The sequence below is a fragment of the Pleurodeles waltl genome, chromosome 6, assembly GCF_031143425.1.
Source record: "Pleurodeles waltl isolate 20211129_DDA chromosome 6, aPleWal1.hap1.20221129, whole genome shotgun sequence".
NCBI lineage: Eukaryota > Metazoa > Chordata > Amphibia > Caudata > Salamandridae > Pleurodeles > Pleurodeles waltl.
In genome coordinates, this window is record NC_090445.1 from 999,260,339 (window position 1) to 999,837,054 (window position 576,716).

Below are 576,716 nucleotides of genomic sequence, written 5' to 3' on the forward strand. Positions count from 1 at the left end.
TTGCACAAGAAATTTGGGAAATGCAAGAGCAAAGTACCATTACTGTGTATCATGTAGATGCCCACTGTCCTACCGACTCACTAGAACAATGGTTTAATTACCTTGCAGACAATAAAGCCAAAATCTCAGGCAGCAGAGGCAACACAGGATTCTGACTTGGTGGGGATGGCTAAATGGGCACACCAAAAATGTGGGCATCTGTGAGAAAAGGACACTAACAGGTAGACAGTAATTAGAGGGATGCATATTCCCCTAGATTTGATAAAAACCATGATCACGCAGTGTCCTGTTTGTCAACACACACAACAGAGATCTGTCCCACAAACGTTCAGTTGAGGAGAAGGAAGTTGCCAGGACAGATATGGCTAATTGATTACATTGGGGCACTACCGACTAGTCGCAGGTGTCAATACGCTTGTACAGTAGTAGACACTTAGGGGCATATTTATACTCTGTTTGCGCCGGAATTGCGTAGTTTTTTTTTTTACGTAAATCCGACGCAAAACTAACTCCATATTTATACTTTGGCGTTAGACCCGTCTAGCGCCAAAGATCTTGGAGTTGGCGTCATTTTTTAGCGTGGACACCTACCTTGCGTTAATGATATGCAAGGTAGGCGTTCCCGTCTAAAAAATGACTCCGAGGCATGTGCGCCGTATTTACACTCCCGGGCAAAAATGACGCCTGGGAGTGGGCGGGTAAAAAAAAATGATGTCCAGCCGTTTTAGCGTCATTTTTTAACACCTGGTCAGGGCAGGTGTTAAGGGACCTGTGGGCTCGCAAGGAGCCCAGAGGTGCCCTCCCATGCCCCCAGGGACACCCCCTGCCACCCTTGCCCACCCCAGGAGGACACCCAAGGATGGAGGGACCCATCCCAGGGAACTTAAGGTAAGTTCAGGTAAGTATATTTTTTTTTTGGGTGGCATAGGGGGGCCTGATTTGTGCCCCCCTACATGCCACTATGCCCAATGACCATGCCCAGGGGACAGAAGTCCCCTGGGCATGGCCATTGGGCAAGGGGGCATGACTCCTGTCTTTGCTAAGACAGGAGTCATTTAAATGGGGGTTGGGAGTAAAAAAAAAAATGGCGCAAATCGGGTTGAGGCGAAAATTTTGCCTCAGCCTGACTTGCCCCATTTTTTGACGCCCAAGCTCCATTTTCCCCTACGCCGGCGCTGCCTGGTGTAAGTCATTTTTTTTTACGCACACCAGGCAGCTCCGCTGGCTAACGTCATTCCATAAATAAGGCGCCCGCATGGCGCTTTGGAATGGCGTTAGCCGGCGTTAAATTTTTTGACGCACAACTGCGTTGGCGCAGTTGTGCGCCAAAAAGTATAAATACGGCCCTTATTCTGGTTACCTGATTGCCGTCCCTTGCAAAAGTGCCACTCAGTATGATAACATTAAAATAGTGGAGACACTGACTCCAACTGACTGACTACAACCTGGAGATAGAATTGCAAAACTAGTGATTATCCCAGTGTATGGAGGACTAGTGAAAAAGGGGACTACCCCTGCCCTTTTTACAGTGAGCGGGGAGAGAGGTTCTGGCTCAGCTGGCAAAAACCCTGGTGCTGAAGTGTGGGTAGAATCCCCAAATCACCCTCCTGAACCAGTAGAAATCATAGCAAAGGGCAAAGACAATGTCCTGCTAGAAATGAAACCAGGTAAAGAAAAGTGGGAATACATACCAGCGGATAAATGTTATTTGCGAGGATGATCACATTTGTCTCTTTTAGAGATCATACTACAAGGTGCCTTTGTGCTAGCTGTTCTGCGTGGTCTCCCTTCGGGCATGTGCATGTGGGGTCGGGAGGGACCAAAAGCCCCCAGCTCCTAAATGAGTGACCGACCACACTGATCGACAGCTTTACTGCACTTGAACGAAAACTATTGGACTCATCTGGCACGAATCATGCTCAACAGATCAGACTTCTGCATGAACAACCTGCAAAGTACTGTTGATGTTATCTCCACCTGTTTGGTTGCTATACCAACTCCTGCCAGTGTTTTGCTGCAAATCTTTAATGCCACCAACAAAGAAGGAGCCGTTCAAAGGAGTGACGTGTTGTCACACTTTTCCCCATGCAAATACTGCAGGTTTTGCCAAGAGATAACGGATGAGAAATGGGATTACCTAACCCATGTGATTACTTACAATTTTACTGCTGGTGATGTCTGCTATAACTTCACTTATGATTCCTATAAAATTAGAAAATGTGCTCAAATGCGCCTAGAGAAAACAACAAGGTCTCCTCAAGAGATCCTGTGGAAAAACAAGTACTGTGTCAGCACAGAAATGATAAACTTTGTAAGAATATGGACAATAGCTTCTCGCCAATATATTGTGACTGCTGCTAGCCACATCAAGCAAGTCAAACTGCCAGTCGGGTGATTGTTCTCTTGTGAAAGTACCACTTATACCTACATTCCTGCTGATATAACAGATGGACTGTGTGCTTTTACACGATTAGGACTTGTGGTGTTTCCATTTCACTCTGTACATACTCGCTATTGAAGGGAAACTGTTCAATTAAGCAAAGACTGTAACTGAAATAGAGTTATTATCTAACTCAGAATATGTGAGTTTAAGCATCTCTATAGCAGGAGTTCCAGGATTAGCTGTTTATAATACACGAGTTATTAACAAGTTATCATGTTTAACAGTTAAGAACATCAATCACACATCCATCACGTTAAACAAACTTCTCATGGGTGTACGAGGCACTAGAAAAGCTGCATTGCAAAACAAGGCAGCCATTGACTATTTACTGTTAAAGGACGATCATGGCTGCTCAAGATTTGACAGCATGTGCTGCTTTAAACTATCCGATCACTCTAAATCTATCCAGTCTCATACTGACGCTTTACATGAATTGGTGAAAGGAGTAAAACAAGATGTTGACAAAAGGTGGTGGGACTGGTTATTTAACTGGTTCCCCGATTTTGGGCAATTACACAATATTTTAGGTGGAATACTCGTATTGATTTGTACTATAATAATGCTATGTTGCTGTGTACAATGCATACCTATTCTACTTACAATGTTTAAACCAAAAAGGGTTACTTTTAGACTAGTACGTTATGGGAGCTACTGGTCAAAGGGTGGAGTGCAATGCTATCTGTATTTAAACCCTGATTCCATCTTGACCACTGACTCCATTTAGAGCTTATCTTAGCTGCAAATGCCACCACGTCGGTGGTGCAGCTTTGTTCCACCCACAGCTTGTTAACGTGTCTTTGCTTTTCTCACCAGGTAAGGAAACATGACATGGGGGATGCAGCACTGATAAGAGTGTACAAGGATGAGAATGCTTATAGCAGAGAAGGGTATGACTTTGTCTTAGAAATACACCCAGGGATCTGGACAGTCCTTTGCGTGTTTTTCATCACTGACCAGTACAGCCAGCGCTTGAATTTCACAACTTACTTGAAGGGAGAGGGGGGTTACCAGAATCTTCCTCTTAAGTTTGTTTAAAGTATATAAGATGGGGAAGGTTGGTGCTGAGGCAGAAGGAACTCATTTCTGAAGGTGGACGCATTGCTCAGGAAAAGCAGAGTCCCACTGCGAAATTCCTCCTGTGTCAGCTGTCCAGGGTCCCACAGTTTGACATTGGTGAAGACAAGGATGATGTTGGATTGGATCTCCATGGTGATGCATTTTTAATTCTTATAATTCTTATAATATATATATTCACTGCATACATATTAATTGTTGATATTTTGCATTTTCTCAGATTAGTATTATTCAACTGCAGTGATTATTTTAGTAGCTGCACGTGTTTTGCTGCATTCAAATTAAATGCTCACGTTAATATTTTTATATACTTATGTTTGAACCCTGGGAAGTGCCTTAATAAATTCATTACACAGACTAAGGCCCATATTTGTACTTTTTTTGCACTGCATTTGCGTCATTTTTTGAGGCAAAAGTGGTGCAAACTTACAAAATATAATTGTAAGAAAGTGATGCAACTGCAGTGCAAAAAGAAAATATAAATATGAGAGTGCTGCAATCTTTAGCCTTGTTCCCTCAGTTTGAAGCAAAGCAGAACAAGGAGCGAACGGCCGAAGTAGCCGTCTCTGTTGACCTGACTAACCAGAAAGTAGTGTTTAGTGAATGCGTGCAGGGATGCCCACGTTGCTGCCTGGCAGATATCCAGGACTGGGACTCCGTGTGCTAACACTGTGGTAGCAGCAGTTGCTCTGGTGGAATAAGCATGCAAACCCTCAGGGGGTTGATTTTTCACCAAAGCGTAGCACATCTTGATGCAGAGGACAACCCATTGTGAGATGGTCCTCTTCCGCACCCCCTTCCTGTCTTCACACCCACGTAACCCACAAAGAGTTGATCGTCCAACCGGACATCTTTGGTACGATTAAGGCAGAAAGCCAATGCTCTTTTTGGATCCAGGCAGTGGAGTCTCTCCACCTCATGAGAAGGATATGGGGGCATAAAAAGTAGGCAAAGTGATTGATTGGCCTATATGAAAAGGTGTCACCATTTTGAGAAGGATATGGTATGAAGCACCACTTTGTCAGGATGGACAGATAGAAATAGTGGCTTCGAAGAGAGAGCCTGGAGCTCACTCACTTTGTGAGCAAAGGTGATGGCAATCAAGAAGGCAGTTTTAAGAGTCAAAAGCAGCAGGGGACAGTTGTGGAGTGTCCCTAAAGGAGCAAACATGAGATATGTGAGGTGCAAGATCGAATCCCACTGGGGTAATATGAACTGGATAGGAGGGAACATGCGGATGAGTCTTTTGAGAAACCTCCCAACAAAGGAAGACTTGAACAGAGAAGGTTGGTTTGGCAGTCTTAAAAAGGCAGAGATGGCAGACAAATAACACTTCAGGATGCCCAGAGCAGAGCCTTGCTGGGAAAGAGAGAGAATAAAGAGGAGAACCTCTGAGACAGGTGCAGAAAGGGAATCAACAGATTTGCTGATACACCATGCCACACATTTGTTCAAAAGACAGGCATATTCCATTTTGGCTGAGGGGTGCCTGGCTGCCAAGACAACATCACAGACTTCATGCAGAAGGTCAACAGCTGTCAACTGCTGCTGCTCAATCTCCACGCAAGGAGACAGAGACTGGACAGATTCAGGTGAAGGACCGTCCCGTGTAACTATGACATATCCTCCCAGGCAGTCTGATCAGAGGATTGATGGCCATGCCCAATAGCTCGGGATATCCAGTGGAGCCACCAAGATTACTTGGGCCAGATCGTTTCTGATCTTCTTCAGAACTCTAGGCAGAAGTGGTATTGGCAGAAAGGCAGAAAGGAGGCTTGAGCTCCACTCAAGATGAAAAGCATTGCAGAGCAAGTGCTACCTTGGAAACTCCAATGCGCAAAACAGCTGACACTGCGTGTTCTCTGTGGAGGAGAACAGATCTAACCAAGGCTCTCCACACTGCTGAAAAAGACCTTGAGCACCTCCGGATGGAGATGTCATTTGTGATCAACTATGCATTGACAGCTGAGTTTGTCTGCTCTGGCGTTCAGAGAGCTCACCACAAGGGAAATGTCCTGGCATTCCACCCATGACCAGAGCCTCTTGACATGGAGCCCACAACACTACTTTGCCCTGGTTGTTGCAGTACCACATGACGGTGGTATTGTGGGTGAACACCTGAACCACTTTCACTTTGAGAGGAAAGGAATTCTTTCAATGCAAGTTGGATCGTCCGGAGTTTCAAAAGGTTGATGTGGAGGCCAGACTCTGTCAGAGAGCCTCTCCCATGTGACCTCCCCTTCTCAGAATTTATGCATTTGTCACTACTGTGAGATCTGGTTGGGAAAGGGAGAGAGATCTGCCACTGACCCAACCTGGATTCGATAGCCACCACCGCTGATCTAGTGCAGTCCCCTCCGAGATCTGGACCATGTCGGAGAGGTTCCCATGATGCTGCACCCACTGGAACTTCAGATCCCACTTCAGAGCCTGCCTATGCCATCTGGCATGTTCAACCAGCAGGAAACAGGAGGCTATGAGGCTCAGGGGCCTCAGAGTCATTCTCACTGAAATCCAGGATAGAGGCTGAAACATCAGAATCATAGTCTGAATATCCTGGACTCACTTTTTGGGAAGATAAGCCCCAAACTGCACTGTGTCCAGAATAGCTCAGATAAAAGGGAGCATCTGAGAGGGAGTCAGGTCTGACTTCAGCACGTTTACAGTGAACACCAGCAAATACAGGAGGTTTGCCGTAGTCTGGAGGTGGGAGATGACAGCCTGGGGTGGGTTTCCCTTCAACAGTCAGTCGTCGAGGTAGGGGGGAGACTGAAACCCCTAACCTGTGCAGATGAGCTGCAACCAGTATCATCACCTTCATGAACACCCAAGGGGCACTGGTAAGGCCGGAGGTGAGCCTGGTGAACTGAAAGTGCTCGTGACCTACCACAAATCGCAAGTAATGTCTGTGGGCTGGCAGGACGGCAATGTGGAAATAGGTGTCCTGCACGTCCAACACTAACATCCAAGCTCCAGGGCAGACAGGACCTGAGCTACAGTGAGCATTTTGAACCTCTCCTTCTTGAGGAAGAGACTGAGGTACCGGAGATCTAAGATAGGGCAAAGGCCCTCGTCCTTCTGGGGCACCAGAAAGTAGCAGGAATAACAACCACAACCTATTTGTGGCGCAGGGACCCTCACTATGGCTTCCCTTGCCAAGAGAGCTGTCATTTCCTTACGGAGAAGTGCCAAATGATCCTCCGACAGGTGTTCGCATAATGGTGGCATGGCCAGAGGGGTTGTCTCGAAAGGGAAGGGGGTAGCCCCTTCAAACAATTTGTAACATCCACCTGTCCAAGGTGATGGATTCCCAGTGTCGCAGGTGATGGAGGATCCTGCCGCCAACTGGTCCAGGAATGTTCCAACGGACTAAGAAGGCTTGGAGGCGGTGGTGGGGTGGGCTGGGTGGACTTCTGGTTCCCTGATCCACGAGCACGTGGGATCCGCATGTGCAGAGACTGTGAAGCATGCGCGGGTAGGTAGCTGGGTGGAAATGGACGCAGCTGGGTTCCCCTTCTATAGCCACAGAAGGGTGACAAAGAGGCCTGTGGGGGGCGAGGAGCAGCTGCAAGGCAAAGGGACCGAGCCGTAGCCCAGAACTCCATAAAGTCCTTGTGTGCTGAGTCTGCTTTGTATCCAAAGAGACGGGTGCCATTAAAGGGGCATGTCCATTAGAGATTGCTGAAGAGCAAGCCTGGATAACAAGGCTCTCAGGTGTAGGATGTTGGGTCAGGAATTTTCAGTCAGTCAGAGCAGGCCGATTGTAGCGGGCGACAGTCGTATTCACAGGAGCCTCTGTGCTGGGTCTGCTCCAGGAACCCAGTAGGATGTCCTTAAGGGCTTCATTAAAGGGCACGAGGGGTTCTAAAATGGAAGCCCCAGGCTGAAGCACCTCGGTCAGGAGGTTAGTCCTGACTGCCAAGAAGGAAGCTCGAGGTCCAGGGCCTCAGCTGCCCTTCTCACCAACTTGGAGTATGAAGCTCCCTCCTCTGTAGCCACGGTAAGGGGAAAAAGCATGCCAGCGTCATGAGAGATATCAAGTCCGCTAGTGTCGCCTAAGTTCTGACCCCAGTCCATGTCGGGGTCAAGCTGGTATTCTAAATGGTCCAGCGACCCCTCTACACTCTCCCAAAATCCATACCCATAGGAATAAGGGTCAGGATCTGCCCTGGGCCTAGTAGAGCCCACGGAAAATGGAATCGGAGTCAAGGTACGCCGTTCCGGCTCCAGGCTGTCAGGATGAGTATAGGATCGACGTCAATTGTGGGCCCAACTGATGTCAAGAGCGTCGACGTCTGTGTCAATGCCGGGGAAGGTTGCGCTGGCATGACCCGCGTTGGTACGGATCCAAGAGCAAATCTGGAGGTGACCTCCAGGGCCGAGGCCAAAGCCTCTGGTGCGGAACCTGAGGGGGCCCTCTCCGAGACTCCTGGCCCCGAAGTCGCAGAGGGCAGGTCGGCCAAAGATGATGCACATTGCCTCATAGAACTCTTTCATCTGACCAAGGGAAGCTCTGGCTCCCGGAAAGTTGAGGAGGCGCAAAGCTGATTCAGGCACAGGCTTCGATGATGGAGGCCTAGAGAGTTGATGCTCTTCCCGCGTCGTATTGCCCGAGCGACGGATCGAAGTCGAAGAACATTTGGCCTTCTTCGACGACTTCTTTTTCTGATCTGAGCATCATAAGGACTTGGAATGGGATGGGGAGGAATGGTGATGATTGTGCAGCGGTCTTGTGACCTTCCTCTCGAATGATCCGTGGAGCAATGTGGAGTTTAGCTTCGGACCGCCATGAGCTTTAGGTACCACTCCCTCAAAGCCTTCAGGTTCATGGCCCAACACTCAGTGCAAGACTTTGAGTTGTGGTGGGGCTACAGACACCAAAGACAGACGAGATGCGGATCCGTTACCAACATCATTCAGTGACAGGAGTCGCAGAGTTTAAAACTGGTTTTCCTGGACATCCCTCAACGCATCCAAAACTCGTCAAAAAATAGTCTACAAAAGTGTCGTAGTTAGTCAAACAATGATGAGGGGTAGCTCTTTCTCAGGATTGGAAAGAAAAGAACTGACGTCAGCACACCGGGGTGGCGCCTATATATTACCACAACATTATCACGCCGACCACGATGCCAAGGATGCATGTGGAGTTGACCGACGCCACCTACTGGCGCGTAGGGGTACTCCTAGAAGAAAAGTCTTTAGATCCAGTCTGACATCTGGGGGAAATTCTAAGGTAAGGATTCTACTACTAGAAGTAGATACATCAAATTTAAGCAAGCACAGAACATACCAGACACACACACACACTTCTATCATTAAAGTCTTACCTTTATAAATCAATCAATCAATCAGAGTATTTGTAAAGCACACTACTCACCCATGAGCGTCTCATGGTGCTTAGGGGAGGGGGGGGCTGCTACTGCTCAGACAGCTAGAGGAGTGCCTGACATATATAATTAGTTCACCAGGAACTACGGTTGCTGGTACACAGGATCTTTTTTGGGGGGGTATTCATCCTGTTCAGTGCACCTTCTGGGCTAATAACTAGTGAATCTAGAGCAGGAAGCGCCATCATACTCTGTGAAAACTTCCCTAAATACAGTAATATCACATGAGAGTAGGCAGCTCCGTCCTGATTCATTGAAACAAATATACAACAAATACAGATATAATGGATAGGCAGAAAATGGCCGAAGATTTATTCAGCAATTTACTAAGAGGTCGAATTGTAGAAGAAGCAATGAGGAGTAGGAATCAAACACACAGGCAAAGCTTATCAGAGAAATTCAGGAGATTAGAGAAACTTAAAAAGATAAAAATGTCACGATGGTGGGATGGGTCGACATTAAACAGTATGAGAAACTGAATAGAATCCCCAGGGGTCTAAGGTCACAGATTTTCCCAACATACGATGACCTAGATTTGGATCTATTAGTGCGATAGGACAAAGAATTAACATCAAGTTCCATAAGACTAATGGATATTCTTATTGAAAGTGCTGATAGAAAGGTCTCTAAATTACAGGCAGAGATAGAACTATTAGAGCAAGAGGTTAAAGACACTGGTTTAGAGGAAGCAATAGGCAAGAATTGTAAAATATTGGATGATATTCTAACCCAGCATCAAGAGGAAATCAAACTAAGGAAAGCTAGGAAGCTCAAAAGGGATGGATGGGACTATTTGAATGGCAAAGTCTTTACCTTTGCTAGAAAATATGACCATTTAGCTAAGGAAACCATCACTAAAACGTCTTCAATTTCTTCCTTAAATTCTGATTCCTCATCAATGGATAACGAATCAATACATGTGAGTGAGTACATTTGGAGGGAAGCAAGTAAGAGCGCAGGTTCTACCAATGGGAGGCCTTTTTTACAGGAGATGTTGAGAATAAAGCAAGGGAATCGACAACAAAGAAAAGAAGTAACAGGAAAACCAGGAGGGGGCACAGAGGGAGGAAACAACACACAGAGCGGAGGGATGAAAACGAGATCCTGGGACAGGAAGACACAGGGACAAGGACAATGACAGGGCAGCAAATCAATGTAATTAACTTATCAGATAAACACTTAACAACATATATGGTCTCAGTGCTTAGAAAAGCATTAGGTTTCTGTCCCACGAATAAGGGAGATCCTTGTAAACAGCAAATAGATTTTTTCAACTATGTGAGACGTATGAAACTCAAGGGATTTTTTAAAATTAAGAAGCTATTGGGACAGAACTCTGATCCGTCAAGAGAAGGGATTAAGTACAGTGAATTGACAATACAAGACATGCATGATACAGCAACTATAATGTCCATTACAGACTATGAGGAAATACCTACCATTACTCAAAATATATTGAATGACCTAAATATTTTTTCAGATTTACATGAAGCTAGTGGTTTGAAACAGAAGTCTAGTTGGACACCTAGGATGGGCAATGAGAGTAACATTGAAGTATTTTATCGACTAGTGATTAGGGATTTCAATGCACAGATGTGTAAAATAAAGAATAGAAGAATGAGACACAATCTTACTAATAAGGAATGGCAGGCCTTAAATTCGTTACAGCAGGATGAGGAAATAAGAATTAGACAAGCCGATAAAGGTGGTAATATTGTCATTATGAATAAGAAAGACTATGATGAAGAAAGTTAGTCAGTTAAATGATAAAGATTGCTATGAAATTCTTCCCTCTAACCCGATACATAACCTCACGAGCGGAATTAACAGTATATTAGGAATATGGTATCAGCAAGGCTTATTAGATGAAGAAGAATATATCTATTTAAAAGTAGATCGACCTAGACATCCATGTTTTTATACTTTACCGAAAGTACATAAGAATCTCCTGTTTCCCCCAGGGAGACCAATCATTTTAGGGATTGGGGGACCCACAGAGAAAATCTCAGAGTTTGTGGATATTTTTCTACAACCACTGGTGGTTAATTATCATCCTATATCAAAGATACCAAACACATATTAAGTCTACTGGGAGATATACAGAGGGAAAAGGATATGATGTTAGTTACTTTAGATGTAGTGGCACTAAGTACGAACATCAAACATGGAGCAGGCCTTGAGGCACCAAGATACATGTTAAATTGCAGATCAGTGAGCCTACTTCTACATACAGAAATTATTCTGACAATGGTGGAGTTTAGTTTAAATCATAATGTGTTCCTGTTCAATGATCAATGGAACAGACAAAAACAAGGAGTGGCGATGGGAGCCAGCTTCTCCCCTTCCTATGCCAGTCTCTTCATGGGATGGTTTGAGGAAAGGTGGGTCAGGGGACCGGGTGCCAGAGAATGGCAAGATTATATATTATACCGGGGGCGATTCATTGATGATTGTTTCATGATATGGACAAGCAATACAGAACAACTTACTGAATTTTGTGAGTACCTGAATAACAATTATGTGAAGATTAGATTTACTTACCAATACAGTAAACACAAAATAGTATTTTTGGATGTGGAATTATTCATCAATGAAGATCAGATTCACAGTAAATTATTTAGGAAACCCACCTCGTGCAATGCGATACTACATGCTTCTAGTGCACACCTGAAATACCAAATAAAAGCTATTCCGTTTGGGGAATTAGTGAGGGCAAGGCGAAACTGTAGTAGAGATGTTGATTTTAAAGAGTGTATACAAGATATGAATTCACGGTTTGAGCAGAGAGGATATAATAGCAATATCATTAAGGCTGCACAAGAGAGGATCAAGAAAGCGAAGAGGACTGAGACATTATCACCACATTCAGAATCTCGAGAATCCGGCACTAACAAAATATGGAAGATTACAGATTATACTGAAAGTTCGTTTATTATGAGAAAGATGATGAAACAACATTGAAATATTCTTAAACAAGACAACATCTTGAATACTTTCATTTCGTCGAGTCCGTTAATTACATACAGAAGGGGAAGATAGTTAAAAAACATGTTGTGTCAAACCTACCGAAGATCAAAGACTAATGAGAATTGGTTAACAATAAGGAATCTAGGTTTTTATAATTGTGGTCATTGTTGTGTTTGTAAATGGGCTTTCCATGGCATAAAAGAGTATGTTGACCATAGACTTATAAATTGAGATCACATATGACCTGCGCTACAAAGTATGTAATATATATCATAAAATGCAAATGTGAACGTATATATGTTGGCAGCACAATACGCTCATTGAGAGTAAGAATTAGTGAACATGTGCGGGCACTGAAGCAAATGGATGAAAGGTATCCAATTGTACAACATGTACTTTCGTGTACTAATCAGAATACACATGTAAATATAACATTTTTTGGTTTGGAATAAATCCCTGTGGACCCCAGGGGAGGTAATAGGGAATTACAGTTGAGACCAAGGAAACATTATGGATTATGAAATTACAAGCGGTAGAGGTAGGTCTCAACACAGACCATGAATTTGAATATTTCTTGGGAACATGAATGCATGATTCAAACGTAATATACATGTTAGAGTAAATGAGATGCATGCACGTACAACCATTAATTAAGTGTACTATGAAGCTGATAAAAGATTTAATTTGGAATGGAAGCAGACTAACAACTATCGGGGTTTGGGAATCCTATATAAAGAACATCATAGAGATGGAATATACAGAAATTGTGAACTGAGGGTACCTATATAAATAGGATTAGACAGTGTACTATCATTAGCCATAGTATGTGGAAGGAATGACATTTAGAGACTGCTCTGAATCATCCCTACTCAATATATATATGTACTAGGGTATCAACTGGTGCCAGAGCACGCAACTGGATTACATTTATTAAACAGTGTGGGAATCCAGAAGTGTGGGAAACATTTGCCCAGCTCTTATTCTTATGCTATGACTTATACAAGTGGGAACAGTTTGAGCAGCAATATAGGAAAGCAATAGTGTACACATTATTTATTAAAATAAGATATGTTCAAAAATTACTATTATGTCACTAAAAAGATATGAACTTGGCTCAGATAAATGAGGGAGCGATATAGGCTTATACGCGTAGTTTTTTTTTAACATAAGTCATAGGAATGCGAAGAGAGTGCTGGGTTAACATTCTGAACGGACTCGCTCTTTGAGAAAACGATATAATAGTCCCTTTTTAGTTTCCATGAATTTCAGGAAACAGGGAGATTGAAGTAGGACTAATTTGAGAAGGATGTCGGGCTACGCTCAAATTACGTAAAAGCGATTATTTAACAAGCGAGTAACGGCCACGCTTAGTTATTAAGTGCACTCACACAACGGCATGACAGGACACTAATAAGGATGCAAAGAGACAGAATCAGGTGAGAGACCAGCAATGCTATTAATAGCACTTCAATAGATCAGTTCTAGAACGACAATACTTGAATTTGAAGCGCAATATGGGCATAATGAAAGGTGAAGTTCTAATGGATTAATTTAAAACTCAACCGGGATGTTATTAGGGCTGTAGTTTTCCCTTGGGGGCATTTTAGAGGTTGTTTGGTTACATGTGAGATCATTACAAAATAGGGTTACTGAATAATTACAGATATATTTAGTGTGGATGGGGATGACTCAATACATTTAATTATGTTCTATTGGCTATGAACTTTGCAGAAGAACTATAGTTCAAGCACCATGAAAGATAGTTACATCAACTATTACTGTTTTGGTTAAGGAAAACAGAATAAAACTATGATCAATAATGAAGACGGAATCTATGATACCATGAGGACGAAAATCTGAAAATAAGGGATTTAGGAATAAGTGAAGGTTGGTTCTTATGGTAAAAACGTGCGAACTCACAAGTATGTGCATGTACACAAGAGGTTTATGTATTTGGATATAGGGTATTCACATTTATCTACACATTTGTATAATACATGTAATAACTTCATTAATTTGCAAAAACTAATAATATTACCACTTGACAGTACAAATTATTTATAATTTAAGTTAGAACTTAATTATAAGGGAACGGAGCACAATGTTCTATCATGAAAATTAGACAGTAATATTGATAATATTGAAGTGATTTTCACTGAGCACCGCATGGGAACATTATTAGTGATATCGAACAGTTGTTTTACTATGATCTGTGTTATATGTTATCACAGCTCTGATGAAGTCTTATGGGAGACTACTCCCAGACGAAACATGTGTTGGCTGGCTTGACGGTTTCAATGGTGATATGATGTGAAGATTTAACGGAAAAATATATATATGTTGGAATTTGGCATGAATATTTAAAGACTTGGTTGAACTTTTTCACAAGGATCAATGTGGAGGCCACGTGGGCATATATATGGATTATGAGGAAACAACAGAAACAATAAAAGAACCCTTTGAAATAGTTTGGAAGTTTTGGAGATATTACAAGGCCAGGTGATCATTATAGTCATTTCTATTGAGATGATGGAGGACTGATTAATTGTTCTGAATTGACTACATATTGGAAAGTGTACTAAGGTAACCTATGAGCTAGAGGAGTGCCTGACATATATATAATTAGTTCACCAGGAACTACGGTTGCTGGTATACAGGATCTTTTTTGGGGGGGTATTCATCCTGTTCAGTGCACCTTCTGGGCTAAAAACTAGTGAACCTAGAGCAGGAAGCACCATCATACTCTGTGAAAACTTCCCTAAATACACTACTGCTCAAACAGCCATGTCTTGAGATGTCTCCCGAAGGTAAGTAGGTCCTGTGTCTGACGCAGGTGGGTGGGGAGAGTGTTCCACATCTTGGCGGCGATGTGGGAGAACAATCTGCCACCGGCGGTCGTTCCGTGGATGCGTGGGACGGTGGCGAGGCCAAGGTCGGCAAAGCGAAGCTGTCAGGTCGGGGTGTAGAAGGAGAGCCGTTTGTTGAGGGATTCTGGTCCGTGTTGTGCAGTGCCTTGTGAGTGTGGGTGAGGAGTTTGAACATGATTCTCTTGTTGATGGGGAGCCAGTGTAGGTTTCTCATGTGGGTTGTGATGTGGCAGTGGTGGGGGATGTCCAGGATGAGCCGTGCAAAGGCATTCTATATTCGTTGCAGTCTTTTCTGGAACTTGGCCGTGGTTCCTGTGCAGAGGGCATTGCTGTAGTCCAATTTGCTGCTTACGAGGGCTTGGGTGACTGTCCTTTTGGTTTCAGTGGGGATCAATTTGAATATCTTCTGAAGCATGCAGTGGGTGTTTGACGCAGGCGGATGAGATGGCATTGACTTTCTGGGTCACTGATAGTGATGAGTCCAGGATGAATCCCAGGTTGCGTGCGTGGTCGATGGGTGTCGTTCCCGGTGTGGCAGGCCACCAGGATTCGTCCCATGCGGAGAGGGGAAGCAGAAGATGAGGACCTCAGTCTTGTCGTAATTCAGTTTCAGGCAGCTGATTTTCATCCATTCGGCGATGGCCTTCATACCTTTGTTGAGGTTGGTCTTGACGATGGCGGGGTCCTTGGTGAGGAAGAGGATCAGCTGGGTGTCATCAACATATAAGACGATGTTGCGTTTGTGAGATCGAGCAATGTTAGCGAGCCGAGACATGTAGACGTTAAAGAGGGTCGGGCTGAGGGATGATCCCTGGGGTACGCCGCAGATGATTCTGGTGGCTTCAGAGCGGAATGGAGGGAGTTTTGCCGGTGAGGAAGGAGGAACTGTTAATGATCTTCCGTAGTTGGGGTGCGATGATGGAGCTTGCTTTGTTGAAGATTTGGTGAGGGCAGGGGTCGAATGGTGAGCCGGAGTGGAGGGTGTTCATGATTTCGATGGTGTCGTTGTCGTTGACGTGGGTCCAGGAGAGTAGAAGGCTGGTGGGTGGGGACTCTGGGGTGTTGGTGGTTGGCTGGGGGGGCTGAGTACTGAAGCTGTCATGGATGTCTGCGATCTTGCAGTAGAAGAAGGTGGCTATGGATTCACAGAGGCCTTGTGATGGCAGGATGTCGATGTTGGAGATGGGGTTGGAGAGCTCCTTCACAATGTTGAAGAGCTCCCTGTAGCTGTGTGTTTTGTTGTCGATGCATTCTTTGAAGGCGGTTATCTTAGCAGTTCGGATGAGTTGGTGGTGTCTGCAGATGGTGTTCTTGAAGGCTGTGTGGTTGATCTTGGCGCCACTTCTTTTCGAGTCTTCGGCATGTTTGCTTGGAGTCTTGGAGGTCGGCGGTGAACCAGGCTTTTCTGATGGTGCGTCTGTTAGAAGGTTTCTTGATTGGGGCGAGAGTGTTGGCACAGTCGTCAATCTATTGCCTGAGGTTGCGGGCTGTTGTGTTATTGTCAGTGGTGTTGATAGGTGCGTTCTGGGAAAGGGTAGTAATCAGTTGGTCTTCAGTGACCTTGTTCCATCTGCAGTGGGGAATCAGTTGCGGGTGATGGTGTATTGTGGGTTTCTCGAAGAAGAAGTGGTTGCAGCAGTGGTCGGTCCAGTGGAGTTCGGTGGTGTGGCTGAAGGAGACGTGCTTGCTGCCGGAGAAAATGGGGTTGAGCATGTGTACTGCGGAGTGGGTAGGGTGTTGTGACGAGCTGATTGAGGTCGAGGTTGGTGAGGTTGGCGAGCAGGGTGGTAGGAGTTGTTGTCGTTGGTGTTCTCAAGGTGGAAGTTCAAGTCCCTGAGGAGTATGTAGTCTGTGGATGCGAGAGCGTGTGTGTTGATGATGTTGGTGATGGAGTTGCTGAACTGCTGTCGGGGGCCGGGAGCTCTGTAAACGAGGGTCCCTCTGAGTGTGGTGTTTGGGTCGGTGTGGATCTGGAAGTGCAGGTGTTCGGCGGCGTTGAGGATGTCTTCGGTGCTGGTCGTGATTCTGAGAGTATTCTTGTGGACGATGGCGATGCCTCCTCCTGGTCTGTTGGTGTGGTCCTTCCGGGCGATCTTGTAGCCGTCCGGGATGGCTATGGCAATGTTAGGCGCTGAGGAGGGGTTCATCCAGGTCTCGCTCAGGAAGGCGACATCTGGGGAGGCTGAGTCGAGTAGATTCCAGAGTTCGACGGCATGTTTGTGGACGGAGCGGGTGTTGAGTAGGATGCATCTGAGATGGTTGCGTTCTGCCTTGGTGGGTAGGTCGTTGGTGTGGAGGCTGGTGAAGGTGCAGTTTCGTCAGTAGAAGGGTCCACGGGTGAGTTGCGGGGTTGCTTGATGGCAGGTGGATGAGCGGCCCGTGTTGAGTGCGTAGAGGGTGGTGGCATCGTAGCAGAGTTGGGTGTGGCAGCAGTGGGGGGGGCGAGAACCAGGGGTTCCGGCGCTGGGCAGGGTTAAGGTGCGGACGCGCACAGATGGGCTTGCCTTAGGCGTGCCTTTGGTGCTGCCACACAGCGGCTGCCATTAAGTAGGGGGGGAGGAGAGGACAGCTGAGAGGCGGGAGCAGGGCGAAAATAACACAAAAAAGGGGGCGAGGCCACAGGGGCAGCAGCATCAGGAGTGCAGCGCAAGAGAGAGGAGGGGGGCAGAGCCGCAGAGACAGCAGCAGCGGGAGAGAGAAGGGGAAGAGTGAGAGAGAGAGCGCAGAGTGGAGGGTAAAGCAAAGAAAGAGTGTAGAGCAAAAGTCAAAAATCAAAAGTCAGAAAAGGAGCACGAACGAAAAAAGGGGCACAAATGGAGCAGACACAGAAGAGAGAGAACACAGAGAGTGAAGTAGTGACAAGGAGGAGAGAGGCAGAGGGCAGCCCAGTAGGAAAGCAGAGCTCTCCCACTAGACACCAGGATGAAACCCAGGCAGAAGCCTGCGGGTGGAGGAAGGCCTCAGACTCCTGACAGGGGTTAAGGAGTTCAGAGGAACGAGGGCTGTACTTACAGGTGGAGCTACGGGAGGCAGAGCAGTTCACTGACCAGGTCAGTAGTATTGCTCCTCCTACAGCGCAGCGGGCGCCATTTATTAGGGGGGGAGGGAAGAGGACAGCTGGGATGTGGGAGCGGGGGTGAAAAAGAGGGCAGGACCGCAGGGCAGCAGCAGCGGGAGTGCAGCGTGAGAGAGAAGTTGGGGCGGGGCCGCAGGCCCAGCAGCTGCGGGGAAGAGCGAGAGTGAGAGAGAGAGCGGAGTGGAGGGAAAAGTAAAGAAAGAGTGTAGAACAAAAGTCAAAAGTCAGAAAAGGAGCACGAACGGCAAAAGGGGCACAAAGGGGGCAGACACGGAAGAGAGAGCACACAGAGCGAAGCAGCGAAAAGGAGGTGAGAGGCAGAGGGCAGCCTAGTAGGAAAGCAGAGCTCTCCCACTAGACACCAGGGATGAGGCGCAGGCAAAAGCCTGCGGGTGGAGGAGGGCCTCGAACTCCTGACAGGGGTCAGGAGTTCAGAGGAACAAGGGCTCTACTTACAGGTGGGGCTACGGGAGACGGAGACAGAGCAGTTCACCGAAGATGACTGCACAAAAAAATCAATGTCTTGCTTGAGGATGAGGTTGCTGAACTTGGGTATATAATATCCCTTGTTTTAGTTGGATTTAGTGTTTGGATGTAATGAATTTGAGTACATTACTTTGTGCAGCTTGCTTTCTTTTTCTTTCTCTATTGCTGCTTTAACTCTTTTTGAAAGTTTGGATTAATTCAGCAAGGCAAATTCAGTGGCAGCTATTTATGAGGCCAATTGTTATTTTTATACTGATAGCGTCTTAGTAGTGCAGCTCTTGTGCTTGATCTGTTTACTTCCAACCCTGCACTTTGGAAGTGTGTTTACTTCTACCCTGCACTTTGGAAGTGACTTGCTATAATTCACCCCTACCCCTTTTTAGATCCTCCCCAGTTAAATATGGCTAAAGGGCCATTGGTGATAAGAGGATGGGCTGGAGTACACAGTCTGTGCTACAACTCAGGGCAGCTTGTCATCTGTTGGGATTATAAATCTGACAAGGTCAATAGACTTTGCTGAATATGTTCAGGGATGCCCATGTGGGGACAGTGCAGATGTCCAGCAAGGGGACTCCTTTGGCACTGTAGTGAAGAAGCACCATCCCCTTGTTAGGGCTACCTTGAAAGTGGGTTTGTTATGGAATACCTGCTATCTTGTATTCTCTAGACATAGACCAACGCTCCCAACTATTCATGGTGGTAGAGAATGGTTTCAAATATTTTCCTGCTTGACTAATAAGGAGTTTGAAAAAAAGGATATTGAGCTCTAAATATGAGATGCTCTTTGAAAATCAGGGATGTGGTGGAAGTAATCCAGAGATCAACAAGTTAACTTTTTCGTCCGCACCCAGGGGTGGCTCCTTCTCAATGGGGAAGGAGTGTCACTCCCCTTTCTAGGCCAGGAGGTGAAAGATAAAATGATATTACATTATCGTTTTATCTTTTAGCTGCTGGTTCATCCAAGCAGCCTGGGAGGAAAGTGGCGGGCTGGGTCACAGGAGGTGGGGGGAGAGGAGGAGAGAGTGCACCTAAGTGCTCATATGTGTATAGCCGACCGCCTCAGGCCAGCCAAACACACATGGGCACTTAGGTTTTTCCAGTCTGGCTGTGCTAAACAGCCGGGCTGGAAAAACTGCACAGACCCCAGAGGGTTGTGTCTGAGCAGCAGTCCAAGCTTCTCAAACCGATCGGGACACTCCTTTCATGCTAAGTTTAGCATGAAAGTAGCGCCAGGATTGCTGGGGAGCATGTGCTGGTGTCCCAATGAATGCTGGGACACCACAATATGGGAAGAGGAGCAACGTGACAGGAGACTGCGGCAGCAACGGCAAAAGATATGTTTTTTTAATTATTATTTTTTATTCAACCCCATCCCTACTACCGCCCGCCCCTCCCCTTGAGATTTGCAGCGGCTGCCGCTGCCCACACTGTATATTCACCTCAATGTCTGTGTTGCCAGAAAGCAGGCAAGAAAAAGTTAGACTTGCAGGCTGTCTGACAGACAGAGCTTTCAAACTCATGATTCCTTCACTGGTACCTTGATGCAGAATGGGGGTAGTAAAAGGTTCTCTCAGGATGCAAACATGGCACACAGTTTGTTTCAGGGTCACCTGAACGTCATACTCACCAGGGAAAGTGTCTATGGATAAAGCTGGAAATCAACTGAAGATTAAACCTGGTTAGTGAGTTGGTCCAGCAGCTCATTCTCCATCCACACAGGTTGCTGCCAGTGAGAGGATATGAGCCTCTGCACTATCATCATCTTCAGCACTTCCAGCAATTCAGCTTGCACACGGCTGCCTGGTTGTCAAGTGGAATCATTGTTACCTCACCATAAAACTGAAGATAAAATACCTAGAAGGATGTGTGTAGTAGTTTCAGCCCAGGACAGTTTGAGTAGTGCTCCACTAAGCTCATGTCCCCTGTATTCTCTGTGACATGATTGCTTCCCATCCTGGCAAACTAGGTTGGTGGATTTTATATCATATGATGTGTGTTGTCAAAATGCCAAAAGTGAGAAACAGGTATTTTAAGTGGACATAGGACTGCTGACAGTAGATGTCTGAGCAAATTTCTGATTAACAAATAATGAGTTTCAGTGATGTGAGTATTTTGTAGTTGGAACAATTTGCTGCACATAACAGAAGAATGTTTTCATATGCTGGCCAGACTAGGCCCTAACTCCATTTTGAAATTCAAATAGGACCATGTTTTCATCCCTACTGTCTCTCCACATGCAGTAAAATGTGCACTGAAACATTATTGAATGAAATATGTATTGTGAATTTGTTCAAGTTCTAGGCGAAGCTTTGGGCTCTAAATGTTGCTATTCAATGTTCTTCTCATGCGTCTGTTATTGTTTTACTCAAACCAAGATTTGTATAGTCACATCTGATGAGATTAAAGCAAATGGAGAATAATTATTATTCATTTAGCCCAGTGTTTGCTAGTGTTGCATTTAGTCTGTATTTTGATTTGCTGAGCCTATGTATGTTTTGCTTACCTCATGCTGCCTGTATGATTTCTGATGTGTAGTTTGCTGTTGCCGGACTCTTAGAGAGCAGGGCCATGCCAGTCTGTCTCGCACTTAGGGTGCTATTTCCATACATAAGAGACTATTTGACTTATTAATCTTTTTTTGCCTTCTGTAATGATCTGATTCTTAGATACATTTCTATCATTTCTAACTTTACCTGACTCAAAAAGACTTATTTGAGTATGTCACTTGATTCATTGTCAATCCTAATTTATATGCTCACAGATGAAACTGGTTGAATGATTAACCATATCTTTGCATTCTGTTATGATCTGATTCTTTAAATAAATCTTTGTTTGTAACGTTTACTTGACTTAAGAAGGTTTATTTAATTGATTACGATATTTGACTCAGAGTCAATCCTAATCTATTCAGGGGCACGGTTCCTCATATATTCTTGAGAACACCACCACCCTCAATCATGTGTAGGCATATTATCTTACATTATCTAATCAAATGGTGACAACATGTCTTGGGGAGAATTCAGGCATGGTGATGGTTTATGAGACTGAAAATATCTGAAGATAAATTGTTCCTTTCCTTGGATCTACCTATGCTCTCTGTTCTAATGGTATGGACTGTTAGTAGTTCATTGTTGCTGTGTTCCTGACCCAGTTACTGAAAGAAAGACTATGGATATTATCAGGGCATCTGCATTGTGTCAGATTGTGACATTGATCTAGAGCATTATGGTACTTGTAGTTTGAAAGTGTGTAAAATTAGTGTCATGAATTATAGTGGGTGTGAGATTTTTGATTACACCATTTTGATTTGCAGGTTATTAGGTGTCTTGGTTATTGTGATTCTCATGATTTTCTCAGTTTTGTGCTAGATAGATGGAGTTCATTATTGCATCAATTTAGCTTTTATTGTGCACACAGTAGCATTTTAGGGACTGAATGCATCGGAAATATTGAATTATTGTGCGTAATGGTCTTATTGGGTTTGGGTGGGTCAGGTTCATCAAAATCCAAAATCTCGAGATATATTCATTTTGCTGAAATTGTCTGACAAGTTAGGTGTGCATTGTGAGGCACATTCACACACCAATACTGTATATTTTCCTTGGGTTACTAAAAAGTCCAGTTATGAATGTATTCCAAACTAGATTGGTGATTAGTGAACATACCAATAGAGAGTTCATTACTACTGGTCCAGAACAAGTCTTAGTGTGATTGATAGTGCTGTAACTGTACTATTCTTCTTCTATATTGAGATCTGAGATTAATGTCCTTTTCTTCATTTTAGTTAAAGCAAAGAGAAATGTTGTTGTTTGTTTCATTGTTCATTTTGGTGCGATTCTGAAAGCATTTTATCACTGTGTTGTGAATAGTAGATTGCCATAGTGAATCCTGCTGTAATTGGTTGATTATTGCTAAAAGTCATGCTGTGATTGGTTGGTTCTTACTGTGGATGCACTGTAGCTGATTGGTTATTGTTGTTTATATCACATGGTTTGAGAAGAGTTATCTTGAGTGAAAATGGGTTTCACATTGAAAAATCTCTCAGTTGCTGTGACTGTAGGTGGGAAAAGACCTTCTGAAGGTTCCCCTGCCTATGAAAGTTTGTTAACTTCAGGGCATCATATGTATATGTGGTTAAAAGAATGCAATAAGATAACATCTGGTGGCAAGAATATGCAATTTCCTTTAGAGGGTATATTTAATGGGAAGACATTTGAAAATTAGAAACATCAGATATATGTAAGAAAACCACATACTCGACCTGTGTAGCTTGAAGCATTCAATTAATGGGATCAGGCAGCAATTGAAAAGGAACAAAATAAAATGAAGAGTCAAGTTAGGAATGCTGTGAGTCATTGGTTAAATTCAAGATGGGGAATATAGAGAAAAGTACAGAAAGAAGATACGATGTTGGGAGTGTGTTTTTTCTGCAATTCTAAATAGGGCAGATAAAAAGAAACCAAGAGAAGGAATTGAGGAGATTAAAAAATAATGAGAATTCCAATGACTTGGAAGCGGCGGACAGATTCTTAGATAATTTACTAGGCCTCCTTCATATAATGATGCTTCAAACACCTAGATTGCCTGACCAAGATATAGTGGTGGTAACAAATTATGAGTACACATACAGTGGCAGTGCTGCCCTTGAGAATGAAGCAGATTCTAGTGGAATTAGTTTTACTAATAACCTTACACCCACTGCTGATGCAGCTATTATTGATACTGTTCATTGTAGCTCTGTTCTGGTTTCTTTGAATATGTGTCTCATGGCAGAGATTGTACTCCATGGTATAAACCATATTCATACCAAGTCTGAATATAATGAGAGGTTGGTGCTTGGGCATGCTGCTGGAATTCGGGGTGTGGAATTTCATCCTATTGTTTGCATAGTGTGATATGTGGATTTCGTTATTTGGTGGAAATGTGGTTTTGTGTTAAATGCGGAGTCCTTTATTATTCTTAAAATTCCTTACTTGTTTTGATATTGATAGCCCATGTCCTCCAGGCCAGGCAATTCGTGAGTTGTAGTTTTTCCAATCCCTGGAAGTTATAATCTCAGTTTTTGAGGTATTGATTTTTAGCTGCTTTATTATCAACTAAGGCACAAAGCCGGCTTGGTATTCACCAATATTTGACACACCTACATCACTTGGTTTCTTCAGTTTGAGGATTATCCAAGTGATCTGATGCTTGTGATAAAAGGAGTGGTGAGATGATGCAACATGGATGAAGTCTTGCCTTTATGTTGTATGGAGGGTGTTTATGTGGGTAGCAAGATTGTTTAATCTGTCTGTGAGATATGATGAGAAGTTTCAATTATGGATTCCATGCCAAAGTCCTTTAGCCAATAGAGGAGTGGCCCATGGTATACAGTGTTGAATGTGACAGATAGGATGAGAAGTATTAGTGCTGCTACCCCATTTTTGTCAACTGTATTCAGATCTTCCCAGCTAGAGATCAGAGCCTGTCCTGTGCCTCCCTTTAGGGGAAGCCTGATTCTTAGTGTGGTAGGAAACTTTTTTTTCTATCATGAAGTTTGAAATTTGGGAGAAGGCTGCTCTTTGTTCATTTTCTGAGGTACAGGTCATTCAAGATTCCACAGTATTTGTTAAGGTCAGTGGGGTCAAAGTGGTGTGCCCCTGATTATCAAAACCATAACATCGAGGGGACACAATATTGAGAACAGAATATCGACAATGAAATAGCAACAGGTAGGTTTAGATTTTCTATATCTAACTCCACATCTACATATGCAGGACATATATCTTCAAGGTATGAAGATGTGGAGTTAGGGATAATAAATCTGTACTTACCTATATGCATTTATCTTTCAACATTTTGCCCTCTAAATTCTGTCCTTGATATTCTAGCGTTAATATTAAGTAGTACAATCGTCCAGGTTGTGTGCTTTTAATGAGTAGTAAAATAAATTATGTGGAAAGTTGTTGCTGATTAAGGTAACTGTTGGGACTGCAGCTGAAGTCGGTAGTAGTATTTTCCATGGGCGTCACTTAGGGGTTGCCAGGGGGTCACAGCTGCGACTCCTGGCTTACCCTTGGCTACCCCTTGCTCTGCCTTTATGACCCCCTCACCTCAGAGGTGGCAAATTCATAAAGCCATACATTATCACCAATACAGGAACTTATACCTACAGCTGCACTTTTTTGTCTTCTTTTTTTTTGTTTTAAAGAACTCACTGTTAATTTATTTTCATGTTGCCCATAATGGCTTTACAAGGACTCCCAATTAATATTATTTTTTCAACATCCCCTTGCACCAAATGTTTTATTAAATGATATTGAAATGAAATGGAAAGTTGCACGAGCAGGAACACAGTGCCAGGTCGTCCGACTGCGGCTCCACTCCGTTTTCAGTACAATTAGCTGGAATATGCCTTTTCATGGCAGCTGAGGTAAGTAAAACAATGCTTTTAAATGTATGTTGTGTGCGTGCTTGCGGGTGAGAGTACACTTATGTGAGAGAGTGTATGTGAGTGTGAATTTGTGTGTATGTGTGTGTGAGTGAAAGCGGAGGTCAAATGGCATGTGATGTCTCTTCCGCTACCCCTGGCATTTCGGTGAATTGACGTCTATGGTATTTTCTTAAAATATTTGCAGCAGACATGGGTTTAATGGTGATTTATCAGGTCCACTGACGTTAATCAAGTTAAGTAATTCTGGAAGCGCCATTCGTTTGAAAGACGATGGTCTTACTTTTTGGAGAATTTTCCTTGTATTTATATTCAAGCCCACTGTTGAATGTTTTGTTTGAGAGATATGGTTCTACAGGTTTTTGCTTTGGTGACTAAGTAGGTGGCAAAATGTTGTGATTGCGGTGTGGCTACAAAGATACTTGAAAAACCATCAAAGACCTCATTAGTGACATCAGGTCAGGCTGGAGAACGTGAAAACGGCTGACCTTGTGTGCTGCCATGTTCTGAGCCAGGCATGAGCAGGTAACTTGCTCGCATTTGGTCAGCAATCCAGGGAGCAGACTGACGGTGAGCGCCACCGCAGAGAGGCTTGTCAACACGTGAAGCTACAAAATACACATGGGTGGGCGAAGCAACGCAAGAAGTTCACCATCACCACATGGAGAAGGGGAAAACTGGCCAGGCTTGGCCCAAGTACTATACTGCTCCCTTTGTGAGCATTATGCTAGTTCTCAGCAATATACTCAAGAGCCCAGCGTCCATAAGAAGTCGTCACAGTACCCACTCCATCTTGCTCTGTTTTTTCCTTGCCAACAGAAGGTTCTGAGCTCATACATTTCAGGATTGGCGTCCAACTCACATCATAAGCAAACTGAATTGCGTGCATTGGTAAAATACTGCTGCTAGTACTGGCATTGGCCGTTTAGCTGCGTTTAGTGTTGTCATTTCCACTGTGATTGTTCCTTATCACCCATCAGTTGCTCACACTCTTCAGTAGGACTTTTGGTGAAGCCATACGGACAATTAGTAGACTGGTCTCATTTCATGGTGAAACGAAAACCGTAAGAGAAATCCTTCACTAGAATGCTTATGACCAAAGTAAGTAAGAGGGTTTACCCCCAACAGCTTTAAGTCCCATGTCCCATTTGAGACAAAAACCTCAGAGCAGAGGGACAAGCCTATAGATTGCCCTAAACCTAGAGCCCAACAGAAATGGATTGAAATGTACATTGGGCGCACTAACCTATTAAAGTAGAGGGGATGGTGTAGAGCCCTATTTATATAAAGTTAATCACCTACGCCCTTCTGTAATCCAAGACCCAGCCCTAGCTATACCAGCATCTCCAACAGATATATTTGTGGCAGCAGTATCAAAACAGCCGAGTGGCGAATGGGGCCCTAGAGAAAGAAGCAAGAGGAACACGACAAGCAAGATGGCAACCTTAAGACAACCACTCATAGTCAGGCACCAAAGACACCCAGCGAGGAAATTGACGCATCTTGAATATAGTTCACTTGCAAGAAAGATGTGGAGAAGAGGAAAGCAATCAGCTCCTGGTCTACCATTCCTTCCCCTCTTGTCCCCCAGTCACTCTCATGATATTCTTGGCTCTTACCTGCCAATTTGGCAGTCAGTCTACTAGCGGTCTGCTGTGCCTACAACCACAAAGGTGTATGTACGATTCCACAATGCTCAAAGGGTTAAGTCCTACTGCCAGTTAGCGTCATCTGTCCCACATGAACAATTTTGACTTCTATTACCTTTACAAAACCAACTATCAGTATGCCTGGAACCCACACCCCGCCCACCCTCCTTGTTACTGAATATACCCAAAATTTGGAGGAAAGCCCTAATTCAATCTTTCAAGATAAATTTAACTTTAAGGTAGAACACTGCACTATACAGAATGTCAACATATCGTGCATGTGTTGGTTAATAAAAGGAAGACTGTCCATAACATGTGGCCATCCTTAAGCAGTTTGCACAAAAGAGGAAAGAAAGCACAATGGATACACCTTCTAACTTCACCTGTTCAAATACATTGGTTGTGTACCCGAATCTTCTTCTGATTATGGGACTAGGCTCCTCCCAAACTCAGATATCTGCAACAAACACAGCACTCTATTGCTAAGTCCAAGCACATATCAAAGCCTTCATCCAAATACAATGAAACCATCCCAGATGTGCTGGAAAAAAAAGGTGAAATTCTGAGAATAATCTAAAGGAGTACAGCAAAGCTAGTAAAGGAATACAAAAATAAAAAATCACAAATGTCCACACAACACATGGATTTTGGGTTTGACTTAACCAAAATATATGGAAGGATCAAATATGATCCACCATTTCATAAGAAAATCAGAATTTCACAATATCACATCTAGAACTGCAACTAGAAGTCTCTATCAGATGTACAAGTCACTTACCTTTGGTAACAATATATCTGGTAGAGACATATTCTAGTTGCAGATTCCTTACTGTCCCACCCACCCTCCCCACTTGCAAACTGATTTCTAGGTACAGGGCTTCCCCATTCAGGGCCTTAGCTCTGGCGCACCAATTTCAGTGTTCTTTGCGGCTTTGCGCTTTGGTGTGTAAAGTCGTGAAAATGGGGTCACTGCGCTGAGGCGGCATCTATGTACTACTCCTAAACTCATCACAGTGACTACGACACCAACGATGCCCGCAGGAGTCGACCAATGCCACCTAACAATGTGCAAGGGTATTGGTCGGAGAAAAAAATCTCTGGATCTAGTCTGACGCCTTGGGGAAAATTCTAAGCTAAAGAATATGCAACTAGAAGTCTCTATTAGATGACCATAAGTAGTCAATCTCTGAGGTGGCATAGTTCCCATACCTAGAAAAGCCATTTATGCCATGCCACTGAGACTGAGCTGAGTTGATGTCACCCCTCAGAACTAGATTATTTACTCAGCAGCATCAGTTTGTTGAATCACATGATGGAACGGAGGGTTCAGACTTGCTTGTGACTATTCCACAGGTACCATTGTTATTGCTAAATAAATGTCACAACCTACACCCAATCATAGGGGTAGGCCACCAGGATCAACAGTTACCTAACTGCAATGCTACCCGCTTTGTGGCTAAACCGGAATGTGCAACTGTGGTAGCAAAATACTAGTTTATGAAGCTGAGGCTTTTGATGTCAGGTCAAAAGGTGCTGCTTGACCCCATGGAAAGGTTTCTTGTAAGCTAGACTTAAACAAGGGGTATGGTGTTGTATTAGAAAGGAAGCCCCTCCAACACCAGTGTTTCAATGTCATATATAACCCTGCCTTTTGAGGAGGTAAAACCTTTCCACAAATCTTTAGAAGCATAGCCAAAAAGGTTGAGTGGAGTCTGCCTCCACAGACAAACGCTTAAGCACTCCAGTGCTGAACAACGACGATTTCAAATCAGAAGTAAACACTATTGTGGCCACACAACATGCTAAGCTGTATGACTAGAATGAGCCCCTCCATTAAGGGAATAGGTGAGGAGGGAAAATGCCTTTAAACAAAAGCCAGGCTATTTTTCTAGACACAGAATTTAAGTCGAAGCCAAACAGACAGTGTAGCTGTCTAGTTTGCTAACAACATCTTGGGGACATTCGGAAAGCTTCCCTGGGAATGCATTTTATCCATTGCTTACCATTGGCTTTTTGGTTTGTGACTCACATTTTCTTGATTTCTAGTTGGTGACTTTATTTGTTTTAGGCTGTCCAGCTCAAGTTTGTCCCTATCCTTGCCCAAACCTCATTTACAGCATCCTTCCAAGTGCTCCTTTCTGTAAATAGGCCTTTAAATCTTGTTCATATCTTGTCACATTTCTGTGCATTTAAAGACAGAGGTCAAATTTCAAGCTCTGTGTTTCAGGGTGCTTGGTGTTTACTTCTCATTCTCTGTCGACAAAGTGAGAGAACTTATGTGACAATGATGCTGGCTACTGGGGGTAATTCTGAAGTAGGATGGAAACATATTTTATTACCATTAAAACAAATTAGTACATGTCTGATAGCATTTCCACACATTATACTTTGTGGCATGTATATTTTTATCACTAAAACTGCAAGTCTGTGCAAATGTAATGATCATTTGAAATGATGATGTGGTGTCTTTAATAGCAGTGTGCTACCACACCATACATACTCCTCTTTACACCACTGCAGTTTACTCTGCACCACTCCATACTACACCACTAGACTCTACACCACTGCACTCTACTCTCCTCCACTCCACACTGTCATTGCACTCTAGTCTGCACGATTCCACTCTTCGCCTCTCACTGAACTCTGCATCACTCCACACCAATGCACTCTACTCCCTTATTCTGCTATGCGCCACTGTACTCTTCGCCACTACACTCTACACAACTCCACTGCAACCCTGCACTCTATGCCACTACACTCTACTCTGTACCACTTCACTCTATGCCAGTGCACTCTAATGTATGCTGCACCAATGAACTCTGTTCTGCACCATTCCACTCTACACCACTTCACTCTACTCTGAAACAATCTACTCTGTGCCACTCCAGTCTAGTGTACAAAACTGCAATCTATGCTGCACCACTCTACTCTATGCCACTGCACTCTACTCTGTGCCACTACACTCTACACCACTGCACTCTACACCAATCTACTCTGCACCACTGTACTCCACATCATTAACCTCTCTACTCTGCAACACTCTACGCCACTGCACTCTAACGTTTGTACTCTAGGTCACTGCACTCTGAGACACTTTGGCCCATATTTATACTTTGTTTGCACCGCATTTGCGTCGTTTTTTGATGCACAATCGGTGCAAACTTACAAAATACAATTGGTTATCAACAAGGTTTCTCAGCCCTGGCATGAAGTTACAGATTACAGCACTTCAAGCAGCTTAAAATTAATCGAGGACCTGATGATAGGAAAAAACTGGTTTTTAGGAACTTACGGAATGTCCAGAGAGACCCACATCCTCTCAAAGTAACTGGCACGTCATTCAAAAGTTTTGGCCCCAAGTAGGAAAAGCCCCGGCCACCTACTCTGAGCCACTATAATTGGCTGTGCACCATCACACTCTACTCTATGCCACAGCTTCACAACTCGCTGAAACAATCTACTGTATGCCACTGCACTCCACTCCACTCTATGCCGCTGCACTTTGCACCTCTTTACTCAAAACTATGCACTCTGTGCCACTGCACACCACTGTACTCTATTCTGCAACATTCTACCATAAGCCACTGGACTGTACACCACTGCACCCTATGTCACTGAACTCTGACACACTATTCTACTCTGCACCACTCTACTCTATGCTACTTTACTATCTACCACTGCACTCTACAACACTACTCCACAACACTGCACTTTCCACCACTGTACTCTAAACCACACTACATCACTGCACTCTATGCCACTCTAATCTATGCACCACTTCACTCTACACCACTCTACTCCATGCAAATGCAGTCTACTTTACTGTGTACCAATGCACTCTTCACCACTGCACTCTACAATACTCCAGTCAAGGCCACTCCACTCAAATCCACTACTCTAGTCCACTCCACACTACCCTGAACTACTCCTGTCTAAGCCACTTCTTTCTACTCTGAGACAATTTAATCTACACCACTGCACTCTATGCCACTCTACTCAATGCTGCGCTACTCTAAACACCACTACATTCTGCGCTAAATACTCTGCACCACTATGCTCTTCTCTGCAACACTCTACACCACTGGACCCTGTCACTATACACCATTGCACTCTACATCAACGCACTCTGCGCCATTCCATTCAATTGTGCACTGCTGTACATCATTGCTTTCTACAGCACTCCACCCTGCGACGCTCTACACCATTGCACTTTAAGACACTCTGCAAGACTGCAACCTGTCACTGAACTCTACGCTGCACAACTGCACCCAATTCTGCACTAGTCATCTGTGCCAATGCACTCTATGCCACTACACTTCACACCACTCTAATCTACACTAATGCACGCCACTGCTCTCTACTCTTCACTCTATCCTGCACCTCTCCACTCTACCCTACACCAGTTCACTCCAGTATGAAACAATCTACTCTATGCCACTGCACTCTACACCACTGCACTCTAGCAACTGCAATCTATGCTGAGCCACACCTCCCTATGCCACTTACCCTACGTCACTGTACTCTATGCCAATGCACTATACAACACTTTACTTAAAATCAATGCCCTTTAACTCACTGTACTCGATACCAATCTACTCTGCACCACTGTATTTTACAACACTTCACTCTAGGCCACTTTACAACACTCCACTAAACTCTACTCCACTGACACTACATCATACAACACTCTACTCCACTCTATGCAACTCCTTCTACTCCATACCATGTCACTTTAGTCAACACTATTCTACAACTACTCCACTCCAGTACTCCACTCTATGCCAATCTAATCCACATCACTCTATACCACTCCACTTTGACACTCTGTGCCACTCTACTTTGAAGCACTATGCTCCACATCACTCTATGCCATTCCACATTACTACACTGCTCCACTCTACACCACTCCATTCCACTCTACACCAGACCACAACACTCTATCCCACTCTCACATTACATCACTCAACTCTACTCCCTCCATGCCACTCCGCAACACTCTATGCCACTCCACTCTACTCAACACAACACCTCTCTCTCCACAATGCTCTATGCTACTCCATAACATACCTCTCTACTCCACGACACTCATCTCTTGGCTGCTTTACACCACTGACATTTAACCATGCTAAACAGCTGATATACAACATGGCTAAAACATATTGGCAAAGACAATAGCTCTTGCATAGGCAAGACCTATTGGCTCTGCCAATGCTCATTATACTCAGTTGGTCTTTCTCTACCACACACCTGGACCTGGCAACTTCTCAGGCCCAAAGCAAGTCAAGGGAGTGTTTTTACAGTTGATTTGACATTCTCAAATCTTCGTGGGGACAGGCAGATCCTGGTGGCCTTATTTATAGTTTTTGGAATCTGTAAGAAGCTTTTGAAGTCTTATGTAAATGGCAACGTAGCACTCATAGGAGCTTCATCATAGGAATGTTAGTTTAATCAGATGTAAGGTTTGACCAAGAGTGATAATTGTCTGAAGCATATTAAGTTATAAATTGACGTCCTTGACCACGGCATTCCTTTAAGAGAGGTACGAGTCTTGTGTCGAAGAGTAACCCCTATTATTTTCTTTTGTAAAGGTTAAGTGGACCATAAATAAGAAGGTCAGTTAAACTGAACAGAAGTGTTTAGGTCTCCTAGAGGTAGGATTGGAGGTCCTGATCCTTTGAGCAAACCCTTGTCTCATCCTCTATTGGGTGTGATCTTAACACTTGGTTATGTTAGACTGGCTCTCGTAATTTTCCAACCAGATGTACATTTGAGTGTTGTTAGCCTACACCCGGAAATATATACTATTCTGAAGAAGTGGCTCAGAAAGGAGCACATTGCAACTGTTGAACAATAGTGGCATAGGGTGGGGGTGCTTAAGTTACCCATGAAAGTGACTTTCTGTACATCTTACACACACATTTTGGGTGCAATTGCAAAGTTAAGAGGTAATCAAATTTAGGTCACAAGCAGATATCTCAAACCAGTCGCTCATTATGTACAGCAATTAGTCATGATCAATAGAGCCACAGGCAACAGATAGATTGAGAAGAATCGGATTGGGATTCATACATTAGACTAGCATAAGGAAAAAAAAAAAAACATCTGAGATTATCAAAAGCCAATCATGTCTCTTGTGGATGGAAACCAAACTGAAAATTATGCTGATTTTGTTCAATATTCTTGTAGCTTTTTCTATTACTACTCTTTCCAAGATTCTGCTGGGTTATAGTAAAGTGGTCACTTGTCAGTATTTAGCCAGTGCTAGGGCAGTGCTTAATGTGTGCCGGTAGTTTCCGATGCTCGGCACGGAGTTGTCAACAACAGTGTTTGTGACAGTCACATGGGAGTGACTTCGCCTAAAGATTTACATTAAAAATGACTATTTCCTGTCACCCATGCTATTCTTGTAGCTTTGGGGGCCTTGAATAGTTTGAATCGTCTCACTTGTAGGACTCTGATAGTTAGTAGTGTGTTGGCAGTGTAGTCATTGGCAGCACTGGCAGGGACAGTGGGCATTGCAAGCTAGTGGTCTCCTGAGGAGGGCCCGACACTTATTTTCTTGCAAATTAAGCTCTGTGCTAGGGTGCTTGCCAGAGTCTTTTTTTAAGGAGTGGGAAGAATAATACATGCTTCTGTTGGAAGAGGACCATGCCAGTCAAAAATAACAGCATTTAATCATGCTGGTCGTGTCAGTTGCCAGAGAAGAAAAATGATTAAATGCGAGTAAGAGGTCAGGGTTGCAATAATAGGATAGGTGCTTTTATTGCGGAAGGTTACCTGGTTATCTCCTCTATGAGAACACTCTTGAAGGCAATAAAGGGTGACTGTGGTGGGTCTGAGTGGAGGAGTGAATACATTGACTGCTTGGGGTTGTTCAGAATTTAGTTATTCTGACTGAAAAAACAGCAAACATTCCTTTCTATGTTGACGTAAGGTATGGGGAGTTTCTAATTCTACTGGCTTGGCTAGTTCCTGGTGCATACTGAAAGCAACCTTTGTTTGTGGTATTCTCAATACGTTTGGCAAAGTTGACTTTTCTGGCACTCCATATAGCTTTCTAGTATCAACTTTTGGTTCTCTTGTGAGAAGATTTTGGAAACATTTACATCTGCTCAACCGAAAAGTAGAAGATGATGAAAAGGCAAGGGTTTTTGCTCTACTCTTGCACTGGAAATGCAAATATGGCAAGAGTGAAAGGAATGGCTCAGCCAGTTAAGTCAGGATCTTTACATGGGGTTCTTTGAGGATATGTCTAAATGTTACTGCGTGTGTAAGCCACTATATGTGCTGATCCACTACCAGCTTGGATGCACTACAGTCAATACATATGTTGGATCGATTCTGTTGAAGGCTTGTTTTCAAGACTGTCTACCATGTGTGGATATTGACGATTAGAAGAAAGTTTGGAGCAAAGGTTTGAAGGTGTTCCTCAAAGTTGAACTAAAATTTGAAGTATCATCGTGGTGTTCAACAAGTAACTGCAACAAGCAAATAAGCATTTGACTTCATTCAGCATCTTGCAACCAAACATCCAAATGAGCAGTATCTTGAGGTGTTTTTTTTCCTGTGCAGGCAAAATAAACAGAGTAAATGAGGACAACCCATGAAAGAGAATCATCTTCGTAAATAAATAGTTTAATCCTCTCCAGCATTATCTCTTTAAAGATTTACATGTTAACTGAATAGTATATTAAGCACTAAACATCTTGTAGTATGTTAATAGATATTTTTGTGTTCCTTTAAGCTGGCTTCATTCCATGACATAGTAGCGTTCTGGAAGGTTGGGGTTGTCATGGTACGCAGTTTGCTTGGAGCTGCTAACCGGACAAGGCTAGCCTTCTAAGCCGCTGTGTGTCGTGGATTTGTTATTTCAATAAGCTCATTTTTGACACCAACGAAGAAGTTTGGTCACTTCTGCTACATTATTGGTACCAGGAGTGGGGCACCTGTGGCTGCGTGAATATGTTTTACTTTCATATTTTTTTAAACTACGGAGGAAGCCCACTGACACTGACAACGCTGTGGCTGCCGGCTGTTCGGTGTGATTTTACACCTGGATTTGTATTCGGAAACCTTCCTGCGGTCATCGTTTCCGATATTGGCGTTCGCGTCTGATTTTGCCAACCGTTACTTGACGTACCGCTCCCAGTGGTTCTAATAAGGTTGGTGAAGAACGCCACACGTGCCGATGTGGAGTTCATGGTTACGCGCGGCCCACGGAGGATCATGGAACCTGTATAAATGGAGACCGACGCAATGTGTGCTGTAAGTCCGTGTTGCTAGGGGTAACCATCATCGCGTGTTAATCGCGTGTTAATCGCGGACAGTCCTTTCGCAGTGTGGGAACTCCGCTTTGCTCAAGTTAAATTGCAACAAGGGACAGAGCAGTTTACTGGAAAAGTTTGTTATTGTTTTTTTTTTGCACTTACTTTGAGCCAACGTTGGTGAGTGAGTAGTACAACTCACTGTTTAGCCTCTTATTTCCCGTTAAAGGAGCCATCCATGAAACGCTGTTGTGAACAGGAATATTTTAGTGCAAGTTTTATCATCTTGGTTGACAATAATGTACAACTTTACTATTAGTAAGAACATTTTTGTGGATTATTATTATTATTTTTGTAACTCTAAATATGGCAGCAAACAATGTGATTCAACCGCCTCCATTTTTACAGAGTCCAGGAAAGCCCATGATTAAATGGAGACAGTGGTTGCACATTTTTGAAAATTATTTAGTTGCTATTGGAGCAGCTAGATATGAGTCTGATCGTAAAGCTGCATTACTGTTTAACCATTTGGGTGTGGCTGGCCAAAAGGTTTTTGACAATTTACCTATTGTTCCCGCACCTGTCGCAGAGGGTGCCGGATGGGATATTTATGAGGAAGCTAAAGAGAGAATGCAGAAGCAATATTCCGAGGAGACTACTGTACTTTTGGAGGGATACAATTTTGCTAGAAGGAGACAAGGAAGTGATGAGACAGTAGAGGAATATATTGCGGATCTTCGTGTGTTGGCTTCAACACATGAATTTGAAAACAATGCAGACATTTTTATCGTTGATCAGCTAGTCTTCAACTGTTTTTCAAAAATAATTCAGGAAAGGTTATTGACTTGTCGAAATCCTATTCTTTCTGAAGTTATTGACATTGAAAAAAGTACTGAACGTTCTATTCTTTCATCAAAAGCTTTAGCAAGTTGTGAGAGAGATACTTCTATTGCCTCAATAGATGATAAACTTGTTTGTGCTTTAAACACTAAGTGGAAACAAAAAGTGGGGAACCAAAGTTTCCGCTGTGGTTCTCAGACACATTTTAGCAATTCAACATTCTGTCCAGCCACCTATAAAAGGTGTAATGTTTGCAGGAAGATGGGACCCTTCAAGGCAACGTGTAGAGCGGAAAAGACTCATTCAAAAGTGTCAACAACAAAATTAAAATTAGCAGTGTAGATAAGAGTGATGAGGATGTTTGTGTACAGATGTTTGAGAATTTGCTATTCACAGTTAACAATTGTAAGGATATCTTAAGCATCAAAGGTCCTCTTGTGCAAGCTGTTGTAGATAAAAGGCATTTTTTTGTCATGGACGATTTTGGTGCCCCGGTTACCATTTTAACAGACAGTACTTTTTTGAGAATGTGCCCACATTCTAAGTTAGAGCGAGCAGACATCAATCCCAAAGCTTTTGGGGAGTTTGATATTGAGATGTTGGGGTTTTTCATGGGTGACCTAGAATGTTTAGGTAGGACAATTGAAACTAAGATTTATGTAGCTGTCAGGGGACGAGATATTGTGGGTTGGAAGGATCTGGCAAGGCTAGGCCTGATATTAAGACCAGGTCATGATGAACCAGTGGCATCAAGCGATTTTCCACTAAGCTCTATTGAGGATGACGGAGATGTTTTAGGACACATAATGAAAACGTTTCCTGAAGTATTCAAGAATGACATTGGGAATGTGAAAGGTTTTGAACATCATATCAAATTGAAATCGAATGCATGTCCTGTTGCACACAAAGTTCGACCAGTTCCCTTAAGTCTTCGTTCGGATTTGAAAACACTTTTGGATAGATTATGCAAGGAATGTGTTATACAACAAGCTGGGGCCTCAGAGTGGGTTTCTCCCATTGTGATTGCAAAGAAGAGATCTGGTGAATTGAGGTTGTGTGTTGACTTGAGGTCACTCAATAAGAATTTAGTTGTGGCTTGTCATCCTCTTCCACATATTCAGGACATGTTAGCAAACATTAGTGGAGCAAAATATTTTTCTTTGATTGACTTGCATTCCACATATCATCAAATTCCCTTAGATGAGTGTTCACAGGATTTTACCACATTTGTGATACCATTTGGGGCCTACAAATATTTAAGATTGCCATTTGGGTATGCATTGGCAGCTAGTGTTTTCCAGAGGTTGATGGATCATTTGTTTGGTGACTTCGATTGTGTACAAGCCTTCCAAGATATTTTGATCTTCACTAAAGAAAGACAGGAACATATGGCTCAATTAGAAAGAGTTCTTAGTGTGTTGAAAGAGAGGGGCATGCCAGTAAGACCAGAGAAATTTAAAATTTTGGTTAAGGAGGTGGAGTATCTTGGACATCTGATTTCCGAAGGTGGCATCAAACCAAAATGTGGTAATTTAGAAGCCATTCAAAAAGCACCAGCACCAACTGATAAGGATACGCTTAGGTATTTTCTTGGTCTTTGTGATTACTATGCTCATTTTGTGCCAGGTTATGCCATTATTGTTCAGCCATAAAGGGAGTTGTTGTGTAAAGGTATGAAATTTGTTTGGTCTCCGGATGTTGACAATGCGTTTGGGAAAGTCAAAGAGTTAATAACTAGTACTCCAGCTTTGAAATCGTTTAATCCTACAAGTAAGTGTTTAATCATTGTTGATGCTAGTCTCAAAGGTTTGGGAGCGGTTTTAAGACAGTTTGAAGATGGTGGTAAGACGACTGTTGTCTTTGCATCTAGAACACTATCTAATGCTGAGAAGAATTATAGCACCATTGAGCAGGAAGCTCTAGCTTGAGTTTGGGCGGTGCAGAAATTCAAGGTGTATGTGTGGGGGGAAACCATTTGATCTTTTTACTGATCATAAACCATTAGTGTCATTACTTTCAGAGAATGGTCTTGGCAAGGCTTCTGCTAGCTTAGTTCGTATTTTAGCTATATTGCAAGAATTTGACATGCGTATAAAATATGTTCAAGGAGGGAGAAACTTTAGAGTTGACCGTTGGTGTGGCGGATGCTTTACAAGGTGCTGATGGGCAACTTTGGGAAAATGATTGGGAGATAGCCATGGAGGGTGATACTGTATTAGGAAAAGTGTTGAAATATATCAGAGAAGGGTGGCCATGGAAAGTGGATGGTGAGTTGCAGAGTTTCCAGCAGGTGGCATCTGAATTGACTTGTGAAGGGGATATATGTTTGAGAGGTGGACTATTTGTTCCTCCAAGAGGTATTCGGTCCAAGATTGTGGAAATTGCACATTCTGGTCATCTAGGTGTTTCGGCCACTTGTAAGAGGTTGAGACAGTTTTATTGGTGGCCTAAGATGGATTCAGAAGTTAGAACTTTTGTAGATCTTTGTCCCCAATGTGTGGTGTCAGATAAACTTTGGGCGACTAGGGAAAACCCATTGACACCTGTTGAACTACCTGTGGGTCCTTGGCACAAAGTTGTATGGATTTTTCAGGACCTTTTCAATTGTTGCCTTGTGGGAGTCAGAATCTGTTGGTTCTGATCGATTATTTTACTAAATGGATTTATTTTGATTTTGTAGATTCAACACATTCTAGAAATGTGATCAGTTTTCTAAAAAAAAAAAAAAAAAGAAAAGTTTTTTGTGTGGAAGGTGCACCAAAAGAACTGGTCACTAACAACGGTTCACATTTCTGTTCTAAAGACATGCAACAATTTCTAGGCTTACATGGCATTAAGCATTTTCAGGTAGCTCTATATAGCCCTGCGGCTAATGGTCTTCTTGAGAGGGCAAATTGTTTCTTGAAGGAAGGAATTCAGACTGCGTTATCCTCAGGTATGGATGTTGTAAATTATTTGAAAGAGAAAGTCTGGGTTTATCATACCACACCTCACTCGATTACTAATGTCTCACCTTTTTTGTTACTCAGTGGTGGCAAGCCAAATGTAGAATTTGTTCCTAATTGGTTGTGTAAGGGACAGGTAGATGAATTTATTTCTAGGGATTTTATCAATGAAAGAGTTGGAAATAAGCAATTGACACCAAAATTGTACTTTGACAAGACCAAAGATGTGAAGGAATTTGATTTCCAAGAAGGCGGATGGGTGTTATTAAAAAAACCAATGAGGGTTTTGAAAGGAGAGTCAAAATTTGTTAAGCCTACCAAAGTCTTAAAGGTTGGGAAGAGTGCTGTGTTACTTTCGGGTAAGGGGTGGTGGAAAGTCATACCAATTACCGCTCAGCAAGCGAAGGCGTATTTAGATACTTATTCCAAGATGTCTGATGAGGAGGATTCTGGGTTGAGCACAAATGTAAATATTTCCTTGTGAGATGAAAAGAAGAAGGGTTTTGAGTGATGATTGCGTTAGTTCACATGAAGAAACATTAGTATTTGTTCCTACTACTATGGAGCCTGCAAAAAGTATCAGACATTCACGTTTCCAGAGCCCAATTGTGTCGCCTTCAAAATTGTCATGTTATGATCTGACCTAGTATGTTTCTTAGTTATTTTAGTATACTTGTGGTCATTATAATCTTATGCAGTGTGTATTCAAGCCAGTAGGGTTACTTTTGTTAATTTAAAAAAAAGGGAAGATATGTAGTATGTTGATAGATGTTTTTGTGTTCCTTTAAGCTGGCTTCATTCCATGACATAGTAGTGTACTGGAAGGTTAGGGTTGTCACGGTAGGCAGGTTGCTTGGAGCAGCTGACCTGACAAGTCTAGCCTTCTTTGCGCTCTGTGTTGTGGGTTTATTTCATTTTTTACACCAACAAAGAAGTTTGGACACCCCTTCTACACATCTACAAGCGATGCAAAAACATCAACTTCATCAGTGCAAGTTATTCAACACTGCTGTACTCCTTTGAGCAGCTGCGTTCTCACCTGCATTCAATCAAAGGCAAGGTGCCGAATTACTAAAATCTGACCGCCTTGTACATCAACAGCAAAATGTTGGTCTTAAAAGGCCTTTACTCAGCCTCTTCTATAAAGAATGTTTAAACATCCTAAACAGGTATGAAGATGCTGAGGAGTTCTAGGACCCAACTGTGGAACTGGCTGAACTCCGGTTTCAGGGCTTCACCAAAACACCTGCACTTTGCACTTAAAAAAAAAATACATCCTGAAAACAGAGCTCTCCATACAGGCCTTCAATTGATACTACTACTATGGCATCAAACATCTGCCAATAGTTGACTTCGAAACTACTTCCACTTGTTTTATTTGTTGGAATGCTACGAACATTCAAGTAGTACGATCACCTAATACCTTAAGGTTTTTTTTTTCTCAAATCCAGCACTCTTTGAACTCAGGCCACTGACCCCCTGAAGAAGACAGGCAGAGTAACTATTGGTTTCAGGTGGAAACTGTATGGATGTGTCCAGTATGTCACTGCCTTCATGAAATCAGGTGCAAGTTTTCATCGATGTAAACGCTATAGACTGCACATTTTGCCCTGATTGAGGTTACGGCCACCTCCCATGTTCCTAACTAAATGCACCATCCTGAAGGAACTGTACATCAACCATTGAAGTACTGCACTCATTTACCAAGAAAAGGGGGTTCGGATTGGAGTACATAAATGAAATGCACCATCCAGGATTACTGGCTACGAGATGAGTACAGCACCACCATGTCTTTCTATTCTTTGAGATTACAGGTATGCTGAAAGTCCGTCATGGATGCTATGCTATCAGTTTCATAAAGCGCATAGCTGCCCCGACAATAGGGATTCCCAGTGCTAATCCCAAAATAACGGAACCCTCGAGATCTAAATGCAAAAGGGGCAAGAAACAAAGTACCCCTTGGAGCATTCAGGAAGAAAATAGCCAGCTCTTCAAGGCTTTCCGATTCTGAATGGTCCTAATAGCAAGGAGAAGAGAATTTCAATACATGGAGCTTTTACATGAAACGAGCAACCACCTGCCCGTACTCTCTTAAACTGAGGAACAATAGCCAATTTAAGATTGACTGATTACAAAGGTAGGTAAGGTTGGTACAGGGTCAACATACGCGCCAAAATAGGCACCCCCTGGGAGGATAAGATTTTTTGAGCGGTGCACAAGGTTTTAAACTGCACACGCTTCTCCACCAGCAACCAGTTCAATTTATGAAGCAAGCCAGAGCTGAACAAAACTTTGGAAGAGAAGACAGTAGCCTGGCTGCAGCATTTTGAACACACTGAATTCTACAGATTACTGATTTACTAGCTTCTAGGTATAAGATCTCCAGTTGCGATAAAATCGCTGCATACATTCGGGAAGTATTTTCTGCTGGGTTTGCATTTTTGAAGAAATCCTAAGAGATTAGAAGGGACAACTGAAACTCCTGGTGAATTCAGCCAGAATCTCTGGAGAGGGGGTTAGGGCACGCCAGAAATGGCAATGCTCCCAGATAGACATCTGAAGTTGCTCTAGAAAAACACAACCTGTCACAGCAGGGTGCTATTCAAATTATTTGACACAGGGAACCTTGCAACCTTCTTACAAGTGTACTTAAGCACAAGTAAGAAGAAAGCCTACAGAAAATCTCCCATCAACAGAAATGCCTCTCTTAAGGACACATCTTCCAGAAACGTGTTGGTTGTGAAGAAAAGACAACTTTTGTTGCTAGCTGTCACACAGACGTCTATGCAGCCTATGTCCCACAAGTATAACAGTTCATATAAAACCTGCTGGTCCAGGATTCACTTTTGAGATTTCCCCTTTTAAAATACCATGTCATTTATCATCTCTGGGAGGCTGGGGGCGGTCACAGAGATATTCCATGCTTGGCAGCCAACATATACAACTATTGTACTTCTTGGGAAAGGGTCAGCAAGTGTATGCTCCGTTTCTTTCCTACATATAACAGTGGTGGTATTTTGACCATTTTTATAGTTACACCTCATCTCCTGAGACAGGAAACTTCTCAACGCTTAATTGAACACCCTCTGCTCCAGCAAGCTGATGTGTAACCACCACTTCACAATAACTCATAGGGCCTTAGTTGCAAAAGGATCCATGGAGCCCACCACATTTCCAGAAACAGACAGGTTACTTACCTTTGGCAATGGCCTTTTCAATGGATAGTCTAACTGCAAACACTGCGTCTTTGAATACTCCCCAGATGCCAGAATGGATCTTCCATCTTCTCTTGTGCATTGCTCTTGCCTGCTCCTAGGTGGTGTAGTCTAGGTCCCCACCACTCAGGAAGTGATGGAGTGCAACTATATATAAAGTCCACCTTTGCACACTGATATCAGTGTCTTATTTTCCCATTTCCACGCTCGGAAGCGCAGTGTCTACAAATGCTGGTACCAGTGTGATCAATGCTAATTTAGGACCTTTTTAGATGTTAATAAGAGGCTCTCTAAAGAACAGGGAGGAAGAAGAGCAGTGAAGAATCTGAGGTTAGATAGCATATCCTCCAGAAAAAGCATTACAGAAGATAAGTTACGTTTTAATTTAATGAATAATTCTAATTGCAGGTGCCTCACTTCAGATAAGCTACCACAGCAGTACCTCCAAAAGGTGAAGGATCTGTGCGGTGGACTCATACTGAAAGGTTTTGTACGAATGTCCGGGCAAAGTGTCCTTACTACAGGTCCCAGGATGTCAAGGCAGTAGTTCTTCATAAATGTATGCCATAACGTCTACGTCAATGCCTGGCAGAAGTCAGGGACAAGCACTCCATAAGCCAATGAATTTGCAGCAGCCTTATCCCTGATAGATTCTTCAGGGGCATGCTTCTTGGCCAGTGCATAGGGGATCTTGAGGCCAAGGACTATCCCCCTCAACAAGGTCCTGTTCTGCGCAGCCTTCCCTTACTTCACTTTGCAGAACCCCACATAAAGCTGATTATCCACACTGTTTCCTGGTACGATAAATGCAAAAACTCAAAGCCCCTTTAGGATCCATCTGATGGAGACTCTCTTCTTTTAAGGGGTGACAGCAAAGAACGATGGCAGAGTGATGGATTGCCAAAATGAAAATGAGTCACATTGTTTGGAAAAAATGCCATCCCACCTCAGCACCAGCTTAGCTGGGAAAAAGAAGTTGTATGGTAGTTGCACTGAAAGTTCCTTGAGTTCCCTCATGTGACGCACTGATGTAATCACAATGAGAAAGTCGATCTTCAAAGTCAGGAGACGTAGTGAGCGACTATGCAATGGCTTGAGGGGTGTGCACATGAGAAGATTAACAATAAGTTAAGGTCCCACTGCAGCATCATAAATTTAACATTGGAAGGCCTTGCTAAGCCAAATATACAGGGAGTCCAGAATTATTAGGCAAATGAGTATTTTGACCACATCATCCTCTTTATGCATGTTGTCTTACTCCAAGCTGTATAGGCTCGAAAGCCTACTACCAATTAAGCATATTAGGTGATGTACATCTCTGTAATGAGAAGGGGTGTGGTCTAATGACATCAACACCCTATATCAGGTGTGCATAATTATTAGGCAACTTCCTTTCCTTTGGCAAAATGGGTCAAAAGAAGGACTTGACAGGCTCAGAAAAGTCAAAAATAGTGAGATATCTTGCAGAGGGATGCAGCACTCTTAAAATTGCAAAGCTTCTGAAGCGTGATCATCGAACAATCAAGCGTTTCATTCAAAATAGTCAACAGGGTCGCAAGAAGCGTGTGGAAAAACCAAGGCGCAAAATAACTGCCCATGAACTGAGAAAAGTCAAGCGTGCAGCTGCCACGATGCCACTTGCCACCAGTTTGGCCATATTTCAGAGCTGCAACATCACTGGAGTGCCCAAAAGCACAAGGTGTGCAATACTCAGAGACATGGCCAAGGTAAGAAAGGCTGAAAGACGACCACCACTGAACAAGACACACAAGCTGAAACGTCAAGACTGGGCCAAGAAATATCTCAAGACTGATTTTTCTAAGGTTTTATGGACTGATGAAATGAGAGTGAGTCTTGATGGGCCAGATGGATGGGCCCGTGGCTGGATTGGTAAAGGGCAGAGAGCTCCAGTCTGACTCAGACGCCAGCAAGGTGGAGGTGGAGTACTGGTTTGGGCTGGTATCATCAAAGATGAGCTTGTGGGGCCTTTTCGGGTTGAGGATGGAGTCAAGCTCAACTCCCAGTCCTACTGCCAGTTCCTGGAAGACACCTTCTTCAAGCAGTGGTACAGGAAGAAGTCTGCATCCTTCAAGAAAAACATGATTTTCATGCAGGACAATGCTCCAGCACACGCGTCCAAGTACTCCACAGCGTGGCTGGCAAGAAAGGGTATAAAAGAAGGAAATATAATGACATGGCCTCCTTGTTCACCTGATCTGAACCCCATTGAGAACCTGTGGTCCATCATCAAATGTGAGATTTACAAGGAGGGAAAACAGTACACCTCTCTTAACAGTGTCTGGGAGGCTGTGGTTGCTGCTGCACGCAATGTTGATGGTGAACAGATCAAAACACTGACAGAATCCATGGATGGCAGGCTTTTGAGTGTCCTTGCAAAGAAAGGTGGCTATATTGGTCACTGATTTGTTTTTGTTTTGTTTTTGAATATCAGAAATGTATATTTGTGAATGTTGAGATGTTATATTGGTTTCACTGGTAATAATAAATAATTGAAATGGGTATATATTTTTTTTTGTTAAGTTGACTAATAATTATGCACAGTAATAGTCACCTGCACACACAGATATCCCCCTAACATAGCTAAAACTAAAAACAAACTAAAAACTACTTCCAAAAATATTCAGCTTTGATATTACTGAGTTTTTTGGGTTCATTGAGAACATGGTTGTTGTTCAATAATAAAATTAATCCTCAAAAATACAACTTGCCTAATAATTCTGCACTCCCTGTAAAACAAACAAAATTACATCCAACAGCTTTGATTGTAAGGAATTAGTCTTATGAGGGCCTCAGCACACCACAAATTTCACACGCCCCTTCACCCGACATAAATGAACTTCATGGAAGGGCACCTAGTGGCAAGGAAGTATTTACTACTTCAAGCGACAGATCAAAGACAGTCAGTTGATTATCCCTCAGTCTCTACGCATGTAGGTCCATAATGCGTAGATCGGTGGAGGACCTTGCCCTGGTGCTGCAAAAAAAGATCCTTGAAAAGAGTAAGCGTGATCAGAGGACAGATGCTCATGCCCACTTCTTGCCATTACAGAGCCACATGGACGACTAGGACTTCCCTGCTTCTGATTTGTTTCAGGACTCGGTGCAGGAGAGGAAGGGATGGGATAGCATACAGGAGTCCTGTGTTCCATTCCATCAGATATTCATCTCCAAATGAGTGTTCATGTGGAAACTCTAATGTACAACACTTTTGACATTGCACTTTCTCGACTGTGGTGAAAAGACCCAGGGTTCTACCCACTTTTGGAAGATGTCCTGTGCCACCTCGAGATGTAGACCCCCCCACTTGTGACCTGCCAGGCACTACCTGCTCAGCTTGTTCACTCTGGTATTCCTGCCAAGTGGTTTGTGATCAGGGAAATGTGCTAGTGCTCCAAACAAATCTATAGGAGCAGAGCCTCCTGGTACAGGATCCAGGATCCCATGCTGCCATGCTTGTTGCAATGTAACATGGCAGTTGTGGTGTTTGTGAGAACCTACACCAGCCTTCCCTTGATGGACGTTTGCAAGGCCATCTTTTTCATGAACATCCCAGAGGGGAGTACAGCAAACTGAAAATGCTCCTGGATTATCTCAAAGCGCAGATGACATCTGTGGTACTTAATGAAGGGTATATGAAATGACACATCTGGCAGGTCCAAGGACACAATCCAGCCTCTAGCTCCAGGGCAGACGGGATCTAGAACAGCATGTGCCTTTTGAATTTGTTTTGTAAAGGAAGGAATTTAGACCCTGAAAGTCCAAAATAGACCTGAGATCTCAGTCTTTTTTTTATTTTTTAATCACCATATTCAGATTCTTTTTTGCTTAGAGACTTTAATGTATGCTTTGACACTTTATGTCCCACTTGGTCCTGCTTGTTTCTTATGTGCCATACCTACCAGGGAGTTGAGCTCTGGTTAATTTAATTGCCTTTGGGTGTAAGAGAGCACAATATCCCATGACAGAGATGTGGCCCAATCCCAGACAGACACAGCATGGTTCGAACCCTGTTTTGGATGACAGCATTATTCCCTATCATATTGGAATTCGTTTTAAAAGTATATTGCAAGAGTGACAAGATTGGGAAAGGCTCCCTAGATCCATATCAGAAGATGCAGAAAGAAAGGCGCTGATTTCAGTGTGAAGTGGTGGTTTACATGCATGCGGCTCTGCTCCATCACTTCCTGGGGAGCTATGTGGAGATGCACTGCAGCATCTAGTGGTGCGCATGAGCACTGCTGAAGGACACAGCAAAGGTTCCTGATTGAGTCTGGCTCCTGGCAAGTATTCTAAGGTGAGGAATCTGTTAAGTAGAATCCACCAGAAAGAAAAGGTTACTTATCAATAGTTTTATAGCTTGAAGAATTTTCTTGTTCCAGATACTGTACATTATTCTGCAATTGAGTGGTTGGATCGAGAACTGTCTCTTTATAGGCTTTATTTCTTTGAGAGGGCATCATAAGGTCGAACATTTGGTGCAATTACCCTTTTTGTATGAAGTCAGATACACGTGTTGGAAACCTGTTGAATTAATCACCATATTCAGATTCTTTTTTGCTTGGAGACTTTAATATATGCTTTAACACTTTGTCCCACTTGGTCCTGCTTGCACGCTTGAATGTTGACACAGAAATGCTTTGTTTATGTGTGTATTGAACACAATTTGGCTGCAGCGCAGATATCGTCTAGCGCCACCGTCATATGTAGGCAAGGGCTGTTCTATTTTTCCTTCAGTGGGCTTGCCTTTTCTCTTTGAATGTTATTCCTGCATCCCTGTGACAATGTTGAATTGTTTGAACTGTCCATCTTGCAATAGTACTCTCTGTGGAAGGACAGCTCTTGAGGGAGAAGGATATGAATAATTGTTTCTCCTTTTGGATTGTCTTTGTAGGTTCATAATCGCCATATGACATCCATTATGTTTAGGGCCTTTTCACCCTATGTGTTTGGCTGTTGGAAGAAAACCAGTAAGTGTATGGCTTAGTTAACATGGAAACGTAACACCGCCTTTGGTGTAAATATAGGATTTGTTCTCATTATTACTATGCATTTGAAGATATAGTTCCTGTGTGGTCAGGAATTGGAAATCGCTAATTTGTCTTAATGATGTAATAGCAATTAGGAAGGCCGTTAGTTAGTACCACACTGAGAATCCACTTGGGCATGGAAGTGTTTCCTTCTAGGAATCATTTTACCCCTGAAGAAACTATTCTCTACTACTCCTCCTCCTTTGTACACCACAGTGGCCCTACGTGGACCTTTAGTGAGGTGTAGGAGATGTTTATCCATCAGGTGTGAGGTATCTGATCATAATGGGTTCCTGTCAGCAGTCTATAAGGTCTTCTTTCTTGTTGCGCCAGTGTATAAGCATGTTCCAATAATTAGTGTAATATCTTCTTGTTGTAGGCCGTCTTGCTTACTTACGTATTTGCATTGATCTTGTTGGCAAGTTTAGATGCCCAAACTAGGTCTTCAGGAGCCATGCTCTTAAGTTCCTTAAGTTCAGGGTGGTTGGTAATGCGTAGCATACTTGTCCCCCTGCATTGTTAACATATCCTTATGCACTGGGAGATCCGTGACTTGTCCTTGCCACATCTCTCAAAGATCCAAGAACCGTAGTTGCCTTGCCAAAAAGAGGGGCTATCAAAATCAGTGTCAAGTGCTCTTGCTTGGACTTTGATATCCCATGTCAGATCGTAGATTTTGGAGAGCTCTTTTGGCTGGGATATCACTAACAGTGCTATCAATGTATCCATCACCCATTTCTATATGCCTTGGGCTCGTCTGGATAATATGTTCCTCCATGTTTGTAGAGGTAAAACATAGATATTATATTGTCTTTTTAAATTAATAATGCTCTTCCTCCTCAGGTGTTTTCGAAGGACTTCAGGGCTAGAAAAACAGTCTTGAGTATTTCATATTTATGTGTTGTGCTGCCTCTTTGGGGTTTCACAGTCCCCCTGATACCAGCATGTGAGCTCAACCACTGTAATGGTCACTGAGGGAATTTTTGGTTTGAAAGGTCTTGCCACTGTGATGTCTACTGCTTCATTTCTCTGTGTACCTAGCCTGTGCCAAACACTAGATCGTCCCAACTCACTGTTGCTCACAATCATTTTTGTTACAGCCACTCTTATGTTGGTCTCATGCATAGTTCAACATGGGATACTAAGGAGATGCATGGGGGGGGGGTGTGGCATAATGCCTAGCATTTTCCTCACTGTCTTCACTATCAAAAGTGGACCCTTCTGGAAGAATGACTTTGATCTAGCATCGACCGGACTCTTTTGATCACAGGAAAGGCTCTTAGCATTTGTGAGTCTAAGGCTGCCCCCAGAAAAGTCTTCTCTTTCTGATTTCAGTGATGGCTTTCATCATAGTTGGAGAACCCAAATTGTGTAATGTCTTCATGACTATGTCCTTGCATTGCTTGAGCATTTTGGCTTTTACTAGCCAATTGTCCAGGTAAGGGATATATTGGTATTTCCCTTCATCGGAGGTGTGCTGCCACCACAGCTAGGCACTCTGAACACTCTTGGTGCTGATTTTATCCCAAAGAGTAATACCTTAACCTGGTAATGTACCTTGTCCACTACAAATCTGAAGAATTTCCTGTGCCCGCTGTACACCGGTATGTCCAGTTATGTATCCTTAAAAGTCTATGGCTGCTAGTCTTCCTTTCCTAAAAGGGGAATTAATTCCTCCAGTGTTTTCATCTCGAGTGTGTGTGTTTTGATTGATCCTCTGACTGCCGGTAGATCCAGGATAGGTCCTAGAGCCTTTCCTGGTTTTGGCACAGGAAGTAGATAAGGTAGGCTCCTTGGTGTGTTTCCTTTGGCAGCAGCATTTCTATTGGCTTCTTGCGTAAGAGGTCTTTGACTTCCTGTTGTAGGTGACACCGTTCATATCTGTTGCTATTCTTTTTTTGTACTGTATGAGGTATTTTTCTTTTTATGCAGTAACCATGCTGAATAATATTTAAGTTTTCATTTGTCTGAGGTGATCTTTTCACTTTCCTTCTGAAACCTTCTCATGTGTCTTCCCACAGGTGACTTGTGTAGGAGGATTTTATCTGCACGATCACTTGGATAGTCACTCCCTAAGTGTGAGCGCTCTTCCCTCAAAGGCACGCCTTGAGGATAATCCATATTGCTATTGTGATGGAGCTGCTGTGGCTGTGTTCTATTGCATGAATGTGCCAAACATGGTGATTGGATGCATGCCCCCTCGAAAGAGTCCCTTATAATGCATTGCTCCCGTAGCTTTTGCTGTGCCACTGTTCCTTTTCATGCTCTGCAGCGCCTCATCCACTATCTCCCAAAAAAGACAATCTTTTGTGAAAGGCATGTGAATGATGGAAGACAGGACTTCTTGTTTAAATCAGAATATTCAGTCAGGCATGTTGGCATATGGTTGTGGAAGTGCATAGCTACTGGCTGTGTCTGCCACATCCAGTGCATATGGGAGGAACGTCCTGCCCTCTTGGGACACTGCAGCGTATCTTGGTGGACCTGTTCAGGTGGGACTACTGGCTCTCTTTTGATCTGTTGCATGAAAGTGTCAATTGAGCGATATTGCTGGTGCAATGGGGGGGGGGGGGGGGGGGGTGCTCTGGTAGAGGACCTATATTTCTTTTCCACCTAGGGGTGATGGCCTTTACAGCCTCCTTAACCTGGTCCAGGACACTAGGCAGTACTGTGAGAAATTGGTTCTTCTTCTGGTCTGGCAGTAATGTCTCTAGGAGGAAGTGTGATACAGTTTGTACCCCCTCAAGTGGTATCATGTGGGTGTTTGTTGCTCTCTTTATAACTGCAATCTATGTGGTGATGTCATCATCTTCTTGTGAGTCAGCATACATCTTACAAATCTTCCACTGACTCTCCTGCTTCGGATGGTCCATGTTCGAGGAACTGTGGTTCTTCCTGGAAATGGACAGCTCTTACTCAATCTGCTCCTGTGGTTCTGGTGCGAGTGGTAGTTCTAGTCTTGGAACCTCCTACTCAGGTTGTTGTTTGTAGAGCTGAGGTTTCAGAGGAATCTTTTCAGAGAGTTGTCAAACTATCTCATTTTGCGTATGACGGCTAATACTATGGCCTCAATGCTCCTCATTTTTCCTCTTGATCTTGAGAGCTTTCTGTTCAACATCGACCATTTTGTTCCATTTCTTTTAAGCCAATGTCCAGATGTTCCGGAAGGAGTCATGTTCCTCACAGGCTTTTGATCCTCCCTCAAGGTCGATGATGGTTCAGGGGGTTACTCTAGCAGTATCCGTTGGCTTGGATCTGTGGGGTTCTTTTGGCTTCTGCCTGCTTTACAGTGTTGAACTTTTAGACGTTGATGCAGATTTGGCATGATTTGTATTCGAGATTTTGGGCTCAGCTGCTGAATGCCCTTGTGGTGTTACTTTGTGCTTCATCTCGAAGTCCACTTTTGTTTTTTCTTCAGCTGCGAGATTTACCCTGTATGTGACCTGTAGAGAATTGCACCAGTCTCCTGCAACTGCCCACGTAGTTCTTTCTTGGGTAATGTTGGGCCTTTATTTTAGATAGTTTGGCCCATCTGTCAATGCCAGAATTCCTGAAAGACCAGTATAACACTTTGTAAGAGACACATCTCAAACCAGGACCACATTAATGCAGGCAAAATAAGATCAAACGGGGAAATAAATTCTCTGGCTGTCATTGGTTTTGCTGGAGTACATCCAGCACTTTCCGCATCAAGGTTTGTACTCTTAAAAGCAAGAGGAGGCAGCAAAACCTCAAACACCTATTGCATTTTAGAGAAAAGGGTACTCAGATGAAGAAACTCATTGTGGGAAAGACTGTCATCTCTATTTCTTGTTGACTATTGACCACTGCCTTCATTCCTATCCTCTGCACGCCTTATCTCTGGGAATGCGGAGTCATATTGAATCCTGATTGAGCTCTCCGGGTATACTGCAGATATCTACAAGCTGGGAGTAAGTATGAATGTTTACAGTAAGGGTGTGTGAGAAAATATCCGTCTGTCCAAAAACTGCCTCCCAGTCCTCACAAGGGCACCAGACAATTCAATAACATGTGCTTCACTAGCTTTGATTTGTACGTGTTTGCAGGTTATTATAAACTTTCTTCCCAAATAAATCTATATCATGATCAAATGCGAAGCACTCCAGACAGGCTTATAGCCGCAGGGCATGCATGCTGCACATTTGAAGGCATGTTAGCCTTTTCTTGAGATCAGATTTCTTGCAGCTTGTCTTCCAAGTAGGTTCCTTATCTTCTCTCACTTTCCTTGTCATCTTACCAGGAGAACTGCAGCATTAGATGCTTATAAGGTGTGTGACATGCCAGAGACTTTCTTGCCCATGTTTTGCCAGCTTATGCATTCTTTGTTGAAAGAGATCAAAATGACTGCTAGGAGGAAGTTGGTGAACCGTGCACTAGAGGCTACTGTAATTCACTGTTTTGCATGGGAAGCAAAAGCATTGGTTTGGGATTAAGGCTCAGCATTGTTCGTTTTCACCTTCTCAGTAAATAATCAAGTCTGCTGAATACATCTCATGCTTATTGTCCTCAAAAAGGGGGGTCAGGGTCGACTTTTGTGGAGGGCTTGGGATGTGTGAGCAAACTGAGTTGGTCTGTCACAGGACTGTGTTCCTTCGCTTTCTTGTCTTCGTACTTCTAACAGACTTGTTTCACATGCTGCATAGTCTCCTCTGACACACAAGCCTTCCATCTGGGATGTTCTGCAGTCACAAGACTCATTCCTAAACCTGGGTCTGCATCCTAGTCTTCTGTATTCCAGGTGCTGCTTGTCCAAGAGCTCATTGAACATATTTCTTCTTCCTCAAATTGCCCTACTGCCACTACCTTTACCTTTCAGCTGCCCTCCATCTCCTCTAGTGCAGTTTTCAACTAAGTGGAAGCGGATGTGTAGCATGTTACCAGATGTCCAACATCAAGAGATGTAACATCAAATGTGATAGGGTGGTACAGAAATCAATGCTCTAGATACCAGGATTAGCATCAACTTGATGCCAAGGCTGGTGTATGGGCGCACAACGTCTTATGAGGGTCCAAAATGTACAGTCATGTGCCTAATAATGTGATGGGACAGGCATGATGTAAGCCGATAAAGGGCCTCTCTATGGCAGGGAGAATAATAAACAAGGAAGCAAAGATTTGGTATAAACTTTCTACCTGAGGGGACTGAGATTTGATGTTTTTACAAGTGCAATTGTTTTGGAATTCAATTTTGGTCATTTCTTTCGACCTGACCTATGCCTTTCACCTATTCAAAGTACATAACTTTCATGTTTCTTTTTCTCCTAGAGGTGGAGTGCAACCCTTAGGAAAGCTCATTCTTGCATGTTATGTTCAGGACAAACACAAGTGAGAGATCACTTCAGAAACGTATCTATCCAGACTGAACACATGCTATGAAATGCATAGTTTGCTATTAAGGCTCCACAAAAACATACTATGCTAGTAACGGGTTGTCCTTCCATCACCTGTGGCAGCTGAAATGTTGCAGTCTTAAAGTCAAAGATGTGAGTACTTCCATACACCCACACATGCTTTAGGTTTCTGACTGAGGAGAGTGACCTTGGCTTGGAGGGATCATTGGAGATACAGGGACGAGTGGGTAAAATTAAGCTCATCTGAATATAAACATTAGCTGTTATGCAAGGCTTTTGTTTTACAACATGACATCCATGCTAATACAGAGAAATCGCAGCCTGACCTAGGGGCATCTTCAGAGGATAAGCCTATGAAAATGTGAAAGTAAACAATGCTGGAGAGGAAAAGGACCATCAGTCTGGCAGTGGAATCTTGGAAAGTTCACCATCATAGGCCCTATTACTGAAAACCAATTCCAGTGGTCACCATGATACTTATTCTACAAACCCGTTTCCTGGTCTGCATTTCCTCTGTTACACACTCATGGCGTAGGCTCACTGCATGCATTTAGCCACAGACTGAATCCCTTCAAATCACTGTCAGCTTTTATGGCTATTAGCCAAGGAGTTTTAAAGCAGATTGTGTTACATTAAACACATGGGTTTCAAAACACTCAGCCCTGTGAAGTTGCAATATTACTGACGTCCTGTACCAAATACCGTATTCCAAAATAATAAATCAAGTGAAGGAAATACTGATTATTTGTCATTCAGAAGCGAGATAAAACGAAAACCCTTCAAGCCATTTATTTCTGATGCATAGTGTGTAATAATGTCGAAATGGGCAGTCTGATAACTGAAGATCATGTTAAAGGGCAACACGCTGTGAACTGCAGGAGACTGTTGTAGAATAAAAGGTTCATGTATGAGATTTAAAAATATACACCTTGCAAGTAAACACAATAAAACATACTCAAAATAAATATACATTTATTTATAAATGAACCTTCACTATTATGTTTGATGACAGAAAACAGATCAAAACGCACACATAACCAAGACCTGGACACATTACATTATTTAAACTGTGGCTCCTGTAAAGGGCTGGTTTACAAAAGGGCCAACCAAGGATTGCTACCTGCAACAAATAAAATTCGGTTGTTTCAAGTGATTTTTTTTTTTTTTAACTTTCCTGTGATTTACATCGGTCCCATCAAATTAGTAAATATGCCACAAAGGATATCATTTAATGGACCCACAATGGACACGTAATTGAAAGCCACTGGCGCTGTAACTAAATAGAGGAATATAAAATATTACGTGCACAGTAGAAGAGTACACACATTCTCAGAGAAAAGCTGTAAAATAGTATTGCTACCCTCCAAATAGATTTTCGGAAGTTTCTTGAGTCATTAATAGATGTCTTCTTCCTAAAGACCCTGTGTGCTGCAACAGTATACTGCAAACAAGTAAAATACTATTGTGAATTTGAAGATTGCTATAATGTTTCACTCGGATCGGATACTTGGGCCATATCTGTATCATGGTCCAATAAATATGATCTAGATTAAAAAAAAAAAAAAAAAAAAAGAAATTTCATCTCCCTTGTAACAGAGGTATTTCCTTCTTTGTTGAAGGACATCCCCCCTGCTTACACATTAGATGACCATTGGCCACAAAGCTAATGCCAGAGTGCGTTGGACACAAAAGGCTCTAGCATCAATCCACATTAACATGCATCAGAAGGTTCTGAAATGTCGTGTCTTTGGATTTCTTCATTTTATGAATTGACTTCAAGAGATCACACTGTTGCATCGGTCGAATCGCATCATAAAAGCTGAAAAAATAGAACACATTCCAAGTATCATTAATCTGCCCAAGGATGACATTAACATATCCATGTCAGAAGCAATGACTGCACCAAGCAAATAAAAAAAAATATTGGAACAAGCCCCTTCCTTCTTAATTTAAATCACTTTATCAAAAGGTTATCTATGGTAGATGTGCTCCACGATCCCACACATGCGCAAGGTTATTCAGAATAACAAAGAAGACATGATTGAGCAGATACAGTTTCCATCAATTTCTATCTGAAGACCAAAAACGTAGCTCTCAGCAGTATGCACTGCACCACGCCAATGTAAGATTTACTCTGACAAAAACAATCACACAGGTGACTCTCAGTCGTCATGGGATTTGTTAAAGACAAAGTACCAGTCAGCAAAGTTCACCTTCAGCAACTCATCTTTTCAGATGCTATTAATACGATAGCAGAAGTGATGGGGTTAGAGAGCTCACTCAAGCCCCACGTGTGGTGTCATCAATATCACATTTAAGTTAACAGCCGCGCCGCCAAAGACATTACTAGACCTAGCTATAAAACCTGCTGACCAAATGTTCGCAACTGATGTGGTTGATAGTAAAAGTAGTTGCACAATTTGTATAATGAGCTGCAGGCAAGTTGTTCGTCACTTCAGCAGGGTGAACATTTATTAATTCACGTCTTTATGTCGGATGCTTCACTTCACAGATCTAATGAGTGGCTGTCATCGTGAAAAGGCATTTCTACACGCCACTTAGCGGGTTGCAGACTGCTTCAACAACGAGAATGCAAGCAAAATACGCAGCAAAAACATACGCATATATACTTTTTATTTCTCAATTTAATTTCACACAAAAAAATATATTTTAGTTTGATTTCGTAGAAAATGAAAACACAAGACAGTTCTTTGGTTCTATATAAAAGTGATTACAAGAAATAACAGGTGTAGCCTTATCCAAGCCAAAGTGAATAAATATCAATGAAAGCAATATCATAAAAGTTATAGGACTACAGGGATATTTGTCCAACAATAACCTTATTTGCAGGGAGCAAACTATGCTCTGGAAAAAAAAGTACACGTTAAGCCAAAGCTCATAAAACAACATTCTGGAATTCGTTTTTATTAAGAAATTGCACAATAACTAGCGTTTTTTGCTTTCTCAGAATTATTGCGAAACTATGGAGTATGTTTGCCAAACATACCTCACTGAAGCCAAAAGATTAGTAAATAAAATCCCTTACACGCTGTGCTATTAAACGATGCCTCAAAAATTGATTTATTTAATAGCACAACGTGAAAAAACATTCTACCTTGATTTCATTCTCGGGTAAACATGCATACATTGGTGGTGCCGGCGACACACGAGCTGGTCATTTTTTTTGTTTGTTTCGGGTCGGGAGAGGTGTAACTGCACATTCCTGTATCCTTTAGGGCACTATACCCCACCCAGCTCAGTAACTCGTATTTGATGTTAATAGTATTTTGCTACAGGGAGGCATTTCGCTGCGAGAATCCAGGCACGTCTTGGACATGCGGCCGAAGCAATAAGCAAAAAGAGATGGAAAAAAACACACGCTTGAGGGGAGCCACCTCACATGATAATGATCCTCAGTCAGCCTTGAAATGAAATACTAGTTATAAAATATTGACCATTGTACAGCATAACCAACTGCCAGCTCTCCTGGAGGTTAGTTTTATAAATACACGCACACACACCTCAAGTTTCACAGATTCACATGGGTGTGGTTCATCTCGTCAGGTTTCTGTTTTGTATTCGAAGAGCGTATCACGTTATAAAAATAAAACTGTAAGTCCCAGAATGCAAAGTTTCAACATGAGCACATCACGCATCCAACTACGGAGCTGGACAACTCTACGAATACTACTCCAAGGGCTGGTTTCCAGCTTGTATCACGTTATAAAAATAAAAAACAAGTCCCAGAATGAATATCTGTACTTAGCAGATCAGAGTGCATATAATGTAAAAATGTCAATATAACTCTAGCAATTAATGCTCTTTCTGGGGAAAGAAAGTACTTTTGTCTAGTGTAAGCTTGGAGTCATCATAAAGTAGCACACCGGATTAATAGGTCTGCTGCAAAGAACATGTACTAAGCAGATCAGAGTGCCTATAATGTAAAAATGATACCACTGATCGAGGTCGCACTCAGAGCCATGGCAGCTATGAAGCACAGACAAAAGAAAATGCATTTACCAATGACATCAAGTGGGTTTTTGAAAGGCAAGCCCGCAAATGAATGAGTGTGATGGGCGTGAGGTGGCCATGGTTAAAAGCCCACAATACTTACAACAGGTCAAAGCGCTTGCGTGTTTGACCTAACAACTGATAACAGAAGCAAAACGCTTCGCATTTTGAGCTTCCATTTTTTCATCAGCACATGGGAACCCTAAACACCACAATATTTTAATTTGCTCACCAGCTTACATGTTACAAGAAGGCAACTAGTTGGACCCCTGAGAACATATACTGTTTTATTATCAGTGTTAGTGAAAGGGGACCTTTGAAGGGAAGTGAGGGGTCGAACATCAGTTTATGCAAGCCAAACCTACCACCGGGTGCATTAGCTGCAACTGATAGTAATTAAAACTCTGCCTACTTTTAATTTATTTTTAGCATACGTTTTAACGTTTGGAATCTGACATACTATTTGAATAGGACGATTTTTCATTGTGAAAGCTCACCAAAGAAAATTTGCAGAGGCACACCTCTCATAAAGTGAACAACCTAAATTGCTGCTGGCCAGCAGGTTGCATGCTACAAAGCTGTATATATGTGTATATTATATACATACTGTGCACAGTTCCTGCACAGATGCTTCCGTTGCTTTGGTGAGGTTTCAAATTATGCATGAATGGGAAACAGCGGGTATCTGTATTTTTGGCAGTTGGGAACGGGATTCTGTTTTCATTTAATATGTTCAGTAAACTGGAAGCGTTTGGGTGCTATATAACTGAAGGGTACCATTCTCGGAGATATTTAATTAAATCAGTCTTTGTATGGGAAGTGCATTTTGATTATCCCAAGCAACTTTAATTAGAACAATACTCTGTGTCTGACTACTAATATATGGCCAATTGTGTACGAAGAGATGGTCCTTAACTAGCTTGTTTGTAATCGCCATAAAGTGGTCATACCGAAAACGTCCTAGAGACTCTCAACATGCAAGAAAACACGCAAGGTAAGTGATTTGCAGTATTAGCCTTTCTCCAAGGCAGAGGTCTATTTAATAAAATCATTTGTTCTGGTGACCAGTTTGCTGCTCCTCTATTGCCATTAATAAGTTTGATGGATTCCACGTGGTCTTCCAAAAGCTTCGTTTGAGGGAGTGTGAATAAGAAAACTAGTAAGCAATCATCAATCCTCAAACGATGGGAATTTTATTTTGAAAAAATATGTAACAGAAAAATATATTCCCAGTACAAATACTGATACGATGAAAGGAGAGCCACAGCCGATTGGTCCTGCCTCCTTTAAGTGTCTAACGTATACAAATGGCTGAGAAAACAGCAAGATGAAATCCCAAGTAACGCCCAGTACCGGGAAAACAGTGCTTAATCTGTGCCAGTGTTTTCCAGTGCTTGGCACCGACACTTATTTGTAAACACTGGCACATATTTATGAGAAACCACCACTTGGTGGTGCTGTGTGTGTCTTCTTAAGCAATGTTCATAAGTGATGCATTAAAGCTATGTGTATCTGCAGCTACACATGCTATCGAACATATATATATATATATATTTTTTTTTAAAACAAATTAAGCACTGCTGAGAACAGATCACCTGAGTACAAATTGTCTACTCTTCGTTATTTGATTTTAAAGATTCTTCTATGCAGAACAGGTGCTGTAGGCACTAGTAACCTTAACTAGTGAAATTGGAAGCATGTATCGGACGCTGAACAGGATATGACAAATACAGATAGCCTATTTATATGCCACGCCTAGCAAACCCATAGGTAGCCTTTGTAAGAAAACAAGTTACTTACCTGTAACTACAGTTATCCAGTATTGGTATCTTTCATAAATTCACATGCTTGAATCATCCCAGTCGTCGAAGTGGGAGTCCCAGGGTACATGAAAAGCAATAATTAACAAATAAAAATGTTTTTCCTTTAGGCAATAATGGTAACCCAAATCACTCATTTAGCCCAAGTCCTTTTGTGAAAAGGACCCAAACCTGGCTGCTGGCCAATCAGGTACCAGCACCCTCTAGAACACTCTCCAGAGAAGCTCTTTGCCCCAGATTTTCTAGCACGAGAACATGCATTCAGCTTGTACTGCCAAATACCAAAACAAGATCCCAATAATAAATAAGGATCATTTACAGCCTGCAATAAACTCTAGTAGTATCAGACGGCATTAGCTGAAAAACGTTGTGAGAAATGTTTCTTGATCTGTTAGGGAAACCCTTTGTTGGTAAATACAGTTAAGGAGCTGCATTTACATAATGCGGCCTAGTTCTCACATGACATCATGATTATTCTATTGCATTCCTTACCAGAATCAAAAGAGGTATAACAGGGCCGTGTCAACGCTCCTTTTTTGTTTAATTTATACTTTAGCATGAGTACTAAAGAACATTCAAAAGTATCAGTTGAGGACGCACTGGTCATGGAGTGAACAGCCTGCACTCTGATGTCCCCATTACCTGAACATGCCTGAAAATCACCCTTACTAAAGTACAAGTTACTTACCTTCGGTAACAAAATATTTGGTAGACATATATTCTAGTTGCAGATTCCTTACCTTAGAATTTTCCCCCAGGCGTCAGACTGTATCCGGAGTTTTTTTTCATCGAGCAATACCCTTGCGCGTCAGTAGGTGGAGTCGGTCGACTCCACAAGAGTCGGGGTCGCCGTGATGACGTCGGGAGTAGTACATAGACACCGGCCTCGCGCAGTGATGTCAGTTTCTTTTAACGACTTTACACGCCAGAGCGCAGAGCCGCTAAGAACACGGATATTGGTGCGCCAGAGCTAAGGACCTGAAAGGGGTAATCCCCGTCCCTAGAAATCAGTTCACAAGCGGGGAGGATGGGTGGGCGGTAAGGAATCTGCAACTAGAATATGTCTCTACCAGATATTTCGTTACCGAAGGTACATCTGATAGAGACTTCTAGTTGCAGTTCCTTACCTTAGAATAGATACCCAAGCAATGCCATCCTCGGTGGTGGGCTGCAAACTAAGATCATACTAGAAAGTCCTGCAGGACCGAACGACCAAAGTAGCCGTCCCGACGGACCTGACTGTCCAGGCAGTCATGTTTAGCAAACGTGTGCAGGGATGCCCACATAGCCGCCTGACAGATATCCAGGACAGGAACTCCGCCTGCTAACGCAGTGGATGCAGCAGTGGCCCTGGTAGAATGAGCCCGCAAGCCATCAGGAGGTTGCTTTTTCGCAAAAACGTAGCACATTTTGATGCAAAGAAGCACTCATCGAGAGATGGTACGTTTCTGCACCGCCTTCCCTTTCTTCGCACCCACATAGCCAACAAAGAGTTGATAGTCCACGCGGAAGTCTTTAGTACGATTGAGATAGAACGCCAATGCTCTTTTTGGATCCAGGCGGTGGAGTCTCTCCTCCTCATGAGAAGGATGTGGGGGTGCATAGAAGTTAGGCAAAGTGATGGACTGGCCGACATGGAACGGTGTAACCTCCTTAGGAAGAAAGGAAGCTGTAGTGCGTAACACCACTTTGTCGGGGTGTACGGACAAGTACAGAGGTTTTGAAGATAGGGCCTGAAGCTCACTCACCCTGCGAGTAGAGGTGATGGCGATAAAGACAGTTTTGAATGTGTGGAGCCGTAAGGGACAATTATGCATAGGCTCAAAAGGAGTACACATCAAGAAAGTAAGTAGAAGATTAAGATCCCACTGAGGCATGATAAAGGGAGTGGGAGGAAATAAGTGGGTAAGCCCCTTCAAGAATCTACTCACAAGAGGAGATTTAAAGAGTGAGGGCTGATCAGGAAGCCTAAGAAAGGCAGAAATGGCAGACAGATACCTCTTAAGGGTGTCCAATGCAGAGCCCTTCTGGGCTAAGGAAAGAATGAGTAGAAGAACCTCTGAAAGAGGGGCAGATAGGAGGGTCAACAGATTTGTTAGTGCACCATGCCACAAATTTATTCCAACGACAAGCGTATACAGTTTTAGTCAAGGGACGCCTGGCTGCCAAGATAACATTGCAGACTTTGGGTGGAAGGGCAAATGCCGTCAACTGTTGCCGCTCAATCTCTCACGCATGAAGGCGGAGGTTGGACAGGTTCGGGTGGAGGACCGTCCTCTGCTGCTGCGACAGAAGATCTGCCGGAAGAGGCAGTCTGAGTGGAGGATCGATGGACATGCTCAGTAGCTCGGGATACCACACTCTTCGAGCCCAGCCCAGAGCCACCAAGATAACTTTGGCCCGGTCGCTCTTGATCTTCTTGAGAACTCTGGGCAGAAGAGGGATAGGTGGGAAGGCGTACAGGAGGCCAGAGTTCCACTCGAGGCGAAAAGCGTCTCTGAGCGAGTGCCACCTTGGAAACTCCAAAGCGCAAAATAGCTGACATTGCGCGTTCTCTGTGGAGGCGAACAGATCTAACCAAGGCTCTCCCCACTTGAGAAAGAGACCCTGCGCCACCTCTGGATGGAGACGCCATTCCACAGTGCGTCGGCGGCTGAGTTTGTCTGCTCTGGCGTTGAGAGAGCCCGCCAGATGTTGAACCATCAGGGCAATGCCCTGATGTTCCAGCCATGTCCAGAGGCATTGTGCCTCCTGACATAGGGGCCAGGACCCTACCCCACCTTGTTTGTTGGAGTACCACATGGCGGTAGTGTTGTCCGTGAACACCTGCACCACTTTACCTTTGAGAGAAGGAAGGAATGCTTTCAACCCAAGTCTGATCGATCGGAACTCCAGCATGTTGATGTGGAGTCCAGACTCCGCCGGAGACCAGAGGCCTCTGATCTCCGCCTCTCCCATGTGGCCGCTCCAACGCAGAAGCGACGCATCTGTCACTATTGAGAGATCTGGTTGGGGAAGGGAGTGGGATCTGCCATTGACCCAATTGGGATTCGAAAACCACCACTGCAGGTCTTTCGCAGTCCCCTCCGAGATCTGGACCATGTCGGAGATATTCCCCTGATGCTGCGCCCACTGGAACTTCAAGTCCGACTGCAGAGCCTGCATATGCCACCTGGCATATGTTACTAGCAGGATGCAGGAGGCCAAGAGGCCAGGCAGCCCCAGAGTCTGTCTTACCGAAACCCAAGACCAAAGCTGAAAGATCACAATCATAGCCTGAATGTCTTGGACTCGCTTTTGGGGAGGATAAGCCCAAAATAGCACTGTGTCCAGAACTGCCCCGATGAAAGGGAGCGTCTGAGAGGGAGTCAGATGTGACTTAGGAACGTTGATAGTGAACTCCAGCTGGTGCAGGCGGTTCGCTGTAGTCTGGAGGTGTGAGACCACGGTCTGGGGCGAAGGCGCCTTCAACAGCCAGTCATCTAGGCAGGGGAAGACTGAGACCCCTAACCTGCGCAGATGAGCTGCAACCACCGCCATCACTTTCGTGAACACTCGAGGGGCACTGCTAAGGCCGAAAGGGAGCATGGTAAACTGAAAGTGCTCGTGACCTACCACGAATCGTAGGTAACATCTGTGGGCAAGCAGGGTGGGGATGTGGAAATAAGCGTCCTGCAAGTCGAACGCTACCATCCAGTCTTCTGGGTCTAAGGCAGACAGAAACTGAGCCAGGGTGAGCATTTTGAACTTCTCCTTCTTGAGGATGTAGTTCAGGTCCCGAAGATCTAGGATAGGGCGCAAGCCATTGTCCTTCTTTGGTATCAGAAAGTAGTGGGAATAACAACCACGCCCTTCTTCTGGCACAGGGACCCTTTCTATAGTTCCCTTGGCCAAGAAAGCCGCGGCTTCCTGGCAGAGAAGCACCAAATGATCCTCCAAAAGGGGATGGAAGGATGGTGGCATGTGTGGTGGTGCGGATTCGAAAGGGAGAGAGTAGCCCTTCCGAATTATTTGCAAAACCCACCCGTCCGTGGTGATATGTTCCCAGTGGGGCAGGTGATGGCGGATTCTGCCACCTACTGGGCGGGAGTGAGGGGACGGACTAGGAAGGGTTGGAGGCTGATGCGGGACAGGGGTGGACTGGACAGACCTCTGGTTCCTGGACCCACGACCACGTGGGATTCCGCGCCTCCGGCCACGAATAGGCTGTCCAGCGTGCATGGCCCGGTGGCTGGGTTGAGGACGCGACAGGGCACCCCTTCCGTGGCCACGAAAGGGACGAAAAGCGGACTGTGGGGGGCGTGTGGCGGCAGAAAGGCCAAGGGACCGAGCCGTAGCCCTGGACTCCTTGAACCTCTCCAAGGCCGCGTCCGCTTTGTCTCCGAAGAGACGGGTGCCATCAAAGGGCATGTCCATGAGTGACTGTTGGACATCCCCCGAAAAACCGGAAGTAAGTAACCAGGCATGGCGCCTCAAGGCCACTGTCGTAGCAACCGATCTGCCCAAAGAGTCGGTCGTATCCAGCCCACAACGGATGGTGAACTTTGCCGCGTCTCTCCAGTCTTTGGCTGCTTGGGAGACAATAGCACGGGCCTCCTCCGGTATCTGTGGCAGGATTTGCGCAACCGTATCCCACAGGGAGTGGGAATAACGGCCCAAAAGGCATGCGGTGTTCACGGACCACAGCACGAGGCTGGAGGAAGAAAACAACTTCTTACCAAACTGTTCCAGGCTTTTGGATTCCCTATCCGGGGGTGCGGAAGGGAACGCGGCAGAAGAAGAGGACGCCTGGATAACAAGACTCTCAGGCGTAGGATGTTGGGACAGAACTTCGGGTCGTTCGGCACAGGCCGATGGCGGCGAGCTATCGTCCTGTTCACAGGAGCCCCTGTGTTGGGTTTGGACCACGTACCCAGAAGGACGTCAGTGAGGGCTTCATTAAATGGAAGAAGGGGTTCAGAAGTAGAAGCCCCAGGCTGAAGCACCTACGTCAGGAGGTTAGATCTGACTTTGACAGTAGGAATCTCAAGGCCAAGGACCTCAGCCACCCTACTAACCACCATACCATAGGTAGCTCCCTCTGCCATAGCCACAGTAGGAGGAGACAGCATGCCAGAGTCCGGAGAAGTATCAAGACCACTGGCTACGCCCAAGTCCTGTGCCCAGTCCATAGTAGGGTCTTCCTGGTATTCATAAGGGTCCCGGGGCCCCTCTAATTCCTCCCCATATTCGTACCCATAGGAAAATGGGTCAGAATCCTACCTCGGGCGAATAGGGCCCACCAAAGCCGATGGTGGGGTCGGCAGACGCCACTCCGACTCCGAGTCATAGGGGATGAGAATGGGGTCGACGTCGATAGTGGGCACTACCGACGTCGAGAGCATCGCTAAACGACCCGGCGCTGGGGAATATCTCGACTGTGTGACCGCCGTCGGGGCGGATCCGCACATGGATCCGGAGGCGACCTCGGTGGCTGGGGCTGAAGCCGCCGGCGCGGAACCCGAAGGCCCCTCGGCCAAGCCCCTTGGGCCCGAAGGCACCATATCGGGGTCGGGATGCCCAAAGATGAGGTGCATGGCCTCGTAAAACTCAGAGTTGGGCGGGGGGGGTCGCTCCAGCTCCGGGATACTCGGGGAAGCGCGGAGCCGACCCAGGCATAGGCTCCGAGGACGGAGGCCTACTTCGTTGACGCCCGTCCCACGTTGCGTCGGCCGAGCGATGGGACTTCTTCAACTTCTTTTTATTACCGTGACATGACGATTTCGATGACGACGAGTGGTGGTGGCTCCGCGACCGATATCGAGACCTTCCTCTCGAGCGAGATCGGGACTTACGCGGAGTTGAGTGCCGGGCCACCATCAGCTTTAGGGACCGCTCCCTCAAAGCCTTCGGATGCATCGCCCGGCACTCAGAGCACGACTTCGGGTCATGCTCGAAGCAGCACAGACAGACACGATGAGGGTCCGTCACAGACATCATGCGGTGACAGTTCTCGCAGAGCTTGCACCCGGTCTTCGGGGACATCCTCGACGCACCAAGTTTGCACCCAAAAAGTCGACAAAACTGTTGAATTTGGCCAAAAAATAGCAGAGGGTAGCTCTCTCTCGGATCAGCGTGTGGCGCGGAAAGAAAATAAATGATGTCACTGCGCGAGGGCGGCGTCTATGTACTACTCCGGATGTCATCACAGCGACCACGACGCCTGCAGAGTCGACCGATGCCACCTACCAACGCGCAAGGGTATTGCTCGAAGAAAAAATCTCCGGATCCAGTCTGACTCCTGGGGAAAATTCTAAGGAAAGGAATCTGCAACTAGAAGTCTCTATCAGATATGTTAGTAATTTCAGACAAATATGCATTATTGGACTTCCCAAATAACTCAAAATCAGACAATCTTAAAGACTTTAGTGTTCCACAAGACACTGGCATGCACGTTTCATTCTGTAAACCTCCTCCCATTCCCTACACTGGGATTAGCTACTCCCCGACATACCCAGGGGTGCTGCCTTATGCCAAAAGATGATGACACTCATCTCTTTACCCTTGTAGTCCTAACCATCCCTTGAAGGCCCTCCTATCTGGTGGAGCCGGAGCCAAGTGCACATAGTTATGTTATGCGGATTTGTAGGATGCACTATCACCTGTGTGGGTATCCTGGCGTTGAACTGGTGTGAGCCTAGCCAGACCTAGGGTTTAGGGGGACTAATCGAAAAGCCAGGTCTCAACCTGTTTGTGGAATTCAAGAAGTGAGAAGGAGGCTGTTATATGTAGTGGTAATTAATTCCACGGTTCAGGAGTGATGTAGGAGAAGGCTTGTCCGCTGGATCTGATTTTCCGTATGCATGGGATTTGGTGGAATAGAAGTCCAGACAAGTATAGATGTCTAGAAAATTTGTGAAAGCAGATAAGATTGTTGAGGTATGCTGGGCCAGTGTGTTATGTAATGCCTTCAAAATGTGGATGCAAAGTTTGAATTGTGCTCATTTGTGTATGTGGTGCCCTTTCAGGTATGGTGTGATGTGAGTGCAGCGTGGGAGGTTGAGAGTGATTCTGGCCGCTGAGTGGTCTGCACATGAAGGTCTGACTACATCAGTGTAGGCCCTCAAACTCCTTGAGACATTCATTAATGCCAAGTGCTTGCAGTCCTTCTGGATGTAGTGCACGATTTTTAGATGCAGCTTGGGGCGAGTCTGTCACACACTTCATAGAGTGTGCATTAACGTCTGCATAAGCAATCTTCCAGCTTTCATACGGCAGAATATGATGGCTGCTATGACCATTCTTTGTCTGGATAAAAGGTAACTTTTCCCAGGGACACTAACCGCTTGTCAAATGTCTTTTGTTCCGTTTAAGCAAAACTAAAAGCACGCTTTCACACCAGGAGAATGCAGAGCTCTCGGCCGCATCTGAAGGGTTTTAGAAAAAACATCTTTGCTAACAAGTGGTTCAGATGGAAGATGGACTGTACCACTGGAATGAAACGTGGATTTTTGTGTAATGTCACTTTATCTTTAGTGAAATGGTTAAACAGTTATTTCACAGTCTACCTGGCTGATGTTAGTGTGAGAAATAATGTGGGTCTCCATGGGAGGTCTTTTTATTAGACTTGTCCTATGGATTGGCTTGAATTGGCTCCTAATCAATTATGACAGACCTGTATAAAATTCCCATCCTGTGGCTTTCAACAGAGGCTAAACTCTGAAAAGTTATTTGACAAATGACCCAGAGGGGCAGTTAGAAGCCTGATTGAAGCTAGGTAAGGCTGTAAGATGGCCTGTAACTGATGCATGATTGAGACCAATTTTAGTAAATGCAGCAAGATGGGTGCTATTTGGTGAGGCTAAACGTAAACAAGTTAAAACATTTGGATAAACAGATGATGAAGCTTCTTCATTTTGACTTGTATGTGCTGTTTGTAGTTTCTGTCATTACATGGATGAGACTTTCTCTATTGTCTGCAATACTAACTGTATTAAGGAGCTGGTAGCTTTAGCCACCCAGGGCTGTGGTGCAAGATGTTGACCTGGCATCTGGAGAACAGACCTGTTTCTGAACCAAAAGGAATGGGACCTGTCTCCGACAGATGAAGCAGTACTTCCTAGAAAATTTTGGGGCTGTTAGAATTAGCTAGCATGGTTCTGGTTTCAGCTTTGAGAAGATCTTTGGGATGCAAATCGGAGAAGCAGGGCTTCAACGTGGGAAGAAGATGATGACTGAACAAGTGGTAAAAATGTGACCAATAACCAAAGCTAGACAGTAAGCTAGGTAGTGTGGGATAAAACATATCACTGGATCTAGAAACGTTGAGCAATTCTACTAGGTGTGTTGGCTCGAAAAGGAAATGTACCAGAAATATGCAGATATACGCACTTTTTAGGCAGTGCATCACTGTCGCACTTTTCTTCTGATATTTTGAATTAATTCTTGCAATTTAATTTGTCAAGATTTTAAGGTGAAGTTGTTGAAGTACAGATGTCCTTTTTGTACTTCTTTTGGAACACATTATCAATCAAATATCCTTTCCAGACTGATTTAGAAACATCAATACAACACACTAGTAGCATGCATTCTTATGTTTGAGATGCATGTTAATGTATGAATGTTATTGAAATTGTCCAGAAGACACTAATTTCTCTTTTGAATTAGATATGCGCAGTAACACATTGGACTGGGTACACTCACTGGCCACAACGCTCCTCAAAAAATCCAAAAGCTATTTCTGTATTAGATGTGAAACCTTGTGCAGTCTGCATCTGAGGAATGGATAGCAATATCTATAAATGTGTACAACTGTGGTACAAAGTAACCCACTGGAAGTGGTGGTAGAGGATATTTGGGCTTTCAGTCAGATAACCAATGGAATAAATAATGAGGCAAATAAGAATCTTGAGAAATAATAAGCTCCAATTAAACCACTACATTTTTAGTGTATGTTCCACCTTACACATCAAAAAAGATATAATACCTTTCACCCCAGCAGATGCAGAGGGGATACTAACAAATCCCAGCTCCAACTGCAGCTCCATGGAAAATAACATTTATGAGGCTGCCATAGGAGTGTTCTAAGGAGAACTGTGTTTCAGGTTCTTGAACTAAACACAAAATACGGTTACACGTAGTGAAGTTAATACAACTTGTTATAGTTTTTCTAACAGCCAAAGTGCCCTGTTGTGGGTGAGAGTAGAGGCATCTAAAGCGACGGTATATGAGAGTAATCAAGTAGAATATTAAAAACGAGATAATTATATTTACGCATGACAGAAGAAAAATGTTACTTACCCAGTAAGGCTATAGGTTCCTATTGTATCTCATCCGAGATTGAAGTATCATTGTTATTTCGTTTGGTCATTTGTCCCAATTGTATCCTAGCTTTCAATGGTTGTATAAGCATTACTGAATTTTTATAAATGAATCAATTCTTTGTGACAAGTATTAGAATATATATTTATTAGATTTATAATGTATTTATTCCTTCATTCACCGGAGTAGTTGCTAGAATTGTGTGTTATTAGGTTCACCTCTTTATCTGTACTACATTTTATGGATATTTTAGTATGTTGCGAATGTGGGATGAATGAGTTAGGTTTTTGTATTTTTTGTATCAATTTTCATGTCTTTAATATTTTGTAAGAGAATTTAAGAAAAAATTATGTTTTTCTGATATAACTTTTATCCTGAAATGGTATATGTTGATTAGTATTTAGCCCAAATCGTTTATTTAGGATATTTACCCTTATGTGACATATATTATTAAGATTATTGACAGAAATTGGGATATTGTTTTTGAGGAATATCCATCCTGATATATTGCTAGTAGCTCATAACTTTGATTCACTTTACACTTACCCAGTAAGCATCTGTTTGTGGCATGTAGTGCTGTGGATTCAAATGCTCTGCATACTTCTGCCATCTAATGTTGGGTCCGGAAGGGTGCAAGTTGTTTTTCTTCGAAAAGTATTTCGATTCACTAGGTATAGCAACTCCTCCTTTTGCTGGTAATGCGCATGGGCATCAACTCCATTGTTAAATTGTTTTCACACAGGCGGTCAGAACGGAGTTATTGTAAGTGACAAAAATAGGATGACCATGCACATGAATGTATATAAAAGACCACAGGTATCCGGGGAGGAGGGCGGGTACATGTGAATCTACAGCACTACATGCCACAAACAGGTGCTTACTGGGTAAGTAACATTTTCTGTTGACAGCATGTGTGGCTGTAGATACACATGCTCTGCATAGACCGTAAAGCAATGCCTCTCCAAAGCAGTGGCCAATCTGTGGGTGTTGCAGTGATCTGGAATAACGTACGTAGTACTGCCTGACCTATGTTAGCTTGCTGTCGTGCTAAAATAGCCACACATTTTGTGAAGGTGCATTTAACAATCCATCTTGCTAAACTGGATTTAGTAATAGGATTGCCTTTAAGTGGAGGACTAAAAGGTAATACAAAGTTGTTTAGTTTTCCTAAATGTTTTAGTCTATCAATGTAGAGCATAAGCGCTCTCTTTACAGCCCTACTGTGTGGAGAGCTCTTTCAGCAACAGAATCAGGGTGCGGAAAAAAGACTGGCAACTCAATAGTTTGATTAAGATGAAACTGAGATACCACTTTTGGTTATATTTTTGGGATCAGTACGAATAACTACTTTATCCTTGTGCATTTGGAAAAGAGGTTCTTGCAAGGTTAAACCCAGGAGCACACGTTTAAGGAAAGTGACTGCAACTAAGAATGCCACTTTCCAAGACAGATATTGTAAAGGACAGGAATGTAGAGGTTCAAATTGTGGGCACATGAGTCTAGTGAGTACAATATTAAAGTTTCAGGAAGGTACTGGGGGTACCCTTGGTGGAATCACTCTTAAATCATTCTACAAAAGCTTTAATAACTGGGATTTTGAAAAGGGAAGAGTGCTGTCTGATTTGAAGGTAAGGAGCTATAGCTGCCAGATGTAACCTTATGGAAGTGTATGCTAAGTTTGCTTTATGAAAATGAAGAAGATATAAAAGAATACCCTGCACTGATACTTTGAAAGGGGGCCCATTGTTTGGATATACAGTAGCACACACAATGTTTCCATTTTGTTGCATAACAAGCTCTAGTAATAGCTTTACATGCCTCCTTAAGAACATCCATGCATTCTTGAGGTAGTTTAAGTATCCAAACTCTATGACTTCAGGAGTCACATTGCAAGTTTCAATTCCTTGGGATTTGGGTGCAGATCTGACCATGGTTTTGAATGAGAAGGTCCGGGTTGGCAGGAGGCTTCTCGTGAGGAACTAATGAGTTCTAGGAAAGTGGTGATTCATGGCTGTCTTTCTCACGTGGGGGCCACTAGAATCAATGTGAGGGAAGTTTGTCTGAGCTTCCGAACCAGAAACGGAAGGAGGGTGAGAGGTGGAAAAGCATAGGCAAAGATCCCTGACCAGCTCATCCATAAAACATTGCCCTTGGACTGAGGGTGTGGGAACCAGGAGGTGAAGTGTGGGCATTTTGCATTTTCTCTTGATGCAAATAGGTCTATGTCTGGAAACCCCCACTTAATGAAGTAGGGAAGCAGGACTCTAGGATGGAGTTCCCGTTTGTGGATTTGTTGCTGAATGCTGCCGAGAACGTCAACAAAGTGGTTGTGTGTCCCTGGGAGGTGTTGCCCTAGCAGGTAAATGTCGAATGAATGGGCCAGTGCTAAATTGGCTGCAAACGACAGGAGTTGCAGGGAGCCTGTCCCCCCGTTTCGGCACACAATACATGGTTGTGATGTTGTCTGTGCGTATGAGGACTACCATGTTGATGATTACAAACGCTTTGATGTACATAGTACGATGTGCAGGATCCCAAAGACCATGGACTGTGAGATCCTGAAGGTGAATACCTCCACTTGAGAGGTGTCCATTTTCAGAATGATCGGTGGAACAAGGTCTAGGAAAGGCACCCCTTCAAGAGAATGGTTTTGTTCCATCACTGCAGAGAGGAATGAGTGTGGCTCTCTACCAACACTAGATCTTCTAGACAACCTTGTACCGGAGATCATTGGTGGGCTAGACATTCCTGCAACGGACACATGTGAAGACGGGAATGTGGCACGATAACACTGCAAGAGGCCATCATGCCCGGAAGGCTCATGACACATTTCACTGCAACTTGGTGATTGTGGCAGAAATGTGCGAGTTGTGTCTGAAAATTTTGTATCCTTGCTGCATTCGGGTAGGCTAGTCCTAGTTGAGTGTTCAGAATGGCCTCTAGAAAGGGCAGGCTCTGAAGAGGATTGAGGTGCGACTTTTGGAAATTGATAGTGAAACCTAATTGATTATGTTGTTTTGATTGTGTTGTAGACATTGTGTGTGGGTACTGGCTTTGATGAGCCAGTCATCCAAATAAGGAAATACATGAATACTTTGTCTGCGCAAGTGAGCTGCGACAACTGGCAGGCATTTTGTTAAGACTCTTGGGGCAGTTGTGACCCCGAATGGAAGTACTTTTGTCGTATGGACTCTCGTATAACAACAAGACTGCTGGTTTTGGGACTGCAGCACCTCTGCTTGTAGGCGAATGAGTCACTCCCCACCAGTTGGCAGCTGTCGACCTAACTCTCCTGGTTCTGTAGCAGCACTTCACCCAAAAAATAAAGGTGATTTGTGGCAGTCTAGCACATGGAACTCTGAAAACCCCTCAGGGAAATCATGGTGGTCAAGCCTTACCCTTTTCTCTTCACATACAAGTCTTTTACACACATACATAGGCAAGAAAAGAGATGCAGGATAGTTTTCAATACATTTATGTATAGGACTGCAATCTACCATAAAATGCATGAGCTGCAATGGTTAGGATAATGAGGAATAATTGATTGTTTATATTTACATCTCTGATTTTCACAATCTCAACATATTGCAGTGACATGGATATATAATTCCTACCTAAAACCTAATCTTTAGCCCCTAGCGAGAGCATGGCAGAGTAAGCCAAATCTGACTGTGCAGTGCCAATGAGAAGCACACCTCACCCCCATTACCTTGGTACAAGGTCACGCCTCCAGTCTCCAGATCAGAATCTGTAGAGAAACTAAGGCTGAGGTCAGCCGCAAACCGGCTTGCAGCATGGATGGAAAATCCTGACGGGAACCCCCTCTGATGGCCTTTGTCCTACAAGATGTTTATACAGGGGCCATGTTTTGTTCTTGCAAAGAAGCCTGACATGGGTATATACCTAAGCGCAGGACTGTTTACGCAGTCTTGTGGTGGCAATACAAAATATTATCCTGTGTACCTCGCATTCTATTCTTGTTAACCAGGGGTAAAAGAACACAATGAAAAATATGTCATTCACAACACTGATAGTGACGCTCTCGCAGAATAGCGACTGATTATGAAAATAAAAACATTGCTGCTAAAAAAAGCTGTGCTAAAATGAATAAACAAATGAATAAATGTATGTAGAGCATATATCTGGTTAAAAGGGCAGAAGGCCGCAAGTCTCAGTTAAGCCAAACACTGTGCCCAGGCAGGGAACTAAAAAGGGACCCACAATACTTTGAATTGGTAATGTTGTCCTGCTATCACAAATCTGAGGTATTTGCGATGTGCTGGATGTATAGGAATGTGTATGTAGGCATCCTTTACATCTAGTGCAGAAAGAAAATGGCCTTGTCGAAGCAGCGGGATCACTTCCTGAACATGTGAAAATGTTGGGACAGGATGTAATAATTTAAAGGCCTGAGATCTAGAATAGACCTTAAGGAGCGTCCTTTTGAGGGATGAGAAAATACAGGGAGAATACTCCTGTTCCTTGACGGTGGGGAGGAACTAGTTCTATGGCTCCTTTGCTTAGCAGGGCCTGCACTTCCTGTTTGAGCAAAATACGTTCTGCTGAAATCTTTTGAGTGCGAGGGGGAGTGTTAGGAGATTCAGAAATGAGCATTAGACAGTAACCATACTGGATAAAATCTAACACCCACTGAATTGTTGTGATATTTTGCAAGTAATGAAATAAGTGCTGAAGACTTCCTCCGACACGTGTTAGGTAGTTGGAGGGAAGGTGAAGAGAGTCACTGCTTGGAGGCAGTGGAAGAGCCTCTAAGGGAGGATGTTTTCCCCCGCCTCTATTATTAGTTCCCCTGTAGGGACCTCTGTAAAATCCTCAATGAGAGGATGAGTGAGGTTGTCCTTTTGACAAGATGAGAAAGTGTTCTATATAATGGCCTACAAAAAGCACCATGTGAAGCAGGGGTTTGGAGAGCTCCCATGGACTTGGCCACCTCATTATCTTTTTTCATTTTCTCAAGCGCTTGATCGATCTAGGGGCCGAAAAGGTTCTCCCTGTCAAAAGGTACATTAAAGATGGTATGTTGTACCACCGGTTTAAACCTGAAATGCATAACCACGCATTCCTGTGTAAGAGGACACTAGTATTGATGCCTCAAGCAGCTGTGTCCGCAGAGTCCAAGGCACAGCGAATGGAGTTGTTAGAAATGAGCTGGCCTTCACTAAATATTTCTTGTCCTCTTTACCTGTACTCCTCTGGGAGATATTGGAGGAGCTCCTCCATTTCGTCCCAGTGGGCACAGTCATATCTAGCAAGTAGAACTTGTGCATTAGTAATGCACTGATGGTTGGCTGCTTGAGCAGCAACACACTTGTCAGAGGCATTAATCAGCTTTCTCTCCTTTTCAGGAGGCAGAGCAGCTTCTTGTGAGTTGACTCTTGCATTGGAGACCACCCAAGGAATCTGGAAAGATCTGACCTTTAGTATAAACTGGATCCGAGGGGAAGCTTTATATTTCTTTTCTACATGCGGAGTGATTATGCATGACCTGGCAGGATCTTTAAAAATATCCTATGCATGCCTCATCATACCCTTAAGCATGGGAAGGTATTGTGTGGCTCTATGGGATGCAGTGAGGGTTTCAAACAAAAAATCATCCTCTATTGGCTTTGTGTAGGGGCCCTTGATGGTAAGTGGTTGCTCTTCCAGTTCCTGAAAGGAAGTATCATCATTCGGTGGGGATGGTCTAGCTGGGTAGACATTAGGACCAGTACTGGAGTAGGGGATGACATCATACTGGGACCGTGGATCTGTGTTGGAAGCGAAGGGAACATTATCATCCCCTGTGTCATGAACGTCATGGAAAGAGTGAGAGGAACCCTGTGGTGTGATATCAAGAGGGTCACCCTGAGAATGAGGATGTGAGGGAGGAGGTGGTGGTGGTGTGGTTGATGGTGGAGAGGAAGGTAGATGAGGGTGCATGTCAGCAGTGTCTCTATCCAGTCTTTTGTGCTTGGCAGGAGGCGTAGAAATGTAAATGGCCTCCTCAAAAGTAAGCTGTCTCTTAGAAGGTGTGGAAACAACAGCCTTCACCAAAACACGTACCTTCTGAAGTTGAATATGAAGCTGTGATTATTTGGTATTGAGCTGCTACCTCATTTTAGAAGTAGTCAGCTCTGAAGGAGTGGTCACTAATTTTTTTGGGGCGCTGAGGCACTCTTGAATTTCAATCCCAAAACTATTGGTGCTGAAGCAGGCAGGGCCAAGTGGGAGGTCGATGCTTTCGGTGGCAAGGCTGGTGGTGTTCGCCTCTGTACCAAAGTGGTAGGCTTAGGCTTGCATTTCAGGGCCGAGGTTTGTGGCGGGGCTTCTGAATCAGTTTTTCGGTGCCTTCCATGGCCTGATGGCAGCATCAGCCCAAATGCTTTTGCTTCAGTGGTAGAGGACTTTTTAGGCTGGGCATGGGAGCTAGTACTCCCAGCTGGTTGAGCCGGAGGAAGGTTTTGCATCTCAAGAACTGTGTCGCCCTCGGAGACAGAATCCACAGCAGAGAGGGCCTCTTCCTCTGCAGGCGAGGCCTCTTGAAGCTCCTGCTCCGGTTCAGACATGGTGTCTTGGAGTCAACAAATATCTCTTGTTGCTGCTTTTGTCACAACAGGCTCTTCGATCCCTCAAGGTTTTCTTAGATTGAAATGACTAGCAAGCCTCGCAGTCCTCCTCGTATGGCCCGGAGACAAGCAGAAGTTGCAGACCTGGTGCTGGTCGGTCGAGAAGGTGGAAAGAGAAAATATCGGCCTGAAGGACCTCTGTCGAAGCTAGTCAATCCGATGGGTAGTTTATTCTACGCCGGAATGCTAAAGAGAGGAAATACGACAATACTGATGGTTTGGAAGGTATGCCGAACGGAAGAGTCTGAAAAATGGTCTTCATCCAGATCGCGGCAAAAACATGACCGGACCCAACTACGGAAGACAACAATCTATTAATGGTGTCGATGACCATGCGCATTACCAGCAAGAGAAGTCTCTATACCTCGTGACTCGAAATACTTTTTGAAGAAAAACAACTTGCAACCTTCCGGACCTAACACTAGATGGCAGAAGTATGCAGAGCATGTGTATCTACAGCCACACATGCCATTAAACAGATATACAGTACCTGCAGAAACCAATGTATGGCTAATGTGCCTTAAGACAATAGCTAATTCCCCAGAACTCAAACACCTGAATAATATTTTTTATTAGTTATGCTTGCTAATGTACTGTGCGTGTGTCTGGTTCACTTTAAATCAGACCAGTGTATCTGCTAGCTTGGTCAGTGTGGAGTTGAGGCTGGGATCGGAGGGCAGGTGGGGGGGGAAAACACTTGTTGGGGCTGTTCAAAGGACGATGCTGTGATTAACATTTCATCTTTACTTCAAAGTGTTAAACTGGCATAGCGTGCTTTAGAGATTAAAGGAACGAAAGAAACCTAAGAAACACAGGACGATCCTTATGAAGTTATACTATTAGAAGTTTTGGAAGTGAATGACAAATACATTTGATGGCACTGATGACGTGAGAAATCCTGTGAAACACACTATGGCACTTTTGCAGTTGTTACTATTGTCCGAGTAATTAATAACAACTTTACTCTTGGATCAGTGCTCTAGTGTGTTCTTTTGTTAGCATGCTATTAGTAGATGAACTGTCATACAGACGGACAAAAGATTTTCTGACTTTGTTGTAAATCTAGAATAGATTGAAATATCTGGTAATATTGATCCCTAAATGGTGAAAGCTGAATTTCCACAGATCCAGAATCATCTTATGAGGACAATGTTTAATGTCGTTCCGTTTGATAACTTGAGAGGTTACAGACACATACGTTTATAAGTGCACGACTGGAACTATGAAACACTTGTTGTTCTACTGTTGGTGGTTCCAGTCCCTTCACCAGAACTCAACAATCCTAAAAAACAAGGAATACTAGCTACAAGTACACCTGGGTATACAGAAAAAATTCAAGCCAAGTACAGGTTTGAGCAATTGTGAGTAATGAGGGAAAGGGGCGAGCTGAGGACACCAGTTGCGGTGAGTACTATTGGCAGCAATAGATACAAATTGTATTATCTGGCCTTATGCCTTTGTTTAACGGTCCGGCAAAGTTGAGAGGTGAATGCAGGTTAATTTCCAGCATTCAAATGCACTCATAATTGCATCTTCATATTAGAAGGAAGCCTTTAAGAAGCTTACCTAAGTTACAGACAAAGCCAAGATTTAGTAAAAGAGAAAAGATTGATGGGCCTTCCTAACAAGTAGTGAATATCCAGTTGACAGGGCAATACGGAGATGACACTCTAATGTTCTGAACCCAGGTGACACGGTTTTTACTCTTCAGCTCATGCTTTCTTCAGTAGCAGAAAGAGCAACATTTTACCAGGCCTAGGGAGCACAGTGGCATCCTTTTTTTTTATTTTTTAAATGATCTTTAAAAAATAACCAGACTGGATTATAAGAAGCATTCTGGATGACACATGGAGTTGTGAAACAGATTCTTTGGTTCACTGGTAGTCAGTATAAGCTTCACCTTTAAGTCCTCCTCCCAAAGCAATACCTAGCAACTAGTACCCCCATACATTTCGAACCAACCCCACTAGGACCAAAACTGAGTTGTTTTGGGAGCACAGAACCTCAGACCAAATATACCACCTCCCGCAGCACAAAAACGATCCATCTACTTTTCTTTAGGCTTAACACGACATCTACATTGCTACTCCTTATTGAAAGTCTCATTTCCTCAATCAGTTACTAAGGGTCGTCATCATGATGGTGTCCTTTCTCAATAAACTGGTCAATAGGATCACAGGATCATGATCAGGTTTCTGCTCCAAATTCTGCTACAAACGGCGAAAACCTTTTGTCAAAAGGAGTTTCACAAGTATGTTAAAATATCTCAGTAAGATGACATTTGTTTTATTTTGTTGAGAGGGTTGAAAGTGGCCTTTCTGTGTAAGTGTTTGATAGCTTTATCAGCACAGCAGGTTACAAAATGAAGCTGGAGCTGGACTCAAGCCAATGAAAATTCCTGGTCTCTTCCTCTGTTCAGCCAAACCATGTATGATTGAAATTGCTTATGAAAAACATCACAAACAACCAAAAACGTGTGGATGCCTTGCTACCATTGGAGGATGTGGTACGCAAAAAGGTTATACTCCAGTCTATCTGGTATGGTAATATATGTATCCCGACCTGTGAAGATAGACTGTAACCATTGCCATCACTTGAGGAGATGAGGTGAGGCTTAAGGATAGAACGTCAAACAAGTACTTCTCTGATGACACTCTCAAACTCTGGTGTCTCTTGGCATACCTCATTCAGGACATCAGACAGTAGAAAAAGTTAAGAAAAAAAAAGAAAAAAATATATCTATCAAGACAAAGACTTCTAGATATGCACATAAAACCGTGAACAACATTCCAGCACCACCCAATCCTAATGTAGGAGCGCTCGGATGACACACCTCTTTAAATACAGATATATCAAAAGCAGTAATTGTCTACTTTCACACTCCAAACCAAGATATCTCTCCAGTCATTCACACTGACTGTGTATTAACCTTTAACCATGCACAGCTTTCATCTTACTTTGTTTTGGGTCAGATGGGGTGATAATCCATAAATAAAGGAATTTAGAATATATCCTGGGGGGGGGGGGGGGGGGGTCGTCAACAGATTCTTAGAATGTACACCCAGGTTTCGATTTCAGGAACATACGGTGACCATACACTTGTAAAAAAAAAAAAAAAAAAAAAAAAGTATTCCCTTAAATTAGCACGCGGATTAGTAGCAACATAAGTTGACGTACTACATTACTACCATTACTACAAACGAGCAGTAGCACTGAATTAAATATTTGTACCATCAGAGATAGTTATGTCAGTACCAGTCCTAGTCTACTAGTCGTATTAGCAGCAGTATTGGCCGCACCAGTACTACTATAACTACTAGAATTCGTACTATACACTCACATTCCTTAAAAACACAGTAGTTTTTTCTGCAGTCCAATAAAAAATGGGTGCATGCAAAGAGTTTGGAGCATGGTGGCAGGATAAGAAGAATACTAAAGCATATTTGCATATTTGATGATAGAATGGATCTGTAAGCTATAGTTTCTTTCACTAAATGGTCTCATTTCCTGATCTGGGGTTCCAAGAACACCCACTAAATGGATGACAACCTAAGCAACGAGAAAACTTCTAAACAGCTCTTAACTCCAATCAAGTGGAAACAATTACCGAAACAGTAATCATTATAATTTAGAAAAATTAAGAGCAAAGAAAAGCATGTTAATAGCTTCTCCTCCTTAGAGGGATGTGGTGGAGAAAAGAAAGCAGGGATAGTAATAGACTTCCCCATGAGGAAGAATGACATGACTTTTGGCAAAAAGTATCTTTTAGTGTGCAGCACCATCTTGTCAGGAAAGAAAGATAGAGCATACACTACAGTTCACCAACACATCTTCAAGGAGGAAAACTATTTTGATTGCGAGCAATCTCGGCATGCAACTTTGCATTGGTTTGAAATGTGCACAACGCAAAGGATCAAATTAGGTGCTATCGAGACATAATGAAAGGCTCATGTGGAAATATGAATGTGAGACCTTATAAAAAAACACTGGTAATGGGAACAACAAAGCTTGGTCAGGCAAACACAAAAAGGCTAAGGCCCTCATTCTGACCCTGGCGGTCGGCGGAGAGACGGCGGTCGGACCGCGAACAGACCGGCGGTATTAAAAATGGCATTCTGACCGCGGCGGTCCCCGCCGCGACCGACCGCCACTTCTCCACTCCGACCGCCGCGGCGGTCATGACCGCGGGGCTGGAGTTTGCGCACTCCGGCCCGGCGGTCGTCCCAAGACCGCCAAGGGTATTATGACCCTGCCTACCGCCGCGGTTTCTTGCGGGCGGGAACCGCCGTGCGAACCATGGCGGTAAGCACTATCGGGGCCAGGGAATTCCTTCCCTGGCACTGATAGGGGTCTCCCCCACCCCCCACTACCCACCCGAGTCCTCCCCCCACACCCTCCACCCCCCTGCCACCCCCCAGAGGTGGTACGAACCCCCTCCCCACCCCCACCCCGACATGCACATACATGCACCCCGACATGCAGACACCCCCAACATGCACATATACACACCCCCTACACACACATACACAACGGGGACACATACCCGCACACATACATGCCGACATGCGCACCCGCCGAACTACACACATTGCCCATAGGCACAGCAGCACTCCCCGCCCGCATGCACGCACTCACACACCCCCTCTACACACTCACACGCACACCCCCATGCACGCACACATCACACAACACCCCCCCACCCCCTCCCCTCACGGACGATCAACTTACCTTGTGCGTTGGTCCTCCGGGAGGCGACGGGAGCCATAGGGACGTGACCGCCAACAGAAGACCGCCACACAGAAATGTGGGTCGTAATTCTGGGGGCGGTGTTCTGCTGGCGTGGCGGTGGAGGTTGACCAGTCTCCACTTTCCCGCCGACCGCCAGTGTGGCTGCTGGCGGTATTCCGGCGGAACGCTCCCAGCGGTCGGAATACGCGCAGCGGCATACCGCCGCGGTCGGCGGTCTTTACCGCGGCGGTAACTCGGCGGTCTTGCGAAAAGACCGCCAAGGTCAGAATGAGGGCCTAAGTGTCTACAAATAGCCTTCTAGAAACAAAATGTCAGGTAACTTGGTCCAGAGAGAGTCAACATGACTATCGCCACACCAAGTCACAAACCTCCCCAAACCACCAGAGTAAATAGATTTAGTAGATGTGCACCTTGCTGCAAGAATAACATCCAGTACATGAAGTGGTAAATCGATGCATGGAGGTGTCAGTTGGGGAAGAGTCAGGTGAAGAAACCAGCCCTCTTGCAGAGACAGGAGGTCTTCATTAACAGGTAAGCTGATCGAACATGGGGTGGGAGAGTGGTGTTCAAAAATTAAGGTTCAAAACGTCTATGTACCATTCTCTCCAGGCCCATTTCAAAGGAAACAGGATGACCTGATTCTTGTCTGTCATAATCTTTTTCAGAACTCTGGGTAGGAGAGGCAGGGGTGGGAAGTTGTACAGATGACTGGCACACCACTGAAGGCAGAACATTTGTTCTAACAATCCCCTTGATGAAAACTACGCTGCTCAACAATCACAACACTTTATCTCGACTGGGGGCCAAAAGATCGAACCATGGAGTACCCAACTGGTCAAAGATGCATAATGCGTCTGGTGAGGTTATTCGCTGTGGCATTCAGCGATCCTGTTAAATGGTTTACAGTAAGAGAAACTGAAGGTTCAGCCAGTTCCAGAGACATAGTGCCTCTTTGCATAGAATCTGTAACCCCATACCACCCTATTTGCTGCATTACCCCAACCCAGAGTTGATGCATCCTTTACTACTCTAAAGGTTACCATCGACCATGAATCCACTGCAGATGAACGTTCCACTGCAAGGCCTGCATGTGCCACAGGACACCTGGGATCAGAACAATACAAAAGACCAATAGGAAAAACAGCCTCAGAACCATATGCGGCAACACCCAGGAAGGAGTTAAAAAACATAGGGATCGTATTCTAAATGTCCTGGACTCTCTGTGCTGGGGTGCAAATACTTTGTATACCACTGTGTTCAGGATGGGGCCTATAAAGAGGATGACTTGAGTATCGCAGGCAGGTCAGCTCTGATGGAGAACCCCAGAAATGAGAGAAGGGAGACAGACATCTGCAAGTCTACCTTCAACAGCCAATTGTTGAGGTATGGGAATACACATCCCGACTTGCGAAGATGGAGTGCAAACACTATCTTTACTTGAAGAGGCAGAGGTGGGGCTAAAAGGTAGAACACCATACAGTTACTGCTTTGTTTACGATTCCTGGAAGCCCACGTATACCATCCAGTCCACTACATCCAAGGCAGAAAGAACATGGACTTACGGTAACATTTTAAACATCTCCTTCCACATGAATGTTTTCAGATGCTGAAGGTTTAGAAATGGCTTAAAATTGCTGTTTTTCTGGGCATAAAAATAAATAAACAACTGGGAGTAGCTCTCGGGGACCTTCTCTATGAACCCTATGGCCAGTAATGACTGGACTTCCTGTGTAAGAATGGAAGTATGCTTTTCTGACGTATGAATTGAAACAGATGGAATGAGTGGGAGTGGATGTGAAAGGAATAGCATGCTGGCCTGGGAAGAAAAGTCAGATCCTGCCCCCCTCCCCTCTTACTAAGGGAGAGTCAATCAAATCAGCTTGAACACAGCGACAGCAGGTTAAGAGCAAAATAAGATTACTTCCGTTTATGGTATTCATTGCCACACTGTGAGCCCTTGAGGCATGAAAAGGGAAGGCTGTGCTTGCTGTTGCACTGGTTTTAAGGCCTGCCTTTACCCGCAGATGAGACCATAAGTGCAAGCATCCCATTCATTTTCAGTGCCAATAGTGGAACTGATGTGAAAGTAAACCTAATGAACAGGCAATAACAGGACTAAGGGGGTTATTACAACTTTGGAGGAGGTGTTAATCCATCCCAAATGTGACGGCTATACCACCAGCCGTATTACGAGTTCAATAGGATATAATGGACTCGTAATACGGCTGGTGGTATATCCGTCACTTAAGGGACGGATTAACACCTCCTCCAAAGTTGTAATAACCCCCTAAGTGCTTTAGAGCAGAGTTTGCCTTTTCCCAGAAAAGTTTAAACTGTCAAAAAGCATATTTGTAGGGGATGCCTGCACATCACCGGAGAATCCTGTTGTGTGCATCCGCGCATGATGTCTAATCAAGTGGCCAAAGACCAACACAAACATTCTGTAATGTCTGGTGGGCCTTCAAAATGTGTTTTGCTGCACTCTGCTCATCCCCGATTGTCTGAGCAAGTGTGTTCCTGAGTTTGTCAGGGAAGGCCAGCATGTTCTTGTTGGCCATGTCAAAGAGAACGAGTTTCCTGACTCAGAAGGCAGAGAGTGTTCAAGTACCTTAGGAACTAGCTGGCAGAAGGAAAAACTCTTCCAGAAATGAGACTCTTCCTTAAGGCATCACAGCATTTTGATTTCCTGTTCAGCGGCGCAGTTGGGATTTAAATGTGGAAGTTTGGAAAACTAAATTCTCAGTGGTGACGTGCTGATTAAAAAAGAATAGGTCTCTGGAGGTAGGATTATGACATCTAGCTACCGGTGGACAACTGGGGGCCCAAACACAGTTTAGTCACAACTAAGGTGTCTGTCAGGGGCTCCTTGAAGGAGAGCAAGGGTTCTGAAGTAGCAGGCTCATGCTTCTTCATCTCAGTCAACAAGCTTGCCTCAGACTTGATAGAAAGCAGTTGAACAACATTCTGCTGCTCTGTCGACTACTATAGCAGAGTAGGCACTCTCTTCAGTGAAGTGCACCTGTGGGGAAGTCCAATTCTGTTCCAGGAGTAGTGTCTAGGACACTAGCATTCTGCATCTAGGTAAAGCTAGCAATAGTGTAGCGGGGGAGAGAAATCAAGTTGTCCTCCTAATCATCACCCAGTTCATTTTGGAGTCTTGAAGAGCAGAAGAACCTGATCCAAAAAGGGCTTCCAGTTTCCCATAACATCGGCGCTGATGAAGATGCTGTGATTCCTCCAACATGGGGGGACATTTACAGTAACCTGGCTGCCTTAGTAATTTTATAGTAGTTTCATAATGGGACACGGGCATGGTGCAGGGCAAGATTTGGAGCAGAAACTAGCATTGTGGTGGGATCTAATGTGGGTGTCCTGGTCAGTGCCAAGGCCATTGAAAATGACCAGCCCTGTTGCACCAAAGTTGAGGCATGGACCAGTGCTGACAAGTACCCGGATGGTGTACGAACATTGTGAAGGCCTCTATATGCTGTGGGGTTGATGCTCGTCAGGAAATCAGGGCCCGCCAGATCCGGCCCCTGAGCTAGTCCTCTAGAGTGCAGACTAAACAAATTCACCCTGGAACAGAAAAAGAAGAATGAGGACTAATCTCGATTGGGCTTCCGTCGCTTCTTTGGCGCATCTCGTGCTGCAACTATATCTCTGACTTACCAGAGGAAGGTGACTTTGTGCAGGACCTGCAGCAAAAGCAGACCAACACTTTGGAACAGGTCCACTGTTTGTGAACAGCAACCTACCTCATTTTTTGCGTTCAGAGACATAGTGCATCACCTTCTGCTCCCTCATAGCCTTAAAGTGCAATGGGGGAACATTTTCCCATGATTTTGAGTTATGCTTTGACTTCAGGCACCATAGGCAGGCATTGTTTGGATTTGTGACTGAGATTTGCTTCCTGCAGTTGTGGAATGGGTTGAAGCTCGTGAATTTTCAAGGGGACATTTACTTACCACACTGTCTTTGAAAATGAAATTCTGGAGTCTGAAAACTTACAAATTTGGGAGTGGTGCTCCAGATCTTCGTTACGATCCTGGCCCCCTGATATTACCTCCTAAAAAATGGTTGTCCAGAGATTTTAATTTTTGCTTTGTGTTTTTAGATCATTAGGGAAGTAATTTAGCTTGGGTAGACACTGTTGATCCAGGCCGAACTTTTCTGGATGACATTTAAAAAAAAATTGTGGATGTGTTTCAGTGATGTTGTAATATTTCAGGAATCATGAGACTTATATACTTCATTTTGGTGTCAAAACATAATTCCTCAGAGCAACCCTTCCGCCATTTCCCAAAATGCCAGCTCTATAATGATGTTGGTAATTTATTTTAATATTGTTTTTGATTCTTGTTTTCCGTTGGTTCTAGTTCGTAATCATGAGAAAAGCAGGTGGTAGTAGAGGATCTTTACCTCCAGATAGAGTGTTGCCAACTACAAAATCTGCAGACTATCAACAAAGAAAAATGTGACATGTGGCAAACTAATCCAAAAGAAAGCTAACATCAACTGCAGCTGGACAGAAGTAGTTCAAGATGCTGCAGAAATACAGCAAGAGGAAGTTCACAAAAGATGGAAGCTGATGGGTGAAGAGAATAAAGTATTTTTTCAATGTAGCATGCACAACGGAAAAAAGCCTGAAAAACAACTGTCAAAAAAATAGCAGAAACCAATGAATCACAACAAGAATCTAAGTGTTCTGAGAAAGCGATGACAACCAAACCCTATGCCCATCCACTTAGAAGATCGATGGCTACCCCTCGTCCACTTCCAACAACTGATCAGAAAGCAGAGGATCTTCAATCTGTTATCTGTGCTTTAGCAAGAACAAGGGCAAAAGGGACTGACGAAAGAACAAAGTACAGAGTATGTTGAGTATCAACGGGCAAATATGTTTTTATCTGCAGCTAGTTTCTTCCAAGATGACGTTTTCAGCGGAGTAGCTGATCTAAACAGTGAGATGAATGTATTTACAGCAGATATGTATGCCCACCCGAACTGCATGCATGCAATCGAAAATATGAATGTACAACGAGCTCACAGCAGTAATGCAACCACCAGTCTTCAGTTAAGTTTGCACTCTTTGAAACATCAAATGAAGTTTTAAAGCAACTCGAGTGCTTGCTACGGGTTCACACTCTATGAGATCAGAGAAATAATAGTCAACATTGATGAAACTGCATTGATTCATAAAAATGAAATTAAGATTTTTCTGGTGAGAATGTATAATGACAGCATTCGTTTTTGGCAGTCCTACAAAAAGAATTAAACACTTATGGTGTTCTCAGCTGATTTGAGTCCTGAAGTTCTTGTTCCCAAAACAAGATCACAGGATGCAGTAAACTCAGTAGAAACCATTTTAAGAAACGTCCTAAAAGATTTAGATTTTGGACTTAATGACAATTTTTGTGATGTCCCAGAGCTCTGCAAATCATGGTAGTCAACAGGAATACCTGATGTTCTATAATGAAAATGTCACTTACCCAGTGTACATCTGTTCGTGGCATCAGTCGCTGAGATTCACATGGTATGCATGAGCTCGCCATCTGGTGTTGGGTCGGAGTGTTACAAGTTGTTTTTCTTCGAAGAAGTGTTTTCGAGTCACGGGACCGAGTGACTCCACCTTCTGTGCTCATTGCGCATGGGCGTCGACTCCATCTTCGATTGTTTTCCCCGCAGAGGGTGAGGTAGGAGTTGTACTATAGTAATAGTGCCCGCGCAATGAAAAATGTAAGTATGTACCTATTAAAGGATTAAGTAATATATATACAAATGTACAAAATTGAAGGTAACTTCTGAACTGCTACAGGCTTCCGGGGAGGTGGGTGGGTCCATGTGAATCTCAGCGACTGATGCCACGAACAGATGTACACTGGGTAAGTGACATTTTCAGTTCGATGGCATCTGTCGCTGTAGATACACATGGTATGCATAGACTAGTAAGCAGTTAGTTCCCCATAAGCGGTGGTTTAGCCTGTAGGAGTAGAAGTTGTCTGAAATAGAGTTCTTAATACAGCTTGACCTACTGTAGCTTGTTGTGCGGATAGCACATCTATACAGTAGTGTTTGGTGAATGTGTGAGGCGTAGACCAAGTGGCTGCCTTACAAATTTCTTGCATTGGGATGTTTCCTAAAAAGGCCATTGAAGCACCTTTTTTCCTTGTTGAATGTGCCCTGGGAGTAATGGGCAGTTGTCTTTTTGCTTTAAGGTAGCAGATTTGGATGCATTTAACTATCCATCTGGCTATACCTTGTTTTGATATTGGGTTACCTGCATGAGGTTTTTGGAATGCAATAAATAGCTGTTTAGTTTTTCTGATGTTCTTCGTTCTGTCAATGTAGTACATTAATGCTCTTTTGACATCTAATGTATGTAGTGCTCTTTCAGCCACAGAATCTGGCTGTGGGAAGAATACTGGTAGTTCTACCGTTTGATTTAGATGGAATGGAGAAATAACTTTTGGTAAAAATTTTGGATTAGGTCGTAGGACGACCTTATTTTTATGTATTTGTATAAAAGGTTCTTGTGTTGTGAACGCTTGAATTTCACTTACTCTTCTTAGAGATGTAATGGCGATGAGAAAGGCAACTTTCCAGGTGAGGAATTGTATTCCGCAAGAGTGCATGGGTTCGAAAGGTGGGCCCATGAGTCTTGTTAGAACCACGTTTAGGTTCCATGAAGGAACAGGTGGTGTTCTTGGTGGTATAATTCTTTTAAGCCCTTCTATGAATGCTTTGATAACTGGTATCCTATACAAGGAAGTTGAATATGTAGTTTGCAGGTATGCAGATATTGCTGCAAGGTGTATTTTAATAGAAGAGAAGGCTAGCTTTGCTTTTTGTAAATGGAGCAAGTAATTTACTATATGTTTTGGAGTTGCCTCTAGTGGTTGTATCTGATTATGATGGCAGTACCAAACAAATCTTTTCCACTTACTTGCGTAGCAGTGTCTAGTGGATGGCCTTCTGGCCTGCTTTATGACTTCCATACACTCTTGACTAAGTTGTAAGTGTCCGAATTCTAGGATTTCAGGAGCCAGATTGCTAGATTCAGCGATGCTGGGTCCGGGTGTCTGATCTGTTGGTTGTGTTGCGTTAACAGATCTGGTTTGTTGGGCAGTTTGATGTGTGGTACTACAGACAGATCTAGCAGTGTTGTGTACCAGGGTTGTCTTGCCCACGTTGGTGCTATTAAAATGAGTTTGAGTTTGTTTTGACTCAATTTGTTTACTAGGTAAGGAAGGAGAGGGAGAGGAGGAAAAGCGTAAGCAAATATTCCTGACCAGTTCATCCATAGGGCATTGCCTTGGGATTGCTTGTGTGGGTATCTGGACGCGAAGTTTTGGCATTTTGCGTTCTCTTTTGTTGCAAATAAGTCTATTTGTGGTGTTCCCCAGAGTGTGAAGTAGGTGTTCAGAATTTGTGGGTGGATTTCCCATTCGTGGACTTGCTGGTGATCTCGAGAGAGATTGTCTGCCAGCTGATTCTGGATCCCCGGAATAAACTGTGCTATTAGACCAATTTGATGGTGGATTGCCCACTTCCATATTTTTTGAGCTAACAAGCTTAACTGCGTTGAATGTGTTCCTCCTTGTTTGTTTAGATAATACATCGTTGTCATGTTGTCTGTTTTGACAAGGATGTATTTGTGGGTTATGATTGGTTGGAAAGCTTTTAGTGCTTGAAAAACTGCTAATAATTCTAGATGATTTATATGCAGTTTTGTTTGATGTATGTTCCATTGTCCTCTTATGTTGTGTTGATTGAGATGTGCTCCCCACCCTGTCATGGAAGCATCTGTTGTTATTACGTACTGTGGCACTGGGTCTTGGAAAGGCCGCCCTCTGTTTAAATTTATACTGTTCCACCATAGAAGCGATAGGTAAGTTTGGCGGTCTAGCAACACCAGATCTAGAAGGTGACCCTGTGCTTGAGACCACTGTGAGGCTAGGCACTGTTGTAAGGGCCTCATGTGCAGTCTTGCGTTTGGGACAATGGCTATGCATGAGGACATCATGCCTAGGAGCTGTAGTATTGTTCTTGCTTGTATTGTTTTGTTTGGAGACATGTGTTGAATGACCCTGTTGAAATTGTGGATCCTTTGTGGAGTTGGCGTTGCTACTCCTTTTGTCGTGTCTATTATGGCTCCTAGATATTGCTGTACTTTGCTTGGCAGAATGTTTGATTTTGCAAAGTTGACGGTGAACCCTAGATTGTAGAGGGTTTGTATGACTTGATTTGTGTGGTTTGAGCATTGTGTGAGCGAACTGGTTTTGATTAGCCAGTCGTCTAGATACGGGAACACATGTATTTGCTGCCTTCTGATGTGTGCAGCGACTACTGCTAGGCATTTTGTGAATACTCTTGGAGCGGTTGTTAAACCAAAAGGCAATACTTTGAATTGGTAATGTATTCCTTTGAATACAAACCTTAGATATTTCCTGTGTGATTGATGTATTGGTATATGGAAATATGCGTCCTTGAGGTCTAGGGTTGTCATGTAGTCGTGTTTTCTGAGCAATGGTAACACTTCTTGTAGTGTGACCATGTGAAAGTGGTCTGATTTGATGAATGTGTTTACTACCCTGAGGTCTAGAATTGGTCTCAGTGTTTCGTCCTTTTTTGGTATCAAGAAGTACAGTGAATAAACTCCTGTGTTTATTTGTGTGCTTGGTACTAATTCTATTGCATTTTTTTGCAGTAGTGCTTGAACTTCTATCTCTAGAAGCTGTGAATGGTATTTTGATAAATTTTGTGATTTTGGTGGTATGTCTGGAGGGAATTGCATGAATTCTATGCAATAACCATGTTGGATAATTGCTAGGACCCATGTGTCTGTAGTTATTTTGTCCCATGCTTCGTAATATTGATGTATCCTCCCCCCCACTGGTGTTGTGTGGGAGGGGTGAGTGACGTGTGAGTCACTGCTTGTTGGTAGTGGTTTTGGGGCTTTGAAATCTTCCTCTATTTCTAGGAAATTGCCCCCCTCTATACTGGCCCCGAAAACCTCCCCTGTACTGTCCCTGGTAGGTGGGCGGTGCGGACTGTGAGGTGCTAGCTTGTGTGGCCTGACCCCGAAACCCTCCTCTAAAAGGTGTTTTGCGGAAGGTGTTATAAGATCCTCTGCTCTGCGGGGAGTAGAGTGCGCCCATGGCCTTGGCAGTGTCAGTGTCCTTCTTGAGCTTTTCTATGGCTGTGTCGACCTCCGGACCGAACAGAAGTTTCTCGTTTACTGGCATGTTAAGCACTGCCTGCTGAATTTCTGGCTTGAATCCAGACGTTCTGAGCCATGCGTGCCTACGGATGGTAACCGACGTATTAATGGTTCTTGCGGCCGTGTCTGCTGCATCCATGGAGGAGCGTATTTGATTGTTGGAAATGTTTTGACCCTCCTCAACAACCTGTTTTGCTCTTTTTTGCAGATCTTTTGGGAGATGTTCAATGAGATGCTGCATCTCATCCCAGTGGGCTCTGTCGTATCGCGCTAGCAGCGCTTGTGAATTTGCGATGCGCCACTGGTTTGCTGCTTGGACAGCAACCCTCTTCCCGGCTGCATCGAACTTCCTACTTTCTTTATCTGGGGGAGGTGCATCCCCAGAAGTGTGTGAGTTTGCCCGTTTTCTGGCAGCCCCTACCACCACAGAGTCTGGTGGCAGCTGAGAGGTGATGAATACAGGGTCCGTAGGAGGCGCCTTATACTTTTTGTCCACCCTAGGCGTCACTGCCCTACTTTTAACTGGCTCCTTGAAAATGTCCTTTGCATGGCGTAGCATGCCTGGGAGCATCGGCAGGCTTTGGTAGGAGCTGTGGGTTGAGGAGAGGGTGTTAAATAAAAAATCATCCTCTACTTGTTCCGAGTGTAGTTCCACATTATGGAATAATGCTGCTCTAGCCACCACTTGTGAGTAGGCTGTGCTGTCTTCCGGTGGTGATGGCCTAGTTGGGTATGTGTCTGGGCTGTTATCAGACACTGGTGCGTCATACAAGTCCCACGCATCCTGATCTTGGTCATCGTGGCTCATGGCGGTGTGAGCTGGCGAATGTGACGGGGTGTAAGTTGGCGAAGCCGGAGTTACAGGTGGAGGCGAGGGAGGAGGTGTTACCTTTTGTGCTGTTTGTTGCTGAGGAGTAAACTGAAGCGTTCTCTTTCGTTTGACAGGTGGAAGGGTACTGATCTTCCCAGTCCCCTGCTGAATAAAGATACGCTTTTGCGTGTGATCCACGTCAGTGGATTGCAGTTCTTGTTCAAATCTATGTTTCTTCATTTGAGAAGACATAGAATGCTCTTCAGTGTAGGAGCCAGAAACAGGGTCTGATGTCGCTTTTTTCGGCTCCGAAAACCCAGTCGATTGTTTTTTCGGCTCCGAGGTAACCTTCCTCTTTTTCTGTGCCAAAAATTCCTGGCCTCTATGGTCTTCGGCGCCACTGTCTCGGCGTCGATCCGTGTCGACACCGAACTCTCGGTGTCGATGCTTCTGTTTAGCACTCTCTCGGTCCCGAGGAGGCTGCGTGCCGGTGTCTCGACCGAAGTCGGACGATCTCGACACTGAATGGGCCTTTTTCGGTGCCGATTGTTGGTCACCGAGAATTTGGGTGGAGCCATGGCCGGTTGGCAGTGGCGTCCCCTGGGCCTTCTTTCCTTTTTTAAGGTTTGATCTCGACGTCTTACTCACAGTTCTTGTAGAGTGTAGCTCGTCGGAGTCTGAGTCCTGGATGGAAAAGGATTCCTCCTGTTCCTCTTCTGTCTCGAACTGTGGACGCTCTTTTGGCGTGGACGCCATCTGGAGTCTTCTCGCTCGACGGTCGCGCAGAGTTTTTCGGGACCGGAACGCCCGACAGGCCTCACAGGATTCTTCGCTGTGCTCGGGTGACAGGCACAGATTACAGACCGAGTGTAGGTCCGTATAAGGATATTTGTTGTGGCATTCGGGGCAGAATCGAAACGGGGTCCGATCCATCGGCGTTGTCCTCCACGCGGTCGGGCCGACTAGGCCCCGACGGGGTGCCGAAATCTACCCCGAAGGGCACCGAGGCGCTTCGATGTTCAACGCGTCGTCGTATGTGTCTATCTCTAACCGGATCGCAACGATACCGTCGAAAATCTTCCGTCTTCAGCTATCTTTCCGTTCCGAAACTCGGAGCGACAGGAACACGTCCGAACCCGATGGCGGAAAGAAAACAATCGAAGATGGAGTCGACGCCCATGCGCAATGAGCACAGAAGGTGGAGTCACTCGGTCCCGTGACTCGAAAACACTTCTTCGAAGAAAAACAACTTGTAACACTCCGACCCAACACCAGATGGCGAGCTCATGCATACCATGTGTATCTACAGCGACAGATGCCATCGAACACATTTTTACATATTTGTTTAAGATCTGCAAAGCAAAACTGTTACAAACTAAAGTTTTTGAGTTTGTAACAGAAGCCGACAACATTGATGATGGCTTTGAAGATAAAAGTGAAGTGGAAGACAATCCCATGAACCAACAAGGCTTATGCTGTGAAAATGTACTGTCTTTTCCAAATCCTGTTTTCATAAATTACATCACAGCAAAAAGAAAACTTTGCTACAAATGACTGCTCCCGCCATCCATGACAAGTGCAAAACTAGAGAGGTAATCACTTCAATGAATAGGATTGGTTATAATGAAATAGTACTGAGCAGGAACTTGTTAGCAGCTCATGCTGTAAAATCTTGTGGGTGACAGCACACCACGTCCAAGTCACTTTACCAGGAAAGTATTTATAATTGCTGCTCTTAATAATTCTGATTTTGAAGGCAGCTCTTCTTTGTGTGGAACATCCAGCACACATGGTACTGCCATGATGCTTTTTCAAGACTGTACTAGTGAAGTAGCAGCTGTGTCAGCTGTAGGCATAAACAAACGAAGCTGCAAACTTATAACCCAACTGCCTTGTCAACGTGTGCAAAATCACTACAAGCCATCAACATGTCCCAGTCTACCAGAAAACTTCAAAGTGACTGAGAACATGGATCTTCTTATACCTGAGGCTGCGGTCCGCAAAGCTGATTTTACTGAATTTCTCATAATGCTTATTCGGTGCAGGCTGAAAGATGAAGAAAATCCAGTTCCTCCGTGGGCTGGAATTCATGCTCTGATCTCCCACAATACTGTCCCACTGTAGAAGGTTGGGAATTTTACCAGAAATACCATCTACAGTCACAAACTATGCTACTGTATAGACAGCTCTAAAAAAAAAAAAAAAAAAAAAAAAAAAAAGGGCGTGCTCATCTTCAAGACCAGCCTGTCTTTCCAGTATTCTGTGATTAGGGTGTTTTCCATATTGTAGTTGCCATTTTTTATGAGCAATCCAGTATTTGATGATCCTTATCCAAAGATGGGTGTTTCCCACATGACAAAAGTTGTGTTGCAGTGTGCAGAGAGTTAGCTCAATGGAGGTGGCATAGACAATGCACTTATTGAGGCTAAAATCTTTGGAAGCAAAACTGCCCAGTCAATACTGAGCAGAACTCATTATGTCAGTTCGTTACAAGGTACGCTGATATCGGAGGCTATAGAAACATTGCGTTGGAATGGTTTCTGGAACAAGAATGACAAATAAGGTTTTGCATATCATCTCAAAAGTGAGCAAGGCACAGGGTGCACTTCATTCAAAAGACATAATGCAAAGCCAGGCAATGTTCGATACACTCAGTTCAAAATAAGGAACCTGAAAACCAAGTTTGTAGAGTTTGTCAAAGAATGTGAAGAAAAATCAGAAATTTGTAAGTACTGGGGAAATGTTTTACACGATAGCTCTAGTGAAAACCTTGGTACATGCGGATCGGGAAGGTGGTTGGGAGCTGCACCTGAAGACAGTGGAGTCACTGATTACTGTGTTTTGCGAATTCGATTGCATAAACTACCTGAGATATGACTCCTAGTATTTAGAAAGAGTGAAGAAGCTAAAGGTGAAAAAGCCATACCTCCGCAGAAAATACATTTTGTGGTGAAAGACAGAGGGAAGGATCAGTACTGCGACTCCAGATTGAAACTGGAACAGATAATCCAGAGATCACAGAAAAGCTCCAAGGGAATTGTTGGTCAGACACATGAAAGAGAATGTGGAGTTCAAAGCCCTTGAACATTTTATGGATTGCCAGTTGAGATTCCTAAAGGTGGACAAATTCAATTTGCTATTCGTCTGCCACATTTGATTTTTCCACGGTTCCACTGACAAATTTTGTTTAGGTTTTTCCACCATTCCTGAGCATACACAGTTAATCATTCAGCTGAAAACTACTAACTCCCTTGGAGGATAATGTAAGTTGAGGTCCCTCTTTCCTTAATTTTTTTTTCTTTTAATGCTTGGTGACTTTGATGACATTTGGAAAGCAGAGCATCAATGTCCATTGTGCAGACCCTGAGCCATCTACTGGTTTCGCTCCCTTGTACTGCAGCCAGGCCTTTGCTCTCACTTGATATTGGAGGGGGTGGGGGGGGGGTTTGTTAATCAAAAAAAACTATTCTTCTGCCTAAAGCTAAGAGTTTGAGGTACCTGTTCTTCAAGAAGCCTCACCCTAGCTTAATCACTTGACTTTTTAACCTAAGCTCTTACATAGATTTCAAACTTCTACAAGCAAGCTCAGAAGACAAGGTTCTCTTCACTCGTTTCCCCCTGTGTTTTTTACGATTTGGTGATAGCTGTCAAGCCTCACATTTCAAATGTTGGCCTTCTTCACAATTCTGGTGCTAGGTTTATAACCTTTTTGGACTCTAAGTGTTCAGGCTGTTAAACTGACAGATTAATCAGTAAGATCCACTGTCAATCGTTTGCAACAATACAATTATGTTACATTTAGAGGGTGAAGGCGAGGAAGAATTATTTAAATCATCTGCCAAGGAACCAGTTTCTCCATTTTTTTGTTTACATGAGGTGCACATTCCTGAGCCTAGATGAAGGATTGCCTCAATCACCTCTTTATGTGGCTCTGCAAAACAGTCTTCTCAAACAATGGCCAGCATGATTCTCCAGCATCTCGCCCCAATTTTATGAAGCTAATTGGTCTCCTCCCACAAACTTTACCAGAAATTGCCCACTCCGCAGTGAGTCCTCCATTCAGTGGCTCATTCACTGGTAGCTGCTGTCTGAAGCCAGACACTCTTCACACTTGTTTTAAAAAAAAAAAAAAAAAAAAAAAAAAAACCTCCTTACCGTCCTAGCCATGTGTACTAGCCATTTGTGCTGTTCAAACACTTGGATTGTTCCGGCAGATCCTGATTCAAGTCCTATGGCTCCAACAATTCATAGTTTTCTATTGAATTACTGCCCTCTGCTGATTAACAATTATGTTAAGGGACTTTTAGCAAACTTGCTTCATTGTACTTGAAAATTACTGTGTGCGCCGTTCTGGTGGGTAGCCATGGAAAAGTAAATCTACTTTATGGCTGCTCCACAGAGTCTCTACAGTACGTTATTTTAAACGGAAATGCAAACATTCTGCACAACAGAAGAAAAAAACAGAATGAGAAATACCTGATTCTTATATCTGTCAAAGGACCTTCTACTATCAATATTGAAGAACGTTCACTCTGCCCGACAGGTTGCAACAGGAGAGAACCTTATGGCCAACAAAGGGTACGAAAATTAGTTACTTACCTGTAACTTTAGTACTCCAGGATTGTAATCTTTCATAGATTCACATGCTTCAATCATTCCCCGTCGTCGAGATGGGAGCCCCCGGTACATTTAACCAAGCAGTGTTACCACAGATTTAAACCTAAGGGCCCTTAGGCCTCTTAATTTAACACTCTATCAGAGTCATTTTAAGAAAAAGGACCAAACTTCAGAATCCACCAATCAGGAGACACCACCCTTTAGAACCCTCCCTAGAGAAGCTCCAGTACCTCAGATTTTCAAAATACAAGTGCACATAACATGACAAATCAAAAGAGAGGTGAAGGTGAGCTTCTCCGGGGAGGCGGGTGGGTCGCATGTGAATCTATGAAAGATTCCAATAATGGAGAAGTTACAGGTAAGTAACTAATTTTCTTACTCCAGTATTGGAATTTTCATGGACTTACATGTTTAAACCAGAGTAGCAAGCAGTACATATGCACATTGTAACACTCCTGCAATCTGTTCAATACATACATTGAAAGCATGTTTACAAACCAATATATTAAAATTATTATTTTTTAAACATTATAGTCACATCGCCATAAACATTTAGCATGAATCTGAGACAACTAGTCATATACAATGTGCACATCTGACATCAGGACGGTCGGAGGAAAGAAGTAGCTCACCTTCACTGGAAAAGGTTCCTGAGGACTGCTTGACTCACCACTACCTCTCCTTGAGATAATGCTTCCAAGCAGTAATGTCTGGTAAACGTATGGCAGCTCTTCCAAGTTGCTGCTCTACAAATGTCTTGCAGCAGTACACCAGCAAACGGCGCTGCAGAAGAAGAAACTGCCTGTGTTGAATGTACACGGACAGAAGATTGTAGTGGCTTGCCCGCTGCCTGATGGCAAAATTGAATTGCTGAGGAGATCCATCTACTTATGCTGTTTAGAGAGCGGTTGACCCGCCTGGGTGCAATGTAAGCCACAAATAGTTGGTTGGACCTGCAAAATGGTTTAGTCCTGTCTAAATAGAATTTAATACACCTTTTAATGTCTAAAGAGTGTAATGTTCTCTCCGTAGGAGTCGTCAGTTCTGGAAAGAATGTCTTGAAAACTAAGGGCTCATTCAGATGATCTGAAGGGACCTTTGGAATAAAACGCGGATTAGTGCGCAAGATTAGTCTTTCTTTTTTAATCTGTAAAAACGTCTCCCGTATGGAAAGTGCTTGAATCTCACCGACTCATCTGGCTGAAGTGAGGGCAACAAGTAAGGCAAGTTTACAGGAGAGGAATTTCATAGAAGCTCAATGAATTGGCTCGAAAGGCTGCTTCATAAGGTGCACAAGAACAATATTTAAATTATTCCAAGAGGGAGGAAGAGGTCTGAATGGTTGAAACACTCTGAAAAGCCCTTTCAGAAATCGTTTTATCAACCTAGAGGACCATAACGAAGGTGAAGAGCCTGAGCGTCTATAAGGCGCAATCACCTCCAGGTGAACCTTTATAGAGGAATGCCCAAGGCCTGAGTGTGCTAAATGCAAAAAGTAAGGTAATGTCTGCTCCAAAGAGGAGGAGAGAGGATCAATTGGCTGTTGATGACACCACAAACAAAACCTTTTCCACTTACATGAGTAAGCCTTATTGGTGCTGGCTGCTCTGGCTTTGGATAGAATGTCCCTGCACTCTTGCAGACTGTTTAAATGTGCAAATTCCCTGTGCTCAGGAGCCATGCTGATAATCGCTTTGATTGAGGATCTGGATGCAAGATATGACCGTTGCACATTGTTAGCAGATGCAGAGATATTCTCAGTGGGATGTGAGGCTTTACTGACAGAAGAAGAAACTCCGCGAACCAATGTTGGCGAGGCCAGTACGGGGCTATTAATATCAGCGTGCACGGTTCTCTCTTCATCTTTGTTAGGACTCTCGGGATCAAGGGGATTGGTGGAAAGGCGCATGCAAAGATTCCTGACCAAGCTATGGAAAATGCATTCCCCCCATGAACCCTTTTGGTGATGCCAGCTTGCGAAGTATTGTCATTTGGCTTTCAACTGGCTGCCAAATAGGTCAAGTTTGGGTGTTCCCCACTGGGGAAAAAATGTAGTTGAATGTGGACTGGTCCAGTTCTCATTCGGGACACATTGATTTTTGCCTGCTGAGCGAGTCTGCTACTGTGTTCTGTATGCCTGGAAGGTGCACTGCTGTGAGCAGGATGCCCTGCTGCACCGCCCAGTTCCAGATCTTCTGAGCTTCCTTGGAGAGAGGAAGAGATCTTGTGCCTCCCTGTTTGTGAGGTAATGCATCGTAGTGGTGTTGTCCGTTCTTATTACCACTTCTGAACCGCTAATCTTTTGGAGAACAGCCTGTAAAGCTAGATGAACTGCTTTGAGCTCCAGCAGATTGATGTGCATTGTCCACAGCTCTAGTAGCCACTTGCCACTTACCCGTAGGTCTTGTAAAACCGCTCCCCAACGTTACAGGGAGGCATCTGTGGTGATTGTCCACGGTGCTGGATGATGAAGAAACGATAGACCGATAGACAGATGTTTTTGAGACCACCACACCAGAGCTTTGATTACTGCCAGAGTAATGTTCATCTGATCTAAGCTTCCTGAAACCTGGAGCCATTGTACATTGAGCTGCTCTTGCAGAGCCTCATTTTGAGTCTGCAGAGTGGAACTAGAGGTATGCATGAGGACATCATGCCCAATAAGGACTTGAAGAGGTGTACTGAAATGTAGTCTTTTCTATAATCGATCTTGCTAGAGATTAGTTTCTGCTGTCTCTCTGCAGTGGGACATGCCATGGTGGATTCAGTGTCCAGTTTTGTCCCTAAAACAATTTGATCCTGATGATTGGGGTTTGGATTTCTCCCAGTTGTGTCACGACTCACGTGCTGCTTGCGCCTGGAGTTTGCAGATCTTGAGGCGTGGATCTTGAGAGTTCGACTTTGGCCCAAAAAGGGGCGACTCTTTCTGGTAGCCACGGTGCTGTAGGCAAAGGAACGCCAAGGACAGACCGTGACCGTAAGAAAGTAGCGCCAGAGGGAAAAAACCCCTTCAGAAGAAGAGGAAAAAACCTTCAAAGAAGATTCACAGAGGATTCCTGAAACAAGAACAGAGGAACAGGAATCAAAAAGAACTGACGTAATAACACAGAAATGGCGAAATCCAGAACCAAAGGCTAGGAAATCAGGAGCGAGGACACTAACTGAGAAGAGAGTGTTGCAGCGCAAAGAGGAGAAGAAAACACCACCCTTAAATACCATAAAACAGGAAGTGACCCACAGGAAGAAAAAGGACACCATCTTAGATAGGGAAAAGTAGATAGAATAGAATGGAGTAGAAACCATAGAGAATAGGGAAGGAGGAATGCTAGGAAAACAAGGGTAACCTGGGAAGGGGAAAAGGCATAAAGGAAAGTGCAAAAAACAGACCCAAAAAGAAAGAAGACAGAAGAAAGAAGAAAAGGAGCCCAAACAGGTAAGAGGGGTCAGGAGACCCCAACAAAACGGAGGGAGAGAGCAGAGCGAGGCCCCAAGTAAGCCTTGGGGCCTCGTAGGGTGCAGGAAAGGCTCGGGGCGCGCCGCGTCTTAAAGACGCGAAGCGCGGCCCGAGCCGAACGCGCGGCTTGTGCCGAACGCTCGGCCCGCGCCGCGCGGTGCGGCGCGACAAGTTGAGGGTCAGGCCTAAGCTGCTGAGCAAGGAAACACTTTTTTGTTGACCTGTGTGCTCCTATATAGGTGTTTGCTTTTATCAGCCAATCGTCTAGGTATGGGAATACTTGATGTTTTCTTCTCCTGAGAAAGGCTGCAATAGGAGCTATGCACTTCGTAAATATCCTGGGAGCTGACTTTAGGCCAAATGGATTGACTCGAAATTACTTCCGGCTACCATGAATCTCAGGTATTGTCTGTGGGCTGCATGAATGGGGATGTGGAAATAGGCATCCTTTAGGTCTAGTGTAGATATAAAATCTCCCTGGTTCAATCGCAGAAGGACATCCTGAAGGCTTATCATGCAGAAGGATTGTTTTCTCAAGTAGGTGTTTAATTCTCTGAGATAAAGGATCGGCCCCCCCAGTCCTTCCACTTTTTGCAAATGAGTAAGAATCTAGAGTAAAAACCTCTTCCTCACTGTGATGGAGGTACTCTCTCTATTGCGCCTTTGAAGGGCATTTTGTTGATCTCTCTAGAGTTGTTCTGGATACTTCCGTGAAGTTCTGCGAGGAGGATTGGGAGGAGGCATTTGGACAAACTAGTGTGTGTCCATGATTTACGAGCTGTAAGACCACTTGTCCGATGTTATGGCTTGCCATTGTTGGAAAAACGGAGATATCCTTCCGTCTAGAACCGGGGGAGGATGGTTGGGGGCAGCCGGAGCCTTGGATACATCATGCTCTGCGAACTGAGTCTTTAGCAGGACGAGCTGAGCATCCCTTGGAGCCAGACCTGTTGTAGGCCGCTTGCGGTGGCTGCCTTTGAGTGTAGTTTTGATGAAATTGCTGAGAAGAGGAAGGATACGTCGGGTATCTGTATTGCTGGAAGCCTCCCCTATATGAAGGCATCCCATGCCCTCGCCTGGTTCGAAAAGAAAGCCTCCGAAATTGGAGAGTACCCAAAGATTTTGCTGTATTTGTGTCAGACTTAACTGACTGCAGTGTCTCGTCAATATGCTTACCAAACAATGCCTGGCCATCAAAAGGAAGATCTAGGATCTTATTCTGGACTTCCGGACGGAACGATGTGGACTTTAACCAACCTTGCCTCCGAAGGACAGCCGAACCAGTGAGCTGATGAAATGCAGTAGTGGCTATATCCATTGCACAATCTATTATTTCCGCTGATGTACACTCTCCCTCTTGCAATGTCTTTTTTGCTCCAGATTTAACATCATCCGGCAACTGATCATTATGCGGGGCAATGTCTGCCCATAACAGCCTACCATATCTGGCTAACACTGCCAGGGAGTTAGCTGCCCTTATAATGAGACTAGACATTGACGAAAACCTCTTCCCGATGTTATCCAAACATCTACCCTCTTTGTCCGGAGGTGCGGATATTGGAACAGAGAGATTCTTGGATCTTCTCTGTGCCGCTTGAGCGACCACTGAATCTTGATGGGGGTAACCAGTCAAACATGCTGGGGCATCCTCCGGCATTTTGTACTTCCAAGCGAGGAAGCACTGCAGTGACTGTAGCAGGGTTGTGCATGTCTTTCAAACCCTCTTCCCATATGAAACTGACTAGCGGTATGGAGCGTACTGATTTCTGGAAAAGTTATTTAAAATCATATAGAAAGCAATCCGCTTGCTTGGATGGCATTTGAAGTGCAAAACACTTAGCTGCTCTTTTCAAAAGATTATGGAATCCTCCGATGTCACCTGGAGGTGAATCCACTTTTGGCTGAGAAGGAGGAGGAGGAGCTGGAATAACATTCTTCCAACTCCGACTGGGTGTTGAGGAGTTCTTCTTCTTGATCACCCTCCGAAACGTCCGTGTCATGTGGTATGGTCATATCTGGTGTGGCCACATTTGCTGGTGGTGAAGAGGTTGGCTTCTGACATGGGGTGGTAAGCCTTGAAACGGGCCATGAAGGAGGCTGTGGTTGTCCCTGTTCCTGAGGAGGAAAACGCCTACTTTAGTCTGCAAGCATCGCTCTCAGATCAGAAAGTAAAGCATGTATACATCCTCCTGAAATGCCTGGTCCCTTGCATAGTACTGCGGGTTATAGGTTTTGCCATACTCCTCATCATCATCCTAATATTTAACATTCAGCTGTGAGGGGCTGTGCGCTGTTCCAAATGGTCCCTCGTCATCAGATTCTTCATCACCCTCCAACAGATGTACTGGCATCAGAGGGGTTACTTTACTAGGCGAAGTATACTGTGGAGTAAGTTTTTCCTGACTTCTGCGTAGTTTTTCCCTCGTCGACAGAGTAGATACAGCCTTTGTCGACAGTGGTGTCGTCAAGGATGTCCGCATGGAGATTTTAATCAACAACATCTTTTAAGTGGAAGCTACGGCCGACGGGTCGTCGACGAGGATGGCAATGAGGACAGCACTGTTACTGCTGTCAACGATGACTATGTGTAGATCCTAGTCGACGATGACGACGTCTGTGCGGTCCACGATGACGTGGGAGGCTTGCTGTCGCGAGGTCATCAGCACGGCTGTCGGCGATGTTAATGTGGAAACCATCTTTGACGGTGAAAAGGCACTCACAGATGTCATCGACGATGAGGCTGTCGTCAACAGTATAGTCTTTGCCAGAGGTCTGTCCACCACACGAGCAGAGGAGGACCTTTTGAAAGGTTCAGCACACACAGATGGAGGCACAGATTATGATTTTTTATGACTTTCAGAGCTGCTGGCATGCCCTCGTTCCCCTTTTGTGAAGAATTTATGAGGTGAAGTGGAAGGGCTGCGGACTTTATAAGACCCTGAGGTGGTCTTTTTGTGGGTCTTTCTTGGCTGCTCTGATGAGATCTTGAATGAGATTTAGCTCTCTTAGATGACTTTCTGGACGATGTTGAGGAGTCATCACTGTCTGGATCCGAGACAGGGTTATCTCTAGATTTAAGTTTCTGTAGCCATATTAATAATCTGCCCTCTCTATTCTTCGGGGTCTTAGAAGGGAAGGTATGACATAACTTGCAGTCCTTAGCCGAGTGGTCTGGGTAAAGGCAGTATATGCAGTCCTGATGAGGGTCTTCAGAGTGTAATCTCTTTTCCCCACAGGTCTTGCAGGATCTGAACAAACTTTTATTTTCCTTGTCAGACATGCTGTAGGCCTTACCCACAATCAGTCAGAAAAGTTCAGAAGAATATCTACTTAAAGCTAATCCGAAAGACATGAAGAAAGAGCAGAGCGCTGAGGAGACTCCCTAGCTCGACGTGCGGTGGAAAATCTGAAGTACTGGAGCTTCTCTCAGGAGGGTTCTAAAGGGTGGTGCCTCCTGATTGGTGGATTCTGAAGTTTGATCATTTTTCTTAAAACGACTCTGATAGTGTTAAATTAAGAGGCCTAAGGGCCCTTAGGTTTAAATCTATGTTAACACTGCTTAGTTAAATGTACCGGGGGCTCCCATCGACAACAGGGAATGATTCAAGCATATGAATCTATGAAAGTTCCAATAATGGACTAAGTAGAGGTGCCATTTTTGTGGGTCTTTAATTTACACATTTCAAAAAGTTAATTTAGGTGTCCCAAAGATTGACAGTTTCTGTTGTTCATTGGCTTAAATGACAGATTGTCATGGCAAAACCAAATTTGAAAAAAATGGAAGAACTTAAGATGGCAGGTAGCAACCTATTGACATGCTTCAGTACTCGTGGCGAAAATATAGATAAAAGTGTATGGTGGTCTCCATTGACCAATCTCTGTAGACCTTTCCGCATGTTCATTTGTTCAAAACATTTCACTATCGCTGAAGTGCGCTAGAGTATTGGGTTCAACAACCACAGTTTGTAGGCAAATACAGTGCAGGTGTTGTGCTGTCATTAACTCCTTTCAAAGCACTTTGGGAACTGCAAATACAACAAACAACAAAGTACTAATTTGATATTGTGCATTGTAACATGTTGTAATCTCAGAGTACAAACCCATCTTCTGCTGAGGAGTTTACATACTCTCTAACACAGAGGAGTGCAGCATCACGGCACATTTCTTTCAAGTCACTTCCAGAAAACCCATCTGTTTCTTTTGCAACTTCCTGCATGTCCAAATCCTGATCCACCTATGAATTGAAACATATGTGTTTTAGGTCTTTAAAAGGATGCTTCTTTAATCAAGTGAAAGCCAGACAATTAGTAAATACGGCAATACATTACTCTAGTATATATATATATATATATATATATATATATATATATATATATATATATATATATGTCTATATCTATATATCTAAATATGAATGAAACAAAAACCTGACAATTCTGTTAGGTGCATAACATAAGCGTGGTTTTGATACGTATTCCATGATTAACTGCTTAAGAGGAGTGAACTTAACAGCTATACTTTAGAATAACAAGCAGGGTTTTTAAACAATGTATAGGAGTTAACTCTCTCAGGTATGTGCACGTGCTGGCTTGCCAGTCTTTTACATGTTATTTTGCTTCTGTTTTAGGAAATGCTTAAGTTCTGGATTATACCTTCTGGCTCATGCAGTCCTTCCACAATAAATGGTGAGAAGGTTTACACAGTGATCTCACTGGAAACTGTGGAAATTACAACCAACAACATGTTATCTACCCGTTACAAGCTATCCACTGTAGTTATCTTTCATAGATGTCCATGTTTACAACATCTCTCACTATTTGAGCCTGGGAAAGGGGGAGACCTGAGGAGTTCCAGAATACTTATTTTGTTGCAATCATCCCACTAAATCACAACTTTCAAGGATTTGTAAGAATCAAATTATTTAGGAACTCTCAACAAAATGAAAGACTAAAACAGACACGAAGGAATCTAGATAACCATGCCACCCACATCCCAGAAACAGAGCCCTGAAAACAGTTGCACCCTCAAGTGCGATATTCAGCTTACACCCCAAAAATTGCAAACTGCTCAGCCAGCAATCTGCTTTTGAATGCAGATAAGTTAAGAAGGCCTGACCTATAGTTTGTCGTGGCATTATACAATTATGACCCACAATAATACTAAAATCATAATACGAAGCGGTCAGCAACAAATTATGACGTCCCTCTTAAATTTACACAAGACATATCTGCTATGAGGGTTGTCCATCACCAGTACTGTAAAGTTGCAAAAAACAAACATCACCAAATGAACAGGCGTGGAATAACTGGAGGGATCAGTCACACATTTCTGGACAATTCGCATAACTTAAATATAGTCCATCACTGCAGGGCTCAAATATCCATACAATCTAAACGCTTCTTTACATCTCACTATGACACTCAGATATGGGATGATAATTAAAAAGCCCATCCAACAGCTCTCCCTTCCTCCAACCACGCCAGATGAGGCTTGCACAAATCTCAGTGAACAATCCAGTACGGTACCCAGCTTAAGTAGACTATATCATATGAAAAACCATAAAGGGACCTACAGAGCTGTTTAAAGCTACCACCATACTGAAAACCATAAAACGGCATGTCACTCACACTTCATCATTCAACACACTGTGTCCTGTAATAAGATAACTGCACCTTGGTGGTCATCATGCATGTAAGGAAATGCCTCCTTGGCATGGTTGCCCCCTGACTTTGCCTTTGCTGATGCTATGTTTACAATTGAAAGTGTGCTGAGGCCTGCTAACCAGGCCCCAGCACCAGTGTTCTTTCCCTAACCTGTACTTCTGTATCCACAATTGGCAGACCCTGGCATCCAGATAAGTCCCTTGTAACTGGTACTTCTAGTACCAAGGGCCCTGATGCCAAGGAAGGTCTCTAAGGGCTGCAGCATGTCTTATGCCACCCTGGAGACCTCTCACTCAGCACAGACACACTGCTTGCCAGCTTGTGTGTGCTAGTGAGAACAAAACGAGTAAGTCGACATGGCACTCCCCTCAGGGTGCCATGCCAGCCTCTCACTGCCTATGCAAGTATAGGTCAGTCACCCCTCTAGCAGGCCTTACAGCCCTAAGGCAGGGTGCACTATACCATAGGTGAGGGTACCAGTGCATGAGCATGGTACCCCTACAGTGTCTAAACAAAACCTTAGACATTGTAAGTGCAGGGTAGCCATAAGAGTATATGGTCTGGGAGTTTGTCAAACACGAACTCCACAGCACCATAATGGCTACACTGAAAACTGGGAAGTTTGGTATCAAACTTCTCAGCACAATAAATGCACACTGATGCCAGTGTACATTTTATTGCAAACTACACCCCAGAGGGCACCTTAGAGGTGCCCCCTGAAACTTAACCGACTATCTGTGTAGGCTGACTAGTTCCAGCAGCCTGCCACACTAGAGACATGTTGCTGGCCCCATGGGGAGAGTGCCTTTGTCACTCTGAGGCCAGTAACAAAGCCTGCACTGGGTGGAGATGCTAACACCTCCCCCAGGCAGGAGCTGTAACACCTGGCGGTGAGCCTCAAAGGCTCACCCCTTTGTCACAGCACCGCAGGACACTCCAGCTAGTGGAGTTGCCCGCCCCCTCCGGCCCGGCCCCCACTTTTGGCGGCAAGGCCGGAGAAAATAATGAGAATAACAAGGAGGAGTCACTGGCCAGTCAGGACAGCCCCTAAGGTGTCCTGAGCTGAGGTGACTCTAACTTTTAGAAATCCTCCATCTTGCAGATGGAGGATTCCCCCAATAGGGTTAGGATTGTGACCCCCTCCCCTTGGGAGGAGGCACAAAGAGGGTGTACCCACCCTCAGGGCTAGTAGCCATTGGCTACTAACCCCCCAGACCTAAACACGCCCTTAAATTTAGTATTTAAGGGCTACCCTGAACCCTAGAAAATTAGATTCCTGCGACAACAAGAAGAAGGACTGCCCAGCTGAAAACCCCTGCAGAGGAAGACCAGAAGACGACAACTGCCTTGGCTCCAGAAACTCACCGGCCTGTCTCCTGCCTTCCGAAGAACTCTGCTCCAGCGACGCCTTCCAAGGGACCAGCGACCTCTGAATCCTCTGAGGACTGCCCTGCTTCGAAAAAGACAAGAAACTCCCGAGGACAGCGGACCTGCTCCAAAAAGACTGCAACTTTGTTTCGAGGAGCAGCTTTAAAGACCCTGCAATCTCCCTGCAAGAAGCGTGAGACTTGCAACACTGCACCCGGCGACCCCGACTCGGCTGGTGGAGAACCAACACCTCAGGGAGGACCCCCGGACTACTCTACGACTGCGAGTACCAAAACCTGTCCCCCCTGAGCCCCCACAGCGCCGCCTGCAGAGGGAATCCCGAGGCTTCCCCTGACCGCGACTCTCTGAAACCTAAGTCCCGACGCCTGGAAAAGACTCTGCACCCGCAGCCCCCAGGACCTGAAGGACCGGACTTTCACTGCAGAAGTGACCCCCAGGAGTCCCTCTCCCTTGTCCAAGTGGAGGTTTCTCCGAGGAAGCCCCCCCTTGCCTGCCTGAAGCGCTGAAGAGATCCGTTGATCTCTCATAGACTAACATTGCGAACCCGACGATTGTTTCTACACTGCACCCGGCCGCCCCCGCGCTGCTGAGGGTGAAATTTCTGTGTGGGCTTGTGTCCCCCCCGGTGCCCTACAAAACCCCCCTGGTCTGCCCTCCGAAGACGCGGGTACTTACCTGCAAGCAGACCGGAACCGGGGCACCCCCTTCTCTCCATTCTAGCCTATGCGTTTTGGGCACCACTTTGAACTCTGCACCTGACCGGCCCTGAGGTGCTGGTGTGGTGACTTTGGGGTTGCTCTGAACCCCCAACGGTGGGCTACCTTGGACCAAGAACTGAACCCTGTAAGTGTCCTACTTACCTGGTAAAACTAACAAAAACTTACCTCCCCCAGGAACTGTGAAAATTGCACTAAGTGTCCACTTTTAAAGTAGCTATTTGTCAATAACTTGAAAAGTATACATGCAATTGAAATGATTCAAAGTTCCTAATGTACTTACCTGCAATACCTTTCAAACAAGATATTACATGTTAAATTTGAACCTGTGGTTCTTAAAATAAACTAAGAAAAGATATTTTTCTATAACAAAACCTATTGGCTGGATTTGTCTCTGAGTGTGTGTACCTCATTTATTGTCTATGTGTATGTACAACAAATGCTTAACACTACTCCTTGGATAAGCCTACTGCTCGACCACACTACCACAAAATAGAGCATTAGTATTATCTATTTTTACCACTATTTTACCTCTAAGGGGAACCCTTGGACTCTGTGCATGCTATTCCTTACTTTGAAATAGCACATACAGAGCCAACTTCCTACAATGCATAACAATGAATTACTTCCCACACTGGAACAAAACAAAGACAACATCCTTCCAACCACACACCCCCACATGGTGGAAGTGTAGCGTGCTATGTGTGTAAGCAAGCGCTTCCAAACCCCACATAGGGGTAAGTAAGCGCTAAATAAATGCTGCAATAAAACACACCTAAACACTTGTTTTTAATTATACAAAGCCTAGTGGTAGAATCAAACACAGCCAGAACAAGTGGATTCAGTAGTTTTAAAGAAGTCAACAAATCTCTATGATGCGATCATAGTATGGTGGATATTTTTGAGTAGATGTATGTAAGGTTGTTTTTTCAGTCTATATTTTCACCAAAAAACAGTGGCCTTTTCTGCCATTTCACCTTCATTTGGTCTATGAAAGTCACCTGGAACCATAGGTATCTATTTTGTAAAATCATTAACAGCAGACTGTAGAAGACAAATGTGAGGCGTATTTCGGTCTAAGAGGGCAGTTTGTAGTTAGCTGAAGCAATGCACATCATCAGGACCATCCTATGTTGTGCCATTTAAAGTGTGAGAATCAGTGAGATGGACATCAGTGTTCGCAGGGTTGTTGTGGGCAACAGTGCTATCTATCACAGGGGTTTCACCCTGCACCAGGACAACAATATTTGTGAAGACTTCATAATACAAGGCTTGTCATGCCTACTGCTAGGTTCTTAGACTAGAATTGTTTTAGCGAGACAACAGTCCTAGTTGCATCATTTTGTGAGCTATCACGCAAGGGAATGATAAAAGCCTTGCAAGTCCATGGGCTTTGAGGGATGAAAAAAAACCTTATCCATATTAATAGTTCTCTGCATCAAGATCTACTACACCTTAGCCTGAGGGATGGAAAAATTACTAGTAATCTTGGTTCTACAATATGGGCATTAATACTTTTTCTTATATTTAGTCCACATAATTCACCTACCAAACAATTAGTTGCTTCCGACATTCAGCCAGCAGGCATGCAGATCACACAAGTAGCTGTTATGTGAAAGACACCAGTATTTTATATAACCTATGGCATTTATTTTCAAGGAGAAAGCAAGATAATTGCATAAAACTGATTGTTTAATCACCCTCCTTTGATTAAACATTTTATGGTATTATACATTTGGTCCATAATATTCCTCTGTAGGACATAGTAGATACTCCAAACGTTAGGCAGCCAGATCCTACTGCCATCAGTGTGACATGTCAGTCTCAGCAGTGTACATACACCCATGTAGGGTCACAATACAACAACTGTTTTTATGGAGAAGGTGCAAGAAAAATGTATGGACTCTGCTGTTTATCTACCTTTATTTTATCTTGGAATTCACTACACTTTATGGAGCTATTGCTATAAGCTTTCTTCAATCATACTTGTAGGCTTAATTAACATGTAGGAACCTAATTGGTTTTTCTTAACAGCATTTTATTTCACTTTAGTAGATACTCCAATAAAAGCAGTTTTAACTTAATTATTTTTCTTGGTTATTAGGAATCAATCGTTATTGACAACACAAGAATTGTTGTTTTAATGAAATGTAGTTTTTTCAGTTAATATACACTAAATAAATGCTTGGTGTAGGAAGTTGGCTCTGTATGCACTATTTCAAAGTAAGGAATAGTATGCACAGAGTCCAAGGGTTCCCCTTAGAGGTAAGATAGTGGCAAAAAGAGATAATACTAATGCTCTATTTTGTGGTAGTGTGGTCGAGCAGTAGGCTTATCAAAGGAGTAGTGTTAAGCATTTGTTGTACATACACACAGGCAATAAATGAGGAACACACACTCCGACAAATCCAGGCCAATAGGTTTTGTTAAAGAAAAATATATTTTCTTAGTTTATTTTAAGAACCACAGGTTCAAATTCTACATGTAATATCTCATTTGAAAGGTATTGCAGGTAATTACTTTAAGAACTTTGAATAATTACAATAGCATATATACTTTTTACATAAAACACAATAAGCTGTTTTAAAAGTGGACACAGTGCAATTTTCACAGTTCCTGGGGGAGGTAAAGTAATGTTAGTTCTTGCAGGTAAGTAAACCACCTACGGGGTTCAAATTGGGATCCAAGGTAGCCCACCATTGGGGGTTCAGAGCAACCCCAAAGTCACCACACCAGCAGCTCAGGGCCGGTCAGGTGCAGAGTTCAAAGTGGTGCCCAAAACGCATAGGCTTCAATGGAGGTAAGGGGGTGCCCCGGTTCCAGTCTGCCAGCAGGTAAGTACCCGCGTCTTCGGAGGGCAGACCAGGGGGGTTTTGTAGGGCACCTGGGGGGGGACACAAGTCCACACAGAAAGTACACCCTCAGCAGCGTGGGGGCGGCCGGGTGCAGTGTGCAAACAAGCGTCGGGTTCTCAATAGGATTCAATGGGAGACCAAGGGGTCTCTTCAGCGGTGCAGGCAGGCAAGGGGGGGGCTCCTCGGGGTAGCCACCACCTGGGCAAGGGAGAGGGCCTCTTGGGAGTCACTCCTGCACTGAAGTTCCGATCCTTCAGGTGCTGGGGGCTGCGGGCTGCGGGTGCAGGGTCTTTTCCAGCCGTCGGGATTTTAGAGTCAGGCAGTCGCGGTCAGGGGGAGCCTCGGGATTCCCTCTGCAGGCGTCGCTGTGGGGGCTCAGGGGGGACAACTTTGGTTACTCAGTCTTGGAGTCGCCTGGGGGTCCTCCCTGTAGCGTTGTTTCTTCACCAGTCGAGTCGGGGTCGCCGGGTGCAGTGTTGCAAGTCTCACGCTTCTTGCGGGGATTGCAGGGATCTTTAAATCTGCTCCTCTGGATACAAAGTTGCAGTCTTTGTTGAAGAGGGCCGCTGTTCTCTGGAGTCTCTTGGTCTCTTGGAAGCAGGGCAGTCCTCGGAGGATTCAGAGGTCGCTGGTCCTGGAGAAAGCGTTGCTGGAGCAGGTTTCTTTAGAAGGCAGGAGACAGGCCGGTAGGACTGGGGCCAAAGCAGTTGGTGTCTTTTTTCTTCTTCTGCAGGGGTTTTCAGCTCAGCAGTCTTCTTCTTCGGTAAGTTGCAGGAATCTACTTTCCTAGGTTCTGGGGAGCCCCTAAATACTGAATTTAGGGGTGTGTTTAGGTCTGGGAGGGCAGTAGCCAATGGCTACTGTCCTTGAGGGTGGGTACACCCTCTTTGTGCCTCCTCCCTGAGGGGAGGGGGGCACATCCCTATTCCTATTGGGGGAATCCTCCTTCTACAAGATGGAGGATTTCTAAAAGTCAGAGTCACCTCAGCTCTGGACACCTTAGGGGCTGTCCTGACTGGCCAGTGACTCCTCCTTGTTTTTCTCATTACCTCTCCTGGACTTGCCGCCAAAAGTGGGGGCTGGGTCCAGGGGGCGGGCATCTCCACTAGCTGGAGTGCCCTGGGGCATTGTAACACGAAGCTTGAGCCTTTGAAGCTCACTGCTAGGTGTTACAGTTCCTGCAGGGGGGAGGTGTGAAGCACCTCCACCCAGAGCAGGCTTTGTTTCTGTCCTCAGAGAGCACAAAGGCTCTCACCGCATGGGGTCAGAAACTCGTCTCTCAGCAGCAGGCTGGCACAGACCAGTCAGCCCTGCACTTAACAACTGGGTAAAATACAGGGGGCATCTCTAAGGTGCCCTTTGTGTGCATTTTTTAATACATCCAACACTAGCATCAGTGTGGGTTTATTATTCTGAGAAGTTTGATACCAAACTTCCCAGTATTCAGTGTAGCCATTATGGAGCTGTGGAGTTCGTTTTTGACAGACTCCCAGCACATTTACTCTTATGGCTACCCTGCACTTACAATGTCTAAGGTTTTGCTTAGACACTGTAGGGGCATAGTGCTCATGCACCTATGCCCTCACCTGTGGTATAGTGCGCCCTGCCTTAGGGCTGTAAGGCCTGCTAGAGGGGTGACTTACCTATGCCACAGGCAGTCTGAGGTTGGCATGGCACCCTGAGGGGAGTGCCATGTCGACTTAGTCATTTTTTCCCCACCAGCACACACAAGCTGGCTGTGCTGTGTGAGGGGTCCCTAGGGTGGCATAAGACATGCTGCAGCCCTTAGAGACCTTACCTGGCATCAGGGCCCTTGGTACCAGGGGTACCAGTTACAAGGAACTTACCTGGATGCCAGGGTTGTGCCAATTGTGGAGACGATGGTACATTTTAGGTGAAAGAACACTGGTGCTGGGGCCTGGTTAGCAGGGTCCCAGCACACTTCTCAGTCAAGTCAGCATCAGTATCAGCAAAAAGTGGGGGGTAACTGCAACAGGGAGCCATTTCTTTACACTTGGTTATGTAGATGATGATTATTATGGGCAACTTCTTTAGATTCATAAACCCCATGTCTGTCTATGTACAAGACACCGGAAAACTTATATTAATATCTGTAAATAATGCCTCAAAGTAACCATGATTATTAGAGACAAAGTATTCCATCTGCTCCCCCTCCCAAGCACAGCCAAAGCAGCCGTGGTTTTGGCAGTGTGCCCTCAAACCGTCAAGGAGTTGCTTCTTGGCTAAGGTGCAGCAGATCTTGATACAGAGGACTATCAATCGGGATAAGGTCTTTTTCGCGTAGTACCTTGTCTTTCCTTGCCCCAGAGAGCCCCATAAAGAGCTGATCGTTCAATTAGTCACTCAATGGTCTTTGGTACGATCAATGTAAAAGCTCAGCACTCTTTTGGGGTCCAAAATGACGTCTCTCCTCCTTCTGTAAGTGAGACGGGGCAAAGAATAAATGTGTGATGGACTCTAAGCTGTGAAAAGACAGTCAAAACCTTCTGTAGCAAGGCCAATCTAGTCCTCAGCACCGATTTGTCCTGAAAGAAGGAGGTGCAAGAGGGTGGTCTCAAAGAACTTGAAGCTCACTCATACGTTGAGCCATGGTGACTGCAGTGAGAAAGACCGTTTTCAGGGTCAGGTGACCTATAGGACAGATGTATAATGGCTCAAACAGAGCACACAGGAAAAGTAAGGACCAAAATAAGGTCCCAATGAGTCATCACAAAAGACTTTGGTGGAAACATGCAAAAAAAACTTTAAGAAAACGCGTCACAACTGGTGATTTGAACAAGGAAGGATGGTCCAGTAAGCAGACAGGTAAGGTTTAACAGTGACCACTGCAAATTCTTGAAAGTTCAAAGCAGAATAAACTGTAAACAATTTGACAGTTTGGCCAGCAAAGGGTCCGTGCCACTGGTGCCACACCAAGCCACACACCTGCTCCATCATCTGGGGTAAACAAATTTTGCAGAAGGACGTATGGCCATCAGGATGGCATGCACTACTTTAGGTGGGAAACTGAATGTGGTCCACTGCTGCTACTCAGTCTCCATACATGGAGGTGTAGGCTGCGCAGGCCTGCATGCAGAACCCTGTGCTGATGTTATGATCAAGAGGCAGCCTGATCGGAGGACAGATCCTCATGGCGAGAAGTTTCTCCTGGCCCAAACTGAAGTAACTAGGATGACTTGAGCCCAGTCGTTCCTGATCTTCAGAACTCTGGACAGGAGAGGCAGCAGAGAGAAGGCACACAGGAGTTCTGTGCTCCATTCAGAAGAATGCATTTCTCAGACAGAGCCTTCTTGGGAGGAGCCAAGTGCAAATGTGTGACACTACAAGCTCTCGGTGATTGGTGGTGGCAAACAGATCAAGACAGGGTTCTGCCCATTGCCGAAAGATGCCCTGCACCACCTCAGGGTGTAGATGCTTTTGTGCCTTTTGGCTGTGCTCATCCATTGAGGCACGGGGTCTCCTGGTACAGGGCCCAGAAGCACATCAAACCCTGATTGTTGCAATTCCACCTGAAGGTGGTGCTGTCCATGAGATCATGGACTAGCCTTCCCTTGATGGATTGCAAGAAAGCTTTCAACATCAAGCCAATGCCACGCAACTCCATCAAGTTGATTTGGAGGAGGGTGTTTTGCTAAAGACTGAAGTGCTCTGATTTCCACCTCTTCCTGATGATCTTCCCAAAACAGTAGCTATTTGTCTGTCACCACGGTTAGCTCTGGGTGGGGTAGGGAGCGGTGTCTGACACGGGTCCAAGTGAAGACGAACAGCCATTACTGCATATTGTTTGTAGTCTTCCAAAATCTGGATGGAATATGACAAGTTCTCTTGCTGCAGGGCCCACCAGTATTTCAGATCCCACTACACAGCCAGCATATGTCATCTGGCATAGTCGACAATCAGAATGCAGGAGGCTAGCAGCCAAGAAGCCTCTAGGCCATCCTCACTGAGACCCAGGACTGAGGCTGAAACATCGGGGCCATAGCCTAGATATGCTGGACTCACTGACCCGGAGGAAAGATTCAAAAGTGCACCTTATCCAAGACAGTTCAGATGAGAGGAAGCCTCTGCGAAGGAGTCAGGTGAGACTTCAGCACCTTGATCATGAACGCAGTGATAAAAGGAGATTCGCTGTCACCTGATGATAGTCTACGACTGACCGTGGCAGTCCTTTTTCGGCACAAAGACAGTGTAAGTAGCACGGAGTTCCTATCGCCGACGCAGAGACTCTGTCTATAGCTCCTTTGCCCAAAACTGAACTTCTTGTAGTAAAATGGACAAATGGTGCTCCGAAAGCCACAGTGATGAAGGTGGAAGATGCAGTGGATCAGAAAGGAATGGCAGGGGGGCATAGCCTCATTTGAGAATATGCAGGACCCACCTGTCAGATGTAATGAGTTACCACCCATGGGCGAAATGACTTATCCTGCCTCACACAGGCTTTTTCATGCTCCTGAGTGCAAGCTAAAATGGCCTGGAGGTTGCAGTTTGCAGCCATAGGGGGCTAGGGACTGGGAGGTTCATTGCCTCTGTGGACCCTAATATTGCCTGCTGGATCCTCTACCCGACCAGACTGGGGTGTCTGTTGTTGGGGTGGTGGGCTTTGACACTGTCTGTAGGCAAAACCCCTAGTGGAACCTAAAAAGGGACGACATTATTGGTGATACTGTCTTGTGGGTGTGAAAAGACAAAGGGAGCGCACAGTAGTTCTAATCATTTTAAAGCACTCAAGGGTAGGGTTGGCCTTCTCTTCAAAGCGATGAGACCTGTCAAATAGGATATACATTATGGACACCTGGACGTCACCAAAGAAGCCTGTAGATATCATACACGTGAGGCGCAGGTGCACCACCCTAGTTCTGACTGCATTGCCAAAGCAGTTTTTTGTGTCCAATTAGAATGGTCTGCCTCAAGTTAGAGTGAAATTCTTCTGGGACAGCTGGTACGAGTTTAGCTATCTAGCCCCATAATGCGTGGGAGTATCTGCCTAGAAAACAGCTGACTTAGACTGATCCAAGGGTGAGGCTAACAGAAGAAAATACCCTCTTCCCAAAAGTCTCAATTCTTTTGGACTCTGTCGAGGGGTATAGTAGTAACAGAACTGGATTTGCCTTGCTAGAGGAGGTTTGTACTACCAGGCTCCTAGGTGTAGGTTGCTGTGCTAGGAAGACAGGTTCAACCGGAGCAGGTCTGTGATGACATGCCACCTGTCTATGTAGAAGTGGGCAAGGTTTGGTCCAGGTGTCCATGAGGGTGTTGGTTAGGGCCTCCCTGAATGGCAGAAGGGATTCAAATGAGGATTGTCCTGGATGTAACACTTCAGCCGCCCGTTGAATGACCATGGCATAAGTAGCAGACTCTTCCATGGAAGTGCCAGAGTGGGATCAGCCCTGTATTAAGTGAGGTGTCCATATAACGTTTCATCATCATACAGCGGTGCCACTTTGTCCCCACCATGGCCGTCATCACCAAAACCTGGTCTGCTCTGCTCAAAGTCCAATCTGAACAGCTGCTGGAGGACTGGAGGGTTGCTCTTAGGCATAGGCACAGTCTTATCAGCATCAGAGTGTAAGGGAGCCAAGCCCATAGGGACAGAAGTAGAGATGGATTCAGTTTGGAGTGAGACAGAACTACAAGACTGACTTTCTCCTCTGGCATCTGTGTTGGTAATGACTGATGTGGTGGGAACTGGCATGGATCACAGTGTCATGTGTGCAGTCTACTCTGGAGTCATAGCTGAACCTGAAGATGGGCTTAGGAGGAACAGGCGACAACTGCAGTTGTAACCTGTATGCCTCTGTGGATCCTTTGGGATAGAATGTGCACCAGAGACAGTTGGTAGGGAGCCAATGATGCACAGCATGGCTTCCTTAAATGAACTAATACATGGTGGCATCACCGAGGGACCCGGGAATTCAAGGTGCATCGGAATCAGCTGCAGAATTGGTTCTTTGGTAGGGGTGAGGGATCAACATCTCAGAATAAGTAGGAAGGCAGAGTCGAGGCCTTGCAAAACTTTGTGTTTCTTTTTGGATCTTGAGTTACTGGAAGACTTGGATCATGATGACCTGTCGCAGGGCTTCCCCTGACAGCAGGAGGGAATCCATGTCCTTGAGTTCTAGTGGGAGCGCCTCTTATGCATCGTGGCAGCCATCAGTGCTCAGCAGCATACAGCTTGGATTTGTGTCTCCGATCCTTGTCAGCTGCATCACGGCACACTCCTCGCAAGACATGGAGTTTTGGCCCGACTTCAAACACCAGAGACACATCTCATGGGGATTAGTCACAAACATGTGTTTGGGACTGTCCATAAAAGGCTTAAATCCTGACATTTTAGGATTTTCAACTGAAGAAAAAGTTAGGAGCTAGCTCTGGATCCACATACAAAGATGTGGAAAGAAAGGCGCTCATGTCAGTGCACTTGGGTAGCGCCTATAAGCACCTTCACCTATTACCTCCAGGGCGTAGCAAGGTCACAAGTAGCCACACAGCAGCACCCACCGGCTATACTAAAAACTCTTCCGGATCCAGTTTGGCATCTGGGGATATTCACAAGGTGAAGAACTTGCAGTTAGAAGCATCTATTTAAAGCTTGTGGTCTTAAGGGGGAGACACACTGCTTGGCAATCGGTCTAATTTTTAATGTAGGTCAGTGCAAATTACCAAAGGAGTGAGCTGAGCTCCAGATAGGAGTCAGAGGGTCCTGAAAAAAGGAAAGCTGATTGACATCAGTGTGCATTGGTGGCGCCGATATCTGGTTCCACACCTTTACTTACAGAGCCTTGACCATCTGCTGGTAAATGGGAGCAATCGCCTGGCTAAATCTCAAACTACTCTGGCAGCTAGGAAAATGTAAAAAGGTGAGGAATATACAGTAAGAAGTACCCATCACAAAAGTTGTTACAAAAGGCTCTTCAAGACAGAAGACTTCCTGTGGTACCTTGTTCAGACACACTGCTTAATTATACTGGCCAGTGTTCTGAACGCAGAGCAGGTGGAAGAAGCTGCTAAGTGGAGATTCCGATCCAAGACCCAGGCCGCACTTTTAGAGGTTTCCATAGAGAGAACTCTGAATCTTGTTCATCCTTGATTTGTTAGGTAATACATTTTTGTGCATTAGGAAAGTGAAGTTTTGTGCATCGGATGCAGAAGGGTGGACTTCTGAGCTAGAAAGTCTGTTCTCTGTTTCAGCAGGCATGTACTGCTCAGCCATTCACTGATCAAGCATCTTCCTTGTATGGTTAGATCACCCTCAGAGTGCTGCAACCTAGCACCAAAGAACTTCCTCCACAGCTGCTTGATGCAGATTATTACTGAAACCCCATACACCCACGTCAGAGTGTCTGAAGACTCATGGTGTCAGCATTTTTTCCGTAACAGTTGAGCATCCTCATTTGACCACCCTGGCATATTCTTGAAGAGGAACTTCTGCAACAGGTGTTTGCAGTGCTGGATAAAGAGTAAACTGTAGAGAGGACTGTAAGGAAATGCCTCCTTGGCATGGTTACCCCCTGACTTTTTGCCTTTGCTGATGCTATGTTTTGAATTGAAAGTGTGCTGAGGCCTGCTAACCAGGCCCAAGCACCAGTGTTCTTTCCCTAACCTGTACTTTTGATTCCACAATTGGCACACCCTGGCATCCAGGTAAGTCCCTTGTAACTGGCACCCCTGGTACCAAGGGTCCTGATGCCAGGGAAGATCTCTAAGGGCTGCAGCATATCTTATGCCACCCTGGGGACCCCTCACTCAGCACAGACACACTGCTTGCCAGCTTGTGTGTGCTGGTGAGAACAAAACGAGTAAGTCGACATGGCACTCCCCTCAGGGTGCCATGCCAACCTCACACTGCCTATGCAGTATAGATAAGTCACCCCTCTAGTAGGCCTTACAGCCCTAAGACAGGGTGCACTATACCATAGGTGAGGGCACCAGTACATGAGTACTGTGCCCCTACAGTGTCTAAGCCAAACCTTAGACATTGTAAGTGCAGGGTAGCCATAAGAGTATATGGTCTGGGAGTCTGTCAAACACGGACTCCACAGCACCATAACGGCTACACTGAAAACTGGGAAGTTTGGTATCAAACTTCTCAGCACAATAAATGCACACTGATGCCAGTGTACATTTTATTGTGAAAGACACCCCAGAGGGCACCTTAGAGGTGCCCACTGAAACCTTAACCGACTATCTGTGTAGGCTGACTGGTTCCAGCAGCCTGCCACAACCGAGACATGTTGCTGGCCCCATGGGGAGAGTGCCTTTGTCACTCTGAGGCCAGTAACAAAGCCTGCACTGGGTGGAGATGCTAACACCTCCCCCAGGCAGGAGCTGTCACACCTGGCGGTGAGCCTCAAAGGCTCACCCCTTTGTGCCAGCACCGCAGGACACTCCAGCTAGTGGAGTTGCCCGCCCCCTCCGGCCACGGCCCCCACTTTTGGCGGCAAGACCGGAGGAGATAATGAGAACAACAAGGAGGAGTCACTGGCCAGTCAGGACAGCCCCTAAGGTGTCCTGAGCTGAAGTGACTCTAACTATTAGAAATCCTCCATCTTGCAGATGGAGGATTCCCCAATAGGATTAGGGATGTGACCCCCTCCCCTTGGGAGGAGGCACAAAGAGGGTGTACCCACCCTCAGGGCTAGTAGCCATTGGCTACTAACCCCCCAGACCTAAACACGCCCTTAAATTTAGTATTTAAGGGCTCCCCTGAACCTAAGAATTTAGATTCCTGAAACCTACAAGAAGAAGAAGACTGCTGAGCTGAAAAACCCCTGCAGAGGAAGAACAGAAGACACCAACTGCTTTGGCCCCAGTCCTACCGGCCGGTCTCCTGCCTTCCAAAGAACCCTGCTCCAGTGACGCTTTCCAAAGGACCAGCGACCTCTGAATCCTCAGAGGACTGCCCTGCTTCAAGCAAAACAAGGAACTCCCGAGGACAGCGGCCCTGCTCCAAAAGAACTGCAACTTTGTTTCAAGGAGCAGACTTAAAGACCCCTGCAACTCCCCGCAAGAAGCGTGAGACTTACAACACTGCACCCGGCGACCCCGACTCGACTGGTGGAGAACCAACACCTCAGGGAGGACCCTCCGGCGACTCCGAGACAGTGAGGAACCAAAGTTGTCCCCCCCTGAGCCCCCACAGCGACGCCTGCAGAGGGAATCCCGAGGCTCCCCCTGACTGCGATTGCCTGAACTCCATTTCCCGACGGCTGGAAAAGACCCTGCACCCGCAGCCCCCAGCACCTAAAGGAACGGAACTCCGGTGCAGGAGTGACCCCCAGGAGGCCCTCTCCCTTGCCCAGGTGGTGGCTACCCCGAGGAGCCCCCCCCTTGCCTGCCTGCGACGCTGAAGAGATCCCTTGATCTCTCATTGAACATCATTGAAAATCCGACGCGTGTTTGCACACTGCACCCGGCCGCCCCCGCGCTGCTGAGGGTGTACTTTTTGTGCTGCCTTGTGTCCCCCCCGGTGCTCTACAAAACCCCCCTGGTCTGCCCTCCGAAGACGCGGGTACTTACCTGCTGGCAGACCGGAACCGGAGCACCCCCTTCTCTCCATTGAAGCCTATGTGTTTTGGGCACCTCTTTGACCTCTGCACCTGACCGGCCCTGAGCTGCTGGTGTGGTAACTTTGGGGTTGCTCTGAACCCCCAACGGTGGGCTACCTTGGACCCAAACCTGAGACTTGTAAGTGATTTACTTACCTGACAAAACTAACAAAAACTTACCTCCCCCAGGAACTGTGAAAATTGCAGTGTCCACTTTTAAAACAGCTTATTGTGTTTTATGTAAAAAGTATACATGCTAATGTAATGATTCAAAGTTCCTAAAGTACTTACCTGCAATACCTTTCAAATGAGATATTACATGTAGAATTTGAACCTGTGGTTCTTAAAATAAACTAAGAAAATATATTTTTCTATAACAAAACCTATTGGCTTGGATTTGTCTCTGAGTGTGTGTTCCTCATTTATTGCCTGTGTGTATGTACAACAAATGCTTAACACTACTCCTTTGATAAGCCTACTGCTCGACCACACTACCACAAAATAGAGCATTAGTATTATCTCTTTTTGCCACTATCTTACCTCTAAGGGGAACCCTTGGACTCTGTGCATACTATTCCTTACTTTGAAATAGTGCATACAGAGCCAACTTCCTACAAGGACTGTGAAAGCTAAAGTGGATGATGTTGCTAAAGGAGGAAAAGGCAATATATTCATGGTGAAACACGACTCCTGCTCCAAAAGCATTAATACAATTTTTCGCTTCTTGAGGATTAGATGACTTAACACTGATGTTCTTAATGATGAAGCGCTCTACATTAAAGGAGGCCTCACCTGCAGATAGTTCTGCAAAGTCAAACAGTTAACCAGCAAAACTCTATCAGTCAACAATCCTGAGAAAATACCTCTTGATCTTAACCCAGAGCAGGACCGGCTCCAGGGGTGCTGCTTTTCTGAGGACCTTGCTGGGTGTCAGAGTGTGTTGCAACAAGTGTAGAACTAGAGGCCCGATCTTTCGTGGCCATCTGTGGCATGGGACCCAAGTGGAATCTGTTCTTTCTTTTTTCTAGAAGGTTGAGCTGTCAAACCCACTCTAGAGGCACTCTTTCTCAGTCCTACCTTATAAAGAGCATCTCATACAAAGGTTACACTGCACAATTGTCTTAGAACTAGAAGACAGATCACATAAGCTGTGCACTTTATTTTTCAAGATTTCAGCTGGCCACAGGAAGACCTGGGACAAATACAATATCACCAACATTACTTTGCCACGCGAGCCACTGCTGGTCTTGTTGGTGGACCCTGGAGCTGAGAGGGCTCTCCCTACTACTACTTCTAGAGGCAAATTTATATCCTTTCACTAGCTGCATGCCTCTGTATAGCCCAGATGTGGAAAAAGCCTCACGTCCTACCGTTAACCTGTGGTGGAGTGAGGTGTGGAACATATATGCTATGGAGAAACTCACTGCACTACTTAGAGACAGACTAAATTTGAGTCCATGTGCCATCCCTTTCTTACCTACATCCACCCTAAGGCAGGTTAAGGGGCCTACACCCTTATTATGTCAAAAACACTTCAAGCCTCAGATACGTGGATATTCTCATCCTACGTGTCTGAGGAGGATACCTCATAGTAGAGCTACAACATAGCTACCCAGGGAGTTTGAAGACTGCCCTTAGGCATGATCACATTTCCCTGTTGACATGACTTCGTGAAGTTAAAAAAGAAAAGAAAACAGTAATAAATACCGGAAGGTGGAAGTCTTGCAAGGTTTTTTTTTAAACTGGAGTTGGGGCCATTGTTCAGCATCTTTACACTGGTGCACAAAGACGGCTAATCATTTAAAATACTATTTAGTTCTAGACAAAGACTTTTGCAACCTGCCAAATACCTTAAAACAATCAGCTCACGATCAGTGGGTCTTGATCTACAGTTTGGAAAACTCTGTTGTAGCCAATTAAGTAGCAAAAAACCAGGTTAAACAAGACCAACTTATTCCCGTTCCCTCTCCTGCACAGAACAAAGAAAATTCAAAAACTGGGTAGTGAACTAACATGCTGAAGATCTAGGCTGGAGACATTTCTGATGAGGGTGGACAACAAAAATGGACCGAGGGACGTTATAGGTCCAGCATACAAGCATAATTAAAGGTAGTTCCTATAAAAACCAAAAGCACTGCATGTAGTTTAGAACACCACATGGGGGGGGATTCCCTTTCAGGAGCAAGAGCCCTCATCTGACAGCTCCACGTTGGGCCGGCGCTGCGATGACCAATGGGCCCCACTGGGTGTCTCCGCCGGAGATCTGCCAATCGTACAAAGTTTAAAGGAAAATGTTACTTATCCAGTAAGCATCTGTTTGTGGCATGTAGTCTGTAGATTCACATGCTCTGCATACTTCTGCCATCTAGTGCTTGGTCTGGAAAGTTGCAAGTTGTTTTTCTTCAAAAAGTCTTTCGAGTCACAAGGTATAGTGACTCCTCTTGCTGGTAATGTGCATAGACATCGACTCAGTTATTAGATTGTTTTCCCATAGACAGTTATGATTGGAGGGTAGTATAAGGTAATGTAAATTAAATGTCCATGTGTGTAAATAAAAAATAAAAAAACACAACTACAGCCACAGGTGTCCAGAAAGGTGGGTGGACGCATGTGAATCTACAGCTCTACATGGCACAAACAGATGCTTACTTGGTAAGTAACATTTTCCGTTTGAAGACATGTGTGGCTGTAGATACGCATGCTCCCCATAGACTGTAAAGCAGTGCCTCCCAAAGAACGGTGCCTAACCTGTGGGTGTTGTAGTATTTTGGTATAGAATACATAGCACTGCCTGCCCTACATTAGCTTGTTGGCATTCTAAAACATTGACACAGTAATGTTTAGTGAAAGTGTGTGGTGTAGCCCATGTAGCTGCTTTGCAAATGTCAGCTATGGGAATGTTACCTAAAAAGGCCATAGATGCACCTTTTTTATGAGTTGAGTATGCTCTGGGGGTAAAGGTAATGGCCTTTTGGCTTTTTCATTGATAGTTTGGATATATATTTGACAATCCACCTTGCTAAAGTGGATTTAGTAATAGGGTTACCTATGAGTGGTGGAGAAAAGGCAATACATTTTTTTTGTTTTCCTAAACGTTTAAGCATTTCTTTCACATCTAATGAATGGAGGGCTCTTTCAGCAACAGAAACAGATTGCGGAAAAAAGAATGCCAATTCAATTGTTTGAGACGAAATTGAGATACCACTTTTGATAAGAAGGTTGGATTGGTACGAAGAATCACTTTATCCTAGAGTATTTGGAAAAAGGGTTCTTGAAGGGTAATACTAGCAGCTCACGGACACGTCTCAGGGAAGTTATTGCAACTAAAAACCAAGTTTTCACATTAGAAACTGTAAGGGATATAAGTGTAGTGGTTCAAATGGTGGGCCCTTGAGTCTAGTGAGGAGAACATTAAGGTTCCAAGAAGACACTGGTGATAGTCTTGGCGGTATTACTCTTTTAAGCCCTTCCATAAAAGTTTTAATAACAGGGATTTTAAAAGAAGTAGAACGTTGTCTGTTCTGAAAGCGAGCAGCTATAGCTGCTAAGTGTAACCTTATGAAAGTGTATGCTATGTTTGCCTTTTGTAAATGAAAAAGGTACAAGATTATATTTTGCACTGACACTTGAAAGAGATCACAATTTTGAGCAATGCAATAGTGCACAAAACGCTTCCATTTTGCTGCATAACATGCTCTAGTAGTTGGTCTACATGCTTTTTAAAAAAATATCCATATATTCTTGAGGTAGGTTTAGTTACCCGAATTCTATGACTTTAGGAGCCAAATTCCAAGATTCAACTCCTTGGGATTTGGGTGTCTGATCTGACTGTGGCCTAGAGCGAGAAGGTCTGGGTCAGGAGGAAGCTTCTCGCGTGGCACTATTAATAGGTCTAAGAGTGGTGAACCATGGTTTTCTGGCCCATGTGTGCGACAGAAGTTTGCCTGAGTTTGCCAACCGGATACGGAAGGAGAGGGAGAGGTGGAGGTGGAAAAACATTGGCAAATATCCCTGATCAGTTCATCCATAGAGGACTGCCTGTCCTTGGCCTGAGGGTTTGAAAATCTGGAGGCAAAGTTTGGGCAATTTGCAATTTATTTTGTTGCAAAAATGTCTATGTCTGGAAAACCCCACTTATGGAAGTAGGGAAGTGGGACTTAAGGACAGAGTTTTCATTTGTGGACTTGTTGCCCCATCCTGATGAGGAGGTCGGCAAAACTGTTCCTTAGAGGTGTTCCACTAACAGGTAGATGTTGTGACGAATGAGCCAATGCCCAATTGTCTGTGCAAGGCGAGACAACTGTAGTGAATGTGTCCCCTCCCTCCCCCGTTTTTTGAAAATAAAACATGGCTGTCATGTTGTCTGTGTGTATGAGAACTACCTTGTTGGTGAGATGAATTACAAACGCTTTGCGTGCTAGGTGAACAGCTGGCAGCTCTAGATAAGTGATGTGTAGAATTCGATGTGTGTAATGCAAAAGACCATGGACTGAGGTCCTGGAGAGGACTATCCCACCCTGTCTAAGAGGCGTCTGTTAGAATGATCTGTGGAACAGGGTCCAGGAAAGGCTGCCTTTTTGAAAGGGTGGTTTTGTTCCACCACTGCAGGAAGTGAAAGGTGCGGCTGTCTACCAACACTAGATCCTCTAAGCGAACCTGTGCCTGAGACCATTGACGTGATAGACATTCTTGCAACGGGCGCATTTGAAGACTGAAATATGGCATGATTACATTTCACGAAGCAATGATTCCTGACTGATTTTACTGCGACTGAATGACTGGGAAGAAAGTGAGAGAGCTGTGTTTGAAAATTCTGGAACCTTGCTGCATTTGGGTAGGATATTTCCAACTGCATGTTGAGAATGGTCCCTAGATAGGGTGGTTTCTGAAGTGGATTTAGGTGTGACTTTTGGAAATTGATTGAGAAACCTAGTTGGTGAAGCAATTCTACTGTGGTTTGAGTCTGGCGTAAACATTGTTTGAGGGCGCTGGCTTTGATGAGCAAGTCATCTATGCATGGGTAGGCATTCTTTTTTTGCCTGCACAGGTGAGCTGCTACAACTACGAGGCATTTTGTGAACACCCTTGGTGCTGTTGTGATCCCGAAGGGAAGCGCTTTGAATTGGTAGTGTTGTCCTTGGTCCTACTATCACAATCTGAGATATTGGCAAAGCGCTGGATGTATAGGAATGTGAAAGTAAGCTTCTTTTAAATCCAGTGCTGATAAAGTCACCTGTAAGGAAATGCCTCCTTGGCATGGTTACCCCCTGACTTTTTGCCTTTGCTGATGCTATGTTTTGAATTGGAAGTGTGCTGAGGCCTGCTAACCAGGCCCCAGCACCAGTGTTCTTTCCCTAACCTGTACTTTTGTATCCACAATTGGCACACCCTGGCATCCAGATAAGTCCCTTGTAAGTGGTACCCCTGGTACCAAGGGCCCTGATGCCAAGGAAGGTCTCTAAGGGCTGCAGCATGTCTTATGCCACCCTGGAGACCCCTCACTCAGCACAGACACACTGCTTGCCAGCTTGTGTGTGCTGGTGAGAACAAAACGAGTAAGTCGACATGGCACTCCCCTCAGGGTGCCATGCCAGCCTCTCACTGCCTATGCAGGTATAGATAAGTCACCCCTCTAGTAGGCCTTACAGCCCTAAGGCAGGGTGCACTATACCATAGGTGAGAGCACCAGTGCATGAGCACTGTGCCCCTACAGTGTCTAAGCAATACCTTAGACATTGTAAGTGCAGGGTAGCCATAAGAGTATATGGTCTGGGAGTCTGTCTTACACGAACTCCACAGTACCATAATGGCTACACTGAAAACTGGGAAGTTTGGTATCAAACTTCTCAGCACAATAAATGCACACTGATGCCAGTGTACATTTGATTGTAAAATACACCCCAGAGGGCACCTTAGAGGTGCCCCCTGGAACCTTAACCAACTATCTGTGTAGGCTGACTGGTTCCAGCAGCCTGCCACACTAGAGACATGTTGCTGGCCCCATGGGGAGAGTGCCTTTGTCACTCTGAGGCCAGTAACAAAGCCTGCACTGGGTGGAGATGCTAACACCTCCCCCAGGCAGGAGCCGTCACACCTGGCGGTGAGCCTCAAAGGCTCACCCCTTTGTGCCAGCACCGCAGGACACTCCAGCTAGTGGAGTTGCCCGCCCCCTCCGGCCCCGGCCCCCACTTTTGGCGGCAAGGCCGGAGAAAATAATGAGAAAAACAAGGAGGAGTCACTGGCCAGTCAGGACAGCCCCTAAGGTGTCCTGAGCTGAAGTGACTCCAACTTTTAGAAATCCTCCATCTTGCAGATGGAGGATTCCCCCAATAGGATTAGGGATGTGACCCCTTCCCCTTGGGAGGAGGCACAAAGAGGGTGTACCCACCCTCAGGGCTAGTAGCCATTGGCTACTAACCCCCCAGACCTAAACACGCCCTTAAATTTAGTATTTAAGGGCTCCCCTGAACCTAAGAATTTAGATTCCTGAAACTACAAGAAGAAGAAGACTGCTGAGCTGAAAAACCCCTGCAGAGGAAGAACAGAATACACCAACTGCTTTGGCCCCAGACTTACCGGCCTGTCTCCTGCCTTCCAAAGAAACCTGCTCCAGCGACGCTTTCCAAGGGACCAGCGACCTCTGAATCCTCTGAGGACTGCCCTGCTTCAAGAAAGACAAGAAACTCCCGAGGACAGCGGCACTGCTCCAAAAGAACTGCAACTTTGTTTCAAGGAGCAGATTTAAAGACCCCTGCAACTCCCCGCAAGAAGCGTGAGACTTGCAACACTGCACCCGGCGACCCCGACTCGACTGGTGGAGAACCAACACCTCAGGGAGGACCCTCCGGCGACTCCGAGTCCGTGAGTAACCAAAGTTGTCCCCCCTGAGCCCCCACAGCGACGCCTGCAGAAGGAATCCAGAGGCTCCCCCTGACCGCGACTGCCTGAACTCCATTTCCCGACGGCTGAAAAAGACCCTGCACCTAAAGGAACGGAACTCCTGTGCAGGAGTGACCCCCAGGAGGCCCTCTCCCTTGTCCAGGTGGTGGCTACCCCGAGGAGCCCCCCCCTTGCCTGCCTGCAACGCTGAAGAGATCCCTTGGTCTCTCATTGATTACATTGAAAACCCGACGCTTGTTTCTACACTGCACCCGGCCGCCCCAGTGCCGCTGAGGGTGTACTTTTTGTGTGAACTTGTGTCCCCCCCCGGTGCCCTACAAAACCCCCCTGGTCTGCCCTCCGAAGACGAGGGTACTTACCTGCTGGCGGACCGGAACCGGGGCACCCCCTTCTCTCCATTGCAGCCTATGTGTTTTGGGCACCTCTTTGACCTCTGCACCTGACCGTCCCTGAGCTGCTGGTGTGGTAACTTTGGGGTTGCTCTGAACCCCCAACGGTGGGCTACCTTGGACCCAAACCTGAGACTTGTAAGTGATATACTTACCTGACAAAACTAACAATAACTTACCTCCCCCAGGAACTGTGAAAATTGCACTGTGTCCACTTTTAAAACAGCTTATTGTGTTTTATGTGAAAAGTATACATGCTAATGTAATGATTCCAAGTTCCTAAAGTACTTACCTGCAATAACTTTCAAATGAGATATTACATGTAGAATTTGAACCTGTGGTTCTTAAAATAAACTAAGAAAAGATATTTTTTTATAACAAAACCTATTGGCTGGATTTGTCTCTGAGTGTGTGTTCCTCATTTATTGCCTGTGTGTATGTACAACAAATGCTTAACACTACTCCTTTGATAAGCCTACTGCTCGACCACATTACCACAAAATAGAGCATTAGTATTATCTCTTTTTGCCACTATCTTACCTCTAAGGGGAACCCTTGGACTCTGTGCATACTATTCCTTACTTTGAAATAGTGCATACAGAGCCAACTTCCTACATCACCCTATTGCAGCAATGGGATCACATTTTCAAGTGTGACCATGTGAAAATGTTCTGATATGATGTAAGGATCTAAAGGCCTGAGATCTAGGATAGGTCTTAAGGAGCTGTCCTTTTTAGATATGAGAAAGTATAGTTACTATAACCTGGTTCCCTGATGTTGTAGACAAACTCGTTCTATTTCTGTTTTGCCCAGTAAGGCCATACTTCCTGTGTGAGGAGAGTGACATCGCCCTGTGAAAGTTTGTGAGTGCAAGGGGGAATGTTTGGAGGTGTGGAATTGAGCTCCAGGCGATAACCATGTTGGATAATATCCAACACCCATTGATCTGATGTGCTCTCTTGCCAAAAAGAGCTGAAGGAGTCCTGCTATAGATGTTTGATAATCGGGCAGAAGGTGGAGTGAGTCACCGCTTGGGGCAGTGGAAGAGGTTCGAGGGTAGGGTGTTTTCCCACCTAACTCTGTAGTTATTCCCTCTATAGGAACCTTTGTAAAATCACCTTTGAGAGGATGTGGGGTTGACTCTTACTGTATGACAGCAAGGTTTCTGATGTAGAGAGAAGGGAGGCTGTCTTATATTGAGGCCTATGAAAAGCACCACACGAGGCAGGGAGTTGGAGCGCCCCATGAATATTGCCACTTCTTTGTCCTTTTTCATCTTTTCTAGTGCCTGGTCTTCTTGTGGACCGAAACGGTGCTCTTTGTAAAATGGTACATTCAAGACTGCTATACCTCCTGCTTAAAACCAGACATGTTTAGCCACACATGCCAACGTAAAAGGACACTTGTGGTTATCTCTCTAGCTGCTGTGTCAGCAGAGTCTAAAGCACAACCGATGGAATTGTTAAGATATTAATTGCCCCCTCACTAACAATTTCCTGGCCTCTTCTTCTGTGCTCCTCTCAGAGATTGGCTACCTGAGCAGCAACATGCTTGCCAGAAGCATCAAAGAGCTTGCTCTGCTTATCAGGAGGTGGAGCATGATGAGCAGCTTGTGATGTGATTCTTTTTCCTGGCATTAGATACAACTGAAGAGTCTGCAGGTATCAAGCCTTTAATAAAAATTGGATCAGATGAGGAAGAGTTATATTTTTTCTCCACCTACTGAGTAATAATGTGTGCCCTAGTAGGGTCTTGAAAAATATCTACAGCTTGCCTCAACATGCCTTTCAAAAAGATAATTGTCTTCAATGGACTCTTTGTGAAGGGGTACATGATGGAATGTGGCTGCTCTCCGAATAAGTTATTGAAAAGAGGTTGTATTGTGCAGGGGAGGGGGTCTATCAGGTAGACCTTTGTGTCAGCGTCTATATGTGTGTACATCATATTGAGACCAAGGGTCTGTGTCTGAATTAAAAGGCACATGGTCATCCCGTGTCCTGGGTGGCATGAAATGACTGAGGTGAGCCCTGCGGGGATATATCAAGGGGGTCATCTTGAGATGGTGGAGAAGCAGTGTGGTGGCGTAATTGGTGGAGGAAATATAAGCAGAGGAGGGTGAATCTCAACCAAGTCTTTGTCCATTCTCCTTTTTTTGGATGTACGCGTTGGTGGTTCAACAGCCTCTTTAAAAGAAAGAGGTCATTTGGGAGGAGCACCAACGACAGCTTTAACCAAAACTTGCCCTGTTTGTGGTTGGATATGCAGCTATGACTGCTTGGTGTGGCACTGTTGCTCCATCCCATGAAGGATAGACTTGTGGGATGTTCTTGACTCAGAGGCTGTAGGCATGCTCAGTCTTTTAAGTGCCCAGGCTCTCTTGACTCTGAGTGCCGAAGTTATTGGAGCTGAGGAAGGCAATCTTTTCGGTGCTGAGACAGTCAATGCCGAATGGGAAGTGGAAGCTTTCGGTGCCAAGGCGGATGTTTTTCAGCTCGGTATCGCAGTAGAGGCTTTTGCTTAATTTACGGTGCTGAGCTCGATGGCGGGGCAGCTGAGTACGTTTTTCGATGCCTGCCAAGGGCAGTGGCGGCTCGGTAGCCTTCACTTCCATGCTTGTGGACTTTTTGGTCAGAACAGGGGGACTTATACTCACAGATGGATGACCTGGAGAAATTTCCTGCATCTCATTATGTCGGTTTCGGAGTCAGATCCTTGGATGGAAAAACCTCCTCTTCAGCAGCTAAAGGCTCACAAAGTTCCTGCTCTTGTTCAGTGACGGACATGGTGTCTTGAAGTCAAAAATGTCTAGTGTGTCCTCGACTTCTTGCCTCTCAGCAGCACTCTCCGATCTTGTAGAGTCTTTTTCGACCGGGAAGACTGGCGGCCCACACAGTCTTCTTCTTTATGTTCCAGCGACAGGCAGAGGATGCAGACCTGGTGCTGATACTTCCATAGAAACTTCGAGTGGCACTTCAGACAAAAAAACAAAAGGCATCTGTTCTATTAGGATTTCATTCTCAGAGGTAAGTAATAGAGAAAATGGTGGCCCCAAGGTCGTAGCCCTGAGGGTCTCGATTGAAGCGTGTCGATCTGAATAAGAGCTTCTTCAGTCCGGGAACACAAAGGAATAGACTCACGCATTACATGAACAATACTAATTGTTTTCTCCCACCATTGGGAAACCTTTTCAATCTGATAATGGAGTTGATGCCCATGCACATTGCAAGCAAGAGGAGGAGTCACTATACCTTGTGACTCGACTTTTCCAAGAAACACAACTTGCAACCTGCCAGACCTAACACTAGATGGAAGAAGATTGCACAGCATGTGTATCTACAGTCACACTTGCCTTCAAACAAAACATTTCTACCTCCAACAAGCAGTTTATTTAACAGAGTGAACATTTCTCCACTTCATGTTAATGGCTGGTGATCCAAAGCTAACAAAATGTCCAAAAACCTATTTGCATAAGCAAACAGCCTTTTTGACAATATCTTCACAGTTGGAATGTAAGACACAGATCAGAGACAAAAACAGTCCAAGAAACTTGTTAAAGCAAATGTCTCAGCATGCATGGTTATAACTCTAGGATGGAAATGTCTTATTGCTGACGCCTCCTGCCACCTGAATACTGAAAATAGAGAGCAGCACAGGTGATGGGACGATTGACATATCTGGGGGTGCAGATAGGGAATGTTAACAAGAAAGATATAAAGAGAAAAAATGTGCACAGGTAAATATGTTTCACAAAGTCAATTAAAAAAAGACCAGACTATGCAAGTTTTGAGAGATCAATCAATATTCACTTGCACTGCATGGCACAAAAAACCTCCACTCAAAATTCCCCCAACCAAGTAATCGCAACAAAGAACTTTGGAACCACATTAAGGAAGGAGACAGGCTTTAAACTATGGTAATGAGGTCAGCTTCACAATACCAAGTCTATCACACTATGTAGGAAAGTATTCTAATTCCTGAGGCTTTATGAGAAGATCTTTTGGAATTATAGCCAATGGGGAAGCAATGTGTTATTTTATTTTGTAAGCTTGTCCAAGCAAGGAAATCCAATCAATAGGTATGAAATAAATCAGGAAAGGAGGAGAGCAAACACAGGAGCCTAGGCACAAGCTGGACACTTTTCCACGAAGTGGGTTCCAAGTAGCAGCTCCACACCTCTGCCCGGTTCCTACTGCTGGGAACATCGCAATACATTGTACATGTTCATCAATGCATAGTTAGACACACAATGCCTCAGGTGCCCAGAGGCGAAGAAATTCATGCCTGTGGGCACAATGCTGATTCTTCGCTTCCTGGACAGAATTACTATTAAGGTCACAAAACAAAGCACCTGTTCAAGCCTCTTTGCCTCTTCCCCCAAGGCGGCTTGCAGAAGACACTGGCTCTGCCACTGGCAGAAAAGAGAGAGAGACAAGATGAAATGAGAAAAAATTGGAAGGCCTGGAGTAATTGGAACTGCAACACCAATGTGGCAAAAAAAAATTAAGAAATCTATCATGGTATTCCATAGTGGTTTATCTCGGAAAACATGAAATAGTGAAAATGCTGATGAAGCAGCAGCTAAAGCAGTTGGAGATTTTCTGAAGAGAAGAGGAAGGTGTTGAAGGAGGAGGTTATTGAATTGAAGAAATGTGATTAGAAATATATTAAAAATAAATCCCTAGGAGCAGTTGCTAGAAAATTTGAGGAAAGTCCTAGATAGGGATTATGGACATCCCTCATTCAGTACTCAACAAGATTCCTCAGAAGAAAACACAGAAGAGACCTTAAGAAATATGCTGATTGGCCAGAATGAAGTAGAGTAGTCAGTGGGACACAGCTTCTATAATGCCCCACAAAGGCTACTTAACAAGGCATTTTAACAGTACTGCCTCTGAACTGAGAGATAATGTGAGGTACAATGCAGCTAGGCTCCTGCAAAGACCAGCACAAAATTCTGCTCAGTCTTGATAGCCCAGCTGGTGGCTAAAAGAGAACTGAATAAAACGGGTGTTGCAAAGTCTGCTGGCAACTAGTTGAATAAAGCCTAATGCTAAAAATAAACAGCAGGCATAATGGTTCACTTGTCGTAACAATTAACTTAGGCCTTCCTGCTGTAGTACTGTCCACCCAGGGGTAGGGCAGGCGGGCAAGAATGACTTGCCTGAAAACGTTAGAGGAAAGCCTAAGCTGGGAGGAAATAATCACAAGCAGGCCGGTGGGGCATAGCCCCCGAGTTAGACTGATGATGCATTTACATTGTTATTAATTTTTTTAGTACTATGAATGCTATAAGAGGTTAGACTGCACGGTGCAAGCCCTGGTGTAAATGCTGTAGTATGTATTTTGCCTGCAAGCATCAAATGTGTTCAGGTTCTGTGCAACTTTCTTCTGAATTTCAAAAAAGAAAAACAAAATATAAAAGGTGGGTCCAGGTGTGGATTTCTAGGTACTTGCCATCCTTCAATTTCCATAGGGAACCAGAATAAAGCTAACCTGGATGCAAACCTTTGGCCATAGGCGTCATGGGTCTAGTACAGGAGCACCAAGAAAGGAAAAACTACAAGGAAACCCTGAAGGAAATGGTAAAGGGAGTTAACCAAGACGTTTAAAGCTTTCTATAAAAAAAATCAGAATTCAAAATCATTCTAGGAACTATCACCAGTACCTTCAGATTCCCTTCTTTTCTTTGTTACATAAAAGGTACAGGCTTTCTACTGTGATTTCTATAGATTCCTGGATTGCAGCAATCCACATTTAGGCAGATTGCATAAATTCCCTCATTATGGACTCAGAGTCATAAAGGGTTACACTATCTCCACTGCTGTGGAGACTGCATAAAACTTAAACAGCGTTAGCTGCTGTTTTCGGAATGCATAATCAGAACAGCATGATACAAAGAGGGTGGGGAGGGGGAGGGGGGGGGGAACATTCAGGGATTGGGCCCTTGTTTTTCCTGTTTCAACTCCATACACAATATTACTGGTGGCTTAACACCTCCAGAAGTTGGGTTTCAACTGCTCCTGGTTTGGCTCCATACAATATATTCCTGATAGCAAAACAATGACTACAAATGTTGGGCTTCTTTCGGTCCACAATACAACCCCACAAACCCCTCTCAGTGAGAACATCTTTGTCCAGCCACGGAAGCCTTGAAACATACTCCATAAAAGAATGGGATCACAGCACTCCGACTTCAAAATAATAAAGACTTGTCTGCTTGCACAACCCGGGCTCCACTCACTGTCATAGCAAGTCAGAGGTTTGTATAGACTGCATGCATTCTTCGCATTCTGCTCCATGGTTATGAGACTGCTACACACTTGACCAAGTCTGGAGCACGTTATGCGTCTCACACAAGACACAAAAAAAATCTACTCAGAGGTAATACCTCGACCAACGCAATTCGATGACTACACACAACACAAATAAGTATCAATTTACTCAACAAATGAGGAAGCTCTTTAGGACTTCAACAAGAGAGAACAAAGTGCTATAGATTGCTATCATACAGTACAACACAATGTAACCCATTACAGTGCTAAGACTCTCACAATGTTCACATGCCTCTGAGAGCATTGCTGGATTCTGAGAAAGCTTTTGATTCAATGGAAGAGAGCGCTGTTTTTGGTGTTGTGAAAGCTTGGGTTTAATCATACCATTCAAACAATGGGTAGCATGAATGTACAAGGAGCACTGAGATGAAGAGTTCAGATGCAGCTTTCCAAAGAACACCATTGAAGAGGGGAAAGATGATGCTTGCCTTTGAGACGGAGCTCTTGCCATTGGCATGCAGTGATCCACACCATTAGGGGCTTCCAGGATACATGGCAGCAATTTTTGTATTTTTAGGAGTTAAGGGTAGTGCCTCCTTACATACAAAAGACTGCTAATCTATCTGATAGACCCCCAGATGTCATGACTCTGGGAAATTAATAAGAGGACAACAAATATGCAGATTATGCTACACAAGCAGGATTGGTACAAATCTTATTTTCCCACGGCATTTTGTAGAACTGCTTAGTGGACGATAAAAGGTATACCTTACCATGCCCAGGGGCAGTGATAGTTAACTGTGAACACTAGACTCCTTGCCTTAAACCTAGAATTGTCTTTGGGCACAGTACACAGAGAAAGGATTGACAAACAAAGCTTCAAAAATCAACGCAGTCCTAAAAATAATGACATTTTCAAATTGAGGTAGGGTAAAAGAGCATTTAGAAAGGAAAGTATGTACAAATTGCAGCACGTTTATGCTAATGCTTGCTTGTTTGACTGGCAAAAGATGAAACCAAATAAGATATTTTTTGCAAATAGTTCAGCGAGGAACAATGACCTGTGCCTGAATTTAAAAAGAAAGTAAAACTCAACAAAAAATAGCTCTATATCTTTATTTGTAACAGTTTACTTATTTAACTAATATACTACACTTTGTTATACCAAGAGAAATTTTAATATTAGATACTTAATTCATAAGCTATGCTTTTCACTGCATAAAAATAGATATCCTATTAGAATGGTCTAAAAGTGAAAAGCTCTGGCAACTCAACTGATTGCCAGTCTCAATGTGAAATTAAATCCCTTTTAAGGTTACAGTAAGGAGAGTTGACTGCCAAATTGGTGGAGACACGCACCATCCCAGCAAAGATCATTTTGTTGAAAGTGCTACTGCCACTAGCAAAAGCCCTTTTGGCAAATTTAAGATTCTGGCTGGCTGCCTTGTATGGAAGGCTGTCAGCATTTTATTTATGTTCGAATAAACATTTTATTTCTGGAAAACAACAAAAAACAAAAAATCAATTACCCTGATACACTAGAGTTTTCTTCAAGTATGCTGCTGCCACTTCAACTTCCTGTTCAGGACTGCCAGGTTTTACATGACAGCCCCAAACAAGAACAAGCATTTGCAATGCAATAGGTCTTGCATTTGCTTGAGTTAGAGCTATTGGCGTTGTAAATGCATAACTGGACTTTTCTTGCCACATAAATTAGTCAACCCTGTCGCATAATATGGTCCTCTCTGTCAAATAATACCAGTGGCCCTGCATATAACTAAAGCACTTCTATTTATCTTCTTCCTCTAGCTTCACCAAAAATGAAACTATTGCCATTATATATTGTAGTTTTTATATTATTATTTTGGCGTTCCCCCAATCTAGTTTTGTAAAAGGAACGCCCCGCAAAGCATTATGGGGCAAGTTTCAGAGTGCAGCAAATATGGACTGTAATGCTCACAACAGTCGCTGGAGGATATCATAATGAAAATAGCATTTGTAAGAAACATAGTCATGTAACCATATAGTCAGTCCCTACAGGGCATAACAACATTAAAACAGAACGGCAGAAAGTAGTGTAACCATATACGTAGCCCCTACGGGGTGTAATGCCTGACACATTTTTAGGCCTAGCAGGCCTACTGCAATACTATTACACACAAGGCCCTTAAAACACAAACTACTCTCAGCTGAAAAAAAAAAGTTCCAACCATGAGAGAGCTTAAAAAGACATTGAATGTTGGGATATACATACACACAAACAAATATATGGAAAATGTTACCCAGTAGACATCTTTTCGTGGCATGTAGTGCAGTAGATTCACAAGTTTTGCATACACCCTCCATCTAATGTTGGGCTAGGAGTGTTGCAAGTTGATCTTGTTCAAAGAATCGTTTTGAGTCATGAGATCGAGTGACTCCTCTTCTCAGTGATATTGCACATGGGCATCAAGTCCTTTGATAGATGTTATATATGGAAAATGTCACTTACCCAGTGTACATCTGTTCGTGGCATGAGACGCTGCAGATTCACATGCTGTGCTTTATCCTGCCATCTAGTGTTGGGCTTGGAGTGTTACAAGTTGTTTTTCTTCGAAGAAGTCTTTTCGAGTCACGAGACCGAGGGACTCCTCCCTTTCGGCTCCATTGCGCATGGGCGTCGACTCCATCTTAGATTGTTTTCCCCACAGAGGGTGAGGTCGGAGTTGTGTATATAGTAAAGGTGCCCATGCAATGGAGTAAGTATGTATGTACATAATGTGTATAAAAATAGTAAGTATTTACAAAATTACAAATTTACAGGTTTCATTCAACTTATAACGGCTACAGGTTTCCGGGGAGGCGGGAGGGCGCATGTGAATCTGCAGCATCTTATGCCACGAACAGATGTACACTGGGTAAGTGACATTTTCCGTTCGATGGCATGTGTAGCTGCAGATACACATGCTGTGCATAGACTAGTAAGCAGTAATCGCCCCAAAAGCGGTGGCTTAGCCTGTAGGAGTTGAAGTTGTCTGAAATAATGTTCGTAATACAGCCTGTCCTACTGTGGCTTGTTGTGTTGTTAACACATCTACACAGTAATGTTTGGTGAATGTATGAGGCGTAGACCATGTGGCTGCCTTACAGATTTCTGTCATAGGTATATTTCCTAGAAAAGCCATTGTGGTGCCTTTCTTCCTAGTGGAGTGCGCCTTTGGCGTAATAGGTAGATCTCTTTTTGCTTTGATATAGCAGGTCTGAATACATTTTACTATCCATCTGGCAATGCCTTGTTTGGATATTGGATTTCCCGCATGAGGTTTTTGGAAGGCTACAAACAATTGTTTTGTTTTGCGAAACTCTTTTGTTCTATCAATGTAATACATTAGGGCTCTTTTAATGTCTAACTTATGTAAGGCTCTTTCGGCTACTGAGTCTGGTTGTGGAAAAAAGACTGGGAGTTCCACTGTTTGGTTTAGGTGGAACGGTGATATAACTTTTGGTAAGAATTTGGGATTTGTACGGAGAACCACTTTATATTTATGTATTTGTATAAAGGGTTCTTGTATAGTAAATGCTTGTATTTCACTTACTCTTCTAAGAGATGTGATAGCTATTAGGAAGGCTACTTTCCAAGTTAAGTATGGCATCTTACAAGAGTGCATGGGTTCAAATGGTGGTCCCATGAGTCGTGTTAATACAATATTGAGGTTCCACGAGGGGACTGGTGGTGTTCTCGGGGGTATGATTCTTATTAAACCCTCCATAAATGCTTTGATGACTGGAATTCTAAAAAGTGAAGTTGAATGTGTAATCTGCAGATAGGCAGATATTGTTGTGAGATGTATTTTAATAGATAAAATGCTAGTTTAGATTTTTGTAAGTGTAATAAGTAGCTTACAATGTTTTTTGCGGAAGCATGTAGTGGTTGAATTTGATTATTATGGCAGTAATAAACAAATCTTTTCCATTTGTTTGCGTAACAATGTCCTGTAGCAGGTTTTCTAGCCTGTTTAATGACCTCCATACATTTTTGTGTAAGGTCTAAATGTCCAAATTCTAAGACTTCAGGAGCCAGATTGCTAGATTCAGCGATGCTGGATTCGGGTGTCTGATCTGTTGTTTGTGTTGAGTTAACAGATCTGGTCTGTTTGGTAGTTTGATATGAGGTACTACTGACAGGTCTAGTAGTGTTGTGTACCACGGTTGGCAAGTCCAGATTGGTGCTATTAGTATTAGTTTGAATCGGTTTTGACTCAATTTGTTTACCAGATAAGGAAGGAGTGGGAGAGGGGGGAAAAGCATAAGCAAATATCCCTGACCAACTCATCCATAACGCATTGCCCTTGGACTGAGGGTGTGGATACCCGGACGCGAAGTCTTGGAATTTTTAATTTTCTTTTGTTGCGAATAGGTCTATTTCTGGTGTTCCCCAGCGTAGAAAGTAAGTTTGTAGTATCTGGGGATGAATTTCCCATTCGTGTGTTTGTTGATGAGCTCGACTGAGATTGTCGGCCAACTGGTTTTGAATCCCTGGGATGTATTGTGCTATTAGGCAAATGGGATTGTGAATCGCCCAATGCCAAATCTTTTGTGCTAAGAGACACAGTTGTGATGAGTGTGTCCCTCCTTGTTTGTTTAGGTAATACACTGTTGTCATGTTGTCTGTTTTGAAAATAATGTGTTTGTGGGCTATCAGTGGTTGAAATGCTTTCAATGCTAGAAACACTGCTAACATTTTTAAATGATTTATATGCAGTTGTTTTTGCTGAACATCCAATTGTCCCTGTATACTGTGCTGGTTGAGGTGTGCTCCCCACCCCATCATGGAAGCATCTGTTGTGATCACGTATTGAGGCACTGGGTCTTGGATTGGCCGCCCTTGGTTTAAATTTATAGGATTCCACCACTGAAGCAAGAAGTGTGTCTGGCGGTCTATCAACACTAGATCCTGAAGTTGACCCTGTGCTTGTGTCCATTGTGTTGCTAGGCACTGTTGTAAGGGCCACATGTGTAGTCTTGCGATTGGCGGCAAATGCCACCTACTGCCACGGCCGCCAACATACCGTGGCTACCGACCAGAAGGCTGGCGGAATTCCAGCTACGGTCATGGCGTCAGACGGTGGTAAGGTGGCGCTGCTGCCAGCAGCAGCAGAACACCGCGACCATATCATGAGCCATGATACGGCCTGGCGGTGTTTTGCTGGCGAACACTGCTGCTGGCAGCAGCGCTGCGTCACGTCACGTCACGTCTCCTGCTGGAGGACCCCCTGCAAGCAGGTAAGTCGGGTTCTCCGACAGGAGAAGGGGGTGTTGTGTGCGTGTGGGGGTGTGTGTGGGGGGGTGTGACTGAATGCGTGCATGCGTGTGTAATGCGTGTGTGCATGAATGGGTGTGTGTACGTGCATGTTGAGTCATGTGATTGCGTGCGTGCCTGGATGTAGGTTAGTGATTGTTGCTGTGAGTGTGTATGCATGTATGCATGCGCTGGGTGAATGTGGGTATGCATGTGTGTATGTATGTGCGTGTATGTGTGTAATGTCAGGGGGTCAGGAGGGGGAGGGTGGGACAGGATTCTGGAGAGGGGGGGGCAGAGGAGACCCCTATCAGTGCCTGGGAAGGAATTCCCTGGCACTGATAGTGCCTACTGCCATGGTTTTCGTGGCACAACAGAAACCATGGAAACCATGGCGGTGGGGGGGTCAAAACGCCATGGGTGACCTAGTGACGGCTGCCGGGCTGGAGACTGTAGTCTCCAGCCCAGCGGCCGTTACTTTAACTTGGCTTTTTGGCCAATAGTGGCGGTATGTACCGCCAGCCTGTTGGCAGTACTACCGCCACTATTACACCGACCGCCGGGGTCGTAATGACCCCCTATGTCTTGTACTGATGCCTTGAGGGGATCTATGTGCTTAGGTGGACAGTAGCATTCAAAATGTTTCCATATTGCAGCATAACACTGTATAGTTGTAAGTTTACATGCCTTTCTAAGAATGTCCATACATTCAGAGGGGATTTGTAAATATCCAAATTCTATTACTTCAGGAGCCATATCGCAAGATTGAGTGTTTTGGGGTCTGGATGTCGATTTGACCTTGCTTCCGAGTCAAAAGGTCTGGTCTGTTGGGAAGTTTCTGGTAGGGAACCACAGACCGATCCAACAGTGTTGTGCCCATGTGAGAGCTACAAGGATCATGGTGAGTGATGTTTGTCTCAGTCTGTAAACCAGAAATGGAATGAGTGGGAGAGGTGGAAAAGCGTAAGCAAATATGCCTGACCAACTCATCCATAGAGCATTGACCTTTGACTGAGGGCGTGAGTATCTGGACGCAAAGTTTAGGCATTTTGAGTTTTCTGCGGTGGAGAAGAAATTTTGTTCTGGTACTCCCCACAGAAAGTATTGATGAAGTTCCCATTTGTGGACTTGTTGCTGCATCCTGCTTAAGAGGTCTGCAAACTGGCTGTCCATCCGTGGAAGATACTCTGCTGGTAAGTGAATGTGGTGTGTGAATTGCTCATTTCAAAATTGTCTGCAAGTAGGGACAACTGAGAAGGCCATGTCCCCATCTGTTTCTGCAGATAATACATGGCTGTCATGACCAGAACAACTTTGTGGGAGATTTGAGTTAGAAAATCTTCGAGTGCTAGAAAAACTGTCTGTAACCCCAAAATAGTTGAAGTGAGAAGCTTGTTGAACTGGATCCCATACCTTATGTATTGTGAGGTTGCTGAGATGTGCTCCCCCACCTGTTTGTGATGCATCCGTAGTCCTAGTGATCTGAGGTACAGGGTTTTGAAAGGGTCGCCCCATGGAAAGGTTAGTGGGATTCCACCATTGCAAAGAGCAGCGAGACTGGCGGTCCAACAACACTAGATCCTAAAGATGACCCTGTGACTGAGACCACTGCTGTGGGGGGGGGGGGTGCATATGTAGTCTGGCATGGCGAACAATGGCAATTCATGTCACCATCACCCCTAATAACTACATCACTGTTCTTACTGTGGAAGATTGGTTTTGTTGTAGCTGTGAAAGGAATGTCTGAAAAGCTTGAATTCATGCAGGGTGTGCATATACCAAGGTAGCCTGTTTAATGACTGCTTCCAAATAGGGCTGTATCTGTAAAGGATGAAGGTGAGATTTGAGAACGTTGATTGTGAACCCTAGAGTGTGGAAAAGGTCTACTGTGGCTTGAGTATGACAGTGACACTGCTGGATTCTACTGGCTTTGATGAGGCAATCCTCCAAGTAAGAAAATACAGTTGTGTGTTGCATTCTGAGAAATGCATCAATCACTGCAAAATATTTTGTGAGGACCCTGGGATCGGTTGGGACTCCAAACCGTAAGATTTTGAATTGATAAATGTTTCCCCGCAACGACAAATCTTAGATATTTGTGGTGAGCTGGGTGAATTGGAAAGTGAAAGTATGGGCAGTTTAAATCTAAAGCGGTCATGAAGTTGCCTTATTATAATGGAAATGCTCTAAGAGAATGTATAGATTGAGGGGTCTGAAATCTAGAATTGGCCTTAGTGACCCATCCTACTTTGGTACAAGGATATATAGAGAATATACTCTTAGACCTTGTTGCGAGAGGACAACTGGTTCTATAGCCCCTTTGAGAAGAAGGGACTGAAACAATTCTTTTAGAAGAGCAAGATGGTCTTGTGAAAGCCTGTGAACGTTAGGGGGGATATGTGGAGGGGTAGACACGAATTCTAGGCAGTAGCCATGTCGGATAATTGATAGAACCCACTGGTCTGTGGAGATATCGGACCATTGTTGGAAAAACTGCATTAATCTTCCCCCTATTGGAGAGAGGTGAGTTTGTGGAAGGTGTAGGTAGCAACTGGCGTATATCAGAGGCAGATCCTCTGGAGGTGGACACCTTAACTCTGCCTTTGTTGCTAACACCTTTATAGAAACCTCTAAAGGAAACTCTATGGTAGAAATGGGTGCCTTGTTTAGCTTGTGAGGTGGAGAGTTCATTAGATGAGGATTTGAAACCTCCCCTAAATTGTTGGTGATGAAAAATACCCCTTAGTGGTTTAGTGAGTAGGGTCCCCATAGCCTTTGCTGTTTCTGAATCTTTTTCAGGTTTCAATAGTGGCACTTACCTCCTGACCAAATAGATTTTCTTTGACAAATGCATTTTTGGAAATGCCTGTTGGATTTCAGGTTTAAAACCTGAACATCTGAGCCAAGCATGCCTTCTAATGATGATGCTGGTATTAATACTACAGGGAGTGCAGAATTATTAGGCAAGTTGTATTTTTGAGGATTAATTTTATTATTGAACAACAACCATGTTCTCAATGAACCCAAAAAACTCATTAATATCAAAGCTGAATATTTTTGGAAGTAGTTTTTAGTTTGTTTTTAGTTTTAGCTATGTTAGGGGGATATCTGTGTGTGCAGGTGACTATTACTGTGCATAATTATTAGGCAACTTAACAAAAAAAAATATATACCCATTTCAATTATTTATTATTACCAGTGAAACCAATATAACATCTCAACATTCACAAATATACATTTCTGACATTCAAAAACAAAACAAAAACAAATCAGTGACCAAACTAGCCACCTTTCTTTGCAAGGACACTCAAAAGCCTGCCATCCATGGATTCTGTCAGTGTTTTGATCTGTTCACCATCAACATTGCGTGCAGCAGCAACCACAGCCTCCCAGACACTGTTCAGAGAGGTGTACTGTTTTCCCTCCTTGTAAATCTCACATTTGATGATGGACCACAGGTTCTCAATGGGGTTCAGATCAGGTGAACAAGGAGGCCATGTCATTAGATTTCCTTCTTTTATACCCTTTCTTGCCAGCCACGCTGTGGAGTACTTGGACGCGTGTGATGGAGCATTGTCCTGCATGAAAACCATGTTTTTCTTGAAGGATGCAGACTTCTTCCTGTACCACTGCTTGAAGAAGGTGTCTTCCAGGAACTGGCAGTAGGACTGGGAGTTGAGCTTGACTCCATCCTCAACCCGAAAAGGCCCCACAAGCTCATCTTTGATGATATCAGCCCAAACCAGTACTCCACCTCCACCTTGCTGGCGTCTGAGTCGGACTGGAGCTCTCTGCCCTTTACCAATCCAGCCACGGGCCCATCCATCTGGCCCATCAAGACTCACTCTCATTTCATCAGTCCATAAAACCTTAGAAAAATCAGTCTTGAGATATTTCTTGGCCCAGTCTTGACGTTTCAGCTTGTGTGTCTTGTTCAGTGGTGGTCGTCTTTCAGCCTTTCTTACCTTGGCCATGTCTCTGAGTATTGCACACCTTGTGCTTTTGGGCACTCCAGTGATGTTGCAGCTCTGAAATATGGCCAAACTGGTGGCAAGTGGCATCGTGGCAGCTGCACGCTTGACTTTTCTCAGTTCATGGGCAGATTTTTTGCGCCTTGGTTTTTCCACACGCTTCTTGCGACCCTGTTGACTATTTTGAATGAAACGCTTGATTGTTCGATGATCACGCTTCAGAAGCTTTGCAATTTTAAGAGTGCTGCATCCCTCTGCAAGATATCTCACTATTTTTGACTTTTCTGAGCCTGTCAAGTCCTTCTTTTGACCCATTTTGCCAAAGGAAAGGAAGTTGCCTAATAATTATGCACACCTGATATAGGGTGTTGATGTCATTAGACCACACCCCTTCTCATTACAGAGATGCACATCACCTAATATGCTTAATTGGTAGTAGGCTTTCGAGCCTATACAGCTTGGAGTAAGACAACATGCATAAAGAGGATGATGTGGTCAAAATACTCATTTGCCTAATAATTCTGCACTCCCTGTATGTGCATCAGTATCAGTTACATTACTGGCACACCTAATGGAATTATTTGAAATAGTTTGGCCCTCAGAAACTATTTCTTGTCCCCTTTTGCGATGCTCCTCTGGGAGATACTGGAGGAGGTCTTCCATTTCATCCCAGTGAGCCCTAGCATAGCGTGCTAAGAGTGCCTGTGAATTGGCAATACGCCAATGAGTGGCTGCTTGTGCAGCTACTCTTTTTCCTGCTACATCTCGTTTTTTGCTTTCTTTGTCAGGGGGAGGTGTATCTCCTGTTGATTGACTATTAGCACGTTTCCGTGCTGTGAACAATAGAGTCAGGGGAAATCTGTGAATATATATGTGGAAAATGTCACTGCAGCACTACATGCCACGAAGAGATGTACACTGGGTAATTGACATTTTCCGTTCAATGGCATGTGTAGCTGCAGATACACATGTTATGCATAGAATACAAAGCAGTTAGTCCTCCCAAAAAAAGCTGTGGCTAGCCTGTAGGAGTTGAAGTTGTTTGAAATAGAGTTCTTAAGACAGCTTGACAGACAGTGACTTGTTGCTGGGGAAAAAACATCAACACAGTAGTGTTTTGTAAATGTATGAGGAGTTGACCATGTGGCTGCTTTACATATATGAACCATTGTTATGTTTCCTAAAAATGCCATTGGCGCACCTTTCTTTCTTGTAGAATGTTGTCTAGGAGTGATGAAAAGTTGTCTTTTGCTTTGCTGTAGCATGTTTGTATGCATCTAACAATCCATCTTGCTAAACCTTGTTTTGATATAGGATTGCCTTTATGTGGTTGTTGGAAAGCAACAAAAAGTTGCTTTGTTTTCCAAAAATCTTTAGTTCTGTCTATATAGTACATAAGAGCTCTTGAGATCTAGGGTATGAAGATCTCTTTCTGCCACAGAGTCTGGCTGTGGAAAGAAGACTGGCAATTCCACGGTTTGGTTGATGTGAAAAGGAAATATTACTTTTGGTAGAAATTTTGGATTTGTTTTAAGTACAACTTTGTTTGTGCACTTGGAAAAAAGGTTCTTTGAGAGTGAATGCTTGTATTTCACTAACTCTTCTTAAAGAAGTAATTGCTACAAGGAAGGCGACCTTCCATGTTAAAAATTGAATTTGACAAGAGTGCATGGGTTCAAAAGGTGGTCCCATAAGTCTGGTAAGTACGATATTTAAATTCCACGATGGAACAGTTGGTGTTCTAGGTGGAATAATGTGTTTTAATCCTTCCATGAAGGCTTTAATAACTGGAACTTTGAATAGAGAAGTATGTTGAATAGTCTGTAAGTATGCAGATATGGCATGGATGAGAAAGCTAAATTAGATTTTTGCAAATGAAGTAAATAGCATACAATATATTGTATAGAAGCTGTAAGTAGATCAGTGTTTTTAGATTGACAGTAGTAGACAAATCGTTTCCACTTGTTTGCGTAACATTGTCAAGTAATAGGTTTACGTGCTTGTTTAATTACTTCCATACATTCGGATGGAAGCTTTAGGTAACCAAACTCTAAGACTTCAGGAGCCAAATGGCTAGACTGAGCGCATTGGGGTTGGGTGCCTTATTTGACCTTTGTTCTGTGTTAACACGTCTGGTCTGTTTGGGAGTTTGGAATGAGGTACTACAGACAGATCTAGGAGTGTTGTGTACCAATGCTGACGTGCCCACGTTGGGGCTAGGAGTATCATGGTGAGTGAAGTTTGACGTAGTTTGCTGACCACAAAGGGAAGGAGCGGGAGAGGGGGAAAGGCATAAGCAAATATCCCTGACCAATTGATCCATAGAGCATTGGCCGTGGATAGGGCATGTGGGTATCTGGATGCTAAGTTTTGGCATTTTGCGTTTTCGCATGTTGCGAATAGGTCTATTTCTGGTGTACCCCACTTTTGAAAGTAATTTTTAAGTACTTGGGGGTGAAGCTCCCATTCGTGAGTTTGATGGTGATTCCTGCTTAGGAGAACTGCCAGCTGTTTCCCTATCCCTGGGATTTATTGTGCTAACAGATGAATGCGATTGTGAATTGCCCATTTCCATATTGTTTGGGCTAGTAGGGACAGTTGAGATGAATGCGTCCCCACCCTGTTTGTTGAGGTAATACATGGTTGTAATGTTGTCTGTTTTTATTAAAACAGTCTTCTGTTTGAGAAGTGGTGAAACACTTCAAGGGCAAGAAACACAGCTTATAATACTAGGTGGTTTATGGTAAACTGTTTCTGCTTGGCATCCCATTCCCCTTGAATGGTATGATTTTTTAGATGAGCGCCCCAACCTATCATGGATGCGTCTGTTGTGATTATGGTCTGAGGCACAGGGTCTTGAAATGATTGCCCCTTCAGATTTCACCATTGAAGGGACATGTGCGTTTGCCGGTCCATCAACACTAGATCTTGAAGTTGACCATGTGCTTGAGACCATTATTGTGAGAGGCAATGTTGTAAGGGTCTCATGTTTAGTCTTGCATGTGGAACTATAGCTATGCAAGATGCTATCATTTTCATTAGGAGTCTTACAGTATATTGTTGATTTGGCTGTATTTGTGGTATGAGATTTTGGAAAGCTTGTATCTTCTGTGCATTTGGGTATGATAGGGCTTTTTGAGTATGTAGAATAGCACATAGGTAAGGTTGTACTTGTGCTGGTTGAAGGTGTGAGTTTTGGTACTTGGGAGTGAACCCTGGTGTATGTAGGGGTTCTATCACATATTGAGTGTGTTGTTGGCATTGTGTAAAATTGCTTGATTTTATTAGCCAATCGTCTAGATATGGAAAGACATGAATGTGTTGTCTTCTTTAGTAGGCTGCTACTACTGTAAGACATTTTGTGAACACTCTTGGAGCTGTTGTTATACTGAATGGCACAACTTTGAACTGGGAATGTTTTCCTGTTATGACTAACCTGAGGTATTTTCTGTGAGCTGGACAGATGGGTATGTGGAAATACGCATCTTTGCGGTCTAAAGCTGTGTTATAATTGTGTTTTTCTAGTAGTTGAATGACATCCTGCAGAGTTATCCTGTGAAAATGTTCTGACAGGATGTATAGATTGAGAGGCCTGAGGTCTAATATGGGCCTGAGGGTGCCGTCTTTTTGGGGAATTAGGAAGTATAGTGAATATACTCCTGTTCCCTGTTGAGAATGTGGACCCAATTATATTGCTTGTTTTAATAGTAGAGATTGTACCTCTTCTTGCAGCAGAACGTTGTGTTCTGGGAACAATTTGTGGTGACGTGGTGGGATGTTTGGAGAGGTGGAGATTAATTCTAGGCAATAGCCATTGCGGAAAATTGATAATACCCAATTGTCTGTGGTGATATTTTTCCAATGAGAGTGGAATTGCTGTAGTCTTCCCCCAACAGGAGAAGTGTGGAGTAGAGGGGTGGGAAGGAAGTCACTGCTTAGGTGGGGTAGTGGCTTGCTTTGAGGTTTGGAACTTGCCTCTGTTCCTTAAATATTGTCCTCTATAGGACTTCCTAAACCCCCCTCTGATATTGGGTTTGTTGTCCCTGCTTTGTTTGGGAGGTAGAAGCATCACAGGACTGTGGCTTAAAACCTCCTCTAAACTGTGGTCTGCGAAATGAGCCTCTATATGGCGTGGTATGTAATGCCCTCATTGCTTTTGCAGTATCTGAATCTTTCCTCAGTTTCTCAATAGTGGTGTCTACTTCTGGGCCAAATAGATATTTCGTGTCAAAAGGCATATTAAGTAATGCCTGTTGAAATTCTGATTTAAAACCAGAGGAGCGTAGCCATGCATGCTTTCTAATTGTAATTTCAGTACTGACACTCCTTGCGGCTGTATCAGCAGCAGAGGGCAGACCTTATCTGGTTATTGCTTATAGCCTGTCCCTCTTCTACAACCTGTTGTGCTCCCTTTTGGTGCTCCTTTGGGAGGTGCTATATAAGATCTTGCATCTCGTCCCAATGGGCTCTTTGATATCTGGCTAAAAGTGCAGGAGAATTGGCAATTCTCCATTGGTTAGCTGCTTGTGTGGCGACTCTTGCCAGCTGCATCAAATTTCCTACATTGTTTATCAGAAGGAGGTGCATCTCCTGATGACTGGCTGTTTGCTCGTTTCCTAGCCGCACTGACTACCACTGAGTCTGGAGGAACCTGATGTGTGATATAGTCTGGGTCCGTAGGGGCAGGCTTATATTTTTTGTTAATTCTAGGAGTGATGACTAGCTTTGACAGGCTCATTAAAAATTTGCTCAGCATGTTTAACTATTCCAGGCAACACTGGGAGACACTGGTACCTGGAGTGAGTAAAAGACAGTGTGTTAAATAGAAGGTCTTCTTCCAGGGGTTCAGAATGCATAAGCACTCCATGATAAGCCGCTGCCCTAGAGACTACTTGGGTGTAGGCGGTAGTGTCTTCTGGAGGAAAAGGTTTAGATGGGTAGAGGTCTGAATTATTGTCTGGAATGGGATCAGGGTCATAGCGATCCCATGGGTCTACTGTATCTCCATGTGAATATAATTAGTGTGTTGGAGAAGGCAATGGTGGTGGACTATTCTGAGGTGAAAAAAAAAGCTATGGAGAGTGAGGAGGAGAAGTAGGGAGAGGTACTGGTTTCTCCTTTTGTTACTGCACTTTTGCTGGTGGTTGAACAGAGTCTAACTCCTCTTGAAAAGCCAGCTTTCTTTTTGTCTTTAAAGGAGGTGCAGTGATGATTCATCCAGTCTCCTTATGCATATGGATTCTCGATTGTCTTTCATCCATAACCTCTAATATTGGCTCAATCTCTGTCTCTTCTTCAGAACCTTTGTGAGATTCCTGCATGGGCTTTGAGATTTGCTTTGATTTTCTCGAAAGTCCTTGTTCCTCTGTGTATGAGGATTTTTTCGGCTCTGAAGTTGGGATCTTTTTCGGTCCTGAAGTAGTCGGTTGTTTCGCTTCCGAAACAGAGTGTTGAATCTTCGACTCCAAGGAATAAGGTTGTTCACTGGAGTCTGAGGTGGAAGCTTTAACCGATTTACTCGACTCCGAGGTGGACGGAGGAGTGGCCTTTTTCGGCGCCGATCCCGTAGGTTGGTCGCCAACAGTCTTTTTCGGGCCGAACCATGGCCTTCCGGCAGTTGTGTATACAAGGCCTTCGGATGTTTTTTATGTAAGGGTGTAGGGGTAAACGTACTCACATGCTAGCCAGCTATGACGGGTCTATGGTCTTCTGATTCTTGTTCGGAGTCGGTGTCTCGGATGGAGACTGCGGTCTACGCCTGCTCTTCTTCCATGACGTCGAGATGTGCGGTGCTTTTCGACGCCATTTCCAGTCTTCAACGATCAATAGGCTTTGCAATCTTCCTCTCGATGGTCTAGAGAAAGGCATAAATTACAAACTAGTGGTTGGTCTGTATATAGGTACTTCGTGTGGCACCTAGGGCAGAAATGAAATGGAGTCTGATCCATCAGGCTTTCCACTCGGTAGGCCCGAACCGGCCTAAGTCGAGCGCACGTGCACCAATGGGAGAAATGAAGATTCAGACGGTAATACCGGTTCGATGCTAGATGGGAAACGCGATCGAAACAATACCGACCAATAAGTAGGTTTTCTGGGGTTTTCCAACTCGAAATCTCGGAGCGAGAGGAAACACGTCTGAACCAGACAGCAGAAAGAAAACAATCTAACAATGGAGTCGATGCCCATGCGCACTGTTACCGAGAGGAGTCACTCGATCCCGTGACTCCGAAAAGACTTCTTCGAAGAAAAACAACTTGTAACACTCCAAGCCTAACACTAGACGTCGGAAGAAATATGCATAGCATGTTGTAAAGAAATGGCTCCCTGTTGCAGTTACCCCCCACTTTTTGCCTGATGCGGACTTGACTGAGAAGTGTGCTGGGACCCTGCTAACCAGGCCCCAGCACCAGTGTTCTTTCACCTAAAATGTACCATTGTTTCCACAATTGGCACAACCCTGGCACCTAGGTAAGTCCCTTGTAACTGGTACCCCTGGTACCAAGGGCCCTGATGCCAGGGAAGGTCTCTAAGGGCTGCAGCATGTCTTATGCCACCCTAGGGACCCCTCACTCAGCACAGACACACTGCTTGCCAGCTTGTGTGTGCTGATGGGGAGAAAATGACTAAGTCGACATGGCACTCCCCTCAGGGTGCCATGCCAACCTCCCACTGCCTGTGGCATAGGTAAGTCACCCCTCTAGTAGGCCTTACAGCCCTAAGGCAGGGTGCACTATACCACAGGTGAGGGCATATGTGCATGAGCACTATGCCCCTACAGTGTCTAAGCAAAACCTTAGACATTGTAAGTGCAGGGTAGCCATAAGAGTATATGGGCTGGAAGTCTGTCAAAAACGAACTCCACAGCTCCATAATGGCTACACTGAATACTGGGAAGTTTAGTATCAAACTTCTCAGAATAATAAACCCACACTGATGCCAGTGTTGGATTTATTAAAAAATGCACACAGAGGGCATCTTAGAGATACCCCCTGTATTTTACCCAATTGTTCAGTGCAGGACTGACTGGTCTGTGCCAGCCTGCTGCTGAGAGACGAGTGTCTGACCTCATGCGGTGAGAGCCTTTGTGCTCTCTGAGGACAGAAACAAAGCCTGCTCTGGGTGGAGGTGCTTCACACCTCCCCCCCTGCAGGAACTGTAACACCTAGCAGTGAGCTTCAAAGGCTCAAGCTTCGTGTTACAATGCCCCAGGGCACTCCAGCTAGTGGAGATGCCCGCCTCCTGGACCCAGCCCCCACTTTTGGCGGCAAGTCCAGGAGAGATAATGAGAAAAACAAGGAGGAGTCACTGGCCAGTCAGGACAGCCCCTAAGGTGTCCTGAGCTGTGGTGCCTCTGACTTTTAGAAATCCTCCATCTTGAAGAAGGAGGATTCCCCCAATAGGGATAGGAATGTGACCCCCTCCCCTTGGGAGGAGGCACAAAGAGGGTGTACCCACCCTCAGGGCTAGTAGCCATTGGCTACTAACCCCCCAGACCTAAACACGCCCTTAAATTTAGTATTTAAGGGCTTCCCTGACCCTAAGAATTTAGATTCCTGCAACTACAAGAAGAAGGACTGCAGAGCTGAAAGACCCCTGCAGAGGAAGACCAGAAGACACCAACTGCCTTGGCCCCAGACTTACCGGCCTGTCTCCTGCCTTCCAAATAACCTGCTCCAGCGACGCTTTCCAAGGGACCAGCGACCTCTGAATCCTCCGAGGACTGCCCTGCTTCGAAAAAGACAAGAAACTCCCGAGGACAGCGGCACTGCTCCAAAAGAACTGCAACTTTGTTACAAGGAGCAGATTTAAAGGCCCCTGCAATTCCCCGCAAGAAGCGTGAGACTTGCAACACTGCACCCGGCGACCCCGACTCGACTGGTGGAGAACAACCAACTCAGGGAGGACCCTCCGGCAACTCTACGACTGTGAGTAACCAAAGTTGTCCCCCCTGAGCCCCCACAGCGACGCCTGCAGAGGGAAGCCCCAGGCTCCCCCTGACCGCGACTGTCTGAACTCCATTTCCCGACGGCTGGAAAAGACCCTGCACCCGCAGCCCCCAGCCCCTAAAGAAACGGAACTTCTGTGCAGGAGTGACCCCCAGGAGGCCCTCTCCCTTGCCCAGGTGGTGGCTACCCCGAGGAGCCCCCCCCCTTGCCTGCCTGCATCGCTGAAGAGACCCCTTGGTCTCCCATTGAAACCTGAAGGAAACCCGACGCATGTTTGCACACTGCACCCGGCCGCCCCCGCGCTGCTGAGGGTGTACTTTCTGTGCTACTTTGTGTCCCCCCCGGTGCCCTACAAAACCCCCCTGGTCTGCCCTCCGAAGACACGGGTACTTACCTGCTGGCAGACTGGAACCGGGGCACCCCCTTCTCTCCATTATAGCCTATGTGTTTTGGGCACCTCTTTGACCTTTGCACCTGACCGGCCCTGAGCTGCTGGTGTGATAACTTTGGGGTTGCTCTGAACCCCCAACGGTGGGCTACCTTGGACCAAAAACTGAGAACTGTAAGTGACTTACTTACCTGTGAAAACTAACAATAACTTACCTCCCCCAGGAACTGTAAAAATTGCACTAAGTGTCCACTTTTAAAACAGCTTATTGTGTTTTATGACAAAAGTATTCATGCTAATGTAATGATTCAAAGTTCCTAGAGTACTTACCTGCAATACCTTCCAAACAAGCTATTACATGTGAAATTTGAACCTGTGGTTCTTAAAATAAACTAAGAAAATATATTTTTCTATAACAAAACCTATTGGCTGGATTTGTCTCTGAGTGTGTGCACCTCATTTATTGTCTTGTGTATGTACAACAAATGCTTAACACTACTCCCTGGAAAAAATTTTTTGGGGGACTAATTCCTGACTTCAATGTGTTTTATTATGCTTTTCATTAATTGTATCAAATACATGAATTTTGCATTTGTATTACTAATTGTTGTGCTGTGGTATATCTTTATTTAATGATGTTAAGCTCCATCGGTTTATACGAGTTTTATGCCAAAATTCTCAAACGTCAGAAATGTACTTAGTTGGAGGGTTCTCCTAATCCTTTAGACTTTTTTACTATTTGTATGATCTTCCTCCCTATGCTGTGCATCAATAGGACAGTTGGGTAATATTGTGTACGTTACAATTTAATCTCAGATGTGGAAATTTTGGACAATTGATATATTTATATCTACTTAAAGTCGGGTTGATCATCCTTATGGGTGGTAGGTTTGCCCTATTGCACTAAATAAAAGTGTATAGTGGTGTATATTGGTTATTGATTTAAATATTTTTATCCATTTTTTACAACTTAGATAATTTTAGCGGTGTGGTGAAATAGGGGGCATCTTTGGCACACCTTCGTATGACATGGTTACTGATTATTTCGTGGTAAAGCTAGTGGCATAAAGGGTTAATGTGCGGTTGAGACATATAATCATTACCGGGCAGCGTGTGTCCGTTATTTATTATAGTTGCTCCGAATTCGGAAGGGATGAACCCGGAAGTGTACTTTAACTTCCGGAGTTCACATGCGCGTTACTAGCGCACTCGCGAGGCACCCTGACACGGAGGCGCCGCTCTTTGAATACGTGGACTTTTTACAAGATTACAATTGGTGAGTGCATGGGATAACTGCATTAGTTGGTTGAGAACCGAGTTTCTCTCCAACGAATTTTATTAGAATGCACGTATTTCGAGTTGGAGCTTCAATTAGTATTGGTTAGGGATGTTATGAATTTTGCTGTAATAATTTGACGAACTGGTGCTGTGATGTGTATATATTTTGAAACTTTATTCTTGAGTGACACCTGTTCTTTATTAACAGTGGTTTGAACTTCCATTCGGAGATTATCTACACAGCAACATTTCGGTTGCTTGATTAACTGATATTATCATTTATTCTCAATCATTACTGGATCTATAAGGTATTATGTTGAGCCACAATTTTGGTGATTTTAGTAAGTGACTGAGCACTATTGGTAACTTAGTGGTGTTTTTAATGGAGTGTTATGATGATTGATCACGTATATCGTGTGTATAAGTTTTCCCACTCACTTTATGTTTGTGGGCATTGGTGCATTGGTTGTGATAGGTTTTTCACTTTTATTGAGTGTTGTGGTTCTTCACAGTGTGTGGGTGTCTTTCTTATTTACCTCCCTTGGGGCTTTGGCACATCCTAATGTGTATTTGACGATTGAGCATATTGGTCTTAACTCGTATGTGTTATTTGTGATTTCTAGCCCTGAAGAAGTCGTAGAGGGATTGTAAAATACTCCCAAAGACGAAACACGTGTTGGCTGGAAAATTGGAAGCACGAATTCATTTGGATTGCTGATTACTCTTGTGACATCCTATTCGTAATAAATTTTGAACTGATCAAATTATCTGCACTGAGTGACTTGAAAATCTACAGGTTACATCATGGACTGATTGTTGCAACCAAGTTTTTGTGAATTAGATATTTTTGTATTCTATATGTGCCATTGGGGTTCTTCATTGTGTTTTTTCTTTATTGTGAGGTTGGTTGACCTCGGAGGGTTGGGGTTTCCCCAGTGGGGTCCCCACATTTATTAAGGTAAATTAGCACCGTGAGCGCCATAACTCCTCATATTACACCCCATTCTTGTGTTTACTCCTTGGATAAGCCTACTGCTCGACCACACTACCACAAAATAGAGCATTAGTATTATCTCTTTTTACCACTATTTTACCTCTAAGGGGAACCCTTGGACTCTGTGCATGCTATTCCTTACTTTGAAATAGCACATACAGAGCCAACTTCCTACACATGTGTACCGCTGCAGCTACACGTGCCATCTACCATATGGAAAATGTCACTTACCCAGTGTACATCTGTTCGTGGCATTAGTCGCTGCAGATTCACATGCTGTGAACATCCCGCCATCTGGTGTTGGGCTCGGAGTGTTACAAGTTGTTTTTCTTCGAAGAAGTCTTTTCGAGTCACGAGACTCCTCCCATTTTGACTCCATTGCGCATGGGCGTCGACTCCATCTTAGATTGTTTTCCCCGCAGAGGGTGAGGTAGGAGTTGTGTATGCTAGTAATAGTGCCCATGCAATGGAGTGAATGCGTATGTACATAATGAAGTTTAAAGTAATATATTTACAAATGTACAAATGTTTAAGATCTACTTCTAAACGGCTACAGGCTCCCGGGGAGGCGGGTGGGCGCATGTGAATCTGCAGCGACTAATGCCACGAACAGATGTACACTGGGTAAGTGACATTTTCCGTTCGATGGCATGTGTAGCTGCAGATACACATGCTGTGCAAAGACTAGTAAGCAGTTATCTCCCCAAAAGCGGTGGTTCTGCCTGTAGGAGTTGAAGTAGTTTGAAATAATGTTCTTAGTACAGCATGACCTACTGTTGCCTGTTGTGCAGTTAACACATCTACACAGTAGTGCTTGGTAAATGTATGAGGCGTAGACCATGTTGCTGCCTTACATATTTCGTTCATTGGAATATTTCCTAGAAAGGCCATGGTAGCACCTTTCTTTCTGGTGGAGTGTGCCTTTGGTGTAATAGGCAGTTCTCTTTTAGCTTTAAGATAGCAGGTTTGAATGCACTTAACTATCCATCTAGCAATGCCTTGTTTTGAAACTGGATTTCCTGTATAAGGTTTTTGAAAGGCGATAAATAGTTGTTTTGTCTTTCGAATTAGTTTTGTTCTGTCAATGTAGTACATTAGTGCTCTTTCAGCTACAGAATCTGGCTGTGGGAAGAACACTGGTAATTCTACCGTTTGATTCAAGTGGAACGGTGAGATTACTTTTGGTAAAAATTTAGGATTGGTCCGTAGAACAACTTTATTTTTGTGTATTTGAATAAATGGTTCTTGAATGGTAAATGCTTGAATTTCACTCACTCTTCTTAGAGATGTGATGGCAATTAAAAATGCAACTTTCCACGTTAAGTATTGCATTTCACAAGAGTGCATGGGCTCAAAAGGTGGACCCATGAGTCGTGTTAAGACAATGTTGAGGTTCCATGAAGGAACTGGTGGTGGTCTTGGTGGTATAATTCTCTTTAGGCCTTCCATAAACGCTTTTATGACTGGAATCCTAAATAATGAAGTTGAGTGCGTAATTTGCAGGTAAGCTGAAATTGCCGTAAGATGTATTTTAATGGACGAGAAAGCTAGTTTAGATTTTTGCAAATGTAGTAAGTATCCTACTATCTCTTTTGCAGATGCGTGTAAAGGTTGAATTTGATTATTATGGCAGTAATAAACAAATCTTTTCCACTTATTTGCATAGCAGTGTCTAGTGGTAGGTTTTCTAGCTTGTTTTATGACCTCCATACATTCCTGTGTGAGGTTTAAGTGCCCGAATTCAAGGATTTCAGGAGCCAAATTGCTAGATTCAGCGATGCTGGATTTGGATGTCTGATCTGTTGTTTGAATTGTGTTAACAGATCTGGTCTGTTTGGCAGTTTGACATGAGGTACTACTGAAAGGTCTAGTAGTGTTGTGTACCAAGGTTGCCTTGCCCATGTTGGTGCTATTAGTATGAGTTTGAGTTTGAGTTTGTTTTGACTCAACTTGTTTACTAGATATGGAAGAAGTGGGAGAGGGGGAAAAGCGTACGCAAATATCCCTGACCGGTTCATCCATAGTGCATTGCCCTGAGACTGATGTTGCGGGGACCTGGATGCGAAGTTTTGGCATTTTGAGTTTTCTTTTGTTGCAAATAGATCTATTTGTGGCGTTCCCCACATTCTGAAGTAAGTGTTCAGTATTTGGGGGTGAATTTCCCATTTGTGGATCTGTTGGTGATCCCGAGAGAGATTGTCTGCTAACTGATTCTGAATCCCTGGAATAAATTGTGCTATTAGGCGAATGTGGTTGTGAATCGCCCAATGCCATATTTTTTGTGTTAGGAGACACAACTGTGTCGAGTGTGTTCCTCCCTGTTTGTTTAGGTAATACATTGTTGTCATGTTGTCTGTTTTGACAAGAGTGTATTTGTGGGTTATTATGGGTTGAAATGCTTTCAGCGCTAGAAACACCGCTAACAGTTCTAAGTGGTTTATATGAAACTGTCTTTGCTGAATGTCCCATTGTCCTTGGATGCTGTGCTGATTGAGGTGTGCTCCCCACCCTGTCATGGATGCATCTGCCGTTATTACGTATTGTGGCACTGGGTCTTGAAAAGGCCGCCCTTGGTTTAAATTTATACTGTTCCACCATTGAAGCAAGATGTATGTTTGGCGGTCTATCAACACCAGATCTAGAAGTTGACCCTGTGCCTGTGACCACTGTGATGCTAGGCACTGTTGTAAGGGCCGCATGTGCAACCTTGCGTTTGGGACAATGGCTATGCATGAGGACATCATGCCTAGGAGTTTCATTACTAATTTGACCTGTATCTTTTGGTTTGGATACATGGCTTGTATTACATTGTGGAATGTTTGGACTCTTTGTGGACTTGGAGTGGCAATTCCTTTTACTGTGTTGATTGTTGCTCCTAGGTATTGCTGTGTTTGACACGGCAGAAGGTGTGACTGAGTAATTGATTGAGAAACCTAGTTTGTGTAGGGTTTCTATGACATAATTTGTGTGTTGTGAACACTGTATTTGCGTGTTGGTTTTGATTAACCAATCGTCTAGGTAAGGGAACACATGTATTTGCTGCCTTCTGATATGTGCAGCTACTACTGCTAGACATTTTGTAAAAACTCTTGGCGCAGTTGTTATTCCGAATGGCAACACTTTGAATTGGTAATGTATCCCTTGGAATACAAACCTTAGGTACTTTCTGTGTGAAGGATGTATTGGTATATGGAAATATGCATCCTTTAGATCCAGTGTTGTCATGTAGTCTTGTTGTTTGAGCAGTGGGATTACTTCTTGTAATGTAACCATGTGAAAGTGTTCTGATTTGATGTATGTATTTAATATTCTGAGATCTAGTATAGGTCTTAGAGTTTTGTCTTTTTTGGGTATCAGAAAGTACAGTGAGTAAACTCCTGTGTTTAGTTCTTGTTTTGGTACTAATTCTATTGCCTCTTTTTGGAGCAATGCTTGAACTTCTAATCCTAGAAGATTTATATGTTGTTTTGACATACTGTGTGTTTTCGGTGGGACTGTTGGAGGGAATTCGAGAAATTCTATGCAATAACCATGCTGGATAATTGCTAGTACCCAAGTATCTGTTGTTATCTCCTCCCAATGTTTGTAAAATTGGCTTAGCCTTCCCCCCCACAGGTGTTATGTGATGGGGATGTGTGACTTGTAAGTCACTGCTTATTTGAGGACTTTTGGGGCTTTGGAATTTCCCTCTATTTTTTTGGAATTGTCCCCCTCTATATTGCCCCTGAAAACGTCCCCGCTGATATTGGCTTTGGTAAGTGGGCCTTGTTTGTGATGTTGTGGTTTCTGTAGGTTGTCCTCGAAACCCTCCCCTAAAAGGTGTTTTGCGAAATGTGCCTCTGCTCTGCGGGGAGTAGAGTGCGCCCATGGCTTTTGCTGTATCAGTGTCTTTCTTGAGTTTATCAATAGCAGTGTCGACTTCCGGCCCAAACAACTGCTGTTCATTAAATGGCATATTTAGCACGGCTTGTTGAATTTCCGGCTTGAAACCTGACGTGCGCAGCCATGCGGGCCTTCTTACTGTTATTGCAGTATTTACTGTCCTTGCAGCCGTATCTGCTGCATCCATTGAAGACCGTATCTGATTATTAGAGATACTTTGTCCTTCTTCCACCACTTGTTGTGCTCTTTTTTTGGAACTCCTTGGGTAAGTGTTCTATCAAATGTTGCATCTCATCCCAGTGAGCTCTGTCATATCTTGCCAAAAGTGCTTGTGAATTGGCAATGCGCCATTGGTTCGCTGCTTGTGCTGCAACCCTTTTGCCCGCAGCATCAAATTTGCGACTCTCTTTGTCTGGAGGTGGTGCGTCCCCGAGGTATGAGAGTTTGCTCTCTTACGAGCTGCCCGACAACTACTGAGTCTGGGGTTAACTGCGTTGTAATATAAACAGGATCTGTTGGCGGTGGCTTGTACTTTTTCTCCACCCTTGGAGTTATGGCTCGGCCTTTAACAGGATCCTGAAAGATTTGTTTTGAATGTTTTAGCATTCCTGGGAGCATAGGTAGTCTTTGGTATTGGCTATGAGTGGAGGATAGCGTGTTAAACAAAAAGTCATCCTCAATTGGTTCGGACTGCAAGGTGACATTATGGAAAGCAGCTGCCCTTGCGATCACCTGTGTGTAAGATGTACTGTCCTCAGGAGGGGACAGCCTGGCAGGGTACGAGTCTGGGCTGTTGTCCGATACTGGAGCATCGTAAAGGTCCCATGCATCGGGATCATCTTGACTCATGGCAGTATGAGTCGGGGAGTGCATCAGTGGAGGAGTTGCTACTGGTGATGTGTGCACTGATGGTGGTGGAGACGGTGGTGGAGTTGTTTTCTTTGCCACCTTTGCCTGTGGCTCCTTGTCCTTTTCTTGAAAGGCAAGTTTTCTTTTTATTTTAATTGGGGGAAGAGTGGTTATCTTCCCTGTGTCTTGATGAATGTGGAGCCTCCTTTGAGTATAGTCTGGCTCTACAGCTTGAAGTTCCTCTCCAAATCTATGTTTTTGCATTTGGGAGGACAATCCTTGTTCCTCTGTATAGGAACCTGTTACGGCTCGGAGGCTGGATGTTTCGGAACCAAAACGTTTTCGGACGTCTTTTTAGGCTCCGAAGAAACCTTTGTAATTTTCGGCGTGGTGGTGTCTCAGTGCCGAATTTGTTCGTGCCGCTGTCACGGTGCTGAAATTTCTCTGAGCTGATGTCTCGGGTCCGAGATTGCTGTGTGGCGGTATCTCGACCGGAGTCGGATGACTTCGACACCAGCTTGCCCTTTTTCGGTGCCTTGGCTCGGTCACCTATTTTTTGGGTTAAGCCATGGCCTGTTGGCGGTGGCGTCCCCTGGGCTTTTGTTGACTTCTCGCGAGTCTTATGTTTCAACGTCTTACTCACGGTTTTCGGCATTTCTTCGGCCTCGAGCTCTTCCGAGTCCGACTCGTGGATAGAGAAAGCTTCCTCTTCCTCCTCGAAACGCTCTTGTCCTGTCGGCGTCGACGCCATCTGCAGTCTTCTGGCTCTTCGGTCTCTTAACGTCTTTCTGGACCGAAACGCTCGACAGGCCTCACAAGTATCTTCCTTGTGCTCTGGGGACAAGCACAAGTTACAGACCAGATGCTGATCCGTATACGGATACTTGTTATGGCATTTTGGACAGAAGCGGAATGGGGTCCGTTCCATCAGCCTTGAAGTCACACGTGGCCGGGCCGACCAGGCCCCGACGGGGGATCGAAAAAACCCCGAAGGGCCACCGGAGCTCTTCAAAATTCGGTGTCGATCTGTTGTAACTTACCCGATACCGAACGCAAACAATACCAATGTTTTTTCAGAGATTCTAACTAACTTTCCGACCCGAAACACGGAGCGAAAAGGAACACGTCCGAACCCGATGGCGGAAAAAAAACAATCTAAGATGGAGTCGACGCCCATGCGCAATGGAGTCGAAATGGGAGGAGTCCCTCGGTCTTGTGACTCGACAAGACTTCTTCGAAGAAAAACAACTTGTAACACTCCGAGCCCAACACCAGATGGCGGGATGTGCACAGCATGTGTATCTGCAGCTACACATGCCATTGAACACATATATTGAAAATGTCACTTACCCAGTGTACATCTGTTCGTGGCATCAGTCGCAGTAGATTCGCATGTTCTGCAATAGCTCGCCATCTGGTGTTGGGCCGGAGTGTTACAAGTTGTTTTTCTTCGAAGAAGTCTTTCGAGTCACGGGACCGAGTGACTCCTCCTTTTGTCTCCATTGCGCATGGGCGTCGACTCCATCTTCGATTGTTTTTCCCCGCAGAGGGTGAGGTAGGAGTTGAATTGTAGTAATAGTGCCCATGCAATGGAGTGACTAAGTATGCACCTATTTAAGGTTGAGATGATACATATATAAATAATTGAAGGTAACTTCCAAACTGCTACAGGCTCCCGGGGAGGCGGGTGGGCACATGCGAATCTACTGCGACTGATGCCACGAACAGATGTACACTGGGTAAGTGACATTTTCAGTTCGATGGCATCTGTCGCTGTAGATACGCATGTTCTGCATAGACTAGTAAGCAGTTATTTCCCCAAAAGCGGTGGATCAGCCTGTAGGAGTGGAAGTAGTCTGAAATAATGTCCTTAATACGGCTTGACCTACTGTGGCTTGTTGTGCGGATAACACGTCTACACAGTAGTGCTTGGTGAATGTGTGAGGCGTAGACCATGTGGCTGCCTTACATATTTCTTGCATTGGGATGTTTCCTAGAAAGGCCATGGTAGCACCTTTCTTTCTGGTTGAGTGTGCCCTTGGTGTAATGGGCAGCTGTCGTTTAGCTTTAAGGTAGCAGATTTGGATGCATTTAACTATCCATCTGGCTATACCTTGTTTTGAAATTGGGTTTCCTGCATGAGGTTTTTGAAAGGCAATAAAGAGTTGTTTAGTCTTTCTGATGTTCTTTGTTCTGTCAATGTAATACATCAATGCTCTTTTGACATCTAATGTATGTAGTGCCCTTTCAGCTACGGTATCTGGCTGTGGAAAGAACACTGGAAGTTCCACTGTTTGATTTAGATGGAACGGTGAAATAACCTTTGGCAAAAATTTAGGATTGGTCCTTAGGACGACTTTATTTTTGTGTAGTTGTATAAAAGGTTCCTGTATAGTAAACGCCTGAATCTCGCTTACTCTTCTTAGGGAAGTAATGGCGATGAGAAATGCCACCTTCCAGGTTAGGAACTGTATGTCGCAGGAGTGCATGGGTTCAAAAGGTGGACCCATAAGTCTAGTTAGGACAACATTTAGGTTCCATGAAGGAACAGGTAGTGTTCTTGGTGGTATAATTCTCCTAAGGCCCTCCATGAATGCTTTAATGACTGGTATTTTATATAGGGAAGTTGAATAGGTAGTCTGCAGGTATGCAGATATTGCTGCAAGGTGAATCTTAATGGAAGAGAAAGCTAGGTTAGATTTTTGTAAGTGAAGCAAGTAACCCACTACATGTTCTGGAGTTGTGTGTAATGGTTGTATTTGATTAATATGGCAGTAGCAAACAAACCTCTTCCATTTACTTGCATAGCAGTGCCTGGTGGATGGCCTTCTTGCTTGTTTTATGACTTCCATACATTCTTGGGTAAGTTGTAAGTGCCCGAATTCTAGGATTTCAGGAGCCAGATTGCTAGATTCAGCGATGCTGGATCTGGGTGTCTGATCTTTTGGTTGTGCTGTGTCAACAGATCTGGCCTGTTGGGCAATTTGATGCAGGGTACCACTGATAGGTCTAGCAGCGTTGTGTACCAGGGTTGCCTTGCCCAAGTTGGTGCTATCAATATGAGTTTGAGTTTGCTTTGACTGAGTTTGTTTACCAGGTAAGGAAGGAGAGGGAGAGGAGGAAAAGCGTAAGCAAATATCCCTGACCAGTTCATCCATAGGGCATTGCCTTGGGATTGTTTGTGTGGGTATCTGGATGCGAAGTTTTGGCATTTTGCGTTCTCCCTTGTCGCAAACAAGTCTATCTGAGGTGTTCCCCAGAGTTTGAAATAAGTGTTCAGAATTTGGGGGTGAATTTCCCATTCGTGGACCTGTTGGTGATCTCGAGAGAGATTGTCTGCGAGTTGATTTTGTATCCCTGGTATAAACTGTGCAATTAGGCGAATTTGGTTGTGAATTGCCCAATGCCAAATTTTTTGTGCTAGCAGGCTTAACTGCGTGGAGTGCGTCCCTCCCTGCTTGTTTAGATAATACATTGTTGTCATGTTGTCTGTTTTGACGAGAATGTATTTGTGAACTATTATTGGTTGGAAAGCTTTTAGTGCTTGAAAAACTGCTAGAAGTTCTAGGTGATTGATATGCAGTTTTGTTTGATGTACGTTCCATTGTCCTTGTATGCTGTGTTGATCGAGGTGTGCTCCCCACCCGGTCATGGAAGCATCTGTTGTTATTACGTATTGTGGCACTGGGTCTTGGAAAGGCCGCCCCTTGTTTAAATTTATGTTGTTCCACCACAGAAGCGAGAGGTAAGTTTGGCGGTCTATTAACACCAGATCTAGAAGGTGACCCTGTGCTTGAGACCACTGTGATGCTAGGCATTGTTGTAAGGGCCTCATGTGCAGTCTTGCGTTTGGGACAATGGCTATGCATGATGACATCATGCCTAGGAGTTGTAATACCATCTTTGCCTGTATCTTTTGTGTTGGATACATGCGTTGTATGATGGTGTTGAAATTTTGAATTCTTTGTGGACTTGGAGTGGCTACTCCTTTTGATGTGTCTATTATGGCTCCCAGGTATTGTTGTACCTTGCGTGGCAGAATTTTGGATTTTGTGAAATTGACGGTGAACCCTAGTTTGAAGAGGGTTTGTATGATATGATTTGTGTGATTTGAGCACTCTATTAACGAATGGGCCTTGATTAGCCAGTCGTCTAGATATGGGAACACATGTATTTGCTGCCTTCTTATGTGTGCTGCGACTACTGCTAGACATTTGGTAAAGACTCTTGGTGCGGTTGTTAATCCGAAAGGCAGTACCTTGAATTGGTAATGTATTCCTTTGAATACAAACCTTAGGTATTTCCTGTGCGATGGGTGTATTGGTATATGGAAATAAGCATCCTTGAGGTCTAAAGTTGCCATGTAGTCGTGCAGTTTTAGCAATGGCAATACTTCTTGTAGTGTGACCATGTGGAAGTGGTCTGATTTGATGAAAGTGTTCACTACTCTGAGGTCTAGGATTGGTCTCAGCGTTTTTTTGTCCTTCTTTGGTATCAGAAAGTACAGTGAGTAAACTCCTGTGTTTATTTGTGTGTTTGGCACTAATTCGATTGCATTCTTTTGCAATAGTGCCTGCACTTCTATCTCCAGGAGATTGGAATGGTGTGTTGTTAAATTTTGTGCTTTTGGTGGTATGTTTGGAGGGAATTGTAGAAATTCTATGCAATAACCATGTTGGATAATTGCTAGAACCCAAGTGTCTGTAGTGATTTCCTCCCATGCTTTGTAATAATGACCTATTCTTCCCCCCACTGGTGTTGTGTGGAGGGGGTGAGTGACATGTGAGTCATTGTTTAGTAGTAGGGGTTTTGGGGCTTTGAAATCTCCCTCTATTTCTAGGGAATTGCCCTCCTCTATATCGTCCCCGAAAACCTCCTCTATACTGTCCCTGGTAAGTGGACGGTGTTGCTTGTGAGGTGCTGGCTTGTGTGCTTTGACCCCGAAACCCCCCTCGAAAGGGCGTTTTACGGAATGTGCTGTAATTCCCTCTGCTCTGCGGGGAGTAGAGTGCGCCCATGGCTTTGGCAGTGTCCGTATCTTTTTTGAGTTTCTCAATCGCTGTGTCCACTTCTGGACCGAACAGTTCTTTTTCATTAAAAGGCATATTGAGAACTGCTTGTTGAATCTCTGGTTTAAATCCAGACGTTCGGAGCCATGCATGCCTTCTGATAGTTACAGATGTATTAATTGTCCGTGCAGCTGTATCTGCAGCGTCCATGGAGGAACGTATCTGGTTGTTGGAGATGGTCTGTCCCTCCTCAACCACTTGTTTTGCCCTATTTTGGAAGTCCTTGGGCAGATGTTCAATGAGATGTTGCATCTCGTCCCAGTGGGCTCTGTCATAGCGCGCAAGTAGTGCCTGGGAGTTCGCGATGCGCCACTGGTTTGCAGCTTGTGCTGCGACTCTCTTACCAGCTGCATCGAACTTGCGGCTTTCTTTATCTGGGGGTGGTGCATCTCCAGATGTGTGAGAGTTGGCCCTTTTCCTAGCTGCTCCTACAACAACAGAGTCTGGTGGCAGCTGTGTAGTGATGAAAACCGGGTCCGTAGGAGGCGGCTTATACTTTTTTTCCACCCTTGGTGTGATTGCCCTACTTTTGACCGGCTCCTTAAATATGTCTTTTGCGTGCCGGAGCATACCAGGGAGCATAGGCAGGCTTTGGTAGGAGCTGTGGGTGGAGGAGAGTGTGTTGAACAAGAAATCATCCTCGACCTGTTCTGAGTGGAGGCTTACGTTGTGAAATTGTGCTGCTCTAGCCACCACCTGAGAGTACGCGGTGCTGTCTTCTGGTGGAGATGGCTTTGTAGGGTATGCCTCCGGGCTGTTATCTGACACTGGGGCGTCGTATAGGTCCCATGCGTCCTGATCTTGGTCACCCTGGCTCATGGTGGTGTGAGCTGGGGAGTGTGATGGAGTTTGTGCTGGTGAAACGTTAATCACGGGCGGAGGAGAGGGTGGTGGTGTAACTCTTTTCACCACTTTTGGTTGTGGTGCTTGTTCCGTCTGGAACTCCAACCTTCTCTTTCTCCTAATGGGGGGAAGGGTGCTTATTTTTCCTGTCCCCTGCTGAATGAAGATACGCTTTTGCGTATGGTCCACATCAGTTGCTTGTAGCTCTTCCTCAAACCTATGCTTTTGCATTTGGGAGGTTAGCGAGTGCTCTTCTGTATAAGAGCCTGAAGCTGGGTCGCTTGCAGTTTGTTTCGGCATCGAAACTTTCTCTGCGTGTTTTTTCGGCTCCGAGGTGACTTTTTTCCCTTTTCGGGGCCGAAACCTCTCGGCGTCGATCTGTTTCGGTGCCGCTGTCTCGGCGTCGAGCCGTGTCCACACCGGCATCTCGGTGTCGAGGCTTGTCTCCAGCACTTTCTCGGTCCCGAGAAGGCTGCGTGCCGGTGTCTCGACCGGAGTCGGACGATCTCGGCACTGTTTGGGCCTTTTTCGGTGCCGACGGTCGGTCACCGAATTTATGGGTCGAGCCATGGCCTGGTGGCAGTGGCGTCCCCTGGGCCTTGTAAATGTTTTTGTGTGGTTTTCGACGTCTTACTCACGGTTTGTGTATCGTCGAATCCTTCGGAGTCTGAGTCTTGGATCGAGAAGGTACCTTCTTCTTCCTGTTCCTCGAACTCCCGTTGGGCTGTCGGTGCGGACGCCATTTGAAGTCTTCTGGCTCGACGGTCTCGGAGTGTTTTTCGGGACCGGAACGCACGACAGGCCTCGCAGGTGTCTTCGCTGTGCTCAGGTGACAGGCACAGGTTGCAGACCAAGTGTTGGTCTGTGTAGGGGTATTTATTGTGGCATTTGGGGCAGAAACGGAACGGGGTCCGTTCCATCGGCGTTCTTCAGCACGCGGTCGGGCCGACCAGGCCCCGACGGAGGATCGAAAAACTACCCCGAAGGGCACCGGAGCTCTTCGATCTTCGATGCGGTGTGGAATCTAAGTACGCCGATCCCGAACGCAACAATACCGACGAAAATCTTCCGAAATTAGCTAATTTTCCGTTCCGAAACTCGGAGCGACAGGAACACGTCCGAACCCGATGGCGGAAAAAAAACAATCGAAGATGGAGTCGACGCCCATGCGCAATGGAGACAAAAGGAGGAGTCACTCGGTCCCGTGACTCGAAAGACTTCTTCGAAGAAAAACAACTTGTAACACTCCGGCCCAACACCAGATGGCGAGCTATTGCAGAACATGCGTATCTACAGCGACAGATGCCATCGAACATTCATTTATTTATTTATGTATTTATTTATTTTCTGTAGGGCTGCATTATAGTTTTTGTCAACTCATTGAGCAATGACCCTGGACATATCTGTGGCATGTCTGAGCATGCCTGGTAACATGGGAGGAAACTGACTTTCTTTAAGGGTGGTAGTCAGCTTGTCGAAAAGAAAATCTTCCTCAATCGGGTCAGAATGCAGTTGTACATTATGATATGCAGCTGCCCGTGCTTTGACCTGCTGACATGATGTTGCGGCTTTAGGAGATGAAGGGCATGCAGGCTATAAATCTGGGTCATTTGGAAGTATGGGATCTGGATCATATGCATCCCATGGGTCTATGTCCTGTGGAATATCACCCAAATCATCTCCCTGGGGGGAGGGTGGACCCTATGGTGAAAAGTGTGGCTCAATAAATAGGTGGCGGAGATTGTGGAGGAGTAGGAGGAAGGACAGTAGTGTGTGGCGGAGAAGGTTGAATTTGAATTGGAGCCTTATCCTGGTCTTTGGCGACCTTTGTAGGTGTAGGAGCAGTGCCCAAAGCCTCCTGAAAAAGTCAGTTTCCTCTTAATTGGGACAGGAGGAGAGGCAATAATTTGTTATGTTCCTTTTCAATATGGAGCTGGTGTGACAAGCATCCATTATTTCGGGAATTGGCTCCACTGGTAATGCTTTGGAAGAAAAGCTTGAGTTTCAGGAACGCAGAATTTTTGGTTCCAAAGCTTTCAGAGAGGAATTCTTGTGTTGGCTCGAAGCTGTTGTCTCAGATGTGGATGTAGATGGTTTCTTGCTTGGAGCCGATGCACTCGGGTCAAAGGTTTGACTAGATCCAGAGGCTGAATGAGATGGGGTTGAGCCAGAGGTTGATGCCGAAGACTTTTTAGTCTTGGCTATTTTCAGTACTGAGCCCAAAGGTGAGGTATCCAAATGTAATTTTCGAATCTAACCAGGGCCTGACCCTGACACTCTCTCTACAACTCATCAGAATGAGACCTTAAGACACTGGAGATGCATAGACCTGGTGAACGAGGGGCAGCACCCAGTGCTTAATTTGATCCAGTGGTTGCCAGGAGGCAGACATTTTCTGCAAGCAAGAGAGGGAAAACACACAAAGGCGAAAGACAAAGGAAGACAAAGATGGAAACTCACAAAGGAAGAAAGCAGGGACCCACAAAAGAGAGCTAAAGGGGCAGAGAGAGTCTGGCAGTGGATTAAAGAGGCCAGGGGTGGATTCAAGATTACGCACTTTTGCTACTGGAAGCATTGACATTTAATAGCGGTGGAGTGTAATTATGTTGTATGCTATGGATTTATGTGGAGTGGCTTCGACTGGAACTATGTGTAATGAAGTTGAATTATATTGTGTGGATTGCTATTATGTGGAGTGGAATTATGTGGGTTTGAGTGAAATTGTGTAGCGTGAAATTGTTTGGATTTGAATTGTGTGTGCTTGAATTTTGTGGCGCTGAATGGAGCTATGTATACTGGAATCAAATAGATAGGAATTATGTGGTATTGTGCGTAGTGGAATTATGTTGAGTGGGAATGTGTGTCATGGAGTGTAATTATGTGGAGTGGTATGTGTTATAGAGTAGCGTGGCATTGAATTATATAGAAGGAAGTGGAATTTTGTGGTGTGCATTGAATGTATGTGGTGTGTAGTGGAATTGTGTCATGGAGTGGAATTATGTGGTTTGGTGTGAAATTATGTGGTGTGGAGTGGAATTGTGTGGACTGGAAATATGTTGAGTGGTGTGTAATTGTGTGTTGTTGTGTTTGACAAGGGCCAGTAAAGCAAGTCAAAATGAGTGCCATGTAAGCGGGCTAGTACATTCTGCCAATTATATATAAGAATCTGCCATTACTAAATGGCCATTAAGGCACATAAATGTTATAGCACATAAATCATAAAAATCCCATGTAAAAACATTTCTATAGGTGCCAGTGTGTGTTTAATACTAAAATCAATCTGGGCTTTGGAAACACAATGGAGCGCAAGGCACCATAAATATAATTTGGAACATACTGATGCAGAATCAACCATATTAAATGAATATAGCTTTTGCTAAATTTGCAACAAGTGGTGGTGTAAAAGGTCGATAAAGCATCAGAAATCACAAGCCTTTGAGGAGAGACAAGATGACTGAACTACCTCGCGTTGTGCAAACTTCTGAGCAGAAATTGGAAAATAAGGCCGGAAAAGTACTTTCTTTTTATTTTAACAGAATGAAAAGTCTTGCAAGCATTCTTGCTTCACATTTAAATAAGCAGAGCAGCCTGAGAAAATTTATAGCACCATTATAGAAGATAAGCAATGCCCTGTGTGCGATGTTGTGAGTGCTAGCAGGGAGGGGCCCTGGAGAGAGAAAGACTCAAGATTTGATACACGGCTAAGCAAGTTTCACATCATTGCTTCCAGGTTTAGCTACATTTTACCAGAAAGAGGATACTGTGGCTTTCATGAGCAGTGAGCTAAATGACTGGGTGTTTCTTTTGTAAAATAAGCTTATTTTAGGAGCCAGAGGTAAATGAGAACAGCACTGAAATAAAGCCAAAACAAATGTCTGCGACATGGGAGGAGATGGGAGGAACGGAACGTTGCAATAAAATGCAGGCAGCTACCAGCCTAAAACACCCACAGTGACAGGGGAGCACCAAAGAAATAACAAAATTAGTTCTTCACAGTAGAAGATAAGGAAACCAAAGTGGAATAATACAGAGGTTGGTCACTGCTCTGAAACAGAAAAAGGAGGGAGAAAAAGGTAGAAGTGACCACTAGTTAGCAATAATTTTTAGAGGACACTGCAACCAACAAATGAAATCGCTTTAAGCCATAAGAAGTATACTAAAAGTATACATGAGGTCAAACGCTTACGCTCGACCTAAACATGGACCATGGAAATACTGCTATAAACAGGCTGAACCTTCTGACATATACTGATGAATGAATCAGTTGAGGCTCCTCTGAGGGAAATGGGTACTTTGCCCACTTTCAAATAGGGCAGGTTAAGATTGAGTAGGACCTGCTGACAATCTTTAAATGGTCCCATTGATCTAGGAAGCAGATTACACAGATGGTTAATCCCACCACTTACATCACTGTGAATTAGTTTAAAATTCCATTCATGCTCGAGTCACTCTCAAACTTTGGTACCACATTGCAGGTACATAGAGAGGCATGTAGAGAGCAACATTTTGATTTACTTACATTCTCATTCTTCAAAATAAGTTTCAAGATTGCCTCTCTCTGTCGCAAGGACTGACAAAAAAAAAAAAAAAGAAAAGAACATATTTTTATCATTTTCAAGACAAATCCAGGATTCACACAAGTTCCAAAACCAGAAATGAATTATATTTTACAACAAAAAATCCTATTCTGAATATTTGTTAATGGCAATACCGTTATTTAAACTGACAATGTTACAAATCAAAATATGGAGATCCCGCAGAGCTAGGCAATCATAGTTACAGTATAAGGCACATTTTACAGATTATATAGGACATTTAGGGTAAACTGGTAGCATGCTGAAAATGCTATCTGAAATGTGATTAGTGTATGAATGCCAGGGTGGCTTCTCCGCTAAGTCTGAGAAATGACGCCCCACTGCTTTGTGCAGTGCAGGAAGAGGAAAAATGAAATGATAATAAACACAATGTTATTATCATTTCGCCCCGCCACCCTTCGGAAACCAGGTTAGGGCTGGGCGGGGCTGGGCTGAGCTGTAGGAGGAGTGGAGTGTACGTACCATAAGTGCTCATGACCCTTTGGCTGGCCATGTTGGGCCGGCCAAACTGGCATGTGCAGTTAGCATTTCTCCACGCGGCTGTATTACACAGCCAGGAGGAGAACATGCATAGGCTCCACCTCCCTGTCTGAGCGCTGAACTAGGCCGCTCAGACCAATCGCTTCGTAGCTGTCATGCTGGTGACATCAGAATTGTGGCTGGCTTAGGGGAGCCTGTGTGCTTCCGTGCTACTGGAAGTCGGGGAAGAGAAGAGGATGAAGGAGAGATGGAACCATTTATCCAGATGGAAAAGGTAAGTGTTTTTCATTTTTATACTACCCTGCCGCCCTCGTTGAGTAGCAGCCACCAGTAATTAATGCTACATTTTCAGGTTGCTTTTCAGGTTGCTTCCTAGGCAACATATCTTACTTCAGAATAATAAGGATACAAGAGGGTGGGGGAGTTAGGGTCAAGGAGACTACTGGAAAACATAATGGATAACCCACTATATTACTTTTTAACTTCACATCTGACTTTTATTATTTCCACCCACTATGACACAAATACTGCCCCCCTCAAGGTAGCAAGAAAACATTTACTCTCCTCATTTAGAATTCATGTTACTTCAAGGTATAATATAATTTTGCCATTGTGTGATGACAACCAGAAAGAACTAACGTCATTCTCACAACTTAGAGGAGTACTGCCATTATTCACATTAGGCATTCTCTGGTAATCTTCTCTTTTTGTAGGACGCTTTCACTTTGCTTACATGACAACCATGCCTGAGGTATCCTACCACCCCCCTTGCACTTCGTGCCTCTGCATGTCCTATCCTTGACAGAATCTGGTATGGTCAATTGTAATTTACATTTAGCACATCTCAAACAACACTGCATTCAGCAAAAGTAGGTTTATTCGGAATTATGTTAAGGGGGGCAAAAGGTTTGAAATGCCTTGGCCAATATTAAGTCTGCCTGTCAATACTTGAGGCATGTTGCCCTGAATCTACTGGAACTACAACAAGGTATTCGTCCAGGGAAAACTTCTGTGCTCTTTGCCCTCATTGTCCCTCACACACCAGCAGAAAGGGGCTGGTCCATGTTGCAATAGAGTTTTAACCATCAGGTATTCGTTACTTACAGAACTTCATCTCCATCAGCAGAGATGGCAACAGCTTAGCTGCAGCTCACTATCATGGACTCATCACTTTCAATCCATTCATTTTTTTCAAGCACAAGGATCTCCATTTAGTATCATAGTTGCTACCTTAGGAATTACATGCTGTACATCTAGAATGTAAATCAAAAATATCTTGACTAGTGTGTATTCCACTATGATGTGCTAGCAGGTACCTAACAAGTACAGCATTGCACATTCATATGTTTTGTAACAGGTCACATTACAAATAGAGTGCAAATATGTGTAGTGAGTTTACTTATTCTAAGCAGTCATCGAATCAGTATCATCATACAGAGGAGCACAATTAATGAAAACATGTTCCAGTTGTTGGTAAACTGATTACAAGAATAAATATACACAAAATCACTCAAGAAAGAAAATGTATAAGTGGTAGAAGAGCCCCAGGACTTCATTGTCTAAAACGCAATACATTATATTCAAGTCATTAGTTTACCTTCCTTGAAACATGTTGCACAACTGTGAAATGCCAAATACCTGAAATGTATGATCACATAGGTACATATATTCTACAGGAGGAGATAGGTGTTTGTGGGCCTTATTTCGAAGGGGAGAAAATGGGGATTACACCTACTTTAGCAAGGACAAATGGAGATGCTGATCGCTACACCTTCAATGATTTACTTGATAGCGAAAAATCACGGGCAGTAAAAACAAATCATGAGCGATGAAGAGCAGCGTATTTTACGATTTTAGACCCTATACAACTTTATCTTTTTTACTGAACTTTGCTGAAGGTTGTTTATGTAGACTATATGGTTGTAAGAAACTATTATTGTAAGGAAATGCCTCCTTGGCATGGTTATCCCCTGACTTTTTGCCTTTGCTGATGCCAAGTTATGATTTGAAAGTGTGCTGCGCCTGCTAACCAGGCCCCAGCACCAGTGTTCTTTCCCTAACCTGTACCTTTGTTTCCACAATTGGCACACCCTGGCATCCAGGTAAGTCCCTTGTAACTGGTACCCCTGGTACCAAGGGCCCTGATGCCAGGGAAGGTCTCTAAGGCATGCAGCATGTCTTATGCCACCCTGGGAACCCCTCAGTCAGCACAGACACACTGCTTGCCAGCTTGTGTGTGCTGGTGGGGAGAAAATGACTAAGTCGACATGGCACTCCCCTCAGGGTGCCATGCCAACCTCACACTGCCTATGGCATAGATAAGTCACCCCTCTAGCAGGCCTTACAGCCCTAAGGCAGGGTGCACTATACCATAGGTGAGGGCATAGGTGCATGAGCACTATGTCCCTACAGTGTCTAAGCAAAACCTTAGACATTGTAAGTGCAGGGTAGCCATAAGTCTGGGAGTCTGTCATACACGAACTCCACAGCACCATAATGGCTACACTGAAAACTGGGAAGTTTGGTATCAAACTTCTCAGCACAATAAATGCACACTGATGCCAGTGTACATTTTATTGTGAAATACACCCCAGAGGGCATCTTGGAGATGCCCCCGAAACCATACCCGACTTCCAGTTTTAGCAGCCTGCCTCACACCAGACATGTTGCTGGCCACATGGGGAGAGTGCCTTTGTCACTCTGTGGCTAGTAACAAAGCCTGTACTGGGTGGAGGTGCTTCTCACCTCCCCCTGCAGGAACTGTAACACCTGGTGGTGAGCCTCAAAGGCTCACCCCCCTTGTTACAGCACCCCAGGGCACTCCAGCTAGTTGAGTTGCCCACCCCCTCTGGCCACGGCCCCACTTTTGGCGGCAAGGCCGGAGGAGATAATGATAAAAACAAGGAGGAGTCACTGGCCAGTCAGGACAGCCCCTAAGGTGTCCTGAGCATAGGTGACTCTGACTTTTAGAAATCCTCCATCTTGCAGATGGAGGATTCCCCCAATAGGATTAGGGCTGTGCCCCCCTCCCCTCAGGGAGGAGGCACAAAGAGGGTGTTGCCACCCTCCGGGCTAGTAGCCATTGGCTACCAACCCCCAGATCTAAACACACCCCTAAATTGAGTATTTAGGGGCTCCCAGAACCAAGCAAAGATAGATTCCTGCAACCTAAGACGAAGAAGGACTGCTGACCTGAAAACCCTGCAGAGAAGACGGAGACACCAACTGCTTTGGCCCCAGCTCTACCGGCCTGTCTCCCCACTTCAAGAAAAACTGCAACAGCGATGCGTTCCACATGGTCCAGCGACCTCTGAAGCCTCAGAGGACTACCCTGCATCTAAAAGAACCAAGAACTCCCAAGGACAGCGGCTCTGCTCCAAAGAAGAAACATCTTTGCAACAAAGAAGCAACTTTTAAAGAACACGTTTCCCGACGGAAGCATGAGACTTTGCCCTCTGCACCCGACGCCCCCGGCTCGACTTGTGGAGAACCAACACTACAGGGAGGACTCCCCGGCGACTGCGAGCCCATGAGTAGCCAGAGTTGACCCCCCTGACCCCCCACAGCGATGCCTGCAGAGGGAATCCAGAGACTCCCCCTGACCGCAACTGCCTGCTTCTAAGAACCCGACGCCTGGTAAGGACACTGCACCCGCAGCCCCCAGGACCTGAAGAATCAGACCTCCAGTGCAGGAGCGACCCCCAGGTGGGCCTCTCCCTTGCCCAGGTGGTGGCTACCCCGAGGAGCCCCCCCCCCCTCTTGCCTGCCTCCTTCGCAGAAGAGACCCCTGGGTCTCCCATTGAACTACATTACAAACCCGACGCCTGTTTGCACTCTGCACCCGGCCACCCCCGTGCCGCTGAGGGTGTACTTTTTGTGCTGACTTGTGTCCCCCACGGTGCCCTACAAAACCCCCCTGGTCTGCCCTCCGAAGACACGGGTACTTACCTGCTGGCAGAATGGAACTGGGGCATCCCCCTTCTCCATTGAAGCCTATGTGTTTTGGGCACCACTTTGACCTCTGCACCTGACCGGCCCTTAGCTGCTGGTGTGGTAACTTTGGGGTTGCCCTGAACCCCCAACGGTGGGCTACCTTGGACCCAACTTTGAACCCTGTAGGTGGTTTACTTACCTGCAAAACTAACAAACACTTACCTCCCCAGGAACTGTTGAAAATTGCACTGTGTCCAGTTTTAAAATAGCTTATTGCCATTTGTGTGAAACCTGTATATGCTATTTTGCTAATTCAAAGTTCCTAAAGTTCCTAAGTGAAATACCTTTCATTTAAAGTATTGTTTGTAAATCTTGAACCTGTGGTTCTTAAAATAAACTAAGAAAATATATTTTTCTATATAAAAACCTATTGGCCTGGAATTGTCTTTGAGTGTATGTTCCCCATTTATTGCCTGTGTGTACAACAAATGCTTAACACTACCATCTGATAAGCCTACTGCTCGACCACACTACCACAAAATAGAGCATTAGAATTATCTCTTTTTGCCACTATCTTACCTCTAAGGGGAACCCTTGGACTCTGTGCATGCTATTTCTTACTTTGAAATAGTACATACAGAGCCAACTTCCTACAATTATTAAATTCAGATCAGCACACAAACGCTAGGTAGCCAGCTACATCTCAATTTCCTATTCAACGTAATTCGCCAATGCAAGAGTCTGAACGCTGGAGGTAACCTTCTATACTAAAAAGGTCCTGTATCTCTTTACTTCCAACCATTTTATGGTACACCATTGCATGAAGTAGGTGTGATATATTCTTAAGGCACTTCTCACCTGCTAATATAGCAAAGTACATGTATCAAATCACACTGATTTGATACCATCCCGAGTGATCAACGAGTGTTCTATAGTTTATACAAATGCTAGCCTCACACTTTATCATTGTCAGAGTTAGGAGGCAATGAATATCATACTTTACTGCAGGTCCATATTTGAAAACTGTAACCCTTCCATTGCCCACAGTTTCTTTGCTCTCTGTTCATAAACCATCTTCTTATCCAGGGTAACATGTATACTCCTATGTGAGTCGTTGCAGTGCCCTAATCAATAGAGCAATTCCTACATCCTACTTTGATATCCCCACCACATAGAGTCCCTTTGACTTCAGCAATTTTATTTTCAGGCCAGCTGTAGAACTACATTCTATTATTGCGCACATTCGCTTTAATCTATCGTCCTCCTGGTCTCAAGAAAGATCTTAGTCTACTGCTAGAATTGCTTTCCTCTCACTTTTTGAAGGCTGACAATTTCTTGTTTTAGGGAAGTTTGAATTTTCATGGGGAGTCTGCACAAGACTATTAAGTCAGCCATTAGTTGTCTGATCTGGGCACGGCCGAACTGACAAATGGTGGAGGGTCTGACACATGTAGCCAGCCTAACACTCAATTTAATAATTTGTAATTCATGCCAGCTCAAGACTGATGAGCCAACCCGTTCACTTGAATGAATAACCATCTCATTGGATTTGAAATACCCTTGTTCTGTAATCTAAGTTCTTGGCGGGAGGAGTCACAGCGTTTGGCCGACTCCTGGAAAACAAAAATGAACCAGGCTAATATAGGGAATTATCTTCAATTCTCTGATCTGAAAAAGATCTCCGATATTGGATTGGTTATCACAAGATATTATTAATCTCTTAATAAGGCCCTAAACAGTGTTGTCCCACTTAGATAACAGAAACGTAGGCAGATCAAAACCCACGCAGTATGGTATAATGAGGAATATGAAATAACTTGCAGTCAAGTTGGGGGTCTCTGGAGGATCCCTGTCCTGCACATATTTTTGCTTCTTTGTCGCCATTACTGGTGCCACATTTCACAGATGTCCTGGTACATAGCTAAGGTGCCAAAAGACTGGAAGGTGGTGTATACCTCCCCTCTCCAAAAAAAAAAAAAAAAAAAAAAGGTACAGGAGACCAGACTAGCTTTTCTAACTACTGCCCGATTTTGCTACTTCTTTTTACCCTTAGGATAGCGGAGAAAATGATTAATAGACAAATCCCAATAGTTAGAGAAGAATCACTTCTTGGACCCCTTTCAGTCTGGGTTCAGCGCAGCCGATAGTATGCAAACAGCTCTTTTAGCCACTACTGACATTACAGGGACCAGCTTGGATGAAGGTAGCTCGACTATGCTAATTCTGACCGAATGTTCTGCGGCACTGAATATGGTGTTGCATGCGGTTCTCATTCAGAGACTATAGGACATTCAAATCAAATCATTAACATTTATAAAGCGCGCTACTCACCCGTGCGGGTCTCAAGGCGCTAGGGGGAAGGGGGTTACTGCTGCTCGAAGAGCCAGGTCTTGAGGAATCTCCGGAATGCGGAGTGGTCCTGGGTGGTCCTGAGGCTGGTGGGGAGGGTGTTCCAGGTCTTGGCTGTCAGGTAGGAGAACGACCTCCCAACCGCCGTGGAGCAGCGGATGCGAGGAACAGCAGCGAGCGCGAGGCCGGTGGAACGGAGGAGACGGGTGGGGGCGCATGCATTGAGGTGCATGCGCAAACGTTAGCCTGGCTGAGAGATTTTCCTAAAGGCAGAACCCAAGTGGTGTCTATTCAGCCTTTCAAATCATGGAATGTGATCAACAAATGTGCAATACCTCAAGGGTTCTCTCCGAGGTCCAAGTTTTAATAACTAAGTAACCCCCCTTGGCTAAGATAGTGGAATCCTTTAGGTTTGCGATCCTGTCTTATGCAAGTGATACCAAATTAGTGACTTAATTTGGGCAAACGTTGAGGTAACGAAAGCTAGGTTCTATAATTGTATGCAGAAAGTGGCCTCTTTGATGAAACATAGTTATATACAATTAAACTGGGAAAAGACAGACATTTGATAAAGCTAGGGAGCTCTAGTCAGAGGAACTGTGGCCTTGTAGGTTGGGAACAGCTCCTTGTCCAAAAAAGGTGGTAAAAAATCTGGGTATTCTTCTGGATGATAAGCTTTCTATGGCCGACCAGTTTAAGACAATCTGTGGCTCCTGTTTTGGCATTTTTTTGCCGGCTTAGAAACTTATCGCCTAGGCTTCCCCTCAACTGAATAAAATCAGTCACTCAAGCCCTTATAACTAGTCAATTAGACTACAGCAATGGTCTTCTGGTTGCCACTAACTAGTCACTTGACAAGATTATAGATGATTCAGAACATGGTGGCCCGCCTGGTTCCTTCTGGTCCCCCCTCTGATCAAACCTTAAGCTCTCTACACTGACTTCCTATTAGAAAGTGATTTATTTTTAAACGTCACTGACACTCCTACAGCTCTGTAGAGGGAAGGCCCGCCTTAACTCCATTCCAGAATAAGGTTCTACCACCCGTTTAGGAGTCTTAGATCTTCTAGTACTGCACTGGCCTCTTCCCTTAGTATTCGAATGACAGGTAACAGGGCAAAACTTTATCCGATCTGACTCGGGTCACTGGAATAAGTTTCCAACTCAAATTCATTTCAGCCATAAAATAACTTTTAAAAACATAGTTAATTTAAGGTTTTAGTCAAACAGCACCCTCTTTCGTTGAAGCATTAGCACTAGGATACTCCTGGGGGAGTAAGATGTAGCACTCTATAAATACTATTAGCATAACATAACATAACATACAATGTAAATAGATGGGCTCAGTGGGACTACTATTGACCCATAACTTGATGTATTTTGTAAAGCAGTTGTACTCGTCTCACCATCTCTATGGCGTAGCAAACACCATATAATTAGCTAGGAGTCTGTTAAATCAATTTTCAAATGTGTCATTTAAACACAGGGTGCCTCAGTCCTAATCAGGTGAAACCAAGCTCTATCACATTTTGCACTCTACTTCCATGTGTTGAGCTTTCACAGTATACGTATGCAAATAGTCTCTCTCCATGTCTCCAATCCACTTGGCAAGCTAACAAAAGAATGAGTTCTATACATTTGCTCCAATTTGAATTTAGCGCATCCAACTGAGAAAGTCTTTGTCCTTATGCCATGGGGCCACTCAGTTCCTATTCCAATGGTTTGTCTTCTACTATCAGGCTAAGAAACTGCATTAACACTGATAGAGGCAGAGAAGGTAACATGGTGACATGCATGTCTGATCAGTGGTGGCCCAGGATTGGGGGTAATGCAGTACGTGGGTCCACCTCCAGACACATTCTCATCTGCTCCAGCCACCTCAGTATCTTGGCAGCTGTCACTTAGCAATGGTACACACAGTGGACAGCAACTGCACTGCAAAGCAGACCCATTTAGAACATTGGCAGTAGGTCTGCACTCCTAGGTCCAGCACACATTTTATGATGCAGGATCAAAACAGTATTCCAGACACAACCACAAGATGGCAGAATAATGCACAGTATGTGTAAAGAAATGGCTCCCTGTTGCAGTTACCCCCCACTTTTTGCCTGATACTGATGCTGACTTGACTGAGAAGTGTGCTGGGACCCTGCTAACCAGGCCCCAGCACCAGTATTCTTTCACCTAAAAATGTACCATTGTCTCCACAATTGGCACAACCCTGGCACCCAGGTAAGTCCCTTGTAACTGGTACCCCTGGTACCAAGGGCCCTGATGCCAGGGAAGGTCTCTAAGGGCTGCAGCATATCTTATGCCACCCTGGGGACCCCTCACTCAGCACAGACACACTGCTTGCCAGCTTGTGTGTGCTAGTGGGGATAAAATGACTAAGTCGACATGGCACTCCCCTCAGGGTGCCATGCCAACCTCACACAGCCTGTGGCATAGGTAAGTCACCCTTCTAGTAGGCCTTACAGCCCTAAGGCAGGGTGCACTATACCACAGGTGAGGGCATAGGTGCATGAGCACTATGCCCCTACAGTGTCTAAGCAAAACCTTAGACATTGTAAGTGCAGGGTAGCCATAAGAGTATATGGTCTGGGAGTCTGTCAAAAACGAACTCCACAGCTCCATAATGGCTACACTGAATACTGGGAAGTTTAGTATCAAACTTCTCAGAATAATAAACCCACACTGATGCCACTGTTGGATTTATTAAAAAATGCACACAGAGGGCATCTTAGAGATGCCCCCTGTATTTTACCCAATTGTTCAGTGCAGGACTGACTGGTCTCTGCCAGCCTGCTGCTGAGAGACGAGTTTCTGACCCCATGCGGTGAGAGCCTTTGTGCTCTCTGAGGACAGAAACAAAGCCTGCCCTGGGTGGAGGTGCTTCACACCTCCCCCTGCAGGAACTGTAACACCTAGCATTGAGCCTCAAAGGCTCAAGCTTCGTGTTACAATGCCCCAGGGCACTCCAGCTAGTGGAGATGCCCGCCCCCTGGACACAGCCCCCACTTTTGGCGGCAAGTCCAGGAGAGATAATGAGAAAAACAAGGAGGAGTCACTGGCCAGTCAGGACAGCCCCTAAGGCAACCTGAGCTGAAGTGACTCTGACTTTTAGGAATCCTCCATCTTGCAGATGGAGGATCCCCCCAATAGGAATAGGGATGTGCCCCCCTCCCCTCAGGGAGGAGGCACAAAGAGGGTGTAGCCACCCTAAAGGACAGTAGCCATTGGCTACTGCCCTCCCAGACCTAAACACGCCCTTAAATTTAGTATTTAAGGGCTCCCCTGAACCTAAGAATTTAGATTCCTGCAACTTACAAGAAGAAGAGGACTGCTGAGCTGAAAGACCCCTGCAGAGGAAGAAAAGAAGACACCAACTGCTTTGGCCCCAGACCTACCGGCCTGTCTCCTGCCTTCCAAAGAAACCTGCTCCAGCGACGCTTTCCCAAGGACCAGCGACCTCTGAATCCTCAGAGGACTGCCCTGCTTCAAGAAAGACCAGAAACTCCAGAGGACAGCGGCACTGCTCCAAAAGAACTGCAACTTTGTTACAGAGGAGCAGATTTAAAGACCCCTGCAAATCCCCGCAAGAAGCGTGAGACTTGCAACACTGCACCCGGCGACCCCGACTCGACTGGTGGAGAACCAACACCTCAGGGAGGACCCTCCGGCGACTCCGAGACCGTGAGTAACCAAAGTTGTCCCCCCTGAGCCCCCACAGCGACGCCTGCAGAGGGAATCCCAAGGCTCCCCCTGACCGCGACTGCCTGAACCTAAAGTCCCAACGGCTGGAAAAGACCCTGCACCCGCAGCCCCCAGCACCTGAAGGAACGGAACTGCTGTGCAGGAGTGACCCCCAGGAGGCCCTCTCCCTTGCCCAGGTGGTGGCTACCCCGAGGAGCCCCCCCCTTGCCTGCCTGCACCGCTGAAGAGACCCCTTGGTCTCCCATTGAAACCTACAGAGAACCCGACGCTTGTTTACACACTGCAGCCGGCCGCCCCCGCGCTGCTGAGGGTGTACTTTGTGCTGACTTGTGTCCCCCCCCGGTGCCCTACAAAACCCCCCTGGTCTGCCCTCCGAAGACGCGGGTACTTACCTGCTGGCAGACCGGAACCGGGGCACCCCCTTCTCTCCATTGAAGCCTATGTGTTTTGGGCACCTCTTTGACCTCTGCACCTGACCGGCCCTGAGCTGCTGGTGTGGTAACTTTGGGGTTGCTCTGAACCCCCAACGGTGGGCTACCTTGGACCCAAACCTGAGACTTGTAAGTGATTTACTTACCTGCTAAAACTAACAATAACTTACCTCCCCCAGGAACTGTGAAAATTGCAGTGTCCACTTTTAAAACAGCTTATTGTGTTTTATGTGAAAAGTATATATGCTACTGTAATTATTCAAAGTTCCTAAAGTACTTACCTGCAATACCTTTCAAATGAGATATTACATGTAGAATTTGAACCTGTGGTTCTTAAAATAAACTAAGAAAAGATATTTTTCTATAACAAAACCTATTGGCTGGATTTGTCTCTGAGTGTGTGTTCCTCATTTAATGCCTGTGTGTATGTACAACAAATGCTTAACACTACTCCTTTGATAAGCCTACTGCTCGGCCACACTACCACAAAATAGAGCATTAGTATTATCTCTTTTTGCCACTATCTTACCTCTAAGGGGAACCCTTGGACTCTGTGCATACTATTCCTTACTTTGAAATAGTGCATACAGAGCCAACTTCCTACAGTATGTAAATTGAGAAACGATTCACGATACAAACATGTTGGGTGGTTGTGACAAATGCAAATACATGTCCATATTGTATGGGTAATCTGAAATGCTGCCTGCACAGACTAAATAGCACCTAGACAGCCACTGGCTTGAAGACCTATCTCTAGTTGTTTCCATGCAGTCAGATTACCGTTTCCAAAGTTCAGTTCCAAAGCTAGCTCTCAGATATTTCAGTTTTGTCTGCTAATACATTTGACGCTCAAGCAATTTTGGTGTGTCTCTTGCTTCCATTCTTTAGAGATCATTTGGGAAATAATATTCTTCTTTATCTAATGTTATTAATGTTAACGACAGTGCCATGATGGAGATATTAAAAATAGTCGCGGACCTATACTATCAGCTCTCCACTATGGGTATCTCATTACATTTGTTAACAATAGAGGATTTTCCCCAAACAGAGCCACCGGAATGGAACCAGAGTGATTAGGTCATCCTACATCATTCTCTTGAATGACACAAGCTTAGGGAACAAATGTCACTGTTGCATTCTGAGACTGTGGAGGGCCACAGCTGCCTTAAAGCAGCCATGAAAGTTTTGAATCTGTGAGACTATGGATATGAAAACAATTCTCTCACTTTTAAAGGGAGAAGAAAAGGAGCTTTGCAACAATGCTGATCCAAAGGCTTTCAACTACATTCTCGATTTTCAGAGGGTTTTACTGCAGATATGTAAAAGGGACGTTTTGAGTTTACACAAACATTATTTTACAGAGCTATCTATTTCTATTAAAAAGATATTCTGGAATTTCACACACGGTGGAAGATACCTATTTTACACAAATTAATGAAGATCCCATTATAGAGAATGACTGGGACCACTAAAGAGCCATGCCCATGATTTCCACCTCTTCTTCACTTAAGTAAACACTCATGTTCTTCCTTTCCAAATAATGCTGAAAAATCAGGGAGAGACAATGGCATTGGTGTTTGTACCAGGAAATGAGGACAGCTTCTCTAGAGCTGCTGTAACTCTTGAGGATCTGAGAGGGATTGGCAGCAACACAACGACCTTAGTGCACCATGTGCTGCTGTAGTTTTCCAATTATTTCACTTTCTAGCATTTTGCTTCTTATAAGCTTCGGTTTTTCCTGCTTTTAGTGGCTTGCTTTAGACTACTATACAGGTGACAAGAAAGTATTGTTGCTTAACCTTTTTACACTTTCTAAACTTAATAGGCTCATATATACGTTCATAGAACCCGTGTGATATTTAATGTTGAAGTGTTCTGAGCAAGTGATCCGACCACATCTGAGGTTGCACCAACAAAAAAAAACAAAAAAATTGTTGAAGTGTGTGAATGCTACTTCCTGCGGCAAGCAGACCATTAAAGATTGAGGCCTGAGTTTTCCCCTTCTCTAGCAGGCCTGGTGCTCTCCTACGCCGTGTTAGACAATATTTTAAAATCTCCCATTAGCAAGATGTTCTGTGCTATAGTTTTCAGGCACAGCACTTGTTTAACAGTATACACTGTTGGCCTCCCAACGATGTTTTCCATGGTTCAACCAACATCACAAATGTGGAAGCATCAATGGAGAAAATGATTTTGTAGTTAATTTTAATATTTAGCATGTTGGAATAGGGAAAAAATTTACAATTATTTCGATATGTAACATGGACATATATTTGACATTAAGTACTTTGAACCTAGCTCTAGTGTTTCATATCAGAAGCCTTTATTCTCATATTCACAATATTGAAGAGAGGGGTTTGATTGCCAGTATTCATTACGTGCTAATGCAAATTGTTTACATCCCCAAGGGGCAAACCAATGAGAACAGCACCCTGTGATACAAGGCAAAAGACTCTTGAAAGAACCAGGTCAAATGAGGGGTGGAGTGAAATATTAATGGGCATTAAACAGAGAAACAATAAGAACCATGGGGAAACCTGGTGCTCTGAACTGCGAACAATGAAGCCAGTACCACAGCTCCAGAAGAAAGGCATAATTAGAACTAAAAACGAACGAAAGTAACTTTTTCCGTTTTAGCTGTTTCATTATATCTAAAACATCGGTCATATAAACATCTGGCAAGTATGAACAGTCCCAGTATCAGTGGAGAAAATTAATGTACCCAAGCCTCAAATAAAGAACTACTTACAGGCTGGTTGATATGGAACCGAGACGGCATTCTTCTCATTATAGCAGTGTCAAGATCCTGTGGGCGGTTAGTGGCTCCCATTACTATCACCTTAGATGAGTGAAAACAAATAAAATGTCAGCGCAATTAAGCTTTCAGAAAATCAAGGTCCGCACAGCTTATTCTTGCAACAACATGAGAAAATAGAATAACACTGGCATGTCTGCAAAACATGTAGATGGCATCAATAAGGGAACTAGTAACTGCCAAAACGGTAAAGAATTTGTATGCACAAAATCAAGCCTATGTAAATGGAGGATAATAACCACTCATTAATGTCAGTTGAAGTCATTCAAATGAGAAACAAACTGGACACCAACAGCTGATAAGTTTAAGATCTGATATGTCAAAAAATGAAAATAAGTAGCGATAAGAAATAGAACAATCATGCCTACAGACTGTCTCAAATATCTCCAGATCTTGTCATGGAAAATGATTAAAGCAAAATGCGACAAATATAAATGTACTTGTATGTTAACATCATAATTCAGTCTGTACACTCTTTCCTTTATCAGCCTTGTGGCTAGCTTGCCAACTAAAACTGCTTCAACGGCTGCTAGCTGCAAAATTGGAACTTAGCACATCCATAAACCTGTATGTTGCACATTATAACCCTGACTTTCCTGTGCTTATGTGCATCTACACCAGTTGCTTTCTTGAAAAACAGGTGTCAAGTATACAAAAAGGGGACGGAGAGCATGCATAAATTAATCTGTGCTACTGATAACAGCTCACGACCACATTCCAGTTCATTGTTATTTCTGTACACCATGCCATCTAAGTTTGGGCCTAACTATAGGCAAATCAGTCTGAACAGTCCAGAATAAATTGACAGGGCAAGCCCCCTGAACCAGGGCACAAGAAACCCTGGACCGGTTTTGCCTGTATTAGGAGCCATCATTTTGATATAGCTTGGTTCCAGTGGCGCAGTGTGCATGGAACCCAAGTTTGGGCATACTCGTCGCAGTGAAGTACACACAAAAGTGATGACAGATTGCTTGAAATAATCTCAGCCACTTCTTGAAAGAACGGGCCAATCGTAGGGTGTTTAGGTTGAGGTGGTGGGAGGAGGGCAATCATATTGAGAAACAGCCTGAAGACTAGAAACAACAGTCACATATAATGGTAACCACTCTAACAGCTAGATTCTTCTGAGAAAGTCAAGCTCATAATCGTAGCAATTAGGCTGCCATCAGGGTTACAATTTTGAGATCAAATGGCACCACCCAGTATTGTCAGTACCGGTTCTTCACCTTATATTTTAGGTACTTTCACTCCCTTCAGTATGGGTACATGTGGAAGAGTCCTATAGGTTCAAACTATTGTTTTTAACAGCTGCCATGGCTCAAATCAAACTGAACACTGTGCACTATTCAAAATAGTTGGTTGGTTCGAATCCAGAACACAGCAGAGTCCTCTGCCCTTTTTTCCTTGCAGGGAAGTAGTGAGGACCATGCACCGGTGGTAATCTGGGTACAGTGATGGCTCCAGACTTGAATGGATTGCATTACCTGAGATGGTACCAAGGAGAAGGATTGGTCCACAGACATGTCAGAGATTTCTCTGCCTCTGTTGAGGCTGGGAGGAAAGGCTGGTTATTTCCTCTCTGCCTGCTGGTTGGAACAGAGGAAGAGGATTCAGACTGTGGTGCAGAGAAAGAGTCAGAAGACTGACCTGCATGACCATCCTTGCGAGATTTACCAGAGCGAATGTGACTTGATCCGCTGTCATACATCGAGGGGTTGCTAAACTTCTCAGGCAGCAGACCTGCATTACAAAGCCAAGGAAGAGCAATTTGCTCAATTCAATTGGAAATATGTGAGCTCTGAGTCTAGCAGTGATCAACTAGGTGGTGTATGGAAGTTCCAGAGCAGAGGAGATGCAGATTGGTTCAGAGAGATCCTGGGAGCATGGCATCACATACTGAATCTTAACAGATACAGCTGGTGGATACAGAAAGCATGTGCAAAGAAAAAGACGGTCTTAGGAGATTGTATTTTTTCTTGGCCAGGATTCACTCACTAAGACCAGGGAAAGCAAACTCCGAATTGAGGGTCCCTTGTTTGAAATCCTTGCTGCCGTATAAGCAGAAAGAGTGCACAGAACCACAGTTATTGGCAGAAACTATGTCCCAGCTCCTGACTTTTCTTCCTAATGATAAAATCAACCATGTCCTGCAGAAACAGTACATCTCTACTTTGCCCGCAAGAAAGGTGGGATGGAAGGATCTCATACCAATGGCAGCACACAGAGTGGCAGTGTGCACAGGAGAACTGTTCCCCAAACAAGAGAATCAAAGTTACATGGGTCAGCTACTACAAAAAGTTAATGATATAATGCATGTGGCTTAAAGTAAGAGCACTGTGTCTTAAAGAAACTCCAGATGAACAAAGAGGGGAAGGGGGATGAGAGAAGAGCAAATAATAATACAATCCTAACATGTATCAGAGTCCGCATGAAGTAAATGAGCAGAATAGTAATAGATTCTTGTGAATACAGTTTGCAGTAATGGTGAGCAAAAATGTAATTTAATGGCTTTTGAAGCAGTTTTTATTGCGACTTCAGGTGGCACAGCAGTCACAAAGTTAACAAGCATTTGCAATGCAATAGGTCTCGCATTTGCTTGGGTTAGAACTATTTGCATTGTAAATTCATAAACTAGACTTTACTTGCCACATAAATTGGTCAACTGTCTCACAATTTTGTGTTTTCCTTCCATATAATTCCAGCACCCCTGCATATAACTAAAGCACTTCCACTTACCTCCTTTCTCCATTTAGCATCCTAATTTAAATCTGCCAAGCTAATTCCAAAAGAATACTATTTTCACCACCCCACTATCAGAGTTGCTGGCTGGCTAACACAATTCCCCCCAAAACAGACACATGACAGCCACAGAGGAGAAGTAAACTAGAAGGGTCACCCAAACATATCAAGCGTGTTCAACCAGTCATAGTGTAATAAGGATGTTAAGTTGGCCAGAATTATAGTCATAACTGTAATAAGGAAAGATCGTTAAAACATATACAATTATCATATAAACCTTTATCAGAAATAAACTTTTGGCATTAGACTGTAATGCTCAAAACAGCCTCTAGAGGGCACCATAACAAAAATATCGTTTTTAAGAAACATGGTCACATAACCATATTAGTAGCCCCTAGAGGGGATAACCCCACAAAAGAAACAGGAGAAAGTAATGCAGTGCAACCATATACTTAGCCCCTAGAGGGCATTTTAGGGCTAGCAGGCCTACTGCAATATTACAAACAAGGCATTTAAAACAAAACTTCTCCCAGCTGTAAAACAAAGATAGTAGCCATGAGAAAGTTTAAAAGGCACTGAATGGTGGGAAGGGTATTTTTTTGGGGTCCCCACTAACATAGTGTGGGGACCAAGAGATGATGTAGACAGAAAGCTTTTTGAAGGCAGTCCCATTGTCCTAGGACCACCACAGTTATGAGCAAAAGGTTTTCTAAAAGTAAGGCCCTGCAAAGCATTATGGGGCAATATAGTATGTTGACTACAATTCGGAGAACAACTCCTAGAGAACACCACAATACAAATAGCATTTGAAAGAAACATGGTCATGTAACCATACAGTCAGCCCTTAGAGAGCATAAACACATGAAAAGAGAATGGGAGAAAGTAATGCAGTGTAACCATACATTTAGCCCCTAGAGAGCATAGTGTATTACACATTTTCAAGGCTAGCAGGACTACTGCAATGATAATACAAATAAAGGCCCATAGAACATAACTTCTCCCAGCTGTAAAACCAAAGTTGCAACCATGAGAAAGCTTAAAAAGATAATGAATGGTGGTAGGGGTTATTATTTTGGAGTCCCCACTAACATAGTGTGCGGACCCAGACATGATGTAGACAGAAAGAGCACATCGTGGTCAATGTCAAATATCCGTGCCACTAATAATTTAATATGTTGATATGATTGTAATGCTTAGAACAGCATCTAGAAACCACCACAATGAAAGTAACATTTGTAAGAAACACAGTCATATATCTATATAGTTAGCCCCTAGAGTGCATTACCATACAAAAAGAAAATGGCAGTAAATAATGCAATATAGCCATATATTTAGCCCCTACAGGGCACAGTGCATTACTTATATACAGGGGCAGCAGGCCTATAACAATATTAACAAGGCCATTAAAACACAAGCTATTTCCAGCTGTAAAACAAAGGTTCCAGCCCTGAGAGAGCTTAAACAGACACTGCATGGTGGGAGGGGTTATGATTTTGGAATCCCCACTAACCTGGTGTGGGGACCAAAATATGATTTAGACAGAAAGACTTTCTGTGAACGTTTTGGTGGTGGTCCCATTTCCCTAGGACCACCAGAGGCTGCGCTATGAGCTAAAATGTTTTGTAAAAGTACTGCCCTGCAAAGCATCATGGGTTGAGTTTTCTTGGGTGCAGTGAATATTGTAGGATCGTCTCTCTAGCTGTGCTGGAAGAGCGGCTTTCACTTTGAGGATTTCTGTTTTCCGTAAAGCACTCACCAAGTTCTAGTGTTTTTAAAGGGGGGAGCCACAAGAAATGACTCTGCGTAGGTAACTGTGAACAATGTGACCAGCACCCTAATACCACTGATCAAGTTCACACTGTTGTGCCTGTTCGTGCTGTGAGCACCATGGCTGCCATGCAGCACGAAGGGAAGAGACAAAAGAAATAGTTCACCCACACTGAAATATACTGGAAACCGTGCAATAATCCATGTAACAGTGGCAGTCTGCAAGGCGTGACAAAAACAGCCTCAACCCAAACGTAAAGCATTTACGAATGACATCAAGTGATTTTTGAAAAGCAAGCCCACGAACGAGTGAAAGTGATGGGCGTGACATGGGTGTGGTTAAAAGCCCACAATACTTACAACAGGTCAAAGCAGTAGTGCGCTCGGCCTGATGCTTATGGATAATATACCAATTCTCATGCAATACATTTTCTTCGGGCTCAATAACGCAAACAAAAATTCTAATGTTTTGCAGATTTTACAGAGGAATCTGTCAAAGTGTATTTGACTAAATTACTCAATAAAGAACTCTGCAGGCACATGTGCCCCCAGCACATGGATTTACAGATAAGTGTGTATAAAAATCTAATTTTCACCATCGTTTCTCACTTTAGACGATGCTACCAAATATCAGATATCAACAAATTAATAAAAACCACGTCTGATTTATAAGTGATTTTGGTCGAAACTGGAGGACTTTATGCTTCAAAGGCGGTCTACTTTTCATTGATTATTTTGTACAACATTGCTCATCCAGAAATGCTCGGACCCTTAAACTACTAATTGACCACAGATGAACTGAGAAAAAAAAAAACTACATTTAGAAATTAAATTCAAAGCGATTTTCATTTTTTAAAGACTAAGGGTCTGATTTAGATATTGGCAGATGGGATATCTGTCACCACAGTGACGGAGTAACTTGTCCTGTTTAACAATAAATCCTTCACCAAGGAAAAGTCAGCAACTTGCACAAAAAAAAACTTTAGACCTGGATCTAAATTCCTTTTCTTGGGCCATTCATTCTTGATATACACTATTACTTGTTGTAAAATTGGATAATCAGAAAGGGCATTGAGCCAATCTTTCTTGGAAATGGCATTTTGTGATTCAGGTGAATCTTCAATAAGAGCTACAACACACGCAAGATCCTCTTCCTTGATACCAGTATCCTCACTAACTATAGGCATTATAGAAAGGCAATCCGCTCTGGCACTTTTGCCTCCAGGTAGGTATTTTTATAGAAAAATTGCATTCCCGTAATTTCAAAAATATGCGAACTAATCTGGCTGACGCTTTACCTGTGCCATTTCCATTCAATATATATATGAGAGGTTTGTGGCCTGTGAAAAAGTCAAATTTGGCACCCGAGAGAAACTTTTAAATGTTGCCACAGCCCACAAGCCTGCTACAACTTCTTTCAATATTACTGTAGTTTACCTTCGCTTGGCTGAGTTCGGGTGATGCAAATGCTATTGTATGCTCCTTTTTGCCTACCCACTATGATAATACAGCATCTATGCCCAACTGACTGGCATCCACCATCAAAAAACCATTGTTGTCCTATAGTAAAAGCAGTCAAAATTGGGCTGAGGTAATGAGAAACTGGATTCTGAGAAAAGCATCATTGGCTCTATCCAACCATTTAGAGTCATGACCTTCTTTAATATCTTCCTCAATGTTTGAACAACTAAAGTATAGCCATGTATAAAGTGTGAATAGTATTCAGAGACCCAAAAACAAATGTAAAGTGTCTATGTTCTGTGGTGGAGCGGTGTCCTTAATAGCGCTTATTAAAGACATTTTGGGTTTAATGCCACAATCAGAAATGCAGTGGCCCAAGTAGTATAAATGACTGGCCATAAACGTGCATTTACCTCTGCTTAAAGTTATGCCTGACTTTTCAAGGTGTAATGTACCCTCTCTAAAATCAAATTGTGTTCCCTTACACTTTATGCAAAGAAAAGTACATCATCTTGAAAGGCTTGAATCCAGAATCTCCTTAAATGCAGCTCAGAATAGTATCCATGAACTTCTGGAACACACTAGCTGAAGAGGCCAATCCAAGGGGCACATGCAAACACTTGTATGCTCCAAATGGAGTGATCAAAGTAAGGAGATACTGGCTCTCTGCAGTCAGTGGTATTTTGATGGTTGGCCGACATCAGATCAAGTAATAAAAAAACCTTTGGCCCTCCTAGATTGGCCAACAATTCCACCAACTTGGTAAAGGAGGTGGCAATCAACTATGATGTTCCTAATCTTAAAGGTACATAAATCAACACATGGCAAATTTCACCTGTTTTTGTCTTTACTATAACTTTCAGACTGACCCATTCTGGTGAGTCAGTCACCCGGACCACACCTTAAGTAAACAACCTGTCTAATGATTCCTTAACATCTGACCTGAAACACAGAGAGGCAAAGATCTAACCTTGTGTACAACCGGACTGGCACCCTCTTTGAGTCTGATCACAAGTTCACATTTTGCAATGTCACCTAAGTTAGCACTAAAAAATTCTATTGAATTTGTTGCGAGTGGTTTCTAAATTGACATCATCATCTGACTCAATAAATGAAATAGAATCATAAGCAAGCACAAAAGAGTTCTCAGCGACCGGAATTAACATAATCCCAAATCTAGCCTGATCGTGCCAACCAATAATGTTTCTGCACTTCACTGCAACAGAAATTTTTATAACAATCTGCCTCCCTAGAAAACTAGTGTATCAATGAAATAACCAAGCAAGTCAATATCCTGTCCACTGAACGCCTTTGAATGAACATCTGATTTTGTTAGATTAACTTTGCTCCATTTTAATTTTAAAAGTATGTCCGAAATTATGGTTATGAGTGCAACAGACTCTGCCATCATATCCACAGATATTGGTCCAATAAGGGTCTTGCACCATGGACCCTGAACCTTTCCAGAAGCTAACTGGTTACGAGATGCAGTCAAAACAACTTTAGATAGGTCCATAGAGAAATGATCAGCATCTGTGTCAATGCTGCAAATTCTTACAAGTGACTTGGGATTTAAAAACCCCATTTCCGACTTGCAAAAAGCGATGCGAGCCGTTTGCGACTCGCAAAATTTGCGACCCCATTTTGCGACCCGCAAATAGCAAGTCGCAATTTGCGAGTCGCAAAGCTTATGCAATTGCAACTCGCAAATTGCGACTAGTCGCAAAAAGCCCAGTTTGCATGTCCCATTTACCACTAACTCAGAGCAGGTGGTAACCATAACCAAAGCATAAAAGGAGACCCAGAAAGCATCTGGGTTACTCAAGATGGCGGAGATATACCTGATAGCAGTGAGGAGGAGAGTCCACGCCGCACAGCAGAGGAGGAGGAGGGGCCACAGACAGGAGAAGATATATAGAACAAGGCAGACTCTTTTTCAGCAAACTGAGGATGAGATATACGATAAATATCGCCTTAGCAGCGCAGCCATACTAGAATTAATTGATTTACTGAAACCACAGCTAGAACACCAGACTCTGCGTGGCTGCGCCATCCCTACGCATGTGCAAGTGCTATGTTCACTGCACCTCTTGGCCTCAGGGAGCTATCAGGGGGTCATTGCTGTGGCAGGTGGGGTATCCCAAAGTGCAGTGTCAAGGTTCCTCAGGGCATTCCTAGATGCCTTAGTCACACACATGGCACACTTCATATACCTACCAAGGAATGAGGCAGAAATAAACAGCACCAAGCTGGACTTTTACAGGATTGCAAACTTTCCCCATGTCATAGGATGTGTAGATGGGACACATTCAAATATGCCCCCCTGCAAACCTGGAACATATTTTCCACAACAGAAAGTGTACCCACTCACTGAATATTCAGGTTGTTTGTGACGCCCATTATATCATCACTGACATTGTAGCTAAGTTTCCAGGCAGAACCCATGACTCATACATTTTTAGGCATAGTGGGATACATCAACGCCTGGAACGTGGGGAATTTGTAGACGGATACCTCCTAGGTAGAGCTACAAACACCTTGCAGACATACACACAGGTCACTGTGCACACCAATCAGGACTTCCTAACAGTGTACTTTTTGTGCCCAACAGGTGACAGTGCGTATGCTCTAAGGCAGTGTTCCCCAACTCCCGGGCCGCGGACCAGTGCCGGTCCGTGGATCAATCGGCACCGGGCCGCCCCACTGTGGCGGGCGGTAAATGTTTGATAATTTTTCCGTGGCCCGCTTGTCACACAATGGGACAAGCGGGCCACGGAAAAATTATCAAACATTTACCGGTCCGCGGCGATAAAAAGGTTGGACAACACTGCTCTAAGGCCATGGATTATGACCCCGTTTTTAACACCCAGCAATGAATGTGAGAGGCGATACAACAATGCAAATAAGAGGACCAGGAACATCATAGAGCGCACCTTTGGACTCCTGAAAGCAAGATTCTGATGCCTCCACCGCAGTGGAGGTGCCCTCCAGTATACCCCCATTACAGCATTCAAAATTGTGGTCGCATGCGCCATCCTCCACAACATAGCCACCCGACGTGGGCTACCTCTCACCCCTGCAGACCCAGATCCTGATGATGAAGAGCAAGAACAACCACATCGCCATCATGGGGATTGGAGTATAGCTAATCAAGGCAGACTGAGAAGGGAACACATCGCAAACCAATATTTTGGAAGGTACGTGTCAACTCCAACCATACTCACCTATTGACCAAAAACACCATTTGTTAAGTGGAACAAATAAACTATTTAATTAGTGCAGAAATTGAACTATATACAAGTAATGAATGTCCATGGGCATGAAAATGCAAACCAGGCATGTGGCACATTGACGTCATGTGCCACTTCAACAGGACCATGGTAATCTCTATGACTGTCTGCCCCTCCGGCCAGCCTGGCTGGTCCCTGGTGCTTCTGCTGTGCTCTGCCTGGTACTCCTGAGCACCCTACTGTCAGTGGCAGAGACACTGCTCACTGTAGAGCCCTCCTCACTGTCCTGGGGTGTTTCCCCTGTGCCCCTTGACAGATGCCGTGCCTCCATCAAGTCAATGACGTGGGTGAGACGTCCCAGGCCCCTAGCCACATCCCCAGCTAAATGGCCCATTTCCACCTGCAGCCCAACTGTCCTCCTCGACAGGCCTGTGGTGTTCATAGCCAGCCTGCCGATGGATGTGGCCATCCTGTCTAGTCTGTGCAGGAGCTGACGGTCCCTGCGCCGCCCACCCTCGGCCTGGGCCAGTAGTCCTCCCGCCAGTTCCCTCATGGCTAGGGCAAGGTCCCCAGTGTTCGTGCATATCATGTCCATCCTGGAGTTCAGTTGCTGCATGCTGGCCTCGTTGTTGCGCACGAAGCGGTGCAGCACACCACTAATCCTCCCTAAAATTCTATTTTGTAGGCGCTGACCATGTAGCAGCTGTGCCTCACTGGTGCTGGGAGGTTGTTGGCCGGACTGCAGCCCTGATGTCCTGGACCTGCGTCGCCTGTGCAGCGGTGGCTGCCCTGTGTGTTCCACTGTCTCACTCCTGTCTGTTGCTGGCGCAGCCTCTTGGGATACAGTTGCAGCAGGTGTGGATACTGCAGGGATGATGTTGGCCGTGCAGGTGGGAGTGCTGGCGGATCCTGAGGTGTCCTCATGGGGCAGGCTGATTTGAGTAGTGGTGGTGTCTTGTGGGAGACCTGTGGGACATGGGGAACAGACTGTCAGTGTCTACTATCTGTTGCACACTTCCTAATAAACATTTGCCTATGAACTGCCTACTTGACTACATTTCCCATAATGCATCATTCTGGTGTTTGCTACCCTGAAATGGAGCTATCTTGGTTGAGCATGCCCCTGTGTACATGGTGGGTGGGGGTATGGCATTGATAGGGGTACAGGCATGTCACATGGTACTCACCGGTTGATGTGCTGGGCTCCGAGGTGTCCAGGTCCCCAAATCCGGATACTGCCTCCTGCTCCAGGGTTTCCTCCTCCCTTTCTTCCAGGGGTATGGGTGGTGGCACTGACGATGGTCCCCCTCCTGTGCCTCATCTCCCTGAGCCTTTCAGCCACCCTCTCCTTGGTCCGGGAGTGGAGGTCATTCCACCGTTTTTTGATGTCATCAATGCTCCTGTGGCTCACCCCCAGGGAATTTATTTTGTCCTGGATGTCCTCTCACAGCTGTTTCTTGGTGGCTTCAGGCACATTTAGGGCTGCCTTGCCAAATAATTCATCATAGTGCTGACAGCATTCGTCTGTCAGCACCTCCAGCTCCCTCTCTGAGAACTTCAGCTTTCTCTTCCTTGGAGTTCCTTCCATGGCAGCTGCTGTTTCTCCTGTATGCAGTTCAGCAGTTATAAAAGGGTGTGGTCCTCCCTCCTCCCAGGTGTATTAGTAAACTTCCTGGCTGTGATGTCATCATCATGTGCCAGGAAGTGTTTCCAGAGTGTTCTGGAGTGGTTTCTGGAGTGTTCTGCACCACCTGTAATCAATTTACATGCAACTCGCAATTTGCGACACCCACTCGCAAATTGCGAGTTCGTTTTTTGCACGGTCGCAAAAAGTGACCTCGCAATCGGCGGACTCGCACACTGCGTTGCGACTCCGGGTGCGAGTCGCTATTTCGGCACTGTTGTTTTGCCTGCATATCGATTTGCGACTCGCATTTTGCGAGTCGCACAAACTCGCAAATTGCGAGGCCCAAAACTTTTTCTTCCTACATCTGGCCCTAGGTACTTCTACAGACTGTTACAGACTGTTTGAAAATGAGCATTTTCCCACACATTAGTTGCATCTTTTGTAAAAGGCTGGCTGTAGGAAGTTGGCTCTGTATGCACTATTTCAAAGTAAGGAATAGTATGCACAGAGTCCAAGGGTTCCCCTTAGAGGCAAGATAGTGGCAAAAAGAGATAATACTAATGCTCTATTTTGTGGTAGTGTAGTCGAGCAGTAGGCTTATCAAAGGAGTAGTGTTAAGCATTTGTTGTACATACACACAGGCAATAAATGAGGAACACACACTCAGAGACAAATCCAGCCAATAGGTTTGGTTATAGAAAAATATTTTTTCTTAGTTTATTTTAAGAACCACAGGTTCAAATTCTACATGTAATATCTCATTTGAAAGGTATTGCAGGTAAGTACTTTAGGAACTTTGAATAATCACAGAAGCATATATACTTTTTACATAAAACACAATAAGCTGTTTTAAAAGTGGACAGTGCAATTTTCACAGTTCCTGGGGGAGGTAAAGTATTGTTAGTTCTTGCAGGTAAGTAAACCACCTACGGGGTTCAAATTGGGGTCCAAGGTAGCCCACCGTTGGGGGTTCAGAGAAACCCCAAAGTCACCACACCAGCAGCCCAGGGCCGGTCAGGTGCAGAGTTCAAAGCGGTGCCCAAAACACATAGGCTTCAATGGAGAGTAGGGGGTGCCCCGGTTCCAGTCTGCCAGCAGGTAAGTACCCGCATCTTCGGAGGGCAGACCAGGGGGGTTTTGTAGGGCACCGGGGGGGGACACAAGTCAACACAAAAAGTACACCCTCAGCAGCGCGGGGCGGCCGGGTGCAGTGTGCAAACATGCGTCGGGTTTTCAATGGTTTTCAATGAGAGACCAAGGGGTCTCTTCAGCGGTGCAGGCAGGCAAGGGGGGGGCTCCTCGGGGTAGCCACCACCTGGGCAAGGGAGAGGGCCTCCTGGGGGTCACTCCTGCACTGAAGTTCCGTTCCTTCAGGTGCTGGGGGCTGCGGGTGCAGGGTCTTTTCCAGCCGTCGGGATTTTAGAGTCAGGCAGTCGCGGTCAGGGGGAGCCTCGGGATTCCCTCTGCAGGCGTCGCTGTGGGGGCTCAGGGGGGACAACTTTGGTTACTCACAGTCTCGGAGTCGCCGGAGGGTCCTCCCTGAGGTGTTGTTTCTCCACCAGTCGAGTCGGGGTCGCCGGGTGCAGTGTTGCAAGTCTCACGCTTCTTGTGGGGATTGCAGGGGTCTTTAAGTCTGCTCCTCTGTAACAAAGTTGCAGTCTTTTTGGAGCAGGTCCGCTGTCCTCGGGAGTTTCTTGTTCCTCTTGAAGCAGGGCAGTCCTCTGAGGATTCAGAGGTCGCTGGTCCTTGAGAAAGCGTTGCTGGAGCAGGTTTCTTTAGAAGGCAGGAGACAGGCCGGTAGGACTGGGGCCAAGGCAGTTGGTGTCTTCTTTCTTCTTCTGCAGGGGTTTTCAGCTCAGCAGTCTTCTTCTTCGGTAAGTTGCAGGAATCTAAATCTTTACGTTCAGGGAAGCCCTTAAATACTAAATTTAAGGGCGTGTTTAGGTCTGGGGGGTAGTAGCCAATGGCTACTAGCCCTGAGGGTGGGTACACCCTCTTTGTGCCTCCTCCCAAGGGGAGGGGGTCACATTCCTATCCCTATTGGGGGAATCCTCCATCTGCAAGATGGAGGATTTCTAAAAGTTAGAGTCACTTCAGCTCAGGACACCTTAGGGGCTGTCCTGACTGGCCAGTGACTCCTCCTTGTTATTTTCATTATCTCCTCCGGCCTTGCCGCCAAAAGTGGGGCCGTGGCCGGAGGGGGCGGGCAACTCCACTAGCTGGAGTGCCCTGCAGTGCTGGAACAAAGGGGGTAAGCCTTTGAGGCTCACCGCCAGGTGTTACAGCTCCTGCCTGGGGGAGGTGATAGCATCTCCACCCAGTGCAGGCTTTGTTACAAGACACAGAGTGACAAAGGCACTCTCCCCATGTGGCCAGCAACATGTCTCGAGTGTGGCAGGCTGCTAGAACCAGTCAGCCTACACGGGTAGTTGGATTAGGTTTCAGGGGGCACCTCCAAGGTGCCCTCTGGGGTGTATTTTACAATAAAATGTACACTGGCATCAGTGTGCATTTATTGTGCTGAGAAGTTGGATACCAAACTTCCCAGTTTTCAGTGTAGCCATTATGGTGCTGTGGAGTCCGTGTTTGACAGACTCCCAGACCATATACTCTTATGGCTACCCTGCACTTACAATGTCCAAGGTTTGGCTTAGACACTGTAGAGGCACAGTGCTCATGCACTGGTGCCCTCACCTATGGTATAGTGCACCCTGCCTTAGGGCTGTAAGGCCTACTAGAGGGGTGACTTATCTATACTGCATAGGCAGTGTGAGGATGGCATGGCACCCTGAGGGGAGTGCCATGTCGACTTACTCATTTTGTTCTCACCAGCACACACAAGCTGGTAAGCAGTGTGTCTGTGCTGAGTGAGGGGTCCCCAGGGTGGCATAAGATATGCTGCAGCCCTTAGAGACCTTCCCTGGCATCAGGGCCCTTGGTACCAGGGGTACCAGTTACAAGGGACTTACCTGGATGCCAGGGTGTGCCAATTGTGGAATCAAAAGTACAGGTTAGGGAAAGAACACTGGTGCTGGGGCCTGGTTAGCAGGCCTCAGCACACTTTCAATTCAAAACATAGCATCAGCAAAGGCAAAAAGTCAGGGGGTAACCATGCCAAGGAGGCATTTCCTTACACAACCCCCCCCCCCCCCAAACGAAAGAGGATGAGACTAACCTTTCCCAAGAGAGTCTTCATTTTCTAAGTGGAAGAACCTGGAAAGGCCATCTGCATTGGCATGGGCAGTCCCAGGTCTGTGTTCCACTATAAAGTCCATTCCCTGTAGGGAGATGGACCACCTCAACAGTTTTGGATTTTCACCTTTCATTTGCATCAGCCATCTGAGAGGTCTGTGGTCAGTCTGAACTAGGAAGTGAGTACCAAAGAGGTATGGTCTCAGCTTCTTCAGGGACCAAACCACAGCAAAGGCCTCCCTCTCAATGGCACTCCAACGCTGCTCCCTGGGGAGTAACCTCCTGCTAATGAAAGCAACAGGCTGGTCAAGGCCATCATCATTTGTTTGGGACATAACTGCCCCTATCCCATGTTCAGAGGCATCTGTCTGCACAATGAACTGCTTGGAGTAATCTGGAGCTTTTAGAACTGGTGCTGTGCACATTGCTTGTTTCAGGGTGTCAAAGGCCTGTTGGCATTCTACAGTCCAGTTTACTTTCTTGGGCATTTTCTTGGAGGTGAGTTCTGTGAGGGCTGTCACAATGGATCCATATCCCTTCACAAACCTCCTATAGTACCCAGTCAAGCCAAGGGATGCCCTGACTTGAGTCTGGGTTTTTGGAGCTGCCCAGTCCAGAATAGTCTGGATCTTAGGCTGGAGTGGCTGAACTTGGCCTCCACCTACAAGGTGTCCCAAGTAAACCACAGTTCCCTGCCCTATCTGGCATTTGGATGCCTTGATAGAGAGGCCTGCAGATTGCAGAGCCTTCAAAACCTTCTTCAGGTGGACCAGGTGATCCTGCCAGTTGGAGCTAAAGACAGCAATATCGTCAAGATAAGCTGCACTAAAGGACTCCAAGCCAGCAAGGACTTGATTCACCAACCTTTGGAAGGTGGCAGGGGCATTCTTTAAACCAAAGGGCATAACAGTGAACTGATAATGCCCATCAGGTGTGGAGAATGCTGTCTTTTGTTTTGCTCCAGGTGCCATTTTGATTTGCCAGTACCCTGCTGTTAAGTCAAAGGTACTTAAGAATTTGGCAGCACCTAATTTGTCTATCAGCTCATCAGCTCTAGGAATGGGATGGGCATCTGTCTTGGTGACAGAATTAAGTCCTCTGTAGTCCACACAAAACCTCATCTCTCGCTTTCCATCTTTGGTGTGAGGTTTGGGGACTAAGACCACTGGGCTAGCCCAGGGGCTGTCAGAGTGCTCAATTACTCCCAATTCCAGGATCTTGTGGACTTCCACCTTGATGCTTTCCTTAACTTGATCAGACTGTCTGAATATTTTGTTTTTGACAGGCATGCTGTCCCGTGTCCACATCATGGGTACACAGGTGTGTCTGACCAGGGGTTAGGGAAAAGAGCTCAGCAAACTGTTGCAGGACCTTCCTGCAGTCAGATTCCTGTTGGCCAGAGAGGGTGTCTGAATAGATCACTCCATCTACTGAGCCATCATTAGGGTTGGATGACAGAAGATCAGGGAGAGGTTCACTCTCAGCTTCCTGATCCTCATCTGTTACCATTAACAGATTTACATCAGCCCTGTCATGGAAGAGCTTAAGGCGGTTCACAGGGATCACCCTCTTGGAGCTCCTGCTTGTGCCCAGGTCCACCAGGTAGGTGACCTGACTCTTCTTCTCTAGCACTGGGTAAGGGCCACTCCATTTGTCCTGAAGTGCCCTGGGAGCCACAGGCTCCAAAACCCAGACTTTCTGCCCTGGTTGAAATTCAGCCATTGCAGCCTTTTGGTCATACCAAAACTTCTGGAGCTGTTGGCTGGCCTCAAGGTTTTTACTTGCCTTTTCCATGTACTCTGCCATCCTTGAGCGAAGGCCAAGTACATAGTCCACTATGTCTTATTTAGGCTCATGAAGAGGTCTCTCCCAGCCTTCTTTCACAAGAGCTAGTGGTCCCCTTACAGGGTGGCCAAACAGAAGTTCAAAGGGTGAGAATCCTACTCCCTTCTGAGGCACCTCTCTGTAAGCGAAGAGCAGACATGGCAGGAGGACATCCCATCTCCTTTTGAGTTTTTCTGGGAGCCCCATGATCATGCCTTTTAATGTCTTGTTGAATCTCTCAACAAGGCCATTAGTTTGTGGATGATAGGGTGTAGTGAATTTATAAGTCACTCCACACTCATTCCACATGTGTTTCAGGTAGGCTGACATGAAGTTGGTACCTCTGTCAGACACCACCTCCTTAGGGAAGCCCACTCTGGTAAAGATACCAATGAGGGCCTTGGCTACTGCAGGGGCAGTAGTCGACCGAAGGGGAATAGCTTCAGGATACCTAGTAGCATGATCCACTACTACTAGGATGTACATATTTCCTGAGGCTGTGGGAGGTTCAAGTGGACCCACTATGTCTACACCCACTCTTTCAAAGGGGACCCCCACCACTGGAAGTGGAATGAGTGGGGCCTTTGGATGTCCACCTGTCTTACCACTGGCTTGACAGGTGGTACAGGAGACACAAAACTCCTTAACTTTCTGGGACATATTGGGCCAGTAGAAGTGGTTGACTAGTCTCTCCCACGTCTTGGTTTGTCCCAAATGCCCAGCAAGGGGAATATCATGGGCTAAGGTCAGAATGAACTCTCTGAACTCCTGAGGCACTACCACTCTCCTAGTGGCACCAGGTTTGGGATCTCGTGCCTCAGTGTACAGGAGCCCATCTTCCCAATAGACCCTATGTGTTCCAGTTTTCTTGCCATTGGACTCTTTAGCAGCTTGCTGCCTAAGGCCTTCAAGAGAGGGACAGGTTTCTTGCCCCTTACACAACTGCTCCCTTGAGGGTCCCCCTGGGCCTAAGAGCTCAACCTGGTAAGGTTCTAGCTCCATGGGCTCAGTTCCCTCAGAGGGCAGAACTTCTTCCTGAGAAGAGAGGTTCTCTTTTTGGTGTTGTGTTGCAGCTGGTTTCCCAGCTGACTTTCCTTTTCTCTTGGTAGGCTGGGCCCTTTTTTCAGACTCCAGCTCTACTTTTTCACCCTGAGCCTTGCACTGTGCCCCTGTCTTGACACACACCAGTTCAGGGATACCCAGCATGGCTGCATGGGTTTTCAGTTCTACCTCAGCCCATGCTGAGGACTCCAGGTCATTTCCAAGCAAACAGTCTACTGGGATATTTGAGGAGACGACCACCTGTTTCAGGCCATTGACCCCTCCCCACTCTAAAGTTACCATAGCCATGGGATGTACTTTAGTCTGATTGTCAGCGTTGGTGACTGGATAAGTTTGTCCAGCCAGGTATTGACCAGGGGAAACCAGTTTCTCTGTCTGGCACCTGTATCCCTCAGGCCTTCTACACTTGTCCCATTAATTAAGAGCTGCTGCCTGTATTTGTGCATGTTAGGAGGCCAGGCAGCCAGTGTGGCTAAATCCACCCCACCCTCAGAGACTAATGTAGCTTCAGTGTGACACCTGATTTGCTCTGGGCACACTGTTGATCCCACTTGGAGACTGCCCATTCCAGTTTTAGCTGGAGTGGAGTTAGAAGTGGTATTTTTCTGGGGACAGGCCTGGTCTCCAGTTTGGTGTCCAGGCTGATTACAGCTACGACACCAGGCCTTTTTGGGATCAAAGTTTTTACCCTTGTACCCAAAATTGGTTTGTGAAGAGGCTCTGGGCCCACCCTCCTGTGCAGATTTTTGGGGGCCTGTAGAAGACTCTTTACTATTTTTGTTTTTGGATGTCTCAACACTCTTCCCCTGGGGAGGCTTTGCGACCCCTTTCTTTTGGTCACCCCCTGTGGAAGTCTTGGTCACCCTAGTCTTGACCCAATGGTCCGCCTTCTTTCCCAATTCTTGGGGAGAAATTGGTCCTAGGTCTACCAGATGCTGATGCAGTTTATCATTGAAACAACTACTTAACAGGTGTTCTTTCACAAATAAATTGTACAGCCCATCATAATTATTTACACCACTGCCTTGAATCCAACCATCCAGTGTTTTCACGGAGTAGTCTACAAAATCAACCCAGGTCTGGCTCGAGGATTTTTGAGCCCCCCTAAATCTAATCCTATACTCCTCAGTGGAGAATCCAAAGCCCTCAATCAGGGTTCCCTTCATGAGGTCATAAGATTCTGCATCTTTTCCAGAGAGTGTGAGGAGTCTATCCCTACACTTTCCAGTGAACATTTCCCAAAGGAGAGCACCCCAGTGAGATCTGTCCACTTTTCTGGTTACACAAGCCCTCTCAAAAGCTATGAACCATTTGGTGATGTCATCACCATCTTCATATTTAGTTACAATCCCCTTAGGGATTTTCAACATGTCAGGAGAATCTCTGACCCTAGTTATGTTGCTGCCACCATTGATGGGTCCTAGGCCCATCTCTTTTCTTTCCCTTTCTATGGTTAGGATCTGTCTTTCCAGAGCCAATCTCTTGGCCATCCTGGCTAATTGGATGTCCTCTTCACTGGGGCTCTCCCCAGTGTTTTCAGAGATGTTGGTCTCTCCTGTGAGGGACACAGCATTTCTGACTATTATGTTTGGAGTCAGGGCTTGAGAGGCCCTGTTCTCCCTAGTTAGGACTGGTAGGGGGGAATTTTCCTCCAAGTCACTATCTTCATCCTCTGTGTTGCCATCCTCAGAGGGGTTGGCCTTTTCAAACTCTGCCAAAAGCTCCTGGAGCTGTAGTTTGGAAGGTCTGGGGCCCATTGTTATTTTCTTTATTTTACAGAGTGACCTTAGCTCCCTCATCTTAAGATGGAGGTAAGGGGTAGTGTCGAGTTCCACCACATTCATCTCTGTACTAGACATTATGCTTCTAAAAGTTGGAATACTTTTTAAGAATCTAAAACTAGTTCTAGGTTCTAATTCAAACTTTCACAAACTTTTAAACTCTAAAAGAAATGCTAAACAGGATCTAACACAAGGCCCTAGCAGGACTTTTAAGAATTTAGAAAAATAACTCAAATTGCAAAAATCCATTTCTAATGACAATTTTTGGAATTTGTCGTGTGATCAGGTATTGGCTGAGTAGTCCAGCAAATGCAAAGTCTTGTACCCCACCGCTGATCCACCAATGTAGGAAGTTGGCTCTGTATGCACTATTTCAAAGTAAGGAATAGTATGCACAGAGTCCAAGGGTTCCCCTTAGAGGTAAGATAGTGGCAAAAAGAGATAATACTAATGCTCTATTTTGTGGTAGTGTGGTCGAACAGTAGGCTTATCAAAGGAGTAGTGTTAAGCATTTGTTGTACATACACTCAGGCAATAAATGAGGAACACACACTCTGAGACAAATCCAGCCAATAGGTTTTGTTATAGAAAAATCTCTTTTCTTAGTTTATTTTAAGAACCACAGGTTCAAATTCTACATGTAATATCTCATTTGAAAGGTATTGCAGGTAAGTACTTTAGGAACTTTGAATAATCACAGTAGCATATATACTTTTTACATAAAACACAATAAGCTGTTTTAAAAGTGGACAGTGCAATTTTCACAGTTCCTGGGGGAGGTAAAGTATTGTTAGTTCTTGCAGGTAAGTAAACCACCTACGGGGTTCAAATTGGGGTCCAAGGTAGCCCACCGTTGGGGGTTCAGAACAACCCCAAAGTCACCACACCAGCAGCTCAGGGCCGGTCAGGTGCAGAGTTCAAAGTGGTGCCCAAAACGCATAGGCTTCAATGGAGAGTAGGGGGTGCCCCGGTTCCAGTCTGCCAGCAGGTAAGTACCCGCGTCTTCGGAGGGCAGACCAGGGGGGTTTTGTAGGGCACCGGGGGGGACACAAGGCAACACAAAAAGTACACCCTCAGCAGCGCGGGGGCGGCCGGGTGCAGTGTGCAAACACGTGTCGGGTTTTCAATGAGAGACCAAGGGGTCTCTTCAGCGGTGCAGGCAGGCAAGGGGGGGGGCTCCTCGGGGTAGCCACCACCTGGGCAAGGGAGAGGGCCTCCTGGGGGTCACTCCTGCACTGAAGTTCCGTTCCTTCACTTGCGGGGATTGCAGGGGTCTTTAAGTCTGCTCCTCTGTAACAAAGTTGCAGTCTTTTTGGAGCAGGTCCGCTGTCCTCTGGAGTTTCTTGTTCCTCTTGAAGCAGGGCAGTCCTCTGAGGATTCAGAGGTCGCTGGTCCTTGAGAAAGCGTCGCTGGAGCAGGTTTCTTTAGAAGGCAGGAGACAGGCCGGTAGGACTGGGGCCAAGGCAGTTGGTGTCTTCTTTCTTCTTCTGCAGGGGTTTTCAGCTCAGCAGTCTTCTTCTTCGGTAAGTTGCAGGAATCTAAATCTTTAGGTTCAGGGAAGCCCTTAAATACTAAATTTAAGGGCGTGTTTAGGTCTGGGGGGGGTTAGTGGCCAATGGCTACTAGCCCTGAGGGTGGGTACACCCTCTTTGTGCCACCTCCCAAGGGGAGGGGGTCACATTCCTATCCCTATTGGGGGAATCCTCCATCTGCAAGATGGAGGATTTCTAAAAGTTAGAGTCACTTCAGCTCAGGACACCTTAGGGGCTGTCCTGACTGGCCAGTGACTCCTCCTTGTTATTCTCATTATCTCCTCCGGCCTTGCCGCCAAAAGTGGGGCCGCGGCCGGAGGGGGCGGGCAACTCCACTAGCTGGAGTGCCCTGCGGTGCTGGAACAAAGGGGGTAAGCCTTTGAGGCTCACCGCCAGGTGTTACAGCTCCTGCCTGGGGGAGGTGATAGCATCTCCACCCAGTGCAGGCTTTGTTACAGGACACAGAGTGACAAAGGCACTCTCCCCATGTGGCCAGCAACATGTCTCGAGTGTGGCAGGCTGCTAAAACCAGTCAGCCTACACGGGTAGTTGAATTAGGTTTCAGGAGGCACCTCCAAGGTGCCCTCTGGGGTGTATTTTACAATAAAATGTACACTGGCATCAGTGTGCATTTATTGTGCTGAGAAGTTTGATACCAAACTTCCCAGTTTTCAGTGTAGCCATTATGGTGCTGTGGAGTCCGTGTTTGACAGACTCCCAGACCATATACTCTTATGGCTACCCTGCACTTACAATGTCTCTGTTTGGCTTAGACACTGTAGGGGCACAGTGCTCATGCACTGGTGCCCTCACCTATGGTATAGTGCACCCTGCCTTAGGGCTGTAAGGCCTACTAGAGGGGTGACTTATCTATACTGCATAGGCAGTGTGAGGTTGGCATGGCACCCTGAGGGGAGTGCCATGTCGACTTACTCGTTTTGTTCTCACCAGCACACACAAGCTGGCAAGCAGTGTGTCTGTGCTGAGTGAGGGGTCCCCAGGGTGGCATAAGATATGCTGCAGCCCTTAGAGACCTTCCCTGGCATCAGGGCCCTTGGTACCAGGGGTACCAGTTACAAGGGACTTACCTGGATGCCAGGGTGTGCCAATTGTGGAATCAAAAGTACAGGTTAGGGAAAGAACACTGGTGCTGGGGCCTGGTTAGCAGGCCTCAGCACACTTTCAATTCAAAACATAGCATCAGCAAAGGCAAAAAGTCAGGGGGTAACCATGCAAAGGAGGCATTTCCTTACACTGGACATATTGGGTTGTTGCTAAAATGAGACTTGGAACCACATTTACAACATGTGTTAGAGCCTTTCTTCAGTGGAACTTTTGATCCCTTGTTCTTAACCACTATTGCCCCAATGTCCTCTTGTTCCGTGTCTTCATTCATTATTGAAACACTTAGTGGTGATACTTCAGCGGGCATCATTTGGCTGGAAATAGCAGATCTTTCTATTCCCTTGGCAATATCAATTACCTCTGTAAAACTGGGGTCTCTGCAACCCCTGTATACACAAACTGGTCTCTAATATACATGTCAAGAGAACTGCCAAAGCTACAGGATGAAGCTAACAATCCCAGTCCTGATATATATTCTTCCACTGACTCTTCAACATTTTGTTTTCACCTAAACAAATTAAAATAGTTCTGTAAAATACTACGTTCTTCTGAGAATTTCTTTGTAAGTCTAGCAACTGCCTCAGGGTATACCTCCCAAGAGTCTGAACGTCCTTGAAGTGCTTTAATATGTGGTAGAATAGATTGTCAAAGATTTGCTGACCTTCAGAGCCTAAACGTCCAAACAATAGCGCAAGTTTCATTTTAGGTGCAAACTACAAGGCATCACTGCCACTATGTAATTTGGAAATTACCCTAGCCACTGTTTCAAACGTATTTGTGGTTTCTCAGGTTTATAAAGGAAAGGAGAAAGCTTTAACAGTTATGCACTGGTGGTCATGGTATGAAAAACAACTGCATAACACACCCAAAAAAAATGAAAATCAGAAACGATGACTAACTAGAATTTAGTACAGTATCTAGGTAAGATTAAATAACGGACAGGACAATAATAAATAATACTGTGAAAGTGCTCAAAGTAACATGAGTGTGCCCATCACCGATCACACAGGCTGTCTTTGAAACGTAACACTTGAATTCTCAGTTCACTGGGTGTGCCTGTCACTGATAACCCAAGTCCAGTATTGAGATTAAAATTAATCAAGTATTGACAAAAGAGGTGTGCCTGTCACCGAAAGTGCAGGCAAAAATTCATAATGTACCTTCAATTTACAATTGTTCTCTACTGTGAACTCAAAAAGGGCAAAAGCGCCTATCATCAACAGCTAAGGACTAGACACTACACATATGGCAGCCTACATGTGAGGTGGTAAAAAAATACGGCGCCCTAGGAGGTACACGGTATGACCAGTTCAGAGCGCGTGGTTTCTTCAACACGCTCTTAGCACCCAATCCAATGCCATGTAGAGACCAGCGCGGGTATGTGATATCACAAGTTAAAGCATTATGCTCTTAGCAACCAATGTGTCGCATGTGGTTGTTCCCTCGTGCTCCCAGAAACCAAACCAACACCACATGATTGCTGCATGAGAACACAGCGCGCCCACCTCTCCGAAATTGGTGCTGTCTGCTTCCTTGAAATGGGTGAGCAGATCCCAGTGAAGCAGGAAATCTCCGCCTTTCATGCAGGATGAGGAAGAGGCACTCTACCGTTCACTCAGCCGCAGACGAGGTTCGGGACGGCAGTCTCTGCAATCCGTGCGAGGCAGTGGGCTCTCAAAGTAGGCGAGTTCAACCTTGTTGTTAATCGTCGTCAATATATGTTGCGTCAAAGCCAAAAGGACGAATCGTCTTCTTAAAGTAGATCTTTATTAAGCGATTCAAGTGAAGCTACGGGAGCACATGACTGCTTCTCTCTGTGTCCACAGAGCTCCCGATTACGAAAACTGTTCTACAGAACAGAAAGGGCGGAGGTCACAGAACAGGGCAAGTAATTAAATAAAGACGTTCCGTGTCCCGTACAAAAAAACAAAAAAAGGCCGATATAACTGCTTTGCGAGTCTCACTGGGGAGAGGAATTAAAATAAGAAAACGGCCAGGTGGAAGAGCTACAGGGAGTGCAGAATTATTAGGCAAATTAGTATTTTGACCACATCATCCTCTTTATGCATGTTGTCTTACTCCAAGCTGTATAGGCTCGAAAGCCTACTACCAATTAAGCATATTAGGTGATGTGCATCTCTGTAATGAGAATGGGTGTGGTCTAATGACATCAACACCCTATATCAGGTGTGCATAATTATTAGGCAACTTCCTTTCCTTTGGCAAAATGGGTCAAAAGAAGGACTTGACAGGCTCAGAAAAGTCAAAAATAGTGAGATATCTTGCAGAGGGATGCAGCACTCTTAAAATTGCAAAGCTTCTGAAGCGTGATCATCGAACAATCAAGCGTTTCATTCAAAATAGTCAACAGGGTCGCAAGAAGCGTGTGGAAAAACCAAGGCGCAAAATAACTGCCCATGAACTGAGAAAAGTCAAGCGTGCAGCTGCCACGATGCCACTTGCCACCAGTTTGGCCATATTTCAGAGCTGCAACATCACTGGAGTGCCCAAAAGCACAAGGTGTGCAATACTCAGAGACATGGCCAAGGTAAGAAAGGCTGAAAGACGACCACCACTGAACAAGACACACAAGCTGAAACGTCAAGACTGGGCCAAGAAATATCTCAAGACTGATTTTTCTAAGGTTTATGGACTGATGAAATGAGAAGTGAGTCTTGATGGGCCAGATGGATGGGCCCATGGCTGGATTGGTAAAGGGCAGAGAGCTCCAGTCTGACTCAGACGCCAGCAAGGTGGAGGTGGAGTACTGGTTTGGGCTGGTATCATCAAAGATGAGCTTGTGGGGCCTTTTCGGGTTGAGGATGGAGTCAAGCTCAACTCCCAGTCCTACTGCCAGTTCCTGGAAGACACCTTCTTCAAGCAGTGGTACAGGAAGAAGTCTGCATCCTTCAAGAAAAACATGATTTTCATGCAGGACAATGCTCCATCACACGCGTCCAAGTACTCCACAGCGTGGCTGGCAAGAAAGGGTATAAAAGAAGGAAATCTAATGACATGGCCTCCTTGTTCACCTGATCTGAACCCCATTGAGAACCTGTGGTCCATCATCAAATGTGAGATGTACAAGGAGGGAAAACAGTACACCTCTCTGAACAGTGTCTGGGAGGCTGTGGTTGCTGCTGCACGCAATGTTGATGGTGAACAGATCAAAACACTGACAGAATCCATGGATGGCAGGCTTTTGAGTGTCCTTGCAAAGAAAGGTGGCTATATTGGTCACTGATTTGTTTTTGTTTTGTTTTTGAATGTCAGAAATGTATATTTGTGAATGTTGAGATGTTATATTGGTTTCACTGGTAATAATAAATAATTGAAATGGGTATATATTTGTTTTTTGTTAAGTTGCCTAATAATTATGCACACCTGATATAGGGTGTTGATGTCATTAGACCACACCCCTTCTCATTACAGAGATGCACATCACCTAATATGCTGAATTGGTAGTAGGCTTTCGAGCCTATACAGCTTGGAGTAAGACAACATGCATAAAGAGGATGATGTGGTCAAAATACTCATTTGCCTAATAATTCTGCACTCCCTGTATATGGCATGATACACAAAGTTTGCTTCATGCCAGAGGACACAATAATAGGTGAGATAGCAGCCCTTATACGATTTGCAACACAATCATGGTATTTATGCTACCATAGGAACCAAATCCATATGACCCTGTTTTCTTTACAGCCCCGGTATCGGAACGAGAAAGACCAGGTACTAAGCATGAGTAATGAGGGGGGTGGGAGAGTCAGAAAAAGTTTTTCACCAAGTGGACGTGCTTCTTTCATTTCATGGAAGTTTAGAGGGATATATGCCAGGGCTTCCCATTGCCCCTTATCTTACTTGGCTACTAACTTCCTGGCTACTCATGGATGTATTCAGGAACACGCAAAGTCAAGTAGTTGTTAGCATCCATGTACAGATGGCCAACTTTTCTATCACACTATCCCACCTGAAATTACTGGGAGGTGGGACTCTGGACACTGATGATGTCTTGCAATCACCCATCTGGTAAAAAGGTGTATGACCCAGAGATGTAAGTTGTGGCCAAATCACACAGCATAGGCTTTATCAGGATCAGATACCAGGATCTGATATTTAAGTTCTTAATACTCTTCCTACGTAGCAGGAGCTGCTGTATGGCTGAGGAAATGGAGCATTTCCAGCAAGTGGTGGCGTAAAAAACCCTACTTCGATACTTAAAAGTAGATCTGTGATGCGACCACACTCAGTGGATGAATGTAGGTGATTGGGCTTGACCATGTGCACATTTGGACTTGTCTCGTAAAATGTGTGCATATCATGGACAACATACTGCCAAAATTTCAATACATTATGACCAAAGAGTTTAGACATAGGCACATCTTTTCTCCCCCACTACCTTATATACTGTGTGCATGCTGATTTAAGGAAATGACAAGAAACTTAACGTAAAAAACTCATACTTTATAGAAGAGGGCAGCTTTATTTTTTGAACAGTCAATTGCATGCAAAATTAAAATCTTAATCTTTAGTATAGAGCTCTGCCAAGATCACAATAAGAAATTAAATTGAAGTATTTACGCAGCTGCAAAGTATTCAATTTCATAAACCGTACCTGACAACTGTAATCTGTATCGAGACCGTCCCAAAGGCTCATAAACTGAGCTTTCATCATGGCTGTAGCTTCATGGTCACTGCTTGACCGACTTCGGAGAAACGAATCTAAGTGAATGAAAAAAGTTGGAAAAACATGAACACACTTAATAAGACTGCCAAGGCCATTTGCACCCCTCTCTCCCAAGAGTCTGATGTCAAAAGCACTCAAGCATTTGCAAAGTCAATAGGTCTCATAAATAAATAAAATAAAGAGAACCTAATGGCGAGGCTGTGGAATCATTTGTAGGCATGTGCATTCATTCAACACTTATGTACGCACTTACTTACAAAGGGCAATGTTTTGTCTATTTATTTCAAGATCAGAGATGGATCATTAAATTCTATAAAAAATTTAAAAAAATAGTGTAAAGGCGTTTTAAAATGGAGCTCAAACCACTTAAATTTTATTTTTTACAAAACAATGGATGGCCTGGCTCCAGCAACGGGTGAGGAGTGAAGCAACAAAGTGGGTGAAGAGAAGCAGTAAGTATTAGACAACATGGGTGAAAGAGACCAACATGGAGAGCAGGGTGGCAGAAGTACAAGTTTGAGAGAGCAACACACGTGAGAAGAATAAAAGCATACAAGTAGAAACTAAAATGCATCTCTCACCAAGTTAGTATTCAGTGTGGCAAGCATAAAACAGGCACTCACTGTTTTAATAAACAAGCATTTTCAATGCAATAGTTCTTTTGTTTGCTTGAGTTAGAGCTATTTGCGTTGTAAATTCAAAATGAAAATGTTGCCATTTAGCATCCTAATTTAAATCCCCTGTGTTATTCCAATAGAATACTAGTTTCACCACTACACCATCACAGTTGCTGGCTGGCTAACACAATTCCCAAAACAAGACAGCCACGGAGGTGTAACAAGAGAAATAAACTAGAAGGGTCACCCAAACATATCAAGAGTGCTCCAACAGTCATAGTGCAATAAGGATGTTAAGTTGGCCTGAATCATGGTCATAATTACAATTAGGAGAGATTAATAACATATACAATCATCCGATAAACCCAATAAAAACCTTTTGCATTAGACTGTAATGCTCAGAACAGCCCCTGGAGGACACCACAATGAAAATAGCATTTCTAAGAAACAGTCATGTTTCCATATAGTTAGCCCTTAAAGGACTTAACAGCAAGAAAATAGAATGTCACAAATTAATGTAGTGCAACCATATATTTAGCCCCTAGAGGGGATAGTGTCTTATACATTTTCAGGCATAGCAGGTCTACTATAATACTAAGGCCCTTAGAACACAAACTACTCCAAGCTGAAAAACAAACGTTCCAGTCATAAAAGAGCTTAAAACGGGACTGAATGGTGTGAGGGGTTATTATTTTGGTGTCCCCACTAACCTAGTGTGGGGACCTAGAGATGACCTAAGCAGGTTTTGGTGGTGGTCCCATTGTCCTAGGATCACCACAGGCTGACTTATGGGTAAAACATTTTTGAAAAAGAATGCTTGCAAAGCATTATGAGGCAACTTTCCTCAAGTGCAGTGAATATTGTAGTACTGGCTCTCCTGCTGTGCAGGGAGAGACACCTTGCAGATTTCTGTGTTTTTTTCAGTAAAGCATTTATCATTAATAAGTGTTCTTGGGAAAAGCTATGGAGCGTGAAGGAGAGAGCCAAAAGAAATGACCCTGATTAGATAACAGTGATGTGACCAGCACTCCAATACAGACAATGGAGTTTGCACTGTTCGCGCTGTGAGGTCCATGGCCGACCTGGAGCACGAACCAGAGAGACAAAAGAAAAAAAAATGTTCACCCATGCTAAAGTATATCGACAATCGTGCAGTTATCCATGCAACAGGGTCAGTCTGCAAGGCGGTAACAAAACACCCCAAGGTGGGACAAATGTAAAGCAATTAGCAATGACATCAAGGGATTTTTGAAAGGTAAGTCCACGAACAAGTGAAAGTGATGGGTGTGACATGGGCGTGGTTAAAAGTCCACAATACTTACAACAGGTCAAAGTGCTTGGGCGCCGGACCTAAAAATTTACAGCTTTGTATGTGATGTGGCTGTCAAATTGCAGGGGACCATAATGCATGATCTTAATTTCCTCCAGGATAAGTCTACTGAAGCCTTACTGCCCCAAATCACATCATGGATTCAGTTTATTTTTCATGTGAAGATTATCACTTATACATTTCCTGATATTTTCACATACATCTGCCAGTGCATAGTAGGTCCCAAACAGATAAATAGTGTGTGTGTGTATGTATATAAATATATACTTTATATATAATATATACTATATGTATTATGTTACAATATATATAAATGTATTATGTTATATAATATATATATATATAGCTTGATTAACAAAGCTAAAAAATGAAAAATAAAATATCACCCCTGACAAAGCACCTGCTACAGCATGGTCACCGTTCAAAAAGTGAAAAAACAAGGGCCAACATTGGCCCAATAATTCCAGCAAAAACATTATCTAAAACTTCTAGTCTTGTGATGTAACTACATGATATGATCAAGGCTGCAAATCCGTACTCGAAAAATGCCACTCTAAAGCAATATTAAAGGGAAAACAGCCTTGAACACCCAAGGGGGTGGGGGGGGCGAGGGGGCAGGGGTGTGTGTGTGCCTGTGCATATTGATATATATACACACACACAAATATATGTTTGTGTATTGTGTGTGTATATTATATATATATATATATATATATATATATATATATATATAAATTGAAAATGTCACTTACCCAGTGTACATCTGTTCGTGGCATTAGTCGCTGCAGATTCACATGTTTGGCACAGTCCGCTGCCTGGTGTTGGGCTCGGAGTATTACAAGTTGTTTTTCTTCGAAGAAGTCTTTTTGGTCACGGGACCGAAGGACTCCTCCCTCCTCGGCTCCATTGCGCATGGGCGTCGACTCCATCTTAGATTGTTTTCCCCGCAGAGGGTGAGGATGGAGTTGTTTGGTATAAATAGTGCCCATGCAATGGAGTGAATATGTATGTACGTTAAGAGTTTTTAATAATTATTTACAAATGTTCAGATGTTTAAGATTTATGATCTACTTCTAAACGGCTACAGGCTTCCCGGGGAGGTGGGAGGGTACATGTGAATCTGCAGCGACTAATGCCACGAACAGATGTACACTGGGTAAGTGACATTTTCAGTTCGATGGCATATGTTGCTGCAGATACACATGTTTGGCATAGACTATAAAGCAGTTACCTCCCCAAAAAGCGGTGGTTTAGCCTGTAGGAGTTGAAGTAGTTTGGAATAATGTTCTTAGTACAGCTTGGCCCACTGTAGCTTGTTGTGCATTTAGTACGTCTACACAGTAGTGTTTAGTAAACGTATGAGGCGTAGACCAGGTTGCAGCCTTACATATTTCGCTCATAGGAATGTTTCCTAGAAAGGCCATTGTAGCACCTTTCTTTCTGGTTGAGTGTGCCTTTGGTGTAATAGGCAATTCTCTTTTGGCTTTAAGATAGCATGTTTGAATGCATCTGACTATCCATCTAGCAATGCCTTGTTTAGAGATTGGATTTCCTATGTGTGGTTTTTGAAAAGCTATGAACAGTTGTTTTGTTTTCCTGATTAGCTTTGTTCTGTCAATGTAATACATTAGTGCTCTTTTGATGTCTAATGTATGTAGTGCCCTTTCAGCCACAGAATTTGGTTGTGGGAAGAACACTGGCAATTCTACTGTTTGATTTAAATGGAATGGTGAGATTACTTTTGGCAGAAATTTTGGATTTGTTCTTAGAACTATTTTATTGTTGTGTATTTGAATAAATGGTTCTTGTATGGTAAATGCCTGTATTTCACTTACTCTTCTGAGGGATGTGATTGCAATGAGAAATGCGACCTTCCAGGTTAGATATTGCATTTCACAGGAATGCATGGGTTCGAAAGGTGGACCCATGAGTCTTGTTAAGACGATGTTAAGATTCCATGAAGGAACTGGTGGTGTTCTTGGTGGTATAATTCTTTTTAGCCCTTCCATGAATGCTTTAATAACTGGTATTCTAAATAGAGACGATGAATGAGTAGTTTGTAGGTAAGCAGATATTGCTGCGAGGTGTATTTTTATAGATGAAAAAGCGAGATTTGCTTTTTGCAAATGTAGTAAGTATCCTACTATGTCTTTAGTAGAGGCATGTAATGGTTGTATTTGATTGGAATGGCAGTAGTAAACAAATCTTTTCCACTTAGATGCATAGCAGTGTCTAGTGGAAGGTTTTCTAGCTTGTTTTATGACCTCCATGCATTCTTGTGTGAGGTCTAAGTGTCCGAATTCTAGGATTTCAGGAGCCAAATTGCCAGATTCAATGATGCTGGGTTTGGATGCCTGATCTGTTGTTTGTGTTGTGTTAACAGATCTGGCCTGTTGGGTAGTTTGACATGCGGTACTAGTGAAAGGTCTAGTAGAGTTGTATACCAAGGTTGTCTTGCCCATGTGGGTGCTATCAGTATGAGTTTGAGTTGGTTTTGACTCAACTTGTTTACTAGATATGGAAGGAGAGGGAGAGGGGGAAAAGCGTACGCAAATATCCCTGACCAACTCATCCATAGAGCATTGCCTTGTGATTCGCGGTGTGGGTACCTGGATGCGAAGTTTTGGCATTTTGAGTTTTCTTTTGTTGCGAACAAATCTATCTGGGGTGTTCCCCAAATTTGAAAGTACTTGTTCAGAACTTGGGGGTGAATTTCCCATTCGTGGACTTGTTGGTGGTCTCGCGAAAGGTTGTCTGCTAGTTGGTTTTGTATTCCTGGAATAAATTGTGCTATTAGGCGAATGTTGTTGTGAATCGCCCACTGCCAAATTTTTTGTGTTAGGAGGCACAATTGTGTTGAGTGTGTTCCTCCTTGTTTGTTTAAATAATACATTGTTGTCATGTTGTCTGTTTTGACAAGAATGTATTTGTGTGTTATTATGGGTTGGAAGGCTCTTAACGCTAGAAATACTGCTAACAGTTCTAGGTAATTGATATGAAATTTTGTTTCGTGTATATCCCATTGTCCTTGAATGCTGTGGTGATTGAGGTGTGCTCCCCACCCTGTCATGGAAGCATCTGTTGTTATAACGTATTGAGGCACTGGGTCCTGAAATGTCCGCCCTTTGTTTACATTTTTGCTGTTCCACCATAGAAGCGAGAGGTATGTTTGGCGGTCTACCAACACCAGATTTTGAAGTTGACCCTGTGCCTGTGACCATTGTGATGCTAGACACTGTTGTAAGGGTCGCATGTGTAGTCTTGCGTTTGGGACAATGGCTATGCATGATGACATCATGCCTAGAAGTTTTAGCACAAATTTTGCTTGTATCTTTTGGTTTGGAAACATAGCACTTATTACCTTGTGGAATGCCTGCACTCTTTGTGGACTTGGAGTGGCAATTCCTTTTGATGTGTTGATGGTTGCTCCTAGATATTGTTGTGTTTGACACGGTTCTAGGTGTGATTTTGTATAGTTGATGGAAAACCCCAGTTTGTGAAGGGTTTGTATGACAAATGTGGTGTTGTTTGCGCATTTTTTTACTGTGTTGGTCTTGATTAGCCAATCGTCTAGGTAAGGGAACACATGTATCTGTTGTCTCCTGATGTGTGCTGCTACTACTGCTAGACATTTTGTGAACACTCTTGGTGCAGTTGTTATTCCGAATGGCAACACCTTGAATTGGTAATGTATTCCTTTGAATACGAACCGTAGGTACTTTCTGTGAGAAGGGTGTATTGGTATATGAAAGTACGCATCCTTTAGGTCTAATGTGGTCATGTAATCTTGCTGTTTGAGCAGTGGAATGATGTCTTGTAGTGTGACCATGTGAAAATGGTCCGATATGATGTAGGTATTTAGTGTCCTGAGATCTAATATTGGTCTTAATGTTTTGTCTTTTTTTGGAATGAGAAAGTACAGGGAGTAAACTCCTGTGTTTTTTTGTTGTACTGGTACTAACTCTATTGCATCCTTTTGCAGTAGTGCTTGAACTTCTAGTCCTAAAAGTTCTAAATGTTGTGGTGACATTTTGCGTGTTTTGGGGGGGATGTTTGGTGGGAAGTTGTGGAATTCTATGCAATAGCCATTTTGGATTATTGCTAATACCCAATTGTCTGTTGTAATCTGTTGCCAAGATTGGTAGAATTGGCTTAGTCTTCCCCCCACTGGTGTTGAGTGAAGGGGTTGCGTGACTTGAAAGTCACTGTTTAGGTGGAGGTGTTTTTGGAGTCTGGAATCTTCCCCTACTCCTTGGGAATTGACCCCCCCGATATCCCCTGAAACCTCCCCTTTGGAAGGAACCCTGATATGGTGTGGTTCTTGTTTGTTGGCTGGTGGTGTCTGTGGGTTGGCCACGAAACCCCCCTCTAAATGGAGTTTTTCTGAAAGAGCCTCTGCTCTGCGGGGAGTAGAGTGCGCCCATGGCCTTGGCCGTGTCTGTGTCCTTTTTAAGTTTTTCAATGGCTGTATCCACTTCAGAGCCAAAAAGTTGTTTCTCGTTGAAGGGCATATTAAGGACAGCCTGCTGGATTTCAGGTTTGAAGCCTGAAGTGCGTAGCCAAGCGTGTCTCCTTATGGTGACAGCAGTGTTGACTGTTCTTGCTGCAGTATCGGCTGCGTCTAGTGAAGAGCGGATTTGATTGTTTGAGATCGTTTGTCCCTCTTCCACTATTTGCTGCGCCCTTTTTTGGTATTCCTGGGGAAGATGGTCTACGAGAAGTTGCATCTCGTCCCAGTGTGCGCGGTCATATCTGGCCAGCAGCGCTTGTGAATTTGCGATGCGCCACTGGTTGGCTGCCTGTGATGCTACTCTTTTCCCTGCCGCATCAAATTTTCGGCTTTCTTTGTCCGGAGGTGGGGCGTCGCCAGATGTATGTGAATTTGCTCTCTTGCGAGCTGCCCCTACTACCACGGAGTCAGGTGGTAACTGCGAAGTAATAAACACTGGGTCTGTGGGTGGTGGTTTGTATTTCTTATCCACCCTTGGGGTGATGGCTCTTGATTTTACGGGCTCTTCAAAAATTTGTTTTGCGTGCCGTAACATCCCTGGTAGCATTGGGAGACATTGATATTGGCTGTGTGTAGCCGAGAGGGTGTTAAATAAAAAATCATCCTCTATAGGATCGGAATGCAGTTGGACATTGTGGAATTCTGCTGCCCTAGCCACCAGTTGCGAGTATGAGGTACTGTCCTCTGGCGGTGACGGCTTTGTGGGGTATGACTCGGGATCATTGTCCGGCACTGGGGTGTCATACAGGTCCCAAGCGTCTTGATCCTGATCGTCATGACTTATGGTAGTTTGCGCTGGTGAGTGCATTTGTGGCGGTGTTTGTGCCGGCGATGCCTGTGGTGGAGAGGGCGGAGGCGTGACTTTTTTAACCACTTTGGCTTGTGGTTGTGCGTCATCCTTTGGAAGTCCGATCCTTCTTTTCCTCATGATTGGGGGAAGGGTTGATATCTTCCCTGTGTCTTGCTGGATGTACAGTCTCTTTTGTGTGTAGTCCGATTCTACACTTTGGAGCTCTTGTCCAAATCTGTGCATTTGGCCACTTATTCCTTGTTCCTCTGAGTAGGATGAAGGTGTGGTATTTTTCGGCGCCGAGAGAGAATCTTTTTTCGGTTTCGGCACCGACAGAATTTTTGTTCCTTTCGGCATGGATTCTCTGTGCCGATGTTTTTCGGTGCCGGTATCTTGTTTTTGTCTCTCGGAGCCGCTTTCTCGGCTCCGAGGTTGCTCCATGGCGGTCCCTCGACCGGAGTCGGGTGTCTTCGCTATGGGCGTGCCCTTTTTCGGCGCCTTCGACGGGTCGCCTGTTTTATGGGTCGAGCCATGGCCTGTTGGCAGTGGCGTCCCCTGGGCTTTCGGTTTGTCGATGGATTTACTTTTCGACGTCTTACTCACAGTTTGTTGCTGTTGTTCGACGTCGGAGTCTCCGGATTCTGATTCCGGAACCGAGAATGTTTCCTCTTCCTCGTCGAAACGTTGTTTTGTTGACGCCTGGCTCTTCGGTCCCGGAGTGTTTTTCTGGACCGGAAGGCTCAACAGGCTTCACAGGTATCCTCCTTGTGCTCGGGGGACAAGCACAAGTTACAGACCAAGTGCTGATCTGTATAAGGATACTTACTGTGACATTTTGGGCAGAAACGAAACGGGGTCCGTTCCATCGGCTTCGATGTCGCACGCGGTCGGGCCGACCAGGCCCCGATGGGGGATCGAAACTACCCCAAAGTCTTCCGATGATCGGTGTCGATGTACCTAACTATTCCGATACCGAACGGAACAATACCGACGCTTTCTTCCGAGATTCTGACTAACTTTCCGAACCGAAACACGGAGCGAAAAGGAATACGTCCGAACCCGACAGCGGAAAAAAACAATCTAAGATGGAGTCGACGCCCATGTGCAATGGAGCCGAGGAGGGAGGAGTCCTTCGGTCCCGTGACCAAAAAGACTTCTTCGAAGAAAAACAACTTGTAATACTCCGAGCCCAACACCAGGCAGCGGACTGTGCCAAACATGTGTATCTGCAGCAACATATGCCATCGAACATTTATATACACACACATATATACACATACATATATATATATATACATACATATATGGAAAATGTCACTTACCCAGTGTACATCTGTTCGTGGCATGAGACGCTGCAGATTCACATGCTTTGCACATCCCGCCATCTAGTGTTGGGCTCGGAGTGTTACAAGTTGTTTTTCTTCGAAGAAGTCTTTTCGAGTCACGAGATCGAGGGACTCCTCCCCTTTCGGCTCCATTGCGCATGGGCGTCGACTCCATCTTAGATTGTTTTCCCCGCAGAGGGTGAGGTAGGAGTTGTGTATTAGAGTAATATTGCCCATGCAATGGAGTAAATATGTATGTACATAATGTGGTTTAAAGTGATATATTTACAAATTTACAAATGTTCAAGGTCAACTTCGAAACGGCTACAGGCTCCTGTGGAGGCGGGTGGGCGCATGTGAATCTGCAGCGTCTCATGCCACGAACAGATGTACACTGGGTAAGTGACATTTTCCGTTCAAAGGCAGGTGTAGCTGCAGATACACATGCTTTGCATAGACTAGTAAGCAGTTATCTCCCCAAAAGCGGTGGCTCAGTCTGTAGGAGTTGAAGTTGTTTGAAATAAAGTTCGTAGTACTGCTTGTTCTTCTGTGGCTTGTTGTGTTAACACATCCACGCAGTAATGTTTGGTGAATGTATGAGGCGTAGACCATGTGGCTGCTTTACAGATTTCAGTCATTGGAATGTTTCCTAGAAAGGCCATAGTAGCACCTTTCTCCCTAGTTGAATGTGCCTTTGGTGTTATAGGCAGTTCTCTTTTTGCTTTGAGATAACAGGTTTGAATACATTTAACTATCCATCTGGCAATGCCTTGTTTGGATATCGGATTCCCTGTATGAGGTTTTTGAAAAGCAACGAACAGTTGTTTTGTTTTCCGTATTTGTTTTGTTCTATCAATGTGGTACATTAAAGCTCTCTTGATGTCTAATGTATGTAGTGCTCTTTCAGCTATCTGGTTCTGGAAAGAACACTGGTAGTTCTACTGTTTGATTTAAGTGAAACAGTGATATGACTTTTGGTAAGAACTTTGGGTTAGTTCGTAAAACTACTTTATGCTTGTGTATCTGAATAAAGGGTTCTTGTATGGTAAATGCCTGTATTTCACTTACTCTTCTTAGAGATGTGATGGCAATGAGAAACGCTACTTTCCATGTTAAATATTGTATCTCACATGAGTGCATGGGTTCAAAAGGTGGACCCATGAGTCGTGTTAAGACAATGTTAAGGTTCCACGAAGGAACTGGTGGCGTTCTTGGTGGAATAACTCTTTAGGCCCTCCATAAATGCTTTTATGACTGGGATCCTAAATAATGAAGTTGAGTGCGTAATTTGCAGATAAGCTGAAATAGCGGTAAGATGTATTTTAAATAGATGAAAAAACTAGCTTTGACTTTTGTGAATGCAGTAAGTAGCTTACGATGTCTTTAGCAGAAGCGTGTAATGGCTGAATTTGATTATTATGGCAATAATAAACAAATCTTTTCCACTTATTTGCATAGCAATGTCTTGTGATTGGTTTCCTTGCTTGTTTTATGACCTCCATACATTCCTGTGTAAGGTCTAGATGTCCGAATTCTAAGATTTCAGGAGCCAAATTGCTAGATTCAGCGATGCTGGATTTGGGTGTCTGATCTGTTTGTGTTGAGTTGAGTTAACAGATCTGTTCTGTTTGGTAGTTTGACATGAGGCACTACTGAGAGGTCTAGTAGTGTTGTGTACCAAGGTTGTCTTGCCCAGGTTGGTGCTATTAGTATGAGTTTGAGTTTGTTTTGACTCAATTTGTTTACTAGATACGGAAGGAGTGGGAGAGGGGGAAAAGCGTATGCAAATATCCCTGACCAGCTCATCCATAACGCATTGCCCTGAGATTGATCTTGTGGGTACCTGGATGTGAAGTTTTGGCATTTTGCGTTTTCTTTTGTTGCAAATAGGTCTATTTGTGGTGTTCCCCATCTTTGGAAGTAAGTGTTTAGTATTTGGGGGTGAATCTCCCATTCGTGGATCTGTTGGTGATCCCGAGAGAGATTGTCTGCTAACTGATTCTGAATCCCTGGAATAAACTGCTATTAGGCAAATGTGGTTGTGAATCGCCCAATGCCATATTCTCTGTGCCAGGAGACACAACTGTGTCGAGTGTGTTCCTCCCTGTTTGTTCAGATAATACATCGTTGTCATGTTGTCTGTTTTGACAAGAATGTGTTTGTGGCTTATTATGGGTTGAAATGCCTTTAACGCTAGAAATACTGCCAATAGTTCTAAGTGATTTATGTAAAACTGTCTCTGTTGAGTGCCCCATTGTCCTTGGATTCTGTGTTGATTGAGGTGTGCTCCCCACCCTATCATGGAGGCATCCGTTATTACGTATTGAGGCACTGGGTCTTGGAAAGGCCGCCCTTGGTTTAAATTTATATTGTTCCACCATTGAAGCAAGGTGTATGTTTGGCGTCTATCAACACTAGATCTAGAAGTTGACCCTGTGCCTGTGACCATTGTGATGCTAGGCACTGTTGTAAGGCATGTGCAACCTTGCGTTTGGGACAATGGCTATGCATGAGGACATCATGCCTAGTAGTTTCATCACCATCTTGACTTGTATCTTTTGTTTTAGATACATGGCCTGTATTACATTGTGAAATGCCTGTAACCTTTGTGGACTTGGAGTGGCAATCCCTTTTGCTGTGTTGATTGTCGCCCCTAAGTATTGCTGTTTTTGACACGGCTGAAGGTGTGACTTTGTGTAGTTGAGTGAGAAACCTAGTTTGTGGAGGGTTTCTATGACATACTTTGTGTGTTGTGAACACCGTTCTTGCGTGTTGGTTTTGATTAACCAATCGTCTAGGTACGGGAACACATGTATTTGCTGCCTCCTGATATGTGCAGCCACTACTGCCAGGCATTTTGTAAAAACTCTTGGTGCAGTTGTTATTCCGAATGGCAACACTTTGAATTGGTAATGTACCCCTTGGAATACAAACCTTAAGTACTTTCTGTGTGAAGGATGTATCGGTATATGGAAGTATGCATCCTTTAGGTCTAGTGTTGTCATGTAGTCTTATTGTTTGAGCAATGGGATTACGTCCTGTAATGTTACCATGTGAAAGTGATCTGATTTGATGTAGGTATTTAATGTTCTGAGATCTAATATAGGTCTTACGTGAGTGTTGTCTTTTTTGGGTATGAGAAAGTACAGCGAGTAAACCCCTGTTCCTTTCTGATGAATTGGTACCAGTTCTATGGCATATTTTTGTAACAACGCTTGGACCTCTATTTCTAGAAGATCCATGTGTGGTTTTGACATATTGTGTGTTTTCGGTGGGACATTTGGAGGGAATTTGAGAAATTCTATGCAATAACCATGCTGGATAATTGCTAGGACCCAAGTGTCTGTTGTTATTTCCTCCCAATGTTTGTAGAACTTGGTTAGTCTCCCCCCCCACAGGTGTTATGTGTTGGGGATTTGTGACTTCGAAGTCACTGCTTGTTTTGGGACTTTGGAACTTCCCTCTACTCTTTTGGAATTGGCCCCCTCTATATTGTCCTCGAAAACTTCCCCGCTGATATTGGCTTTGATAAGTGGGCCTTGTTTGTGAGGTCGTGGGTTCTCTGCTTTGTCCTCGAAACCCCCCTCTAAACTGTGTTTTACGAAATGTGCCTCTGCTCTGTGGGGAGTAGAGTGCGCCCATGGCTTTGGCCGTATCAGTGTCCTTTTTAAGTTTTTCGATAGCAGTGTCCACCTCCTGCCCAAACAACTGCTGTCCGTTAAATGGTATATTCAGCACAGCTTGTTGTATTTCCGGCTTGAATCCTGATGTACGCAGCCATGCGTGTCTCCTTATGGTTACTGCTGTATTTACTGTCCTAGCAGCTGTATCTGCTGCATCCATTGCCGAGCGTATCTGATTGTTCGAGATACTCTGTCCTTCCTCCACCACCTGTTGTGCCCTTTTTTGGAACTCTTTGGGTAAGTGTTCAATGAAATGTTGCATTGCGTCCCAATGAGCCCATCATATCTCGCCAGCAACGCCTGTGAATTGGCAATATGCCATTGGGTGGCTGCTTGTGCTGCAACCCTTTTCTCCGAAGCGTCGAACTTGCGACTCTCCTTGTCTGGAGGTGGTGCGTCTCCTGAGGTGTGAGAGTTCGCTCTCTTGCGAGCTGCCCCTACTACCACAGATTCTGGTGTTAATTGCTGCGTGATGTATACCGGGTCTGTTGGCGGTGGCCTGTATTTCTTCTCCACCCTTGGAGTTATGGCCCTGCCCTTTAGAGGCTCCTGAAACACCTGTTTGGAGTGTTTTATCATTCCAGGTAGCATCGGGAGACTTTGGTATTGGCTATGTGTGGAGGATAGCGTGTTAAACAAAAAGTCATCCTCAATAGGCTCTGCATGCAGGGTGACATTATGAAACGCCGCTGCTCTTGACGCCACCTGTGTGTAGGCTGTACTGTCCTCAGGTGGCGACGGTCTCGCTGGATAACAGTCTGGGCTGTTATCTGATACTGGCGCATCATAAAGATCCCATGCGTCGGGATCATCCTGACTCATTCCAGTATGAGTTGGGGACTGCATCAGTGGTGGAGTGGCTACCGGTGATGTGTGAGTTGAGCGTGGTGGAGATGGTGGCGGTGTTACTTGTCTTGCCACCTTTGCCTGTGGCTGCTTGTCTTTTTCTTGAAAGGCAAGTCTTCTTTTCATCCTAATTGGGGGAAGAGTACTTGTAAGGAAATGCCTCCTTGGCATGGTTACCCCCGGACTTTTTGCCTTTGCTGATGCCATGTTTTGATTTGAAAGTGTGCTGAGGCCTGCTAACCAGGCCCCAGCAGCAGTGTTCTTTCCCTAACCTGTACTTTTGTTTACACAATTGGCACTCCCTGGCATCCAGGTAAGTCCCTTGTAACTGGTACCCCAGGTACCAAGGGCCCTGATGCCAGGGAAGGTCTCTAAAAGCTGCAGCATGTCTTATGCCACCCTGGGGACCCCTCACTCAGCACAGACACACTGCTTGCCAGCTTGTGTGTGCTGGTGAGGACAAAACGAGTAAGTCGACATGGCACTCCCCTCAGGGTGGCATGCCAACCTCACACTGCCTATGCAGTATAGATAAGTCACCCCTCTAGCAGGCCTTACAGCCCTAAGGCAGGGTGCACTATACCATAGGTGAGGGCACTAGTGCATGAGCACTGTGCCCCTACAGTGTCTAAGCCAAACCTTAGACATTGTAAGTGTAGGGTAGCCATAAGAGTATATGGTCTGGGAGTCTGTCAAACACGAACTCCACAGCACCATAATGGCTACACTGAAAACTGGGAAGTTTGGTATCAAACTTCTCAGCACAATAAATGCACACTGATGCCAGTGTACATTTTATTGTAACATACTCCCCAGAGGGCACCATAGAGGTGCCCCCTGAAACCTTAACCAACTACCCGTGTAGGCTGACTGATTTTAGCAGCCTGCCACACTCGAGACCTGTTGCTGGCCACATGGGGAGAGTCCCTTTGTCACTCTTGTGGCTAGTAACAAAGCCTGCACTGGGTGGAGATGCTGATCACCTCCCCCTTGCAGGAGCTGTAACACCTGGCGGTGAGCCTCAAAGGCTCACCCCCTTTGTTACAGCACCACAGGGCATTCCAGCTAGTGGAGTTGCCCACCCCCTCCGGCCACGGCCCCACTTTTGGCGGCAAGGTCGGAGAAGATAATGAGAAAAACAAGGAGGAGTCACTGGCCAGTCAGGACAGCCCCTAAGGCAACCTGAGCTGAAGTGACTCTGACTTTTAGGAATCCTCCATCTTGCAGATAAAGGATCCCCCCAATAGGGATAGGAATGTGACCCCCTCCCCTTGGGAGGAGGCACAAAGAGGGTGTAGCCACCCTCAGGGCTAGTAGCCATTGGCTACTGCCCTCCCTGACCTAAACACACCCCTAAATTCTGTATTTAGGGGCTCCCCAGAACCTAGGAACTCAGATTCCTTCAACCTAAGAAGAAGAGGACTGCTGAGCTGAAAAACCCTGCAGAGAAGACGGAGACACCAACTGCTTTGGCCCCAGCTCTACCGGCCTGTCTCCCTCCCTTCTAAAGACACTGCTCCAGCAACGCTTTCCCCAGGACCAGCGACCTCTGAAATCCTCAGAGGACTGCCCTGCTCTAGAAGGACCAAGAAACTCCAGAGAACAGCGGCCCTGTTCACCGAAGACTGCAACTTTGTTTCCAAAGAAGCAACTTCAAGACAACTGCGTTTCCTGCCAGAAGCGTGAGACTTGCAACTCTGCACCGAAGCCCCCGGCTTGACTTGTGGAGAAACAACACTTCAGGGAGGACTCTCCGGCGACTACGAAACCGTGAGTAGCCAGAGTTCCCCCCCCCCTAAGCCCCCACAGCGACGCCTGCAGAGGGAATCCCGAGGCTCCCCCTGACCGCGACTGCCTGACTCCCAGATCCCGACGCCTGGAAAAGACTCTGCACCCGCAGCCCCCAGGACCTGAAAGATCGGAACTCCAGTGCAGGAGTGACCCCCAGGAGGCCCTCTCCCTTGCCCATGTGGTGGCTACCCCGAGGAGCCCCCCCCCCCTTTGCCTGCATCGCTGAAGAGACCCCTTGGACTCCCATTGATTTACATTGGAAACCCGACGTGTGTTTGCACACTGCACCCGGCCGCCCCGTGCTGCTGAGGGTGTACTTTCTGTGCTAACTTGTGTCCCCCCCGGTGCCCTACAAAACCCCCCTGGTCTGCCCTCCGAAGACGCGGGTACTTACCTGCTGGCAGACTGGAACCGGGGCACCCCCTTCTCCATTGAAGCCTATGCGTTTTGGGCACCACTTTGAACTCTGCACCAGACCGGCCCTGAACTGCTGGTGTAGTAACTTTGGGGTTGCTCTGAACCCCCAACGGTGGGCTACCTTGGACCCAAACTTGAACCCCGTATGTGGTTTACTTACCTACAAAAACTAACAAATACTTACCTCCCCCAGGAACTGTTGAAAATTGCACTGTGTCTAGTTTTAAAATAGCTATATGTGATTTATTTGAAAAGTATATATGCTATTGTGATTATTCAAAGTTCCTAAAGTACTTACCTGCAATACCTTTCATTTGAGAAATTACATGTAAAATTTGAACCTGTGGTTCTTAAAATAAACTAAGAAAAGATATTTTTCTATACAAAAACCTATTGGCCTGGAATTGTCTCGGAGTGTGTGTTCCTCATTTATTGCTTGTGTGTGTACAACAAATGCTTAACACTACTCCTTTGATAAGCCTACTGCTCGACCACACTACCACAAAATAGAACATTAGTATTATCTCTTTTTGCCACTATCTTACCTCTAAGGGGAACCCTTGGACTCTGTGCATACTATTCCTTACTTTGAAATAGTGCATACAGAGCCAATTTCCTACAGTACTTATCTTCCCTGTGTCCTTTTGGATGTGGAGCCTTCCCTGGGTGTAGTCTGGCTCCATTGACTCTAGTTCTTGTCCGAACTTGTCCTTGCATTTGTGAGGACAGTCCCTGTTCCTCTGTGTAGGAACCTGATTTCGGTTCCGAGGCCGGATGTTTCGGAATCAAAACTTTTTCGGCAGTCTTTTTCGGCTCCGACGACACTTTTTTTTTTCGGCGTCCCGGGTTTCTCAGTGCCGACTCGTTTCGGTGCCGCCCTCTCGGTGGCGAACTTGCTCGGACCCGCTGTCTCAGGGTCGAGTTTGCTGTGTGCCGGTATCTCGACCGGAGTCAGATGTCTTCGACACATGCGTGACCTTTTTCGGTGCCGATGATCGGTCACCTATTTTTCGGGTTAAGCCATGGCCTGCTGGCGGTGGCGTCCCCTGGGCTTTTGCGGACTTCTCGTGAGTTTTATGTGTCGACATCTTACTCACGGTTTTAGGCGTCTGTTCGGGATCGACCTCGTCCGAGTCAGACTCCTCGATGGAGAAAGTTTCTTCTTCCTCCTCCAAATGTCTTTGTCCTGTTGGCGTCGACGCCATCTGCAGTCTTCTCGCTCTTCGGTCTCTTAATGTCTTCCTCGACCGAAACGCTCGACAGGCTTCACAAGTATCTTCTTTGTGTTCTGGAGACAAACACAAGTTACAGATCAGGTGCTGATCTGTATAAGGATACTTGTTGTGACATTTGGGGCAAAAGCAGAATGGGGTCCGTTCCATTAGCCTTGAAGAGACACGTGGTCGGGCCGACCAGGCCCCGAAGGGGGAATCGAAAAACCCCGAAGGGCCACCGGAGCTCTTCAAAAGTCGGTGTCGATCTGTTGTAACTAACCCGATACCGAACGCAGACAATACCGTTGAATTTTCCGAGATTCTAACTATCTTTCCGAACCGAAACGCGGAGCGAAAAGGAACACGTCCGAACCCGATGGCGGAAAGAAAACAATCTAAGATGGAGTCGACGCCCATGCGCAATGGAGCCGAAAGGGGAGGAGTCCCTCGATCTAGTGACTCGAAAAGACTTCTTCGAAGAAAAACAACTTGTAACACTCCGAGCCCAACACTAGATGGCGGGATGTGCAAAGCATGTGTATCTGCAGCTACACATGCCATCGAACATACACATACTATATATATATATATATATATATATATATATATATATATATATATAAATAAAAAATGTCACTAGCCCAGTGTACATCTGTTCGTGGCACATTCCGCTGCAGATTCAAATGCTGTGCATTATACTCTGCCATCTAGTGTTGAGCTTCGAGTGTTACTAGTTTTTTTTCTTCGAAGAAACGTTTGAGTCACAGGATCCTCTTCGGTTCCATTGCGCATGGGCATCAACTCCATGTTAGATTGTTTTCCCGCAGAGGGTAAGGTAGGAGCGATAGAGAATATAGGTGATAAAGAAAAGAGATGTGCATGCTAATGCAAATCTCTCTCCGATGCGTTATAAGCCTTCCATGAAAGCTTTAATAACACGAACTCTAAATAAGGAGCTATGCTGTATATTTTGTAAATATGCTGAAATTGCAGTAAGATGTATTTTTATGGAAGAGAATGCTAAATTTGATTTCTGTAAATGAAATAAATAGCATACAATATCTTGAATTAATGCTGTAAGAGGGTCAATGTGTTTAGATTGACAGTAATATACAAATCTTTTCCATTTGTTAGCATAGCACTGTCTAGTAGTGGGTTTTCTTGCTTGTTTAATAACTTCCATGCATTCGGATGGCAGATGTAAATATCCAAACTCTATGACCTCAGGAGCCAAATCGCCAGATTGAGTATGTTGGGATTTGGGTACCTGATTTGTCCTTTGTTTTGTGTCAACAGGTCTGGCCTGTTTGAGAGTTTGCCTGTGGTGAAGATGGTGGTTGCGGTGGGTCCTTAGCTGGAATCAGAGTCACTGCGGCCTAAATTGCACGGCTGTTGGAGGATCGGAGGTGACTGGGAGAGGCTCGTGCTGCCTGCCCACTTGGCTCAGAGGCAGCGGCCAGGAGCGGAGCGGCAGGATTGGGCGTCTGGAGGGCAGGACTGGACAGATCAGAGGCCCCAGAAAGGGGGCCCCCAGTGCGAGGAGAAAGGCTGCGGTAGATAGACCCCAACAACTGGTTGGGGCTGACCGGGGGTGGCGTGGCGTGAATTGGAACAAAGAGTTAAGTCCCTGAAGCGGGCATGGGACAACCAAGATGAGGAGTTGGAGGAACACGGGGCGAGATGCTCACTCAGACAAGACAGCAGACCTCAACTATCAGCTGGAAGACCTCGAGAATAGATCAAGGCAGTGCAACATACGCATTAAAGGTGTTCCGCTCCTGGCCGAAGCGGGGAGATTATTCCACCATGTGGCTCTGGTCTTGGTGGAACAGGACATTATTCTAGACTGCACTCGTAGGGCGGGTCAGCCAGCTCGCTCCCTGGGGCAACCACAGGACATTCAAACATGCCTGCACTACTACTTGCAAAAAGAAGCCATCATGGCTGCAGTGAGGGATAAAAACTTCACTGACTTTGAGGGCAACAAAGTATGGCTCTATCAGGACCTCTCTCCGATTACCTAGAGAGACAAAGAAATCTTCGGCCTCTCGCCGGCCTCCTGTGTGAAAAAGGGATCAAATATAAGCGGGGGCACCCTTTCCGCATCACCTTTGGGTGGAACAATGAAACACAGCCTGTGCACCATGGAGGAGGCAAGCTTGTTCTTGGACAGGGAGGCATTGGGTCCGGATGAGTCTCCTGCATCCGCATGGAGATCCTGGACCCAAACGGCACAACGGGGGCCCATCCGCCAGGGGCAGAGGAAGAAAATCCGTAAACCAACAGCCCAAGAGAGAAGTCGTGAGCGGTCAGCATTACGTCAACAACTACAACAGAGGGAAAGTGCCTCTGACTCAGACAATGACTGAGGGGTGAGTCAACAGACAGCAATCCCTCCTCTTGGACTGATCACGGGGAGGGGGGCCTTTGTATTTTGGGAGGGGGGGAATGCAGAGGAGGGGCTCACATGCTGGCACCCCAGCAGCAGCCAACATCAGTCTACGACACAGACCCCAACACTACATTACTCATGCAGGTTCCCAGCCTGGGAGCCATAAGCTTAAATTGCTGTTTGGTTGAATTTGTGTTTTCCTCACACATAGCTTACACAGGTACCTATACACGCAGCAGACCTCGGATGGGCCGGCCAGTCACTAATATTCCTCAATAAGGCGAATCGGTCCAAACTGCATGTCTATGGTTAAGGTCCTAAGCTTAAATGTCCAGGGGTTGAATGCCCAGGTTAAACGCCTGGCGCTCCTATCCTTTCTAAGAGAATCAAGATACAATATCTGGCTCATCCAAGAGGCGCACCTGCTTAGTTGACTGAAAGCGATTGCGCTCAAAATGGTTTGATCAGCAGTACTTCACCTCAGGCTTAATAAAATGGCCGGGGTGGCGATCCTTTTGGCTGCGCACTTCTCAGGGCAAGTGGGCTAGACTCAGTTTGAAATCACGGGCAGGGCACTCTCCTTGCACACTGCCACACAAGGATATACATTCACACTAGCAGACATTTATGCCCTTAACTCCCATCAGAAAGCATTCTTAAAGGCTGTAGGGCAAATACTGAACACACCGGACAGGGATATTATGAATGGAGGTGACTTTAATCTGGTCCCTCATGCAACAATGGACAGGTCTAGGCGGGCACACAGTCCTCTACATTTCGTCAATGGCAGGCAGGGGAGGGTCTGGTGGATGTCTGGTAACAACGCCACCCACTTGACAAGACCTACACATTCTTTTCGGCAGTCCACCAGACCTACATCCGGACTGATTATTTTCTCCTCTCCCATCATCTGAGAACTAGCACTACACCTGCAGACATCGGAGTGGCAGCCCTGTTGGACCACTCGCCCATCTCCATCGTTTGTCGCTTGCCCAGTCCACTTGCACAACAACACTCCTGGCACCTAAACCATACACTCATGCAGCCGGAATGACGATTTCGGAAATAACTTCAGCTATCACAGAGTTTTTAGAGATTAACGATAACTCAGATGCCCCAGTGGCCCTACTATGGGACACAATGAAGGCAGTGACCCGATGTAGCTTTATTGCAAGAGCAGCCCGCCTGAACAGGGATAGGAAAGAAAAGAGGGCTCGATTGGAGACTGAGGTCAGGGACTTGGAGGAGGAACACAAGCGCACAGGCGCCTGTAGAGTCAGGGGCAAGCTAACAACTGCACGCAAACAGCTCAAAGCCCTGGACATAGGCAAAGCGATTAAAGCAGAAATTCTATGCAGGAGACAACAAAGCAGGGTGCTTATTAGCACACCGGCTTCACACTCAAACTCTTCGGCAGCGAATAGTGGAGGTAGAGGACTTCCAGGGCAATCAGGTAGTTCAAGATAAACACATAGCACAAGCATTTGAGCACTTTTACACCACACTATACACGTCCGAGCACTTAGACCTCAGTCAAGCAGAATTCTATCTGAATCAGCTGCCACTGAACTGCCTTTCCGATCTCGATTCAGCAGCTCTAGAGAAAGATATTGGCATTGAGGAGGTGCTGCGGGCCATACAAAAGCTCGTCTCAGATAAAGCACCGGGTTCAGATGGACATACAGCAGACTTTAACAAAATGTTTGCCTCAGCATTAGCTCCCGTCTTAACTAGACTCTACAACTCTTTTAGAGTAAACGGCACGCTCACAGAATCCATGCTACAAGCTACTATTATAGTTATTCCCAAACCCGGCAAGGACCCTGCCTTGTGTTCATCTTACCGGCCTACCTCACTATTAAATGTAGAGGCCAAGATCTATACGGGAATCCTGGCTGCCCGGCCCACATATGCAGCACCTGGTTGACCCAGAACAGGCAAGGTTTATACCAGAACGGAACTGCAGTGACAACACTAAATGCCTCTGTCATTTAACCGACAAGGCCCAAGGCTCCCATACTCCCATGGCACTTCTCTCGGTTGACAGAGTTCACTGTCCATACCTACAACTGGTCCTCACTAAAATGGGCCTTGGGTCGAGATTTTGCTGATGGGTGTGGGCCAGTGACAAGCAACCGAGTGGTCCGTGTGAATGGCACACTCTCTCTCCACACTCCCCCCCCCCCCCCCCCCCCCTTTGCTATCAATAGAGGGTTGCCCGCTGTCACTGCTACTATTTGCTCTCTATATGGAGCTTTCACAGAGCCAGTGCAGCTTAACAATAGCATTAAGGGCCTGAGGATGGGAGGCAGAGAGCACAAGCTTGTGCTTTATTCTGATGGCGTGATGCTCGTGCTGATGGCCCTCCTGCCTCCCTACCTCCACTAATGGGAAGAATTGGAGCGGTCTGAGGGAGCCTCTGGATTTAAAATTAACAATGCAAAATCCAACATTGTTACCATTACTCTACCCAAAGTGGACCAGGCCCCCCCACTGGAGCATTGCCTCCCCTTTACATAGGCGCCTCAGGGAGTCAAGATGTCACTGCTCCTGAAGCTGCTTTACGTTACACAGACCCTGCCGCTGCAGCCTCCTTCACCCTCCATCCTTGCTAAAATGCAACGGCTCAATGATTTTATCTGTGGTGGCAAAAAGGCGCAGATTGTGGGGAAGTATGCCTATCTGGCGCCAGGGGAGGGTGGACTGGGCATTCCATGCTTAAAGAAATACTATCAGGCTGCTCAACTGCTGTATATGGTAAAGTGGGCCAGACCCCGCACGGAGAATTATTGTTGCTTCATCAACCAAGCAGTGGCAGACATCAACATATGGAAAGTACTTTGGATACTTAAACCTCATAGGCCACCTGGTGTTTACATTTCTCCTGTCCTGCGACCCACTATGAGAGTCTGGGACACAGTCCAGACCAGTCATAACATATCCTCTCACAACTCGCCCATGACCCCACCTTTATAGGTAATCCAAAGTTTCCTCCGAAACACAAAGTGCCTCCTTTGCCACTTGGCAAAAGGAGGGCTGCAAAAGGCTGGGAGATGTTTTTGACATGGAGGGCATCAAGGATTTTTTGCAACTTCAAATATATTACGGCCTTCCCTCCAATGTTTGGGGCAATACATGCCATTGAGGCATTGATTACGTCATCCAAATATCAGCCTTTATGCGAGCACACTGTGGCCTGTTTTAAAAAAAGAGGCCAATTACACGTGCAGCCGACAAGCGCATACTCTCATATCTATAAATTCCTTAGTACTCACATAGAACTTTGCAAGTCCCCTGCGCAGAAACGCAGGGAACTTGAGTGTGCGAGAACCCATTCACTGACAAGCATTGAAGGGACATCTGGCTCAGAGCATATAGCACGGCAACCAGTGCAATGGGTAAAGAAATGTTGATTAAAACAGGACACTATTGGTACTACACACCAGCTAGTGTGGCCAAGTGGAAGAAGAACACTGTCAGGTTATGCTGGAGACACTGGGGACAACCGGGCACCCTAGTGCATGTGTTGTGGCATTGCCCCAAAATTCAGACCATCTGGATGGCGGTGTTGGCTGACATTAACAAAATCTGGAACACAGACCTGCCCCAATTCCCTAGCTACATTCTACTGGGCCTACCTAACCCACTCACCTAACCTCTACAATTGTCGAAGGGGCGGGTGACAACATTGGTACTGGGAGCAGCAAAACAAGTTCTACTGGCATGCTGGGGCACAGAGCAAACACCAACACATATGAATTGGCTCTACAAACTGTGGAACTGCTGACTGCTAGTGTGGCGCGTGCACTGCCACTGTTTGAGAAAGCATGGGGAGACTGCGTGCGTTTTCTGTCTGACGAGTTTAGAGAACATGCCTCGCCTACTTACGCATATTGGGTCTCACATGAACGCTACATACTAACCCCCGATTTAGAGAGGTGATGCCCTCCACAGCCCTTTCTCACATTCTAGGTTCCAGGACAACAGCTATGAGAATTGTGAGTTTGTTTATCGCTCCTTTTCCATTCCTCTCCCTATAACTCACTCTCTTTGTTTAATATGTTTTCTACCACCAGCCATTGGATATAGGTGGATGTATGTTGTATTTCCTTGTTATACTAATAAAGAGCTCTAAACCAGTGGTTCGCAACCTGTGGTCCGGGGACCCCTGGGGGTCAGCGACTGCTTGGAAAATTAAATAATATTAATAGATTAGGTCCTCAGCTATCAGTAATTACTTAATGGGGGGGTCCCCGGATTCCAATAATGATTCAGTGGGGGTCCCAGTAATGATAAAGTGGGGGCCCACAGAAGTCAAAAGGTTGAGAACCACTGCTCTAAACCATAAAACAGCATTATAGTCTTCCAATGTGTTTACAAATACCAAGATGTAATCCTAAAAGACCACCACGTGTGTTATACCATGGAGTATTTTTGTCATAACCTTTTGGAACACTGAGGCAGTGGCAACCAGACCAAATGGCTTTCTACAAAACTGAAATGTGCCATCCGGAGTTAAAAATTAGGTCAAGTAACATGACTCTTCATCCAAAACAACCCGACGGTATGCAGATTTGTGATCCAATTATGTGTACCATTTGTCCTGGCCCACAGCTGAAAATGAGGTCCTCAATGCGGGGATTGGATGCATTTTTCACCCATATGGTGTTATTTATACTTTTCAGGTCAACACATAATCAAAGGCTTACCTCATTTCTTTTTTGCCAGGAACCACAGGAGAAAACCAGAGAGTGGCGCCCACAGATACAATGATTCCTTCCTGTTGCATTTTGACCAAAATACTGAATAGGTCATACCTCATACTGAAAGGCACATAGTATAACTGGTGTTTGATAGGTGTACAACTTTTTTACTTTAGTCATGTTTGAAATTTTTGACTTCACCAACTTCCTCAGTAAAAAACAAAACAAAATTGTAAACTCAGACACCCACTGAATTTTCTCACTAATCAGCATACTCCCAATAATATTATCATCCTCTAATATCACAGAACATTTCTTTCTAGGTCTGATCACGGTCCCAAAGTCAGCTTGTTGCCACCAACCTAGCACACTGATGCTCTTATTTGCTATGTAAACTTTGTCTTTGATTTTCTTCTTGGAAAATTCAATTGTTGCCCAGAAATATTTTAATGAGTCAATCCTGTTCCCCTCAAAAGCTGTGGTTATCACATCTGGGGGCAATAACTTGCACTGGTGGCTCAATTTTTCGATATGTGATGAAGGAGTATGGAGAATCAACTGTGAAGGTTCTAGTAAACAACATAGTCTCCTCCATTCAACTTATGTAAGGGAACAAGACAGAGATGCCCTATATAAAAGCTTTTGCTTGCCCTATTTGAGGGAGCTGTTAGTGATGACATTCATAATCGTTGATTATGCTAGGTATTAGATTTAGTGCTAGGACACAAAAGATCCCCGTTTTGCTGAGGGAATAATCTCTCTCTCGGACCTGAATGCACCTTTTGTTACAAATTAACACATATGGCAGAGACTGAGGATATAAAGTTAATGAAGATAAGTCAATCCTCCTAACTCGTTGAAGCAAATGGATTTAAGGCAGGTTGATGCCCTTCGGGATGGACACTAAAGCTGTGAAGCATTTAAGGGCTAACTGACGCGTCAAACTGGTCCCTTACACAGCTTTATGGCAGAAGATAGATACACATGTATATATCATGTATGGGCAAATGGCTGCAATTAAAAATAAATATACTCCCTGGACTACTATATGCATTCCAAGCTCCCTGGAACTTTATTGGAAATGTTTTTCTGAACCTCTAAGGGTAAATCAACTTAGTTCATCTAGGGAAAGCCACCTAGACTTTCAACTGAGATGTTCAAGGCATCAAGTCAGTAAGGTGATTATGATTCATAGAAACAGATTACTCAATTGAAAATATTATGGAAGTGGTCAATTTTGGGAACTACATAAGCACTGCACCTATATAGACACGGTTCTACGAAGATAGGAATTGAGGAACAGTGTGTGGCTCCCCATGCAACACAGGCCAAAACACCCAATTTGCCAACACAGTACCTGTTATGTAGGACCCAATCTCAATATCCAGAATTTTAATGATATGCCCTTTACCCTCTTGCCGTGACTCCAATACACCGCAATCCACCATTTTGCATCCTGGTAAATGCAGTACACAATTAGAGCTTACTTCAAAAATAGCTGTTGTTTTTCACCAAAGTTGGTGCTGACATTGCTGTATGTCTCTAGACATATGTTTATGGGTTTAGCCCTTCATCAATAGAGAGCAGAAACAGTGGAGAGCAAAGAATAATCATCTCGGGTTGCTGGAAATTATGTCAAATTCCTCTCAGGTCACAGTACCACTCACAGGCACACAGGTGCATCTCCAAAGCACATCCGCTTGCTGGCTCAAGGGAGCCTTTTAAACAGAAATTGGGTTGGGAGCACTTTGACCGGCAATTTAACCTCAGAGAAACTGCATGATGTTTACCTGGATCTTCAATCTATGTTGCAGGCTGCGAGAGGCAGCTGGCACCCCTTTGCACATACAGTGGACCCGTCATAAACTTATGGACTGGAAAAAAAATGTTGGAAGCAATCAGCCAGACAGTGGGCTCCCCAATTCACAAAGACCCATATGTAGCAGTGTATGGGGTTTAGAACTTAATAACCTAGATCATCAAATTTAGGACAAAGACATGACTAACAAAACAATTCACCCTTTGGAGCCTCAGATGTTCAACACTGCACTGGTTTCAGTATCCATTCAAAGATTTAGAAAAAGGCAGTATGAAACATGTCTGGTTATGATCCACACAACCCAAGTGAAAGCGTGCAAAGACAGACATTTACATTTGTAGTGAACAGTATTCCATGGTTCTTACCTATTTCATCAATAAAGATGATGGACGGTTGAAGTTTTACAGCCAAGGAGAATACTGCAGCAGCGAGTTTCTGAGACTCTCCATACCATTTATCAGTCAGCGTAGAGGGCTGAAGGTTAATAAATCGACAACCTGCTTCCTTGGCTGTAGCTTTGGCAATTAGTGTTTTTCCACAGCCTGGAGGGCCATATAAAAGAACTCCTAAAAAAGGACAAACAGTGCACAACTATCAAGCATGTAATGTTGCAAAAAATGAATGAATAAATAAATACAGCATGGTCTTGTACAATGCAGGATTAACTCATCCCTAATCCTGTCTGTCTGAGATACATGGCAAGTGTTTAATTGATTTCACAAAAGACCCACTGGCATTTAGGAATCAAATACCTGGCATGACAGACCATGCACAACCTTTGACGGCTTTCAGAAATATCAAGCTCATTTTAAATGCCCCATCTGAAAAAGCAGTCCAGAGACTCCACACTGGTGGGTTTTAGAGGTACTGATTTAATTTTTAATGGCCTCTTAGAGACACCAGCCTGTAATTCTATTCACTACGACCCAGTACTAATAGTATCTCAAAGTCACCATTAAGACACAACTGACCTTGACCCATCTATACCAGCCCATCAGAAGTGTGAGTAACACATAACAGGTGCTACTATTAATCTTCATGTTTTCACATTAATGGCTAGCATGTGAAAGACTCAAAGGCAAACATACTATGAAGCTTTCTCTGCACCAGACCCTGCATCCTTTCACAATGAAGCCCAAAATAGCATCTCTTTTACACCCCCTGCATTCTCTTTCATGTTCTATTATGTATTGCTAGAGTTTTCGGTTTTCTTACACAAATTCTGAAAACAGTATTTATCAAGTGTTTTAAAGCTTTCAGCGCCACAAGTCTGCCGGAGACAGTCATTTTCTCTTATTTGAAAAGTACACTCATAGGTACATTTTTTTTTAGAATAGCTGCACCACCTCTAATATCACGTGAAGTACATAGCAGCATGTACGCATTTTTTGATTAGGTATATCTTTGTTGTAGTACTTTTTCTTAATAAACTATCCCAGCGAGTTAATACTTTTCACCTACTGCTGACTGGACTGCATAGTACAGACAACAAACCCTGGGTGGGTTGCAGGGCTATCAAAGATGGTACCCGTGGGGTGGGAACAAAGCACCAGCTTATCCACACCCCCACTGTAACAGGAAAGCCTTAAGTGCCAATGCTGATTGCTGTTTCGGCAGCTAATTATTGGACTTTTTTAGTTCAAACTGGAAAGCATGTGAATCATGCACAATTGTCCAGTGGGAGACCTTTGTAAGAGGATGCTAGTTTCTTGAACATGAAAACCCAAATAATGGTACACACATTATTGATTATTTATGAACTAGCACATATAGGGGTGAGAGACGTAAAGGGGGGGGGAGAAATCAGACTTCACAGGATAGCATTGAAACAGATTGGCTTGCTTTCCATTTGTCAACAAACTACAAGGGCACCATAGAAAAGAGATATAAAACAGTTTGTACATTTGTTTTCAAATCTCACTCACACGCATCACTGTGAATTAATATTTAATGTTATGAAGATCAATTTGCTTACAGCTTAAAGATGATATATTTAATCACAAAAGATTGTAAATTAAAGGTTTTAGTCATTTTAAAGAATACCAATAAGTGATCGAAGGAATGCGTGAATTAATTAAGTCACTGGCAATTACTCGGGCTGCATTTTAGAGTCCTGTGTCCCATCTGTGGAGCCTAAATGAAATTTAGCAGCCCACAGTTTGGGAATGCTAAGACTGCATCAGATGGGTTTTGATTGCTTAGCAGAAAGACAAACATGATTAGTATTTGTTTGGACTTTAAAAGTGCTTTAGACAGCAAAACATTCTTCTACTTACCCTTTGGAGGTTGCAAGAGCCTGGAGTTCTCAAATAAGTGCTTTTTTTGAATGGGTAAAATTACTGTGTCTTTTAAGTCAGTAATAATTTCATCTAAGCCTGCAATATCATTCCAAGTCACCTGAAATAAAGGAGAGCAATCAATCTGGCAACCTAATTTTGACAGTGTGAGGATAACTGTTTTATTCACAAAAAGATAGACAACAAGGGAGTAGGGTACACATCTCATGGTAGCACACTTCAAACATTACATGAATATCAAGCAAACATCCCACACCCAATGAACACTGCACACCATGTAAAAGTTATTTTGGGACTTCTCCCCTACTCAAAGCCAGGTAAGTGTTACCTAAGGCATCTTAATATATAACACTGAGCAGGATGAGATATTTGTATTTCAAAGTTTGACCAAGTAATCTTATATGTTGTGGCTGTTTTAGGTTGCACCACTTACGACAAAGACCACCTCCCTACACTGGAACCAGCCCATTACAGAGACATTTCATAAGTTCAGGGTAAAACCCCCATTGCATCACCATGTGACTAAAGTATGTAATTTTAAAGCTGGTGGTTGTTAGTGGAACAGATGGACCCATCATCACAAGCGTAATATCCAAAAATGTTGTCTGTGGTTGCTACAGGAACAACGAAAACATACATGTCCTATTATTACAGCTCCTATTCAAAAAGCTAGGAGGGAACCGCTGTGAGTTTGTACTCTCCAGCACTGGTAAATTGATAGTTAGGGATATACAAAAACAGCACAAGCTGTCATCACAGCTAAAAGACTGCAGAGCTAAAGTTTGTTAAAAAAAAAAAAATGGAGCCTGCAGAGGGAAATTACTGTATTCATTTGTACAGGGGGAGGGGGGGGAATTAAAAGGAGGTTTAAGGCTCCAAATGGAGCGAAAAAATGATAACATTGGTAGAAGGCTTACCGTCACTCATATGGGCCAGTTTCGTCACATCATTATCATCACAACTAACTGAAGTTCTCCCCTGAGCAGGATGGTTAAGAACGTGTGTGTGGGGGTAGGTGTTGTCATTTGCTAATACTTGCATGGGGTTTACAGCTGATTGGCCAATACCACCTCTTCCTTTAGGATCCTTTTCGTATTGATAGGTCTGCTGCCAAGTCTGTAGATGATGTTGTTACGAAAGGAGAGAAAATTCTGATCGCGATATTGCTTACCCGACCATGGTTGTGGCAATACATTCCTTTCTTTAGCATTAGCTTTAAACAATCCACTGTGGCTTTCATGCAATACACTTCACTGCATGTGACCCAAACAATTATATTTCCTGAAAAAGACATTGCAGCATTTGCTGGGCCTAACGTTTCAAAACCTTAATAATCAACCAGAAATCAAGAACATGTATAATACATGCTAATACCCATGCCTGAACACCAGTATCTGGGTTGGACAGTGACAAGCCTTCAGATAAACACTTTTGAAACTCTCCTGAAAGTTATCAATTCGGTTCAAGAGCAGACCATCCACGACTTTTTACGGACTCCCAGAGACAACTGTCCTGCTTATTCCAGTTTTCAAAGCACTTTCAGCAATCATTGTAGTAGTTACAGTGCCAGACATCTCCAAACCAAACATGCTAACCATTTTCTTCTCTAGAGAGATGCTGCAGTGAGTCACTTTTTATGCACTGCGGTAATGACAGCCATACATGGATGGTCCTCAAGGACAGATGATGAATTTCATAAAGCTTGAACGTATTAACAGCAAGAACATCTCCACTTCTTTTATGGTAGAAGCTAGAATTCTCGTCATGCCACTTTTATTAAGTTAGGAACCAAAAATCGAGGTGGTTTCAATGGCAATCAGTGAAGAAAGCTTTCTCAAATCACAGATGAAGGAAACGGAGAAATATCGAATTTGACTCATCCTCTAAATAAAACCAGGTAATGTCCCTGGGTATATCCCCATGGGTATACCCTACAATGAGACATGGTCACAGTTGTTGGGGAGTAGGTTTAACATGGAGACTCGGGGTCCTAATCAACGGACAGGGTATGATGTTTGGATGTTGGACACTAACTCAGAACAAGCACTTGCAACGCGATGGGTCTCGCGTTTGAGTTATTAGCATTGTAAATTCCTAACTGGACTTTTCTTGACACATAAATTGAAAATGAAAAGTAAAACAGTTGACATAAGCAAGCTGATTCAATGCGTCACGGCCACCATGAACATGAAGGAGAGACTCAAAGGGAAAAAGACGTTTGATCGCAGTCAAACATATCAGCAAACGTGCAATTATCCATGTAACAGGGTCAATAGCCAAGGCGGTAACAAAACTGCCCCAAGGAGGGACAAACTTAAAGCATTCACCAATGATGAAGGATTTTTTGAAAGGCAAGCCCACGAACGAGTGATAGTGATGGGGGTGGTTAAAAACCCATAGATAGATTACAACAGGCCAGAGCTCTTGCATGTTCGACCTAAAAATGATGGTTCTATGTCATGTGGAGTAGAAGCCTTCCTTTTGAGTGAACCTGAGCATCTCACAGGAAGAAACCTTAAGACCTATAGGAGTGTGACAGGTTTCCAACATCCTTCAGTTTGAGTCATTTCTCCAAAGGAACAACGTGGTAGAGGTAAACACAAAGATTATATTCAAGAGTGAATATGATGTTCTTGGCAGTTTATTTCAGTGCTCGAGGGTGGCTTAATGGCATATTCAAAATCAACAAGGATGTGTGCCACAATAAACTGATGATGAGGGCAAATGTCCTGATGCTGAAACGACTTCGAAAGATGGCAAAAAGGTTACTATACTTCCTTGCGAAGTTCTCCATATGAAATGCCTTCCGGTGTGCCTCTTGATGTTGATCCAAAATGGCTGTAATTCCACTAATGGTCTAGTTGGTGAAGGCAGGTCAGAGAGTGGAGAAGGAAGATAAGGATAGGAAGACAGTGACAAAGGAAGAATGAAAAACAAACAAAAATGAGAAAGATGGAAGTGTAGAGTGGTGGAAAGAAGATGCATGAGGTGTAATGAAGACAGGCCTGCTTTGGTACTCAGGCATATGGCAGCGGGTCTGAAAGAAAAATGTTAGCTTTATGTTTAATTCAACACTGCTTAAATGTTCTTAAGGGATCGTACTGACATTTTCTGGCACATGGTGCTTTTCATCCGCAGCACATAATACAGACAGATAAATGTGCATTTCATCAAAATCAATGGCATGTAATACAGTCAGCTACGGAATCATTCCATTCATGGCCTGAAATACAGGGGGAGAAATTAGGCGCAGGACTGCAAGGGTCTATTTCCCACCCCTTCCCTTTCATAGGAATAGCACTTCACAAACTGCAGCAGCAGAACAAGGAAAAAACACTAACGATTGCAGGCTTGAACAAAAAAGGGCTGTACAACAAGAGGTAAGTTAAAGATGTTGAATGGTGCACAGAATGTAAAGAACATTCCTGTTCTAGCCATAGGAGGGGTCCAGTGTTTAAGGACTAATATTTAGAGACTGGTAAAATGAACTGTCTTACAACTGTTGACTGAGAAAGTAGACGTTTTCATAGTTCATAGAAACACAAACTGATCACAATGTTAATACTACAATACATTTTTATAGCTTTTTTTCACTGACCACTTGTTTGGTAACGCAGAATATTTTCTGGGTACAAGAATTAACATTTTCTGCCATGAAGTGACAAGAATTCAGTTGGAATCTTGCTCAATTCGAAGAGGCCTTGCTCAATATCTTTACTCTATAAAGAGAGGCATCATCATATGTGGATAACAGTGCTGGACAGGAGGCTGAAGGAACGGCATAGCCTCCTGTGGGCTAAGAATGCTGTAGCACTCTTGTGAAAGCTTCACTGCAGCTGGGCGTACTGCCCTAGCAGTGCCAAACCAGCCCACATTTAATACCAAAACATACCGCCCTGCCAACGAGCAAGAAATAAAGAGTTCAGGCAATGTTATATATTTCAATGAGGATATGCGGAAGGTAGCAGAAAGCAATGTGTGCTTTTGAGACAAGCCAAAATAAATGGATACACCTGTTACAAAGTGAAAACGGTATGCTTTCTATGCTGGAAGCAGTGAAGCTAGAACAGTGTCACAAATAGTATTATAATGTGGATGCAGGCATGACAATGTGTGCTTGGCATACAGGGATAATCACAAAGCAGTTACTAACTTTAAATTTCAAACTAGTCTCTTACTTGCATATTGAGAGGGTCAACAAGATGGGCAGCAATGCTCATTTCATATTCTGTAAGTTTTATATTTTTCACACCAATTTGTTTCATTAGCTTTTCAGCCTAAAAGAAAAATCAATGTTATTCCATTTGAAGTCCACATTAATGAGAAAGCATGCATGCTGTAAAAAGCGTTAGCAATCTGTAAACTATCTAATTTGCAAACCAATTTAACACAATACCAAGATAATGATCCAGTATTGCTTTATTTAATTATTTAAAGTTTGATAATGCACCCAATAGGATAAAAAGCACTGGCAAAGCCAATAGGTCTCACCTATGAGTCCTATTGGCTTTGTTAATGTTTTTAGACATGTTGAATAGCATTGAGGCCGCCATGCTCTAGGGCAAACAAATATTAAAACAGACTTTATCATGAGACTGTTGCATCACCTTGTAGCCACACATGCACATACCTACAAAAGGCACTGTTTTGTCTTTTTTACTTACTGATTCTAGATGGATCAGTATTTTTTTTTTAAAGTAGCACAAAAAACACTATTTTAAAACAGAGCTCTAAGCAACTTAAAAAAAAAGAACTATGAGTGGGATAAGCAACAACTGGGAGAGAATATGGGCGACTGGAGTGTGGGGAGGGCAGAAGCACAAGGGCAAGAAAGCAACAAGAGTGTGGGTAGTGCAATTCAGAGGCCTTTGAATCTTATTCTTGTCACATTTGCTCTGTGTCCACAGACAGAGGTCAAAAGTCAGTTTATCTTCTTGCAATGCAAATACTTTTCCTTGTGACTGCAGAGTTTCAGGATTTTGTAAGGTGAACTGATTGACCTGTGTGAAATGAAAGGCTGTGGATATCAGGTCTTTCCTAACACACAACATGTATATATCGAAGTCAACTAAACAAACATTTCAAAATATATTTCATTAGCTGTGAAAGACCATTTTTTGTACTTGTGTGATGAAAAAATATTTTAATAGGATGAAAAACAATTCAGAACACTTTTCTTTTTGATGTACAAATGGTATTTGTTCTGAAACCTAATTTTCACAGATTATTGTTAATACACTATATTGTTTTATCAGGAAAGCTGCAAGTTAGTGGGAAGGTTTTTGGACATTTCTTGGAAGTTTACTGTCTGTAAATGACAGTGCGCTACCACATCACAAGTTGCTTATATGAAGAGCCAGGTCTTCAGCTACCTGCGGAACTTGATAAGCGAGAAGGAGGCTCAGATGTGTTGAGGGAGATCTTTCCATGTCTTAGGTGCGATGTAGGAGAATGAGTGACCTCCTGTTTTGCTTTTGATGAAGCGGGGAGTGTGTGCGCAATTGAGAGTGAGGCAGAGCATCTGTGTCTTGTGGGTTGGGTAAAGTGTATGAAGCTGTTCAGGTATTCTGGTCCTGTATCGTGTACAGCTTTTTATGTGTGCTTTAGAAGTTTTCATTAGCTGTGGTTGTAAACGGGAAGCCACTGAAGCTTCCTGGGGTGTGGTGTGATGTGATGTGGGTGCAGCATGGAAGGTCGTGAGCGAGTATTGCGGCTACATTTTATAAGGTCTGGAGTCTGTGGAGGAGTTGTGCTTGCAGATTCTGGAGTAGAGAGTGTTGCCGTCATTCAACCTGCTGGTAATAAGTGCTTGTGTGACTGTCCATCTGGTGTTCTGAGGCAACCATCTGAAGATGTTTGGCAGCATGCATAGGATGTGGAACCAGGAGGTGCACACCGAGTTGATTTGAGCCGTTATACTGAGCTTGTTGTCTAGGATGATCTACAGACTTCTTGCTTTGTTCGTGGGTATGGGTGTTGGCTCTAGCTCCGATGGCTGAAGACAGTATGTCCATCTTGTCGGAGTTGAGCTTCAGGCAGTGGATTCGCATCCAGTCTGCAAATATAGTCATGCAGTTGATGAAGTTGGTTCTGGTGGTGCTTCTCTTCTACGTCGCGGGGAGGACAAGCTGGGTGTCATCAGCACAGGAGAGGACAGTAATGTCTGGTGATCTGATGGTGCTGGTGAGCAGTATCTGATCATTATCTTTAGATTCAGCCATTTGTCTTTTAATCATAACAGGACCCCTTTGCTAAAGTTTACCTCAACACCTATAATTTTTAATTCTCACACCAATTTACGATGAGACTACCTCCTTCTACACTTCACAACGGAGTCCTATTTTAAAAGAAATCCAACAAAGGGTCACCCCGAGGGGCCTGTGGGGATTTGTAGCGCTGGTCCAACAAGGAGCTGCCCAATGATGAAGAACGACACCCATCTGGGTGTGTTAGGGGTCTTGCTTCTGAACCATCAGATTCCCCGACCCAAGTTCACAGCTGTGAACTGTTCTAATTTTCCTTTGCCCTCCTCGCTCTCTTTTTCAAGACTCTAGAGGAACCGCATACTACTTTGTACAATACATAATGTAATTGGGGCCCGTATGCTGGTCCTATAAGCGCTCTCAGTCCCTCCTCTGTTTTTTGGGAAACCAGTAATGTCACTTCCTATCCAGATGGAAGATGAGAAATTCAGTGCCAACACTTCATATGCAGGTAGATGATGGGAGATCCAGTGATGCCACTCCCTGTGCTGATGGGTGATGGGAAATTAAGTCCTCTTGCTTGGCTCCTTCAATTAGCAAAAATAAAAAAACGAATCTTAATTATATATCAACTGATAAAGCACTTGCTGCACTGCTGTAATACCCAATATAACAATTGTTAAATAGAGCGCTCCATTCAAAAAAAAAAAATATATATATAAAATGTTTTTTTTTTTAAAAGGGTGGATGGAGGTGGGGGATGAGTGTTCCCGCACCCATAAAAAATAACTTCAAAGATGAAATTGTTACCTTAGATGTTCCTACCCTGCGTGGCAAAGTTATCTCCATGGGTAAGGTGTGCTTAATAAAGGCATACAGCGCAATAACCATTCATAGAGACCTGAGGCAGATATGATCAGTGAGCTGGCTGGCTCCATCACAGGCAGCCTACAACAAGTACTAGTCTATATAGGGTTCCAAATCCAATTCATGTGGGTTTTATTAAGAAGAACATACACGTTTGCATGGCCTCCCATCCATGAGGGGTCTAAAGCCAACTGTGAAAGAAGCATTTTTTTATTGTTTCTTTAACAAAAAGCACATGTGCAACATTGCGTGCATTGGGAAAGAAGCTAGCATAATGAAAACGAAATTATATGCATTTATACAAATATTGTATTACATGTAGAAGGGCAATGCTCGGCATATTCCTTTGCTGAACAATAAATGAAAAGTAACTGAGTTATCCAACTTATGCTAAAGTGTTGTACATAGTGGAAAGCATACTCCAAGAAATCAAATGGATGCGTCTTCACAGTACGTTAAACATCCAACATAAAGGCATCAGAACAGAAAACTAAATTGACTTTTTAATCACTGCAAAGTACTAGTAGATTTCCCAAATAAATTAAAAGCGTGCTCAGGTGCTTTCTTTTGTGTTGGTTTAGCAAATTTCATTACCAGCAAACATTGGGACAATTTATATATTCTACTGTCTGTTCAGACCTGTGGTCAAGCAGCAAATGTGTCACAGATGTTTGCTAGCATGCTGTAAAGATAACACCATGCTCTCTTCACAACCTAACTGAACTGCAAATCTTAGTTGTTGTGAAAATAAATTGACAGCTTCTGGCATTCCAGTGGAAGGCATGCTATGGCAGCAGGTGAAGCACACTGCTTGAAAAGCAACCTCTAAATAAAACATGCACTTTCATGCATAAACGCACACACACACACACACCTGACAGCAGAATTCACAAAATGCCTTACAGAAGCCATAGAGAGTGGTGGGGGGGGGGAAAAAGGGGGAAGAGAGTATGCAAGGAGGGACAGCTTTAAAACATGCAAACGCTCATGAAATGCTGCGCGAAAAAAGAAAATAGTTATCAAAAAGTCAACACAGGATCTGCGAACAGCCAGGGCAGGAGATTTCATACGAACCGAGTTAAAAGAAAATGGTGATGGGGAGAATTCACTACTTCCAGGTAAGCCATCATGCCTATACCCGTTTGAGATAACATACAACTTTGCCTCGTCTTTAGGAGCTCCTCTCCCTCTCTTAATGCTTTGGCCCTTACCATAAATTGCTTCTTAACTCACTTAACATCCTTCTTTTTAATGTCTTCAGGGGCCTCAAAGAGGGCCAATTTCTCTACTTCCTGGGCTATCACACAAAGCCCGTACCGACCCCCCAAACCCCTCTTAACATCCTTCCCCAGGCCCCTGGCTGCACCGACTTCAGCTAAGCCAACGCCTCTTACCCCTTTCTCTCATCCACCCCTTTGGCCTAGAGACATGCTCCTTTCAGTTAAGTAAATTCTGCTGACACTACTGCAATGACCCACTCTAGCATTGTGTCAATACAGGTAGGTTTACACAGGCCAATCAAGCCTTCTGTCCCTTTGTGCTTAGCCACAGTCCACGCCAAATAAAGGAATTACATTTATCACCAAATCCACCACTGTGCATTCACTCACAGGGGCCGACCAGCCTTGTCTGGCCACAGACAGGCCAGGTCTTGCCCCGCGTGCAGCCCATGCGCGTCACCCAATGCAGGAGAGGGCCATGAGAAAACAAGTCAGGCTCCTCCAGGCATCTGCTCTGGGAGGCGGACCAACCTCAGGCTCTGGGCTGCTGGGCGATGTAGTTCTCTGGTGCCCGGCCCCCTCTATTGGCTTAGAAGTGTCCCGCTGAGAGTACCGTGCTGCGGTAGAGCACAGCTAAATAAAGAGCCAGGTGCCACTGGGTATCTGCTCTGGGTGGGGGAACCAACCTCAGGCTATGGGCTGCTGGGCGATGTATTTCTCTTGCGCTCAGCCCCCTATCGGCTTCCAGTGTGGAATCACATTCTCCTGGATCCATTTTGATGTCTGCATTTCTCAATGGAGTTATGGATAGTTGTAATATATGCTATACCTATTAGCCTGCTGTTCTTTCTTGTCATGTTTTTTCTTTGTTTACGCTGGCATTCTGATGTTCCTGTCCCCATTATTCCAGGCTCCTCTACAGTACCTCGTTCACACATTCAGATGGTGGCCTATAGTTGTACACTGCATGCGGTCTTATTGCGCCATTTCCTTCACTCTTTTGTTTTCAGTGCCTAACGAATTCATGGTTCAGTAGTTGCTGTAAATATCAGCCAAGGGTTTCTCTTTATCCAGCGAGGTTACATGTGTGAGACTGTTGATGGTATGGTCTCGGTAGACAGCGGGAGGCGCTGTGTGGCCACAGCTTCCAACCGGAAAGGGTTGGTGCGGCATTTCCCAGCCAGAGGGGCTGGGGAAGAATACTCTGGCCGGAGGGGGTGGTAGTTGTCCACCCCAGCAGTATGGGCAGGTGGTGCCCAGCGATTATCGAGTGGTAGTTGTCCACTCCAGTGGAGCAGGCAGGCAGTGCCGTGTTATTGCATATTTTTCTGCTCTGATAGCGTTGAAGTGTTGTGCTCAATGGGGGTGTCAAATTGATTTATAGTTTTTCCTGCTGGTTACATGAGGAGTTGAGTGGGATGACTGGATGAGGTGTAAGAAAGGGGTGTTGGAGGAATCTACGATGTGCATGACTTCTGTGTTAGGACAGTAGTGAGAATATAGTGAGGTAGGAGTGTGGGTTCCTGGTGGACATACTGACATAAAATAAAAGGGGTGTACTGACGTGTATTAACTGATTGACTTAAGCTTCTATTCTACCAGAACTCAGGAGAAGTACACGCCAATACCATTACAGTGACTGATTACTACAACTGACAGGGTCTGCCTGTGCACCACACTCTGCTGTCACCACGCACCAGCACAAAAGGGTAGAAGGCACGACCATCACTTAGGGCAAGCACCTGTTTTTGTCATATTGTTGTCATATTATCCTATATGTGATTGAGTGCACTGTTCACCATTGTTGCATTACCTGTGTGTCACCCGCCACGGATCTGGTCCGGGTTCTACAGGTTCTAATCCCATACAGCCGCACCCTGCCTCAGGGCAGGAAAGCAAGGGTGTGGGACCCTTGCATTTCTCTCTTGACCTTTCTGTCATCTTTTATTCGCTAAAAGGATGGCGGAATACACCGTCACCAGCACCTTGGCACTGTTTTCATTCCAACTTGTGCATGCTTGCGGTGGACAAGGCTGCGTGTACTGTTGTGTGATTGGAGACAAGCTCTCTGCTTCACTAATAACAAATGCAGTTAGCAGTGCTGATTTGAGTGTGTGTCTTCCTCATGTGTCACTGGATATGAGCGGCAAGGATAGCCGACTTCCTGGTGTGACCAAACTGTTTGCGTGAAGTGGTAAGGGAAAGCGGTGACTTCTTATTTAGCTATGGGGAAGCCCTTTAGCAAGGAACATTTGAACACACACCAACCCACACCCCCTAGGGATAGTCCTGCATACCAAGTAGCCGTTAAGCAAGGACTACATGCATTAATGTTTCTTGACAAATGGCATAGACTGACTGCCAGGCAACCCGACTTACAGTTTCCAAGTAATGGCACATATGACATGAACAGGTTGTCATACTTGAGACAAATGCTGATTCTAAAGGGACGGAAAATACGTAACTTAGAATGGGACTCTTTCTACTCCAGGGACTTTTGCCTAAGGGAGCTCAGAGCAACGAATGACAAAGCTAAAGTGTGCAAGGAATTGGTTGTGCTGAAAGACTGATTTTATTCTGAAAGACAGAGGAATGACAAAAGGGAGGAGCGGAGGGATAAAATGCTCGATGTGGTAGGAACATTCCCATGTCTTCCTGTGGTAGGTGCACCATCACAGGAACACAGTATGCAGGGAACAACAAAGGAAGAGACTGAGGACGCACTCATTGAAGACATACTGATGGGGAGGTTAGGTAATGAGAATAAAACAGTGAGGTCAGGGGAAAAAGTGCACGTTGAGCACTTAGTGACAGGCACAGAGCCTCCTGAGCTATCCCTGGCTCAGAAGGCTGCAGCCTGTGAACTCGCACATGGTTTAATAATAGAGGAACTAACAAAAATGAACCTTGAACGAGTAACAGACTTTCAAACGCTGCAGGAAATAAGAGAGGAAGCGGCCCACATTGCTCAGAAAACGAACAAGGAAAGTGACAGTTTGTTGGCGCAGGCTACAAAGAAAGGAAATGGACCAAAATTGTTGAATACACATTGGAAGCAGCAGTTCCAAGATGCCTCCAGGGACAGTAGTGTAGGGACAAAGGGATTGCATTAGATAATATGGGAGATATGTGTTTTCACACACCACACGAAGCATAACTGATATTATGACAAGGTTTTTAGACGGAAGTCTGTCAGGGAATAGGAGGAACAGCCTCACGGGGTACAGGCGAAGGGGCATTCACCATACAGTACACAGAGTGGTTCACCCAGCACACTAAGAAAGACTAAGTTCCTGAAATCAGACAGAAAAAAAATTGTCCTGCCATACTCACAGATCTCATTGATAGAAGACAGACATTTGCGGAGGTAGAAAGAGATAACAATAGGGAATACAGGGAGGAACTACTGGCGCGATCAGAACTGATGGCCCTAGGCCCTGAGGTACACCAGATATATGCACAATACACCAACAGCACGAGTCCCCTGCCAACAGAATACAGTTGGGACACTTCTCAAATGAGTTTCACAGATGCAGATGTGCCATCCTGGGGTAACGATAAATTGTATGAAAAACTGGAATACGCCATATTAAAATTACAGAAATGGAAGGAATTGAAAGAAGGGTTAAAAACAGCTCAGGTCCTGCAGAGCCTAGAGAAAAACAAGGAAGGGACAGAACAGGTACAGACAAAGATGATGCCTCTGAGAGAAGTACCTTCGTCCTCCATAGGAGAGGATGGCCATACCCCAACATATGTCTATGTACCTTGGCACAGAGCTGACCTGTTTTCCTTCACCAAAGACTTCCCAAAATTACGTGATGAGCCACACAAATGGTACACAGAATTGAATAGAATAGTGGCAATGGGAGAAATGCTCTGGAAGGATTTGAACATGTTATTCAGTATAATAATACCACGAGATTTATGGGAGGATTGCAAGATGGTGGTAGGATAGCCGGCAGAGGAACCAGTGAGGGGAAAAGGGGGGGGCACCAGGACACGAGGTAGAGGCAGCAAGAGACAAGGTGATAAAATACATACGAGAAAAAGTACCAGAAGAAAAGGTAGATTGGTCTAAAGTAATACATACAAAACAGGAGAAGAATGAGAGTGTGACAAGTTACTATGACCGCCTTCTACAGGTCTACCAGCAGAGTAGTGGAATGAAGAACCCACTGGGTGAGGCGATGCCTACGTTTGTGACCAACTTTGTATATGGATTACAGCAGCCTATGCAAACTCATTTACAGATGTCTTTTGTGTGCTGGCAACAAGAACCCATTGACAAAGTGTTAGCAGCAGCAAGGTATTCCGCAGACTATCAAACAAATATCCAAAAGGCAAACGATGAGAAACTGAAAAAGAATAAGGTAAAGCTAATGGTGGCACAAGAATGATTTTACAACAACAATAATCAAAGCAGGGGAAGGGGCAGGGTACAGGGTGAACAGGTACCTTTCACGCCCCCGCCAGGTACCACCTGTTTCCACTGTAACCAACAGGGACACTGGAAGGCAGATTGCCCCCTTTTAGCCAGGGGACAAAGAGGCAGGAGTCAGCAGAGACAACAACAGGGCAGTATACAACACGGGACACAACAGTTACCCCCACCTTATACTAACAATGCATATGACACAGCCACTGTAAAATGACCCAGCTTGTGCGGGTTGGGGTACATATCAAGACATACCACAGGCACCTCGGGGGCATGGGTTTCCATATCCACCTCCTGTGGAGGCGCATTTCACAGGCCCAGTACTGTCGGTTGATCAAGAAGGTCCATATGTAGATGGAACAGTGCTAAGCAGAACTGTGCCATTCTTAGTTGAGACTGGGGCCACTAGGTCAATGCTAAAGGCCTCTGATGTACCCAACGCACCATTATCAGCGACTCAAATAACAGCCGTAGGTTTGACAGGACAACCTATGAATGAATACTTAACACAACCATTGAAATTCAAAGTAGGCCCTATTACTGTAAATCACCAATTCATTTTTGGGAGACACTGTCCAGTAAATTTGCTAGGAAGGGAGCTCCTATGTAAATTACAGTGCACCATCAGCTGCTCACCTGAAGGGATCTTCCTGGAAAGCAAGGAGAATGGGATAGCATTGCAGGCTTTCATGAGATGTGACCCTGGAGGCATGGGGCAAGAGCAAAGTCTCCCACAAGAGTTACAAGACTCTGTCCCCAGTGAAGTGTGGGCAAGGGGGCCAAATGATGTGGGAAGAATATTAGATTGTTCCCCTGTGCGAGTGACACTGCGTCCTGGAGCCCGTCTACCACAGGTGCCACAATACAAAATAGCCAAAGAGGGAGAGGAGGGGATAGCTCCAGTAATAGAAGAGCTTCTAAAGAAGGGAATACTGCAGGAGGTACGACACAGCCCCTGCAACACCCCTATTCTCCTTGTGAAAAAGGCAACGAAAGGGCCAGATGGGTCCCCCGTATACCGATTTACTCAAGATCTTAGGGAACTGAACAAGGCAGTTATACCATCATTCCCTGTGGTTCCCAACCCGGCCACCATTATATCAAACATTCCCAGTACACCTACGCACTTCACAGTCCTGGATCTCAGTAATGCATTTTTTTCAGTGCCTCTTCATAGGGAATCTCAGGGTCTATTCGGTTTCACATTCAAAAATAGAAGGCTAACATACTTGTCTTCCACAGGGGTTCGTAGATAGCCCGACATTATTCTCTGATGCTTTAAGAGCAGACTTGGCATCATTGCACTTTGCAGGAGGATCAACTTTGATACAATATATTGATGATTTGTTGCTAGCCTCACCATCACGGGAAGCGTGTGTCCAGGACACAGTGGCCCTACTCTGTCACCTTGCCATAAAAGGACATAAGGTCTCCCCAAAGAAGTTGCAGTTTTGCCAATCAAGGGTGAGGTACATAGGGCACGAACTGTCACCAGGGTCCAGGAGATTGCTACCAGATAGGATAGCAAAAATAACTCAGTACCCCAGGCCACAAACACAGAAGGAGGTGAGAGCTTTCCTTGGGGTGGCAGGTTACTGCAGGCATTGGATACCGAAATTCTCCCTGATTGCACGACCACTTTTATATTTAACACACAAGGATGTGCCAGACAAAGTACCATGGTGAGAAAACTGTGAAGAGGCTTTTCAGAAATTAAAGTTTGCATTGTGCGTGGCACCAGCATTAGGCCTCCCAGATTACACCAAAGATTTCCACTCATTTTGCCATGAAAAGGCAGGTTGCTCCCTAGGCGTTTTGGCACAAAAACACGGCACCTTCTACCACCCAGTGGCTTACTAGTCGGCCACCTTGGACCCAGTAGCAGCAGGCCTTCCCCTGTGTCTGAGGGCGGTAGCAGCAGCCGCCTTAGCAGTGGAACAATCAGAGAACATTGTCCTGGCTCATACTTTGGTGTTACATGTCCCACACGTAATTGACACATTACTAACTACCAGTAAGACCCAGCACCTGACAAATGCTCGCCTCTCACGCTATGAGTTGATACTATTGGCACCACATATAAGGATAAAGAGATGCACAACATTGAATCCCTCCTGCCTGTTGCATACCGAAATGGATCACGGTGATCCCACCATAGATAATTCTTTCCACGATTGTATTATGGCAGTCGACACACACACCAAGGTGAGGCCAGATCTCAGAGACACCCTATTCCCTGAGGCCGAGGGCGATTTGTTTGTGGATGGTTCATGCATTAGGGACCACACTGGGGTGCTACAAGCAGCCTATGCCGTGGGGACGGCCAAAAGACTACTTGAAGGAGGAAGGCTACTGTAAGGAAATGCCTCCTTGGCATGGTTGCCCCCTGACTTTTTGCCTTTGCTGATGCTATGTTTACAATTGAAAGTGTGCTGAGGCCTGCTAACCAGGCCCCAGCACCAGTGTTCTTTCCCTAACCTGTACTTTTGTATCCACAATTGGCAGACCCTGGCATCCAGATAAGTCCCTTGTAACTGGTACTTCTAGTACCAAGGGCCCTGATGCCAAGGAAGGTCTCTAAGGGCTGCAGCATGTCTTATGCCACCCTGGAGACCTCTCACTCAGCACAGACACACTGCTTGCCAGCTTGTGTGTGCTAGTGAGGACAAAACGAGTAAGTCGACATGGCACTCCCCTCAGGGTGCCATGCCAGCCTCTCACTGCCTAAGCAGTATAGGTAAGACACCCCTCTAGCAGGCCTTACAGCCCTAAGGCAGGGTGCACTATACCATAGGTGAGGGTACCAGTGCATGAGCATGGTACCCCTACAGTGTCTAAATAAAACCTTAGACATTGTAAGTGCAGGGTAGCCATAAGAGTATATGGTCTGGGAGTCTGTCAAACACGAACTCCACAGCACCATAATGGCTACACTGAAAACTGGGAAGTTTGGTATCAAACTTCTCAGCACAATAAATGCACACTGATGCCAGTGTACATTTTATTGTAAAATACACCACAGAGGGCACCTTAGAGGTGCCCCCTGAAACTTAACCGACTATCTGTGTAGGCTGACTAGTTTTAGCAGCCTGCCCCAAACCGAGACATGTTGCTGGCCCCATGGGGAGAGTGCCTTTGTCACTCTGAGGCCAGTAACAAAGCCTGCACTGGGTGGAGATGCTAACACCTCTCCCAGGCAGGAATTGTCACACCTGGCGGTGAGCCTCAAAGGCTCACCTCCTTTGTGCCAACCCAGCAGGACACTCCAGCTAGTGGAGTTGCCCGCCCCCTCCGGCCAGGCCCCACTTTTGGCGGCAAGGCCGGAGAAAATAATGAGAATAACAAGGAGGAGTCACTGGCCAGTCAGGACAGCCCCTAAGGTGTCCTGAGCTGAGGTGACTCTAACTTTTAGAAATCCTCCATCTTGCAGATGGAGGATTCCCCCAATAGGGTTAGGATTGTGACCCCCTCCCCTTGGGAGGAGGCACAAAGAGGGTGTACCCACCCTCAGGGCTAGTAGCCATTGGCTACTAACCCCCCAGACCTAAACACGCCCTTAAATTTAGTATTTAAGGGCTACCCTGAACCCTAGAAAACTAGATTCCTGCAACTACAAGAAGAAGGACTGCCTAGCTGAAAAACCCCTGCAGAGGAAGACCAGAAGACGACAACTGCCTTGGCTCCAGAAACTCACCGGCCTGTCTCCTGCCTTCCAAAGATCCTGCTCCAGCGACGCCTTCCAAAGGGACCAGCGACCTCGACATCCTCTGAGGACTGCCCCTGCTTCGAAAAGACAAGAAACTCCCGAGGACAGCGGACCTGCTCCAAGAAAAGCTGCAACTTTGTTTCCAGCAGCTTTAAAGAACCCTGCAAGCTCCCCGCAAGAAGCGTGAGACTTGCAACACTGCACCCGGCGACCCCGACTCGGCTGGTGGAGATCCGACGCCTCAGGAGGGACCCCAGGACTACTCTGATACTGTGAGTACCAAAACCTGTCCCCCCTGAGCCCCCACAGCGCCGCCTGCAGAGGGAATCCCGAGGCTTCCCCTGACCGCGACTCTTTGAACCTAAAGTCCCGACGCCTGGGAGAGACCCTGCACCCGCAGCCCCCAGGACCTGAAGGACCGGACTTTCACTGGAGAAGCGACCCCCAGGAGTCCCTCTCCCTCGCCCAAGTGGAGGTTTCCCCGAGGAATCCCCCCCTTGCCTGCCTGCAGCGCTGAAGAGATCCCGAGATCTCTCATAGACTAACATTGCGAACCCGACGCTCGTTTCTACACTGCACCCGGCCGCCCCCGCGCCGCTGAGGGTGAAATTTCTGTGTGGACTTGTGTCCCCCCCGGTGCCCTACAAAACCCCCCTGGTCTGTCCTCCGAAGACGCGGGTACTTACCTGCAAGCAGACCGGAACCGGGGCACCCCCTTCTCTCCATCCTAGCCTATGTGTTTTGGGCACCACTTTGAACTCTGCACCTGACCGGCCCTGAGCTGCTGGTGTGGTGACTTTGGGGTTGCTCCGAACCCCCAACGGTGGGCTACCTTGGACCAAGAACTGAACCCTGTAAGTGTCTTACTTACCTGGTAAAACTAACAAATACTTACCTCCCCTAGGAACTGTGAAAATTGCACTAAGTGTCCACTTTTAAAACAGCTATTTGTGAATAACTTGAAAAGTATACATGCAATTTTGATGATTTGAAGTTCCTAAAGTACTTACCTGCAATACCTTTCGAATGAGATATTACATGTAGAATTTGAACCTGTGGTTCTTAAAATAAACTAAGAAAAGATATTTTTCTATATAAAAACCTATTGGCTGGATTTGTCTCTGAGTGTGTGTACCTCATTTATTGTCTATGTGTATGTACAACAAATGCTTAACACTACTCCTTGGATAAGCCTACTGCTCGACCACACTACCACAAAATAGAGCATTAGTATTATCTATTTTTACCACTATTTTACCTCTAAGGGGAACCCTTGGACTCTGTGCATGCTATTCCTTACTTTGAAATAGCACATACAGAGCCAACTTCCTACATTGGTGGATCAGCGGTGGGGTACAAGACTTTGCATTTGCTGGACTACTCAGCCAATACCTGATCACACGACAAATTCCAAAATTGTCATTAGAAATTGATTTTGCAATTTGAAAAGTTTTCTAAATTCTTAAAAGTCCTGCTAGGGCCTTGTGTGTTAAGTCCCTGTTTTAGCATTGTCTTTTAGAGTTTAAAAAGTTTGTTAAAAGTTTGAAATTAGATTCTAGAAACAGTGTTAGATTCTTTAAAAAGTCTTCCAACTTTTAGCAAAATAATGTCTGATACAGAGATGAATGTGGTGGAACTCGACACCACACCTTACCTCCATCTTAAGATGAGGGAGCTAAGGTCTCTCTGTAAGATAAAGAAAATAACAATGGGCCCCAAACCTACCAAAATACAGCTCCAGGAGCTTTTGGCAGAGTTTGAAAAGGCCAACCCCTCTGAGGGTGGCAACTCAGAGGAAGAGGATAGTGACTTGGAGGACAATTCCCCCCTACCAGTCCTATCTAGGGAGAACAGGGTCCCTCAAACCCTGACTCCAAAAATAATAGTCAGAGATGCTGGTTCCCTCACAGGAGAGACCAACACCTCTGAAATCACTGAGGATAGCCCCAGTGAAGAGGACATCCAGTTAGCCAGGATGGCCAAAAGATTGGCTTTGGAAAGACAGATCCTAGCCATAGAGAGGGAAAGACAAGAGATGGGCCTAGGACCCATCAATGGTGGCAGCAACATAAATAGGGTCAGAGATTCTCCTGACATGTTGAAAATCCCCAAAGGGATTGTAACTAAATATGAAGATGGTGATGACATCACCAAATGGTTCACAGCTTTTGAGAGGGCTTGTGTAACCAGAAAAGTGAACAGATCTCACTGGGGTGCTCTCCTTTGGGAAATGTTCACAGGAAAGTGTAGGGATAGACTCCTCACACTCTCTGGACAAGATGCAGAATCTTATGACCTCATGAAGGGTACCCTGATTGAGGGCTTTGGATTCTCCACTGAGGAGTACAGGATTAGGTTCAGGGGGGCTCAAAAATCCTCGAGCCAGACCTGGGTTGACTTTGTTGACTACTCAGTGAAAACACTAGATGGTTGGATTCAAGGCAGTGGTGTAAGTAATTATGATGGGCTGTACAATTTATTTGTGAAGGAACACCTGTTAAGTAATTGTTTCAATGATAAACTGCATCAGCATCTGGTAGACCTAGGACCAATTTCTCCCCAAGAATTGGGAAAGAAGGCGGACCATTGGGTCAAGACAAGGGTGTCCAAGACTTCAACAGGGGGTGACCAAAAGAAAGGGGTCACAAAGACTCCCCAGCAGAAGGGTGATGAGACAACCAAAACTAAAAATAGTAAAGAGTCTTCTACAGGCCCCCAAAAACCTGCACAGGAGGGTGGGCCCAGAGCCTCTTCACAAAACAATGGGTACAAGGGTAAAAACTTTGATCCCAAAAAGGCCTGGTGTCATAGCTGTAAACAGCATGGACACCAAACTGGAGACAAGGCCTGTCCCAAGAAAGGTTCCACTCCAAACTCCCATCCAGGTAACACTGGTATGGCTAGTCTCCAAGTGGGATCAACAGTGTGCCCAGAGCAAATCAGGGTCCACACTGAAGCTACTCTAGTTTCTGAGGGTGGGGTGGATTTAGCCACACTAGCTGTCTGGCCGCCTAACATGCAAAAATACAGACAGCAACTCTTAATTAATGGGACTAGAATAGAGGGCCTGAGGGATACAGGTGCCAGTGTCACCATGGTGACAGAGAAACTGGTTTCCCCTGGCCAATACCTGACTGGAAAAACTTACACAGTCACCAACGCTGACAATCAGAGAAAAGTACATCCCATGGCAATGGTTACTTTAGAATGGGGAGGGGTCAATGGCCTGAAACAGGTGGTGGTCTCCTCAAATATCCCAGTGGACTGTCTGCTTGGAAATGACCTGGAGTCCTCAGCATGGGCTGAGGTAGAGCTAAAAACCCATGCAGCAATGCTGGGTATCCCTGAACTGGTGTGTGTGAAAACAAGAGCACAATGCAAGGCACAGGGTGAAAAAGTAGAGCTGGAGTCTGGAAAAATGGCCCAGCCTACCAAGAGAACAGGAAAGTCAGTTGGGAAACCAACTGCAACACAGCAAAAGAAAGGGAACCTCTCTTCTCAGGAAGAAGTTCTGCCCTCTGAGGGAACTGAGCCTTTGGAGCTTGAACCTTATCAGGTTGAGCTCTTAGGCCCAGGGGGACCCTCAAGGGAGGAGCTGTGTAAGGGACAAGAAACCTGTCCCTCTCTTGAAGGCCTTAGGCAGCAAGCTGCTGAAGAGTCCAAAGGCAAGAAAAATGGAACACATAGGGTCTATTGGGAGGATGGGCTCCTGTACACTGAGGCCAGAGACCCCAAACCTGGTGCCACTAGGAGAGTGGTAGTGCCTCAGCTGTTCAGAGAGTTCATCCTAACATTGGCCCATGACATTCCCCTTGCTGGACATTTGGGACAAACCAAGACGTGGGAGAGGTTAGTCAACCACTTCTACTGGCCCAATATGTCCAACATGGTTAAGGAGTTTTGCCTCTCCTGCCCCACCTGTCAAGCCAGTGGTAAGACAGGTGGGCATCCAAAGGCCCCCCTCATTCCACTTCCTGTGGTGGGGGTGCCCTTTGAAAGAGTGGGTGTGGACATAGTTGGTCCACTGGAACCTCCCACAGCCTCAGGAAATATGTATATCCTGGTAGTAGTGGATCATGCTACCAGGTATCCTGAAGCTATTCCCCTTAGGTCGACTACTGCCCCTGCAGTAGCCAAGGCCCTCATTGGTATCTTTACCAGAGTGGGTTTCCCTAAGGAGGTGGTGTCTGACAGAGGTACCAACTTCATGTCAGCATACCTAAAGCACATGTGGAATGAGTGTGGAGTGACTTATAAATTCACTACACCTTACCATCCACAAACTAATGGCTTAGTTGAGAGATTCAACAAGACATTAAAGGGCATGATCATGGGGCTCCCAGAAAAACTCAAAAGGAGATGGGATGTCCTCCTGCCATGTCTGCTTTTCGCTTACAGGGAGGTACCACAGAAGGGAGTAGGGTTCTCACCCTTTGAACTTCTGTTTGGTCATCCTGTAAGGGGACCACTTGCCCTTGTTAAAGAAGGCTGGGAGAGACCTCTCCATGAGCCTAAACAGGACATAGTGGACTATGTACTTGGCCTTCGCTCTAGAATGGCAGAGTACATGGAAAAGGCAACCAAAAACCTTGAGGCCAGCCAACAGCTCCAGAAGTTTTGGTATGACCAAAAGGCTGCACTGGTTGAGTTCCAACCAGGGCAGAAAGTCTGGGTTCTGGAGCCTGTGGCTCCCAGGGCACTCCAGGACAAATGGAGTGGCCCTTACCCAGTACTAGAGAGGAAGAGTCAGGTCACCTACTTGGTGGACCTGGGCACAAGCAGGAGCCCCAAAAGGGTGATCCATGTAAACCGCCTTAAGCTCTTCCACGACAGGGCTGATGTCAATCTGTTGATGGTAACAGATGAGGATCAGGAGGCAGAGAGTGAACCTCTCCCTGATCTTCTGTCATCAGACCCAAAAGATGGTACAGTAGATGGAGTGATCTACTCAGACACCCTCTCTGGCCAACAGCAAGCTGATTGTAGGAGAGTCCTACAACAGTTTCCTGAACTCTTCTCCTTAACCCCTGGTCAGACACACCTGTGTACCCATGATGTGGACACAGGAGACAGCATGCCTGTCAAGAACAAAATCTTTAGACAGTCTGACCATGTTAAGGAAAGCATCAAGGTGGAAGTCCACAAGATGCTGGAATTGGGAGTCATTGAGCGCTCTGACAGCCCCTGGGCTAGCCCAGTGGTCTTGGTCCCCAAACCTCACACCACAGATGGAAAGAAAGAGATGAGGTTTTGTGTGGACTACAGAGGGCTCAATTCTGTCACCAAGACAGATGCTCATCCAATTCCAAGAGCTGATGAGCTCATTGATAAATTAGGTGCTGCCAAATTTCTAAGTACCTTTGACTTGACAGCAGGGTACTGGCAAATAAAAATGGCACCTGGAGCAAAAGAAAAGACAGCATTCTCCACACCTGATGGGCATTATCAGTTTACTGTTATGCCCTTTGGTTTAAAGAATGCCCCTGCCACCTTCCAAAGGTTGGTGAATCAAGTCCTTGCTGGCTTGGAGTCCTTTAGCACAGCTTATCTTGATGATATTGCTGTCTTTAGCTCCACCTGGCAGGATCACCTGGTCCACCTGAGGAAGGTTTTGAAGGCTCTGCAAGCTGCAGGCCTCTCTATCAAGGCATCCAAATGCCAGATAGGGCAGGGAACTGTGGTTTACTTGGGACACCTTGTAGGTGGAGGCCAAGTTCAGCCACTCCAACCCAAGATCCAGACTATTCTGGACTGGGTAGCTCCAAAAACCCAGACTCAAGTCAGGGCATTCCTTGGCTTGACTGGGTATTACAGGAGGTTTGTGAAGGGATATGGATCCATTGTGACAGCCCTCACTGAACTCACCTCCAAGAAAATGCCCAAGAAAGTGAACTGGACTGTGGACTGCCAACAGGCCTTTGACACCCTGAAACAGGCAATGTGCTCAGCACCAGTTCTCAAAGCTCCAGATTATTCTAAGCAGTTCATTGTGCAGACTGATGCCTCTGAACATGGGATAGGGGCAGTTTTGTCCCAAACAAATGATGATGGCCTTGACCAGCCTGTTGCTTTCATTAGCAGGAGGTTACTCCCCAGGGAGCAGCGTTGGAGTGCCATTGAGAGAGAGGCCTTTGCTGTGGTCTGGTCCCTGAAGAAGCTGAGACCATACCTCTTTGGGACTCACTTCCTAGTTCAAACTGACCACAGACCTCTCAAATGGCTGATGCAAATGAAAGGTGAAAATCCTAAACTGTTGAGGTGGTCCATCTCCCTACAGGGAATGGACTTTATAGTGGAACACAGACCTGGGACTGCCCATGCCAATGCAGATGGCCTTTCCAGGTTCTTCCACTTAGAAAATGAAGACTCTCTTGGGAAAGGTTAGTCTCATCCTCTTTCGTTTGGGGGGGGGTTGTGTAAGGAAATGCCTCCTTGGCATGGTTGCCCCCTGACTTTTTGCCTTTGCTGATGCTATGTTTACAATTGAAAGTGTGCTGAGGCCTGCTAACCAGGCCCCAGCACCAGTGTTCTTTCCCTAACCTGTACTTTTGTATCCACAATTGGCAGACCCTGGCATCCAGATAAGTCCCTTGTAACTGGTACTTCTAGTACCAAGGGCCCTGATGCCAAGGAAGGTCTCTAAGGGCTGCAGCATGTCTTATGCCACCCTGGAGACCTCTCACTCAGCACAGACACACTGCTTGCCAGCTTGTGTGTGCTAGTGAGGACAAAACGAGTAAGTCGACATGGCACTCCCCTCAGGGTGCCATGCCAGCCTCTCACTGCCTAAGCAGTATAGGTAAGACACCCCTCTAGCAGGCCTTACAGCCCTAAGGCAGGGTGCACTATACCATAGGTGAGGGTACCAGTGCATGAGCATGGTACCCCTACAGTGTCTAAATAAAACCTTAGACATTGTAAGTGCAGGGTAGCCATAAGAGTATATGGTCTGGGAGTCTGTCAAACACGAACTCCACAGCACCATAATGGCTACACTGAAAACTGGGAAGTTTGGTATCAAACTTCTCAGCACAATAAATGCACACTGATGCCAGTGTACATTTTATTGTAAAATACACCACAGAGGGCACCTTAGAGGTGCCCCCTGAAACTTAACCGACTATCTGTGTAGGCTGACTAGTTTTAGCAGCCTGCCCCAAACCGAGACATGTTGCTGGCCCCATGGGGAGAGTGCCTTTGTCACTCTGAGGCCAGTAACAAAGCCTGCACTGGGTGGAGATGCTAACACCTCTCCCAGGCAGGAATTGTCACACCTGGCGGTGAGCCTCAAAGGCTCACCTCCTTTGTGCCAACCCAGCAGGACACTCCAGCTAGTGGAGTTGCCCGCCCCCTCCGGCCAGGCCCCACTTTTGGCGGCAAGGCCGGAGAAAATAATGAGAATAACAAGGAGGAGTCACTGGCCAGTCAGGACAGCCCCTAAGGTGTCCTGAGCTGAGGTGACTCTAACTTTTAGAAATCCTCCATCTTGCAGATGGAGGATTCCCCCAATAGGGTTAGGATTGTGACCCCCTCCCCTTGGGAGGAGGCACAAAGAGGGTGTACCCACCCTCAGGGCTAGTAGCCATTGGCTACTAACCCCCCAGACCTAAACACGCCCTTAAATTTAGTATTTAAGGGCTACCCTGAACCCTAGAAAACTAGATTCCTGCAACTACAAGAAGAAGGACTGCCTAGCTGAAAAACCCCTGCAGAGGAAGACCAGAAGACGACAACTGCCTTGGCTCCAGAAACTCACCGGCCTGTCTCCTGCCTTCCAAAGATCCTGCTCCAGCGACGCCTTCCAAAGGGACCAGCGACCTCGACATCCTCTGAGGACTGCCCCTGCTTCGAAAAGACAAGAAACTCCCGAGGACAGCGGACCTGCTCCAAGAAAAGCTGCAACTTTGTTTCCAGCAGCTTTAAAGAACCCTGCAAGCTCCCCGCAAGAAGCGTGAGACTTGCAACACTGCACCCGGCGACCCCGACTCGGCTGGTGGAGATCCGACGCCTCAGGAGGGACCCCAGGACTACTCTGATACTGTGAGTACCAAAACCTGTCCCCCCTGAGCCCCCACAGCGCCGCCTGCAGAGGGAATCCCGAGGCTTCCCCTGACCGCGACTCTTTGAACCTAAAGTCCCGACGCCTGGGAGAGACCCTGCACCCGCAGCCCCCAGGACCTGAAGGACCGGACTTTCACTGGAGAAGCGACCCCCAGGAGTCCCTCTCCCTCGCCCAAGTGGAGGTTTCCCCGAGGAATCCCCCCCTTGCCTGCCTGCAGCGCTGAAGAGATCCCGAGATCTCTCATAGACTAACATTGCGAACCCGACGCTCGTTTCTACACTGCACCCGGCCGCCCCCGCGCCGCTGAGGGTGAAATTTCTGTGTGGACTTGTGTCCCCCCCGGTGCCCTACAAAACCCCCCTGGTCTGTCCTCCGAAGACGCGGGTACTTACCTGCAAGCAGACCGGAACCGGGGCACCCCCTTCTCTCCATCCTAGCCTATGTGTTTTGGGCACCACTTTGAACTCTGCACCTGACCGGCCCTGAGCTGCTGGTGTGGTGACTTTGGGGTTGCTCCGAACCCCCAACGGTGGGCTACCTTGGACCAAGAACTGAACCCTGTAAGTGTCTTACTTACCTGGTAAAACTAACAAATACTTACCTCCCCTAGGAACTGTGAAAATTGCACTAAGTGTCCACTTTTAAAACAGCTATTTGTGAATAACTTGAAAAGTATACATGCAATTTTGATGATTTGAAGTTCCTAAAGTACTTACCTGCAATACCTTTCGAATGAGATATTACATGTAGAATTTGAACCTGTGGTTCTTAAAATAAACTAAGAAAAGATATTTTTCTATATAAAAACCTATTGGCTGGATTTGTCTCTGAGTGTGTGTACCTCATTTATTGTCTATGTGTATGTACAACAAATGCTTAACACTACTCCTTGGATAAGCCTACTGCTCGACCACACTACCACAAAATAGAGCATTAGTATTATCTATTTTTACCACTATTTTACCTCTAAGGGGAACCCTTGGACTCTGTGCATGCTATTCCTTACTTTGAAATAGCACATACAGAGCCAACTTCCTACAGCTACCAAAGATTAAAAGTGCCCAGGCAGCAGAATTAGTAGCACTAATCAGAGCATGCAAATTGGCAGCAGGAAAGACAACGAACATTTACACAGACAGCCAATATGCTTTTGGGGTCACTCATGATTTCGGTCAACTGTGGGCGATGAGGGGATTTCTCACTTCAGCAGGCCAACACATACAACATGCTTCATTGATTGTTGCCTTGTTGCAAGCTCTACTACTGCCCAGAAAAGTTGCAATTGTAAAATGTGCAGCCCACACCTCTGCTAAGGACTATGTTTCTATGGGAAATGCTTTTGTTGACAAAGAGGCACGAAGAATAGCACTCAGTGGGTGTGAGTATGTAATGGTCCAGGTTAAACCCACCACAATAGCTGAGGAGGAAAGTACATATTTTTAACCAAAATGTGTTCAACAGCAAGCTGACGAGTCAGAACTAACAGATTGGGAAAAGGGCGGTTGCAAGATAGCTGGGGAAGGTGTGTGGGTGGGACCTAACGGTAAAATAGGTCTACCATCCACGTTACTGTCCTCTATGGCACGCCTTTTCCATGGCCCCTCACGTGGGTAGGGATGGAATGATACGACTGTTTTCACAATGTTGGTTTAACACCAAATTTCGGCAATGTGCAGAACATTTGTGTAAGAGATGCACCGTTTGTGCACAGTACAACACTGGAAAAGGTACACCAACTACTTCAGGCTACTTCCCACCGCCACATGGACCCTTTGAAAGCCTCCAAATGGACTTCATTGAGATGCCCCCGGTATACAAGCTAAGATACGTTTTGGTAATAGTTTGCATGTTCAGCAAATGGACTGAGGCATACCCCACCAGGAACTGTGATGCACAAACTGTGGCTAAGTGCCTTTTAAAAGAGTTAATACCACGTTTTGGGGTACCGATTCTTTAAAGGTCAGACAATGGCCCAGGATTAATTTCGCATGTTATTCAGGGCCTTTGCAAAGGGCTGGGAATAACACAAAAGTTGCATTGCGCATACCATCCACCCGCAGCAGGGGCAGTAGAGAGGAAAAATGGGGTGTTTAAAAATAGAATAGGGAAGATATGCGCGGTGACTGAACTATTTTGGATTGATGCATTACCATTAGCGCTCCTTGGTATGAGAAGTACCCCTGATAGAGTCACAAAGTTAGGTCCCCAGGACGTGCTATTTGGGCACCCCATGAACATTCCAGGCCACATGTCAGTTGCCCCATTGGCAATAACAGATGATCTTTTGTTACAATACTGCAGGAAGATAACAGAGACGTTACGCTTTCTTCACCGCCAGGTACTGCAGGCCTTGCCAGAAGGAGAAACACCACCGGAACACGGACTACTGCCTGGCAACTGGGTTTGGGTCAAGGCCCACACTAGATGCCATTGCCTTCAACCACGGTGGAAAGGGCCTTTGCCAAGTCCTACTGACAACAGCCACAGCGGTCAAGTGTGAGGGTCTCAAATATTGGATCCACAGCTCACACACCAAGAGAGCCATTGGACCTGAGGACATCCAGCCACCACCTGCGGTACCCAGAAAGATCACACCCGCACCGCAGGGGTACAACCTTCGATCAACAAGTAACACCAGACAACACTGACAGGGCTGCTCGTGCTGCACTCCTACAGGAGTCAGGAGGTGCAAGCGGGTCCATCAAGGAGTTCTTCATATACTGCTCGTGCTGCACACCTCAGGAGGGATGAGTGCAAGCGGGTCTTACCTGAATATCTACATATATCACGCAAGTGGTTTCAAGCGCTAGTAACCTCTGACACCACTCTGTGACGTGCCAACAAGAAGATACAAAGAATAAGAGAGTAACAGACATGGACTAAACAGTGCAATTTGTGACACCTGGAGTATAATAATGCCTAGAAGAAGGAGAGGAGAAAAAGTGGCCTATAGTACTAACTGCCATATGTACCCCGGTTCCAGCAATAATTATCGCCATAGTGATTATTATATATCAAGAAGAAATACGAAACCCATATCTTGACCAAGAACAGTATATCAATACAGTGTAAATGAAATAGGGATTACCATTGCTGTGAAACAAGAACAAGGGGAGAACTCTAGTGTGGTACAAAGGGTGGGGAACAGGACACAGCGGATAAAATATACCACATGGGAGGAAGATGGGAACAATTACAAGGATAATGCATTTGTGCAAATGGTGAAATATTTTAAAGGAATTGGCAAATGTGTCAGATTGCTATATTTGTACACACTTACCCACCTCTGCCCAGGGAAGGACAGATTACGCTCAGATTCCTCTTCCCCAGTATGTTTCATGTCACATACTAAACAGCATGTTTGCAAAGGAAGTGAATGGGACTATAAAGAGAAGGCCACCTAAAAGGAAGAGGAAGGTTGGAAAAGGGAGATGAAAGCAGGGAAACAGTAGGGGGGGGGGGGGATGGGGGGGGAGAGAAAGTAAAGGAGGAGGTAGGATAGGTGTGTGTGGCCAGCTAGTACCGGAAAAAGGTAAAACAGAGCTGCTGGAAGCATTCAACATAGGAAGAGATAAGGGTTATGCACAGGGGGAGAAGAACATAGATATATCACGAATGTCCCTTTCTGTACATAAGGAGAAAAAGGGGTCATGGTGTTTTCGATACCTCAAAGGCAGCATCCCAAGGCCAAACACATTTTATGATAAGGTGTGTCAAATGGTTACACCAGTAATGAAATGCCAAAGGTAGGAGATAGCACCTGCTCCAAATACTATGATCTGGATAACATACAGAAGGGCCAGAAGGTTTGTCTACAATTCTCTCAGCTCCAAGGGGAATATTCATAGTATGCGGGACATCTGCATATTTTAGACTGCCTGCAGGGTGGCAGGTCTCCAGCTACCTGGCGTTCGTACTACCCCGAATGTTGCATATAACCAATGCAACATAAGGGGCACCCGGAAGGGTACGAAGAAGAAGAAGGACACCTACTTGGTTGGATAGGTTCATAGTAGTGGAAGGAATATTTGTGATGCCATTAGGGATAGAGCATTCAGAATATCAAAAGCACAAATTGGGAAAATTGGTGGAAACATTAGCAAGTTCTACAGCAGCAGCCCTAAGTAACATTACTGAAGAACTTACAGACTTAAGAGCTGTTGTAATACAGAACAGACTTGCATTAGACATCATTTTAGCAAGATCATGGTGTATGTAACATGATCCATCAGGAATGTTGTGTTTATATACCGGACAACAGTGGGAATGTGAGGATGACAATAAGGAAAATTGAGGAGGTAGAAGAGGGAGCAAGGAAAGTGGCGGATGTGACGGACGTAGGAGGAATACTAAATGACATTGCAGCATGGTTCCATGGTTGGGGATCCTGGCTGATAGAAGTACTGGTGGTGGGAATAGTGTGATTAATAACACTGTGTGTGTTGATAAGGGTGTGCCCTTCCTGTTTGACCACGTTAATGAAGAAAATGGGTCATAAGGACACTGAGCACCATCGTAAGAGAAGGCATGAGGATGAGGCCAGGAAAGATGATGCTACTGAAATGACACCTGTCCATCAGGATAATTAGACTGTCAATGAGTGTTTTCATTGGGTATCAGAGGGCGGAATGTGGAATCACATTCTCCTGGATCCATTTTGGGCCTAGTAGGCCCTGTGATACACACTGAAAATACAGGCCTGTTTCTGTTGAACACCTTACAATGTTGAATTAGCTAGGCCTTGAAGAAATTTCTATTGTGCTTGAAACGCATTATGTTGCAAGGCTTGCTAAACTGACGGCCATCACAAGACACCACCGCATGCTAGCTTGAGAAATCCTCACTGCTAAAAGTACTAACGTGTGCACTTATGGTTCCTCTTTCTCCACATACAGATGTATCACAAGACATTTGATTCAGAGGACATTGTGCAAGCTTCTGGTCTATGATTCTAACCCTTATATGGAGCGTTATGAAGAATAAATGATAACTCACGTGTGCTGTATAGAAAAAATAATCATACCTCAATATCAAGAACCAATGAAATGTGTTAATGTGTCTGCGGTTTAATGCTATAAAAGATCATGCATTACTTCCTTGTTCAGACTGTTCGAACTGGACTTAGGCTGCTCGGTCTCCATGTACATGTACTTCTTATTATTTCTTATTAAACCTTATCTAAGGAAGAGCGGGCTGGTCTTTGGTTTGTTTCCTGAATTGTCTGGATCTGATGTACATCTGAGTTGGCTTCAACACCAGGTGTCCCACTGAGAGTACCCTAACCATTTGAAGACAAGCGTGCCCCTGGGGAAAAACAGTGAAAGTAACAGGTTCCAAGACCTGAACAGACCGATCCGGTAAATGGTGTATGGTGGCCCGCCACATTCGGGTGAGGCAGAAGCAAGAGATGTGTCAGACTGTGAATCCTGCTGGTGTCTGGGAACAAGTTGTGTCCAAATGTGAATAGCCAACACAGTGCGGAGCCACAAAAAAAAAAAAAATTCAGTCATAAATCACTGTGCTCACAGATCTGTAGTAAGAGAATTGTCTTCATGCAGCTGCTAAAGATTTAGGGGGTTATTACAACTTTGGAGGAGGTGTTAATCCATCCCAAAGGTGACGGTAAAGTGACAGATATACCACCAGCCGTATTACGAGTCCATTATATCCTATGGAACTCGTAATACGGCTGGTGGTATATCCGTCACATTTGGGACGGATTAACACCTCCTCCAAAGTTGTAATAACCCCCTTAATGTTTTACTCAGCAAATACTCTAAAGTATAGTTTGGAGGGGCAAAGGGAAGAAATGGAGAAAGGGCTGCTGTATAACATTATTCTGATAATTGCCAAAGTGTGTGCTTGGTTATCAGGGATTAATGGTTTCATGAGAACACTCTTTTGTACAGTGAGTGCAAGTGGGGCCAACACAATAGGGTTCAGGAACACCAAACATTGAGGATTTCAGGGGGTAGCTCTTCCACACAGATCAGACGTTTGGTAGGTAAGGGCCGCAGAGCTATTCCTCGAGAGAACCCATCCAAGTAAAATAATGAAAGTTCAAGGTCTGCTTTCAATTTTGTTTAATTGGGTGTCAGCAAGCTGAGCGAATCACAGTAAACAAAAAAATAAATAAAATCAAAACGTCAGGATGGGAGAGAAGTGAGAAGGTTTTTCAAAAGCTCTGATGGGGGCAACTGGATGACATCGTCTGCACTACAGAGGTAGTGTGCTGGACGCCAACGGATCGTGCACCACATTAAAGAGATTAATACCTTTCTCCTCTATGAATCTCTATAAGAGGAGAGGATGGAGTTTCTATGCAACCTTCTGTATCTGTCCAAACACTCAAAAGGCAAGCCACTGTAAACAAGTTTGCTTCCATCTTGCTTCTAACCTTGTTCCGTGCAAGGCCAAACACCCTGGTGGTGCTAATCACTCAACACACATAGGGGGTTATTACAACTTTGGAGGAGGTGTTAATCTGTCCCAAAAGTGACGGTAAAGTGACGGATATACCACCAGCCGTATTACAAGTCCATTATATCCTATGGAACTCGTAATACGGCTGGTGGTATATCCGTCACTTTACCGTCACTTTTGGGACAGATTAACACCTCCTCCAAAGTTGTAATAACCCCCTTAGTCCCCTGAAGTAAGGAATGGAAGCCTCCTTTCTGCACAATTGTTTTATATAGTTAGTGCGACTGTTAACGAGCAGTTAGAATGTTTTGTATATCTCAAACATTCTTGCTAGCATCACCACGTAGAATTTGTTTTTTGGCCCTATGGTTTACATGTGCACACCCTATGGTCTTACAATGCAATTATAGTCTGTCCTTGCACTGAACAAAAGAACTTGAGGAGATATTCGTATTGTCCCAGCATACCATAATGTTCACTTTCTCCCCCAGTTGAGCGCCTCACCAGTTAGGAATCAGTGACGCAAGGTGAAGGTGGATATGAGGGCAACATAGCAGGCGGGACTAGAAGACAAAACAAAATGAATGACTGCAATTTACTCTAGATAATATGGCAAACTGAAGCAGAGACCTTCCACGAAGCTGCCAAACAGGAATGCATAAGCTCACCCTAAACGACTCAGACCAAAAGGCTCGGTCCCAATGGTGTTTCCCACAAAATGTTGCCACTCCCTAATACTCTAGAGGGTCATATACAGTACAAAGTCCCTTCATAAACTTTTTGCTGAAATAGAGTGACCAGCTTGTCAAGCCTTTTAAGACTGGACTAAAGCAGTGTATTTTGAGACCAATGTGCCCTGCATTCATCACCCATTGCACATAGCCTGTGTCAAATAACGTTAGCTAGACCCTCCTTTGCACCACAGCCAGGGGAGTGTTTGTGTTAATCTATTAGAGGGGCCCAAGCATCAGCACAACTGCAAGGATATCACCTACATAGTGGGCACAGAGGAATCATTAGATCTACCTTCTTGACTGATAACCAAAAAAGAAATCTCTTGGACACTTTCAAACTTCAGAAGCAGGCTCCAGTTCCAGGAAGTATTCATAAAGCTGTTCAACTATGAGAACCAGTCTCATTTCCATGAAGTCTGCCTGACTATACGTCGGGCTGAAAGACTGCTTAAGTCGGTTATGGTTCTTATTTTAACATTTTAATCATCCTCTGAACACTTACAGCATTCAAGAGCAATTGGTGTAGAGGATTGGGGAAACAAATTAATATTAGAGCAGTTACCCCATTTTGAGATCACCATAATGCATTCTGGTTTGCAATTCCAAGACAAAGGTTATTTTACAGATCATACCTGTTTCTGGGCTTCAAGTTTCTGTTTTCTGGTGGGGTCAATAGCATCAACCATCCACTTAATGGTAAAGTAGGTCACTGCTCCAAATATTGTCAAACGGAAGAGTAAACCAACAACTTCATTCCGACTTAGGGGGCGTGAAAAGGTTTCAGCTTGTACCATTTTCTCCATTAATTTTACCTGCTGGAAAAAGGAAAACTCAGCTTTAAAGAAAATAACCAAAATCTTTTCATAGCATATACATTACTTTGCACTTTAATAATTAATACACTTTCTGTCAAAATGGACCCGCTTTCCAGGCCTAAATTGCAACACATAATTCTCAAGATTCATGAAAAATGGTTTAAGAGGGAAGAATACAAAAACAGCAAACGTGACAGAAACTCTGGTGTTTGCAGCAATGTCACATTTTGACAGCTGGTGTTCTGAACACACAATACACTAAGGGAGGGTGGCATGTGTGGCAATGACAGAGAGGCCGACAAATCTAGTCTTTGTAATGAACACAAGGCTATGGAGGCACAAGGAAGGTGGAGAAAAGAGGATCTGCGGCTCCACCCAGCTAAACTTGTGTGGCTCTAGCCACCCATCTAGAGGAAGCCAACTTACAAAGGATGGAATAAAACCAGCACTATCAATAAAGCAATGCAAGGCTTCCAGAGCTGGACCCAACAAACACCAAATGTTGAGAATGCTACAAGCTCCTCGTTTGGTGAAAACATGAGCTGTACAAGCACAGGTTATACTTAATGAAGATGATAAATAACTGCAGGCACCTTACATACGAACACCAGCCACATGTTTGTTACAGCAATAATTACAACACTCCTCAGAACCTTATGCACAACACCCAACAGTTTCCACACAGGTAACACAACAAATGAACACCATATGAACCACGGACAACTAACAGGACAGCCTCTTACCCAAGCATATACAAAGCGCCTAGAGGTATCAATGAAGGTATGAAGCATTACATAAATATTAAAACACAATATGTGCAGGACAATACAGGAACACAGACAATTCATGTAACCAAAATAGGCAGCTATCAACGCATCAGATTCATACATTTAAAAGAACCCATGGTCACCCATACAACAAATGTAGATGAACCCAAACAGGGTGCATATATAAAATGATTTCTTTGGATAGACAATCTTTCCCTGAACGGACGTTTTAACTTTGGCATCCACTAGTGGAGAAAATAAGAATATTTAGGTACCACCTTGACTTTGGAAGGGCTGGCTCCAGAAACTTACCTTGTACATAACTCAAAACAGGCATTGGAAAAGCCAATAGGTTTCACCTATGTGAGAGCTATTGGATTTGTCAATGTTTTTAGCCAGCTGTACAGCAGAATAACTGAAAGTTAGGTGGAAAAAACATGTGATTCCATTACCAGCGCTGGTCATGTCAATGTTTTTTCTGGATGGAGGGCAGAGCAAGCAACAACTCATAAGGGATAGGGCAAGCAATGCAGGAGCAGGTCATGGCAAGCACAACGACAGCCTGCAAACACATGCACTCTTATGGAGTGCTGCAACTAAAAGAAACAAGCATTTGCAATGCAATATGTCTTGCATTTGTTTGAGTTAGAGCTATTGCTTTGTAAATTCATAAGTGGACTTTTCTTGCCACATAAATTGGTCAACCCTGCTTTATAATTTTATATTTTTCTGCCACGTAATTCCGGTGGCCCTGCATAGAACTAAATCACTTCTATTTACCTTTTTCCTCTGTCTGCAGCAAAATGTTGGAGACCCCTGATTTACGCAATGGTGAGGCTACCTGACTTCCAGTGGCCAATGGTGCCATACCCTTTGTGTGTTCTAGTGGACCAAGCTTATTTCTAACAGGGACATGCAACTGTGCCCTGCAGAGCATATTCTGATGTCATTCCTGCACAAAACAAGTCAAGTGCTTTTTATAACCCTCTTCATTTTATTGCCTCGGTCCTGTGCGATCCTCGCAATTGTGTGTCAAAAATGCCCTTTGCAGACCCTTGAGAGTTGTGTGCCAATGCTCATTACACAAAGTAAATTCCACTAAGTGTCCAAGCCAATTTTAAGTAAAGAAGCATAATTTTGATGATTTTCCTGGGTCAAGAGGACATCAGTTCCTGTGGTTACAGGAGCACAGTCAATTGGCTATCAAGGTTGAAGTACTACATACGCAGGGGTGACAAAGAAACTTTTAAACTCAGGACAAAACACACAAGTAAAGCGATTTCTAGCAGTCTGTGTAAAGCACATCTCTGTAGAACTGGACATTAACTCACGTAACAAGCAAGGCTTTCAACCTGTATTATGGTAACCTGAGCACTCTCGCATGCCGGAGTTTAAAATACTGTCTCAGACATCAAAGTAAAATCACTAAGGAAAGAAAAATTGGAAAATAAGGCTAACAAAGTATTTTCTTTTTATATTAATGCAGGCATTCTTGCCATGCATTTCAACCAAGCTCTAACTAAGTTAACTATAGCAGAGCAGCCCGAGAAGATTGATAGCCCCAGTGAAAGAGATAAGCAATGACATCTGTGCATATGCCAGGAGGGGCCCTGGAGAGACTCCAGATGCTGGGCTCTGCAAGTTTCACATCATTGCTTCTAGGTTTAGCTACATTCTATGAGAAAGGGCTTTCGTGGGCAGTGAGCTAAAGGTTTAGGCACCAGGTGTTTCTTTTGTAAAATAAGCTTATTTTAATGTTAAATAAACATGTGCAAAAATAAGCTTACTTCAAGATTAAATCAATGTGCGCTGGGCTGTACTGAAAGAACATTAATTAACAGACTCTGGGCAGTGTTAAAATAACATTAAAAAAACAAAGCCTAGGAGCTACCTTTTATTAAAGATTTAATGGTGGAGCAAATGGAGGACAGCACTGGAAGAAAGCCAAAATTAATGTCAGCGACATGGGAGGAACGGAATGCTGTAATAAAACGTAGGCAGCTAACAGCTTGAAACACCCACAGAGGAAAGGCAGCAACAAAGAAAAGCCAAAGTAGCCTGTCACAGCAACAGATAAAGAAACCAAAGTGGAATAATACAGGAATTGATCACTGCTCTGAAACAGAAAAAGGAGGGAGAAAAAGGCAGAACTGATTACGAGCAAGCAAGACTTTTTAAAGGACACTGCAACCAACAAATGAAATCGCTTTAAGGCATAAGAAGCATACTAAAAAGTATAAACAAGGTTGAACGCTTACGCTCAACCTAAAAAGTAGTGCTGAAAGCATGAGCACTGAAATGACACTGGACAAGGAAGAGGTACATGCGCCGTGCTCCAAGGTAGGTGACAAGCACATGAAAAGGAAATGAAGCTGGCACATGCTGACCAAAGAGAAGCTAGCAAATGAGAGTGACAATGAAGCTAACCAATGGGCGATCTCAAAGTCCCCTGTAAGTAAACAAAATGTCTAGGAAGCAACAGCACATGCATGCTCTCAGATGAGATCAAAACATGCATACTGCAGTTCATAAAGAAACAGGATTATTTTTTTTTAAACTGAGAGGCAGAGTCTCAGTTGTGACGTAAAGCCCCTTCCTGAGGTCCGTCTGACTCTTATGTAGGCCCAGACTCCATCTTCACTAATGGAGGTTGCCATCTTCTATCTCTAAAACAATGAAGTTTGACATCTTTCCCGATTTAGAGAAAATCACTGCCATGTCCACTTTTTCACACAGATGTCGTCTGATCATAGCCTTCTAAGAATTGTGATAGTGTCTTGTCATTTGACTGATGACATAGATGCAACACCTGATGCAACATTCATCTGGTCCAATTTGGGTCTACTTTTTACCATGTTATGGCTAACTAAGATCACATACAGACGAAATAATGTAGCCTGCATTGATGACCTTTCACCTTATATGTTCATAAGGAAACGTCTGGGACGCACACCTTGATGCACTTAATCTATATCAGACATTCATAAACTTGTGTCAGAATTTCCAATATCTGATAAGATCTAGTATACAAGAACTACCACTTGTCAGGAGAGGTCCTTCACCCAGACTGTCCCCTCAGACTTTGACAGAGTTGGTCTCACCTACAAGCAGCACCCTTCGCTGATGTTATATCGCTGCTGAAGTTGAAAAAAACAGAGTCCCGGAGAAGAACAAGGTTGCTACTGCAACATGTGTTTGCCCTTCACAGGGACCACTATCTTCACACTTTGGCTGATAATGACAACCTTTGCTGTCAGCAAGGAATGCAGTGTCTCTTCTCCCTAAAAACTCTAGCCTGTAAGTTGCTCTGCCTTCCATGCTCCTTTTGTATATCGCACAGAAGTAGATGTTAGGCTGTTGGTGCCTAGATGAAATTTTAACCATGTCAGAAATTCACTTTATTTGCGTTATTTATAATGTGTCTTATTGCTGTTTTTATAATATTCTGTGTAGCTGTTTTAGAAGTACTGAGAAACAGATTATTCCTGTAGTAATATTTTTTTTTACTTAAAAGTCTCAATTCTTGTTAGTACACTGTGTGTGTGTGTGTGTGTGTGTGCGATACTGTGAATGAATAACAAAATGGGTTTGTTACTGTTACCGCAGTACTCTTAAACACTTTATGAGATTCTCAGTAAACCAAAAGCAATACTCTTATTCGATTACACACTGTATAATGTTCTGGAGACTACAATAACCTATCTTTCATGTTCATTGTTGGTGCACTGAATCAAGTTCACCCGTGGGTAGGAAAACACACATCAAAAGGGCTATGCCAAAGTCGTAGCTTATACAACAGGGGAATTTAACATGTACCATACCAACATGGTCCTCAAAAAAAATAAGACATGTAAACATGCCTCCAACATTACATCCAAAGAATACTGACAATTAGGACTACTGACCCTTTCTGATGTCATCGCCTGTAGGAAGGATATCGAAGGGGCCACTATTGCCAACAGTAAAACATCTGTTTGTAACACAATGAGCTCTTTGCCCTACTTGGGAAACGGCCTTTACAACGCTGTCTTTACAAAGGAATGCCTTTACCTTGCTGTGCCCCTTACCACACATATGCCTTCCCAACAGAAGTTAGGTATATTTAAGGTAAATGTTCACTGAAAAAACAAAAACAAAGGTTGAAGCAATGTTATACCTAAGTGAAATGTTTAGTAACAACGTAGCATTTTAAACTCTGAAAACCACAGAAATTTACCAGTTATAGTTATCTCAAGTAACTAGAACTCATGCTCTAGGGTAATAATATATCTTGCGCCCGCCATGCACTTTACTCATCAATAATTTCACCACAAATATTGTAGTGATACAATGATGTAATAGAAGATGTTATGAGTGATGTAATATGTGGGATAATTAGCAGTGTAAGGTTAGGTCCCCTGATGGCAGTAGATTTCAACATGCTCCAGTGAGCTGGGAAACAGAACACATATTGCTCCCAAATGAAGGGAGCAAGCAGAACACAACTGCTCTCTCCGAGCACAAGCAATGCCTGCTCCCGCACCAAGAAGGTAACCAGCTGGGGCAATGTGGGCGTTGGGGCCTCCTCCACAGGCTCCCAACATGGCAGTTGGTGGGTACCCTGGATGGACACTGTGGCACCCACCTATAATTAATGCGGATAAGGCTTGGGGAGGGAGGCTGTGCAGCTGCCTTCCCCTTTTTTATTATATTTGGATCAGAAGATAGGGTCCCTGGAAAATGATAATACTTGGGTAGGTGACTGCAGGCCCCCCTCCGCTTAGAATTTAGCTCTGGGGGTGGAGGTGAATGGGGTGCTGGGTTTGCAAACCAGGGCCTGAGGCCACCCCCACAACACGCATGAACAAAGGCCATACACAGCAGGAAGTTGGCTTTACGTGTGGTAATAAATCATTATTTTAAAAAAAAATTAAAACCTTAGAAATTCACTGAAAATACAAAGGTTAAAGTAACGTTACAGATAGGTGACAACATTAATGTTCTGAACTAAAAAAACACAGAAATTCACCAGTTATAGTTAGCACAGCCTTGAGGTCTTGGATTTAGTAGTTGTCATACTAATCCTTGCCCCACTTGTCTTCGTGTAACGTGTTTAGGGTTATTCCCCATTCACTGCTGACTGCATCCATGGAATGCGCACTATTAGGTCATACTCAAGAGTTCCCTTTGACTCTTCAGCATTTTAGTCAAAAGCGTTATGTGCCACCGAACCATCAGCAGCGAATCCCCGGGGGCCACAGGCCCTAGTTCAAGTCTTGCCCACATCTGCAGCTCAGAAGTGTTCGCCGTTACAGCAGGAGCACTCAGCGCGAGCACCCGCATGATCAGATCCGGCCCTGAGAAGTCAGGCTGCTCGGGGTACATGCAGCAGCTTCAGGAGGGTGCTGGCTCACCCCTGTGATCGGACAAGCTTCCAGCTTTGCAAAGACGCTGTAACTCAGGTTCTCCCCAGTTGGGGGAGGGGGGGGAATTCAATCCTTTGGCTCTACACTGGAGTCCTGCGAGTGTCCGTGGTTCTACTCAGCATCCTCTGGTCATCAGGGTAAGTCAATGCAGATCTCTTGGTGCCACTAGACCCACCGGTCACAGTCTCACTGCAGCCCGGGTAATGGCCCAAGGTCTTTGATGATTTGGTCCCAGCAGCCACTCCAGGGATACGGTGTTGCCGTTGTACCTTAAGGATGCATACTGGACTCCTCAGGTGCCATCGACCAAACAATGGCGGCACTCCTTGGCACAGGGGGTCGCCACTCAGGCATTCACAAGTCCTGGCACACTGGTTAAACAACTACTTCAAATAGGCCCCCTATAGCATACAGGGTAACAGCAACAGACTGTGCACGCTTGGCACCTCCCGCACAGTGCATAAAACTTGCTCAGTCTACGGCAGCACTCTCTTGGCATATGGGGATTGCCGATAACAGTCCGGCTACCACTTGGACAGCTGAATCCTCCCACAGGGAGTACTCACAGTAGTGCTCCTCACTGGATCTCGCTCCCTCCAATGGATTCCTCTTCCTCACAGAGCACACAGGTCTTGGAAAGCAGGCAAGCATTGGTGCTCCAGGGCAAGTTGTGTTGGTTTCCCTGGGTAATGTCCCCTCACCCAAAAGGGAGACGAACAGGCATTGGCACCCATTCCTGGTCAAAGGCAGAAGTGTTAGAGCTTCCTCTTCTCACAGAGCCCTTATGGCTGCTTGGCAGATTACAAATGTTGGGGGACTCAACCTCCCATTCTTGTAGTCTTTTTTTCAGACATCAAATGTGATTTTTATGGTCTTAGTCTTACAAGTTGTACGTTGGGGTTCTGTATGCTCTCTCTTCTTTCCTCATGAAAGATGTTTGTCACTACAGGCAGGACTCCAAAGCTCACACCAGGATGTCAACCACAGTAATATGTGCATTAAGAAATAACCCTAGACTCCTGCCCTATCCTTTATGATTCCCTTATCAGCCCCACCTCTCTTCCTGAGATGAGTCCAGATAATTTTGTTGTGATCTATCACTGAATCAAAGAGCAGGTCTTTTGAAGTGTAAAGGCAGGCTCTTCCTTTTCCCTCGAGTGTGTCTCCTACCCAGCTCACAAGAATGCAGCAAGTTACAAATCTGTCTGGGGTAATTCATCTACTTATGTCTTCACAAGGCCGGCCTGGGCTTCTCAAAATGAACCGAGGACCCACCATGTAATGTACCACTGCAGGCACACTTACTTGGTGTACATTCACAGCACACTTACCACTAGTAGCCCCCTTGCATTGTACCATTAAATGTACACATGCATTCAGTACACGCATTATCATTAAGGTTTACAGACACGTAAACAGCACCTTTGTATGCATACAGGGTCGATCGTCATGCACACTGCAGAATAAGGAAGCCCCTCTTTCATCCTTTGGTATATGTTGCACTAATGGAGAAAGTTATAGCCCTAGTATTTTATTCATGGCTGTACACTGCAAATAATCACCAGGACTTGATTTGGCTGATTTTGGGCAGGAGCAGGCAGACCAAGGTTTTCTTAAAGTAAAAAAAAAAATTAAAACAATGACGCAGTCACTGGAGGCCTCATAGCACCTATTTTTTTTTTCAACTATGCTGCTGCTGCACAAAAAAAAAAAAAAGGATCTCACATATGTGGGACGTACTGACTTTGCCAGTGCTTAGGGAAGTAAAAAGCTATGAGAAGCAGTCATTACTGTCCACATCAAAGCACTTATTTTTCTAAAGGGGGAGGGGCAAGCAACCATTGGGGCAGTGGTGCAGGGAGCGCAATGGCAGAGGAGCTGCTAAAGCACAAACACAGGCGAGTGGAACGAGTCAAACAACGAGGAGGGAGAGTGGGCAAGCAACATCAGGGCTCCATTGCAGGAGGGGGAAAAGGTAAGCAGTAATGCAGCGGGGATGTAGCGGAAGGGGAGATGGCCTGCAAACACTCACTTTTGTGTAGTGCTAGAACTTAAAGGAAAAAAGTGCCTTCAGAGGCATGTGACCAATAGAAGGATGCTGACGGTAAAAGAATGCAGTACTTGGTCCATGCTCCACAGAAAGACCAAACAAATAATAGACTGTGAAACCAGCACGCACTGACCTATAAGAAGCAAGGAAAAGAGACTGAAGATGATACCAACCAATGGTAATTAATGGCAGGCTCTATGCTCTTTGTATGTAAACAAAATGTTTGCAAGAGACCGCGTACGCACGGCCTCAGGCGAAACTTAAAAGCCAATGGTCGATATACAAAAGTCGAGTTCCTATTGAGAGGCACAATACCAATTCTACAAAGAGGAGATGTGAGCTGTGGCTTAAGAGCCAGATCTGCCCACTTTGAAAGTGAGGAGCCAGGTTCGACATCTGATTTCGGGCAAACGATTTAATTCCCCGTGCCTAGAATAAAAAAATCTGAAACCAATGTAATTTAATTTGGAGTGCAAGTGAAGCGCTCTAGCGTGCCTCGGCGAATGCACGCAATATAAAATCTACAAAATGATGCTACCGTCTAAATTTTCTATCACAGAATTATCTAATAAGGTGACAAGGTACGAGTGTTTTTCGACAGTAAGAACATGCATAGCTCCCAGAATGAAAATAGAACTATCACGCTATTTGCAATTCAGGTCATGGGGCCGGGAGGCTCGTACACTCGACGTCTAGGGCTTCCCTGTCAGCGTAGCCCCGCCCCACGGAACGGTGGGCAGAACTTCGGTGCAGGTACCCTCTAGCAGGACTTACCCCAAAATCCTCAACTCCAGGCGGCCTCGGGTTAAAAAAAAGACAAATCCAAAGGGGAGCCGCGGAGGTCAACCTGAACCCTGAGCGCACGAGGAATACTATGCAGCAGCAAAGGGCGTGGCTTGGTCAAAGCCAGAGAATCACCGTAGATCGGGAGGAAGTAAACGCTCATGAAGCAATTACAGCCCGGGTGGCTCCCAGCATCGGATGCGCAAAGAAGCTTAAGTATTTCAAGGATAGGTTCAGGATCACTGAGCCGAAACACCTCACCTGCGCTGTTCCGTTCCTGTTCACTGCGGAACTTCCAGCTCTGATGCCCAGACAAGACACACTAAAACTAAGTCACCCTTGTGTAATAGCTGCATAACGTGCTAGAGACATGTGGTGCCTCCTGGAACACACAGCCAATTACCAACTGGCAAACACGTTTCATCCGCCAACCCTCAAGCGCGGTACATTCTTCGTAGAGAGCTCTTATCCAATAAACATTTTTACAGGGACTCTTGTAGCCAATCCGGTGGAAAAAAAATGCTAACCAATCCAAGGTCAAGGTCGAAAAAATACGTTCACTTTAACCCATTTCTTTCGTGATGTCCTCACTCACGGTGCTCGTGTTTGTGCTTTTCCTCTGCACACGAGCAGGAAATCTCTCTGGTCCTGCACCAAAGGGATTTCCTTTTACGGGAAGTGGAGAGGCTCTTTTGGATCTTAATTGAAATGATGATCAGCGCGCCTGCGCGTTGACCTAATTTCGAAGAAACTGAAAGTGAAATGAGCTGCTCATTTCACTTTCCCTTCCCCTGTTTTCAGATGTCTAGCTTGGCCCTCCGACCACCGAGGCAGGCGGGAGAGGTACTGTTGGAAAGGGAATAACCTCACCCTTCCAATGGTACCTCTCGCAAGTGCATCCTTGCCCAGGACCTTCCCCAAGCAGTGATCCACACTCTAGACACAGGGAGGGATAGAGGCCCTATGGGTAGCCCTGCCACGTACCAAAGCAAGACACAAATGATGAACAGAATGCGGAACCAATCAAACATTTACCCCCAGTCACAGATCTGGGTTCAATCTTCAATCCATTTCTTTTGCTCACCATGCCACCCCAGTTTGGACCCAGCCATATGCAAATCAGTCTTGACCCTGTTCCTCTTGGGAACAGTCCAGCCTGAACTGCCAGGCCACGTCCTCCCTGGACCAGAAACAAGCAACCTGGGACCGGTTTCACCATTCATCAGCCAGGCTAGCTTGAATCCAGTGGCATAGTGAGGCCGGGACCTATGTCTGGACATACCCGGTGCACTTATGGCGGCAAAAGCAAAGCAAAACACAAATGATGGACGGAATGCGGAACCAATCAAACATTCACCCCCAGTCACAGATCTGGGTTTAATCCATCGGTCTTTTGATCACCATGCCACCCCAGTTTGGACCCAGCCATATGCAAATCAGTCTTGACCCTGTTCCTCATGGGAACAGCCCAGCCCGAACTGCCAGGCCAGGTCCTCCCTGGACCAAAAACAAGTAAATTACTAGGCCTTAGTTAGCGAGGGTCTGGGCCTAGCTGCCTGGTCTCATATCAAGCTGTGTTTTTCCTAACGTGCAATATGCTGTCTTCCTGAAGGACACCACGCTGTACTTTTCCAGAAGTTAGATGTGTGTGTGTGTGTGTGTGTAGCCGTAGTAAATTCTTTCACATGGGACCCGACTTGCTCAAGGCGACATTCTTGCTGAATGCAACAGTGTAATTCATAACAGGTGCAAGGCTGCCTGGAGTAGGAGAAACAATGGGACTACTGACTGGAGCGTAAAGTGTAACTTTTCTTACCTGACATTCCAACCGATGAAGACGTCAATAACGTGAGCCAATCAACGACATGAGAACTGTGTTCTGTGGAAAATTCTAGTGAAATGCAGGGAGAATTACTGGACAGAGATAATGATACACCAAATATTATCCAATGGGGAATTGAGGGCTGGTTCGACAGTTTTGATTTAACAGCAGAACCCGAGGAGAAATCAGCTATTATTGGACATTCCACTTTAAGCCATACCTTGCCATTATTCTTTTGAGACTTTGCTGTTTATTCTTCCTGATACTCTAAACCATCCTCTATTAAATACTTACCTGATGCTTACTTCTCCCCCATATGAGGGAAGGGCCTTATTCCTTCGCTATGCTATACTGCGACTTTGCCCTGTCCTATCTTTGCTGATGGTGAAGCGACTGGTGTCCTGAGAACGAAGACTGACGCTGTTTGCTGATTCGTTGGAGGGGTAACTATCTGATGAAAATTGTAATTGTATGTTTGCCTTTTCTTTCTAGGTACCAACTGTTCTTTTGATAGAGGCCATAGTTAGATGTTCCAAATTTGTGCTTGCTAAATTGTTTTGCATGAAGCCCAACATCCTGATGCTAATTCGAGGTTAGTTAAGGTGTTCACAAATACTGGACGCAAATGGACAAATGACTGAGTTCTTGCTTTGTTGAATCTTGTACTCTGAGACTTTGCTAAGCTGTTCTTATTAATGATGTGATAATGCTGAACGAATATTCTCTATGCATTGATTAATTGTTTTCTAATTATAAATCTGAATAGTTACTAATGAGACTGATTGCTAATGAGATTAACGAAGATGACTATTAGGCGGTCATTACAACATTGGCGGTAAAAGCCGCTTACCGCCGTGCAGAAGACTGCCAACACCGCCGCGGCTGTGGAATTCCGCCACAGCTATTATGACCCACATCTCGGAATCCGCCAAAAGTCAGACACCCACACAAGTCCGCCACACCAAACGTCAGTGATAAACTGGCGAAAACAAAACCTCCACCGTCACGGCAACAGAAATACGCCCACACTATCACGACACACGAATCCACGCGGCGGTCTTTCAACCGCGGTATTCCATTGGCGGTACACACCGCCACGCTCAAAATACACACTTTTACAAAACACAGCCACATTGGACAATTCAAAATACACACACCTGATGCACATACACACACCACTCCTACACACCCAATACAATATAAAACACACGCCCACAACACCCACAAACCCCTAAGACCAAAAATTCAGACAGAAGGCCAGAGAGAGACAGCACCAGCAAGAACAACAGCATCCACAGGCACACAACACCATCACCCACACAACTTCCACGTACCTCACACAACACACCACTACATATCAGCACACTTATCACCACACACTCTACCCCACACATCACCTACACCACCCCATGGCACGGCAAAGACACCCCAGGTTCTCGGAGGAGGAGCTCAGGGTCATGGTGGAGGAAATCGGCCGGGTAGAGCCACAGCTATTCGGATCACAGGTGCAGCACACCTCAATTGCAAGGAAGATGGAGCTATGGCGAAGAATAGTGGACAGGGTCAACGCAGTGGGACAACACCAAAGAAATCGGGAGGACATCAGGAAGAGGTGGAACGACCTACGGGGGAAGGTGTGTTCCGTGGTCTCAAGACACCACCTGGCGGTTCAGCGGACTGGCGGCTGCCCCCCACCTCCTCCCCACAACTAACATGGGAGGAGCAGGTCTTGGCGATTCTTCATCCTGAGGGCCTTGCAGGAGTAGGTGGAGGAATGGACTCTGGTAAGTCAAATCTCAATTATTACATTCCCCACCCTACCTGCATGCTATCACATACCCCCACCCTCCCCCTCTCCCCCAGCACCCCAACTCCTCACATATGTCCCAACATCACAAATCACACATCCCAACACCAAGCCCTGCATGCAACAACAAAGCATGGACACCCATCACCAAAGCATACCCACTGCACATACCCATACACCCCCCTAAACCATCATCACACAAGCTCCCACACAGGAATGCTAGCACTGGGGTACCCGGTCACCCACCCATTGCACACCATTACACACACAGATGTAATAAACATCCTTTTATACCCCTGCAGGACCCCTACCCAACATCACCGGACAGGAGGGTCCACACATGTCCACACCAGCAACAGAAGAGGCCCACAGTGATGACAGCACCTCTGTCCAACTGGATCTAGATGACCAGCCCAGACCATCGGGGACCTCTGGACAGTCGGTTCCCCTTACACAGGCACAGGCCACCACAGACCTTCTCCCCTCTGGAAACACCAGCACAGCACGCACCCAGAGGGTCCATACCTCCGGCCCCAGGACACGTCAATCAGCTGTGTGTCCACCACTACAGGGAACCCATGATAACCCACCACCCCAACAACAACAGGGACCTGGGGGCAGTGGTAGTGGGCACACGGTCCAGGGGACGGAGGCCCAGGCACACAGGGGAACTGGGAGGGCTGCTGTGCGACAGGGGGCGGACAGGCCAAGGGAACCCACTCTCCACGAGGCCCTCTCCTCCATCATGGGAGCCTACCACCACTCCCAGGAGACGATGGCAACGGTACTGGCCAAGTTTCAGGAGACCCAGCGCATGCAGGAGGAACAGTATATGGGCTTCAGGGAGGAACTCAGAACCATCAGCTCCACCCTGGGCACCATCGTAGGGGTGCTGAAGGAAGTACTCAACACCAGGAGGGACACTGTGGCACTACAAGGGGCCCCTGACACTAGCATGGACGATGAACTGCCCACCACCTCCGCCGGCGCTAGTGGACAGGACGCCCCACCACAGGACCACCACACCAGCACCCCACCCCCTGCAGAGGGAGAACCACCCTGCAAACAGTCCCTGAGATCCAGGACGAAGACAGAGCACGATGCCAAGACCCCTGCCAAGAAATGAGACCACCCTGATTGTCATCCTACTGTCCCACTTAGTCACCCTGTCCATAATTAAACTGCCCCAGCTCCACTTCCTATGCCCATATGGGCAATGCACCTGTGAGACTAATAGACTGGACTCTGCCATGGACATTCCTCGACCATCACCCCTCACCATTTCACTACCACCTCCAATATTGAGCATTTAAATAAACACACCTAAAGCACAAAATGATCTGCAGTCTGTCTGATTTCAAAATAGTGTATTAGCAATTACAGTGACAAAATGTTTTTTAAATAGTAATGTCAACATACCTATGTCACACAGCTCTAGCCCATGAGGAATCTAAGCAGATGTCACACAGTGGGACCCACATCTGTAAAATCGTAAGGGAAAGTGACAACTCAGTGACCATACACTGGGTGAAAACGACAGACAGAAGAGAGGTAGTAGTGTCAAAGTACATGTAGTAGGCAGGTTTGTATTCCTACCTGTGTCTCACTGGAAATATTGCAGGATCACTGAGTCCCTGTTCTGCATGCCTTCTTCCTCTGCTTCCTCCTCATCACTGTCCACAGCCTCCACAGCTGCAACAACACCGTCATCTGGACCATCCGCCTGCAGAAAAGGCACCTGGCGTCGCAAAGCCAAGTTTTGAAGCATACAGCAGGCCACGATGATCTGGCACACCTTCTTTGGTGAGTAGAATAGGGATCCACCTGTCATATGGAGGCACCTGAACCTGGCCTTCAGGAGGCCGAAGGTCCGCTCGATCACCCTCCTATTTCGCCCATCGGCCTCATTGTAGCGTTCCTCTGCCCTGGTCCTGGGATTCCTCACTGGGGTCAGTAGCCATGACAGGTTGGGGTAACCAGAGTCACCTGCAAATGTCGAGGGGCAACTAACCTGGAGGGATAACCCCAGACCCAAACAACCATTCCCACTGACTAGCTTCCAGGTGCTCACCTAATAGCCACACACGGTGCCTCTGGAGTTGAGCCATCACATAAGGGATGCTGCTATTCCGCAGGATGTAGGCGTCATGCACTGAGCCAGGGAACATGGCATTCACATGGGAGATGTACTGGTCTGTCAAACATACCATCTGTACATTCATAGAATGATAACTCTTCTGGTTTCTGTACACCTGTTCACTCCTGTGGGGTAAGACCAAAGCCACATGGGTCCCATCAATGGCACCTATGATGTTGGGGATATGTCCCAGGGCATAGAAATCACCTTTCACTGTAGGCAAATCCTCCACCTGAGGGAAAACGATGAAGCTCTGCATGTGTTTCAGAAGGGCAGACAACACTCTGGACAATACGATGGAAAACGTAGGCTGGGACATCCCTGATGCCATGGCCACAGTTATTTGAAATGACCCACTTGCAAGGAAATGGAGCACTGACCGCACCTGCACTTGAGGAGGGATTCCTGTGGGATGGTGGATTGCTGACATCAGGTCTGGCTCCAATTGGGTACACAGTTCCTGGATTGTGGCACAGTCAAGCCTGTAGGTGATTATCAAATGTCTTTCCTCCATTGTCGACAGGTCCACCAACGGTCGGTACACCGGAGGATTCCGCCATCTCCTCACATGTCCCAGTGGACGGTGCCCATGAAGGACAACAGCGAGCAAAGAGTCAAACAACTCAGAGGTACGTACCCACAGTTTACCCAGAACACCAATCATACACAAAAGGTGTCCTGTATGTGTGTTGAGTCTAGGCCTAGATATGTGTGACGCACTTGAAAATGAAGCCATGTAGGCCCCTGAAATGGTGGCTGCCTGACCTCTAAAGTGGGACAATGGGATGTGAGGTAACTGCGCTGGCGTTGTACACCGTCGCGGTAGGCGGTCGAAGACCGCAGCGCAATGCTGCATTGGTTAACATTGGACCCTATGGGTCCCAGGAGCCAATGACGATGTATGCCGGCGGTGACGGTACACACCGCCTCTGACGTGACCGCCATTTTCTATCTGTTCAATCACTCGATACCTGATCTTCGACAGTAGAGGACCTACACTGCAAGTGCTGCTGTGACCTCGGTCTGGAAGAGACAATGGCTCGTGCGTCTGGGGAAAGGGCCCCTGCCTTCACATCGGAGGAGTTGGAGAAGCTCGTGGATGGGGTCCTCCCCCAGTACATGCTACTCTACGGTCCTCCAGACAAACAGGTAAGTACACAGGGAGCATGTTGTATGGGCTATGCCTGTGTGGAGAGGGATGGATGTAAGAAGGAAGGGGGCAGAGTGCTGCGTGCATGAAAGACGGTGAATGCATGTGCCACATGGCAAGGGTAGGGATGGGGGCCAATCACTTTGACGGTGCAGTTGGTAATGACTTCTCTTCTTCCCCTGTACATTTCATGTTGGTCAGCACCCACCAGAAGAAAGATATTTGGCGTGCCATCGCCAAGGACATCCGGACCCTGGGGGACTACCACAGACAGAGCACCCACTGCCGTAAAAGATGGGAGGACATTCGCCGCTGGAGCAAGAAGACGGCGGAGGCTCAGCTGGGGATGGCCTCCCAACGTGGGAGGGGTGCCCGTCGCACCATGACCCCCCTGATGTTCAGGATCCTGGCGGTGGCCCACCCGGAGTTGGATGGGCGCTTGAGGGCATCACAGCAGACACAAGGGGGTGAGTACACTCTCATTCTGCTGACTTTGCGCGCAGTGGAGTTGTCTGGGTAGGGGAGGAGGGCTGTGGTTTTCCCTAGGCCAGGGCGAGTTCCGTAGACAAGGCCCCTCCGTAAGGCAGGCCATGTGGCACCCCATCCCACCTCTGTAGAGTGCCAAGTACACCTAGTCATGCCCCTGTGTCATCTATGTGTGCAGATGTCGTCCATAGCCTTGTAGGCCATTTCCCAGGAATTGAACAGTGGAGCCCAAGAGCGTGGCGTAGTGCATGGGTGTAAAGAAATGGCTCCCTGTTGCAGTTACCCCCCACTTTTTGCCTGATACTGATGCTGACTTGACTGAGAAGTGTGCTGGGACCCTGCTAACCAGGCCCCAGCACCAGTGTTCTTTCACCTAAAATGTACCATTGTTTCCACAATTGGCACACCCTGGCATCCAGATAAGTCCCTTGTAACTGGTACCTCTGGTACCAAGGGCCCTGATGCCAGGGAAGGTCTCTAAGGGCTGTAGCATGCATTATGCCACCCTAGAGACCCCTCACTCAGCACAGACACACTGCTTACAAGCCTGTGTGTGCTGGTGAGAACAAAATGAGTAAGTCGACATGGCACTCCCCTCAGGGTGCCATGCCAGCCTCTCACTGCCTATACAGTATAGGTAAGACACCCCTCTAGCAGGCCTTACAGCCCTAAGGCAGGGTGCACTATACCATAGGTGAGGGTACCAGTGCATGAGCACTGTGCCCCTACAGTGTCTAAGCAAAACCTTAGACATTGTAAGTGCAGGGTAGCCATAAGAGTATATGGTCTGGGAGTCTGTTTTACACGAACTCCACAGCACCATAATGGCTACACTGAAAACTGGGAAGTTTGGTATCAAACGTCTCAGCACAATAAATGCACACTGATGCCAGTGTACATTTTATTGTAAAATACACCACAGAGGGCACCTTAGAGGTGCCCCCTGAAACTTAACCGACTATCTGTGTAGGCTGACTAGTTTTAGCAGCCTGCCACAAACCGAGACATGTTGCTGGCCCCATGGGGAGAGTGCCTTTGTCACTCTGAGGCCAGTAACAAAGCCTGCACTGGGTGGAGATGCTAACACCTCTCCCAGGCAGGAATTGTCACACCTGGCGGTGAGCCTCAAAGGCTCACCTCCTTTGTGCCAACCCAGCAGGACACTCCAGCTAGTGGAGTTGCCCGCCCCCTCCGGCCAGGCCCCACTTTTGGCGGCAAGGCCGGAGAAAATAATGAGAAAAACAAGGAGGAGTCACTGGCCAGTCAGGACAGCCCCTAAGGTGTCCTGAGCTGAGGTGACTCTAACTTTTAGAAATCCTCCATCTTGCAGATGGAGGATTCCCCCAATAGGGTTAGGATTGTGACCCCCTCCCCTTGGGAGGAGGCACAAAGAGGGTGTACCCACCCTCAGGGCTAGTAGCCATTGGCTACTAACCCCCCAGACCTAAACACGCCCTTAAATTTAGTATTTAAGGGCTACCCTGAACCCTAGAAAATTAGATTCCTGCAACTACAAGAAGAAGGACTGCCTAGCTGAAAACCCCTGCAGAGGAAGACCAGAAGACAACAACTGCTTTGGCTCCAGAAACTCACCGGCCTGTCTCCTGCCTTCCAAAGATCCTGCTCCAGCGACGCCTTCCAAAGGGACCAGCGACCTCGAAATCCTCTGAGGACTGCCCCTGCTTCGAAAAGACAAGAAACTCCCGAGGACAGCGGACCTGCTCCAAGAAAGGCTGCAACTTTGTTTCCAGCAGCTTTAAAGAACCCTGCAAGCTCCCCGCAAGAAGCGTGAGACTTGCAACACTGCACCCGGCGACCCTGACTCGGCTGGTGGAGACCCGACACCTCAGGAGGGACCCCAGGACTACTCTGATACTGTGAGTACCAAAACCTGTCCCCCCTGAGCCCCCACAGCGCCGCCTGCAGAGGGAATCCCGAGGCTTCCCCTGACCGCGACTCTTTGAACCTAAAGTCCCGACGCCTGGGAGAGACCCTGCACCCGCAGCCCCCAGGACCTGAAGGACCGGACTTTCACTGGAGAAGTGACCCCCAGGAGTCCCTCTCCCTTGCCCAAGTGGAGGTTTCCCCGAGGAATTCCCCCCTTGCCTGCCTGCAGCGCTGAAGAGATCCCGAGATCTCTCATAGACTAACATTGCGAACCCGACGCCTGTTCCTACACTGCACCCGGCCGCCCCCGCGCTGCTGAGGGTGAAATTTCTGTGTGGACTTGTGTCCCCCCCCGGTGCCCTACAAAACCCCCCTGGTCTGCCCTCCGAAGACGCGGGTACTTACCTGCAAGCAGACCGGAACCGGGGCACCCCCTTCTCTCCATTCTAGCCTATGTGTTTTGGGCACCACTTTGAACTCTGCACCTGACCGGCCCTGAGCTGCTGGTGTGGCGACTTTGGGGTTGCTCTGAACCCCCAACGGTGGGCTACCTTGGACCAAGAACTGAACCCTGTAAGTGTCCTACTTACCTGGTAAAACTAACAAAAACTTACCTCCCCCAGGAACTGTGAAAATTGCACTAAGTGTCCACTTATAAAACAGCTATTTGTCAATAACTTGAAAAGGATACATGCAATTTTGATGATTTGAAGTTCCTAAAGTACTTACCTGCAATACCTTTCGAATGAGATATTCCATGTAGAATTTGAACCTGTGGTTCTTAAAATAAACTAAGAAAAGATATTTTTCTATATAAAAACCTATTGGCTGGATTTGTCTCTGAGTGTGTGTACCTCATTTATTGTCTTGTGTATGTACAACAAGTGCTTAACACTACTCCTTGGATAAGCCTACTGCTCGACCACACTACCACAAAATAGAGCATTAGTATTATCTATTTTTACCACTATTTTACCTCTAAGGGGAACCCTTGGACTCTGTGCATGCTATTCCTTACTTTGAAATAGCACATACAGAGCCAACTTCCTACATTGGTGGATCAGCGGTGGGGTACAAGACTTTGCATTTGCTGGACTACTCAGCCAATACCTGATCACACGACAAATTCCAAAATTGTCATTAGAAATTGATTTTTTGCAATTTGAAAAGTTTTCTAAATTCTTAAAAGACCTGCTAGGGCCTTGTGTTAGATCCTGTTTAGCATTTCTTTTAGAGTTTAAAAGTTTGTAAAAGTTTGAATTAGATTCTAGAACCAGTTGTAGATTCTTAAAAAGTATTCCAACTTTTTAGAAGCAAAATGTCTAGCACAGATGTGACTGTGGTGGAACTCGACACCACACCTTACCTCCATCTTAAGATGAGGGAGCTAAGGTCACTCTGTAAAATAAAGAAAATAACAATGGGCCCCAAACCTACCAAAATACAGCTCCAGGAGCTTTTGGCAGAGTTTGAAAAGGCCAACCCCTCTGAGGGTGGCAACTCAGAGGAAGAGGATAGTGACTTGGAGGAAAATTCCCCCCTACCAGTCCTATCTAGGGAGAACAGGGTCCCTCAAACCCTGACTCCAAAAATAATAGTCAGAGATGCTGGTTCCCTCACAGAAGAGACCAACACCTCTGAAATCACTGAGGATAACTCCAGTGAAGATGACCCCCTGTTAGCCAGGATGGTCAAAAGATTGGCTTTGGAAAAGCAGCTCCTAGCCATAGAAAGGGAAAGAAAAGAGATGGGCCTAGGTCCCATCGATGGTGGCAGCAACTTAAATAGGGTCAGAGATTCTCCTGACATCCTAAAAATCCCCAAAGGGATTGTAACAAAATATGAAGATGGTGATGACATCACCAAATGGTTCACAGCTTTTGAGAGGGCTTGTGTAACCAGAAAAGTAAACAGATCTCACTGGGGTGCTCTCCTTTGGGAAATGTTCACTGGAAAGTGTAGGGATAGACTCCTCACACTCTCTGGAAAAGATGCAGAATCTTATGACCTCATGAAGGGTACCCTGATTGAGGGCTTTGGATTCTCCACTGAGGAGTATAGAATTAGATTCAGGGGGGCTCAAAAATCCTCGAGCCAGACCTGGGTTGATTTTGTAGACTACTCAGTAAAAACACTAGATGGTTGGTTAACTGGAAATGAAGTGTGTGACTATGTTGGGCTTTATAATTTGTTTATGAAAGAACACATTTTAAGTAACTGCTTCAATGAAAAGTTGCATCAGTATCTGGTAGACCTAGGTCCAATTTCTCCCCAAGAATTGGGAAAGAAGGCAGACCACTGGGTCAAGACTAGGGTAACCAAAACTTCCACTGGGGGTGACCAAAAGAAAGGGGTTACAAAAACTCCCCAGGAGAAAGTGGGTGACACTAGAAACAAAGAAAAAGAGTCCTCTGTAGGCCCCCAAAAACCAGAACAGGTGGGTGGGCCCCAAGACACAACCCAAAACAAAGGTGGGTACCAGGGTAAGAACTGGGATGCCACTAAGGCATGGTGCCACAACTGTAAACAGTCTGGGCACCACACCAAGGACACTTCTTGTCCCAAAAACAAACCCCAGAACAAAATTCCAGGGGTAACCAGTGTAGCCATTGGAGATGACTCCTCAGATGAGGAGGTCTTCATAGCTTTCAACTGGAAAATGGGCCCAACAGGTGAGTTGGAGATTCCAGAGGGAAGTAGACACTTCCACCACCTACAGGTGAATGGAATCCCAGCCACTGCCCTGAGAGACACTTGTGCCAGTCACACTATTGTGCATGACAGGCTGGTGCTCTCAAACCAGTACATCCCAGGTGAGATGGCCAGAGTAAGAGTTAGCCCAGACAGGGTCACTAATAGGCCTGTGGCTCTTGTGCCCATAGAAGTGGGTGGAACTTTTAGCTGGAGAAGGGTGGTAGTCAGTACAGACCTCCCCCTTGATTGTCTCCTTGGAAATGACTACCCAGAGGTTAGTCAGAGCCTAAGAGAAGAACTGGTCCAGGGCCAGTCCTCTCCCAAGGATTCTGGAGTGCCTGCCTCTGCAGTAAATGCAAGTAGGCCCCAGAGGAAAAAGAAAAGGAAACAGAGTAGGAAAGGTGGACAACCTTTAGCCAAGGTTCCAGCAAGCCAAGGAGATTCTGCTCCAGTAGGGGAGAACTCCAAAAATGGCTCTGATAAAGTCCAACCTGACCCACAAGAAGTCCTGGCTAGTCAGGCAACTGTTAAGCCTGAGTGGGTGGCTCCTCAGCTAACAGAAGAAAGAGTGGAAGAAGGGTGTTTACTACAAGATGTGGTAACCCCCCACTCTAATACAGCAGACAGGCACCCTGAACCCAAAGAAGCCTGTAACTTAGCCCCTTCCCTTGTAGGTGAAGAGCTAAAGGTGTGGTTCTGGGCACTGACAGCTGTCAGTGGCCTCTGCTGGGTGTTAGCCTTTATGGCTGCACTATCCTTGGCATGGTGGTCTGACCCCATGCCAAATAACAAGTTAGGCCCCCTGACCCTATTGGTCATGGTGGGGTTACTCCAGCTCTGGGTAACCTCTTTGGGTAAGCTAGGGGTGACCCTGGCTAAGATAAGATTAGCAGAGGTGGATACCTCTGACCTCAAAATAGAGAGAATGGGTGAAGACATAAAAAGCACAGACAAGAGGCAGTTCAGACTAGGTCCTATCACTGTGGAAGTGGGTCAGTTCCCCAGAGGGAATGACCTGAACAGGAGGATGTAAGGCAGAGTAGGCCCTGCAACAAACCAGCCATTTCCTCTACTCTTCCTCGCCTGACAGACTAGGAAGACTCTTCCAGCGTTGGCTGAGTCTCCTGGCCTGTAGGCTGGGGGGGGCTTGTGTAAAGAAATGGCTCCCTGTTGCAGTTACCCCCCACTTTTTGCCTGATACTGATGCTGACTTGACTGAGAAGTGTGCTGGGACCCTGCTAACCAGGCCCCAGCACCAGTGTTCTTTCACCTAAAATGTACCATTGTTTCCACAATTGGCACACCCTGGCATCCAGATAAGTCCCTTGTAACTGGTACCTCTGGTACCAAGGGCCCTGATGCCAGGGAAGGTCTCTAAGGGCTGTAGCATGCATTATGCCACCCTAGAGACCCCTCACTCAGCACAGACACACTGCTTACAAGCCTGTGTGTGCTGGTGAGAACAAAATGAGTAAGTCGACATGGCACTCCCCTCAGGGTGCCATGCCAGCCTCTCACTGCCTATACAGTATAGGTAAGACACCCCTCTAGCAGGCCTTACAGCCCTAAGGCAGGGTGCACTATACCATAGGTGAGGGTACCAGTGCATGAGCACTGTGCCCCTACAGTGTCTAAGCAAAACCTTAGACATTGTAAGTGCAGGGTAGCCATAAGAGTATATGGTCTGGGAGTCTGTTTTACACGAACTCCACAGCACCATAATGGCTACACTGAAAACTGGGAAGTTTGGTATCAAACGTCTCAGCACAATAAATGCACACTGATGCCAGTGTACATTTTATTGTAAAATACACCACAGAGGGCACCTTAGAGGTGCCCCCTGAAACTTAACCGACTATCTGTGTAGGCTGACTAGTTTTAGCAGCCTGCCACAAACCGAGACATGTTGCTGGCCCCATGGGGAGAGTGCCTTTGTCACTCTGAGGCCAGTAACAAAGCCTGCACTGGGTGGAGATGCTAACACCTCTCCCAGGCAGGAATTGTCACACCTGGCGGTGAGCCTCAAAGGCTCACCTCCTTTGTGCCAACCCAGCAGGACACTCCAGCTAGTGGAGTTGCCCGCCCCCTCCGGCCAGGCCCCACTTTTGGCGGCAAGGCCGGAGAAAATAATGAGAAAAACAAGGAGGAGTCACTGGCCAGTCAGGACAGCCCCTAAGGTGTCCTGAGCTGAGGTGACTCTAACTTTTAGAAATCCTCCATCTTGCAGATGGAGGATTCCCCCAATAGGGTTAGGATTGTGACCCCCTCCCCTTGGGAGGAGGCACAAAGAGGGTGTACCCACCCTCAGGGCTAGTAGCCATTGGCTACTAACCCCCCAGACCTAAACACGCCCTTAAATTTAGTATTTAAGGGCTACCCTGAACCCTAGAAAATTAGATTCCTGCAACTACAAGAAGAAGGACTGCCTAGCTGAAAACCCCTGCAGAGGAAGACCAGAAGACAACAACTGCTTTGGCTCCAGAAACTCACCGGCCTGTCTCCTGCCTTCCAAAGATCCTGCTCCAGCGACGCCTTCCAAAGGGACCAGCGACCTCGACATCCTCTGAGGACTGCCCCTGCTTCGAAAAGACAAGAAACTCCCGAGGACAGCGGACCTGCTCCAAGAAAGGCTGCAACTTTGTTTCCAGCAGCTTTAAAGAACCCTGCAAGCTCCCCGCAAGAAGCGTGAGACTTGCAACACTGCACCCGGCGACCCTGACTCGGCTGGTGGAGACCCGACACCTCAGGAGGGACCCCAGGACTACTCTGATACTGTGAGTACCAAAACCTGTCCCCCCTGAGCCCCCACAGCGCCGCCTGCAGAGGGAATCCCGAGGCTTCCCCTGACCGCGACTCTTTGAACCTAAAGTCCCGACGCCTGGGAGAGACCCTGCACCCGCAGCCCCCAGGACCTGAAGGACCGGACTTTCACTGGAGAAGTGACCCCCAGGAGTCCCTCTCCCTTGCCCAAGTGGAGGTTTCCCCGAGGAATTCCCCCCTTGCCTGCCTGCAGCGCTGAAGAGATCCCGAGATCTCTCATAGACTAACATTGCGAACCCGACGCCTGTTCCTACACTGCACCCGGCCGCCCCCGCGCTGCTGAGGGTGAAATTTCTGTGTGGACTTGTGTCCCCCCCCGGTGCCCTACAAAACCCCCCTGGTCTGCCCTCCGAAGACGCGGGTACTTACCTGCAAGCAGACCGGAACCGGGGCACCCCCTTCTCTCCATTCTAGCCTATGTGTTTTGGGCACCACTTTGAACTCTGCACCTGACCGGCCCTGAGCTGCTGGTGTGGCGACTTTGGGGTTGCTCTGAACCCCCAACGGTGGGCTACCTTGGACCAAGAACTGAACCCTGTAAGTGTCCTACTTACCTGGTAAAACTAACAAAAACTTACCTCCCCCAGGAACTGTGAAAATTGCACTAAGTGTCCACTTATAAAACAGCTATTTGTCAATAACTTGAAAAGGATACATGCAATTTTGATGATTTGAAGTTCCTAAAGTACTTACCTGCAATACCTTTCGAATGAGATATTCCATGTAGAATTTGAACCTGTGGTTCTTAAAATAAACTAAGAAAAGATATTTTTCTATATAAAAACCTATTGGCTGGATTTGTCTCTGAGTGTGTGTACCTCATTTATTGTCTTGTGTATGTACAACAAGTGCTTAACACTACTCCTTGGATAAGCCTACTGCTCGACCACACTACCACAAAATAGAGCATTAGTATTATCTATTTTTACCACTATTTTACCTCTAAGGGGAACCCTTGGACTCTGTGCATGCTATTCCTTACTTTGAAATAGCACATACAGAGCCAACTTCCTACAATGGGGCTTCTGTGTCTGTCGTGACCGCCATCGGTAGCGGTAATCCATGCACTCAACATGTCTTTCTTCTGTGGCCCCCCCCCCTTTTTGTGGTCTCCCTGTTCTTGTGTGCATTAGCATCATTAGGCGGAGGAGCAGTGGCACCGGAGCACGAGGGAGCTGCATCCCACATGGCCCTGGAGGGTGAGACTACGGTGTCTGAATTCACCAGTGGGACGGAGGGCGAGGGGAGCTCCACGGCGGGGACAGGAGCTGACACCAGCGACACAGACTTGTCCTCTGATGGGAGCTCCCTTGTGGTGGCGGCAACATCTGTGCCCCCGCATCTACAGGTACAGCCGCCACCCCCCCTACCAGCACCGCCCTCCCAGCAGCCCCTCAGCCTTCGCCCTGGGCCCGCTCACCCAGGAGGGTGGGCATCACCTTCGCCCCAGGCACCTCAGGCCCTGCCCCCGTCACCCCTGCTGCCCTCAGCGAGGAGGCCATTGACCTCCTCAGGTCCCTCAGTGTTGGGCAGTCTACCATTTTGAATGCCATCCAGGGTGTAGAAAGGCAGTTGCAACAAACTAATGCATTCCTGGAGGGCATTCATTCTGGTCAGGCGGCCCTTCACCAAGCTTTTCAAACTCTGGCCTCAGCACTGATGGCAGCCATTGTCCCCGTCTCTAGCCTCCCCCCTCCAACTTCCTCCACCCAGACCCAATCCCCTGTACCTCTGCCTATCCCAAGCACACCATCAGACCAGCCTGCACACACCTCAACACACAAGGGAAGCTCAGGCAAACATAAGCACCACACATCCCACAGGCACTCACGCAAGCAACACACACATGCAGACACACCAACATCTGTCACGGTTTCGGGCGGGTCTGATCAGGACTTTGGTTGGGACACCCCTTGAGGTCACCGAATATCCTAAAGAGGTAGTACACTGGGGCAGAGGAGCAGCTAAAGGCATACACGGAAAGGACAGCTATGGATAGGCACAGGAAAGTAAAAGCAGAGCAACCTTTGTGTGAACAAACAGGAAACGGATTACCAGTGGACAAACACGCTGGGGTTGTACACAGAGTAAGGCGCAGAACCTCCCACAGTGACAGGGAATCTCAATGCCTCTGTGCAGTTTGCTCTTACAGATAGTCACCCTGCCAGCCCCATAGAAAGGAGGCAGCAGAAGTGATTCTGTCTCTGGACCCTAGAGCACAAACAAGGATAGTACTTACATACACAGGACACGCTCTTGTGGGTCCAGCTGGAAACACAGTGGCGATTCCTGAGAAAACAGCAATAGCACACTGTCACTGTTAGGCACGAAATACAACGTATAACACTGGACAAGGATGGGGGCTGGAATTGCCTCCTGGAAACCAGGAGCCAACCCCAGTACACAGGAGGACACGTATACACTGGTGAAGACTGATAGAACACTTACCAGACACAAAGAACCAAGAAGAAACAGAAACAGAAGGGAACAAACAAAGAGGCAGAGGCAAGAACTAGGAACAGGCTCAGGCTGAAGCAAAGGCGGGTCTAGGACTTGAAAACAGGGCGCAAACTTCTGGCTGGGACAGACAGAGACAGGACTGGGAAACTGAGAACAGGCTCTGGCTGGAACAGGCAAGGACAGGACTGGAATACAGGGAGTAGGAAATGAGCAGTAAACAGGACTGGGAAACAGAGAGAAGGTTCAGGCTGAAAAAAGGCAGGAGCAGGGCAGAGAAACAGGAAGCAGGCTTTGGAAGAAACAAACAGGTACAAGGCTAAGAAGTAGGGAGCAGACTCTGGCTGGAACAATCAGGAGCTGGGCAGAGAAACAGGAAACAGGATCAGGCTGGAACAGAACAGGAACAAAATTGGAACACCATCCGACAAGGGGTCTGTAACACAAAGGAATTGAAGTCCGATGCACGACAAGGATCTTGAGGAAATGGCTGCTTATAAGCAGTTCCAAGCTGGGCTGCACAGGAGAGGTTTCAGGTGTGTGTGGTTTCGGACACTTGCAAGTCCTGGAGGAGAGGATCCAGTGAAAAGGAGCAACTGGACTTCTCCCATAGAAGACAATGGGAAACAGAATCCGGGTTTTCCTGACTACCAAGCTGTGCATTATGGGATTTGCAGTCCCAAGAAGCAAATGTAGTCCTACACAAGTGTACCATGGAGAAAAGAGAAACAAACAGGAGTCAGCAAGGGACTCTAGATAGGTGTTCAAGGTGATTCCCAGACTTCTGACAGTCCCCTTACAGCGCCCCCTGGAAATGGGACGACCGAGTCGTAACAACATCCACTGCCTCCACTGTGTCCCCCTCCTCGTCGTCTCCCTCCTCCCTCCCAGTCTCGTCTACACTCACAGCTGCATGCACTACCTCTACAGCCACTAAGTCCCTCACCAGCACACCCCACTCACGTGCAGTCACCTCCCTCAATACCATTCACACGTCCCCTGTGTCCTCTCCCAGTGTGTCTGTGACGCCCCCTCCCAAGATACACAAATGCAGGCACACACCCACCCAACAGCCATCCACCTCCCAACAGCCTCCAGCGCATGCACCTTCACCCAAAGTCACCAAACAAACACCTCCTACTACCACCACCTCTTCCTCCACTCCCAAACCCCCTCCAGCTACCCGTCCCAGTGTGTACAAAAAACATTTTCCTGTCCACCCTCGACCTTTTTCCCACACCTCCCCCAGCCCGTCCATCCCATAGGTCCCGAAGAATCACCTCAGCCAAAACATCTCCGGCACCAGTGGTGCCTGTAGTCACCGGTATGTGGAGTGCACCGGCCACCAGGACAGCCAGTGTGGCACGGAGCCACAGCACAGACAGTCCCCCACCTGTGAAGCATCAGAAGTTGGCCAGTGCCCTGCGGGAGAGGGGGAAGACTCCAGCCACCAAAGCTGCTCCCCGGGGTCCCGGTGGGAGTGTGGAGTCAGCTGTGACACCTTCCAAGGTGGGGAAGGGGCACAAGAAACCCGGCAAGTCTGGGAAGAGCTGCACGGCGGAGAAGACCGCCATCATCCCCGCTGGCCAGGAGGCCACCGCCAGCCCCAGCCCAGCTGCCCAGGAGGCCACCGCCCCCCCCAGCCCAGCTGCCCAGGAGGCCACCGCCAGCACCAGCCCCGCTGGGCCATGAAGGACCGCCAGCAAAAGCCCCGCTGGGCCATGAAGGACCGCCAGCAAAAGCCACGCTGGGCCATGAAGAACCGCCAGCAAAAGCCCCGCTGGGCCATGAAGGACCGCCAGCAAAAGCCACGCTGGGCCATGAAGAACCGCCAGCAAAAACCCTGCTGGGCCATGAAGGACCACCAGCAAAAGCCCTGCTGGGCCATGAAGGACCGCCAGCACAAGCCCCGCTGGGCCATGAAGGACCGCCAACTCAAGCACCGCTGAACAGGGCACCGCCAACTCAAGCCCCACTGAACAGGGCACCGCCAACTCAAGCCCCGCTGAACAGGGCACCGCCAACTCAAGCACCACTGAACAGGGCACCGCCAACTCAAGCACCCCTGAACAGGGCACCGCCAACTGAAGCATCGCTGAACAGGGCACTGCCAACTCAAGCACCGCTAGCCCATGAGCAGCAGGGGCACTGACGCAACTGGGTCCGTCACTGGGTGAGTGATGCACTCTGGGCACCAGTCCCCCTCCAGAACCAGTGGAGACATCCATCCACTACCTCTGTCCTTCACAGGATGAAGCACTCTGGGCACCAGTCCCCCTCCAGAACCAGTGGAGAGATCCATCCACTACCTCTGTCCTTCACAGGATGAAGCACTCTGGGCACCATGCCCCCTCCAGAACCAGTGGAGACATCCATCCACTACCTCTGTCCTTCACAGGATGAAGCACTCTGGGCACCAGTCCCCCTCCAGAACCAGTGGAGAGATCCATCCACTACCTCTGTCCTTCACAGGATGAAGCACTCTGGGCACTATGCCCCCTCCAGAACCAGTGGAGACTGTTATCCACTTGAGGGACTGTGGCTTTGCACTCCCCAGGATTGAACAGTGGGCCAACCACCCACTGTAGAGACTTGAGAGACTGTGGCTTTGCACTCCCCAGGATTGAACAGTGGGCAACCCACCCACTGTAGAGACTTGAGAGACTGTGGCTTTGCACTCCCCAGGATTGAACAGTGGGCAAACCACCCACAGTAGAGACTTGAGAGACTGTGGCTATGCACACCCCAGGATTGAACAGTGGGCAAGCCACCCACTGTAGAGACTTGAGAGACTGTGGCTTTGCACTCCCCAGGATTGAACAGTGGGCAAGCTACCCACTGTAGAGACTTGAGAGACTGTGGCTTTGCACTCCCCAGGATTGAACAGTGGGAAACCACCCACTGTAGAGACTTGAGAGACTGTGGCTTTGCACTCCCCAGGATTGAACAGTGGGCAAGCCACCCACTGTAGAGACTTGAGAGACTGTGGCTTTGCACTCCCCAGGAGTGCACAGTGGGCAACCAACCCACTGTAGAGACTTGAGAGACTGTGGCTTTGCACTCCCCAGGATGGAACAGTGGGCATGTGGCCCCCTCGTGGATTTGGCGTTGTGCACTCAAGTGGCTGAGGTGCCCCCCTTTCCCTCCCCCTGAGGTGCCTGTTTTCTTGGTATCTGATGCCCCTGCAGTGTTCTCTCCGTCATGGTCGAGGATCTTGTGTGGGCCTCGCCCGTACCGTATGGTCCCAGTGTTCCACGGACTTTCTTTGTGCAGTACCTGGACTACTATGCCTGGTATTTATTTTGTGCATGATGTATATATATATGTTTCTGCCTACTTGTTTGTAATATATTCCGATGGTTGCACTCATTTTCTTTGGTCTTTGCATTCTTCTGCGGGGGTTGTGGGGATGTAACTGTGATGTATTGATATGCATTAGTGTGTGTGTTGCAGTGGGTGAGGGTGGGGGTGTGGGTGGGGGTGTTGCGTGTGTGTGTCCCTGTTTTTTCCCTCTCCTGTGTCGTAGGTTCAATACTCACTGTGGTCTTCGCCGCCGGCGTTCGTGCTCCTGGTAGAGGAGCAGGAAGACTATCGCAGTTAGGATTTGGAGTTCCGGTTCCAGGGTGTCCTCGTTCCTCGTGGAGTGTGTAGAGGTGGGTGTTTTCCCTTCGAAATTCCTGTTTCCGCCCTGTTTTTATCCGCGGTGAATCCGCCCCAGAAAAGGTGGTGGATTGGCCTGTCATAATAGTGTGGGCGGTACATTGTCTCCCGCCTGTCTGTTGACGGTGACCGCCGCGATGTTTGTTTGTACCGCCGTGGTGGTCTGAGTGTTAAAGTGGCTGTCTTTGTTGGCGGTTTCCGCCACGGTCGTAATTGCAATTTTTTTACCGCCGGCCTGTTGGCGGTTTTACTGCCGCTTTAACACCGCCCACCAGGGTTGTAATGACCACCTTAGATTGTAACCAATAGGGAATAAATATCCTAACACTTAACTAGTTTTGTGTGGTTATTCCTGACTGAAAGGTCATGGTGTATTCATTTATTGATTCTTATTAAATGTTATTGATTAACTTGTTGAGTAGTTACTAAGAATATTGATTGGGTTACTGATATATTAATCAATCTTGTGATGCTGGAAAGATTTCTCATACTGGGAAGTCTCCGAACATGCTCAAAAGGTTCATCGGCGTAGGCGTGCCTCCTTGTAAGTTTACTTATCAAGGTTCTGACCCGCTAACAGTTTTTGGTAGCATAGGTAATGGTTTGGCCCTTTGGGGCCCCAGTGCGAAAGATCACAGTTTGATAACAGTTTATAGCGGTCCGGTAGGAATTGCTGAATTGAGGAGCGTAGTTTGGAAGTAAGCAAGGTGTATCAGAAAATTGGGTTTTGGGAAAATTGTTCTTTTTCAATGATGCTAATTGGAGAAATGATGTGCCCCTAAGTCCCAAATGACTTTCCCGGAATCTCGGAGCTTGCTGAATGGAGTTTGAGTATGTTCCTGGTGTTCTAGTGATAGTGTGAATGAAGTAGGGTTTGCGCTTGCACATCTTATGCATACCACAGGTGAATTGTGAAGTCTGTGAGGATTGTAGGCCAAATGATGATGTTCTAGTAGGAGTGTGGGTACTCTGCAGTATGAAAGTAGGGAAGTCGGCGAACTTCATGTGAGTGTGGTGCTTTTTGCTCAAAAATTTACTACGTGGTTGTTGGTGGAGTATGGACCCTGCGTGGTCTAAGACTCCAGAGTATATTGATAAGTGTATGAGACACTTGGTTTATGTTGTAATTTGTGCGGTTTAATAGGTTGATGGTGAAATCGACGAGTCGAGTTTGAGTCAAAGTGAGTGAATGGAAACTTCAATGGAGATTTGGTTAGTTCTAAAGTGCACTAGAACAACCCATTGACAAGTCGAGAGTAAAATTTGCGGGTCAAATTTTGTTTGCGAGTGCGGGATCTGAGAAGGAGAGAGTAGCAGCTGAGGCTAAGCAAAATCTCTGTAAAGTTCTGAAGTGATTGTGTTACCCTTTCCTGTAGTAAACCGGCAAATTTGAGTTTTTGTTGGTGCTCGCAATATATTGCATTAGTTTTGTGTGAATCGAGAGTGAGGAAGACAAGCCGCAATACTTTTTCAGCCGCAGTGTGTGTGAGTGTGACGTCATTGGAGCTACGCTGGGATAGGTCGGTTAGTGAGAAGGGTCGCGCACGCATTGGCAGCCGTCCGTGATAGGCAATTGGTTGAGAAGGAGGCGAAGAGAGTTCTGGGAATTAAAGTCTCTTCCTGATTCGATTGTGAACAAAATAAAAGACGCACAAATGACATTTTTCAAGGCTTTAAAGAGCGCTTTGAGGGGAGATGTATATAATACTGTGAGTGTAGGGGAGGTTACACTGCCAGAAGATACACCGGCTTGTGCCGTAATTGAGGAAAGAGGTGTTGCGCCATGTCTTTGGCTAAAGCAATGGTGCAAAGCGACAGAGAAAGAAGGGTGTTTGGCATTTCCAGAGCACAGAAAGTTCAACATAAGGGTTTTGGAACATTTGTGGAGGGTGCTAAATGAGCTAAAGCCACCTCTGAGGCCAGCACAGTTTGAGGCGTTAGCAATTTGGGAATTGATGGCAATACGACAACAGCAACAGAAATTTGAGAGGAGAATGAGGAAAGCAGAAAAGACACTAGCGGAGGCTAGGTGGGATAGTGCACAGAGAGTTTGGAGGAGAGAAACAATAGACGGAACAAGGATGTTTCCAGCAATAGCTCAAGGAGGTGAAAACAAAGGGGGGAAAGCCTCTTGTAAGACTGACAAAAGTCCTCCCAAACACAAAGAGGCTAAGAAGCCCTGGTCAGAGATGGATTACTCAGACGATGATGAGTTCCTTAATCAGTTACTGAATGACCGACCACCGCCATATGCACTAGATGACAACAGACCAAGTACTAGTGCATGTACTGTCGGTTCGACCCAAGACAAAGTGACAACGAATCCGGTACAGGTTAGTCCTGCTCCACACCAGTTCAGGTGCAGAGTAGTATTAGTGGGTCCACTGCTCCAAGTATGCAATCTCAGTTGCAACCACCGCAGGTTCAGAGGCTTTACCCTGATGTCCCAATCTTAGAGACCACAACAAATCTAATGGTGCCGTCAGAGCCGGCATATTAAAGACCAAATCTGATTCAGACTGATCCAACTCCACCTTTACTGCCCCAGGTGCAGCAGCAAATGATTCCGAATTACACTTCGGTCCCAGGACCGCAGTCAGCCATGGCACCAGTAATGAACCAGAATATTGGAGTTAATACTCCACAGGTTTTGTGAAACTGGCAGACGCTAGCCGCCATATCCTTGCCCATTACAGTTGGTCTGCCAGTACCATTGTATGCGCAGGCGAAGCCTAGTGTATGCGATCAGGGGATAATGACCCAAGAGATGACAAGAGGAGGGTTCGTAGGGAGCTCTCAAGGGATGACTTCAGTGGAACCGACATTTGAGAGATCTAGGTCCCTGTTAGACTTTAGCCCAATTGGGGCTCCTCCGGATGCTAGGAGACAATCAGGTTTGTGACTGCTGACACCGCAGATCTCAAATGCGAACATGCCGCAGACACCCATAGCGCAGGCTGGGAATATCTCATTACAAGGTTTGACAGCCCAACAGTTGAATGATTGGTTAGATAAGTTAAATTCACCACAGTCTACTCCTGCAGCAGCAGGGAAGATGGACGAGGAAGAGTACCTGAATTTTGTGAGGTTGGGCATGGTGGCAAATTAACTTGTTGAAGGGAGCATGGGAGTGAACAGGCTAGAGTCATACACGGAAGCAGAATTGAGATATTTGTGTCCAAAGATAACCAAAAAAGTGAGTAGGGTGCACCAGAGGTTGGCAAATTTGGCACATAAATATGGAATAGACTTAGAAAATACCAAACATCTGAAGAGGAGTTACAGGTTAGACTTTGATCCTGAGGATTTTGAACACATGAGGTCTACTGGGATGAAAGCACACCTCACAGAGATACTGCAGATTGCACAAGTTTGGGGAGCCTTAAAGAAATGTGAAGGCAGATGGGCGAAGAAAAGAGATAAGAGGAAAAGCGACTGCATAGAGCAGCCAGCAAAAGCCCCACAGGATGCTGGTACGGTAAAGATGTTACCAATGAGAGAGACGGCTTGAGGGGTTCTTGTCCATGTGCCATTGACTAGAGGTGATGTTCTGTCATTTACAAATTATTTTCCCAGACTGAGGGAGAAGCCAATAGAGTGGTATCAGCAGACGGAAAGGTTTGTGAAGCTTGCGAAATGTCTCTGGGAAGACCTGAATACTCTCTTTGAGATCATAGTTCTGGCTGATTTGTGGATTGAGTGCAAGAGAAGTGTGGATTGGCCAACCACGGAACCGGCAAGGGATAGAGTCACAGGAGCACCGTCTCCTGAGGTGATGAAGTATTACTATAAGGTTATTGAATTCTTGAAACAGAGAGTTTTGCCAAAGAATATTGATTGGCAAAAGATTGATCGGACGGCTCAGGAAGCCAAAGAGTCGATACATGCCTATTATGAGAGGTTGTTGAAAGCGTTCAAGCACTACAGCAGTACAGAGGTTGTTGAGGCGAAGGACGTGAATCACCTTGTGTTTAGGTTTGTTGAAGGGTTGAGACCTGAGATTAGTCAGATGATTAAGAACCACTTGATTTGCTGGCAAGCAAAGCCGATTGACGAGGTGTTGCAGTATGCGAAGTACTGTAGTGACGAGATTGAGTTGAAGCAGAGAAAGTAGAAGGAGAAAGCGATGGTGATGCAAATTAAGGCAGCACCATCAGGAATGCAGGGAGGTTGTCTACAACAGATGGTGCAACATCCGAAGGGAACGGGATGTTTCAGCCGCAAGTGAGAGGCAGAGGTCGCGGAGGATTTGTGAATCGAAGTCCGGATTTGAACACAGTAGTGGTTCAAAATGATGTGCAGGGGATGAAGAAGATGTTATCTTGTCATGCTTGCGGGGTCGTTGGACATTGGAAGCGGGAGTGCCCGATGATGGTGCAGGAGGGTGTTGTTCAACAAAGCAATTATGTCAGTGCATTCCAGAATGTGAAAGGACTGAGGCTGAGGGGTCCTAATCTGAACTTTCAGAATAACATGAATCAGATGCAGGGTTTCCAACCCATGCAGCAGGTGCAGATGCCACGTATACAGCCAATGCAGATGCAACAAATGCAACAGCAGGTTCCCATGGTACCAAGACAGCAAATGCAAGTGCCTTTAGCGCCAATGGAACAGCAACAGGTGCTGCTTCCTCAACAGTTCACAGGTCAAAGAATGAGTCAGAATAACAGTGCAACAGTTCCCATTGCGTGGTGAGAATGGAATAAACGATGAATGGTCGGATGAGAGTTCAGATAGTGAGGAGTGTAGACTTGCAGCATCCTTAGAGGTAGATCAGAAAGGGCCCTATGTTCAGGGGAAAGTAATGGGTCACAAGGTTTCATTCTTGGTTGACACAGGAGCTACACGCTCTACAGTCAGACATGCATAGGTTCCAAAACTGCCTCTTTCGGGACGGACAGTCAAGGTAGTGGGAGTAGCAAACCAACTCCTGACTAACCCGATCACAGATCCAGTACAGGTTGAGCTTGCCACTTTTTAGGGATTGCACAGGTTTGTGGTTTGCGATTTGAGTCCTGTGTCCCTACTGGGAAGAGACTTACTGTGCAAGACAAGGTGTTCTATCACCTGGTCAAATGAGGGGATCGAGGTTCAGACAAACAGTGATGATGAGGAAGAAGAGGAGCAGGTTTCAGAGCCTGAAACAGAGACTACCGATGAGGAGTATCCTCTGATTAAGTTCTTTCCGATGTTCACAGTGGCTGATCTCCCGGCACACTTGCAGGGAACAGTCCAAGAGAACGTGTGGGATTTGACAGGAAAAGAAGTAGGACTGATTAAAGGAGTGGAGCCAGTTAAAGTCAGTGTGAAGCCAAATGGTATGTTTCCCCAGGTACTGCAGTACCATATGGTGCAAGATTTCCTTATAAAGGTTGCGCAGTTAATTGCAGACTTTGTGAAACAAGGAGTCTTGAAAGAAGTGATGAGCAGTCCATGTAATTCACCAATAATGGGATTGAGAAAGCCTTGTGGGAAGGTTCGAATTGTCCAAGACTTGAGAAAGATCAATGACATAGTGGTGAAATGTTGCCCAGTGGTGCCAAATCCAGCTGTGATTATGTTCCAGGTTTCATGTGATGCATAGTGGTTCACAGTAATTGATTTGTCCCAAGCGTTCTTTTCTGTGCCTCTTCATGAGGACAGCCGAGTTCTCTTCAGTTTCAAATTCCTGGATAAGGTTTACAATTGGTGTCAAATTCCTCAAGGGTTTTCGGAATCACCTTCCATATTCAATCAGATATTGAAGAAGGATTCGGAGCTGTTGGAATTGCCTTTTCAATCGACTCTAGTGCAGTACATTGATGATCTGTTAATCGCATCCAAAACGAGTGATGAGTGCAAGTATGATTTGATTGCTTTACTGAACCACTTGGGGAAGAACAGGCACAAGGTGTCCCCCAAGAAATTGCAATACTGCCAAAAAGAGGTGAAGTACTTGGATCATCTGATTGAGAAAGGGTCAAGGAAGTTATCCAGGGAAAGAGTAACTGCACTGTTACAGATGAATTTCCCAACGACACGGAGAGATGTTAGGATGTTTCTTGGAATGGTAGGTTACTGTCGTCAGTGGATCCCGAATTTCTCAGTCATCTCCAAGCCTTTGGTGAGACTGATGGTTAAGGAAGGGCCAGATGTCATAGTGCTGACAGAGAAAGAAATGAAGGCATTTACTGAGTTAAGGGAGAGCATGTGCAGGGCTCCATCTTTAGGTATGCCTGATTACGCAAAGCCTTTTGTGCTGTTTTGTCATGAACGTGATGCATGTTATTTGTCTGTCCTGACACAGATCCATGGAGGTGTAAACCGACCATTAACATAGTTTTCAGCTACTTTGGACCCAGTTGCAGCAGCCTTACCAGGTTGTCTGCGTGCAGTAGCAGCAGTTGGTCAAAGCCTCACACAGTGTGAAGGCATAGTGATAGGACATCCCTTAACAGTCATGGTCCCTCACTCAGTTGAGATCCTGTTGACCCATAAAAAAAACGCAACACATGACAAATGCAAGATTGACAAAATATGAAACGATTATATTGGGGTCACCAAATGTAACGTTGAAAAGATGTAGTGTTGAACCCGGCAAATTTGCTTCCAAATGAAAACAGAGAAGTTGAAAATGTTGAAGATGTAGAACATGATTGTCTTGAGGTAACAGAAAGGTGCACCAAACCAAGGCCTGATATTAAAGATACCCAATTGGAAGACGATTACCAAATTATCTTTGTCGATGGCTCATGTCTGAGAGACCCAGTAGGAGTGCTGAGAGCTGGATACACTGTATGTACGATCTCTGGTATCCTGGAAGCATCTTGGCTTGAGAGAGTATATTCTGCTCAAGTGGCTGAATTGGTTGCTCTTATTAGAGCTTGCCAGGCCGCTGCCCAGCTGAGAGTGACTATCTATACTGACAGCCAATACGGATTCGGAATTGTCTATGACTTTGGCCAACTATGGTCACAGAGGGGTTTTCTGACCTCTTCTGGTTCTCCAGTGAAAAATGGTGAAAGAATTAAGGAGTTGTTGCACGCGATTCAGTTACCTCATGAAATTGCCGTGGTTAAATGCAGTGCACACCTGAAATCACAAGACTTTGTTTCAATGGGAGATGGATATGCGGATCAAGTCGCAAGGTTCTGCGCATTGAACTGTATATTGTTTAAAGATCACTGGGAATTGTTCCTGAAACTGAAAATGAGACATGCACAGGTTATGCATTAAGGGTGATTGACACGTTAGAAGAATTGAGATTGTTGCAGGGACGTGCCAGCAAAGATAAGAAGCGTTCTTGGGTTAGGATGCAATGTGTACAAAGACCAGATGACTTGTGGGTTTCAGATGAAGGGAAAATGGTCTTGACAAACAGTCTCCTGTCACAAGTTGCGAGGTTTTACCATGGTCAAGCACATATTGGGAGGGATGCCATGATCAGGTTGTTCAAAGTCGACTGGTTTATCCCGAAGTTCAGACAAGCTGCAGAAGTGATCTGTCATAGGTGTATCATCTGTCAACAGATGAATGCGGGGAAAGGAACAGTGGTGAATTTGAGCCACATTGGGAGAGCAGGATGCCCATTTAGAAGAATGCAATTGGATTTTATTGAGATGCCCGTGTGTGGAAGTTTGAGATATGTGTTGGTGATTGTGTGTATCTTTAGTCACTGGATTGAAGCATACCCTACACGTAGGAATGATAGTCTCACAGTAGAGAAGCTGCTGCTTAGGGAATTGATACCACGTTTCAGGTTTCCGATCTCTTTAGAATCAGATAGGGGAAGTCACTTCAACAACAAGGTGGTTAAGCTATTGTGTGCAGCACTGAACATTGAGCAGAAGTTGCATTGTAGTTACCGCCCTGAAGCATCAGGACTAGTGGAGCAGATGAATGGTACCCTGAAGTTGAGAATGGCAAAAATGTGTGCAGCCACGAATTTGAAATGGCCCGATGCATTGCCTTTGGTGTTAATGCCGATGAGAAATACACCTAAAAAGAAAACAGGACTGTCCCCTCATGAAATTCTCATGGGCCGAGCTATGAGACTGCCTGCAGTGCCTGCGAATGCTCTTGTGAATATCACAGACGATATGGTGTTGGACAACTGCAAGGGTCTGGCTGATGTGGTCCGCTCTTTTTCTCACCAGGTGGAAGCTACCACCCTGCCACCGATAAATGATCCAGGTCACAATCTGAAAGCTGGTGACTGGGTTGTCATCAAGAAACACGTAAGGAAGTCGTGTTTGGAGCCACGTTGAAAGGGGCCATATCAAGTGATACTAATGACTACTACTGCTGTGAAGTGAGTGGGAATTCCGAATTGGATCCATGCCAGTCACACGAAAAAGGTGACGTGTCCAACTGATGAGGAAGTTGAGTTGTTGAAAGTACCAACAACAGAGAAGGAAGTCTCAGGGCCGGAGAGTGATCGAAGGTGAACGGAGACAGAAGGAGAGCACGTTGAGGACCGCTTGGTCACTCCAGTAAGAGACGAAGGAGAAGAGACCCAGAGGGGTGACGGTGAACCTACCTCAACTGAGGCAGCAGGAGAGCCAAATCAGAGGGAGGTTCTCCTAAAGGAAAAGGAATATGGAAATGAGCTAGAGCCCCTGACAGACCCAGAAGGCGAAGGAGTTGAGGTGGAAGAGGGTCTGAGTGGCCCGACTCCTCCTGAGCAAATTGCATGCCCATCAAGAGAAAAAAACATAGATTCAGAGGGGGACTAAGGGCTGCCACAGGAGAGATCAAAGACCAGAGAGACATTGAAAGGAGATAAGTGGCCAGAGTTGCAAATGAAAAAGGGAAAGGTGGTTGTCGAAGATGCAATAGAGGAAGAGGTCGATACAACAAGGAGAGAAGATCTAAGTGAATGAGAGTTGCAAGGTGATTGCAAGTTGAAAAGAAAAAGAGCAGCAAACAGAAGGTACACGGGTCCTGAATGAGCGTATGCAACGTTAGCTGAATGGCAACAAGAGTTCTTGCCGTTTTGCTTTGATAGAGAGATTCCAGGTCAGTACATTGGTACCTGAGTCCGGCCAAAGAGATTGATTTGGCATAAGAACGGAATTAAAGGGAAGAGAATGTTGAGAAAAGACACTGAGAATTTACCGGATGAGACATTGATAACCTGAATTGACCTTTGAAAACTGATTTGACAAGCTGCTAACCTGAATTGACAAGGATCCTGGGAGAGAAAGTGAAACCTGTAAATACTTGCTTGTTTGACTTTTTGCTGCGAAGAAAAAGAAAAAAAAAGAGAGAAGAAAAAGAAAAGAGAGAAGAAAATTCATTCTAACTGTCCTCTGTTGTTGTTTGAATTAACCATCCTTCACTTTCTGATTCTTTACAGATCATGGCTAACATTAAAGAGGATAATAGAGGGAGTAGGCGTTGTAAATATTTGGGTGTTGGTTTGGGTGTCGAGTGTGTGATTAACATCATAGTTGTGGTTGTGGGTATGCCACAAATGGATAATTCTGCTACAATTCCTGAGACTGCCACTGCACTAACAGCTTGGGAGAGGTTCGAGCAAAATACAAGATATTTGCATGAGGGAACTAACGCAAAAGGGGAACTATCCACTAATGTTTTCTATCGCTTGCTGAGTGAGTATGTTGACACAATGGATGCGAAGGATTGCTTTGTGTGCACACAGATTCCTGTTCCGGTACAAGAGGGGGTTACCTATCATAGTCTGCCTTTAACATATGGGATAAGTTGTAGTCTATTACTAACAAGATTCTATAACCAAGAAGAGATACAGTATTTTTACTTGAACCATGATCTTGTGTTTTCTTATGTGCCTATCATAGAGGATTTGAATGGGGTAGCTAAGTACTATAGTATAAAGTTAGTAAAAGGGTTCTTTGAGGCGACATTAACAATTAGTACATCTTATGCACACCGCAATAACTTGACATGTTTGCTCACACCTGTAGAGAAAAGCTTTTTTTAGACCACATGGACGACAGAAGAAGGGCATTGAAGGGTAAATTGGAGAAAGGATTGCAGCAACGAGCTTTTGCTAGTAGTGAAGGTTACAGTGCAATTAGGGAACGGAGAAGTTAGCTTTAGATGCACTACACGAAGATAAGCTTTGCATATCTATGGCAAAATCGTATTATGACAATGTGTTTTTGGGAACGAGTGAATGTAAGCATGTGTTTTTGTTTCAGAGTAAATGGACGTTCATGTTAAATGGACAGGATCCAGTGATATGTGGACTTAATGCTTATTACCGTCTTCCAAAGGGATGGTATGTGACATGTTATTTGGGGATAGTTTTCCCAAAGATATATCAACTTGATGATTTGAAAAGGTTTCCGAAATTGTCTGAATTACATCGTATTAGACAGAAGAGAGAATCTGCTGCTGGTATAGTAGGAGACATATTTGGGGCGATAATTCCTTCAGTGGGAGTTATCTTAAACTCCATAAAGATTCGAAAGTTGGCTACTATTGTGGATAACATGCTGACAAATTTTACAGGGGCTATACTCCTGACGGATACTGTACTTGCTGCGGAAAGGGCTATGACTCTTCAAAACAGGCTTGCTTTAGACATTCTTTTAGCAAAAAATGGCAGAGTTTGTAAGATGCTTAATGAGCGTCACTGCTGTGCTTACATACCAGATAATAGTAATGAGATTAGAAGTATGCTTACTAACTTTACTAGGGATAGTACAGACTTGAAGGAACTGAAAGAACCAGGTGTTTGGGAAAAGATTGGAAAGGGACTTGCTTCGGTGGGAAATTGGTTTAGTAGTATTTGGCATGGGATATTGTCTAAAATAATACAGGGGATATTGATTGTTATGGCTTGCTTATTTGGATTCTGGGTGTCATGTAAAATTAGTAAAAGAATAACATTGAAAACGAAAAATAATAAGAGGAGGGAAGAAAAACTAAGGGAAAAATTATTCAGGGCAAAATCACAGGGGGAACGAATATGTATAATTTTTGGGGTAAGGTTTGTGTGATGACAAGAGTCAACAGAGGAGGGATTGTTGGAGTGTGTCTTTTAAAAGCAATATTAACATGAAAAGCTTGAAATATATTCTGTAATGAAGCTGCATAGAAAATGTCTTAACGTAGAAAATAATGCACACGTTTGAAATGTGCCCACAGAGAGTGGCTACCAATGTATACAAAGACTAATGAAACTTATTAATGATGATTTAATAATGTACTAATGTTTTGAATTTGTATTAGCATATTATAGTTAGAGTCATATATTAGGGGTTGTTAACTAAATTACTAGGCCTTAGTTAGCGAGGGTCTGGGCCTAGCTGCGTGGTCTCATATTAAGCTGTGTTTTTCCTAACGTGCAATATGCTGTCTTCCTGGAGGACACGACGCTGTACTTTTCCAGAAGTTAAATGTGTGTGTGTAGCTGTAGTAAATTCTTTCACATGGGACCCCACTTGCTCAAGGAGACATTCTTGCTGAATGCAACAGTGTAATTCGTAACAGGTGCAAAGCTGCCTGGAGTAGGAGAAACAATAGGACTACTGACTGTAGCGTAAAGTGTAATTTTCTTACCTGACATTCCAACCGATGAAGACGTCAATAACATGAGCCAATCAACGACATGGGAACTGTGTTCTGTGAAAAATTCTAGTGAAATGCGGGGAGTATTATTGGATAGAGATAACGATGCACCAAATATTATCCAATGGGGAATTAAGGGCTAGTTCGACAGTTTTGATTTAACAGCAGAACCCGAGGAGAAATCAGCTATTATTGGACATTCCACTTTAAGCCATACCTTGCCATTATTCTTTTGAGACTTTGCTGTTTATTCTTCCTGATGCTCTAAACCATCCTCTATTAAATTCTTACCTGATGCTTACTTCTCCTCCATATGAGGGAAGGGCCTTATTCCTTAGCTATACTATACTGAGACTTTGCCCTGTCCTATCTTTGCTGATGGTGAAGCAACTGGTGTCCTGAGGACGAAGACTGATGCTGTTTGCTGATTCGTTGGAGGGGTAACTATCTGATGAAAATTGTAATTGTCTGTTTGCCTTTTCTTTCTAGGTACCAACTGCTCTTTTGATAGAGGCCATAGTTAGATGTTTTCCAAATTTGTGTTTACTAAATTGTTTTGCATGAAGCCCAAAATGCTGATGCTAATTCGAGGTTAGTTAAGGTGTTCACATATACCGAACGCAAATAGACAAATGACTGAGTTCTTGCTTTGTTGAATCTTGTACTCTGAGACTTTGCTAAGCTGTTCTTATTAATGATGTGTTAATGCCGAACAAATATTCTCTATGCATTGATTAATTGTGTTCTAATTATAAATCTGAAGAGTTACTAATGAGACTGATTGCTAATGAGATTAACGAAGATGACTATTAGATTGTAACCAATAGGGAATAAATATCCTAACACTTAACTAGTCATGGTGTATTCAATTATTGATTATTATTAAATGTTATTGATTAACTTGTTGATTAGTTACTAAGAATATTGATTGGGTTATTGATATATTGATATTGTGATGCCGGAAAGATATCTCATAATGGGAAGTCTCCGAACATGGTCAAAATGTTCATCGGCCTAGGCGTGTCTCCTTGTAAGTTTACTTATCAAAGTTCTGATGCGCTAACACAGGTGATAGGGGGAGCACGCCACACTTGATGGCTCAGGTGGTTAAAGTGCAGCTGTGTGAACAGGTTGCAGCATGGCAGGATCTGTTTGCCCATGATGCCGCCACCTCCAATCATGTGGCTGTGCACCTGGTGCTGCAACAGCTCTCTGACAACGTGGTTTTACCTGCCGCTCCTGCCTGTCTCTTCTGGATTGCTCTCGGAACGGGTACACTCCCAGTTTCAAGGCAGATGGTCAGATGCCTTGAAGCTAGTACAGAGGCAACAAACTTACGTTCCGGGTACAGTGTCAGGTGACGGTGATCGTTTCAGTCAAATAAAGCATTTAATTTATCATATACTGATTAATAATTGTTGTGGAAACATAGAATGCAAGTCAGCAAATATTAAACTGTTTTTACTCTTATTACCTTTTGTCATTAGTAACATCATCCTAGCTCTCTGATTTTATACACACAGGCAAACTTCACTTTTAGCAACCCTCAGCCGAGTGCAGAGGAATCGGGACAAAACATTTTCTGGGTAACAATTTTTTTTAAACAATTGTGTATATCGCAGACTCAACCCAAAGGTATTGGAGAACTTAATTTTCCTAGCCGCAGCACTGTTGTGACTCATATTGTTTGGTAAGTAAGTCCAAAATTACTGCAACCCTCGGATTATAAATGTTCCTCCTCAAAGGTCAGAGTTTTGTGGCAGTTTAGATGTACTACCGCAAAGAGTTAATATCCCTGCTGCAAAGAGTGTGTACCAATGTGCATTTTCGTAAAAGTAGATTTTATGAGGTCGGATACTTGTGTGGGTTACTGCTTTTCTTACAGAACTCCTTTTGTTACTTGTGGAACTTCTGCTGCACAGCACCTGGCGCTGAGGGGTGGAGGGTACTTTTGCCTAAATAACATTGGTTTAAAACCTCCTGTCTAACAGTGGGGCTGAATTCCTTGTGTGTCAAGGAGGTTTCAGGCAACAATAACAATGTTAAGATTACTCTCGTCAATAATGTTCCACTGGAGCAAGATCGACGTTAAGTTTACTGACAGTTATCATAAAGTAGCACAGTGGGTTAATAGGCCTGCTGTAGAGAACATGAACCACTCATATCAGTAGAACTGTATTTTATGAGGATAGCTGTTAATTATTGCTTTTGTCACAGAAATCTGTTTGTAACTTGTGTGTTTCTGCCCACTGCAACTGGCACTGAGCTAAGGGGATGGAGGGTGCTTTGAATAAATAACACATTTGTTTTACAGTGCGGTCAGGTTACCAGGGCACTGTGTTAGCCCCTTCCATCTTGTGCTTTGCAGCAGTTTTAAGATCTTCTTGTTGCTGAAATGGGTGTAATTTCTGATATTTATATGCTATGCTCATCTTCACTGCTTGATTTTGCTCGCAAGAAAGTGTCAGTCATAGTCGTTGAAATGTCAGTCATAATTACATTGAAATTATGAAAATGTCACAGATAGCAATATGAAACCTTGGCAGCTATGCATGGGCAAGGGCTTTTGATCCTCCTCTTTTAGGCATAATCAGTTGGAGGGGAGGCAGATGGGGGCAATAGCCCCAGCCCTTTAGGACGCCAGGGATGTTTTGATTTAGTTAGAGCAGGGTTGGGGGCAGGCCATGATGGTCCTATCAATGCCACCCACCTTAAAAAAAAAAAAAAGAGTATAGTCCACTCGAAAGAGTAAAGCCCACTAGAAAGCCAGGGACTTCTTTTATTATTACTGTAGGGGTCGGAGGCTGGTCATGATGACCTTCTCAATGACCCACCCGAAAAAAGTGGGCACCGTTTTTCTGCCCCCCCCTTGGGGAGCATATGGGGGCTATAGCACCCGATCTCTCCCACATGGGAGTATAAAGCCCATGAGAACACCAGGGATTTTTTTAATTATTATTAGTGTATGGGTGGGGGCTGGCATGACCACCCTATCAATGCCCTCACACCCAAAAAATGGACACAGCCTTTCTGCCCCCACCTTGGTGACTCGGGGGCAATAGCCTCTGAACTGGCACCTCAGGGGAGATGTGGGGGGGGGGGCAGAAAGCCCAGGGATTATTTTTTAAAATTAGTGTAGGGGTGGGGACTGCCCGAATGGGCACGGCAATGCCCCCACCCTCAAAGAAAAGGGCACAGTCTTTATGCCCCCCTTGGGGGGCAGTAGCCCCGGATCTGCCCCCCGTGGGTGGGCAGAAGCCTATTATGCACCAGGGACTATTAGGAATGAGGGCTGCTCGGAATGGGCATGGCAATGTCCCCCACCCACCAAAATGGGCACACTCTTTCTCCTCACTCTGCTGACAAAAGCATCTCCTCCCAATGTCAAGGAAAGGAGATTTTACTCTTTTGGCTGTTGATTTTGCATATGGGCCTGCAGAGCTTGGCAAATTCCCAATATCATCCCACCTGCAGTGTTGAGCTGCTGCCCTTTTTGCTTGGGTAGGCTTCTACCTGGAAAAACCTGCAAGACTCAGTCACTTCTGAAAAGTACACATCTGTGGAATTCCATTGTTATGTGCTTCAAATGAACCACATACTTTTTTCTTACCCACAATGCCCTGCAAAACTCCAACTTTACCTGAAGTCACTCATTTTCCCTACATTTCTGTGATGGAACTTTTCAGAATCTACAGTAATCCACAAAACACCTACCATCCAGCATTGGCCCACCTGTGCCCCCACTTGTGTGGCTAGGCCTAGAGCCAGCGAAAGGAACTGATCCGAGATCAAAAGGTGTCTCCACGCAAGAGCTCCCATTGTCCTTCCTTTGATCCATTACTGTTGCGGCACTAGACCCAATCACACAGTTGTGGCAGTGTTTTTATTGGCACAGGTGGAGCAATGCTGGGTGGTAGGAATTTTGTGGATTCCTGCAAATTCCGAAAGTTTCCATCACAGAAATGTAAGAAAAATGGGTGATTTCAGGAAAGTGTGAGGCTCGCAGGGCATTGTGGGTAAGAAAACGTAACACAGGCTCCCCGGCCCCTGACAGCAGTTCATTAACTCCATCACTGACATCATCAGCACGCACACTCTCGCATCCACTGACTACATACTCCTCGGGGACTTAAACTTCCACCTCGAGAACACCAACAACAACACCGCCACACTGCTCAACACCCTCTCCAACCTCAGCCTCAAACAGCTCGTCATTACACCGACCCACTCTGCAGCACACACACTCGACCATATTTTCTCTGCCAACAATAATTTCTCTTTCAGCCACATCACTGAACTCCACTAAACAGATCACCGCTGCATCCACTTCTCCTTCAAGACACTCACAACATTCCACCACCCACAACGGATCCCCCACTGCAGTTGGAACAAGGTTACCGAAGACCAACTTATCGCGACCCTCTCCAGGAACCCACCCATCGACACCGCCAACACTGATGGTAGCTGCCCGCAACTTCAGGCAAAGGGTCGACACCTGTGCCAATAATCTCGCCCCAATCAAGAATTCCTCCAACAGACGCACCAACAGAAAGGCCTTCTTGTTTACCGCCAACCTCCACGAATCTAAGCAAACCTGCCGAAGACTCAAAAGAAAGTGGTGCCAAGATCAGATTCTGGACAACCACAGAGCCTTCAAAAACACCATCCGCAGACACCACCAACTCATCCGAACCGCCAAGAGAACCGCGTTCAAAGACCGAATCAATAACAATGCACACAGCCACGAGGAGCTCCTCAACGTCATGAGGAAACTTTCCAACCCCAGCTCCAAGGCCAACGACATCCTGCCATTCCAAGATCTCTGCAACTCTCTAGCCTCCTACTTTCACCGCAAGATTGCAGACATCCATGACAGCTTCAGCACCTGGCAACCACCAACACCACTGATTCACCTCCAACCAACCTCCTGCTCTCCTGGACCCCTGTCAACGACAACAACACCATCGAAATCATGAACACTATCCACTCTGGCTCTCCATCTGACCCCTGCCCTCACCACATCCTCAACAAAGCAAGCTCCGTCATCACACTCCAACTACGGAAGATCATGAACAGCTCCTTTGACTCCGCCACCTTCCTGGAGAGCTGGAAACACGGCGAGATCAACGCCCTTCTCAAAAAACCCAAGGTGGACCTAAAGGACCTCAAGAACTTCCGGCCTATCTCCCTGCTCCCCTTCCCAGCAAAAGTAATTGAGAAGGCTGTCAACAGACAACTAACCCGCCTCCTCGAGGAGAACTGCATCCTGGACCCTTCTGGATTCCGCAGCAACCACAGTACCAAAACCACCTTCATCGCCACCACTGATGACATCAGAATCATACTGGACAATGGCAAAACTGTGTCCCTCATCCTCCTGGACCTCTCGGCCGTGGTTGACACCGTCTGCCACCACACCCTATGCTCATGCCTCAGCAATGCAGGAATCTGCGACAGAGCCCTGGACGGGGTCACCTCCTTTCTCACCAGCAGAACCCAGAGAGTCCGCCTCCCCCCATTATGCTCAGAGGCCACTGAAATCTTCTGTGGCGTACCCCAGGGTTCGTCCCTCAGACTGACCCTCTTCAATGGCCACATGACCCCGCTTGCTAACATCGCCTGATCCCACAACATCATCTCATACTCTGACGACACCCAGCTGATCCTCTCCCTCACCAAGGACTCCACCAAGACCAACCACCATGAAGGAATGAAGGCCATCGCCGAATGGATGAAGAGCAGCTGCCTCAAACTCAATTCAGACAAGACGGAGGTCCTCATCTTCAGCTCCACCCCCTGCTCATGGGATGACTCCTGGTGGCCTGCCACTCTCGGAGCCGCTCCGACTCCCTCCGACCACGCACGCAATCTAGGATTCATCTTGGACTCCTCATTATCCATGACCCAGCAAGTCAACGCCATCTCCTCAGCTGCTTCAACACCCTCTGCATGCTCCGAAAGATCTACAAATGGATACCCAGCGAAACCAGAAGAACAGTCACCCAAGCCCTCGTAAGCAGCAGACTGGACTACGGCAATGCCCTCTACGCAGGAACCACGGCCAAACTCTAGAAGAGGCTGCAACGCATCCAGAACGCCTCCGCACGCCTCATCCTGGACATCCCCCGCCACTGCCACATCATAGACCACCTGAGAAACCTGCACTGGCTTCCAGTCAACAAGAGAATCACCTTCAAACTCCTCACCCACACTCACAAAGCACTGCACAACACTGGACCAGAATACCTCAACAGCTCTCCTTCCCCGACCCGGCATCTCTGCTCCGCTGACCTCGCCCTCGCAACCGTCTCATGAGTCCACAGAACGACAAATGGCCGTAGATTATTCTCGCACCGCGTGCCAAAATCTGGAACACTCTTACCACCCACCTGCGCCAGAACACAGACCTCCTTACCTTCAGGAAACTTCTCAAGACTTGGCTGTTCAAGCAGTAGCAGCACCCGCCCCCCCAGCACCTTGAGACCCTCAAGGGTGAGAAGTGCGCTTTACAAATTCTTGATTGATTGATTAATGGGATCCATGCAAATCACACCATCCTAGATTCCCCTAGGTGTCTTGTTTTCAAAACTGTACAGAATGGCCAGGTTGCCCTAGGTGTTGTAATTTATTAGCGATTAGATTAAGCATTAGCAGAAGACATCTTGTATTTAGAAACTATTGTGAACATTTCGCGGAATCCATTTTGTATTCATGGCAGCCATTATCTCTGCCACATGCTGCCATGTGCTCGCCATGTGCTCTGTCCTACCTTTCTGTTAACTACTCTTGAAAATCTGTCTAGTGACAAGTTATATTTAGCATCTCCCACTTTGCACATGCCCAGTAAGGTCTGCAGCTGTTAGTAATTAGTAACCAACAGTAATGTGTCTACTAGTCCTTGAAAACTGTTAGCCCCTCCTACCTGTTGACTGTGCATTTCCATATGACCTTATATGTATATAAGTCTTGCTTCTATAATTGTACCACCTTCTTTTAGCCCCTGCGTGGGTATAAAAGGAGCATGCTCTCTTAGTTCAGTGTGCTACTTCAAACATTACCGGAGGGTGCTGTTTGAACTGTGGTACCACCTCATGAGGTTTAATAAACTTTGGCCCTCATTACAACATTGGCGGTAAAAGACGCTTACCACCATGCAGAAGACCGCCAACACACCGCCGTGGCCGCGGAATTCTGCCACAGCTATTATGACCCACATCTCGAAATCCGACAAAATTCAGACACCCACACAAGTCCGCCACACCAAAGGTCAGTGATAAACTGGCAAAAACAAAACCTCCACCGTCACGCCAACAGAAATATGCCCACGCTATCATGACCCACGAATCCACGCGGTGGTCTTTCAACCGCGGTATTCCATTGGCGGTACACACCGCCGTGCTCAAAATACACACACACATACAAAACACCGCCACATTGGACAATTCGAAATACACACACCTGATACACATACACCCACCACACCCACACACCCAATACAATATAAAACATACACCCACATCACCCACAAGCCCCTACTACCAAAAATTCAGAAAGAAGGCCAGAGAGAGACACCATCATCCACAAACTAGCAGCCACAGGCACTCAACACCATCACCCACACAACTTCCACGCACAAAACACCACACACCACTACATATCACCACACTTATCACCACACAGACCACCCCACACATCACCCACACCACCACATGGCACGGCAAAGACACCCCAGGTTCTCGGAGGAGGAGCTCAGGGTCATGGTGAAGGAAATCGTCCGGTTAGAGCCACAGCTATTTGGAGCACAGGTGCAGCACACCTCCATAGCTAGGAAGATGGAGCTATGGTGAAGAATAGTCGACAGGGTCAACGCAGTGGGACAGCACATAAGAAATAGGGATGACATCAGGAAGAGGTGGAACGACCTATGGGGGAAGGTGCGTTCCGTGGTCTCAAGACACCACCTGGCGGTACAGCAGACTGGCGGCGGACCCTCACCTCCTCCCCCACAACTAGCAACATGGGAGGAGCAGGTCTTGGCGATTCTGCATCCTGTGGGCCTCGCAGGAGTCGGTGGAGGAATGGACTCTGGTAAGTCAAACCTTTAACTATCATATCCCCCACCCTACCTGCATGCTATCACAGACCCCCACCCTCGCCCCCTCCCCTATCACTCCAACTCCTCACAAATGTACTAATAACACAAACCACACATCCCAACACCAAGCCCTGCATGACACAACAAAGTATGGACACCCATCACTAAAGCATGCCCACTGCACATACCCATAACACCCCCCTCAACCATCATCACACAAGCCCCCACACAGGAATGCTAGCACTGGGGTACACGGTCACCCACCCATTGCACACCATGACACACACAGATGCAATAATCATGCTTTTACACCCCTGCAGGACCACTACCCAACGTCACCAGACCGGAGGGTCCAGACATCTCCACCCACCCACAGAAGAGGCCCACAGTGATGACAGCAGCTCTGTCCAACTGGATCCAGATGACCAGCCCTGACCATCGTGGGCCTCAGGACAGTTGGTTCCCCTCACACAGGCACAGCCCACCACAGACCTTCCACCCTCTGGTAAAACCAGCACAGCACCCACCCAGCGGGCCCATACCTCCGTCCCCAGGACACGTCAATCAGCTGTGTGTCCACCACTACAGGGAACCCAGGATAACCCACCACCCCAACAACAACAGGGACCTGGGGGCAGTGGCAGTGGGCACACGGTCCAGGGGACGGAGGCACAGGAACACAGGGGAACTGGGAGGGCAGCCGTGCGACAGGGGGCGGACAGGCCAAGGGAATCCACTCTCCATGAGGCCCTCTCCTCCATCATGGGAGCATACCACCACTCCCAGGAGACGATGGCAACGGTACTGGCCAAGTTTCAGGAGACCCAGCGCATGCAGGAGGAACAGTATTTGGGGTTCAGGGAGGAACTCAGAACCATCAGCTCCGCCCTGGGCACCATCGTAGGGGTGCTGAAGGAAATACTTAACACCAGGAGGGACACTGTGGCACTACAAGGGGCCCCTGACACTAGCATGGACGATGAACTGCCCACCACCTCCACCGGTGCTATTGGACAGGAGGCACCGCCACAGGACCACCACACCAGCACCCCACCCCCAGCAGACAGAGAACCACTCTGCAAGCGGTCCCTGAGATCAAGGAACAAGACAGAGAACGATGCCAAGACCCACACCAAGAAATGAGACCACCCTGATTGTCAAACCACTGTCCCCCTTTGTAACCCTGTCTATATTGGAACTGCCCCAGCTCCACTTCCTATGCACCTGTGAGACTAATAGCCTGGACTCTGCCATGGACATTCCTCCACCATCACCCCTTACCATTTTACAACCCCCTCCAATATTGAGCACTTCAATAAACACCCTTGAAGCACAAAACAATCTGGAGTAAGTCTATGATTTCGAAATTGTGTATTAGCAATGACAGTGACAAAATGCTTTTTCAAATGTAATGTCAACATACCTATGTCACACATCTCAAGTCCATGAGGAATCTAAGCAGATGACACATGTTGGAAACCACACCTGTGAAACCGTAAGGGAAAATGACAACTCAGTGACCATACACTGGTTGAAATCGACAGACAAGATAGAGGTAGAAGTGTTAAAGTACTTGTAGTAGGCAGGAGTGTTTTCTGACCTGTGTGTCACTGGAAATATTGCTGGATGACTGAGTCCCTGTTGTCAATGTCTTCTTCCTCTGCTTCCTCCTCATCACTGTCCACAGGTTCCACAGCTGCCACAACACCGCCATCTGGACCATCCTCCTGCAGAAAAGGCACCTGACGTCGCAAAGCCAAGTTGTGAAGCTTACAGCAGGCCACGATGATCTGGCACACCTTCTTTGGTGAGTAGAATAGGGAACCACCTGTCATATGGAGGCACCGGAACCTGGCCTTCAGGAGGCCGAAGGTGTGTTCGATCACCCTCCTAGTCCGTCCCATGGGCCTCATTGTAGCGTTCCTCTGCCCTCGTCCTGGGATTCCTCACTGGGGTCAGTAGCCATGACAGGTTGGGGTAACCAGAGTCCCCTAATAGCCACACACAGTGCATCTGGGGTTGACCCATCACATAAGGGATGCTGCTATTCCGCAGGATGTAGGCGTCATGCACAGAGCCAGGGAACGTAGCGTTTACCTGGGAGATGTACTGGTCTGCCAAACATACCATCTGTACATTCATGGAATGATAACTCTTCCGGTTCCTGTACACCTGTTCACTCCTGTGGGGGGGGACCAGAGCTACATGGGTCCCATCAATGGCACCTATAATGTTGGGAATATGTCCAAGGGCATAGAATTCACCTTTCACTGTAGGCAAGTCCTCCACCTGAGGGAAAACGATATAGCTCTGCATGTGTTTCAGAAGGGCAGACAACACTCTGGACAACACGTTGGAAAGCATAGGCTGGGACATCCCTGATGCCATGGCCACGGTTGTTTGAAATGAACCACTTGCAAGGAAATGGAGCACTGATAGCACCTGCACTTGAGGAGGGATTCCTGTGGGATGGCGGATTGCTGACATCAGGTCAGGCTCCAACTGGGTACACAGTTCCTGGATTGTGGCACGGTCAAACCTGTAGGTGATGATCAAACTTCTTTCCTCCATTGTCGACAGGTCCACCAATGGTCGGTATACCGGAGGATTCCGCCATCTCCTCACATGTCCCAGCGGACGGTGCCTATGAAGGACAACAGCGACCACAGAGTCAAACAACTCAGAGGTATGTACCCACAGTCTACACAGAACACCATTCATACACAAAATGTAGCCTGTATTTGTGTTGTGGGACAAGGCCTAGGTATGTGTGACGCAGTTGGTAATTAGGCCGTGTGGGCCTCTGAAATGGCGGCTACCTGACCTACAAACTGGGACAATGGGATGTGAGGTAACTGCGCTGGCATTGTACACCGTTGCGGTAGGCGGTCGAAGACCGCGGCGCAAAGCTGCATTGGTTAACATTGGACCCTATGGGTCCCAGGAGCCAATGACGATGTACGCCGGCGGTGATGGTACGCACCACCCCGGATGTGACCGCCGCGGACGTGACCGCCATTTTCTAGCTGTTGAATCACTCGATACCTGATCTTCGACAGGAGAGGACCTACACTGCAAGTGCTGCTGTGACCTCGGTCTGGAAGAGACAATGGCTCGTGCTTCTGGGGAAAGGGCCCCTGCCTTCACTGCAGAGGAGTTGGAGAAGCTCGTCGACGGGGTCCTCCCCCAGTACACGCTACTCTACGGTCCTCCAGACCAACAGGTAAGTACACAGGGAGCATGTTGTATGGGCTATGCCTGTGTGGAGAGGGCAGGTTGTAAGAAGGAAGGGGGCACAGTTCTGCATGCATGAAGGACTGTGAATGCATGTGCCACATGGCAAGGGTAGGGATGTGGGCCACTCACTTTGACGGTGCAGTTGGTAATGACTTCTCTTCTTCCTCTGTACATGTCATGTAGGTCAGCGTCCACCAGAAGAAGGATATTTGCGTGCCATTGCCAAGGATGTCCGGACCCTGGGGGTCCACCACAGACGGAGCACCCACTGCCGTAAAAGATGGGAGGACATTCCCAGCTGGAGCAAGAAGACGGCGGAGGCTCAGCTGGGGATGATCTCCCAACGTGGGAGGGGTGCCCGTCGAACCATGACCCTCCTGATGTTCCGGATCCTGCCTACCCTGAGTTGGATGGGCGCTTGAGGGCATCACAGCAGACACAAGGGGGTGAGTACACTATCATTCAGTGGACTTTGCGCGCAGTGAAGGTGTCTGGTTGGGGGAGGAGGGCTGTGGGTTTCCCTAGGCCAGGGCGAGTTCCATAGGCTAGGCCCCTCCGTAAGGCAGGCCATGTGGCACCCCACCCCACCTCTGTAGAGTGCCAAGTACAGGTATTCATGCCCCTGTGTCATCTATGTGTGCAGATGTCGTCCATAGCCTTGTAGGCCATTTCCCAGGAACTGCATCTGTAGAGCCCAACAGCACAACGTAGTGCAGGGGGCTGCTGTGTCTGTATTGTCCACCAACGGTAGCGGTAAGCCATGCACTCAACCTGTCTTTCTTCTGTCGTCCCCCCCTTTTTGTGGTCTCCCTGTTCTTGTGTGCATTAGCATCATCAGGCAGAGGTACAGTGGCACCGGAGCACGAGGGAGCTGCATCCCACATGGCCATGGAGGGCCACACTACGAACTCAGAATACACCAGTGGGACGGAGGGTGAGGGGAGCACCACGGCGGTCACAGGATCTGCAACCAGCGACACAGAATCATCCTCCGATGGGGGCTCCCTTGTGGTGGCGGCAACATCTGTGCCCTCCACTTCTACAGGTACAGCCGCCACCACCCCTGCCAGCACTGCCCTCCCAGCAGCCCCTCAGCCTTTGCCCCGTGCCCGCTCACCCAGGAGGGTGGGCATCACCTTCACCCCAGGCACCTCAGCCCCTGCCCCTGTCACCTCTGCTGCCCTCAGTGAGGAGGCCATTGACCTCCTCAGGTCCCTCACTGTTGGGCAGTCTACCATTTTGAATGCCATCCAGGGTGTAGAAAGGGACTTGCAACACACAAATGCATTCCTGGAGGGCATTCATTCTGGTCAGGATGCCCTTCATCGAACCCTTCAAACTCTGGCCTCAGCACTGATGGCAGCCATTGTCCCTGTGTCTAGCCTTCCCCTCCAACTTCCTCCACCCAGACCCAATCCCCTGTACCTCTGCCTATCCCAAGCACACCATCCGACCAGCTTGCACACACCTCACCACACAAGGGAAGCTCAGGCAAACATAAGCACCACACATCCCACAGGCACTCATGCAAGCATCACACACATACAGACACACCAACATCCACTGCCTCCACTGTGTCCCCCTCCTCCTCTCCTCCCTCCTCCCTCCCAGTCTCGTCTACACTCACACCTGCATGCACTACCACTACAGCCACTACGTCCCGCACCAGCACACCCACCACCACACCCCGCTCACGTGCACTCACCACCCCCACTACCATTTCCACGTCCCCTGTGTCCTCTCCCAGTGTGTCTGTGACGCCCCCTCCGAAGATACACAAACGCAGGCACACACCCACCCAACAGCCATCCACCTCACGACAGCCTCCAGCCCATGCACCTGCACCCAAATCCACAAAAGTTACACCTCCTACAACCACCACCTCTTCCTCCACTCCCAAACCCCCTCCAGCTACCCGTCCCAGTGTCTCCCAAAAACTTTTCCTGTCCACCCTTAACCTATTTCCCCCCCCCGTCCAACTCATAGGTCCCGTACTAGCACCTCAGCCAAACAATCTCCGGGACCAGTGGTGCCTGTTCTTACAGGTATGTGGAGTGCACCGGCCACCAGGCCAGCCAGTGTGGCAGGGACCACAGCACAGCCAGTCCCCCCCCCTGTGAAGCAGCAGAAGTTGGACTGTGCCCGGCGGGAGAGGGGGAAGACTCCAGCCAGCAAAGCCGCTCACAAGGTCCCGGGGGGAGTGTCGACTCAGCTGTGACTCCTCCCAAGGTGGGGAAGGGGCAGAAGAAATCTCCCAAAGTCTGGGAGGAGCAGCACGGCGGAGAAGACCGCCATCATCCCCGCTGCCCAGGAGGCCTCCGCCAGCCCCATCGTCACTGCCCAGGAGGCCACGCCAGCCCCATCGTCACTGCCCAAGAGGCCACCGCCAGCCTCATCGTCACTGCCCAGGAGGCCACCGCCAGAGTCACTGCCCAGGAGGCCACCACCAGCCTCATCGTCACTGCCCAGGAGGCCACCGCCAGCTCCATCGTCACTGCCCAGGAGGCCACCGCCAGCCTCATCGTCACGGCCCAGGAGGCCACCACCAGAGTCACTGCCCAGGAGCCCAGGAGGCCACCGCCAGAGTCACTGCCCAGGAGGCCACCGCCAGCCCCATCATCACTGCCCAGGAGGCCACCGCCAGCCACATCGTCACTGCCCAGGAGGCCACCGCCAGCCACAGCCCAGCTGGCCAGGAGGGCCCCGCAAGCCACAGCCCAGCTGACCCATGAAGGACCGCCAGCCCCAGCCCTGCTGGGCAATGAAGGACCGCCTTGGCAAGGACCGCTGAACAGGGCAAAGACCGCCATGGAAAGCACCGCTGAACAGGTCTGACACTGGCAACTCAATCACCGCTGAACAGGCCAAGGACCGCTGAACAGGGCAAAGACCGCCATGGAAAGCACCGCTGAACAGGTCTGACACTGGCAACGCAAGCACCGCTGAACAGGCCAAGGACCGCTGAACAGGGCAAAGACCGCCATGGCAAGGACCGCTGAACAGGGCAAAGACCGCCATGGAAAGAACCGCTGAACAGGTCTGACACTGGCAACTCAAGCACCGCTGAACAGGCCAAGGACCGCTGAACAGGGCAAAGACCGCCATGGAAAGCACCGCTGAACAGGTCTGACACTGGCAACTCAAGCACCGCTGAACAGGTCAAGGACCGCTGAACAGGGCAAAGACCGCCATGGAAAGCACCGCTAGCCCATTTGCGGCAGGGCCAGTGATGCAACTGGAACTGTCACGGGGAGTGTGCTGCACTCTGGGCACCAGTCCCCCTCCAGAACCAGTGGAGAACAGCATCCACTCCGTCTGTCCTGCACAGGATGAAGCACTCTGGGCACCAGTCCCCCTCCAGAACCAGTGGAGACATGCATCCACTCCGTCTGTCCTGTAGAGGATGAAGCACTCTGGGCACCAGTCCCCCTCCAGAACCAGTGGAGAACAGCATCCACTCCGTCTGTCCTGCACAGGATGAAGCACTCTGGGCACCAGTCCCCCTCCAGAACCAGTGGAGAACAGCATCCACTCCGTCTGTCCTGCACAGGATGAAGCACTTTGGGCACCAGTCCCCCTCCAGAACCAGTGGAGAACAGCATCCACTCCGTCTGTCCTGCACAGGATGAAGCACTCTGGGCACCAGTCCCCCTCCAGAACCAGTGGAGACATGCATCCACTCCGTCTGTCCTGCACAGGATGAAGCACTCTGGGCACCAATCCCCCTCCAGAACCAGTGGAGACATGCATCCACTTGAGAGACTGTGGCTTTGCACTCCCCAGGATGGTACAGTGGGCAACCCACCCACTGTAGAGACTTGTGAGACTGTGGCTTTGCACTCCCCAGGATTGAACAGTGGGCAACCCACCCACTGTAGAGACTTGAGAGACTGTGGCTTTGCACTCCCCAGGATTGAACAGTGGGCAACCCACCCACTGTAGAGACTTGAGAGACTGTGGCTTTGCACTCCCCAGGATTGAACAGTGGGCAACCCACCCACTGTAGAGACTTGAGAGACTGTGGCTTTGCACTCCCCAGGATACATCAATGGGCATGGAGCCCCCTTGTGGATCTGGCGTGGTGCACTCATCCGGCTGAGGTGCCCCCCCTTCCCTTCCCTTCCCCCTGAGGTGCCTGTTGTATTTCGATCTGATGCCCCTGCAGTATTCTCTCCGTTTGGATCGGGTATCTTGTGTGGGCTCGCCCATGCATTTTGGGCCCAGTGGTCCACGGACTATGAATGGTGCAATACCTGCACTACTAATTGTGGTGTATATTTTGTTTATTGTGTATATATATATATGTATATGTTAGAAATGGGGTTTTTGGTTGGCAGTCAGGTTACCCCCTGTCCAAGCAAAACCCTTCACTCTAGTCAGGGTAAGTCACACACAATCCAAGATTATCCTGTGCCCACCCTCTAGTAGCTTGGCATGAGCAGTCAGGCTTAACTTAGAAGGCAATGTGTAAAGTATTTGTGCAATAAATCATACAATACCACCATATAGCACCACAAAAATACACCACACAGTGTTTAGAAAAATATATAATATTTATCAGGATAATTGTAGGTCAAAACGAATAAAGTTGCAATGTGAATTTGTAGAGATATCACTGAAAAGTGATATTAAGGGCCTCATTCCGACCCGGACGGGCGGCGGATGCCGCCCGCCGGGCGGAAACCGCCCAAACACCGCCCCGCGGTCAGAAGACCGCGGGGGGCATTTCAACTTTCCCGCTGGGCCGGCGGGCGATCTGCAAAAGATCGCCCGCCGGCCCAGCGGGAAAGCGCCTTCCACGAGGATGCCGGCTCCGAATGGAGCCGGCGGAGTGGAAGGTGTGCGACGGGTGCTGTGGCACCCGTCGCGCTTTTCAGTGTCTGCTAAGCAGACACTGAAAAGCAATGTGGGGCCCTGTTAGGGGGCCCCTGCAGTACCCATGCCATTGGCATGGGCACTGCAGGGGCCCCCAGGGGCCCCACGACACCCGTTCCCGCCAGCCAGGTTCTGGCGGTGTAAACCGCCAGAACCAGGCTGGCGGGAAGGGGGTCGGAATCCCCATGGCGGCGCAGCTTGCTGCGCCGCCATGGAGGATTCCCATGGGCAGCGGGAAACCGGCGGGAGACCGCTGGTTTCCCGTTTCTGACCGCGGCGTTACCGCCGCGGTCAGAATGCCCATGAATGCACCGCCAGCCTGTTGGCGGTGCATTCGCTGCCCTCGGCCCTGGCGGATTCAATCCGCCAGGGTCAGAATGAGGGCCAAAGTGTCTTAAGTCTTTAAAAAGCAAACAAAGGCCCTCATTCTGACCCTGGCGGTCGGTGATAAAGCGGCGGCCAAGCCGCCAACAGGCCGGCGGTCTAAAATATGCAATTCTGACCCTGGCGGGAACCGCCAACACAGCCCGCCAACTTAACACTCCGACCGCCACAGCGGTACAAACAAACAGCGCGGCGGTTCCCGCCAACAGCCCGGCGGCAGACAAAGTACCGCCCACCCTATTACGACCCACCAATCTGCCACCTTTTCCGGGGCGGGAGCACCGCCGATAAGAACACGGCGGAAACAGACTACGAACGGGAAAACGCTCACCTCTACGCACTCCACGCGAGATTCCGGCAGTATGGAGCCAGAGTTGCAGGTCATCCCCGCACTCCTATTCCTGCTCATATACCAGGAGCACGCCCGGCGGCGCGGAAGACATCGGTGAGTACGGCACCTACGACACAGGGGAGGGAAAAGATTACCGGCACACACCCACCCACCCACACCCACTACAACACACACATCAATGCATTCCCACAGATCACTGTCACAACCCACAAACCACCCCCCTCCGAAATAATGCAAAGACCAAAAGAAGAGATCATAAACGGGCAGATATATTGAAATATGTACACCATTAATCCCAATAAATAAATAAACTATGTACAAAATATATACAGCTACTAAATGTAGTCCAACCACTGTCCGTGGATCACAGGGGTCCTGTGCAAAGGGGCAAGGCCCAGTCCCACGACAAGAACTCCACGGAGAGAACACTGCAGGGGCATCAGAAAGAAAATAGGACAGGCACCTCAGGGGGAAGGGAAGGGGGGGCACCTCAGCCACTTGAGTACACGACGCCAGATCCACGAGGGGACTCCATGACCACTGGGCCATCCTGGGGAGAGCAAAGCCACAGTCCAAACAGTCCATACAGTGGGTGGCCTGCCCACTGGGCCATCCTGGGGAGAGCAAAGCCACAGTCCATACAGTCCATACAGTGGGTGGCCTGCCCACTGGGCCATCCTGGGGAGAGCAAAGCCACAGTCCATACAGTCCATACAGTGGGTGGCCTGCCCACTGGGCCATCCTGGGGAGAGCAAAGCCACAGTCCATACAGTCCATACAGTGGGTGGCCTGCCCACTGGGCCATCCTGGGGAGAGCAAAGCCACAGTCCATACAGTCCATACAGTGGGTGGCCTGCCCACTGGGCCATCCTGGGGAGAGCAAAGCCACAGTCCATACAGTCCATACAGTGGGTGGCCTGCCCACTGGGCCATCCTGGGGAGAGCAAAGCCACAGTCCATACAGTCCATACAGTAGGTGGCCTGCCCACTGGGCCATCCTGGGGAGAGCAAAGCCACAGTCCATACAGTCCATACAGTGGGTGGCCTGCCCACTGGGCCATCCTGGGGAGAGCAAAGCCACAGTCCATACAGTCCATAACAGACCCCACTGCCACTGGAGGAGGCAAGTTGGCCAGAGGACATCCTGCAGCCCTGCCCGAGATAGATCCTGCCCTGCCACGTCTGCCAAAGGGCCAGCGGTTCTTGCCCTGAAGGGCCCAGTTCAGCGGTTCTTGAGACGGCGGGGCCCAGTTCAGCGGTTCTTGAGACGGCGGGGCCCAGTTCAGCGGTTCTTGAGACGGCGGGGCCCAGTTCAGCGCTCCTTGCCTTGAAGGGCCCAGTTCAGCGGTTCTTGAGACGGCGGGGCCCAGTTCAGCGGTTCTTGAGACGGCGGGGCCCAGTTCAGCGGTTCTTGAGACGGCGGGGCCCAGTTCAGCGCTCCTTGCCTTGAAGGGCCCAGTTCAGCGGTTCTTGAGACGGCGGGGCCCAGTTCAGCGCTCCTTGCCCTGAAGGGCCCAGTTCAGCGGTTCTTGAGACGGCGGGGCCCAGTTCAGCGGTTCTTGAGACGGCGGGGCCCAGTTCAGCGCTTCTTGCCTTGAAGGGCCCAGTTCAGCGGTTCTTGAGACGGCGGGGCCCAGTTCAGCGGTTCTTGAGACGGCGGGGCCCAGTTCAGCGGTTCTTGAGACGGCGGGGCCCAGTTCAGCGCTTCTTGCCTTGAAGGGCCCAGTTCAGCGGTTCTTGAGACGACGGGGCCCAGTTCAGCGGTTCTTGAGACGGCGGGGCCCAGTTCAGCGCTCCTTGCCTTGAAGGGCCCAGTTCAGCGGTTCTTGAGACGGCGGGGCCCAGTTCAGCGCTCCTTGCCTTGAAGGGCCCAGTTCAGCGGTTCTTGAGACGGCGGGGCCCAGTTCAGCGCTCCTTGCCTTGAAGGGCCCAGTTCAGCGGTTCTTGAGACGGCGGGGCCCAGTTCAGCGCTCCTTGCCCTGAAGGGCCTAGTTCAGCGGTTCTTGAGACGGCGGGGCCCAGTTCAGCGGTTCTTGAGACGGCGGGGCCCAGTTCAGCGCTTCTTGCCTTGAAGGGCCCAGTTCAGCGGTTCTGGAGACGGCGGGGCCCAGTTCAGCGGTTCTTGAGACGGCGGGGCCCAGTTCAGCGGTTCTTGAGATGGCGGGGCCCAGTTCAGCGCTTCTTGCCTTGAAGGGCCCAGTTCAGCGGTTCTTGAGACGGCGGGCCCAGTTCAGCGGTTCTTGAGACGGCGGGGCCCAGTTCAGCGGTTCTGGAGACGGCGGGGCCCAGTTCAGCGGTTCTTGAGACGGCGGGGCCCAGTTCAGCGGTCCTTGCCTTGAAGGGCCCAGTTCAGCGGTTCTTGAGACGGCGGACGGTCTATGGCCAACTGCTAATTGCCTGGTGGTGCCCTCCTGGGCAGCGGGGATGGTGCTCCTTCACTGCCCACCTGGGCTGTGGGTGGTGGGGCCCTCCTGGCCAGCTGGGCTGGGTCCTCCCTGGGCAGCGGCTATGGGGGTGGTGGGCTCTCCCGGGGCAGCTGTGCCGGTTCCTCCCGGGGCAGCGGCTATGGGGTTGTGGGCTCCTCCTGGGCAGCAGGCCTGCTGCCTGACCTCTCCAACTTGCTGCCCTTGCCCTCCTTAGTCGTGGGCCTGTGGCCCTTTCCTCCCTTTGGAGCTGTGGCTGGTGACTGTCTCTGGGTGGTGTCCGGGGGGGATGTAGAAGGCGGGCTCCTGCGGCGCCCCTTCCGCCTTCTGCTCCTCTTCCCAGGGGGTGGGCTGGCTGTCCCCTTGCTGCTGGGCGAAGATCCAGACATGCGGGCTGGCGGGCTCCAATACCCCTGCACCCTTGTCAAGGGGGCTGCAGGGCTGGTGGTGGCTGAGGTGCTCTTCTTACCCCGACGAGAAGGAGGGGGGGGCTCAGGGTCAGGAAAGAAGTTAGTAGTGGCGAGGAAGAGCTTCTTGGGACAATGGAGAGTGGTAGGTACAGTGGGAATGGGAGTGGAGGGAGAGGATGTGGTTGTAGGTGAGTCACGTTTGCTGTCTTTGGGTGCAGGTGCAGGAGGGATAGGCTGTCGTGAGGTGGATGGCTGTTGGGTGGGTGGGTGGCTGCGTTTGTGTGGTGTGGAAGAGGGGGTGACAGACACAGTGGGAGAGGACACAGGGGACGTGTAAATGGCAGTGGGGGTGGTGACTGCACGTGTGCGGACTGGAGTGGAGGGTGTGCTGGTGATGGAAACACTGGCTGATGGTGAGGTGAATGGAGGTGTGAGTGTAGACGTCACAGGGAGGGAGGAGGGAGACGAGGAGGTGGGGGTCACAGAGGTGGTAGTGACTGTTGGCATGTCTGCATCGGAATGTTGCGTGTGTGAATGTCTGCGTGATCTGTGGTGCTTATGTTTGGATGAGCTTCTCTTGGGTGTTGAGGTGTGTGCAGGCTGGTCTGATGGTGTGGGTGGGACAGGCAGAGGAACAGGAGACTGGGAGGAGGGAGTTAGTAGAGGCAGGCAGGAGACAGGGACAATGGCTGCCGTCAGTGCTGAGGCCAGAGCCTGGAACGATCGCTGATGGGCAGCCTGACCCGAATGAATGCCCTCCAGGTACGCATTGCTGCGATGAACCTCCCTCTCCACCCCCTGGATGGCATTCAAAAGGGTAGTCTGCCCAACAATGAGCGTTAGGAGGAGGTCAATGACCTCCTCACTGAGGGCAGCGGGGGTAACAGGGGCAGGGCCTGAGGTGCCTGGGGCGAAGGAGATGCCCGGCTTCCTGGCAGAGCGGGCACGGGGCGAACGCGGAGGGGCTGCTGGGAGGGCGGAGATGGTGCGCTGGGTGGCGGCTGTACCTGTAATGGCGGGGGGCACGGATGGTGCCACCCCCGCAAGGGAGCCCCCTTCCGAGGACGTGTCCGTGTCGCTGCAGGGTCCAGTCGTCCCCGTCGTGGAGCTCCCCTCGCCCTCCGTCTCACTGGTCCAGTCTGACTCTGTGGCATGGCCCTCCTGGGCCATGTGAGATGCAGCTCCCTCCTGCCCCGATGCCACTTCTCCTCCGCCTGATGATGCTGATGCACACAAGCACAGAAAGACAAACAAAAAGGGGGGGGGAGAGAGAAATAAAGGGATATTGAGTACATGGATCTCCGGTACAGTTAGCGGACATGACAGACACAGATGCCCCCTGCACTAAGTTGCGCACTTGGGGTACGCTACGCATTCCGTGGAACATGGCCTACACGCCTAGAGTTGACAACTGCACCCATGGATGACACGGCCCAGGGATGGCTGTACTGACAAACTACTGAGGGTGGTGGCTGGGGACACAGGGGCTTACGGGGGTGCCCAGCCTACAGATATCGCCCTGGCCTAGGGGGACCCCCAGCCCTCCTCCCCCACCCAGACACCTCCACTGCGCGACAACAGAGTAGATAATGCTTGTACTCACCCCCTTGTGTCTGCTGTGCTGCCCTCACGCGCCCATCCAATTCAGGGTAGGCCACCGCCAGGATCCGGAACATCAGGGGGCTCAGTTGACGGCAGGCACCCCGCCTACGTTGGGAGGCTATCCCCAGCAGAGACTCGGCGGTCTTCTTGGTCCCGCGGCGGATGTCCTCCCACCTCTTGCGGCAGTGGGTGCCCCGTCGATGGTGGACCCCCAGGGCCCGGACTTCCTTGGCAATGGCACGCCAAATCCCGATCTTCTCATGGGCGCGGACCTATGTGACACGTACAGGGAGGGAGAAATACCACGTTCAAGTTTCTCAGCATTTTCCTTTCCAGTGGCCCAACGCCCCCCATCCCCGCCAGGCCCCCCGCCATGCCCAACATGCCCCCCATCCCCACCAGGCCCCCCGCCATGCCCCCGCCATGCCCAACATGCCCCCCATCCCCGCCAGGCCCCCCGCCATGCCCAACATGCCCCCCATCCCCGCCAGGCCCCCCGCCATGCCCAACATGCCCCCCATCCCCGCCATGCCCCCCGCCATGCCCAACATGCCCCCCATCCCCGCCAGGCCCCCCGCCATGCCCAACATGCCCCCCATCCCCGCCAGGCCCCCCGCCATGCCCAACATGCCCCCCATCCCCGCCATGCCCCCCGCCATGCCCAACATGCCCCCCATCCCCGCCAGGCCCCCCACCATGCCCAACATGCCCCCCATCCCCGCCAGGCCCCCCGCCAGGCCCCCCGCCAGCCCCAACATGCCCCCCATCCCCGCCAGGCCCCCAAGCCAGCCAGTGGCCCCAAATCCATATTGAATTAAACTCACTTGTTGGTCTGGAGGACCGTAGAGTAGCGCATACTGGGGGAGGACCCCATCCACAAGTTTCTCCAACTCCTCTCCAGTGAAGGCAGGGGCCCTTTCCCCAGTCGCAGCAGCCATTGTCCCTTCCAGACCGAGGTCACAGCAACACTTGCAGTATAGGTCCTCTCCTGTGAAAGTTCAAGTCGCAAGTGGATAAGTAGATAGAAAATGGCGGTCACGTCCGCGGCGGTGCGTACCGCGGCGGTGCGTCCCGCCACCGCCAGCGCCCTTCGCCATTGGCTCCTGAAACCCATAGGCTTCAATGTTAACCAATGCGGCTTCGCGCCGCGGTCTTCGCCCGCCGCCCGCCGCGGTGTGCCACGCCAGCGCATTGACCTCACATCCCATTGTCACACTTCACAGGTCAGGCAGCCGCCATTTCCAGGGCCCACATGGCTCAATTTCAACTGCGTCACACAGGCCTAGGCCTTGCATAGCCACTCAGACACGCCATTCACTGCATAGAGAATCGTATACTGTGCTAGCTGTGAGTACGTACCTGTGGGTTGCTTGACTGTGTGCTCCATGTTGTCCTTCCTAGGCACCGTCCGCTGGGTTGGGCGAGGAGACGGATGAATCCTCCCGTGTACCGACCGCTGGTGGACCTGTCGACAATGGAAGAACGCCACATTATCCTGACCTACCGTCTTAACCGTGCCACTATCCATGAACTGTGTGCCCAGCTGGAGCCCGACCTGATGTCCCCCATCCGCCAACCCACAGGGATTCCCCTTCTGGTGCAGGTCATGTCAGTACTACATTTCTTGGCAAGTGGGTCATTTCAGACAACCGTGGGAATTGCTTCCGGGATGTCTCAGCCCATGTTTTCGTAGGTGTTATCCAGAGTGTTGTCTGCCCTGATGAAATCCGTGAGGAACTACATCATTTTCCCTGAGGTGGGCGAATTGGCTACAGTGAAGGGTGATTTCTACGCCCTTGGACATATTCCCAACGTAATTGGTGCCATTGATGGGACCCATGTGGCTTTGGTTCCCCCAAGAGACAGGGAGCAGGTGTACAGGAACAGAAAAAATTACCATTCAATGAACATCCAGGTGGTGTGTTTGGCTGACCAGTACATCTCGCATGTAAATGCCAAATTCCCAGGGTCAGTGCATGACGCCTACATCCTCAGGAATAGCAGCATCCCTTACGTGATGGAACAGCTACAGAGACACCGTGTATGGCTAGTGGGGGACTCTGGGTACCCCAACCTGTCGTGGCTACTGACCCCAGTAAGGAATCCCCGGACCAGGGCAGAGGAACGGTACAATGAGGCCCATGGGCGTACTAGGAGGGTGATCGAACGCACCTTTGGCCTCCTAAAGGCCAGGTTTAGGTGCCTGCATATGACAGGTGGATCCCTAATGTACTCACCTAAGAAGGTGTGTCACATCATCGTGGCCTGCTGCATGCTTCACAACCTGGCTTTGCGCCGCCAGGTGCCTTTCCTGCAGGAGGATGGTCGAGACGGTGGTGTTGTGGCAGCGGTGGAACCTGAGGAGAGTGACGAGGAGGAAGACGACGGGGCTGAAACAGACAACAGGGACAGAATCATTGAACAGTACTTCCAATAGGACACAGGTAACATTTCAAAGATAATTTAGTAAATGTTAACTACTCTCCAGCATCTCTGCTGCCTGTCTATTTGCCCCAGTGTATGATGACTGAGTTTTGGCTTTTCCCTCCCTATTTCAGATCTGGGGTCCCCACTACGAGTCCTGTGCTTCGTTTCCCCATGGACTACAGCTTTGTGGCAGCTGTTTGTTGACTTCACCATGTACAAGGACATATTTGCACTGTCATGTCAATTACAATCTATTGAAATCACAGCCAGACTCCTGATATTTTGGTGCAAAATAGGTGTTTATTGAAGTGCTCAAAATGGGATGGGTGGTTTCAAGTGGGTGGGGGCTATGGTGAAGGAATGTCCATGGCAGAGTCCAGAGTAACAGTCACACAGGTGCATTGTCCAGAGGCCTGTGGAGAGATGGAGCATGGGCAGTTCAAGGATGGACAGGGTGACAATGTGGGACAGTGGGATGACATCAGGTGGTATCCTTTGCTGGCGGGGGTCTTGACATCCTACTCTGTCTTCTTGCGAGATCTCAGGGCCCTCTTGCGGGGTGGTTCTTCTCCTGCAGGAGGTGGGGGTCTGGTGGGCTGCTGCTGTGCGGGGGCCTCCTGTCCACTAGCGCCGGCGGAGGTGGATGGCTGTTCTTGGTCCAGGCTAGTGGCAGGGGCCCTTGGGTGTTGTTCAGTGTCCGCCCTGTTGTTGACGAGGTCCTGCAGCAGCCCTACCATGGTAACCAGGGTGGTGTTGATGGCTCTGATGTCCTCCCTGTACCCCCGATAGTGTTCCTCCTGCAGCACCTGGATCTCCTGGAACCGGGCCAGTACCGTCGCCATCGTCTCCTGGGAGCGGTTGTATGCTCCCATGATGGTGGTGAGGACCTCGTGGAGAGTGGGTTCCCTGGGCCTCTCCTCCCCCCCCTGTCGCACAGCTGCCCGCCGAGTTGCCCTGTTTCCCTGGGCCTCTGCCCCCTGGCCGGTGTGCCCACTACCACTGCCCCCAGGTCCCTGTTGTTGTTGGGGTGGTGGGTTATCCTGGGTGCCCTGTAGTGGTAGACACACCGCAGATTGACGCGCCCTGGAGACAGAGGCATGGGCCCGCTGGGTGGGAGCTGTGCTGGTGTTCCCAGAGGGGTTTGGGTCTGTAGTGGCCTGGGCCTGTGTGAGGGGAACCGACTGTCCAGAGGTCCCCGATGGTCCGGGCTGGTCATCGGTGTCCAGGTCGACAGAGCTGCTGTCATCGCTGACGGCCTCTTGGGTGGGGGGTGTGGATAATTCTGGCCCCTCCGCCGCGGTGTGTTGACGGTCGGGTCCTGCAGGGGTATAGAGGTATGGTTATAGTTTAAATGTGTCGCATATGGGTGTATCTGTGGGTTCTCGTGTCCCCAAGTGCTGGCATTCGTGTGTGGGGGCTTTGGTGAGGGTGGCTTGTGGGGGGGGATGTGTATATGCATTGGGCATGCTTTGGTGATGGGTGTCCATGCTTAGTGGACGCATGCAGGCCTAGGTTTTGGGATGTGTGGGTTGTGATGGTGAGACATTGGCGGGGAATAGGTGTGCTGGGGTTGGGGGTGAGGATGGTGGTGGGGGTGAGGATGGTGGTGGGGGTGAGGATGGTGGTGGGGGTGAGGGTGGGGGTGAGGATGGGGGTGGGGGTGAGGGTGGGGTTCGAGGATGGGGGTGAGGGTTGGGGTCTGATTTGGCATGCAGGTGGGGGGGAAGCAGTATTGAAGCTTCAACTTACCAGTATCCATTCCTCCGCCGACTCCTGCGAGGCCGTCAGGATGCAGGATGTTCAAGACTTCCTCCTCCCATGATGTGAATTGTGGGGGTTGAGGTGGGGGTCCTCCGCCAGTCTTCTGCACGGCGATGTTGTGCCTGGATACCATGGAACGCACCTTCCCCCGTAGGTCGTTCCATCGCTTCCTGATGTCTTCCCGATTTCTGGGGTGCTGTCCCACTGCGTTCACCCTGTCGACAATCCTCTGCCATAGCTCCGTCCGCCGGGCAATACTGGTGTATTGTATCTGTGTGCCGAACAGCTGGGGCTCTACCCGAACGATTTCCTCCACCATGACCCTGAGTTCTTCGTCTGTGAAGCGGGGTTGTCTTTGGGGTGCCATGGGGTGGTGTGTATGATGTGTGGGGTGGAGTATGTGTATTTAAGTGAGTTGAGTGTGGTGGTGTGTGTTGTTTTGTGTGTGGATAGTGTGTGGGTGATGGTGTTGAGTGGCTGTGGCTGTTATGTTTTGGATGCTGGTGTCTCGCTCTTGCCTTCTTTACGAATTTTTAAGCGTAGGGGTTTGTGGGTGATGTGGGTGGGTGTTTTATATTGTATTGTGTGTGTGGGAGTGGTGTGTGTATGTGTATCAGGTGTGTGGGATTCAAATCGTCCAATGTGGCTGAGTTTTGTTCGTTTGTGTGTATTCTGACCGCGCCGGTGTGTCCCGCCAATGGAATACCGCGTTTGAATGACCGCCGCGTGGATTCGTGGGTCGTAATGGCATGGGCGTATTTCTGTTGGCGTGGCGGTGGAGGTTTGGTCACCTCCACCTTTCCGCCGACCGCTGGTCTGGCGGTCTGTTGTGGCGGTCGGATTTTCGGAGGTTTGCCTTCTGCGGGTCAGAATGACCGTGGCGGGTTTCCGCGACCGCGGCGGGATTATGGAGGATTTCTGACCGGCGGTAGGCGCCTTTTACCGCCGAGGTCAGAATGACCACCAAAGTCTCTTTCAAGCACAAAGTACCTGGTTTGGAGTGGAAAATCTCCTCAGAGGGCCACAGAAGAAGAGATACGTGGAAAAAGGGTGTGTGCGTCGATTTCTCCCCAGCACACACGGACTTGCGTTGTTATTTTTCACGCGGGGAAGTCGTGCATAGTTTTCCAGCGCGAGGACAGTCTCTTTCTGTGGATCGCAGGGATTACCAGATGTCCTGGGTCTATGCGTGGATTCTCCTGCTTGTTTACCGGCTGTGCGTCGCTCTGCGGGGCTGTGCGTCGAAGTTTCGCTCTCACGGCAGGCGTCGCGTCGATTTCTCCTCTTGAGGTCGGGCAACGTTGTCCTTGCGAGGCCATGCGCCGAAGTTCCGGTCGTCCCGAAGGCGCTGCGTCGATCAGCGTCAGTGTGCCGCGGAACACGCTGTGCGGCGAAAATTTCGGCGCACGAAGCGTCCAACTGAAAAAGAGAAGTCTTTTTGGTCCTGAGACTTCAGGGAACAGGAGGCAAGCTTTATCCAAGCCCTTGGAGAGCCCTTTTACAGCCAGACAAGAGTTCAGCAAGGCAGCAGGGCAACAGCAAGGCAGCAATCCTTTGTAGAAAGCAGTCAGGTGAGTCCTTTAGGCAGCCAGGCAGTTGTTCTTGGCAGGATGCAGGTTCTGGTTCAGGTTTCTTCTCCAGCAAGTGTCTGATGAGGTAGGGCAGAGGCCCTGTTTTATACCCAAATGTGCCTTTGAAATGGGGGAGACTTCAAAGAGTGGCTTAGAAGTGCACCATGTCCCCTTTCAGTTCAATCCTGTCTGCCAGGGTCCCAGTAGGGGGTGTGGCAGTCCTTTGTGTGAGAGCAGGCCCTCCACCCTCCCAGCCCAGGAAAACCCATTCAAAATGCAGATTTATGCAAGTGAGGCTGAGTACCCTGTGTTTGGGGTGTGTCTGAGTGAATGCACAAGGAGCTGTCAACTAAGCCCAGCCAGACGTGGATTGTAAGGCACAGAAAGATTTAAGTGCAAAAGAATGCTCACTTTCTAAAAGTGCCATTTCTAGAATAGTAATATTAATTCCAACTTCACCAGTCAGCAGGATTTTATATTACCATTCTGGCCATACTAAATATGACCTTCCTACTCCTTTCAGATCAGCAGCTACCACTTCAATACTGTATGAGGGCAGCCCCAATGTTAGCCTATGAAGGGAGCAGGCCTCACTGTAGTGCAAAAACGAATTTAGAAGTTTTACACTAACAGGACATGTAAACTACACAGGTACATGTCCTGCCTTTCACCCACACAGCACCCTGCTCTAGGGGTTACCTAGGGCACACATTAGAGGTGACTTATATGTGGAAAAAGGGGAGGTTTAGGCTTGGCAAGTACTTTTAAATGCCAAGTCGAGATGACAGTGAAACTGCACACACAGGCTTTGCAGTGGCAGGCCTGAGACAAGGAAAAGGGGCTACTTAAGTGGTTGGCACAACCAGTGCTGCAGGCCCACTAGTAGCATTTAATCTACAGGCCCTAGGCACATAGAGTGCACATTACTAGGGACTTATAAGTAAATTAAATAGTCCAATCAGGTATGATTCAAGGTTACCATGTTTTAAGAGAGAGAGCATATGCACTTTAGCACTGGTTAGCAGTGGTAAAGTGCGCAGAGTCTAAAAGCCAGCAAAAACAGTGTCCAAAAAGTGGAGGGAGGCAGGCAAAAAGTTAGGGGTGACCACGCTAAGGCTGTCAGGTCTAACAGTATATATTTGCTTACTGTATTTTGATATATTACAATGGTTCCACTCATTTCCTTTTGTCTTTGCATTCTTCTGGGGGGGGTTAGGGGTGTTACTGTAATGTATAGATATACATTGGTGTGTGTGTGTTGTAGTGGGTGAGGGTCGGGGTGGGGGTTGGGGTGTTGAGTGTGTGTGTGTCCCTGTGTTTTTGCCTCCCCCCTCCCCTATGTCGTAGGTGCAGTACTCACCGTGGTCTTCGCCGCCGGCGTTGATCATCCTCGTAGAGGAGCAGTAAGACTAGCGCTGGCAGAATATGGAGTTCCGGCTCCATGGTGCCCTCCTTCCTCGTGGAGTGTGTAGAGGTGAGTGTTTTCCCTTTGAAATGGCTGTTTCTGACGTGTTTTTATCCGCGGTGAATCCGCCCCGGAAAAGGTGGCGGATTGGTAGGTTGTGATACTGTGGGTGGTACATTGTCTTCCGCCTGTTTGTTGGCGGTGACCGCCGCGCTGTTTGTTTATACCGCCGTGGCGGTCGGAGTGTTAAAGTGGCTGTCTTTGTTGGCGGTTTCCGCCACGGTCATAATTCCAATTTTTTTACCGCTGGCCTGTTGGCGGTCTTACCACCGCTTTAACACCGTCCGCCAGGGTTGTAATGACCACCCTTGTCTTTTATTTCAGTTTCTGTGCCAACTTCTTCCTATATGGTCTGAGGACTTTGTGCAGAGAAGGGTGAACCCCTTGCACTAGTAGGCCTTGCTGAGGCTTACTTCGACAAATGTGCCAGCTGAGGTAGGGTCCAAAATCTAGAGCTACCCACATTGGAAAAAGAGGGTCCGTTTTTGGTGGAAAACTACGCTGCTTACATGTTGTGTTTTGGGCCGTTTCCTGTCACGGGCACTGGGTCTACCCATACAAGTGAGGTACCGTTTTTATCTCGAGACTTACAGATTTGCAGAACACATGTAATTACCAGTTGTCTTTCTCTGAATCTGCTCCTTTCAAAAGTAAGACAATGTGTAAAAAAAATCATTTTGAGAAACGCTCTGTAATTCACATGCTAGTATGGGTACCCCCAAATTCATAGATGTGTAATTAACTACTGCTTCTAAACTCCATACCTTGTGCCCAATTCGGACATACATAGGTTTCCATGATACCTATTTTCCACTCTTGCTATTTTAGCAAATGTATTGCCTAATGCCTGGTACACAATGAAAAAACATTGCAATGTGCAGCACAGTTATTGGTTCTGGGATTTAGGGTTCTTGGTGAACCTACAAGCCCTATATATCCCCACAATCGTAAGGGTCCAGCGGATGCAACAGTATATGGCTTTTGAAAGTCTACCATAGTTAGAAAAAGTTACAGATGAAAACGTAGACACAAATAGCTGTTTTATTCAACTCAATTTCAATATATTTTTATTTCAACTTTTACTTTCTATAGGAAAACCTTGAATAATCTACACAAATGACCCATTGCTGAATTCAGAATTTTGTTTATTTTTCCGAAATGTATAGCTTTCTGGGATCCATCATTGGTTTCACCCTCATTTCTACCACCAACTGGAAGGAGGTTGGAAGCACAAAAATATGAAAATGGGCTATGTCCCAGGAAAATGCCAAAAATGTGTTAAATAATTTGGGGCCATATGTACGAACACATTTTCCCATTGACACAGAATGGGAAAAATCCTTTGGTACATCTGGCCCTTGGTTTTCCGATTCAAGTCTTTCTGTTCCTGAAAGCTGGGAAGATGTTGATTTTGGCGCCACAAACCCTTAGTGATGCCATTTGCAGGGAGAAAACCAGATGCTTTCTTCTGCAGCACCTTTTCCCTATTTTTATTGAAAAACCAACACTTTAGCTGTATTTTGGGCTCATTTCTCAGTCCCCTCCAGGGGAACCCACAACCCCCAGGATGTTGGAAAAAATAGAAACAAATTTTACTTGGATAGCTTATGTGGTCAAAAAGCTATGGGGGCCTAAGCATGAACTACCCCATATAGCCTAAAAAAGGCTTATCACAGGCGCGGGGAAAGGATTAGCAGTGAAGGGGTTAAAGCACTTGGGCATACATGCCAACATTTTTGATGGAACGCTTAGGTGATAGGTCTTTATTCCTGGAAAAGAAAGATGAAAGGTGTTAGCTTTCAACCAGATCAACATTAAATTCACAGTGTAACCAATTTGGTCAAACAATAAGCACATAAAATCGGAAATTAAGTTAAGTATTTTATTACAGGTTAGCAGTCAAGTTCATATAAACAAATCTCAAACTCATACTGTATAGATACAGGATAACAACATGTTAACCAAACTTCCTAAAGAAGTTGAGGCCAATTGGCATTAGGTAAACCAAGTGTTAAGTCACAGCAATATAGAATATCAGCAAAAGAATCTGATGCTTAAATTCAGTCTTCTCTCCTATGCATGGGTAAAATCTAAGGTCATCTACCTTAATGAGTCTATAAAATGGTGGGTCAAAATCTCAAAAGTCGGGAAGCTATGGCAAAAGGACAAAATATATACCTATTAGGAAGAAGGTGTCAGCAATTTAGAAGCTTGGTCAAGAGTCTTCTAGAGAGAACTAAGTGTCAGCCTAAGCCACACTCAACAAAGCATGGGGACAAGGGAAACGTTAGAGGTCTGTAAGTCTAAAGGGATAGTGTCTAACATCAATCTGAGAGAACACTAGTTAAAACCACACAAACCTGTTAAGTAACATCCATCATCTCGCCATCAGGAGCTCCACTGTCTTCTCCGATCTCACGTTGTGAACTGCAACATTCAGATTTTCTCAAACCAGTCCGGAGAACAATGCTGTCCTTGGTCCTCTAGATTATCACTTGTTACCATTTTGAATAAGGGACTTTTAGCTCACACTCCGTTTCCCCATGTTTTTCCATTAAGGTCACTTTCCCAGACTCTCTAATACTAAAATAATAGTGCATCTATTCCCAAACTAACAATTCATGTGAACTCACCTGCAATGAAAAGACACAGAAGCAGAAATGGAAAACAGTTTCTCAGGTTGAAAGAAATACAGGCCTAGTTATGTCGATTTAGAATATCATTCCTCAATGCACATTTAATTAGTGTCACCTGTGTTTACTTTTAACTTCAAATAAAACAAATGCCACTTGCATGATCTCTAATAAAGCTTCACATTACAGTTAGAATAAATGCAATACATTTGACAACATGAACATAAATGCAACTGAGAAATACTTTTAGCATTGGATTATAAAACATTAGGGCACACATTTACATGAATCTTTCTAGGTTCTAGTGCAAATACACTTCATTAATGTGAGAATGGTTCCAAATTTACATCAAATGGTTACATTTAATTCAATAACGCTAAGGCACACGGTGTATATAATTCCCTAGTTCTACAGTGAATGCACTTCATTATTAAACCTGTGTGCAGCACTTTACATTAATAATGTTAGAGCGCATATTACATGGAATATATATGGGTTGAAGTTGTGACCTCAGGGTTAGAGCCAAAATTATGCTGAACCATTTTAAACCTGGCACAAAATTGTGAGAATGTATGTTCCCCATTTACGTCTAATGAGGCACAACAATTTTAGGTGGGAGGCAGCTAAAATGATGACATTTTTGTTTTAAAAATCAGGATTCTCCTACTTGAATCGTGTCTGTTGGTATGTAAGCTTGGGCTTTGCTTGCAAGTAGATGTTTGTTAGAGGAACAATAACAGACTTTTCAGGGAAGTTGAGGTGGAAAACAATTATGACTAAATGGCATAGGTTGGGCATCTCACATTATCATATTCAACTGTGCAGCTCAGTCATATTTATGAAATGGATTACTTGGGTAGCCCTGTATCAGCTAGGTTGGTAGCACTGCCATGCTGGAAAGCATTGTATAACACTGAGCTACAATGCAGTTGAAATTATAATACACCAGGGTTCTAGAAGTAGTCTACAACACCTATGAATAGCATGGATTATGATGTCAGTGCTCAGCTCTTTCATATAATATTGCACAGACGTAAACTTTCATCTAGTGTGGGGTCAGTGATAGAAGCCTGGGGAAACGACTCCTCTACCTCGAGCTGGAAACAGGAAGTCTGTGTGAGGTAGGAGGAGTTGCATTGTATTCTGGAATGAGGAAGGAGGAGGCAAGCGCATTTTTAGGAGAAGAGGGTAATAAAAATACACCAACCTTAATCTGACATCCTTCTCTTTACTTTGCAGGACGCTACAGCTGGCAACAAGGTGGTGACGCAACCCACCTATGCACCGCCTGATTGCCATGAGCCGCCTGTTTGCCCTGCTTCGATCAGAGCCCTGTTGCGAAGGTGTCTCGCAGACCAAGCCCATTTTCCTATCGAGCATCTCTGAGTCCTGGGCAAAGCCCTCTGCCACATGGTTGCATGAGCCTTCTTCCACATGGCCAAGGTGTGCCAACACACGAGGAATACAGCTTGCATATCAGCACAACCACAATCGCTGATGCCTTACAGTTTCCAACTGACCAGCCAGAGCACCAGATACCAGAACCACCTACTTCCTTTCGTGCTACAAAGAGAGACCTGCAAAACCTAATACTTTTCAATGCCTCATCATCAGGTACCTCTTGGCGCCATCTGCTGCAAGTCATTTCACTGGGGTCCCATTTACTATGGCCCTCCCTCTTGAGCTCCTAGGTGCACGTGTCGCCTCCCTGTTGCAGGCAATCCACTGCCTGCAACCGCATCCTACTTTCATGTGCCCCTGCCTTGCCATGGCACAGGATGTGGATGCCAGATATAATGCTGCGCCCCCTCCATTTGACATGGCAAAGAAGCAACACATTGAGGTCCAGTGGTCAACATGGATCAAACAGTTTGACAACTTAATAAATGCCGTGAGGGAGGATCAAAATAATTTGGAAGTCGAAGGAGCCCTTAATAAACTTGCCAATGAAGACCTCTGTCATAACCAAAGGTCTAGTAGGCCCTCACCAAGGATTGCGACCCAATACCAAATGTGGACCATGAGAGGTACCTCTTGGCCAAGGTCAGACAGCAGACCGGAGAGACCATGGACAAATTTATAGAAAGACTCAAATCTTGCAATGAACACTGCCGCCTCGATGACTTGAATGACAAAGAAGTCATGCGCCTTAGAATAACTGACAGATGCCTGTCAGGCTCATTTTGGAGGGAAATGCTCAGGGAAACTCACAGCCTAGACAAGATGCTAATGGCTATCAGAACTAAAGAGAAGGCAGAACAACAGGGGCCAGCATGGAGGCAGGTTCCAGAGCAGTGAGATGGCACTGGCTGTCTGAAGCCTACACAAGATAAACTTCGACGGGCGCAAAGCACATCTAAACAAAGAAAAGTCTTACTATCGCTTCGGCCTCCTATTTCCACATGAAGGCACGTGCTCCGCCCTTGGCCAAATATTAAACGATTGTGGAAAGGACAATCATTTCAAGGCCATTTGTCACTTACAAGGCAAGAAAGTGAAACCTGACCACAGAGCACAACAAGAGGGGAAGAATGACACAACACACCACTGCCACAGGTCATATGACACTCACAGGAAACACCTTGTGTGTAATGTTCATTTCACCAGGAGCCACAGGTCACCAAAGCCCTTCTCTAGTACCTCATCACCTGTGTCCTTGTCGAGCAAGAGTGAAGGAGAACACTACATACTTGTGATGCCCACAGACGAGCCGGCACTTCACATGGCGCCCTTACAGATGAAACTAGGGGACCAAACCTTTGTCTTCATTGTGCTTTAGTAAATTTGATGGTGCAACGAAACCTAGCCTGCCTACACCCCAAACCATCAGTACAAGATTACAGGAAGAAGATCCACACATGTGCGGAAAGCGACCTACTCATTTGTACTGGAAGATTCAAATCCCTCCCCCATTATCAAGGAAAGGAAACATGCATGCACATCCACATCCACATCTTGAAGGAGTCCGTCGACCCCCAACACCGTGAGGTTAGAGACCACAGTACGACTGGGGATAGCCACTGTCCATGACAAAGAGGAAGCGGTCATGCACGTCTAGTCTGAAGGCATTGAAAAATGCAGAATGGGTCACCTGAAGATCAATGACTACCCTACACCTTTTCTCATTGATAGCAGAGCATCTGTCAATATCATGCCATTGGACAGATTCCAGGACTTCCGGCCACCACCTGTCCTCACCCAATCGTATGAGTATATACATGGGCTGTGTCCAAACGGCTTCACAGGTGCGGATCAGTCATAGCCAAGATGCAACACAACAAGAGATTGGTGGAAACCGCTATCGATGTGCTAAGGGGCAAAACGTCTGCCTTGTCAGCTACACAATGGCTTTGGAGATGGGATTCCTCTCCATTGATTACCAAATTCACAAACTCCAGACCTAGTGCAAGGATTCCCATCCCTATTTCGAGGTCATGGCAAACTCAAGGCATTCAAGTTCAGCTCCACATCAATGTGAACGCCCGCCTAGTGGCTCAAATACATTGCGAGATTCCCTTTCATCTCCAAATGACAGTTGAAACCAAGATAACAAATCTCTTGACGTTGGACAGTATTGAAAATTGAAAGGTCCCAAATTAGAACTGAACAAAGGCTACCATCAGCTACAATTCAAAGAAAACTGCAGATGCATAACACCATTTTATATGCACATATGACTTTTGTGGTACAAAAGGCTACATTTTGTCACTCCTCGGCTGCTGAGATTTTTCAAGATATGATTTGCGAATCACACAACCGGTCCCCAACGCCATCAACTACAGTGACAACATCCTAGTTTTTGGCACCACAAAACAGGGACATGACAAAGCACTTCGCCAAGTGTGTCAGCTCCTCTCAGAGGCAGGACTCATACTAAATGCTAACAGATATGAATTCCACAAGATGCATCTCAAATTATTTGGCCACATCTTGGCGGAAGGAATACCTTATGAACCCAATAAAGTGAAGGCCCTCTCAATGACCAACCCTGAGAAACATAAGCATGCTGCGATCCTTCCTTGGAATGGCTTACTACTGTGCCAGATATATGCAGGACTATGCCACCCTCAGTGCACCACTGCATGACCTCAACAAGTGGTAGGAATGTGTCCAGTGATCTCCACAGTGCGAATGCAGTTTCCAGGACATCAAAACAGCTACTCTTGTGGCTTACTATGACCCATTGCGCCACACGGAACACCCAGTGGATGCCAGTCCTGTTGGGTTAGGCATTATACTGGCACAACAAGGGTGGTCTTCCATGTGCCCAGAGACACATCATTGCCCATACAAGCAGGAGCCTCGCAAACATTGGAAAAAACGTACTCACAACTTGAAAAAAGCCCTGCAGTCTGCTGGGAGTGTGAATACTTCTGCATCTTTCTGTACGGGAAGCACTTTACCATTGTCATGGATCATCAAGCACGTCTTTGGCAACTCAAAAGCGAAGGTCCCCACCAGGCATTGAGCAATGGTAGTTGTGAATTCCAGAGTACAGCTATGATATCATTCACAAACCAGGAAAGGAACACAACTCTGTCAATTACTTCTTAAGAACTCCACTACAAATGACCAAGTTGCTGCCATCAATAGCTAAGAAGTATCTCAATTTAATTTTCCACTCAAGCACTTTGCCGGCCCTCTCTATCACACAGATTGCCACTGCTGCCCAGAATGATGACGAACTCGCAACAGTCAAACACCTCATAGATATGCAAGCATAATCTGTCAAGTATAAGCCAAGGGCCAATACAGAAGACCTCAAAAAGTACCACAACATCCAAGAAGAACTAATTGTAACCAACGAAAGGAATCATTCTAAAAGGGTCCCAAACAGTGCTCCCCACCTGCTTGACAGAAAGCCATTGAACTGGCACATGAAGGGCACTGTGGTATTGTAGCCACCAAACGCACCCTAGGAGAAAGAGTGTGGTTCCTGCAACTAGACAAGCAAGTGGAATGCAAACTAAAAGCCTGACACATTTGTGTCTGTCTTTCACCAACAACAAACCAACACCTGCTAATGTGTCAGACCTCCCGGACAACATGTGGGAGTTCATAGCTGTCAACTTCTTCAGGCCACTTATGAATGGCAAGTACATACTGGTCCTCATGAATGAGCACTTACATTTTCCCCTTGTCAAGAGCATCTCATCTATGGGGCATACCAAAGTAATCAAAGCACTTGATTACATATTTACCACCTGTGGAATTCCAAAATCCCCCATGTCAGAAAACGGCCTACCTTTCAACAGGAGAGTATTCAAGGGCTTCCTATCTCTTGGTATGAAGCATAGGCGCATCACATCTCTGTGGCCCTGGGTGAAAGGAGTGGTTGAACATTTCATGGGCATGCTCAAAAGAACTGTCCATAGGGCCTAAGCTAAAGGAATAACAACTGATCAAGCTCTGTGCCAAGTCCTACAGGCTTACAGAACTATCCTACACTCAACGACAGGTGTCACCCCTGCCACACACATGTTCAGCCAAACGGTCCGCACAAAACTGTCTGACTGGCCCGTGGAAACTCAAGTGGATCTTCACAAGCTACGTAACGTTGATTCCAAAAAGAAGAAGAGAATGAAAACCTATGCTGATGCCAAGAGGAAAGCACAAAATGACCCACTAGGAGAAGGAGACTGGGTGGTGGTCAGACAGAGACAGTGGCAGAAGGCTGACCCTTCTTTTAATATCAAGCCCCTACAAATATAAGAGGCAAAAAAGAACCAGGATCACAGCCACAAAGTCAGGCAAAACAATCACACATGATGTTTTGCACTTCAAGTGACACCAGCAGCCTTCAGTGACACCATCTAGAGACCTTGACTCCGCACTGGATGGCCCTCAGCCAAACAGCAAGGAACAAGTGAGAATGGAAGGAAGTTAGGGCCAGATGTAGGTAGCTAAAAATTTGCGAGTCGGAAATTGCGAGTCGTTGCGACTCGCAATTTCCGACTCGCAAACAGGTATCCAACAAGAAAAAGCAACTTCATTTTGCGACTCGCAAATGAAGTCGCACCGCAGATTGCGAGTCCGCTGTTTGCGTGGTCGCTGTTTGCGACCTTGCTAAAAACGAACACGCAATTTGCGAGTGGGTGTCGCAAATTGCGACTGTACCGCAAATTGCATGCAGGTGCAGCAAAACAGTCTGGAAAACACTTCCTGGCTCTTGCTGATGACATCACAGCCAGGAAGTTTACAAAAACATCTTGGAGGAGGGACGACCACACCCATTTCCAACTGCTGAACAACCACCAGGAGGAACAGCAGCAAAAATGGAGGACTCTGGCAGGAAGAGGAAACTCAAATTTTCAGAGAAGGAACTGGAGGTGCTGACAGATGAATGCTGCCAGCACCATGACCAGCTATTTGGAAGGGCTGCCCTCAGTGTGCCTGAGACTGACAAAAGGAGGATTTGGACTGACATACAGGAGAAGGTAAATGCAATCGGGGTGAGCCACAGGAGCATTGAAGAGCTGAAAAAGAGGTGGTACGACCTGCGCTCCAGGACCAAGGAGAGGGTGGCAGAGCACCTCCGAGAGATGAGGGGCACAGGAGGAGGCCCATCTACCGTCCCACCACCCACACCCATGGAGGAACGTGTGCAACAGACCCTGAAGCCAGAGGCAGTGGCTGGAATAGGAGAGCTGGACACGTCAGCGCCAGGACCATCAACAAGTGAGTACCATGAAACATGCATGTACACCCATATCTGCCATACCCCCACCCAGTACACAGCAGCATGCACAACCAAATGAGCTCCATTTCAGAGTAGCAACCACCAGAATGGTGCATTATGGGCAATGTAGTCCAGTAGGCAGCTGATAGGCAACAGTTTATTAGGAAGCATACAACAGATGTTAGATACTGACAGTGTGTTCCCTATGTCCCACAGGTCTCCCACAAGACATCCCCACCAGCCAGTCGGTCCAGGGTGCAGAGGATAGCCAACAGGCAGCACAAGACCCAGGAGCAGCCACCACAGGGCCCTGCACCACCCGACCACAGTCCCCTCCAGATGCACCTTTGGACATTGTGGAGATTGACCCAGCACCCGGTCCCAGCGACAGTGCCAGCCAACAGGACCCTGATGCTCCACCGCATCGCAGACGACGTGTCCATGTCTCTGCAGTGTCCCAGGGGGATCTAGGGGACTCCTCCTTGTCCACCGCCGAGACAGCTCTCATCAGAGGGCAGCGCCTGCAAACAAGGGAGATGAGAGTAAGATCAGGGGCCATGCAGCGAATGGAGAGACATTTCACAACAGGGCTGGCACAGGTGCACACAGACTTCCAAAGCCTGAACAGTCATGTCGGTGACCTTGCACTCTCCATCAGGCAACTAGTGACTGAACTTGTTTCAGAGAGAGAGAGAGTGCAAGGTGCCGTGAATGCCAACTCATCCACCTTTTGGACCGCATGGCAGCCTCAATTGTCCGCCTGGCTGTCAAGACAACAGGTCTCTCACGCTGGACCGTCACTTTACAAGGAGACTTGGGCCACTTTGCAGGCGATGTGGCTCGTGGACTGTGATGGATAAGCCACGCTGTGGACATGATGGAGGCACGACAGGTGGCTAGGGGCACGGCAGACACACCTCAAGATAGTGAGGAGGTCTCCACTGTCAGTAGTGTATCTGCCACGGACACCAGGGTATTGAGGAGTGGCAGTGCACGTCAGGGATCTGCTGACACTCCAGGCACTAGCCATGCTGGGCGTCCCGGGCGTAGGAGTTGAGCTACGCACTTACGGACAATTGAGGCACATTAGGTGAATGTGTCCTCATTGCAGGTGGACATTTACAGCCCTTGACCAACAGTTCAGTTCTTTAGTTATTTGGTTCACTTAATAAAAGTTCTTGTTTGTTCCACTTCACACCTGGCTCTTTGTGTGTGACATTCGTGTGTGAGGTGACAGGCAGCACATACCTTCCAAAGTATTGGTTTGCAATGTGGTCCCGTCTCTGTCTGCCTTGATTTGCAATGCTTCTATCCCAAGGCTGGCGATGTGGTAGCTCTTGCTCGTCATCCTCCGAATCTGGGTCTTCTGGGGTGAGATGTAGCCCACATCTGGTGGCAATGTTGTGCAGTATAGCGCATGTGCCAACAATCTTGAATGCTGTTATTGGGGCATACTGGAGGGCACCTCCACTTCTGTGGAGGCATCTGAATCTTGCCTTCAACAGTCCAAAGGTCCTCTCTATAACATTTCGGGTCCTCCTATGTGCACTGTTGTATCGCCTCTCAGTCTCATTGCTGGGTGTTAAGTACGGGGTAAGTATCCATGGTCGTAGCGCATATGCACTGTCACCTGTTTGGCAAAAATGAACAATGTTAGCAGGGCATGGATGGTTTCCACATTTACCTCTGTGTATGTCTTCAAGGTGTATTCAGCTATACCTAGGAGATATCCGTCTCCAAACTCCCCACATTCTAGGCGTTGGTGTATCCCACTATGCCTGAAAATGTAAGAGTCATGTATACTCCCTGGAAATTTGCCTACCATGTCAGTGATGACATAATGGGCGTCACATACCACCTGGATGTTCAGTGAGTGGGTACACTTCCGGTTGCGGAACAGATATTCCAGATTTTCAGGAGGGCATATTTGTATATGTGTCCCGTCTACACACCCAATTACATGCGGGAAGTTGGAAATGCTGTAAAATTCCAACTTGGTGCTGTTGATTTCTGCCTCATTCCTGGGTAGGTATATGTATCTGGACATGTGTGTGAGTATGGCATCTAAGAAACATCTGAAAAACCGTGAGAGTGCACTTTGGGATACCCCACCTGCCACAGCAATGACCCCCTGATAGCTACCCGAGGCCAAGAGGTGCAGTGTGCATAGCACTTGCACATGTGTGGGGATGGCGCTGCCGCGCACAGTCTGGCGTTGAAGCTGCGGATTGAGTAGATCTATTAATTCTAATATTGCTGCACTGCTGAGTCTGTATTTATCATATATCGTTTCCTCAGTTTGTTGGAAAAGTGTCTGCCTGGTTCTGTATATCCTCTCCTGTCTCTGGCTCCTCCTCCTCCTCTGCTGTGCGGTGTGGACTCTCCTCCTCCTTGCTATCACATATATCTCTGCGATCTTGAGTAACCCAGGTGCCTTCTGGGTCTCCTTTTATACTTTGGTTCTGGTTACCACCTGCTCTGAGTTAGTGGTAAATTGGGTGTGCAAAATGGGCTTTTTGCGACTAGTCGCAATTTGCGAGTGGCTTTTTCATATGGTTTGCGACTCGCAAATTGCAACTTCCTATTTGCGGGTTGCACAATTGGGTCACAAATTTTGCAAGTCGGTACTGGCTCGCGTCGCTATTTGCGATTCGGTAATGGGGTTTTTGCATCCCATTTCCGATTTTGCGGGGTCGCAAATAGCGATTCTGGCCATTTGCGACTCGCAAAACTTTGCTACATCTGGCCCTTAGTCTGTGTTCTCACCAGTGAATACCTCTCGGTCTGGATGTCAAATTTGTGACCTCATCAGACTGACTGAAGAGATCTAGGGCCTGGTTTAGAGTTTGGTGGATGGGGTTACCCCATCACAAATGTGACGGATATATTGTCTGCCACATCACGATCCCAATATAGCCTATGGAGATCATAATACGACGGATGGGATATTCGTCATGTTTGTGATGGAGTAACCCATCCACCAAACTCTAAACTGGGCTCCTAGTGTTAATGTCTAAGACTTTCTTGGAATTTACATTAGGGGGAGGTGTGAGATTGGTGATAGGACCCTTAGGAAGACGACTCCTCCAGCTCGAGCCAGAAATGGGAAGTCGGTAGGAGGAATCAAATTTTATTGTGGGTTGAGGTAAGAGGAGACAAGATTGTTGTAAGGAGGAGAGAGAGGGTAATAAAAAGAAACCAACCCCACTCTCTGGTGTCCATCTTTTTACCCCACTGGACGCTACATCTTGTACTAGTCACTCACAGGCATCACCACACAGAGACACTGTTGTAGGCACAGACAGACGCAACCCAGTTTAGAGTTGAGAAAGGATGATTTATTGCAGCCTATTATCATAAAAAAAACAAAGAATAGCATCAGGTCAGGGTGTGAGAAGATCTTGGCTGGTTCTTCCAGTCATGTCCCTCTCAATTGGAGCCTCAATGAGATGCCGTCAGCAACCCTCGGAGAAACATAAAAATAGTCACAGTAATGTGTTCTTCGGACAAGTTTCCCACTACCGTCCCGCGATGAAGTAACTTCCGAGGTGCTTTGTTACTCCTCCACGGGTCCCTCACCTGTGATTTGTGCGTTTTTCCTTTCGTGTGAGACTCATTATATGTACACTCAAACAATTCGAGAAGACAAGCTACTCATGCAACCATTTGTTAACCAGGTACACACATACTTGCCTAAAGCCACGGCCTCAGTATCGGGCTGCAGCAGCTGGGACCATAGTGCCTTCCTTCCTCCTTACACTTGGTGTGTGATGCAGGAAACTCTCTATCCTGCTGCCCTTTGGTCCTCATCCTGTGCAGAGTTCCTTCTTACCTCGGTTTTCTCTGGGACTCGCCTCCACGTCTCGGTCTTTCCCAGGACTCACCTACTTATTTCCGTCTTCTCCAGGATTGTCCTCCTCATCTCGGTCTCCGTGCTCTCCTCTGTTTCCACTGTAGCTCGGCTTTTCCTCAGCGTCTTCCACCTCCTCCCCCTCACCCTTTCCCCATTCCTGGTAGGTCTCATATCTCGGTCCCTCCTCCCACGTGACTCTCACGGGCCAGGTGACTAGAATGCATCCTGCTTTAGGCTCTGAATCAACTAAGGTAGTCAATTTGGAGTCACCCTGATTCTTAGTAGATACTTAATCACAATACATCTCTCCCTAAGATGGCCGATCGTTCGATACTGGCTCTGCAAGCCAACATAAGAAATCTGCATTGGCTTGAAGCTTTCCTGGTCAATGACATGTCTGGAAAGAGAAAGGTAGGAAGGCTATGAACCACCGTTTTTTTATGAGCTAACCTAGCGAAAGGAGCATGATCGATAAGTAAAACAAAGGGTAGTCCTGGCAGATAATATTAGAGGTTTTCCACAGCCCTTTTAATTGCCAACATTCTGTTAAAATTTTAGCATAATTGGTCTCCCACGGTAGAAGCTTTCTGTTTATACAAACAACAGGCCACAAGAGACCATTTAGAGTAGCTTGTGACAACATTGCCCAAGCCCAGACCATCAAGCATCTGTTAGCAACACAAATTGTTTATGTAAATCTGGCTTCATGAGTACCGGATCTCGACATAACACATCTTTCAGTGGTCAACGCTCTGTTTGTGAATGAGAGATCATATAGAAAGCTTAGTGGGTTGGTCTTTTTAAAGCAAATCTGTAAGTGGAAAGGCTAACTGAAAAGATGGGTATGAAACTTCTAGAATAACTCACCAACCCTAAATATGATCTGACATCTTTTTTTGTACAGGGTCTTGGGTTGTCCTTAATCATGTGCACTTTGTCCACCAGCGGACAGATAATCCTGTCTTGTATTTGTTAACCCAAATAACGAATAGAGTTAATGGTCAGGTGACACTTCTCGAGGTTTGCAGTGAGGCCCGCTCCTCTGAGTGCAGTAAAAGCAGTGTCTAGGCGTTGAAAAGTCGCTGGGGTTCCATGGAGACCAAAGACTAGGACTCTAAACTGGCAGAGTCCGTAGGGGGTGGAAAAAGCTGTCCTTTCCTTAGCTCTTTCAGTCAGTGGGACTTGCCAATAGCCTTTGGTTAAATCGAGAGTGGATAGATACCCAGCTTTGCCTAACTGTTCTATGAGTTCATCCACCCAGAGCATAGGTTTCATATCAAATTTGGAAATGCTACTAAGCTAGTTAAAATCAATACAGCTATTTGATTTCAGACCCAAAACAATGGGGAACACCAAACACGTTTCAGAGTTCTTCGATTCCTTGTTGTATAATCTTGTCAGCCTCCTTCACTACCGCCATCCTCCTTTTCTTTGGAATCCTATAGAGGTGCAAGCGTATGACACTGTTTTCTTCAGTAAAGGTTTTATGCTGAATGAGATTTTTCCTTCTGGGTTTACCTGAAAGCAAATCTGGATACTTGTGTAGGATATCTTGTAACTTATCTTCCTGTTCTTTACTGATTTGGGACCCTAAATCTACCCCTTTCTCTTCTCCAGATTGCCCTGTGGGATAAAATGGATTTCCAGAGTTTAGGAATTAGTGATAAACAGTGCACCCGTTGCTAGGGAAATCTCTCCTACTGGTTTCTCCCATTTATTTAAATGGTTTACATGGTAGATTTGCTCTCTATTCATTTTGTGGGGGTAGTGCACGTGGTTTGTGACTGGGATGATCTGATTCAAAACGGTGTAGGGTCCCTCCCACATGGCTAGTCGTTTATTGTCTGTGGTCAGTAACAATAGTAACGCTCAGACTCCCAGTCTGACCTTTCGAAATTTGGCTCCTTTATCAAGTACGATTTTCTGCCTTTCTTGCGACTTCTCTAGATTCACTTGCACTCTCTCCCAGAGGTTAGTGATGTTCTTTTACCTGGCAGCATACACTCCAGTATATTCCTTCCTTCAGTCTCTTTCTCCTCCCAGTGTTCGGCGGCCATGTCCAATAAAGTGCGAGGTTGCCTGCTGAATACTAATTCAAATGGGGCAAATCCTGTAGAGCTTTGGCTGTGGCAGTGGTTGGCAGAGTACTTAGGAGAACCTTTTGTCCCAGTATTGTCCTGTTTCACCCACCATTGTCCTTTACATTGTCATAATATTTCAGTTATACCTCTCCACTAAAACATCTGTCTGGTGATGGTATACTGAGGTCTGAATTTGTTGAATCTCTAGTATTTGGCACATTTGGGATATGAGTTTGGACATGAATGGTGTACCCTGGTAAGTCAACAGTTCCTTGGGAAAACCAACCTGGAAGAAGAAATCCACCATTGCATGACCCACTACTGAGGAGGTCATACTGGCCAAGCCTATGGCTTCGGTATGCCTAGTAGCGTAGTCGACGAGGGCTAATATGTATTGATGTCCCCTAGGGAAGTGATCAAAGGCCCCACTAAATCTATTCCAACGCTTGAAAATTTAGGTCAAGAATGGGGAGAGGTTATTGGGGTGCCTTAGACTCATAAACTGGATTAACTTGCGGACATCTCTTGCAGTAAGTACAATACCTCCTAATATCCAAATATACTCCCGGCCAATACAACCGCCTAAGCAGATACTACTCTGTCTTCTCACAATCATAGTGTTCTGCTCTTACCTGGCAGTGTGCTAGGGATAGGACTTGTTCTTGGAAGCAAAGGGGAACTACTAACTGCATTTTCTGTTCATCCCCTTTTCTGTTGACCCAATATAGCAAACCCTTTTTTATCAGAAAGTAGGGTCCTACCTGACTTCTGTCTTCAAGGCTTGCTTGGGCCCAACCCTGTGCTCAATTGTTATCTTCCTTCTGCACAACCTTGAAACTATGCTGGTGTTCCCTATCATCACCTTGCAAATTGTTGCTTATCTTGTCGTTTTTCTTATTTAGATTTTTTACTTTTAGGCCTACCCGGTCTATATCTTCCCATTGGGAAGGAGCATCTGCCAACCAGTTCGACTCCGTGCCACTGGCCATCCACAGTTGATGAAAGCTGGGATGGTATGTCCCAACTATCACATCCATTATTAGGATGGGTAAAACTCTCACCTTCAACTGCTCTACTTCATCCTCAGACTTAACTCCACTTTTGTAATAGGATAAACTTTCTGTCTCCATGCACACATGTAGTAACCACATTTTCTCTTCTGAAGTGGTATTCGTGGTTAACACATTTTAGTGGCCCACGTTATAATAGCACACAGAGTCAAAGAAGTTACCAGGTGGCAATTTAAAGTCATCCTTCTTCTATAAGCTGTAGTGGGGCTTACCATACATAAGATATGCCCTCTTGAAAACTCAACCTCCATGGGTTCAGGGCTGTGCCACTTTTGTGGACAATTTCTTGCCCTTTCTAGCTCGGTATTGATGGCACTGTGCTAATCCTATTCTTAAAAACCTTGCTAGGAAAGCAGACATTTGAGGTGAGCAGATTCAGAATGTTGCTGTCGTTGCAAGGTGCTCTATACTGCAGCTGTTATAGTTAGATTCACATTTCACTCGTACAAAACCAGGGAAATTCAGCATTTATAGTTACCTGAGCTAACGATAACGTACACCCCTGCAATGCACTGCTTACGACCTCACATATTACATCACTCATGACATTGTTAGTGACATCACTGATGACATCATCCAGTGAGTGAATATTTTCTAAAAGTTTATGACTGTTAAGCATATATACCAAGGTACAACAAAAGTTAAAATAGTATACTTTCTGTAATACTAATAAGTGATACTATTTCTAATATATATGATGAGAGTGGCTGAGTGACTGTGTGTATCCATGTGTGAGTGGGTGTCTGAGTGCCTGTATGGATGTGTGATTAGCGTGTGAATGCTTGTATGGGCATTTAAGTAGTAGTGTAAGTAGCTGAGTGAGTGAGTTGCTGTGTACGTGGCTTTATGGGTTAGTGGCTGTTTGAGTAGCTGTTTGGTTAAGTGAGTTGGTGTGTGAGTGCTTGTAGTGTAAGTGTCTGTGTGAATGGATGTATGTGTGAGTGCTTGTATGGATGTATGAATGGGTCTGTAAGTGGTTGTGTAAGTGAGTGTGTGAGTGCTTGTATGGGTGAGTGAGTGGTTATGTTGAGAGGCTCTATGGGTGATTGAGTGGGTGTGTATGTAGCTGTATGGGTGAGTGAGTGGTGGTGTGAGTGCCTGTATGAGCATGTGAGTGGCTCTAAGGATGAGAGAGCGATTGCGTGAATACTTGTATGAGTCTGTGAATGGGTATGTGAGTGGTTGTGTAGGCATGTGAGTGGGTGTATGAGAGGTTGTATAAGGGTGTGAGTGGGTGTGTGAGTGCTTTTGTGGATGATGCCATCAGTGATGTCATTTGAGATGTCATCAGTGATGTCACTGACCATGTCATGAGTGATGTAATATGTGAGGTCATAAGCAGTGCACTGAAGGGGCATAAGTTGTAGTTAGCTCAGGTAACTATAACTTCTGAATTTCACTGGTTTTGTGTGAGTGAAATGTGAGCCTAACTATAACATCCCTGTCACCTTTATTTTTTCCAGTGAATTTTTAAGGTATTTTTATTCTAATTCCTAACTATAACATCCCTGTGACCTTTGTTTTAAGTGAATTTCTACGTTTTTTTTTAATGTTGTTTTCCTAACTATGACATCCCTGTAACCTTTGTTTTTTTTCAGTACATTTCTTGGTTTTTTTTAAATTATGTTTTCGAACTGTAACTTCTAACCTTTGATGGTAAAGTGTGTGCATAAGTGCATAAGTGTCTCAGTAGGTCTGTGAGTGGGTGTGAGCGTATCTGAGTGGGTCTGTGAGTTGCTGTGTGAGTCTGTCAGTGGGTGCATCAGTGTCTGATTGGGTCTGTGAGTGGCTGTCTTTGTGTTTGAATGGGTGTCTGAGTGGGTGTGTGAGGGTGTGACTAGGTCGGTGAGTGGGTGCATGAGTGTCTGAGTTGGTCTGTGAGTGTCTGAGTGGGTCTGTGAGTGGGTGCTTGAGTAACTGAGTGATTCTATGAGTGAATGATTTAATGGATAAGTCTGTGAATGTTTTTTTATTATTCGGCGTGATTCGCAAATTCGTTGTGATGTTACATGGGCGGCCATGCTGAGCCTCGCTATGTATTCGCGAATATCACGCTTCATGGAAAACAATAATTTTAAGGCCATCATTTCACCCTCAAAGACTGCTATATCACAGCCCTGGGGTCAGGATACCCAGACCCCTTATGCCACTTTTCACTTTACTTTTCCGCCCCATGGACCATGTCCCATAACCTAAAATGGCGGCAGCAACTTTCTGGTCAGGTTGCGGCCAGCCAGTCAAAATATTCCTGTTAGCACACGCATTCGCAAATTCGCCATGATCGCTGCAAAAACCATTGCCATGGATCCTAAATATACAAATTTATTTTTCCTTTAATATCTTAAAAACTACTAAACAGATACACATCAAATTAGAAAAAGCACAATCTGCAGAACAAAATCTAGCTTTCTGCCAAATTTGGTGTAATTCCGTCTAGAGGTTCGAACTATAGTCGTGTTCAAATCTCCTTTTTTTTTCCCCTATTTTTTCTCAGCTCCATCGTGGCCTGATCAATCCAAACCTTTCCATGGGCAACAAGACTCACCGGCACACTTTTTTTAAAAAAATTTGTGAAGATTTGTCAAACTACGCTAAAGATATAGGCAAGTCAAAATACTTTTCCTATGGAAAAATGGTCCTAACTATAACCGACTATTGGCGGCCTTAAAAAAACAAAGGTTACAGGGCTGTTATAGTTAAGCTCCCATTTTAAACATATAAAACAATAGAAATTCACCTGTTATAGTTACCTAAAGTAACTATAACTCGTGCCGTAAGTTAATTATAACTGCGCCCCTGCCATGCACAGTTATCTGATCAATAATTTTACTGCAGATGTTACAGTGACATTATCAATGATGTTATCAAAGATGTCATGAGTGCTGTAATTTGTGGGGTTATTAGCAGTGCATGGAGAAGGCACAGTGGTTTGGACAAGAAAGTGCTAACTTTCTAAAAGTTAACCACTATTGAAAAGAAACTTAACTGACACTAGTTGAAGCCACATTGAATAAATGCTCGTATTATCTGTTTTCCAATACTGGTGATTTTTTTACAGGCAAACAATCGGCATTCAAAGGCACTGTCCAGTTTAGGTATCAAGTGGCAATTTTGCATAACTATTTTTATAAGTTATTTGTGTGGAACACAATCGATGAAGCATAAACAAGTCTTTCAGATGTCAATTTTTCTTTTTTCTCCAACAGGCTTCCTCATGGTGTGTAACACTTTTTTTTAGGGTTACTCCTTTCCTTTAGTTTCTCAACCAGAATGCCTGCATAATGGAAATAATCATTTTTGTGAAAACAATTAAGATGGATTCGTAAAAATTGCCCATGTGGCAAATTCTCCCTTAAACTTGATGGATAAAAACTGGAGTGGTGCAACGCTTTATTCCTGTCAGTTGACTTCCGATGATGTAATGTTGCTATCGAGAAGAAGGTCTATTTTATTTTGAAACTCCAAACTATGGCACATTGGCTGAATGAGATGAATGATTTGCAATATCCAAGATACTAATCATTTTTTCTACCTTTTTTTCCTCTCCTTTTCGCCCAAAAAATACTCTGATGACTTGATAACTGCTCAAATATTCATCATAGAACGAGGAAGCTTTGCAACGAAAACGTTTCTCCATTCCTTGTGCATAAAACATACCTAGCAGTCAAGCATGAATGATTTGAATTTTCCTCCAAAGTTGTCTTTTTAATAAAAACAGTATGAACACAGCATCAACAGTTGAATATTATTTGCCTCCCGGTCTTGCCAATTTATATCGTACCAGATGAACTCATTTGAAATTACGGTTCCCCTCAAAATACTGAGCACCGTATTACAAAAAATTATAGAGTTTATATATTTTTTTAAGAAGGAAAGTTTTAGAACTACCTGGCTGTAAAATGGAGAAGGTATTTTTCACAAAGAATAAACAACAACAATAAATGCCTCATCTCCACTTCTCCATAACACATTAACTGAATGATCACATCGAAACTACTTATCCCAGAATGCAACAGCGTTGTAACATAAGGATCAGCCCTTTGAATGCTTTATAGCGTTACTGTCTGCCACTTCATTATACAAGACTACGATGATGGTAAGCTTTTAAATACAGAGATGAGGATACCATTGGAAATTGTTTGTAACAAAAATAAAAATTAAGAATCATCACATGCCTCCCATGCCTTCTACTGATATCCACCTATTGAAACTTAAGAAAGGTTTAAAAGCCCTAATGTCATAACAGTATTTAACGTTCCATGGACATTGTAGCTGAAACACAGTTTTCATCGGCATTATACTGAACAATGCTTTGTTTGAAGTTATACGAAATATTTCGTTGCAAGCAAGACTAAACTGTTTATCCATCATTGCTTGCTATCTACGAAATAGCCATGTTGGGACTTTTTTGCACATCTGATTTTGAACTCGATAAGCGTTTGTTTTGATGCAAAGAAAATAATTGCGCACTATTCTAACTGGAGTTAGTTAAGTTGTTAACATTCTAACTGGAGTTAGTTAAGTCTAAGTTGCTGCTCGTGTGCTCTATCAGTGTGATGGATTTTAAAAGGAAAGCTTTCAGTTTGTTACTGTGTTGCTTATCAACTGCGTATTTCAAAGTTACGGAGTCTTGTTCAAAACAGTCATATTCCTTTCATAGTTAGAGTGGCATGATTTGTGAACGCGATAAGAATGCCACAACGTATGGAACAATTTTAACGCACGGAGTTAAAGCTGAATAAGTCCGGCAGAACTTTTCAGTTAGTAATAAAAATAACTTTATGTGTGCTAGCAGGATTAAGCGGAAGCTAGTAATTCAGTTCTAGAGTTTCATGGCTGGTCTCCTTTTACAGATAAGGAAAACATTCGGGTCCCTGCCCACCACACGACACAAAAACGACTGGACCGGATTATCAGAAGGTTCCTTGAACAAAACAAAATAGGGCTAAAAATGTATTAATTTTATCAATATTATAATCTACAAATTCATTTGAAGATGAATATTAAATTTAGTGGAGTTATTCCCCCTCTTTTTCAGCCTTTTAAAAGAATAAATGCAAAATACAATTTAATCTTGAACCAAAGAAGTAAGGGCCTGATTTAGAGTTTGGCATAAGAGGATACTCAGTCACAAACGTGACAGATATCCCATCCACCATATTACGATGCAGCCTATGGAGATCGTAATATGGCGGATGGGATAACCAAGACGTTTGTGACCGAGTAATCTGTCCGCCAAACTCTAAATCAGGCCCTAAGTCAAACTCGAGGGGCAATTTCATAAGAATCAGTTTTCTACCTCTTTTTTGCACTCTCATAAATGATTTCTTTTTTTTGTTACAGTGTCATCCAGTTCACGGTCCCAAGGAGAACCTTGAATTGTGGGGTTTGAAACGCGTCGACATTTTAAACTAGGGAGTTGGTCTAGAGCCCACTGGGTGAAAGGAAACCTCAAAGAACTGAAAATAACTCAGATCCCTCTTGCAAGCCCCAAATAAATTGAAAAAAGAGCCCTTCCAATCCCTATGTTCAGCACGCAGGAGTTTTGGTAAAATGCTATTAGTGTTTACTCCTCCAATTTTCAAACATTGAACTGGGACATTTCATCTGAGTGATTATAGATTTGTTTATTGTGTTTTGTTCAATTTAATGGTGTTTAATGTAGTCATTGATGTTAGTATGAATGAAATCATTGATCATCCATGTTTCACAGAAAAGCTTTTGCTGATACAAGCATGTTATTTTTTGTGGGTGTCATGTTTTATTCTCAAAAAGAGCATTTATGTAAAACCTTTGGTTGCAGCTTCGAAAGGTATGACGTTTTGTTAACATTTTCTAAATGTCAATTTATTTCTAAAACATTTAAAATAATAAATGTTGCCGCAAGAATTGAAATCTGTGACCACCAATTCAGTACGATATAAACTAATGTCAGTTAAGGTTAATTTCAATAGTGGTTAATTTTTTGGTGGCATAACCTTACTGACAATAAATAGGCCCAACCCCTGCTTAGTTCTTCAACTTTCCAAAAATAGCATTTTCAGTATTGTGACCTAAATCCAACTTTACCATTAAAGAGGATTTAGCATTGCAATTCATTTGAGTGTAAACAGTATATTTCTATCTGCACCTAAATCTATAGTTTAAAAGTGCACTACAGGCTGCAATGGTGGCCCTGAGACATGTTTTAAGAGGGTACGTCAGTGGGTGGCACAATCTGTGCTGCAGGCTCGTGAGTAGCATTTGATTTACAGGCCTTCGTACATATAGTACCATCTACCAGGGACTTACAAGTTAATTAAATGTGCCAATCAGGGTTATGCCAATTTTAAATCATATTGGAAGTGAAGATCACAAGCACTTTAGCACTAGTTGGCAGTGGTAAAGTGCACAGAGTCCTAAACCCAACAAAAATACGATTATGCAGCAAGGTGCAAGTAGTCAATAAAATATCAGGTGTAAATGACAGAAAAAACAAGCCGGATGCATGAGGAAAGCAACTTTTCTTTTTAAACTGTTTCTGTGTCATAGAAAGGCTCGGAACCTCCTGATCCAAAATATCAAATATTGATTTGTTGCTCTGAGGCAACTTCAAAAAGTATATGATTAAAACCATCGAAGAAGTTGGAGATGCTGTTGATCTTCAAATCAGTGTATGCACAAAATGACTAAATCTTGCAGTCTAAGATGCAGCAGGTGAATAATACAGATGGACAAATCAGCATTGATATTGATGTTGGTGCCCTGAAAGAACAGGAGCTAGTGACCCAGAAAACACTGAATACACTGGAGATGTTGGGGACATGCAGTACTTTGGTGACAAGTGGGACAAATAAAAGCTCACCATAGGAAGCAGATGTGATAATAGGCAGCTGCAAAGCCCCAAAAAGTGAACAATGAATGTTCAGCAGATGAATGTGCTCCAGCCACTCCACAGGAAGCCATCCAAATATTGTAACTGGATGTTTAGAACAATAGTATGAAAGGAAATCTGGCACTCTAAGAGAGGGCTTGCAGCTGGTAGAAGAAGTTTAGGAAATCCCAGAGATCGGTGCTCCTCCACGCTTGATAACATTTCTCTTCCCAAACAGAAAACTATTGCATGATAGCAGTGTTTCTCAGATGGATACAGAAAATTGTCTTAGCAGAATGTCGAAAGATGATCACACCAATGACAAACAAATTTGCCAAACAGGTGTGAAAACAGTAGCCCATACATGCAGTTATATCTTTAAGTGTACTTTTGAAGACAGTCCCATAATAATCAGCCTATGTTGTTAAGAGTTGGAATACCAGTGGGGTTAGAAGCCTGGAAAATAGCACCAAGCAGGTCTGCAAAATGCATTAAAATCTGAGTGTTTAAAAGGCATTGTGTCCATGCATTCTCACTTAAGGTGAGAAGACTGTGCTGCAGATGTTAAAACAACTTATGTTTGTTTGTTTGGGTTAGAAGCTTATTCACATTATCAAGGTGGGGAGGAAGTGTAGGATTTAACTCATCCCTGGGCCAAACAAGAATATAAGCAGCCCTTGCTGGTGGAGGATACAGTGTCTCTCCACAACAGTTCACAGTACTTTGCAGAGTAAGCAGATAAACATCTCCTTGAACCATCCCACAACATGAGACATTAGTTCTATTAACCAAGCTACAATGTTGAAACAAGCATGGTAAGAGGGTATTACTGATGCAGGTGCATCAAGTAATTTGTAAGTAAGGCCAGGCCTTCTAAATGTAATGAATCATGCATTGTGACAGAGTCCCATATCATTGAATTTTCTAAAGGGTGAATGCGGGAAAATGTACTTATAAGGACAGCCAAATTTCTGAATAAATAAAGGAAGGTTCCTGTATTCCACTCCTATTTAAACCAGACAAGCTGCAAAATAATCTAGCACTGGTGAAACCTCTTGGTGTGTTCTTTGTCCAGGGATGCTAAAATAGTGCTAAAATACTATTCATGGGAGTCAAATTAGTCCTAATGGTCACAAGCTACTCTTTCAGCAGCAATGGCGTTTGCAGGACATATTGGCAATAATCAAATAATTTAATAATCTATTTATTTTGTGCATTCCTTACAACCCTTACTGTATAAACTGAAGATTCCCATTAATTAATATAATTTAAAAAATAAAAGGTTCATATTCTATCATATTACATAAATCCTAATCGTATCACCAACGATCTGCCATGTTTTAAGAACATGAAGATGGCCCTGTGCATTTCAGACCAGCCTGGTCCTTCATCAGGGGATTGTACTGTAAACACAAATGAAAAACACACATCCCACCAACGTATCATAAAACGAAAACAATACAGAAGCAAAGCTGGCACTATATAAATTCATCTGAGCAAAAGGACCTGGAATAACCAGAGCATGAATGGCCACAGTGTCCATGATTACACCACAAAGTGAATGTGCAAAAAAAGTAAAACAAAAATAGGCATAAAATACAAAAAGCCTTGTGAGAACTGTATTACAGTTACTAAACATGAAACCTGGCATCGGTAAAACAAACTACGTAAACAATGGAAATTTGAACCAGCACAGACATAAGTGAGATAATAAGGTGCAAATAGTATAGTCTATGTAATAGCATATGTCTGAATTTATTCCTGATGCTGTATGTGTATATTTTCTTTAATTATGTTCAAATTAGAGACATAACACACACACTTAGAGAGTGTGCAAAACTATTATCCATGACAGGAAAGGCATTGTTATAAGGTTCCCACTAAAAGATAGGACTGCGTATCTAGGCGGTAGAATTCAGAATGAGAGAACAGAGTCCATGTTCACCACCAGTAACTACCAACTCAGTTCTTAACTAGCCCACAGTGCCTCACCTGAACTCCCATCCTTTCCAGGGTAAGAGATTATTACAGAAACCTCAAACATGACACTCCTATTCCCAAAGAAGTCATGGAAACAGATCTTACCCCTTTCATTGTTTATTCAGACATGGCCAGGGTAAACACAACAAAGATATAAATAAAGGTTTTCAAACATTTATTGAAACAATCATATTCTTGCATAGAGAGAATGTGCTGCAATAATTAAGAAGATGAAACAGAGCATTGTAACCAGTGTTACTAACATGGTGAAAAGAATAAACAGTCCAAACTTGATCTTAGACCTATATGTTCCTACCTAGCTCTGTCTACAATCTGAGAGCATAGCACATGTCCCCCCTGCCTGTGCCTGATCTAATAGTATAGTCAGAGACCCCCATACCTGGAAAGCTGGACCAGGGTGCCAGTTTAGAGTGGAGTTGGCAACCCTCTGCAAGATGAAAGATTGGCGTCAGTAGGGCTGCATGCCAAACACAGCAGTCATTCCAGAACAGTAGTGGGTGGAACGCAGTGCATCTGTGCATGGTTTATATAATCAAAGCCACACTTTGCTAAAGGCACAGCTCTGATGCAAAGATATGTGTAGATGTTAGAAGCTGTAGCCAAATGGGCAACGCATGCACTAGGATTTCTTTTACTGTGTTCCTAGCCTTGAACAGAGTGTACAGATTACTTGTTCAGAAAGGCTAACTAAAAACAAGCAACATATATAATGTATTCATGGAATAATATAATGCAAGCTCAGGTGTGTAAAATTTCACTGCTAAAAGCAATGTCCGCAAATACGTGTAAATGTAAAATAAAAAACTGAGCTAAAAATGGAGAACCAAAGTGGGCACAAAAAGGCCTCACAACACCCTCCCCTTGGCTGTGAAAAGATATGCTACCTAACAAGACAACACTAAAAAGGGATAAGATGTTTACTCCAACGAGCAAAGCAAACACACCATTTAAATATGCCAATTAAAAACATAAAACTAATTAAAACAATTTGCTAAAAACAAGGGCCACATTTTAAAAAGCAATGAAGTCTTCCAAGATGACATCCACGTTCACAGTTCAAGGGATTCAAGGACAGTCCTCGCTTCTGAGGATGACAGAACCACAAAGCTTTTGGTGAGCAAATCAAAGGAGTAGAGATGTTCAGCACTCTCAACAGATGTCGAAGTGTGGCATCCTGTATTGTGCCCGCTTTAGAAGAGCCAATTATAAGTGATCTGGGAGCTACAGCATACATTTCCAAAGAAAAAGACTGGCTCATAGGAAGCCTCCTGAAGCAATGGTAGTCTCATGGGACAGCGCGGAAAATGAACCCTCAACAGGGACATCGGTAGATCCATGTCCATAGATTGTACCAATTGTGTAGCAAAACAAATGTTAAGGGCACACTTGAAAGGGCACCAAAGACAGCGGAAAATAGGCTGCACACAATAAAACCACCCTGGCTGAAAAGACAAGGACAAGTCTTCATTTAGTTCCTCCAGGAAAGATATTGCAAAGTATGTATCATGTGTTCACAACACAGCTGGATGTGCAGTAGTTCCATCATCCATTTAGCCTCAAAGCAGCAAAAATAGAACCAAAATAACACCAATTAGGAATAACACAAGTAGTATGCCTCCAAATACACTTGAAAACAAAGAGTGTATAAAAGAGGATATAACTCCGAAAACAGTCTGGAAAGTGCTGATAAAGCCGGACCCAACCGCTTTAAAAAAGTGTACAACAGCTGTGGTGTTAGAAACATTAAAATGCAACTCACAAGCGCACTGAAATGTCAGTGAAAGTTTGTGTTTAACAGCAATTGTATTTCAGAGGATGACCTTGCAACTTGCAGTGCAAGTGTTTTACAGGCATATGTAAGTGCCACGTTTTTCAAAAACAACAGGGCCTTTCGTCTTCTCAGCTTGTCAAAATTAACGTTAAAGGTCGGAAGGACACAAGATGGCAACTCTAATCTCATGCACGGGAGGAAAGACCACATTACTACAGCAGGTCACTATTTAATAAACAGAAATCACATCTCATCCCATAACATCCTTGATCGTTCAACACCAAATAACTTCCATTTGAAAGTAACTGAAATACTTGGCGAATCAAGGAAACTGGTATTTCCTTCAAGTAACACACCAGATTGGCATTACACACCCCAGGCAATGTCACCTGCTTACAAGTCATGGAGTGGCTTAGAGAAATTTCACATTTGTTTCCATTGAGAAAGCAATATTTGTCTGCACTTCTGCATTTGTAATCAAAGAATAATTTCCACACTTCATATCTGTCTGCTGGAAAATGTTTCAAGTATGATGTGAACTGAAATGTGAAATGGACAGGGTTGTAACTCCCTGAATGAGCCATACTGTTGGTGGTGTTTCAGCTACTGTAAAAGGCAATGTTCCTCATCTCTAGATATTCAGCATTGTATAGTCAGCATCTTTCTTTGCCATTATTTGTTGTTACATGTCAAATTAAAAGGCAAAACAATTCTATTGTATTCACGTATTTCCAGGGCACATGGTTTGATTTTAAAATTTGTAGTGTCCAACTCAGCTGCATAATGGATCTAAGCTCACTTTGCCTATGTTGAAAAAAGACATGGCATTCTGTATAATATCAATCATAGATGATACAATGTTATTAAATGTGTAAGTACAATTGGACAATGTGTTCAACAATAGCCAATGCTTTTTCCAAATTAGCCTGATTGATTTGCCTTTAACGAGCAGCTGCGTTTGAGAAAGCTTACAAATCTCATTGTAGAAGGCATAAACAGACCTTTTGGAACATGGTGACTTAGAACATAACAAATAATCCTGTAAATCCATGTCAATAGAAAGGAGAGAGAGAGATGCTGTTTTACTGCAGATAAAATGGAATGTTGCAACCATTGCTGGCATAACTTTCCCATGCTATAAGTGGTGACCATCCCTGAGTTTTTGGACTGGACATAGGGGGTGATTATGACCTTGGCGGACGGCGGAGGCCGTCCGCCAAGGTACCGCCGCCAAATGACCGCACCGCGGTCAAAAGACCGCGGCGGCCATTCAGACATTTCCTGTGGGCCGGCGGGCGCTCTCCAAAAGAGCGCCCGCCGGCCCAGAGGAAATGCCCCTGCAACGAGGACGCCGGCTCAGAATTGAGCCGGCGTAGTTGCAGGGGTGCGACGGGTGCAGTTTGCACCCGTCGCGTATTTCAGTGTCTGCATTGCAGACACTGAAATACACAGTGGGGCCCTCTTACGGGGGCACCTGCAATGCCCATGCCATTGGCATGGGCACTGCAGGGGCCCCCAGGGGCCCCGCGGCACCCCCTACCGCCATCCTGTTCCTGGCGGGAGACCCGCCAGGAACAGGATGGCGGTAGGGGGTGTCAGAATCCCCATGGCGGCGGAGCGCGCTCCGCCGCCATGGAGGATTCCCCCGAGCAGCGGGAACCGCCGCGGTCAGAATGCTCGTGGGAGCACCGCCAGCCTGTTGGCGGTGCTCCCGTGGTCGGTGGCCCTGGCGGCCACCGGCCGCCAGGGTCAGAATGACCCCCATAATGAGGGTCCAGGCTGCTTGCTTTTAAAACCATGTGAAGAGTTTAAAAAAACATGCATGACTACTATTTGTGTCCTCTGGCCACAATAACCACTGATAAGGACCTGAAAGTGTAGAATTAAATGTACCATTCTGTATCCTGCAACTGAGCTGTTCTTCAGTATTATTCATTAAATGTTGCCAGTTTTCAAAATGTACAATAGAGATGATACTAGACTCATTCATTTCTTTAATTTGTGTTAGACCCAAGCAAGTAGTCTGCTGCACTTTGTCATTTAGATAAAGCATCTGTATTGGAATTAAGCATACTTTAAATAACACATCTGTGCCCTACTCTTGCAATGTTTTGTTCACTATACTGATTGTAAATCAACTGTTTCTTTCCAAAGTTTGTAGCCTTCAATTGCAAGGTGGGAAACAAATGAATTTGAATACATTAATGTTGTCTGGTTCAGCATATTTTCCTTGCTTTTGAAGGCGTTAATTTATATCAATAAGAAACAGGATCTGAAGTGTCATTCCTAGAAAAGTAAGCAAATTTGTCTGAATATGTTTTGGCACTCCCCACTGGTGGTATTGGGCAATGTTCCCATTTGTGTAATTGAAAACTACATGGGGAGTACTAGATTTATGTAAGTAGTGGTGGGCATAGTGATGGTAACAGAACATTTCACCATAATTATCAGAATTCATGTACCTATCCTCATTTTCAAATTCAATACAATATTCAAGGTCAGATAGCATTGAAGTTACTGTTTTTACATTAATCAGAAATAACATCTGGGGTTATCACATCATCCATTGCTTCCTCAAAAACATAAGAAATTTGTAGAGTCACTCTAGGACCAGAAACTCTTATGGGACCTTATTGCACACAATTTCACAGGAAACTGGACAAGCAGAAATATTCACAAGGGGTAGGTGTGGTATTTTACTGTAATATAGTTTACATATATTATTATTATTATTTATGATATGTTCCTTTTCTCTCTCCCTATATCTCTAACACAGTTGCATTGTCCTGGCTTCTGTTCTATTAGAATGTTAGTGTTTGAATGTTGAGATTTGGAGTTAGTTAAAGGCTGGATTGGAGAGGCACTGATGTGGCTGGAGTTTTTCTGTAACTGAAGATAAAACTTCATCTCTAACCTCAAAAACTGATCCTTGGATTATTAGAGAGTTTTATGCCAGGACGTCCTTGTGTGATTGTTACGGATGCAAGTGAAAAAAGGTTGGGAGCTAACCTCAAGCAGAAACAAGGTGAAAGGGCGATAACTGTGGTGTTTACTTCAAGGTCTTTGAGGGATGTGAAAGACAGGTATTCAACCATTGTAAAAGAGGCTTTAGCTCTCTATTGGACCATTAAGAAGGTTAAACAGTTTCACAATAAGTGTTTATAAAGAAAGGGTTGGACAATGATTCCTCCAGGATTTGTAAGTGGCTGGTAGGATTGCAAGATTTTCAATTTCTGGTCACATACATTCCGGGAGTTGGAAAACAAAGTGGCAGATTGTCTTTCTAGATTGTCATTGGATGTTGGATGCTTAGATTCTAGTCCTGAAACGAGGTGGATGGAGGAAGAGGTGAAGGTATGTGCTGTTCACAAAGTTGTGCTTCTGAGAAGAAGTGATTTGAAGAACAAGAGTTGGACGATAAGTTACATTGATTTCCCAGCCTTTCAGGTCTCATGATAAAAGTTAGGTTAAAGAAACACAGTTAGCTGGCTATGCCAATGTTGTGGATAAATTGTCAGTGATTGACAATATTGTTGTGAGAGTTACTAGGTTAGTTCTGCCTAAGTGCGTCAGGCAGCATCTAGTACAATTGGCTCATAAGAGACTCCAGGGCATTACCAAAATGAAGGAAATGCTTAGGTGCATGTACTGGTGGCCAGGAATAAATATCATGAAAGAAAGCATGGTGAGAGATTTTGGAGAATGCTGTTTAAATGACCAAACTATGAAGGCGAGATCCTACCCAATAGTGTGTAGGGATATCCCAGGTGAGGCATGGGTGAAAATACCTTTAGATTTGTTCTACCAATTAGTTTGGGTGGGTCTAATAGATATGTTTTGGTGCAATAGATATGTTATCCAGATGGCCCGAGGTGGGAGTGGTGCATGAGATTACTACTAAGTCAGTGACATGTTTTCTGTCTGAAGTGTTTGCTAGAGAAGGGAACCCCAACTGCATACTTACTGATAATGGGGACAGATTTACCTCCAAGCAAATGGAAAGATTTTTGGGAGAGAGAGGCATAGCGTATACAAAACGTGCCCTTTATTATCCATAGAGCAATGGAATGATTGAGAGATTTATTCATGTTAAGGAGACAATTGAAATTACAAAAGATATTGGGGACAATTGGGTCCAAGCTGTCAAGCAAAGGGTTGATGAGTACAGGTTTACCCCATACTACCACAGGGGTTACTTGTTTTGCTTCCTTCAAAAAACACAATCCTAACACTACTTTGATTCCTCCTTGGGTGAAGAGGTATGGAGGTAGTAAAGGTAGAAGTGTAAATCCGGAGGAAAAAATGTGATAGAGAGGGATTTGCTGTTCAAAAAGAAATTGAACTATGATCCTTGCAAAGCTGTTAAACCAAATTTGGTGAAAGCTGGTGACAAGGTAAGGGTCAAGTTATCTTGCAAGTGTCAAGGTTCTCATTTTAGTGAACCCTTCAGAGTCATAAACGTTTTTCGTAATGTGGCTAAAACAAATGATGGTCATATATAGAATTTTAACAGAACTGTGAAGGTGGCTTGAACTTATATATTGACTGTATATCCCATCTTTCTATTTTATTTGAGGGAGATGTGTGAGGTATTTTACTGTAATATGGTTTGTGTATATTGCTATGTTTTATGGTATGTTCCTTTTCTCTCCTTTCTATCTCAGTATATCTCTCGCCCAGTTGCACTGTCCTGACTTATGTTCTATTAGAATGTTAGTGTTTGAATGCTAGGACTGGAAGTTAGTTGATGTTAGGGTTTGTGCACAGCAAAGAGCATGTCCCCTCTCACTGCACTAGTGGGTTCTGTAATAGCTCCCTTTTAAACTTACTATTGAAAGCCTTTCTTGTTATCTCACCTTCCCCCCCCCCCCAGGCTTCTGTGTATGTTGTTTAATGTGCTGTTTTGTTTACCCATTGGGCCTTGCTTTTACCAAGGCTTCTTTAAAACACTCCTCTCTAGGCCATGTGTTAATTTAACTCATTTGCATAATAACTGAAACTCTGCACACCTTTCAAGAACATGTGCAGCATGTGAGGACCACACCCAGCTCTTCAAACCACACCCAGCTCTGCACACCTTTCAAGAACATGTGCAGCATGTGAGGACCACACCCAGCCCTGTCTATAAAAGGCAGCCCCCGAGCCTCACCCAGTGCTTGTGCTCGTCTACCTCCCGCTTACCTGAGGACAGATCCCTCGGCGCTGGCACTCCTGCTCTCTACAGACTTTCATTGGCTTCAGTGGGCGCAGCTGCTGGCTCTTCCTTCTTCCGGTTTCCGGTTCCTCCTTGCCTCAGCCTCTCTCCTACAAGTAACCTGCAAAAGATAAAGAAGACAAGGTTAGACTGATCAGTATCTCTTGCCAGCAACAAGTAAGTGCAAAACTTTTATTACCTGAAAGAACTTTGACAACAATTTCTGGAAACAAGATACCTTCCACGAACATTGTGATTCAAACTCTTTGTTACAAGAATACTTTGCGGAACTTTGTGAAGCAAACATTTTTTATGGAACTTTTAAGAATCGAACCGTGGAAACCATTAACAGCAAGGCAAACAGTAAATCAAGGACTTGCACAAATTACATGCTGTATTTTGACGTAAAAGTACAGTATTTGTTTTATAAAAGATTCTGGAAATATGGGAAAAGTGAGTCTGCTTTTGGGAATTTAGGCTTTAGTTATATTAAGATGAATGTTTGATATTGGTAATTCTGATAACGGTATTTGTTTAATGTTTTAGAAGCTTTAGAGTAATAGAAAGCACATCCCAGAGCAGTAACACATTCCAAACCTGGAAACTAGAGACCAGGATCCAAGAGGTACTTTTAGAAGAAAATTTCTAATAAATAAAGGGATAGTCAGGAACCCAGTTAGGAATAGGTTGTACTTATCTGTTCTTTGTTTATGTTTCATTAGGCACCAGTTTCTACAGAAGTCAGAGAGGGCCGCAGATTTGTGCAGAACTTCAACAGTGGAAACGCAAGAACGGTGTTGTCTCTTTATTTTATTTTATCCACTTCCCCCCTTCCCTTGAGCTTCTGTTCTTAGTGCACTGTTTTAAAAACTAGTGTGCTGGAACAAGCAGTTTCAGGGTGGGGTCGGATTGTCTTCAACCTCCATCAGAACTGAACAAGGACTCAGGTGAGCTGGGCTTTGACAGAAGCACAAGCCTTAAAAAAAAAATAAAAAAAATCAGTTCTGGTGGACGTGAATATCGGGGAAGAAATAGAGGGCATTGACGTCACGGATATGGCGCAGGCCCTAAATGAGGACTTGGCTCATAATGAATCAGTGTCTGGCATCTTGCAACATATGCAAGAGGAAATAGAGAGATTAAAGATGGAGAATACCTCTTTAAAACAGGATTTAAGCAGGTATAAATTTAGGGTATCTCAGTGGAACACAGCTTTTACGCCTTTGTTTAAAACCTCCTCAGAGACAGGTGCGCCATCAAAACATACAACTTTGCCTCCCCCAGTTGAGGTCACTGTTAATGTTCCTAATGCTGTGCCCTTAGCAGCATCTGAACGTTTTCATGGAGATAGTAACAAATTCCATGTTTTTATCAATCAATGTCAATTACACTTCGTTTGTAAGCCACAACAGTTTCCTACTGATGCTACGAAAGTGGCATTCGTCTTGTCTTATTTGGGTGGCACAGCAGCCAATTGGTCAATTCCTTTCGTGGAGAGAGATGATCCCATCCTCCATAATTGGAATCAATTTAAACGTACCATGACCAGCCTTTTTGCAAAACACACTTTCATGCAGGCAAGTGATAATGAGCTTTTAAATCTTAAACAAGGTAACAAGGATTTATTGACCTATCTCACTAGTTTTAATCGTTTACTCACCGAGACACAGTGGCCAGAAGAAAAGCGTGTCTCCCTTTTCTATAAAGGTTTGAGAGACGAGTTAAAAGACGCGCTGGCTCATATCGTTGATTTGCCAGAAGACTATTCGGACTTTGTAGATTTAGTTGTGAAATTAGAACATAGACTAGGAGAAAGAAAGGGAGATAAATACAAACTGGAATCACGGTTAACTTTTATTAGACACGAGAAGAAAGACCCAGATAATAAACTCCCTGAACCTGAGCCTATGCAAATAGGGACACTCAGAGGTCCACTCACATCAGAGGAAAAAGAAAGAAGGAGAAAACTTCAATTATGTTTATATTGTGGAAGGGCAGGTCACTTTGCCAGAGAATGTCCAGTAAAGCCTAAAAATCCACGAAAGGGTGCTGTTTCCTCCACCTCCTCAACTGAATCGGGAAACGATTAAGCTCGACAAGGGGAGAGGTTACTTGTTCGAGAAAACATCTTAATCAAACCTCTAATGCTGCAGCCTTCATGGTACCGCACATACCTAGACATTTCATAATTCAGGTTGTTTTAATTGTTACTACCCAAGTGAAGCATTCTCTCCCTGTCCTACTGGACTCAGGTGTGACAGGAAAGTTTGTGGATAATAAGTTAGCTGAAAACTTAGGACTTCCTATGTGCCTAAAGCCTTGTCCAGAAGCAGTATGTGCAGTGGATGGGTCAGAATTGACCTCTGGATTAATCACAAAACAAACAAGTCCACTTGTTATGGTCTGTCAGAACGGGCACACAGAGGTGATTAGCTTTGATCTGATAGATACTCCTAATTTTGGTTTGATTCTCGGGGTACCCTGGTTAACAACTCATAACCCAAAAATTGATTGGGTGAATAGAAATGTTACTTTGGATTCCTCTTTCTGTAGAACCAATTGCTATCAAGAAGCAGGTACAGAACAGAGCACAGTATTACACTGTGCTAGTGTTATACAAGATGAACCAAGTCTCCCTCCTGAATATTCTGACTTTAAAGACGTCTTTGATTCAGTAAAGGCTAGTGTGCTGCCCCCACATAGGTCTTTTGACTGTCGTATAGATCTTATCCCAGGGGCCCCTTTGCCTAATAACAGAGTATATGCTTTGACTGACGAAGAAACCAAATACTTAAGAACCTACCTAGATGACCTACTACAGTCTGGGTTCATCCGTCATTCCACATCTCCGGTGTCATCTCCACTCTTTTTTATCCCGAAGACGGATAAATCCCTGCGCGCGAGTATCGATTATAGAGGACTAAATAAGGCTACAATAAAGAAAAAATATCCTCTTCCTCTAATACCTGTGTTGTTGGATCAATTAAGACATTCTACTGTATACACTAAACTAGATCTGCGGGGAGCTTACCACCTGGTCCGAGTAAAAGAGGGGGATGAGTGGAAGACAGCTTTCAAGACAAAGTTTGGTTTATTTGAGTACACAGTAATGCCCTTTGGGTTATGTAATGCCCCTGCGGCCTTTCAGTTCTTTATAAATGAGGTCCTACACGAATTCCTGGACGTTTGTGTCATAGTATACATAGACGACATCCTCATTTACTCTAAGAACTCAGAAGAACATACCCAACATGTTCGTGCAGTATTATCAAAGTTAAAAGAAAATCATCTTTTTGCTAAGTTAGAAAAGTGTACTTTTAATGTCAGCAAGGTGGACTTTTTAGGATACTGCCTGTCACCTCAAGGAATAACTATGGATGTAAAGAAAATCAGTGCTATTGCTGATTGGCCAGAACCATCCTCTGTAAAAGATATTCAGAAATTTCTGGGTTTCGCCAATTTTTATAGGAGGTTTATTGCACATTTTGCAGACATTGCGGCCCCAATAACTACCTTGTTGTGGAAAGGGCAACGATTTCTTTGGACTGATGAGGCGGCACACGCCTTTCAACTCCTAAAACAAAAGTTCACTTCAGCCCCAATTCTGAAACATCCTGATCCTGACTTGCCTTTTTTTGTTGAAGCGGATGCTTCACAAGTAGCTTTAGGAGGAGTTCTCTCTCAACGAGATGCAGTAGATGGCCAGTTACATCCTATAGCCTTCTATTCCAAAAAGTTATTACCAGCTGAACAAAATTACACTGTGGCTGAAAGGGAACTACTAGCTATCAAAGTAGCCTTTTCAGAATGGAGGCACCATTTAATGGGAGCCAAGTACCCAGTTACAATCTTTTCTGACCATAGGAACCTACAGTTTTTTGGATCACTTAAAGCACTAACACCACGTCAGATGCGCTGGTTAAATTTTTTTAGCACATTTGACTTTGTAATAACCTATAGACCAGGTGCACAACAAATTCAATCTGATGTGTTATCTAGATACGGACATACTTCAGACATGAAACAAGATAAAATAGGAGAACCCATTATTCCTCCCCAAAAGTTTTTGGCACCAGTACAACAGAAGGATTTCATCACAGATCTATATAATGCACACATGCAAATAGCACCTCAGGATTGGTTAAAGGATTCCCATAACACAATACAACGAGGTTTATTGTATCACGACAACATGCTGTTAGTGCCCACCTCTGAATTACAAACACGGGTGATAATTTGGCATCACGCCTCACCGTTAGCAGGTCATCCTGGTTGGGTAAAAACCCTGGAAAATGTGCAAAAACACTTTTGGTGGGACACTATAAGAAAGGACATTAAGCAATTTGTCACTACCTGTCCAATTTGTGCAAGACATAAATCTTCTCATAAGGCCCCTGACGGCTTGTTAATACCAATGCCAACACCCAAGCAACCTTGGCACACTGTGAGCGTAGACTTTATTGTAGGTTTATCACCTGTAAAATCTTTCACAACAGTGTTGGTTATAGTGGATTTTTTATCTAAAATGGCACATTTTGTACCATTACGGAAATTACCCACGGCGGCAGAATTTGCCGATATTTTTATAAGGGAAATTGTGCGTTTACATGGTTTGCCAAGCAAAGTGGTGTCAGACCGAGGGAGCCAGTTCAACTCTAAATTTTGGAAAAAATTATGTAAAAAACTGAAAATAGATGTGGCATTATCCACTGCTTTCCACCCAGAGACAGATGGACAGACTGAACGACTGAACCAAACCTTACTTCAAACGCTACGTTGTTTATTGGCTGATTATTCTAGTGAATGGTTGGAAGCTCTCCCTGTAGCGGAGTTTGTTTATAATAATACTGAGCATTCAGCTCTACTTTGCTCACCATTCTATTTCTTGCAGGGGTATCATCCAAGAGCTATACCCATTTTGTTAGAAGATTCTCTGTTACCTACAGTAACGGATAGACTAACGAGGTTAGGTGACATACAAGACAAAGCCAGGAAACATTTATTAAAGTACAAGGAAAGCATGAAAAGACAAGCAGACAAACACAGATCTGAGGCCCCAATGTATAAAATCGGTGACAAGGTATGGCTCTCCACAAAGAACCTAAACATAGAGGGATCCCGAAAGCTGCAACCACGTTTCATTGGACCCTTTAGTATAACTGCCATAGTAAACCCGGTAACAGTAAAATTAGATTTACCAAAAGAATATCCAGTACATACTACATTCCATGTGTCCTTGCTTAAGCCGTACAATCCAAAAACCCGACCTGAACCACCACCTCCACCCACACCAATTAAGGGAAATCTAGAATATGAAGTGAAAAGCATAAAAGACTCAAAAATAATTAGTGGACGTCTGTTTTATTTAGTAGAATGGAAAGGATATGATGAATCTGAGAATTCATGGGAACCAGCATCATATGTACATGCCCCACAGCTGATTAGACGGTTTTATTTAAAAAATCCAGGAAAACCCCATCCTGTAGGAGGGCCTTTGAGGGGGGCAACTGTTAGGGTTTGTGCACAGCAAAGAGCATGTCCCCTCTCACTGCACTAGTGGGTTCTGTAATAGCTCCCTTTTAAACTTACTATTGAAAGCCTTTCTTGTTATCTCACCTTCCCCCCGCCCCCTAGGCTTCTGTGTATGTTGTTTAATGTGCTGTTTTGTTTACACATTGGGCCTTGCTTTTACCAAGGCTTCTTTAAAACACTCCTCTCTAGGCCATGTGTTAATTTAACTCATTTGCATATTAACTGAAACTCTGCACACCTTTCAAGAACATGTGCAGCATGTGAGGACCACACCCAGCTCTTCAAACCACACCCAGCTCTGCACACCTTTCAAGAACATGTGCAGCATGTGAGGACCACACCCAGCCCTGTCTATAAAAGGCAGCCACCGAGCCTCACCCAGTGCTTGTGCTCGTCTACCTCCCGCTTACCTGAGGACAGATCCCTCGGCGCTGGCACTCCTGCTCTCTACAGACTTTCATTGGCTTCAGTGGGCGCAGCTGCTGGCTCTTCCTTCTTCCGGTTTCCGGTTCCTCCTTGCCTCAGCCTCTCTCCTACAAGCAACCTGCAAAAGAGAAAGAAGACAAGGTTAGACTGATCAGTATCTCTTGCTAGCAACAAGTAAGATCAAAACTTTTATTACCTGAAAGAACTTTGACAACAATTTCTGGAAACAAGATACCTTCCACGAACATTGTGATTCAAACTCTTTGTTACAAGAATACTTTGCGGAACTTTGTGAAGCAAACATTTTTTATGGAACTTTTCAGAATCGAACCGTGGAAACCATTAACAGCAAGGCAAACAGTAAATCAAGGACATGCACAAATTACATGCGGTATTTTGACGTAAAAGTACAGTATTTGTTTTATAAAAGATTCTGGAAATATGGGAAAAGTGAGTCTGCTATTGGGAATTTAGGCTTTAGTTATATTAAGATGAATGTTTGATATTGGTAATTCTGATAACGGTATTTGTTTAATGTTTTAGAAGCTTTAGAGTAATAGAAAGCACATCCCAGAGCAGTAACACATTCCAAACCTGGAAACTAGAGACCAGGATCGAAGAGGTACTTTTAGAAGAAAATTTCTAATAAATAAAGGGATAGTCAGGAACCCAGTTAGGAATAGGTTGTACTTATCTGTTCTTTGTTTATGTTTCATTAGGCACCAGTTTCTACAGAAGTCAGAGAGGGCCGCAGATTTGTGCAGCACTTCAACAGTGGAAACGCAAGAACGGTGTTGTCTCTTTATTTTATTTTATCCACTTCCCCCCTTCCCTTGCACTGTTTTAAAAACTAGTGTGCTGGAACAAGCAGTTTCAGGGTGGGGTCGGATTGTCTTCAACCTCCATCAGAACTGAACAAGGACTCAGGTGAGCTGGGCTTTGACAGTTGAAGGCTGGTTGGAGAGACATTTATGTGGCTGGAATTCCTCTGTAATTGAAGATGAAACTTCCCAGGATGCTTGTTTCCAGTCCAGGGAAGACCTGGCCTAGCAGTTCGGGCTGGACTGTTCCCATGGGGAACAGGGTCAAGACTGATTTGCATATGGCTGGGTCCAAACTGGAATGGCATGGGCAGCAAAAAAACGATGGATTAAACCCAGATCTGTGACTGGGGGTGAATGTTTGACAATGTTCAGCATTCCGTCCATCACTTGTTGTTTTTGCATTTGTCGCCCTAAGTGGGAAGGGTATGCCCAGACGTGGGTCCCGTGCTTTCCATGCCACTGGATTCAAGCTAGCCTGGCTGATGAGGGGTGAAACCCCGAAACCGGTCCCAGGATGCTTGTTTCCAGTCCAGGGAAGACCTGGCCTAGCAGTTCGGGCTGGACTGTTCCCATGGGGAACAGGGTCAAGACTGATTTGCATATGGCTGGGTCCAAACTGGAATGGCATGGGCAGCAAAAAAACGATGGATTAAACCCAGATCTGTGACTGGGGGTGAATGTTTGACAATGTTCAGCATTCCGTCCATCAACCAGCGAAGAAAATCATGTACACCATGAAGTGAAATGTGAGAAGAATCGAGACGAATCAGTAGAGAAGTTGTAAACGTTGACAAAATAACCAGAAGGAGTCTGTGTGAAGACAGGAGCTTCAACAGGTGAAAGAGAACTGGTAGACACCTCCAAAGGTGGTTCATCACAAATAACTCTGTTGGCTTCAGTATCAGTAGAAAATTGTACCCTTTATATCTGATGTATCTCTTATATTTGAAGCGGTAATAGGAATCAACAAAGTTCATTCTCCACCCTGCCCAACCGAGGGGAAACAATATTTGTGTTATTCAATACTTGCAGGGTTAGTTCCTGTCCAGTAGTGAGAGGAGTAAGGGAACTCACCAGGAGTCCTTGTGGCCTACTGTATATGATGGGCCACATGATGCAATTTCACTTGATCAATTGAAACAAATCTTTTGGCTTCTCAACCAGCAAGCAGTGGCAAAATCACAGTTCTGGTACCTTGAACAGCAAGTGCTGGCACCAGTGCATGGTTGGATGGGTGAAACTTGTTCCTTACCACAATCTTCTCTTGAACTTGATCCACAACTTTTTGAATCCAGCCAGAAGGTAGTAGTTGCTCCTTCACTCCTTCAGGGGCAGAACATTTTACTTGTGCATTGACATTTTCATCACAGAAGTCTTGTAATTCCTGTAAAAGAGCGGAGCATTCATTTATGTCAAAGGTACATCTGCTGCCACTCTGCCAGTACTGTCAAGATCTGGAATATCCGTCTGGATGCCAAAAAGGATCTTGTAAGGGATTCAGCCAACTAAGGATCACCTAGGCAGAATATTTAATGCTCTCTGCACTCCATAAAAGTGATGGATCCAACTACAACCTAAACCTAATACTTAGCTGTTAAGGATTGCTTCAAGTTTTGGTTCTTCCTCTCCAGAGTCGAATTTCCCTCAGGATGATATGGTGAGGAATAATGCACAGCTACACCCAACGTACCCATAGTGCTCCTGTAAGCCTTAGAGGCAAAAGCAGTGCCCGGCTACGAATGGAATGAGGCTACTGCATATGTACTGATAAATACTTGCAAATCCTTAATAACAGTGTGAGCGTCAGCTGATTGCTGTAGCCACACCCACAGGAATCTAGAGCAAGAACCTGCAACAGGTAGCATGTATTTGAGCCCTTTAGAATTTAGGGGACCGCAATCGTATAGATTAGGGTTCTGCAAAGTCGGTCCTGGAGAGCCGGGTCCATGCCAGATTTTTAGCATATCCACATTTAGAAACAAGATGTTTCAGAAATCTACATTTTTCTAACTGTGGATATGCTCAAAATCTGGCTTAGACGTGGCTCTCCAGGACCGACTTTGCAGAACCCTGGTATAGATGTATGCATTGGAGGGGTTTATTTGATACTAAGAGGGGTCTCTGTGGTGGGCGTACAATGGTAGTGTCGCGGTTTTCAATGGTCTTACCCTCGCAGCTGAGAGGTATAGGGGAACGGTCCTTGTTCCGACGGGTTCTGCTCTGGCCGAGGTAGGGGCGACCCCTTCCGGTAGCCACGGTGCTGTTTGGTATGAGTGAACCACTACAGTCCGTGCCCTCCAGAAGGAGTCCTAGAGGAAAAACCCCAGTAGGGTAAAAAACCTCCACAGGAACTCCCTGAAACGAAAAGGAGGACACCAGGGTATTAGAACCGTAGATCAGGAAGGCAGGAAAAACAAGGCAGGTCAGGAACAGGCAAGGTTCACAGAAAGAATTCAAATAGGAGCGTGACTATCACCAAGGAGTGTTGCAACGCAATGGTCAAGTAGGTGGAATCCCCTTATATACCCCTGGACAGGAAATAGAAGACAGGAAGTAGAATACCACCATCTTGGATTGGGAAAAAGAAAATATTAATGAATTAGGTATGTGTGTTAAACAATGCATGCTGGGCAGAGAGGAAGTGGTAAGCATGCTGGGAAGAGAAAAAGGCAAGTATAAAGAACCCCAAGTGTAAGGGTTCGGTTTGTCCTAGGAACATCGGTAAGTGGTGGTGGGCAGGTGATGACATGCAAGAAGAATAAAAGTTAAGCGCATAATGCGCTGTGTGCGGCCAGGGGTTTCAGGCTCTGCCGCGTCTGCCTTTATGGCAGAACTTGAAAGAAGGGAAGCGGTGAGCGCCGCGCCCCCCAGACCGGCTCCCTGGAGCCTTCATGGCTCTTGCTGAAGCCGCGGCAACCCCCGCGACCCGGGCGTCCGCCGCGGCGTCTGCCGCGGCCGGCGCCCGGACCGCGGCAGATTTAACGTGCCTCGCCGCAGCAACCTGAGCCCGCGGCCGCGGCGAGTGCCGCGGTGTAACAGGTAGAGATTTTAATTTGTTGGCAAATGTCATAACTAAGGACATATTGTTCTGTCTGTTTGTACAGACCCTGCCACCAATAGCGTTTCTGTATTAAAAGAAATTGTGACGCGCACAGTGGCATAGGCAGATGCTACACCCTCATGAGAAGCTCAAATTAATTCTAGCCTGCGGTCTTTGTTGGGTATCACCCGGTCACACACCGCAGGGATGGTATCAAAAGCACTGTTTTGGGCACTTAATTGGTAGGAATATTTTGCTGGATACTTTCTAGGTAATGGGGTGCCACTGTGCAAAGCACTGATGGCAGCCATGATGTCTTTATCCACCCTCGTATGAGAACGAGTAATCATAGCTACTGTTACAGACTTGACTGCAGATCAGGGGCAGCTCCTCCATAATAGCGGAGGAGTGTCACCCCCCTGCTCAGAGTCAGGCAGTGACAAATATAATGATTTTATTATAATTTTATTTGTCACTGTGTTAGTCTCTCCGACAGCCCTGGCAGGGCGGGCCGGACCAGGCCATAGGGAGGAGGAGTGGTGGGCACTGTAAAGTGTGCATGTTGGTTTGGCCAGCCGTCCTAGGCCGGCCAAACTGACATGCGCACTTACATTTCTCCAACACAGCCAGGTTGGAAAAATGGCACGGCCCCCCTGTGCCTGAGCGAGTGTCAAAGCAGCCCACTCAGGCTAATCCTGGCACTGCTCTCATGCTTGGTGTAGCATGAAAGCAGCATCTGGATTGGCAGCCTATGCTTTTCTGCCCCAGTGACTGCTGGGAGGATGAGGAGCTAAGCAGTTGACAGTTGGTGCTAGGACCCGAGCAGCAGGTAAGTTTAAACAAAAAAATAGATTTTTAACCCACTGAACCCGCAACACCTCCCCACCCCTCCACTTTTGATTACCAGCAACCGCCAATTCTGCAGATGTGCTGCTTTATCATCCAGTGAATTCCCAACAACGTGTACTCCAACACGTTGATGACTCAATGCATGAATTACATGAGCCCTTGGCAAACTGCCTTTGAGTTGTGCTACCTTTCCCCAAAGCAATTTATGCCTTATAGTTTTACCTTTTGAGTCTCTGAATCCATTTAGGCACCAGTAATGTACATTTACATTGAAAGAATGGATACAATAAGACAAATCACACACTATGAGAGTGAGTAATTCCGGATCCGTATCTTCTAGTGCCAGAATTAAGGCTTACAATTCAGCCAGTTGTGCAGTGTAATCCCCTAAGGACTACATGAAACTTTTGTGAGGATGGAATTTTCCATCCGTCATTAGACCATGTACCATGGTGCAAGCTGCAGTGTACTGATGTTTGGTGCCAATAGCAGGCTGTGCTGAACCATCAGTATAAATAATGTGTTTATAATGGTCAAGAGGCTTTATGTTAGTAGGCATAGGATATTCCTGTTTATACTGCAGAAATTATTGAGTTTGGAGTGTAAGGTCAAAGGCATAGTGTACATCAGTAGTCATCAGGGAAGTGGTCCATTATATTCATCTAAGATGTACGTTTTTTGCTTTCAGGATGCTGGCCTAAGTAACAGCCTTTAAGGCTGGGACAGGAGTAACAACAATTATTTCTTTCCCTTTAGTCTGTGGTCTTTAATTAAAGACAGCCATTTGAACTGCAATCAGTATTTTTTCGGTGGGTGCAACACACATTTCAGTATTAGAATATAAATGTGATTTATATGCAATGGGTACTGTCACCCTCTTTAAATATGATATGTAAAAGCAATGGAACCCTGAATTAAACAGAATATCAGATTTGTTTTGTAGTGAGCCGAGAGTCTCTGTATATTCCGATGTCCAGTGTGTCCTGGAAGAGTTACGACAAATTAAATCATATAAGGTGTTATATATTGTGCATAAGCTGGTATATATCTTCTGTCAAAATAAAGAATCCTAGCAACAATTGCAATTTCTTAATGGTGTTTGGTGGTTGTAAGAGAGCACATTTCTCTAGGAAATGTGGAGCCAGGCTCTTTGCCTCATTTGATAACTTATATCCTAAAAATAGGACATTGAAAAAAGCAATTTTAATGTTACTGAAATAAAATTTGTAGCCATATTCAGCAAATCCTAAAACAATGCAATGTTCTTTGGTCTCTGTGAGATATAAATCATCATGGTGTATGAGGTGTTAGGAGAGGCAGTACCTCTGATGGGGGGAACACGTTGTGCTCCTCAGAGTAGTTCATCCACCTTGGTCCTCACTTGACTCTCAGCTCTCATCTGTGGCTCCTTTAGCTGTTTGCATGCAACAGCGGCCACACTCCGGGCAACAGCTTTGACTGTCCTGCAAAACTAGGCTAGGGTAGCCGATGGGTCTGAAACTCCCAGTGAGTTAGGACTTGTCTACCTATGCATGTGAAGACTAGATCCAGCGGACTGCGCAGAGGAAATCACCAGATTGGTTCAATGGGCAGGAAGGCAGACTCAGCAAAGTGCTGTGGAGAGCAAATAGGGTACAGTGAGACACATTAGGACACTGCTGGCCATCCACTGCATCCCGACCCATCTCCAGTCACCTCAACTAAGTGTTGCCACTGGATCAAGGTAGGTGGGAATGAAAGAGTGAGGCTGAAGATTGCGCAACCCTTTCTCAGTATAATCCAATTCATGAGCAAGTGAAGACATCACCCCCCAATGCCCTCTGTCAAGTCCTGTGGCGATGGACGAATGACGAAGCAAAAGGTGCGGATACACTAGAAGCTGTAGGCACAACCCCATACACAGGCACCCCAGGGTAATGGGTCACTTTCTACTGGACCGAAGCAGCATTGGAGTTCAGCAGCCCCCTGGGTGCCTGAGCAACCCTAGTTAGGATCGCTTTGCTCACCTCCATGGCCTGAGAAAGGGCTTGAAAAGGTGCCCTAAACATAGGTGGTCATTACAACCCTGGTGGTCGGTGTTAAAGCGGAGGTAAAAGCGCCAACAGCCCGGCGGTAAAAAAAATTGAATCAAGACCGTGGCGGAAACCGCCAACATAGACAGCCACTTTAACACTCCGACCGCCATGGCGGTACAAACAAACACCGCGGCGGTCACCGCCAACAGACAGGCGGAAGACAAGGTTCCGCCCACTGTATTACAACAGTCCAATCCGCCACCTTTTCCGGGGCGGATTCACCGCGAGCAAAAACACAGCTGAAACAGGACTTGGAAGGGAAAACACTCACCTCTACACACCCCACGAGGAATCAGGACGCCATGGAACCCGAGCTCCAGATACTGCCAGCCTTTATCTTCCTGCTTCTCTACACCAGGAACAACAAAGACGGCGGCGAAGACCACGGTGAGTACTGCACCTACGACACAGGGGAGGGAAAAAAGAGTGACACACACATGCAACACGCAACACTCCCACCCCCACCCTCGCCCACTACAACACACACACAAGTGCATGTTGATACATTACATTAACAACCCCCAACTCCCCCTGGAAGAATGCAAGGACAAAAGGAAATGATTCGAACGTTTGTAATCTATTCAAAAACAGTTATCAAAAATATATACATTCATATACACATATTTACACTAGAAACAAATATATACACCAAGAATACAAGTCCAAGGTATTCCACCATCATAGTCCGTGGACCACTGGGCCCAAAATGCATGGGCGAGGCCCATACTCAATCCCCGATCAAAACGGAGAGAACACTGCTGGGGCATCAGATAGAAATACAACAGGCACCTCAGGGGGAAGGGAAAGGGAGGGGCACCTCAGCCGGATGAGTGCACGATGCCAGATCCACGAGGGGGCTCCATGCCCATTGATGTATCCTGGGGAGTGCAAAGCCACATTCTCTCAAGTCTCTCCAGTGGGTGGTTTTCCCACTGCTTTATCCTGGGGAGTGCAAAGCCACAGTCTCTCAAGTCTCTCCAGTGGGTGGTTTGCCCACTGCTTTATCCTGGGGAGTTCAAAGCCACAGTCTCACAAGTGGATAACAGTCTCCACTGGTTCTGGATGGGGCTTTGTGCCCAGAGTGCTTCATCCTGCCAAGCACTGAGGTAGTGGATGCCTTTCTCCACTGGTTCTGGAGGGGGCTTTGTGGCCAGAGTGCTTCATCCTGCCAAGGACTGAGGTAGTGGATGCCTTTCTCCATTGGTTCTGGAGGGGGCTTTGTGCCCAGAGTGCTTCATCCTGCCAAGGACTGAGGTAGTGGATGTGAATCTCCACTGGTTCTGGTGGGGGCTTTGTGGCAAGAGTGCTTCATCCTGCCAAGGACTGAGGTAGTGGATGCCTTTCTCCACTGGTTCTGGAGGGGGCTTTGTGCCCAGAGTGCTTCATCCTGCCAAGGACTGATGTAGTGGATGTGAATCTCCACTGGTTCTGGAGGGGGCTTTGTGCCCAGAGTGCATCATCCTGCCAAGGACTGAGGTAGTGGATGCCTTTCTCCACTGGCTCTGGAGGGGGCTTTGTGCCTAGAGTGCTTCATCCTGCCAAGGACTGAGGTGGTGGATGTGAATCTCCACTGGTTCTGGAGGGGGCTTTGTGCCCAGAGTGTTTCATCCTGCTTGTGGCAGCCACAGTAGCGTCGGAATCTTTGGCGCTCACTGGCCTGCGGTGCTGGTGGCGGTGGTGTCCTGTTCAGCGGTACTGGTGGCGGCGGTGTCCTTGGCAGCGGTGCTTGAGGCGGCGGTGTCCTTGGCAGCAGTGCTTGTGGCGGCGGTGTCCTTGGCAGCGGTGCTTGTGGCGGTCTTGTCCGCCATGGAGGTTTTCCCAGACTTGCCTGTTTTACTGTGCCCCTTCCCCTCCTTGGATGGTGGCGTAGCTGTCTCAACAGTCCCAACTGTACTCCTGGGAGAGGCTTTAGTGGAAGATTTTTTTCCTCTCTCCCGCCGGGCACTGGCCAACTTTTTGTGCTTTTGAGGTGGGGGGCTGTCCGTTCTCTGGCTTCTTGGCACACTGGCTGCCCTGCTGCCTGGCGCACTCCAGAAGCCGGTTACTACTGGCACCACTGTTCCCGCAGATGTTGTGGCTGAGGTGCTGGGTTGGGACCTGGAGAGGCGGGCCCTAGGAGACTGAAGGGATGGGGGATGTAAGGGGAAGAGGTCAAGGTTGGATAGGAAAAGTTTTTGGGACACACTGAGACGGGTAGATGGAGGGGGTTTGGGAGTGGAGGAAGAGGTAGTGGTTGTAGGAGATGTACGTTTGGTGACTTTGGGTGAAGGTGCATGGGCTGGAGGCTGTCATGAGGTGGATGGCTGTTGGGTGGGTGTGTGGCTGCGTTTGTGTACCTTGGGAGGTGGGCTCACAGACACACTGGGAGAGGACACAGGGGATGTGTGGATGGTAGTTGGGGTGGTGACTGCATGTGAGCGGGGTGTGGTGGTGGGTGTGCTGGTGATGGAGGTAGTGACTGACGATGTAGTACATGCAGGTGTGAGTGGAGACGAGACTGGGAGGGAGGAGGGAGACGAGGAGGAGGGGGACACAGTGGAGGCAGTGGCTGTTGGTATGTCTGCATGTGTATAATGCTTGCGTGAGTGCCTGTGGGATGTGTGGTGCTTATGTTTGCCTGAGCTTCCCTTATGTGTTGCCGTGTGTGCATGCTGGTCTGATGGTGTGCTTGGGATAGGCTGAGGTACAGGGGTTTGGGTCTGGGTGGAGGAAGATGGAGGGGGGAGGCTAGAGACCGGGACAATGGCTGCCATCAGTGCTGAGGCTAGAGTCTGAAAAGCTCGCTGATGGGCTGCCTGACCAGAATGAATGCCCTCCAGGTGTGCATTGGTCTGTTGCAACTGCCTCTCTACACCCTAGATGGCATTCAAAATGGTAGACTGCCCAACAGTGAGGGACCTGAGGAGGTCAATGGCCTCCTCACTGAGGGCAGCAGAGCTGACTGGGGCAGGGCCTGAGGTTCCAGGGGCGAAGGAGATGCCCACCCTCCTGGGTGAGCGGCCACGGGGCAAACTCTGAGGGGCTGCTGGGAGGGCAGTGCTGGTAGGGGGGGTGGAGGCTCTACCTGTAGATGCGGGGGCACAGAGGGACCGCAAGGGAGCTCCCATCAGAGGAGGAGTCCATGTCGCTGGTCTCAGCTCCTGTCCCCGCCCTGGAGCTCCCCTCGCCCTCCGTCCCACTGGTGGCTTCTGACTCATTGTGTCTCCCTCCAGGGCCATGTGGGATGCAGCTCCCTCCTGCTCCGGCACCACTGCTCCTCTGCCTGATGATGCTAATGCACACAAGCACAGGGAGACCACAAAAGGGGGGGGGAGACAGAAGAAAGACATGTTGAGTGCATCCAATACCGCTCCGTTGGCAGACACTACAGACACAGAAGCCCCCTGCACTACGCCGTGCACTTGGAGTTCCCTAATCAATCACAGGGACATGGGCTGGAAGGCTATTCCCTATTGCTGCACACATGGAAGTCACAGGAGCCTGACTAGGTGTAGTTGGCTCTGTACACAGGTGGGGTGGGGTGCCACAGGGCCTGCCTTAAGAAGGGACCTTGCCTACTAAACTCGCCCTGGCCTAGGGGAACCCACAGCCCACCTCCCCCACCCAGACACCTACAATGTGCGCTGAATCATCTGAATGAGAGTGTACTCACCCCCTTGTGGCTGCTGTGATGCCCTCAAGCGCCCATCCAATTCCGGGTATGCCAGGATCTGGAACATCAGGGGGGTCATGGTGCGACGGGCACCAATCCCACGTTGGGAGGCCATCCCCAGCTGGGCCTCCATCGTCTTCTTGCTCCAGCCACGAATGCCCTCCCATCTTTTCCGGCAGTGGGTGCTCCGTCTGTGGTAGACCCCCAGGGTCCAGACTTCCTTGGCGATGGCGCGCCAAATATCCTTCTTCTGGTGGGCGCTGACCTACAGGAATAGTACAGGGGAAAAGGAGAAGATATAACCGTCCGCACCGTCACAGTCATTGGCCCACATCCCTACCCTTGCCATGACGCACATGCACTCACCGTCGTTTCATGCACGCCTCATTCTCCCCCCCCCATCTTTCATCCACACCACTCCAAACAGGCATTGCCCATACAGCATGCTCACAGTGTACTCACCTGTTTGTCTGGAGGAGCGTAGAGTAGCGTGTACTGGGGTAGGACCCCATCCACTAGTTTCTCCAACTCCTCCGTGCTGAAGGCAGGGGCCCTTTCCCCAGACACACCAGCCATTGTCTCTTCCAGACTGAGGTCACAGCAGCACTTGCATTGTAGGTCCTCTCCTGTCGAAGATCAGATATCAAGTGATTGAACAGAGAGAAAATGGCGGTGACGTCCGTGGCGGTGCGTACCGTCACCGCCGGCGTACATCGTCATTGGCTCCTGGGACCTATAGGGTCTAATGTTAACCAATGCAGGATTGCGCCGCGGTCTTCGACCGTCTACCGCAACGGTGTACAACGCCAGCGCAGTTACTTCATATCCCCTTGTCCCACATTACAGGTCAGGCAGACGCCATTTCAGGGGGCCACATGGCATTATTTTTGACTGCGTCACACATATCTAGGCCTTGCTTAAACACTAATACAGCCATATGTCGATTTTAAAACATTTTCTGATTAAGTTGTGTTTATCACCTACAGACTTGATCGTACCACAATCCTGGAACTGTGTGCCCAGTTGGAGCCAGACCTGATGTCAGCTATCCGCCATCCCACAGGAATCCCCCCTCTAGTGCAGGTGCTGTCAGTACACCATTTCCTGGCAAGTGGGTCTTTTCAGACGACAGTGGCCATAGCATCAGGGATGTCCCAGCCTATGTTCTCAAACGTGTTGTCCAGAGTGTTGTCTGCCCTGCTGAAACACATGCACAGCTACATCGTTTTCCCTCAGGTGGAGGATTTGCCTACAGTGAAAGGTGACTTCTATGCCCTGGGACATATCCCCAACATCATAGGTGCCATTGATGGGACACATGTGGCCTTGGTACCCCCTGCAGGAGTGAACAGGTGCACCGAAACCGGAAGAGTTACCATTCTATGAATGTGCAGATGGTGTGTTTGGCAGACCAGGACATCTCCCATGTGAATGCCAAATTTCCTGGCTCAGTGCATGACGCTTACATTCTGCGGAATAGCAGCATCCCTTATGTGATGGGGCAACTCCAGAGGCACCGTGTGTGGCTATTAGGTGAGGACATGGACCCAATACAGTGTGACTAGGTGTCTGGGGATGTCCCTAAGACTTAGTGTGTGTCTAACAGTTGTCCCTCGACATTTGCAGGTGACTCTGGTTATCCCAACCTGTCATGGCTACTGACCCCAGTGAGGAATCCCAGGACAAGGGCAGAGGAACCGTACAATGAGGCCCATGGGCGGACTAGGAAGATTATAGAGAGGCCCTTCGGCCTCCTGAAGGCCAGGTTCCAGTGCCTCCATATGACAGGTGGTTCCCTATTCTACTCACCAAAGAAGGTGTGCCAGATCATGGTGGCCTGCTGTATGCTTCACAACTTGGCTTTGCGATGATAGATGCCTTTTCTGCAGGAGGATGGTCCAGATGGAGGTGTTGTGGCAGCTGTGGAGCCTGTGGACAGTGAAGACGAGGAAGCAGAAGAAGAGGACATATACAACAGGAACACGGTGATCCAGCAATACTACCAGTGAAACACAGGTAAGAAGACAACACTGCCTGCTACATCTGATTTAATTCTTCTACCTCTCATCTGTCTGTCATTTTTACCCAGTGTATGGACACTGAGTTGTCACTTTCCCTTTCGATTTCACAGATGTGGGTCCCACTGTGTGCCCTCTGCTTTGTTTCCGCATGGACTAGAGCTGTGTGACATAGGTATGTTGACATTACATTGGATATAGCATTTTGCCACTGTTATTGCTAATACACATTTTCGAAAGCACAGACTGACTCCAGATTGTTTTGTGATTTAAGGGTGTTTAATTAAGTGCAAAATAGTGGAGGGGGTTGTAAAATGGTCAGGGGTGATGGTGGAGGAATGTCCATGGCAGAGTCCAGTTTATTAGTCTCACAGGTGCATTGTCCAAAGGGGCATAGGAAGTGGAGCTGGGGCAGTTGATGGATGGACAGGGTGACAAAGTGGGACAGAAGGATGACAATCAGGGTAGTCTCATTTCTTGGCGGGGGTCTTGGATTGTTCTCTGTCTTTGTCCTGGATCTCAGGGACCGCTTGCGGGGTGGTTCTCCATCTGCAAGGGTGGGGTGCTGGTGTAGTGGTCCTGTGGCGGTGCCTCCTGTCCACTAGCGCCGGCGGAAGTGGTGGGCAGTTCATCATCCAGGCTAGTGTCAGGGGCCCCTTGTTGTGCCACAGTGTCCCTCCTGGTGTTGACACGTTCCTTCAGCACCCCTACAATGGTTCCCAGGGTGGAATTGATGGATTTGAGTTCCTCCCTGAAGCCCAAATACTGTTCCTCCTGCAGCCGCTGGGTTTCCTGAAACTTGGCCAGTACCGTTGCCATCGTCTCCTGGGAATGATGGTACGCTCCCATGATGTTGGAGAGGGCCTCGTGGAGAGTGGGTTTCCTGGGCCTGTCCTCCCCCTGTCGCACAGCAGCCCTCCCAGTTCCCCTGTTTCCCTGGGCCTCTGTCCCCTGAACCTCTGCCCACTACCACTGCCCCCAGGTCCCTGTTGTTGTTTGGTTGGTGGGTTAGCCTGGGTTCCCTGTAGTGGTGGACACACTGCTGCTTGACGTGTCCTGGGGACAGAGGTATGGGCCTGCTGGGTGGGTGCTGTGCTGGTGTTTCCAGAGGGGGGAGGCTCTGTTGTGGCTTGTGCCAGTGTGAGGGGAACCTACTGTCTCGAGGTCCCAGATGGGCCGGGCTGGTCATCGAGATCCAGTTGGACAGAGCTGCTGTCATCACTGTGGGCCTCTTCTGTGGGTGGAGTGGACATGTCTGGACCCTCCTGTCCGGTGACGTTGGGTAGGGGTCCTGCAGGGGTGTAAAAGCATGATTATTGCATCTGTGTGTGCCATGGTGTGCAATGGGTGGGTGACCCTGTAGCCCAGTGCTTCCATTCTTGTGTGGGACCTTGTGTGATAATGGTTTAGGGGGGTGTATGGGTATGTGCAGTGGACATGCTTTGGTGATGGGTGTCCATGCTTTGGTGTTACATGCAGGGCTTGGGTTTGGGATGTGTGGTTTGTGATATTGGGACATATGTGAGGAGTTGGAGTGATGGGGGTGAGGGAGAGGGTTGGGGTATGTGATAGCATGCAGGTGGGTGGGGGGTGAAGTAGTTAAAGGTTTGACTTACCAGAGTCCATTCTTCCAGCTACTCCTGCGAGGCCCTCAGGATGCAGTATAACCAAGACCTGCTCCTCCCATGTAGTGAGTTCTGTGGGAGGAGATGGGGGTCCGCCGCCAGTCCTCTGAACTGCATTCTGGTGTCTTGAGACCACGGAACGCACCTTCCCCCGTAGGTCGTTCCTCCTCTTCCTGATGTCATCCCTAGTTCTTGGGTGCTGTCCCACTGCGTTGACCCTGTCCACGATTCTTCACCAAAGCTCCATCTTCCTAGCTATGGTGGTGTGCTGCACATGTGATCCGAATAGCTGTGGCTCTACCTGGATGATTTCCTCCTCCATGACCCTGAGCTCCTCCTCAGAAAACCCGGGGTGTCTTTGCAGTGCCATGGGGTGGTGTGGGTGATGTGTGGGGTGGTGTGTGTTGTGATGTGTGGGGTGATATTTAGAGGTGTGTTGTGTGAGGTGCGTGATGTTGTGTGAGTGATGGTGTTGAGTGCCTGTGGATGCTATTGTTCTTTCTGGTGGTGTCTTTCTCTGGCCTTCTGTCGCAATTGTTGTCGTAAGGGTTTGCGGGTGATGTGGGTGTGTGTTTTATAGTGTATTGGGTGTGTGGGTGTGGTGTGTGTATGTGTATCAGGTGTGTGTATTTGGAATTGTCCAATGTGGTTGTGTTTTGTAGATGTGTGTGTATTTTGAGCGCTGCGGTGTGTACCACCAATGGAATACAGCGGTTGAAAGACCGCCACGTGGATTCGTGGTCCGTGATAGTGTGGGCGTATTCCTGTTGGCATGACGGTGTCGGTTTTGTTATCGCCAGTTTATCACTGACCTTAGGTGTGGCGGACTTTTGTGGGTGTCTAGATTTTGGCGGATTCCGAGCTGTGGGTCATAATGGCAGTGGCGGTATTATGCGGTCACGGCGGTGTATTGGCGGTCTTTTGCACGGCGGTAAGCGGCTTTTACCGCCAATGTTGTAATGACCCCCTTAGTCTGCTGCACCCTACCCCCTGCCTGCTTGCAGCAGCAGACTGCAATCTGTATCATGCAGTCACCTCACAAAGAAGAAAATATTGGTGACTCCACTCACCATTGGCACATGGAATGTGCGCACGCTCATGGATAGCTCTAAAACAGGCAGACCTGAGAGACGTACAGCACTTGTCGCAAGATAACTCAGCAGGTACAACATCCAGATCGCAACCCTCAGCGAGACCAGGTTCGCAGACGAAGGCCAGCTGACAGAAGTCAAAGCCAGTTATACCTTTTTCTGGAGGGGCCACAGCAGCGATGAACGTCGTGAAGCAGGAGTGGGTTCCGCCATCTGAAATAATCTGATCAGCCAATTAGACAGCCTCCCAAAAGGATTCAACGACCGACTCAGGCCTCTATAGCTCCCCTTCAAAGCAATGCACCTTCATCAGTGCATATGCCCCCACCATGACAAACTCAGAGGAGATCAAAGACACGTTTTATGAAGGCTTGGATTCCTTCATAGCATCTGTGCCCAAGGAGGACAAGCTTGTCATCTTAGGCAACTTCAATGCCAGAGTTGGTGCAGACTACCACATATGGGAGGGAGTCATTTGGAGGAATGGAGTCGGCAAAAGCAACAGCAGTGATCATCTACTTCTGAAGACCTGTGCAGCTCATGACCTGTTGATCACAAACACAGTCTTCTGACTACCCAACCGTAACAAGACGTCCTGGATGCACCTACACAGCAAGCACTGGCATCTCATTGATTACTTCATAGTAAGGAGAAGGAATAAGCAGGATGTTAAAGTGACAAAGGCCATGTGTGGTGCAGACTGCTGGACAGACCACAGACTCACCCTCTCAAAACTCAACATGCACATCCAGCCCAGGCAGCTCCCACAGGGGAAAAAGACCAATAGACGACTGAATGTCAGCAAGTTAGAATGACACTCTGTGCGCCAGAACCTTGGTGAGGACCTCAACGGTAAGCTTGACCAACTCAGCTTTGGCACAAACGGTGCAGAAGACTGGGCAGCTTTTAGAGATATGGTCTACAACACCGCTTTCATTCACTTGGACCAGAACACATACAAACACCAAGACTGGTTCAACGACAGTGATGAAGACATTCAGAAGCTGCTAGATGAGAAGCGTGAAGCCTTCAGATCCCTCCAGCAAGGCACTACATCTGTCTCCAAGAAGGCAGCCTACAACTCCCTCAAACGCAAGTACGCTGACAGCAACAACTCCAAGCATTTCTACGATGCCCTGAAGACAATCTACAGGCGACAGTCCTCTGGAACATCACTACTGCTAAATGCCGACTACTCCACCATGCTCACTGAGAAGAGTGCCATCCTGAAAAGATGGGTTGAACACTTCAACAATTTTCTGAATAGGCCTTTCTCTATCATTGCTGAAGTCATTGACTGCATGCCGCAAGTCGCCATCAACACCTCCCTGGCAGAACCCCTCAAATGAATCAGAAGTTAAGAAAGCAATTAAGCTTCTCTCCAATGGTAAAGCACCAGGCTCTGACCCCATCCCAGCTTTTGGCTGCCCAGACAAATTCATCAGTATGGTGCATCAGGTCCACGACGGCATGCTTGCTCGAGTATTGGATGATGGAGACTCCTCCTATGCCTTCCCAGTCACCAACTGAGTCAAGCAATGCTGTGTACTGGCACCCAGGGTGTTCTCTGCCATTGCTGTCAGATGCCTTCTGCGATGATGAAGAAACCAGCATCAAGATCAGATATAGGACTGATGGCAGGCTTTTCAACCTGAGGATGCTACAGGCCAAGACCGAGGTTGAAGAGGACTCAGTGCTTCCACAGAGGCCCAGATGCAGCAGAGCATGAACCACTTTTCCACTGCCTGCCGAAATTTCGGTCTCACTGTCAGTACCAAGAAGACTGAGGTCCTGCATGAGCCCGCACCGCAGAAGACGTATGCGGAACCAACCATCACCGCTGAAGAAGAAATCCTGAAGGCTGTTGACAAGTTTACATATCTCTGCAGCACACTCTCCAGATCTATGAACATTGACGTTGAGGTGGACACACACATCGCCAAGGCAAGCTCTGCATTTGGACGGCTGCGGGAGTCAGTGTGGGAGAGGAGAGGCATCAAAGTGTCCACATAGCTGAAGATTTATAAGGCAGTCATACTGCCCACACTACTGTATGCCTGTGAGACATTGGATTGTGTATGAGCATCATGCCAAAAAGCTGAATTGCTTCCACATGAACTGCTTAAGAAAGCTACTGCAAATTACCTGGCATGATAAAGTTCCAGACACAGATGTCCTCTCATAAGCTGGTCTGCCAAGTATCTACACCCTGCTGAGGAGAGCCCAAGTCAGGTGGGCAGGCCACCTTGTACGTATGCCAGATATACGCCTCCCCAAGAGACAGTACTATGCTGAACTGGCAGAAGGCAAACTCACACAAGGTGGGCAGAAAAAGTGCTTTAAGGACTTGCTCAAAGTCTCTCTAAAGAGCTTTGGCATTGACCTGGACTCCTGGGAAACCCTAGCGCAAGACCACCCCATCTGGCAAAGCTGCATCAGCGAAGGCGCTACCTCCTTACAAGCAGAGCAGGACTGCAGAGGTGCAGAAGAAGCGTGAGCTGCCCAAATCCATAGACAACTTTACTGTACCCAGTCAAACTCCTCAACATGATGTCCTTGGTCATCGTCGACAACGATGGCCGAACAACCAACCATATATCATCAACACTGGACAATGCTTCTGGGTCAATATCAGGCAATATTGATGTTACTTGGGCTGCAAACAGTCCAGGACTGTTCTTATACATCTGAGGAAGCCAACAAAAATGTTGTTGAGAGCTAAGCATGGAGAAAGCAGTCAGAACTCTGCTTCAAGGCACTACATTTTGGCAGAAAAACCAGTTGAAATTATCCAGTGTTCTTTTGTACTTTTTATGGACATTTGTGTTCATTAAGGCCATACTGTGTGAGTTTTGAATTTCAAAAGTGCGAGCATGACTGTTTAAATGTCTGTCATCTAAGACTATGAAGTATCTGTTTAGCTGACAGGAATAAAGGGTTAATCTTGGGTGGTACACATGGTTCAGTTACTCCCTGGTAGTGGAGTTGTGAGAGAATTTCCCTCACTGGAGCTTTCGCTTCATGTTTAATTGAGTTGGGTGGTTGCACTTGTGGGCTGAACCTTATGAGTATAATGAGATACACCAAATCCTTGGCCCAGCCTACATGATTGCAGTAGAGTGCAGGGGCTTGTGCAAGGGCCAATTCAGCAGCGTATGCTTACTTAACTTCTTAAGGAACAGAAAAAGATGGTAGTATTACACATTCTCCTTGTGGGAGTGTTTGAACAAACTCCGGTGGCCAATCTCTTTCAGCGATAAAAATGTCATAGCTAATTTTCCCAGAATATTACTTTAATTGTGAGCATTATGTCACCCTCAAGTTGTATGTTTGATTTGTATAGTCTGGCAACCCGCTGATCTGGGGTTTCAACTTCTATAAAGTCGTTAGTTGCTTTCACATCCAAAAATTCTTGAAGATTCAGGTAAACCATCATGACCTCTGCAGCACTGTCTAACTAAGTCACTGCCCATGTCCTGTACTGAAGGAGAGTTCTCAATATGTGTGGCACATTTAGCCGGAATTCCTGCAGCCTTCTTCAAGAAGGGCGTGTATCAGTATACTGATACCTATCAGGCAGTTTTAATGTATCATGCCTACGTAATTTAGAATGTTTCTCTGAGGACTTTAGTTGAGGAAATCCACCTCATGACTGATTTGTTTTTATTTTTTTGTTTGTCCCAGCAGACTCTGGTGCTTGTTTGGCATTGTCAGGACTACCTTTAAGCTGTGGCTCATTTGGTCTGGTCCCCAAATTATTTAAATCTGTAGATGTATAGTTGTCAGCAATAATTTTTGGTGGTTCACGCTCCTGGTCTACAACCTGGAGATGTGCAAGGCATTAGCGAATTGCCACTACTGCTGCTTCCCCTTTAATATTGCTTAAAATAATTGAGGATGCTGGGGCAAAGTTGTCATTTAATTTCATCTCCAAATGCATAGCTGATGCCATGATCCTGAAACAACTCTTTGAAAATGTGTTTCAAAATGAGGTGGTAGTCGTGGCTTCATCCAACCGTCCGCCAGAAGACCTTTATAAAAATAGACTGCTGAGGGCTAGCTTTGTGCCATTTATTACTATGTTGACGTACTGCTATACCATCCAGCTGGCTTCCGGAATAGGTTATATTGACCTTGGGGTCACACTGGGTTATTGGTTGGAGAGATGCAGGTCCAGTCCTTCTCACTCCCAGACAAGAGGGCACCAGGCAGCAGGTTGGCACAGGAAAACAGGAGTCCAGTAAAGTAGGGGTCCAGCAAAGTGGCAGTCCTTGTAGCAGTACAGCAGTTCTTCTTCCTGGCAGAGTATACACAGATCCAGAAGCTTACTGTCTTGGTGGTGCCAGTATTTATACCCAGATTGGCCTTTGAAGTGGGGGAGACTTCAAAGAGACCTTTGAGTTGCACAGATGTCCTGCCCTTTCTGCCTTGGCTCCAGACTCACTACAGGGTGTTATATAGCCCTTTGTGTGGAGACAGGGCACAGCCTATACAGGTGTAAGTGTGAGGCTGTGCCCCGCTCCTCCCTCCCATTCTGCCCAGGATGGCCTGTCAGGATGTGGATGGCCCATCAAGCCATACCTAAGCTCCCATTGTGTGGCTGTCTAGGGGGAATACACAAAGCCCAGTTAAAAGTGGCATTTTCAGAATTACAATTTAAAATCCATCTTCACGATATGTTGTGATTTTAAATTTTGATTCCAGAGACACCAAACTCAAAAACCTTATCTCTTCCAAATTGTCAATTACACTTATGAGAGATAATAAAGTAATCCCTATGTTATCCTATTGGAGAGATAGGCCTTGCTGTAGTGAAAAATGACTTTGTGAGTTTTTCACTACCAGCACATAAAAAACTTAAAAATACATGTCATGTATTTTTAATACATTGCACCCTGTCATCTAAGTTGTCTAGGGCCTACCTTTGGGTGACATATGCATGAAAAGGGAAGGTTTGGTCCTGGCAACATGGTTATTTTGCCACGTTGACATGGTAGTATAAAACTGCACATACAGTCTCTTCAATGGCAGACATGGGACATGATTTAATGACTACTTAAGTAGGTGACACAATCAGTGCTGCAGGCCCATAAGTAGCATTTGAACATTTAATTTACAGCCCCTGGTCACATGTAGTGCACTTTACAAGGAACTTATAAGTAAATTAAATATTCCAATTTGGGGATGAGCCAATGTTAGCATGTTTTAGAGGAGAGAGAGAGCAAGCACTTTAACACTGGTTAGAAGTGGTAAAGTGCACAGATCAGCAAAGTGAAAGAAGAAGGCAAAATGTTTGGGGGTGACCCTGCAGAAAGGGTCATTTCCAACACAGCCACATTCATACCTTCCTGTATTTTCATCATATACTTTTCACTTAAATGTCATGGCTCATGATGTACCCCTGGCAGGTCATTTGGGGGCACGGCAAGACCTATGACAGGCTTGCCACTCACTTTCATTGGCCTCAAATGAGGAGGGCCTCAAATGCTTTTTGCAGGTCCTGCCCTACATGCCAGGCCAGTGGCAAGTCAGGAGGGCAAGGCAGTGCTCCCATACAACCATTTCTTGTAAGTGGTACCCCACTTTGAAAGATTGGGAATCGACATTGGTGTACCTCTGGGCTGCAAGACAGCCATGGGCAACAGGTTCATCCTGGTCCTGGTGGAACGTGCCACCCAGTACCGGGAGGCTATCCCTTTGAGGACTGTTACTGCACCCACAGTGGCCATTGCACAGATGGGAATATTTACCCATGTAGGATTTCCCAAGAAGGTGTTGTCAAACTGTGGTACCAGTTTGATGTTGGAGTACATGAAGGCCATGTGGAAGGAGTTTGGGAATACCTATAAGTTTCCACTCCTTACCACCCTCAAACCAATGAGCTCAACAAGACACTCACAGTTATGATCATGGGCCTCTCAGAGCACTTGAGGTGGAAGTGGGACAGCCTCTTGCCATGCCTGTTGTTTGCATACCAGGAGGTGCCCCAGCTTCAGCCCCTTTGAGTTCTTGTAGGGGCACCCTGTGCAGGCACTGGTCAGTCTGGTAAAGGAGGGGTAGGAGCAATGCTCCCAGGAAGGCCCCCATGGATGTGGTCAGCTACATGCTAGCACTCCATATCTACATGAAGTACTTCTGGAAGCAACTAAGGTGAATCTAGAAGCTAACCAAAAGGTCTTGAAACAATAGCATGACCAGAATGCCACTCTGGTCAAGTTTAAGCCCGGCCACAAAATGTGGATGATGGAGCCTGAGGAGCCCAGGTCCCTGCATGACTGTTGGTCTGGGCCCTACAAGTTTAAGGAGCATAAGAGCGAGATCACCTCCCTGGTGGACTTCAAGACTCCTAGGAACCCTTTAAGTGTCCTACACGTCAATCGCCTCCAACCCCACTTCAGGAGCTCTGAAGTAATCATGCAGCTTGTCACAGATGATGGGTGGAAGGAGAAAGTGAATCCTTCTCTGACCTCCTTATTTCTAAGGAACTGGATGGATCAGTGGACGGTGTCAACCTCTCCCCTACACTGACCCTAGAGCAACAGAGAGACTGCCACCAGTTGTTGGGGCAGTTCAGCTCTTTATTCACCCTTACCCCAGAACTCTCTACATGGTGTACCAATGATATTGACACTGAGGACAGCACACCGGTGAAGACTAAAATCTACCATTGTCTGGTAAGGTAAGAGTCAGCCTCCAGGAGGAGGTCTCCAAGATTCTGGAGTTAGGGATTATTGAACCCTCAAACAGCCCTTTGTCCAGTTCAGCGGTGTCTGTCCTCAAGGCAGACCCTCCGGAACTTAGGTTCGGTGTGGATTACTGAGGGCTCAATGTGGTCACCAAGACTGATGCACACCCTATCCCCAGAGCTGATTAGTTCATTGATTGACTAGGAGCTGCCAAGTTACTCAGCACGTTTGATTTAATGCCTGGGTACTGGCAGATATTAATGACCTAGGTGGCTGAAAAGAGGTCTGTGTTCCGTACCCCAGAAAGACACCTCCAGTTCTGGGTAATGCCCTTTGGGCTGAAGAACGCCCCTGCCACTTTCCAGAGGTTGGTCAACCAGGTTCTGGTTGGTTTGGAGAACTTCAGTGCTGCCTATCTAGACAAAACTGCATATTCAGCTCTAGCTGCGAGGACCATCTGTGTCACCTCAAAGAAGTGCTTCAGGCTCTGCAGAGGGCAGGCCTGACTATCAAGGCCAGTAAGTTCCAAATAGGGTAGGGATCAGTGATCTACTTGGCTCAGCAAGGAAGAGGAGGCAGAGTGCAGCCCCTCTGGGCCAAGATTGAAATCATTCTGGCTTGGGAACCTCCCAAGACCAAGGCTGAGGAAAGAGTCTTCTTAGGCCTCACTGGTTTTTACAGATTTGTCAATGGGCATGGCACCATTGTTGCACCCTTGACAGTGATGACTTCTAAGAAGCAGCCACGTCAGGTGATGTGGACATTGGTGTGGCAGAATGCTTTTGACACTCTGAAGGAGGCCATGTGCAGAGCACCCATGCTCAAACCCTTGACTTCTCCCAATAATTTCTTGTGCAAATAGACACATCAGAGCATGGCAGAGGGGTTGTGCTGTCAGAGCTAAATGAAGAGTGCCGGGCTCAACCTGTAGCCTTCATCAATAAGAGGTTACTTCCCTGGGAACAGAGGTAGAGTGCAATACAGAGGGAAGCCTTTGCAGTCGCCTGGGCGCTGATTGGTGCTGAAGAAGCTGAGACCATACCAATTTGGTGCTCACTTCTGGGTTCAGACAGATCACAGACCCCTCAGATGATTAATGCAGATGAGGGGTGAGAATCCCAAGCTATTGAGGTGGTCCATCTCCCTACAGGGAATGGACTTTACCGTGAAACATAGTTCTGAAACAGACCACACCACTGCTGATGCTCTCTCTAGGTACTTCCGCCTTAGTGAAGAGAACTCCCATGGATTTGGGTAGTTCTCCCCAGTTTCAGATGGGGAGGACATGTGTTAGACCTGGCATCCTTGGTGTGGTTTTCTCCTAATCTTTTGCCTTCTGAACTTCTGTTCCTGCTGATTTCATTTTTGCTGGCTTTAGGATTCTGCAAAGTTTACCAAGGCTAACCAGTGATAAAATGCTTGTGGTCTCCCCTTAAAACATGTTGGTTTGGCTTATACCCAATTGGCATATTTAATTTACATGTAAGTCCCTAGAAAAGTGGTTCGATAGGTGACCAGGGCCTATAAATTAAATATTTCTAGTTGTCCTGCAGCACTGTTTGTGCCACCTGCTTAAGTAGCACTTTAAACATGTCTCAGGCATTCCATGGCAGCCAGTGTGTGTGCAGCTTTAAACTGCCATCACAATCTGGCAGACTAAACCTTTTGCCAGGCCCAAATCCTCCTTTTTATTAAACATTTGTCACCCCTAAGGTAGGCCCTGGATAGTCCTAAGGAAAAGGTGCAGTGTATTAAAAAAGTTGGACATGCTTTTTTAAATTATACAAGCCCTGATAGTGACACACACTTAAATGTGTTTGTCACTACTGAAAAGACTACCTCTCCCATAGGATAACATTGGAATTACCTTATTACATTATATAAGTCTAATTTCCAAATGTAAAGAGGTGACCAGTTCATGTTTGGTGTCTCTGTAATCAAAATCTAATATCCTAACTTATTGTGGGGTTGGATTTTAAATTACACTAATGAACATGCCACTTTTAGAAAGTTGGCATTTATTGCTTTAGCCTTTTGCCACCTGCAGCCAGTTCCTGGGTCACATGACTGGGTGCAGTTGACAGTTGGGCTTTGTATATTTCTCCCAGACAGCCACACAGTGGAGAGCCTAGATGTGAGTGGGTGTGCTATAACTGGCAGGATGTGAGGGAGATGCTGGGCCTAACCCCACTTACACTTGAATAGGCTCAATCCTGTCTCCACACAAGGGGCTGCATACCCCCTGTAGTTAGTCTGGAGCCAGGGACAGGAAGGCAGGGTACCTATACACTTTAAATGCATGCCTCTAATAGCTTCTCTCCACTTTAGAGGGACAACTGGGTATATATATGCCTGACCTCAGACATCACGACTTCAGTACACTTCTGGACCTGTGGACACTCTGCTAGGAAGAAGGGCTGCTGTGCTGCTACAAGGACTGCCGCTCTGCTGGACTGCTCCTATGATGGAACTTCTGCCATGCTTTGCTTACCTGCTGTCTGCTGCCCTCTTGCCTGGGTGAGAAGGACTGGATATGCATCTCCTGAACTCAGAACACAGAGTCTAATTGACTGGCCTCATATTCATAAGCCTCAGGGACAAAACAGGCTTCCAACAACCTTGCATCTGCACCTGGACTCTGCCATCTGTATGTCTACTCTGCCAAATGATGCCACCCCCAGTCCTGGACCCTTGGAAGTGGGCTTAAAGTTCTTTGCCAGCCTCTGTGGTAGAGGTGGAACTGATGCATTCCCTCCGCTGCGTGGCGCAAACACTAGCACAATCAACGCATCTCCATTGCTGCATGGATTGGACCCATCGCAAAGACCCACATAGCCTCGGCAGCCTTCAACACATTTGGAACCGCCTCTGAGTGACACATTCTTGATGCAGGCCCTCATATCTCTTGTTGACGCCATCCTTAACACTGGACTCCGCATCGTAGCCTCAGAACTCTACTGAACCAGTGCAGTGCCCCAACTGTGTGCTGCATTCTCGACAGCAGACTTTGCGTTGCAAGCCCCGACGATGGGATCCTCAACGACAAAGCAAGCCCTCACATCGCAGCTTTGCCACATCCTGGAACAGACGCATCTCTTTGGCTGCACTACCCATCTTTGACAAAGATCCTTGCAATGTACCACAAACCAGGATTTAAGGTACTGTTTTCTGGTAGCCTAACTGGGTCCCAGTGGCTGACCCATACTCCATCACAGTCAGCCTGAACTTGTGACTTTGTTTCGGTCTGACATGACCAGATATCCACAGTTGGTGCTTTGTTCTTTTTGGTGCTGATTGTCACTTAAATCTTTAAAACTGAATATCTCCAGGTCAACTAATTTGATTTTTGTCATTTTGGTTTTGTTTCATTTATTAAAATAAGTTCTAATTGTCTAACGTGGTGTGGGGTCCTGTTTTTCTGGTGTTTTCACTTTATTACTGTTTGAAGTGTTGCACAAATACTTTAAACATTCTCACTGAGTTAAGCCTGACTGCTGTGTGCCAAACTAGCAGAGGGTTGAGCACAGGTTATTTTAGGGTTGGCTTGTGCCCTAACCTGACAAGGATTGTGGTTGCCACTTGACTAGGGTTCACACCCTAGATAACCAACAACCCAATTTCTCACATTGGACATAAATTAGATGATAAAGTAGAGTTTCAAAGAAGTAAATCAATTTCAAAAAGCAGGTTCATATAACACTGATCTTAAATTAAAATATACAAAAATAACAGAAAATGTCAGTTGATATTCTGTGGAGATGGCTACAGAGGTAATTTCAGCTTCAGATACCCTGATTGTGATTTTCACAATATTTGGTTCAAGGAGGCGTTTTGAGCCTGGCAGGGTTATTTAGCTATTTGACCATTTTTAAAAGGTAGTCTGTTATAGCAGCCCTCTGAGGGGGGCACATTAACCTAACAAACTGTCTGGCTCCTACAAATAAAACAAAGGTCTCTAGAGTAGATATGTTATCTTACCAGGCTATATTTCACAACAAGCCAGTGTAGTCCAGAGTGATGTCAAAGTGCAAGTCGTACGCGACTTGTGATAACTTTCCCCAAGCATTATAGGCTAATAAAGTACCATACCAGACTGGAATTTGGAATTTCCTGATTCGGGATTGTTTCTGAATGGCTTGTAGGTTTAGGTAGAGACAACCACTTATGTGTAAGGAATAGTAAATGTTATGAAAGTTGTTGGCTTACAAAACCATTGTTCAGAGCTCAGTGCTTGCAGCGCTGTTTGTAGCTGGGGTTGGCAGGCGTAAAGTTGGAGAGTGTTGTCTGGTTCCAAGAACAATATCAGGGACACATGTCTTGCTTTGAATTATCCTATATTCTTTAGTGGCATTAACTTTGCAGTTTGTGCCTGTCTTGTCACTGCTCATAAAGATAAAGTGCTAGAGCAAAGTTCACATGGTCCCATTAAAAGTGATGCTCAATCTCCAGGCTACATCTTCTGAGGCCCTTCTATACCATACTTGTCAGACTCACAGAGTTAGGCTGTAGGCGACTGTTTTTTAAATAATTCTCAACACCTACTGCTTTTACAACACATTCCTACAGCTTTTTGTAGATGCCTGCTGCCTGCCTGTGATTATTGTATAATGTAGTCTTCCGAAAGTGTGCTATGAACTCCTATAAGCGGCAAACAAGAATGAGCTTTTATTTAAAGAAGTTTTCTGTATGTCATATCACAGTTATGATTTTATTGTGTGCGTCCGAGCCTTAGAAAGGTTCTGGCTAGGCACAGTAATCAAAATGCATTCACGATGGCACCTGAGTTATGTTTGGTTATGTCATCTAGATCAAAGCGACTTGATTTCTCCTTATGGTCTAGATGCAATTTCATGCTGTGCTTTCCTGTAATTCTATGAATTGTGCTGGCAGTGAGACCCCTCTGCTGCCAGCTCCTCGGCACACTTCACATAAAACCGGGGTAGGGTTGTTCATCACGATTTTATACCAACATTGGTATTGCAAGTGCTTTCCTGGGATGTCAATGTAGGCAAAATGGTCTTGTGTTGTAATTGCCTGTGAGGTCATTAGTGTCACAGAATGTTGGTGAGTATTCCACATTGTTTTTGTGAAGTCCATGTGTTTGTCATTCATTTTACTGTACTGTTGTGAACCCCTATTAAGGGTGAGAAAGGGACATTTCTAGCATGAACCCCCTCTTTAAAGAGAATTGCACCTGCTTAGATCTATGGGCTTTTCAGCTATTGCAACTAATCCCCCAGAAGTGTACAGGCCGTTTTTGTAAAGTAATATCCTGCTGGTTGGAGAGGTGCAGACGGACCACTGAGGGGCCCACGACAAACACTAACGAGGGGCGGAGCCTGGGAAACGGGAAAGCCGAAGCCCGGGAAAATTCTGGCCGGCTGGATTGACCGGCATGATTCAAAGGGACCAATCAACTGGGTCTGCAGGGATTGCCACCGAGGTTAAAAAGCCCAGAGGTCCCAAGGAGGTCACAAGCATCCAACTTAAGGTGAATTTTTTTCTCTCATGACAGGCCTTAATGGACAAGCCTGCATGGTGTGGATTCTGGGCCATTTGTTTGTTGCAAGAGCGCAGTGGTGGGTGTCAGCGCAAAAGGATTATGAGGGAATGTGGTTGTGTAACACAGGGGTATCCTCGATGGGCAAGCCGAGTATGCGGTGGGAGCACTTGATACCCACCATTGCACACTGCGTTGGGAAGGGAGACCTGACGCAATAATAGGGCATCTAGGGAGGGCCGACCTAGCCGACCAGAGGTGTTGGGATTTACTGGGGGCAATGATAACCCAACTGACAGCGGTAGCCAGTCTCATTCGACCAACGGAGCTGGTTTGGTCAGAGACCATACCTCGATTCAAATGGAGGGAAGCAGCAGTGGAAAGGTCCAGGAGAAGTTGATTAATACCATGTGGAAAGTATGCAAAGCCAATGGGTGGGAATTTGTGATCCATGGGCTGATCAACCTGAATACACAAGGTTATTACGAGCCAGATGGGGTACACCTGACAGACGTAGGCATGGGCCTTCCTGCTCAACATAGGGGGGCTCTTCAGCAGCTAGATTTCAATTAGGCAAACAGTTGGGAGCAAGTGAGGGGAGCTGCCTGAGTTTGTGGAACCACAGGCAGCGTGGTGGAAACAGCACCTAGGGACAGCAGGGGTAGGCGCAAAAGCCAAAAGAGGAGCTGTTTAAATGAGTGCCCTTGGGAAGCCTCATAGCAGGGAACAGGCCAATGGTCAGCAAGGGGTCAGCAGAGGGCAGACATGGCCCTTGCAGCCCGGGTTAGGCACAAGGGCCTCCCACAACACTTGGCAGTAAGGTGTAGCTTGGAAGTCGCAGGAAGTGCTAGATCCCTGCTGAGATGGGGCTACCGCTCAGGGCACTGTCAGGAAGTGCTGGTTGGAAAGAACAAATGTAACTGGATCCACAAACAATTATGGTGATAATGTTGGATTATGCTTGGGGTTATGTTTTGACCTTGTTATATGAATACAACTACAGCCACTTTTGCACCATCAATAACTCATGTGTTAATCATGAGGGAATGATGGGTGCATGCTAGCGCCCTGAGAGTTCACAGGGTTCTCGCCTGTCTGGGAGGCGTTATCCTGGGGAGGTGCCACCGGACCACTGAAGGGCCTGCGAAGGCTGGAACCTGGGAAGCGGGAAGGCTGAAGCCCGGGAAAAAGTGAAGGCCGGATTGGCCAGCATGATTCAAAGGGTCCAATCAACTGGGTCAATGGGGATCGCCAACAGGCTTAAAAAGACTGGGGGCCTGACAGGGGGTCACAACCCTTCACAGTTGGCCCACCCACCCACACCAGAAACTAGGGCGTCACAGCCGCAATTACAAAGTGGGCTCAGGTGGAGACAACACAGAGTGATAGCAGGAGGAACGCAATTACCAATGGAGGAGCTGCTCTAGAGAGAGCCCTGGGATGCCTCACGGCAGGGGCATGGGGAGCAGGCCAATTGTCAGCAAGGGGTCAGCAGAGGGTGGACACGGCACTCGCAGCCTGGGTTAGGCACAAGGGCCACTCACAACACTTGGCAGAAAGGTGTATCCTAGAATTCAAAGGAAGTGCTAGATCCCTGCAGAGATGGGGTTATCTCTCAGGGCACTGTCAGGAAGTACTAGTTGGGATGAATGGACGGAACTGGATCCGCAAACAATTATGGTGATAATGTTGGATTATGCTTGGGGTTATGCTTTTGATCAGCTATGTTTTTGACCTCGTTATGTGCATACAACTCTGCCCATTTTTGCACCATCAATGACAGTAGAATATGGGGACACCTTTCCTCATCAAACTCAAAAGTGACAGTTGTCCTGCCCCGGAAGTCACGTCACATCTGTTACTGGGACTTCCGGTCCCCCTGAGAGCCTGCCTCGGAACTAATGTAAGTGTAGGTGGGTCATGTGGGATGTGAAATCATGTGTCACAACATGTCCTGGTCCATGTTAGTCATGTGCCAGGGTCCTTGCCATAATGTCTAGGTCTATGGGCTGTGTAAAATGCCTAAGAGGACAAGTCTGGGCATTTTCATGCTGTCACAGGCCTGAGGCTGTTGTGTGCCTCCTCAGAGGAAGGAGAAGTGGAAATACACAGCCCCATCCTCCCCAGCGTTGCCTAACCTAGAGGGACTGTTCCATTGTGACCTTATAAAAAAATAATAATCTTCAAGCACCACACACATACAGAAAGGGTCAATGAGAGTGTATACGGACATAGAGCAAGACATTTAAAACACACAAGTCATAGTTGTCTTAAGGAGGGAAACTGTGTTTAAGGGGTAGATAAGTAAGGCCTGACCACCCTTGAGGAGGTCTTCATGCTTATACGTATTTTTTAGAAGAGGTGCTACACAACATCCCTATTATCTTATCTGGACTACTTGTTACTGCTTACCTCAAACACAAACTTTCAACCTTTAGTTTTTTTGCATGTCACAGGCCTCATACCAGATAAGCAGATGTCAAAGTAGAAAGTGACAGCCCCCAGGTGACACACTGAATGACTGAAGTATCCCTATGGTATGAAAATGTAACCCTAAAGCATAATATATTTCTGAGACCACCCCTCCACAAAGCCCGTGCATAATTAACATGTTGCAGTAAGTATCATAGCCCCCTTGGGGATCATACACACAACCACATTCACAAGACTCTTTTTGTGAACTGCATATTGACGTTTGTGGAGAGCAGGGCTACCCCAGACCATCAAGGAGAAAAATATGAAGGGCATGGAGCAAACTGATGATGCAAACCAACTCCTACTTAAGGTAAATAACTACGGCCTGTTTGTATATGTAGTTTCAACCTACTGTTGCCCCCAGCCTTTTCCCTATGTCACCCAGAGCTTAATGTGTGTGTTTTGTACTTTGATCAATATTAGCTAAGGCACATGTTTATGTTTTGTGTAATCCGTTGTTTAATTTGAGAAAGGGGCAGAGGATTGCAACAAGATCATATTTGTAGAGGCAAGCAGTAATTTGAAGGGCAAAAACATCGGCCATGTGGCAAAAAATAGAAGGACAAAAATTATGGTAAGAATGCCAGTGTCATCAACACAGAATTACAGAACATAAATTGAAAGTAATCATAAAACATCACTTCCTGATGGCCTCTGCTCTTCAGGGCAGGGGAGCGCCGAGCTTCACGCTCAGCGCTCCTTTCCCAAGGGCCCCTGCTCTTCCGGGGGGGGGGAGGGTAAGCGCAATGCTAGTGTCTACACCCCAATTTCCTGGACCTCACAGCAGCTCTTCAAGGCAGGGTAGTGCGAGCCTCGTGTGCGGAGCTCCCTCCCCGAGGGCAGCTGCGCTTTGGTGGGGGTGGGGGGCTCAGTGCAAGGCTCACACCCCTTGCACCACTATCCCCATAAGGGGATATCCCCATAACGATCTATGATTATCAGGTGTAGAAATACTGGACTTGTTCAATTCCTTAATCTTTGCTAAGCCTAAACAACTTGTTTGTTGTACAGTTTCATTTAAAAATATCATTTGAACAGGTATCAGGAATGCTCTAAATAAAGCTCCCTTCCCCCGTATTTGCCAATGTCTAGTTCCTCACACACTTTTTAAGTCAATCAAATTTAGCCAATATTCATAGCCTTCTATAGTCAACCAGGAAACAAAGGAATCCAAATAAATACATTTCGTATTTGTTAATAAAATGCGTACATTATGTGTCGGTGGCAATTTAAAATAATATGATTTAGCATTTTTAACATCGTGCACAGCAAAAATATGTAAACTTCTCATGACAATCTCACCTTCATAGAAGGTTACATAGGTGAAACCAATGGCACCAGCAATTACTCTGATGACCGAGTGTGTTCTGTTGTCCCTTTTGTTTAGATGTTGCCCTGCAAGCATGTCTGTCTGCAGGTCTCTGAGAATGCATGTATGTCTGACTGTCCAAAATGTACTTGAAAAGTCAGGACATGTTAAGTCATATAAAGGCTTTATGCTTGTTGCATAATCTGGAATGTACGTTCTGCCAAAATTGTGGTGCTAGGCTCTTTCCTTCACTCAATAGCTCATATCCTAGAAACAGGATGCTGAGGAAGGCTATCTTTTTTTTTTTAAGTTGAATTTGTAACCAAATTCAGCAAATCACACAACAATGCAGGCTACCCGTCTTAAATGTTGCAGCAATTCATCGTCCATAAGGTAGATATCTTCTACATAGGACAATGCTTAATGGTCAATGTCGTGCAAAGTTGCAGTCACACGAGCTGTGCACAGTCCTGGACTGTTCTTGTACCCCTGGAGTAAACAACAGAATTTGTTCTGGGAGCCTAGTGCGCTGAAACTTGTTAAGTCTCTACTCTCAGGGGTTATATTCTGCCAGAAGAAACCATTGGAGATGTCCAGTGTTGTTTTGTATTTTTTGTGCACTATGTTGTTCATCAGTGCTGTGCTAAGTGACTTTTGTATAGCATTTGTGCGTTTAGGACTATTTAGGTGTCTGTAGTCCAAGACTATTCGATATGAATGGTCTGGTTTAGCTACTGGGAATAGAGGATTATTCATTGGAGAGACACGGGGTTTAATTACGCCCTGGTTCTCCAGTTGTGTGGGAATTTCTCTCATGGGTGCTTTTGCATCATGTTTTATTGGATACTAAGGTTGAGGTTGGGGTTGATTTTTAATAGGAATTACATGGTAGGGGGAATCTTTGTCCCATCCTACGTGGTTGCGATATAACGTGGGTGCCTGTGCCAATGCCCAATCGATGGCGTAGGATTCAGCGAGTTCCTCTGGAACAAGGGGCGTGAAAGAATGTTTAATAACATCTTCTCCATATGGGCAGGTACGGACAAATTCAGGTGGGCAATCTTGTTCGGCCAGCAAAACATCATATATATTTACAACATGATCCCAAAAGATTGCGTCTATTGTGCGTTCAATGTCTCCTTCTAACTGTAGCGTTACTTTATACACCCTATCAGGTGTGGAGACACACATGTATGCAGTTTCTACTTGTAGAAAGTCATCAGTTGCTTTCACCTCCAGATGCTCTTGAAGACCCTGGCGAACTATCATGACCTCTGCCGTTCTGTCTAGTAGTGCTAGTGCCCACTTCCTGTTCTTCAAGAGGACCCTCTTCTTGAGTGGCATGTCGAACTGCAACTGCAGCCACCTTCTTCTTTTTAAATTGGGGTTTATGTTGGGGAGGTTTCTCTTCCTTTTTAACAGAAACCTCTTTTGAGCGTTGTGATTCCTGTCTCGGTTTCACATACTCTGTTATTCGTTCTGACCACCCACCTCTCTCACTGGGTTTTTCCGATGAGTCCTGAAAGGAACGAGATTGTCATGGATCAGTATAATGATATCTATCAGGCATTTTTATATTATCTCTATTTGAGAGATTATACCTATTCTGTGGGGTCTTTCTACATGGAGATTCTCCCCTTTCTTTTTTAGGAGTTTGTTGTTTTTTATCCCAGTGTTTCTTGTTTCCCTCAAGAGCTTGCTTGGAAAAATCTTTATTAGATTTGGCCTGAAATTGTGGTTTAGTTGGTCTGGCCCCTAGACTATCTCGACCAATACTAGAATAGGTCTCTGCGATAATCTTTGGCAGCTTGCGTTCTTGATCCTGTTGAGGAACATCCCAGAGTCTCATGCGCATTGCTAGTGAGACCGCTTCCCCTTTAAGGTTACCTAAAATAATTGAGGAAACTGTGGCAAAGTTGCCCATTAATTGCATCCCCAAGTCTAGGGCCGGGGAGCCCTGTGTTCATCTTGAATTTGTTTCAACACTTCCGGTAAGATGGCAAGTGGCAGTGTACCGTGTGCGGTAGTATAGAGCGCAACAACTATCATGACCAAGGTATTACAGTTGTCTACTGTGGGGACCATTCCAAATGGCAAGCACATCATTAGAATTATTTTTTATCCTGAGGTCCCGTATGGGGAAATACTGCTTCCAGTGCATTCATTTTTTGAGCTAACCAAAACGGAATTTCTTCTCGATTGGCGGGTACCTTACCCATGATTGAATGTACAGTTGCAGGATTAATGCCTGGTGTTACTGCATGTGGTTGCGCTGGAGCAGCACTTGCTGGGTTTGTATTCAATGTTTGCATTACAAATTGTACTAGACATCTGTATATTGCCGTCAGCTCAGTATATAAGCGACTACTAAGTTTTCTACTGCAGGGTGAGGTGTATAAGTGGCCAATAAAGGCCAGGTAAGACCATCATTACATACAGGACCTAATCTAACTGGTAAAATCGTGTGGGGTAGGGTGCCATCAAGCAAACCATTATATTCTTGATAAGATAAAGGTATTTCTATATATGCATATGCTCTGTATTGTCCAGGTACGTTTGCAAGTGTATAGTAATGAAATGTATTTGTGTTCCCATTAACTGCTGGAAATGTGACCCAAGAATAAAAGAGTTCTGTTCTATAAGCTCCATCTGCATCAACAACAAATGTGACTGGACCCCCCCTGGGCCGTTAGGCCATTTGCCAATAAATGTGCAGTAAGGGGTGGTCTCATATTGACTGCAATTGCTACCTGCTGCAGATTCGCCATTTTAGATGGTAGTTTTGTTCGGAGATAAGTACACCAAATGGGGATTTTCCTTTTAGGGTTCAAGCTTGAGCAACCTCCAGAATCCGATAGGTGTTCCCTACTTAGCTGAGGAGGAAATCCTCAATACCACGGACGTCTCCGTATATAGTACTGAGGTGTCTTTGTATATAGTGAGACAGAAATACTCAGGAGGACCCGAAAATTAGAGCCTGACCAAATGTTGGCGCCGCCATGTCGCGTAGTCTCTCATTATTCTAGAATGACTATTGGATTTTGAGTGGCAAAATCGCCTGTGGTGTGGGAGACTGAGTCTGACCCACTACAGTTGACACCTGTCGCTCCAAACCGGGTTTTGCTCCGGCTAACTAGCAGTGCCTCATCCCCACCTAAGGGCGGGATGATTGGGCAGCCGAGCGCATGACATAATTGATTTCTCAGGGAAACCGTGGTCACTCAGGTATCATCTGTTTAGCTCAGTTACGTTAGTCTCACATACACAATGACAAACAGAGGCAGTATAGGTTTCAACAATGTTTTAATAAAGTGACTGCATCTTAAAAAGCAAAGCATGGACTGCAATAACCAGGACGATACAGCATGACAATATTAAAATTGTGACAACGAGAGTAAAGCATAGAAATAACTCTACCATATTGTCACTAGATTCAATAGACTAATTCCTACATAGGCTATAATAGAGCACAACGTGTTAAGCTCTAATTCTGCCCTTCATGTTCCCCTGGGAAGACATCATCCCCCAAACCTGAGCAAAGGCCTGAAGTCTGCATAAACAGCTGTAGCAAAGCATTCAGCAATCAGCATACAGTTGTGGTTCTCTGGCTGGAATCTCCCTATAACGTGTAAGGTCTTAGGGGAAGTGTTTTTTATAATAAAACAGCTGATGTTCTGAGAAAATGTCCCTACGTAAGGATGCATGTTTTCTATGAATGTCAGAGACAAAACTCTACACCACGTTCATGGGCAAGCTATCTTACTGGAGCCTTGGAAAAAGCACAGAGTGAGCAAGAATGTCTTGTTTGAGAACAGAGTGCTGGCCTAGGCGAAAACAGTTAGATAGATAGAAAATGAAACAAGACCGTAAAAGTGGCTATTGTAATAATAATAAAGCGAAGCAGAATAAAATATATCTAGGTTAAAGTGCACAGCGGCAGGCCTAGTAAGTTAAAATAACGTGCATGTAGCTATAACTAAAATAGCTACACAACAGCTTGAGGGATGGGTCCCCATGCTCACTCCAAAGAGCCCCACAGCTCTTCAGGGCAGGGGGCTCCGGGGATGAGGCTCGCCCCCACCCTGTGGACCACATGTCCCATGACTCAACTTTAACAATGGAACGTCCAACACATGTCTGGTTGCTAGAATAGCCAGGTTACTGCCGGATCGCACCACCCCCAATGCATATATTATGTCTAGAGTGGCTGAAGCCCATGCAGCTCTTGAAATACAGCACGACCGAATGGTAGGGTTTGGGAACCTAGGGCTTTTTGAGAACTATTTTGCCGTTATGATAAAAGTTCATTACCACAAGGGCTCTTGGAAGTACTTCACAACTGTGGAGCCACTGAAAAACAAGACAGTTTTGGGGTCATTCCAAGCTTGGCGGGCGGCGAGAGCCGCCCGCCAAGCGGGAACCACCAGAAGACTGTACCGCGGTCAAAAGACCGCGGCGGTCATTCTGGGTTTCCCACTGGGCTGGCGGGCGACCGCCAAAAGGCCGCCCGCCAGCCCAGTGGGAAACACCCTTCTACGAGGAAGCCGGCTCCGAATGGAGCCGGCGGAGTGGAAGGTGTGCGACGGGTGCAGTAGCACCTGTCGCGAATTTCAGTGTCTGCTAAGCAGACAGTGAAATTCAAAGTGGGGCCCTCTTATGGGGGCCCCTGCAGTGCCCATGCCATTGGCATGGGCACTGCAAGGGCCCCCAGGGGCCCCACGACACCCCTCACCGCCATCCTGTTCCTGGCGGTCGAAACCGCCAGGAACAGGATGGCGGTGTGGGGGTCGGAATCCCCCATGGCGGCGCAGCAAGCTGCGCCACCATGGGGGATTCCTCAGGGCAGCGAAAAACCGGCGGGACACCGCCGGTTTTCTGTTTCTGATCGCGGCCATACCGCCGCGGTCAGAATGCCCTTAGGAGCACCGCCAGCCTGTTGGCGGTGCTCCCGCCGACCCCGGCCCTGGCGGTCAAGGACCGCCGGGGTCGGAATCACCCCCTTTATGTTCTCTATCATGAAAAACACTTTTATGCATCTTGAACCTGAAGGGTTTTCAAGGAGCCAAGTACGTGTGCCCCATTGCGATCTTATCTACAACACTAAGGCCCTCATTATGAGATTGGCAGTAAATTCCGAATACCACCGCAGTGTGTGCTGCCAACATACCACCGCGAAGGCGACTTCCGTCCACCAGATTATGACACATACATGCAAAACTGACAGAAAACAGCCACAACATCAAATCCACCAGACCCACTGAATGTGATAAACTGTCAGAACTACCACCCATATCGTTACGCCACCAATACTACGCCCTCCAAACAATGACCCACAAATTACCACAGTGGCCATTCAATGGTGCTAAACCGTTGGCAGTGAACACCACCGCAGCTGATAAGGCAACCCGAATACAAAACAAGACAACATTGGCCAGAAGAAAAAACCTACACCTGACACAAATACACCCACCCCACACACCCACCAACAGCACTATAAAACACACACCCACATCACCCATAATCCTTTGCGTAAACGACAAGACAGAGACACCTAGCAACGCTAACACAAAAGAGAACTGCACACACATATCCCAACTACCTATTCATCCTACCCGCACCACACACCCCACCACATCACATATCACCCTCCACACAACTTACACACACCACACAACACCCTTGTCCCCACAAAGGCACCCCCATTTCACTGATGAGAAGTTGCTGGTCATGGTTGAGGAAATAGTCGGGGTAGAGCCACAGCTGTTTGGAGCACAGGTTCAGCAGATATCTATTGCCAGGAAGATGGAGCTATGGCGGAGGATCGTGGACAGGGTGAACGCTGTGGGACTACATCCATGCACAAGGGATGACATAATGAAGGGGTGGAACGACCTACAGGGGAAGGTGCATTCCATTGTCGTAAGGCACCAGTTCGCCATTCAGAGGACTGACGGTGGACTCCCAGCTCCTCCTCCACAACTGACAGCATGGGAGGAGCAAGTAATGGCAATTCTGCATCCCAAGGGACTCACTGGAGTAGCCGGAGGACTGGACACTGGTCAGTCAACATTTACTACCTATCACCCCCCATGCTTGCATGCCATCTTGACCCCTCACCCTGACTCCCATCACCCCACTCCATCCCACACAGTGCACCACTATAATTAACAAACCTAAATGCCATACCCACTGCATGCACATCCCTTCAAGTCCTGCGTGTACACCCACCACCAATGCATGCACAGCAAGGAGAACTAACAATCCCACAATCCATCACCATACACAAACAAAGGTGGCAGGGCAACAGCAATAATTTAGGGGAAGCTAGTGAAGCAGAATACATCACACACATGTAGCATAATACACCACTTACATCCCCCCAGGTGCCCCATCCAATCTCAGCAGCGGGGAGGTGTCACAGCTACCCAGTCCCCCACCAGAAGATGCCCCCTGTGATGACAGCAACTCTGGAGCTCTGGATCTGGATGACCTCCCCGGCCCAACAGGGACCACTGGTCAATCGGCTACCCCAGCCCACACCCAGTCCACTACAGAGCCTCCTCCCTCAGAATCCAACACTACAGCAGCCACCCAACGTCCCCAGACCTCTGTCCCCAGGACATGTCAATCAGTAGTGTGCCCACCTGTGCAAGGACCCCAGTCCACACTTCACAGGCAAGACAATGAGGGACCTGGGGTCAGTGGCAGTGGGCACACTGTTCAGGAGACACAGGGGGCCAGGGACGGTCAGAGGACAGCTGTGTGCCAGGGAAGGACAGGCTCGGGGAACCGACTGCCCAGGAGGCACCTACTAATGCCGTGGGGGCTTACAAACAATCCCAGGACAAGGTGGGTCAGGTGATAAACATTGTGCAGGAGAACCAGCGGCTGCAGGGGGAACACCACCAGGTGATCAAGCAAGAATTGCAGGCCCTGAACACCACCATGGTCTCCATTGCAGGGGTGCTGGGTGATATGGCCAACATCACGAGGGACTATGCAGCACACCAGCGGGCCCCTTCCACTAGCCAGTGTACTGACCAGCCCTCCACATCTTCTGCAGCTAGTGGACAGGAGGCCCTGCCACAGGACCCACAGGCCACCAGCACCCCTACCCCTGCAGAAGGTGAACCATCCTGAAAACGGTCCGTGCGAGCCAGACAGACACCAGAGACAGTTGCTAAGACCAAGACCACTGCCAGGAAATGAGTCCTTCCTGAATGTCCCCCTTGCGTTCTACTGTGTCACAGTGTCAACTTTGAACTGCCATTGTTCCCCTCCCTATGGTCACTTAGACAGTGGACCTGTGCCACAAAAAGACTGGCCCACTACACTGGACTTTTCCTAACCATCACCGCACTCTTTTGCACTTTGCATTGTATACCAATTCTTAATAAACACCCTTGGACACAACTTGAGTAATAGTGCTTTATCTGAAGGTAATGTATGATGTATAGAAATGTTATAAACTGCATGAACTTGTCTAAATATCCATTAATATGTTGATCCATCCTACAAATGTCTCTCAGCAGTATGTACACATCACAGCATTACACTGCTGTAACCACAGCAACATCTGAAATAAGGGAAGGCATATGTGACAGGCAGGTGGGATGCAAAGATAATGACTAGCATTATGCTACAGCCACACAGCACAACACAAAAATTGAGAAATATATACCTCAACAGTCTTACCTGAGTGTCATTGGAAGTACTGCTCGATCATATGTGTCCTGTTATCCACATTCTCCTCCTCTTCCTACTCCTCACTGTCCTCAGTATCCACTGCTGCCACAGGTGCATTGTCTCCCCCTCCTCCTGCAAATAGGGCACATGCCGCCTAAGGGCCAAAATGTGAAACATGCAGCACACAACAACAATCCTGCAGACCTTCTCAGGGGAGTAGCATAGGGTTCCACCTGTCAGATGAAGACACGTGAACCTAGCCTTCGGGAGTCTGAAGGTCCTTTCAACAAACCTCCTGGTACGCCCATGATTATCATTGTACCTATTCTCAGCCCCTGTTCTCGGATTCCTAGCAGGGGTCAGGAGCCAGGACAGGTTTGGGTAGCCGGAATCACCTGCAGGAAGTGAGGGACACACATTAGCCCTGCACAATGGCATGGGGTATGACTCCTGAAGACATACACTGACATACACTGGGTGGGACTCAGGCTCACCTATAAGCCACACTCTGTGCCTCTATAGTTGTGCCATCATCTGTGGGACACTGCTATTCCTCAGGACAAAGGCATCGTGCACCGACACAGGATACTTGGCAGTGACGTGGGAGATGTATTGGTCAGCAAGGCACACCATCTGGACATTGAGTGAGTGGAAACTCTTCCGATTCCTGTACACCTGTTCATTGGCCCTGGGGGGTAGCTAAGACAATAAGGGTCCCGTCAATGGCCCCAATTACATGTAGTATATGTCCCATTGCATAGAATCCAGCCTTCACAGTGGGTAAATCATCTGCCTAGAGGAATGCGATGTAGCTGCACGTGTTTGTGCATGGCAGACAAAACCCTTGTAAGCACAATAGAGAACATCAGGACTCAAAACCTATTCTGACAAAACATTAAACAATGCTGTGTGTATGAAAGTCAAAGGCATCACCTTAAATGTTAATAAAACTGTCAAAATCAATTTTGACAGTCTAAAGGATCTGGTGAACAAATACGCTACATCCAACAGCCAAGAAAAAAATAACAATTGTTGTGCAACAGCCTAGCATAATGCGAAACAAGAAACAGTGGGTAATTACAAGACAGACGTTGCATAAAACCTTACATGTAGTGTTTGATAAAAAAAGGTTCGACTGGACTGCAAAACCCCACCATACGGTTATTAAAGGGGCATTAGAGTCTTGATTCCCCACAACTTCATACACCAGATTCCAACATCTGTTCTCCTGCATTTTAGCAGGCCCCTCAAATTACGGTAAAAGTGGTTTTATAAAGAAGCTGTTAGAAAATGCTCCTGGAGTTTTATCCAAACCCCCAAACAGTATTGTGTGGCTTTATTCATGCTTGCAAGATTTTTATACAGAACTATCCCTAAGGTTCCCCCACATCAGATTTATAGAAGGCATACCTGGTAATCTCAACAACGATACCTTGTTACTTACAGACCTTGTGAACATGGTGATTGTAGACGATCTTCTGCACAAGGAAAATCTTGAGACAGAATAAGCTTTTACCCAATATTCACACCATCGCAATCTAAGCATTTGCCACATTGTGCAGAATTTGTTTTTCAAGGGTAAAAGCAGCTGTTCTACAGCCCTCAACGCCTCATACCTTGTTTTATTTAAAAACTACCATGACAAACAGCAAATATCTATTATAACTATGCAGATGTGCCCTGGAAACACCCAGTTTTTCTTGGAAGCCTTTAACGATGCTCTCACCAAACCTCACGGGTACCTGCTGGTAGACTCAAAACCCAATACTCTAGAAGACTACAGACTACATGCTGATATTTTCCCTTTCGATCTCCCTGTCACTTACACACCTAAAACCAGACCCAGAGCCTATAAAAAGAATAGTTAAAAAGACTTTTGCAACGTTTACACTCCATACCTTATAATATAAAGTGTTGACCATGTCTGCGCATGTATGCTGTTATTTAGCTCTCCTAAAAAAAGTCACATGTGGCTCCCAGCAAAAAAATGCCATCCTGTGTGCGGCTTCAGACGATTTAGTGGCTGCCATTCCAGAAATCGCCCTAAACACCCTAAAAGGCAAAGTCCCCATATCAGAGAGTCAGTTCCGCGTGTTGAAGAAGAAGAGCGACCTTATCGAAAAGCTTAGTAATCAAAGGGCTTCCCTCATTTCTAAGACGGAACTGGTAAACCAGTCGGGTGTTATTCTAGGTTGGCTACTAAGCATAGCAATATCTTTAATTACAAACCTCCTAGCAGGGACCTGATGGATTATGCCCAAAAGATTCACCTTGTGCCACACCAGCAGCTGGAACAGTGAGGCCCGTCTATGGGTGAAACCTGGGATATACGGAAAAATAAAACGCTGCTTCTAGATGCCGAGATTAAAGACATTTTGAACCGTACTGATTTAATCCTCACAACAAAGCAGATTTTTACTCCAGAGCTCTTCAAAACTTTTTACAATATTACAAGCAGTGGTATTCTGAAAAAACAAGCTGACTCTATATACCCATGACTCTCACCCGCCTCCAACAACCCCTGCAAGACCTCAAGATCAACAACCACCACCACCCCCATCCTCAGACGTCTTTGTTGAAGACCTTTAAAAAAATATAAGCCAAAGGTACAGAGGGGCGGCGCAAATGTTGCTATGTAAAATGGCCGCTTCTAAAGATCTGACCTTGTGGAATGAGTGGGGTGAATTCCTCTACAAAGGTCAACCAGTTGTTGTGTCCCATATGTACGACCAAGTCAAGGGTCTCACACATCCAAAAACACTATTGCTTCAGAAAGTGCCTAGAGCCTGGGACCAGTTTCTACAGGCAGCTGCAGAACTCAACATTCCTTTTACGATCATCGGTAATGCCGAACACAGGTGCCTGCTTGAAAGTTTGAACGATCAGACATACAGCCCCCCCAAGTACTCAAGCACCTGTTGTTTTTAAACCCAAGCCTGGGATGCCAGCGACCCCAATTATTCACAGGCTATCCCTCTCTTGGAACATCTCAATTCTGACATTGTAAACCTAAAAAGGAAAAGACATTGTCCAAAAGGAACAACATGGCTAAATGCGTAATACTTCTTTTGACGTTTGGCCCTATTTATATGTGTTACATCATTTGTGTGTATAGTCCTACATCAGATAACGTATTGATTGATTTTTCTTTATTTATTTTCTTTGGTATGTCTGACAGCATAATGCTTGTACTAAGACTGCTTGTAATAAACACTTTCTAACTTTTCAACATGTTTCTGTCATCTTTTAAAAGCCTTTTTTTTTTAAATGTGTGTCTTGGTGGCAGAATAAAAATATATAGTCTGAATTCAAGTTTAAATTTTTTCATTGTAGACATTCATTGTTACACGTACATAGGCATTACACAGCCTTACACTTTTGACAAACACCGTAGTCTGTTTTAACAGAGCTCAACTCAGACCTGTCTTTTTCTTTTACATACTTGACAATAATACTGTTGTTGTTTACTAGATTGCTCAAATATAGATTCAGAAAATGCCTAAATGTCAAACCTTCAGGCATTTTATTAATAAATATATATACAATGCTCTCCACATGTGATGGCAAGAGAATCCTGTACCCGCATCTTGTTATACTCTACCCTAGCAGCAGCTTTTTTTATGTACCTGAATACAGGTTTTGTATAGATGCTATGTTTGGGGAATGCTGCTGAACTAACACTGTAACCTTGTTGATATCCAAAAACAGGGCCACCCAGTGTGTTCCACCCTTGTAATGTGGATCTGTGTTAAAGACAGGCATGCAGGGTCTTTCTAGTCCTATTTCCTCAGGTAGTCCATCGCTTGGAAAAACACCTAAAAATTATTTCTTAGCATATTTATGATGGCTTAAGAACTTGAGTATCTGAACAGTGTCCATTTTACAATATTTAAAAGATAGTCAAGCATAATCTGGCAGGTGTGGTTAACTGAATGACACTGTCAAATACAGAGAATAAAATCTTGTTCACATTGGTAGCCAGGGGTTGACTAAAACGTATTTCAGCTTTTAGATTTCCGTTTTTGATCAAATTACAGTGGTTGCCATCTTGCATATCCGGCATCAGATCAAAATCAAACAGTGTGTAGCCAGCCCAATATCCTTCTCTTGATACGAAGACTCCTGAGTCCTCAGATGTTTTCCGATTATCGTCACCAGCCCAAGATACTCCCTGATAAAATGAGCTGTTCCAAAACTCTGTGTGTACGGCTTTACATCAATCACTGACCCCTCGTGGACCAACACCGTTGAGGTATACAGGCCACTAAAAGCTGTATTGTCCACAAAACCTATGATAATAACTTTCTGTAGCTGTCTCAGAAATACATTTTGCTGTTGGGTTAATCTGGTACTGGCTGGAATGATGAATATCTTCAGAGCAACTGTTTCAGCGGCATACTTGTTGTTCGATAGCTGTAAAGCTTCGGTGTGAGCCAGTCTGAGACTTGTTGACACTTTCACTTTCTTTACAAAACAAGCTAGCGGACAGTATGACCTGTTTATACTGTTCTTCATCCCCACTGATTAGGCAGAATGAGTCCTATTTGCGGGTAAGTTTGATCTTAAGATCGATACTGTTGACGAACAGTTTATCTTGGTAGAAAAGGTCAGAATGTAAATGTCCTAGGAGGTCAAACTTTCTACTGCCTGTGGCGAAGCTTTCTCTTTTTACAAAACCCTGGTTGTGCCCATCCAGCTCCTTGTCTTCAAAATGGCCGTAAGTATCTTTGTAGAAGAGCCCGCTGAAAGCTGGGAGTCCAGGGCGTCATGGCAGTCATTTAGAATACTTTCGATGTAGGCCCTATATGCGTACATGTTATCATTTTGTGTGATAAGTCGGTCACCTAGGGTGATGTCCACCTGGTTAAACATGGTTGCTCTGAGGTAGGCGATCATCAACACTTTAGCACCCTTCGCTATGTTGGAACTGTCCGCTTTTACAAATAAGGTGCAGCAGCGTATTGTTGAGATCCGGATACATATCCGTGGAACCAGACATAAAAACTCTATCCGCGCCAAAGGCGTCAAAGAGGCTAGAGGCGATACCGCCATGAAAAACTGTTTTCAATGCTAGTCTGCGTAGGTTTTAGAGAAAACTGGCCTAACTCACATTCACCCAATGAGCTATGTACTTAGGCACTGTTTATAGGTTGTTGCGCTTTAAAAAACATTTACGTTAGCACCCGTTCTCTTCTTCTTCAAAGCTCTCTTCCAACTTATGGATCTTCTTTTGTGAGCGCTTCTTGAAGAGCGTCGTCTTTTTTAATAGGGGTCCGGTGGCCCTCTGTGTCTTGAACCCCCTTGCTTCATTTTAACATGTTTGTGAGACTTGTACACCAACCCCACTCCTTCTTGGGGACATTTATTCATCACTCGACAACAGCAGATATCACTGAACCCACCACATCCTGAGCAATGTTCGTAGCAACCCCTTTAACATGGGGTTTTGCAATTTCATAGCCTCTTCTCAAAAACGGCATGGCTCTTCTAAACAAACTACAGAAGAAGCCCCCCCCCAAATTGGCTCCTTACATAACAGGGGCTCCTTGAAGGTTCAGTGGTGGGCCTCCATATCCGGCCTGGTTTCTGTAATAATACCTGTACTTAGGAGGGTCGCCCTATGTTTTCACAATCACCCTGATGACTTGTTAATAGTCGCTGTCGCGTTACAGACCTAAATGAAGCTTAACAATAACTTTCCCATATTTAAAGGACACCTGGTCAGACTGGTCATCAAGGCTTATGATCGAAATAGTGTCAGAATGTTTTTTAGAAATTGCCACTTAGTCAGGTTTTTTCTATTGAATATGAACCATTGTGTTATTTTCACCCTTCACCTGGACCCATCCTAGCAGCGGCGTATAACTATCCCCAATACTCTGCGGCTTTACGATGTCACTATACACGTAGAGTGTATAGAAGCCGCCGTTAATATTGGGGCACAGCGGATCTGGTTCTACATGGCTTATCATATGTTGTATTGTTCCTAAAAACCTTCTTAAGTTACCCCTGCAGCTAAACACAGTATCAGGATTTAGAGATATAACAAACACCTTCCTTCTAACATTATCTAACACTATCTAAATATTCGTATATGTCTCAATATTGGCTATGGATTTGTTGATGGCTTTGACCACCCCGGCGTAGATGGTCAGGGGGTCCTGGTCACACTTTATAGTAAATTTGGCCTCTAGCATTGAAAATGTATTCCATGTTTTAGGGTATTGGATTTCTGTTAGGGCTACCTCCCAGTCCCCTTTCAGGTCGACAGGTTTGGCCATTTTCACTGTATAATTAGAATTATGATTAGAAATTTGATTGTCTGGTAAGCATGTCCCTTGAGGCGTTGGATGGTAGAGTAATATAAAATGGTGTTGCCTCCATCTTGACGCCAACAGCGAGATCTCCTTGTAATCACACACCCTACAGGGAACTGGCCAACACCTATCTGTTAAATTCCTCAGCCATCCCGCCATTTGACAAAGACCTGCCTGTTAGCTCCACTACCTTTCGTTTCCAGAATCTTTTAAACCTTGTACACCCTATGTGGATTGTCAGGTACCATTTGTAACTCCTCCTTGTAAAAGACGCCCAACACCATTTTCCCAACATATAAATATATGCATCCTCTTTGAGCTCAACACTTTGCAATACAAATATCTTGTCTCTAAAAGTCTGCTGATAACCCTTTGTAAAGACCACTTTCAACTTTGAAACCCTAACATGGTCACCTTCTTTTAAAAGAGGCTTCTTTACACCTGCAGGGAACCGTCTCCTGTACACCGTTTTCCATACCAATAATGAATTATCTGGTGTTACCTCTACGGGAGGCATTTTGATTGTTCTGTTGTAACTGGCATTATAAACCTCTATAAAGGCCTTTAGGACATCCACGTATCTCTAGGTGTTGTAGGCATTAAAACATCGCCATATTTTAGACTTTAAAGTTCTGTAAAAATGCTCTATAATAGCTGCTTTTACCTCCGTGTGTGTTACAAAATGTTGAACATTGTGCTGTTTTAAAAGTTTCTGCAACAATTTATTTAAAAATTCTTTTCCAGCTTATGTTTGTAGTTTTTGAGGGGTTTGACCTTTCCTGGAGATACCTTTAAAGGATTCGGTGACACTGTTCCCACTTTTATTGTTTAACGCTTCTACAAAAGCGTACTTGGACAATACATCTATGACTGTTAATATATATTGAGCACCGTTATCATGCTTTGCTAAATCTTGAAGACTGATTATGTCCCCCTGTCATTGATAGTCTATTGCCATTAACAATCCTCTTAAAACGCTTCCTGGCTGGCTTGTGGAGTGAGATAACCAAGTCTTCACCAGAGTTCTGTTTACCAGTTCATTTTCAACTAGAGCTTTTCTAAACAGTGCTTTGGCGCTCCCAAAGCTAACAACCTCTCTTGTATCATAATAAAGCTTCCTTAATCGGTTCAACAACATGTTATCATCTTTTACAACCCATGAAATGAAAGATACCTGTTTTGTGTAAGGACATTTTATTAAAGATAAAGAATGTTAGCACAACATAAACACGGCATACTTTACAGTTTATTAGTACACATATTATTGTCGTTGTTGGACAGTTTGCTGTCTTTTTACCATGAATACTTAGTATGACGTAGGCTACATACATTACTAGGGGCCGAGCCATTATTCTGCTTCAGTGTCAAAAGTTTTGATATTTTTATAGATATACACTCACTCGCTCTAGACACGACTTCCCACTCACCCCTCCTATAACTTTGTACACTCAGGATACTGATGGCATTCAACAGTTTATACAGTTCTAGGCTGGACAATACAAAACCTTTATTAGTGAAATAATCTTTGGTCAGAAGTTCCAAGGCGCTGCGTAACCGTGATAGTCTTAACTCGCACGTATGACCTTTGTAAGTGCTTCAGTATTCATCTGTTGTAGGTAGCCACACGTCGATACACCATTTGGCGACACACTCCGAACTGCTGAACTGCATCTCTGGGGGCAGCTTACAATGCTTCAGTTAACAGTTAACACAGAGTTACAGGGTGTATTTCAGCTTTTCTTTCTTTAACCAACACATATACCACTCCGGCACTACCTATGTATCCTGGCTGTAACTTTTAGACATCTTGTGCCACAACATTCTGATATATGTCAGAAAAGTGAGTAAGTATGTAATGTTAAATAAAACACTGATGACCGGCTACCATGGACTCAGCATTTTTAAAACAGTCTTTGTGAGGCTAATGAACCAATTATTTTATTTTTTAAATAAGTATCACACATACGTCTTTCTATGACCCTTTCTATCATCCTTCTATGAAAATACATACACATCCCTTGCATACAATCGAGTTTTGAACATGGTTCATTTGAGTACTGGATCTCTTTGAGTGCTGCCGACAAGACCGTAAGCATATCAGAGTGGACATATGTCTTTTCCTCTGACAGCCCATACACCACCCTTAACAGCTTATATACCTTGTATGGGTCTAGTCTGCTACATATATGTCGGATTGTTCTTGATATGTATGATTTGTATAGACATTCGTGACTCACCTGCTGTCTTCTGGCCCGCGCCCTCCCCTGCACACCTGCGCCTTGGCGCACCGGACTTGCAGCAACGGAAGAGGCAAAGCGAAAACCGTGCTCTGGTCTCCATACGCTGATGACAGCCACCAGAAACAGACCAGGCCTGCAGCCCCTGGTCCGTGTGCTGCCCCGCTCCTGTCCCTTAAAGCACCCTGGTGTGTCCATGTGACGTGCTGATCAGGTGCTAGGTGTACTATACCACCTGCACACGCACCCTGCACCAGAGTCCACATGGCAGATGATCGGCCTGCAGCTCTGGCGCTACTCTCACTTCAGCACACCATGGTAGGGGCGTTGCCACCGTTCAGCGAATTGGCGGATTCCCCCAATGGAAATTATGGTTTGGGTGACTTGAAAACTACTTCATTGCCACCAAGAATATAATGAGGCTATTAAGAGGTCTCTGCTGCTGCACTTCAGAGGTGATGAACTCTACTAACTATTCAGACACTTACCCAACACTGGCGCACCCGATGACTATGAAATCGCTGTAAGGGCCCTCAACGCCCTTTTTGACCTGCAACTCAACCCTGATTTTGAAAGGTTTAAACTTCACCAAGCTCGTCAGCGGGAGGGTGAATCGATAGATCAGTTCTAAGCATGCTTGAGAGAATTAGTCAGCACGTGCAGAGAGAGGCCAGAGAGAGGCCCCACCATCAAAGTGGAACGTGCAGATCCAGTACAGACACAACATACGAAAGGCAAGCCCCCGACACCAGCGAGACAAGGCGAGACAAGGACCACACTGCCTGTATTGTGGTCGAGAAGAACATGCCACCAGGGATTGCCCCGCATAAGGGCAGCAATGCTGCCAGTGCGGAAAGCTGAACCACTTTGAGACTGTCTGTCGCAGCGGCACACGAGGGAGAGGAGCACGCGGGAGACGCCCAAGAACTAGCACAGTGAGACACCTGTCACACGAGGACCTTGAACACTGTGAGCCAGACCAACCAGAGAGGAAGTGTGGCCCTGAATGGCCTCATACTAAGAGGTCAAAGACTAGTGATACCGGCCAGCGTTAAGGACAGAGTGATCACCCTTGCCCACAGGGGGCACCAAGGGACGGTAAAAATTAAGTCAGGGATGCGGGAAAAGGGATGGTTCCCCCATCTTGAAGACATGATAGAGGACTGTGTGAAGAGATGCCCTGCCTGTCAGCTGACGAGTAGCCCTGATGCCCCCATTCCTGTCATCACCGAAGAACCAAGCAAAGCTCCCTGGTCCAAGGTCTGCCTCGATTTCGGAAGTTTCCCTGACAGAAGGATATCCTTTGTGATGGTGGACGGATACTCAAAATATCCGATCATGGAGGTGATTAAGTCCACAGCCCTCACCAAAGTTGCACCAGTCCTGGAAAAGATTTTCGCAATGTTCGGTTTTCGCACTGAAATCAAAACTGATAATGGGCCACCCATCCATGGGGGAAGTTTTAAAGAGCTGCTCGAACTGTGTGGGATAATACATCGATGCATCACCCCACAATGGCCTCAAACGAATGGGGAGGTCGAATGCCTTATGCACACCATTAACAAGGCATTAAGGATCACTACGTTAGAAGTAGCTGACCCCGAAGTAAGCCTACAGCACTGCCTGTGAGTATATCGTGGTGTACCCCCCTGCACAACGCAGCAGACCCCTTGGTCCCTGATGTTGAAGGGAGTCTGGCAAGACACCATACCCATACCCTCGTGTCTGGGTTGGAAACCAACGCACTACGACACTGGAGTAACTCAGGTGAGAAGGCAGGTGACTAATGCGCAAGCTAGCCAGAAGCGACTTGCATAGGACCTCCAACTCAACACGGCGATCAAGTGATCATCCGAGACCACAGGCCCGGTTGGAAGTTCCGGAAACCCTTTGAGCCAGTGATGTGGACAGTAATATCAGTGACCGCACGATGGTGACAGGTTGCAAGGGAACTGAACAAGTCAGTCGAAACATATCATGGTTCTGGAAAGTTACAGTTCCCTACGGTTCCACGAACAATCCAGAGCCCACAGGCAATACATGGGACGTCTCGCCCTTGGCACCCGATGGGAGTACCTCTGATGCGAGTGGCATGAGTCCCCGTTAAAGGGATGAAACCCCTAAGGCCGGGGATGCCTCGGGCCTTAAAAAAACACTTGCCATCTTCATCCCTGGGGACCAGGGCTATGACCCAATCTGCAGCCAAATCAGAGACTGTGGCCCTTATTATGAGTCTGGTGGCCTTCAGACCTCCACACTCACGGTGGTGGTCCCACCGCCGACGGACCGGCGGTATGGACTGCCAAATTATGAGTGTTACGGTTTGGCCTGTGCCAAACCACCACTTTCCTGTGCTTACTGCCAGGGCGGTCGGACTGGCGGGCCGGAGATAAGCATCTCCGACCCGGTTGTCCACCCAATACCACCGGTAGTATCACAAGTCCCCTTTCCACCACGGATTTCCTGACAGTAGCACCGCCACAAAATCCCTGGCGGAAAGGCTACCAGCGACAGGAATTTGTATTCCTGTGGATGGTAGAGGACTCCCCCACCCTATTATCTACCCAAGAGCCCCCCTTACAACATTCCCACTCCCCACCTCCCCAAATGCCACAGTAACTCCCCCACCCCCGATACCCAGTTGTGACCCCCTGCATACACATATTTACTCCCCACCCCCAATTCCCGTGCTTACCCCCAACCCCCGGCATACACGCATGCACCAACACGCACCCACAGACACACACACCCTGACACTCACTCACTCACACTCACAACACCCTTACACTCAAATGCAACCCCCCAAATCCATCCACACATACATGCACAACACCCCCACTCACACACGCACTCACTACATTCACCACGATTGACAGGCATACACACTCCATCCCCCCACCCCTTCCTTTCCTCAACATACAAACACACACAACCCCCACACCTGTCTACATGCATGCACACACGCACCCTGACCCAGCATTCACATTCACCCACACATGCATCGCCATCACATGTACACACAGACACACATGCATGCACAAACACTTTCCTACCTCCCCCATTCATGAAATACATACACACACTCACACACATCCATTCACACACCCCATTCCCTTTCCCTTGCGGAGGACACTTACATCATCCAATGAGGTGCTCCTCCCTGAGGGAATGGGGCCCGGCGCTTCCACCGCCGACAGTGCCCCGCCATTAGGACACTGCCAGGCCATATTACAGGTCGTAATACAGCTGGCGGAGTTCTTTGGGCAGGGCTGGCAGTGGAACTGCTTCTGCGCCTCTGACCGCCAACACGACTACTGGAGGATTTCTGCCCAAATTGTGACGGAACTCCTTCAGTACTTGTAATATGGCTATCAGAAGACCGCCAGCACTGGCGGTCTTCTGGCGCTCGTGGTTCCGGCGATCTTAGGAAAAGACAGCCCAAGTCATAATGAGGGCTTATGTGTGTGCCGCAACTAGTTGACTTTTTTTTTTTAACTGAGTTGGGAAGAGATGTAGTGTGCTGATGAGTGACAGCCTAGTTACCCATCAGCACACCGGAAGCACTTGTAGACACCCTCGGGCCAGGGGTTGCCCGAGGTAATAAATAAACGGGAGAAGGAGAACGGGGTCTTTTGCCCTGACTAGAGAACCTGTGTGTGTGTCCCCACTCTGTCGCAGCGCAGCACGCAGGCCATACACCATGTGGGCCGCAACACACTGAACTCGGAAAGCAAAATGTCCTGGTGACAGAAAGAGTGCAGCTTTCAAAATGAAATCTGCACTCTCTGGCTCCTGCCAGCCCCTTGTTCCAGCTCTCTCCTTCTGCGAGGCACAGAGTTCCATTACTGGCTGTACTCCTTTGGACACAGAATAGGCTGCTGCAGAGATTGTCTTCCCATGACCGAGTCACAGATAAAGGCCGGATGGTTCTTATGCAGCAGGCACATTACGTGCACAAACACCACCAATTTTGCTTTCTTTGCCAGCAAATTCTACTTTCTCGGGCTGCAAAGTCTGTCAGACCGGCCCAGGATATTCTGCTGGGTTTAATTTAAAACAAATTTTTATTTGGACTCCAGCTATTGAGACTGAATGACACCGAACTCCATCCAGAACCATAGCTCACTATTCAGAGTGGTTTGCTGAGTCTATGGAGCAGGGAGACATGTGAGGAGCAGGGCGGAAACTCCCGAGACACATATGTGTATCACCAGCAGAGACAAACCAGTAATACCATTCCAAGTTCACACTTTTGTTTGGAAGAGTTCAAGACCCACCCCTTACGCAGCAACACCTCTGTCCGGCACTGTCCAAACCACTCCACCCACGCACTAGCTATGATCAGGGAAGACATCATTGAGGGGAGAACCTCCTCTGGGTGGATTACAAACACAGACTGAAGTCTATACAAAGCACTACCAGGCCAACTACTCGGCAATGATATGCTGTTTAAATACCTACCAACATAACGTAACGTAACGTAACACTGGCTGCTGTAGAAGGCCCTATATTATCACGAGAGCTGAAGTTCAACCTTTTGCCACAAGAGGGAGCCTGTGAACCTCGACAACTCGGATAATTTTTAACTCGGATTTTTCACACACAAGGCTCCGTGTACTACCAGGTAGGTGTCAATTGTTGGATGCCAAATGTACACCGACTTTTTGTAACCTATCCGGCCTATTGTGATGTGATTAATGTAGTAATCAGTCGCACCTCAAAATATGAATGAGGCCTGCAGGACAGAGATTGCAGATTCAATGGGATGGAATCCTTCAAAGAACTGCAGACCGCCATTCTTCTGTTTACATAACCAAAATTATTTTTTTACAAATGAAGTTTGTGTCCCTTTATGGAACAGGTGCCGCTTAAAAATGTGTGTACTGTCAGGATTGATAAGGGGTTTAAACAATGGTCCCTTTGGCCTCTGTTTGCCCCCCTTAAGACCAGCAGTAACAATTCCCAAATAGGACCTTGTACCACAGTGTCACTTTTGAGAATCAGATGCCACCAGGATGTTGTTGTGTCGCCGGGAGGTGAGGGGGCGCAGGCGTGCACCAGTAGCAGCCAGTAATTTGGGGAGGGAGGCGGGCGGGAAGCACACTTACACTTATTCATTCACACACGCACGCATATCCATTCACAACACTCATCAACATTCAAACATACACGGACGCACCAAACATTAATTTAAACAAGCATTTGCAATGCAACGGGTCTCGCGTTTGCTCATGTTAGAGCTGATAGCATTGTAAACTCCTAACCCGACTTTTCACCTATCGGCAAAAGTGTATTTATGTACGTAACCGAAAAAGTGCAATTAACTGTGTAAAGCGCTCGACTTCTGCCAAGCGAAGTCGCGCTAGTAAAATAGAGAAAAAGTAGTCCACGAGCCGGCCAGAAAACAGCGAGCCTCGCATGTTTTCTGTACTTTGTCGATGCGCTTGAGGAGGGCTAGCCACTGGAAAAGGCATGACGTGTGCATGCCCTCGACTAATGAAAGCAAGCGGATTTTAATAGGCAAGCCCATGAACCAATAAAAAACACTGACGTGATGTCAACAGGGCTCCGAGCCCTTTTCTAATAACTAAAGTGTCTCGCTGCGATACGCATGCGCGAGCGCATGCAACGCAGGCTCGACCCTAAAAACACACACACCTACCTTCACCTCGGAGGTACTAGGAGGGTCGGGACTGGTGCCTTCCCTGGGAAGGCTGCAGTCCCAACTTCGTCACAGAGTGGGATGGGGTCAGTGAGACTTCTTATTGACACTTGCCCGGGGCGCTTCAGGACTTAAACCTGAAGCGCCCAGGTTGAAGTCAATGAGTAACACTTCCCCTCGTCAGCGAGGGGAAGGGCCATGAGGCACCTTTGCTGAGCTGAGGAGGTCACCCCCATAGGGGCTGTGACCTCTTCAGCTCAGCAAAGTTCCACTCAGGCAGCCCGGAGTTTGCGCAAATCGCGCATGTCTTGCTCATGCCTGGCTGAGCTGAACATGAAGAGTGTCTGTCAAACTGACCTTTACTCAGCCTGACAGACATTCTTCATGGGGGGCAAAAGGTGGGGGGAGTGGCCCCTCCGCCCTAAAGGATGGGCCGATGCTGGAGTGCACGCTTGTGAGCACTGTGCCTAGGCCCAATAACGGACAGCACACGCAAAAAACACCAGTTGTGTGCCGTGCCTCAGGAGGGATTCGGAGATCCTCCTTCCCCCTGCATCGCTTCCTTTATTTTTTTCACCACGTGACCCCAGTATTACCTGGGGTCATAATTACAGCGAGATGGACACAGGTCGCCTTTCCCTCTGTCGAGCACTTGTTACTTCACAAGTGCACCATCCCCAGGGTGACAATACATTCCTCCTTTATTTCAGAACAATCAAAAGCAACTTGGAACATACTCACAACTCAGTTCCCCTTGTTCTAGTCCAGAGGTGGGGTTTTCCCTGATGCACTACATAGTCTCTTAGTCATAGAGACGGGACAGGATTACCCCGTAGGTGGTATCGAGTATGATTGCTTCTTCATTCGAGCAGGATGGGATCCACGCCTGGCTCACCCCCAGGGGGGCTGCACAGCCAATCCTGAGTCTGTTTTGCTGCACTTTCCTCCCCTCTCGACTCAGGCACAGATTCAGATGTGGACAGGGCTGGCCAGTCACTGTCTCTGACTCCGCTAGGGCTGTCTCCCAGGTCTGTCAAGTTGCAGGGACTCAACTGTGAGTGAAATTTCTCGAAGTAAGACACATTTCTCGACACCACTTCTGCTCCCCGTTGAACAGTCACTTTGGTACCCAGCACGTGTAATCGTACAAGGGGATTTCTCAAACGGCAGTCGAAACTTGCTCCCTGGGTATCAATTGTTGAGGAGCACGCAGTCTCCTACTCTGAGGGCCGATGCCGTGCTCGGTGATGCTGGCTGACACTGGCATTGGACTGTTTGCATTTGGCGAGGACCCGTTAGTCGTCCAGAGGAGCTAGGAGCCATTTTGGATGATGTGGAATGGAGTCTTGTACCACTCAACCCATTAAGAGGTGTCCTGGAGTGAGGTGTCTGGCGATAGTCTTGCAGGAATGAATATAAAGCCCAGTTGTAGTCCTGGTGAGTAGCATGGGCGATTCGGACTACTTTGTTCAATGTTCTCATGAATCGCTCTGCTTCCCGATTAGTTGGAGACACCTCTGGGTGGTTCGTCGGTGGGTGATGTTCCATGATTTGAGATACTCCACCATCTCATGACTTTGGAATGGGGGGCCATTGTCAGTGCGTAGTTCTTTGGGCAGGTCATGGGTGGCCATTATCTTCTCCAGCTTGGGGAGTACCTCCTGAGCACCTTGGGGTGATAGAATTTCCCCTTCCAGGTATTTGGAGTAGTCATCTATAACTACCATCATGACCCTCCCATCAGGCAGTCTGGCGAAATCTAAACTGGTGCAGATCCAGGGTTGTTGTAGTCCCGCTTAAGTGATGACGGGAGCTGGAGCTGAAGGAGCACCGGTGGCTTGACACTAGGGAGAGGATCTCACCAATGTCTCCACCTGTTCATCCTTGAGCGGGAACCATACTTTTGTGCACAGCCTGCTCTTTGTCTTGACCATCCATTGATGCCTGGCGTGGGCGAGTTGAATCACTTGGCTATGAAGGCTGGCAGGGATGACAAGTTGGTGTCCTCAAAGCAGGCATCCGTCCGGGTCAGCCAGCAGCTCATGGCAAACATAGTGCAGGCTTTCCATGATGGTCTTCTGGGCCCATTTCTCCTTGAAACAGTGACACTGATTGGTCCTAAGAGCTTCCATAGCCTGTTGGAGGCACTCATCATGGGTGGTGGCTTGTTTGATTTGGTCCACAGAGATGGGCCGGGTGCAGGACCAGTCCACCACATATCTGATATATTTCACCATCTCCCTGGCTTCCTCTTCTTCAACGGGGTTGCAGTCCTAGGATGCCTGGACAGGAAATCTGCTGGGTTGCTGAAGCCAGGCTGGTACTCTGGCAATCATATTCTTGCAATTGCAGCATCCATTTTTCGATTCTCGGGGTGGTTTTGATGCTGTTCCGTAAAACAGGGGGATGAGGAGCTTGTGGTCAGATGAGACCAGAAATGGCCAGCCATAGACATACAGATGAAATATCAGCACCCCCAGTGGACAGAGATGGCTTGCTTCTCTATCTGAGAGTACCGCTGCTCTGTTTCCGTAAGGGATCAGCTTGTGAACGCCACTGGGGCCCATTTTTCTCCTGTTGGTCTCTGCATTAGGACTGCTCCAAGTCCTTTTGGGCTGGCATCTATAGCGATGGTGGTTTCGTTCTGGGAGTCATAGTATAGGAGGGTGGTGTCAGCAGAGAGGGCCTCTTTCGTCGCTTGAAAGCCTTGTTCCTGCGCTTCCTCCCGACGACTTTAGTAATTCCCTGAGAGGTTAGGTCAATGTGGTCAGATCGGGGATGAATCAGCCACAGTAGTTCACCATCCCCAGAAAGCTTCAGATTTCTGATACAGTGGTGGGGAGGTAGCTTCTTTGATAGCGCAACGTTTTTCGGGGTCATGAGTGATTCCATCTGACCAGAACGTGTATCCAAAGAAGCTGATCCGTTGGGTGAGGAAATCGCATTTGTTGTGGTGAAGAGTGAGCCGAGAGTCCCTGATTCTCTGGAGCAATCCATGGAGGCGGATACTGTGCTCAGGTATGGACTTCGCATATATTAGAATGTCATCACTGACGTTTATCACCCCTCAGGGGCCACCCAGGATCTCTCAGATAGTGTTCTGAAAGACTTCAGCGGTGCCTGAAATGCCGAAATTCAGTCTGCAATACTGCCTTAGGCCAACATGGGTCAAAAAGGTGGTTATATACCTCAATTTCTCGGCTGAGGTGAGTTGATGATACCCTGATCGCGGGTCAACCCTGGAGAACCAGCATGCTCCACGTAGTTCTGCCAGCAGATCGTCCACGGTGGGAGTGTCACGGTGTACACTGGGCTTACAGTCGAAGTTGATGAGAGTTGGGGAACGACCCCGGTTCCGGCAGGTTCTGCTCTTGCCGAGGTAGGAGCGACCCCTTCCGGTAGCCACGGTGCTGTTTGACAATAGCAAGCCACTACAGTCCGTGCCCTCCAGAAGGAGTCCCAGAGGAAAAACCCCAAAAGGGTAAAAAACCTCCAACAGGAACTCCCTGAAACAGAAGGAGGACACAAGGACGTTAGAACTGAAGATCCGAGAATACAGGAATACTGGAGACGAAGATAGATCAAGAATAACTGGTTCCACAAGAGGAAACCAGACGGAGCGTGACTACCACCAAAGGAGTGTTGCAACGCAATGAGAAAGAAGCTAAAGTCCCTTTATATACCCATAGACAGGAAGTGAAAAACAGGAAGTAGAAATACCACCATCTTGGATTGGGAAACAGGTCATGTAAAATGATAGGGAACATGTGCCGAGAAAAGGAAAGCAATGCATGCACGGAAGAGAGGATGTGAACAGCATGCTGGGAAAGGAGGAAGCATGCATAAAAAGAAATCATATGCGTGCAATCAGCTTTTGCCCTTGTGACCGGTAAGTAAGTGACAAGAGGGTTTCTTCATGTAAAGGATTATATAAATGCACCTTTAAAATGTTAAGCGCACTAAATGTGCTATACGCGGCAGGTTCGAGACCCGACTCGGAGTCTCTTCCCCTGCCGCGTCTGCCTTTGATGTTTTAAGCAGAAGAAGGGAGCGCGGCGAGTGCTGCGACCCCTAACCTGAGTCGCGGCTTCTCCCGCAGCCCGCCTGCAAGCCGCGGCTTCCCCCGCGGCTTGCCTGCGGGCTGCGATGTTCAGCGAGTGCCGCGGCGGCCCGTGCCTGCGGCCGCGGCGCAACAGTAGGTCCGCTCGCCGAGGCCCCAGGTTTGTGAGGGAAGAGCCGGGAAAAGCGACGGACCAAAAGAGGAGCATGAACCGAATGGGCATCTTCCCAGGAACAGTCACTCATAGGAAAGCCCTTCCAATGAATAGGATATTGGAGGCGTCCATGGAAAAACCGAGAGTCACAGACTTCCTGGACCTCGTACTCGGGCACATTATCAATCAACAGAGGGGAAGGACAGGAGAATTGCCTGTGATAAGGATCAGGAAGGTAAGGTTTGATTGAGAGACATGGAACACAGGGTGTATCTTCCAAGTCTGGGGCAGGCGAAGACGCACAGACACTGGATTAATCTTTTTGAGAATCAGGAATGGACCATAATAACGGGGTTTAAATTTGTTCTGAGTAAGTCGGAGAGGTAGAAACCCAGAGGAAAGCCAAACTTTATCATGGACCTGATAGTGAGGAGCCTCACAACGTCTCTTATCAGCCATCTTTTTCATGCGTGACTTAGTGGCCACAAGGTTTGAATGGATAACACGTTGGACACCCCGTAGCTGTCGAACATAAGCAGAGATGGCGGGAAGATTGGAGGTATCTTTCAGGGGAGTTGGGAAGGCCTTAGGATGGAAATCGTAAGAGCCATAAAAAAGGGGAGACTTTCGAGGCACTGTGTATGGAGTTGTTGTAGGAGAATTCTGCAAGTGGTAAATAGGTAAACCAATTACTCTGCGTAGCATTGCAGAAGCTACGTAAATATTGTTCGAGGCCTTGATTTAGTCGTTCCGTCTGTCCGTTAGTTTGAGGATGGAACCCTGATGATAAGGCCACTTCAATTCCCAAGGTCTTACAGAATTGTTCCCAGAATCGGGAGATAAATTGAGGACCCCTATCCGAGATAATGACCTGAGGTAATCCATGAAGTCGCAAAGATTTCTTGTGTAAAGATTTGGCTTAATTCTTTTGCCGTTGGTAACTTTCTTAAGGCTGTGAAATGAGCCATCTTAGTGAAGGAGTCCACGGTTACCATAGTTACTTGATTTCCCACTGAAGAGGATAAAGAGCACATGAAATCAGTGGAGATAGTGTGCCATGGACCTGGGGGAATTGGTAATGGGCGAAGTAATCCTACTGGTTTAGTACGGGGTGTCTTGGCTTGAGCACATATAGGACAGGATGATACATAATCTTCTGTATCTGTCTTGAGAGTTGGCCACCAGAAGGAGCGCAGCAGAAGTTCTTGGGTAGCCTTCATTCCTCGGTGACCTGCGATGGGGGAATCATGGCACATACGTAAGGCTTCAGTCTGTACTAGCTTAGTGGGCAAGAACAGGGCCTTATCATGGTAATAATACCCTTGATCTATATGAAGTTGCGGACGCAACTTATGTAGCTCTGTATCTTCTAGACGGGAGTATTCAGACTTGACTTGGTCTAAAAAAGTCTGTACTAAACCAATGATCTTGTTATTGTCAAATAGGTTCTGTACAGGAGAATCGCTACACTCAGGATAACGTCGAGACAAGGCATCGGCCAGGATGTTCTGAGAACCAGGGATGTATGTGATATAAAAGTCATATTGGCTGAAAAAGAAAGCCCATTGAGCCTGCCGGCTATTCTGACACTGAAAGTTTCTCAAGCATTGTAGATTTCTGTGGTCTGTCCGGGCTTCAAAGGGTTCTTTCACGCCCATCAGAAAGTGTCTCCATTCTGTGCACGCGGTCTTCAAGGCGAGTAATTCACGTTCTAGCACAGAATAGTTCCTCTCTGAATCAGATAAAATATGTGACAGGTAGAATACAGGGTGCTCTAAATCATCATCATCTTGTCTTTGCAGTAAGGCAGCCCCAATGGCTCTTTCTGAGGCGTCTGCGACAACAATGAATTGTTTGCTGGTGTCTGGGTGTCGTAGAATAGGAGCTTGAATAAAGGCTTTCTTTAAGTCTTGAAAGGCTAACTCTGCATCTTGTGTCCAACAAAAGCCCTTCTTTAGATGGTCTTTTTTAAGGGTTTGAGTAATGTGACTGGTTCTCTGGGCAAAGTCTGCTATAAATTGACGATAGAAATTGGCTAATCCCAAAAAACACTGAGTCTCTTTGATGGAAGAGGGAGATGGCCAATCCAATATAGCTTGCACCTTGTCTGAATCCATGGCGACCCCAGTTTGGTTAACGCAATATCCCAAGTATTTTACCTCTGTCTGATCAAACTCGCACTTCTCGGGTTTGCAAAATAAATGGTGTTGTCTGAGTTTCTCTAGAACTTGGAGAACATGTTCAGAGTGTTGCTCTGGGTGGACAGAAAATATCAAAATGTTGTCGAGATAAACAACCACTGTTTGTTGTAGAAGATCGGAAAAAATAGAGTCCATGAACCTTTGAAAAATGGAAGGAGCATTGGTGAGTCCTAATGCCATTACTCGATATTTGTAGTGACCGAAGGGTGTTCTAAAAGCGGTCTTCCACTCGTCACCTTCTTTGATCCTTAAAAGATGGTATGCTCCTTGGAGATCCAGCTTGGTGAATCTCTTTGACCCCTCCGACTGCTTCCAGGATGTCCTTAATAAGGGGTAACGGGTACCGATCCTTAATAGTGATCTTGTTTAATCCTCTGAAATCAATATAGGGACGCAAATCTTTCGTCTTCTTAGGCACAAAGAAGAGAGGAGCCCCTGCAGGTGAAGAGGAGGGAGCAATCAATCCGCTCTGTATGTTCTCATCAAGGTATTACTTAAGAATCTGCTTCTCAGGTTCTGTTAGAGAGTACATTCGCCCCAAAGGAACCACTGTATCTGGTTCTAAAGGAATGGCACAATCGTATTCTCTATGGGGTGGCAGTTCAGGTTTTTCTGGCTTCTGGAATACATCGGCATATTCTTGATAATGACTGGGTACTCCCTGTAGGACGTTAATAGAACATCCCACCTTAGGGGGTGCTGCTAAAAGACCTTTTGGGGACCAATAATCTCCTGCTAGGTAGCAGTGGTGTTGGCAGAAGTGAGAGGATAAAGAAATAGTTCTTGTTTCCCAGTTGATGTAAGGGTTGTGCAGTGTGAGCCATGGAATTCCCAGGATCATGACGTGGTGATGAAATTAAATCAAACGAAAGATTTTCTTGGTGTTTCCCAAACTGGAGACAGAAAGTAGGGGTGGTATACTGTATGGGTCCTGAGGCCAAGAGTGATCCATCCACCGTGTGGACTTGTTCTGGTACCTCCTTAGGTATTTGTGCTATCTGTCGTTCTTTTGCCCATGCTTCATCTAAATAGATGCCACTGGCTCCGCAGTCCAATAAAGCCAGAGTTCTTTCTTCCCGGCCATCAGTTAAGTGAAGGATAACTGGTAAAAGAAAAAGAGCAGTTCCTTCCTCCCTGGAAGAACAAATGGAAGGTATTTCACGATATCCCGTCCTCACCCTTCTCACTGAGGACGGGAGTTGGCGTTTCCCAAAGGCTTGGCTGGACTAACGGGGCAGGTGCGAATTAGGTGACCAGCTGCACCACAATACAGACAAAGTCCCTTCCTTCGTCTGTGTTCTCGTTCACTAGCTGATAAAGGTCCTCGAGCTGTATCAATTTGCATCGGCTCTTCCTCAGTAGCCTCGATGAGGGAAGGTGCGAGACGTCACAGGGTGTGATGGCAAACGACTTTTCTTTTTCTCCATTCTTCGCTCATTCAACCGATATTCTATCGTCGGGGTCTGATCCATCAACCCTTTAAAGTTCTCTATTCTAGCAGAGTGCACCAGTTCATCCTTAATGTCCTCTCTGAGACCCCTGCAGAACAGAGTCACCAAGGTACGTTCCACCCAGGACGTTTCTACTGCCAATTGTCTGAAACGGGTGATGTATTGTAATACATCTTGATTTCCTTGTTGGATATCGCAGAGAGCTTCTTCCGCTGAAGACTTGAGTCCAGGGCGCTCAAACATCTGTTCAAAGGTAGTGACAAAGTTGGAATAATTAGACAGGCAGGGGTCATTTCTTGTCACTAAAGGAGTGGCCCTCACCAAGGCTGGCCCCGATAGAGCGCTAATCAAATACCCCACCTTGGTCTTGTCTTGCACAAATTGTGAGGGGCGAAAAGCTAAATAAACCGTCAAGGCATCCAGGAATTCTCTCAATTTGTTAGGATCCCCGGAGAAACGAGGTGTAGTGGCAGATACTGAGGGAACATCAGTGGTCCTGGATGCAAAGGCTTGTCGATAGACGGTGTTTTCAGTACGTAGCTGTTGGAGTTCTTGAGCCTGTTGTTGTATAGTCATGAGCAGGGTCTGGCTGGTGGGTTCTGTATTCACCATTGGATTATCCATGGTTCCGGACTGCAACTGGATTTTTGGGCGTTGCAATCTGTCACAGTGTACACTGGGCTTACCATCGAAATTGATGAGAGTTGGGGAACGACCCCGGTTCCGGCAGGTTCTGCTCTGGCCGAGGTAGGAGCGACCCCTTCCGGTAGCCACGGTGCTGTTTGACAATAGAAAGCCACTATAGTCCGTGCCCTCCAGAAGGAGTCCCAGAGGAAAAACCCCAAAAGGGTAAAAAACCTCCAACAGGAACTCCCTGAAACAGAAGGAGTTCACAAGGACGTTAGAACTGAAGATCCGAGAGTACAGGAATACTGGAGACGAAGATAGATCAAGAATAACTGGTTCCACAAGAGGAAACCAGACAGAGCGTGACTACCACCAAAGGAGTGTTGCAACGCAATGAGAAAGAAGCTAAATATACCCATAGACAGGAAGTGAAAAACAGGAAGTAGAAATACCACCATCTTGGATTGGGGAACAGGTCATGTAAAATGATAGGGAACATGTGCCTAGAAAAGGAAAGCAATGCATGCAGGGAACAGAGAATGTGAACAGCATGCTGGGAAAGGAGGAAGCATGCATAAAAAGAAATCATATGCATGCAATTGGCTTTTGCGCTTGTGACCAGTAAGTAAGTGACAAGAGGGTTTCTTCATGTAAAGGATTATATAAATGCACCTTTAGAATGTTAAGCGCACTAAATGCGCTATACGCAGCAGGTTCGAGACCCGACTTGGAGTCTCTTCCCCTGCCGCGTCTGCCTTTGATGTTTTAAGCAGAAGAAGGGAGCGCGGCGAGTGCCGCGACCCCTAACCTGAGTCGCGGCTTCTCCCGTGGGCCGCCTGCAAGCCGCGGCTTCCCCCGCGGCTTGCCTGCGGGCCGCGATGTTCAGCGAGTGCCGCGCCGCGGCGGCCCGTGCCTGTGGCTGCGGCGCGACAGGGAGTGAGATGGTATTCCCTTCGGATTGCCACGTTGGGCCGCCATATGTCCACAATCGGGGACGCCCACAGAGTGGGTCCGGACACCTTTTTGATGATACCTTCCGCTTCTAGATTTTCTAGTTCTCTCTCCACTTGAGGTCTTAGGTGGAATGCGATCCTCCTATGTCTCAGTGCTACTTGTTCGACTGTCTGGTCAATATGTAGTGTCAATTCTCTCCCTTTTAGGCATTCGATTCCTTGGAACACTTCAGGAAATTCAGCAACAATATGGGCCTTTCCTTCCTGGTGTACTCCAAAGGCGAAGGTCATGATCTTAACTTTGGCTGTCTTGCATCCTAGCAGCATGCCATTGCCTTCTTCTGTGACGTAAGCAACTGAGTTGTAGGACTAGGTTCCATGTGAGATAGGGGTGTGGAACTTCCCTTTGAAGGCCAGTGGCCGACGTTATCTGTATGTGAAGACTCTGACTTGTGTCTTCTGGAGGCGTGGTGGTGGCTGGAGTTGCTGGTACATTTCTCGGGATAGCAAATTGATAGATGCTCCGGTGTCTACGGTGGCTAGTACTGAATAGGTGCCTCGTTGTACGTGACATTGGGCTTGCGTTGTTGTCCCTACAGTAAACACTGCATGGACCATGTGTTCGGCCTCCTCGTCACCATCCATGTCACTGTGGAGGTCTACAAGGGTGTTGACACTTGGTGTAATTGGCCCTTTTATGCTGGAGCGGCATACCTTTGCAAAGTGGTTGTTCTTTCCACAGGCTGTGCATCTCTTCCCTTTCACCAGGCAGGTGGCGGGGCAAAGAGTGGGGCCTCCACAGTATCTGCACAACTTGGGTGCTGCCCCTTGTCTTGACAGTTCCTTAAGAGGAGATGTTGAAATGACCGAAATTATGGGTTCTGTCTTTATGGGTTTTTGCAGGGCGGCTTCCATATGAGATGCTTGAGCTTTGGATAGTTCTTTGTTTCTCCCCATCATGAGGGTGTCTGCTAGGGGTTTCCCCGGTTCTTGCAGGATGCACTCTCTGAGTTTTGCGGATGCACAGCCCTGAATGATTTGGCCTTGAATTTCAACACCTTCATGGTGAAGCTGCAGGTGCTTGCCGACTCTTTGAGTCTTGTGTAGAAGACATTGAGGGATTTGGGCCCATATTTATGAATGGTTAGCATCACATTGGCGCTAAAACGGTGTTAACCTAACTCCATATTTATGTTTTGACGCTAGACCCGTCCAGCGTAAAAAAATTGGAGTTAGCGCCATGTTTAGGATGCGCAAGACCACATTGCGTCAATGAGATGCAAGGTAGCCCTTCCCGTCCTAAACACATTGCTAATCTCCTAGCACCATATTATCTCCAGGCGCAGAAATGACGCGCAAGGAGGAGGCGGACTTTAAAAATTGAGTTAAGCCCGCTTAGCTCCATTATTTAACACCTGGGTCAGACCGGGCATTAGGGTACCGGTAGGCCCATTTCCATGGTGAAGCACCATGGAATGGGCATAAAGATGCTCACCCCAATCCCCAGGAACACCACCACACACCCCACATGGACACTACAGGAGGGGGACCTCATCCCAGGTAAGTTTAGGTAAGTATAATATTTTTTTAAGTGCCATTGGGGGCGCCTTATATGGGGCCCTCTGTCTGGTACTGGGTATGTTGGGCTTGCCCAGGGGACACTAGTCACCTGTGGTGGGCATTTGGGGTGGTGGTAATAACACCTGTCTACGCTTGGCTGGTTAGTGGCATATTAGACACATTAGCGCCTTTTTTCCTAATGCAATCCCTGTCCGGCTAGCATCTTTTTTTAGACGCTAGCCATTCCTTAGCACCATCTTGCGTCATTTAATAAATATGGTGGTATCAATGGCTCTAGGGAATGGCATTAGCCGGTGTTAACAAAAATGACGCAGAATTGCATTATCGCAGTTTTGCATCATTTTTCATAAATATGGGCCTTGGTTTCTGGCTGCCATGCTTGCCTGAAGATAAAACGTTTGTTTTCCTTGTTGACCATGGGTGCAAAGTACGCGTTGAGTGGCGTTACGAGGGTTGCATGTGTTTTAGGGGTCGCTTCTGGTAGCGTCTTAGATATGTGGTGCAACTCTTTTCCTCCAAAGTAAAGGATCATGGCATGTTTTCTCTCATCCGCGATCTGCATGGTGTCAAAGTAGAGGGCCACCGGTTCCACCCAGTCTCTTCATCTGGACGCTTGAGCAGACGGGGTGCTGTCCATGATGAAGGGTTCTACGGGGGGTATGTTGGCCATCTTTGGGTTTCCCAGTTGGTGCGTGCGTTGCAGTGTGCCTTATTTGTCCCCCAGCATGCACACTGTCTCCTAGCCCTGGGCGTCTTGGATCCTGGTTCTGTGGAGCCTGAGGGTCACTGTGTGATGTCGGACCATGCAGTGTGCTGGTGTGGCACTGAGGTTAAGGTATTGGCTGTCTTATGCTTCCTGGGGTGCGTGTGCAGAGTCACAGTGGGGATGTGCTGGTGGGTAGTTGAGGCTGGAGTCTTTGTGGTACTGTGGTGTGGGAGAGGCACACTCTCTTCATAGAGTCATGCAATTTAAAAGGTGCGTTCTGGATGGGGTAAAGGTAATGGCACTTACTTGCCTTCTGGCTCAAGAAACAGGGAGTTGGTGGCACCCACTCGGTTCTCTGTGCGCTTCAATCCTTGAAGCACTATGATGGTTCCCCATCCTGTGGTGTGAAGTGCCTACCGCCCGGAGCGGCAAGGACAGCGGGGCGTGGCTGGCCCGAAGTGAGCACCAAGTTTTTGCACATAGCAATGGATTCTTTTGCAGTTGCAAGGCCTGTGTTTTGTGAATTGCTTGCACTGTGACTGCAAACAAGTTTTATGAGTGCTATTCCTCTCTCAATTTGCCTTTTTCATAAATGGGCAGCGGTAGTGTTTACACACTTCATTCTGTAGATTGAGGCCATCTTAAATTTCACCTTCATATGCTTTATCAGAAATGCATATTTTTTTGCACAGGAATATATACTTCATTCTCACAAGGGCATTACATGGGTTTCCAATGTGCATTCCTGAGCTTCCAAGGGCTCCTGTGTCCCCCTGCTACTTTTTTTTTTTTTTTAAACTTTTTCTCAACCCATTGCTTGGAATCCCTCATCAATTATTTACCCCCAGTAGCACCACCCAGTGATCACAGAATTTGGGGGGTATGCATAGTAAGGAGGGAGAAGGACTGTTTAAGTTTCCACCCTAGCTATTCTTCATTGACAAGGCCTAACATGCCCAAAACCATATGAGATTCCTTGGATTCCCTTCCGGAGAAAATGGACTGTACATATGAGGAGCGGTGTCCACAGTGATCTGCATAAAGGGGACCTCTGTCTAGAGTAGCACAAGGGGCAAAACATTGATGAGTTGGAAAGCTACCTGAAGCGACTTCTAGCGGTTCAGGCTATTTGCTACCGGTCCTCCCATCACCTTTTGTGACTTTGATGTTTGCATTCCCTGCCCTCAATCTGATACCTATGAGCTGCCTTCGAACTTCCCTACGCTCTGAATAATTGGCCTTAGTTGTTCATAAATATAGGTGGGGCCAAGGTTTATGCATCAACAGGTAAGTAGTTTGTAATGCTTGCTTTATGAAGGTTATGACAAATCATATCAGTCAACTGGCTTGTGCTTCTTTTTAGAGTCTCTGATTGAGTAATTCATATATCAACCCTTCTGTCTTTCTGGGTTGTTTTGTTCCCTCCTACATTATGGGCCTAATTCCGAGTCAGCCAAACTTGAAGTGGCAATTGGACCACCCCACTCCTGGTGGTACGACCGCCACATTAGGAACCTAGCGGTCATACCACCAGGAGGCCTCCACTGGGATCAGGGATCCCGGCGAGTTGGTGGTGGGCAAAGTCGTAGTCAGTCACGGTGCTTCCGAGTTCGGCACTGCCGTGCTGATCACAACTTTACTTTCTTCCAGGCTTTTCATGGCGGGGTCCCCACCATGAAAAGACTGTCGGAAAGGCAGTGCTGCGGGCCCCCCTTCCAGCACCCTTGGAACGCGCACTGTCTGCTATGCAGATAGCGGGCATTTAGAGGGTGCTGTGTGCAAAGGCACTGGCCTCGGCTCCCAAGGGGAGACGAGGATAATGCCACCACACTCTTTCCACTGAGCTCACCAGCGGAAATGGCGTAATATGACAGTTTCTGCCAGTCAGCTGGTGGAAACATTGTAATAGGATGTGGTGAGGCCGCCGCCTTGACAGCCAACTCACTGTCACCATATTGGTGGTCTCTGCGATAATGCCACTGAGATCGTAATCAGACCCTATGTTTTTTCCAAAAAAGTGATTAGATAGCATAAGTTCCCTGACTTATGTATACATTCTTCTCATAGTAATAGCTGATTTCTAGGCGGAGGCATATGTGGAAAGAAGCAGGATCCTGTCAGCACACCTCCAGTCAGCCTGGCATCTTATTCCCTTAATCACCTGACACCACCTTCTCCTTTTTTAACACCACTAGTCTGTGTCGAGAAGCCAGATTCCATCCGTATAGTTCCAGAATTTTCCTGTTGGCTATGAGGCTGATGTCCCTTATATTGGGAGTTACCTAAAGTGGATCCTACACTCTTTTATAAAGAAGTCATGCTCCCTTTCTCTTTGGTCTGCTTCAAATAACACTGACGCAAAATGGTTGTGCTCTCTACCCTTCCTAGGAACCAGGTCTCCCCCCTTGAAATTGGCTCCTGACCAGGAGGTAAGAAGTTGATCTGTCAGGGGCCTTAAATGGCTCCATCAACCACAGGGGTTGGTACAGAAGGACAGGCATGCAGTAAGCACACCAAACATGAGCCATCTTTCTTCTAAGGAAGCAGAGGAATGCCACTGAAGGCTCCCGTTTCTTGCTATGTCCCAGGCCCCTCAAAAAAGGAACTAGGGATGACCAAAGTGGCCGCTGAGGCACCTTTTGCCTTGTTACAATGTAATAATTTGTGGATTTTTTTCTTTAAAGCTGTATACCACACACTGACAGCTGCAAAGCATCAGCAATACATTCAGTAGTGGAAATTAATTTGTGTGCATGAGGATGCAGCAGACAAGAAAACCAGTAGACGAATTTGCCAGGCTTATAGTCCGCATGTGTATGAGGATGGTGAATATACAGCTACATTTGTCACATTTAAAGACAAGTCCAATTGTATCTTGACTAACTTCATTAAAAACCCTGCTTTGCAAGAAATTACTAAAGATCTTGAGCTCACCAAAGGGTTTTACCTTGCATTATAGCAATATCTAAGGTTTGGATTCCATAGGGGCAAAATCATATATAAAACATTGTCCTGTGGTACGGGAATGAACATGAACAACCACGTAGGATTTAGGATGTGTGTTCTTTTTTTTATTGTGAACTTCTGTAACGTTCGCATATAATAGGTATAAGTCCGACTGAGATGTAATCTCTCTTCTATTTCTTGCAGCACCGTCCCACAGAGAACCCCCTGTTGGGTGGATGGATGCCCCTCAGACACAAAAAAGAGAAGGTTAAGGTAAGTGTCTGTAATAATCTGTAGGCAAGATTTCACCCAGTGCCTCATAATAAAGTTGTGCTACCACCACCAAGTGAGAGCGAAAGGTGTCAGAAGGTCCATTGTGCATGGGATTAATAGTATAGAAAGAAAGAAAGGTCTTTATTTGCGGCGTCAGTCCAGGTATATGCAGGACTACCAAGGCCCCTGAAAGTTAGGCCTAGCCAAGCAAAAAGAAAAAAAGAAAACAACAACAAAAGTAGTAATTGTAGCATCTTTGTTTAGAACACCATCTCCGTGTTGAGGTAGTAAAACCTCATACCTGAAATGCAGTTTTTGGTTAGTGATACTGGAGGTTCCCAAGACGTCCCTTTCCCCACCCCCTACTTGCCCGGAGACGGTTGCATACCTGCGCAAGCAACATTCCTCCAGGAGTGTGGTGGGGCAACTCGCTCCTCCAGTGGCCTCCCGACAGGCCGGCCTCTCCGTCCTGGGTGTCTTCTTCTTTGCATTCTCAGCTGGCTCGCACCTCTTTGTGTCTTCTGCTCCTTCCCTCGTTTTTGTCGTTCGCTCCTCTTCGGTCATGTGATCCCCCTCTCCTAGAGGCTCCAAGAATTTAAAGGTCCTGCGATTGCTTTCTCCTTCTGCCATTTGTCCATCAGGGGGGTTTAAGTCTGACCTCCTGTAAAGATCGAGGCAATGACTTGAGACAAGAGTGAAGTTCCTCCAAGAAGTTTATTTGTTGCGTCCACACGGTTGAGATGAAGACAAACAGTTCCCTCCCCAACCTCCAGCCCTTTACTCCATCCAACGTATCTCTCCCCTCGAGCTCAAGCTCCATTCTAGATTGTAGAGTTCTTGGCATGTGTCGCATGCTGAGAATTCCACAAGCACTACACCTCCATTCCCAAAAGCTGAACAGAACAGAGATCTGTTCCAGTGTCACATTTGGGTTTGCCTGACTTTCCTGAAATGGCTGCAAATAAAGTGTCAATTTCAGTAGTGAGTCCACAGTTCTCAGAGTCATTTAAAAAGGAATCGTCTCTTATTTCGTCAGTACAACCATCGTCCCCCACCTCCTGACAAACAATTTTATAGCATTTCTTATCTTGCCCCAATTAGATTGGAAATCTGCAGTCCAATTAGCTCTTTAATTCTTTTATAAAGTGATTCATGATGCAGTCAGCCGACTACATAGCTGCAAGGAGAAGAAGGATACCTGTCCAAGTTTTACAAAGTTTAAGCAACCCAGCTAGGCCCCAACTAACTAGATCACATAATTGTACTCTATAGTCAGTGGTGTCTTCCCTTCACATTTCCAAGTGTGTATTTTTCAGTTTTTAAAGCTAAATGTGATTGCCTGAGTGGTTACCCAACATGCACTTTGATACGCCCACAGATTGAACTCAGCAAAATTTTAGGGATTTGCTATCACTTTTTACTTTTATCATTACTGGTACCTCCTCAAAACACAGAGTTGGGTATACGTTAGATATTGGTTTCTCTGACAACCCCGCCTATTTTGTTCAGCCACCTGTCAGGGTCCCTTAAACAGACCACTGTATCATTCTATTTGGTTGGGATTTGACACACATTATCAGCACAATACCTGCTGTGCTCCTCAAAGTCGAAGAACTTGGAGAAATCGAAACATTGCACATTTACTAAGATTGAAGAAGGGATGGGTGACTATAACTGAAGCAATTCAAAATCTTGAAATGTTAATTAAGTAATATAATGACTGACTAAAGATTATCTGGGGATTACCCCTGCACTCTAAACAGGAATATCCACCCACCTTCTCCACAGACTCAAGACCTTCCAGAACTCCGTTGCTATACTCATTCTTGACCTTCCACAACACACCCACATCACACTAGACAGAGCTCCACTGGCTCCCAGTACAGAAAAGCTCCCACTTCAAACTCCTGATATACGCATTCAAGGCCCTGCACAACACTGGTCCCACATACCTCCCCCCGTCTGAAATTCCACTAACCTCCGACACTATTCCGATCTGTAGCACTCTCCCATTCACACATTCCCCACATCTACAGAAACATAGTAGACAGTCGCTCAATCTCATGCATCGCGGCCAAGTCCTGGAACAGGCTCCCATGTCATATCAGGGGCTCCAACTCACTCCTTAAGTTCTGGAAGAAGCTCAAGACCCGGCTCTTCTGATCTACTCCACAGAAACTCCAGAAACAGCCTGACCCCCGAGCCAGTCTCCTAACCCCGCACCTGCTCAGGGCCTAGAAACCCTTGCGGGTGATAATCAGTGCTTTACAAATCAACATAATATAACATAACACCCCAACAAGATCACAGTAAACAAAGAAAATAAAAAAAGCTAAAATTGGGTTTTCCGTATGAGAAATATTTTGTGCCAACACAAACAAGAATGGCACAATGATTATTCAGCATAAGTAAAACAGTTTGTCTCTCTTTGAATGAGGAATATATATTTATATATGTCCATCTTTCTCTCTCTCTCTCTCTCTCTCTCTCTCTCTCTCTCTACATATATATATATAGGCTATTTAAGTTGTGAAGAAGGTCAATTATTGCTCTACTAAGATTCTAAGAGCACCCAATCCCATTGAAGCAGTATGTCGGATTATTAATGACATAAAATAAAATTCCAGGCCAATTCATTGAGGATTGCTCTATGGTTAGATAGGATCAACTTGCAGAAGTATTTGGACAAAAAATCAAGTTCATAACTTCTCTTATAGAAACACTATAAGCCAATGATGACTTTATGACTATGATGACTATTATTCATCCGAGTGAGCAGACTGATAACTATGGGAAGTTTGGTCAATTCAAATAATCGAACATCGAAGAGTCCCTAGCTCTTGTGGCAAGCCGTTTGGGTCAGGCGAAGACCTCCTGCCATTCAAATCACACAAGGAACGTCTATTAAGCTATCAAGCCCCAATGATAGCCATCATAAATCCCTCTGTCCAGTCGGGAAAGGTTGCAAACGAATAAAAAAAAACAAGTATCTGACTTCTATTATAGAAGTCGACCCTTCATCCTAACTGCTTAGAGAGTTACAGGCTGATGCCCCAAGTCCTTTATCTGGCTGAATTGCTGAAAAGGCACTATTCACACGTACTTGATATCTTTGTAGAAAATCAAAGTCTTTTCTTCGTAAATTAAGCAGGCTTTCATGCTGGATACAACACTGAAATTGCAGTAACAGCCATTCCGGATGATTTATAGATGTATGCAGACCTGGATTGGCTGGTGGCCTTAATAATACTTAACTTATAAACTGTGTTTGGGACTGTGGGTCACCATTTATTACTAAAATGACTGCAGGTCGATGATACAGTCCCATGTTGTTTCCACAGTTTTCCGAAGGACTCAATGAGATCTTTAAATGTGGTGTTCCTCAGGCCTCTGTGCTGTCCCCTCTTTTTAACATACATTTGACACGCTTAAACCAAATAGTTGAAAAAAATGGGCTCAAATAATTTATGAATGCAGATGATGAACAATTTGTAATAGATGGTGACCCTACTAACTTACTAAATGTCAAATGTCCAGAAATGGATAGTGAGCAGCCACTCAAAACCAAATGGAGTAAAGACAGAGATACTCCTGCAATTCTGACTAACAACATTATGGAATCATCTTTTCATTCCCTCTTCCTTAGACCAGCAGCCTAACTCAATGTTGATTGTAAAAAACCTAGTGATAAAATTTTAGTCAGATTTAACAATTGAAGAGGAGGTCAAGGGTGTAGCCAAGACCTATTTATTTCAGCTTCGATACTAAAATGAATTACTCCAGGTCTATCCAAACTTGATGGCTCCTGGTCTGTAAAATAATTTACTTTAAAATATTATGTTTAGTTATATTACAAGAAGCAATCTGCATTCTGAGAATGCAAATGCTAAAATGTGTCTTTTCTGTTAAAGGTATATATGATTGCTGGTAGTCAGTAGGAATCCCAGATCCTTTTAGCACCAAGATGCAAACGGATGAACATGCACTTTATAAATGCAAGAAGTCGAAATGGGAAAGAAAATGAAATCTTCCGACTGCTGCAGAAAAAATACCCCAAAACAATCTGGGAGTCAGTTTCTCAGAAAACCTTCAGTGGCTATTCATATTAAACTACTGTCCCCAAATACTAAATTTTAAGACTCAAATCACCAGAGTGAAGTTGTAGTAGATTTATTTTAAGAGTAGGACAACAAACCCCTGCACGTCCCCTACACTACCTTCCTGCTCAGCAACTCTCTGCCCTCCTCCTAAGAATCCCCAATCCGGAATCTTGTGAAGAAGCATTGGTTGCTAAATTACTATTCTACATGGTTGCCTAGATACAACACTTAGGGCCAGATGTATCATCTCACCCTTTTGCGATTCGGTAATAGCGATTTTTTAAGAAATCACTATTTCTGAGTCGCAAGTTGGTATGTATCATATTTGCGATTCGGTAATAGCGATTTCTTAAAAATCGCAAATGCTATTACCGAATTGCGAATTGCGATACAGACCCCATTCAGACCTATGGGCCTGTAGGCCTATATTTGCATTTCCCAAATTGCGAATTCGTAACTGGAATCCGCAATTTGGAAAATGCAAACCCCAGGGTGTTGGGGGCCTAAGGCCCCCTCTGCTGCACCCCAAAAAAATAATTTAGGACATGTAAGGCGCACACATGCCAAAGGGGCATGTGTGCTTTACATGTCAATTTTAAAAATGCATTTTTGATGCATTTTTAAATTTTGCACATGGTTACCACCAAGTTCTACTTGGTGGTAATTGCGATTCCTTAATGCCCAATTCGCATTAAGGAAAACCTTGATACATGTGCTTAAGAAATCGCAAATAAGGATTCCTTATTTGCGATTTCTTATTTAGAGAATCGCAATTTGCCATTCTCTAAACAGGCTCGCAATTTTAAGGAATCGCTATTTTAGCGATTCCTTAAAATTGCATAGCGAATGCCTTTCATACATACTGAAAGGCATTTTTGCATTTGCAAACGGGCATTCGCACCATTTGCGAATGCAAAAACGCTTGATACATCTGGCCGTAAATAACAGAGGTCTCCTTCAGGATGGTGAGCAATATCTATGCCCATAGTAGTGGGATTAGTGCCAATAAAGATGTCTTTACTTCTACTCTTTCTATTTTCTTTTGCCAATAAACCATGATTTTATCTGGTTCCTTTTTTGTAAAGTGGATAGCAGGGTATCAACCTTCATATTGGCAGGAAAGCTTCCATACATTTATATTGAGCTTTTAGCATTAACATGTAAAGAGGGCGGCCTTCCGTAGCCTAATTTTAGGTTATGCAGTCAAGTGCCTTTTGCTAGACAGATCACTCGCTTGATCGCAGTATCTGATGGTAGTTAATTTGATGATATGTAATTAGTAACAATTATACAATCAGAGAAGTTTCGAGATTTCTTGTATTTTCCTTCAATCCTGCTGACTCAAAAGTTAGGTAAACACAAGATTTTAAAGAACAGTGCATTGTCCTTTTTTGTTATTTTCAAATATCCAAAATGCATGCCTAAAACACTCTTTCCAACTGTCCATCATTGCTTCAATTCATTGTTTCAGTTAGAGTTAGCACATGGCTCGAAATCAGTGAGAACAATCTAGAAGATTTTTTTAGTTGGTGCAGTGAACGACGTTTGATTCTTTGCTACGATTCAGTTGCTAAGATCGGGGTTGGCTTCAGTACTCCTATCCGCGGCTTGACCATGCCTTTGGATCTTTAATACCTATCAATATTGTCTTGTGGCAGGGACGTTTGGCAAGATTATTTTCAATCAGCTCTTGCAAAATTAAATTGAGTGCATGGTATTCCAGCTTGAGGAGCAATGGGAGGGGGTCCAATTCATACATCCGTGTCGAATGGCGGAGCCAGACTGGGATAGCATTGGAAACTTCAGAGTGATCAGAGAACTACCTTGTGACTCACTGAGTTTCCCCTGCCTGCAACTACAATACATGAAGCTTTTCAGCGTGTGAATGCTGTACTGTACCCCAGCTGTACTGAAAGCATCGCACTCAGATATTTTGCCTGACTGGTCTAGTTGCTCAGGAAGTCACGAGTACTCATTACATATGCTTTGGGCTGTCTGCATTGAAATAAATATTGAAGGTCTTTAATTTATTTAGCAACAATGAAACATCTCATCTAAGAAACCTAGCTCTAAAAGAGCTTTGTTAGGGTTAGTACATTGTCAGAACAGAATTCCTGGTGGCACTCAGAGGCTGGTGTTTGTAGCCTTGACTGTGGCACTGTAGTGGACCCACCTCCAAAAATGTTGGAATGGTTGACAGAGAAGAAACAAGTACCACTCATGCATATTGGTATTATTTACTATTGAGGAAAGGGTTAAGACTTGTGGAAGTGTTTGATTATATTTAAATAACATACTGATGATAAGCTCTATCTGTTTCATTGTGTTCCACTAACAAGTTCCAAGATGGATTTTTAAATAAGTTTGATTTTTGTAAATTTTGTGTATCCACGTTACTATGAAATTATAACGCTACATCAATAATGTTATAACATTGCTAACGTAATTACTAATTAAACAATTACTACCGTTATGACTATTATTATCAATACACTATCAGTCTAAGTTGTTTTGTATGTTTTCTACTGTGAAGCTTGTATTTTGCACAGTATTTATCTTTATATTTCTTTTAAAAATAGAGTCTGTTGAGTATTATCTGATCTTGATTATATGTTTTGCATAATATAATCATGGTGAAATCTGAGACAGAGAAGTGGCTCCTGGAAACAGTGTTGCACAGGAAAGTGGACTGCTGTGATATACGATATACTATTTATTCACTGAAAATCTACAGTTAATGTGAAGTTATGGTTGGGATTAGTCACAACCCCTTCACATTAGTGTGAGATAAAAACCTATGAAATGCACTGAAATACCACCAGTTGAAGTAAAGAAAATCTAAACCCACCAGGTATGATTAGCTGAATGTATGATAGAACAACGCATGCAGGATCCACACATGTCCTAACAACGCGGTCGGAACAGCGACTGCGTTATTTCTACGCATGCCTTTACAGTGATTTTTTGTTGTAAAAGCATGCCTAGTAAAGGCATGTGTGGGAACGGCATACCTGGTTCTATCATACCACCCCCCACGTGCCCTAGGGCCCAAAAGTACCCCACCCCCAATACTTAAACTACTCCAACTCCCCCACCCGCCCTAAAAGCAAAACTACCCGAACCCCCACCTGTGCCCCTAAAAACAAAACTACCCCCCACACCCACCCTAAGGCTCAAAAGTACCCCACACCAATTCTTAAACTACCCCGACCCCCCATCCACCCTAAAAACAAAACTACCCCAACCCCACACCCCTAAAAACAAAACTACCCCGACCTCTCATTTCCCACCTCTAAAAACAAAACTACCTGACCCCCACCTGCCATGAAAACTAGCCCAACCCTCACCAATCCTAAAAACAAAACTACCCTGATCCCCGACCCTGCCCCTAAAAACTGAACTACCCCGACACACCCCACACACCCTGAGCTCTAAAACCTCCCCCGACCCCCCCCACCCACCCTAAAAACAAGACTACCACGACTCCCACCCCAACAAAAAAAATTACCCCAACCTCCCCATCTTCGCCCCTAAAAACAAAACCTCCCCGATGCCCCACCCGCCCTAAAAACAAAATTACCCCAACCCCCCTTGCCTGCCCCTAAAACAAAAATAGCCTTACCCCCACCCCAAGCCCTTAATCCACACCACCCCTAAAAACTATCCCCCAACCCTGCCCCAGACCACTTACCTTACCTCGCCCTCTCCCGATCCACAGTGAAAAACAAATCCCAAACACCCTCCGCCCCTAAAAAAATAGCCCAACCCTCCCACCCGCACCCCTAGCCCTTTATCCACCACCAACCCTAAAAACTACCACCCAACACCACTTACCTGGCCGCGTCCTCTCCCGATCCACTCTGCCTTTTTCTTTGCTTTAACCATGCTAAGGCGTAGTTTAGCATATGCGTGGTTAAGGCAGAGAAAAAGCCACGCGTTGTTCCGGCAAGCGTAACCTGGTGTGGGAAGCATCCGCGTTCTTCACAAAGCGTTGTTCAGGGCACTTCACTGATTAGCTCTGTAAACCATAACTCACACTATAGCCATTCAAACCATAATTTGCACAGAAATGTGATGCTCACAACCACATCCTTGATGTGACATATGCAATTACAGATGTCATAAACAATCTTAGAGATGAGATTAGCTATCATATTACCATTAACACTATGAAGAGGGTGAGAGTGTAGCATTATTTATTGGTTTGAGAATGTGTGGATATTTAATGCTGTTGTGCTTTCAGATGTTGTTACTTATTGGTGTAGGTTTTGTGAGGCTGTGGCTGTTGTGCAGGGGTTGTCTGCACACCTGGAGGTGGCAGGACCTAGCTCCAGTGAGACTCTGCACCCAACCTGTGCCACAAAACATGCGGATAAGTGCAGCAGGGTTTAGTCTCAGGGTCTGGCCATTAGTCAGGCCCTGTTCCTAACCTATCGTGGGCTGCCACCACCTGCTGCACATAGTCTTCTGGTGGTCAAACCGTGGTCAACCCATAGTTTATATTCTTTCATTTAAAAATGTTTTTTAGCATTTATTTTATTTTATTTTTTTATTTTTTGAGGAGATCACAAATCCCAGTTCCCATCATGGGCAGGTGAACCCCGTGGCAATATCTACTTTTGTTTTTAACTATTTAACCCCATGAGTGGTCCCTTTGGGGGCCCCCATTTGAGCCAGGGAGTCGCAAGATGTTCCTGCCTCCTTCTGGCTGCTTCAGTTTTGTTTGAGGATGCGTAGGTCAATCTGCGGTTGCTGCAATGGCAACCACATCATATTTTTCAGAGTAGTGGTCAGCCAATCAGAGCCTTTAGGTCACTAGACCCAGCTTTTATTCACAAACCTGAAATGGATGACGGAATTAAAAAGCACCCTTATCCAATCATATGCTTTCATTTTTTAAATTAAGGCCCACACATGGTCATCAAGCCCTTGTTACTCGACCATCTGCAGTCGACCATCTGCAGATTAATGCCCCAGATATTGCCACCCTTTAATTCCCTTATAGTCCTTACAGCATATTATGTACACCAGGTTCTCAAAAAACCTTTAGATGAACCTTGTTTAGACAGTTTCATGCAGATCTGTTGAACAGTGTCAAAACTATTAAGAAAGCAAACAAATAAAAGCTTTTCAATGGAAACTCAGACCCAACCGTAACCGTAGGGTTGCTCTTCGCTATCGACAATTCTGTAGACTCATTAGTTAGCTCTCATCTCAGTATCTGACGTTTTCTTTTCATTACATCTTAACCACACCCATCTTCCACTATGTTCTACTCTTACATGTCGCTCAATTAAATTGACATTCTGAGTTGTCTTGTGACTTCACTGTTCATTGTGACTGACTGAGAGACCTCGATTTCTGTTTTCTAATATCTATAAACTTCGCTGACACCTCCAGGATAAGAGAAGCACTTTACAAAAATTATAAATAAATATATATGCATGTTAATATGCATGTCTGTATGTAATGCAACTAGTGTGTGTAGAAAAAAGGGGAAGGCTAATAATTTGTGGAGATGGCTGCATGTAAGTAAAAAGAAATACAATATTAACCACAGCATTTAGTGTGTAGCTTAAGTTGAGGGTAGCACTGTGCTGACATTTTACACATGCACACCATAAAGTGTGTAGTCTATCTGTATATGCACTTTGATAAAGCAGTACATTATTCAGAGGACCAAAATAAATGTTACTATGGGGGTCATTCCGTGACCGACGGAAAGCACCGCCAACAGGCTGGCGGTGCTTTCCTGCCCATTCTGACCACGGCGGTAAAGCCGCGGTCAGAAAAGGGGATCCGGCGGTTTCCCGCCGGATTTCCCCTGTCTGGGCTGAATCTCCATGGCGGCGCTGCAAGCAGCGCTGCCATGGAGATTCCGACCCCCTTCCCGCCATCCTGTTCCTGGCGGTTTTTACCACCAGGAACAGGATGGCGGGAACGGGTGTTGTGGGGCCCCTGGGTGCCCATGCCACAGGCATGGGCCGTGCAGGGGCCCCCTAGCAGGGCCCCAGCATGATTTTCACTGTCTGCTATGCAGACAGTGAAAATTGTGACGGGTGCAACTGCACCCGTCGCACCCCTGCAACACCGCCGGCTCCATTCGGAGCCGGCTTCTGTGTTGCAGGGCCTTTCCCTCTGGGCCGGCGGGCGCTCCCTTGGCGGGCGCCCGCCGGCCCAGCGGGAAAGCCAGAATGGCCTCCGCGGCCTTTTGACCGCGGAGCGGCCAAATGGCGGTAATCGCATGGCGGGCGGCTCCCGCCGCCCGCCGCGGTCAGAATGACCGCCTATGTCTTTAAAAGACACCCACAGAAAAACATTTAAACACACTACGGGTATTGGTTCTTGTAGTGTCATGGTATAGTCAGTTTTCACCAGCTCTATAAGGACCAATCGTGTCCCAGTAGGGCGGATTGCACGTGGGCACATAAATATCACAAAAGCACTGGAGCTGTGCATATGTGCTTTAAGGACTTTCTTTATACCTAAAATTAATTAACAATTCACACGCAGGCACACGCACCCTAAAGAAGAGTGTACTTACTATTCTAATACCATGTACAGTTTGACACTGGAGTATGTTCTCCAGAGGACCAAATTAAGGCCCTCATTATGATACTGGCGGAAAAAAACACCTACTGCCACGGTGACGGCCACCAAAAGACCATTGCCGCGGCTACCAGCCGTATTATGACCACAGACGGATTTCCGCCAGAAGGATGACGGAGATCCGGCGGTGGCCACCAGCCGTATTATGAGAAATAATACAGCCTGGCGGTGTTCTGCTGGCGGGCGCTGCTGGTAGCAGCAGCGCCACGTCCCGTCTCCTGCCGGACGACCCCCTGAACACAGATAAGTGGGTGCTCCGAAAGGGGAGGGGGGTGAGGGGTGTTGTGTAGATTCGTGGGTGTGTGTGTGAATGTTTGTGTGTGCGTGTATGCAGGTGTGTGTTGCGTGTTGAATGTGAGTGTGCATCTATGGAGGTGTGAGTGCATGTATGTTATGTTTTGTGAGTGTGTGTGTTTGTGTATGTTTGAAAGTGTGTGCGGGTGTGTGTAAGTGGATGTATGCATGCATGGATGGGCGTGTATGTAGGGGGAGCTTTGGAGAGGCACAGGGGGTGGGAGGTTAACTGGAGAGGGGGGGAAGACCCCTATCAGTGACAGGGAAGGAATTCTGATAGTGCCTACCGCCATGGTTTTCGTGGCAGTAAGGAAGCCACGGAAACCATGGCGGTAGGCGGGTTGATATTCCTGCAGGCGGAACAGTAATGGCTGCGGGGCTGGAGATGTATACCTCCGGCCCGGAGGCTGTTACTGATGTGGCGCTCGGAGTGGTACATTGGTGATTTTACTCTTGAAAATAATTTGATCTAACTTACATAAATACTCAATAGGTCCTTGTAGCACTATGGTCCAATCACTAAATGCATTTGCCTAACTCAATCAGAGTTTACCAATAGTAGAGAACTGGCCCAGTCCTTATAGTGTGCATTTCAGAGACACAAGCATGTGTACACAAAATCAATCACATGTAGACAAACATGCACACTTCTCATAATTGCATATCATAGGGAGCCCAACCAGTTTTTTCTATGTTTTTTCCTGAATGCCCCAAAACATTTCATGAGACATCACTCTTTACCCTCTTTGAGATAAGTCTTTGCCCCCCTCACTACAACATGTTGCTTCAAACCGGAGCCCATTCTTGTTGCAAAGACCAACTCCAAGTTGTGCAAGTTGCATGACTTGTAGACATTTTAATACATAAATATTTCTCAGCTGAGGGAGAGGCATTGTGTTATAATCTCGCTGTGCTTGTAATGCATTCTGTGCACACCTCAATTGTTCTCATCTCTGCTCAGCCAGTGTGTGGTGTCATGGAATGTTGATGAGTGACTGGAGGAGTGTGACAGAGAGAGTGGACTGAGCAGAGGATGCTTCTCCTGGTGGGTCTCCTTATTAAATAATTTGTAACTTATCCTGTAACCTTTTAAATAAATCTACAACCTCTATCCTACATGAACTGGCTACTTGACTCCTACTTGCCAAGAATGAATCTTTGAATACATCACTGGTGACAAGGATGGGAATGAACCTAAAACATAAGGAAATTCATAAAACAAAGGAGTGAGGGAACATTGAATGATCAGGAGAAGAAAAGAGAGGAAATAAGAGGAAATGCAGACACCCTGAACCCCACTAGTGCCTTAACCCATCAGACAGTCTGCAGACTGAGAGGGTGGTCTTCTTAACTGTACACAGAGGAACAAATACAATGTGAAATAGTGACAGGTAAAAAGTCCTCGAAGACAACTGGAGATTGAGGTAACTTGTATGTTTTAATGTAGAGTTAAGTTACGCATAACCAACAGGGAGGGCAGCCTGAAGCAACTGCTGTTCCTAGAACATTCATGACATGTGGTATCTAGAATATACCTTGGTTACTGTTGTCATGGCAGTCAATATTCCAGGTTATTTTTGAGCCAAGAACCTAACACATCTCCTCCCCCACAACAGACCAACAACATTGGTATGCTTAAAAAGAACTATAGACAAAAAGAAACACACACAATGGAACAAAAATATATATATCATTACTATAAAATACATTTCAAATTCCAAAGAACAAAAGTTCTAATGTAATCTCATAAGATACAACTTAGTTTAGTTCATAAAGTACATTGTTTGAACACAGAGACCAAAAGTTCAAATGTAATCTCATAAGCTTTGACTTAGTTTAGTTCTTGCAGTAAATTGTTTGAACATAGTCCTTAGGTCAAACAGGAGGTCTTCTTTCCCCTTCTGACCTCACAGATGTGTCCATTTACATCCGATTACATCAATTTGTTAAGTTCCCTGCGAGAACTTCTTAAGTCAACTTGTCTGGATAATCTTTCTTTATTCCACCACTTTCCACCGTCAAGTTTAACAACCCTGTCTATGACATTAGCAATACGCATCGGTGCAGAAAACTTGCAATAACCTTTAGAGAGTATACCAGACAACCTCACCTTGACCCAGTCTCCTGCTTTGAAAATCGCTTGACGTCTTCCTTTAAGTGTCTCTTCACTCACATGCTTTCTTTGTGCTTTCCCACAATTCTGCTTAGCTTGATCTAGTTTCTCCACACACACTTTTAAGTCACCCATCCATTGCCTAACCAATTTCGTGGTCACCATCCTGCCTCTCATTAAGGCAAATGGTGCAAATTGGTAATAGCATTGGGAGTGGTGCTTAGAGCCCACAATAATTTCTTAAGTTCTTTTTCCCAATCCAACCCACTTGCCACTGACAACTGAATGTTATCCTTTATTTGCCTTTTCAACCAGACCATTGCTGTGGATTGATATAAGGAAGTAGTGATATGTTTTCACCCCAATGTGACATAAATCCCGGAATTCCCTTGAAACAAATAGCAGTGCATTGTCAGTGACCAATTGAGTAGGGACACCCTCTCTGAAGTAAACTGTTTGTAAAAAGCCCTCTAGTCCCATAGTCTACCAGCACAAGGCCATATCTGTTTCTCTCATTCAACCTCAATTTGTACTAAGGTTCTCCTGCAGTGGTATGGCCTGATCAGGGCTGGTAAAAGTAATTTGTGTTTTATCAATGACCGCACAAGCCATGCACTCTCTTACATAGTGTTCCACACAACGGTAAATACTTCCCTGATCCTCCTTTCCATAGCTCTCACTCCTACATGCCCTTCATGGGCCAAAGTCAACACTTTGTTTTGCATAACCTGTGGCACCACAAGCAAATGCATCCTCTTCACTACACCATCACTCATGCTTAATTCAGAAAAGACGTATTTGAATGCAACCACAACCTCTCCCACATTTTTGTCTGACCATCCTTTACGTACCATGTCTGTCACCTGTTGAATAGTTTTATCCTCCTGCACAGCTGACTTCCATTCTTCCTCTGATAGGCATTCATAATCTGACCCTTGCAATGATGCAACTACACAAAAGTCATCATCTAAATCCTCCTACTTTTCTTCATTTTTAATCAGTAACCTGGATAAATAGTCCGCAAACACATTCTTTGACCCTGGAATGTACTACAACCAGATTTGAAATTCCCCCAGCGTGGTAAACACCCCCGTCAGAGGTTTATGATCCATTTGGAATATAAACCCAGTTTGCCACAAATAATTTCTAAAATGATTTATGCCCCCATCAGCATGCAAGAGCCTCTCATTCAATAACAGAGTATGGGGATTCTGCTCCTTGAACCTGCAAAGCAAATGCTGTGACTACTTTTTTTCTTTCTCTTTTTTGTAAAAGGACTGTACCCCCAAACCATGGTGACTGGCGTCGCCTACTATGATGGAAGAGTTGTGGGTATCAAAAGGTTGCAATGAAATGGTATTGGCTAATTCACCTTTTATCCCCTTCGCTGCCAGGCCTTTTCCCCCTCCTGTGCTGAGCCTTTTTTTGGCTATTTGGGGCAGTTCGCGCTTAGGCCCTCATAACTTTTTGTTCACATAAGCTACCAACGCCAAATTTGCGTCCTTTTTTTCCAACATTCTATGGATTCTAGAGGTACCCAGACTTTGGGGGTTCTCCTAAAGGAGACCAAGAAATTAGCCAAAATACAGTGACAATTTTTCTTTTTTTTTTTTAAATGGGAAAAAAGGGCTGCAGAAGGCAGCTTGTGTTTTTTTTCCCTGAAAATGGCATCAACAAAGGGTTTGCGGTGGCAAGATCACCATCTTCCCAGCTTTCAGGAACAGGCAGACTTGAATTGGAAAACCCAATTTTTCAATACAACTTTGACATTTCACTGGGACATTCCCCACTTTTGCTATTTTTTGTGCTTTCAGCCTCCTTTCAGTTAGTGACCAAAATGGATGAGAAACCAATGCTGGATTCCAGAAAGCTAAACATCTGAAAAGTAGACAAAATTCTGAATTCAGCAAGGGGTCATTTGTGTATATCCTAAAAGTGTTTCCTACAGAAAATAACAGCTGAAATAAAAAAATATTGAAATTGAGGTGAAAAAAACAGCCATTTTGCTCCACTTTCTTCTCTGTAACTTTTTCCTGCGATGTCAGATTTTTTAAAGCAATATACCATTACGTCAGCTGGACTCTTCTGGTTGCGGGGATATATAGAGCTTGTAGGTTCATCAAGAACTCTAGGTACCCAGAGCCAATAAATGAGCTGCACCTTGCAATGGGTTTTTATTCTATACCGGGTATACAGCAAATCATTTGGTGAAATATAAAAAGTGAAAAATAGGTATCAAGAAAACCTTTGTATTTCCAAAATGGCCACAAGATAAGGTGTTGAGAAGCAGTGGTTATTTGCACATCTCTGAATTCCGGGGTGCCCATACTAGCATGTGAATTACAGGGCATTTCTCAAATAGACGTCTTTTTTTACACACGGCCTTACATTTGTAATGAAAAAATGTAGAGAAAGACAAGGGGCAATAACACTCCCGATAAAAAATGGTACCTCACTTGTGTGGGTAGGCCTAGCGCCCACGAAAGGAAATGGCTCAAAACACAACGTGGACACATCACATTTTTTCACAGGAAACAGAGGTGTTTTTTGCAAAGTGCCTACCTTTTGGCCTCTAGCTCAGCCGGCCCCAGGGGGGGGCAGAAATGGCCTAAAATAAATTTGACCCCCCCCCTCCCCACCCCTTCCCCGGGGAGCGAGCCTTGCCTACGGGGTCGTTCCCTTTGCGTGACATTGGCGCAAAAAATAAATCCCCAGTGCCTAGTGGTGTGACCTAAAATCGGCCGATCTTCCCCCAAAGGGGGCAGAAATGGCCTAAATACAACGAAAATCCCTGGTGCCTAGTGGTTTCTGCCCCCCTTGGGGGCAGATCGGCCTAATTAAAATAGGCTGATCTGCCCCCCAGGGGGGCAGAAATGGCCTAAAATAAATTTGCCCCCCAGGGGAATGACCCTTGCCTAAGGTGTTGCTCCCCTTGCGTGAAATTTGCGTAAAAAAAACTCCCTGGTATCTAGTGTTTTCTGTCCCCCTTGGGGGCAGATTGGCCTCATAAAAATAGGGGGGTAGAAATGGCATAAACATAATTTGCCCCCTAGGGGAGCGACCCTTGCCTAAGGGGTCGCTCCCCACCTCAAAAATACAAAAGAAAAACGAAAACAAAAAAAATGCTCCCTGGTGCCTAGAGGTTTCTGCCCCCCTGGGGGCAGAAAATGGCTTAAAAAAAAATGACCCCCCTGGGAGCGACCCTTGCCCAAGGGGTCGCTGCCCTTGCGTGAAAATCTCGAAATAAAAAAAAAACTCCCTGGTGTCTAGTGGTTTCTGTCTCCCTTGGGGGCCCAATTGGCCTCATGAAAATAGGCCAATCTGCTCCCAAGGGGGGCAGAAATGGCCTAAATATAATTTGCCCCCTAGGGGAGCGACCCTTGCCTAAGGGGTCGCTCCCCACCTAAAAAAAAAAAAAAAAAAAAAAAAAAAAAATCCTTGTGCCTAGAGGTTTCTGCCCCCCCCCCCGGCGGCAGAAAAGGCCTTTACAAAAATATGCCCCCCCTGGGAGCGACCCTTGCCAAAGGGGTTGCTCCCTTATGCCTATTTCAACAACAAAAATTCCTGGTGTCTAGTGGGCGTTTTAGCAGCTGGATTGCTTTCAATCCGGCTGCTAAAATGCTGAGAGAGACTTCAAAGGGAAGGAAATACATTCCCTTCCCTTTGAAGCCTCTCCGGGCCTCCTCCACATGATCAGAAGAGAAATGCAAAGCATTTCTCTTCCGATTGCGCTGGAAGCTGAGCTTCCAGCGCGATGGGAGGAGGCCTTGTGACAATCAGCGCGTGATCGCGTGCTGATGTCACAGGGGGAGGGGGATTCAGGGGTTGAAGGGGAAGGGCTTCCCCTTCCATCCCTGCCTTGGGGGGGTGGAGGGGAACCCCACAGAGGGCTAGCGCTCCCTCTGGGCTCTGTGCCCAGGACGTAATGGTTACGTCCTGGGCACACGAGCACTGTGCCTCAGGACGTAACCATTATGTCCTGGGCACTGAAGGAGTTATAGTTTCAAACTCTGTATTCTGCTCCACCCCAAATTAAATTGCTGATTTTTCTTTATGAGGGATCTCATATGATGTTTTTTATCACCGCAGTTGGGAATAAAACTGGCATCAAATTCCAACATGCCAAAAAATTATCTTAACTGCTCTTTATTTTGAGGCTCAGAAAACTCTTTAATTGTTTGAACTAAACTCTCCTTAGTTTCCACCCCTATAGAAGTCAACTTGTATCCCAGGTAATCAACTGATTCCACAGCAAACCCACACTTTCCTGCTTTCCAAGCAACTCCCTTCTCTGTCAGAATAGTAAAATGTGACCTAACATTTTGTTGTGACTTTCCAAAGCCTTCATGTACACTAAAATGTCATCCTGAAAACATTTCACATTAGGAAGCCCTTTGAACATGGCTTCCACCACTCTCTGAAAAACCACTGAGGCTGAAGCCAAACCGAAGTGCATCCGTTTGAACCTGAAAGCCCCCACAGGTGTGACAAATGACATAAGATGGCAACTACGTTTTGTGCAGGGTAATTTGATGATATGCAGATGCTATATCAAGTGTGGTGAATATTTTAGCATACTTAAGTGAACCCAACATTTCTGTAATATTTGGCAAGGGATGTCTCTCCACCCATATTCTTTCATTAAGATCTCTCACATCTATGCACATTCCTAAACTACCATTACCTTACCTCACAAGAACCGCAGGTGATAGCAATTCCAAACTCTCTATGGGTTCAATTATACCCTGTTCACTCAAAGACTTCAATTCCTTTTCCATTTCCTCCCTCATTGCTAATGGCACCCACCTAGGTTTATGGACCACTGGCTTCACACCATCTTTCAAATCAATGTGATGGGAAAAAACCTTTATTTTTTCCCAATTTCTCACTGAAAACTTCAGGAAAAGCCTTTTCCCAAATATGCTCCTCCACCATCCAAGCATACCTGCACTCATCCTACAGCACAACCTGTTCTTGACTATTCCAATTTAAAATTATACCTAAATTCTTCTGTTCCAACCACCCCAATATGCATAACCCTTTGTTGGCTACATAAACTGTGGGAGAAGTACTATGTCCTTTAAAAGTTAAAATGGTGTCAAACTCACCCATAACGTTTACCACCATATGCTATGGGTTTAACCTGGGAATTTCTCAAATTGACATTCTTAAATTTCTTCCACACAACTGGACCTATCAAAGTGAAAAATTAACCAGAGTCTGCCTTCATGGTACAGAAATGCCATTGATGTCTACTTTGATAGATCGGTCTCTTGACTACATTTAAATCTATTTTGAGAACATTGCTAATCTTTGAAGATTCATTCAGAGAATCAGAAATAATCATCACAATATTCTCCTCTTCACTCCCAGAGTCAACGTTATTGTCCATCACACTGTCCAGTGAAAGGACTTTCTTGAATTTACCCTTCCCAAAAGTTGGTTTGGATTTACAAACTCTTGCAAAATGTCCATTCTTTTTACACCTAGTATAAACCTTGTCCACAGGAGGACATGAGGTAGCATTATCTAAATTATTTCTGCTACCACACCTGTAACATTCCAGCACTTTTTGTTTGGAGTCTGCTTTCTTCTCCTTTTCTTCTTACTGCACTCTCCGAAGTCCCTGCATGTACCATTGTTTGCAATGCCATTTGATCCTTATATAACGCAGTACTTTCTGTACTTCTAGCTATTTCAAGTACTTTATCTAGAGATAAATTCTCAGTAGTGAACTATTTTTCTTCAATTTTCTTGTTATTGGTTTTCTCAACCAATTGATCCCTTAACATTTCCTCTTTGAAGGTTTTGTACTCACACATTACAGCCAACACCCACAAATCATTCATAAAATTTGCCACAGATTAATCTGGAAGTTGCTTCCTCATATAAAATGTATGTCTTTGCATAATAACGCTACGCCTTTTCTTGAACCTGGTAGCCAACATTTTGATGACAGAGGCATTTTTTCATTTACTTCGTCATCATTATCACACACAATAATCACAGGTAAATGCTCTAATATTTTCCTCCCTTCAGTCCCAAGGAATACTTTAACAAAGCAATTTTGTTGTGTAAAAATGTCCCCATCTATGGTTTCCATATATGCTTTGAATCATTTGAACTATAATTCCCATTCCATTGGTGAATTCCCTGGAGTAGATAAAAATAGAAAGGGAGGTGACACCGCCTGCTACATGATGTTATACACTCAAAATACCGAAGAAATGTTTAAAGTTAATCAATGTAGAGTTAGATGAGGAAACTGTAAAGACAATGTTTCTATTCTGGTGTACACAAAGTTTCAAGTTTAATAAATAATAGGGGCTTATCACCGATGTATACAGGATGCGCACTATACCAGGTTGTAACAAAAAAGTTGTGTGTATCACTGCATTTCAGTTATACTGTACGAAAGTGCCCTAGCAGCTGTTAGTCAAGCAGCTGTAAATATTTAGAAAGGTGTGAGTATCACCACTACGCCATGCACATTTGAAGGACGATCGTAGTGCTCAAATAGCTGTTAATCAAGCAGCTGTATATATCACAGCTATTGACAACTGCTTGATCACTGCTACACAACATGCATCAAGAAGGCTCACAAGACAGCGGCTGCTGTGCAATAGATTGACACTTCAGCCGGGCTTGAGGAAACATCAAAGGTTGCTGGCAACACGGCCCGTAGAGGAGATCCATCCTGGGCATGTTAACAAGAGAGCCTTCAAAGCAGTTGCTAAGCAACAATTTGGGAAATCCTTCAGTGACATCTTGGATCGCTTCTTCCTAAGCAACTTGGCCTAGAGTTCAATGGGGCTGTCTCAATTAAAAAAAAATCTCTTAATGTGCAGGCCCAAAACCCAGGCCCCAATCAATTGTGGCAGTATGCAACAGCACTTATCTGACCGGCTTCATGGTTGCACTGAATGAAAAGTTGTGTCTTGTTGAGGGCCGACAGAGTGACGCATCAGTCAAGAGGCTGGGCAATCACTGGACGCTTTCCTCTAAGGCCAGGAAATCACTCACCTGCCCGACTGGTCACTAAGTTCATTTCCACATGTCACCACTAAAAAGTCCTCAAAGTCAAACGGAGATTGAGGTAACTTGTATGTTTTATTCTAGAGCTAAGTTACGCATAGCCAACAGAGTAGGCAGCCTAGAGTAATTTCCGTTCCTAGGACTTTCATGACATTTCGTACCTGGTTTCTACCTTGGTTACTGTTGTCATTGCAGTCCATATTCCAGGTTCTTTTTGAGCCAAGAACCTAACATCAGGCCTTCTGTGCCTGGTAGGAACTGTGTCTCATTTGGATTTCTTAATAAAGGGACTACGAATACTGAATAAGTGACCTACCGAACTTTGCATGCAGACATTTGGATTCAATACAGAGTTGATTGAATCTGTGGAATGGAGTGGTGTGCAGTCAGCATTCCTGGTGGTGAGAGAACTGGCAGCGAGCATAACATAACAAAGGAGGGCAGCGCATGTCACCAAATTTGGAGGGTGACTCGTGCAGTGTGTTATTTTTAGCACTAAGACTGTTTACAATTGATTTACTGTGAGCCCCAGCGCATGAGTGATTTGGTCTGCTGTTATTTGTGGTGCGGACCATTGTCTATATCATTAAATGTGTTGCCAGGGAAGGTTGTTGCTCACATGCGCATGAAGAGAGAGCAATTAGTGTATGTCATCTGTTGAAGGTACTGTGTTATCAAAGGTGTGTGCTCGGCTAGTAAGAGAGATTTACCTCATGCTGCAATAGTGGAGGCACAAGCACTTGCATATTAATTCTATCCTTCTGTCATCTGTCAGATTCCAAGCGCGAGCTCCTAGGCATGAGGGAAAATAATCCTAAGCATGCCTAAGTTGTGATTAGTGTTGCCTGGGAACGCGTCCGAGCAATGCGCAATGTAGCAGCTAAAGACTAGATAACATTTCAATCACGTGTCATTACGATTCAGGAATCACTGGCGTCTGCATCATAGTTTTTGGAAACACATCAAAGTGGCGTGCAGTGTCATTATATATGAAAACAAACTTGTTGTTTTGGGATGGGTGTAGGTTGAAAGAGACCTGTTATTAAATTCACAAGAAGTCCTGTTTTTTTCTGGATGTGTTTGGGTTGAAAGAGACCTGCTACTAAATTCACAAGATACCCACTGTTCTGGGTTGAGTGTTGGATGAAAGAGACCCATTGTTAAGTTCACAAGATGCCCTGTTTAGGGTGAGTGTGGGTTGAAAGAGACCCTTGTTTAGTTCATAAGATACCCTCTGTTCTGGGTTGAGTGTGGGTTGAAAGAGACCCATTTGCTCAATTCATGAGGTTTTCTGTTGCCACAGATTGGATGAGATTTGAAAGATACCCATTTAGAATTTCTAGAATGAGGGTTAAAAGACAACTTTGCCTTTTGCTATAGTGAGAGTTGAATGACACTCACTGTGGAATGCACAATTTGCCTTGTTCTAGGTTGAGTGAGGGTACAAAGGTACCCATTATGTGGTTTTATATTTAATTTGATTGTTTCTTCCTGGTTGAGTAATAGGCGATGTGTTATGGGTCCAGTGGGACCTGTATACAGATATGCCTTTGGTTTTGAATGAATAGGGTCAGATGTGACCAGTGTGTAAATAATTGTATAGGGTTGAATCATTTATAGGTATTATTGAAGCTAGAGTCTCTTACATTTTCTTCTTGTGTTTTATTATTTTCTAACTTACATTTCCTGTTTGCATTTTATTATTTTCTAAAGGGAGGAGATGTGTTATAACCTGCTATGATTGTAATGTATTCTGTGCACACCCCTATTGGCCTCTGATATTCTAGGCCAGAGTGTGATGTCATGGAATACTGGTGAGTGATTGGAGGAGTGTGACAGTTAGAGAGAGAGGGATGAGCAGAGGCTGCTGCTCCTGGTGTGGTCTCCTTATTAAGTAACTTGTAACTTATCCTGTAACCTTTTAAATAAATCTACAACCTCTATCCTAAGTAAACTGGCTACCTGACTCCTACTTGCCAAGAAGGAATCTTCGAAAACAGCACATTAGACAGAGGTCCTCATTATGACATTGGCAGTCAGCTGACCGCCATGCCAGTGATGGCAATAGTGCTGTCACCAGGCTGGCGGTGAAGACCGTCAAATTATGACCATGGCGGTGATCCCTCCCATAGACAGCCAATGTACTACTCCAACCGCAAGTGCCACTGACCACGGTGGCAGCCCTGTTCAGGCAGGTGGAATACAACGACCTGCCCACCATATTATAACATAGCACAAATCTGGATTTGCGGGCGGGATCACCACCACCAAAAGCCTAGCGGAAACACATCATGTAAAAGGAGACACTTATCTCCAGGGACACAGAGGAGTCTACGACTGCCATGCCTATGTTGTACCATGCGATGGCAGTCTAGGAGCACCAACGCTGACGAAGATGACGACGGTGAGTACAGCCACCTAGCACACAAGGGAGGGAGGGGAGAGTGACACACACACATGCAAAACACACACCATACACACACCACACACCTAGAACAATCTGCAGAGAACTCCTACACAATACAGAAGCCAGAAGTAAAGAAAGCCAGGACACATACCTTAGATCCAACCTCAGCCCACAATAACTGAGGCAACTATGTACAAAGGGCCATTGGACAGTCCAATGTTAGCCATAACCCACAGGGCAACGTCTAAGGCCCAACTTGAATCCAGAAAGCCCAGTCACTCCACTGTGCAGGAGCATCATGTTGTAAATAGGCAGGCACCTCAGATGGGCAGGGAGGGAAATGGGGGAGTGCGGAGGGGGTTCTTTTTGAGATGGGGTCCTTGGGCTTCTGTTTGGGAAGGGCAGCTCTTTAACCTTCTGTTTAGGGGCCTGAGGTGTGGGCTTGGGGCGGGGGGCCCGAGTACCACTCATGTGCCCCTTAGGGCCAGTCAGTCATTTCACTTTATTCGATTTAGCACAGTAAATCATAAAAGTACATAGTTCCAAATATTTAAGTGAAAACATCTAAAAAACAATACATGTCGGATCATAAGATAATTATGAGCTAAGAACTCCCTGCTAAACAATAAGTTAAAATGCATTATAACTAAGTAAGAGTTGAATTACATTAAAACAAAGACTTTACATGAGTTCAATTCCTCTACATAAGCATGGAACGAGTAGGCTTGTAATGTAAACTTGTACTTTTAAACACTATGAGTGAGGCGGTAAATAAGGTGATCAGTGCAACCATCCTTATGCTTATGCAAATAGTCATCTCCAAAGGTATGTTCTGGCCAAATCTAGACTAGAAAGGCTACAGTGAACTTAGGACCAGCTTTAAATACAGCTCTATTATACACACTGTGTCCACCAGGACATGATAAGCATAAAAGACTTTCAATCCGTGAACTTTGGCCCTTTTTTCTTATGGCTACGCACAAAAGACTTCCTTGACCTGCCTGTAGGTCATATTTGGCTCATTTAAATATGATTCATAAAGGGACAATCATAAAAACATGTCAGAACAAGTTACTTAAAAAGTAAGTAAGATAAATTCTAACAGAGCAGTAAACGTAAACATTTTACAATTAATAATCATTTGTCAGGTTATAGAGCTCTTACTTGACCATCATCTCATGCATGGCCTTCTTGCATTAATTCATGCTCTTTCTAGCATTAAGTACAGAACATAGATAATTTGCGAGGCCAAAGCTTGTTTCGATAGCCGGGAGCGTTTGAAGATACAAGTACACAGGGCGAGATTGTTGAAGATTAAAAGTTCTAAATAGTGGCCTTAGATGTTAGCATAGAATTTACAAAACAACATGCATTGTGGTTTGTGATGAAACAGAGTCGCAAGGACAGTTCCTTAGTATCGCACTCCAATCATTCATAATGGGAAAGCTGACCAGGCGGTGGAATGTATCTAATCTTAAACGGGTAAGAACGAAACAGTGCCTTGCTTTTGTTACAGATGTTAAGTACGGTTGCATACCATCCTCAATCAACATAAGCTGGTTTTTCAGGACAGTATGTTTTTGGGCTTCTGCTGACAACCTCAAATCCATTAAGTGCTTAAGGCACATAGATCTCAAGTCTTTTCTGTTTAAAGTGGCAAGTAATTCTGGCTTCTCATAATAATCCAAGTGTCCCAAACCATTGAAAAAGTTATTGATGTACTTCAGCCAGATAATTCTCAAAGATATTCTGGAGGTGAAGCAATCCCTTAAACTGGCACGATTCAAACCTGCATGTTCCGATGTTCAAACTTTCTGCCACAGAAGAATTGGCTGTACCATTATTAAATCCATTAAGGAGGTCACCCCCAATTCTGCATGACATACGTATGACGAGGTGCCTTTTGGGACAGACGGCAGAAATTTCAAAAAGTCACTCTCTGGTATTTGCAACGTATTACAGTTGGTATAACCCCAAACGCCCATCCCATATATGACAGTGGGAACACATTTTGCTCTGTAAATTTTTAGGATATCCCTAGGGGAAATAATCCCTAGTCATTTTGTATAGTTCTTCTGGGCCATATTAGTATAAACTGCAGTTTTCTCACATTTACACACCGTGACCAGGAGCCTTCTTTATCAAACTGAATTCCCAGATCTGAAAAAGATGCTGTGGTGTCTACTTTTCCGCCATCCACTGTAATGTCATGGAACCTGGCTATCTTATTGCCACATTTCATAACATACGTTTTGGAGCGATTGACTCTAAGACTCAGATTTAATATTTGACTGATGAAAGCTGTTAAAAGTCTCTGAAGGTCTAGTGGGGTCCGTGCCATAGGAATGGCATCATCTGCATACAGAAGGGCCGGAATTGGCCGATGGCCGATTTGGGGAAGGTCTTTACATTTACTTACTAGTTCCGCCTCTACCTTATTTATATATAGGGAGAATAGGAAAGGTGCTTATATACAACCTTGATGGACCCCTCTCTGGATGCTAAAAGGTCTAGTACATTCCCCACTTACTCCGTATTTCACCTTCGCTTTGCATCTTGAATACATTTCTCTTATGAAATAGATTATTGTCTGATCTACCCCAAGATCTTCCAAAATAGACCAAAGTGTATTGGGAACTACACAGTCGAAGGCTGAGGACAGGTCTACAAAAGCCAGGTACAAGTTACCTTCCTTGATCTTAGTATATTTCCAATTATAATGCTCATGTTCAATCCCTGTTCCACTGTTCCAATCCGTGGGCGGAAGCCATATTGTAATTCTCACAGGAGGTTACTTGTTTCCGCCCATTCGTACAGTCTATTCAAAATGATCCGTCCAGCTATTTTAGCCAGTGAGTCAAGGAGTGAAATGAGTCTGTAAGACGCTGGATTAAGGCAATTTTTTTTTTTTTTTTTAAATCTGTTTATTAAGCAAGATATAGAAACTGTCAATGCAATACAGCTGTTTCAAAGGAGTATGCAGCTTCTTAGCTCATACAATAAGAAGCTTTTAATAATGTGCATCAAGTAAAAAAAAGAGAGCAAAGAAATAACCAAGAAGAAACAAGAAGAGAAGAAAAAAAAAGAAAAAAGAAACTATACATTATATAACTGTGATCACTCTGGTTATATCTTTTTGCATGTGTGCATAATGGCATTTGAACATTAGGATTGTCGTTGGGTTGCCTGGGGGGGTGAAGGTGCACAGTTGATGTGGGTACAGGTTTTAAATAAAGGTGCATGTTCTTGCGTGGGCTTGGCATATGCATATTCGTTTGGGGGAGTTTATGGCCATGTTGTCTTGATGAATCTAGCTAGTTCTTTAGGTTATGTGACCATTGAATGTTCTATTGTGGGTGCTTATTGGTGAAGAAAATGTAGGGAGTCATGGGGGGAACATGTCATCTCTAGTTTCTATTTTATCCACAAAGCTGTCCCACATTTCGATTCCTTCCTGTGGCTGGCCCGTCTGTTGTACTTGTTTCAGTGTATGTGCTTCTGCTTGTGTACGGTTATATAGGTCGCGCAGCCAGGTTATGTAAGGAGGAGTTTGGGGCGCCTTCCAATGTATAGCGATCAGGCGTTTGTACGCTACAAACGCCAGATCTATGAATTTGTGTTGGTGTTTATCACCTTTGGTGCGGTGGCGGATCCTAGGAGACAGGATTCTGGGGAGGGGGTGAGTACATGATCAGCAATTTCTGAGGTAGTTTCTGTGATTTTCTGCCAGCTTGCATTTATTGAGGAGCATTCCTAGACCATGTGGTAGAAATTGGCAGTGGATGCTGACATTCCGATTTGGCATTGGGGTAAATTCTGTTGATGTGTGCTGGGGATAAATACGTCTGATGAATATAATTAAATTGAGTGTATCTCAGTCTGGTGTTTCGTGATACCGTTTTGACCGTGGCTAGAATGATTTCCCATGTTTTTTGGGAGATTGGATCAGCTAGTGCGGTGTCCCATCGAGATTTTGCTGGTGTTAGGTCTACACAGGCATTTGCTGTTAGGTCTTTGTATATCCTTGAAATAGTACCCTTAGTGTTGCCTGTTGTCAGGAGCGTTGTGAGCAACCTGGATTCATCGGGTTCGTTATTACCATTGCCCCATAGGTCACGTATCAGTTTGGTGATGGCCCCATACATTAAAAAAGCTCCGGTGTGCATTACTCCCAACTCCGCCTGTTCCGCAAAGGTTTTCATGTGGGAGTCAGAGTATAGATCGCCCACATTTAGGGTTGCAGTTTCCCGTATATCATGGTGTAGTGCCAAATTCTGTATTTTCTGGATCTGTGATAGGGGTATTGTAGGTGAGTATGGGGGAAGGTTGGACTTGCCCTGAACATATCTTTTCCAGCAAAATTTAGCAGCTTCCAATATTGGAGATCTATTGGGCGGAGAGGGAGCGCCCGCTAACAATGTTGTTAATATAATTTGCGATGTTGTGTATCCCTTCATTGCTACGCTTTCTGGGGACGTTGGGTTGTTAAACCATGAAGCCATCCACTGTAGTTGGGCCACTGCATAATACAGTTCCAGGTTTGGCATGCCCAAACCACCTTCGGCTTGTGAGTGCTGTGCAATAGCCAGTGATACCCTTCGTCTATCTCTGCCCCATAGCAATTCAGTTAGCAGGAAATGAGGTTTATGGAAGAATGTACGTGGTAATGTCAGCGGGAGGGCTGTGAAATAGTACAGGAAACGAGGTAGGATTAGCATTTTAGCTATTGCGGTACGACCCATGGGGGATAGTGGGAGCGAAATTCAGAATGTCAGGGAGCTTCGGGTGGATCTAAGTAGGCGGTCTTGATTACCCTCCTTTAGGTCTTTCATAGAGTGATAGATCTGTACGCCTAAATACTTAAAGGTTGAGGCAGCCCAGGGTAGCTGATATTGCGGTAAACTGTTGTGCTGTTCATTTTGTATGGGTGTTAGGGGAAAGATACATGATTTGGACCAATTTATATGTAGTCCCGAAACCTGTGCAAAGCTATCTAGTATTAGCATTATTTCTCTGATAGATGTTGTGTGTTGGCGTAGGTAGATTAGGGCATCGTCAGCGTATAGTGACACAATTTGATGTTGGTCCGCCTCTAGTATGCCCCATTTGTGAGCGTCTTTACGAAGTCTAATTGCCAGTGGTTCCATTGCAATAGCAAATAATAGGGGGGACAGTGGGCAGCCTTGCCGAGTGCCTCTGCCTATTGGGATTACTTCGGATATAATTTGACCTGTTTTGACTCTTGCCATGGGCTTGTGGTATAACGTCCTAATCCAGTTTATGAAGCCTCGCTGGAATCCGAATGCTTCTAATGTACTGTAGAGATACTCCCAGCTGAGTGTGTCAAAAGCTTTTTCTATGTCTAGGGACATAGCTACTGCTTCCGTCCTGTTAGTGCCATGCATTAAGCGAATCAGTCTTCTAATATTTAGGAAGGTGCTTCTACCTGGTATGAACCCTGATTGATCTGGATGTATTAGCTCTGACAGGTAAGGGAGAAGTCTATTTGCCAGCATTTTCCCTAGGAGTTTACAATCAGAGTTAATAAGCGATAGGGGTCTGTATGACCTGACGTCTGAGGGATCACGGCCTGGTTTTGGGAGCACGGCTATTAGTGCTTCTCGCATGGAACCTGGAAGTTGCTTTCTGTTGTGTGCTTCATTAAACACCTCAAGAAGGGGTTGTAATAAATGGTTAGGGTATGATTTATAGTATTCTACTGGCAATCCGTCGGGGCCTGGGGCCTTGTTGCTTGCCATTTGTGAAAGAGCAGTTCGTAGCTCTTCTATTGTGATGGGGCCGTCTAGCATTTCTGAGTTGCTTATTATGTGTGGGTTTTGGGGAATCAATGTTAATAGTGTAGAAAGCTGTTGTTTAGGAGGGGGATTAGAGGTTTGATAAAGAGTGCAATAGTACGTATGGAAGGCTGTGTTAATTTCGACTTGGGTGTTGACGACACGGCCTCTGTGAAGTTTAATTGCTCCTATGGGTGCTGTCTGTATTGGTTGTCGGACCAACCAAGCTAATAATTTTCCTGATCTGTCGCCCTCTGCGTGTTGTCCCGCCTGTAGGTGTCTGTAATCATGTTTGCATAGTCTGGTGTCTGTTTCTTTATAGTTTGCTCTGAGATCACTCAGTGTTTGCAGTGTGGATGGATTTATTGAGAGCTCGACCTCCGCCTTGCACATTTTAATTTCCAATTCCTGTAGTTCTTTAGTGAGCACTTTTCTGACTCCTACTGTGGCCGCTAAACAGTGGCCACGGGTCACAGCTTTATGGGCATCCCATTCAGTAGCGCGTGTTGAGGCGGTATCTTTGTTTACCGTTAAATAATTTGATAAGCATTTGGATAGCTCTGCTTTGAAGGGGGGGTCTGTGAAGGCTTCTGATTGTAAGCGCCAGGTTGGAATACAGGCATGTGTGCGTCCCCATGTTATTGTGACATGCAGTGGATTGTGGTCCGAAATAGTGCGAGCTAGGTATTCTGATTTATTTATTTTATGAATTATGGCAGGTGTTGTGAATAGGAGGGTCTATTCTTGTGTGTATTTTATGTACTGATGAGTAATAAGAGTATTCGCAATGCATGGGATGTCCCGCCCTCCATGTTTCTTTCAAGCCATTATTTGCAGCCCATTCTACTAGATCGGCAGTTGTGCGCCTGGCTGGTTCAGTGATCAGTGGGGGAATTGATCGATCCATGTGTATGTCTAACACCGAGTTAAAATCCCCACCACATATACTAGGCTCAAATGGGTCTCTGAGTTTGCTGTTGTTGAGTGTCCATACAAATTCGCGTTGGTCTGTGTTCGGGGTGTATAGAGCAACTATTGCTAATGGTTGACCATCTAGTTCTCCCTCCAGTATCACATACCTTCCGTTTGGATTGATCTGCGTGCAGGATATTGCAAACGGGACCCCTGGTGCTATCCATATCGCCACCCCTCGGGCATAGGATGAAAAAATGGTGCCATATATTTGGCCCTGCCATTTTGCGCGCATGTTTTCTAGTAAGGCCCCGTTCAGGTGAGTCTCTTGCAGCAAGGCTATGTGTATCTGGTGTCGCTTAAGGTACGCATAAATTTGTTGCCGTTTACGTATAGCTGCCATGCCCCTGATGTTCCATGTGATTATTTTATATTGTTGAGTGTTTAAGTTGTGTTTGTGTGCCATGTTATGTGTGTTGTTTTGCTAAGTTAGGGGGATGTATTGTCTGTGTGTTGCACTCTACCCAACATTTCCAACTGTGCTTTATAATTAGGATATTACCGACTTTAGCAACAAGCACAATATTTGTGTTGTATGATTGTTTACCACGCCTAATGCTACAATCATGGGTTACGTTATGTGCCTTGAGTGAATCACATCTAATAAAGTTTGAAACAACAACTATATATAACTGTAACTGTGCATACAACACGGCTGAAATAAAGCCTGTGTCTGCCTTCTTAAAGAATCTGTCCATATGGAGTGGGGGGCGCTGTGGACAAATGTATCCGAGTTGTCGAGCTTCTCGGCCCGTTCTGCTCCCTGTATTGGTGCGTCCCTTCGGGCACCTCCGGCGGTTGCGGGTCCAGGCCTGGCAGTTCTCCGCTTCCTTGCTTGTCATCAGGCTAGGTGGGCTTTTTACACTGTGAGGAAAACTGTTCCTGACTGTAAAGTTTTTTGGGACTTTCCTGTTTAGCAAATATCATCTGCCGTGCGCGGGGTCAGGTTAGGGCCGCGGTTGGAATCTGTGGAGTCATATTGTGTTTCGAGGTCTGGCTCGCCTTCGTTTTGGATGAACTGGGATGCTGGGGATGTGTTGATGAAGCGTGTTGTGGCCTGTAATAAGGAAGAGCGTTCTGCTTGGGATTGTTCAGGTGAAGGTTTAACATCCTGTTTCTTTCGTGGCTTGTGCCTAGACTTAGGTGATGACCATTTATCCTCTGTGTTTCCCAAATTCGTTTGATCGGCCAGGCCTTTAGCGTGTAACCAAGTCCAGGCGTCCTCAGGAGTTTTGAAAAAGAGAGTGCAATTGTCACTTTGGATACGCAATTTTGCAGGAAACAGAAGGGCATATTTTATGTTATGTTCACGCAGTCTTTCTTTGACCTTAAAAAAGGAGTTGCGTTTCTTCTGCACTTCCGCAGTGAGATCTGGGTAGGCCGTGATCTCTGCATTTTCAAAGCTTACAGGGCCTGATTTACGGAACAGTTGCAGGATAAGGTCTCTATCACGGAAGTTAAGGAGTCTTGCAATAAGCGGACGGGGCTAGGCCCCTGGAGGGTGTGTTCTTCCTGGCACTCTATGTGCTCTTTCCACTGAGAAAAATTTTGGAATATTATTTTGTAATATTCTGTTAGTTAGCCATTGTTCAATAAATAGTTCTGCGCTGGGTTCTTCTGCCTGTTCTGGAAATCCCACGAATCGGACATTGTTTCGGCGTGATCTGCCTTCGGCGTCCTCGGTTCTGCACTTTCGGACTTCAACTTCCGTTGTTACTGTCATTAGTTGTTGCCGAAGGTTATTTATCGATGGCGTTAACCGTGTCGTTTCTTTTTCGATCGTTGTTACTCTTTCCGCCAATGCTTTTTGGTCCGTGCGCAGAAGGTTAACATCTTCCGTGATCGCTCCAATTTTTGCCTCCAGTGCAGATTTGGTATCTAGGATGGCTTGTAATAATTTCTCGAATTGCGTAGTGTGCGACTGTAGGGTTGTCTCAAGCTTCTGAAGTGCCTGGTGTGTGACCGAGGACTCCGGCGGTGGATTAGGCTCGTTTGATTCCATGTTGCTTGGTGGCGCTCGCGGGGTCTTTGGCTTGCCCATTAAGGGAGCGAGTATAGTTTGATTCGTCGCTAGTGAATTGGCGCGGCACTTATAGGTCGGTCCAAGAGCAGTATTGATCGAATTCGTCGATGTTTTTTTAGTTCCGTTATGTTCAGGTTTTTACTTCAGCAATGATAATCTGGCCTGTCCCTCGTAGAGTTTTTGGTGTTGTTGAATGTTGCACACACGGTGTACTTTTATTCTGTAGCGAGCAGTAGTTGTTGGAAGCTGCCTAATGTGGGTAGCCGCAGTACGCTGTATGGTGCCCTAGTGGAGAGCCCGTTGCTGTGGGAGAGTTGGTGCGTCTTCTAGGCACTTGTGTGGTGTCTGGTATACGTTATGTGGCCCTGGGGTCCAATCAGTGCAGCTGAAAGGGCTTGCAGTTGTATTCTACTAGGTGTAAATTATTTACAGGCGTTGAATATTTGGTGCGTAGCTTACTGTGGGCAGCCACGGTGTGTTATGCGGTGTCCTTACAGGCACCGCGCTGTTGCGGGATAGTTATTCTTGTCACCTGTGTGGTGTCTGATGCTCCTTGGGGGGCCCTGTGGCCCGGTCGATGCCGCCGATAGGGCACGCAGTTATGGTACGCAGAGTGAAAAACTTTTGCAAGCGTTTAATATTTGATGCGTAGCTCGGGCCTCTATTGCCCGCCTCTATGTCCGCGCTACGTCGCTGGTGCCAACCGTGGGTCGGGTGCTCCGCTTGCTAGGCCAGGACCCGCATGTATTGGGGGGTTGGGGACAGGTCCGCCATCTCAGACCACCACGGCCTGTCCGATAGGTCTCCGAGGTCTCTCCTCGCCGGGTTCTCTCACCTGTCGCCTCTGCCTCCCCGTCAGATCCCTTAGCCCGCACGCGGGTTCTGTCCTTGTTTCAGCTCCACCTCCGTCCAGGGCGCTGGGGCCACGGAGTCCGGCTCCTCGTGTGGCCACGCTGCCCATCTTAGCGATTGGCCACAGCGCCTGTCTCCGCAATCACAACACCGCTTCTCAGGGGCATCTAGGGTGCGTTTCAGAGCCTACCCCTCGTAGAATTTGTGATGCTTTTATATGTTGCGCACACAGTGTACTTTTATTTTGTAGCAGGCAGTGGTTATTGGAGTAAGCTGTATGGTGCCTTAACGGACAGCCCGTTGCTGTGCAATTAATAGTGCGTCTTCTAAGCACTTGTTTGGTGTCTGATATACGTTTTGGGGCCCTAGGGTCCGTTCAGTGCCGCTGGAGGGGCTCGCCGTTGTGCTCCTCAAGGTGTAGGTTATTTACAAGCATTGAATATTTGGTGTGAACAACCACGGTGCATTATGTGGTGTCTTTACAGACACCGCGCTGTTGCGGGATAATTGTTGCGTCCTCTAGTCACCTGTGTGGTGTCTGATGCGCCTTGGGGAGCCCTGCGGCCCGGTCAGTGCCGCCGATAGGGCCCGCAGTTATGGTACTCAGAGTGAAGAATTCTTACAAGCGTTAACTATTTGATGCTTAGCTCGGGCTTCTCTTGCCTGCCTCTATGTTCGCACTACGCCGCTGCTGCTAACCGTGGGCTGGATGCTCCTCTCACTAGGCCAGGCCCCGTGTGCATTGGCTGGTCAGGGACAGGTCCGCCATCTTAGGCCGTCATGGCCTATCTGGGAGGCCTCCGAGGTCTCGCCTTGCCATCTCCGGGAGCTCTCACCTGTCTCTCGGATCTCTGCCGCTTCTGCCTCCTCGCTAGCTCCTTTAGCCTGCATGCGGGTTCTGTCCTCGTTTCCGCTCCACCTCTGTCCGGGGCGCTGGGGCCACGTAGTCCAGGTCCTCGCGTGGCCACGCTGCCCATCTTAGCGATTGGCCATCGCGCCTGTCTCCGCAGTCATGATACCGCTTCTCAGTGGCACCCAAGGTGTGTTTCAGGGCCGCCGGAAGGTACCGGTGGCAGCACGTTCGGCGCCTACTGTGTTTAAGCACCGCAGGCGTCTTTTGAAGGATTTTTATTCGGGCCAAGAGCGGAGCTGTGTTTTATGCAACCGCTCTGGCCGCTCTGGCCGCCATGTTGGCCACGCCCCCGCAATTACTTTTTTAAATATGGGAACGATGATAGATTCTGCCCAGGATGGAATAAACCCTGAGGTAAGCAGGCCCTCAAGACTTGGGTCAGCATAGGGGCCCATAATTAAATGTTAGCGTTATACAAATCTGATGGAACGCTGTCAGGGCCTGGGGCTTCCCCACCTTTGCTTGCCTTAATGGCCTCTACAATTTCCACTAACCTAAACAAAGGTTTAATGCTGAGGCGGTTGCCTGTGTGGTTGGTTACATCAGCTACAGGCTCATGCAAGTCCAATGCCAGTTTAAGGCTACATATATCAGAAAAATAGCCAATCCATTCTCCCTCCGTTGTGACAATCCCCAATCTGGGGGTACCCTTGCCCCTATCAATGGGGAGTTAATTACTTTCCAGAAGGCGATATTATCAATTTTAAAACTAGCTTCCTGGAGTAATTCCCAGGATTGTTCTTTCAGGCGATCTTTCCTTTTTTTGACTGCAATCTTATATTCGTGCCTAAGTATAGAAACCTCATTCTTGCACCTGAGTGGTTTACTTAGGGCCTTCATGAACCTTTTGTGTGCATTTGTGCATGCCGAATCAAACCAACCATTATTTTTGGGCTGCCCCAGTCTCCCCCTAATAAGGCTCCTTTTTACACCTTGAGCAGTCAAAATATAGACACTAATACATTTCAATGGTTCAAAGTCATCTTCAAGGCACACCCCAAGTCAGTGATGTGCTCACTGATCAGCTGTTTCAGAAAATCTTGTGGTTCTATCTGAGCCCATCTTAATGTGTACCCATTACGTGAGGCTAATTCAATATTCAATATTGTTAACCCGGTCCGAAATTTCATTTTGACATGGTTTGCCTATTGGGAATGAAAGCTGTATACTTTGGGGATAATGATCGCTAATTGCTGTATCACGTGTTTGGTGGCTGCGTAGGCTGTGAGCAAAGGTGTTAGAGATTAATATAAAGTGTATCACAGTACCAGCTCCTCTACCATTAAGGCAGGTTTAAATTGTGAGTTATTGGTGCATATCTCATATTTGAAAGACAAATCAAATCAGATATTAATTCGTTCATGGTAGTACCGTGATGATTATGTTGAAAATGGGCTCAAGTTCCAGTACCTTCTTCATTTAGGCCGCAAACCTTTTCTGAGGGTTCCTTACATAAGTAAGTGTTAAAATCATCACCCCATAGTATAAGTCTCTCTCTCCCCTAGTCTTTGGACAAGCTTTCTCTAAATCATCTCCAAGATGGGAAACAATACCGGCAGCCTCAAGTGAAGAGACATTATTATAAAAATACATGATCACTAGGTGGGCTGACCTTCCTATCTTACTGGCGATCGTTTGATAGCAAGGATTACAAGCTATCATGTTCAACTTAGGCAGTGGGATCTTGTTTGAGATGTATGCACATAGGCCCCCTTTTGGCCTACCGTGTCTTGAGGGGATGGCTGGTGTGTGATATGTTCTATATCCATTAATATGAATGGGTTCCAGAAGCCAAGTCTCCTGGAAACACAAATGGAAAAGTCTCCTATGAAGTCCATCTACTCCCCATTGATGATCTTACTACGTAGTCCCTCCACATTCCAAAATAGTAATTCTAATTTTATTTTAGCTAAGTTCCGTTCCTGAATGTCCCCTTCCCCCACAATGGGTTATCAGTACTCAGTCAGTCCAAATCTTCTAAGGGTGACAGGACTTGAAATCTGTTATGGGTGGGTATAATGCTACTGGTCTTGGCTATTTCCCCTGTATGATGTATCCAAGGTCTAGGGGGAATTTGCCCTTCGTTTGTTTGATAAAAATATCCTAAGGGGAGTAACGAAATTTCATGTAGGGATACTTGCCCTAAGCTGACCTTTTGGATGATTCTTTTTACTAGGCCTGGGGATTTAAAGGAGAGAACCACGCAGTATCCGAAGAGTAATTTCCGGCTGCTGCCTTTCCATTTAACTCTCCTCACCATTTTTATGTCTTCAGAAAAGGGCCCAACCATGCAAGATTCCATTCTAGATCCAATCCAGTTCAGGGACTTATTCCTCAGGGCAGTCCATGATTCTCGTTTCTGGTTGGCCAAAACAGGGATGTTAGCCAAAGTTACTACATAGGGTGCCGCGGCAGGAGGAAGTTGTAAAAGGTCACTTGGGTGGATAGGTGTACCCAATATTGGTTGAGAAGTAATCTCCCTCTCAGGATTGCTCAATCTCATATTTATAAGGGTAGGCCGTTGCAGGACCAGATATTAGTGGGAGTTGTTGTCACATATGATAGGTGCCTTGGTCTGGAGTATGCCATTAATTTGTGAAACTGTACTGATTCCCCCTGCCATCAGAGTTTTTAAAAGGTCTGAGCCAGATGCAACGCTGTTCTCTACCTGACTTAGGCGAGCTGATAAGGATTCCAGTGACGTCTTGACTGTAATTTTCAGGGCTTTAATCATTTCATGAATATTTGTTAGATGTTTTGGGGTACTTTCTGCTGTTTTTTTGGAACTCATATTTGTGCTTTTTTTTATTATGGGCCATCTGACTAATGATTTGTCCAATTTTTCCTTTGTTTCGAGGTGGACTTTCCCCTTGCTTGAATCAATGCCCTCTCTGTATATCCGGGGCTTCCTTACACGTTTAGGTGGGGGGGGGAGGAATCATCTGAAGCTGTTATTGCGTCTCTGATAAATTGGATGCACCCGTTGTTATCGCTATAGTTACTCATCCCTTCAGGTTCCACCTCCACAGGATCTGGATCAAGGTTAATATGCCCATTCTGCATTAAGGGGGACGGAGGAGAGCCCCCACGAAACAGCAGCCTTTCTTCCACAGTTAAATTTCTTTATCTAAGGCCCCCATAGCACCTGTGGTATATTGTAATATAGTTGTGTGGCCTTTGGGGGAGGATTTTGAATTTGGATGTTTTCTCTTGCCTATCCTTCGGGAGAGCTTAGGATATAAGTAGGGGTCCTAGAAGGTACACTGGTCCTCAAAATCCTTCCTAACAGGTTCCTATTTGAACTATCGATGTGGTGTACATAAGCTGTACCCTCGGTATGCACTAGTATCATATATCCGCAATACTTATGTGGGTACTGACAGGGTTGCCAAAATATATTTGTACATATCTATAGAGATGATAATTGGGGCAGCCCTATGTTAATAGGCTTCTAAACTCCACTTTATCTTTTCTTTTTGCCTGCCGATGTTAGAGGGGTAGCCCAGCCCAGTCTCTGACGGGCTCCGATGGGCGTGGACAGGTCTGCCCTTGGCCCGGGCGATGCCCGGGTGCGGCCCCGTGCTTCCCAGTTGCTAGCGCGTCCTGTGCCGCAAAGTGCCCCCAGGCGCTTTACAGCGCTCGTTGGTCTGGTCAAGTGGAAGCAGGTGCTGAGGAAAATGGCCACCTCCTGGGGCCACAGAGCAGTCTGGGATATGTTGTCCCTCTTACAGTTGCTAGCGCGTCCCCTTAGTGGCAGTTGAAGTATTAGGGGGAGGAACAGAAGTCGAACGGGAGGTGAAAGTACTGGGCTGGTGGGGAGGGATCTTCCTTTTACGGGCAGGACGGAGGGGAGAGAAGATGTCAAGGCAGGAAAGGAAAAGCTTCTTAGGACCAAGTGGTCAGGTTGTGGGAGGAGGATTGGGAGTGAGAGAGGGAGTGCTTGTAGGGGGAGTAGGTGTGCTGGACTTGGGCGCAGGTGCATGGACAGTGTGCATGTGTGAGGTGTATGGCTGTTGGGTGTCTTGGTGGGAGCTTTTATGTGTAATTGGAGGGGGCAGACAGGATGGGAGAGGACAGACAGGGCGTGTGTACGTATGATGTTGTAGTGTCTGCAAGTGAGGTGGGTGTGCTGCATGAGGTGGTGGTGGTGACTGCGCATATAGTGAGTGGAGTGCAATTCTGCATGTCTGCTGTTGTGGTGACTGTGGGTAAGGCAGTACAGGTGGCAGGATCTGGGACTAATGATGCAGGGCATACAGAGGGAGATAGTGGAGGCAGTGTCTGTGGAAGTATGTGCATTTGTGGGCTTGTGGACTGAAGTGCGAGTCCTGTCTGTTGATTGGGTGCATGCTTCTCAGACTGTGTGCATGGGATGGGTTTGGGGAGAGGGCTTTGAGACTGGGAACAGGTAGTTGGAGGGGGGACGGAAGGACCAGGGACACTGGCTGCCATCAGAGAGGAGGCCAGAGCCTGAAATGATCTCTGTAGGGCAGACAAGCCACTGTTAATGCCCTCCAGGAAGGCATTGCATTTCTGTATTTGGGATGCCAGCCCGTGGATGGCATTCACTATGATTGACTGCCCTACAGAGATGGATCTCAGGATGTCAATAGCCTTCTCACTGAGGGCAGCAGGGATGACGGGGGCAGGGCCTGAGGTACCTGAGGCGTAGGAGACGCCCACCCTCCTGGGTGAGTGGGCACAGGCAACTGGGTGGGGGGCTACTGGGAGGGTGGTGCTAGTATGGGGGTAGCAGAAGATCTAGTAGCTGGGGTTGTTCCCAAGCAGTCCGGGACCACGAGGGAGCTTCCGTCGGAGGAGGAATCATAGTCTGTAGTCATGGCTCCTGTCTCCCCAATGGTGCTCCCCTGGCCCTCCTACCCACTAGTCCCCTTGGTGTCTGTGCTCTCTGCCTCTTGGGTCCCTTAGGCTGCAGCTCCCTCACTCGCTGGTGCCCCTGCTCCTTCGCCAGATGATGCTAATGCACACAAGGACAGGCTGTGAAAAGGAGAGGGTGAGGGGGAGAAAGAAAGGGAGTACAGGGTCAATCACAGCAACAACAGCACACATGCCATACTCATCACAATCACTCACTGGGTCTAACACAGTGCAGCATGGACCAAAATGACAAACCACTACCTGGGTACAACCGCAGTAAAGGACCTAAACACAACCATCTGCACACCTACTGGGACTCACTAAGCCCTGTCTGCCATGGTGTGCTAGCTACTTACCAATACCAAATATACATACCACCCTAAATACCTAAGCAGGACCACATTGGAAAAGCTAAACCGCTATTTTGGGGCACCCACTGACTAGAACCTTGCACCCAAACCCCATGCCAGGCCAAAAGAAATAAATACCACACACTCAATACTCACCCCCTTATGGCTGCTGTGCTTCCCTCAAGTGCCCACCCAAATCAGGATTGGCCACCACCAGTATGCAGGTCATTAGGGGGGGTCAGGCTCCGACAGACGCCCCTCCCTCGTTGGGGGGCCGTCCCCAGCTGGATCTCTGCAGTCTTTTGGGCCCAGCATCTCAGGTCCTCCCACTGTTTCTTGCAGTTGGTGCTCCCCCGGCTATGGACCCCAGAGTCTGCATGTCCTTGGCGATGGCACACCCCAACCCTTTCTTTTGATGGGAGCTGACCTGCAGAGGAGACATAGCTAGAAGGAGACCATGATCTCAACAATCCATTCTGTCACACAGATGGCATACATTCTCCATATGACCCACATGAAGCACACACATGACCCCTACCTCTGCGTACACACTGCATGCTACAAAACCCCCTCAAATGACACACTGCCAGCACACACATACATCTACATGCAGCCCTGCTGCATCCAACATACCCATAATGTACTCACCTGTTGGTCTGGAAGCCCATACAACTGCCCATACAGGGGTAAGACCCCATCCACAAGCTTCTCCAGCTCCTCCGATGTGAAGGCTGGGGCCCTTTCCCCTGTAGCACGGGCCATCGCTGGTTCCAGACACACATCACAGCAGCACATGCAGTAGAGATGTTGATCCGGAGAGAGTCAGGAATCAAGTGAAGTGGTTAATTGAAAATGGCGGTTGAACACTGTCACCGTCGGCATTGATCATCATTGTTTCCTATACTCCATAGAGCTCCATGTTAGCCAATGAGGAGTTCCATTTTGGTGCAGACCGTCTTCAGCCATGATGTCAAACGCCGGCAGAGTAAGGTCACTTCCACCTGTCCCTGCATACAGGACAGGCGGTTGCCATTTCCTAATTCTAGTACTCATGTGGGACCAATATGTGTGTGTCTATGGTATAGATTGTACACACCTATACGATTCCTGTCTCCTACATCCGTACATGCACTGTGTACTGTGATGTTGTGTGTCCATACTTCCCATAGTAAAACACATTTTAATTTTGGCCCATCTAGATACCAACCACTGCGGAGGATGAGGCTGAGGAGGCAAGCACCCATGTACAGACCCCTTGTGGACTTGGCTACACTGGAGGACTGGCACATCATGCTCACCTATCTTCTGGACAGGGCCACAATCACAGAGCTGTGTGCACAATTGGAGCCTGATCTAATTCCTGCGATCCGTAGCACTACAGCAATTCCCCCTGTTGTGCAGGTACTCTCAGTGCTCCATTTCCTGGCAAGGTGTTCTTTCCAGGTGACTGTGGCCTGGGCTGCAGGAATGTCACAGCCAATGCTCTCGATTGTGCTTGGAAGGGTTTCGCTACCTTGCTCAAACACATGAGCAGCTACATCTCATTCCACCAGAGTGAAGATGTGCCCACTGTGAAGGCTGGATTCTGCGCCATGGGACACATAAAACATGTGATTGGGACCCATATTGCCTTGGTCCTTCCCAGGGCAAATGAGCAGGTCTACAGGAATAGGAAGAATTACCACTCTCTAAATGTCCTGATGGTGTGACTTGCTGATCAATACATCTCCCACGTCACTGCCAAGTTTCCCTGATCTATGCATGATGCCTATGTATTGAGGAATAGCAGCTTCCCACAGATGATGGCACGTCTATAGAGGCACAGACTGTGGCTCATAGGTGAGCTTGAGTCTCCACACAATGTATGTCAGTGTATGCCTACTGGAGTTGTACACCTTGCCATTGTACATGGCTAAGGTATGTCCCTCACTTCTTCCAGGTGACTCCAGCTACACAAACCTGTCTTAGCTGTTGACCCATGTTAGGAATCCGAGAAAGGGGCTGAAAATTGGTACCAGGCGGGTTGTAGAATGCACATTACTGAAAGCCAGGTTCAGGTGCATCCATTTAACAGGTGAATCCCTATGCTACACCTCTAAGAAGGTCTGCCAGATTGTGGTGGTCTGCTGCATGCTGCACAATTTGGCACTCAGATGCCATGTGCCCTACCTACATGAGGAGGGGTGACAATGCACCTGTGGCAGCAGTGGACACTGAGGACAGTGAGGAGGAGGAAGCGGAAGAGGTTGTGGACAACAGGACACATATACAGCAGTACTTCCAATGACACGCATGTAAGACTGTTGATCTGTTCATGTCTCTATTTTAGTTGAGTGCTGTGTGCCAGCTGTGTTGTGCCAATCACTACCTTTGCATTACTTATGCCTTCCCTTTTTTTGCAGATGTTGGTTTGGTTACAACTGTGTACTGATGTGATGACTACACCTCTAAAACACATTTGCTGGGTGGATTTACACATTACAGGACATTTGCACAGGATAATACAGTTCAATACATTGCACATTTCTGTCTGATAAAGCATTAATACTCCAGTTGTGTTCAAGGGTGTTTACTGAGGTGACAATAATGAAGGGATGGTGCGAGAGAGTGGGTTGATGGTTGGGGAAAAGTTCAGCCCAGTTTGTTTGTAGCACAGGTCCAGTGTTCATGGAACCATTGGAAGAGGAGCAATGGCAGTCCAAAGTGTACAAGGTGACTTAGTGGGACACCAGAGGGACATTCTGGAGGGGCTTTGTGGCAGGGGTACCGTAATGATGACACGAAGTCAGAGGTATATAGTGCACACGCTGTCTTTATTAATGGTACGGGTGAATATTTGATTATGTGTTCCGTAGTTCTGCCATTGTTTATAAAGTGTTCATCTTTCCTCGTCTTCTTCTTTCCATGTGGGCACACAGGAGGCACATGTGGGAAGAAAACGGAGACAGACAACGGTAAGTGGTCTGGTGAGTTTTCCTTCTTGTTCCTTTTCTCTATTCTGTTTCCTCTGTCCTATCTTCTTTATTTCTCTTTCTCTGTGCTTTGGTTTTCTCCATCTTTCTATCTCTCTCTCGAGGTCGGTTTTCTCTCTTTCCTTTGAGCCTTCCACTTGTTTTTCCCTCTTTCCTTCCATTCATGTAGGATATGGCTTTTACTATATGAGATAGACTTCTTTATATCTCTTCTGTTTGTTTCTGGGGTTTTTCTTCACTTCATATGCTAATTTAGCTTTATGGGAAAAAACCCTTATCGTAGGACACTGCCGAGAACCATAAATAAAATAAAAATCTCTCTTCTGGGGTTTTTTCTTCTTAAATGAAATGCTGCCCAACTGCCAAAATGGGGAAAAGGAAGTAAAAAAAAAAATACCACCCTTCCTTGGTTCAATTCTCACCCGCTCCTCCCCTTCCTTCAGCTCACTACAGCTGTTAGGGCCTGCCCCATGTACCTTCCGAGGCCACGCTCTCCCCAGAGCGTGGCTGGAGTTCGGGTGTTCTGCCTCCTGGCCCGCCGCTGCGTCCTGAGGCGCCACTGGTGGTCCTGGTGCTGCCGCTGCGTGCTGGGGCGTTGGTGGTGGCTCCGATGCTGCCGCTGTATCCTGGACGCCTCTGGTGGCTCCCACGCTGCCGCTGTGTCCTGGGATCCCACTGGTGGCTCCCATGCTGCTGCTGTGTCCTGGGATGCCGCTGGTGACTCTCACGCTGCCACTGTGTCCTGGGATGCCACTGGTGACTCCCACGCTGCCGCTGTGTCCTGGGACGCCACTGGTGGCTCCCACACTCTCCTCTGTGTCATGGGACACCACTGGTGGCTCCCACACTCTCCTCTCCCTCGGTGACGGCGCTGAGGGCCTTTCCATGCCCGCTGTCACCTGGAAGTGCACTCTAATTGGTTTCAGTCCCGAGGGCATCGGGGTCAGGAACCACGACATCACTGGTGCCCCAGGGATATGGCGGGATCGACCGGGACAGAGTCGACCCGTCACAGGCTCATTTCCTGGTGGTGGTCTTGGTCTTGGCAACAGTCTCTGGTGTCTGTCTGGGTCGCAGGGAATGTTTGTTGGGTGGTTCACCTTCTGCAGGGGGAGGGGTGCTGATGGCTTTTGGGTCTTGTGGCAGGCCTTCCTGTGCACTAGCTGCAGCAGATGTTGATGGCTGTTGAGTGGAGTGGCTAGTGAAAGTGGGCCGCTGGTGTGCTCTGTTCTCCCGCATGGTGCTGGCCATGTCACCCAGCACCCCTACAATGGAGGCCATGTTGGCATTTAGGTCCTGCAATTGCTGCATGACCTCCTATTGGTGTACCCCCTGCAGCCGCTGGTTCTCCTGCATGATGCTGATCACCTGGCCCATCCTGTCCTGGTATTTTTGGTATGCCCCCAGGACATGTGTGAGTGCCTCGTGGGCAGTCGGTTCCCTGGGCCTGGACTCCCCGTGGCACACAGCTGACCTCCTGTTGTCCTTGGCCCGCTGTGCCTGTGTCCCCTAAACGGTGTGCCCACTCCTACTTACACCTGGACCTTCATCGTCTTGCCTGTGTGGTGTCGACTCGGTCCCTGTACAGATGGGCACACTATTGATCTAGGTGTCCTGGGGACAGGGGTCTGGGGACATTGAGTGGCTGCTGTGGTGTTGGAGTCGGGAGTGTGGTGGGCCTTTGGTGGACTGGGTGTGGGATGTGGAAGCCGACTAACCAGTGGTCACAGATGGGCCAGGGAGTTCATCCAGCTCAGGACATCCAGAGTTGCTATCATCACTGAGGGCATCTTCTGGTGGAGGACTGGGTTGCTGTTGCTCCTGCTCACCCCTGACATTGGCTGGGGCACCTGTGGGATGTAAGTGTTTAGTAAGGGTCGTTGTCTGTCACATATTCCACATTTCTACCTTTCCCTATGGATTTGGTGTTGTCCTCCCACCTTTAGTAGTGTGTGGTGATGGATTGTGGGACTGGCAGTTCTACATGCTGTCCATGCATTGCTGGTAGGTGTGCATGCAGAGCTGTGAGGGATGTGCTTGCAGTGGGTAGGGCATGCAGGGGTACACATTTAGGTGTAGTAATTGGGGTGGTGCACCGTGTGGTATGAAGTAGGGTGTAGGGAGTCAGGGTGTGAGGAGGTGACATGCCATGCAGGTATCGGTAGAGGTAAGGTAGTAATGGTGACTTACCAGTGTCCAGCCCTTCAGTGACTCCAGTTAGGCCCTCAGGATACAGGATTGCCAAGACTTGTTCCTCTCTTGCTGTCAACTGTTGGGGGGGAGGTTTGGGTCCACCGCCAGTCCTCGTGATGGCGACCTGGTGCCTTGATGCAAAGGAACCCACCTTCTCCCGTAGGTCATTCCACCTCTTTTGGATTTCATCCCTTGTGTGTAGATATTGTCCTATGGAGTTCATCCGGTCCACGATCCTCTGCCATAACTCCATCTTCCTAGCAATGGAGAACTGCTGAACCTGTGCATCAAACAGCTGTAGCTAGACCCTGATGATTTCCTCCACCATAACCCGCAACTCCTCTTCTGTGAAACGGGGCAATTTTGTGGGGAGATGCCTGTTGTGTGTTGTGTGTGTTGTGCAGAGGGTGTTCACTGTTGTGGTGGGGTGTGTGATGCATGACGGACGAATAGGTAGTTGTGGTGTGTGTGTGCAATACTCTATGGGATTAGCATGGCAAGGTGTAGCAGTTGTTTTGTGTTTGCAAAGGATTGTGGGTTATGTGGGGTGGTGTTTTATAGTGCTGTTGGTGGGTGTGTAGAGTGTGTGTATTTGGGTCAGGTGTGGGTTTTTTGTTCTGGCCAATGTTGGCTTGAATTGGTTTTGGGTGCCCAATGCCACCGCGGCGGCGTGCAGAGCCAATGGTTGACCGTCGTTGAATGTCCACTGTGGTGATTCATAGGTCATTATTTGAAGGGCGGTGTTTTTCGTCTTCATTAGGTCTGGCGGACTTGTGGTTGTGGCTGGTTTCTGTCGTTTTTGTGTTTGTGTGTCATAATCTGGCAAGCAGATCACCGCCTCTGCAGTGGTCTGTTGGCGGACGTCACCACAGCTGCCTTCAGAATACACCGCCAATGTCATAATGACCACCAGGGTGTATATATTTTACAAGCTCAGAACTCTGACAGCAGAACTACCAGTTGAGTTACACACGTTATAGACTCATTTCTTGGGCGGCAGAACAGATCCTTGGCTTTTACAGAACAAGATCCATTATGGCCTACACTTTTCGGTATCAACAAAGGTCAGTACTCTGTGTTGCTTTTCCATAGTACCAGACATGAGTGTAGGACGTGCATCTTCTGCATTCTTAGTAGAGCACATTTCATGTTTTTCATGTGTCTGTTAAATGTCCTAGATCTTGGGATGTTTTTTGCCTTCTACAAAGATCTGTTTTTCGATTCATCTTATAATATTTTGCAGCATTTTCTGCATAATTATGTGCTTGCTGTATTTGCTATTTATTCCATCATCTGCTGCACAATCTGCAGATTTGAACAAAAATGTTCTTTCTAGCTCGAAATTATTAAACGTTACTAAAAACATGGTGCCACGTGTTGCTGCAAAGATTAACTAGTTATCTTTCTGTGCTTGCTGCTGTGTTTAGGTGCCAAACTGGTACTAATGAAGTGAAACCTTTGCCCAAATTGTGTTTATGCGTAAAAATAACAAAATAATTAGGAAATACTATATCAAATGTGCCGTATTATTTTTTGTTTTTTCTTGCCGCATAATTTAGTCAACACTGCTGCTTAATTTGTTCCCCTCCTGCCACATAATTCCAGTGGCCATGCATCTATCCCCTCTTGATTTCAGTTTCTATTCTTTGGGTTTGGTTACATATTATCAGAGTTTGGAAATATATGTTCTTCGCTAGAGGGCAGTATTGGATCGTGTCTCAACTCTATCCTAGCATACAGCTTGAAAAATACAGTTCATTTTTTAGCCGTAATTTACAATTTTGATATATAGATAAGACTACTTTTTATATACATGTCGAACATGTGATTGTAAAATCATTTTGTGTAACTATTTTGGTGACACCATTTAATTTTAAAATTGTGCCTTTTCTCAATTCTACTGCATCGGCTAAATTTAATTGTCTAGTCATACTATGGCTAATCAGTGGGGGACACCAAAAAATCTTTCCTTTTATCGTTGGTCAGCATACCTATTTTTTTTTTTTACTTGCGAACTGTTTTATTAATGTAGTGTGGCGTATAATGTGTGATCTTTCTGTCAAACAGTCGCGAGAAGCGGAAGTTGATTTTAGTGATAAAGCTCATATTTACTGAAGTGTTTACTACGGCGTTAAAGTACCTTGGAGCCTCCTCATAACACCTTATATCGCTTACAGCATGTAACAACAGTACAATGGTTGCACGAAGGAGTGCTAAATGAAGATGCGGGAGATATGGGAATCAAGGCCCTCCTTCAGTACATTTTAAGGATATTCCAAGCCACCGAGAATGTCCCAAGCCTATATAGATAAAAGGCCATCTGTCAAGGCTCTTTAGAAAGCCACAGAACTCGAACATAGCGGGCATTGATTGTGACACGCTGACCGACTTCAGGGACCTAGACACTGAGCAAGCTCATATGTAGAGCATTGACATTAAACGGGTCTTCTGAAACCCTTGACAAGGATACATTAGTGGTTGCATATCAACCACAAGGAGGGTGGGAGCAGAGGTTTTTCTTATTAGGGCCACACCTGGTCACATGACTATCTAAAGGAGTACTTATGCCCCATCGACCTGTGGCAAAGAGTGTATTTAGAAGATTTTTGACAATATCTCCCATGATCTTCTTGAACCTGACCTTCAGACTCCTCTACATGAGATTCTCATGAAAGATCTCAGAGTTCATAATAGTCTGAGGCTTTGGAAGTCAAATGAGAGAAGCCATGTTCATTCATTCCAGTATTTTTCCTGACATAAGATTCCTAGTCGAAGAGTCAGCATGGTGATAAAAAAACAGCCGGAAAGAAACCAGGATTTAAAGTTCCTGGCTTCTTGAAATGATGAAAAAACAAGCATGTAGCCTAGGACTGATTAAAAAAGACAATAACGTGAGTTCAAATATATCCTATGCAAAAGGCTGCAGCATTTTAGGATCCTTGTGAGTGAGCAGGGTAAAACTGGCAGGCTCTGGAATGATGGGACTTTGGAGCTATTGGAGTTCTGAAAGCGGCATTGTCCTATTCATTCATTCATTTATTGATATTTCGAAACATTATGTTAAATTATCAAAAATGCAGTTCATTACAACAATTAAAACTAAAGATTAAAACAGATAAAAATAGCAATAAATATCCTAAAAAGTCATATGGAAGACTTCATCAAAATGTTGCAATCACATCAGCCAGAGTATGTCTTTATAAATTGCTTAGGGCTTTGCTTCTAATTAGCCACACTATGTGCAAATATTTGGAGATAGCCACGACCACAGTCGAAGAGGTGTCACTTTTACATATTCAACATGCTTCTCCTCTAGTCAATAGATAGAGAGAGCTACACATGGGAACAATCCATCTAGACCTTGGATTCGCACAAAGGGGGCAGAAGAACAGCACATGTTTATCGCTTTCACATATGGGTTTACAATGGAAAAGCAGACAGATTCCTGGTTCTTCTTCCTCAAGCTCGTGGTCAAGGCTGTTACAGGAAGGGACCCATACCTAAATTGTGGATAGAAGGCACGAGCATGTGCCTGGCAAATAAAATCCCAAAACTCCTCAGCCTTGCACACAGGTTTATGGAGGAGGAACACATTTGTCAAACTCCCTAAAGAGGATCTGTGACCTCTACAACTGCTGGCTTTGTCTTCCAACAGTTTTTTCACAGTGACTGCATCCTCTCTCTGAAAGGTCTGTGGCCCACTACTGAACTTTCCTAGGCTCAAGTCAGACCAATGCTTTTTGAGCATCCTTAACCGTTCAACTTTCCCCACCCCATTGGCAAAGATGATGTCCTGCAAGTCTTCCTTCAGATGGCACAATTCGTCAGTGCTTCAAACTTGAATCCAGTGCAACAGGGGTCTTAACGCTAGCACTGACGCTATCTCATGGATCCCTAAGTCCAAATGGAAAGGAACCAGAGGCATGCCCTTCATAAAGCCCAAGAGGCCTCTGAGTAAGTTATTTGCTGCTTTTCTTGAGGGACGAACAGGGGACCAAGCCGTTTTTTTGGCAATTTATTTTATGGCATCCACCTGGTGACTAACATCTGTGGTGCTCTTTAGAATCTGCAGTTTCCAGGATCCTGACTCATCTAGCCTGATGGCCAAATAGTCAAATTCCTGTACCCTTACCAGAACCTCAGAACACACCTTTATCACCCCTCTTGCCCTGCCTTTCTTGATGTAAACCATGCATTTGGTCCTAGAGGTGTTAATTTCAAAATTGCTCAACCAACCATCAACCAAATTGCGCAGGTCCCTCTTAGTTTTTAACAGCAATAAAGTGTTGTCTGCAAAGAGGAGGGCTGGTATTTTTATCCTCGCCAAGGAAGGGGAGTCGTTGACACAATTTCATAAGTAGGCAATACAGTTGTTAATATATAAATGGAGGAGGGTTGGGGCAAGGACACAACCCTGATGTACACCTTGGTTGATGGGAAAGGCATCAGCTAATTCTCCTTTTTACCCGAAACCTTACTTTCGCATCGTGGAGTAGTCTAATCAGGTGAAGGAGCTCAGACATGGTCCCTGTTCCCTGGAAGACTTCCCATAGCTTCTCTCTAGGGACCAAATCAAAAGCAGCACTCAGATTAATGACGCCACGTCATGAGCATCCTTGGTCAAATCCACCGCCTTGCATTTGACCAGGAGAAACTAAAAAGACTGGTCAATGGTGCTGACCTTATGCCTGAAACCTGCCTGGAGACCTGAGAGGATCTGATTCTCATCACACCAATCCAACAGTCGCTCTAGTACCTGCTTACAAAATATTTTTGAGGGTTGGCTAATACACTAACAGGGGGGTAGTTAGAGGGCACAAGAGGGTCCCCCTTTTTAAAGATTGGTACAATCTCTGGCCCTTTCCAAGAGGGCGGGTTTCCCCCACTGCTGCAATGGCACTGGTGACCAGATTAATGTAAGGGACCCATACCCTGAGATCAGGCTTGAAAACAGCAGCCAGGATTTTGTCATGGCCCAGGGCTTTCCCGGGCCTGAACAAGACTACTGAACATTCAGTTTCCTCAAGAGAGAAGGCTACTGGATGAAGAGTCTAGCTCCTTGTACTAGGGGCACTCCCACACTCAAACTGATTCTTAATTACAGATGTAGAGGAGTACAATGTCCCAAAGTGGGAAACCCAGTCACCGGGTAAAATGCAAGTTTCTGCAAGGTTCCTTAAGTTGTCTACACTCGTAATAACCAAAGACCAGAATTTGCAAAAGCCCACCAGAAGGGCAGTCAATTTAATTGTGGGACGTTATAACTTATGTTGCCACACCTGTTCACTTACTCTAATGGCCATGTTTCCTGGAAAAGGCAGATGTTGTGATTAGCCACAAAAATGCCCCAATCTGGATATCCTAGTTTACTTCTAATTCCCGCAATATGCCGGTTTAACAGGAGTGCCTGGAATGGGGAGGAGGGAGGGTGCTGCAATGGGGCCTTAAGATCATCTCTCCTAGAGATTTCCATATGAATAAGGGGCTTTATAAGTGTAGCTGTACTGGGGTTAGTCGTGGCACCAATAACGTCCAAATGTCCTCCCTGCTCAGGGACGAAAGGCACCAACCTAGCTGTACTAGAAATCTCCCCTACACTATCCAAGCAACCCCTGCCCGCCCTCCAATTGCTAATAGGACCATCCTCATTAAAAGAGAGTCAATCGACCATTGTTAATGGGGAGGAAGAGTGAGATGAAACAAACCCTACTGTGCTGACCTACTGCCAAAGGCTGCTGGGTGAATTCACTCCTCTCCCTCAAGTGCTGATCAAAGAAGCTCAAGAGTAAATGAAGGATACTAGATCCTACCTGATTTGGACATTCAATGGTAGTAAATAAGTGATTTACAGTGAAAGGATCCCTAAATTTCACAACACAGTCACCCATGTAGGACTTGGGCAGGGGCTCTGCCTAGGACACTCTCCTAACCATCAAAAGTTGTCATGCATCTGAGTAGATGAGGCCAGCATGGGTGCAGAGCCAATGCAGTATTGTTTTCAAGCTGTACAAATCATTCCCTGAGCCTTCTGCTAGGTATCGGACATTAGACAGTATAGCAACATAAGGGCAGGACTCTGGGGTCAGGTTCAGTGTGACAGGCTCCTATTCCAACGCAGTAACCCTTTTTGGGCAGGAAACCCCTCCGGCTCCTCCACCCCTCTCCTTTACACCCTCCAAATGCTCCATTCCTCCTGGCTCAGTAGGGGGGTGGTTATTACTCTGTGCAGGTGGGAACGCTCTCAGGAGCACCAGTTGGCACCCTTCCATGGTACTGCTGTTCTTATTGACCCGTGGTTGTGGGCCAGGTTCGGGCATTAGATGATTGGGGGATACTACATCCCTCAGTGATCTTATCTCGATTTCAATTGCACTCAGCCACTGATAAATGGGTTCTATGCAATTTTTACACATAACAAAAGCTTGTCACACACGTCTTGCACATCTTCATGAGACATAACCAATAGGCCCCTGACCCCATCTGGGTCGAATGGCACAATCTCTTTGCTTGAGGGTTCAATGCCTCACTCTTCCGTTCTCCACCTTCACCTTTGGATGACACAGAACCCCTACGGTAGGACGCGTGGTGGCAAATTTTAATGAAACTTCCTTCAACTCCTCTGGTACACCAATGGGTGCACATTCCTTCGGGTGTGACTCTGCTCTCTGGTTGGGGCAGCGTTCTTCTGTGCCTGATGCAGGCATGCAGGCTACTGTTGGCAATGACCAGGATTCAGAGAGGGTTGGCCTGATGGGGGTAAGCAACAGAGATAGAGAGCATTCCACCAGGTTGATTTCCTTGTTAATCAGGCCACGGCTGTCTGGATAAACCCATCGAGGGTTGAACACAGCCCCACCTTATCCCCACTTTCTGCTGCTTTTTGCTTCCCCACCTTAAACCAACTGGGCAGCTGGACCTATAAGCCAATACTGAGCAGATACAGTACGTTATTAAAGGGCATGTGAACAAAAGACCAACACAATTTGTGGTGCACAGTTGAGGGAGGGAGCACAGTATCGTCTCTTCCCACTTTGGGTGGAGACCGTGCAGTCCAAATCTGACCCAAACTGCAAAACAAACGGTGCCAAAACAGTCACACACACAGATCCACCTGCTTGACAGTCAATGTGTGTGGTTGAATGATAATGGAATCAAATAGGAGATGAAGTGGGAGCAGTGGAGTCACCATGGTGGTGAATGAATGAGGAGGCCAAGGGGAGTGGTCCTGCCCTTCCTTTTCCTGGCGCTAAAATGTGTGGATGGGCCCAGCCTTGGCACAGGCTTTGCCCGGTCACAGTCTGCATGCATCTTGCACTGCGGGATTGCAGAAGCACTTTTGTGCATGGTGTGTAGAGGCCCGCCCCCTGAAGACAGCAAGCTGCAGGTGCACCTTGTAGCACAAAGATGGATGGGGGATTGGGTCCCCTGGTGCTGTTAGTGTCTTTGGGGGCTGGAATATCCCAAAAGCAGTTTTGAAAATATCCTGCACTGCAGGATTAAAAAATCGCTTTTGAGCACTGAGTGTAGAGGCCCTGCTTCCTAAAGGAAGCAAGCTGCAGGCGCTCACCCTGGTATGAGGATGGCTGAGGGACTGAGTTCCCTAGCACTGTTAGAGTCCGTGGGGGTGGAATACCCTAAAAGCAGTTTTCAAAATATCCTGCGTTGTGGGATTGCAGAAGCGCTTTTGTTTGTGGTGTGTATTTGCCCCTCCCCCTGAAGACAGCAAGCTGCCGGCACGCCTATTGGCGAGAGGATAGATGGAGAATTGGGTCCCCTAGTGCTGTTAGGGTCCGTGGGGGTGGAAACCTCAAAAGCAGTTCTTTTGTTACAGACCAAGTAGAGGAGCATAATTTCACCCCATTTTTCTGATATAAAATCCATTATGGTTTGATGCTTTGACAGTCAAGCATGCTTTCAGCAGTGCTTAATTTGTAAAATAATGAGTGCTGGTGTCCAAAGCTCTGCTCAAAAGCCCATGGCTGGTGCTATTAAATGGCAGCGTGCCGAATACCATGGCTACATAGCCTGAATGCACCTCCTGCAGCTTTAATCGTCTGCCAGACATGGACTGCTGTTTAGCTCTTTCTTGCATGTTCCTCCTTTCTCTTGCAGTGATGCTTTTTCCATCTTTTTCTTCCTCCTTCTTTCCTGTGTGCATATTTTTCCCAGTCTTGCTCTGTGTAAATGTCTGACAAGGACAAATAAGTGCCAGTTCTCAAAAATGAGTGCCAGTTACCCACACTGAAAGCCACCAACTCAAATGAAATACTGACATTCAGGAAACTCACTTTGCAATACAACTGGATACATTTTTTTTTATTATGAATTGCGAAACGCTAAGATATGGCCATGTAGTGGGCTGCACTGAAAAGGGTACCTCAAAACATTTTTCTTTTTCCCACACTCTTAATGAAATGCACCCAAGAGAACACAAATAATCATAAATGTACACATTTTAGAATTGCTAGTGCTTTTTTTCTGTAGGAGGGCATAGTCAACTTGTAAACCTTAAATAAAGTTCACATAAAGTGTTTAGGGTCAGTGTCTGCAACATACAGCACCCAACTTTGTTACGCCCCCCCCCCCCCCCCCAAAGCGGAGTAATGGAGTATCCAGGGCTAGGGATGTGAGGGTCTTACTTCACCACAATTATAATTGTTATTCATTATCCTCTCCGAATATTGTGGCCCATGCCAACCTTACTATTGCTTGGAGAGTTTGGACTTCTGTTTAAGGTGAGGGTGGTGCAACAGAGAATAACAGGTGATTGTATTTAACCTGCCGGGAGAAGATGTGAACATACAAGTTTTCTAGTTTTGGCCCCAGAGGTTGCCGTGGTGAGCCTCAGGCTAACCAGGAATCCAGCCTATATTCAGGTAAATATAGAACTACAAGAGGCAAGCACACCAACAAAAGGTAGCAAGGCAAAAGGAACTAGGGTGTCAAGAAGGAGAAGGACTGAGGGAACTGAAATAGGAAAACATCAAAATATGGGGGACAGACAAGAGTGTGAACTGGTACATAAGCAAAGAGGACTATTGCAACTAGCAACACATTGCCAGGCAAGGACTGAGCCCTGAAGTAACTTAAATAGTATCTCCCACTGTTGACACAGACATGAGCTCCAAGAAATGAGTATGTTAATTCATGCCATTGAGGGGCTAGTGTTCCCAGTCTGATATGTTTCTACTTACCTATATTGCCCTTTTTCCAGCCCCTGCCCATGCTAGAATCTCTGTGTTTACCCTGAATTCTAACTAACAGCTGCATTGAAAAAGCTCACTTTTAGAGAAGCAATTACACAGAAATCAACATAATTTTACAAAAATAGTGGCACTTTTTTCAGTGTAACAAAGGAATGGGAAGCATTCAATGTGATAATTAGAGGCCACTGTATTAAACCTAATGTAGGATCAAGAACAGTAAAACTCTCATGACAAATATACTACAGAGTATTAAAAAGTATTTACTCAGAACAGTGTACACTCTATCCAACACTTGGCAAGAAAGACACTATTCACTTAAAATAAGCAGTGTGAAGATTCTACTACCGGCAGCCTTCATGTTGAGCTAAAATCTTTGGAGATACACCATCTTCACAATGCAAAACAAGCATATGTACACAAGTTGTACAAATGTAGGTAGGAAAGTACTATGGTAGCTACATGTCCCTATGTAAACTACATATCAAACTAGCACACTCATTGGATGATGTCATCAGTGATGCCATCAATGATGTCATTTGAGATGTCATCAGTGATGTCATAGAATATGTCATGAGTGATGTAATATGTTAGGTCATAAGCAGTGCATGGTGGGGGCCAAGTTATAGTTAGCACTCCTAACTATAACTGGTAAATATCTGTGTTTTTTAGTTCAAAACATTAATGTTGCCATTGACAAATTCACTTAACCGTTACATTATTAATTTAATCTTTGTTTTTTTTCAGTGAATTTCAAAGATTTTTCTAAATCACACAACTATAACATTACTTTAACCTTTATTTTTTCCAGTGAACTTCAAGGTTTTTTAACGTAAAGTAATATTGAATTATGATATGTAAATCCACCCACCCAGTCTTTGGCAGTGCGCAGCTGGGGATTGGATACAGGGCCTGCGGACAATCCCCCACATGCAGCCAATCGCACGCCTTCAGCCAGTGCACAGTGGGAAGTTAGCCACAAGGCCTGGTCTGTGTCCATCCCCCATAAAGGCAGCCAACCCCAAACTGCACACGGCCTTCGGCTATGAAAGGTAGGGGTTGGCCATAGAACCAGGAACTGGGGACCCCATCCCCCAGGACCTTTTTTAAAAAGGGGACAGGGGGCACCTGGCTCTCCTCCTCAAGCCTCATTAGGCCCTGAGGACCCAAACCCACAGGGTTTTGCTTATTTTAAAGGGGTGAGGCCCCCCCTGCCCTGAGCCTTATTAGACCCTGGGGACCCCATTCCCGATGAGCCACTACTTAAAATAAATGGTATGAGTAGCCTAGCAGCAGACATCTGAATTCGCTGTAATCTTTTCTTAGTTTGGTGAAGGTGAGCTGTGATATAGACCATGAGCATAACTGAGTTTTGACAGGGCAAGAGAGTCTGTTGCTTGGCACTTATGGGGGAATCCGAGGTGCGGGAAGATGTTTCACAGCATTTTCACTGTAAGAAAGCCTGATTTGGCTATCATATCCAGTTGGGCATTCATTGACAGCTTGGTGTCCATGATAATTCTGAGGTTTCTTACCACCTTAGATAGTTTTGCCTGTGGTCCTAGATTGTCAGGCCAGTGAGTATTTCAGTTTTAGATGTATTGAAATTGAGGTGGCTCCATATCATCTATTTGTCAACGGCACAGAGGCAACTGAAGGTTTTGGGTTTTCCATTGTCCTACGGGCTTTCCAATTCCAGAAGTATCTGTGTGTTGTCTGCGTAGTTATAGCAGATGAAGTCAAAGCCATTGATCAGATCTGATAATGATTTAATGTAGATGTTGAAAAGCATGGGTGAGATGTCTAAGCCTAGAGGAACTCCTGCTTTAATGCTGTATAATTTTGAAGAGAATGGAGGACATGGAGGATATGGAGATACTGAAAGTTTACTTTATCACTTTTCGAACATACACCTGACCTAATGGAATGAAACTCTGTCATTACAAACCTGATATGTAGAGGCATTAGGCAAACAACAGCTTCCCAGTGTCACGAAGGCTGTCATTATTCTAATGAGACTACTGGATTTCAGCAGCAGAATCGCCTCCGGTGTGGGGGACTAAGGGCCAGATGTAGTTAAGTAACAAATTGCGACTTGCAATTTGCGAGTCATATCGATTCGCAAATTGCAACTCGCAATACGAGATGCAGAATGGTGTCTCAGACAGCAGACCACCATGTCTGTGACTGCTTTTAAATAAAGCAGTTTTTTTTTTTCTTTTTGCAGCCCGTTTTCCTTAAAGGAAAACGAGCTGCAAAAAGAAAAAATACCGAAACCATTTAGTTTCGTTTTTTCTCTGAAAAAATATATTTTTTAGCATTCACAAAGGGGAAGGGGTCCCACGGGGACGCCTTCCCTTTTGCGAATGAGTTACCATCCACTTCAAGTGGATGGTAACTGCTTTCGCGGTCACAAAGCAACTCAACATCGCGATGCGGTCGCAAATAGGAAGGGAACTCCCCTTCCTATTTGCGAGTCGGAATCACATTTTGCGAGTCGGTACCGTCCTTTTGACAAGGAGAGCAAAGCATAAAAATAACGCTACCATATTGTCACTAAAATCGTTAAGATAATTCCTACCTATGCTATGTTAGAGCACAGCATGCTAAGCTATATTTCTGCCCTTCAGGTTCCCCTGGGAAGACATCATCCCTCATACCTGAGCAAAAGTCCTGTAGCCTGCATGAGCAGCTGTAGCGAAGCGTTCAGCAATCAGCATCCAGTCATGGTCATCTGGATGGAGTCTCCCTCCAACGTGTATGGGACAGGAAAGTGTTTTTATAATAAAACATCTGATATGTTGAAAAATTGTCCCTACTTAAGGATGTGTATATTTCTATGAACACCAGAGACAAAGCGTTACCATGTTTATCGGCAACCTATCTTATTGCAGCCTTGAAAAAAGCATAGAGTGAAATAAGTGTCTTGTTTAAGAATGCAGTGCCGGCCTAGGCAAAGAACAGCTAGACAGAGAGAAATAAAACAAGACCGCAAATGTAGCTATTGTTGAAACAATAAACAAAGCTAAATAATATTACTAATTCAATTGTTCCTAAACACTTCCAATGACGACCTCCTACATTAAGCAGAAGACACTCATTTGGGGACAAACATGTATACAGACATAGTTATTAGAAAGTTACAAGATAAGCTGGAATCCAAATACCACAATCTCATGGGCCTCTCTGAAACTCAACTCAAACCAGGAGACCTTCCAAAATATCAGTGGCTGAACACATCACAACACATACAATTCAGGAAAACCCAACAAATGACCAAACCAGATCTTGGTGGACCATGGCCTACCCAATTAGTCTGATGTAGCTTGACCAATTTTATAGTTGAATTATTTTTAAACTAGAAATGTTAACAGAAAGAGCTTAGAGTTCACAGCAAAACTGAGGACAGTAGCACCAGTTAGCAGGGCTTCAGTGTCAGAATGAACACAGAACTGGAAACATGCATTTACTCTGTAAAAACAAAAACCATGTAACTTAATTATTAACAACAAAGCAATAAAAACATGTAAAAATAAATGCTTCTTATAGATACAAATTTCTTGCAGCTCATGTAAGGTTTTGCAATGTCCACTCTTATTGGCTCCACGCTCGACTACTCCAGTGATCCTTATCCGGGCATTATTACATCTATTCTCAACCACCTTTATAATTTGCAAAACTAGGGAGAGAGAACGGTGATCTCTGCCCCTAATTTCTGTCAAGCCTCTCCTGTCCTTACACAACTCTATCAGCTCCCATTACATAAAACTCCCTTTCAAGATTATCTGATTAATGCACCATTAAATGAATTGGCTATCCCGGATTCTTTCAATCTCTCAATCCTGGCAATTTTGATATGTGTCCAATCGGCGCCTTTATTCCTTACACTCTACTTCATTGTAAATTCAAGAACGCCATAATTGTTAGCTAATCTTTTTCGGTATTAGTGCCCACCCTGGCGTCAACTTGAAAAAAGTTCCTCTTCTTTTTCCATACCGGAAAAACACTAAGACACTTCCCCAATGTCTAAAATGGCTAGCAGCAACTACAAATATACAAAAGCCTGCTTCATGATTTGGCTGTGACTCATGACTATCGTTATAGTCACTTGTCTTCCTGAACCCAGGAGACCAACTGGGTGAATGGTTGCTCTACTGATGACCTACAGCATAATATATCACTGGGGAAGTTTGATTGTCTGCATTAAAAAAGAAACTTGCTCCCTAAAAGCATGTTTCCTAAGCAGATATCTAGATCTGAAAAAAGACGTTTCTAAAATGTGTTTCGGGGTCCCAGATACAGTCCATTGATTATGAATATAAGAGATTGGGATGACTGAAAGCAGTGCAGCTATTGAAAATTTACATTGGGCTACAAACTCTCTTTCTGAATGAAGATTGTAATGCATGTAAATAGAAGGCTTTTCTCTGTGCTCGCTATTTACTCATTAAAGTCACTCGCTCTTAGTTGACGGGGTGCTACATCCACAGGGCTACTGCATCTGCTTCCACCAGACCAATATTCTTACCTTATTGGCAAAAATATTATACACTCAGTTGACTGCTAGTAAGGTTCTACTTTGGCTTAAGGCAGCGGCCTCCTTTCTGCAAGATGTCAACACAATCGAGATGGTCTACACTCATGGGCAGAACTGGATGTAACATCTCCAAAACTATGTTTTTGCCATGGACCTCAGTGAAGGAACTGACAGCTGCCAGAACCACCCATCCTTACACTACAAATTCACATGTGTGTTTGTTTGTGGAGGTGAGAGGGGTATTTCTCTGCAGAAAACTTTGAATAAAATAATTAGTGTCTGAAAAAACATTTGCTTTTAGGCAGTTTAGAAGAGGCACTTGTGAACATATTTATCACTTGAGGGTCTGCTGAGAGAGCTTGCGATTCCAGATACAAATGACATAGTGTTGGGAAGTCTGTAGAAGGGTACCTTCTGGAAGATACAAGATGGAATCCACTGTTGCAAAAAATCTGTCCCCACATTATTAAGAAATCTATAAGTGAATGCTCCAACATGTACCAACATGTCGAATGTATTTGAGAACATATATATGAATTGAAGTCCATTGAAGCACACAAATAAACTGCAGAGATTAATGTTTTAATATGAAATTCGTGAAGGATAGGTTGACAAGTTATTAGCTACGTGAAAGACTTAACCCCTGAACAAGGGAGAAGTCGTTGGTAAGACCTGTGTACATTTTGAACTTCTTACCACTATTCCTCTTATATATTTAGTTTAGAGACTCTTCAGTTAAATGGGGCAAATTAACAGCAATTAAAAGTCACTTCATAAAATACATAGCAAGGCAGCTGTAACCCAAACCGAGAGTTTGCATCAAACCTAATTATGCCAACATTGTATGATACATTCTTGAACTTCCAACAGATTTAGGAGCACTTTTGTTGAGAGCCATCAAAAAGAATTAGAGTCTATAGAGTGATACCTTATAATCACAATAGGTGACCCTGATGCATATTTTCCTGGTACCTGTATCAATCCTAACAGATAGGAATCTGACTGATCACTAATACTACTACCTGTCAGGTTTCAAAACACTAACCTTATGGTGTGTGGTCTCCCATAGGCCGGGTGAGGCCACTGTGTTAGTCCCTAACTCCATCCCTGGATTAACTGGACCCAACATTGAAAGGTAACTTGGGAATCAGTCAACCTGCTGGGGTAAAGGGGAATAGGATTTGAGAAGAAATTAGGACTTCCTCTGTGATGTTTCTTGCTGGTCAGGTCTTGTAATGTGTGGCCGCTCCCTGTGCCAGTAGAGGCACCTCGTTGTGTTGTGATTAACTGTCTCTTGCACTGTATGAAATTAGAACAACAGCTTTAGTATGTGCATGTGATATTTTTTTTCCTTAGTCTGTGTAAAAGCAACAACTGGGCTTGCCACTCCATTCCCTTTTCCCACTAATAGTATTGACAATGTTGGCGACTGAGTGGGAAAAACTGGGATGGAGAGATAGAGAAGAGTTGTCTGGGGTGCCTGGCTTTGCCTTCCCCATGTTACTGCACAATGCACTAAAAACAACTTGAAAGCACTAATTACTCTTATGGCTTTTCTTTGTAGGATTCATGAGAGTCTGCTGTAATCGATCGCTCAATGCCGCTCAGTTGGGAAGTAATATGAGATGCAAAATGAGGGACAGCCCTTCCAAGGGCAGTAAGTCCTGCACTGCGAGCTCGCACAGTACCAGTTTGAACAAGGAACAGAATTCTGTTATTCTTTATTTTTCAGGTGCTCCGGGTTCCAGGAGAGAAGACAACCGAAGCTTGAAGAGTTCAAGGACTGCAGGAGCTGAGGCGTCAGACGATGGGAACATCTGCTGCTGAAGCTAGTAGAGCAGCGAAGACCCAACCGAACTTGCAGGAAAGTAATAATAATTCTATGTCAGGACCGGAGGCTCAGATTATGCTTCTCTTTCCGTGCTTTATTTTAACAGCAGCCAATGAAAACATGGAAAAACAAAAAACGACATATCCCAACACTCGTACTAACACGCGATGACCGTAGAGGAGGAAGCCTATAAAGTGTTGAACCACACCCAGCCACTCCTCTTTCTTTGCTGCTTCGCAGCCAGTTAAGTGGTTTTCCCTTTTTTCTTATTTCCGTAGGTTTAATTGTATTGTATATAGGAGCGGTTTTTCCCTCCTTATAAAGCGTCCTTTTTGGATCGCTTTTTACTTCGGTGGATTGGGAGCAGGGGAGCGAGGCCTCGCGCGTCTCTGCGCAGTCCTCTCTTTATAGCCGGTGTTGGTGTCCTTTTTATTATTTATATTATTTTATGACTCGCGCTCTGCGTGAGCGCGTTGTCCGGAGCTGTGTAACACATGTGCACGCTCTCCAGAGCTTCATTCTGCTTCGGAGACCCTGCGTAGCTGTGTGTTGTTCATCTCTGCCCCAGGGGGCCTGGAATTCACTCGCTTCCCGAGCGCTTAGCAGCCGGACCGAGTTCTATTTGTTTGCTTTGCCCCAGGGGATCCCCTGCCTTTAGCACTCACGACGGAGCGCGTGCATGTCAATATTTAATCCTTTTCAAGGCGATTTCACGCTTGTTTGAGCGTTTATCCTACAGAGTTTCTCAATTTGTTCTCTTTAAGCGCGGGAGCGCTGTTAATTAATTATTTCTTTTTGTACACCGGCTCAGCTCCCCACCTACACCCCAGTGCCTGTACACTGGGGTTGAAATAAATTATTATTCAGGCTGGGCCTGCTTACAACTTTATAATTAACTCTTTACAGGGCAGCTCCCTCCACATCCTAATTGTTTTGTATTTCTGCCCTGCTTTTTTCACCTGTTTATACTGCTCCTTTGGAGCCCTTTCTGCTGTTCAACAGTATGGCTTGCTACGATGACCAAGCTGAGGAATTGTATTATCTAGATGACAATACTGGTTCTTTTGACCAAGACTTAGTGTATGCTCTTGACGCAGGAGTGCGTCACTCAGTCAATCAGGCTTTAGCTCAAGCCATTCAACCCATCAAACACCATCTCTTGGGTTTGGTGGAACAACAGGGCTGGGTTGCCGCTCCGGGCCCCCAAACCATTGGGGAATCTTCCCTTTCAACAAACACCCAGGCTTCTAAGCAGGGTACTAACCTGCATGCTGTGGACTTTGAATCCCTTCTAAGAAATATGGCAAGGGAGCATGACTATAATGCGGGATCGCAAAAGAAAGCTGTTAGTGACCCAGCTTCCTCTTCTTCTGAGCAATCATCCGAGTAGGGAGATGACCCCCCTCGTAAGCGCAAAAAGAAAGTTCAGCACCAGGAGGCACCTGCCCCTAAGGTTCTGACATTCGAACCAGAGGACATTATCCACCCCAGATCTTCGCTTTGGTTACCACCCCCGGAGGTGGCGGATTATGTGGAAGCCCACATTAGACACAGCTTCGATAAGGATATTCGCTGTAGGTTAAGGTCTGACTGCCCCAGACCAGATTTTCCCTCCAAAGTTACAGAGACCCCCAAATTAGATCCTACTCTGGTCACTTTCCTCAAGAAATCTGCAAAGGACCCAAAGAAGGGTATAGATCGTGCCTGGCGCAGATGCCAGGATAAGCTGTTGGACATTTCCGGTCCCTTAACTAAAATCTTAGAGTTAGCCTTTCAGGCCAAGGAGTCGGGTGAACCGGTCAACCCGGACATTTTAGTAGGTTGGGCTCAGAGAGCTCTTTGCTTCTTGGGCAATGCCAATCGCGCCATATCTTCTGAACGTCGCAGATCTGTGCTGATGAAGCTAGACCCCAAGTTGGCAGACCTCGCTGCATCTGAATCTTGACCCGTGGCTCAGGGTTTACTGTTTGGGTCCCCCTTTATGAAAGAACTGTCCAAGTTTGTGTCCACCTACGCCAGTTTGGACAAGGCACAATGATCCATCAGGAGAGTGCTGCGTCCACTTATTAGAGGGGCCGGACGCTACAGAGGGTGTGCCTTCGGCCGCTTCAACCAGCAAGGGCCTCAACGTGGCTTCTACCAGCAAGGAAGAGGAGGTTTTCAGGAGTAAGACTCCTCCTCTTCTACCTTCTACCCATCGAGACCAAGATCTGGTCGAGGCAGATTCCGCAGGGGGAGATCCAAAGGCCATCAATCTTTCTCCCAGGAGTCGGGAGGCACAGGTGAGCTTGATTGCAAGTTCAGAGGTAATGTTGGGGGGCAGAACTCAGTGTTTTTTGGAGGCTTGGCGTCTGATTTCTTCAGATGTTTGGGTCTTAAAGACTGTGCAGGGGTTCAAGCTAGAATTTTACGAGTCCCCGCACCAACAATGCCTTCCCAGGCAAGTATATTTTTTCCTTCAAGAACACAGTCACATTTCCGCAGAAATTTCAGCTCTAGTAAAGAAGGGTGCCGTTGTCAGGGTTCCTTGTCACCCTTTAGGGTTTGTCAGCCCAGTGTTCCTAGTGGACAAGAAAGGTGGCGGTTCTCGCCTGGTTCTAAACTTAAAAGACTTCAACGGTTTTTTACTATATCGTCATTTCAAGATGGAGGGTATCCATTTGGTGAGAGACGTTCTCCAAGAGGGAGACTGGTTGGTCCGCTTAGATCTAAAGGACGCTTACCTGACCATTCCTATTTTTCCTCCACACCGGAGATTTCTCCAGTTCTATTGGGAGACCGAGTATTTATTTAAATTCATTCGGTCTAAAAATTTAGACCATTAAAATAAATAAAAAAGTAGCAGTCATACACAGTAGATTGATACCGTTAAAATTCAGAATAGCAGTTGTACATAGTATTAATAGGAGCTGGTGGCCAACAGTCAAGTAAAAATGTTACAAAAAAATCCTCGAAACTGAGGCTATAATCATGCTTAAAATACAATAAATTAGACGTACATAAGATAAAAAGAGCTTTGCTAAAAACGTACGTCTAGCATACAGGTATATGGAGCTATTGCCTTCCATGGAGCTTTTACTCAGTATCTTGGTCAATTTTTGAGCTAATAAAATTCACTGAAGAAAATAAAATGCTTTATCATATGGGGTGCCTCGAGTTCCTAGTAAGATTCCAAAAGATACCATGTAAAAGTTAAGGCTATACACATCAATATCAGAGTTCAGGCCACCTCTAAAAAATAAAAAACAGAAAAAAATATGACTTGATAAAATCTCCTTCTGTGGGCAGGTGCCTAACCAACTCAAGAACCCTTGGCTGAAATGAACCTGCGACGGATAGACCAAGCCTCAGATAGATATTTGGTTACTGAACTAGCTACCAGTGTAGATGTATTGTATTTACATATTCTAGTGGCATTGGCTCTATCCTGCAGTGATAGATTTTTGCAGAGGGGAATAATCCACCTTCCTCTGGGTCTCCTGTATAAAGGGCAGAAGAACAGCAGATGCTCAATTGTTTCCTTACAATGATGGCAAAATACACAATTGTCAGTTGAAAAGTTGCTTGGTGACCAGCGGGCCGTGTAGCTGTTGATAGGCAAGGTACCATATCTTAACTGGAGATATAGGGCATGGGCATGTGGACGTATAGAGAGATTCATAAAATTCTCAGGCCAGGGTTCATGCTTGAGTAGGAGAAATTCTGTTGTTAGTCTGCCCACCCCATTATGGTGCACAGAATCTTCATTGATTTTCTCCCAGTATCTTTTTTTAACAAGTTGCCTTGCATTATTGGGAATCAGTTCCGGGTGTTTCCAATAGTGAGGAAATCCTATTTCGTCCCAGGCAGATTTCATCTCCTTCAGCCAGAGGATTTTTTCCGGACCCTGGGGAGAAACTTAGAGATCTCTTATCGCCTCCCTGAACGGTTGAAGTTCAATTGTTTTCCATAGATGGATCCAGTAGGAGAGTGGTCTCAGGCCTGCTATAGATTTAATACTATTTAGACCTAGGTCGAGCCTGAGAGGGATCATTGGTGTGCCCATCCCTAGCCAAGAAATCTGTCTGAGGAATTGATTTTCTTTGGTTTGTAGAATGTCCAATTTTCTGTGCAAACCCCTGAGTTCCGCTCCATACGGGGCCGCCGCACGAATTTGGACATTATAAATCTCTGCGATTGTATTCAGAGGGGGAGTCGGGCCTTTCTAGACCTGCGTACTAGGGCCCCACCTCTTTGACTTATAATAAGTGCCCCTTTGTCGATAGCTGCCTTCCAATTACCTGAGTTCTAGAGTCTAATACCTAGGAATCAAATTCTTCCACTTTCTCCAACGGGATTGAATTCATTTCTATTCTGGCACAAGGACGTTTCCGTGAGGGACTGTATATCAAGAGTTTAGTTTTTTTAGCATTGACGTCCAACCCATAGTCTCTGCAAAAAGCGCAGAATTGGTTGACCAGATTTTGCATTCCAATTGGAGATTTAGCTAACAAGATTGTGTCGTCCGCATATAGCAGACACAGGATTTTCTTTCCAGCTGATTTGGGCGAGTCGTTTATGCAATTCTCTAAATAGTGGATGCAGTTGTTTATGTAGAGTAAGAAAAGAGTAGGGGCCAAAACAGAACCCTGTCTGACTCCTCTCTTGATGGCTAAAGGATCAGTCAGCTCACCCTCCTTACCGCATCTAATTTGAGCATAGGTGTTGTCGTGCAATCAAATAATGAGTTTCAGAAGGCCAGATGGAACCCCCATGTTAGAGAGTGTTTACCATAACATATTCCTGGGGATCAAGTCAAATGCAGCTCTGAGGTCTATAAAGACCACGTACAGATTTCCCCCACCCCTCCCAGGTCCACGTTCTTCCATTTGATTGCCATATAGGTCGATAATTAGCAGGGTTGTTGGGGCTGCCTTTTTTGAAGATGGGAACTATCTCAGCCCCTTTCCAAGAGGATGGAGCAGGGGCTCCTGCTGCAATTGCATTGCAGATTAGATTAAGATAAGGAGCCCATACATCCGGACTTGATTTATAAAAATCGCCTGGAATCTTATCTGGACCAGGGCCCTTTCCCCACTTCAATGAGTCTATTGCGGCTCTTGTTTCAGATAGAGTGAATTTAACCGGTGTGGCCCCTGGTGATATGGGAACATCGAAGGTCCTGGGAGGTACTTCAGATGGGCCTTCGTATAGTAGACTGAAGTGGTCGGCCCAAGCTGCAGGGAGAATTGAGGTACCGGGAACAGAGGAAGAATCTCTGCAGTCATCAGCTATTAGTTTACATAACCTGGAAGTATCGTTAGATTTGGCAGTCTCTAGGATAGCATCCCATCTAGCCTCTTCCCAGCTTTTACGTGCCTTAGAGCATTCCTTCTTGTAATCCTTCCTAGCATTTCTTATGGGCTGAACATGGCCTTCTTTTAAAGCTTTCAATAGGTTGAGCTGTGCTTCCCTGCATGAGTTGCTGAACCAACGTGCACGGCACTTTTTCTTGGAGTTGGGGTTGTTAATAATCTCTTTCGTAAAGAGATATTTTAAAGAATTAAATAGTGCCGCGTGGGCTGCTAAAAGCCTATCGCCATTACTAGACTCATTGTATCGAAGCATACACTCCATTTGGTTAGCTAACAGGTTATATATTGTTGTAAGATGTTCGGGTGATGAGATAACAGACTCCCATTCTATGTTACGTCTATTATTTGTTAGGGTAATCTGTTGAACATAAGCCTTAGAATGGGGTGCTTCAAGCAAAGGGAAAAGGCCTCTGGTCAATAAAATCAACGGATCGTGGTCGCTCTCATCATGTTCTTGTACCCTCATGTCAGACATATGGCCCCACAGATGAATGTCAAGGAGTATGTAATCAATCTGACTCCTATGCTCTCCACGCCTAAAGGTAGGGTGCAACTTAGTATCTGAGCGGGATCGACCATTACAAGCTCGAAGACCATGCGATATTGTGATGTCAGCCACTAAACGAGCTATTTTATTTAGTCTTGGTCTTTTGTTGGAAACTATTTGGGGGATGCCCCAATAGGCATCCTCTTCTTTATATATCTCCTGGACCAGAGGATTGGGCTCGAATGTAACATTGAAATCTCCTCCAAGCAAGATGAAGTAGGATGAATTGTTTTTAAGGAAGTTGTCCAATAAGGACAGAGCATCAGAGTCATAATGGCTGCCCACGCTCCTATTGTAGATGTTAATTATTAATAAAGATCTCTCCTCAGAAATCGTTACTGATAAGGCCTGTAAATCTGGGCAGCCCATGTCTATTGCTTCAGCTTTGCACCTAAGAGAACTACTTAGCCATATGAGAAGCCCTCCTGATGATCTCCCACAGGGCGTCTTGCGTGCTGCAACCCAGTAGCTTTTAAAGCCTAGTCTGTATTTGGGTCCCAGTGCCCATGTTTCTTGAAAAAGACAAATCTGATGCTCATCAATGAACTGGCCCCATTCCGGGCTCTGCAGTTTACTTTCCAGCCCTGCTATGTTCCAGCTGAGAACCAGATCAAAATCAGTTGTTTTAGTATACCCAGCTTCTTTCAGGGAGTGTCTCCTACTGGGAGAGGTACCTCTAGAAGCCATGCTATTCCCCACAAACATACAACAATCTGTGTCTGTCTCACCCTGTGGGTTGTTCACCTCACTAGATATTACACCAGTCATATTCCTGTCTGGTAAGGTATCCGTGCAGGTAGGCCCAGGGTTGCAGGGAGGGATTGACAGAATCGCTGGAATTACAGAGGTGAAATCACTAAGGGCAGGATGGCTGATGTGCTCAGTTTCAAGACTACTCAAAACCACCTCCCGAGGTCCATCACTTAGTCAGTCTATCTCAGATAGAGATGCCGGAGAGTGTCTAAGGTCAGACTCGGGGATAGGCTGAATCTGAGTATCGGAGGAAACACTTTGGAATTGCCTGTTCACAGATGGCAGAGAGGGAGCATAGAACACATGTAGTCTGCACAGGGAGACTTTGTCTGCTAAAGGATAAGGTCTGTTAGCATTTGAAAAAAGCAGCTGTACAAGATCAGGAGAATTAAAGTTGATAGCAATACAGTCCCCTGTGCCAGTTTTTTCTAGAGAGCCCACCCACCCTACCCTTCTCACCATCAGTATCGAAGGTATAATGGAAAATGCAAGCCCCGCATTGATGTGCAACCAGTGTATGACCTTATTTTTTAGTTCAGTGAAAGATTCCGGGGTTTTAGTTTTAAGTACAGGTACATTGGTAATTACGAGAACATATGGGCATGACTCCGGTGGAAGGTGCAATACTCTTATCGAACCATTGATCTGGGCCCTCTTCTGGGGGCCTATTGGTAAATAGTCACTGGTTGAATTAGGATCACCGATGTTGGGTGCTGTGTTGTTGGAGGAAACAATACCTTCTAAAAGAGGGGCTGAGACCTTGGAAGGCTTGTTCTTTGAGATGTTAACTGCTTTAACAGAACTAATCCATTCTTGATTTTTAGGGAAAAGAAAGCTCTTGTCCTTTTGAGCAGAAGGTCTGCTAACATCAATGTGCTCTTGGTTAAGGTGAGAGTGGTGGGGATAGGAATGGATATCTACATTAGGGAGAGGTGCTGGCTGTTGGCTCTTAATGAAACCGTCCAGTTTGTCCTATATCGTTTGGAGGCGGGCTGCGATGGGAAGAAGCAGCTTAGAAAGCTCTTTTCTTATAAGATCCCTTGTATACTCGTTTGCCTGTCGGCCATTAATGATTTCTGATGGGGTTAGAATCACATCCTTGTTAAAGGGCAGGGCCCGATTATGGGGACTTGAAGTCCTAGATCGTTTGTTTTTGATGACGGGCTCCCTTCGTTTCCTTTTTCCTTTAGTGTTGGAATCTACAGTAATTGAGGGTCCTCCTATAGAGGGACTCCGGGTTGGCCTAGATGGCACGGGGAGGGCGTTAGATTCATTAAACATTTTACCCAGGTGCTCCTGGGGGATTCTAGAGGGAGAGGAGAGAGCAGTGGACAGCACAGTCTGTGATTCCATTCGCAAAGGGGTCTGTAGGGCATCCTCAGCGTGGGCTAGACTAGTGACTGGAGAGGAGGGAGCAGCTAAGCGACGCTGCACCAACTCTATTTCTTTTTCGAGTGCCCCAACGGCCTTTTGTAAAAAACCATCTAGGGTTTTGTTGGACCCGTGCTTTTCTTCAGCACCCCCCTCGCCGTCTCCCCATCTTGCCTTCTTAGACCCGAATACCTCCGGTAGGCCCTGGGTTCGTGGCGTGCTTGGCCTACAGGCCCTGCCTGCTATAGGTCAGCTAACAATCCCTCACCTCACTTGTAAACTCCTCAGTCCCTACTTCTGGCGAGTGTAAGGCGAACCCAGGGACAGAGATAAGGGGTATAGCCCGGCCCGACCTCTTCCGATCGCTGATGGGCGCAGGACGGGCCCGCCCTTGGCCCGGACTTTGCCCGGGCGCGTCCCGCGGCAGTGGGCGCGTGAAAGTCCTTTAAATGGCTGCTCCCGCCCCCGGCAGGATCAGCGAATGGCAGAGGGGCTTGGCTCCTGCCCCCTGCCTCGGCGTGTGTGAAAAGCACGTCCCGCGGCACCGGGTGCGCGAAAGTCCTTTAAAGGGGCTGCTCCCGCCACCGGCAGAATCAGCGAATGGCAGAGGGGCTTGGCTCCTGCCCCCTGCCTCGGTGTGTTTGAAAAGCGCGTCCCACGGCAGCGGGCGCGCAAAAGTCTTTTAAAGGGCTGCTCCCGCCCCCGGCAGAATCAGCGAATGGCAGAGGGGCTTGGCTCCTGCCCCCTGCCTCGGCGTGTGTGAAAAGCGCGTCCCACGGCAGCGGGCGCGCAAAAGTCTTTTAAAGGGGCTGCTCCCGCCCCCGGCAGAATCAGCGAATGGCAGAGGGGCTTGGCTCCTGCCCCCTGCCTCGGCGTGTGTGAAAAGCGCGTCCCACGGCAGCAGGCCCGCGAAAGTCCTTTAAAGGGGCTGCTCCCGCCCCCGGCAGAATCAGCGAATGGCAGAGGGGCTTGGCTCCTGCCCCCTGCCTCGGCGTGTGTGAAAAGCGCGTCCCGCGGCAGAATCATCGAATGGCAGAGGGGCTTGGCTACTGCCCCCTGCCTCGGCGTGTGTGAAAAGCGCGTTGCGAAAGTCCTTTAAAGGGGCTGCTCCCGCCCCGCAGAATCAGCGAATGGCAGAGGGGCTTGGCTCCTGCCCCCTGCCTCGGCGTGTGTGAAAAGCGCGAGTACGAGTACAAAATTCTCCCCTTTGGTCTGTCTTCTGCCCCTTGGTGTTTCACGAAAGTAATGCATCCAGTCGTGGAATTCCTTTGCTCCCAAGGGGTCCGGTTAACAATTTATCTAGATGACATTCTGATCATGGCTCAAGATCGAGACCTTCTGTTATCCCATCTGGAATGTTCAGTGTCTCTACTTCAGAGTCTGGGTTTTATAATCAATGCCCAAAAATCCATTCTGGTTCCCTCTCAACGGATAGACTTTCTGGGTTTCCAGATAGACTTGATACAATCTCTATTGATTCTTCCTCCCGGGAAGATTCATTCAATCAAGAGAGAGTTGAGGTCTCTATTATCCAAATAGACTGTATCATTGAGGGCGATTGCCCGCATGGTGGGCCTGCTTTCTTCTTCGATTCAGGCAATTTTTCTGGGTCCCTTGCATTACCGAGCCCTTCAATGTTTGAAGATATCTCATCTCCAGAATGGTCTCAGTTATGCGGATCAGGTTCCCCTATCAGAGGAGTCTTGTGCAGAGATGAATTGGTGGTTGGATCATATGGAAGCCTGGAACGGCAGGGCCATCTTCAGCTCTTACCCAGACGTAGTGATAGAGTCCGACGCCAGTCGTTGGGGCTGGGGAGCCCAGTGCAGATCAGTGTCCACGGGAGGCAGATGGTCCAGCACAGAGTTAGATCTACACATCAATTGTTTGGAACTCCTAACCGGCTCATTTGCAATCAAGAGTCTTTCTCCCATCAGTGCGAACTGCTGTATTCTCCTTCGCATGAACAATATCTCGGCGGTGAGATATGTCAACAAGTTGGGGGGAACTCGTTCCCGCATTTTAGCGGAGATAGCAAAGGAGTTTTGGTACTTTTGCCTTCAACACAGGATTTCAGTTGTGGCATATACCTTCCCGGAGCCAACAACTTGGTGGCGGACTGGAACTCTCGTCACCTGAGAGACTTGAGCTATTGGAGGTTACATCCCAGAGTTTTCAGAACTCTTTCTGCACGGTGGGGTCCTTTTTCAATAGACTTGTTTGCGTCTCGCATCAACCAGCAGATAAACATTTTTTCAGTTGGAAACCAGATCCAGAAGCATCGAAGACAAATGCCTTTCTTCAGGACTGGTCTCAAGAACAGAGTTATGCTTTTCCTCCCTTCTTAATGATACCCAGGGGTTCAGATCAGACGTCAGCAAGCGGAGTTGGTCCTGGTGACTCCTCTTTGGAGGTCCCAGGCTTGGTTTCCGTTGGCAATGGAGTTGAGTTGCGATGATCCGATCCTTCTTCCCTTCCGGGAGAATCTTCTCCAGGACCCTCTGGGTCTGTTGCATCCATTAATCCTGTCCGGCCAGCTATCCCTGGTGGCTTGGCATCTTTCAGGGAAAGATGGAGCATCCCAGGGCTTTCACAAGAGTCTTCCGAGTTCATTGCAGGTTCCTGGTCCTCCAGTACTCACAAGAGATACGCTTCGGCTTGGAAGCGATGGAGTTCTTGGTGTAGTTCTCGCAGTGCGGATCCTTCTTCAGCAGGTTGCTGTCTGGTCCTAAATTTCCTATCTTCTCTAGCAGCGTCAGGTCTGGCTTATCGCTCTATCAATAATTATTGGTCTGCTATTTCGGCAGGCCATTCTCTAGTGGAGGGTAAACCCATCGGGGAGTCTCCAATTGTGTGCAAATGAATGAGGGGTATCAAATTGGCTAACCCCCCCTCGTCCTCGTTATTCTTCCCTTTGGGATGTTAATATTGTCCTTCGATTTTTAGAATCTTGGCCGTCTAATAGATTTTTTCCTAGAAAACAGCTGTCTGCTAAACTCACTATGTTATTATGTTTAATTTCTTGCAAGAGAGTCTCAGATGTCAGGGCTCTGGATTTGGCTGGGAGAGTTTTTTCCCCAGATGGGGTCTCCTTTTCTATTTCACGTAGAACTAAATGCAATCTGAAGACTATTCCTTATCCCTGTTTCGTGGACAACCCCAATCTTTGTGTGGTGCAGTGCCTTAGAGCTTACGAGGTGAGTACAGAAGAGTTTTGTTCTGATATGGAAGGGCAATTGCTTATTTCATTAGTTAAACCTTATCATCCTGTTTCGTCAGCCACCCTCGCTAGACGGATGCGTTGGTTACTGAAGGAAGCAGGCATTGATATCTCTAGGTTTGGTGCTCACTCTGCCAGAGGCGCTCTGGCTTCTAAGTCTTTAGCTTTGGGTTCTCGTTTAGAGGACATTTTAAAGGCAGCAGACTGGTCTTCTCCTTCAACTTATAAAACTTTCTACTGTAAACCTATTGTGGATATTGCATCGGTGGTTGTGAATCAGCTTTGAACAAGCATAATCTGAGCCTCCGGTCCTGATATAGAATAAAAAGAATTCTAGCATTCGCGTTAAGAATTTTTCAATTCTATTAAGGACAAGGAGGCGAGGATTATCCCGCCGCACTGTTGTATATGTTTTATTGTGATACATTTTATTGTTGAAGTTCATGTACATGTTACTGCATTTCAGTGCTATCTCCACCCTGTTTGGTAGTAGATATAAGTATCTCTTTATGGTATTCAGTTTTTATGGCCTGAATTTTCCTTTTTTCCTAGGAAATGACGAGAAGTAATTTCTGGTATCGCTCTAATTCCAGTCAAGGTGGATTCCAGTTCTTCTGTTTTTTCAGGATTTCGTTTCAAGTTTCATGTTAAGACTTTAACTTTTCTGCTGCGAGTTTTGGACAAAGAAAGAGGAGTGGCTGGGTGTGGTTCAACACTTTATAGGCTTCCTCCTCTATGGTCATCACGTGTTATTACGAGTGTTGGGATATGTAGTTTTTTGTTTTTCCATGTTTTCATTGGCTGCTGTTAAAATAAAGCATAGAAAGAGAAGCATAATCCTCGTCTCCGTGTCCTTAATAGAATTGAAAAATTCTTGACGCGAATGCTAGATTTTTTTTAATTGTCATTGAGTCAGGTGGGCGTGGCTTTTTTATAGGCAGCCATGTCCGACATGGCTTCCGGTCTCTCAGGAGTTGCAGCTCTCACGCGAGCAGGTTTTCCTAAAGTGGGAAGTGCACTAGAGAGCTGTAGCCTCTTCTCTCCTATGAACTGTACTCTTCTCTCTCCTACCCGCTATTGGTGAATAAGGGCAGTGAGTTCATGCACTTCTTCCATTGACTCATGTGCATTAGGTGCCCCAGGCCACTTTTGATGACTGAAGGGAATGGGCTCCAGTATTCCCTGTGCTCCTTTGAGTATCCTCGGTGCCGTCTCAATGTTTGAGTGTGGTTCTAGGGACCCTAGACTGCTCTAATAGTCGTGTGTGCCTCTAGTGTTACCGAGTAGTTGTGGTACCGTCCACTGAAATATTATTTTGCTTATAGTTTGATAATTGGATTCCATTGCATTACTCTATGACGCATGAGCATTTTTCTGTGCCTTGATACTTTGTGTGTATGCCCACGAGATCGCAGAACTGATTTCTCTTTGCTTTTTCTGAAGTGTGGCAGATTAATTCATATGCACACACACATATTCCATGCTCTCCCATCCTAGGCATAACCATCTTATACTGAGGTTCTTACATGCTGTGTACTGCCATTATATGTTAGTCAATGCCATCATATGCCTGGGTAGAACCTGCCATCTGCCTCCTCTCTCCTGCGCATACCAGCCCTCCACAGGAAAATAGACACACACACAACCAGCACTGTGCTCTCTTAAATATACACACATACCCAAATACACACTCACTCACATGCACTAATAGACCTGATAATACATAAACACATATACAGGTACACACTGACATATACATTCACACACACACAAATATACTGATGTTCACAGGCTCACCCATGGCTCACCTTAGAGTGCTTCTAGGATTCAGCTTCCGGTGACTTTCTTCTGAACCCCAGCAATGGCATAGTCTGGAATATCATCATAGCATGGTCCTGCTGTTCCTGAGCCCTGACTGCCTCACAAAGGGAAAAACGTTGGCTGCTCAATGCAAAGAGACAATCATAGGCAGCAGAGGTAGAGGTTGGAGCTTTTGAGATAGATGTTGTCAACTTGGCTTCATTTTTGGATCCTCTGTAGAAGAATCAATCAGGTAAGGGCAGGTGGGCATTCCCAGAGGAGCTTAGCATCTGCCCTTTTGCCCATGCCTTCCATCGTCTTTCTCCTCACATTCAGGGCACCTTGTCAATGCTCACTTTGAAAATATGCAGTGGCTTGAGCACAGTGCAGCATCAACCTCTGTGAATGGTCCTTGATGATAATCCCAGATATGTTCACAGTGCATTAGTGTTTGGCACAGATTTTAAACTGCTCTAGTAACATATAAAAATGGCAGTTGCTAAGGTCAAGGTCTAAGCTTATGAGTGCATTGATTCCTTTTTGTAAGAAAGGGAAACTCTTTGCAGAAGTTACGTTGTTTCGATGAATACTTAGATAACTGATAATGCCCCTGAGAAAGTAGTGCAGAACACACCAGAAGGAAAAAGGTACAAAGAAACAACAGACTTGTCAGTGCTAATCCAATTGTCTTAACCATTTCTCATGAAAGTATTTGCTTGCTTGTAACCTTTGGGCTGGATTGAAAGAAAGAGGCCAGAACCTTGTGTCCTGAATTTGCTAGACTGAGGTAGGAGAGCATAAGTTTAATCTTTAAGACTCTGAGCTCCTTACATTGATGGAAATGCACAAGGTAAGGGATCCAGAGAAACATGGGCTTCAGCTACAGGGAAAAGCATACACTAGAAAACTATGACCGAAATTCAAGAGCCGAGACGCTGTTGATTAAAAGAAGCTAACTGAAGAAGTTATGATACAATGAGTTAAAAGCTCACCTTATTTAATGCAGTTTCCCAGCAGGAAGTACATGGGATGGAACTGAAATAGGCCATAATGAACTTGGGAATATCTCACTGAGGGCATGGACCATCAAACATATTTCTTGGGAAATGCACAATGGTCTCTAGGACCATGACTAACTATTTAGCATGCCTCATCATCTTCTGTGTAGCTCCGGCTACTCACTTGTTGGCCCATATGATTTGTAATTTTTTTCCTCAGACTGAAAGAGTTAAAGATGTATGAGGCTAGAATCCGTCTTCCATTGCATAACCCTTTCAGTATGCCAGATACTGCAGCATGACCAGAATCAAGGATCCTGGACTATTCCAATTTCTTGGAATCTGAAATATTTTATAAGGGCGATATCCAAAACCTTCCACTGATTTCTGCAATGAGATGAGAAACACTGTAGGATATTAACTGGAAATGTAGCTGAACTGTGCTGACATTCAGAGGCCCTGGCTATTAAGACTGACCCTTACTAAGAGACACTTTTCTCTTGCAAAGTAACTTTGATAATTAACCAGTTGCCACCCTTCATGAATGCAGATATTCAGTGTCTGCTGGCTTATTTTGGCAAATAAGCAGAGACATCATGGTGCAGGAATTATTTCTAATGTTGAAATAAAATAGTCATGAATAAAAAACTTTTAAGTCACGAAACTCAACTTGAAAACAGAAGGTTTATAAACTTAGACAGTCTTAAGTAGGGTGAAAATGGTGAACCGCATCTGAAGCGGGTTAATGTTTGGGAATATGTTAAGATTCGCTTTAGGCTCAAGGTTAAGGTAGGATTAGGCGTTCGGGTTCAAAATATTTTTTTGAATTTTATAAAATACAAGAACAAGTAAATCAACAGAAATATCAGCAAATATGAGTTGACCAACAATAATAAGGTCATACATATTAGATCTATATATATGACAAAAAGGCAAATATGAACATTGTAAAACCTAAAATAAACATAAGTTATGAGGACATATAGAGGACTAGTGATATAATATCTGCTAACAGCATTAGAAATTCTTGGATATATTTAGCAATTAGAAATAAAGGGCCTGATTTAGACATTGGTGTACGAGTTACTTCGTCACAACAGTGACAGATATCCTGTCCGCCAAAATTTAAATCCCATAGGACATAATAGGATTTAGATTTTAATGGATGGGATATCCATCACCGTTGTGGTGGAGTAACCCGTCCGTCAATATCTAAATCCCTTAGTCATCCAGGGTTTTCAATGTTAAAGATGTGACTAAAGAAGGCTTTGGGCCTCATTGTGAGTCTGGCGGTCACTAGACCACCAGACTCGTTGATGGCGGTCGGACCGCCGCCAATGAGGTGGTCGAAGCACCACATTACAACCCTGGAGGTCGGGCTGCCAGGGAACCGCCAGTTCAGCTAAAATCAGAGATCCCAGTGGTCTGGAGGCAGGTGGAGGTCCAAATCCTCCAGGGTGCGCTGCAAGCAGCGCTACTCTGGGAATTTACGACCTAGTTCTCTGCCAGCCTTTTCATGGCGGTCGCACTTCCATGAAAAAGCTGGCGGAGAACAAGTGCAATGTGCCCCCGGAGGGCCCCTGAACTGCCCATGCACTTGACATGGGCAGTGCAGGCGCCCCCCTGGCCATCACCATCACAATGTTCACTGTCTGCTTTGCGGACAGTTGTACATTGTGAGAGAGCTGGTGCACCCTGCAGGCTATAGCATTGCCGCCAGCGTAATTACGAGCTGGAGACAATGCTATAGCCTGTTTCCTGCTGGGTTAGCAGGCGGGAACCCAGGTTTCCGCCCGCTGACATAGCAGGAAACTCCTAATAACTCCAGGGAGGAGGTCGCCGCCTAGGCGGCGGCCTCCCTGTCAGGAGTTTGGCAGACAGAGTTTTCCATCAGCCAAACTCAAAATCGGGCCCTTTGTGTTCTTGTAAGAGATTTCAATTTCATTTGCCAGATATAAAATCCAATCCCACCAGATCTGTATGGACAAACAGTTAGCAAACATCCTATTTATAGTAATATATTTAATAGCAGTGGATATAAGAGGATCAAACATTTTCTTATCCCTATATGACAAAGTAAATGTAAGGATTGAGCATTTATCTATAACAGCTTCATAGAAAGGGAGGGTACTAATGCAAACATTTTGAGAAATTCGAATTCAGACCTTGGTACAAAAATAAAAAAATAATCAGACAGTCAAATAACATATATTTCAGTGTACCAGTTTCCATATTCTAGTGCCAGCAATCCGATTTGTCACGAAGATTTGCAGAAGGCAATTTAACAAGAGCCCAATAACAGTTGTTTAATATAAATGAGTTATATAGATAAATAAAATAAGGTAGCCAACTAGATACATTAGAAAGCAAAATTTTCTTCATTTGCTGTGGGGTCTGATAAGAATGCAAACAAGGGTTCCAAAAATCACATACTTTCGCTAGGTTGGACGAATTAGTGAATATCAACTTTTTATAGATTGTGGAGGCAATGTGACCAGAAAATCTGTGACTAATAAAGAAAAGCTTAAAATTCAAACATTGAGGATGTGGAATAAAACAATTGTAACCATTAAGTTTTGTTTTGCATATTATAACATATCTGTGATATTTATTGGAGAAGGAGAAAAACGTATTGCTTAGACAAATGTCATTAATTTGAATGAGCCAGTATCAATCAATTTTTAAAAAAACAAGAAATAGGTGTCTGTAGCTTAATTCTAGAATTATGCCAATACAATAATTTTTTAGAGGACATAATACTGTTATCAGATAGTGCATTCAAAAATTGCCTATAAATTTCAGTTATGTCGAGGACTAGGACTAGAGAACGAAAGCCAATTTTTCAAAGATCCATAATATGGGTTACTGGCAGAGGAAAAGATGCAGCAATAGTTTTCACAGTTATGACCCGTTTGAAAGTTAAATAAGGTTCTGGCATTGAAAGCCAATAAAAACCATGTGCCATTAAAAAGAAAATTGATATTCCTGAAAATCAGGAATATCAAATCATGCCTATAATTTAGATAATTGTGAGATTTTACATTTAAACCAGGTTAGGTTTATTTTTTCCAGATTCATTCATTATAAGCTTATAAATGCCCATAAAGGAAGTTGTGGGAAATGATACAGGCAACATTGATAGTCCATAAAGGCCCTCATTATGACATTGGAGGTAAATCCCGCTTACCGCTGTGGTGACGGCCACCAACATACTGCCACGCTGGCCAATATCCGTTCGCCATATTATGACACACACACACCAATCCGACAGAATACTGCCACGTACACAAATGCCCCAGGACAAAGGTCAGTGGTAAACTGGCGGTCCCAAACCCCATACCATTACGCCAACAAAACACCGCCCACCACATTATGACCCACAAATCACCACAGCGGACGATCAACAGTGGTAAACCATTGGCAGTACATACTGCCGCGCTCAGAACGGACACCCACATACAAAACAACACTACATTGGCCAATACAAAAAACACACACCGGACATTCATACACAAACCACATCCACCCACCCACAGCACTATAAAACACACACCCACAGTACTCACAACCATCTACAAACCACAATGAATGGCAGGAGATTGACACGAACAGTACAGAGACAACTAGACACACACACCACTTACACCCATACCTCCCTTACGTACCTCACATCACACACCCCACCACATTACTCAACATACTCTCACTAACACACACCACACAACACCCATGTCCCCACAAAGGGTAGAGCCACTGCTGTTTGGAGCACAGGTACAGCAGATATCCATTGCCAGGAAGATGGAACTATGGCGGAGAATTGTGGACAGGGTGAACGCCGTGGGACAGCACCTAAGAATAAGGGACAACATCAGGAAGAGGTGGAATGACCTACGGGGGAAGGTACATTCCATAGCAGCAAGGCACCAGCTTGCCATCCAGGGGGCTGGCGGTGGACCCTCACCTCCTCCCCCACAGCTCACAGCATGGGAGGAGAAAGTCTTGGCACTACTGCATCCTGAGGGACTCGCTGAAGTAGCCGCAGGACTGGACACTGCTAAGTCATTTACTACTTATCACCAATACCTGCATGCCATCTCACACCCTCACCCTCACTCCCATCACTCCACTTCATCCCACACACTGCACCTACACATATGACTAACCTCAATGGCAAGCCCTGCATGCCATACCAATGCATAGACAGCCCTCCCATCCCTTCATGTACACCCACCACCAATGTATGCACAGCATAGGGAAATTTAACAATCACACAATACATCACCATACACAAGCAAAAGTGGCAGGGCTACAGCAACGATAGAGGGTCAGGGATGTACAATATGTCACATACATGAAGCATAATACATCACTTACTTCCTCACAGGTGCCCCAGCCAATCTCGGCAGAGAGGAGCTGCAACGACAAACCAGTCCCCAACAGAAGATGCCCCCTGTGATGACAGTAACTTTGGACTTCAGGATCTGGACCAACAACCTGGCCCATCAGGGACCACTGGACAGCCGGTCACCCAAGCCCACTCACAGTCCACCACAGAACCTCCCCCATCAGTATCCAACACCAAAGCACCCACTCAGCATACCCACACCTGTCCCCAGGATGCGCCAGTAAGCACTGTGCCCACCTGTACAGGGACCCCAGGCCACACCTCATACCCAAGACAATCAGGGACCTGGGGTCAGTGGCAATGGGCACATCGTTCAGGGGACAGAGGCACAGGGCAACAGGGACACTGGGAGGATCACTGTGCGCCAGGGGGAGGACAGGACCAGGGAACCAACTCTCCAGGAGGCACGCTCCCCGATTCTGGGAGCCTGCCAACATTCCCAGGACACAATGGATCTCCTCCTTGTCAACGTGCAGGAGAGCAGGTGGCTGCAGGAAGGACAGAATCAGGGAGGACTTGCAGGCCATTAAGACCACCTTGATCACCATGGAAGCGGTGCTAGCAGACATGGCCAACATCATGAGGGAGACAACAACACAGCAGCGGCCCCCTACCACTAGCCAGTCCACTGACTAGCCCTCCACCTCCACTGCAGCTAGTGGGCAGGAGGACCCGCCACAGGACCCACAGGCCACCAGCAGCCCTCCCCGGCAGAAGGTGAACCACCCTGCAAATGTTCCCTGTGAACCAGACAGAAGCCAGAGACACTTGCCAAGACACCCGCCAGAAAATGAGACACTCCTGATTGTCCCCCTTGTGCCCCACACTGTCACCTTGTCCTTTTTTAACTGACTTTGCTCCCCTTCCTATGACCCCTTGGACACTGGACCTGTGCTACAAACAGACTGGAACAAAACCCTGGACCTTTCTCCATCATCACCCCATTCCATTGCAATTTTCCCTCATTTACATAGCTCGGCAATAAAAACCCTTGAAAACAACTTGAGTACTAGTATTTTATGTTTTGAAAATGTGCATTTATGGAAACAGTTACATCTAGTGCAAATGATTTGAACACTGTGAGAGCATAGAAATAATGAGATGTAGCTGTCAGTACACAGTTGTTATATCACCAACATCTGTAAAATGACAAGCAATAGGTGACAGTAAATTGAGATGCACAGGAAGTTAATGCCATCATGTTATAGTCACAGAGAATACACCAATAGTTATAGGAAAGGGTCAGTTGTACTGTCTCACCTGTGTGTCATTGGAAGGATTGACGGATAACTGATGTTCTGTTCCTCATCCTCATCCTCAGCCTCTTCATCCTCACTGTCCTCAGGGTCTACTGATGCCAAAGGGGCATGTCCAGTCTTCATCCTGAAGAAAGGGTACATGCCGTCTGAGGGCCAGGTTTTGCAACATGAGGCATGCCACTACTATCTGGCAGACCTTCCCGTGTGAGTAGCACAGGGATCCACCTGTCAGATGGAGGCCCCTGAACCTGGCCTTCAGGAGCCCGAGGGTACTCTTGATGATCCTTCCGGTTCACCCATGTGCCTCATTATAATGTTCCTCTGCCTCTGTCCTGGCATTCCTCACAGGGGTTAGCAGCCACAATAGGTTTGGGTAGCCCGAGTCACCTGCAAGTATTGAGGGATAACATTTAGCCTCACACAATGCTATAGGGATGACACCTGAAGGCATACACTAATATACAGTGAGTGGGGACCAAGGCTCACCTATTAGCCACACCCTGTGCCTCTGTAGTTGGGCCATCACATTTGGGATGCTGCTATTCCTCAGGACGAAGGCGTCATGCACCGACCCAGAATACTTAGCATTGATGTGGGAGATGTACTGGTCCGCCAGGCACACCATTTGCACATTCAGTGAGTGGAAACTCTTACGATTCCTAAACACCTGATCATTCTGGCGGGGTTGGGCAAACACAATATGTGTTCCGTCAATCGCACCAATACTATTGGGGATATGTCCCATTGCAGAGTATCCAGCCTTCACTGTGGCCAAATCTTCCACCTGGGGGAAAGAAATGTAACTGCACATGTGTTTTACCAGGGCAGACAAAACTCTTGCCAGCACGATTGAGTACATTGGCTGTGATATTCCTGCTGCCCAGCCCACTGTCACTTGGAAAGAACCTATTGCCAGGAAATGGAGCACTGATAGCACTTGCACAAGAGGAGGGATCCCAGTGGGATGACGGATAGCAGATATCAGGTTAGGCTCCAATTGGGCACACAGCTCAATTATCGTGGCCCTGCCCGGTCTATAGGTGAGTATTATGTGCCTGTCCTCCAGTGTAGCCAAGTCCACAAGGGGTCGGTACACTGGAGTATGTCTTCTCCTCCTATTCATCCGCAGCGGTAGGTATCTATGGGACACACAAGTGAGTTGGCTGTCACAATTTGAACAATGGAAGCACAACTTCAGAGTATATAGTGCATTTATGTTATGGGACTGTGGGAATGGCAAAGTATGTGCTAATCAAGACTGTGACGCAGTTAATGTTGATATGACCATTGTCCTCCCCCATGAAATGACGACCGCCTGTCCTGTATGTAGGGACAGGTGGAAGTGAGGTAATTCTGCCGAAATTGGGTGTGTGGAGGAAGGCGGTCTTGCACCGCCGTGCAGTTCCTCTCTGGATAATATGGGGCTCTATGGAGTACAGTGGCCAATGGGGATCTGCGTCGGCGGTGACGGAGTACACCGCCGCTGATGTGACCGCCATTTTCTATTTGATCCCTCACTTGTTTTCCTGACTTTTAATAGGAGAACACCTACACTGCGTGTGCTGCTATGACCTTTGTCTGGCACCTACCATGGCCTGTGTGACTGGGGAAAGGGCCCCTGCATTCACTTCGGAGGAGTTGGAGCGTTTGGTGGATGGGGTCCTTCCCCAGTACGAACTGCTGTATGGGACTCCAGACCAACAGGTAAGTACACTTTGGGCACGATGCATGTGGGAAGGATGCATGGAGATGTGTGTGCAAGCATTGTGTCATCGGGGTGGGGGTGGGGAAATGTCTTGTGGTGTTGTGCATGGTGTGCGCTGGGCAATTTGTGTGCCAATGGTGATGGAAAAGGGATTGGTGGGCCATATGTGTGACAGGCTGGATTGTATGTGCAGTGGTGTCCTCCCCTCTGTATTACCTCTGCAGGTCAGCGCCCATCAAAAGAATGGATTATGGTGTGCCATCGCCAAGGACGTGCGGACCCTGGTGGTTTATGGCAGGCAGAGCACCCACTGTCAGAAACGTTGGGAGAACTTGAGATGCTGGGCACGGAAGACTGCGGAGGCCCAGCTGGGGTAGGCCTCCCAACGAGGAAGGGATGCCCGTTGGAACCTGACCCCTCTGATGGCCAGCATACTAGTGGTGGCTTACCCAGAGCTGGATGGGCCCTTGAGGGAATCAAAGCAGCCACAAGGGGGTGAGTACAGTGGGCATTATTAAACAACTTGGCAGGTGGGATGGGATCTGGGTGGTGGATGTGAGTTAGTGGGTGCCCCTAAGGCCACGCCAGACATTGCAGCGTGAGTCAACTCTAGGGTAATGGGTGTATGGCAAATGCAGGTGACCTAGCTTGTAATCATTCCATTTCAGTCAGGGCTTTGTGGGTACCAGGAGGGGTGCAGTTGGCAGTGTATGGCCCTCATCTTGCCGTGGCATCTAGTCAAATCACTGGCAGTGCAATGCATAGTGTTCAAGCCTGATCTCTGTGTGTGCCGGTGCTGTGTATGCCAACTGTGGTGTTGGTGGAGTAATTTACCCAGTGTTTCCTTTTTTCTCTCTGTCCCCCTTTTTTCTTCTGTCATCCTGTCCATGTGTGTATTAGCATCATCTGGTGGAGGAGCAGGGGCACCGGCGACAGAGGGAGCTGCATCCCACAGGAGGCAGAGTCCCCCGACGCTGAGGGAACCAGTGGGACGGAAGGCAAAGGGAGCACCACAGCACAGACAGGAGGTGACAACAGAGGCTCAGATACCTCCTCCGATGGAAGCTCTCTGGTGGTGGTGGACACCTCTGTGACCACCCCAGCTGCAGGTACAACCGGCACCCCCGTACCAGCACCGCCCTCCCAGTAGCCCCTAGCGAGTTGCCCGTGTGCGCTCACCCAGGAGGGTGGGCATCTCCTTCGCCCCAGGCCCCTCAGGCCCTGCCCCAGTGAGCCCTGCTGCCCTGGGTGAGGAGGCGCTTGACCTCCTGAGATAGATCTCTGTAGGGCAGTCAACCATTGTGAATGCCATCCAGGGGCTGGCATCCTAGATGCAGCAATGCAATGCATTCCTGGAGGTCATCCATGGTGGATTGGCGGCCAAACAGAGATCCATACAGGCTCTGTCCTCCTCTCTGATGGCAACCATTGTCCCAGTTTCTGCTGTCTCCCCTCCAACTACCACTTCCCAGCCCCAGCCCCAGTCTCCTCAACCCCAACCCATCCCATGCACACATACAGACGAGCATGCACACAAGACAACACCCAAGAGTGGCACAGGCAAACACAGGCACCACACTTCATCCCAAGAGCATTCACGCAAACACCAAACAGTTGCAGACACAACCACATCCACTGCCACCACTGTCTCCCCCTCCTCCTCCTCCTCCTCCATCTCTATCACAGTCATGTCCACACTCACACCTGCAAGCAGTGCATCATCCACCACCAGCATCACCACACCAAGCAGCACGCACACCTCACTAGCCGATACCTCTATAACTTCCATGTACGCTTCCCCTGTGTCCTCTCCCACCCTCTCTACCCTCCTTCCTAAAGGACACAAACGCAAGCACTCACACACCGAACAGCCATCCACCTCACATCGGCATACTGCCCATGCACCTGCACCCAAATCCAGCAGACATACACCTCCTACAACCACTCCCTCAACCTCCATTCCCTTCCCTCCTCCCTCCTCACTCCTCCCTCCTCCTGCCCCACCGTCCCTAAGAAGCTTTTCCTTGCCCAATTTGACCTCTTCCCTCCCTCTTCCCCCATCCTGCCCGTAAAAGCAGAGTCCCAATGACCCAGCCCAGCACCTCAGCCAAACTGTCCACGTGGACCCCACTCCACTAGCCAAGAAGATGAAGGATCCCACAATTCCTGCCATGAAGGGGAAGGAGCCTGCACATCCTGCTTTGAAGGGGAAGAAGCCCTTGACTCCTGCCCGGACGGCTAAGGAACATGCACAACCTGCCATGAAGGGGAAGAAGCCCTCAACCCCTACCAGGAAGGGTAAGGATCCCACACCTCATGCCATGAAGGGGAAGAAGCCCTCGACTCCAGCGAAGGCTGTCAGGGTGACACGACCACCAGTGGTCACAGGGCCCCCACCGCCAGCTGGGGAAGTGCATCCCTCACCACCAGCAAAGGCTGCCCAGGAGGCACCTTCACCTGCCACCACAGTTCAGTCCTCGCCACCAGCAAAGGCTGCCCAGGAGGCACCTTCACCTGCCACCACAGTTCAGCCCTCGCCACCAGTAGAGTCTGCCCAGGAGGCACCTCCACCTGCCACCGCAGTTCAGTCCTCATCTGCAGACAACGCAGTGCAGCCATCACCACCAGCGGAAGCCATGTAGGCCACCCTCCAAGGGCTGCTGTACGAGGGGGGCCCTCCAGAGCCAGTGGGCAAGTCACCCACTCCAGAGACTCTGGCTTAGCGCTCCCCAGGACAGAGAAATGGGCATGAAGCCCCCTCCAGAACCAGTGGGAAAGTCACCCACCTGAGAGACTGTGGCCTTGGACTCCCCAGGACAGAGAAATGGGCATGAAGCCCCCTCCAGAACCAGTGGGAAAGTCACCCACTCCACAGACTGTGGCCTTGCACTCCCCAGGACAGAGAAATGGGCATGGAGCACCCTTCAGAACCAGTGGGCAAGTCCCCCACTCCAGAGGGTGTGGCCTTGCACTCCCCAGGACAGAGAAATGGGCATGGAGCCCCATCCAGAACTGGTAGGAAAGTCAACCACCTGAGAGACTGTGGCCTTGTACTCCCCAGGACAGAGAAATGGGCATGGAGCCCCCTCCTGAACCAGTGGGAAAGCCACCCACTCCAGAGACTGTGGCCTTGCACTCTCCAGGACAGGGAAGTGGGCATAGAGCCCCCTCCAGAACCAGTGGGAAAGTCACCCACCTGAGAGACTGTGGCCTTGCACTCCCCAGGACAGAGAAATGGGCATGGAGGCCCCTCCAGAACTAGTGGACTTGTTCCCATATTCGACTGAGGTGCCTCCTCAGCCCCCCATCCCCCTGAGGTGCCTGCCCACTAGCAAACTGATGCCCCTGCAGAGTTCTGTCCGGATGAAGTCAGGACTGTGCTGTGTGGCCATGTGGGGCCTTAGTTCATTGCACTGGGCATTGGCCCTTTGAGTACATTTGTACACATCGGTTTCACATACAACTGGATTATTTATTAGCTGTTTATATCAATACATTCTCATTAGTGCATTCTTGTTGTCCTTGCACTATTCTGCTGTGTACCGTGTGCCCTTGTTTTTGGTATGCAGCTGGTTATGTGTATGGTGGGTGCGTGTCAGGTGTGTGTCATGCGTGTATGTGTGCGACTCTCCTTTTCCTCCCTCCCTCCCTTGTGTGCTAGACAGCTGTACTCACCGTCATCGCCTTCATCAGCATTGGTGTTCCAGGTGGAGCATGACGTAGAAGAGCATCGGGAAGAGTTGCAGTTCCGGTTCCACGGCTGCATTGTTCTTCCCTGTGTCTCCGATGGTAAGTCCTTTCTCTTCTGTGATGTGTTTCCGGCAGGCTTTTGATGGCGTTAGTACCACCCCGGAAAATGTGGTGGATTGATGTGTCAAAACATGGTGGGCGGTACTTTGTCTTCAGCCTGGCTGTTGACAGCTACCGCTGTGGTGAGCATTGTTTCCGCCCTGGTGGTTGGTGTGGTACATTGGCTGTCTATGGGAGTTGTCACCGCCATGGTCATAATTTGGCGCTAATTACTGCCAGCTTGTTGGCGGTATTACCGCCACTTTATCACTCACCACCAATGTCATAATGAGGGCCAAAGTATTTGTGGAGTTAGCACCATTTTAATGGCTTCAACTTTCTCCCAAAAAGAAATGTGCAATGACGACCGTTTGTCTAATTTCTCTGAAATTTTGTGTCATTTTTTGTAATTTAGATCAATAGTACCTTTCATTGAATTTCAAAAGCAAATTCCTAGGCACTCTAGACTAGACAAATTACAGATAATGTTAGTACCATGGCACATGTCCACTGTAAAAAAAAACATTTCATGGTAAAAGTTAATTCTTATTAATATTTAATGTATATCCTGACACTAATGCATAACTGTGAATGGGCTGGGGGTCATGGTTTGGCAAGCCAAGATGGTGGTTGCTGTTTCTTAGAGTTCCACACCCCCAGCCCTGCCATCCACCTCAATCGCTTGTAGGAGCTCAGCATCAGCAGCTTAACTACCTGACTGTGACGTCCTTCACAGTGGGGTGTCTTCTTCCTGCCCCCTGTGTAGTCAGCAGGGCCCTCCTGAGACGAAAGGTGCTGGTGCAGCAGCAGCCTAAATCGGAGGTCCCAGCCTGGAGGGATCTAGTACCAGACTGCTTCAATCACCTGCTCCTGGCACTCCCCAGAAGATGTGGGTGATCCAGGTTGCCACTGAGATTGTTACCCCGGCGCTCTTGGGTCAGCAACTCTGGCAGAAGGGAGCATCAGAGATGAGGAGGGGGCCGCAACACAGAGGAGGACTCCTTTCATGCCACATGTGCAGGCGGCCAGACAGAGCTGTATTGCTTTCACTTAAACTAAGAGGACACAATGCCAAAATAATTTGGAAGTTATTAAGGCACTTCCCAAATATATAAAGTCCATACAATTATATGAGTATTAGCATATAACTCAAGTGCAGCAGAATGTGTTTATATACAAAGATAAATGCATATATCAAGTAGTCAAGACTTGAAAAGAAATGTGCAATGCATCAACAGAGCATGTACACATGAGCTAAATAATCAAGATTTAAAATACTTCACCGATTGAGTCAAAGTAATCATACTCGCCAGCGTGACTGGAGGACCCCTCAGATCAGTCAGGCAGAAGACCTGATCAGGATCACAAGTAGATCCTGGGCAACATGTCCATTCCACAGGCAAGCTCCTATCTGAGCCCAAGTCTCTCCATCTTTTGCACCTTAAAACGCCTCAAGAAGAGAGTTCTAGAACCCCCCGTTACGAAACTAAACACTGGCTGTACTTCATCTGCGTAGAAAACACCCATAGAAGCTAGCCAGACTCCCATGTTTGATTGGGGACAGATTCGTACATTCCTCTGGTAAAACAGTCTCAGCCGTGTAAAAATAAATTATGAAAACACTTAAATTTACAAACTATATTTAAAAAACAAATGACAATTATACTGGCAATATTCCAAATACAATTAACATATTATGTAAAACAAATTAAATAAATTAAAATGATATATTTTTACATTATATATGTGAAAACAATATTAAAAACAATGTTTTTGAAAATTATGGCCCTCATTCCGACTCCAGCGATTGGTGATAAAGTGGCAGTTATACCGCCAACAGATGTCCAAAAGGCAGCCAATGTACCACACTGACCGCCAGGGTGGAAACAACAGGCACAACGCCGGTAGCCGCCTACAGCCAGACAGAAGTCAAAGTTCCGCCCACCATATTATGACTACACAATCCACCTCCTTTTCCGGGGCGGTACCAACAACATCAAAAGCCTGGCGGAAACACTGCACAGAAGTGAAATGACTCACCATTCGAGACACAGGGAAGAACCACGCCACCATGGACCCCGAAACGCAAGTGTTCCCAATGATGTTCTATGTTCTGCTCCACCACCAACACCAACGCAGGTGTAGACGACGATGGTGAGTATAGCTGCCTAGCACACAAGGAAGGGAGGGAGGAAAACGAGAGTGAACCACACACGCACCATACACACCCCAGACACACACCATATACACAACCAGCTGCCCAAGAAAACAAATTAATCCCTGTAAATCGGCTGAATAATGCAAGGACAACAGGAATTTACTAAAGTCATTGTAATAAGAACAACACAGTATAAACAATTTTGCCAATAGTACAAATATGTACAAATGTACAAAAAAGGGACACTGCCCAGTCCTCAGTTTGCGTGGGCCACATGGTCACAGGGAAAAGTCCAAGGCCCCACTTGTCACCTACATCAATACGGAGAGACACTGCAGAGACATCAGTTGGCAAATAGTCAGGCACCTCACGGGGTGGGGGGGCACCTCAGTCAGAAGCGGAAACAAGACCACTGGTTCTGTAGGGGGCTACATGCCCTGTGCTTGGTCCTGGGGATTGATAGGCCACAGTCTCTCAGGTGGGTGTCTTCCCCACTGGTTCTGGAGGGGGCAATATGCCCTGTGCTTGGTCCTGGGGATTGATAGGCAACATTCTCTCAAGTGGGTGTTCTCCCCACTGGTTCTGGAGGGGACAGGCCACACAGCAACCCATGGAGGCAGGATCACATTGCGTCCGCCGGCGGTGATGGCTGCACTGTGGTAGTGGTGGTGGTAGTGGGAGGCTCCTGCTCGGCCCCTGCACCCTCCAATGGCTGCACTGTGGTGATGTTGGTGGTGGTGATGGGAGGCTCCAACAGAGACCCTGCACCCTCCGATGGCTGCACTGTGGTGGTGGTGGGAGGCTCCTGCACAGCTCCTGCACCCTCTGGTTGGGGTTGAGGGGAATCGGACTGGGAAGTGGTAGTTGGAGGGGGGGCGGTTGAAACAGGGACAATGGCTGCCTTCAGAGAGGAGGCCAGAGCCTCGATCGATCTCTGTTTAGCCGCCAATCCAGTGTGAATGCCCTCCAGGAATGCATTAGATTGTGGCATCTGGGCTGCCAGCCCCTGGATGGCATTCACAATGGTTGACTGCCCTACAGAGATGGATCTCAGGAAGTCAATAGCCTCCTCACTTAGGGCAGCAGGGCTCGCTGGGGCAGGGCCTGAGGTGCCTGGGGTGAAGGAGATGCCCACTCATCTGGGTGAGCGGGCACAGGCAACTCGCTGAGAGGCTGCTGGGAGGGTGGTGCTGGTACGGGGGTGGCGGCTGTACCTGTAGCTGCGGTGGTCACAGAAGTGTCCGCCACCACAAGGGAGCTTCCATCGGAGGAGGTATCTGAGCCTGTATTGTCCCCTCCAGTCTCCGCCGTGGTGCTCCCCTCTCCCTCCTTCCTACTGGTGCCCTCAGCGTCTGTAGACTCTGCCTCTTGGGTCCTGTGGGATGCAGCTCCCTCCGTCGCTGGTGCCTCTGGTGCCTCTGCTCCTCTGCCAGATGATGCTAATGCACTTAAAGACAGGATGACAAAACAAGAAAGGGGGGGGGGAGAGAGACAAAGGATACACTGTGCCTATGGCTGCACCAACACCACAGTTGGCATACACAGCACCCTCATACTCAGGGAGATGGCCTACGCACTATGCATTGCACCACCACTGATATTGCTAGCCACCAAGGCATGAGGAGGGGCACACACTGCCAACTGCAGCACACCTGAGACCCACGCAGGCCTGGGTAGTTGTGGACGCTAACAAGCTAAGTAGGCAGTATTATCCCTTCAGACCCCTAGCCACCAGAGGGCCTACGCTGCTATGTCAAGCCTGGCCTAAGGGCAACCATTAACACACAACCACCACTCAGATAGAACCCCACCAGCCGTATGTTGTAGTGATAGACACTGTACTCACCCACTTGTGAACTCACCTGTTGGTCTGGAGGCCCATACAGCAGTCCGTACTGGGGTAGGACCCCATCCACCAGTCTCTCCAATTCCTCCGAAGTGAAGGCTGGGGGCTTTTCCCCGGTCACACGGGCCATGGTAGATTCCAGACACAGGTCACAGCAGCACATGCAGTGTAGTTCCTCTCCTAGGGAAGGTCAGGTAGCAAATGATGAATACGATAGAAAATGGTGGTCATGTCCGTGGCGGTGCATACCGTCACCACCGACGTAGATCACCATTGGCCACTGTACCCCATAGGGCCCAATTGTAACCAATGAGGAATTGCACGGCGTTTCCCGGCCACCTCCTGCCACAGCACACAACATCAGCGGAATTTCCTCACTTTCACCTGTCCCTCCACACAGGACAGGAAGACGCCATTTCAGGGGAGGGGCAGCCCTATGGAATAATGCTGCATCACAGGAGAAATGGGCACATACTGGACAAATCACACTGACCCATTACATGCTTACAGAATGCAAACTACTGATGTGGCTCCATTGTTCAGTTTATGACAGGCTCCTCACTCTTTTGTCCCATAGATTCCTACCGCTGCAGATGAATAGGAGATGGAGACATACCCCCGTGTACAGACCCCTGGTGGACTTTGCTACACTGGCGGACAGGCACATTATCCTCACCTATTGACAGGGCCACAATCACAGAGCTGTGAGCTCAATTGGAGCCTGGCCTGATATCTGCTATCCGTCAGCCCACTGCGATCCCCCCTCTTGTGCAAGTGCTATCTGTACTCCATTTCCTGGCAACCGGTTCTTTCCAAGTGACAGTGGGCTTGGCAGCAGGAATCTCACAGCCAATGTTCTCAATAGTGCTGACAAGAGTTTTGTCTGCCCTGATAAAACACATGTGCAGCTACATTGCTTTCCCCCAGGTTGAGGATCTGGCCACAGTGAAGGCCGAGTTTTATGCAACGGGACATATCTCCAACATAATTGGGGCAATTGATGGAACACATATTGCATTTGTGTGTCCCCGCTAGAATGAACAGGTTTCGACTCCATGAATGTTCAGATGGTGTGCTTGGCGGACCAGTACTTCTCCCACGTCAATGCTAAGTATCCTGGGTCAGTGCATGATGCCTTTGTCCTAAGAAATAGTAGCATTCCAAATGTGATGGGTCAACTACAGAGGCACAGGGTGTGGCTAATTGGTGAGCCCTGGTTCCCACCCAGTAGATGTTGGTGTATGCCTATGATGTTGGCCATTTAGGATAGTGCGTTGCTAAATGTTGTCCCTCAACATTTGCAGGTGTTTCTGGTTACCCAAACCTATCATGGCTGCTGACCCCTGTGAGGAATGCCAGGACAAGGGCAGAAGAATGTTATAATGAGGCACATGGACAAACCAGAAGGATCATTGAAATGACCTTTGGCCTCCTGAAGGCCAGGTTCCGGTGCCTCCATCTAACAGGTGGATGGATCCCTGTGCTACTCACCCAAGAAGGTCTGCCAAATAGTAGTGGCATGCTGCATGTTGCACAACCTGGCCCTCAGACGGCATGTACCTTTTCTGCAGGAGGAGGAGACTGGAGATGCCCCTGTGGCAGCAGTAGACCCTGTGGACAGTGAGGATGAGGAGGCAGAGGATGAGGACAACAGAACATCTGTGATCCGTCAATACTTCTATTGACACACAGGAAAGACAGTGTAACTTTACATTTCAATGACTTTGGTTGTAATCTGTATGGCAATGGCATGCTGATATTTCCCACTTCTATGCCCACTTACTGTTCCCTCTGGCAATTCATTTTTCAGATGTTGGGGATTTGACAAATACTCCTGGTGTGATCACTGCAGCCATCTACATGTTATTAATCTATGCTCATTCTATGTACAGTTAATTTGCAATGTTTGTACCTGTTTAAAAAAATACATATTTGATATACATGACATACTCCAAATAGATTTTTTTCAAAGGGTGTTTATTGAAGTGCTAACATATAGGGGGAAAGTGCAATGGAATGGGGTGATGATAGAGGAAAATCCAGGGTATTGTTCCAGTCTGTTTGTAGCACAGGTGCATTGTCCAAGGGGACATAGGAAGGGGGCAATGGCAGTTCAAGGTGGACAGGCTGACTGAGTGGGACACAAGGGGGACAATCTGGAGAGTCTCATTTCCTGGTGGGGTCTTGGCATGTGTCTCTGGCTTTTGTCTGTATCCCAGGGACCGTTTGCGGGGTGGTTCACCTTCTGCAGGGGGAGGGGTGCTGGTGGCCTGTGAGTCCTGTGGCGGGGCCTCCTGGCCACTAGCAGCAGCAGAAGTGGAAGGCTGTTCAGATGTCTGGCTAGTGGCAGGGGCCTGCTGGTGTGAGACTGCCTGCCTCATAATGTTGGCGATGTCTGCCAGCACCCCTGCTATGGAGATCAGGGTGTTGTCGATGGCCTGCAAGCCCTCCCTGATCCCCTGGTACTGTCCCTCCTGCAGCCGCCTGTTCTCCTGCATGTTGTCCAGGATCTGACCCATCGTGTCCTGGGAATGTTGGTAGGCTCCCAGGATCTCAGAGAGTGCCTAATGGAGAGTCATTCCCTGGACCTGTCCTCCCCCTGGTGTACAGCACTCCTCCCAGTTTTTCCTGTTGGCCTGTACCTCTGTCCTCTGAATGGTGTGCCCACTGCCACTGACCCCAGGTCCCTGATTGTCTTGTGTGCGAGGTGTGGCCTGTGGTCCCTTTACTGCTGATTGACGTGTCCTGGGGACAGAGGTGTGAGTACGCTGGATGGGTGCTGTGGTGGTGTTTCCTGATGGGGGAGGCTCTGCGGCGGTGTGTGACTGGGCTTGGGTAACCAGCTGTCCAGTGGTCCCTGACGGGCTAGGTAGATCGTCCAGATCCAGAAGACCAGAGTTACTCTCATCACTGTGGGCCTCTTAAGTTGGGGGACTGGATAGCGCTGGTACCTCCCCTTCAGTGACATTGGCTGGGGTACCTGTGGGGATGTAAATTATGTGTTATGGTTTATGTGTATGACATATTTTACATCCCTGGCTTCCCCTCTATGGTTGGTGTTGCCCTGACAGCGTTTTCTTGTGTATGTTGGTGTATGGTGGGATTGTTAGTTCCCCTATGCTGTGCATGCTTTGGTGAAGGGTGTCCATGCAGGGCTGTAAGGGGTGTCCATACATTGGCACAGCATGCAGGGCTTGGCATTGGGATTAGTGAGATGCGAGGGTGGAGTGTTTGGGATGTTGTGGAGTGATGGGAGTGAGGGTGAGGGTATGTGATGGCATGCAGGTAGGGGAGTTATAATTGTTGAAAGTTGACTTACCAGTGTCCAGTCCTCCTCCGACTCCGGCCAGGCCCCCAGAATGCAGTATAGCCAAGACTTGCTCTTCCCATGCTGTGAGTTGTGGGGGAGAAGGTGGGGTCCACCGCCAGTCCTCTGTATGGCGAGCTGGTGGCTTGCTGCTATGGAACGTACCTTCCCCGGTAGGTCGTTCCACCTCTTCCTGATGTCGTCCCTTGTTCTGGGGTGTTGTCCCACTGCATTGACCCTGTCCACGATTCTCCGCCATAGCTCCTCCTTCCTAACTATTGATATTTTCTGCACCTGTGCTCCAAAGAGCTGTAGCTCTACCCTGACAAGTTCCTCCACCATGACCCTTAACTCCTCCTCTGTGAAACAGGGGTGTCTTAGTGGTGCCATGGGTGTTGTGTGAGGTGTGTTGGTGAGGGTTTGTTGGGTGATGTGGTGGGGTGTGTGATGTGGAGTGCATGAGTGATGTATGGGTGTGAGTGGTGCGTGGCACTAGTTGTCAAAGTGGTCTTGGTGTCGGTCTCGTGCCAATGAGTTGTAATCGTAAAGGGTTGCGGGTAATGTGGGTGGGCGTTTTATAGTGGTGTGGGTGTGGTGTGTGTATGGGTGCCAGGTGTGTGTTGTTTGAATTGTCCAATGTGGTGTTGTTTTGTCTGTAGGTGTCCTTTGTGAGTGTGGCGGTATGTACCACCAAGGGTTTACCGCAGTTGAATGTCTGCCGTGGTGATTCATTGGTCATAATGTGGTGGGCATTGTTCTGTTGGTGTAACGGTGTGGGTTTTGATACCACCAGTTTATCACTGGCCTTTGGACCGGCAGATTTGTGTCTGTAGCTGTATTCTGCCGGATTGGTGTGTGTGTGTCATAATATGGTGAACGGATACCCGCTGCTGCGGTGGTAAGTTGGCGGCCGACAACGTGGCGGTGAGCAGGATTTACCGCCAATGTCATAATAACAGGCCTATATTTCTTACCACAAAAATTATATTCTTGACAACAATATTCTGTAGCACAAAACTTTTATCGTAACAATATTTTAATGACAATATTCCTGTATCACAATATAAAAAAATGTATATTCTGCTCAAATACCCATCAGCACACATGGTTCTTTGGATCCAATGCCTTGTGTCCAAAGGACAGTGTGGTCTGATATAAGCAGCAGAGCCAAGGCCCTGTGAAATACCTTGCAAGAAGTATGGAAGGCATGGAATCCAAAGAACAGTGTGAACGTCTGTCATGTGCCTTATAGGAGGGATGGTAGGTATGGGATCCAGTGAATTATCTGTTCTGGTTTAAGGAGGAGAAATAATTGCACATGAGATGAGGAGACTAGGAAAAAAATCAAAATTGAAAGTGGTTTAAGCCAAAGGTTGGAATCAAACAAGTGAAAATCTTTATATTTGACTTTTAATGCTCTCTGTGTACTTTGCAAATAGATTGTAAGTCAAAGGTTTGTATTATTCTATTTCTCTAATGCTAAATGTTGTATTTATAGGTATTCACTCAAGCGAAAAATTACCTTAATATTGTACCCTATATTGTTGTCTTGCCAAACCCTAATTTACAACTCATAAGACTAGCCCCATATATATATACATCACCCTTAACCTAACCAAACCCTCTCCCTCACCTTCTCCCTAACTCTACTTTTAACCCTTGTCTTACGCAGACCTCAAAAACCCAGTCCTTTCATAGTTTTTTAAAGTGTTTTATTGGGGGGTTTCTTGTGCAAACAAAGACAGAATTACAAGACCTTCATAAGATTCAGAAACAATGCACAACTACATCACAATGAATTGCAAAGCAATAGCATGCGTGGTAGGCAATGAATTAGGTGAGACTGCCATCAGACAGCTTGGAGATGGGCAAGAGGTAAAAGGTGCTATGCAGCTACATGCCTATGTGTCTACTTGACTAACGAGGATGCTACCTCTGAACTGGGAGGGTGAAATGATGATTCAGACCCTAAGGTCAGCACAACCATATCTACCAAGGATGCTGGTGGAAGACCAGGGTGAGGCTCCTTCTATTGTGTGGTTGGCAGTGTGAGCTGAGCTGGGATTTGGGCTAGCATGCAGAGCCTGTGGGCCAGAAGGCTGAGCAGCTATAGATCAGGGGACACTCTGAGGGTGCAACCGAGCACAGGCAGAAATCCCTAAAGGAATTATTGGGTATTAACCCTAGGCCACCCGGGGGGGGGGGAATAAGGTAAGGCAGGGGGATTGAGAAGGTGTGTATATGCGCTCCTGTTGGCCCTGTTGGGCTCAAAGGGGTAAATTATAATTGTTTTTTTTAAATATTTTTTTATTAACATTTTGCTGTTATACATATACAGTGCAGTTTATGACGGAAGCTAGCTCACAATTTTGTGTCTCAAGATGTTACATGACCTGATAAGGTACCACATAATACGTTATATTGTTACATCAATTTCGCGAGTTCTCTTTATCCAGTTCTTTTGAACCTCGTATGCGTACCTGCAAGCTTTAAGTGAGCAATACCCTCAGTCTGATTACCATAGTCCCAAAACAGACTTAACTGAAGTTAAACAAACTAGTGATATGATGGAGCCCGTGTGGGTAGGTGGTTCAATTTCTGGGATAAACCTCTTTACTTTTTCCCCCAGAGCGGGGTCAGTTCCCTCCGTACTCCCCGTCCACTCATTCCTAAATCGGCATCCCCTTCATGCAGTTTCTGCTTCCTCCTATCCCAACTGGGTTGGTCCCGTGTCCTTAAACATTGAATCCCATGTCTGCAACCATGTCTCCTCTCCCCTCCATTGGGATCTGGACCTCAGGCTCGCCCTAGGGTTTCTCTCCCTTCACCATCTCCTCCCATTTCGTCAATATCTCCTCCTACTCTGGGGTAGTGGGGGTCTGGCGGAGCCCTCGCTCCTCCTCTCTCTTTAGGATCTGTAGTTCCGCTCTGGCCCACTTCTCTACATCCCGTCTCCATTCCATCAATAGGGGCATCTGGTGGATTTCCAACCCAGGGAGATCAGTCTCCGGTATAAGGCCAGAGCCAGGTCCAAATAACGGCCCCTTACCTTCCCACGCGGAAGACCCGTTCTGAGGCCCAGAATACACCCAGTAGGGGATAATGTAAATTTCGCTTCGAGCAGTCCATTCAGGTTTGCTAACACATTGTCCCAGCCCTGCTGGAGTTCAGGGCAGTTCCACACCATGTGGTCAAAATCTGCGTTCACGTCACTACACCTGGGACATGTCTTGGGATCACCACCATACATTAAGAATAAGCACTGTGGGGTTAGGTACGTCCTGTGGGTGTAATTATATTGGTTACATCGCAGACTAGTGTTCCTAGATTCCCCAGTGAGTACGCTAATACCCCACTCCACTCTGAGTCTGTTATCTCACCTCCCAAAGATCTCTCCCATCTCTCCCTTAAGGGTTGCATTGGGTCAAGAGCCTACTCCTGTTGAGCTCGGTACAATCTCGTAATACGGTGGGTATCATCCCCTAGTGTTAAGAGGAGATATAATATTTGGTGAGTGGTGGGTTCTGCATTCACTGTCTCCAAGTGTTCTCGTAAGATATGTGTTCATTTCTGGTATAGAAGAAATTGCCCCAGCGGAACTCCACCACTATTAACTAGGTCAGCAAAGGACCTCAACACCCCGTCCCGGAATAGATCACCCACTGTCTCCACTCCCGCCCTCTTCCAAATCCTGTACCCACCAAGCCTTCCTCCCCAGGATCTAATATGAGTGCGGACAGCGGCAGAGCCGGAGAGTAGGGAGGCCCCACCCGTCTTGTGCATCTCTTCCAAAATGACACAGCTACTCTTGTCATCGGACTGTCCGTTTGACGAGCCACCCTTTTGTTAATCATCTGCGCTATGACCCGATCTGTGCCCTTTTCACCAGTAGTGGTCCATCTGTTCAGATATCCCTTCCCTGCAAACCAACTGGCGACCCATTGCAATTGACATGACAAGTAATAAGTCTCAAAATCTGGGCCTCCCAGGCCTCCCAGGCCTCCCGCCGACGCTGATCTACAGAGGGTCGGGAGCACCGTGCGCCTGCGGCCCTCATCCCAGACAAGGCCTCTAAGTAGTGAGTTCAATTCCCGGAACCATGCTGAGGAGATTAATAACGGTAGATTAGCAAAGTAGTAGAGGAGGCGGGGCAACATAATAATTTTAGACAAGGATATTCTAGCCATTATAGACAGTTTTAACGAGTGCCAGAACCCGACCGAGGCCCTCAAGGAGTGGAGTGCCTTACCAATGTTCCCATCCCGAAAATCCCCGACTTCGTGGTATACTTGTATGCCCAGATACTTAAAGGTACGTGGAGCCCAAACCATGTCCTCCGGACAGGAGGAGGGCCGCTCACAGTTCTGTGTCATGGGAAAAACGAATGTCTTGCTTCTATTGAGGCATAATCCTGACAGTGTTCCAAAATGGTCCAGAGTCAGCAAGGCCCAAGGTAGGCCTGACTCACCGTCCCTAAGGTAAATGAGAATGTCGTCGGCGAATAGTGATATGATATGCTCTGATTTACCCCATTCTATTCCCTTACCCACACCCCCGCTCCACATCCTGGCCGCCAGCGGCTCGATGGCCAGGGCGAATAGTAGTGACGATAACGGGCACCCTTGTCGTGTTCCCCGGTGTATTGGATAAGTATCTGATATTGTTCTGCCCGTCCTCACCCTCGCTAACGGGGTTGTGTACAGTAGGTCCACCCATTTTATCCAGCCTTCTCCCATGCCCATCCGCCGCATCACTGTTCTTAGGTAGTTCCACCTTATTGAATCGAAAGCTTTCTCAAAGTCCACTGCGAGCAGCACTCCCGCCGTGGGTCTCTCCTCCTCAGGCATGTATAGAATAGCGAAGAGGCGCCTCAAAATCAGGGATGTGCTGCAGCTCGGGACAAAGCCATTCTGATCTACATGCACTAACCCAGTAATGTGACGTAGCAATCTATTGGCCAGGGTCTTACTAAGAAGTTTAAAATTGTTGTTCAGCATCAATAAGGGCCGAAAATCAGTGACCGAGGCTTCCCTGGACTTTGACTTGGGTAAAGGGACTACCAATGCTTCCCTGAGTGAATCTGGTAATATGCCACGATGTAGTGCTTCCGTGTACATCTCCACCAAGTGAGGGGCTAACAATGCGTAATATCTTTTGTAAAAGTCCATTGGGAGTCCGTCCGTCCCTGGAGTCTTCCCGGGGGCCAACTGTGCTATGGCGTCCTGCCACTCATCCACTGTCAGGGGGGGCACCTAGACTGTACCACTCCTGTAGCGTTAGTGTGGTCAGAGGGAGTAGGTGTAGGAAATTATCTAGTTCGTCTGTCTTAAGCTTGCCTGGGGCTCTATAGAGGTAAGTGTAGTAATCTTTGAAGGCGTCATTTATGGATCCCGGTTTACATAGCCGTTCCCCCACCTGTCATGTACACTTGTGATGGGTTCACCATCCCTTCCTGGTCTCACTAGCCATGCCAGCATCCTACAAGATCGACCTTCCTCAGCTTGAAGTGAGGCTAAATATTTCAGTTGGTTATGACAGCGGAGCTGTTCTTCCACCTGGGTGTAGGACTTCTGTGCCTGGGAATACTCTTCCTGATCTGTACCCCCATTCCCGCTTCTACGCTCCCCCTCATGTATTATTGTCTCCAGAGTGTTGTAGGGTACGCCTCACTCCGACTGTCTGACCCATGCAAAAACCTCTTGTTGCCACCTTGAGGGCCTCCCATTCCAAGGATCTGGAAGAAGCAGATCCCCTATTAATCTTAACATGGTCAGCTAAGTACAGGCAGAGGTATGCCTGATCCTCTAAGGAAGCAGGGGTCAGTCTCCACATCGGGACGGGGGGTCTATCCACTGTCTCCCTCCAAGTAACAAGTAGGGGGTTATGGTCGGATAATGTGCGAGCAAGATATTCTGAGTGGGTCATTCCCTGTACAAGGTCTGCTGTACATATCACTCTTTCTATTCTAGTGTGCACTCTGTGCAACCCAGAGTAGAATGAGTAATCTTTTTTGGTGGGGTGTTGTTCACGCCATACATCCAAAAGGCCCCAGGCATTCATCCATTCTCTTAATTTTTTTGCTACTCTGTGTGTCGCTGCCCCTGTTATTGGTGGAGAAGAACGGTCCAGGTCTACGTCTAATACTCCGTTGAAGTCTCCACCGATTAGCATCCCCCCGATTTGCTGACGCGTGAGGTGGCTCGATAATTGCGTCATAAAGGGGACCTGGTCCTGGTTGGGGGCGTAAACACTGCCTAGGACAATTGGAGTTCCGTTAAGCCTCCCCTCCACTATCACAAACCTTCCTTCCCGGTCTATGTCCTTGGATATTATTTTGAATGGAACCCCAGCCCCGACCCAGATCAGTTCGCCCCTTGCATATGCTGAGTAACCAGTGGCAAACACTTGCCCCCTCCACCTGCGTCTAAGCTTCTCTGCTTCTCCTGTGGTTAAGTGGGTCTCTTGTAGCATTGCCACTTGTACACTCCTCTTCTTCAAAAAGGACAATATTCTATGTCTTTTGGCTGGAGATCCCATACCCCGTATGTTCCATGTTAGTATGTTATATTCTGCCATGGAGATGTCTTATTAGCGTTACAGTCTGCCCTTCCCCGATCTGGGTACGGTCCTCCCTTGATTCCGAGCGTAAACCTGAAATCATCTCTCCACCTTGCCCAATGCGCCATCAAGATTTGTAACTGTAAAACCCAACTCCCTCCCCCCAGGGCGCCTCGCAAACAGTAGGTTGCCCAGAAAATTGTGCAACAGTGCAACATGTTTAACAATGTGTCTAAGATTCTCACCAGTCTAACTGAGTGAATGAGAATTCAAGTGGGGGGGGCCATATCCGGAGGGGCCTCATATTAGTACAATTCACCTCACCCCAGGATCGGGATATAACCTCTGCTATCCAAGCTCGTCCGAGGTCTGCGGGGTCACCCTCGGGCCCTCGTTGAAGATTCTGAACAGCCCATGGAGGACACGGCCGTGTCGTCCGACTCCATCCCGGAACCCCCCTGGGGAGACACCTCTCTGCTCATGGATGCCACCGCCTCCAGGGCTGCCCTCCTTCCAAGTTCTTTGTGTGTCTGCATTGGGATCCCACGGGTGCGGCCACTGTTCCTCCGTCTTCCCGAGCCCCTGCAGTTTCCATTCTCCCCTGGGTTGTCTCTCACACGCTGGGCCGATGGACCTCCACGGGCTTCAAGCCATTCCCATGCCTCCTCGGGGGACTGGAAAAACAATGATTTGCCCTCCAGTATCACTCTCAAACGAGTCGGGAAGAGGAGCGAATACTGGATCCCCTCCGCTCTGAGGGCCTTCTTAACCACCATATATGAGGCTCGCCTGATCTGGACCTCAAATGTAAAGTCCGGGAATAGCGTCACCTCCCAGTTCGCAACTCTGAAGGGGCCTGCTTCTCTGGCTCTCTGGAGCAGGACGTCCCTGTCTCTGTAATGCAGTACTCTGGAAACCACAGCTCAGGGTGGTCTGCCCGGGGCAAGGGGCCTCGAGGGTACTCGGTTCGCTTGTTCGAGTGTGAAGAACGGGGTCAAACTATTTGGAACCACCACTGTGCGCAACCAACTCTCTAGAAATGCCACCATATTCGACCCTTCTCCTCCCTCTGGCAAACCTACCACCCGCACATTGTTCCTTCGGTTTCTCCCTTCCGTGTCCTCCGCTCTCTGTTCCAGCCGCTTCACTCTGTTGTTTAGTTTCGCTACCGTGGCTGTTAGGTCTTTTTTGTTTGGGTGTGAGGTCTGCCAGTGTAGTCTCTGCCTCTTTGACTCTATCCGTTAATTTTTGGTGGTCTGCCCTCAGGAGTCCTACCTCTACAGCGACTTGATTGATGTTGTGCTGTAGCGTAGCTTTGGTGTCCTCAATTGCACCTAGGATTTTGTCTAAGGTATCTGGGTATATGGCATACCACTTTATAAGAGACTTACAGGTAAATTAAAAAAAAGCAAATAGGTGTAAGCCAATTATACAAAGTTTTAGGGATGAGAGCACATGCACTTTAGCACTGATTGGCAGTGGTAAAGTGCCCAGATTCCTAAAGTCATTATAAAGAGAGTCAGAAAAATAGGAGGAGAGAGGCAGAAAGTTTGGGGATAGCCCCGCAGAGAGGGCAATTTCCAAACAAACACAGGTGCAACTTGTTTCAGAAGAGACACAGTAGCAGGTAATTCTAACGTTATAGCCACTCATTTATCCTTTCGATGATGATGATTTAATATATGGCCCTATATACTGTGTTTGGAATTTCCATGGTTCTCTAATGCTTATGTTTGGTGTAGACAACCAGACTTCCTGACCTTCTTGAAACAACCGACCTTGGTGGCAATGCCTGTCTGCATATTTTTTGTATGTTTCTTTAGGTTTCTCAAGATTGTCGTGCACAAAGGTGTATGCTGTGTAGATGGGTAACGAAATGTTGAACTGCTGGAACATTGGATGCAGGTTTCTCATTCTCATACCCAAGTGATTACATAGAACTCTTCAACATTTCGATATGAACTGGGGACATCGATCGTAAACCAGCAAAGAGGGGCACCCATGTAAATGAACCACCAACTGGAGAAAGACAACAGCGAGTTTCTTGGAGGTAGATAAAGACTTTAGAGGACTCAAATGGGCCATTTTCGTTTAGTGGTCTACTGTCACTAATATAGTGGTATACCCCTTATCCATCTTGGGTAGGTCTACCACAAAATCCAAAGATACAGTATGCCAGGCTGCAGGTGGAACAGGTAGGGGCATTAATAAACCAATTTGTGGTTGGTGATAGTTATTACTCTGGGCACATATTTTTTTGCAAAGTATTTTTATTGGGTTTTTGAGGAACAACATATGCAAACATTACATATAACAGGTAGTAGACTTAGCTAGTTCTCACTGGATGTTACGATATCAGTCTGATGACATCTATGGTCAGAGAAGGTATGACATGATAGACTAGGGCTCATGAGAAGTTCTGGTTTGAAGTTGTAAGGAGTAGCTGTGTGTGAGCCTTTTCTGGGGAAGTGAAGTAAGTAGGGTTTGGGGGGGGAGGCAATATAAACCTAGAAGAAGAAAAGAAAAAAGGGGGTTACTGTGCAGTTGTAATATACTGGATGTAATGTGGTATGTGCTGTACCTGTGGTGTGGCTGCAGTGTGGGTTTGGGGTATGGTGGCTAAAACAAAGTCTACAGTTGGTGATGCCAGAATAGCATGTGTGTGAGACTTGTATCACCATGGTTGAAGGTAATCTGAGTGTACTTTGTTGTAGACGTGGGTCTGTAGGGTGGCCCACTTGGTAGAGATTGAGTGTGGAGACAGATGCCTTGCTTCCTCAAAAAAAAGCATCCTCCTCAGTGGTGTCCCATTTTTGTAGTGGGCCCTGCCAAGCTGCAACCAGGGGGTTTTGGGGGACCACCAGTGTAGCGTGATGGTTCTCTTGGCCAGTAAGAGGGCCAGGAATGCAAAACAGGTTTGAACTTTCTGCTGCTTCTTATGCTTGAATATCTCAAGAGAGCACGCCTCCCATGTGGCAAGGTTAAGGAGCTCTGTGATGAATTGTAAAATGTTATGTATTGAAGGTATTGAATGCCAGTAACTGTGCAAGGTGGGGCAGGCCCAGAGCATGTGTTTAAGATCAGCATCAGGAGATTAGCAGTGTGGGCATTTCGCTTGCGAGTTGGGGAAAATTTGGTGTACTTGTGTTGGGGTTAGGTACGCCTTATGGAGTATATGGAACTGAATACTCTTGAAGCCTGATACTATCTTTGAGGAAAGGAAGCACTTTTTCCCACTCTTTCTTATGCAGCACCCTCCTGAAGTCATCTCCCCAAACCTGGTGCAGGGGGAGAAGAGAGACAAGGTAAAGCTTCCAGATTGCTTTATATATCCATATAATGAGGTGCCGACCTGTTCCCATTGCTAAGATAGATTGCAGGAAAGGGTGGGTAAGCGGTTCCTCATTTGCGATGCTCCAGAGAGTGCAAAGGGTATGTTCAAGTTGTCTGTGTACTAGAAATTGCCCTGGTGGAAGATTAGGCGTTAGGCGTTCAAAGGAAAGGAGATGGCCATCTGAAAATAGGTAATTTGTATTGAATGCTCTGTCTAGGTCTTTAAGGTCTTGGATGTGTAGTATCCTGGTTGGAGGGGCAATCCGTCCAGTGGGAGCATGGGTGCCTATGCTGGGGTCAGGTGGGAAAAACTGTGGATGCTGGCCATGAAGGCCCATGCCATTGAGACCTGACGGGGTGGGGGGGGGGAGGTTTGCTCCTTCGGTTGGAGGAAACTCAAGAGAGTTGATATTGGTATGGATTTGTTGCTGTCACCCTGATGTCTACCTGATAGCCAACGAGATAGCCATTGAAGTTGCGACACTAACAAGTAGCCCCTGAAGGATGGAGCCCCTACACCTCTGCGGTCAGTTAGGATTTGCAGTTTAGCGAAAGCCACTTGATGAGGTTGGAGAGGATAGTGTCAAGCTCTTTAAAACAGGAACATGGGGGATAACTGGGAGATTTGCGAAGTAATACAGTAATCGTCGTAAGAAGACCAGAGGAAATGGTTGCCAGAATTGTGCTAAGGCCTTCATCTCGGCCAGGTCTTTGTGGTGGTTGCCCTCATACAGGTCAGTGGGAGAATGATAGAGGTACATACCTAAGTACTGAGTCACTTGCGCTTGTCATGGTATGTGCCCGCCCCCCAGTCACATCTCCAGGGATGGTTAATCTGGGCTGAGAGGGAAAGCAGATGATTTCGACCAGTTAACTCGTAGCTCTGGTGCTGAGGTGAAGTCCGCTAGGGTAGTCTGTAGAGGTGTAAGATCCATAAAGTGAGATCATGTGCATTCGGTCTGTCAGCGGAACGCCCCAGTCACTACCCTCCGTGCAAAGTCGGGTGGCAAGGGGCTCCATCGCAAGAGCGAATAGGAGCAGGGACAGGAGCAGCTCTCTCTTGTGCCTCATTTGATGGGGAAGGGTGCCAATATGAGATGGCCCAGGCGTACTCGGTAGATAGGATTGGTATACAAGAACCTAGTGTATGATAACAGTTTCGGCTCTTCCCCCATATGGATAAGTAATGTAAATAAATAATCCAATGCTAGGGAATCCAATGCCTTTTCCAGATCGAGAAGAAGACACTCCACTCTCGAAAAAAAACGGCTGCGTACCTGGTCCTGGACATGAAAAAGTCATTGATGTTCTGTGAGGTGCTATGTCTGGGCACAAAACCATTTTGGTCAATGTGGACAAGGGAGGGTAGGATTTGGGTAGGAGAATCAAGAGAGATTCCCGTAGGAAATGGGTATTTCACCTGCACTGCGGGTGGCTGCAAACATGGCAGCAAGGCCGGTAGATAGCTGCGATGAGAAAGTGCTATAGTATTCTAGTGGGAGGCTGTCGATACCCAGAATTTTGTTGTGTGCTAGGACTCTTATGCCCTGCTTTACATCTGGTTCTGTGATTGGTGATTCCAGGGATTCCCTGAGTGATGTGGGAATGTCAGCTAGGAAGGCCTCAAAAAGGGATGACGTAACCATCGATGGGGCACAGTAGATAGCGGAGTAATAGTCAAAGAAGGCCTGCAGGATAGTGGCTTGCTGATATAGTGTGGTGTTGCTGGTGGTCACTATTTCTGTGATTGGAGGTGCGACTGACTTTTAACGGATTAGCCAGGTCAGGAGTCTGACGGGTTTGTCGCCTTCCCTATGCACTTTGAAAGCATAAGCGGCAAAGGTATAGCACCTCAGGTCCTCTAAAAGGTTGGCATGTTCAGACTTCGCTTTTGTAAGTCTTGCGGGCAGTGTCTAATCAGTGGTCAGTTCTTTGTTCAAAGATGATAGTTTGTGCTCAGCCCATTCTATGTCCCTCTCTAAGGTCCAATGGATGCCTGTGATCTTTTGGATGCAGACCCCGCTTATAACTACCTTGAAAGCATCCGATTCTAACATCCTTTTGAAGGCCATGCCAATGTTTCAGAAAATGAGTGCTGAATGTGTCCAGCCAGTTCTGCTCGGAAGACCGGGTCAGCTAGGCAGTCCTGTGGTAACTTCCATGTGGGTACCTTTTAGGGGTGGGGGGGGGTTTCCAGCCTATATCCATGAAGTGCGCATTGTGATTGGTTTACATAGTCAGTGTTGAACCATGTGTAGGATGGGTGGTGTGCACAAGAACAAATCTAGTCGGACGTACAGGTCATATGGTGCTGAATAAAAGGAGTACAAATGGATCCCAGGGTGTAGTGAGCACCATACATCTGTTAATCACAAGTGTTGGTGCAATGCTTGGAAGTGCTTGATCTCTGATTGTGGCATTATGCAGAACAAGGGTGTGTGATTGGTATCACTGAGAATGTGTCCCAAAATGCCCCTTGGTCCGCGTTTGGTGCATAAATGCTTCCTATGAGAAGCGGTTGGCCATTGAGGTCCCCCTCACTAAGGGCATAGTGGCCTTCACTGTCAATTGTTGAGCTCATTTCTTGAAAGAGAACTCTGGGACGAATCCATGTAAGGGCTCCCTGGTGTATGCTGAGTAGGTTGTGGCATAAATGAGCCCCCTCTAGCGTCTGCACAGGCATTCCAGTTCACGAGCAGAGTTATGCATCTTTTGTATAACAGCTATTCGTGCTCGCTGTTAATTAATATAAGAGTAAACTGTGTAACGCTTGTGGGCTGTGTGCATGCAGTAGACGTTAAGTGTAAGAAGCCGGCTATCTGTCGCAGAAGTCATGATGGTGTGTTGGAGTAGCAAGTAGTTAGATGTGGTAGTATACCGCATTGGGGTAGTACCTGGGCAGCCGTGGCAGGACCCACCCACCCCTCACTCTTGTGCAAGTCTGCCCAACAGTGAGTATAGTAATAAAGAGGGTGAGTTAGGAGTGCTGTAAGAACAGAGGAGAACTGGGGGAGTAATACATGGGGGCACCCAACTCAGTATGTTTTCTATAACTCTGCTGTAGTGTTTGTGGTAAACAGTATTTGTGACTGAAAGAAATAGCCATCGGACCCTTATTGTGCAGGATAACGAGTATTCAGGGCCCCCTGGGGGCAGAATGGAGTGTACCTGGGAAAATTGTGCCCTCTAGTCTTCCATGGTCTATTGTTTCTATTGGTTTTGCAATAGGGATCAGTTGTTGGGCTCTAGTAAGTCATAGATGTGTGAGGTTCTCCGGCAGTGGTGTTGCGCCGTAGGACAGTATGTTGAGGGGAGAGCTCTTTGATAGATCACCGCCAATTGTAGTGTGCCTGAAAGTGTGAAGGGGCTAAATGAGGGTGGCTGCTGTTTGGGGCGTGACTAATGGAGGGAACTGTGAGTCTCTATGAGAGTCTTCTGATGGATTAGTGTCTTCGTCAGAAGGGAAGAGGTGCAGTCCTCGGTCATCTTTGGTGGCTGTAGAGATGCCAAGGTTGGCTGCTGCCTGTAGGGCTTGTCTGTCTGCAGTGATGATTTGCTCAACGTTAGGTGGGGACGTGGTCCCTGTGCGGGGAGTTGTCTTCTGTCATAGTTTCCTGCATCAACAGACTTGACAGCCAAGAGTTAGCTGTGTAGACTTATCCCACAGACTTAACTTTCTCTCTCAGTGCTGATATGCCCCGTCCCATGTGTCAGTAAAGAATAAGGTGGTACCTTTGAACAATATTTTAAGGTGAGCTGGAAATAGCAAGGAGTATTGTATGCCCAGCTGGTGGAGTTTCTTTTTCACTTCCAAAAAAGAGGAGGGCTGTGACTGGCCCATCTGGTATAATAAAAAAACAGCATGATCACCTTATCTTCGACCCGTAGGTGTCCTATTTGTCTAAGGGTTCAGAGGTTGGCATCTCAGTTTTTGAAGTGTAGTATCATGGCTAACACTGGGTGGGGAGGGTTCCCCAGGGGTGGATGCCGCGCCGGGACCCGATGCACCCTTTCAAATGAATAAAAGGACGAGAGTTCCACATCAGGTGAAAAAGATTTCCTTCAGGTTTTTAGGTAGGCCAGAAGGGGTCTGTGCCCTCGATCCCCTGTGGTAAGCCAAAGATACCAAAGTTGCTCCTCCGAGAGCATCATTCTAAGACATCTGCACTGGTCTCAAGGTGACAAACTTAATCACGCATGTGTTGTATTTGCTGTCTGGTGATCAGTTGTGATGGGCTGCAGGGCTGCTATAGACTTTTCGCTCTCCACCACCTTGTCCGCAAGTTTCCGGTGGTTGTCTCGTAGGAAACTAATCTCCGCCACCAGGGAGCCAAACCAGGCCTCCATGATGACTCGGGAATGTTCTATTGCTGCCAACACGAGATCTAGCTTGTCGGAGTCAGAAAATGTACCCGCTGACTGGTGGGTATCTGGATGTGTTGATGGTGGGCCTGGTGCCGGCCGAGCAGGTGTTGTACCATTGAAACAAAGCCTGTCCATTTTCACCATGTGCCCGAGTTGGCTAGGGGGTCTTTATGTGGAAGAGACAGCCGGACTTGGAGAGTGGGTGCAGAGCGCCAACCGATGAAGGTATAATTGTAAAGTGTCTTCGGTGTCCACTGTTGTCCAGTGAGAGGTAGCTTGCAATGGTTATGTCTTCTAGCAAGTTTTGCCGCAGATGTCGCCAGTGGTGGCATAGTGAAGAGTCTATTATGCAATGTGCAGCAGCTCCCGGTTCATTACTGGGTTGCGGGGAGTCTAATTGTCAGCAGCCCCCCTGAAAGAAGGTGTGGAGACTCTTTGAATGCCTCACCCCCCCATGGCACAGTTATTATATTCCCTGGCTGATGGCAGGGTATGTCATATGGAGTGGCAGCACAAGATGACCTGCTCTTCTCTCTTGTGGCTCAGGGGTGCAGGAAGGGGTAGATTTTGCACCAGCTGCATGGGCCTGGATCTCCAACCTCATAGCAATCGTGACCCAAACGCGTTTCAAGTTTGGGTTGTCCCGGTAGACATCCAAGGCCTAGCCTATACTGCAGTGATTATGCAGTCAGTTGCCCCCGCATATCGATTGTGATGCTGATCGAGGGGGAAGATGGGGAGAGAGCATGCAAAGCATGAGTTTGCTCCACATGGGGGATGTTGACCCTTTGCTGATGGGTATTTTCCCCTCTGCTGTCCTCTCTTCCCGCTGTCTACTGAAGGGCCCCCCCTGCAGGTGTCGTGCATGGCGGAAGAAGTCTCCACTGGGCCTACCTGGGCATTTTGGTGGCTGCCGGGGTGCCGCCCAGGTCACTGTGCTGCCTCCAGTGTGTGGTGATGGACCTGGTTGCCATCCTCCATGTGCAGACTGGGTGGGCCCAAAGGCTCTGTTGTTACGTCTGCAAGCTGGTTCATTGATTAGGCATCCCAGAGCTCCAATTCAGGCTCTAAGACAGGGAGTTATGGTTCCTATAGGTCGCAGAGCGAGGTGGCTGTTCTCTGCTACCGGCAGTCGGTTGCAGCTGCAGTGAGAGTACTGCTGCAAACCGCCCCCTTTGTAGTCTCAGTTGAAGGTTGGGGCTCTGCGCTCTGTCTGCAATGCTGTCTTTGCAGCTCCTCACACCACGTGGAGAGTCTTGCTGCAGAGTACAGGTGCCGGGCCTGGCAGAGCACGCTCCCCCTGGGCCCTCTGGATGCAGTCCCATGCCCGTTCTCCGCTGCTGGGAGTCGGTTGCAACTTTATAATGAGCATATCCTTCAATTTTGTACATCCACTTACATTGTTGTATTTGTTACTCCTAATGTCTATTGGTATCCTTCGAGCTTAATGAACAATAAACGACCTACCTCATCTAACCCTTTTCCCCTATGATTGCCTCTACAATGGTCCTTAATATCAGTAATCTCCCGGAGAATACTCCAAGTGACACACTCTGTTCGGATCCCAGCTACTCATGTCATTATTGATATGGGTCCCTGTTGCAGGAGAAGTCAATCAGATGTGGGCTCATTTCGTACAGTACCATTATATCTTACCATTGTCCTCCGCTGATTCTTCATGTCGATGTGCCCTCCTCTGTAGTGGCCGCACAAAAGTCAACCGCTAGTGCCTCCTAGGCATGTGCCACCTCCAGTGTTCTAATCCTTTTCTTCGTCTCTCTAAGCAACACTTCTCCTTCTATTACTGCCCATTTTGCCATCTCATGCTGCCACTTCATTAATTGGGGTCCCCACTGCTTTCCCCTTTCTAGTGATTTTGTGCTTCACTAATATGAATGCCAGCTCTTGGAACCTACTGATAACCTTATTATTTGCAGTATGTGGGAATCAGCTCAGCAGATAGTGCCTGGTTCACATGGTATTACCTTATCTATTACTGTGGTCTGGAGTTCTGTGATCCCCTTCCAGTATTGCTGGAGCTGTTGTCAGCTCCAAAGCACAAGCATTAGCCCTGCTCCATTCTCCCCATATCTGGGACATCCTGCATCCGCAATTCTAAAATATCTCTGATTTCACTCAGGGGTTAAATAAGGTCTTCATCAGCTTGAAGTGGGCATTGCAAGACACCATGGAGTCCAGTCTAATATGGCTTCCCAAGTTCCCTCTGGTATCGGAGTACCCAACTCTTCCTCCCAATTTGTTTCAACATTTTGGCCTATGCTCTGTCCTATTTCTTCCTTAAAATCCTAGTTTCCCAACATTTCAGGTCTAAGCCTCCACGTGGGCATCCTATGTCTAGTGCAGTACCAGTCACAGCTTATGAGAATCGGATTATGGTCTGAGATAATGTGGGCTAAATATTCTGTGTTTGTTATGCTGCTATGTACATCCAGGGAACATAATAATGTATCCACCCATACATGTAGGTTATATATGCTGTAAAAATAGGAATAGTCCCTAGTGTGGGGATGTGCCATTCACCATGTGTCTAGCAGCCACCATTCCCTCTGCCAATTTAGGAAAGTCCCCTCGACCAGTAAGAACTGTGTCATGAAGTACGCCATGGTCCCTGATAAATTAGTCATAAAGGGGTCCTGCTCTTACCCATAGAAGGACTCCCCTCACAAATGCAGAGTATGTTGCATAATATGCCTGGCCTCGCCATTTGGGTTGTAGTGCAACCCTCTCTTGGGCAGTGAGATGAGTCTCCTGGAGAAACGCTATATGTATGCTTCTCCTGTTCAAATATGAGAATACTTTGTTTCTCTTTGACATGGTGTGCATACCTCTTATATTTCAGGAAATTATCCTATATTCCAGGAAATTATCTTATATCTCATTTGCAGATCCATTTGGTGTACTGATAATTTAGATGCCCATACCCCCTGTCCTTTTTCCCTTTTTCTGTGTCACAGTTATCCCTGTCATTGTGATATAATCTCAGGTATTGATGCAATATTTTAACTCCCCAATAACTCAACTTCCCAACTCTCAACATTCTTTCCCTGAAGGACACATCGAGCAAAGCCCTCTGTCTGAACCAGGCCATATCCGACCCTAGAACGTGGACTGTTCCAATTAACTTGCATATTCAAGCAGCTTGGTACCCCAGTTCGAGCCCCCAACCCAGAGCCCCACCCAGGAGTTTATGACAGGCAATCTTGTGCATCTCACAGTTGCAGTCATCAGTTCATTTCTGCCCCAGGCTATTGCAGGGTGGTGTCCACTGAGCCCCCCAGCTTACGATACAGGCTTCAACTGTAGTGCAGTCAGGTATTAAATAATGTTGTCTGCGGTTCTTGGGGTAACATGGGGCAATAGTGTATTAGATGTGCTCGACCTATTTGAGGCTGAGTCTGATTCCAAATCTTCTGTATGAACTGCTTGTGTCAAAGGCAGGGATCCAGTGTCAGAACCCCGCAGTAGGACCACTGCCTCCACTGCTCGTCTCCTTTCGCTTTGTGATTCCTCCCCCATGGAGTCATTTTACTTTGCGGACGAACCCCCCTCTTTCTGCGAGGTCCCAATGGTCACTGTGTCCCTTATATTCCACTTGGCCCTGTCTGCGGATGGGCGTCGATCCAATTCCAGAGTTCTTGCGGAGAGTTGAAGAATAGGACCTTGTCATCAGTCACCACTCAGAGACGTGCCAGGAATAACATACCATATTGCACCCCCTTTTGTCATAGCCTCTTTTTAGCTTCATTAAAGGTAGATCGACGCTTTTGAACTTCTCGAGAGAAATCATGGAAGATCTTCAATTTGCTGTTGTCTATGAACAGATCACTCCTCCTAAGCGCCTTAGTCAGAATATAATCTCGGTCTTTGTAAAAAAGGAACTTGGCCACAACCGGCCATAGCGGGGCCCCTGGCCGGGGTGGGTTGCCTGCACCCGATGCGCTCGCTCCAGGGTGAAGAAGGGGGACAATCCTTCCCATGGGAGCTTAGCCCGAATAAAGCTTTCTAAATAATCTATCATACTATCCCCTTCCACTCACTCCGGCAGTCCCACCATCAGATATTATTATGTCTGGATCTATTTTCTGCATCCTCAGCCCGCAGTTCTAATGTCCTCACTTTTGCTTCCATGGTTGTCAGCCGAGTGGTTAGATCTGCTATTGCTGGGTGTATTCCCGCCACGTCTCGTTCTGTAGTGGCGACTCACTCTGCCAGCTGGTGGTGGTCATCTCTAAGCAGACTCAAGTCTGCCCCCAGAGTGTCTATTTTGGTTGCTAACGCCTCCCTTGTGGCTGTTATTGCTTGAGTTACATCTCGCAGCGTTGGACTCAGCCGCGCATTCTCTCCTGTACTTGGTTCCTCATCCGCTGGCGAGGTAGTGTCCTTCTTTCTCACTGCCTTCCTCATTGTGACAGCCTCTCTGCTCTTGGGCGATTTTCCACCCAATATTACTCCTAAACTTTCAGTATGTCCTCCTCAACACAGTCCCCAGGCTCCACGCTGTCCGTGCCTCCAGTCTCCGTCCCCACCTCTCGTTATCACGCCAAGGTCCTCTTATGCTGGGTCCAGTCTGGGGAGTCCCACGGGTGCCTCCCCTCAGGTTCTGTCACCAGCAACCATATCCCGGTATTGCCCTTCACTGCCAGTGCCTCTCAACCATGGCGCAATGAGCAGCCAAATCTAACAGGGCGGGGGGCAACTCCTACTTAATTGTAGTTGAATAACTCACCAATTGCTACCCCTGCCACGCTGCCCCAGGGCTAGAGATCATCACTTTCCTCCTCAGGAGGGGCCAAGTCTCCAATGAAGAGTCAGCGACAAGACAGTCTCTGCTGCCAAATCGCGGGGGCAAAGGCCCTCTAGCACTGGCCTCCACATTAGTGGGGGTGGCACTGGTTTCCCCTCTCCTCCCTGCCCCCTAAAACTCAAGTGCCCCTCCGGTGGGCATATATTAAGACATAGGAGGATGGGCACTGCCTTTGTGGCCCTCCTCGTAGGCCCCCAGCCAATCTCAACAGGTCCCCTCACTCCTAGGAATCTTCCCTGTCTCCAAAGCGTGTGGGGGCCAGTTGCACTCCAGGATGAAGTCGGTTTGGGGCTCTGGAGTCAGGAGCTCCTCAATCTGCCGCCATCGGCATAAGGCCACGCACCCCCCCCCCCCCAACTCACTGCTACTTGAGAGGCATCAGCTTCAATAATGTATGGCTGGGGAGGGTCAGGATTTCGTAGAATGGCAGCATTTAGGATTTTGTCTTTTGATTGCTTAAATGTAAGCTCAGCATTGGTACCCCACTGGAAATTGACACTCTTCTGTAATAGTTTGTAATGGGCGATGCCAGAGTGGAAAAATGATTTATAAACCTGCACTATAAATTAGCAAAGCCTATAAAAGTTTGTACCTCTTTCACTGTTTGGGGTGATTTCTACTGAACAATAGCCAACACTTTTTGGGGGGGTTCATCTTTGTTCCCTGCGCTGATAGGATATAGTCTAAGGAGGAGACTTTCTGGGACATGAAATTCACACTTCTCTAATTTCCCAAACAAGCCATTTTCACATAGTTTTTGTAGAAAGCCTTTACATGTTATTCATGTTCAGCAGGAGTGGCCCAAAAAATCCGGAGGTCGTCTATGAAAACCAGCACACGTAAGTTTAGGTATTCCCTCAAAACCCCGTTCATGAAGTATTGGAATGCAGCTGGAGTGTTGCACAGTCCGAAGGGCATACTAAGATATTCGTACAATCCATTTTTTGAATGGAAGGCAGTTTTTCATTTGTCACCCTCTTGGATGCGCGCAAGATGGTAGGCTCCTTGTGAATCCAACTTTGTGAATATTCTACCATTTTTTATTTGATCCATCAAAGTAGGAACTAACAGAGAGGGTTTCGGTTTTTGATAGTCACTGAATTCAGAATTCTATACATACCCTCAGCTCCTCTCCCTTTTTGAGACAATAAATAAGGGGAAACACGCTGGCGAGCAAGATGGTCTAATAAATCCTATCTTTAGCATCTCATTGCGGTATTCTCATGAATAGAGATTTTCGTTTTCTGTTAAAACATAAATACAACTGCAAAGGATCTGAACACCTGGCTGTAAATCAATCTGGCAATCATAATGCTGATGAGGGAAAAGAGGAGTAGCTTTTTGTAGATCAAATACATCTGCAAATTCTTGGTAACACAGGAGTATTTATTGTGTCTTAGAGTCGTTAAGTTCCACTACGCTTATCTGTGCTATATCTACTGGAGATGTGGTCCAGCAGTTGGTTTCACAAAAATCACATCGAAGTAAGACTATGTTTAACCCAATCAATTGTGGGATTATGGGTTTGTAGCCACGGTATTCCCAAAATGATTTGAAATTGCAGGGCTTTAATCAGATCAAAACAGATAACTTCTTTATGACTTCCTTTCCATAGTTGCCGGGAAACTTAGTTTCCAGCCTCTGATTTCGTTTTGGATTTGATTCCACAAATATACAAGAAATGTCCCTTCTTCCCATAATAGCGACAGAGCTTCATGTCTCAACACCTTTGTCTTCATTCATTACTGAGGGGGCCCCTAATATTGCCTGCCTGCATAGATTCTGGGTCTTCTAGGGTCTTCCTGGGCTTTGCTTTTTTCCCTAATCACCATTACTTTAGCATCTGAACAACATTTATCATGTCGTCGTTCAGAAAGCCGATGATCTAATTTCACAACCAAGTCGATCAATTCTTCACATGTATCAGAAGGGTTCACCATTTGGGCTAAGAGATCTTTTAATTTGACTTTCAGCCTCTTATAAAACAAGGAACTACGTTTATTTTCTGGCCATCCTGATTCAGCCACCAGCCTATTACTAAAAGCTGTAATATAGGATAAGAGGTTCTTATTCCCCTGTTTTAAGTTCAGCAGTTCTGTGTCCACTGACTACATCAATGTATGACGATTAAACAATCTTTTCATTTCTGCTTTAAAAGCTGAATAGTTGTATAAAATAGGATCATCCCGTGCATCTAATGAAAAGGACCAGGATGCAGTCGTGCCTCCCAGTTAAGACAGAACAAATGCCACTTTTGATTGTTAGGAAAATATGTGGGTTTACACATAAAATATAGTTGCCATTGGTTAATAAAGGCAGCAAATTTGGTTGACCCTCCTGTAGATCTTTCTGGGGAATCTAAAGGTATGGCTGGAGGAGAAGTAACATGGATTACTGGATTTCTTGACATCTGGACATGTCCTGTAATCATTTGGTTTGATGTGGGAAAGCACTACCCGAAGTTTGGGTCTCTTGATCAGCCACCTGCACACTGGGTCCTGCCTCACTTCGTTCTTGTAATGCATTTACTCTTTGTGCTACGTCTTGTGTTTTCTTCCGGAGATGGCCTATCATTTTAGCCAGATCAACTAGGGTAATCTCTCGCACCTCCATTTCACTCAGACAGAAGTCTCTGAATGAGCTTGCCGTTCTGTTAGGGTCTCACCTCAATTTCTGCGAGGATGAATGGAGGAAGCGATGCTATGTGTCAACTCGCCCACTAGCCAAGTAGGCCCAACAGTAGTCAAAGCCTCGCCAGACCAACGGGGAAGAAAAGAATGGATTACACAAACACTGGTTCCATCTTGAATAGTCTCCCTGAGGAAAGTCTGCAATAGGAACTACCTTTGTGTGTGGGCCTATAAAAGAAAGGGAGTTTTGTAATAGCAATCCTTCTATGGAATAGATCAGTTCCCGCAGAGAGCTCAAATATAATAAACTACCATACCTGAATATTCCCTTCCCCCACTGAGGTCTGATGTGAATGGTGGCAATCGTGCAGCGGTCCCAGAAAGGGGAGGAGAGAAGACATCTGGAATTGATGGTGCAGCTTATGAAATGCAAGATCAGCAAAGATTACATACCCATCCTTACTATCTCCTCTTGTTCACATGAACGTACATAGATATGTGAGTCTAAGTACTACACACCTAGCTGTATGCATGAAGATACACAATTGAACAGTAAACTAAACTGCGGCATAACTTGCAACCAGTAGATGGTTTATAATACTAGAATAGGCACACAATATGAAAAGTAGAGAAAACAAGACAAATAATGCAATAGTTAAGTAAAAAATAACCCCCACAAAATTGGATAAGCATTAAATCATGCTAATAACAAGTGTGCTACAACATAAATATATATAAAACAGTTTGTTGTTTGCTAGTCCATTGCAAACAATCACAAAACTAGTTTCATCTGCACCAGTAGTATGCCCCTTCTTTCTTTTGTCTTAGGAGGTTCTTGGCAGAATTAAGACTCCTAATCACATGTACTTGGATCAAATCCCCCACAAGCAGATAAGTATTACAATTGACAAGCACCGCAAATTTTACAACTTTGTTGAGTTAATGTCTAGTTTCTAGTTTTTTGTCTTTTTTATATCTTTGGCAGATCACAGCCCGATAATGAAACCCCTGAGGATCCAAAAATGACGAGGTCTCAGGAAGCCACCAATGCCATTGAAAAGCCCAGAGGACGGCAATGACGCTGAAGGAATCTAGAGGTGAGGACGGGGACAAGGCATGTGGGAGGAACATAGAATGGGCATGGTTTTATTTCCTGTGCAGCCCTAACCCCAAGATGGCTGCCCAAACAGAGCTTCTGTAGTCCAACAGAAACATGGCCCGTCTGCACTGACTCCAACCCGACAGGCACCACAGCATCCAGGCTAGTAGAATATTGATGCATACAGGTTGTGTCAGAAATGTTTCTGAAATTCCGCATGTAAGATAAGGTTGGTGACCAACAGTACAAAGGTTTATCAAGTGGCCTCTAGTGAGCTAGGCCTTCCTTTACCCAGGTTATCATGAAAGATACTGTTACAGATCTTACCGGAAACCTCCAGACTGCTGTACTGTTGCAGCATTCGGTCCTAGGCTGAAAGATGATACCAAGCCAGGTCTGAGAGGAGCTGAGCCCAGCTGGTGTGTGTTCTCCATTAATAGGAACACTCTCTCCTTACAGCTTCTTCTTCTAAACAAGTATGCAGATTGCTGAATCCTAAGAAGCCCTAGATGCAATAAGCTACTCCATCCTCTCACTGTACTGATTCTGAACCCCATTGGTCTCATTGGGCATAGAAGTAGTCTTCAGGGTGTTAGGTAGGCAAATGGCATTTCGATTATGTTAGAAATGTTAATTTTATTCTCAATGTTAGTGACACGCAACAGTGTGGTTATTTTACCTGTGCTAAACAACAGGATGAGAATGTTGAAATAAAACTCTTTTAAATACAAATGTAAATATAAACCATATGTCCTCTAAATGCAGAACTTGTGTGTTATATCTTAAAGCACACAATTGGTTTGAGTTACCACTATGTCTTAGACTTTGTTTTAAGACGCTATTGGTATCCCAGAAAGCATGCATACCATATCAACTATGTATTGAGTGGGTTTGTATGGGGCTACAAACTGTACTTTCACACTTAAGTGTTGATGCATTGACTAGAGGTAAGGCATCCATGGATGGGAAAACCAAACCTTGTAGAGCTAATCCAAAGCCTTAATTCAAGCAACGCCGTGTCTAGAGTAGGACAGTCAGAATGTTTGGACCTCTGAGTTGTCTTTAAATATGCACACATAAGGAAAAAACATAAAAACACATACAGGAGACACCAATAGTAATCATGGTTACCTACTACAGGGAATAAAGGGGTGCCTATTGCTGTAGGTTTGTTAAGCTTGACCTTCAAAAGGGTATTCCCCATCTGTGGGTTTTCTGTATCTTTTGAATCTAATAACATTGGAATCCCTTTGGTTAAAATGGTAGCCCCTGTTTCAATAGGAGTAAGTTACAGAGAGGAAGTCAACCAACATCTCATCAAGAATAGAAGTGTCCCTGATGCGGGGAGAGGCAGTTACATTTGTAATATTTGCACAGATATTTTACTCATGGATGGAGATCGAGGGTACAATGCTGTCTCATGGCAGTTTCAGGATTATAAACCAGCAGCACTGCTTGCTCAGTGCTCACTGCCTGCTCATTATGGGGCACACCATTATCTGGAAAAATCCCTTTGACTTACCAACAGCACCAAATTGGTTTGCTGATGAGTTGCCACACACACACGGGCATCTTAGATTAGGTCCCCTGAGTAATGAGGGGGCTAGATGGCCTGTCCTAGCAGTATACACACCTTTTCCACATCTTGAGAACTTCCTCATTGTGAACATTGTAGGGATCTTGAACTATACAGTCTTCAGTCGAATTTCATTTTGCTTCCATCAAGAAAATTCTAGCAGCTGTGCAGACAGCTATTTTGAAAGTGCACCTGTTGGCACATGAAAAACTAATAGTTGTGGTTTCTCCTGTACTGGCACTAGAGGCAACCACTAAGCCAAGCATTCCTAATGCTCAAGCTCTACACCCAAGATCGGTGAGGGGGCCTCTTCATTATGTGCAGTGAATGTGAACTTTCAGTATGATCCGACTGTTCATACACAAGCTTTCCTCAAATATGATAGAATGTTACTCCAGCTCCAAAAGCCTTACGCATTGAGTCATTTCAAAGTGTGTTCTACATGGTCATCTCTAAACAATCTGTGGTAGGAATCAAACATAAGTACTCAGCATGCCTTTGCAGCAGTGAAAGGTGTATTAAAGGTGGTGAGTTCCATCCACTATGCACCCACATCTAAAATCCTAGTTGACAGCACCATAAAACAAGCTGAAATACATGCCTTGGTACTTGCCCTTTAGAAGCCTAATCCATTAATTCCCACACTGATACTGTATGATTCATCCTTCTTTGTGCAGGGTTACCATTTAGATTTAAGACATTGGTGCTTAAAAGGATTCAAAAGGGAAATGAATTAAGAATAAACAGCTGTGGGGAAAGGTAGCTGTCTTACCATATGATGCACACTGTGGCCCAGAAGTGTGTTGGGATTCATGCCAAACTGTACAGCCAACTTTGTTGCAAAGGCTGCAGTTAAGACTGTCATGGTACAAGTAATAATCACATCTCAAACAAAGATCAACACAGATATACTAACAACAATACAGGCAACTACAGAGAGTGAAGCACCCCAGGATGGCTTTTCTCTCAAATACTCCTACACCCTTGATTCCAATAGCACACTTGTGGTTACTATACCGAGAGTGGGAGACAGGATAATTCCTTAAAAGCTGTCCAGATTAGACCTAATGAGGGAAGCGTATGAGGGATTGATGCCTTCCCATGTTAAAATAAGTGCAACATTAGCAATGCTACAGTAATGCTACTGTTAGCCCTGTTTATATAAACAGACCAGAGATTGTTAGATCATGTGATGTTTGTCAACAGATCAAGACTTCTACTGCTAGAACACCCCTAAAGACTCCTCTCACAGTCTCAAATATCCCGTTTAGGGTTGTATATTTGCACAGTCTTGGGCCAATAAATTCTGTTGACCAATATAAATACATATTGGTGGCAATCAATTCATGTTTTTGATTCCTATGGGTGTGGCCACACTGAAATGGAGGTGATTGAGCAGTTGTAAGTGATTAGTAATGTCTGATAGCCAAGGGAACAGTTGATACATTTCATTCAGACAATGGTCCTGCATTTGACATCAAAGCTTACAGGGATTCTATGACTGCCCTGAGAGAATATCTGCACTTCAGCAGTCTGTATTGAGCGGTGAATAATGGATTAGTCCAGCGTGTTAATGTCATGATTACATAAGCCCTGAGTTCTAGAGTAATAAGTTTAGGTCTTAGCAGGTACCATCATATGTATGGAGTTTAGAGAGCATTAATCAATTTGCCTAGACTAGTACCCGGTGGGTGCACTCCATATGAAGTACTGTTCAGCATGTTCATGTATGAACCTGCCTAGATAAACCTGGGAGGGTGGCAGGAGGAAAAGAGTTTGTCCTGGACCAATGTTTACAGGGCTAACTGAGCGTTTAAGAGGTCAGTGACAAGCTCTCCACTGTGAAGCATTTTGAACCCGACAGCAGCAAAAAGAAGGTTTTTATTGCTGCTGACAAGTAGATCCTTAAAGTAGGGGATTGAAATTGAGCAAAGATCCATGAAAAGCAAGTTTTGTAACCGTTTTACTGACCACCTATTCAAATGCTTGGGGTGGGAAATGTGAGCTAACTGTAATCCTGACTCCTTTAACTGGTTCAAAGAAAAACCAACAGACCCTCCTGAGCATCAAAAAGGATTTAGAGAAGAACCTCTGAACATATTCCTACCCTGAATGAAATAACCCGAGAAGAAAGAAGTAGCATCACTACATTGAGTACTCAGCTGGGGACATCTGAGCGCACTACGTCACCTGCTTTACACCGAGCAATGGATTCTGTGGATGGATATAATGCCGCCATAATTAGTTACAAACATTCAAAGCAATGCTCTGGTTCATTATGAACCTCCACATGGCTCAACATCAATCAAGATGATGCCTTTTCGTGAAACAATGCTTTACAAGAATGAATCTGAATCCAACACATAACACTTTTTATCACGTTCTACAGTCACTCTATGCCATCGATTTCTACTTGTTTACCAGTGGTTTGTACAGGTACTTAATACCACCGTCGACTTATGTTTGGAACATTACAGGAGTGTTTGTTTCATCATGTTGCTGATAATGCTCACAGTCGTTCTACTATTACTGAAAGAACTGTTCTACAAGCTGTGATTTGACAACTTCAACTGCATCTCTCAACCCACAGAGCTCAAAGAGATCTCTATGCCACAGACATCACAGCTAATCCTGTGCCTGAGGGCAGAGTTTGGGAAAATGTTTCTTATCAGATTATGGGACAAACTGAGACATTGAAGTTACTATATGTGATTAAAGCTTCAATGAATTATGTGATTATTCCTGATTCTGTTTCAAATGAATTGGATACTGAAATTGTAAAACATATGGGGGTCATTTTGACCCTGGCGGTCTGAGACCGCCAGGGCTAAAATGACGGAAGCACCGCCAACAGGCTGGCGGTGCTTCCTGGCCTATTACGACTGCCACCTTTGCCCCGGCGGTGATTATCCGCCTGGGCAGTGCTGCTTGCAGCGCTGGCCAGGGGATTACGAGTCCCCGACTGCCAGCCTTTTTCTGGCGGTATGAACTGCCAGGAAAAGGCTGGCAGTACTGGGAGTCGTGGGTCCCCTGGAGGCCCCTGCACTGCCCATGCCACTGACAGGGCCCCATGCGGCTTTTCACTGTCTGCTATGCAACTGCACCCGTCGCACTGCTGCAACACTGCCGGATCCATTACAAGCCGGCTCCCATGTTGCGGCCCACATCCCTGCTGGTCCGGCGGGCGGAAACTTGGTTTCCACCCGCCAGCCCAGGGTGATGTCCAAATGGGCACCGCATTGGCGGCCGCCCGGCGCTTACAGCTTGGCGGGCGGCGGTAAACGCCTGCCAAAGTTGTAATGACCCCCATGATTTCTGATTTACAGGTGTATACCACTTTGAACAATGAAGGTCCTTATTTGAATGCATTGAATTATAAAGAAATGTATTGTTCCAATCATTATGTACACTATTGCATACATAAAACAAGTTATTCTGGAGAGATATACAATTACACACAATGGAAGCATTGTGAAGAAATGCCCCTTTATAGTCATCCAGGTTTATTAAAGAAATTCCCCTACCTCCTGAGTGAGAAAAAGCCGAATCCCTCAGAGTTTTATTTTTCACAACGCCCTCAACAACTGCAGAAGAATGTAATCACTACTAATTAGCTGATTTATTCAGGAGAATGTAATTAGCGTTTAACCATACAGGGACATGAGTACTAGAAAGAAAATATTCATGTGAAAGGTATTTGGGGAACTAAATATTGGCAGATTCAAGGAAAGTAGCCCAGTTTAGATCTTGTATGACACTTAAAGAAATACCATTGTTTAAAAATACCCAGTATTTTACGTGTGCTAAGCAAGTGGCTGTGAGTTTTGAAATAAAACACTTTTCATTATAAAGTGCCTCTTGTCTTGGTGCAGAACATGTGTGCTGTATTATAGAGCAGGAAAGTGGGTCTGAATTACCACTGTGTTCCTGAAACCCTTTTAAGCTACTGTTAGTAATCCAGAAAGCAAGGGCACCACATAAACTATGTATTGAGTGGGATTGTGTGGGGCTTCAACAGCCTGTACTTTCACACTCAAGCATTGATGCACTGAGGCATCCGTCGGTGGCATCCGTGGGTGGCAAAGTCAAACTTTGTAGAGCTAACCCAAAGCCTTGGTTTATGCACCACACCCCTTTCTTGCAGAAATCATGATTATTATAAGAAGGTTGGAGGAATATTTCTTTATTTTGCAGGGGTCGGGAGGTCAATGGCAAAGGATTGATATTTTCTGCAAGTTGTGTCCCAATCATACAAAATAGACTTCATCTCAACCCCTCAGGATCTGTTTCGCCTAATGCCTGATCCATGGTGTCCCCATCGACTTTAGGCTTTGACTTGGGAGTGCTGAATCTTCTTATTAAAGGAGCAATCAGACCTGTCATGGAGAAGGAAACAGGCCTGCGTTGCTACTCACTCATGTTTTAGGTCCAAAAGTTCTCAGGGAACTTTCATTCTGTTCTGGACCTAAAAATGTTCTTGGGATCTCTTGACTTATTGGGCTGATTCCTGCACATCACCAAATTCATTCAGAGTCCCAAAGGTTCTTAAGGTTTTCCATTGCAGAACAATTTCTGTGTTCTTCCTTTTAGCTTTCCTCAGGTCTGAGCATATTTACAAAGACCTTTGCACCTTTTGAGGGTATTCTGCATGCTCTGGACCTCTGCACCTTTCCCATAATTTGATGATGCACACCTCTTCTTTTTTCAAGAGTCCAGAAGGTGTCAGTCAAGTATGCAGATTTCTGAAGGTCCACGGTTTTCTATGGTACCAGAAAACCATCCCACCCTCAGCCAACCCAGAATCTACAGCCCATAAGAGGCAGGGCCGGGCCTCTCCTCCTTGGACTTCCAACAGCAACTCCTTACATTGGTGAGTTGAAGTAGAATATTCAATGTTTAAACTTCAGCTTCCTTAGTGTCCTCCCCCTTAGACTACCAAAGGGGGACACTTGAAACTTTGACTTGAAACTGTTTTGATTTTAGGCCCTGTGTGCAGAAATGGGAAAAAGGAAAGCAAGTGTTAAACAAAATGGGTTGGGAGGGATTAGAAAGCTCCCCAGACATTCCGCTGAGAACTGTTCTATGGATCAAATAGATGAACTCATAGAGGAAGTGGAAAGTCTGTTAGCTCCAAAGTCTAAAATTTCCAGAAAGAGGGGGGCTGATTCACTGACGAAGGACATTAAGTCATTTTTCATACCTTGAAGTAGAGAGTCCGAGGGTGAGTTAAAAAAGATGAGCCACCCAGAGCCCACCTCTTCTACAATCCCTGCATCCCTCAGTGACTATCCACAAGTGAGGCTGCCAACTACACAAGTGCTTACAGAACCCACCATAGAGTGTTCTAACCGTTTTGCACTACTAACAGACCTAATGACCAGCAATGATGATGGTAAAACCATGCAAATTGTGGAGACGTCCAACCAAGTAGACAAATGGGGGAAGATTTTGTCGGGACCCAATTAAAACACCAATTAAATCACCTGATGGGTGAGATCCTGACATTACAAGACTATATGATATCTATGAGCAATATGCTACACGAGAAACTAACTCGATGGTATAGCTGCTATAATTGGGAAGATAAGGAAAATATCCTCCGTGTGTGAACCTGAGCGATCTCCTGTATCACTAAATCAACCCAACAAAATTTAATTCCCCTGAAGAGTGCAGGGAAAAGAGAGCAAATATGGTGCCAGTGAGGAATTGTGGGAAACATTACCCGAAGGCGCGTGTAGTTCCATCTGCAGCCACAACAAGACTAGGTGGCATTAATTTAATGGGAGAAGAAGGATAAGTCTTTCACCATAAACCAGAGTGGAAGCTGTTAGGAATGGAGACAAACCATGGAAACCTTTCCAGACCCGTAACGGTGGAAGCCAGTAAGATTTAGATCTGATGAATGTCCCTATGTTAACCCAAGGAACCAACCAATCCTGCGACTCACTCAAAAACAAAGTAACTCATTGGATCAGGAAAACAAGGGAATGTAGATCAATCATATGAGACAATATAGTCCACAATACAGTCCACGTTCAGAGGTATCCAGGTGAAGGCCCACGGTCAGATTTCATAGTCTTGAAACTAGCTAATCAGAACTTAGTAGATGAATTATTATTCCTCAAACAAAGACCAAGACCTTGTACCCCGTCACAAATAAACCTTAATCTGACTACCCTCTTTTCAACTGGTAATTGTTGCTGTGGTAACTATCGAAGAATTCCACTTTCCCAACACTCACATTGTTTAAACTCGGACCAAATGGGTGAAACACCGAATGTTGACTGACTAAAGGCCCAGCTTCCAACTGTACTGGATATGTTTTTTACATCTTGTAACCCTTTGGCGAGTTATGACCCAACCACGTTGATAGCCAGTAGTGTAGGAGCGAAGGAAATAACATACCAGAATACCTCTACTGTTCACCAGGATCAGTGGGGGTGTGAAGTAATCACTAATCTATTCAAGGATCTGGAACCGGGGCTAAAGCTGGGAGGGTATGACGACCATCCAATAAAACTTTTATCTTGGAATGTGGCAGGTCTGAAATAAAAAATAAGTGACCCAGAATGGTGTAATTTTATTGACCAGCACCAAGTTATTTTGCTCCAGGAAACGTGGGCACCATAAGTGATGCATAGAATAGGCTACCTGACCTTCCAGAAGCTTGCTCTCCCATCTCCATCTGGGAGAGCCTTGTGAGGGTTGGTAATCTGGTTAAAACAAGACTTATTTCCAAGGGCAAAAGAGATATTCAGCGCTAACAGCGACATTCTAGCTGTGGAGCTGAGTATCAGGAAACAAAGGGGATATACTCGCATAGTGATTGTAAATATTTATATATCAGACCCATGTCACAAAGCTCACGGAACCCCACGTTAAACTATCTTTCAGATTATCTGACCCAGTTGCCTGGGGGAATGGTCCTGATTGTTGCAGGGGTTTGCAATACGCAACTAAGTGTTAATGTAGATTCCTTACGATCAGGAACCCAATATGCAGACCACTGGGATAGATCAGGCCCAGTGCAGAAAGTGACCAGGCAAACTGTGGGAGCTGCAGCCCTGCTAGAGAACTTAATAATTAATGCAGGGCTAAGGCAGGTTAATGGGAGCACCAAGTCAGACCCCCCCGGCCGCATCCACGCATAAAAAAAAACCTATGTGAGCCTCTTAGATTACTTTTCTGTAGATCATGTGCTTTGGCAATCCCTTAGTGATATGGCAGTTATTCCTAGGGCCGATAGCGATCATCAAGTCCGCTGTGTAGCCTTTACAGCTTCTTTATTTAGAAGTAACAACTTGCCACAATGGGTGACGGGCAAGAATATAATGGCAACTAATGATAAGAAGAACGTTAAGTGGGCAGTGGTGGAAAATGACACAAAGGTCCAGGCTGCTATTTATTACATAGTTAAAGAGAGTCTTTCCCCTTTGAAGTCTACGGACTTTATATCTCTGGACTTTATTCCGCTACACTATTGTCTGATGAATTGTTTGAGACTGCTGTTTGTGGTAGCAAGGAAAAGATGGGCAGACACGGGTAGATCATTGAGGTGGTTCACCAGTTCTTTTCTCCAGGCTAAATCCCAGTTGTTGAGAGCACTACAAATAGGGAACAACTCCGAGATAAGGGTGGTGAGGAACTTATATAAAAAGAACATGAAAAAAGGTAAAAATGAGTGGGACAACAGTGAATGAGATACTTTAGTTGATGCCCTTCGTGATGGCGATACAAAATCATTTTGGAAGATGATGTCAGTGAGGAAAGATCCCCAGAAAGATGAGAGTTGTCTATCAATCCAGCCTGAAAGCTGGGTGTCACTTTTTTAGGAACTTTATAGAGTAGGCCCTAGTAGCAGTAGTAATGTATTTCCATCAACACCCATAGAGAACCACACTACTTTTATTCCACCTGTCACTAATTCAGGCCTGTCAGGCTTTGATTTGGCCCCTTTCGCCTTTAAAGAAACCGTTTTGGCTCTTCAATCACTGCAAAAAGGGAAGGACCTCGGTCCAGACGATATACCAGGTGATCTGAATCTATCACGTCCTGAAACCTGGGTGTTGTATCTAAATACTCTAAGCAACGCTATCTTGAGGGGAAGTGATTTCCCCCCTACGTGGAGAGGCACAACAGTAGTCCCTATTTATAAAAAGTGGGAAAGAGATTTACCAGGTAACTATAGACCCATAAGTCTAATTGACATTAGTCAAAAGGGGTTCTGCAACAGGTCCTTGCTGGGTTGCACACTTGGATCAACGACCGTTCGATCCTTTCTGACTTTCCGGCAGGGTTTAGGAAGGGGGTCAGCAGGATTGATCAGGTTCTTAGATTTAAACTCCTATGCTGGAAGTATTAATTTTGATAAGGGATCATTTATATGTCGCCTTTATTGATTTAAAGGCTGCATTTGATTTGGTTCCATGCGACCTCCTATTACGCGTCTTGGAATTTTATAACCTAGACAGTGAACTGCTGAGGCTGATAAAACATCTCCATGAGAGAACTTATGCAAGGGTCTGATGGATTCAAGGTGGCGACCTGACATCCTCAATTACAATTGCAAGAGGGGTCAGATGGGTGTGTTTTGGCTCTCACCCTGTTTAGCCTCTATATCAATGGTGCAGTAGACCAACTAATGCGGTGTAACTGTGACTCCCCTAAGCTAGCAGGAGCACCTGTCCCAATTCTTATGTTTGCAGATGACACCTTACTGATGTAAATAACTCCATTGGGACTTCAAAATGAACTAGATGCATTTACCATGTTTTGTGAGAAGAGGGGCCTTGGAATTAATCCAGACAAAACTAAGTTCATGGCTTTAAATCCACACAAGTCATTTAGGGGGAAAATGACTGTTGGGGGCTTATCCATAGAACAGGTGAGCCAATTTGATTACTTGGGGATAAGAACATCTGACAATCTCTCATTGTCAGCACAAATCGAGAAGAGTGGTGTTGCCCTCCAGCAGCGGTCAGTGGTGGTCGGAAGGAAAATCAAAAACTCTATGGGAGGACAAAACTCGCCAGCTGTCACAGTATACAAAGCTGCAGCAGTGACAGCTGCAACTTACGGTGCCAAACTATGGGGTTAATGCAACTCTCAGAAACCTACCATGGTTGAAAATAAGTATATACGTTCCTTGCTACACTTACCAACAAGTACGCCACTAATTCCTCTTAGGTTTGATTTAGCACTCAACCAGATCCACAAAGTAATCGCTTTGAGACCACTTATATACTGGGTGCGCCTTTGGTCCTCTGAGCACTTGGTCTCTTACCAATCAGCTGTAATGGAGCTAATAGCACTTGACGGTGTGGTATCAATTCCTTGGTTCAAATACATCAGAGACATGTGTCACTGTATCAAAACGGACAAGGTGTGGAGATTGCCCCATCTTTTTACAAAGGAAGCGACATCACGTATAAAGCAATGTTATTGGGAGATGGTTTTGACCCAGATATGGTGAAGCCAGGAACCAGGAAGTAGAACAGACCAATTTTTGAATCACAAACGTTCGCCGAAGTTCGAATCCCACATGGAGAAAATGCAACCGGCTTACATTAAAAGCCTTTTTTATTAAATTCAGATTGGGGATCTTGCCACTAAACTCTTTTACCATGGGGTGGAATAAGACTAATTGTATCTCCAGCTTTTGTTATTACTGCCCGACGCAAGTTGAGACCCTGGCCCATTTTGGATTTTTTTGTCCAAAATACTAAATTCCCAGAAAGAAGTGGATTATTACCTTATGCAGGCTCCTTGGAGTAAGAAACATAGGGAATCACTCCGCATCTTGACAAGTGACCCTAATGACAAGGTTGTGTTTGCAGTAACAAGGTACCTTCAATGTGCCTGGTCGGTGCGATCTAGGGAGAGTCCACATTTGATTGGTTTGTAATTCCATCAAGACACCTGGTTGGAACTGTGATTCATAAGATCCACAGAACAGTTATGGACTTATTAGAAAGCCAGCAAAAGCCACACTTGACAGGTTAATTAATTGTGTAATACCATGGATCGATTTTAATCATGTTTCATGTCTTTTCTGAATTTTATGAACATATGTATTTATTGTTGCATTGCTTTTATGGCTTTTAGCCGAAATACAGTTATATATATATACATATATATATATATATATATATATATATATATATATATATATATACAGCCCATAAGAGCTCTGTTCCATATAAATCATGAAGCAGGAATTCTTCCCTTCCCGAGGCAGCAGTATCTAATGGTCTGTCTTTGCTCCCTTCTCCAACTTTAATCAACCACTGCTAGCGTATGGTTGAATGATCTTGGGGACATGGCAGAAGCTCTCCATCTGGTCCCTTCAGCATGTCTTCATTTGTATCCCTAATCAATCATCTGTCCCACTGGACCCCATCCTCAAGGTCTTAGTTCCAGCGGGTCCAGTCATATCCCAAACGTTGCAGTTGTCATTGAATACAATCCACTTGCCCAGATATATCCTTCTGTCCCTGTGGGAGGGCTGAGCAGATATATAAATGCAGAGGCTGGGTAGGCTTGTGAATGTTGAACTTTATTTAGGTTATAAAACAATGAAATGAGAGTTTTTAGAAAAATGGAATCTGATGGACAACAGGGTTAGTGCTATCGATCCATGGCCTATACTGATTGGTTGCTGTCTCCTTTTCTCCTCAGGGGTCTTCCTTGAGGATGGCGCTGGCTGGAGTCTCAAAGATAAGAAAGCAGTGGTAAGTATAGGGTTTAGAGTGAATCTCTGTTTATTTCTTTCACTTCATCCATGATTTGTGAGTTCAAGGCCTGGGGGGATGAAAAGAGAAGAGAAAGTGCAATCCCTTTGGGAGTTATGGCCCACACTCACTTCCCTCAGCTTGTTTTATTCATAATATGCCCTTTCTAAATAGGCTTCTGGTTTTCTCCCAACATGTATAACTCACAGATCTCAGTGTCATGGCCAGGTTAATGTCACCTGGGATAGAGGACTTGTTTCCCTCCGAAAGGTCCTTCTTAGTGCTCTAATAAGTATGGGATTAGAGGTGCCAGTTTAAATCAAGAAGATACTCCGCTCTTCTGAGCATGCATCAAAATAAAAACAAAGCAAGTGTGACACGAAACAGCCTTTCACCGTGACCTCTCCCTTCCTCCCCTCAAACAATCTCACACTCTCCCCTCTGATACTCACCCACTACGCCGCAACTCTCCTGAGCTGTGGCTGCTCTTTAGCGTCCTCTGGCGGCATCCTCCAGGTCTCCCGGGTTTCATCCAGACCGGCGGCGTCTTTTGATACATCTGCTTCGCTGGATGGTTTCTCTCTTGATCAATCCGCAACTCTTCCTTCTTCTGACCTTCTGGTTTCTCTCTTGCGCTCCTTCCGTCCTGCGGCAGCTCCTTTTCTCCTCCTCCTTGCCTCAGGAATTGGCTCATTTGTAGTAGTTCTGCCTCCCTCTTCGAAAATACATTGATCCATTATTAGTGTTGTTGGTTTCTTCCTGATTTAACCCTTTTTCTCCTTTTATTACAGGGATTCTGTGTTTGTTGGAAGTTGCTGATGTGGACTCGGGACATTCATGAGGTGAGTAGGGGGCCACAGGGTCCGCTTTCTCACAGTCCCTTTCCACTATGCATACTGACCAGTGATCTGGGTTGGGACCTATGTTTACAGAATCTCTCCATTCACGGAGTATGGTCATGTCAGAAGGCTATTGCTTCCTCCAACTGGAAAAAGCTAGCATCACTTCTCAAAGCTGTTATGGCTTCAGATCCTCAGCTACAGAACCAAGCAGCTCAAGTATGCCTAGGCAGTCAGAATCAAGGCAAACGTCAATCACTAGGGAGGCTCTAGAGTTCCACCTTTAGCACTTCTGGTGGAAGAACTGGAATGGTGGGCTGAGGGGAATTTGCTCTCTCTGTCAGCAGCATATCCACTGGGGATGGGGAGTGGGCCTCAAGGGAGTTTGAGTGGAATATTTCCCTCCTCCATGATGAATTTGATCAGATACAGATCAATGGGTTAGAAACCTTCTTACACAAGTGGTGTAGCTTGCATAGCTACTAGGCATAGCTGCTAAGTTGGTTATCACAACTGTGTGTACCCCAAGGCTGGTGTTGCTTTTCATGCATCTCGTCTACGTCTGCTTCACCTTCCTGATAGACAGAACCGATTCCCAGTGCAACGCTTGGAAAGGATGGAGACTGACTTCTGTTCTTTCAGTTCCTCTGATTTAACATGTTTTCTGTTTGGCATCTGTGATGACCCAATCGGAAGGATAGTTTAGAATTCCAACATCCCATCATGTCATTGCCTTTGGAATTTCTGATTCCCTGCTTCTTCCTTTTATTACTAGTTCTGAACATCTAACATGCTGCTTTGTTATTGTGCAGACTCTCTGTTATGCTTTGTAAATAACCTTATTCCACGTTCTGTTGTGGAATTAGGCCTATTCATGCATTGCACTTTGGTACCTAAATTATTTTGCTAAGTCTGTGACCTGGAAAGATTTTGACCACCCACAGCCGAGCTATGTTAAACACATATGCCTCTTGTTAAAGCCAACTTTATCCCCTTGTTAGCATGTGCTGGAATGGTTTATTCTAGTCTACCTTTCCCTTGCAGTCCTTGTTCTATCTGTTGTTTCAGAGCTTATTCTTCCTGTTCCAGCCTCTATGTTGTGGAACTAGCTCCTGTTTATCTGTATCTTGTCTCATGGCCTACCTTGCTGATTTAAGGTTTGCCTTGTTTTCTCCTCATTGCAGTGTCCTCACTGTAGGTGCAATATCACACCTCTTTCTATGCCTATTTGTTAATATCTCTTTGTATCTGTGTTTACTTTCATCACAGTGATGAATGTGTCTTTCATTAATGCTAGTGAAGCATATCTTGCAGTATATGGTCAATCCAGATATCTCTGTATCTTTCCCTTTTTTGTTCCCTTTCTCTTTTTATGTTTATGCTACAGTGGCGCATGTTCATAGATCTGTCTTTCACTACTGACTTACCTCATCCACTCTGTATATTTCCCAATTTCTTACTCTTTCAAGTCTGCCTTTGGTTCTCCAACAAGTGAGTTCACTGGTGGGCACCACCCTATAACAACATGATTCTCACGTGCCTGCTGGGTGTAGCCTCCAGAATCACTTTTAAACCCTCACCTTCCTGACACTCAATTCCAAATTGTCTTCAATATCCCATTGAGATGTACTACATGTTGAATGTCATCAACATTTTGGTGGTGGATATGTCTTTTGGAGAGAGATGAAGTGGCTACTCTTTGCAAAGGAGTAAGTTATTGGAAAAATTGCAGCATTGCACTTCAAGTTGTTTACAGTGTCAAACGGCATGGGGCACTAGAGCCAGGCTCCAAGTTGGCTACACTGCTATGAGGGTCCTGGGGCCTGAGATCAACATCCAACAAATAAGTAAGCCCACCCATACTACACCAACTGCTTGCTAAAAACAAATGGCAAGCATTTTGATACTATAATCCAAACGTTTATATTGGTAGAGATGGTACTCCATCCAATAGCAAAATTGTTCCCTTCCAGCCAACATAGTGATCTACCCACCTGATTTAAATGTGTTCAGACCATAGTTTGGACATGGTGGTGACTACTCCATCACCACCATGCCCAAACTTCTCTTATGGCCTGATGGAGTAAGAGTATAGGAGAACTGGCTATGTGTTAGTCTGTCCAATTATTTACTGTCCATCACCACACGACTCCCATGGTGACAGAGGCGTTTTTTTTTTTTTCATTTCATAAAAGAAAATCTTGCTTTGGGATTTTCTTTTTGAAAAGAAAAAAATAAAACAGTGTGGTGCAAGGCTCCGTGTAGTACTGTGTTATATGTTAAAACAATATTGTAGGTATTACTTTGTTGTGGTATTTTAATGTGGGGTTGTATTCTATGTCCTTTTGGGTATTTGTATTATGTATAGTTTATTTGTGGTGTATGGTATCTCCCAGCTCCACCTGCAGCATTTAGGGCCATATGTACGAACACATTTTTCCATTGACACAGAATGGGAAAAACCCTTTGCTATATCTGGCCCTTAGTTCCTTCCTCAGCTGTGAACATTCTGTGCTGGACAGTTGGAGGGACTGGAGGTTGGACTGGAGGTTGGAGTTCCTTGTTTCTACTTAAGAAATGTATCTGGAATAAAATACTGAAGACAGCTTCATTTCAGTGGACCATTCCTCATCTTTAACAACATTACTACATTTTTTGGCGACGATTCTGGCGAAGAACTCCACTGCCAAAGGAACTCTAGCCTATTTTTGGCATTGGTATAGTTTGTTTCACCTCATCTTACTTTCTCTGCTTCAAGATGCAGAATATCTCTCCTCCTCCTTTCTTCCTGTCTTCTCCAGGTGAACCGACAATTCCTTGGCCAAAATGTAAAAAAGTTTTTTAACCTATTTAAAAGTTTGCGGAAGCAATTTATCAATTGAAAGAAAAACATCCTTACTTCAACATTGCTTAGGTGCGGAAGGACAAGAAATATTAGAGACCTTACCTGCGGTGTCAAATTTAGATGGAGCTGTTGGAGATGCTCCTTTGAATGACTTTGATGAAACTCTCCTTCGCCTTGACACACATTTCTTGCCTAAAGTATCAATTCTTTTACAAAGATTTAATTTTGGGAAGTGCAAACAGATGGATGAGGAATCAATAGAAGATTATATAACGAAACTTTGCAAACTTGCTGCTCTCTGCAATTTTGGAGCTAACATAGAACAACGTATTCAGGACCAATTTATGTTAGAATGCAAAAGTGATAAAATTAGAGAAGCTCTGTGGTCCAAGAGTGATCCACCTCTCGATGAAGTATTGAAAGTTGCTAAGCAAATTGAACATTCTCAATCCTGTATTGAAACTTTAAAGAGTTCTAAAGCTTCTTCTTCTTTAAACAAAATTGATTCAAAACCTAAGTGCTCTATCAACATAAAGAACAAAACTAAAACAACTTGTTTCAGATGTGGCTCACCTTCTCATCTAGCAAACTTTAAAGATTGTCCAGCTATTCATTTTGTCTGCAATAAATGCAACAAAAAGGGTCACTTTGCTAAATACTGTAGGTCCGCAAACAAAAGTAATGTAAAAATTAATGAAGTGACCGATGACAACGAAAACCAAACTTTCATTCTACAAATAGTCAATGACGTTAACTGCATTTCCACTGTCCATTGTGAGTACCCAAGGGATCTTGTAATGATAAATGGCATCTCTATCACTATGATGAGGGACTCTGGTGCAAAGCTGTCTCTTGTGTCAGTTAAAGATTATATGACATCTTTTGAAGGCAAAGTCGACCTACTGTCATCTGATGTTTTACCTTTTTTGTACGGTGGCAAACCTATAGAATTAAAAGGATATTTTAATGCAAGGATTAATTTCAGAGGGAATGAGATTAGTGGAAAGATTTATGTTCCTGTGGTTGGAGATACTATTTTGAGTTGGCCTCATCAGAAGGAGTTGGGAATCATTTTGAGCCCCAATTCTGTACCGCAAGTTCTGGTGCAAGAGGTTTCCAATTTAGAACATCAATTATGGAATGAATTTCCTGATGTATTTAATTCCAACGTGGGGGTGTATAAAAGACTACAAACATCAGATTGTTTTGAAAAAAGATGCTCAACCTATGGCTTCCAAGGTGAGGAACATTCCTATAAGTTTAAAAAGTAAAGTGAAGCAGGAACTTCAAAGACTCAAAGACAGTGGAATTATTCAGGAGGTGGAAGCAGCGCAATGGATAGCTCCCATAGTGGTTGCTACCAAACATTCTGGTGACATTAGGCTATGTGTTGACCTCCGTCACCTGAACAAGCAAGTTGTTGAAGACAGATTTCCTCTACCGAACATCAATGAGATGATAAGCTCATTAGGAGATGCAAGGATCTTTTCCACTCTCGATCTAACTTCGGTGTATCATCAAGTACAACTGACTGAGGACTCTAAACTCCTTACTTCATTTATTACCACTTTTGGCGTCTTTAAATTCAATCGTATGCCTTTTGGTTTGTGTTCAGCAGCAGCTGTATTTCAAAGACTAATGCAAGATATTTTAGAGGGGTTGGATGGTGTGTGTTTCTTCCAGGACGATGTTCTTGTCTTCACTAACACTCATGAAGAACATATTAAGAAATTGAGAGATGTGCTTTCATTGTTCAGATCTAAAGGGATTACACTGAAAAAAGAAAAGTGTAAATTTGTTCAGTCTGAAAAAACATATTTAGGACATGTTATTTCAAGTGATGGTGTTAAGCCGAAAAATGATTTAATACGTACAATTACAGAATTGTCCACTCCGATGTGTAAGAAAGATATTCAGGTTTTCTTGGGCATGGCAGAATTCTATGCCAGGTACATTCCCAACTTTGCTAAAAGGTCGAGCTCCATTACATCATTGCTCAGAAAGGGTATTGAGTTTAGTTGGTCCACGAATTATGAGTTGGACTTTCAGGACCTTAAGAAAGCGCTTGCTTCTGCGCAATCACTTAGTAGTTTCCAACCTGGTCTTCCATGTCATCTTATTACAGATGCCTCTGATAAAGGTTTAGGATGTTTGTTGAAGCAAGTAAGGAATGGGGCTGAGACTACTATTGCCTTTGCATCTCGCACTCTACGTGGTGCAGAATTCAATTATTCTACTATCGAGAAAGAGGCATTAGCAATATATTGGGCAATTAAGAAATTCAGACAATTTCTTTGGGGCATTTCTTTTGAGGTACGATCCAACCATAAACCCCTGCAAGAGATCTTTGGAAAGAAAGATTTGGATAACGTATCTTCCCGCATTTGTAAGTGGGTAGTTGGGCTCCAAGATGACCAATTTACGGTGAAATATGTTCCAGGATGTGACAACAAAACGGCAGATTGTTTGTCTAGGTTAATTTCTAATGACGTGATTGATGATGGTGATTGCACGTCGTGGTGGACGGATGAGCAGGTACAAGTTTGTGCCATTACTGATGGGTGTGTTTCAGAACGTGAGTGGTGTGAAGAGTTAAGTAAAGATCAAGATCTTTCTGAAGTGATACATTTGCTGGGGTCAGGAAATTTGAAGGACAACCGTGATGTTTCAATCTCTCCTTACAAGAAGGTGTGGGACGAGTTGTGGTCACATGAAGGTTTGTTGCTAAGAGGTAACAAACTCATTCCTCTGTCTTCTCTGTGTGAACATCTTCTTGGTCTCTCACATTCAGGTCATCTTGGTATTAGCAAAACTAAGGAAAGAATGAGGGCATCATATTGGTGGCCTGGAATGGACATTGCTCTGGAAAGGAGAGTCAGAGAATGTGTTGAATGCTGTTTGGCAGACAAGGCACTTAAGGTGAGGACAGAACCGTTAGTACTTAAAGAAATTCCCAATGAAGTATGGGAAGAGATTGCTATTGACATTATGGGACCTATTTCGTCAGGGTCATGTTCTACGTATGTCATTGTGCTAGTGGATATGCTTTCTCGTTGGCCAGAAGTGTTGATAATTTCTGAGGTCACTTTGAAGGTAGTCGTAGACTTTCTTTCCAAAGTTTTCAGCAGGGAGGGGAATCCTGCAGCTATTTTGTCTGACAATGGTGTTCAATTCACCTCAAAATTTATGCGAGATTTTCTTTCCTCTAGGGGAATTGTCCACAAAAAATGTGCACTTTATCATCCAGAAACCATCTTTATAGGTTGAACACTTCAATAGAACATTGAAAGAAACCATACAATTAGCTAAAGTTAATGGGGTTTGCTGTGAGAGTTTAGTGGAGGCTAAGGTTGAAGAGTACAGGTTCACTCCACATTCCAGCACGGACCAGGCTCCTTTTGTGTTGTTTAGGAATGTGTGCCACATACTAAAATCAATCCTCCTTGGCTTAAAAAACATCTTTCTTTTAATGAGGATGAAGATAGCATTAAGAGAGATGCTAAAGAAAAAGATAGATATCACCAACGAAAAAGGAAAGAAATTTATGATGTTCGTAAATCTGTGAGAAAGAGTACTGTACGTGCTGGTGATAGAGTTAAAGTTAAATTACCTGAGAGACACAGGTCTAGCACTTCTCAGTTCAGTTTGATACATGAAGTGGTTAAAGTATGTAAAGGAGCTGTCAAACTTGATGATGGACGGATCTGGAATTTGAATCGAATTGTTGTGATATAATTTATATGGGGAGGGGGGTGTTGGAGTATTGTGTTATATGTTAAAACAATATTGTAGGCATTACTTTGTTGTGGTATTTTAATGTGGGGTTGTATTCTTTGTCCTTTTGGGTATTTGTATTATGTATAGTTTATTTGTGGTGTATGGTATTTCCCAGCTCCACCTGAGGCATTTAGTTCCTTCCTCAGCTGTGACCATTCCTCATCTTTAACAACATTACTCCACATCGTCATGTTAATGGAGTTCTGCACCAAACTGCAAAAGGCATTGATATGAACTGTCTTGATGGTGGTTCCTGCCAATGGTTTAGAAATGACCTCCTGCTTGGAGAAATGGGCCGCCCACCAACAATTAAATGATGCCCTATGAAATTAAAAAACAACCTCTATTTCACCATCCGGCAAGCTAATGAATGCTGAACTGGGCAGCAACATGGCAGTGAGTCCTATGTAGGAAATGAGAAGTTAAAGGCCAACATTACTCTGCATTTCTTGGTTTATGTTGTCCACCGGTGGAGTATTATGTAGATGTGGAATGGAGAAGAAGCCTCCTGTGGGTACCATGTTGACTGACGAAATCCAAAGACCAGAGGTGAAAGGCAGAAACCGACCTGAAGGAAGGTGTCAAGATTAGCTGGTGTTGCGCTTTGCAACTTTGCTTCGCATGAAGGTGACAGGAATCAGGGAAAGGGGTATAAGAGAAACAGTTTACTTAATAAAAAAGACATATTTTGTTTGCTAAAATCTGTAAATATCCTAATACACTAAGACTGAATAAGATTCAAGTTTCCAACAGGACTGAGATTTCAGACAATTAATTTGATATCAATCCATCTTCTTGCAAGAAAGTGCCATCATTGGAGTAGTAGCAAATGTTTGGAACAGGCACCAATGTTCAGAATGCACAGGCACTATCTGGAAACAGGAGGTTGAGGGCGGTACTTCTCAATGGTGTCCCTGGTTCAGTGACAG

The 576,716-nt window shown here is 45.9% G+C and overlaps 1 protein-coding gene across 6 annotated transcripts; it reads right to left on the reverse strand.

Annotated features, from left to right (window-relative positions):
• Window positions 1-53,018: 53,018 nt before the first annotated feature.
• Window positions 53,019-274,859, reverse strand: ATAD1 (ATPase family AAA domain containing 1). 6 transcript variants are annotated; one of them, XM_069239895.1, is made up of 10 exons: window positions 274,732-274,859; window positions 265,283-265,465; window positions 237,176-237,274; window positions 232,977-233,097; window positions 231,066-231,266; window positions 205,192-205,298; window positions 179,171-179,260; window positions 165,439-165,489; window positions 100,799-100,905; window positions 53,019-53,882 (listed from the first exon to the last, which is right to left on the reverse strand). In XM_069239895.1, exons 2-10 carry the CDS (start codon window positions 265,451-265,453, stop codon window positions 53,765-53,767), a joined length of 1,065 nt encoding a protein of 354 aa, XP_069095996.1. In that variant the 5' UTR covers window positions 265,454-265,465; window positions 274,732-274,859; the 3' UTR covers window positions 53,019-53,764. The 6 variants fall into 6 exon arrangements, with proteins under 6 accessions (XP_069095996.1, XP_069095992.1, XP_069095995.1 ...); XM_069239891.1 differs by having other exon boundaries at window positions 100,772-100,905; XM_069239894.1 differs by lacking the exon at window positions 274,732-274,859 and adding an exon at window positions 274,462-274,595.
• Between the last annotated feature and the right edge of the window lie 301,857 nt (window positions 274,860-576,716).

What these genes read in the sequence shown, in the direction of transcription:
- ATAD1 (XM_069239891.1), bottom strand. Translation starts at nt 265,453, where the DNA reads ATGGAGAAAATGGTACAAGCTGAAACCTTTTCACGCCCCCTAAGTCGG. An exon ending in CATCTTTATTGATGAAATAG is followed by an intron (nt 205,299 to 231,065) that starts GTAAGAACCATG and finishes TCATTCACTTAG; the next exon opens with ATTCGTTTCTCCGAAGTCGG. An exon ending in AACTCCTCAGCAGAAGATGG is followed by an intron (nt 53,883 to 100,771) that starts GTTTGTACTCTG and finishes CTATTTTTTCAG; the next exon opens with CTTTTATGATGCGATTCGAC.